Source organism: Aythya ferina (genome assembly GCF_964211825.1).
Source record: "Aythya ferina genome assembly, chromosome: 4".
Classification (NCBI taxonomy): Eukaryota; Metazoa; Chordata; class Aves; order Anseriformes; family Anatidae; genus Aythya; species Aythya ferina.
In genome coordinates this window covers 36,457,481-36,890,815 of record NC_140300.1, presented here as the reverse complement: position 1 = coordinate 36,890,815, position 433,335 = coordinate 36,457,481, and the positions used below count along the sequence as shown (strand labels likewise).

The 433,335-nt window shown below is 36.5% G+C and overlaps 5 long non-coding RNA genes across 5 annotated transcripts; 1 reads left to right on the top strand and 4 right to left on the bottom strand.

The window, feature by feature from the left end:
- Positions 1–47,710: 47,710 nt before the first annotated feature.
- On the bottom strand, positions 47,711–52,833 carry LOC311436271. The gene is made up of 3 exons (XR_014692713.1): positions 52,789–52,833; positions 48,635–48,707; positions 47,711–47,844 (listed from the first exon to the last, which is right to left on the bottom strand). It is a non-coding gene; the product is annotated as an uncharacterized lncRNA (long non-coding RNA).
- A 7,418-nt stretch (positions 52,834–60,251) lies between these two features.
- On the bottom strand, positions 60,252–62,640 carry LOC311436270. The gene is made up of 3 exons (XR_014692712.1): positions 62,530–62,640; positions 61,252–61,347; positions 60,252–60,336 (listed from the first exon to the last, which is right to left on the bottom strand). It is a non-coding gene; the product is annotated as an uncharacterized lncRNA (long non-coding RNA).
- Positions 62,641–63,884: 1,244 nt separating this feature from the next.
- Positions 63,885–397,923, bottom strand: LOC311436264. Its single transcript, XR_014692707.1, has 17 exons — positions 397,801–397,923; positions 236,426–236,484; positions 166,951–166,969; positions 157,686–157,757; positions 156,077–156,385; positions 154,304–154,434; positions 153,606–153,665; positions 149,495–149,574; positions 130,177–130,246; positions 129,344–129,463; positions 110,254–110,397; positions 96,326–96,449; positions 85,697–85,810; positions 78,413–78,594; positions 78,080–78,163; positions 65,186–65,304; positions 63,885–63,992 (listed from the first exon to the last, which is right to left on the bottom strand). It is a non-coding gene; the product is annotated as an uncharacterized lncRNA (long non-coding RNA).
- Positions 150,825–212,471, top strand: LOC311436269. The gene is made up of 4 exons (XR_014692711.1): positions 150,825–150,948; positions 183,785–183,978; positions 184,238–184,331; positions 212,025–212,471. It is a non-coding gene; the product is annotated as an uncharacterized lncRNA (long non-coding RNA).
- LOC311436036 lies at positions 316,442–317,286 on the bottom strand. Its single transcript, XR_014692566.1, has 3 exons — positions 317,119–317,286; positions 316,700–316,783; positions 316,442–316,620 (listed from the first exon to the last, which is right to left on the bottom strand). It is a non-coding gene; the product is annotated as an uncharacterized lncRNA (long non-coding RNA).
- Positions 397,924–433,335: the final 35,412 nt, after the last annotated feature.

Genomic DNA, 433,335 nt, shown 5'->3' with positions numbered 1-433,335 from the left:
CTTCTCACCATATCTGACTGTGTTATTAACTTACCAAGGATATGATTCATTTTTCCTTCCCACAAATGAAAACAAAACAAAACAAAACAAACAAACAAACAAACAAACAAAAACTATGATTAGACAAAGGCTTGTAGTTAGCAATATTCCTGTATGCAGGCTGGAACCTGGCTGGAACTAACTTACTAACTTTCAGCAAGAGGGCATAGGTAGTCTGTATTCAAAGCCAGGTCTTGCATCAATCAGAGCCCACAACACTACATTTCACTTTTGGAGTTTAACTGCCACTTGGGCACCCTGACTTTTTCTGGAGGCTTTTCAAGCAGCTTCACAAACCACAGTGGAGCACAGAGAATTGTTTCTACTTTTTCCCCCCCTGGGTTGTTCTTCATCTTTACTACATTTACTACACTGCTCTCCTTTGTCACCATATCTTATCAAGAATCCATATCTCTTTTTTTTTTTTCTTCCTTTGGAGCTTAAAAATTAAATAGTGCAAAATGCAGCACAAATTATAAGAATGAGGGCTGCTCCCCCTTCTTTACTTTTTCTTTAGAGAGCAAACACAGTCCTCAAATTAATGTTCTTCCATTTGCTGATACAAATGCAACTTCAGGCATTAAGCAGATGGCATTACACACTCAGTGTTTACATGACAGCTGCATCTCCTGAGATAAAGGCATCTTCTTCCCTTCACTACTCACTAGCCCCTTTTTTTCCCTTGTATAGGAAGCATCTGGATCTGACTGCTTGATGAGCTTCAGTTATCTTTCTGGCTCTAACAATTAACTCTTTTCTACCAGGCATCTTCAAACGTTTGAAGGCTCTAGGTTTGGAGAAGTTTTGCTTCCCGTCACAAATGAGAACTGAGAGTTTTCAGGCACTTGCTAGCTGATAATAATAGAAATGTTCAGGGAAAGAGGTGAGATTTTTACAGAGGTTACATGAAACTATCTGTATCAGCCAAGCCACGATTAGCGAGGAGAGGCTGAAATGCAGATTACTGGGACCTTCAATGATGCATAGAAATACCATCTCTTCAACCACATCTTCTAAAAAGCATTTCCCTTTCTCATAAAAATAAACTTTGAGAGGATTCATAAAGATATCACTTAAGCAGATACAAAAACAAAACAAAACAAACAAAAAAAACAAAAGTGGATATGTTAATCAATGTTTTGTGTTTTTTAACATTCTTATGGCTTTGTATGTATTTTACTCTTTCATTGCCTCTGGATGATATTAGATGATTGCTGCACATATATATGACAAAATTACTGCAACAAATGTGTAGCTGACAATGAAATATAATTTTACTGAAATATAGAGCAGTAATTCAGTAATTGTATGTTCTAAAACATGATTTTTCTGTATGTCAATAACATAAAACTGATGAGAAAAACAGAAGAGACTGATGTGTGGAGTTCAAATTCATGAAGCTTTAACAAATTTCAGTGAAAACCGCTACAGTAGTACATGTACCCTCAGATGGATAGAGTGAAAGGAGAAACAAATCTCTTGTTAGTCTTATGTCTAAGGTGAATTCTCTCCTGATTTACTAATGGAATCAGAATTTCACTATCTTAAACAAAGATAATAACATAATAATTGTATTGCAAAACTAGCAACAACAACAAAATTAAAAGCTCCATCCTATCTGATGGAGATTCCCACCCTGATGGATAACGGACAGATAATCAAAACAGAGATATCCCAGCACTAGAATAATCCTAATGCACATGACCATGGAAGAGACCCTGCTCTTAGATACGTGATTTACCAGGATGCCTCAGCTGATGTTTAGCTCTAAGCACAGTGTTACATTCATCCCTATGCAGAAAAGCCTTTAAGCATAGTCATATGTTTAAATATATTCGTAAATCACGGCCATAGCCAACTATCATAGAGCATCTGTTCTTTGACGCTGCCTCAACCCTGTCTAGCTCCCAATTTTTCTGTTGAATATAGGAAATAATTTAAGTCTATGCCAAGACTTGTTTTCTAGAGTTATTTGTTACCAGGCTGCAGATGGCTAATGTTGCAATTTGTAACTCGTACAAAAAAAACATTTTACCCATTGCATTTCTTACGCTATATGCTCTGTAGATCAGAAATACATGATTTCTACCTAGACCAAGACAGTTTTGACCCTGATTGGAGCTAGAGAAAACTCCTATGGACTGAAAAGTAAATGGTAATAGGAAAAAAGATGTTTGTATTACTGGCATACTGTTGTGATATGTGTTGTCAGCCTGTTCATCAAGAAATCATAAAAACAATTGGGAACACAAGTTTTGGGGTTTCAGTTACATAAGTAATATCAACTAAATTAATTTGTTTATTTTACATTTAATTGTAAGAAGTCAAAAGTGATAAAAATAATTATGTGAGGTAAATTTCTGAGACTATAATGATGGATTAAAGATACAGGGTCAGATTGACAGGTGATATAAATTGTTGAAGTAAATGGAGCTATGACAATTTCCTTTGCTTAGAATTTTTCCCATATATTATAAGTTCCTGATTATAAGATCAAAAGAAATAGAACTATTAGGTTTAGTTTTAAATTGAAGCGGCAAATGTTATGATATTCTTGGTATGGCTCAAGTAGCTGTCCTCCATACAGACCTTTTCATATCTTAAAAATTTTATGCATTATATGTAGATAAGTATTGCCAGAAGCACTTTCTATTACCAGATTCTACTGTAATGAAAGATAGGGATAGAATTTGGAAGGAGACATTCATCATATTTCTTTCTTGATTTAGTTAATATAAAATCTTTTAATGTAGCACTGAATACCAAGACTAAGCTTTTACATTAGCAGCATCGGTACTTTATATCAGGACCTGCTTAAGAAAAGGTATTATTTCTCTTCATAATTATTTCTTATTAATATTGCTAATATAATTGTACAGTATTTTAACAGAACTCTCCTTGATCAATTTTAAAAGTAGGAATGAAACTGCAGGCTGAAATTGTCCTTTATAACTAGCTTTCATTTGAAGTGGAAATGAGGGATTTTCGCTGACCTCATTCTCTTTGTTCTTGTGGTGGTGGATAGTCATTTCTGGGGTGTGGATGAAATACTGTCATTGCTTTTGGCCCAATACTGCTATCTTTACGTTGATAGCATTCATTTGCACAATTAATTACAGTGAAGTGCTGGGATTTCTAACAGAAATAAGGTGCCAATGAAAGGCTAGGAGAATTAAGCCCTGCTGAGACTTGAAATAGAAAGTCTAAGTCCCTGAGCTTACTCAGGAAAGCCTTTTGAACACGCTTAAGCCCCACTAAAGTCAATTGCTAGCCATAGTCCATTTCTTTCTGAATTTGTAAAATTTGAAAGTTTAAACCAAAATCTTAACTATAAGTTTTAGGAAATGTATGGGTAGGAAATATACAGCTGAAGTAGCCCCGTATCTAAACTAGCAGAGAAGGGACCTCATCCTGTGCATCTTTCCTTTAAATTGCTTAGATATGTAAGGAAATGATAGAAATGCAGGTAACTAGATGTCAAGAAGGCTTTCTGTATGTCTGTCTTCTGTAGGTCAGGAGGCTGAAGAAGCTCCTCAAGACATTTCCTTTAAGATTTTTTTAAAGGAACTTAATTTAACAGAAGTTACAAATAGTAATAACCATGATGGTCTTTGTATATAGCTAACACTATTAAACTTTTTAGGGTTTTCCAACTCATAGCCTTGAAAAGCAAGCCAGAGCAGCAGCATTCACATTCTTGTACTTTCCTATTAATTATTCCTTCTTTACTAATAATTAATGTGTGCAATAAGTTAGCTTTAGTCACATCTCCTTTTACCCTGATTAATTATCCTAATTATTTCTGTATCTCTGTATTTTTTACTGCCATAAACAAGACTGATAACATGGGTGGTCCAGTTTATATGCATTATCCTTTATTGCATATGATGCATGGAGTTCTGGGGATAAAACTTGAGTTGACCTATTTATTTTAACAAGGAACAAATTACTCGGGCAAATCTCCCATTCAAATCAGTAGGAGTATTGCCCGAGTAATGATTTTATTTCAAAATTAAACTTTTTTTCTTTTATTTTCTCTTGAGGCTGCCCTTTTGTATATTGCTGGAACCAGATGTATTTACAGTCCTCCATGTAATCCTTACTTTGTAGAAGTATAGCAGTGGTTGAGGATAAGTGTTAGCCACTAAGTCCAAATCAGTCAATTGTTAACTAAATACACTGTGTAAATACATTTCTTACTGTCTACTGCATTGCTTTTTGTCAAACCCAAATGAGAAGCAGGGGGAACATTTGTGATGCTATATTATTTATATATTAATAACAAACAATCCAATTGCCATACATTACTTCTAACAAATATTTAAACCATTACATTATGTCAGTAAGTTTATCAAGTTTATATTGTTCAACAAATGTTGATTATTACTTGTGATCAATGGTACAAAATTAAAAGCATAATTATAAAAGCGTATCATATATTTGTACTATGAAATTATATATGTTACCATATTGCTGATCATTCCTCACTAATACACCAGTTCCTTACTTTCAGATATAAGAGAGAAAATAAGCCCTTATTTTCAATATGTTAACAAATTCTGAACAGAAAGGAAGCATTAAGCAGATGGTTATTTATTTTACTTTTTCACAGCAATGAAAAATTACATTAAACTACTGATGTTGAAAAAATACAACTCAAAATTGGGAAATAACATAAATAAACCTGTCCAGATAATCTTAACTCAGAGTTCCTTTCTGTAAGCTTTATAATAAGGTCTTCAACTTAGATCATAGCATGCATTTTTATGTCAACAGATTTCAGACTGTGAACAAGATGGCTGATGCCCAGAAAATATTTGTGGATGTCAACTAGGTCATGTTATCTTCATCACCTTCACCTTACTTTTTCAGATATTGAAAGCTATAAAATTAATTGGTATGGAACTGGAGGAAGCTAAAAGGACATTTATTTGCAGAACTAGTTAAAATGATTGGATTAAATTACATTGCACAAAAAAAAAAAAAAAAAAGTGTTTATTTGACAAAACCAAAATGTTTCTTCGAAGGTCATTAACTTTACAGAAGACTTGGATAATAAATTCACAGAGTACTTTTTCCTTTTGATGTAGCTGAAATCTTTTGTTCTGAGCTGCTTAGCAATTCATCATGCAAGTTTATAATTTCAGTTTTACACCAAGACTGAAACAGCAATCTGTTTTCCAATGGGCTTTATTCCTACAGTTAAGACAATGTAATGCCAACTTAGAAAATACATTTTATATCATCATCTGTCACACAAATACCTTATGATTCAATGCAAGTGACTTAAACCTGATTTTTGAAAGGAAAGATGTTCCTCATACTTTCAGTGCTTATCTTGTCACAGCAAAGTTTTCATTTGCAATAATGCAGTATATTCACAGCTTCAACTGAGACGAATAAAAGTTGGGCTCTGAAAAAATAAAGCGATGGACTATGAAAATCTTCATGTAGGTCATTTAAGTTTGGAAAAGAAAATCTTAATTCTGGATTTTTCTAAAGTTTGTGTTTTCTAAATGCAGTTATGATTAACAAATTGTTCTTATTTAAAGACAAATAAAAATGAAAATGCAAATATCCTCATTTTGAGCCATTGGAAAACAATGACAAAAAATTATTGGAACCACAGTGATCAATGGACAATTCCATTCTAATGATTATTCATGTCTGAATTGTTTATGGCTAACTTCTAGAAGGAGAATCAGTCTCAGGTGATTCAGCTAAGATTTAAAGGACACTCACATGACAGCATTCAGAATTTTCCTCCCATTTCATATACTAAGCTCTTCTTCTCTGCTTGGGCACCTTCAGTATGTAATCCACACAACAGCATTTACATCCCATATCAACATTAAAAATACCAGATCAAACTATTTTTCTTCCCATTGTACTTCCTGCCTCCAGCATTAATTACATAAAAATGATTACAATTATTTATTAATTATAAGTTAATAATTCCGAGGTATGTGGAAATATCAAAGCCAAAAAGGTGTACAAGATGATGCTGATTTTAAGCTTGAAACCTGTATTCAGTAAGTGGTAAGACAACTATATTGGGGCACCTCTTGCCAAGCTATAGCTATTTGGACATGACTGTTCATTGCCTCTGTTATTCCTCTGATCAGAATAAACAACCTGTTGTGGACTCAATGCCCACAGAATAATAAACAGTGGGTTTTCTTGAAGTAGCCTTGATAATCTATGGCTACATTTACATTAACCATTCAACTGGACTTTAGGCTCCTTTATGACCAAAGATTTTTCATTGTAATTGACTGATAACAACCACAATTAAACAAACAAGCAAATCAATATATAAGTAAACAGGAGGAAAGCATCAGAAATATGAGTTATTCTACCAAAGCAACACTCCTGATAAATTGTGTTGATAGTTGTTTTTTTGTTTGTTTGTTTGTTTGTTTTTTGGTTACCTACAACGTGTGTGAGTGGCCAGCACCAAGCAATTAAAAGTGACAGCTGTACGAATTATGCTGTGTGTTACAGAAGTAAAAGGTTAGCAGTCCGAGCCTGAATTTCCAGTACTCTGATGTCTGCCATGAAGATAATTTATGCAAACAAGTAGTACACAAGCAGTAAACATAATCAGCAGGAACTTGTCCTGCTTTTATTCATATAAAAGCCTGTTCCTTTATTTCATCTGTCTGTTGGTATTTGTTTTTGTTATCACAATCCACTATTCAAAAATTACATGATAAAGTGCTTGTTCCCTGCAGAATCAGGCTAGTGGGACAGAAAAACAGCTTTGTTTCAATTACTTTTTTACTGAAAATGGAAAAATGAATTCAAGGTCTTATATATTACACATTTAATAGCAGGGACACTGACGTTCAGCAAGATTATCAGATAGCTACAGAAAGTACAGCTTCATAAAACAGAACATAAGAACAAAACAAATGGAACTTTTGTTTTGCTGTAATAGGATTTTCTGAAATTGTTTTGCTATCTTCCCTCAAACTCTCTCACAAAGTCTTGTCCTCTGGTTGCTTGTTTTGACCAAATCCTGCAGCTGGTAGCTTTCTACAGAGGAGCGTGAAGGTTTGTGAAATGTGAAGCAGTTGTGCACCAGACTATTTCTGGAAGAAATGGAGAAATTATAACCTTGGATGATCAGTCAGTGACAAGCAGACAGGACAGAGGCACTGTTTTAAAAATATATATAAATTTTATATGTATATATGAAAGAATAAACAGTGCTTGTGTGTCTGTGTCTGTAGAATGAAAGCAAACCTCTCATGCTGATACTGCAAAATCTTTTGCTTTCCTTACCAGATTCACTTGGAAATGATTCACTTCTACCACTGGGTAAGTTTTCTGATCATTTGATGCACTGACTCAGAGGCTCAGCTGTGCAATCCAGATAATTTAAGGCAAGAAGAGAGAATGATAGAGCCAAAAGCAGGAGAGAAAGAAAAAGGGAGTAAAGAAAGGAGACAATAGCATTTTTCCTTTTACCGGAGTTCTTCTGTTAGATCAGATCAGCTTTTTTGTTAGACTAAAATTTAAGAAAATTTATTACCTGAAAGACATTAAAAACTCACCTTGAAGCCAAATGGAAGATAACTATAATATGTTTCACTGATTTGTTTGTTGGTCTCTATCTTCAGAGACAATAGCTGCTTTCTTAAGCTTTCCTTTTCACTGTTAAGGACACTTTTTGTCTTTGCCATAAGGTTTTCCTGGAGTTAGGAGACATCATAGGAGTGAATTCAGGGAAGGTTTTTACGTCACTCACACTGATGGTGCTGAACTTTGGAATAAGGTCATCAGCCCCTGAGAATGTTCCTGATTGAGCTCTACAAAGCTGCAGAGCCAAGGCTGGAGGTCAGTAACGTGGTGTACTGGCTAAAAAAGGAGTCAGCATTAGCACAAGGGTAAGCTGCTTGGTGTCCATCAAAGATGGACAAAGATGGGCAAAGATGAGAAGACCTGAGACTCACATGTACCCTTCAGAATTGTGTCAGTGATGGTACTAACACCATGAATAGCCTTGCAGTTAAAAGAGAGCTTTATTGGAGAAAGAACATGCAAGTGGAGAAGAGGCCAACAAATTTGAAGGAAATAGGTCAAGGGTTTTGAATAAAATTGAAATAAATATTTTCCAGTGCGTTTGATACATAAAGTGAAAACGAAGGTAGTTTTTCTGAAGTGCACTAATACTTTTCACATGAAGTCTACCTTCAAAAGGTGCTGTAGATATATTTAAAGCAAACCATTTATTGGAAAACACATGAGGAAAGACAAAGGAAATCAGCATCCACCTTTTTCAGAGCAAATGCTTTCTCAGCAATTTGAACCATCATTTTTGTGCACTCAGAGAGGGAAATTTAATCCAGTGTCCTGAAGCTGCTTGTTTTTTTTTTTTTTTTTTTTTTTTTTTTTTTTTTTTTTTTTTAACGTGTTCATAGCGAAAGCAAGTGATTATTAAGAAAACTGATTAATCAGTTGGCACAAGTTTATGGGAAGACTCATTACAGCTGACACTCTGGGGATGCCGTACTGCTGCTGTAGTGCAGGTTTCAGAGCTCAGGAAGCAATAGAGAGCACCAAAGAGGGAAGCAAAGCAGTTTGCTTGCTTGTGCCTATATCAAAATAACTTTATTAGCAATAATTAATAGCACTTCAAAAATAATAAAGTAACAGTTTCAAACTATAGCAGTCATAATTTTCTAAATGAGGGGTGTGTGTGCGTGTGGCAAAAAGCCTGGCATATTATTACATTCCTCTAGCATTATGGTTTTCATCATTTCTTTGAAATCCATACCTTTCATGTACAGTTCATTAACACTGATCAAAGCATATATCTTTCTAATAAAGTCAAATTTTCCTTGTAATCTTTTGTAGATGTTTTATTTCACATAATATTTTGGATGTTCTTTATCCTGATCTCACTTTTAATTTGTGGCTACAGTCCAAAATGTGACAGTATATAAATGACATCAAGGTGTACTATATATCTCTCTACCAATGACATCCATAGCAACCTTCTTACTCTACAAGGCAAAATAATATTTTTATAACTGCAAGTAAGGTACTTTCAAACTGGTGCCTGCACGATCAGCTGTTTGTGCTAAAATATATAATTTCTTTGTGGTATATAAGGTTAACTTCCAAAAGAATTTTCTAACTTGAAATAAAGATATTGAATGTACAAATCTCAGTAATGAATGAAGAGTTGCACCTCTCACTAAGTAGCAAGGTTTGAATTTGGTTTGAATTTTATATAGGAATATCTGCTTTGCACATTGGAAAGACTGAAACGTGGCTATTTAGCCCCTACATCAGGTGCTGATTTATTTCTGATCCTTGATGAGGATGGTGGTTAAGAACATCTACATCTTTTAGTGATGGATTTCAGTAGGGATGTGGGATATGGTAAATGTTGTGAACCAACATCTCTAGTAATGGAAAGTTAAAAATTAAAAATATATATATATATATATATATATTTAAGTAAAAGTAAAAAACCAAAAACGTTTGAACTGGGTAAGATGAGGTCAAAAGTGACAGAAAAATTAGAAGACAACACTCTGGAGGTTAAGTGGATGATGATAAAGAAAAACATATTAGGAAAGAATAAAGAGATTGAAAAGCACACAGTCAGATTGGTTTTCCTGCTCTGTCACAGCTTTCTTCACTGACTAGTTCTGTTACCTTCTCTGATTAGGGAAAGATCTTCAACACCTTGTTCTACAAATTTTCTGCTGATTTCAGTGGCACTGCTGATATGTAAAGCTCTGCAGCTCAGCACTAGAAAAGATAACAATAGGCTTGATTTACTCACATTTTTATTATTTAAAATTACTTAAAGTTTCCTTATTAATAAAGAGGAAAGAGAAAAAATAAATAAAACAACACTTTTCCAGGTACAGAATGAAAGAAAAAATAAATTTTGTGAGTCCAAAATTCAATAATTATTTACTGTTAGAAGAATTGTTTATTCATTTTGAAACAGCAACATTTACTGATATAGGTAAGCCAGAATAATTTTTCAGTGATTCCTGAAGAATCTAATTTATTTTTTAGAAGGTTTTTTGTTGTTGCTGTTATGCTTTACATACATTAACAGCAACCTTAGTAGAGAATCAAAGGTTTTACATCCAGTAATAAACTTCCCAGTTCCAGATTATTATTCTGTTGTTAAAATATATAGTATATCATTGAAAGGCATTAGAAAGGTTTCTATGCTACTTCTCTTTAATATTATTGTAAATAACAGTGTTTATGTGTCAATTTAGGGTGAAGCTTAAATTCTCTGCTTTGTCAGTGGTAAAAACACAACATTTTTTGAGAAGTTGTTTAACATTAATATTTCCACCTACTTCACCTTTAAAACTGTGCACTCATGGAAAAAAACTATGATAAAAAGAGAGTTATTTTGGTATGCAGTGAGGTATATAAACTCACAGAAGATCTTGTAATATTTAAAACGTAGAATGTGCAGCATGTATATTTACTTTATATATATGTACTTACGTACCTAAAGAATTGTTATGTCTAAAAGCCTGTGGATATGAAAAAAATACAAAGACAGATAGAGTAGTGAGATGTATTCAATAGCACTGATTACAGTTAAGACTGAAAATATTTCAATGATAATACCCAGTTTTACCATGCTAATAACCTTCTAAGTGTTTCTCGTAAAGGTTTTCCACGCATGTTTTCTGCCTGAAGGGCTGTGTTATTAATTATTATTACTGTGTTTGAATAGAAAAAATGGTCTACTGTTAGGTTAAGAGTGCAGAAAGATACCTTCCATCCATTAGAAGAAAATATTAATCACATTTTCAAACCAACTTTCAAAAGAATGGCTAACATTTGAGACTTCATAACTGGGCTGAGTATCATCTTATATGTAGAAGTTAAAGATGGCAAATAGCAGGTCATACAGATCATAGTTTCCAGACACATATCTAGGTTGGGCTAGCATACTTTTAGGTTTTCAGAGATTAACTAGCCATCTCAGCACTATGGGATACTTCCAGCCCTGCTGCCCTTTTGTGAAGAAGCTCTTAACCTCCTTCATACAGACAACTGTATGCCTCATCACATGAGATGAGGAACTTCTCTCTTTCTTGTGCCATTCTCCTTAAATTCAATGTGACAGAGACACAGAATAGCTCCAACTTCAAAATCTCCATATCCAAGCACTTGCTTTATGCCTCCAGAAATGTGTGGTGTTTTTCTAAGGCTGCATCACACACTTTTAATTTGTTGACAGACTTATCTTTCATAAGAGATAGTGAGAACACTTCAGTGGGCTGGGCAGCTTTCTCATTTCTACTAGTGACTCCCTGCATGATCAAGCAAGAACAATGTCTTGCCTTGCTGGAAGTCCATTTAAAGTTTCCTGCTTTGGAAGAAAGTTCACACACGCTGATTGATCTTCAATAGGAAAAAACAGACTTATCAACTCTCCAGGACCGAAGAGCCTGCAATAAAGTCACAAAAATATCAGAGGCTGATTTTATTTTTAACAGTGCTTCTGTTTTCTCTGGTTTTGATGCCATGGCAAATACAGTTCTTAACAATACATTAATTTTATGTGCACCACTGTGCTTTCCTTTTTAAGTCCTTGTTCTTCTGAATTTGGTATCCTACTTGGCCTCCTATCTCCAGCACCAGAGAAATCAACACCAGAAGATGATTTTTGCAGGTGAGACAATGAATTCCCAAGGTCAGAAGCAGTAAGCTGTGCAAGTTCAGGTCAAAGAAAAACAAAGTCTTCACTGGATAGGACAAATGGCTGGGAGTACTGGCTGTCCCTGATCTGCATTATTTTGATATCATGGTATCTTTTCATAGCTTGGGTTCTACTTTTATTATTATTGGTGTTATTATTATTAGTCAGCTGTCACGCAGGGTTCAGAAGACTATCCCTTGAAAACTACAGGATAGATGCATGGAAGCTATTTAACATGGACAGAGAAAGGAAAGAGTCCAGGCTCATTAATGCTTTTATATGTCTATACTCACTTCAGTAGACAACATCCTCTATATCTCACAACTTCTGTATCCAAATATTTAGAAGACAGAGACCTCACACTTCTGAAAATAATCCATCTCTCAGAGTTCCTGACAGTGCACGTAATATAAAAAAATATCACTTTCACTGAGAACTTAAAATGGGCATTCAGGATGTGGTAAATGATTTGCCTCTAGAGTGGGAGCCTGTCCCTCTTGATATATGACCCAGGCTAGGAACTTTCAGTAGTTCCTACCTGACATGGAAATGACAGATGTGAGTTTTAACCTCAAGGTAATAAAACCAAGAGAGAAACATAGTTGCATACAGAACCTCCTTTGTAAATTCTGCCTCATAAACAGAGATGTAAAGAAGAGTCACAGCCTTATCAGCAGTGCCTTGACTAGTAGACCACTTTATCATAGCTGACAAAAAGAGAAGAAACTTTGCTCCTGGGCACGTGCTGGACTTTCCTATTGCTATAGTGTATGTCCTTCCAGAGTTGCAGGAGGCTCAGTCAAAGCGCTGAAGCCCAATACATCTCACTGCAAAGAACGAAAGACATAACCACATCTCCTCATGCTGTTTGTAGTAACAGCTGGGGAAAGAATAAATAAATAAATAAATCAGATGTTAATGTTTTTACTAGTCCAGCTGGCTGGTAGAAAAATAGACATTTTAATAATTTTAATAATATTCAGAAATGTGCAGACAAATGCTGAAAAGTAAAATAAGGGTATCAAGATTTATTTTCAGCCTTTCTGTTCACTATATTGTGTGCCATCACACATTATCTTTTATTATACACACAAGTCTTTTTAGAACACTGTCTATATATTTTTTGCAAATGGGAGACAGCTCCTTCTAGGTTATTATTTTATTGATATAGTGCTGTAAATGTATGCAGTAAATGTCCATAAAGTGTTGTTTCAGTAGATCTACTTTACTGTGGGCTTTTTCTCAGGTGATTTCCCCAGTTCATGCTTACCTAATCATATTTCTTCTGATCACAAGTCTTTGATAATCAAAGCCCTAAATACTTTGTGTTTGTGTCTTTTGTTCCTGAAAAATACCTCTTTTGTGATGCCTTTTGAAAGGATAAGTGTTCATCCTGTCCTTCACTGATGTTTACTGGGGCCTGACCCACTGGGTTCAGTCAAGTCTGTCTTGGATTACAAGAAATTCAAGGAGGACCCTTTAGGAGGACAGAGGAGTTGCTTTTGGCAGAATCATTTGCGCTTTTCAATATTTTATGAAGGAAAATAACTAGGCTCACAAGGAGGACAATGTACTTTGGCACATCCACATATTACAGTCCAGTCAGAGCAAATATAATCTACTTGTCAAGTCACTATACAGTGTGGTTTCATAATCATGATGATCTAAATAATTGACCCACGGAGAAATGACAGGGGTTCCTTGCAGTGACAGGACTGTTTAAGTAGCACTATGACATAAGTGAAAGTACTAGCAATTTGTTGAGCTAGTATGTATGAGCTAGCAAGTATGTTTCAATAACCTAAACACTTCAGGCTGCTGTCAAAATATACCTTAAAATAATTTAAGTATGTGAACAACAAAAGAAAGCACAAAAATTAAACTATGTTGGAAGGAATAAGTCATTACAGAGATTTTATATTAATAACAGACCATTATAAAATTAATAAGAATGAGGATGGGAATAATTTATTAAGCATAGTCGTTAACTGAACATTAAAAGTGTGTTTGGGGGTCAGTGGATTTGTAGCATATTTGAAAAATGTGTAGCATATGAGGTTAATTCTATCTTTGTTTCCTCCAGAAACAAAGTTTATCATGCTGTTATAGTTTTGTTCATGTGTATGTTAGGCTGCTTGTTGTCTCACAAATTGATATAAAGGTTAAAGTTCCTTAAGCTCCTACAAAATTCAAGGAAATAGTCAGTCTGCAAGTTTGGTAAGTTCCTCAACTCAGGTTTCATCTTCTATTTACACCTTATTAAACACATGAAATCCCTACAGGGCAGGGCACACATAAGTGACCCAATTACAGAAAAACCGGAGCTTACCAGGCTTGAGACACCAAAGCCAGTCAACAATGAACAAACCTGTAGGAAACTAGAATTCATAGTCCTTCCTCACAGAAGTAATTTTTCAGTCTACTCCCCCTATGACCATGACCTTTTTAATTTAGTCTTAAAACCACATCTTTCAACTTAGAAAGATGAACCACAGCTATAATAGATGTTATACTCCTGAAACACCCTTTTCTGTAAGTAGCAGCAAGCATAAAATATTCCTTGCCAACTTGCCTGTCTGTTGTCTCTTTGTAGAATTTCCTGTTCCCCAGATAGTCTCCACCTGTAATTCTGAAGCATAGTGTTGGGTTTGGTTCCCCTTCTGTCCTGTCCTTGAATGTATTAACATGTCTTTTAGCTTTTATTCTTTTCTGCCTTTCGCTCAATTTACAAGGTCTTCCTTTCTTAGAGGAACAGTTAGCAGTTTCCATTCAACTGACAGGTTTCCTTCACAGTTTATGTGGAAAACAACTTTCCACCCCTCTAAACGAATCCCCCACCTCCCACCCCCCAGCCGAAAAAAAAAAAAAAAAAAAAAAAAAAAAACAACAACAACAACAACAAAAAACACAGGAATGAAACCTAGATTTTACAATGCTATGATCTTCAAAGACAGCATCTATTAAATCTAGCATAATAGCAATGGCCATAGAAGGATCTAACTGGTGCCATACTCTTTTTCATGCCTGAATATCTTCTTTCAAATACATTCCTTGTGTCACCATGTTGTGTTATAGTCCTTATGAGAGAGAGAATAGCATGGCTCAAAGAGTGATTTGGGAATGGAGAAACTTACTCAAAACTTGGTTGAAACATAATATGATGTCCATGATACCCAATATAAATTTCTGGGGCTGCATTAACGTAACAGAAAACTGAATTACACTTCAGCTGTAGTGAGAAACTGGAGCTCACATACTGCTTTTCTCAAAAAGAATTTGTTTTTCTTCATTTTGTTTTTCTTCAACCCAATGCTTTTATCTTTGATTATACTTAGTGCAGCACATGGTGAAGACAGCTACTGTATTCCACATCTAAATAGGAGACAATTCATATATAGCTAGAGCATAAATTCAGATCTCCTACAACTTAAAATTGAATTTAAGCTGAAGAGGAAGAACAGAACTGGTCCTCAGATAAATAAATATATGCCCTGTTCTCACTAGTCGTGTTTTTTGGCTATCACATGGGAAGACACTGGATAGTATGACACGATAAACAGACAATAACCAAAAGTACTAACTGTATATGTAAAACATATAACACCAAATATAACATATGTATAACAGACATAAACATATAACAGCAAAACGGATGCCTCCCAATTACACAGCATGCCTTTGCTTTATTTCTTTGAATGACGTTCTTCATACACATATGTCTAAAAGATAAGAAAGGAGGGATCAGGAATGGACCCAATGGGCTCTTGTGGAAGTAATGCTGCAGCCAGCAGACTACTAGTGACTGAATCACCACACACACAGATCCCACTACATGGGTATACTACCATTGTGCTGCTTTAAAATTCAGCCCTGCATATCCAGTCCTGCAATTACAAGCCAAGGATCTGCCTTCTTGCTCCTTTTCATCTCTTGCTATTCCCCTCAACAAACTTGACAGAAAACCAGACAGATTTGTTTGATACAGTGCTAGATTGAGCTAATGTGACTCTTGTATAGTGTTTGTACTGTAAATCTAAGCTGACATTCTAGGAGCAATACAATGATGCTTTTAATTAAATTTTCCAGATAAGGGATCCCCATTCTTTTATCCTCACCTACCTGAGGAATCAGCTACCCCATTGTGATACCTCTGTGGATCTCAGGAAATTGTAAATGCAGCATACATGTATATTTTCCAAGACTCACTGATACATTTATACCTTGCACTGTCTTCAGCACATAGTCAGCAAGTATTTAATCTGAGTTCTTAATGGTTAGTAATGCCATTAAACTGCCTCCTTCTGCTGTGCTTTGGTGTGGAGCAAATGGCAGAAGGGTATGGATGAACTACCCAGGTATTCAAAGAAAACATGGGAATTCCTGGCTAGACAGACTGAGATGAACACAATTGTTTTCACCTATTCCCTTTATTCTCCTGCCCTGAAGAATAATCTTTCCAATATCTCTCAATTGCTGAAAATGGCTGTTGTGAATTCTCTGAGAAGGCTCATTATTTCACAGAGTGTTTGTTGCTTTTCCCACAACTCTTTGCTTTAATGCCTAATAACTAAATAATGTCATCAGGTATATGGACATAGCTCCCACTGGCTTCAAAAACAAATAAAAAAGGGAAATTTACTTCATCTATGTAAATGAGGCCTTATCATGCTTTGAGATAGTGGAAGCACTAAGGAAGTTAAGCTAACAAAACTCTTTATAGAAGGCAATTCTGCTTAATGCAAGAAAGAAAAATGACAGAAATTGTGAGGAAGGGAATAAGAGTGCACATTTACCCCTCTAAAAGGTTGCAGCCATAAAACCAGTGCTTAATTCAAGAAGCTAGATACTAAGTGCAATAAGCTGAATATCAAAATAAAGTTTATTTGGCAGTAAACTGATGAACTTTAAGAGTGCAGTGAACCGTGTGCCTTCTATACACATATTAAGCCAAAAACCTTTCAGTTAAGCTAACGTTCAAGGTACAATTCAAAGACACAAAAGCAAGAAAATGCTCAGGATAGACTAGAATTAATGATTTTGGAGTACTAAAACACAGGTTTTATGACATAACCTATTGTTTCTGGACCTATTCAGTACCAGTGGCATTAGCTTAGGACTCTCAGAGGAAAATAGCTTGACTGGGGAAAGAGACTTTCTATTAAAGACATTATATTATAAAGGCATTTATTATAAAATTGGTATTTTGAATGACTTCAGTTTTTCTAAGCTTTAAAATAGTGCGCCAATGTGAAGAATTTAATTTCTAATCATCAGCTCTCTGAACAGGCTGAAAATTGAATGTTTATTGTTACCATCATGTTTACCAGAGAATAAAATCCTCCACCTGCTTTTAGTTTCTCAGAAGACAAAGGAGATGATGACATTATTTGTAGGTTATCTTTCTTTTTTTCTTTATTTGCACTCATGACTTGTTTGCGAATCTTTCTGCTTGAAACTGCTCCTTTCTGCAGACATACTGCAGCGTTCATTATAGCATTTCATTAGGGTCTGGTATTGTTCCAGATACTTCATATTCCACACAAGGAAATTCCTTACTGCAACTACAGAGGCTCTCTTTCTCCCTCTCTCTTCTCTGCATCCAAACGTCTCACCCAATATTCTTACTTATAACATCAACTATTACCACAGACCTGCTCTTGTACTGGGGTGGGGTACCTCATTCATGAGATTTTCAGTGCCAAGTAAAGCAGAGTGGTCTAGTAGTTATTGTTTCTATGCCTACAGAATGTGAAGAAATACTTATTGTTTCAAGCACACTTCCATAGGCACCCACCTGTGATCTCTGTCAGAAAAAGACTACCAGAGTAGCTGGCTCTTTGCTTTTCTGGTAACAGCACCTGGGAGGAAGTAAGGCAGGACCTGTCTACCAGGAAACTGTTTGGTTCCTTGATCATGCATTGAATTTGGTTCCTTGATCATGCATACAGTCTGTCATGCATTCTTAGGAGCATGTGAATGATGAATGAAGGTGGTAATGCCATTTACATGCCTCGATCTTCAGGATTAAGCCTTGCTTCTGGAAAGAAGCAGAAACTGACAGTACTGAGAAGGCTTAAGCAAAGTTGTATCTTGTTCTCTCAGCTTTCTTCTGCACTTATGCTCTATCTCAATTAGATAAACAATCAGAAATGTTTTCCCTTGATGGACAGGAAACCTGACATTGTCTCTTTAAAATCTAAAAGACATTTATTCTTTGAGACACCTTTGTGCACAAACGTACTTAACTGGTAGTTGTAACAGAATAATTTGTGTGTGTGTTCAGGAGCAGTGATGCATGTGGGTGAGTATTTGTCTCAAAGATCGTGTCAACTAATACACAAATATCTTCAGTGGAAACAATGTGTCTGAAAGCATTTACAATTAATTGCTTCTTCCTGATACTTGTTGCACTGGCCTGAAAAGTTTCTAGATTAGATTTCTGCTAATTGAGCATTCAGGGAGAGTTTTAATGTGACATCAACATTACTGACATATTGAACAGTAATTTAAGCACTGGTAAACTTGGGAATAGTCAGCAATTAATATATACATGTCTAATTATACAGTGGTAAGAAGCAATATGAAGGAAATTTTAAATTGCTTCCTTGTTATTCTTTGTTTATTTTTTGTCTGTGCCTGTAACAGGAATACTGTAGCATGATTCTCTATCTCAAGTTTTCAAGAATCTGTCCTGATGTCAGTTGGAGGGCTGCCAAAAATAATATATATATATATATATATATAAACAAATTAAAAACAAAAATCTTAAAGTTATCTTATTTCTACAAAGTTTTCAACAAAACTGTATTTTTTGGAGGGGGAGGATAACAAGTCTTTCATGTAGAATTTTCAGTGTTGGGTATTTCTAATCATATGGATAAAATTATCACATTTCCTAAATACTAGGCATATTTCAGCAGTTTCATGCCCCAATTTCAGTTGTATGGCCCAATCTTCTTCATAGACCATATTGCCCCAGTCAGTATATTTAATATTTAATAACATACTATTACTGGGAATCACAAAATATACTGTCATCCAAGGAAGAATAAGTAGAGAGAAAAGTAGCTTATCAGACTGGCAAATCAGTCTCTGGACAGAATGGCAGGAGGACGAACCTGAACCAGAAATCCCAGAAGGAAAGTGTTGTAACACTTCCACACATAAAAACAGGCTATCAATGCTGAATAATAAAGTAAATAAATAAATAAAACTCCACTGTTATAATTTATTTTCACTGAAAAGCTGTCTCTCATGTGAGTAAATCATCTTTTATAATAAACTCTAGATGTCACCCAGATAATAGGTTCCACAGAAGAAGTGATTGTTTTTCAGTGCAGACACTCCCAGGTTTTATTGGGTCCTGACATTTTCAAGTATGCTTTAACTCCAAATCTCATTATTTGTATCATATCCCTATTAAAACTTTGACAGTCATGATTTTCCTTCACATTTTTAGTTCCCTCAGTCTAAACAATCATAGGTCCTCATAAACTGAGATGACAGGATCCTAAAACCAGCTCTAATTAGAGTAATCTTGTTCTTTTACTAATTTAGAAGTCCAAACAGCAGTCTATCATCTTATGCAAATTGCATCATGTATGGAAAAAAAAACCTCTGTATTAAAACAGACCTTATTGTTATTTTATTAATACTGTCAGAAACGAACAGCATTTTCAACCAGATAATTGCACAAAAGTTCTAGCATAAAATTAAAAATTATAAACAAGTATGTAGCTTTTCAGATTTGTACTTGCTTTAGCAGTCATCCAACCACTGCAAAATGCAAAAATATTAATGAAATGAAAACTAAATTGAATAAAATATAGTTTAATTTAAAATAGTTCCACAACCAGGCTGTACAAAGGAAAATCTCTTTTATCCCTTGCTTTGATGAATCTGGCCTGTGATCTTGTGAGCTTCTAAAGACGATCAAATTGAGCAGAGAACCCCATGAATCCTAACACAGCACTCTGACCGATGTCCTTAATGAACACAGTATGAGGTATTTAGACCATCTTGAGGACAACTGCTTCCATCTAGCTACTGATATCTTCAAACAGCTCTTTACTCAAGATACACTGTGGGTAAGCTATTGAAGCACTCATCTAGTAACATCCCCTTCTATGAAACACATTAAATTTGCATATTTTGCCATGTCTCGGAGTATGTCTGTCACTAGAAAGGTTTTGTTTTATTTTACTATTTTTTCTTACTGTTATTTACTATTGCTATTGTTATGATAGTTTTACAGAGGAGAACTAAAAGGAAAGAAACAGCAAAACAAAGAATAAATGTCATTAAAATAATATTTTTAGTACTTCTCTCTGTATTTCTATTACCAGCTGTAAAATTATTAGTTTCACCTGAGCATTAATTTTTAACAGAATGAAATGGGTACATTTAACAGAATGAAGTGGAATACAGGCCAGCTGAGAGGCCCTAGGCAGCACATCCTCTTGCTGAGAAGTGTTCTCACCTGCACAGAGCCCTGCCTTTTACAGAGAGGAGCTGCAGAGGCTGGAGCATGGTGTGAACACTGACTTCTGCACCGATCAGGTTTGGCTCCACCCACCAGCAGCATTAACAGTGCAGCAGGGCTCATTCAGAGCAGGTAGATACTGCCTTGTCTGGCTCCTTCTGCGCACGCACTGCTTCCATGCAGCTCATCCAAAGCCATACGTGCTGCTCACCTAAGCTATTTGTCTGACAGCACAAGCTTGCAGCTGGGGCAGGAGCCACATACCATGTCCTGCATCCAGCACTGACTGCTCTGTGGGAGGACTTTGAGGCTCATTTGACCCAGCAACTTTACCCTTTTCATCACTTCTTTCTCAAGTTTCACTGTCTCTCCATTCAAAACTTGATTCAGCTGGACACATACAGCTTCTGAAGCTTGGGCTGATAAGAATCCAAGTTATCTCCCCCCCAGAAAAGAATAATTATGATATGATCACACGATTATAGAGGTTACACTTCCCAATTTTTACTGTCTTGATTTTACAGTGATGTTAGCATTTTGACATGAATTTTGGTTTTGAGTAAGATGTAAAGACACCATTTTGGAGGTAACAGAGAACCATAAAAAACACAGACAAGTCCTGTTACATAAAATTTCTTCTGAGTTACCACAAAAGTTTTGTCTTCTCAATAACACAATCACTTCAGCAGAGTACTACAATGAAATGAAGATTGCTATCATATTGGAGAAAGTTTTGTGCTGACATGGAGTTTCATACATACAACTGATTTTCCTTTCTTGTAAAGCTACTGTGGCACATTATGGTAAGCAATATTTAATTTAACACATTCAATAAAATATCCTATATATCTTTTCCTTTGTGACATCTTCCTTCTTTTTCAAAATGACACCTTTTTGTTCTTTTTCACAAGAGAAAAAAATATTCAGTCCTGCTTTTAATGAGTGCGGAGAGTGAGTTTTCTATTTATCGAGCCCAGATTTATGCAAAATCCTTGCAGAATCTATGTAAAAATGACACTATCATTTACAGTGTGAGACCTATTCATTAAACAATGAAAGAGGTGCAACAGGCGATATATTCTCTGGAATATCATTTCCTGCTGAAGCATACACCTACCTTTAGACTAGCCAAGCTGTTAACAGTCCCTTCTACTTGAACTGTGAAAAAGTAAGACTGGAAACACCGAGTAAGCGTGGCAACTGTAAAGCTGTTATTAGCAGAAGGAATTGGCAGGAACATGGTCATTGCTGACTTATCTTGACTCACAGATTTGGTAAAACAAAAATGTAAAGCCTCTACAGACTTTTTCAGTGAAGAGAAATATAAATATATAATTACAATGTAAGCTGTGTTATTTGTTTAAAAGTGCTGCTAGCAATCAATAAATAATAAAATGGGGGTATTGCACATACCTTTTCCAACAACTTCCAAATTATCATAAATTAATTCTACTGATGGCTTTTTGCAAGCTTCTTAGTTATGCAGCAGGCATTGTGGAGCATTAGAAATTCACTTTTGTGTGGCTCTTGATTTTTTGTGGGGTGGAGAGGTCACAGAAAACTTTGCTAGGTTTATCATACAGAAGTTCATTCTGTATGATAAACCTAGCAAAGGTATGTGGGGTGGAGAGGTCACAGAAAACTTTGCTAGGTTTATCATACAGAAGTTCATTCTAGGAGCACTTTCAATATAGCCTTACAGTTCTAAATAGCTATAGGGGTTATATTTCAAGGCAGAATATAATGCTTATTAGCAAGAACTTCAAGTAGCACTGTTACCTGCTGCTACTAAATTTCCTGTTAGAAGGAGGAGATCATAAACAGCACTCTGGTATATTTCACTCTATCTAGCGGAATTCAAATCTAATGCTTATCTAGGCATTTTATTTTCCAAAGTAAGTGTTTACCTTTTAATAGGTCAGTTACTTACATATATATGCATACAGCCCCATTCTTCAAAATTTTATCATATTGAGTAATGTCTGCATTGACTTCAGTGATGTCACTTGCAGGGTTCAGTAATATTCACTTTTGAAGAATGAATACTATTGAAGACTGTCAGTCTTAATCAGCACTTTATTTGAGAAGTAATTGTTATGTAACAGTTACCAGTGTGTGTGCTACTGGGAAAAACTTAAAAGGGAATCAATCTGCATATGCCTATTTACTCCTTTCAGACTTTCCTGATTGAATATGGCAGCCACATTAGGATCAATAAATTCTGTGAATTTTCTGAAGTATTCTTGGCATTCATGCCTCTAGGTAGATGGGATCTGGCTGACTAACACTGCTCACAGTGTATAAATTTTGTACATGGGTAGCAGCACAGATCTTTTTCGTGTATTTTGTACTTGAAGATCAGTGCCTGTGAAATACAGCATTAGACTCCTAATATATATGTCTAAAGAGACGTATAAGAAAATGTGGCAAAGCTCATCAGTCTGTCAACAACTTTATTTTGAGAAAATAAAGGTCAGTGCAAGGCCTTCTCCAACACTGACACCCTGATCAAAGGCCGTAGAGAGCTGCAGACGGGCACACAGGGGAAGTGTGCTGTGAAGAGCAGCCCCGCTGCAACCCTGGCAGGGCAACCTGCAGCCAGTAAATGCAACGTTGACACTGACTTTGTATTAAACAAAACAAACAAACAAAGAAACAAAAACAGCACAGGCCCCAGGATTTTTCTGGATTCTTTGCTTGTCTGCTGCTTTATCATGTTTAGCTGCAATGAAAATTGTCTAATGATCAGCTGTCTGTTAGCTGAACTATGGTAGCTTTTGCTTAGCTTTTACAACTGTGTGATGCAATGCTTATCATTATACATCTCCATGTGATGTGATGCTTATTGCTATATAATCTAGAACACCAAAGATTTGTAGCATAGGCCCATGTGAGTACTCTGGGACAGGCCTGTGAGGGGCCAGAAAATGAATGTTCACAGTTTGCTGAAAAAACAACACACCAAGTGAGTGTGAAAAGAAGCTGCAGCTCCTTCTCCATGTCACATGTTTGGCTGAGAGGCAGCAATGACGTGGTGGAGAAAAGTGATGAAGAAATGGACGCAGTGAAAATAAAGCTTGACTGCCTTCTACTTCCACAGTCATATTGCTTCTGGAGGGAAAGCAATGCAGTTCACCAGGCCATAGGGAAATGGTTGCTTCTTGTGTAGGCAGAGATTCTGAGACTGTACTGTTAGACCTTCATCTCTGTTCATTGCTTGATTGCCATTCCTCAGTCTCCAATGCTTGTGTTTTGCTATAAGATCCTTACAAAACACTCAGGCTATTTCATTCAAGCCACCATTTGAAAAAAAAAAAAAAAAAAAGAAAAAGTGCTCCTTTTTAAGTTTAATCTAGGAAAGGGAGATCATAACAGATCCTTTACCATCTACATGACTTAAAGTCCTACAGTTGTTCAAAAAGAAATGAGATGGATGTCTTTAAAGTATTCAACTTACTCTAAAGCCTCATAAATGAAACCACTTATCTATTTTCAGACTAAACAAAAGCATTACAAAATTGCAGCCTTCCTCAAGTATAATATGAGGTGTTTACCATGGACAATCCTGCAAAAATATTTCTTATTCAGGGGACTATATCTCACCTTCAGGCTATTCAACCAAAGAATTACCATGTACCAACTGATATCTATATATCAGTTGCGCTAGCTGCATTCTCTTCTCTTCACAGAAATTCAGTTCTTCTTCACATCCTTTACAAAATGTATACAAAACACTTCTTCCAGATGCTTGTCTAAAATATTTGTGGTGCATTTTATTTAACCTCTACATAAAGCAACTCAGCCAGTCTCAGTTTCTCTCCTCAGTTTTCCTCTGCTCCACAAAAATAATAAAAACTCATGTATGAACCCAAGACACCTTCAACAATTTTCCAGTTCACCTATTCAGAAACAGCAAAATGTATTGTACTCAAACCATACTGAAAATGAAAGAAACAAGAAAAGACATGATACTGGAAATGACTGCTAAGAACTGGTGAAAAGATAAGATCTACGAATGAAAGTATATTCAATGAAAAGCAAGCTAAATATTTGCTGAGGGATTTACTACTAGGACTAAGACTATTTAAGATTATATAAATTTGACGTTAGTTTTGCAGAAGCAGAAGCATATTACATTAAAAAGAACTTCATTGTTCTCTTCTGTAAGACTCTTCTAACATAACTCTGTTCATCATTGTGGATGATTAAGATAACAGGCTTTAATTTCTTGCAGGAGAGAGGGGAATTTCTTGCAGAAGTGCCTTGGAATAACTTGTGCTGCTCCTGACAATAAGGAAATAAGGGTAGTTTTGGCCATGTCATTTGATCTTGTGGCAATACCTTTACTTTACCTCGGGCTGATGGGAGGAGATCATAAAATGATAGAATATCCAACTTTGAAGGGACCCACAAGGATCATTCAGTCCAACTCCTGGGTCCCCAAAGGACCACCCAAAAATCAGACCATAGGTCTGAGAGCATTCCAAACACTTGAACGCCGGCAGACTAAGGAAGAATTAAAGCAGAGCTAAGAAATATTGCCTGAAATTTGAATCAAGTGCTGTAGGCAGTTTCATTCAAGTTTGAATATTAGTTTACATTGTGAATACGGCCACCCTTCCTTTCACTCAATGTTCCTCAACTCTACTGAGCAAACATTTCCATCTTTTTCTGAGTATTACAGTAAAGACTGTGAGTAGGCCTGGAGTACATATGCCTAGCTGTCAGAAGTTGAAAAAAAAATGTGGGAAATGGCAAAACTCTGTTGTTGACCCATTCCCTGCCCAAGTGTAATAATGCTAGGACACTGGAGACACCTTCTAAAACCCATGTACCTCAGGTAGAGTAGATAAAATCAAGAGAGACATCAGTATTTATTTTTCATTGTACACCATGATGTGAAGATATTTGAGACAATACTAAGAGTTAAAGCAAGCATCAGAAGCAGTCTCCTTCTCAAACTCCTATAATGGACTCATAATTCCCGGTGTCTCACTCTGGTGTCTCTGATACAGTGCTCAGTGGTACTCTCCTTGATGAAGCCTGACTTTCCTGACTCGTGGAAGCTCTGAAACACTCCCACAGTCAGACCTTAAGGCTATTTACCACTGCTTTTTACTGAGAAAGGTATGTGTGGGTTGCTGGTACTTTGCAAGAGAGAAAAGTTATAAAGAATTCAGTGTCTCGTACCAAAGTTGCTGAAGAATTTGGGCAAGAACAATTGGAATAGCTTGCTCCCACTGGGCCAGTGTGACTTCTCCTAAGGAAAATTATTTCAAACAAAAAATAACTAACAAATTGCAGCTTTAAAATTTCTGGAATGCTCAATGACTCACAGTACTTATAAAGCTGTAGCAACTGCTCGTGGCTACACAAATTTAAAGCAAACAATTGTCATTTGCAGAACTTGCATCAAGGTTAAGTTTAGTAATAAACATCTGACTTGCCTATTTAGAGGTATTGTTCTAAACAATGTAAAATGCCTTTCCTATGTATGATTGACTTATAATTAATTAATGTTAAAACACTTGTTTGGCTAGATATTATGAATGTAACAAAAGATATGGGAGAATCTTCTTTTTTCTTATTTTACTTAGAGTTGCTATCATTTTTATTTTAGTTATTAAACATAACTATGGCACCAACAGAGATTTGACTGTCATCATCAGGAATTCAGTGACTGTTGTCATAAAAAGTTAAGCCAAAGTAAATACATTACTCTTTGCAATTAGGTGGAAATTTTTATACTTATGAGACATAACAGACATAAAGCTAGGCAAGGATGGTAGGACATAGTTTATTCACGACTGCATGCTAACTTAAGAGAAAACAATGTAGGGAAAATTCAGTGAAATATTACTCTGAAGGCAGGATCTACTGGGTTTGTAAAGAGCTACAGCTAATTATCTCCCCCCAAAACCTGAAAAAAAATACACACACAGTATTTTGCTAATAGATTAGTTATGTACAGTTATATATGTATAGGTAAACATGCATAGACATAGTACCTGCAATGAACAGCTGAGGATAATTTGCATTTGGGATTGATATAATTTACACTTATTTACACAATTTACACAATGGAAAGATGACAAAAATGAAACAGAGGAAACAAAAAGGCATATTTTATAATGAATAAAAAGTACTGAACTTTTGTAGATATATACATATGCCATGTAAATAAGCAATAATGCATCAACACATGAGATGTTAAATTTCTAGCTTTAGGCTCTTTCCTCCCCAGAACACCCTGTAGATTTGGATACCCACAAGGGGTTTATGTGTATATGCACATATGCTGCCCATTCCTTACTGCATTATATAAATGAATTATGTGGCTTTTATGCTACACAAGAGCTTGTTCTGCCAAGAGCTCTATATGCATATTTTGTATGTGCAATGAATTACACAGACTATTTTGCCATTGTTGAACTGCTGAGGGGAAAAATGATAAATGTTAATGAAAAATTCAATAATATAAATAGACACTACCAAATTCAATGGGACTTCTGTCATATTCTTCACTAGCACCAAGATTTCAGCTTTACTCTTTACCATGGGCAGAGACAGGAATGAGTAAAGATGCTTTGTTATTCTCCAGTTCAATTTTTCTCTCTTCAAATTCTTCTTTTCCTCCTGTACTGCATGAATACTGGCACCCAGAGTTTAAAGAAACTAATCCTTATACCTTGAGAATACCTCTCTCATACTGAACTAGATTGCAAAGCTCTGAGCTGAGTTGAAAAGAAAACAGGAAAGTGAGCCAACTGAGAAATAGATTAAAAGAAGGAAGGGGAGGAATTTTCTCATAAAAAGGGCAGTGACTGTGCATTAGAGCACACACCACATTATTTCCTTTGTATGTATAGTATATTTTAATAAGTTGAGGTGACGTTATTCGCAGAGACACTGTAGGAAGGTATATTAGTTACTGTAAGGAATTTACAGAGTGGTTGTGTATCTCTTAAGCCTTCTCCTTTTAAAAATGCATGTATATAGATACTTCAGGTTTCCCATGTATTTAAACATTTTAATCCTTTTAGCATTATTATTACCCATCTTCAGAGCTTTCATAAGCAGTGAAAGATGTATGCACATTTCTGTTTTCAACAGTTTGGCAAAGTCCTCACTTGCTGCCCTAACTTTATGTATAAACTTCTGGTCCCCTGAAGGCCTAATCCAAAGATCTTCAAGTCAGCTGAAGGAGTCTCATTTGTTCCCATGGGTTACACAGCAAACTCTCTGTGAGGACTTCAGAACACAGATCATACTGGATTTCTTTTTCTCCTCTGACAGTATCTAATTGCAACCTCCTCTCTGAAAGCCATGTGCCTGACATTCCTAAAATACACATTTCCTCATTTATTGACTAGCGCTAATACTTTGGTCTGTTTCCTTTGGAGACCAATTACATTGCTCAAATTTAAAGTCTCTATCCTTCACTTAGAAAGACTGTTGACATACTGGAAAGAATTCAGAAAAGTCTCACAAGAATTATCCAAGATCTAGAAGATCTATTTTAGAAAGAGTGATTATTTTGGTTAACAAAGAGAAAGATACCAGATGAATTGGTCCTGATCTGCAGAGACCTAAACATGGATATGATTTTTGACAGTATCAGACTCCATAGTATGCCAAAATTTAAAGACTGGAAGTTTAAACTGAACAAGCCTGTTTATTTATACCAGAAAAGGCAAGGGGGGCCTTGGAATTATTTGCTTAAGAGTATGCACACTCTCAATTTCTAAGTGTTAAAATCAAGCAACAGCCCATAGTCTGTGCAGGGGTAATGTCCTGTTGTGGAATCTTTTAATGAAATTCCATCACCTGCACATGCAGAAAATCTTGCATACATCTGACTAGGTTTTCTCCCCACCAACCTTTTTTTTTTTTTTTAAAAACAAACAAACAAACAAACATGTAAGTCTTTTAACCTAGATGCACATTTTTTTTTTATGCATTAACACATCAAAAAAAATCAGCAAACATTCTAGTTAGGCTTCATTTTTATCAATTTCACATTCACATAAAATCTGTTATCTGAAGTTTTTATGGTGTTATTTGAAGTTTTTATTGATAAAGGAAATGATGTTGGGATCAGTCCTAAGCTTTAGGGACGAAAGTACATCCTCTTATTTAAAATCACAGGCATTGAGTCAGTTTGTTATCTGTCAATATAAATCATCTGTGAGTGTTATTCATGGTGTGACCTCTTTTTTGAAATACATAGACAAAACCTATTTGTCAATCTCCTCTTTTAACCAAGTGGGTTATGGAGACTGCTTTTAATGATTTAATGTTTTAGCAAGAGATTCTGTAGGATGCCCTCAAAGTACTGTGCTTGCATTATACTTTGTAACTACGTGTGTCATCCTTATACTATCTGGCACTTCCTTTTTTCCATTTTGTTGAGTAGCCAGGGGGCTACTTGCAATATAAGCATTATTCAACATGAGAAAGAAGGCAGAAAATAGGGCCCTTGTGTGCAAGTTAAACTAAATTCTGGCCCATCGCTTCTAAGAATTTTCTGTCTTACTACATAATATTCTTCACTTTCATCTTTTTCCTTTATATTGAAAATTAATAAAAAGTAGCTTTTTAACATTTTTTTCATCCATCTCGGAGTCTTCTCATATACAATCTCTTTGTTACTATTCACTGCTCTCTTTCTGTTCTCTCTAGATATTTCTAGAATCCTTTTATATTTCTTTTACTCACCTAGGTAGCATTGTTATATTTGATTTTGCTTTCTTTGCTTCACTTACTTTACGTTTGCTTTGTTTGCCAGCCAGATTCCACCTAGTCCTTTCAATCTATTTGTGTGTTAGTTTGGGGGCTGTTTGGTCATGTGTTTTTGTGTTTGTTTTTTTTTTTTTCCTTTTTTTTTTTTTTCCACAGGGTGAAATGAATAATGCAAATGACTTTGTTGCTGCCTAACAAAAAGAACTATGTAGCTTTAGGTCTAGTTCTTTATTGCTTTACTTACCTCCCTGCAGTGAGTGGCGTCTTTTGATTGACTTTCATCAGTCTTTACTTAAGCTAAACAGCTGAATTTAATTGACTGCACTATTTTATTAAAATGTATCTTGATTTAAATAGCTTAAGAAACAAAATAGCAAATGACAGTTTCTACCAACCATGTCTGTTTTCCCAAAGAAATGGCTTATTTATTTTAGAGTGAGAAAAGGAATTGCATGTTAAGGCATAGATAAAAGCTATTCAGATTCATATACTGTCTTGTATTTGAATTTTCTTTCGAATAGCATAGCTTTAGCAAAGAAATATATAAAAGCAAAGACAACATTGTAAGTAATGTACAGTAAATGCTAAATTACCGTATATCCATTATACAGCACATCTGGCATGAATGCCAGATTTGTAAGCAATAACTCTTGTGATTAAAACATCTTGATACATTACATTGCTAATATCCTATTCCACAACAGTGTCTTTCAACTAAAAGACTCAGAGTGCTTTATGAATAGGAATGTAAAGTAGAACCTGGCTCCAAATATTATTGCCATTCAGAATTTAGTTAAATGATGAAGTAGCTGGAAAGTGTCTTACTCAAGATCCAAGCAAGTTTTCCTCTTCTATGTATTCTACCCATCTTTGGCAAAGCCTATGTACCATTTTGAAATTCACTTTTAGGAAGTTACATTTGGATCCCTTCATTTACAGTGCATTCACAAACTCTTTCCTCCGTCCTTTACCCACTATACCTGATCATGTCCCCATTACCAATCTCTTAGCATACTGAAAGGTATCAAAATGCCAGTCCCAAAGTTCCAGTATTGGTGAATCTTTCTGGAATTTCTGAACAGATGACAAATACCTTACATAAGGATGTTTACATAGGGATTGAAGTAATGCCTTACAAAACTCCAGTCAGTAAACCCTTATTGAAGAGAAAAAGAGAACTGTATCATTCCCAACTTTGAAGAATAAATAATAGTTCTCTAAAATTAGGTGAATATATTACAAAGACATTTGGGTCAATGCATTCCAATGCAATTTTTTTAAGGAATTTCTGTTTGTTTGTTTGCTTATTTTAACATAGACAGCTAGTGCAAGCTCCATAACATTTTAATTTCATGTTGAAATGTTTCCCAGCAAGCTTTGGGTTTTCGTACTATACACAAGAATGCATGCAGTTTTATTCCTTTAACAGATCTTTAGTTCAGCAGCATACAATTGAGGCATATTTGTGAGCACACAGCACGTATTGGCTTGAACATTAATATCACAATGACATCATTTGCAAGTAATGGGGATTTCAGTTCTGAACTGTGATTACCTTCTTCACTGAGAATCCTTCATAGACTTGACTTCAGGTGTTTGGTGTCACGCTCAGGAATGAATGCAAAATACATCTGCCCATACAAGCTCATGCATTGCAGAAATCAACATTTGACTATAAGCACAGATTAATTTAAAATGTTTACCTTAAAAAGGAGGGGAAGGGGGAAGTAATTCAGGTGTTTTATTTCAGTAAATTAATAGAGATGTTGTATGTATACAGGTAGGATGTCAGTAAAAGACAAATATAAAATATAAAATATAAAAGACAAATAAAAAAGACAAGAAATGAAAAAGACACCTTACAGACAGATATATCAGCCAAGTCAAAAGCTTCTTGGTTCAGTAAAAGCTCCTGGCAAAAACATTTAAGACAAATTTTAAAAACATTATAGAAAAATGTCCTAGCGTACTTTATAGGAGCTGCTGGTTAGTGATGTATTAGACCTCATTTGATTGATTTCTGTTAAGATTAGGAACATACAACACACTGGCTTGCAAAAGGAAAACTGAAATACATAATAAAATAATTTATACAGGCTGTATATAGAAAGCAGTTTTACTCATCATAGAAATAAATCTACTTCACTGTCTGAAGCTATCAATTAAAATGGTAGCCATTATTCATGAAAATAAATACATAGAGTGTTATTCATGACAGGAGAATGTATCATGTATAAGTGGTCAATAAATCATTTTAAAGGAAAAGTGATATGGAAGGCAGTGGCACTTAAGCTTTCAATTTTCATTAAAATTGTAGCTGCAGCAAGGTATTCACCAGAGATTCAGTCTCTGCCACACAGTCCTATGTGAGGACTCCCTGCTGTTCAACACTGATCTCTGAAGTTTACACAAAACTCTATCCCCTTCTCCTGGACTTGACTCTGCTGAGTTCCAAAACCTTCCAGAGACACTGGAATGGGACAATGCAGGGCTGAGCTCTCCCATACCATGTATACAACTCCTGATCAGTTTTGAAACTTACATAGCTTTGAGTGTCAGCCCATAACAGGCGCCAAATTTGCCAAGGGGAGCATGTAAAAATTTGCATGTGGACTAGATGCTATTAGTAAAATAGGACAACAGAAGGAAGTCTGTTTTACAGCATATTTAACTACATTTTCTTGTTTTCCTTATCTTCTTCTTCTTCCTTTATCAAAATGTCCTTAATCTGCCATCACTGCACCTAACTGTGCTCCTCTTTAAATCAATAGGCCACCTACTCTTATGTGATCACACTGTCATTTTCAAAACAGTTAATTCTACTTGCTTTGTTTTGACAAGATTTCCAACAGAGGTTTAATTTAGTGGCAGTTAACATACTGGCAACTCAGATCCTGCTAAGCCACCATCTCAGGCATATGCTGTGTTTCATACACAATATTACATGTAATATCATGACAAAAATATCACGTGTATAAAACTAACCCAATGCCAGTTATAGAAAAATGTTGCAAATAAAATTAATACTGCAATGCAGTTACATACCAATTGATCTTCTCACTCCTCCTCCAAACTTATCCCAGGGTAGACAGACCTTTTCCTTTCCCCAAACAGGGACACAGATGGAATGGCAAAGCCAGACAACCATTATTCTTTTGCAGTTCTCAAGTCCCAGAACCATCTTATTGACATTGCAGTGCAATCAAGAAGCTCAAAGGCTGAAATAAGTTGTGTCAGCCACAGAGCTCTCCCCTTCCACCTCTGCTTTGGGAGGCACAAGTGAGTTGCATAGTCTCCATTTCCTCTACTGATAAATACTGCTGAAAGCATTTCACAACAGGACTTGAAAATCATTCATGTAGGTGAAGAAAAAGAACGCAAAGAAAATGACCACAATCTCAGTTTCAGACTGGAATGAAAGACCTGATTTAGTCAGTGAGAGTTTTGTTAATGTCTCTAATAGACCTGTATCCTGAATATATGAGTTAAATGGTTTATGGCAGTAAGATCCATATGGTAGCTCCCTTTTTGGCTAGTTATCAAGGCAATCATTTTTCAGTTAATTTTATTCATTGTCTTAATCTTTTTTTCAGGCTTAAATTTTCTACATGACATTAATCTTCCTTTAGATTTCCATTTTCAGAGGTTTTATTTGAGAACAGGTTTTTTGTCTATGGATTTTTGCTGCTTACAGAGACAATTAAACTGCTGATGATAAGTGCAACAGTATCAGGTTTTACATGCTGTACTGACAATAGATCATCACAAATTCCTCCATTGCAGTTTACCTATGTTGTAAGCTATTGCCATTTATTTACAGCATACTCATAGCACACTGTTGTTAGCCTTTTCTGCATTGACCTTCCAGCTCAATGAAAATGGTTTGTTGGAATAAATTAGATTACCAGTTATGGTAGTAGAAGTTCAACTTCTCTGATATTTGCTCAGCTGCTATAGAGGCAGATAAAACTCCAAGTGATTTTTATTTGTGCAGGCTGTATATTGTCATCTAACATACCGACCATGTAGCTCTGCTGTAAAGCTACTCACATGATCCATCAATGTTTTAAAAATACTGCAACAAGTTTCCCCTTCCTAGGCAGAAAGCAAATCTTCAGGACAAAAAAGTTTCCTGGTTGGTTTCTGTCCATGAACCTCTTGTGACCCCTTCTAAATTCAGATTTGCTGTAGCATTCGGATAGAAATCCAGAAGACTATCCAAGAGCAGAGATAATAGGAATGGAGAAGCAAATAGCCAACACTGCACGTTAGGAGATCTGTCTCTATATAGACCACAGTAACTGCCACCTAGTGAAACTCAACTTCTCCCTCTTAGGATGAAGAAACAATGGTTTGGAGGAAGCTGGTACCAGCTGCTGTGGTGCTAGGAGTTTTAGTCACTAATTGTAAAATATTTTCTAACCCTTTTATATAGTTTTAATGTCTTATTTCTTCTACCCAGTAAAAATACATGTTTCTGGACACTGGATCTCTCTCTTTCAAATAGTGCTTTTCATTAGGAAGCAGGAGATGGCAAAAGCACCCGCACTGAGCTTAGACATACCTATTGCTTTAATTTATAAATATGCAACAGATTCATGTGCCCACAGAAAAATAAAGGCTTATACTTCATATTCAGTATTCTGTTTATCACACATTTCATAAGTATAAATATATGTGTAACTATGTGTATTTGTTTTCTCCAGTTGGATAGTATCCATAGAACATCCCAGTCTCAAGTTCATTTACGTCTAATGCAGTAAGAGAAATGTAACTAATAACATGATGACATGCAAGTTATCTTTAAAAACACAACAACAACAAACTGCCATTCAAGATCACTGCAAGTAGTGATATATCAATTAATAGAGGCAAAAGTAACTCAAAGTTTCACTGTTTACCAGCAATTTCCTGAATTGCCACTTTCTTCCTCAACAGTAGTCCTCGGAGTTTCAGGTTATAAAAGGCTCTACTCTAAAGTATTGATTCTATTTTGTGATCTCATTTTTTCTTGAATGTGGGTTATATTTAAGAGAACATGGTAAATTGGCATACATGGATGTTGGAAAAGAACAGTGCGTAGTTGTGGTCTAAAGACAATCTCACATGTAAGGGGTTATTGTACAGGTAATGGTGTTTTTGATGATGTCATAAAAGGAACAAGAAGGTTGGTACAAAAGAAAATCTCATAAAATGAGGGTGCATGATGTCCTCTGCCAGCCGGATGAGGCTGGAAAGGGCTTGGGTGATTATTACTGAGCAGTTTGAGTAGATTTGTTCTGGTTTGGCATTTGAGGTTTTGGAAATAAAGCAAGCCCTGAGGAAGGTGATGCAAAGAGATGATGTATGGTAGGGGACTTCATTTTTCATTGTACAGCTGGTGAGCCTGCACGGTGACTTACAATTAGCAATAAAGTCCAGACAGTGCTTTACAAATCATGAGCTAGGTGAATCCTTTACTATCAGAAGAATTGAATACCTTCAAAGAAAAAGAAGCCTTCAATGAATGCCTGCTGAAATTTAAATCTTAATTCATTCCAGCTATGCTTGGGCCCCTTTTAGTTTCTCTTTCTGTGAACATTCAAGCAAGCAATCATGCCTTGTAGAAACCAAAATTTAACTACATGGGTTCCATATTCATATCAGATGAAATACATTTTTATATGGAATGGAAAAATAATTGAAACAGCAAGGGGGACAAGGGGAGATGTCTTGGAAAAACCTTATCAGAGCCCTGCAACTGCTGCAACTGAGCACCCACCAAAAAAAAAAAAAAAAAAAAAAAAAAAAAGCCATTCATATAGAAAGAAGCATATGTATAGACATCCCATAGGACAAGCAGGAAACATAATAATATATATATATGCAGAAATTTCCTATATGTTACATATATCTACACCTATACAAATCTATATAAATTACATACATTTTGCATCTGTGTTATTTTAAAGTTGACCTATAAATGTTTGGTGGTTTAATTTTTGGATTTTTTTCTCCTTAGAAAGAGAATTTCAGAATGATTGTGGATTCCCCAAAGTCTTCTGCAAATAAATGCCAATATTAATGACCAAATGTACATATCCATGAGCACGACTGTCAAGGTGATTACCAGTGGTCTTTAAAAAAGAATTTTAAGATAGTTCCATATACAATGCACATGGTGAATTATCACCCCCAAGGGCAGCTTCACAAATTGGCTAACTGTGGTGTCTCATTTGAATGTACAAAATGTAAGAGAACACACAAACACTCAAGCCTTGTTATTTCAACCGCAGATAGCCACATAACTGGCTGCTACTGAGCAATGGCTATTTCCTTTAGAAGTTCAATACACATTTTTATCAGACAATATTTCTTATTCTGAAAATACAATAAAATAAAAGGTAGTATTCTATTATCTGATGATAATATACTTCTAAAATAAGACCTCTTTATCTCATACATGTATGTGTGCACATCAAGTTTGAATGATCAGGCTAGAAAGCTCCATTTCCTCCTCCCTGCTTCCATACAGGAGGTGTCATAGAGCCAAAAATAGTAGTTTCAATTATTCAAAAGTTTCAACATAGTGAATAACACATTGATTCTCCTGTTGCTTTCCCTCAGACTTCTTGGTACTGGGAACAAGGATTGTGCTGGCATTGCACACTCTTTCTCTCAAGCAAAAAAGGATTGCAGCTGTGTCCACCATTATCATGCAGAAAGAAGCAGTAGAGGACTATGATTTCAGATTTGAGGGCATGGATTTGTGAGTTTATGAGTGCTTTCAGATCCTGCTAATTCCAGAGGAAGTAGGAAATGCCTAGCACTCAACAGGAAGTTGAGGCCTTGTTCATGCTAATATCAGCTTTTATGTTTTAACATAACTTTTATGCCTGTGCAAGCACACAGATGAGATTTTCAAACCTGAAATTTTTTGACTGCAGATGAATTACTGTAATTACATCTCACTAAAGCAAGGACAAAATACTCCTTTCTTAGCTATGAAGAAAAAGGCTATAAAGGGAAAAGTTTTTTTCCATGCCAGAAAATGAATGCATTCCCTGGACTCAGTCAAATTCTGAAACATGTGTTGTCAGTATTCATGACTAGGAAAAAGACAATGAACAGTGTAGATACCCAGTCAACTCTTCCTTTAACCGAGTAAATTGCTAATCTGAGAACTTATTTCTCTTTAACAGGGATGACCTGATGAACATAGTCATTAAGACTTGAGACAAATTGCCAGGCATTGTACACTTCCTTATTGTATTGGATCTTTTATTTAAACTATTAAACTGAAATCACTTGTATACCAGTTAAAAGAATACCTACAGGGTGGTGGGGCTAGGAGGAAAATCATTCTTCCTATTTATTGAATTTTCATATTGAGAAAAACAGCTATAGGAATTGAAAGCACATTTGTTGGGGAAAAGAATTTGCTAAAGATAGAAAACACAGTGGGGCTTTTCTCCAAATTCCCTTGCTGATAAATGAACACTAATGCTTAAGCCCTTCTAATGAAGACAAGTTTACCATGGAATAAAGTCGTCAATGATGAGCAGAAAATAGAGCATTTGTAAATACAATGTAGCAGAGAATGATAAAGCACATCCAATTTATGCAAAGATGTGCTTGCAGCAGTATGATAAATAATATCCGCATAATCAATTACTGGAAGAAAGACAGACTGAATAAATTGTTTTCTGGCAATTTATGGAAAACAAGCCTAGCACAAAAAGGACAATTTGACTTTAGTCTTTTAACAAGATTGCCTGACGAGCACTAAAACCAAACTTACTAATGATTCAAAGGACACAATATTTGTAACTGCCTATTTTCATTAGCAATACAATATTCTAAGTAGGGCAACAACAGAATTCCTATTTTATTATTATTATTTTTTAAGTACGGTATACGATGTAGTAATAGAAAGATGCACATATGACATTCACCATACCTGAGATTCTCTGGTTTAAAAACAGGCACATTGCAAGGGGTGGGAGAGGAAGCAAGAAAAACATATTTGAGGCTCATCAGTAAGTTATAATAATGGGATACCATAGGTATTTGAATTTGGTAGAGTAGATGTGCATTTAATAGTCTGATCCTACACTCACTGGTCTTAGTGATGAAGTTTTTATTGAGCTGTGTGGCATAGAAGCAAGCCTTCAGGGAGATTTCAGGGTAACATTGAAACAGAACTGAGGAAGTTGCAATTTATAAAACCACTCATTTTCAGAGACATTTATTTTATGATCCTAAATATTTCTAAGATGCAGAGAGTGTTTCTAGAAAACATCAGTAACAGTTTAGTATACTGAGAATATTAGAATGAGTAAAAACAGACATTTTGTATCACAGGACTAGATTTGGAAGACTATGTTACTGAAGAGAAACAATTCTCCAATTCCCCCAACTTTACATGAATCAAAATAAAATAAAAATTAAATAGAAAATATCTGGGAGCTGACAGCATATAGAGCATTTGCCTGTAAGGGTATTCAAATTTTTGTTAAAATCTGCATAAAACAATGAGATAACTAACTAACTAACTAAAAAACAAACAAACAAACAAACAAACAAAAAAAAAAACATTTAGCAGTTTATGACCTTCATTCTATGCAGAACATTAAAATTCACATAACCTACAGATTCACTTTCCTTATAAAACATTCAGTGATGCCTGTAGCACTACTTATACTATTAGTAAATAAAATACCGGTTTTATTTTGATGTCGATGTCATTACAGCATTATAAAAACCTCTCTCTTCATTCATCCACAGACAAGGTACATCCAAGTTCCAGCGGGCTAAAGTTTGTTATTTGTCCTACTTATGTGACACAGCCCAAACTTCATCAGCTAAACAGATTAAAAGAGAAAATCAATAGCAAGCTGATACAATGCTGAGTGAGATTGTTGATTGTGACTGAGAAGATATAGTATGAGATTGGACTCCCTAAAATTTGCTATTGACTTTGGGATTTCGGTAGGTGTTTGTATCTATGCACATGATGCCATCCCTCTGTTTGGGACTCCGTATCAAATTTGATTTATTGGCTGTACAATTTGCATGTTTCAGGGTAATCATACCTTGATTAGCCATGGTCTGATTAATGGAAATACTTGGATGTTCAGAGGTCTAACATCTCCCCAGAGGTTTTGCATCAGCCCATAAATCTTCAGGCACTGGTCAGGCCTCACTGCCTACAGAGTTACTTCCTGAAGTCTTTATGCCTAATTCAGGACTTTAAGACTTCACTGCACAAAGATTTATACACTGAAGCATCCTCATGTTAAGACTTATGTACTAAAAACCTGAAAAGCAGTTGCTGTTCTCTTCCTGACCTAATTAACAGTTATGCACAGAGACAGAGGCTGTAAAAATCCTGAGAGTGGAGTCAAAGCAAGCCAAGCAAACACCCAACACAAGTCCCCAGGGAGCCTTCATAAAGGTTAGAAAGGTTTTGTGTTGGAGAAGCTATGCCTTATGTAAAGCGTTCATCTGTGAGACGGTTAAAGACTTCTTGTAGATTGGAAATGACCACATTGAATATTCAGAGTGTATTTACCTTGCAGTACACATGCAGATCCCTGAAATGTTAGAGCTTGACCCGTCACTAAAAAAAATGTGACTAAAATATACTAGAAATAAACTGTAAATATTTACATCCTGAACTTAATATACTGAAGTATAACACCATATAAATTAATTTCTGAAACAAAATAGTAATAGATAGTTCATTGTTTCACAATACTGCTTCAGTGTTTAGGATTCAACTCTGTAATATTAATAGGAAAAAGAATTTCAGCTTCATAGAAATATCACTTGCATTTTCCAAGTGTTATACTTGTGCAAATGGATACAGCACCAAGGCTAGGAAAGTCTTACGCAGAAAACAAGGATCTAGCCCCCATTGAAGCATTAGCAAAATTTCCAGTGAAAGTATATATTCACATCATTGTAAGCACATAATATTGGAGACATGGTCTAATATGCTGCAGTGAACCTCAAATGTAGACATAAAGGCACATTGATATTTCTGGATGGCAAAATCCCTCCATAAAACATGGGGGTTTTGTGTGTGTGTGTGTTGTTTTTGTTTTTTCCTTTCATTTTGTTTTTTCTTCACAAGAAAAAAAAATGTACCTGCTCTATAGAGTTGCTTCCTCAGAGAATCCTCCATTTCTAAATGCAACAGAACCCCATTTTACTAACTGTCCTCAGAATAAATTCTGCATCCAATTTTCCCTTCTAGTCAACCATGCAGTGTCAATGAAAGGCTTTCCTGTCACAGAAACTACAGGAAATACGTGTATTTTCATTTTAATAAAGAAACTGATACTGATTATAGAGGAAGTTACAAAAAATACTTTAAACCTTTATCGCTATGTTTCTCATGGTAACAAACTGAGTCAAAACAGAAAATATCTGATGAATAGATTTATGTTGGCATACCAGAAGACTATTAAGCATCCTTGAGAAGGTAAACCCTTCATTTTGATTTCACATTGAAGTAAACTATGGACATCACTCCCTTCTTAAACAGCAAAACTTTGTATGCAAAGACCTTAATTAGCATGGAAGCATGGGACAACCTTTTCTGATGCAGCCTTCTCTCAGTTTAGATCTGTGAGGGAGTATCCTCTAGGGTCAAGAATATGCATGTAGAAAGAGGCAACAAGACTGGGCTAAGCAGAGATGAGCGGCATGTACCATTACCTAACCAGCACGATTCCAAATTTCCCTAGAGGTGAATCTAATCTGAGGCTTCTAATTGTTGTAGCTATTCTGACTTCTGATTAGTTACTAAGTACTACAGAACATCTTTCATAAGGAGTACACACTCATGTTGCTCCCAGACAAAAGTCCAAGCTTCAGTCTCCACTTAGATCATACTTGTGAGTGTTTGTAAAAAACATTATCGAAACTCAGGGGGACAAGACAGGCGACACTCATTCCAGGATGAATTTCCAAAATCCAAAGTTTTCACAGTTTAATGTTATAAGTTGTTCGTGCAAGAATTAGAATCAAACTCTCCTACTTCACTGAAGTAATCTAGAGAAAATGCAAAAATAAGAACTACAAACATTTGCAGCCCTCTGACCATATCCTTTTTTTTTTTTTTCCTCCCTGCCGGAGGGCTACCTGAGCAAAATGTTAAAAGAAACATTTGAGTTTAAGGGCTTACCAGAGCCATCCACTACCCTGAATTTAGAAAGAAAAAATAGGAACAGTAAGTTGTCATTAGCAATTAAATACAGTTATCAACATGAAATTGTTGGTATATTTATTTTATTATTATTATTTTATTTTATATTTTGCTAGATAAGATCTATTTTTAAAATGCTAATAACTTCAAACTGACAGGAAATTGTACAAAGACTACATCATGTGAGGAATAGAAATAGTTCTACCTACAGTACATTCACCTGTGAAAAGCTGTGTGTATGCACTTTGCTGGTTCCCATCTTGAACAGATCAACCACAGAATTACTCAGGATGAGAAAAAGAGGGAAAAAAGAGTGGGAGAAGGAGATATATTTCATGAATAAGACAGCATTAGTGTTCTAATAAACTTATTTTTTTATTTATTTCAAGATAACATCAATGACTAACAAAGGCATATTTAACATAAGGCACATGGGGAAATAAATGAAAGTAGAGAAGTTAAACATTGATTTCCTTTTATGTAATTCTGATGATGAGCATTAATCCTTTTTTGTATTTCTCCTCTAAACAGATACATGACCCAATCATTCACAGCCCTACGATGTCTTAAAGACAACCTGAAACAGACTACCTGTGAAAACTTGGTGTGCAAGGAAATTTTAGAGATAGCATTAAAAAAATGGTTAAAAATAAAAATAAACAACAACAACAACAAAAACCTTACTGGCTTGAAGTACCTGGAATAGCATGAATGTTGACTAATTAAACGCACTGAATTTTTGAGGTCATGGGTGTCTCCTACCAATAAATGTCTGTGAAATTGCTCTCACAATATAGATGAAAAGAGATCTGATCATCCTAAACCACAGGCAGCATACAGTCATGAAATCAACCACCAATCTTTCAGCTGCAAATACTGTAAGAGCTATTAGCAGGTAGTTTTCTAGGTCACCTGTCCTGTATGGAGAAGCAGCTTGTTAAGAAATGCTGAAAGACAACCTTGAGTACCCTTCACCCAAGTTGCCTTGTGTGTTCCTTACCTGCAGCCAGGGGTCTGAGCTCAAACAACATAATCTACTCAAACTTTAACATTCCATTTAGTGTGAATTTATAATTGAAATCTTATGGAACTACAAAAGCTGTATTATTTTTATTAAAACCAAGTACATTTATTACAATCTGAAACTGCAGCAAGAAGATTTTGGGTTGAATATTTCATTAATGTAATTTTTCTTTTTTATTTTAAAAGAAAAATCTTGAGGAAATAGTGTTCATGAAGGCAAGGTCTTTAAGTCCTGCTTCAAGAAAGTACACAAATATTACAAATACAAAATTGTGACTTCAATGAGACATTGTATGTAGTCCAAGGTAAAGTTCCACACAAGTTGCTTTTCAGAGCCTAAACCTGAGGAAGACATTATTAATTGTTTGAGAAAATGCTGTATAAATATTCTTCTACGTGCCTTGTCATATATTCCAGTATAGCCTATTCTAACACGTGGTATTCTGACTTCCTGACTACATTTTTTTTTACTAAGGATGCTTTTAATTATTTTTTTTTTCCTTTGACCCACTTACACAAGGTGACAATGACATGATTAGCTACATTTTCACTTGCTTCTCATGTCTAAGGAGTTGATGGGCCTAGTCCACTAGCACAAGGTACCTCTCTCTGCTGCAATTTGCTTATAGTTAAGAAAAAAAGGCTTAGTGTTTCTATTGCAGCTAACAAGATATGCCAATTAAAAAAAAAAAAAAAAGTCTTAAAAAAATATCTCTGACAGTTCAAACTAGGAAAGTTTTCCACAAGCAAAAGACTCTCTAATGCATGCAGAAAACTGAAGAGATACTGAATGTGTAGTGCCTGAAAGATTTTCAAGTGTTGCTACAGTCTGTAGGAACAACCAAGTGTTGTCTCACATGGGGATCAGTGCTATGAGCTATGAAGTTTTTGTCAACTCTTGACAATTTTCCTTACTTCATAATTCTGAAAACCATGTCAGATCGTTCCTTGCAAAATGGTCAAATCGTATGCACTTTTTATAAATGAAAGAACCAAGAGCACAAGAAATTTAATCTAGTATTTGTGGACTTATTTTTACAGGTAATGGAAAAGAAACATGAGGTCTGGAACATTTTGGTCATTTATGAAGAAAAGCATCATATATTTTCTGAAAAATAAAAACTGAAAGAGAATATCCCTCCAGTGTTAGCAACAGAATGAAAGAAAGCATTGCGGTAGATGCAGACCCAAAGAACTATACAAAAAAACAAAGCCATTACTTTCAAGAGCATATCTCCCCACTTTTCTTACTGCATGGAGATTTCTCTATGGAGAAGTGGCTTGGATAACTACATACAGAAGGGGCAAACTTTGCTGGAGAATTTGTAGTCCACAGCTATTTCCAATAAAATTATATATAGCCAGATACTGCACTAAAGGAATTAGGCAACTTCTACTTATAAAATCTCAAAGCAAGGAAGAATTTATTAAACGTAAGACTAAGCATTTTCTAAACAAGCTGTGGAAATGAAGAGCTCTTTCTCTTCCCTCTAAACTGCTTTTGAAGTGTTTTCCTGCAGAATTCCTGCAGAGCGTGAGAACTTCTGCACAGAGCACACCTCAGTGAGGCAGAAACAGGACTGAGATTAATTATTTTAGAGAAGCAAACAGCCATTCACAGAAAATCTAGCACAGTGCTCATGCTACCTAGTCACCAAGGTACAAAAGAAAGTGCCACTTCTCATTACGCTGGAGGAGTTGTCTGTTCTTTGTACATTGCTCTAGCACAGTGGGGCCTGGTAATAAGCACAGCTCCTAGGAGAGACTACAATATAAATAATAACGAGAGCATGTGCTTTAGTGTAGCTGTAAGAGCTTTAACCACATTCAGAGCATCTTTTTAATTGGCACAGTTTTGTTACTTTTAGTGAAGCTACAGCAATTTAAACCAGCTGAGAATCTGACCCAGAGTGCTAAGTCCTATTGCGAGAGTAAAGTAACTTAAAGAAATAATAGCCTCAGAAAATTTGATGGTCTGAAACAATATCAGTTTTTAATATAATCTTTCTAAAACAATTAGGAAGGACTCCAGTTTTTAAGAAAAACTAGATATGGGCCATTTTATCATATTATATATTAAACTAATAATATTCTCAGAAAACTCAAGGTTTTTTATCCCCACAGTTGCTCTTAAGTTTCTGGCCAGTATGATTCATACACAAGCAGTATGTTTTTTGAAAAAGTAGTGACAGTCTGAAAATGGATTAAACAGACAGAAAGGAAGACAACTTGAACACAAAACTTGCAAACATTTATGTGGCTAGATCTCTACTCAGATCCCTTTGCAGAACTGTGTCCTTTGCAATTTGCTTATTGAGAAATAAGTGCTTGTGGGGATTTTATAAGAAATATACTCATCAATTTTGCACAGTCCCCTGTCCGGCAGTTTTGCTTAGCTGTTGTCTGAGGGCTTCTTGCTTATGTAGTATCAGATAATTTTCCCCATGTCCTATAAGCAGAAAGGGTATCAAAGATATTATATCCTAGTCTCTACCTCAGCTGTCTTTAGGCTCTGAAACTTTAGATTTCTCATAATGTCACAAGTAAAAACTGAACTTGCCCCCTGAATTTCAATGGCTACTTAAAACATTTTTTTTTTCTTTTACTGCTAGGGTTTCCAGGATTTTTGCTGTTTGATGTTGAGAAGTATGGACATGTAAAGAAAAGATCAAAGTACACTTCTGGTTAATAAAACTCAGCAAAAGTTACTGCACAAAATGCTGGTAAAATTAGACTTCATCAAAGAATCACGGATGGCTAAGGATAAGGGGAAAACATTAAAAATCAGAGTAGAAAAAAAAAAAAAAAAAAAAAAAACAGAAGAAGGAAGTAAAAAATAGTTTTAGAAGAGCATGATGGAAAGATGTTAATATAATTTCATATTTTCATTTCACATTTGTTTACAGATAAAGTTCTGTAGGGTATATGAAAAAGTTTGTAGCTTGATAACATTGGTGGTGGTAAATGAGCATGCTCTCAGAATGACAAAAAATAACCTCAATATTTATGATTGCTACTGTAATTATTCATAGTTAGATTAGATTTTAAATTATGGAAAAAATACAGTCTTGTTTTCAGGAACAATAGCAATAAGATCTTTACAAAGTAAGACATTTAGTTATAAACTTTAAGCTTAAATGCCTTATTATTTTTCTACTATAGAAAAAGGAAGGAACTACTTTAAATTAGACCATTTTTCCTTTGTAAAGAGTTCATTTGACAGGTTATAAATGAGAAAGCAACTGCATGTTCCATATTATACTAGTCCTACTTTGTCTCTCAGCATTGTCCAATATCTGTTTCAAGCAGCAACCATTGCTTTAATGGATATTATCAAAAACTATAAAGTTATCAAAGTTATCAAAAAATAAATAGTTAATTAATAGTCAAAAAGTTAATGAATACCTTGTTCCATAGGAAAATTATGCATCTAGCCCTCAGAGCTAAGATACACCCTATATAGTTGATTTGAAATCACGCTTATAGTACAAGTCACTGTCAACTATAATCTATCTGGAATCATAATAGTGGAAGTTACTATCAGTTTTCCTGTTATTATTGTAAATGACCAATCTTTCCAAGAGTGGTCTTAATATTTCCTGGCAATGACTTTCACATTCATTGCATTGTTTAAGGTGTGATTCCTCTTACTTGTTTTAAATTTCCATTTTAAATTTGAATATATTCTTGCATCAGAAAGGAATAACCAATTTTCCACCACTAAAACAATCCCAGTCCTCTAAACCTAAGTATTGTTGTCTGTATTCAGTAATACAGAATGCCACTAATAATTTTTGTCACCCTTTTGTATTCTACCTGGTTAATCCAAATAGGACAGGGAGTTCAAGCTGAAAGCACTGTTGATCTATAATAAAGTTCCATGCTACTATTGACCAACTATTCTACCTCTTCATGTGAACTGAACTCTCCTGGCTTGGCTGTTCCAGGGCGCTGTAAAGGAGTTTTCTTACACCTGTCCAAAAAGATGTTAAATTTTGTTCTAGACAAGCAAGACGCTGCCAAGTGGAATAGATTGCATCTGACAGTTGGAAGCGTTATTGAACTAATCCCAAAGGAGCAGTAAAGAGATGTGAAAGAGTCAAGTCCTCCTCTGTAACCATCACAACTATTTAAAGAGTCCAGTCCACATAGAAACCATGGAGGAAGAAAAACTATAAAATTTGCACAAAAGTGCAAAGCACAAAAAAGCTTAGGATGATGATGCTGAGCTTTTTCTAGAATCTCAGAACAAGAATTCAGTGACATTAATAGCTCAGGGGTCTTCATCTTGTCAGATACTGGTTGAGAAAACCAGTGGCATTCCCCTGGAGTGAACAAAATTTAAAAGCACACATAGTCCCAGCCTTTCCTCTTGAACTGCCTGTGCAACCCGCTGCTGTGGGAGAGCTGAAAAGAACAAGTGAACATGAATATGTCTTGTCCATTGAGAAATTCCTTCTTTCTAGTCCAGGAATAAACAACCTGTCAGATTGTAGAACATGCCCAGGCAACCAGCAGTTCCCCTAAGAACAAGACATATGTATACATATATATATATATGTATATATATATGTATGTATACATATATATATATATGTATACATATATATATAAAAGAATATATATAAAAGAATAAGGGAAATTGCACTATGTGGGGGGAAAACAGCCTACAATCCTTCTTCTGGGGGAGCTAGGACAATATGCCTTGAAGACTAAACAGTTACTGCTTTGTACTGAGATGGCTCTCCTCTCCCTCATTGGTTACTTGTGGTAGGAAAGATAAAATGAAGAAAAACTTGAGGCAGTAACACAAATAAAAAGCTGTGGGCATTTCCTTGCAAATCCCTTGCCTGCAGAATTAACATTCCTACAATCCGTCTATCCTGTGTTTGTCAAACAAAAGCTGCTACTTTGCTGTGTTAGATGGGATAAATATTTTCCAAGTTGAAACAGTAGATGTCAGCAACAGAGATGACCACCCTGACGTATCCTTTCATTGTGTTTTGAACGTTGATTATAATTGCTATCACTCAGTGAGAACCAGAATGATGAGATGGGGATGTTCTTACTTTGATCTTTCTTTGCACAAATTATGCAAAAGAATCACCCAATGTACATGTGTGAATTTATTATTTTTTAAGATTAATGTTTAACTAGTGAAGAAAAATGAGAGCCAACTCCCTAAAATTCATGAAGCACTGACACAATTTCCAGGAGACATCACTGAGATGAGGTCACCTTTCACTTTCAGATTCACTGTTGTGGGTTTAAAGTATTTTTAGTGAAGTTTGTGAAACTTCTCAGGATTTTACTGCCCACTCACAATCTATGAAGACAAATTGCTTTCAAACAATTGAATAACTTGCAATATCAGTTTCTATGAGTAGAAATAAACAGAGCTTTGTTCTCATTTGTGCAGGTTCCTTGGAAAGAATCTTATTTAATGGACATTGGCAATTTGAATTCCAATCCCCTTTACTTCCTGGTGTGCAATCACAGCAGAAACAGGATATTATTAACCAGTTACTCTCTGGAAATATTTTAGAAATCAGTTTTAGATCTGACATATTTTCAAGTAGCTAACTCAGATTGTATTTAAAGTCTTTCCATACCTTGCCATGTATTTGCTCAGCTCGAGTTCTCATTTTTTTGGTGCCCCAATTTGCTTCCTTCTTTTCTGGTTTTCACATGCAGTGCATTTCATGTTCTCTTCCATTTCTTTCTTCCTCCCCCCTTTTTACTCCTTCCTTTTCTTTCACCAGTTCTTCGGCTTTCTTTGTGACTCCACTTCTTCCACTCCATCAATCTATTGATTGACAAGCCAATGTATAGCTTTGAAAGGGTCCTCTTAAGTACTTTCAGTACCACAAGACCTGCCAGGTGTATACAAGGCATGTTCATTTTAATTAAATCGTCATTGGACTACTGGAATTTCTGACGTGCTATGCCAATGCTTTGTTTTGCTTCTTCAGAGACATAAGTTTGCCAGATAGAGGCAATTCATGTATATCACAGTAATACCCATCAAAACTGTGGTCTGTATCCTGAACTGTTCAAATTAAGAGTCTGCTGCCAGATTGTTTGAAAGAATATACAGGAAAGTACACAGCTGTCGCAGTCTCTTACTAAATGAATAATGCAATATCAACATCTGTACGATTTTTGAAATGCTAAATGTTCAGATATGAAGTCTCTGCTGAGGACACAGATGGTAATGATGTTGTTCTTGCAGTGGTTCCCATCAGAAAGAGACAGAGTTCCATAATCACACTGGACTGTTAATGCCTGAAACAATACTTTCCTTTAGCAGCACTAGCTTTCAGTGCATCTCAGAGTGATAAATGCTTGCTTTGTGGGTTGCATTTAATTCCAAGCTTTGTTAAGCTAAGGAAATCCAGTAATGAATATGGACGTCTTCAAGCATGAATACAGATGCCAACACCAGCTGATAGCACTCAGCAGGTGAATTTAAACTGACAATCCAAGTTAAGGTAGAATAATTAAAATAAATCTTTTATTCAGTGAAAAAAAGTTTAAGAAAGTCCTCTGTTTACCTCGGCAAAACACAAATAACTACGCAAACTTCTCCTTTATGCACAACAGTATTATTTCACAGGACTATACGTATTTTTCTGCTGTTTAAAACACATCAGTACACATTGCCTAGTGAGAAACAAGAAATACAAATCATCTCTGGTTTCAAGCAAACAAACATAACTGTTTATGAAGTGTTTTAAGGTAGCGATGAAAGAGAGCACCATGTCTTATAATTTATTCTCTGTCTATTATTTTTTTCCAATCAATAAAAATTGTGTTCCAAATGCATTGAGCAAATACAAAACAGTACTTTTGCTCAAATTAGATGATGTTCCTGGAGTCAGAAGAAAAGCTAGAAGAAAAGACTGAAAATCCAACATAAAATTAAGCAGAGCTGAGAGGCAGAGGAATTATAAGAGGCTAATAAAGAAAGCAATGACTATATGAAACAAGCCTCAGAGAAGGCATGATGTCACCATCATGCTCGTTTGGACAGTTGCAGACTGAACACTTGATCCCAGACACAACTTATCTTCTTAGCTGGGATAGGCTCTCCAGAAAGATCAAGGATTATTTTCTTTGTGCATTGACACAGCTGAGACAAGTTTAGCAGAAATTTTAAAAACTAATCAACTGAAGACGAATATTTGAAAGGCTTAAAAGACAGGGGAAAATGTCAAGATGCTAAACCAGAAATTCCAGGAAGTCTGCGTAGGCAGAGACAGAACAGAACGCATTTCAACAAATGTTCTTGATTAACCCTATAAGTAACTTAATAAATTACAATAACCCCCTTTTGTCTGTTTATTTTTTAGGAACAGATGAGAACTTCAGCCAAAAGAAACCTGATGCAAACAGCAGTCACCATTCCAATTTAAATGCAAGAAGCACCATCTTCAGAGACAGAACTACTCACCTCTGTAAATCTTGGAGTTCCTAATCAGTAGACCTTTTGGAAGGGATGGAACGTGTATTCCTACTAATGTTCTCTAGAAAAATCAGAAACGGATTTTAAATAAATCATTTTTTTTATTTTTTTTTTTTTTTAAGTAAAGGAAAGTCTTGCATCACCCATACTGCCATCTTTAGGAGTTGCCTAACAGCTTTGTCAGTCTCATCCTTGCATTATGCCCAAACTAATTGTCCTCTGTATCCTGTGAAGACAAGGAGCCACATGCTTCTTCTGCTTCCTGACAGAGATGTTAAGAAAAGTGGATTCCTATGTTCCTTTTGGGTATTTATCTTTGGGTTTGGCTCTTTCAAATATCTGAGTTGCAGTCCAGCAGAAGGCTGGCTTGCCTCTGGGATTGGTGAAGCCACCTAAGCAGAGCTTGCAGGCCAATGTGCCTTTATTCCTGCAGCAGAGAAGGAATTTTCCTATTCCTAGAAGTCCCATTTTGAAAAAGAATAATTGCTACTAGAAACACTGGGGGATGAGGGGACAGACAGAAAGACATAGAAAAGAGTGGCATAACAGCTTCCTAAAGTCAAGAAATCCTACAGAGCCTTGGAGTAGAAGGTCCTGGGGGACCATCAAATGGGTTCAGTAGTTTTATCACCTTATAATACCCCATGGATTGCAAAACTATGCACAAAATCCTCAGCTATAGATTTAAGAGTGAGAAAGTTTGTATAAAACAAAGCCTCTTAGGTTATACCATTCTTTTCCAGGAAAAAAAAAAAAAAATAAGGAAAGGAAAGGAAAGGAAAGGAAAGGAAAGGAAAGGAAAGGAAAGGAAAGGAAAGGAAAGGAAAGGAAAGGAAAGGAAAGGAAAGGAAAGGAAAGGAAAGGAAAGGAAAGGAAAGGAAAGGAAAGGAAAGGAAAGGAAAGGAAAGGAAAGGAAAGGAAAGGAAAGGAAAGGAAAGGAAAGAAAAGAAAAGAAAAGAAAAGAAAAGAAAAGAAAAGAAAAGAAAAGAAAAGAAAAGAAAAGAAAAGAAAAGAAAAGAAAAGAAAAGAAAAGAAAAGAAAAGAAAAGAAAAGAAAAGAAAAGAAAAGAAAAGAAAAGAAAAGAAAAGAAGAAAAGAAAAAAAAAAGAAAAGAAAAAAAAAAGAAAAAAGTATACTGCTCTTCCCATAGGAGAAAGAGAAGCATTCTTAGCCAAAAAAAAAAGAGGCAGACTGTGAACTCCAGGATCACAGAAGCTGTTATAGCCAAGATTAAAACCCGATGAGAGTTCTCCTTAAGTAGAGAGGCAAAACTCAGGACCTCTGTGCTGTAAACTGAAAAAGAACTTCTGTTACTGAAGCAGCAGATAGGGATAAAATGCCCAGACAGGGATTCACATGTTTTGAAACACAGAAAGCAACTGATGAATGTACATCTTGATGCACAAAACATTAGCATTTTGCACATGCATGAACATAAGCTTCAAACCAAGCCACAGGGGGCCTTAGCGACTTGCCCAAGGTCAAAATATAAAGCCTATCTAAGGCTCTTTGATTGTGATTTGCTTTCTAATGTAGATAAAGCTCACATGCTGAGGGAACTGAAACACTTTTCAGGCATACAAGAGCTCCATCTAACTAATTTACTATTCATGTATACTTTAAAGAATCTGATCCCAGTAGATGTTTGTTCACATCACAAAGCTACCACATATTTTGAAATAATCTGTTAGAGTTGGAAGACTCTGTAGAGGATAGGCCCAGAAATCCAGAACTGAAACAGGAGATATGTTACAAAGTAGGATCAAAGGATACACTGACAGATGCGGTCAGTAGGCCGCGATGGTGTTTCTGTGCTCTGGTAATAGCATGAATCCTGGGTATCTTGTGTCGATACTCATATGTAAAGCATTTATCAAAGACTTAATAATGGCATTAATATGGTAATACAATTTCTACTCTCTTGTGGAACTTCTTCCTAGGAATCTTCTACATTTTCCCTCTATCTCCTTCCATTGCTCAGTTTCTTAAATAAGAAACTCCTGGTATCTACTAAGGCACATTATCACATGATCTACACTATCTGGTACAATATACTCAGTGCAATAAGGGGCTCACTTTTCAGTAATACCAGCATACTGAAAAAAAAAAAAAATTAAAATTAAAAAAAAAAAATCTGAGCCAAATCTAGAAATGTCCCCTTATTTTTTAGCTACGTAGTTAACTCCAATTGAACACTCATTGGAAATTCATTCAAAATTACACATATTGTGAAATACTTTGCTGATGTCAGTCAGCAGCCTCACTGCTGAACCAGTTCAACTATGTGTCCTAAAAAGTGCATATAAGTTCATGCATACTGTCTGTTTCCTAAGAACACAGAACACACACTTGTCTTCTTGATTTGGCTGCAGGTGGAGCAGACGCCACTTTCTGCTGCACCTTTGCTGCCCAATTAAACGAAATAATACTGTACAGAAGAGAATATAAGCATTTTCTGTAACACCCTAATGCTAAACCATCTGACAGTTGTGGTGTTCTGGCAGTTGTGGAATGTAACTAAACACCTACCTAAATATCTAAGTATATTTATGTTTCCATAGACAAAGCACTTCCCTAACTGAGGACGCTGATCCATAACAGACAGTGATACTACAGATTGCCAATACAAAGTCAAAGAACAAATAACCTGTTTGGAAAGACTATGATTTGTAGATCTAGGATCTTAGGAGAGTTTCAGCATGTTGAAGAACCTAATAGTGAAAGAACAAAATGTTTTATAAAACCTTAAATTATGTAAAATACTGAGATGTATTATCTGAGGCATTTTAAATAAGGGCATAATAAAGGCTAAATACTTCTGAACTGTCTCAGAAAAATTAATCCTTCTTAATTCATGCACCATTACTAGACTCTGATATTAAAATGCTGCCTGCCTTTAGGATGATGTAGTTAATAATTATTCACTTGTTTTAATTCATATTTTATGTACCATGTATTTTTACACAGCCCCAACAGTGGTGGCATCCAACAATTAAAAACAAGCATAAATTAAACACTCACTTACCGGCAACTATCTTCAACTAATTAAGTAAAGGACCTTCTATGATAATTAAAAGTTCCAAATAAGCCAATAGATCTCCTAGAAATCTTTAAAAAAATCTAAACTTTTCAATAGTACCTTTTTGGCAATGCCATGGAGGCATGCCATGTTAAACCTGTTGTGAAAATAAGAGCCAGATCATTTTGTCTCCCTGACAATGACTGGATTCTCCAGGACTCCACAGCACCATCCTCCCAGCACCACTTTAGCAGTAGTTAGTGTGTTAAGGCCAATGTCAGAAAAATTATGCTCAATTTTTTACCACTGGCTTTCTGAACAACTCTGGGAAAGAAAACTGGTATTTTGTATGCAAGTTCTTTGTCTCAAAGAAGCACCACGGTGCTAAGTCAGGGAGTTAGTTACAACATGATGTAGAAATTTCAAGTCTTCTATCACCCTTATTGCAACCACTATAGTACACTTTCCTTAACAGAGTTTATCCTCAAACATATTTGAGGATTCTAGTGTGGGTAGAGATCGAGAGAGAGAGAGAGAGAGAGAGAACTTGGGGAAAAAAGCAAACAAACAAAAAACAGGTACCTTTCTGGGATGGAATGGCTATAATAGCACCCATCATAGTTATTAAATTTTTGCGTTCCCCGAATAAGCAACAGCATGCAGTGTTAATCATCAGAGAACAGATAATGTCAATACACCCAGCATTCCATAGGCTTTTCTTGTAGCCACACATGGCACCATGATGGCACCTGAAGAGAGGATATAGGATTTATAAACCTCTCAAGCACTCACACTCCTACATCTAGCACAGGAGGAAAAATTGCCAGCTATAACCCATACAAGAATATGCCGTGGGGAAGAAAAAAAAAATAATAATAATAATATTTTTTAAAAAACAGACTTCATGGCAAATGGCCTCAGGAAAACAGAAGAAAAAAAATAGAAATTCAGACACTGTTCCAACAGATTTAAGTTACATAATTCTTTTAGGCGTAATTTTGGACCATACTGGTCCCTGGTCATCCTTCCAATGAGAATAAGAGATCACGGCTAAGATCCAACTCCCAAGTAGCTGGGTCTTAAGCTGATTGGGTTTGAAAAATAAAAATCAATACTACCTTTACCTTAGAATTGGCCACAAATCTTGATGCCATGAGCTACCTCCTGCTGTACAGAGAGAGAATTCATTGTATTAGCATACGATTGGTGAATATTAAATTATCAGTATGTGATATAAATACTTTTCATGAGTATGCTATGCTGCATAACCCATATTACAGACTGAAATCCTGGAACGTATTCATAACTTGGTTGCAGTGGGAAACTGCAAACTTAACAAAATATGTAAGAGTGCCCAGGAAACTAGATTCAAATATACAAAAGTATGAGTATAAAGTCCTGATATTTTGAAAAAATACCAGTGAAGTATGCTATTGCTTTTAAAGTCCTTTGACTTTCCTCTGGCAAAGCTGCTATCTGCACTACTCATCGATATTTAGATTTGAGAGACATGTGAGGAGCATATCTATATTAAGCACCCTGTCTAGGGATACCGAAATACATTTATATCAAGAAATATTTAGTCTCTTGTCTAAATTATTAGTAGAAATTTTAAACAATTTACCACATTTCCTTGGGTAGCCAATTAGAATACTACAAATAATTAATTTGTATCATACTTTTTGATTACCTCTCATGCATGCAAGAAGATACTTTTCAGACATAAAAGACAAGCGTATTCTTTTAAGAAAAATGGTCTAATAACTTAACAGCAAAAATAAATTGCTCACTTAGGAGCCATGTAGGTTTCTCTCCAGTGAAATTCTGAATCTATCTGCTTCACATGGCAACCACCACATGTAGGCAAAAGAGTCCTGGAAATTAAATAAATCGTGCCATACAGAGCAAATAAAACCAAACAGTTCCATAGCACAAGTTCCATAGCAAGATGATGATAAAGCCAGATTTCACAGTGTTTCAGTCTCTCATATACTTGTTATATGTCCACTGTCACATACTTCCCATCCTGAACTGTACTCTATAAATCCACTTTTCACTTTAAAAGTTACAGAAAAAGCCTATGCAACAGATTTGATTTTGAAGGGTACATATACATACAGACCCATACATCCAGTGTTTAAATAAAAAGATTGTATTGCAATTTAAAAACCAACACATTGATAAATGTCAAAAATATTTTCATTTACACATTCTGACCATATAAGCAGTGTTTAATTCCATTTTAACTTAATTTATTTTCCAGAGCCTCTTATACCTGACTTATCTTGGCTTATTCTGATAAACCAAGTTCCCTAGGTCCCAGATCTGGTTTATCTAATCTAAGACACCCTGCCCAATTAATTCTCATTTATTTTGCAGGAGGATTTATTAGCTGGAGCATAATGACACACTTAATGCAATTCCTGGCCAACTCAGAAATCAGGCACAAGAACCTTGTATCTCCCTCCAAAAAGTTATATAGAAGCAAGTTTTGTTTTACCAAAATCTCTGTGGAGAGGTACTCTCTATTGCTGGTTCCTCTCCACAGCTCTCTTTCTAAGCATACCTAGTTCTTGTTCTCTTTGCATCTACACCAGGCGGATTTCCTCTCCTTTCCCCTTGCAGCCAGGAACAGGCAACATCTTCACTACAAGATCTAAGTTTCATTTTTTACAAAAAGGAAGGCTGAAAAAACTCTTCATAGAACAGCAATGGTGAAAAATAAGGAGTCTATATTTACCTGCTTGAACCTGGACAATTTGGGGCAAATTTTCAAGAGAAGGCAAAGGTCATCCTGGTCAGCCCTGATACAGCAGACCCTCTCTGCCAAACTCTGATCACTTATTTGACAGTAAGATTTCATAATTATTTTAAATTCAGACTAGCAAATATTTTTTCTATGGCAATGAGCACATACTTTTAGAATTTTCCAAAGTAATTCTGCTCAAGTAGTTATAGAGAGGCAAAATTTGAAGCAAATGAAAAAAGATTCTGAATACTAAGTGTCCAGTAACACAAACAGGTACTTCAACATCCCATACCCAGAAAAGTTGACCTTGAAAACCTTCCTACACAGACAAAAGTAAATCAAATGTTCTTACATTCTGCAGCTTTTAATTTCTATATCAAATGAACAATCATTCTCCAACACATAGGGCAGATGTACTGGGGATGAGCATGCTGTGTACATTTCTGCACAGTGCTATTTCATGAAGACATCAAACACTTGGCCCAAAGAGAAAAAAGGCATCAAACAGTTGTTGCAACTCTCTCAATGGAAGAACAGCAACATTACTCAAAAATTTAGTATCTGTAGTTTATTTTATCCTCTTGTGCTCAGGCAGGTGGACGTTATAAAAAGGACTCAAAGCTAAGGTCACACAGGGAGCAATAAAGCAAGGGTTCAAATACTGCTCTGTGCCTGTATTTCAGGCATTATCTATTATTTTAGAGGGACAAAAGAGGACACCAACTCCTTGTCTGCTCTTTCATGTCACTGATAACACTTCAAGAAATGGTGTCAGTGCCAATGGTGAAGATACATTTTGTAATGTGGAAGCTGTTTCGCTAGGAGACAGACATAGGTCATCAAGCTGGGACTCACATGAACATATTAAGGGATGTTAATGCAGGGAGTGAAACCAAACAATTTTTTGACATTTTTAAAAGCTATTAAGTTTCTACAAAAAGGAGAAATGTCATCTTGCTGTCAAACAATATGACATTGTTTGATACAGCTAAAAAACAACAACAACAAAAACAAACACAGTGTCTCTCCCTGTGACATCCCCACCACCTCTCCTTCCAAAACAAAAGAAAAACACCCACCCTTCTATCTGGCTATGAAATTGCATCAAAAGTTACCAAAGACACATCCTCATTTGGAAGCAGCAAAATTTGGTCCAGGGGTATCTATTTTAAAGTACATGAAAGCCTAATAAGACTGGGAAAAGTTTTGTCTTCTTGCCTGAAAATTTTTCAAAGCTCTTATTTCCTTGTCCCATAAAAGAATGAAAATGACTTAGCTTTCTCTCTTCCCTCCCCCCCCCCCCGCCACGTGAAATTATAATGTAAACAGAAATCAGAGTGATTCCCATTGCTTCAATTCAAAATCACAGCCATTATCTTCATAATATTAACAGGGCTAAACATTTTTTATAATGTTCCCCCAAATTCATATCTAAATGTAATCAACAGCTTTGCTCCTCTGACACAATGGATTTACATAGCAATAGCAAACTTCACCTTTGCAGGGTAAAAAAAAAAAAAAAGTTTACTTAGACTTGGCCTAAGATTGTGGAGTTAATCATTACAGACACTAACAACTATCTATCTACTGCACATTTTGGTCACCCAAAAACACACACCAAAAATTCCTATGTACAATGGTGACATGAAGAGCTTGAAAAGAACACTTAGAATGGCTGGAGTAAAATGCTTATAATGGGTCATATTAAAAGAAAATAATATTTTCATTATCAGTATAAAATAATCACTTAAGACTGGTGGATGTATTGAAGAAATACAAGTAATTAAATCTTTTTTCTTTTTTTTTTTTTTTAAAGAAAGAAAAAAGACATTTTCAGCACAATAATCCAGTCAAAAATGATATCCTTCCTAGATTCTATCTTAATTTCATGCATAATGAAATGAATAGAAGATTATCATTCCATTTCAATGGACAAGTGATCAGGCCCTAGATACCCTTGCTGTAGTGAACTTCACTACTGAATTTCAATGGAGGGAACTTTACAAGCTGATGTTAGATACTGTTCTGAAAATTGTTTGGGGACAAGTTACTCACACAGCAATGCTGTAACATTTTCCCAAAGGAAGGAAAAAATCATATTATCACTTAAATTAGGAACTTTATATCTCCAGCAGCATAAGGTGCAAGAAATCCAAGGTAACACTTGCACCTTGGTCTCCTCTGCGCTAATGTTATCAGGATTTCTAGATGGTTCTTTTTTCTTTATCTTTAAATGAAGTAGGGACAAGATGTAGCACTAAGTCTTATACTTCAGACTTGATCTTTTTAAAAGCTGAAAGTCCTGAGCTGCTTTAGGAAAGTAGAACCACAGAGTTCAGAAGGCATTCTTGTCAAAAACCTCTACATAGCAGACTTCCAATACGACAAATCAGTTCTTGTTCTTGCCATTGTTCTGCACAAGTCACTGTTTTAAGATCACTGAGGATGTTAAATAGATTTATGCAGGTGGTTTTTTTCACAAAATTTATTAGCTAGAATTTGAGTGGGTACATTAGGTTTATGAGATGCATTACTGCCTCCAGTGGTGGGGAACATTAAGAACAAGCCCAATAGATACCAAGGCAAGTTTCTTACCTCTGTAATGTCACATATCTTATGTTCCTCAAGTTTTCTGCATTTTTTTACTCCTTCAAAACCCAATAAGCAACATTTAAGTAAAAACACTACACTTCATTGAATCACAGGATAAAGTTCTTCCTCTTTGATTGCTGATCACTCTTGTGTAGGAGGTCATAAACATTATCTAGAAAATAAAATTGCATACATGGACCACCTAAACATGCTATGAGATGCATCTTTGAATCCTAAATAAGCCTCCAATATTTTCTTGGAGGTATGTTCTGTGTCATGTCAGGCAGTACTGATGCTTTCACTCACTCTTAGGCTTTCTGCTGGGAAAGGAAAACTAGACTGCGGTTTGTGTTCTGCAGTATGTCCACATATTTAACAGGAAAAACAGCAACTGTTTTTTTTTTATATATTTCAACTTCCCAGTTGGCAAATATTCTGCCCAGAGGGACTGCCACCAGGGTTTATGCCAACAGAAGTAGGAATTAACTGTGATTAACAGTTTCCATGATTAACAGAATAAATTCCCCTTCCTACAAATAAGAGTCTGGATTCTATCAGAAAGGATATAGCACAGAAAAGCTATGACAAAGGCACATCCTTACACTCAGGTGAGCTGGGGAAGTGACTCTTCAGAGGAGCTAATCCTGTTAACTGTGGACACTTAGCAGAGCTCCCAGCACCATCTCCTCCTGGGACTGTTCTCTGCCACCCAAGCAGTAATCCTCCTCAGCTCCAGGCTCCTGCTTCACTTCCTCTTGCTCCAGCCTCTTGTCATCTCAGATCTAGTCTCTAAAAACATAACTGAGCTAGAGCTCTCCTTCATTGTGATTGAAACACATCTATAGTATGTTCCTCAGTAAAACTCCAGAAGCAGCCTGTATGACAATGGGATTGCATTATGTGCACAACTACAAAAAGTCATGCCTTACTGTTCTCAGTGTAAACTACATTCAGCCTTACACTCTTCTTTCACAAACTTTGCTGTTTTGGTGACAACTTCTCACCTCCTCATATTCAGCAACCATTTCTGCCCTTCACAAAATAAAGCCATAGTACAGAGTGAATGATGAAAAATCAGAAAACATGAGTGGATACACTTTTCACCGATTCAGTTTGCCTGGCTGCTTCTACCTCATCTAAACAATGAGAAAAAATGTCCTTTACAGTTCCTGGATAGAGTTCATTCTCTGCAAGCAGCCTCCGTTTTTCCTTTGCAGGGAGAGTAGGAAAGGGTTACATGTTATACTCACTCAACTATTTCAAATACTCACTTTGTATATCTGATTGGGATACATATCTCATGTAGATTCATTCTAATCTCATCCATGTTCTTTCTTTATTGTAGCCACAAATTGCCCTATTTCAGGGAAGCTGAAGACATTCTTTTGACATAAGTCTACTCCTCCAGAAAATGCTCTACAACAGGGACAGGCTGTAGACAGCCTGGAGAAGTGATTTACTTCCCTTGAGCAGAAGAGAAGCTTGGAGAGATGTGCCTCCTTGCATGTTCACATAGATTAGGTAAGGTACATGCAAGTAGCAAAATTACTTCTGCTTCCTTCCCTCTTCTGAATCCTACACTGAGTATCCCATAAGGCATTTACTTTTGGGGAGAGTTGATTCATACACTTCAGCTGTAGGCCCTACTTCTATATTTTATGAATGATTAAGAGCAAAGCTCTAGCATAAATGTTTGTGGGTTTTTTTTGTTTTTTTTTTTTTTTTTTCCTGCCCTCCTTAGCTTTTCTCACTATCTCTGTAGCTATTCATAAATGCATACTTGTTACTAGTGGTACAATACTGTCTCTGTGACATCCACAACAAAATTGATCTGGGTCATAAATCAATAGTGCTGTGAAATGCAAGAATGCTGAGCTCTCATAGAAATCTCATCCAAGTTATGCTTTACAGTACAACCATGCATGCAACTGCCATGATTGTCATCTAAAGTTTTTCCTGAAGCTTAAAACCAAATTACGTTAAGTATTTCCTTCCCCACCCCAACTAAATATATAGACATATATTCAGGGCTTCCCATTAGTGACAGAGCTGGGTCAATATCACTCACAAGAAAACACTTACCTAAGTGCTACAAGTGCTAACACTCTCATTAAAGACCTGAGCTCACAGAAGTCACTGGCACCCTCTCAAATGACTTCATGCTGTTCACATCAGGCCCTGAAGTACCTCAGGAAACACCTATAGTACTGAAAATTACTGCCATTTCCAGTGAGAGCCTTGTATTGGTTTTACATAAAGTATTTATGAGAAAATATTGAACTGTATTTCACAGTGACTCAGTAAATAACTCATGTCATGCTCGGTGCTTTTGGGTGGTAATTAAAGATTTAAGGCATTCAACAAAAATGTCATTGCTTAATTAAAACCAATAAAAATATTTCCACATTAAAATATTTGCTTGTTGCCACTCCGACTTTGTTCTAGGTGTACTATAGGATTTTTGTGGCTAATCTTACTTAAAGCAAGCACTAAGCTATTTTTCCCTGGATGAAAGCTTTAAAAATCATATTGCCTTAATCTTCACCATGTTAAGAATTTTAATGTGAATTTATTCTTCAAATGTGTGGTCCCATATGCATTATTTAATTTCATTAGAGATAATGGGCAAATTGATACTCACTATATTTTCATACTGCTTGTATTTCTTTGTTGGAATTGTGGAGCTATAATCTGGTTATTATCAGACAGAGCATTACAGACTGCATCAGCCTCTGACTGGCTCCCAGGTCCCTCTCCAGTAGTTCTCTGGTCTATAAAACCTGTGCATACTGTTTCTACCTCGAAAGCAGCAGAAAAGTGACCTCCCTCCTCCCCGTCCCCCCAGGCAATTGACTCAATAAGTAACATTGACTGGTGAATTAACCTTGCAGAGGGCTTAGTTTGGTCACGTGCTGAGCAACCACATACTCATTAACACAAGAGAGACAAAATGCCAGAAAGGAAAGAAAAACCCTGAATCCATATGTATTGTCTCAGTGAGAAACATTAAGTGGCATTCTGTCATGACACAACTTCAAAGGAACAAATTACGTGTCTAAGATATCTTCATATGATGCATTAAGGATTTCTGAATAACAGAAAGATTCGGAAGCATGTTCTAGATAACCTAATGGAAAAAAGGTCACATGGACCTTGATTTATGAGATAGAATGTCTATCCCTTTGCCTACTAACTCCTATTTTTTGGACTACTGCCATAAAATTATAAATATACATTATTTTAAAATACCTCAGTTAAGTATTTGTATATCTTCAGTTTGGTCTCTTTCCTCCTTCTTCTTTATCCTGGATGAACAGTATTTAGCCATATTCTGTGCAAAGAAAATGACAATTTCTACAAAACAAAACTTTGCAAAACCTTCTTAGTGAACCAATATATTTTCACAGAACAGATGGATTCAAAATGTAATTTTTTCACTGTATCACAAAACATTCTTCCAACATAGATATTTGAGCTAGATCCATTTGGGCTAGCTCCAGCACCGTCATCAGTCTAACTATTCCAGTAAAACACTTAACTCCACTCAGCTGAGCACAAGTCAGAGACTTTCTTGATGTTCAAATATCCCGTCATTGAATTCCTGTTCTCTACTACTTTTATTCTCACATTCAAAGAAGTTTAAGTAGGTTAGGCTTTTCTGTGTGTGTGTGTTGTTTTTGTTGTTGTTGTTTCTTTGTTTTGTTTTTGTGTTTGTTTGTTTGTTTGTTTGTTTTTCCCCCTCTAGCGTAACTGTGATGGCAAATTCAATCATATCATGAATTTTCAGGTGTAACATATTCTATATTTTAATTTCAGCTAATAAAAAGTTAAAGTATTAGTAATACCAAATATTTTGGCTGACCCTAGAATACCATATTTCCACTTTAAATGGTGGTATACACATTTTCATTAATTCGCGTCTTTGCTTCTTAGCATCCTAATTTCCTCATAGACTTCACTTTTTCTATCTTTAAGAAGCCTCTGATCTGTTCTGCACCTTAAAATATTTAATCTTTTCTGATTTGATATAATCGTTTTTGGTGGGTTCTTTTGAAGCCTCCATTGTATTTATTGCTTTGCTATCTCTCTTTATTTTTACTTTCAAAGAGCTTTCTTTGTTCAGAGACAGACTTTACTACATTACTTTCCCAATGTTACCTTCCTGGCATGTTCATCTATGAGAGGTTTGCATCCTTTATTTTTTAATTTGAGGGGCTTTTAGGCTGCGCCAGCTTTTAATACTTACCTTCATTCTATGACATCCTTTATTGCTAAACGCAATGAAGATGTGTCCTCTTGTATTTGGTGTCTGTACCACTGTTGCCTCTTGAGATCACTCCCACTTCAACAAAGGTTAAATAAAGAATAGCCTCTTCTTAGAACAGTGGAACAAGAACCACTTGAAATGTTAATAAAACATCTCTCTGCTTTGTTGTACTGTGCTATTGATGAGTTGATATACAGCTAGTTGAAGTCTTTTATGTTTTGCCAATTTTCTCTGTCTCTTAAAATCCAACTCAGAACTATGCAAAGCACATCTGTTTTACTAATCTAAGGAAAAATACAGCACAGACTACTGATGGCAGCAAGTTGGCCATCTAACCTATCTGCATACTGCAAACTGTATACTCACACCAAAAACTTAGGGGTATGGTAGTTTTCTATCAGAATTTTTAACAATAAATGGTGATACGCAACCTTTCAAGAACAACATGATTCTCTGATTCCCATGGACTTTCTTCTGTATCTTATGTTTCTGATAATTGTCAACATCTGTCTCTAGGAACTGACGTGGAAGGGTTTATTTGTTTCTGTTGTTGTTTGCAGTTTTCATAGTATATCAAAAGCATCATCTAGTTTGAAACCAGGCAACAAAAGTAAGTCAGATGCTGAGCCCAGAAGTTGTCTGTGCCTCAAAGTCCATTACAGAGCAGATCATGGCCATTTGAAAGTATACAAGAATGTAACTTCTAACATAGTGGTACATAGCATCATTGCCTCTCTTAGATACATAGATTACATTCTTCTCTGACACAAAGATTTATCCAGAGGAAAAAAATCCCCAGCTGATTTATTCATATAGCATTAAGGCCTGTTTTTATGAGCAGCTAAAAAGGGATTTAGGACAACACAGGTTCTATACTTATTCGCAATTCATAATACACTAGAATTATTTTCATTCTCACTCAAGGTCCTCTAATAGAGGCAAATATATCAATCACTGGGACTTAACACTTGTGCATCTCCCAGTAGATGATCTAAGCTACTGAAGTCAAGAGACTGGGAGAAAATTTTGGCTTTCGTGTTAAGGAAATTTAAGTTTTATAACCCTGATGATTTTCAACAACAGCTAGAAAATAAAACTCCCAAGCATCATAAACAAAAATTAAAATAAAACCTAAAGTGAATGAATAGTTTTAAGACGTGTAGATTTTCAAGCCAATTCCACTTCTAGGAGACACTGAATAAATGGTTTATGGCAATAAAATCTGCTGGGACACAAAAAGATGCTCTTTTGTCTCACTTTCTGAAGTACTGCTGCAAGTCAAGGTTCACACATATTCCCTGTGTTTCTCACGCAGTTCATACTGCAGGAAGAGTTCACCTTCTGGCACCTCTCATCCATGATTCCCTGCTGGTCCACGGCACAACACAGACCCCTTTCTTTCCCGAGGCAAAACCAGAATTTGCAGGATTTTGCACTCTTGGGTTTTAGCCCCAGGAACTGAAATATTGTTTGTGCCATTTGGGGGGAGAAAAAAAAACAAACAAAAAAAAAAAAACAAACACAAAAAAAACCACATGCACACAAAAAAACACTGCAACCTCTCACTCCCCACTTATCCCCCCCAAAAAAATGAGTACTACTTTGGATAAGTTCTTGGTATGCTTTTCAGGAGAGCAGATTCACATCCCCCTGCCCATCTTAGTTTTACCACCAAAAAAAAATAAGTAAAAAAAAAATTACAGCTCTGTGTCATGCTAAAAAATAAATGAAGTTGGTGCAGTTGCCTGGACAATACTTGTATGCACCTTCTTTCCATATAAAAAGGATCTTCATATTATGTATGTCAGCCAGCCAACCCTCATTTATAATTTCAAGGTCTGTTACTATTTTAAAGACAAGATCTGTGAAATAAAGAATACTCTTGAAGTTGTGCTGAGCTTTAGCAACTGTGTGGAAAATATAAAGTTTCTAAGTTTAATTCTTTGTATGGCTGCATCTCAGCATTTTCTTAAGTAATATTAAGAAAGGTTACCTACCATATTAGTCCTGATTTTTAGAAAAATGCCATCTTGGGGAAGGTGAATAGAGGAGAGTAACATCAAGATGAAATTACCAACAAAGAAATCCTACTTTCACTGAAATAAGCCCCACAGATATTGTAATGTAATTTATTGTTAATAAATGCATTATTAGAATTTTTCCACAGAAGAAATCTCTGAATTTTAAACTCTCATAGATCTTTGTTCAAACTGTGTATGACAGAAACATTTTATATCAATTACATATTTCATTTTCACAGTTGGGTGAAACAATGATAGATTCTGGGTTTATTTCCCAGTAACTCAGAAACAATGATTAAGATTATTAAAACTCTTTCCACAGTACAAAATCTTGACAATGTAATGTTACATGCAGATCCATCAGGAAGAGGCCTTTGTTCACCTCACTGATGCAGTGGGGGTTTTACTTGTACCTGGCTGCTGAGATCCAAGGTTTGAAGGAGTGAGAATTTACACAGAGACTTTCTGAACCATGGAATACTCTTTCCCTCCCTCCCTCCCTGCTCACATAACCAAGATTTTGAAGTTGAACTAATGGGGGTTCCTTTTAGACCTCTTCTGTTGCTATTAGAGAGCAATCCACACAGCACAGCAGCTTCCAACCCTGTGCACTAATTTCAGCATTAGCAAGTTGCTTACCTTCCGCAGACCTGAAGGTTACACAGGTTACTTACTAAGAGCCCAAGGGCTACATCCAATCTGCATATAAACCATAGACATTTAATATGAGTGCTCAGAACCATATTTGGTTGTACTTTATCCTTACACATTATGCAGATGGAACATAATTCACTGTGGTTCAAGTTCATTAGTGGCACCAACCAGCAGTTCTGCTGTTTTGTCCCCATCCTTCAATTACAGGAAGAGGGCAGCTGGAGCCCACATTATATGACTCAGCAGGTCTTGTTTGGCCCTTGGGCTGCACATTACATGCCCCTGCTCAACTGTTTGATGTGCTGAACAATCTCCGATTTCCAACTGGGGATGTAAACTGATAATGAGATTGCTTTTATGCTCTAAATCTCAGTGGCATTATCACAAAGGCCATTTTCTGGCTTTTGCAGTTGCCTGAAAGGGAAAGGCAAATAAGCAGTAGAGGTGAAAACAGAATTGTTGTGTAAGTTACAAGGCAAACACAAGCTGCTGATTCAGCAGAAAGTGCAAACTGGTTGCAGGCAAGTAGCATTTTTTTGCTTTTTTCTGATATGTGTCACATTGAGTATTTGTTTAAAATCCTGTTCAGGTGAGGTGGGCAGGCACAAAGGATGTTGCATTATGTTTCCACCAGCATCTTGGGAACAACACATAAATGCTGTAAATGCCTTGCAAACATTAAAATAGCATAGTAGGACATATGATCATTTTGTATACGATCACAGTATGCCAAGAGATCTACATCAGCAACAAAACCAATGATCTGTTAAATGCAATATTAAACAATCTAGCAGCACTTCTCTTTCCAGGTGTTATGACAGTCCATAATTACTCCTCTGATTCTCACTTAACATTCGTGCTATAGCATCATTTCTGGTTGTCAGGCATCGTGTAATTGTATTTTAAAATTTGCTAAAGAAAGATAGTCTTGAGAAACCATAAGCAGCAGGGGCCAAATTTTAATAAGAATCTCTGTTAATGTCACTTCAACAACATGAGTCCCACTATTTTAATCACAGGGGGTCTTTAACACGCCTTCAGGGACACACAGTTAAAGCCAAGAAAAATGTCACAATTATCCACCGACTACAAAGAAAGAAAAGTAATGAAGTTGTTTAAGCATTGCTAGAAAATTATACTCTTAATTAGAGCATTTGAACATTTTACACTTCTCACTTCGGTAGTGAGCAGTAATGACGTATATATTTATATTGGGGGTAAACACACAAGACACTGACCTTTACTAAAATTAACTGGTAATGAGTCTGTTACAGCATCCCTGAACTCCAGAGACAAGTCTGTGCTGTCCTGCCAGGCTGGCCACGCTGCGTGTCTCCTTGGTCCGCTGCCACCTGCCCTGTCACACATCACACTTATGTCACACAGGGAGCATGTCAGAGAACCCTTCCCTAAACTATGTGCACCCTTATCCAGCGATGGCCAGTAAAGCACTAGAAGAGATCTGTGCTTCTCTGCACACAAAGGTATGTAGGAGCTAGGCAGGTGGAGTGATACACAGCCTAGTTAAGTGAATATGATGGGAAATTCCAGGTGGCTTCAAGGGGGACATTAAAAGGTACATGCCACAAACCCACACTCTTCTGGGTTTGTTCTTTTTCTGCTCAGTTAGAAGCCTATGTGATGACTGAGACAAAACTTAGCAAAAGGAAACTTGAGTTTTAAATGTCTCCTCTACGAAGGGTCTGTACAATCAGTAGTGAACCTTCTAACTTCTTTCACTGAAAAAAAAAAAAAAAAAAAAAGAAGAAAAAAAAACTCTGGCTTTTCACCTGCACAAAACACTGCACAGCTGTAGTAGCAGGGCATGAATTGCAGTGAAGTATGCATTCCTACACAATGCCATTACATCCTTGAATTCCACATTTATTTTAAAAGTCCTTGAACAATGCTGTGAGGAAGGAGGAAAAATAAAAAAATAAAATAGTACCATATTGAGAAAATGTCTCCCAAATTCTTCCAAAACACATAGCGTATCAGAACACCAGTATGATTAAACTGTATGGAATTATACTGACCACTGCATGTTGCAGGTGAAGTATGCCATGCCAAGTATTAGAGAGCAAAGTGTACACAGCTGAGAGAAAATAAGGAATGGGCAGCAATAACCAGCTACCTCCATGGGTCATATTTGCTTCATCCTTATCTAATCCCTGTGCAAGACCTTAACTGCTGTTTTGAAGTTTAACACGTCCTCCTGATGAAGACTCTGTCTTTTCTTATGTTTTGACACCCATATGATTTCTATGGGTACCTCAATGTTTGCACTTTTCACTTGCACATATGTTGTTCCAAGCTGGTTACCATCTTCAGCTTTATTAGTACCAGATGTACACAGCTGAACTTGACCATCTAACTACAAATGTGTGACTGGTTTGTCAAGCTTTGACTGACAGAGTCCATCCTGAGTTTCCAGAAGCCACTAATAAAAACTGGAATGACCCACCAAGCAAACATCCAGGAAAATAAAATTAAACTGTATGAGAACTCAGTGAGTGCACATACATTTTAGATTGATGAAGGGGTTCTTTCAAGAGTGATGTTGGTCCTGTGTCTATACTTGGTGTCCCATGACACTCAAGCCCTTCCCCTCTTGGTGGAAACAAGAAACATAGAGCAGCTGGCTCTTAAAGCATGCCCAGTGGATATCAGGCAACCAGTGTGAAATTCGTGCTGAAAAACACAGCACGGATGCAGGTTTAGGAACGTAACAGATGAAATGAAATCTAACCTCACCCCCAGTTAGTAAAGAAAATGCATTGAGTGAGCTCAGCTTCCCCCACACACAGAGAATGAATGAAATGACTTGACAAAACTGTATTGAAGGGAGAGAATAAATGGGAAGGTAAACAGAATAAAATATTCTTTCTCATTTTTGATAATAGTTCCAAAAATAACAAAACTAACAATCATATCACAAAATGGAGAACAGTATGTAGCTCAGTAAGGAGAAATACTGTCACCAAGCAAATCCAGGAAAGATATTGTAAGGAACTTATTCCCGTTTTGGTTTCTTTCTTCTGAGAACGGGGTTACCATCTAGAACACAGTTAAGAGAGTGATGTACTGACCTAATCCCTGGTCAAGCTGAAAAATCCTCCAATTTTTTATTTATTTATTTTTTAAATCCCACAGCACATAAGGCAACTGTGGGCCAGGTTTGGAAGAGGGTAAGCATTTTTTTTAATATATTTTGTACTGATAGAGGGAGAAGGACAATGACTTGGCATTTATTTGAATTCCTTACATCACAGATCAAATCCACAAATATTCATAAATGTCATTCTACCAAATGCAAGACTGCTGAGCAGAAAATATCTCACTATCTGATAACAGTACTACTTGTTTAATTAATGTAATGGAGAGACAGGACAGTATCAGACTAAATAAACAAGCTGCTAATCTTAATGGGAATGTGTTTTGAAAGTGAAATGAACTTCTGATCTATTGATGACTTTCATTATTCTAAGAATAATGATGGCATACTCAAAAATACTCATGTGCGCAATTTTGCTTTGCTTTCTTTATGTAATTTTCTTTGCAAGCCCATCTAAGTTATTATTTATGTATTTATATGGTGCTTACCTTTGTGGAAGAGAGTAACTTATAACCTAAGGCTGCATACTATCAGAATAGATCTCAACTGCATACATCACACAGAAAACTACAGCATCTCCTTCAGCTTTGTGCAACACATATTTACTCAGGTGGAATTTAATTAAACTAAACAAATTAAATTTGACTACTGACTCATTTCAAAGCATTGGAGCAGAGAAGTAGACAGTGACACTGGAACAATTTGCAACCATCTAGGACATCACCATTTCTCATTAGCCCTTTATTAGCCATTAATAATTTTGTGAATTTAAATTTGATTTGTACAGTGTAACAAGTAAGTTGAGAGGAAGCATACCTATTAAGGTATGCATTTCAAGAGGTCCCTCAAAATGTGGAAATACCAAAGTACACACTTTTTGACAAGTATAAGGAACTGTTGTATTGGCTAAAACATATATTATTTCATTTTCTTTGATTTACTAGCCTTTCCTTCACCTACTAAACATAACCTGCTGACCCTTTTTCTATATCCACATTATACAAACTGAGGCTAGAGCACTTTGTACACACATTTATGTTCTTATCAAATTATAATTACAGGACTTGCAGAAACAAAATTAGTATTCAAAAATTCCTTTGCCTCTTTTGAGTTTGTATTTATGTCTTTGATTGTCTTTACCAGTCAGATGCAACTCAAATTGAAATCATCAGTGAGCAGTTGTAAAAGGTCAGTACAAAGGCTGTTTGATTAACTGCTCCATATACTGAATCTGGTGCAACCCATGTCAGCTTCAGTACGTAAGCAAAATTTCCCAATCAGTTGATTTGCTTAATTCTTGTACAGGGCCACCTCACAACCTGTGGCATAAACAACTGATAAATGATTTTATGATTCTAACCTGTGATAAAAAGCCTCCAGTGAGGAAGGTCTTCCAGCCTCCATGAGTATTTAATTTCAGTGCTTAATTATTCTTACATTAGAAATTCTTTCTACTTAAACTAGTCTCCTTTGATGAGGTCATCACTGGACATAACTCATTCCCTTAGATCTTGAAAAAATCTTTTGTATATTTGAAAATTGTTCCTGGGTCTCTTTTTTACAGTCCTTTAGAAAAATCAACCCCAGTTCTCAGAGAGCACCATCTTCTGGATGGTGCTTTGGAGCCCTCTGAACCTTCCCCTGATTCTCTCTTGCAAAAAAACCTGTCATCATACTCCTCTGGAGCTGGGTGGCTCTGCACAGGATTGGAGGTTGGGCTCTGATCCTTAGTAGGGTCTCTAGACACCTTCAAAATGCAATCACTGCATTAACTCTGTAGTAACTGAAGAGCACTAGGTACTGATGGGGGATGGGTGCAAAAAATAATCCTGATATGGTATATCCCCATAATTTTCAGCGTTGAACAACATTAAAAAATAGAAAATGTTTCTAAAATAAGCATTTGGAAAGCAGAAGGAAAACATAAATCACTGTGATTGCTAAAACAAGTGAACAATAATGGATGAAACTCAAAATGAACATCAAATAGCACAGAATATTTCAATAGAGTAAACTGGTGCTCAGTAAATGTTCACAACATGTGAATAGCTGAGGATGGTTTTTCTTTTACTGAAAAAAAAAACAAACAACTGTATAGAAATGAATGCAGGAAGAAAAAGCAGTAAGAAAATTTACAATCAAAGCCAGAATGGAAAAAAAAGACTCAGATTCAGCCCTATCAATAATACAGGAAAAAGGATATGTTCTTGTCTACTTTTAAAGATGAAGAACATTTAACTGACACGGCAGACAATACACGATGATTTCCAACATGATTTTATTCTTACACACTAACAGAGCTATCTTCAGTATGGTTTTACAATTTCATGTGCAAAAACATAGAAGTCATCCATACAGATATATGAGAGAAGCACAGAGCTACTGTTTTACATGGTGGAGGTCTGTGGAAAACCTCTACGTCTAGTGCTATAATTCAAGAAGCCAAGACATACTCTCATTACATGAAGAAAAGCCCATGGCTAACCACAAAAACTGTAAAACCAGGTTATTTAATTTCAATTGCAATTTATCTGTGCAGAAAAAGCCACATGAGGACAGACTTGAAGAGCACAGCCTTTTGTATAAGTTTCCATGCACTTTGACGACAGGAAGCTAATAGAGCTATCTCTCTGTTTTGCATGAATAATACTTGTTACCAAGTTAGTTTGATTAGATTTATGCATCGTTCATGAGCTAAGTCTCATCGACATCAATACATGTGCTAAGCGTAAGCTTTCCTGGAACAGTTTAGAAAACTAATTTGCAGGCAATTTTTTGTGTGAATTGTTTGGTTTATGTGTTCTGAGATTTGGATAGTGGGTGGTTGCTAATTCAGGATGCACTGTTTCAGTTTTCATATTGGCTGACAACCTTCTTGCAAATAGTAACAAATCCTCCACAGCCCCCCAATGAATGTCCAGGAGGAATTCTTAGATGCATAATTGATCCACCACAAATAATTAAAACATCTGAGACATGTGAACATTTGTATGATTAACCAGAAGATGCTAGAAGGCTCATGACTGATGATTAGTAGCTCACTATGGAGCACAGCTATTCAAAATTTGACACCTGTCCTCAGAAACAGACTTGCATTTATGAATCTGATCTAAAACATTTGTTTATTTTTGAACCAGCTGTGGACACTATCTTGGAAACTATTTTTACTACTACATCGACGTGCACAAAATAGACAGTGCAGATGCTACAGTCATAATGTCTGGCTAGGACAAATCAACAGATTTTATACAAAGCTGTACTCCCTTTGACAACTGCTGAGATTTGGACAAAGACAGTGAACAGACAGTTAATAGATCTTTTGAAGCTATTGAACAGTTAACTAGGCAGGGTCTCCATCTTTTTACTTTCAATATTAATGACATAAAGCAACATAAAAGAAGCATTCCAACTTTTTAAAATTATGAGCAAGTGGGAAAGGGGCACGATAATACCTGTGAATAGATACAGAAGGAGTTAATACGATAGGCTACTTGGCTTGAATAGACACAGCCCAGTGAACACTTTGGGAATAAAGGAAGAATATGGAATTATTTACAAATAAAAGAGTGCACTAATGCAATTGATAAGCATAGATGAGCTCTGAGAATTAAAACATTGGCAAATGTTAATCACTAAAGACAACTGCAAGGGTTATGAAAATACAAGCTGTACAAAAACTAGGAAGCTAAACAATTGAGCCCCTTCCTAGATTCTAGAAATGTCACTTTTCAACTGTGCGTGCTCTCTCAGAAAGCTATAATGTATTGAACAGTGAAAAGCATACTTATGTAATGCTAAATAGTGTGCAAACAGTTCAACTGAGCATTTACATGGCACTTCACCACTTTTTTCCTCTGAAATGCTTAAAAATTAAAGTCCTATTCTGAGAAACACTTTATACAGCTTGAAACCAGTTCTATGCACAGCACAGTTAATTGGGCTACTCAGAATAAACGATGTCTGGTTGTAAATACTTGCAGGATCATCCCTAAAAGAGACAATATGACAGGTTTGGATCTAAATGTTAAATGTTACCTAATCAAACACTCAAAAATTATCATAATAAGTCATTCAAGCAAAGTAAAGCATGACTAGATGAAATTACTTAAGATATGTTGCATGTATAAAAATAAATTATTAATTTAACCCATTCAGCTTGGTACAGGTGGCAGAGTAAAAAAAAAATAAAATAAAATCAAGGCGGTCATTTAGGATTCAAAACCAAATGAACTTTAATGCAATGGACTTTATTCTGATAATGCTTTTATCATAATATTTGGACTGTGCAAGGTATTTAACAATCTTCCCACCAAATCCCTCTGTCTACCATTCAACACCAAAAAGAATTTAGTGTGTTTTTTTCTTTCCAATAATATCTCCAGTTGTAATTTTTAAGGAAAAAGTGAAGACTTGGCTGTCTGCCTTCTTGGACTTTTCACAGTTCAAATTAGGAACATATTATGCACATTAATGTCTTGGAAGATAAACAGGTTTGTTAAAGTCTCCTTCAAGGTTTACAGTTTACAGTTTAGAATTTAATCAGTTATTTCCCCAAGTTTATACATCAGAAAAGACATCACAAAAGCACTGATAGGTAACATTTTCACTACTACCCTCACTGACAAATTCATGTTTATGTATATCTTCAAAATCTATCATCTGTGTAGGGTTATTTGCTACCTTTTTTTTTTTTTTTTTTGGAAGGCATAAATATTTTTTTCAGTTGATTATTTGTGAACAATGTAAAGAGATACAGCAAACCTATGATTTTCTACATGGTATTGGATGCAACACTTAACATTGTTATAGCCTTCAAAGATTACCAAGAAAATAATTTATCCACTTTTTTTTTTCAAAATATATTTAATTTTTCTCTGTTCATAGACTTCATGTGTAGTTATTTTCCTTGCCTTCTCCAATGTGTGGCAGGTTCCTTTTGTCCTTTGTGTGTACTTCACTACAACAGTAGGTTAAAAAAAAAAAAAAAAAGGAAAGTGTAACTATAATCCCGTCCCCCCAAAAAAAAGTGTTTTTTTTTTTTCACTACTTCTTCAGAACAAGTATGACTGTAGTACAAGATTTCACACATATTACACCCAAACCATTTCCAATAGATCACTTCTGCAGGGGTTAAACAGTAGTCAATTCTTATGGCATCATTCTCCTAGGACGCCACCGCTAGCTGGAGTGCTAACTAATACACTCTTGGCTATCTACAGATTCATTGTATTGGTCTTGAGGGACAGAGTGTATGTTTCAACATCTTCAGGAGATGGAAAAATGGTTAAAACTGTTGTAGAGATTATTTCAGCATAAGACACATCTACTTCAGATCTTATTTCTCTAACTCTTTTGGAGGCCAATGGAAAAACACCTGCTGAAGAGGAAAAATGATTGTTTTGAATTTACTACACTCAGCAACTATTCACAGCTGATGAGCACTCCAGAAGCTGACGAAGCTCGCATGCAAGAGGTAGGAATACATTGACAGTTCCTCATCAGTTGGCAGCAAAACTTCCACCCTTCCACATCTATATCTTGTTGGTGAGAGAGTGACTGACACAGTCCCTTAACTGAAAGATATTAGCATATCTTTAGATCAGTAAAAGTCTCTGTTTTGCCAGTGCTTTCTTACTGCTGCTGTCAACCACCACAAGGATCATAAGTCTCTTTTGTCTATATATTTTATTGATGGACACGATAACCACAACATATACACTTTCATCGTTCAGTAGGATCAATACTCCTTTAATGTTGCTTTAACACTGATTTAAAGTTGTTTTATCTTTGGAGTTTCTAGTGGGAAAAAGATTCTCCAACTAGTTATAGATTGAGTCCTTCATATAACACAGCTGCGATTTTCCCAAGAGTAAATCCAGAGCAGAAAATCTGGCTAAATTTTTTCTTGACCAAGTATTGCATGATCTCACTAAAGTATCAGGTTAAGTCTATAAAATACAGAATAACATTTACATTAAAAAGAAAGTGCTACACATTGATTTCATTGACATCTCTGTTGGTTACTCTTTCTGTGACCATGGACAATTAATTTACTTTCTGTTTTACTTCATTTCTGTATTGTGAAATGAGTTCTTAAGAAACATTCAGTTATTGGTTATTGTAGGTTTTTGTGAAAAGAGGACTGGAAAAAATGGTTTATGTTAATCAAATGAATTAAATAGGCCTGCATTTTTATACATTTAAATGCCTAATTTAAATCCTGTGCTCTTCAGAAACAGTAGCGGGGAAAAAATGTTTTCTGATGTTCAGTCTTTTCAAAAGTATGTTCAGCAGTGTCCATCAAATATGTAATTGAATAAATAATCAGGAAAATTAGTAGAAATAATCAAATTCTTCTTCCGGTAGAAACATTTCAATGGGTATTTTGCCATTTTTTCTGAATTTATCCACCTCTCTAATTAAAATGCCTCTATAAGTCTCATCCTGTAAGTCTTCAGCCTCAGAAACTAGGAAAAAAAATCAGTTGACCCTACAAAGTATGGTGAGGTACCATTTTTTTTATGGCCTTCAAAGCAAAATTTTACAGGCCTTGCTAGGAGAGGGGGAAATGAAAGAGTATTCATTTCCAGAAAACTTGTCATCTGATACCTATGGCTATATTTATCTGAATCTATGTCTAGAGTGTGGGGCAGACCTGCACTCTTACTCCATGATCATCCAACCAAATGCAATACAGCTCTGCTCCAGGTTTGTACTCCTGGTTTTCTTCTAAAGAAACGCATGGTATAAACAGGAAAAAGAAGCCTATTATTTTTTTTTTTTTCCTAGACACGGCTACAGAATGAGCATGCATTTATTGCTCGGATTTTGATAGTCTTCAAAGCCTGCAAAAAGGTATGTCTAATGGTAAATTAAACTATTTAGTTTCATGTTTTATCATTTTTTTCGGGCTCTCTGATCCAACAGCATTTGAAAATTTACTAATAGGATAAATATGATTTAATTAAATGTGCAAATGATCTGTCTTATTAACTTCCTAAAGGGTTACTAACATCATGAGTTAGATCCTTGGAAATCAAGAGCAATCAGTTCATTTTCAGGAGGTAACTAACCTAGGTGATAACACTGAAGTAGAATATTCAAATAAGAGATAAATGCAAACTTTTCTGAATTTTTCCTTCCAGAAGCACTTAAAATAAATATAATAACAAACAGAGAGGACTAAAACAAAAGAAAATCTTACTTCAGAATTATTAGAGGACAGAAAAGAGAGGATATTGCTTTTTGGAATAAAGCTTATTCTTCTGTGAAGCAAAACCATGTAAATAGTTGCTACACAAATACATCTGGGCATGGAGCAGACATATCCAGCACAGACATGTAGCTTTTTTAACACGTTCCTGCATCTGTCATCTCTTAAGCCTCTCCAACACAGGTCACGTAGAGAAAGAAGCAGATGTCAGGAAGGAGTTTCATTTACATCTGCTCTTGCCCAGCACAGTCTCCAGCAGAGACAATATGTCACCAGCTTAGGTCTGAGCATTTTGGCTGCTCCATTTCTGCCTGGAAATGATTGGACTATTACACAGGGTTTGGAAGCAGCTCCTTCCAGCCACCTGATGAAATGATATTTTGGGATGTTGATTTACATTGAGATTAATCACAATCATGACCACGGAAAACTGTTATACAGTGATTTCATATTAACATTTATTAGTATATATGAAGTCAAAGAAGACAGAGTTTGTATTTTTGGTATTGGGTAAAAGTAGCCATACTGCTATTATTTATTGGCTGCCTCAGTTAAATGATTAGATGGTTATTTAATGTAGCTAGGTGGTAAGCCTTATGTCATTATAATTATTCAATTGTTACCGTCCTAAATAAAGTGGACAATTTGGATCAGGAGCCTGAACATCTGACAAGCTGTGTGGTGTCTAGATCCAAAGTTGTGTTTTAGCACTCTATACATATGTGGGCAGCTGCACCATTTCAGATGTAGATCCAGCTTTGGGTTGGAAGACACCAGGCTGGTTTGAACACTTCCTTCCAAAGTCTGGCAGATTTCAGTGTGATGGTTTTCAGTTAGGTCCATTTTTAACAAAAGCAAATGCAAATGAGAAGCTACCCAGAAATAGCACTGCATATCAATTTTCTACATCAATTTATAATGCAGTGGAAACAGATGGTACATTCAGGCATTGTCAGAGAAAGCCATTTGGGTTTTGGTTACTATTCCTTTTTTTATTTTGATGGTATATTTAATCTATTTCCATAGCTGACATGTTTCAACACCTGTATAAAATAGGATACCACTGTGAGAACATGTAAACTCATCTCGGTAACATATGCAGCTTTCTGAATCCTGAACTGATTTCCTGACCAATGGCATATATTGTAAAGACTACCTCTTTCTGATGGTTCTCAACACCATTCACTTGGTTTCCACTTGGAGAAAGAAAAAATAATTTATCAGGGACCATGAGAAGCCATTTCCAAAATCATGAAAGGTTCTTTCTATTTTTAGAAGCCATGCTTTGTGTTAAAGATGAGTCATTGGATCATTTATTTTTACATTGTACTCCACAAAGTATTTGTATTCTACATTTTCTACAGTATTTATATAAAAGGCTAGTATGGTTATCTAAATTCAGGACACATATCTCAGAGAAAAGATTAATTCAGATAGAGCTTGGGGCAACACACAGTTTATGCAATTTACCGCCACTGCTTTCACTGCATCTTTTCTGGTTAATTCAGCTGCAGTAGAAAAAGTGACCAATGTTTTTTCAGTGGAGGAGGGGGATGCTTTCAGGGTTGCTGGGACATAGACTGGTTTTGCATAGTCCTGAAGTAACTCCCTCTAGCATCCACAGCTAGTCAGAAATTCCCCAGTTAAAAGCTTTCATCGGAACTTGTTCATTTGTGAAGAGATTTAGTCACTAAAATCCACAAAATATCTTATGCCCCAAACAAAATTTCTGGTCATGATGAGCAAAAGCAATGCAGAGGGCCCAGCTGTCTATTGTTAGCACACACAGAAGCTGGTTTAATTTTGTGGAATGAACCTTAGTTTTCCATGTTCCAGTGGTCCTCACTTGCTGTTCTCTCCCACCCTCTTCAAGTCTTATCCTACCTTGTATTCAGTAATTACTTCCTTGAACAAATACTTGAATTCCAATCTCAGTAAAATGATAAAATTACCAAACTAGAAAGTATTTCATCTTCTTGATCTTCTTTCTACCCTCAAGCCCACAGTATTGAATCTTTAAATTACAGAAATTCTCTCAGAACAATAAAACTATTTCCCTTTAAGCAAAGTTTCTCGTTATGCAATAAAGAGAAAATAAATATACATCTTCTTGAATTGTTGACACCAGCTCTAACAGCATAAGATTCTGAATATCCCCTCCACTGCATGGTAATTTTTTTTTTTTTATCATAAACCATTTTTTCTTCTGTATCTATCATAGATAAATAAAGAGTAATGTGAAATATTGTAATAATTCTTACATCATCTAAGACATATAGCAATTTTGGGAACTCAGAGAGAGGGTCACAATAGGTTGAGAATGACATCCTCAAAAATAAATCCTGACAACTGGAAAGAAAAAAAAAAAAAAAAAGAAGAAAGAAATAGAACATGGAAGAGTTTTTATTCTGTGCTCCATAAAGAAAGGAGGGAATATGATTTAGTTCAATAAAGTGCATGAAAGGGGGAAAAGATATGACTTAACTGAAACAGTGTAATTAAGAAAAGGATCAAGTAACATTCTGTGGGGTATAAAACAAATTATTTAAATTTTATATGACTTGATTCTCCCATTCTGTAAAACAGGGAATATACTTTCTTATTTACTTGTATTTTTACAGCATGAGGTCTCTACAGCAGGCTCTATGGAGCCTGGCATAATCACAGCTGCAGTCTCTAAATTCTACAGTATTAATCCATGAACCTTAACTGTTATGTATTTATGATGGCATAGCCTACTGGATTAGTACTGCTGGTAACACCACTAAGTTTACCACCAAAATGTTTCAAGTGGGTTTCTCAGTATAGACAATCAGTACAGAAGTATAGAGAGTACATTAGCTGCAGTGTGAAGACATTAAATCTCACTAGATGTGTTAACCACAGACACAAAGCATTGCCTCTCCTTGCACAACCACTCTTTGAGACAACATAAATAAATAAATAAATAAATAAATCTATTTACTCCCCAGGGAAGTATGTTTCAAGACAGATTTACCTTGAGAAGTAAATCAGCATGCTATGTTATTTCCACATATCAGAAAATAGATGCGGTAAAAATCTTTGTTTACATATCTTAATTACATATCTGATATTTACAGATAAATAAAATAGACACAGATCAAGCATAAATCAAGGCAAATCATATGTTTATGTTCATCAGTTGAACGTATTTTTTGTGAATTTGTTGATAACCTATTATTTCAATAATAAAAAACAAGTAAAAACTTCCCGCAAAAGATCAAATTCTTCTTCTGTTTACTATGCAAATAGAAGCGAACTGCATTTTCCATTTCTAATTAAATCTCTACCTGTTCCTCAATCAGGTAAATTGCTATTAGCTTCTTGCAAAGTTATTTTGGGGACTATTTTGAACAGAACTATTCTGGTTGCTATAATTAAGACTTCTAAAATTAATATTTAAATTTTATAATTGCTGGACTATGGCATCCTGAGAAATAATAATTACCTGTCTGATTGCAAAGTTGAAGTGAGCTGTTATGTGCATTTGACTTTCTTTAATCTTGCAGCCTGCATCCCTGTTCACTTGAACAATGTTATTAAGTTCTGAAGCTGATTACATGGGTTGGTTTGTGAGTCAGACAGACAGCCCTTCAGGCATCTAAAAATAATGTTCTGTTTCTTTTGTTAAGGGAAAAAAAATGCCTGTGCCACGTTAAGCAACCTGAGTTAGACCTTGGAGTGAAAGCCAAGCCTGGTCCAAGCAATTCAAAAACCTCACATCAAACCTGAAGTTCTTTTTTTCTGTGCTAAAGGCAGAGAGCAGAAAATTCTTGATCTCACCAGTTGAATGTAGAGCTGAGATGGATGTCAGTAACTCATCAAGTCTGTCTCCAGTTCCCGTCTTTAGGTCTGAGACTCTCTAGGCTTTCATAACAGCAGGGAATTTGAAACAGAGAACACAAGAAATTATTAAAGTAATTGCCCCAAAATAGCAAATAACTCCATCATAGACTATTACCCACAATGATGTTACGTTAGTGAATGGGAAAGAGTTCAGTGTTCACATGTAAGTCAGAATGACAACATACCTGGCAAACAAGAGGAACTACAAATAACTTTAAGGACAAAATACCCTGAGAGAGTTCAGTTCAAGATAGAGTATGTGTCCATTACCTTTCATGCTTCTGTTTAAAGGTCTTCAAGAAAATACTGTACTTCCCCAGGTGCATTAAGGAACTGCTGTTATGATTTTGTTTCTTTTTCTTTTTTTAATCCTTGATGAGAAGCATGTTCTGAGTCAAACATTTTGATTTCTGTATTCACCCAATTCACCCAAACATGAAAAGCAGACCAATCTACAGAATAGAAGAAAAGGCAGAAGAGGAAAGAAAAAAACCCATTCAGTATAGCACAAAAGGAGAAACAAACCACCTCAAGAGCCCAGTTCTCAACATTTAAGGTCTGGTCTCACCCTCTCTAACATGAAGCAACCTAACAAATGTTTGTTAGGCAAAAGCTGATTAAGACTCAGCAGAGAAAGACAGCTTCCCCTGCAGTGATTGAGTTAATGCAAGACTTGAATAGCCCTCTAGAAGCTTCTCTCTATTGATTATATGAGAACCTAGGACAACTACACTCTTAATTAGGATCCTCAATTAGGTACTTAAAATTTGGTGGGATCAATGCCAAATAAAGCAATTACCCTCACTTTCCACTTTCCTCACTTTTTTTTTTTTTTTTTTTTTTTTTTTTTTGTACAAGTAGAGTACAACATCACGTCTTCTATTTCCTGGGAGACTCATCATTGAAGATACAGTTCCTAAACTGAAAGCAAATGTGCTGTGTTTTTCTTGGTTTTGTTTTGTTTTGAACTTTTTGTATCATACTGATTGAGGGACCTTTGAAGAGCTAAAATGGTCTCTGCAATACTATTCTTTTTTTTTTTTTTTTTCCTTCCCCTCCCTTTCCTCTTTTGCTGAAGGATTTACCCCCATTCTGTCTTTCATTGATTCTGTATAAAACCACAGTGACAGAGTGCAAGGAGACAGAATCACCTTTCAAAACCAAAATTAATACAAGTAGGCAACCAGATTTACAAATAGTCTCCAGTGTATCTACTTATGTCCTACCCTCACCTTCAGTAAAATAACTGTAGTTTTCTCTTACAGTAAAGTAGTTCTGTTGCTCCATGATTCCAATTGCTCATTGGTATTTTCACTGTAGCTTTCCTAGAAGACAGTGATTGGAACTGAACCATCATTCATTTCCCCACCACGTATTTGCAGAATTTCAGAACCGTCTTACATTTATTTTGCTTCTGATTGCCCGTTTTATGTCCTATGCTTATACCATAAGTTTAATATTACACTGTGTACTATTAGTTTCCACGTTGCTAAATCATTAGATAGTGATTCCATACATGACTAATTATCAATCATTAATTTGAACAACAATTTGAACTATAGGTAATTGATTCTTTAGAAAAAAACTTCATCTGTTTATTTATTTACATATGATTTATCAGTAATGTAAGTTATACTTTCACATGAATTATTACAAAGATAATATTTCAGAAAATTCCTTCCTCAAATCAGAACAGTATTGCAGAATGAAATTTGTGGGTTTAATTATTCCAAAATCATGCACTACTTACAATATTCAACAATTGTCTGTAATTATGGGTGCATAGGGGTTTCTCTGCTTAATTCAAAATGCCCTCATGAAAGTCAAGGCATTTCAGTGAGAGAAGGACATGAAATGTTACAAGATATGCTGGAAATAAAGCTTTTCTCATCTGATAGAAGGTAATATAATTTTCAAATTGAAGTTTCATTTTTCTCCTGTCTTTAAAAAATGCAGTTCTATTTTAGCAACCATAAAGAAACATTTACAGGTACAGATATACACATATAGAGTGATTTATTTGAAGTGTAATATGTATATCCAGAAGAATGGACGTGGCAAGAGTATTTTACTGACAGTCTGTATTATGTAAGCTGGTTAATACCAAGAAAATAGTCCTGCCCTGGTCTGTATGGGTGTGTGGTGTGGTGTTTCTGGTAATCATGTTCAGTTATTTTCTGAATCCAAAATTAGAAGCACCCATAATATTTACGTAAGATAAAGCACCTAGTGAACTATTAACCTTTTCATTCTAAGAGAAAGGGGATTATTCCAAAAAGTGATCACAGAATTGCCTTTCTTTTTATTCCCAAATAGGATATCTTTCTTGCTATAAATACAGGACTGGTGATCAGAATCAACAGAAAGCTTGAAGTAAATATTTTCTTCAAATAAAATTTGCAAATCCATCACTTAACATTCAGTTTTCCCTCAAATTAGGAAATAATTGTTCTCAAAGCTATAAATTATTCATAAATAGAGATATCTCTGATCTTGAAGTGTTCCTCTTTCTAGTGTTCATGTTTCTAGTGTTCATCTTCCCCTAATGTCAAGAATGCAGACTGACATGGGTTCATCTTTTCTAGCAAGAGAATTTGTTTTCCTATGCAGTTCTGTTCATCAATCTTTTCAAAATAATAGCTATGCAGCAACAGTATATTTAGAAACAAATTTTCCTAAAGGGATTATTTTTTATTTGACAACCTGAAGACTGCACAGTTGTGTGCACACGTGTGTACACATGCATGAATATTACCTGCATACTTATTTCTAACTCTAATAACAGAGTTGAAATTTCCCCTTTATAAGCTTTTGTTCAATAAAAAGAAACAAAGACTTTTATAGTCAAGTATCAACGATCATTTGGAACCATTCAAGCCATACTTTTAAATCCTGATTAGTGAGAATAACATGCCCAAGGAACAAAATTGTGATTGCATTAAGTAGAACTGACAGAAGTCCTATTAGAAAACGATGCACTCCACTATATTTTCCTATAGTGCCACTTTTTAAAACAAAAGCTCCCATATTTCTTTTGTCAGTTGGCAGCCAGAAACTGAAATTCATCCCAAATGTCTCTGTACTCAATAAAAAAACTCCTTTATTATAAAGATTATACTGCCATCTATTGGGTGACATTACTATACTATATATATATATACATGAACGTATATAGAAATATATATATATATTTCTTTGGAGTCAGCAAGGCGTGGAGCTTTGTTAGCAGTTAGATTACAAAAACTTTTATTTAGGTCTTACAAAAGGTCTTACAAAAACAGCTTGGTCCCCTCTTAGCTACCACTATCAAATTACATAGAGTGAGACATTTTAGCAGAGTGATAAACTTCAATGACATGTCAGAAAAAAACACAAACACACCACACACCAACAGAAAAACGCACACACACACAAACCCCACTCCTTAATACTCCCTCACATCTTATGAAGATCTTATAGAGATGTTTTCACACACAGTATCTGCTAGTGGAACCGCATCACTTGCTGCATTGGAATAAAAGATCTCATTTCCATGTAAGTGGCAATCTTTTGCAATACAAAGAGATTCCTGTGATATATAGAGACTTCACAGATTTTTTTTTTTTTAAAGTAACACAGTGAAGCTTCAAAGAAATATTTTGCCAATCTAAGACTGATTTTTATTTTCTTATAAAAATTTAATTGAAGTTCTGATTTCTTTTGTGACATCCCTGCTGTATCTATCTATATATTAGGCATATGAAATGCATATTTTTATGGAGAATCCAGGTGTCCAAAGTATAAGCATTGAAAACTTACAAATTTTGATAGTTGTAGCTCAGTCCTTTTTTTAGTAGGACCTCATAGAAGTAACTGCATATTGTAAATAAATTAAGCAAGCTCGAAAAGTGTCCCCGTGCACTATCAGTTCTGGCAATGTAAAGCCTTTAAAGCATTGTTCCACTACAGAAAATAGACAACCAGAAACAGAAAACAAGAATGACATATCTCCTTCTTTGACCTCATCTACTGCCATATCTTTATGACACTCTGACTAATCAGCTGTCTTGTTTTCCTTTGTTCTTATCTTTCCAAAGAGCAAGAAGTCCTTCTACCTTTTGTGGACCAGGAAAAGATTAGCTGACTACAGCAAGTATCGTGCAGATAATCTCTGTCATTGTTGATGCATAGACCACTGGTAACCACACAGACTTTTTGTGTCTAGAACAGACTTGGAAGGCCAGGTGAAACCAGTACCTCTCTATTTTTAAACAGAAGATATTTGGTCCATAATACTGACATGCCAGAAAGATGGTACCTCACAATGCTAGTTGGACAGGCACTACGGAGAGCAGAATTTCACTTAGCAACCTCTTTGATTTTTTTATTACTGAGGTTAAACCCAGACAAGTTTAGCTAAGGCCAAGAGGAATCCTCACAGAATGCACCAGATTCTTTTCTATCATGGTTGGAAAAAAACATTTCTTCAGGCTAGTGTTCTCCTAGGTGAGTATAAATGCTTCCCATTACCATTAATGGCGTAGAAAGGATAGCTAATAATTATTAGACTAGCACTCAGATCTTTCCTCTAATTATACTTCTACTACAGCATTTCTACATGACCTTGGGCCAAACACAAAAATCCATCTATGCTTCAGGCTACCAGTGGTAAATGGAAATAATGATATATTTGTCCCTCAGAGCAGTGTCATGAGGTTAAATTCAGGTTACTGTAAGAGTAACATTTGTTTTCCAGTATTAAAATGATAAAAGCCATTATAAGTCTATTGGAGAAAGATTAGAAAGGAGTTCGACTTTCTTTTTTTATGCTTACTTTTTATGGTTTTTATGTTCATTTGAAACATCATTTGGAAAAAAAATGTTATTTTTGTTGTTGTTTTTGAGATAGTCTCTGCTAAACAGCAGCAGCAGGAAAATTTGTGTGGCAAAGCTCCTGTACAAAAGGAATGTGCAGTAAAAGAAGGCAAGCTACACTCTAGCTCTGTGGAAGATTACAGAACTTACCTACAGAGATACTGCTAATATGAACTCAGTGTATTTTGAACAACTAGAATTTCACTGTTATTGAAGGGGAAAAGTCTCTTGATGACAGCAGTGTGAAATCACAATCTCTGTTAGTTCCAGTGGTAAAGAGAAAATGAAAGAGTGGCTCTAGTGTATCAACGGTATGTTGTGGTTTTCTCGGACACAGAGTAGGAGAATTTACAGAGAATACAATTTACATTTGCTTTAATACTAACTTAAACCCACAGTGTAATTTGAGTTACCCTGTAACATGCTTCCAGTGTTTCCACTGCTCCAAATAAATGTCCTTTTTTATTCAAGCAAACACATATTTTCCATATGGATCCTCGTCTCTTTCCACAATATCTTTGTATTAGTAAGACTATGCAATTCTCTAAGTTACTGATTCTCTAAGGTACTGATAAAGTTCTTGCTTTGACAAACTCTTGGTTTTCAGTCCCACAGAATCTTGTTTATTTCATCCTAATTTGGCCAAATATCTATTGGTTATAAAGTAACTGTACCAGGAGTTATGTTAAAAAGGAGAGGGAGAAAAAAAAAGAAAAAAAAAAAAAAGGTATTTTCTCTTTTTCTATCTAAACCAATGAAATTATCTAACAGAGATAGGACATTCTTCTAACAGCAATTAAAATCACAGAGGTCTTTCTTTTTCTTCTCTCTTTTTCTTCTCTTCAAACCCAAGGGCTACAAACACAAGGACCACTGCCTGCTGAGGCTTGTATTTGGCTATTTGTCTGCTATAGAACATGCTACTTGCAACCCATAGTAATAAAGCAAATTCTAGCTTTAAAACTGGTATTCTGAATGGTTGATTTCATGCTATACAGGCTATATGAAGACAGAGTTGAAGATAAATTTGCAGATAACTGTTCAATCTCATTTCTGCAGCAATTCAATCTGGGGATAAGTACCAAGTAATTTTGAAATATAGAATCATTAAGGTTGGAAGAGACCTTCAAGTTCACCTGGTCCAACCTCACCCTACTACCAATGTCACCCACCAAATCAAGTCCCTAAGCACCAGGTCCAACCTTTCTTTAAACAACCCTAGGGACGGTGACTCCACCACTTCCCTGGGCAACCCGTTCCATATATTTTATTCTAAATCTCCTGGATCTCCTGGAGCTGGAATCCTACTTTCATTTGTACTAGAATAGAATATGTCAATCTATTCACTTAGCAATACTAGAAACATAAATGATTCCTTACCCGTTAAACTGGCATCACAACAGTTCTTTGTATTCAGTCTCTGACCTGAATGGAACATATGAGAGAACAGCATATGCGAGTGTGATGTGCTAGAGAAATTCAGTATTGGACTAGTACATTGGGCATAGTTGTCATGACAAAGAAAGAATTAACTTCTGGTTAACCAGCAACTAAGCACCATATTGAAAAAAATATATTTTGCATGTTTGTGTTCTCTTCATCATACCATTATTCTGAGGTTCAGAGAGTTAACTTAAATCACACGGTTCCTCTAGGGGCCACTTGGATCTCCAGCAATTTGTGGTCTGGCTTTTTAAAGGACTGAAGACCAGTAGATATAACTAAGTCAAAAGTATTTGCATTCTGAATGCAGAAATGATGACCTAAAATTCTGCCTTCGCTAAAATGGCATGAGCCAAACTCAGCAGCCAGCTATTTCAGATCTGAAGACCTAAAAAAAAGAGAGAGAGGAAAAATAGAGAAGACTACCTCTCAGCAAAAGCTTTATTTACAGTAACTTGTATCTGACTGCTTGGGCAAGCAACAATGCCAACAACTGAGGGAATGTGGAGTCAAAGTCATCCTTTTGCATGTATACAAAGTGAAATGGAGGGCAGCATTTACAGTTAGGAAAGGTGTATGTGCTCAGCAGCTGTTTTCCCCCTACTCACTGGGCTATAACCAGATGTGGAGAAAGTATATATTGTTTATTTATATTGCATTTGTACTCAAACAACTGTTGTCTCTCCTACAGAAGAGACATGTGACCTGACTGTCCAGAAGGCCAGATTTGGCTGAAAGGTCATAAGCAAGACCTGGCATGCCTAAAAATTCAGATCCTGCATGCCTCAGACCAGATTTCTAAAAGCAGTGGAAATCTTATAGTTCAAGCCTCAATCATTCTGAGCCTCAGATTCTCATTCAAGAATGTGAATAGCAACATAATAATGAATAGATATGGAACATGTACAGCAATAGAAACCATGGAAATTCAGAGCAAAATATAATTTAGTATCTTCATCAACCTGAATGAAAAGATTGAACAGCAACCATCCTGTGATCTTTGTTTCATTAGATGAGATACTGAATTTGTAGTAAAATTTAGCAAGATATAGCATAATTAAAGAGCATACCATACATCTTAAACACCAGAGATGATGCAGCTGGAGAGCAACTTTAATTCTTAATTATGATCATTTCTAATATTTTAGTGGTTGAATGTATTCATTTAGCAGAAAGTTTGGGGATATTTCTGAGAGGGAAAGGAGCTATTTTAATAATTCGCATCCATATAGATGCACTCGTGATGCTTCTGCTTACCTCAGCTTCTTAGCATACCCCTCTCTTGATTTCTTTTCTTCTTTCTCTTTCTTTCCAGTGTTTTTCCAGACTCCTCCTTTTCTTCCAAAGCTTTCACTTTTCAGTCCTGGTAACCTGTAGTGAACACAAGTAAAACAAAAATGGAATCACTTTTAAAATAAACAACCACAGTGACTTTTTTTTTTTTTTTCCTCCAGGAAAACACAAGTAAACCAGAGATTGAGGGAGTTCATCTAATAGTACCAGCTCTTTTTATCTACTTTTTATTTCAGTCTATAAAACGGTATTATGGATGGAAGGAGATAACTTAAATGACAGAGAGTTCTTGATATAAAGCCTTTTTCTTCCTTTTGTAGCAACCCCTCAGAGAAACAATAAGTGAGGCAAAAAGATAGAGATTTTGTTTTACAAAGTCACTAAAGTTCAACTTACAAAAAACACTTGTTCAGTTATGTAGTACAGCACTCCTCCAGAGAAAGCAGAAACAAGACGAGACAGCTCCTAGTTTACAATAATGTCACTGAAAATAGGAATTATTTTGTAGCTTTTATGTTTCCTGGGCCTAACCAAATGTCTCTAACTTCCAATTTCATTTGTAATGTGCACTGGATCAGTCCCCTTTCTCCTTTTCTTTCCCTTGACAAGCACTAATTGTTTGTATTTCACACATTCCTGAAGGACACACATTCTTTTAACAGCTGAAAGGAGACATGTATTTCAAGCTGGGGTGAGAGGAGGAAAACATTTAGGTTATTAGCCCCAAAACACTTGGAAGGCCAGAGTCAGTAACACAATCATGCTGATAATAAGCAGAGATCATGGCAAAAGGGAACAGAGGACAGCAATTTGCCAAATCCCCAACTCCATCCACCCAGCAGCTGTTCTGGAAACCCACTGTAACAATTTTATAGCCATTTCTGTAGGTGCCAAATGGTGTTTAATAAATATAAATAAATTTATTGAAGAAGAAGCTTGTACATAAACTCTGTTAGATTTTCAGTCATATTTTCTGCCAGGCCAATTTCTGATGTTACTTCAGAAAATTCACTAATTCCACTGCACACTATAGACCTCTCCAAACCTTAAGCTATATTTATCCTTTACAGAGTCAACTTGGGACAGCAGAATTATTATAAGGCAAGAATGAAGCCATGATGACTAGAAAATAACATTAAAATCATATTCTTGAAACACAAGTGTCACCACTGACATAATTAATTTAATTTCAGATTAGACTGAAATTCCTGTTTATTGTATTTGCTCCAAAGATGTTGGTTTTAAAAGCAAAGAGCAAGTAGGTGGTACGTTGTAAATGCATCATTGCAAGAGAACCAGACATTTTATATAGTAGTCATTGTGAATTACTGAATTCAAGCAAATGGCTATTCCTTCTCATTAAATAGGCCAAATCCAGAAAGTCTTGAGCACCCATAACTTCTGGAAACTGTGGATGCTTGAACTGTTCCCTATTTGGCTTGCTCTCCTTTGAGTCCTTTGCTGAGTGTCCTCAGTCTCAAGTGAAGCAATCAATTGATGCTGCTCGGGAGCAGCACTAGGGTTCCCAATAGTTGAATTTATAGAAAAGGCAACATTCGCACAGAGTATATGAATGATTAGACAGCATTTGGAAAGTTCAGTGCAGTTTTATATTTAGTGTTAGAGGCGTCATTGCAAAAGCCCCATTTGTTGAATGAAGGAAGCCTGGCTCTAATAATAACAAAATAAAGCATTTGCTACTTAGCTTACATCTAGGTGCAATCAAATTTTTAACATCAGCTTTCTATAATAATACTGTATGGCATACAATAAATATAGCAAGAGATAGTTATGCAATTATAAGTATCTATATATTTGTATTTTGTTTGAACCACCGCAACAACTCTTCATGTTCACGCCAATAATATTCAATTAGCTCTAATGAGTGTAAGTTTTAATGCTTAACCCAATGCCTCTCTAAGGATAAGCTTGCAAGGAGGTGTAGCTACTAGCTGGTAATATATAACACCATCTGATTAGGAGAAATTATTTTCAAAACATATCTGCCATAAAAAGCTAAAATGAAGGGTAAAGTGACAGAACAACTGCTGCTAAATTCTATTTTCAGCATTGTAATTGGGATAATATACCATAATTTATTTTAATGAGTTACAATTAAGAAATGGTTTCTAGGGTTGCATGTAATTTCTTTCAATTATTAGTTATTAGTTGTTCATGCATAAATGTGTTTTAATATTGGCTTATCTGAGCTATACTAGGTGATTAAAGCTGTTCAGTATATTAACTTTTCGTTTGCAGAGTTGTACATTGCAGGGGCAATTCTAGCACAAGACATAAGAAAGAGATCACAGTGACACTTGGGAGAAATATTTCTTAAGTATTACGAAAAAATATGTAAAGCAATATGGGAAAGGTGTCAGAGAAAATCCTGATATGGTTAACACTGAATTTTGCTTTATCTAACTGCAGCTACAGTCTAATGGCCCCTGTCTTAATAAAATATTTAAGTTAACCTGGTTGCAGAGTGAGTTATTATACTACATATTCTTTCACTTTATTAGGATAAAGAAATATTATCATGGGAGGCTACGCTAACAAGCCTAGACATTGCTTGTATTGTTAAAGAACAGGTTTACATCTCAGAGGAGTGTAAAGACCTAGAGAAACTGGAACCTTTTTAACTGAAAAAACATTCTACTTATCTTATAGAAAGCAGTCTATTTTGTACTAAGAAGAATGGCTTGTAACAACAAACAGCCTCTCTGTTATCAGTCATTCTCATATAACACAATATTCATTGTGCTTGCTGTTAACTGAGGGGGAAAAAAAAAAAAAAGGCACTGAACAATTCTTTTCAGAAGACAAACATTAACCTGACCTGAGAACAGTGCATCTTAACCTCATCAGTATGACTCTTATGGGAACCAATGCACCTACTTACATATTCATTCATAGAAAAGTTCATAACTACGTTATGATAAGAGATCATGGCATAGAGAAAATTCTTTTTTTTTTTTTTTTTTGATTTGCAGTATTCTGTCAGATTATATTTATATTCTTTAGGGCTTTATGCATCCAGAAATTTAAGAATAATGAATAAATCTTTGAAGATTTGCTTTGTAGTTCATTAAAATTAAGTAAAACTACTTTAAGAAATATTGGTATTTCTAACCACTGTGCGTATGTAGTTTTTGCTGAATTTTAAACCACATTTCTTATTCCAGTCATGTTTAGCCATCAAAACAATAATACCTAACTATAGTTAATAATTATCTCAACTATCATTCAGGACATTAAGTAACACATCATGATTTACAAACCCCTCTTAATTTCAAATAGTCTTTATGGCAGTTGGTTAATAAATAAATGTCACACAGTCTTAAATATTTATAAAATGTAGATTTCTTTAATTTGTAGAGGTTAGACCAAAAAACAAAAAAATTGAAAGTGTGGGGAAGGATTAAAAAAAACAATTACTATGGAACAAATTCAGTCCAAAAATATGGGGTCAAATTTTACTATGATCATTGGACTCTATTTGAATAATGCAATAGTGTTCCTTATCTGTTAGATTCAGTAGCCTCTTGGCTAGAACTTTTTGAGTTTTGAACTCTTTAAGGTTTTGAACTCTCTGAATTCCTTATAACAGTTTAGCATTTTTGCCTAGGACGATCTTCCTGGTGACAGCTTATGTGAAACAATAGCTACTCTGTTGCCTTTATAGTAGAAAGGCGCTGAAAAAGTACATTAAATTTCATTTGCTGCAGCATACCACCTTTTTCTCTTGTAGAAATGCATTCACTCTTTGCACTCTCAAGTAAGGAAGGTTTTTTTTTGTTTGTTTTTTTGTTGTTTTTTTTTTTTTTGTTTGTTTGTTTGTTTTGTTTTTTTTTTTTTTGTTGTTTTTTTTTTGTTTTTTTTTTTTTTTTTTTCTTTAAGGAAGGAGGAGATAATTCCCAAGAAGTTTCTCAAGCTCTGCTAATTTTCAAGGAGAAAGAATTTTGAAATGGAAAACAGTTACTAATCATACAGTTGGAGGTTGATTTGAATCCTAACCATACATCAGACTTAAAAAAAAAAAAAAAAAAAAAAAGAAAAAAAAAGAGAGAAAGTACTTTGTGAACGAGAATGAGAGGCATGAGATCATGTATGGAAAGGAACAAGGGGACCTTTCCCTGTAAGTTTTTTTTTTTTTCTAGAACATTCTCAGGCATTACTTTTGGTTTGCTGGAAGATCTCCCTCTACCCAGGAAGCTAGTTGCACCATTACCCCATTTCAGTAGGTCCTGACCAGACTGCTCCTTTAAACTCCGCTGAAAGGCTTGGTACTTGAATCATTTTTAACTATCAGACGAATTGAACAAAAAATAAGAAGCTAGGGCATATTTCATTTTACTGTCTCTAAACAAATTAAGTTTTGTCTGGAAAAGACTGCTGTGATCAGCACGAAGGTTTTATGCTTGCTATTTCTCAGGATGTCGAGGATGGGTTTCCATGAGGATTCGTTGTTACTTGTTTTTTCCTTGCAATCAAGCAAAGCCTATTTTGTACAGATACAAGGTTGACTAAATCCCTCTTAGACAGCAACACAGAGTACATGAGCAACACAGCACAAGGAGTATTACAGTCTGCATAATAAATTTATTGAGGCCTTTATTTTCCTGTACATTTAAATCTTTTCTTCTCCCGCTTGAAGATTATATTCATCCTGAAACATTACCCTTCAAGTGTTAAAATGACAAGTGCTGATGAAGGTAAAGCTGATCAGCTGCAAGACTCCCACTGCTGAACATTATAAAGTTTCTGTTGTTCAAACAGCTCAGTTAATTATCCAAATGTGAAGGATATCAGGAGGGGACCTGCTGAGCTTTACAGCTGACTTCCAAGGAATTATCCATAATAGAGCTGTTATAAGAAAATTGTGACAGACCCAACGTACAGGGACCTCTGCTTACCTCTCTTGAGGATTTGTGCAGGACCTTATAATCAAACAGGGAGTTAGGAATTTCCTCAGAATCAAAGGAAAGCTATATTTTGTGGGGGAAAAGCAGTGCAATCAGCCTCTCAGTGTTTTATCACATAAACCCAGAGAGGATTCCAGAGTCACACATGTTAATTGACTGCTGTAAAGATGACTGCTATTCCTCTGTTGCCAGTGACTACTTTCTCAAATTTAGGTTCTTAAAATGACTATCATGGCCTGTCCATAGTTAAAAATACAGTTCTGGCTGTCTCTATGCACATTTTTTTTTGAAAAGCCATATGATCTCTTTCAATAAACACTCATAATGGGTGTTCAACTGCCTGTAAATATTTTACTCTGTTATAGTCAACATTTGTGCACCTGGCACAAACAATCCCACAGCAAAAAAAGTCAGAGCGAGGAAGCTCCAGTGAATATTGAAGAGTATGAAAGAAAGAGTAATATTGAGGTGAATTGGGTAAACATGGAATCTGCTAGAAACAGTCCCTAAAAAACTCAAACCTTTGATAAATCCACACACACTTGCTGATACTGCAACAGCTATGACTCTTGACTCTCTATTTCATGACCATAGTCAGTTGGTCTAAAACAAAAGATCTCTCTGTTCCCTCTCTTTTTCAGTCTTCCCTCCCAGAAACCATAATTTGTGTACATAGCACAATGCTGTACAATGCTAGATAGCCCAGGGACTGAAAGCAGAATAGTAATATCATCTCATCTCACTTAGCAAGGACAATATGCCTTTTTGTTTTGTAGTGTTCCCAATATGCACTCATCAGTATAGCTGCATGGTATTGCATTCACCTGTGTCGGCATTCCCTGGCTAGAAAAAATGGCATAGCCTTGTGATTAAGTTTTGCAAGAAGAAACTGAAAGCGTCAAGGAAGGTCCTAGTGAGGAGTGAATACTTGAAAACTAACAGAGTCAGATTATCCAAAGTAAATAGTTAATATTCCATGTCATGCAGAGGGAAATAATACTATTACCTTTTCTTACACTTAAGCTCACTGTTACAATTAAATAAATCTTTATGAGACACCTATCACCATAGCATCTAGATGCCATCAATTCATAATTTCTACACATTCTTTTTTTTTTTTTTTTCCAGAAATAAAGTATCTCTCTGTGAAATGTTATTTAACTTTAGTATAAGTTCTAAGTAGGTGAACCTAACAGCTTCTATAAAATGATGTGGAGCAGAATGAGTGATTTTGGGTTTGATAATATCAGTGAAAGTTATGCCCTGCACTTATTACTACAAAGTCATAAGTGGGACGGTATAATAATGGAATACTAATGGAAACCACATTTCCATAATTGAGATAATCCATATTCTGTAGTACCACAGGTTAATTTGCAAAATTAATTTGATGTGATAAATGGGTATAAAGTTGTAAGGCAACTATTCAAAGCCAAAATCACTGAGAAGTTTCTCTGCTATAACCATTCAATTTATTATTTTTCTTCCTTCTTTCTGTCTATACTTTTTTTTCAGACTAGGTGATTGAAAACTATATAGATTTTGTTACCAAATCCTTCAGTGGTAAGATTAGAAAAAGGACATCATTATCCTGGCCACAAGCTGGTTTAGCTATACTAATTCCAGCATGGCCACTTGTGTCAGGCACATCATCTTTCACTGAATCTTGGGTCATGGACCTTGACTCAAGAATCAGCACAAGGTTCAACATAAGCATTGATGGTGTTGCCTGTAGAAGTCTTATGCTAAATCTAAGAATTTAGTGGAGTTCTGACATTTGATAAATTCTTCCCAGTCTGCTGTCCCATTCTAATTTTACTGCTTTCATTTACTCATTGTATTCTGTATACTTCTGCTTCTCCTGACAAAAATTCAATCATGCAAATGATCATATTCCCCACCAGGACAGATAATTACCTCCAGATGACCTCCAGAAAAAGAGTCTCAGATTAAGCCAAATCCAAGCATCATCAGTGAAATGCATCAGAATTTGGTAGGCTGTGCTGAATACTGCAAACCTCAGAAGCCACAGTACCACTGTTCCCTTACATAAACATATGCTTACATCTACTTTTGAACACAATTTGGTAAAATAGCGTAACACGAATAGGATAGTGACACATCAAAACACAAACACAAGAGTTTGGCTCAACTCTTTCTGTTTCTAAAACAGTTTAATCTGACTCAAAACTCTACCTCTACCTCAGAGTAACAGATTCACTAACCTGCTGACATGGCAACTCCTCCCTTATCTGTGGTCTCATCACAGATCAATGATGAGAAGGAGACACAGGTCTCCAGCCAAGCCATTGCTGAGCACACCTCTAACTATTACCACGCATCTGCATCCCCATAATGACAGGCCCAATGTATTTATCTTATTTTCATAAATTAAATTGTTGAGAGCAGGTCTACCTCTTTCAGCCCACAGCTCGACTGTCAGCTTGACTGACTGCAAGTTCTCTTCTTACAGAAAGCCCCTCAAGAATAATTGCAACAGCATGGCAAACGGTTTTAAAGCAGTGACTTGTCTAGCAATAATTCCCCTTGTGCTCATGTTTATATTCTTATAGGAGTACTTTCCTTTGCTTACAGCAGTCTCTTAAAGGCTTCAGTACTGCTTAACCTTACAAAGTTCCCAGCTGCTTGTCTCTTCTTGCTGTATCAATTTCACTCACTACTTTTTTGTTGTTTTTTAATTTAGTCCTAGCAAATACCTGCCTTCCTTGTCCTATGAAATTCTGAAATTATACCTTCTTTTTTTTTCTTTTTTTTTTTTTTTTAATAGAACCCCCTCTTGCCTTCAGTGATATGCTTAGCTTACTGCTTTCCTCTTATCAACCCATTCATGTCATGTAACTCAAGATGGTTGCAGTGCTGTTTTTGTGACCATGAAATTAAACTTATTCTAACAGGAATGTATGCAAAGTCATTAGCATTTTCAGCAAATACATCTTTCTTTTTGCTCCTTTTCTAGAAGTAAAATTCTTTATTGTAATCTGCTCCCTCTGAACTATTATTAAAACATCTCATTTTCAGGCATCTGTGTAAGTAAACAGGATCTTCTGAAGCAACGGACAAGGTTTTTCATGAGAAAGAATTGTATGGCTGGTATATTTCCCAAGAGACCACACAAATTATTTCTAAAATACACCCGGTATCCACCATCAAGGAGAATAAAAATCTAGCAGTTTCTCATGAAACAAGGTCTCTTGAGGGCCAGCTCTCAGGGCTGCCTCTCTGCTGTCTAGCTAGTTTTTCATACTAAATTCCTGAAACTGAAATTGATTTTAATCAACTTTTTTTCAACTCATTCCACATTCACTCACTCTCTATTTTTATTTATTTATATTTTAAAGTCCAGTGGTTTTGAGATATTGCCTTTCACATTTATAACCTCAAGGGCATTTGAAGTTCTGATGACATTGTGATCACTAGACTTTAGATGACTCTCAACTTTTCTCTTATTTATCATCCTTGTCTTATTTCCCAGCAATATTAGGAGTAAGTATAAAATAGCCTGTACTTTTACTGGATAGTCCACAAAATGTATCAGAACAGAGTTGTTGTATTACCTCCAGGAAGCGATACCCTTTCTTATCAATTCCATAATTGCCAGCCCAGTCAATATTAACTAATTGAATTTCCAATGATTAATGATCTATCCTTTTTATAGGCTTTCCTTATCTTCTTCTTCTTTCTAAGTCTTGCCTAGGAGGCCTATACCAATTTTCAGTGATTTTTAGGTTTTAATTTGCCTATCTTTCATCTCCATCTAAACTGTCCCTACTCGGGTGTCTAAACTACATATGCCATTTATTTCTTTTAGTCAAGTATTATTTCTTTTAGTCAAGTAAGGTTTAGTCAAGTAAGTCAAGACATATTGCCATATGTCTTTCTGTCCTGCTGTGTCTATGTCTTTTACTACATATATTTATCAAGGAATTACAGTCTTTATTACATTTCTTGAGACATATGTATAAAATGGATATTAGGACATGTTTAGGTACTTAATTAACATTCTACTTACATAGAGGTGTACTCTTATCAGAAAGCTGGCGTACATTCCTAAGTGTCACAAAAAAAAAGTACTCTAAAAATGTGTGTGCTCTTGAATAAATGAAGTATTTCAAAATGCATGGTTTTACTAGATAGTCTCAGACAAATGAAGGCACTTATTATTCAATAAAAGCTGTAGATGGTCTTCTGATCTGAAAAATCTGACACTACAGTGACTAATATAAGGGTGTTGTATTTGAAAACAGTGGTTTCAACAGGTTTGTGCCTCAGTTTATTTGGGTGCATAATGGGGTTGAGAAAACTTTTCTACTTCACCTGTAATGTTACATCTATAATTGCCCTAAAATATTGAAGATATTTCTACATGACAGCAGTGCTATTTAAAGAGCCAATGACTAATATAAATAAAGTAGTAGCTGTTATAATTTTGAATGATTACACCTTAATCAGATGTAGCAGCTGGAAATATCTGACCACATCATGTGTTTACACTACTTAGTCCTAATTTTACCTAACGGCATGAAACAAGACCAAGCCATAGGCAAAGACTTCTTTATCTATGAAAAATTCCATTTCATTCACAAGGCCAAAACGTGAAAGGAGACGGACATTAAGTTTGTGCTGCCATACATGCAGCAAGCACCCTCCGTGGTCACCCTCATTGTCTCCTTAGTGCTGCATCTGGACTACTTCAATCAATTAATTGGTTCATTTTAACATGTGAAACTCAAGCAATACAGAAACCTGAAATCTTGAGACTACAGGTTTGCCTCTGATAGAAATCTTTTGAACGTCACTAGAAGATTTAGTGTTACTTACCTGAGCCACTTACGTAGCGTCACACAATGATACCTTGATTTGTTTAGCTGAAAGCTTTGATACTATTTTTATATCTATCACCTTGGAAACAAAATGTGAAGGGGGGTTGTTCCCTATAAAACGGGAGAAGTGCTGGATTTATAGCCTTGAAGGCTGACATGCCATTCACAGTCATTGACATGTACAGTTCAGCAGTAAAATCCTGGAGCTTTCTTTTACTGTTCTGACAAGACACCTCACTCCTGATCTGGAAAGAAATTACAGACAGTGCCACACAGATCTTCCCACACACACCATAATGTCTTCCCAAGGAGAGTGATACTATCTGTGCTCTTTTATTGTAGTTTTTGTGACGTAGGTAAGACCACTAGTTCATACTTGTTAAAGTAATTGGTCAAAATGTAAGTTTAACAGTTCCGCTATAAAGACTCTCTATTAGATTTGCTATAAATTAAATGTTCTAGAATAAATCTAATGCTGGCATATCAAAATTCCATATATGGCTCTGCTTTCACCATCAAATATGATGGTAACAGGAAAAAAATATCTGGTAATTATGCACATCATCATTAGATTCAGACTGACAACCACATTTTAAGATATATTCAGTCCCCAAAACTCAAGCATTTTATTTTGAAATCATTTTAATGGCTAATATTATTTAACAGAGAGATGTCTGCAAGGTTTGCTTCTATACCTTCTTTACAGTACATAGCAGGAGAGTAAATACAGACATGCAGAAAGGGGAGGAGTCATCCCACAAGATTTTGTGCTGTGCAATTGGATAGGCTGAACCTAAGGGCTTGCTAAATTGCCAGGGAAGTCTCACCTCAGAGCTTTTAATGGAGATTTTTCACTTCTTCCTTCTGTTGATGCAGCAATGAAAACAAGGCACTGTTAGATTCATCCTTTGCCAGCCTTGGACACATATTCAGTTACTTGCAGTGAACAATCTGAAACATAAAACAGCCTTAAGTTTTAAATGGAGTGCTAGATCAGCCCTTATAGAAATAGTAAGAGGCTAAAAGAAGCACAAAGATTAACTAAAAAAAAACTTTTGCATATAGATCACTGAGTTGTCTTTTAAATACTCACCTCACAACAGAGTATATTGCCTTCATAAATATTTAATACAATGGAGGACATATGAAGTCTTCAGTGTTTAAACAGTGCCATCAGTAGCATTTCCAGTTTTTTAAAAATATAATACTAATACAGGAATATTTATTGAAACTTCTGTGAACAGCTAGACTGTTAGCAGCCCTTGCATACATATATTTCTCTTCATAACCTGAAATTAGTGTGCAAAAATAAGCAAACTGCTTTTTGGCTTGACATTTTTGATTGGTCAAAAATATTCTCAAACTTGAGTTGAGCTGACTATTAGGAGCAATTGCAAAAGAGTATAGAATAGTGATTGGGATCCCCTTGAGCATATAAACACAGACCAGTCTGAGTACATGATACACTCTGGAATGAGGTGTATTGCACTGCAGAACATTTGTTGCCAGGTTAGATCATTTTTACTGACACATACAGTTAAGTAACAGGAGACGTGATTAGTGCTCTAATAATCCAGCTGCCCTAAAGTAAAGCAACAAAAAAAAGAGTAGACTAGCTGCAGACCCAAATTTTGGAGATGATTTGAAAAGGTATTTAGTTCCTTTAGTGGATCAAAACCTGTGTTATATGTCAAAAATCACTCACAAATATCACACATATATCAAGTAGTCACTGTATTAACGGGACTAACATGCCCTTTTTTTCTATGCTAAAACACTTTTTTATCCCCTAAGACCCACCAGAATGATGAAATTCATGCAAAAGTACTTGTTACTAAACACTTATATTTGCAGACAGCAATCCATGCAGTTCTGGAGGCCTCGCAGCAAGTTAATGAGGTTTGAGTATTCAATAACAGATAAAACTGACCCAGAGAAACAACAGAGCTGTCAGGCTGTCATTTCTAACAGACAGCATAATGAAACCTGTAACAGAGGGCAGTTAAGAATAAACGCACAATAATGATCTGGTTGGAAATAACAATCTACAATCATTTCCCTTATTTAAGGATAGCCCTTCCTAACTCAGTGAATTGTTTATGTATTTATTTATTTGACAGCTATGCAGCAAACCAGTAACCGCATGGAATAAATGTGTATGTATTGTAGCATTTTTGCAGGCCATCATTTCATTTTAAAGACAAATTCTCCAGGAGAATAATTAAACTCCACGCAATTCAAGTATTACAGGAACAGTAGGTCTTGCAGGGCTGAACTATATTTAAATATATACTGTTTGAATTTTGACCTCAGTGCTCCCAATTGGAAGATGACAAAAAATAAAAGTACATAATTGTTGAATATCAAATCTATTGTTTGGATCTACTCTGGACACACAAAAAAATTGGCTGTTCATTAGAGAGAAGATGTGGAAATTGCTCTCCATCAGAAATGAGCTTGCCTTCAAGAATCTGAGTCTAGGGGAAGAAATGAAACTGAACTCTTCCTCCCCCAAAAGGACAATCTGTGTACTTTTCCTCAGGTGTGCCTAGCATTAAGCAAACGTTCCAGTGGGTCCTGAGGCATCAGCTCCCCTATCATGTCTCTATGTGCTTCTAATGAACCCAGAATCCAGACCACCTCAGACAGTGGCAAAGCCTAGGTGTAGGTTTCCGAGCCCCCTTCTCTGGAGGAAATGTAGAGGGGCAGGCCCTGAACACAGAGAAACTGGGAGTGGCTGAAGCAGAACCTACTGGTTGCTTCTACGTAGTGACAGTCATTATAAATATCCAGCATTTAATGTTCTGGGGGCTTTTATGCTCTCTTTCTCTTATTCAGCATACATTTGCAACAAAAGAAAATGAATAGAAGCGGTTACAGCATTAATCTAATCATTTCTTGCAGTAAATAGATATTACCAATTCCATTTTTTCACCACAGACTGTTAGTAGCTCACATCACTGACAATAGATAATAATGCCCTTCAGCTCTGCTATAAACTAAGAAGCCATCTTTGTACAGCCTAATTCCTACAACACAATTAAATCATGGAGAGACAATACTTAATGTAACAGAGCTACATATTTAGTTGAAAGCTAATTCTTCTAGTGCATAACATAAGAAGTACATTCAGACATTTTCAAAGCAAGATGCAGTCCTCTAGTCCCTCAGCTTTCACTGGAGTGAATGAAAGACATGTGGACTATAACTGAGTACCAGAACTGTGTGAAGGTATCATAACTTACAGGGCTCAATATCCTTCTAGGACCATCAATAAAAAGACACCCTTGCTGGTTATTCTCACATTATGTAGAGTCAAATTGGAAATAACAGATTAAAACCATTATCACTTACTAATATTATAATTATGACTTCCTGTAGACTCTGCTTTTAAGAGAAAAGTACAGTTAAAATCTGTTTTAATTTAAATAAGTTATCTGAAAATTAGCTGAGAAATATAGCTAGTCTGCTCAATATTTGTGTGTTCTTTGTACAGTTTTTGTATGTATTATGGCACCTTCTTCCTGGATCCTGTAAGAATGTCAGATTTTATAAGCACTTCCCTACACCTGCAAATATCAGAGATTAGAAAACAGATGTGTGATATCTTTTTATATCTAAGGATGTCTCTGTACTTCCTACTTGGCTTAATGTCAAATATGATATGTAATTAAGATCTTTACTTGTGCACAAAAGTATTTTAGAAAGATGCAGTTTGTTTGGTTTACATTTTTATTTGCATTATTGTTATAAAATATCTATTATGCATAATGGTACGTTCAGCTGAAAAAACAACTCCAACAATTCAGAAATATTAGGTTTGGGATTTGGTATTTTTTTGTTGTTGTTTGTTTATTTTTTGTTTGTTGTTGTTTTGGTTTGGTTTTCTATTATTGGTTCAGACACACACATTCAGGTACATTGGGACTACTGTCAGAAAACTGTTCCCATATCCCTGGAGCATCTCCATAGAGAAGTCATAGAACAGTGTATGCCACTGTTGCCAGAACTAGTCATTGGCTTTCATTTAGCTGAACTGACTTTCCTTTCGATTAAAAATAATAATAATAATAGAATATTGAATTGTAAATATGCACTGGATAAAGGACAGTAATGTCTTCCTACCCACCTCTGACTGGAATCCATACCTTCCTTCACCACATAAAGGAAAAACTTAGCTGACATTTTCCCCTACATATGGGAACATCTGCAGTGTTCCCTTGCTCATCAAACTTTTACATGTAGTAACAACTTTAAAAAAGTGTAGACCTGGGTTTCAGGCTATTGCAAAATGCTAAAATAGCTACTGAGAGTACGAAAAGTCCTTTCCTCCTACCAACAGCTCATGCAATTTGTTAATTAAGGCTACCAAGAATATTTGTGGGTCTAATTTCACTTGTTCTGAAATTGCACATTTAATCTTTGAGCATGTTAAAAATAAAAAAGTACCAAAAAAAAAAATCACAAAAAATGAAGCTGCTAGAAGGAAGATGAATAGGGCCCTCTATTTTCTCTCTCTCCTTTTAATCCAAGGTTTAAAAATACAAAAAAACTTAGATTCATATCCTTCCTCTGTGTGAGATGACCTACCATAGTGATGAAGGATGGGCTTTCTAACTAGACTTTATGCTAGACTAAATCATTCACAAATGCACTGATAGACGTTACTTTGTATGAGCTGCTTCTATTGGATCCCCAAAATGAAAATGCTATAGTCAGGAGCCTAAGAATTTTTCCTAGTAGGAGGCATACGATGGGTAAAAACTGCTGATAAGAGATCTGAAACGTGGTCTTCTATTTCATAGGAGAATATCTTAAGCTATGAGATATTGAGGAAAATGAGGATAAATTATCATTTTCACTCTGGCAGTTTTGTGAATCTAGTCCTTCATTTCCTTGACTTTTATTGCAACTGTTGAAACATTTCTCAATATTTCAAAATACTGTTTCAGCACTGCATTCTCACTGCAGCATTTTGAAAGTGCATTTTTGAGGAACAAATAATGTTCCTCAAATAATGTTCTCAGCTCAACTTCTGAGAGGTTTGATTGCCCTCTACTGTCATTATCTCATATAATGTAAGTCTCCAAAGTTATAGCATATATAATTTGGGGTGCATAGCAGAAGATTATTAAGTGTATTCTTTAAAGCTGACTTGAGAAATGATCAAAGAGTTTTCAGTATTTTTTGAAGGCAGAATGATATTGTTGCAGTAAAAAATAAATAAATAAATAAATTGTCATTCTGATCAAAACACCCCATTTTTTAAAATAATTGCAAAATAAGCAATGAGGCAACATCCTAATTTCATAGCTATTACAAAAAAAAAAAAAAAAAAAAAAAAAAGCCAAAATTATCCTGAAATGCTGTGAAAATGGCATCCACCTCCTAGTAGTAACTGATAAGGTACTGAGTATCACAGGAAATTAATTTTCACTTAACTGAAGAGAACTGTACTCTATCCGTGTTTAGAAAGATATGGAAGTGCTTAACTATAACAACAGAACATGTGGATGTTCTTCCACCAGTATTAGGATCACCTATGTGTCTATGACTATTTTCCTTTGTCCTCTCCTCTTCTCTCCTCTCCTCTCCTCCTTTTCTCTCTGACATATTTTCCATGATATTCATATTCTCCCTTAAATAAAATAGGAATTAACCTTTAGCTCATGCTCAGGGAAAGTTAAATTTCCATGTCTGGAACTGGGCAATTGCACAGTCATGCATGTCTCTTATAAATACAGCATGTCTCAGAGAAGAGAAAATGTCCTATGTGTATGTTTTTGATTTTTTCTTTTTCCCCTGTAAAATAATATTGGTAATGCAACAACAACAACAAAACAAACAAACAAACAAACAAACACACATGCCTTTTAAGATTCCCACTGCAACAGATGATATCATTTCAGGGAAGAAAATAGATTCTTTTAAGGTCTGTAGTTACTTCCTCTTTAATATTGACCTAACTACATTAAGTTCTGGTTGCTACTCCAGGTCTGTAATCGAGGTTGCATCAAGGAGTTAAAGTGTTGGGACCTTTTCTTCTGCCATAATCTTAACACAAAAAGGAGCATTAAAATTCACCAAAGGGCCTTTTACCTTGTTTTGAAAAAATCATTCTTAGAACACTACTGTCACTTTTATTTTAAAATGTCATTTCTAGAAAGGTGAGGAAAAAAACTAATTGTATTGATCTTGGTGTTGGAAATATGAGTGAGCTATGAATGACAGTTTGAGAAATCCAAATCGATATAAAAAGAGAGCTTTAAAGATCATTTAATTGAAGTAGAGTAAGTAGAATCTTACATGGTTTAAAAAATGTCAACAGAAAAGTTACTGTTTTCAGCTCAGTACACATGATAAGACTTCGAGAGTCATAAGCACCTAATACCATCTCAGGAATTTAGTAGTGAGTAAAGATTAAAGCTTACTGTCTCCACAGGGTGCTGAGCTCTTGATTCATGTTTCTTATAACATCAAGTCCGGATTATTGTAATACCCTGTTTGTAGGCGTCTTTGATACAGTGGTTTGCTGTTCACGAGTTTCAACATGCAAAGATTATAACAACTCCAATTCTCAATGGAAAGGAACTGTATCAACATCCTACCAGACTTGATTGCCTTTTTGTCAGATTTAACATTATTTTTGAAACGTGTTACCTATGTGCTTTTGGAGCATTTTTCAACTTTTTTTTTTTTAAATTAACTTGATGATTTCTAATTTTCTCTGCTGCATATTATGGTGACCACTGGATGTGCTCTCAAAATAATGTGGAATATAGTTAGAGAAGCTCTCAGACTGAAATAATATTATAAACTCTACAGAATAAACTTGTTAATGCGTGTTTTACTAGTTCTCTTGCTCCGTGTTCCCGAGTGTCTGGCTGCAGTGAAGATACATTAAAAAGTTGAGTATTAAGTAATTGAGTCTTTTAAATATACCTTAAATATTTGAAAACTATAATTGAATAACGTAGCAGACAATACTTTATGAACCTATACAAAGTAGCTATCCCAGCTATGTATTCTAATACATCAAAGAAATAAGTTAATGAGCTCCTAGTACTACTCAAAATTTCTGAAAAGTCATAGAAATGGGAAGAGGTAATAGGAGATTCGAGAAAAAAAATAATACCAGTTGGTAATAGTGGTACCTTAAAATAAAAAGAAGAGAGTAATCTTTTTAATTATCATTCACTGTATCTATCCATCAAGAAAAGAGTATTAAAAATAAAATCAAATATTTGGGCTTAATTTCAAAGAATTCAGCACTCCCATAGCTAATGTGAATTTCATTACAAAGTCTTATAGTTAAATAGAAAACAAAAATTGAGTAAGTAGTAACCAAATCAACATGGACTGTAATTCTAGCTCCAAAAAGAAAGAAATATATACAACAAGAATGAGAAAAAGAACTGAGTAAAATTCACTAGGAAAAAAAAAAAAAAAAAAGTTTATTTAACAATTAATTACACTCTTTCAGTGGATTGAAATGTTACAAAACCAAAAACTGGGAAACTACAGTGTAAGCCTTTTTTTTTCTCTGCTATATATGAAAAATAAGTAGATAAGCAAGAAAAATTTCATATATAATGTCACAGAATTTAATGTCAGTTATCTATAAATATCTGAAGGTATAAACAATTTTGCACATAAATTATTCAGCTTAGTCTATGGGAATGTAATTACATTTTTGCTGAAAATGAAGGGAAAGGAATTATTGTAATCATTGCAAATGTCTCACAAAATGACAGCAGCCTTGCACATTGGAACGGGCAAAATACTAGACACTGTGATGTCTTGAACAGTCTTGTGTTATAAGAATCGATTGAAAATTAATATATAATCCCAGCTCTAGCATCCAAGGTTTTGTTACAGCTCTGAAGTTTCCTGTTCTCAAAAAAAAGACTTATCTCTCCAAAGCAACCTGAAATATTTTCCTAAGTAGTACGGAGTATTGCAGGTATTAAAAATTGTAATATTGTTGAGATTTTTTTCTAAGATAAACAAAATCTGACATTAACATGTATCCTTCAGAAACAGAAAAGTTGGAACATTTAAATATCTATTGCTAACCAACAACATCATTTGTGGAGGTATTTTCCTTATAACAGATTTTTTTTTTTTCCTAATGACTCTATTTTCTGTTTTCAGAGTGTATGATATTGGCTAAGATGCCACTGTGCCATTCTGAGGAAAAGAAGACATTGCACTTCTGATTTTTCCTTGGTCTTAATTAAAATGTAGGCATATTTCCAAGACTGCAGGTACTATGAAGAACACGAGGTTTCTTTTCTATTCACACGAATAAGAGCCTATTCCAGTTTGTGAGTCTAACGAGTCTAATGAATCTGTATAAAACTGAAAACTGTGAAGTGCTATTTATATAATATGAAATAATTTGACTATTGAAAACATTTCTAAATATGTACCCACCTGAAAAAAATGCATAAGAAATGAATGTGTTATATTGTTTTGTTTTTATAAGAAAAGCTTCCTTGTCACAATAATCAGCACAAAAAAAGCTTGAATCTTGAGAAATGTTTTTCATACAGCTCATATAAGTTTCATTCTTAACCAAAATATACCTATAAAGCTGTGAATATACAATTAAGATCCACCCAGAAAACAAAATAAAATATTTTATTTTGCATTATGTGTGATGAGAAGGTTGTGGGCCATAACAAGTCATGACATACAAGTCAGATGATTTAGTTCTAGTTTTGTACATATATTTACCTGATTGCCTTACAGCTTCAAGTTTTCTTGGAAAAAGTTCACAATGTTGGTCTCAACCACAAATACTTGATTTTAATTTACAGATAAATACACACTCCTGGGGAGGGAGAGAGTCACATTGTAAATGATTCCTATTAGTTGTTCACAATTGGTGTCATGACATACCAATATAATCTGATAATACACACATAACTACAAATCTCAACTCTTCCACAAACCAAAGGATTATAGTTAAACCAATCTAAAAATGATTTTTAAAAATGTTTTTACTATGTAGTAAATGTATCTATTCCATATGTATCTGCAAACCAAGAACCTAGTGACAGCACCATTGGCTGAGTAGGAAATTATCCACTTCCCTACCTATGGCTGACATGTATGGAAATAACTCTAAAACCTCTGAGAGTATATTAACTGACTAATGTACAGGCAACATGTTAAGAACATTCTGTTTTCTTTAACTTTATCCAGTCAAGAATCTTCATATCCACATTTAGAAAGCTAAGAAGAAAAAGGAACAGGCAAAAAAAACAAACATTACTTAATAATAATAATAATAATAATAATAATAATAATAATAGCAGAATAAAATTTAAAAAAAATGAGAATGAAACTCTATTGAACAATCCTGCATTCTTATTTGTTTTGAATAATATTTATCATTTTAAGTAACCACTAGAATTTAGTATTTTATTCATGACATTTTATTCATTTTATTCATGGCAGCTCATCAGTTGTATCGGAATTAATGGAATCTTAAAGCATAGTCAGCCTGGCCCCACTAAAGTCAACAGCAATGATGCCTTTGGTTCCAGCATTAAGAATTTTACCCCTGAGGTAAAATTTTGCAAGGATCTAAAAATTCTGATGGAACTAGAATAGAAAGGATTGTAAATTGCTAGGTGAGAATGGGTAAAACCAAGAATATCAAACAGAAACAGTAAATGTGACTGTTTTGCTCTTACCTCACTGTCCCTATCTGCACATGTCCTCTCTCTCTCAGTTCATCCCGCTACTAATGGTACCATCATAAAATGAGACAATGAATTCTCTAAGACAGCTTCTGCTTCTATATTATTTGTTTGTAAAAACCTTGATAGAGTGGGACCCTTCTCTTTGGCTGCAGCTCACAGGTACTAGAAAAATACAAATAAGATGACTGTAACTACTGAATTAACATCAACTTTACTACTTCTAAAGCTCTAATAAATGTCCCCTTTTATCAAGTGCTATTATAAAAGTAAACCTGTTAAAACATTCTCAAAAATATAAATAAACAAATTATTTTAATTAGATACAGATGGTCAAATACACTCTTAAAATCCAATTTTCTGCTAGCCAATTATTTTATTGTCAACTATTTAGACTCAACTTCTTTTATTTTCTTCTCTTCCATTTGCAATCATTACCTGAGAGGCTGCTTCATCTGCTTTATGATCAGACTTGTTTTCCTTTCCAGCAATTGCCATGTAGAAATACCTTCCTTTATTCCAGCAAGTTGCCTTTAGCATTCTAGTCTTTGCTTTCCCCAGATCATGGTAAGCATTCTCCTATTCTAAATAAGAGCTTTGGTTCAGACCTGTGTAAGTGTTGCTGAAAATTCAGATTCCAGAGAGGCTCTGTACATGCCCTGCCTTGTGTGTAAACTATGATTAATACTTTCAAGCCTTTACTCTTTCCACTTCAGAGGTAAAATTTAAATATAACACAGAAAATGGTATGCTGATTATGGTTTGGGACATCACAGAAACATAATTTCAATTGTTCTTTTCCTAAATTGTAAGTGCAATATAATGATACTTTTTGTACTTATTACTAGAGAAGTGATTTTATCATGGGATGATTAAATAACTGAATGATCGTATGGGATGATCATATAACTGAAAAGGCTTTCTTTTGCCCAAGCTGCTGTGGATGGCACACTGAAGTCATGTAAAGTAAATGCTCTGATGCCATCAGCCTAAAGGCACTAAGGGAATGGTCAGGCTTCAGTCCACAGGTTCAGGCTGACATGACAGCTGTTGTGTACCATGCAAGGTTTCCCCAGGAAGAAGGGCAAACATTGTTATCCATCATGCCTCTCTATACAGACACATGCAACTCTCTCACCCTCCACTCCTCACCACCATTTCAGTGAAGCCAGTGTGTAATCCTGACTACACAGAGGTGGAGGGATATGGCACAGTGTTTCATGCAGTTTCAAACATGCAGACTGTTTTCAGTACAATTGCTTGGCTTCTTTTTTTGCCTTAAATAGCTATACATTTTCTCATTGTATTAATTCCTTCAAGAGTGCTGTCTTTCTAAATTGGTTTCTCTTTAAAATACTAATTCAGTATGATAACCTCAGATTTACACCAAGGTAACTTAATACAATGTTTTTGCTAGTCAGTATACAGATTTGGTGACTATGTCTCATCTGCAGACAAGCAGTTCCTCCATATCGATTTTCTGGGGAAATACTTTTTTTGTACCTCTTATTCCTTCTTTTTATTACAACACAGATTTCCTTGGATGTTTTTTCATCTTTTTCTTTTTGCCAGCTCAACTGTTTTTCTTTGCTATAGCACTGAATACATATTTCAAAATTGCTTTCATTGACGTGTCTGCTGGATCTGCTGCTTACACAAATACAGGTTATTTATTACCTTCCTGCATTGAACTGGACAATCCCCTGAGTTACAATACATGTTTTTTTTTTTTAAATGATGCCTATGAAGTGTCTTTCAACCAAAGTGTTTGAAGATCTGTCTAAATGTTGATCAACTGACACAGAAGTTGACATAAAACAAAAAAACAAAAACCTACACAATAACAAACAAACAAAACCTCACTTAAGAGTGGTGTGACTTCTATTACAGTAATTTACAAACTAAGTATTCCACCGGATCTTTCAGGATTCTGTTGTTGTTGTTTCACATAACATGATACCTAAAGTTTTTAAAGTGAAAAAGAAAAGATAGAAGGAAGATAGAACCCTGCCTGCTTGCCTTGTCTTCTTGACATACCTCAGAAGGTACATGCTTGCTTTTAAAAGAAAACAGTAGGCTCAGTGCTAAAAATCCCAAATAAAAAAAGGAATCTCCACGAAGCATTGTATCAGATGCATAAATCCCAAAGAGAGGCAGACACATTCCTGTCCTCACCACTTCCTACAGTCTGGTTACACAGCTTTTCAGCTGGATGTGTCTTGCATGGATGTGTTAGTTATTCATCTTTCTTGCACTGCATAGAGTCAGCATGACAGTCTCCTTACAGACCAAACCCCTAACTGAGGGACACAATGACACTGCATACTGTTGCACTAACGACCTTTTGAGACTTTATCATTTAATATTATTTTACACAACTGCATTCTGCATTTGTCAGCAAGATAATTTACTAAGGGTCTCTAACTTTGAAGTCAGTGCCCAGCTTTTTTATCATTTCAGCTGCCAATGCTTTAAGTGATGTAAATATTAACATGAACTGCTACAGTAAAGGAAAGCCAGAAAGGCAATGGATTCTTCAGCCTTTTTCTGATAATTTTTTGCAGTTCTGAGGGAGATTGCAATTTCAAGTCCTAGGCAGAGGCAAAGCCTATACCACACACAACCTATTGCTTCCTCAGCCAGCAAACAGAGAGATGAACAAGTTATTGGGAAGAAGCAATGCTATCGAGCTCTTTAGACCAAATCTCTAGTATATATTTCACAATATATATCTTCTTCTTTGTTCATATTGCCTCTCTTATCATTAAGAGCAGTACTGAGTCTGAAAGCCTGGCAATACACAGACACTTACACAAAAAGAAACCACCCTCCTCAACAACTAACACCATAGTATCTGCTAAAATCTCTAAGTTCATGAAACAGACCTTCTTGATTATCCCCTTTTTAATTCCACACGATAGTTTGCCTTTGCAAAGAAAAGGTAGAGACTTGACCCCAAGTGTTTTTACTTTTACTGAACTCTGATTATTTTTTTCCTATTCAGTTCAAATATAGAAGCAGATGGAGTCCAACGTTCAAGTCCTTTGGAGCCTAGAAGGCCAGATCTGTAAAATGGAACTAACAGTAACTTCATGTGTGCTTTGATTTCAGATTTTTCAGCAGAAGTTATAAACTGCATGTACATATAAGCACTACAAATATCCATAAAACAATGAATAGTTTCATCAGCTCATAAGGTAAAGGAAAAACAGAAAACAAAAGTGCTGTAAACAGTTAAGCAGTGTTGTAAATGAGCACAGGAAATGTAAAGTACTCGCTGGCATTTAATCCTGTAATCATTGAAATGCTTTGAGACTGGGAATGTCTTCTGAACAATTTTTTAAATCTTAAATGTCATGATGAAAAAACAGAGAACGCAAATATTGTGATTTTACTGGGAGCACTACATTGGTTAGCACTGGTAACAATAATGAATATTAAGACAAGAGGAGGAAAAATGTTGCATTTATGTGCATGGATTAAATACATCATTAAGCATTAAATTGATTTATTTTTAATTACAATTTTCAACAAATTTACCAGCCACTTACAGGTAAGATAAATCAAACTATATGTGACTTACCTTTAAAGTGGACAGAGACTTATTCCCACTCAGGAATTTCCTTTAAGAATTATTGCATATTGTGTCTTCCAGGGGGCTTAGAAATCAAAAATACTGCAGTGTGTTAAGGCAGCAAACATTTTGGTGCCAAAGGATGCATTCAAAAACTATTCTAAAGAACATTCTGATATAGACCTTTAATTTAGCTTAGCATTCAATCTGTAGGAAGCCCAAATGCTTTTGCATTAACACACAATTGCTATTTACAAAGAAGGGATCAAACTATAATATGTTAAGGACATTTTTTCTTTAGCATTTTATATCCAGAAATCACACCTGAAACGCACCATCAATTTTTTTTTTTTATATTAATGCTACTGAAGTAACAGATAACAAAACACTCTGATGTCAAAAGTCATTTCATTTTTCCATCAAGAAGAATGAGGCCATCTCTAAACATATTAAAATATTATTCACTTTGACAATAAAACTAGTTCCAAGACATGAACTATTGCTGTATTAGAGAAGGGAGGCAATCAGTATTTTTCATCTTCTAAGAATCTCTATAATACAAAAACTCCATCATGTCTAATGGAATCGGTAAGTACCTGGAAGGCAAATGTCTTTTCTTATTTCCAGTGTGAAATCTGGTTTGAAACAAGCACTTATAGTTAATTCACTTCTCTAATACCCAGAAAAGTTTGAACAGTAATGAATGAATATTATCAACATCGTTTTTTGAAATGACATTATTTTTTCATTATTATTCCATGGTGTATTGTTGTACTACTGAAGACTCCTAAAGGGATGCATATGTGGCTACACTTAATACTCAATAGTACTTTGAATGGTAGTATTACCAGATTTCTACCTAAAGCAGACAGTTTATCAAAATTGTTAACTGTTATAAACCAGTTGCTATTATATTTTTTTTCTGCTAATCTAAAATACCAGTTATTAGGGTTATTACAGTCTATAACACTAATGACAACATTTGTGCTAAATATATTGCATTCTACATAGGTATTTTTAAATGTGCCTCATGTCAGATACCAAATCAAGCAATATGGGTGTTAAAAATACAATTCCATGCATTTCATTATGAAAAGCTTCATTTTGACTGAGTGGTAATCATCACTCATGAATTTAATGAAACATATGCTTAAAAAAGAAATGCACAGGAATGATGAGTAAATTTTTAAAATTAGTTTTTATGTAAAAATCAAGAACTTCAATATTTTAGCTGTGACAAGTTGTACAAAAGATCCTTTCTCTGACAATATTTAAGTTGCTGTTGCTGTATACCAGCCATAATAGTTCAGTGATCATCACAGAGGCTATTATAGTTTTGTACTTAGTGTAGTGTATCTAATCGCTCTAACTTTATGCATCAAGAGACTGGGTTATTGTGATGAAACACCTCCTTGCTGGGGAAAGACAAAGTTCTCCATGAATTTGGGACAGTTACTTAATTTTTACTTACCTCTAACTCAGTCAAAATATCCCCTTGGAAACATTTACTTTCTTCTTCACTGAGGAGCGACATATGAATCCAACGAATTCACCCTTCCTTTGATCCTAATAAAACACTGCTTTGTCACATATCCAGTAGAGTTGAGTTCCATACCTAAGACAGAAGCAAGCCTACATGAGACTTTTGCATTGTATTGCTTTCACAAGCAGTGGAATATAGCTAAAGGCCTTAGTTCTCTCACACTGTAGTACTTAAGTCCTTCATAAGATAGGGAAAAATACTATCCTGATTTAATTTACAGAAATTGTTACAATTTAAGTTTACCATCAGTTTTATCACCAACATTAATTACTTAAGTCCCTGTGACTTTGGGAATGATAATTGCAAGTAGGTTGCATTTCACACATTTAATGGGGATTAGAACATGAAACATATTGAGATTAGAGAACAGGAAGCTGAATCCTTCTGCCAACACTGAACCACAGCATACATACATCTTCAGGTTGATCTATGAAAAAGAGTCTTGTTCAGGGCCTTTCAGTTCCATTTTTATTATCTTTATGGCTAGCAACTTTCTGTCGCCATTACTAAAGCAACCAATTCATTGCCACCTAGAAATAAATGTCATAGTACCTAAATATCTACAGCTCCCTGAAGATCATGAGTGCAACCAACTCGTGATCTTGAAACAGCTTCCTTTTTACCATCAACCAGAGCTGTATTTGAAAGGACATAAATACACATGTGCTTCAATGTCCTCGTCAAAGCCTCTAAGCTATCTAGCCACTTTTTTTTTTTTTTTTTTTTACAACTTGGGCTTTTAAAAACAGTGCAATATTTTTGAAAACATGGGTGTAAATTAATCATTTTTATGGTGTATTGAATCATGATTTTCTTTAATTTAAAATTGCTACTTTCTTTGTTTGATGCATATCATTTTGCAAATATGCTTTGGTTAATGGGACTTTACAAAGTGAAAAATTAATGATCAGATTTGTTATTTAAAGACCAATAGCTAATGTCTCTTTTCTGTGTGAAAATATAAGCACAAAAGCACAGCATTCAGACTAAACTCTTAGTTACTATGGTGATATCATGAAGCATGGTAGAAAATGTTATTTTAAAGCATTCTTCTATTTCCTATTCAAACAGTTAGTACAAAGTATTCTCAAGTATATTTAGTTAATAGCAGATCAATGGCTTTGTTCCTCTCCTGCCAGGCAAACTATAGACAAAAAGGAATCATACTGCTTAACAATATTGCTATGGGAGACTGGATTAAAATAATCAATATGGCTTTTAACGCTTGCTTTTTGTTTTAAATAAAACTTTCAAATTCCAATTCTTGGATTGTCTCCTGCCAGTAATTGTATTGGATTACATTATAACTATTATTTCCCATAGAAACTAGTTGTTGTAACTAAGAATTACTGCCCTACATCAGATGCATGTCCATCTTCTCCGACATCCTGTTTCTTTCAGAGTGCCTAATCATACATGCCCTACCCAAAAAAAAATAAAAAAGAAAACCCAGGAGAAAAAAGTTATTGTGATAGCCTCTAAGTCTATGCTATATAGGGCTAGCAAAAACATTAAGTATGGTTCCAATACGAGAAAGATGTTGTGTAACTCACCATGGAGCTGTCAGATTAGCCTTAACTCCCAGTTATTTTAACTACAGAGATAATCTCAGGTAGAAATCCAGTGTCTAAATCACATAAGACCTGTTGGAATTATAACTCAAACAGTAAACACAATGAAGGGCTTATTCCTTTTAAAATCAACATGAAATGTTGATTTGATTGAAATCAAATGAAACAGTACACTTCACATAGAATCATAGAATCATAGAATATCCTGAGTTGGAAGGGACCCTTAAGGATCATCAAGTCCAACTCTTGACACCGCACAGGTCTACCCAAAAGTTCAGACCATGTGCCTAAGTTCACAGTCCAATCTCTTCTTAAATTCAGACAGGCTCGGTGCAGTGACCACTTCCCTGGGGAGCCTGTTCCAGTGTGCAACCACCCTCTCTGTGAAGAACCCCCTCCTGACGTCCAGCCTAAATTTCCCCTGCCTCAGCTTAACCCCGTTCCCGCGGGTCCTGTCACTGGTGTTAATGGAGAAAAGGTCTCCTGCCTCTCGACACCCCCTTACGAGGAAGTTGTAGACTGTGATGAGGTCTCCCCTCAGCCTCCTCTTCTCCAGGCTGAACAGGCCCAGTGACCTCAGCCATTCCTCGTACGTCTTCCCCTCAAGGCCTTTCACCATCTTCGTAGCCCTCCTCTCAAAATAATCAAGTAAATTAAAATTGTTGTTATATATACACGTTTATTGTGACTAGCATGGCACTGCAAGTTTGCATTAATTCTGAACAATGAAACGTATTGGCTATAGTCACAGGTATGGTAAGAGACCACAGTTTCATCAGTGAAAAAAAAAATAAATCTGGTGTATATTCCCTAAGGACCTATTCTTCCTAATACTACCACTATCTACAAAGCAAGTATCTCATTGCTGCGTGGTGATAGTACTGCCTTATCCTGCATTATCTGACTGAAGTGACAACACTACTAAACTGTTCAGTGTTCAAGTAACCATCTCCTATTAAACCTTTCAAGGAACAGGGCACTGATTTATGAAAGGAAACTAGCCACCTAAACTTGACAGGTATTAATTCTCACTATATGAGTTACATATTCAACTATATATATAGGTAGAAAGAGATTAAGAAAGTAGCAAAGCATGGCACTTAGAGTAATGCATCATTATAGAGTATCATGTTGATTACTAGTAAAAACAAACCTAACAATTTAAAAGCAATTTTCATAACTTCAGTTCATGTGTGACACCAGGAAAGCTTGCTATTCAGAAAACTAGAACAAATTATTCTTGCCAACATAAAATAGAAAAAAATAAAAATTCCCAAAGAAGGTTAATTTTTCAATAACATTATTGCATGCATGGTAGTTCTTACATTACCAATTGACTATCCTCTCTTTTAGGTTTTGAAATGCCACTTAAGGCCTCTCTTGCAAGATGCATGAATAAAAAGCTTGCTGTATAACAAGTATGCTCTTTCAGTTATATATGCCCAAATCTTTGACAAGTGGTCTGGAAAGAGTACAGGGATGCCATTCAGATGTGCAGGGAGGGGATCAGGAAAGCCAAGGCACAGGTGGAACTGAATTTGGCAAAGGATGGAAAGAACAACAAGAAGGGATTTTATAGGTAAATGTACCTAGTCAGAAAAGAAAGGCTGAGAGTAGGTGTACCTCCTCTGACAGATGAGAAGGGAAAAATAGTAACAACAGACATGGAGAAGGTGGAGGTAAGCTCTTTGCCTCCGCCTTCACTGCCAGTCAAGCTTCCCATGTTTCTTGTTTCCCTGAACTTCAAGGCTGGGGCTGGGGGAGCAAAGCCCCTCCCACTATAAGCAAAGAGCAGGTTGGAGACCACCTGAAGTTTATGGGGCCCGATGCCATGCATCCCAGGGTCCTGAGGGAACTGGGTGATGGAGTTACCAAGTCTCTCTGCATCATATTTGAAAAGTCATGGCAGTCAGGTGAAGTACCTGGTGACTGGAAAAAGGGAAACATCACTCCCATTTGTAAAAAGGGTAGCAAGGAGGATTCAGAGAACTACTGTCTGGTGAGCCTCACCTTTGTGCCTGGAAAGACCATGGAACAAATCCTCTTAGAAGCAACATTAGAAGCAACATGCCTCGTATGTGCCTTAAGGCAGAAGGATGTGATCTGAGACAGACAGTACAGTTTCACCAAGGGCAAACTGTGCTTGACCAATCTGGTGGCCTTCTTTGAAGTCACCTGTAATTTTGGGGATATCTCTATCTGCAGTTGAAAAAGTGGCCATAATTTTAAGGTTTTTCATAGATAGACAGACATATATCTAGAGAAAGAAAACAGCTGAAGATTAATCACTGAAATGTACCAGTTATAGGAGACAAACTTACTGATGACTTCCAATCAAATGATATTTGCCAAGAAAACAAAAAAGGAAAAGAAAAAAAAAAAAAAAAAGAAAAAGAAAAAAAAATCTTGTCATTTTTGAAACACATCATTTTACAACGAAATTTTATGTATATTTATGTGTTTACACACACATGCTAGAAACTATGTTTGCTTTCATGAGTCAGGAGACCAATGTTAACTTTCTTTACTCTGAGCAAGACCAAAAAGGGCTAGGACTTGGTGCTCCACCCTGACTGAACACTATGCCTTTGAACCACACAAAGAGCAATAGCAGCACCTTGGCCTCAAACCCTACTGTAGGCAAGCCCAAGATTTCCCAGTTTCCTCTGCTTGGCCAAAAAAAGGCTGCAATAGAAATGCAACAGATCTTTTCAGGTTCAGGAAACCTTTTTTTTCTCTTCCTTACTATCTAGAGGGAAAATAAATCTTTGTTTGCTTCCAAATTCAGCCTCCTTGAGCTATACCTGAAGCAACCACCATGTTTGGAAAAGAGTGAAAAGTATTGAATAATCTATCACGTGACCCAAGATTAAGGTCATTTGAACATCTCACGTATTAGAGATGAGGTGCCTCTTATTTAAAAATTATTCCTCTAATTTATATTTTCTAAAAATGATCTGGTTTCAGAGACTGGCCCTGTTACTTTTGTTCATATTAAAGCTTGATTTTGCAAATTACTGAAGACTACACAAGGCTAGACACGTCATGTGCTTAATTTTCAACATATAGCTAGCAGTAGTGATTTAAATGTCATTACTGATAAATATGGTTTTGTGTGCCCTTCTGTCTTAAGTCAAAGATCATCTAGCAGCCCTGATGGCTACAGAAAAAAATAAAATAAAATAAAAAATCCACTTAACCATTTCTGGACTGAGACCTTTAATTTGAAAACAATATCAGAATTGTTTTCTGTCAAGTATGCTACCAAATTACTTCATTTTTATTTTTGTTAGATGAATGGACAAACATACTGAAATTATTAGACAAGTTGTTATTTTCTGCAAGAATATTCACAATGCTCTGCTGATTTACATTATGATGTTCTTAAAAAGCTGGAGTAAACTGTTCATAGCCTCATTTTCTAACTAGTCTTTCTTGGCTTCTTGGGAAACAGTGCTGCACAGGTATTCTTTATAGGCAACAGATTAAAAACTAAGGATAAAGTTTGTCAATGTTTAAATATCTGTTGTTTTACTTGTGAGGAAGAACAGACACAGTGTAAGAAAGAATACCCTCAATGCATTTAAGCATTTAAGCATTTAATTCTACAAGATTCTCTTTATAGACTCCTATTTAGATTTACTTAATTTTTGGTAAAACATTTGCTTACAGGATATTCCGCAGACTATTTTTTCACTAAAATTTGCTTGGAGGAAAGAAAAAAAAAAAAAAAAAGCAGTCATTATGCTGACTAGTGAAGACAATTTCATTAATAATTTTCTTTTTTAAATTAATATCAAGCACACATATAAGCATCCTGACAATACTGGCCACAGTGATGGTTTGAAGAAGCCTATAGCAGCTAATCTTCCAAAAAAAAATAAAGAAAGAACTTTATGATTGATACCTTCCCTTGGCCTACAGAAACAGATCATTATGATTTGGCATTTCATATATCACTACAGACATCAAGGAATAACAATATTTTGCTGGAATGTATACATACATGGCTGTACATTCATGTAGTGGTACATGTCGCCAGGCTTTTCACATCTTGTCAGTTATCACTATAACCTCTGTCAGAACAAACCACACAACTTTAACAATGAATGATACAACCAGGTATAGCAAATTCCATTTTCTCATCCTCTATCAAAGTTCTGATTTGTTAAATGTTTGTGTGTGTGTGTGTGTATATATATATGTGCCGATATTATATACATACACACAGGTAGCACTAAAACTATGAAGTCAACTTTATTCAGATATTTGATGTATGCTATGCCAGGAAGCATTATGGGAGAAAGAAACACGAGACTTAAGACAAAACTGAGGAGTGAGATGAAGGGTCACGAACACCAAAAATATACAAGCATTCTTTTACTAGAGATTACAAGCACCTTGCTGTAAGGAAACTGAATTTGTGCTCTAAACTCTACATGATATGTATCTACCTCCTGTGGTTCTGCTATAAAAGTATCCATAAAATGATGAAATTTGGATACAGGAGGTTGATTTGCCTTTTTCTAGAAAGCGCCATAGAAAAGAGTTATATATTGTTTGGGTAGATTTATCCTGTTTTATATTGAGAAGGATGCTATTTTTTACTGTTATGTAACCAGTGGAGCTTTGGAAATTAGTAGGCACAGGTCATGATGCTTTAAGCAATGGTTCAAATAAAACAAAATTAGTTTTTCTGCTAGGGTATGACCATGTGTTACTTATAACAGGCCTCACAAACAGAGAAATCAGCCCTTATGAGGAAAAGCTGAAACATTCTACCAGCCAAGCCATTTAAATTCTAAACATTTACTAGAAGACATAAAGGTCAGATATGTACCAGTATCTCTAGACACATTGATATGTTATCTCCTTCTCTGAAGGAAAAGAATTATCAGAGAGAGATTGTAGATGAGAATCGGAAATTAAATGCAGACACTTCTAGAAACTGTATCAGGTGAAATCCTGCCCATGGGATGGTATCTTCCCAACCTCAAGTTCCAAAATATCTGCTGCTCAAAGGGAAATACTCAAAATAAGGCAAAAATCATACTATTCTTGCTGAGCATCCTCTTATTTTTAAGATGCCAATTATGTGATCTGTTAGGTTCACAAAAATATTTTGGGATATGAGTAATAACGAGTCAACAGTCAGGGAGTAAGGATGCTAAAAGTTCATCAGAAACAGTGACTCTGATAGTGGATGGATAATTGGGATTCCACTGGTTGTTGTTTTTTTGTTGTTGTTTTGTTTTGTTTTGGTGGTGGTGGTAGTTGTTTTTGTTGTTGTTTGGTTGACTGGTTGTTGGTGCTTTTTTCCTTTTTAAAAAATATACAGAATGCTGTCTTACTTTGGAGTAATGAAAACCAAATGAAAACAGCACAGTTAATTTGATTCATTTCAGCCTATCTCCAAAGCTTTGTTTCTCCAATCTGTTCAGTTTCTGCTATTGGTTAGAGTTGATCTCCCTCCTAAATAACCTTTTTGGAGGGATAAATCTATTTATAAATGGGAAACAAATCAAGCAGGCAGGCAAAGTAGTGTTTCTGTGATTGCTGAGCTGTGACAAAGTTTTTTATCTAGGAAAGAGAAAAGGACTACGATAAACTCATTTTAAAATGCCTACAGTTTTTGGTGCAAACACCAAATTAAGAGAGAGATATCCACTAGCCCTGGCACAGGTTTGGCTTGATAATGACTGGCTAACACAGGAGTGGAACACTAACAGGGAGAATGATGTAGCCCATAATAACCTATGTTTAATAGTAAAAACATTTGTGTAGAAGCAAAACATAACAAAATAACCCAGGGTTCTGGTTCTTCTTCAGAACCTGCTAATCTGCTAGATTCAGCCACACAGTAAGAAGACGGTAACTTTAAATATTGTTAGCAAATCTGAAAACACGTAGAATCCCAGAATCATTAAGGTTGGAAAAGACTCTAGGATCACCTGGTCCAACCATCACCCTACTACCAATGTCACCCTCTAAACCATGTCCCCAAGCACCATGTTCAACCCTTCCTTGAACACCCCCAGAGACAGTGACTTCACTACATCCCTGAGCAACCCACTCCAATGCATGACTACTCCTTCTGAGAAGAAAAGGCTCCTAATTTCCAACCTAAACCTCCGCTGCTGCAACTTGAGGCCATTTGCTCTAGTCCTTTTGCTAGTTACCCATGAGAAGAGGCCAACCCCCAGCTCCCCACAACTTCTTTTCAGGTAGTTGTAGAGAGCAATAAGGTTTTAGGGGTGAAGGACTGGAGATAATACAAATAGAGAAATTTGAATTTCATGATTCAGTCACTGCAGGTCTTAAAATCATGTCTAAGTTAAACTGCAAGGAGGATGAGACCTACATTTTAGCAATTAGCACAAACAAAAGAAATTAATTTGACTGATTTTCTTTTCCAGCCACTTCATCAGAACTTCACAAAATAACTTCTTTAAGGTAATTTGAGCTGACCTTGGTTTGCATTGGTTCAAAGTTTGAAAATCCAAAAACCTAACCCCATAATCATGTCTGATTTTACCAGAAAAATTAAAAGCCCAGTAATTAGGGCAGACAGTTGTATAGGGAAATGCTAGTTCCAGGGTTCTGCTATTCCATTTCAATACGAACTATAACCTAATCTTCTCATAACCCTCATGAATTCCCTAAGCAAAGGAACATGAATTATTCTTACATAAATTGCAGTCAGGCTCTCCTCCTTGAGATGTTCCATCCCACAAATAAATAATTATTATTTAGGCAGTAATCCAAATAATGGTCTCACTAGAGAGAAGCGAATACTAAAATCCTTGCCCAGTGAAAAAGGGGAGTAAAAAGGAAGACAGGGGACAACATTTGTTGGTTTCTCAGCACTGCTAAGAAAAAAAGCCTTGAACACCCTTAATGAAAACAGAATCTTTGGCTCTGTGCACAGCTGTTGTTCAGATGAGTTCTTCAATTTTTTTCAAAAGTTTGATGAATTTTTGGAAAATCTTGGCATAATATCTGATCTTTGACTTAAAATGCTTTCTGAAGGTTTTAAAAGGGAAAAAATGAAAAATGATCTTTTTTTTAATTTTTTTTTTATTTTTGGGGGGAGAGGGGAAGGTTCTCTGAGAATAACTTTTATTGTTTTGCCAGGTCTGTCTGTCATTTGGAAAACTCAATTTTAAATGAGTAAAGTGACAAAATTGTAAAGAATTGTAACATTTCCAGGTCAATATTTAAATATCATTTATATCACATATAATTTCAATAGAAGTTAAATAGAGAGTATTTTCAAGTGGTTCATATATAAATATACAGAAAAGTAAAGCAAGCTGATATTTTAACAATTTAAAATACTTGTGTGTGTGATTACTAAGAACAGGAGGTATGGCATATGAAAGTCTATATTGTGATTTTTAAACTGATTAAATCCTTTTAGTATAAGAGAAACAATGCTAATTTTCAGAGACCTAGACTTCTGAGGATTTGATCATACTTCACAGAGAAAATATTTTTTTTACATTTAAATGCTCACTTTCCACTTTTCTTCTATAGGAAAAAAAAAAAAAAAGTTCAAAGAAAATATTTGAGCTGTTCCTTCATAATCTCTATTCGTACATAAGTTCTTTGAACCTAAGCTATTGTGTCTGGGTCTCACCCAGTGGAGCTTTTAAGTTATTTGATCTGGAACTATTTGGTTTTGTGCCTCATGGACCAAGCCCTCTGGACTCATCTGACCTTAAAAAAATTGCTGTTGACTCAGACATCCTTAATTCGTCTGTCAAATCTAGCAGTAGTTTGACTGAAGTTAAAGTTAAATCATCCTTTACCTAAGACAGCTTGCTGGAATCCATGTGGTCTAATTGAGGCACCTTTTTAATAAGAAAGACCCTTCACTAAGCTCTTCTTAACAAACACAAGTAAAATGCATCATAAACATGAAAATCCTTGCATGTTGTCAGACAAATTTATGCAGGCATTTTAAAAACCATGAGACAATGTGTTCATAGATAGCTACATTAATAAGGGCTAATACAACTCAAATTTGCCATTTCCAAGTAGTTATTTCTGAGACATTTCATGGAAAAAAAATCTGATCATAATGTATACAAGATGACATACTCTTCTCACGTCAACAGAACACAAAAACAACTAAATAGGCATGACCAAATTTTTAAGTTTCATGTAACTGGAAGTGATTTACTAGAGGGTCAAGGATATTTGCTTTTCCACCCATAGAAATACTGGCTAGTATAAAGCAACCCACTAAGTTTTGTGGTATTGCAGAAGCTTATACAGATTGAACTTGCAACAATCCCAAATGAGCTTGAATATGCAAAAAAACAACTATTACAAAAGGAAAACAGTGGTGAAAGGTTTGTTTATGAATTCTGTAAAGCATAGGGAGATGAATATGGTTCTCATTCTATCTGCAAGATGTGGTGGTAATGCTTGAAATAGGCTGTGAGGATTTTTACAGCAGACAATGATCAGGTACTGCACAATGGTCACATCTAAACAGCAGCCCGAGCAACAATCTTTATTGTGCCAGTCATATTCAGCCTTTCTGCCACTCATTTTTGGAAAGTGTGAACTGATGCTAAGCTTTTTGGATTAAAGGCATTATGGTAAATAATGAAAAAAAAAATAGAAATCAGTAATGCACAGTAATGGAGTGAAATGCCATTATATTGCAGAACTCAGTAAGCACCATGCATTCAAAATTGTTCTGACCTTAATGTCATACTCCTAAAACAAAGATTACAGGTCATGATTACATTACCGTCCTAGGAGCAATTCTGGAAAAAAAGAATAGCAGTCTGACTACTAGAATAGCATTTGAGACTGACTTGGAAGACTGTCTCACTGTAGGATTTAATATATTCTTTAGAGGTATAAACAAGTAGGTATTTGGAAAAAAATGTAAAGTGATGGTATTATTTGAGATGTTTACTGGAATAAGATACTCAAATCTACTCTCCACACATTTAAAATGATGTAACAAAATTTAAGAGAGCACTGCAAGAAGAACAAACTGCAAGAATGATTTAAAGGCTGGAAAATCTGTCTTACAGAAAGATTTAAGAGGTTCAATCTATTTAGCTCATCAAAGTCAAGCTTAAGGGATCTATAAGAAGAGACATGGAAAGAGGATATCGTACACCAGAGGGCTTTTCCACATAGTAGGCTAAGATACAACTGTATGCTTTGGCTGGAAGTCAAAGCTCAACAAATGCAAATCAGAAACAAGGTATGTTTTAAGCAGTAAGAATTACTAACTGGTTCTAACTGGTTGGGAAATTTAATGGGGGGGGGGGGGGAGGGGGTCTGGTTTCTCTCATATTTTAAATGTTTAAAATAAACCTAGATTTCTCCTTTTGTTTCCTAAAAATATGATCTGGCATCATTTGATGTTGAGCTGGAAGATTATGAGCTGTCTGAAGACAGCTCCAGATTTATATTGCTCCCTCATTGCTCCCTCTCTGGTACAGCAGGGGGGGACAGCTCGTGTCTAGTCTGTTCAGCATAGGGAGGGAAAGTTCTGGTCCATCTGCAAAATTCTGCTATAGCCACACTCGTTAAATGTCCCTGTGGGTTCAACCAGTGAATTGAGTCCTTTACTAGTTAATAATAAAAGTTCTTGGTGAACTTATCTGATCTTCTAGATGAGATGAATCTCCAGAATAAGCCTCCAGAAAATGCCTGTTTTTCACCGTTATTATTGCTACATATATAATCATGTTATTTAAAAAATGGAAAGCAACATGCGTGTAGGGTGAAGACTATTTTTTAGCCCAGATAATATTTTAACAGAATAAAATTCCACATTAATTAAGAAGCTTTACTGACAATATAGTTTAAATTGCCATGCACTTAGCGCACTGCTATATGCCTAGAATATTCCCTTTACAGTGCTCTTCTGGGTCCTAAGGTTGATAGTTTCAGATAGTTTCCAAAAGAGAGGAGGAAGGTTACAAAGCATCCTGAGGTCTTTGTTGGGAAGATTTTGATGTCCCTGGGCTCCTTCTGGGCTCACTTAAGTTTATTTGTGTATGTTTTTCTTGTCACAGTCTGCTTCCATCTTAGCAATGCTCAGCTAAAACATGAAAACTGCAAAAGATTTTTCACCTCCCCAGTGAACACAAAGGGCTTGGTTGCTTGTTATGCAGGGACCACCAAGGTCTGCCAGGCCATCCCCAGAGCCAGAGACAGCAGAGAAAGCAATGAATGATCAATTGCCCCCTTGACAATTGGTATGCCAGCCAAAACCCATCTACATGTAAGCTTAAATGGAGCCATGGCAAGCCAAGACAGCCATGAGAGCTGGTACTATCACATTGATTCAAATCCTGTTGCGACATACTAGGTAGTGGCAAAAACTGTTTTTACTGGACTACATTTGAAGGGACTATAGAATGACTACCTTAGCTGTAGACATCAACATTTCAATTGACTGAATCACCCATTGAAATTATCAACATCTGCAGATTTTGTAAGTTTAGGAGCAGATCACATCAAGCACTGTGTAGAAGAAAATGATATCATAAAGGATTGAACTTTTAGGTGCTTTTAGGACTCCTGCTGTTAGTCCTAGTTTGTAATGACCTGATAAAGAAGAAAGATGTTAGCTTGTCTTGCGCAACCTTCATAACGGTCTTGGTTGCTAAGTTTAGTTAAATACAGAAATACCTTCTCTTGTTATTTGTTATTGTTTTTGTTGCTGTTGTTTAAGCAATTTATCACATAATCTTCCATCTAATTTCCACTAATAACTACTTTTGGTTCCTGTAATAGAATGCATAAACCCCTTACCCAGAAAGTTGCTCACTATTCAATGTTACAGCTTTAGCTGATCACAATTAGTACTCAGTATGAGTCCTGAACTGCAAGGAGTCCTAAGATTCATAATTTTCATCACAGTTGGTATAACTGTAAATGCTATTATTCATATAGAAAAATTAGCCTTTAAAGGTTTGCAGCTGTATTACTACTTTCTGAAATTTAATCAGTGCTTCAATGCAAAACGTATTAGTGCTCTGAATGGCAGGGAACTTCCTATATCAATGGGGAACCTGAATGGAAAGTAGCTGCACAGAACTTCTACCAAAAGGAAATGTTAATTTACATTTAGATCTAAATACAGATTACTTCACATATTTCCCACAATAACAATTCACTTTTAGTATACTGCAAGTATACTAAATGTTTCTCCTTCCTTTGGATATTGTAGATTTTTTTTTATCTGAAAGTAAATAATAATCAGAATCCTTCATTAGCTGTTTTTGAGGACCGTATTCCTTTTCAGGTGATACAACTTCAGTCTTTCTGATAATCTTCTTCTTATGAACCTGGTATTTAATGCGTTTCATCTTGCCTTTTTTTTTTTTTTAATACAGGTACTCAAGTATCAGTAAATTAGAATTCAAAGCCAAGTACTAAAAAAAGATGTTTATTGGCAGTGTCTGCCATACTTAAAGAAAAAAAGAAGGAAGGAAGGAAGGAAGGAAGGAAGGAAGGAAGGAAGGAAGGAAGGAAGGAAGGAAGGAAGGAAGGAAGGAAGGAAGGAAGGAAGGAAGGAAGGAAGGAAGGAAGGAAGGAAGGAAGGAAGGAAGGAAGGAAGGAAGGAAGGAAGGAAGGAGAGAGCCTTATTATCATTATGCACCTCAGGCAGGATTTATATACTTAACTTGACCTGATAGCAACTGAAAGCTTTCAGGAGCTCTTTGAATTTGGCCCTGTAAAAGCAGCAATAAAAAATTGCAATGGAATATTAAAATGCATACAGTGAACATCAGAATTGCTCCTAATGTTTGTGTTAAAGACTTACATAGTTGAAGGTCACTTAGCACAAAAGTTTCCATTCACATTAAGTTCACAATCTTTGTAAGAAAAAAATGGGAATGAAGTTAACATAGGTAGAAAATCATGAGCATAATGGATAGGTAGGCCTCATACGAAAATCCATCACCAGCACAGTAGGTGAGAAGCAACTGTGGGGAACACACAAATGGGACAAGAGACTGTGGAGAGCAGTGACAGAAGCAGTATTTTCAAAAGAAAGCAAGCATTCTGCTTTGTAGCTGCACTACTACCAATGACATTTTTAACAACAACAACAAAAAAAAAACACATTAACATATTTCACAACTTTGGGTTCTGCTGTTATGTCATTGAACACTTCACAGGTCAGAAAAGGCTTCAGCTTTTTACTTTTACTACATAACATGCGTTTTTCATACGCTTCAGTTGGCATCCCACTTGCATTTTCAACATGGAGTTTAGAAGGTGGTATCCTTTGAGGGTAGATTTTACTCTCAGCAAGTAGAGTAGGTTTACGCACATATTCCAGAAAAGGCAGAGATTAAGATCATTAGTTTTTATGAGAGGGCAAGATTTTACTGAAAAGCATACTAATTCCTGGATACATACATCGTAACAGTGGACTAGAAAAGCATGAAAAAATATAAAAATATTTCACAGCACTGAGTGCTGACAACCAGCAGAGAGCTGCAATTCACCAGAACATACCTCTCTGCATGTGAAATTATCTTCAAGCTCAAGTATACAATTTACAGAGCAAAAGTTGAACATACACACGCACACATAGGGAGTCAGCTACTGCTTCACTTTCTTTTTATTTATTTTTTGCTTCCTGGTATCAGATATCAGTCCTGAACCTGTGGAACCTGACTGTTTAATTTTAAAAAGTTTTTCTTTCTTAATCCTAATATCAATGTGTTTGTGCACTATTTAGAGTGCTCCTCAGGAAAACTCAATAGTCAGGCTTTTTTACGAATAGTTCAAAGGGACATGGGTGCAAACCATTTTGCATTTCATTATTTCTTTACCTCATATATTGATTTGTCACAGAGGTGAGAAAACACCCTTCTGTGAAATAAACATTAGAAAGAAAAAAAAAAAACAACACTATTTTTTTCCCTGATAAATCAGCAAACAATAAAAAATCACAAAGAATATTTGATTCTTCAGAGGATCAAGCTTGTTCTCATTAGGTTTTCTAAATCTGAAAGTAAGAAGCATAGCAAGCCCTATACTTAAAATTTCTGCAAAGTAATAGCAGAGTGCAGTTTTTCTAAGATTAATTTCCATCTGACTTGGAAAAGACATAATTCTTGTGGATCAACCACATAGACCACAGCTAATAACTGATGAGTGTAGGAATAAATGGACTTGTTTTTTAATGTTGCATTACAGTTGTTTGGTAAATGCCTTACAAAGACCATTTGACTGAAAAGAAACCACCAGTAACAGCATGATGCAACAGTGTTATTCTCATATCCTCCTCCATAGCTAAAAATTGATATGACTCCTGGCAGTACCAGACAAGAATTTATCGAAGATTTTTCTTTTTTTCTGGACCACTAAAATACTGCAAATGGAAACAATGACATATACAAGGAAATCACCTTAAATCTAATCCTACCTCCCCTAAACCAAGTACCGAAACCCTCCTTGATTCCAGAGGCCTGATACCGTCCTTTTTAGAGACAATGTAATATAAGGCACCTTGCGGAATTAAATACTCCCCAATGAATACTTAATGATAAAAACTGCTATTCAATGAAGGAAATGAAAAAAACATACCATAACGAATGAACTTTTAAAAATTATAACTGAACAGGATTAATTTATTTCAATAGTTCTCAATGGACTTTTTTCCCCTCTATGTTATTGCCAGTGCCAGAACCATTATTTAAGAATCGCTACATTGAAAGTACATAATTAAAGCCTCTATTATGCACCAGAAACGGTTTGTGCTTTACTTCCAAGTTATAGGATTATTGCCATTTTTTCTCTTAATTAAGCATTATATGTTAATTCTGCTTTCTTCCCTTAGTGCCATTAGCATATAAATACAGGCACCAACTATATCTGCAATTCTCTATAGAAGATTAAGTTTTTAAATTCCAGTGGACTAATGATTTATTAAAAAATAAACATGCTTCATGAAATTACTCTTGCCCTAACATTTCCATTAATAAATGCACATCTAGAATAGAAATGATTCTAAAACTAATTTGGAAAAGATTGAGAAATGAAATTTTAAATAATTAAATGTGTATATACTATTTTAAATGTTATGCTTTGTTTAAAATGTATGCCTTTGGTTTGGAAGCTATTTTCTTTTCCATTTCAAAACATTCAAGAAAACTACAGTTAAGCATTTCTTGGTTGATATTTCTTCTCTTTTGTAACAAATCAAAATATGAGACAATCTAGTCTCATTAATATTAAGTTTTATACCATATTCCTCTAGTATGGATGACAAAGAGCCCTCCAAAAGGAGAGGGAGGTTATTCTCACCTAGGGAGATCACACCCAAGAGGAAAAAGCTTCCAGAGTGTCAAGAGGTCCACAACCTGGGGACTTTTGATTCAGACTACACCTTTGGAAAAAGAGCCTTAATTTAAAAGAGATTTCAGATTTAGCCAACTTAATCTTCTGTAGTAGGCCAAAAGTCAGGGTCTCTGCTGTTGAATGTTAACAGCTGTTGGAAAATTGGACAGGGTGATGTGATATTTGTTAACCCATGGGGAATTTCTACATCTTCTCTTGCCTAAGAATCATATGGTGAACTATTGGCAGCTGACTGGAACAGAACCTTTTTTTTCCTCACATTACAAACTTGAAAAGTTTGTTACTGTTCTCTGCGACATTCACATTCTTTCCCATGCTAAATTGTCTCACATGGACATGTTGTAGTGAGGTTAACGCAAAATTCATTTGGCCAGATTGCACAACATTTTGGCACAGTTGCAGAAGCTAATCATATCTTTGAAGGAACTAAAGGAGTTTTCTGCATGGCCTTTGCTTAAATGTTCTCTAACAGCTTCTCTTGCAAGCCTCGAACAGGAATGCCCTACAGGCTCTATAGACCATGCAAACAACGATGTATCCCAGTGCCATATAAAGACCAAATCAAAGGGACTCAGTGCTGAAAAAGTGACTTGGAATCAAATTGTTCTAAAGATTTGACCTCTAAGAAGTGAGATTTAGACCACAGCAAAGCTAAGTTAAATTTTAGCTCTAAATGAACTCAAAATTTACCAGTGTTAGCATCTCAGATCAAGAACTTAACTCCAGTAATTAGTATTGATAGTTGTAAAAAAAAAAAAAATGATATTAAAGTGCCGTCTTATCCTATTAGATATTCTATTCTATTCCCATATAATATAATACATAGCCATGTTAACAAGGTTTTGATTAATTGTAATCAGAAAAGGGAATTAATACCCTCCACCCTCCCCGCCCATCATTTTTCACTGAAGACATTAACTGAAAATACTACCAGGGAGAGAGGCATTGTTTATAACATGGTATTGTAAGTATATGCATTTTGTATGTCATAGATCTGTGTAGATGTAAATTGTAGCAGGCAATACCTTACACTTAATAACAGTGGTCTGGAGCAGAAAACATCTGGCTGCAGCTAATGAGCTGACATTTTTCAACCCCTTTCAATGTTAATAGCACTGAGCAAAGGTTATGGTGGAAGGCTCTCTGCTTTACTTCATAATGCATTACAGGGAATTCTCTTTTATGCTGCAGTGCCATTGATGTTCCAGCCTACATTGTAGTTATTTATATTCTCACATACAGTTCTCTTGTGCAGCATTATTAATGGCTTATTATCATAACATTTAATTTTAATTATTTTAAATACACCACTATTTCTCCAAACTTACTGTTTCTCAGAAAGCACAACAAAAATCCAACAACATAAAAATCCAGGAAATTCTCAACAATCAATAATCCTGAAGAGCCACAATGGCATTCATAAATATGCTAATTTATGTCATTATGACTTCTAATATGCACATTCTAAGACTGCTAGCAATGAGAAGCCTGCTGGTAAAACAACAAGAAAAATGCCTTTTGTTTGTCCACCTGTCTCACAAAATTTTTACAGGAGATATAAAATATTGTAGTGTTGTTAGTTAAAAAAAATAAAAATCTTTATCCATTATATACAACAAATGAAAGAAGGACTACAGAAAGTATTAAAATAGAGAAACAATGAATAGTGTAAGGTTTGGTGGCAAAAATAAATAAATAAATAAATAAAAATTACTTTCTGGCAAATCAAAAGAAATTTCACTTGGGGAGTTCCAGAAGAAGCAGAAATTCCTATTGGCTTTCAAAGCTAAATCTCAGGTAAGAAAATGTAATTTTGTTCTGTGCTTTCATTTTATTCTTGTTGGAAAACCAAAATGAAACAAATCTTATGCACTGCAATAACTAGGATTTTGGTATGAAAATCCTGTTGCTAAAAAAATGTTTTCATTAAAAAAGAAACAAACAAACAAAACAAAAAAACTGTCAGGGGAAAAAAAAAAAAAAAGTCTTTAAAAATTTGTTGAAAAGACATTTCCTTGTCATGGAAAGGGTAGTACTTAGTAAAGGATAGACAGACTTCTGCCCATAAAAAGAATGATCTTGATGAAACTGAAACTTCTGACTGTACATGTGGGAGATACTAATCTCAGGCCAAATAACTGCATCTGAATACAAAAGACACTTTTCAAAGATAACTGCTGAACGTAACAAATGAACCTGAGGTACTGCTAGCCAGAGGCAGATGAACAAAGTGTTCTTAAAAATAAATGTTTGTTTTGTGTTTTTGTATTGTCATGTTGTCTGTAGGCCCCCATTTGACTGAATTGGACCACTCAACTGAAATACAACCTCTCAAATGAGACACCAGCTTAAAATAACTTCTTCCAACTTCAGCTGACCCTAACAATTTATCCTTGTTTTTAGATGGATACTCATCAGCAAAGTATCTAACAGCCTTCTCAGTGGAGTAACATAAGAAAGATACTAGCAGGAAAGACGTTTCATGTGTAGTGTCGTTTCATTTAAAAGTATGGTGAGTATGGTGTTCAAAAATATTTGTGTGAAAGCTTGGCCTCAAAGAATGATTTTTCATTTTCTGAGAAATAGGAAGAGCAAAAGTCATCTCATATTGACTTACCTTGGAGAAAATTCTAGGGACACAGTTAAGTTTCCAGCTACTACAGCTACTAACGTTTCCTTCCCCTAATTCCAATGTTGCAGTAGTAAAGTTTTTGTACACACACACACACAAAAAAAAAAAAAAAAAAAAAAAAAAAAGCATGTACATGGAACTCTTTTGAGGGTTATTATGAGATTTTGCTAATTAGACCATCAAGAAGAAAATATACACAACCTCCATTGCATATACAGACTGACCGATCTTCACAGGCCAGAATTTCAATTTGCCATGAAAATTAGCGCATTTCCCAAGGAAAACAAAACAAAACAAAAAAATAGAAAGGAAGGGGAAAAAAAAGAGTCTATTTGCTAACAAAAAAAAAAAAAAAAAAAAAAAGAGGGAGAGAGAGAAAAGAAAGTGAAAAAGAAAAAAGAAGAGTAATGATCCTACCTAAATTCCCTTTCCCAAGCTGTTAACTGTAGCTTACCAGCAAATTAATTTTGGAGAGAACTAATCCTCTGGTTTCTCAGGCAGATTCAGATGGAGTTATATGTCATTGCTCTTGATAGCTGGGTCAAGTAGTTCATACCTCTCCACTCCAGGGTCACTGAGAAACAGTAATTTTGTTTAAAATGTTCAGAAGCAAAAATTAACCTATCCTTGTTCAAGATACCACTTACAGGTAACATTGTGATTCTGCATATACAGTTTTTAATGAATACATGAACTGAAAAGGTAATTAATTTATTACAAAGGTCTATTTTTATAGACTATGGTAATGGCTGAAAGTGTAAAGGTTTTTTTCTAGTTTAAAGACTTTTTTTGAAGATCAAAAGCAGATTGGAAAAATGATTTCTGTAAGAAGTAGTAGTCTTCTGAAGCAATGTCATTTACTTTTAGCCATGATGTGATTTCCTTTGGATATAAATGTGCTGAACCTCAATCAGGATGCAGAGCACCCAGTTAAAGGGGAACTTCAAAAAGCCATGAAAAAGGGAAACCTACGTAAAGGTTCACAGTAATTTCTGCATACAGTTCTGAAAAGGAAAGGGCTTTGTAACATGAGTTCTCAATTTGCAATTTAAGGTGCACTGTTCATCTAAGATGCTTTTCTTCAGACTACTTTTTGCTTTAAGACTCAGACAAAAATTAGCCTTTAGATGTTTTCTCTTTTTAAAATTCTGTTTCTTCTTACATTTCAGAAGCCTGAAAGTCTTTTAAAATAGGGTCTTCTTTATGTAGCTTTTTGGACAAAAATAATAGCATCTAACTGTATCATTTTCCACATTTTTAATATGAAACATTAGAAAAGTAACTCACCTCTGTGGATAAGAATGGTTAATCCTTCAAGAATATGGATAAATAAAACTGAGGAACAGCAACAATGAGTCTGTAAAATTAACCATATCCTATCTTATTTTACACAATTTAAATATTTTAATACATTTCAAATATCTTTCCAATTATGAAAAAATAATGTGTGTGATTTTAATAAAGTACTGGGAAAGCCTCCAGGAGGTACTGAAAGCATAACAGAAGTCACATGCAAATGGAGCCCTATGACTTTGTTATAAGTATATGACATATTTATAATAAACATAAAGATTTTAAAAGAATTTAAAAACCTGTATATAACTGCAATTTTCATCTCAGCAATATTTTAAAAGAAATAAAATAATTCGCCTAACAGAGTAAAATTTGCAATGACAGAAAATAACAAAGGAAAAAGGAGAAGTAAAAAAAAAAAAAAGGGCGGGAAGAAATGCCTAAGAGCAAGTCCCTTTGGCAAAATATTGACACATGTAATCAAGTATCAGTAGAGGATGTTAATATGGTAGCTCATACTCTTGCTGAACACAGAAAGAGTGGGCCTTATAAGATGAATTAATGCAAGACAAGACAGTCACAGACTCCAGGAATGACAAGTTGTCAGATTTCTCTGTTACAGCCAGATCACATGCTTATAAAAGTTATAACTCAATTCAAAGTGCAAGAAACCATAAAGAATCAACAATGTAATTTATATGCTAGCAACAGAAAAGACACCACACAAGATAACACTGATATAGAAAAGATGAGACAATATTGATAGGAGCAGTAGCCCTGTACAGCTGTAACACAGGAAAACAAACTGTAACAGAGAACAGACTGTGGAAAATGTAGCAAGGCATCAAGCCAAAGGAGGAACTAAATGTCCAACATGAGACGGGGATGTAACAGGTGTTACAAAAATCGTATTTTCAAACAGCACTTAGGTCACCGAGAACAATCCATGATGGCATACAATCATTAGATAATGATCTCCTGGGAGATAATGTCATTAGTACGGACCACAGGGACAACTGTAAATAGAAAAAATATTACACTCCAGGCTGTTTCAGTGGAGAAGGGGACTTCTTCATTGGCAGTCTCTTTCTGTCCCCTTTCCTAACACTATAATCACAATTATGATCCTGTGTGCTGCTCAAGAGGTAACATGGGATCATGCAGAATTGCAGTTCTTTCTGGGAAACCACAGAGATTCTTGCAGCAGTTACCATAAACGTCTGATCATTATTCCCCTGAACTCTAATTCATGTGCGTTCCCACAACCCTGGCCCCAACATTTAGGACACACCTAATGAAAAGATTGATCCAATACAGATGTAACCAGTCTGCTGAAGAAGCAGTACTTGAGGAACCACTTAAAAGCTGACTTGTTTTAAGAACAGAGATAAAGCAGGTTTGCCATAATTCTGCTGTGAAGGGATGTTAGTTAGGCACTCCATGGTTGTTTCTTATTTAAGATAAGGGATCTTATCCCTTGTGCAAATCATTTTAAAGCTGTTTGTGCTTCTGGTGGTATCTCAGATTCTGTTCTCCAGACATGTTAGGGATTGAGAGTGCTCCACAATGCTGTAAAGAGACTGGTTAGTATTTATGCAAGTCATCTAATATCAGGGCTCTAACAGAGATAAAAATACAGAAAATGAATCTTCCATAATGATTCAAAATACTTCTGCACACTTTTCTACTCTTCCTAGCATAGGGGTCTAAATTCCAAAAAGCACATTCTGAAACAAGCACAGCTCCTCCTTGATGTTCTCCCCATTCTGCTTGCAGAATGTCCTTCTCTGTGTTTATATTTTTCTTTATACTTTAAAAACCAGTAAGAGTAAATGCGAATATCACACACCACTGCTTTGTTGATTAAATACATAGCAGAGAGCTTTGATAATCTACTTCTGGTTTTGAGTAAAGAGGACAGACCAAAGGCAATTATATCTCTCTTCAATCTATAAAGCAATTCTAGCTATACAGTTAGTGAAATTCATTAGTTATATTTTAAAATGTCCAAAAATGATTCTTGTTTTCCCCAATACATTGTCGTATTTGATACTTTGTTTTGACATTTTGAGTTACACACACACAAAAATGTGATTTTCTAAAAGGCAGGGAAAAGCATGAAGATGAGGAAGCATGGATGCATTTGATCATTTTTAGTTATGCAGCAACTGTTTAAGTATATTTTTATAGAGTAATATGTAGATGAAAATCTAAAATTAATATTTTTAAAGATGAACGTGTTTATACAACTAAAATAATAGCTACCAATATTGAGAGGAAAAAAAATACATTTTAAATACACATAAGCCAAAATTTCACATTTAGAAGTAACTGTTGAAGATTTCAACACAGAAAATAGGAATTATTTCTGTCTGAATATGCACTCTTTACATCTGAAGAAACTAAAAGATAAATCAGTGTGCATCCACCATGGAGTGAGGCTAAAGTTTCCATGAAACAATGAAATGAAACACGAGGTTTTAATTATTAATTGGCTCTATATTTTGGCGTCAAGAAGAGAGAAAGCTGAATAGTCCTACCTCATAATGCACGTAAATTCATGGGGTCAGTCTTGCAATGAGATTGTGAAGTTTAATAGCATTGTTTTGCATTTTAGGACGGACATTTACAGAATGGAATTAATATGATTTTTGCATTGACGTATTTTTAGAAGGTTTGGAAAAAATACAAAGTACCATGATGCAGAAGATACATATTACCATTGTCTTCCTAATAGCTGACTTGCATTATATATTTGAAACAAGTATTAATATATATCAAATCTACTCATAAAAAACTCTCAACCATGTAAAGTTTATAAGTGATTCTTGTGAATTTTAGAAGAGTTTGGTCTGCTGAGCCTCCTTATAAACACAAATTTAGAAATAAGATAAAGTTTAATAATGTAAATGTTCAGGAAGTAAAAATAGAGGCATGAAGAAGAAAAAGAATGGGGAGAAAAGGAATACAGAACCAGTTACAAACTATGCTCAGCATAAATAATTAAAAAGATAAAAGGAGAAAATTGCTACAGATGAATTATATTATTATATATATATATTGGAAATGGAGAGTTTATCCATATCACAAGAACAAGCTCCAGAATAAACCGAGTGCTGTGGACATCAGACTTTATGATGGCAGTCCTAGATTATTATTAGTATCCAACCACTTAATAAACTGATATATGATTAATATTCAAACAAAGATTTAAAGTTTGAGTTCTAATTTTTTTCTGATTTTCTACCACTGATGTTAATCCTTACAAATTGCATGTCAATATTGAATCCAATCAGCATCATACATCTCAAGCCACTGAATGATCTCCCTGTTCTAAAACAGGACAGCCTCCAAAGAGCAGCATTTCCAGTAATTAAGGTTAATGATGACAAGAATCATATTTCTGCTACCGTCTCACCGAAGTATAAACAAAAAAAAAACACAGTTACAAAAACCTATCCTTTTCCTCCACTCTCTCTTTGCCTTCTTCAGCAAGTGCTGCCAAGACTCCATCATCTCTTTATCTTCACTTTTACTTCCCTGTTCATATACCTGTAGATTTCAAACTTCTTTGCTGTTCAGAAACATCAGTAGTGGGGGAGTATTAAGAGAAAACAGTTGAAGAAAATTTAAATCCAAATGAAATCTTGAAGACAATCTTCATGATATGGTACCATACAAAAACTAGTACCTTCCTAAGGCTCTGTTCTGTGACTGCCACCTGTGACCACTGGTAGGAAGTGGAACAGTCTGTACTGTATTCATCTTAGTTTTAAACACCAAGGTGAAATGGGGGCTGCTCATGCTCCTTGCACCTAACCCTGGATAAATATTGGTAACTGAGTTGTCTATTCTCATGCATTAAAACCAAACATTTCTATGTGCTTTCTTTAACCTGGATTTTTTGCTAATGGCCATTTGAATTAGGCTAGCAAACATCAAAGCATACTAATGGCATGATCCCTAGAATAAAATAAAAAATAAATAATTTTATAAAATTTTATAAATAATTTTATAAAAAATAAAACACACCAGTGATGTCCAGCATCCCAATTGAGAGCTAAAGCTACCATTAGCTGCCTGGATTCACAGAAGACTGTGTGACATCAAGATCTATGTAAAAGTGGATTCCACCAACCTTTTTTTTTTTTCCAGAAAAGCTGCCTGCTAGCAGCAGGGTGGAGGGGAGAGAGCACCTCAAAACCCTGAAACTCCTGAGAGAGTTTTTAACACAAATGATGGATTAATAGGTCCCTTTTCATGGGACCTAATACTAATACTGCCTGAATACATCTGCATATGTGAAAAACTTATCTCAGTCTTACACCAAATAAAAGCTAATTCAAACTGTTAAACAAAATGCAGTATAACATTATTTCAATGTATCTGAAATACAGCTTTCCAGTGGGAAAATCTCTTTTTGTTTTTCCTTATGGGCCTATGAAAAGGTGAAAACCTCCTACCTTGTTTCAAACACAGAGGTTTTAAATACAGAGGTTTTTTTTAAACACAGAGGTAAGCCTCAGAACTTATGAGTGCCCACTGACCTAGACAGATCTAAATCTCCAAGCCCCCAAGGAATCTCTGCTAAAGATTATTGCTTTAAAAAGAAATCTGAAACTGAGAGGAACTATTAATGTGCTTTTACTCTGAAAATGAATAAAATCCTGTAACCATATTCACATTTATAACATCCATTTACATATCAACCATGATCTGTGATGACTGCAGCCCTAGTGATAAGAACTGAGCTGACACCTGAATGGCTTAATAAGAAAAAGGCAATTTTCTATTGCCATAGCACACTCCTTTTCCTTTTTTAAAGATGAATTATAAATTTGGAATTACAATAATTTTTTTGAAAAGTGTAGACATTTGATGGAAATGTTAATAAAAAGTGTAATGTTGGGTTTTGGAACTGTAAAAAGAGAAATGAAAATAGAGCATAAAATGGGACTAGCTCTGCTGACAGAAAACAGAGAAGCAGCTGCAACAAATCAGTACTATGTAATGCTATAATCTATATACAGTTTTCTGGGACACTGAGGCAGAGAAAGAGAAGTGCTAATTTATTCTTTTCCTTTTTGTTCAACATATTCATTGCCGTTTGTCAGTATATGGCATGCATTTTCTTCTATTTATTTTTTGCACTCTGTTGCTAGATACAGTATTGATTCAGGACTGCAGTTTACAGCTATCTAGCTTACTTTGCTATTAGGTGAAGAATACTTACATGTAAAATCTGTTCCAAACAATTTCAAGGTAGCAATATGCGTTACTGTAATAATTACTCCAGTGTTCAGTAATACAACAGGTAGCAATTAACCATTTTTTGCACTGCTGGAGTGTTGTACAAAGCATTGAGGATATCACTGTAATTTGGCATGTGCTAGCGTATTACCCAAAACTGTGGTTCTAATGTGCATCTGCTTCCATTGAAAATAAACAAATAGGGAATGGGCACAGAAAGAGAGTATACACTTGACGTGCTAAAATGTCTAAGGAAATTATTGCACATAAAAAAAATCTGGTGAGGCTAAAGCAAAGGACAGTTTTCATTTTGCATTCTTTGCTACCGGATCCAAAACACAGCTGTTGAAAGGAGTAACTCTGAAAGTAAGAATAAAATTCATTGGACCACACCAGATTTGAATTTGGTTTCTGCTGGTATTGAATATGCTGATGACTGATAGCCTGGAAGAGTGTTTATGAAAGTAAAGCACACCCCCCTCCTCAAAGGTCAAGGAAAAGCAACACTATACCTATCCTTTCTCTCTCTCTCTCTCTCTTTTTAACCTTAAAGACCTGCAATTTTTTCACATTTTTACAGATGTACATTTGTAACTTTCCTAACAGCCTCTCAGATAGTGGTTGAAAGACACTTGCATTCCATAGCACTATGCTATGCAGTTTATGCAATGATTCATAGCTAGGAGGAGAATTCCAAATTCACATGGACAGTGGATCTCCACGACTAGCTCAGAAATACAAGACCTTACAACCCTGAAGTTAGTCCTACATCTGCAAGGGTGTCCTTATCTTTATAACCTAAACCTGGAAAGCTGCAAGGACAGACTTGGGAAAGAATAATGAATTATATCAAAAGCATTGAAAAAAAAATATTATCTCCTTTGTACTGTGACCTTCATCAGTCATTCATAACTACTGCAGCTGTTTCCAGCTCTCTGCTTTACAACCACACATCCCGGAAAAACATGTCTTGATTTAACATGAGATCCTGCAGATGAAATCAAAGAGCAGTACTGAAAACATTTACCTAATTTGCAGTATCTTCCACCTCAGAAAAAAAAATCTTTTTTTTCCTGACAATTGGTTTCCTTCACAATACAAAAACAAACAAACAAACCCACTCCTTTTTGAACATCAATTTCTGCTAAATAATGTTCATTCACAATTTAAGCCTTGGGCTCTTTACTGCCTCAGGCAAGCTACAAGATGAGTCTTCTTATCTCCATTTTACTGATCTGTTCCTTGTTAACATTCTAAAACAGAGAAAACATATTTGCCTCCAGCTTTCATTAAGGAGCCATATTCTCAGCTCTCACAATTTTTCTTTGCATGCTTTTTTTTTTTTTTTTTTTTTTCCATTTTGGCTTTTTCTTTCAATGTATCTTCAAATCATTCTATTTCCTCTTCGAACTTACATTTCTATAGTATTTATATCACCATCTTTATCCATATAATCCACTTCTCTGTTTTGTTCTCATTTCCTGTACAGCTTTCTTTCAGTCTCTTTTCTGCTCCTTTTAGCCTTCTGCATCAATCACCTTCTCCCTTCTGTACAGAATTCAGGACCCTGAATTCCTGTCAGGACCCTGCAGACTTAAATGCACAACCTCCACACATCCCCCACCCAGCACTAATCTCTCAGGCTCACCTCTATTTCCCACACATTTGCACACACATGCACACAAGATTATACACAAACACAGGGATTCCTTTGAAGCAGAAAGACACAATAACCATTTATGCCTACGAAACAATTTACTTTCACCACACAGATTCTCCATCCTGTGTGCTTTTCCTTCCCAGAAGTATAAAAAGGGTGCGTAGAGAGAAAAATCAGAGATCATTCATTCTTTCTCTGAAGAGGCAAAATCATTAACTCTGCTTTTCAGTTTCATGTGCTGGTTGGTGTTGGACCAAGGGCATACACGTTAGCCACAATTAGATAATTAGGGAGAAGAGGCACATTGTCAGACTACGTATAATTGTCTATTCATGGGGAACAAGTAAAGTGAAGACGTTTTAGAAAACACTAGGGCTAAGTGAAAGAAACAGCAGCAGCTGCCACTTCAGCAAATGTTTTCATATCTTACTTCCTGAGTTCATGCATGTTTGCACTCCAGCATCCTACTGCCATGGGCCCCATCCACAATTAAGATCAGCACTTCTATATAAAGTGTAGACAGGCTGCCATTCAATGATTGAGACTGTTGCCTAGAAGACCAGTAATTGCAATGATGGAGGTGACTGCCAGTTTTTGTTCTGGAAATGCCAATACTGTTACCATTTTTAGACAGACTTCTATGAAAAGAAGACATCTGTTTGCCCATAAAAGCTTCCTCTCTTTTATAGAATGTATTTGTATAATTAATTTGAGGTAAATAAGTTACTTGGGTTTTTCTCTATGCTGTTTTCCAGGCTTGTAATAAGCTGAGATACCTCCAATCACCTTCGCTGTGTCACTTATTTTGACAAAGTGTAATAGAAGTTATTTTGATGAAAGAGAGTGAACCAAATTAAAACTGGACAATCTAGTCAGCTGTGACAGGTTTCAGCATGCCATGCAGAATAAAAATAATTGGAAGTAGAAACAGACCTATTTTTCCCTTCCAAACTTCAGAGATGTCCAATTGATCTTCTAACTTAAAAAATATATATATAAGAAAAGTAAGCTGTCAATTACTGTGTCATCTGTCTCTGTCAATTGTAAACATACTTGCCATGCATTGCTACAAACAGCTGTGCAAGATCAATCACTTCATCCAGGACTCCTAGGCCAGTTAAGGAATCTCATGGATGGAAGAAGGGTTTTTATTTTTTTCTTACAGTAGAATGTAGTGCAATTATATCAGGTGTTCAAAAACTTGTGTGTATTTTTTAGGAGAGTAAGTGGAAGTAGCATATTTCTATGGCACTTCTCCAGAAAATAAAATAAAATAAAATAAAATAAAATAAAATAAAATAAAATAAAATAAAATAAAATAGTTGTTTCTCTCTTTCTCTTTAGCTATAATCTGTACTTGAGGATAAGTTTTCATCTAATAGGTCCCAAGCACCAGGTCACCTACACTACAGAAAAGTTCTGCAGCATATAAGAGAAAAAAAAAAAAAAATTCAGATTTTACATGAGAATAAAAGAACATGTCTATTTCTACTCTAATTTAAACCACATGCCCTGTCCATGAGATAATTTAAGTGTCTGCTTCATAACCCACTTTTTTAAAGTTGACTTGGGAATTCAGATGCCTGAATTTTAGAACTGAACTGAAAAGGTCTGATTTTTACAAACTGCCTTTTCACTGAACAGAAGTTTTGTAGCAACAGAAACAAAGAAAATTCCCAGGCTTGTATAGATCAACTATTTGATGCAGCTGCTAGAATTTCTGAAGGAGGAATATGTTCAATAGATACTTCTGTTCTACAACTGGAACAGCAGAAGAGCAAACTTCCATCCTGGTAATGTTGAAGAAAAGTAAAGGAGTTGTAGCTAAAAAGGAAGTATCTTCAAATAGCTTGAAAAAACTTTTAGCCAAGACTATTAAATGAAGTAGCTTAAGAGACTGATAAATCATTAATGATACTCTTTAAAAAAATCTTGGAATATTAAAAAGTATGTCGAAGACTCCTGTCAACATCATCCTAATATATTCACCTTACAAAAGAGATTGCTCTAGGGAATTACAGATAGATCATCCTGATGACTATCTACTATAAATTAGCGGAACTGGTATATACTAAAACATTAGAGGCTAAAGTCAGTATGAGTTAATTAACCAGATGACTGGATGGAATGTAGTTAAGGTGTATAAAACAAGAAAAGAGAAGGTAAAGCAAGATCAACTATTGCTTATGTTTTTCAGGTCAAGAACTAGAGGCATCAAATGAAACTAGCAAGAGGGAGATTGACACACACAAAAAAAAGTTATTAACAAAACCTGTAGTTAAGTAAAATAACTTCTCAACACATGATTTTATGGGTGGTAAGCTTAAATGGGTCCCCAAAAAAGTAAACAAATTCAGAGAAGAAAAACCCAAGAAGCTCAGAAGTGGTATCATAAAAGTGGTATTCATAGAACTATTTATGGAAGTGGTATCTTCAGCTCTCTAATCTCCAAATTGTTGAAAATGTAGAGTGTATCCAAAAAAAAAAAAAAAAAGAAAATTGTTATTTGCCTTCTTATACTCATCCCTTAAGCATAAGATATTTGATTTTGTCCCAGACACGGGTTACTGAATTGGAGGGATCTTTGATATGGCCTTTCTTGTCATTCTCTAGCAATCAATCACCTACTGAAATGGTTGTAATACAACAAAAGCCTGAAAAATACAGATTACACATAATACTTCAAAGATGACAGACTACACAGAAGGCAGTGTAACTATTCAGAAGTTTTCATAAAAGAATGTTTAGCACAGGTGAAAAATGAAAAATGCCTTTGTTCATGTGTATAATATAAAGAAGAAAAAAGAGAAAGAACATAATATACATTCTTGGAAAGACAACTATGTTAAAGAATACAGGTTCTACATTCATACTTCCATAAGGCTGTGAAAATATTAGAAAAGGCTTGAAGGAAGATCACCTAACTGTTTGCAGAGCTGGGAAACAGGACTTATGATATGACACTTTCAGAAACTCAACATTATTCAATGTACTGAAGACAATGCTAATAGATGGCAGTGGAGACAAACCTGCATATATAAAGGCATCTGGTTATGAGGAACTTCACATACTTGCTAATGAAGACAAACCAAGCATTTGAAATTAGACAATTAATAAGTGCCAATTTCTTAGCTAAGAGGGAAACTGATACAGATCAAGTTTACAAGGAAATTCACAACCTGCTTATGTATTTTTTGGGGCTTAGAATTCATCTCAAGCACCCCCATCATTCTCCTAGTGTTTGATGCCTCTGGCTCCCTGCATCACCATGGATCTGCAACACACAGCTGCTTGACTGCAATTTGTTTGCTTCAGTTGGACAACAAACCTTGCTGGGAGGTTTTCAGAATTGGCTATCATGTGGAACAGTTAAAGGGGGGACAGAGAGAGACTGGGGGAGAGAGAGAGAGAGCTTTATTCCTATTTCTGGAAATACTCTACTTTCTATCCTTAGAAAGAGTGGGCTGGTTCTGGCCTTGTGGTCTGCAAGCTGATGAGTCCTATGTTCATCCTTTTCACCCATGGACTTTAATAAAAAGAAGGTTGCCAAACATGTGACTTCAATTTGCCAACAACAATATTGCCAAAATATTAACAGCAATTATTGCCTGTTCTCTGCATCACTGTTTAACACTGTCATCTTCTTGGGTGAAGCTTTTATATCTGAATGCTAGATTTTATCTAAGTGGGATAGGATTTATTTTGCCTGATGCACAATAAATTGGTCAAAGCTGGAAGCAGGTTATTGAAAGGGATGAACCAGGGCTGTGAGGTTGTTTCATTGTTGTTGTTGTTTTCTCCAGTTCTTCTGGCCTTTCCAAATGGTTACAGTCTCTATGGCCATATTTCTGTGCAAAAAATAAATTCCAGTCTCCTAAATTGAGGGAATATTCCTTACACATATTCCAAACACCTGCAAGGTAGGGGTATAAGCACCCTCTCCTACAGTCTGATTTCCACAGAAAGAAAACGTGAACATGTAAGTCAAGCAGATCACCAACAGATCTCATTGTGTGGACAATCAGGGGGTTATCCTCAATCTACATATAACCACGATCAGGTTTGATGTCAGGAAGAAATTTCTCAGAAAAAGTGTTTCCAAAGTGGAAAAAAAAAATGGAGGTTTAGAATTTCCTCTGTAGTACAGGCTTTAATTCCTTGCTGAAATCATCTCAGTATATCTCACCTAACTAATTTTCTCCCAAAAGAGATGACACAATGGCACCAAATCTCTGGGGTCTGCTGTCTCTAGTGTCCTGAGGAATTAAGTGTTTTACTCTCAGATTTCTGGGCTTTATATAGGGTTAACCATAATGACTTGTGATACAAAAGAGGCCAGATTAGATAAAATACTCCTTTCTGGCCTTAAACTCTACAAAAGTATTTAAATATTATGTAAAATTAAAGCTTTACAAATAGCAGTCAACACTGGTGTATATCTATAACCTATATTCTGTGACATGGCTACCCAATTTCATCTTAGTTCTGCAATGTTAGCTTTACTGAGTTTGAACTGTAGCAGCTTGCTTTCAATACCATAGCCTTGTTTGAAAGTCTCAACAAGACAAAAGACATGATTTTTCTCTTGTTTAGAGAAAATGTGGAATAGACTATAAATGGAGTGACATGGAAACAACTGAGATTGAATAAAAAATAAAAATTGAGATTGAATAAAAAAAAAATACTTAATTCTTAATTCCTTTAGAGGATTAATCTTAGCAGAGTGTTTAGATTTGGAGGCTTTATAAAACAGTTTCAGGCTATGTGGGTAGCTGTGGCTTTTTGCTTATTTTTTGTTGGATTAGGTGGTTGGTTTTTTTGTTGTTTGTTTGTTTTGGTTGGTTGTGGGTTTTTTTTTACATTTCTTACCGCTCCTACCATGAAAAAATAGAAAGCTAAAAGTAGGTGCTGTCTGCTTTATTCAGAAACATATTCACAGAGATGCAAAGTATTAGCTAGCATTTACAGAGACACATAGTGGAGCCTTTGGAGCTCAATGCTTCTTAAATGCATGTCACATGAATATTCAGATGTGTAAATTTAGGGTCTTTGTTACTTTTAGTAGATTGATCTATTATTTGAGATCAAGGCAAAGATCACAAGAAAGTCCTATCAAAATATCAGACCTTTTATATTATTCTTGTACAGAATATACTGAAGGTACTCATGTCTGTTTTCTATTCCTTTTGGCAGTTTGCTTTCTCTCTATAGGAAAAGTAAAATTTAAATTTCTCTTAGTTTTGTCATTCCATACACTTTGATAAAGTGTTTCATCAGCCAGGCTTTACAAATAACCCTTTGCAGTTCGAAAGAGGTTTTTGATATTGTAATATCAAAAGACCAAACCCACCCAGCAGTAAAATGCAGCTAAAAGATTTGAGAAGTCAAACAGATTCAGTGCAACTCACATGTTTCATAATTACCTAGCCAACTGTGTAATATATTCAGGCCAGTGAGAAAATGGGAAGGATTTCTACCTATTTCATAGAATAATAGAGTGATTTGGGTTGGAAGGGATCTTAAAGATCATTTAGTTTCAAACCCCTGCCATGGGCAGCGACACCTTCCACTAAACAGGTTGCTCAAAGCCCCATCCAGATCCATCCAGCCGTAGAATATACTTCTCTTCCAAAAAGACCTAGGACCCTTTACTATCCCTTACCCCTCCTTTCTCACTCCTCTTGTCTTTTTCTTTCCCTCATAATAGAATACACACAACAGTCCTTTATGCTGAGGATTTTTACCTGTCTGGGTGAGAATATACTTTTCTCAGTTTTTCTACAGTCATTCTTTCCAGGCGGAAAAATTCTTTTGGAAAAGCCAGTGGGCAAGCTGCTCACAGTCAGCCATTCAAAATTTTCAGTGGGCAGGAGACCCAGCTGTTTAGCCTCTGTACCATCCTATTCCACAAAAGGAGATATAAGACTTCCCTCACCATCACCTCCGGAAAAAGAAAAGCTCAGTACATTTTTTGCCATTCTTTAGCACTCTGTTCTTCTGTAACTGAAAGGGATTATAAACCCCTGCAGCACTCCCTTTTTACTCAGCTATATCACTTGGCACAATGAAATACATCAGTCCTCCACACAAGCTCTGCCTTATCTATGCTTAAACTAGCACAGCTACGATGCTACTGTTAGAAATATAAAATGCAATGTAAAACAGCCAGGTTTCTCCAGAGTAGCATTTGGGTGTTGAAGACATAGCAGAAAACAGGACTGCAATGGCGTGAATTTTCCAAGTTTAAGAGAAGAGTACCTCTTTCAATGATTACCTGGCTTGGCTAAAGAAATGATCTGTAGGTCCCAGTGGTAGTGATAATGTTTATCTTCTGTTTCCCAAATTACTCAAGGCACTAATTAAGCTCAACACCTAAACATATAATATGCAAGTAAACTTTAGTTTTAGATACACAGAGTTCCCCAAACCCTAGTTCCAAGATGAGTATTCTATATATGCCTTGTGTTTCAGAGTCTCAGATGCCTTCTCAACAGGATCTTGTGCAAATGAATAATGTTGCTGGAATGATCTGTTTCAATTAGGAAGCCCTCTTTAATTCTTTTCCATGTTAAGAAGCTGGTATTCCAAAAAGAACAAACTACAGAAAAGATGTGATTTGCAACTGCACTTATCTGTTAGTCAGGCAACAAGCTCATCAATGATAATAAGCAAACAGGAACTAAAGATCAGAAAGAAAAACATGAGAAGTGAGGAGATGAGTAACATCTTGAAGAGCAATAAAAGAACTGCAGGGAAAGTCCTAATTACCTAGCAGACTATTGAGAGCCCTAAGAAAGCTGAGGAATAGGAAAGATGGTAGTAAATTATATGTTATTATTCTATACATTGTGTTTGCATAGCATGAGAGCACCCTTCAGCAAAGAATAAACCCAACACAGAAGTGTTTCTCATGAGCACTTCATACAATTATATTTTCCAAATAAATTATAAAATCTCTTTGAGAAATAAGTATGTTCTAAAAATTTAAATCCTTAAAGTTAACTGAAATTTCAAGGACTTTGAAAATATAATGTTTAAAAACACTGAAAGCAGAAATTATTGAAATTATATCAGTCATATTCTGTCCTTCCTTTGCTTCAGCCTTATACATATAACCGTGGCATAACATTAATAAAAAATGCATGGCTTTATCAGACAAGCTTGTTAAAACTAATTTGAGATTATATCTAATCTAAATGAAGATTATTTGTGGATAAAATGAAATATTTGCTTCAGTCTCTGGTCTTTAGCATCATTTACTGAGACTTTTATTTCTCAAGGTTGAGGGGAGTGGTGGAAATGAAAAAGGAAAAATAAAACCCAAAATTTTCTGAATGCACATCAGATCTGGAAGTGATTATGAAAGCATTGCTCTTAGAAAACCTAGAGTTCGTAATTTGAGAGGAATCTCTTCCAGATTAATATTTCCTATGTCTGTCAGCAAGATGATGTTCCGCCTGTCTCAGGCGGAGAGAACCATTAAGAGCAGCAGCACAACATTAAAATACTAGTTGGCATACAATAAGTTATGATTTTTCCTGTAAAGAAGTTACCAAAGTGAGGCTAGTTCAAGCAGAACTTTCCTCTGAAGGGCAAGTTTGAAGTAGGAAGAATGCTGTCAAGCATTTGCTCCCTGTAATCCCTCTGATTTAAAGGTGTTCCTCATACACCTATATGAAAACCACTGAAGTAAACAGAAACATTGCCCTGTATTATTTAACATGTGAAGTTTGTTCATTGCATTTTCATTACTGTTGAGAAGCATTTTGACCAAACTTTGGCAGTATTAATGACAACGAGAGCTTAATGTGATTTTTGATGGAGTAGATACTTCACTTCCACAGCACATGGCTTCTGGGTATTTTAAAATGATAGTTTCTATGAATAAAGTCAGAAGCAAGCAGGCAAGAATTACACCATTTTATACAATAGTTTCTTATCTGCATTCTACTAAATGGAAAATGAAAAGAAAAAAAAAAAAAAAAAAAAAAAAAAAAAAACAACCAACCAACTCAAAAACAAATTGGTACAATTTAAAAACAACTTCCCAAAGTACCTACTACCCTGAAACTGAAGGATTGAAATCTACAATGCAAAATTAACACAATGTAATGACTTCTCTTGCATTATCTTACGAAGGCATCCAGGAAGAACCAAAGGTACATTTTGCCAGCAGCTTTGCCATAAGCGGGGTAAGAGGAACATTGTTATCAAAAGTATGTTTTTTGTTTTGAACTCTGAGGTTGAACTCCTCTAGAAAGCCAGAAAACCTTGAGTCTGATGTAATTCTGCTCCCAGTTTCCCAGCTGTATTTATTATTAAAAGTTCATTGTGAATTTTTAGCAATTCAGTTATGTTATCAGAGGTCTTGGAACACTTGCTCTAAATCAAGTGGAATTAGTTCCACATAAAACTTGAAGAGGTCCAAGACTATTTGTAATAGTGTTCTACGACCCGAGCACTCTGAGGCTTCCAGTATTCAACTAAAAATGCTGATTAAAACCCTTTTAAGCCATTTTTTTCCTTACTTGTGAGAAAGATTTACATAGTTTTATCTGAATATACAATCTGAAGCAAGCCAATTTCAGAGCACTATGAAAACATTACCAATTCTCAGAACACTCCTCTCAGGTCATCAGTTATCTAATTTCCCTGATTTTGCAGATGGAGAAATTGTGCTACTGAGGAGTTACAGAACCTGCTTGAAGTCATGGAGTAAGATTGGCAGAGATGGGATTAGAAAAATTCTCCAGCTCTCAGAGCTAAGGTTTGTTCATTCTTACACACCAGAAAATGATGAAGCAAAACTGCCTCACTTTGAGTCAAAATACAGGAACTGGTATGATACAGCAATTAGTGAGTGCACAGCTGAAACCTTCAAAGAGGAATGGACGCTTCTGATCACATGAAGAAAACAGATCTTAAAGATATCTGGAAGTGTGAAATTCAATATTTATATGAATAGCAATCCTCATCAAAAGGAAGCTACTTCTGGCAATCATCATCTGAAGAATGATGATTAAAAAAAATACTTTTTTTCTATGCACAGACAGATTTGAACTTTTGTGTATACCACTGGCATTCTCAACCTTCCTAAGGCCCACACATCACAAATCCATACCTAATCCTCCAGATACTGCAGTTTTCACTAATATAGCTATTTCCACTAATGGAGTGACTGTGTCTTAACTGAACTCTTACAGCTTCACACCCTGTTCTGGGCTACCTGTACTCTGGGCTATCTGTACTCTTCGTTAACTATATTATTAGTTAACAAAAACCTAGATTCATAGTATACTTCTAGAGCCAAATACAAGCAAGACATGGACTGACACTGTGACAGTAACTTCAAAAAGACATGTAAAAGAGCAACTGGTTTTCCACATAAAAACATAGGCTTCAATGCCTTGTCTGGTTTTACTTCCTCCAGTGTATTGCAGGTGGTCAACGGACAGGATTTCTGTGCTTTCAGCTATATTAGAATAATGAAAATATTCAAATGAATGTTCTACTCATGTATAGAGTTGGAAAACAATAAAATGTAAAAAATAAGTTCTTCCATGAATGTATTAATTGGGCAGAACTTGAACAGACTTATTCTTTTATCCTTTAACTTTCAGGAGAGTACTTTTTCCTTTGTCTCTCTCCTGAAAGTTGAAAGCATTATTTCCTTCTAGAGAATTGAATTAGAGGGTGGTTTGTGGGGTTTCTTTTGTTTGTTTGCTTGTTTTTTTGAAAGTAGGTGATGGGAAAATTTCACTAATTGTGCTGAAAAGAAAGGTCTTTACAAGTTAAATTCTTCACATTTTAAACTGTGTATATGTATATATATTTTTAATTGTTTAATTTTTAAAAGAGTTATGAATTTGTTTTATGACCCATAAGGGACACCTGCCAACAGCAAAATGATTCTCAGGACTCTGAGATTCTGTATTTTAAAAATGTTACTAGCTAAGCAGCTCAGTAGCTAATTCTTTTTATTTCAGTGATATGAGACATGGACAACTACACAAAATGTTTCTGACAGAAACAGTTTCTCTCCTGAAATTAGGAATTTTATAGACCATGCCATGCATGACCATGACATTGATGGAAGGAAGCTCTTTGTACTGATGAACCCAGTATACAGCACTGGGAAAGTTTAATGGCCATTTCACCTTATGCAGCTATCAAACATTATACATGTAATTTTTATCATGACCAATAAAACCTATTTCCAGTCTGTTGCAGATGGGCTCTATTTAATGGTCAGTTTCCTAATGTCATCATCTTTGCTACTACTGTGTAAAACGTAACGATAATTCCACTGCAAAGAGCACAGCATTACTGCATGTAGATCAGATTATCTGGGTCAATTTAAATGTTATTACTGGGTCGATTAAATTGGCTTAAGGCACCATTGATTTAAAATAAATCTCCATATTGTTTTATTATACTGTAGAATATACATCAATTTCAATAAGACTAAAACAAAAACTCTGTATAAACTATGTGTAGGGGATTAATCATAGGTTTATGGAGTTGTCACAGACTGCAGTATGGGTAAATAGAAAATAAGAGAACATTATCAATATGAAATCTAAAAGGATTTCATGTTGTATGATTCAATCAATGACTGATTTAGATTTTGGTGGGAATGTAAACAATATAGAAGGAACAGTAAGGTGGTTATTCCTTTTTAATTGAAAGATCATTGCAAAGTTTAAGGGTGGAAAAGGAAAAATTTTAAAGTATTGTCCTGGTTTCAGTTAGAACAGAATTAATTTTCTTCCTAGTAGCTGGTGGAATGCTGTGTTTTGGCTTAGGATGAGAAGAGTGCTGATAACACCCCGATGTTTTAATTGTTGCAGAGCAGTGCTTATACCAAGCCAAGGACATCTCAGCCTTTTGCTCTGTCCTGCCAACAGGCAGGCTGGGGGTGCAGTAAGAGCTGGGAGGGGACAGACCCAGGACAGGTGACCCAAACTAGCCAAAGGGGTATTCCATACCATCTGATGTCATGCTAAAAAATATATAGGGGTGGCTAGCCGGGGGAGGGGGCTGGACTGCTCGGGGTTAGGCTGGGCATCGGTCAGCGGGTGGTGAGCAATTGCATTGTGCATCACTTGTTTGTACATATTATTATTACTTTCCTATTATCACCGTTGTAACATTATTGTTATTATTGTTATTATTATTTTGTTATTATTATTTTCCTGTCTTATTAAACTGTCTTTATCTCAACTCACGGGCTTCACTTTCCATTTCTCTCCCCCGTCCCAGAGAGGGAGGGGGGAGGGTGAGCGAACGGCTGCGTGGTATTTAGCTGCCAGCCGGGTTAAACCACGACAAGTATGTTGGTGTTTTTTTTTTCCCCATTTTCTTTCTTATTCTTACCATGTACCAGAGGAAGACACTTTTCAATTATACATGAGGGCAGAGTTTAAAACTGAAGAAACTAAGAGCATAGAGTACTTTTACAGAAGTCCGTTCAGCCAGAAACTGTAGTTTCCTAGAAAGTATAAATTTAACATTAAATTAGACATCCAGCATAATTTGTAGATGAAAAGTTTAGAACTGGAATAAATTTGGTGATGAGTCAGACGCTTAATTTCCATATGATCTTATTGAACTGCTTTCTCTCTCTGCACCACCCCAGAAATAAACTTCTGAATTGTTGGTTCCAAAGTAAGCAAAAGAAATTAGGTACATGCATAGATTATATTTACAAACAATTCTTTGAAATTTTTTTTGAAAATTAACGCCCTGTACACAGCCAAAGTCCTTGCAACATTCTTCAACATATTATTTAGTTTTTTGTTAATTACCCTGTACTCCAGAAATACTGCTACAGTATCAAACACTGCCTACATGTTATCCAAAACAAAGAAAAAAAATCATTGGTCCAGAATGCCATATCTGATATGTATGGAATATAGAACGCACAACTAATAGATCTTTTAATGTACACATGGATAATTAAAGCTTATTGATGCTTCAATTCACTACCTCCATTTCCCTGGAAATGACATGACTTTATCATTAGCAAGCAAATTATAATTTTCTTATTAGCACCCACATGTTTTCTCCTAGTCTATTCCTCCTATATGGGAGAACCTTTATTAAAGTCCTCAGAACTACCTCTTTATGACTCTCCTACTTTGAATTCTTTGTCTGCTACAATACCTTTACAATTTTTCGAGCTGAAAAGAAATAATGATTCATCTAGTAAATCTAACTCACCACTCTGCTATTACTGATAACTTCATCGCCTGTCTCCTCAGTCACTCTGTCTCAACATTTTGTTTATAAACTCAGTGGAGCGGAAACTATACTATACTTGTGTAGCATATCCTCAATTAGCTTGAAAGTCTCCAGGTAACTAATATAACCAATAAATATTGTAGCAGAAATAAGACCTACCTGGGAGCACAGTAACAAGCCATGTAGAAACTTCCGTACTGATGTCAGTCAGTGGCATATGGCCCCTCCAATATATCCCTCTGAAATGTAATAATTTGGAGTGAAATTATGGCTCCACTGAAGTCCATGTTTTTTATGACTACTATTACGGTAATACAGTAATGTAAAGAATATCCAAATATTAAATTAACTTATGAAAATGGCATATATTTTATTTTCCTGTGTTCTGCAGCAGGTCTATTATTGTACTTAAAATAAGCTCACTATGTCAGACTGTTCTAGTTTTCATCCTCGGTTTCATAAAAGAGCTATTTCTTTTTCTTTCAGGCTTATGAATCTGATAGCTGTGTGTCAATTTTGAAAACTTGATAGATGCCTTCAGTTAGAGGAAGAGATCAAAGGGAAAGCTGGTGGGCCTGCAACGGGGTGAGCTCATCATGGAAGATGGTGCTGAAAACCATTGTAGCCAGAGTGCATCAAGGGCTGGCTGCTTCCCCAGGGATGGGGAGCCAGGACCAAGGGGGACCCTTGAACAGGGCCCAGCCTCAGACACAGCCATGAAATAAGTCCAGGCTCTAGATGGTGAATCATGTCAGGAGCAGCAGGCAATTGGGCCAGAGACAAGGCTGGAGACACGGCTACCACCTGGTCCAAAGTCCATGCAGGAGACAGGGCAGGAGATGAGCTACAGTGTATGTGCTAAGGGCCTGTCCAGGAGGCAGTCGTTCATAGCGTAGGTCAAAGGTCCACTCCATAGAGATGGGTCAGCACAGCTACAACTTGTCTCAGGCAAGGACTGAGCTGAGCTTGTTGAGGGGGAAGTCAGGTGAGGCTGATATTTAGTGGTCATTGGTGAAGTCAGGCACCCAGAGTTGCTTTCTGTGTCTTCTTTTCTTTATTGCCTTTTCTTTCCTTTTTCTACCAATTGCAGACCTAACAAGCTGAATATATGTTGCCTTCATTTCTCCTGTGAATGACATCACGTGTACACATGCATAAATAAAACTTAAAGGGATAAAATACTGGAAGTATTTCCAATAAGTTCGAAGAACACAATTTAATACTGTATTGGATATGACGAGTTGTCACGTGGCCTTTTAAAAATCTTTTTCTTAAATAGATCTCCATCTGCCTGAAACTACAAACGAGTACATACAAGATCTGTCTTGCATTCATAACTTTGGCCATTTACACTTACAATTCTGAAATCAAAATGCTAATTCGCTTGCACAGCTGCCCATCACAAGGAGAAATTCTGGGTACTACTGAAATTAGAGGGAACATCATTCAGTGGAGCTGGGATTTCAGCCTTGCTTCTTCTCTGTTCTAACAGGTTTATCCATGAACATCAAGGATGCATTCAGAAAGCCTGATCAACACCTCATTTGGGAGCTGAATTGAAAATAGAACAGTAACAGAAACTTCTGTATTTCAAAGGAGTTTTCTGATGTCAGGTAGGTTGCAGAGAAGTCTAACAGTGAAAAACTCACTGTCCTTGTTCTTTTACCTAGCTTAATGCAATGGTTTGGAGATTTATTTCTCTCTTATTCATGCTCTATGTGTTTGTCAGTCACATTTTCTTAGTCATTAACCATTCATTCGCTATGCTGTAATTTATTATGTTATTCATTTTACAAGACAGCATGCAAGGTTTTTTGCTTGTCTGTTCAAGTCAGGCATAATGCTTTATGCTAACCTTCAGAAGTCATACTGAACTTGTCAGGAATATTTATCATCTGAGTTTAAGAGGTTATCTACACATTTTTCAGTTTTTGATATTGTTCATTAGTTTTCATTTTCTTTCTTTCTTTTTTTTTTTTTTTTTTTTTTTTTTTACTGATCTTTCACCATCTAGCAAGTATGGTATTTCTGATCCATATGACTTACATTTCAGACTTGAACAGATCAAAATAAGATCAGTAGAAGCTGTTTATTCATTTTTATTGGTTTATCAGTTCTAACAAAATCACACTGAGTGAAAAGTTTCCAAGAATTTCATGTAATTGTAATGAAACAGTGTTGCATCAACAGTTTATAGTTTCATTAAATTATAGATTGACACATAGTAAATGAGTGGCACCATTTAATTTTAACATCATGTTATTAAAAACTTTTTTTTAAGTATGTAAATACTCAGTTTATAGTTTAGCAAGTAGAAATAAATACAGTACTCTTTAGCCTGTGAATTTGAAAAAAAAAAAAAACACATACATTTTGATTTTGTGTTAATAAAACCAATATATACCACTGAAGTTGGATTAAACCCAAAATGTGACATACTATTTTCCAGAGAAATTAGGAACTTCTTAACTAAAAGAAAGTTTATTCTAAAAGAAAACCGGGTACTTCGGTGCATATGACCAGCACTGGTGGACATTGAGGAACAAAAAAAAAAAAAAACAAAAAAAAAAAAAAAAAAGGGCTACGAAGATGGTGAAAGGCCTGGAGGGGAAGACGTACGAGGAGCGGCTGAGGTCACTGGGCCTGTTCAGCCTGGAGAAGAGGAGGCTGAGGGGAGACCTCATCACAGTCTACAACTTCCTCGTAAGGGGGTGTCGAGAGGCAGGAGACCTTTTCTCCATTAACACTAGTGACAGGACCCGCGGGAACGGGGTTAAGCTGAGGCAGGAGAAATTTAGGCTGAACGTCAGGAGGGGGTTCTTCACAGAGAGGGTGGTTGCACACTGGAACAGGCTCCCCAGGGAAGTGGTCACTGCACCGAGCCTGTCTGAATTTAAGAAGAGATTGGACTGTGAACTTAGGCACATGGTCTGAACTTTTGGGTAGACCTGTGCGGTGTCAACAGTTGGACTTGATGATCCTTAAGGGTCCCTTCCAACTCAGGATATTCTATGATTCTATGATTCTATATATTTCTTTAACTTCCAATGGGCTTTTTGGAAAATTAGGTCACTAAGTTATCACTTTTATAAGCAGTTTTAATGCAACACTTTCCAGCATTTCCACATATCTCATGCTCAACACTTGAATGCCTAAATGCATGTTCATAAATTTTCACTATCTACGTTGATTTTTCATTCTGCTGTTTAATTGCATCTCAGCTTGACCTCACACTTGAAATGCAGTGTATTTTTATTTAAAACTATCTCAAAAAGAAGCTTAAAAAAAGGTATCCAAGGTAGACAACACTGCTTTCATTTACATAATTTAAAGTTTGTCATTAACAAATATCACAGTTGCTTCCTCTGATTTTGTCCTTGATCAAATAGATAAGTGACACTAACTATTGAACAAAGTACTGGGAAGTAGAATATGTCGGCTATACAGGATACAGTAGCACTTTGAATCCAGGTAGATTTTAGGCCAAAGGGAGAATGCAAATATTACTGCAAATAAAATTTGTTCATTTCCTTCCCTTCAGTACGGACTTCTTCACTTGCTTACTCAGGTGAGTCAGTGTTTTTTTGTAAGAAGCTTTCTTATATACAAAATTCTCACAAATGTAGGTGGAAAAGTACTCACTGTGAAAATGTTTTATGGACATTAAAAATAATAAAATAAAAGCCCAACACATCATCATTTAAAGGAGAGAGTCAAATAGTTACAAATACTCATGAATACAATTAAAATATTATTAATATCCATAGAAAACTTCACCTTATACAGGAAAGACTGACAGAAATACTGGACAACCTATGTTCATACAGGCTGTTCTGTTCAGGAAATGGGTTAACAGTTGTTTCCACTGAATATTCAAGCAATGGGAGATAAGAGGTTCACTGAAAATCACACCAGAATAATACACTGAATATCCAACTGCAGAGTTAGAGATCGCTCATTAGAAAATTTCCAGACCAACCCATGTTTTCACACAACACAAGTATTAATTCATATATGTAAATGCTATGCTTACCAATACACCAATAAGTAAAAACAAAACAAAACAAACAAAATGAATAAAAATGAGTACTTTTTATCACAGAATAGTGAAGGTTCCAACCTGGAGGTCAGCTGGTCACCACTCTTCCAAGGGATACTTTCATCAGGTTGCCCAGGACAGATTAATAAAGAGGGTAGCTGTAGTTTTAGAAATTATTATTAAAATATTAACAGGTGTGACAGAAATTTTATCAGAAGCGTTCACACTTACTGGGAGAAGAGATCGAAGATTCTTGTAGGCCACCACTACTAAAAAAGGACTCACTCAGACCTAGAAAATTTTGAATGCATCAGATTGCTATACTTAAAATGGTATTTTTCTCCTCTTTAACGTATTTAAAACATTCTTTAGCTAATTTCACTTTTGCTTGCTGGGCAGTTCTTAAATGCTTTGTGCTGACTTCCACAGTTCTGAAATCTAAAAGTACTGCCAAAAGAATAACTGATCCCATTCTTCATCTCAATATTTTGTTTTGTTACAGATACTATACAGAGCATCAAAAAGCTCCATTGCAGATATAGGAAAACCTCAGTCTCAGTATGGCATTCTGTCTTGGAATGCCTAAATATTATATGATATAAAACATAACAGATGTGGAACTCAATCATTTATTCTTGTTTTTAGTTGAGAAAAGAGTTCTGGATGGGGGTCACCAGTTCCATGAATCACAAAGAGGGAAATTTCCGCTGCTTTCTCTAAAAAGGATGAAAATTTAATTGGTGATTTGAGTAAGGGTCTTAAGAATACAACAGATGTGGTTATGATGGTCAGAAACCCCTCTCTATTTAAAAAGTAAGAAGGTCATAAATAATTGATAAGGAAATAACACCAAACATGCAGGATTAGAAAATGTGCAGGACAACCAGTAAAAACTGTATTTTTCTCTCAAAACTGCTAATCCTAATTACCATCAGAATTATCTTCAAGGACCCTCTGTATATCATCACAGGAACTTGGGAAGCCAATGGAAGCTTGCTTCAGGGATCAAGTCTTATATGAAAGGGTGCAGAGTGGGGAAGAAGGTTGCAGCTCTGAATGTCTATAAATAAAAATATATATATTATTGTTAAACTTCACACTCACTGTTATATAAAGCCATAGCGGACATAGCAAAGAAATTAGCCCAATATATTTAAATGTATATATGATTTTTAAATTCCTGCTTTCTGAGTCTCCCTGTTAAAGGTTCAGTGATTAGAGTTCTGGCTCAGTTATCTGAGCTTCTGAATTCAGAGCCAAGTTCATTACCTGAGTGACAGTAGATGGAGTCTGCATAAATAAGAGAGGAGTTATCATTGCAAAGAGTGTAATAGCTACTAGTTCCAGTCTTCACTTTTAAATTAAGTGTAATAGGCACTCTCCTCCAGAACCACCAAAACAGACTCAAAAATGCAACCTAAATGCATTTGTTAAAATATCTTTGATAACAGCTCATTATAAATCCAAATTCAGGAATCTAGACAAGAAGTACCACATCTTTTTTCCATATGGGACCACTTCAGATAGTGTATGTTGTACCTAGGAGTATAGCTACCATAGCTGGTAGTGTGACACAAAGCACTTTGCCTATATTGAAGCTCCACTAAACCATGTACAGTTAAAATTGCAGTTTTATTACAACATATACAGTACTCATACACTATGCAAGACCTCTGCAAGGAGAATTTAAGCCCATTTATGACAGTATTACATTATAAAAACTGTTCTAATAGTGGAAGGCTTGATTCACTTCTTCACTTTAAGCCCTAATGCACAACATTTGTAACTGTTCATATTTTTGGTGTATTCAATTACCAATTTTATTATATCAGTGCCCAGAAAACCCCAGTCATTACTTTGAATAAGCAGTCATATAACTGACTTTAGATGGGTCTAGATAAGAAATTAAAAATAATGATGACTGGATTTAAATAAGTAATATGTAGGCTGAACCTAATTCTGATTTCAATTTCATTGACTGTATACTAATTTAACTACATAGACTTAATGGAGGTATTATGATTTACACGACTGTCCATAGCCTATATTTCAAACACAGATCATAATTCCATGCTTCAGTGCTACCTATTCTGTGAGTGTGACAATGAAATTCAAATATCTATATAATTTCTAATGAAAAATACAGACAAATATTTTTTCCTCCAGCTCTGGTATTATGTAGCCTATCTATAAAAACAGAATGATTAGGATTATAATTTACCTATCATATATAAAGAGTAGAAAAAAATAAAGAGTAAATTTAGAAATAAATCAGGAGAAAAAGCCCTTTATGGTTATGCTTAAAATACGAGCAATTAAAACATAATTGCTTTAGAGACAGAATTAACACTTTTTGGCTAAATTCATAGAAAACTGACTTCCAACAGGAAAACTTTGACAAGTAAAATTTCAGCTACCTCTACTCTGAGGTCACTACTAAGAATGAAAGAGAAAAGATGAAGTGATCCCACCCTGGGGGAAAAAAAAATAAAGAAAAGGAAAAAAAAAGTGTAGCTTACTTCTAAAGAATGAACAAATGAAAAATTTTAAATGAAATGTTAAGTTTTATGTTTTTCATCATTTTTACTTGTATAAAATAATATACACCAAGATATGCTTTTCAGCATCACTTTTTTTTTGTCTAGTGAAAGTCCACAACAGCATAAGCAAAGATATGGCTAAATAACATATTTACTACTGACCTAGCTATTTTAACTTCATAACCCAGGTTATCCACTTTTAATTTCTTTCACTGTAAAGTTCCTCAGGCAGTGATAGGCATGCGTTGGCACAAACACATGAATGGAAAAATGGGAACTCAGAACCCTGCTACAGTCAATGTAGCAGCTCAATCTCATTATATTAATCTTTGTGCAACATTTATAGTTGTCAGGAAGAGAGTTTTTTCCATTTGCTCCATCTGGCAAGCTATTTGTGAGTTTAATGGACATGCGTTCCAAATCTTCTTACGCCTGTGGCCATGTTTAAATTCATCTGCCTCAGTGGAATACCTAACAAGATAACAAGAGCAATTAAAAAAAAAAAAAAAAAAAAAAACAGTTTAATGAATCATGAAGCCCAGTCTTCGGGGTTAATAGACTATTTACCTAATCAGAATGCTTAGAAAACATATATTTTTTTCAGGTTTTTTATGGTTATTAGCTTTCTCTTTGGATTTTTTCCTCTATTATTTTTATATCAAGGATGACATTTATTTTTATGTAGTAATAGCTGGAGCATAGAGTGGTCTGGATCTGATTATTATTCTCTCAAGATTTATAAATATATGTGGCCAAAGAACAAGGATGGCCCACACAGAGTTAGAGCAAAGATACACCCCATGAAGTCAGTGGCATTGCCCTCCTTTTTGGAAACCTGCATCATCTCTAAACCCCAAAACTTGTTCAAAAATATAGCATAATATCCATATTACATTATGTTCTTCTACATTTAGAAGCCTAAGGGGAGAAGGATTTTGCATCTTACCATCCCAAACAAGAAATTTGGCACTTGTTGCAATGAAAACTATGTTAGAAGTGTACAGTGTGGCAAAATAAACATACTTCATAAATGTATATGCCTAATAATTTGGAGAGATCCCTATATAAGAAGAGTACACACAAAACTGTAGTCTAAGTATACGTTGATATAAAGGGGGAAAAAAAGTTTTTTTAAAGAGAGAAAAAAAAAGCAACAGAAAAAGAAAGTAAAAGTGCACTGTAATGACCTATTTTCATAAAGCATGCCATTTACAATAGCAGCAGTGATACTGAACAGTAATTATTTTTATAATTACTAAGCTTCAGTGGTAGGTAGCTGATGTATGCAACTGCAAATAAGACTGCATTCTTGAATCAAGAATGTTGTCTTGAATCAAGTTCCAACTACAAGTAAAACAGATATCTTTTAAACATTTAAGGTCCATAGTTTCGGTTTTACACATGTACATGCCCATTAACCAGTTTTAGCTTCAGTAAATCTCTTGCAAATGAATTTTAGGTTGAAAAATCGATCTTCCTGAAACAACTAATTGTAGTAATTGAAATTAGGTATTAATGTATTTCTATTGATCCTGTTCGTCACTGCTTTTGTTTTAGCAATTTTGTGTGCATTAGCATAATAAGATTAATAAAATTAATATATTTGGAAAATTACAGTACCCCTGTAACTACCTCAGATACAAATTGCGTACATTTCATCATTTTCATTAAGTCTGTAGCCACGTGTGGTTCAGAGAACTAGTAATTAGGCAGTTCATGGGTAGTTTACTGCATTTTTCCAGTCTACCTTTGAATTGTTTTATGCCATCACCTCATATCTTCATGGAGTAGTTGTAGCCTTTGCATGCTGACATATCCCTTTCTCCTTGGCTGAAGGAATGAGCTGTATGAAATTTCAGAAACAAAACCATAGTCTTAGAAATCACTACTGAATCACACAGAAAATAGATTACTTCATTTAAAAGCTTTCTTTCTAATTAAATGTTGCTGTATGTAGCAATGAAAACTGTGAACATCTGTGAAAACTGTGAAATCACTATGTGGCTATCAACAATTAATGAAGTAAGAGAACATTTTTATTTTCGGTAATATTAACATAAAAGTATTTGTGCATTAAATAAATAGACTTAGTAAGCCGTTGAGTATATGAGTAGTTGTGAGAAAGGGATGTCACATATTTGCAGGAAGCCAGATATAGGCAAGAGAGGAAACTGTAAATTCTACTTGTACTCTTCCCTCAGACCAGGGAGCCATAATCTGCCTAGCCTTTTGCTTTCCATCACTCGGTGCTGTGTAGATGCTAGTTATGCAAGATGGCCAATGCTACAAAATATGGCCACAATGTCCCTGCTTCTTTTGCCTCAGAAAAGTGACAGCAGCTCCATGGAGGCTTTCTGTCATTATTTAACAGCACCATCTCTCTCGCTGTGGTCTGCAGTGTCATTTACAGAGCTAGTAATGAGGGATATTTTATACCTTTACTATCCTAAGCAGGGAAAACCAACTTTCTTGGCACTGGAATGCAACTTCAAAAACTGTATCTCAATCCTGTTTCAAATTTGCTTATAAGCCATTCAAGCCTTTTAGGAGGAACATACTAAAATTCATTATCACTCTAGTAAATCATATGGCATAATGAGATTCAGATAGATGGCAGGTTTCTACTTCACACACTGATGATAAAATCCAGGTTTTTCCTACTATTTCAAAGCTTCTTTTAAAGACAATTAAAATTAGTATTTATTGAGAAGTGCAAAGAAGGCAAAAATCTCTCCAAAGCACATAAGAAAGTTATTGGTTTATGGGAAATCTACCCATATATTCAGCACCTTGAATGTGTTCTTGCCCATCAAAGAAAACACAAAATGAAACACTTTCAAACAAAGAAAAACCATGTCAGAACAATGTATTAATAGTATTTACTGTGTACTAAACTGCAAAGTAAAGCAAAGCTTGGAGGTTTTAAAGTCTCTCCTTATATTTAAATGAAGTATCTTATATATATCTATCTATCTAAAAATCCATACATAACAGTTACTGTCAATGGCTTTAAAAAGTCCGTTAGCTATGTTAGATTATCCACACAAACAATTTTAATCTAGTATACAAGGAACATGGCAGTCATTTAGAATGGATCGCCTGTTAAAATACTGAAACATTCAGTTTTCTCAGACTGAGTTTCAGTTTGCTGCTTTCAGCCATTCAGAGGGTCTACTCTTTAAATACGATGCCAATGAACTCTTGAACCAAGAAACTACCTGCTACAGAACTGAATGCTGATAAAGTTAGAAGAAGCCCTTTACTTCTTAAAAGCATTAGACTTAAAAGCAGTAGGCTGAACCCAGGCCAAACCTGAAGCAATCAACAGCTACCAGAACACAATGGCTATTCTGCAGTCACCTCAGTCCCTTGAACACGTCCTAGTCTAGCCATCAAAATAAAGATACCTACAGGAAAAAGCCAGCACCAATAAAACATATTACTGTCTTAAGCTGCATGCCCAGCAAATATGATATGCATTGACTGACCTTGTCCATCCTCGAGGTTATCCTACTAGCCTGAAACCAAAGGACATGAAGCAATGCTAAAAGAATGTCCTTTTTGTCTGGGCTGGATCTGTACAACTAAAAGCAGGGGACTGTGTCAGACAGGCCTTCAGGCTCTTGCTCCAGCGCTTTCAGGTGTGTGTGTGAGAGAACAGGAGAATGGGGCAGGAAGCAGGCAAACATTTTTACTCACAAGCAATTATTAGATATCCTACCTCATCAGGTACCTTCTCTCTACATCTCCTCTGGGAATAATTAGTTTCATAACACATTCCAAGTGATTGCAAATAACCTGCGCAGTCATATTCTTTTGATCTCTGCTTAGCTATCAGTTAGGCATGCTGCTCTGCTTACAGTGCTGAGAGATAACTGAAAAATGTAAAGAGCCAAGCTTTTTGAAAGGTGTAAGGTTTGGAATTTGTTTTGGCAGTTGGGACCCAAAGCAGCTAAAGCCACTAGGGCTTTAGAAATTCATCAAATGCAAATTGTCAGCTCTGGTACACAGAAGGTTAATATTGTATTTCTTAGCCCTGGAGTGATGTATGAAAATTTACAATCAGTGACTTCAGGAAACCCATCTAAGCCCTGCATGTACATTTTTCACTTCACCAGCTACTCTGGTGGTAGCCAGTAGATCTAATTTCAGCAAGTTTGTGTTCCTGACAGCAGTCACATCAAATTACAGAATCTTCCAGACTTAGTTGGCACCTTCATCTCAGCCCTTCAATCAAATAATATGCCTGTTGCCTTCATCATGCAATCCTTAATTATCTGAAAATCAGCCGACTACTGCTTGTGCCAGCAAAGGAAATGAGGAAAGAATAGTGTTCTTTCCAATGCACATGGCTGGACACCCTTCAGAGACATCTGATTTGATTGCTAGTAACAATATTCCATTGATGTTCTTTTTCATTTCTATGGCTTAAGGCCCTTTTCCTAAAGAATTGCTTTATGCATGCACATATTAAAACCTGCATGATTTTTTTTTTCTTAGTGACAGAGATGCTGTGAATTTTAGTTCTGATATTCCAACAGCTGATGCTTGCTGGATAAGTATGATGTGTCCCTAGGACCAAGTGCATTGTGTTGAAAAAAAAGATTAGAAGGATGGGTGAAGATTGTTTACCAGAAAAGAATTCCATGCATATATCTCATGGGAGACTCAGTAAATATCTTATCCTAGTGCCAGACAAAGGTGCTCTAATTTCCTGGAATCAGATACAGACTCCGAAGGGGATCAAGGTCAACAAAGCAAACTAGGCAATCCATCAACAACCTAATTATATTCTATTGACCCAGAAGGAATTCCAGAAGCAATGCAGATACCTCTAGATGCTGGAACAGTATCTATCAATTCCTGGCCTCTGGGTCTTGTCATTACCTGACATCTCCACTGCTAAAACTACTCCTTAGGAATCTTCTCATTTCTATAATCTGGTTATTTAGACTGAATGCCAGTACCTAACATAAACTGCTCTGGGCTAAATTCTAGCAGGCTGCATCATAAAAAGGAGTTTGTTCCTTGTAATATCCTGCCTCTTATTAACAATGTAAAATATATATTATAATAGGCCTTCTTTGGAAATCACACTGAAAGTTACCTACGCATTTACAAGCATTTTGGGAAAACTAAGCCAAAAGGAAAAATGGAGGATTTGTCTGCTTAGTTATAAAAGTAACAAACCTCACCAGCTGAACAAATAAGGAAGGATAAAATAAAAAATCAAATAATAAAAAATAACTGTGCATAGACAAACTGACAAGTCTCAGATATCAGATATATAACAGATCTCTGTGTTTGTTGTTGTTGTTTTTTTGGACTGTTATATTAACACTCTAGGTTCTCTTTTGGACAGGGGTCTGATCTGTGTGCTGGCCATAGCACACAGGCCATAGACAACTACCTCACTTGTGCACGGTATCAATTACCAAATAAAAGTAATGAAACTCATGCATGAGGAGTATACTTTACAAACTATTCTTCCCGGTGGCTCCCTAGAACTGCTCTTTTCAAGGATGTCCACTTGTACATTACGGACAGCTGAAAAAAAAATAAATAAAAAAAAGAAACAAGAAAAGTGCATTGGAAATATAAAAAGAAATGAAGTATAAGAATTGTCTTTCTCACAGTCTGATGACTTTTCAGGGTGAGGGAAGTAGAAAGTGCTATTGGCAAGAAATGAATATTAAAATATAAAACAAAAGGTATGGTAGGTCAAGTCCCAGATCTGTGAAGCACTGGGAGCATGAACTTTAAAAAGCACTCAATTGTTACAACTGTATTGAACTGTATACTGTGCATTTCTTTTTGTTTACTGCCTCATGCCACGAATATTCCCTAATTCCAAATCTCAGCCACATGCAGGAAAATATATTTGTGCTGCAATCTAAATGGACTAATAAAAACAACATTCAACCATTTGGAACTGAAATATTCATGAGATACTCAGGGAAAAATGAAACTCAATTGCTTCAGCTATCCTAAAGGAACAAGAGTCAAGAAAACACAGGAGTAACTAGAAACTGTTCCACTGTGCCTTCAAACTTTGTTCTTTATTTTTATTTTGCTCCTCTTACTTCAAATCAAGAAGCTTCATTCCCATTTAGTAGATATTACACCTGGCTACCCAGCTGGCTCACATCCATTTATTTAAATTTCGGCCTGTGCAGTTAAATTACTGTGAAAGCAAAATAGGAAAATACTCTGCCTAGCTGAGTGAACTTCCTTTGCCTCAGTATAGTCATAGCACCAGATGACGAATTTGTGTGTGTGTATCTGCACAGGAGTCCAAAAGATGTTGAAATTAATTTTAAAAGTTTCCTACAATCCAATGCTTAGGGATAACCCCAGGGAAAACAGACTATCCCTTGCCTTTTATAAATAAACTATATTACTGTGTTGATAAACAGCTCTAGGCTCAAGTTACTTGGGACACTTGCACTGGCCAATTCCTACTTTACGGAAACACACAATCCAAATAAGAAAAACAGTTCCCTCCTTAAAATCACAAACAGTATAACTAAAGTATCTGACATCACTATTCAGAAATCTGAGCCAGTGCTATTCTTGCCAGGAATTGAATGATTCTAGGAATGCCGCATGCTGTGGGCAGTTATCTTAAACTACTGCAGCTCTGTTCCTCAGACCCGTATGACTCCTGCAGCTGAAGAGGACGTTATCTGTGCCTCTTCAGAATCTGTCAGCCTGGCTGAGCACAATGCTGCAACTATTTATCATCCTTTGTTCTTTGCATCTAGCTAGCTATCTGTAATGGCAAATATAAGTGTCACCTATCCTTCTTAATGGATGTCCTTTTTCATGAGGGAAGATGGAACACACCAGCAGCAGGTCATGAGAGCTCCCCATGTCTCCCACTTCCCAGCCATAAACAGTTATCTCACACTTCTCCTCTTAACATCATACTGTAGGTAGGAAAGCAATCGAGATAGAAAATACACTAGACAATCAGCCTAGTAGCTCTGTAGCTCTGGAGAAGACATTTTACAGAATGACGACTAACCTTTCAGTCAGCCATCAGTCTACCTGTCAGGGCTACCCTTGATACCAGCACTATGACGTCCCCTTCCCCAGGTCCTTTGGTGCCACAACCAGCACTGCCTAACCACAACTTCCTGAAACATACAGGGATAAAGGTTCCTGTGGCCTTGGCCAGACAACTCCTCCAGCTCCCTCCTGCTCCCCAGAGCTCGCGTCCGGCACCTATTCAGCACCTCAGCAGCCCACTCTACCACCTTAGTGTGTGACCAGCTCACTGAAGCGCTAGACAGGCCTTCCATACAAAGCCCCCAAAGGTGTTTAAAGTCAGGTAGTATTAACATCATTCAAGGAAACATCTCTCAACTCAACATCTGCTTCAAATTGCTTAAATTCTTACCCACTAAAAGACATTTCAATAGCAAGAAAAAAATTGATTTGCTATGAATGATTGTATACTCAACTGTTCTTTTGAAGTAAAGAAAGAGCCTGGGGGGAGGAAATCCATAACTTTTTGCTCAAGAAAATTATTTTTTCCTATTGACTTGTTAAGTGTCAGGTTTTGACAAGTGCTTTAATGTCAATGACCATTTCTTGCCAGTGTCAAATGCCTCCTGCCAATTCCTTACAGGTTTCAAACCTTAAATAGTCCTCACACAATGTGTACTGTTCAAAGAAGTCCCATGGATGGAGAATACAAATATTAACTGAGGATTTGGAAACTGAAGAACTAAACAGCAGTAGCTTACCTAAGATTTATGTGCTACACATTTCCATTTCAAATTGGCACATGCTTACAGCAGTACAAAATAGGATCTCAGTGTTTTTGAATCAACAAATCCTTGGTAAGTTCTTTTGGTTTTAATCAACTTGTTCACCCTTCATTTGCATAGTTTTAATATGTGCTCTTAAACATCCAGGTGTCATTCAAATTTCCAGATTATAAACTCAAAATGAGTTTTTTGGATCATACTTTGTTCTGCACCGTCTCTTTTACTGGATTTATACCTAGTGTTTTCTAAACTGTTAAGAAATCATTTTGGGATTTCAAAAGCATATGAAAGACCCAAGAATGTGCGGCCTCTCCATGGAACATTGTTTCCAAAACAAAGCCATGTAAAACTGTTCTTCTCAATTTCACAACTATTTGAGGAATATTATGATTTAAAAATATAAATAAATAAAAATGATCTTTTTACTGTGAATTTAGTCAAAATAACTGCCTACAGTCAGTTTCACCACTGACAAACACTAAGAAGAGGGGTTTCTTTTTGTTGCTGCTTGTGTGTGAGAGAGAGAAAAAAAAAATTGCTGGAAAATGGAGTTTAAAAATGAAAAGGACTTCAAGTTACCATATTGACAATACAAGTTAAAAATAATAATAATAAAAATACAAACCTTAGGTTTCCATTTTTTGAAGGCATTCTGGATTAATTTTATCTATTTAAATAATTAACCTACAATCTGTATCTGTTTGCAAGTCTGTTTCAGCACTGCAAGTTTAAAACACTTGCAATTATTATTTTTAATGTGTTCTCTATCACAGAATCACAGAATTTCTAGGTTGGAAGAGACCTCAAGATCATCGAGTCCAACCTCTGACCTAACGCTAACAGTCCCCACTAAACCATATCCCTAAGCTCTACATCTAAACATCTTTTAAAGACCTCCAGGGATGGTGACTCCACCACTTCCCTGGGCAGCCTGTTCCAATGTCTAACAACCCTTTCAGTAAAGAAGTTCTTCCTAACATCCAGCCTAAAACTCCCCTGGCACAACTTAAGCCCATTCCCCCTCGTCCTGTCACCAGGCACATGGGAGAATAGACCAACCCCCACCTCACTACAGCCTCCTTTAAGGTACCTGTAGAGAGCAATAAGGTCACCCCTGAGCCTCCTCTTCTCCAGGCTGAACAAGCCCAGCTCCCTCAGCCACTCCTCGTAGGACTTGTTCTCCAGGCTCCTCACCAGCTTCGTCACCCTTCTCTGGACCCGCTCAAGCACCTCGATGTCCTTCTTGTAGCAAGGGGCCCAAAACTGAACACAGTACTTGAGGTGCAGCCTCACCAGAGCTGAGTACAGGGGGACGATCACCTCCCTAGCCCTGCTGGTCACACTGTTTCTGATACAGGCCAGGATGCCACTGGCCTTTTTGGCCACCTGAGCACACTGCTGGCTCATATTCAGCCGACTATCCACCATCACTCCCAGGTCCTTCTCTGCCTGGAAGCTCTCCAACCATTCCTCTCCCAGCCTGTAGCTCTGCTTGGGGTTATTGCACCCCAGGTGCAGGACCCGGCACTTGGCCTTGTTAAACTTCATGCAGTTGACCTCAGCCCATCGGTGCAGCCTATCCAGATCCTCCTGCAGAGCTTTCCTACTCTCAAGCAGATCGACACACACGCACCTAGCTTGGTGTCATCTGCAAACTTACTGAGGGTGCACTCAATGCACTCATCCAGATCATCGATGAAGATATTAAAGAGGACCGGCCCCAGCACCGAGCCCTGGGGAATGCCACTAGTGACTGGCCTCCAACTGGACTTGACTCCATTTACCACGACTCTTTGGGCCCGGCTATCCAGCCAGTTTCTAACCCAACAAAGCGTGCGCCAGTCCAAGCCAAGAGCAGCCAGTTTCTTGAGGAGAATGCTGTGGGAGACGGTGTCAAAAGCCTTGCTGAAGTCAAGGTAGACCACATCCACAGCCTTTCCCTCGTCCACCCAGCGCGTCACTTTGTCATAGAAGGAGATCAGGTTCGTCAAGCAGGATCTGCCTTTCATAAACCCATGCTGACTGGGCCTGATCGCCTGCTTGCCCTGCAAGTGCTGCGTGATGACTGTCAAGAGGATCTGCTCCATGAGCTTCCCTGGCACTGAGGTCAAACTGACAGGCCTGTAGTTTCCCGGGTCTGCCCTCCGGCCCTTCTTGTAGATGGGTGTCACGTTTGCTAGCCGCCAGTCAACTGGGACCTCCCCCGATAGCCAGGACTGCTGATAAATGATGGACAGTGGCTTGGCCAGCTCCTCTGCCAGTTCTCTCAGCAACCTTGGGTGGATCCCATCTGGCCCCATCGACTTGTGCACATCCAAGTGCCATAGCAGGTCACCAACCAGTTCTTCATGGATAGTGAAGGCCACATTCTGCTCCCCATCCCCTTCCACCAGTTCAGGGTACTGGGTGTCCAGAGAACAACCGGTATTGCCGCTAAAGACTGAGGCAAAGAAGGCATTGAGCACCTCCGCCTTTTCCTCATCTCTTGTAACTAAGTTTCCCCCCGCATCCAGTAAAGGATGGAGATTCTCCTTAGTCCTCCATTTTGTGTTGATGTATTTATAAAAACGTTTTTTGTTATCTTTAACGGCAGTAGCCCGATTGAGCTCCAGATGAGCTTTGGCCTTCCTAAGTTTGTCCCTGCACAGCCTCGCAACATCCTTATAGTCCTCCCTAGTGGCCTGCCCACTTTTCCAAAGATTATAAACCCTCTTTTTTCTCCTAAGATCAAGCCACAATTCTCTGTTCAGCCAGGCTGGTCTTCTTCCCCGTCAGCTCGTCTTTGGGCACGTGGGGACAGACCGTTCCTGCGCCATTAAGATTTCCCTCTTGAAGAGCGCCCAGCCTTCCTGGACCCCTCTGCCCTTCAGAACCGCCTCCCAAGGGACTCCACTAACCAGTGTCCTGAGCAGCTCAAAGTCAGCCCTCCGAAAGTCCAATACAGCAGTTTTACTGGTCCCCTTCCTGGCCTCGCCAAGAATAGTGAACTCCACCATTTCATGGTCACTCTGCCCAAGACAGCTCCCGACAATCACATCCTCCACCAGTCCTTCTCTGTTTGTGAAGAGAAGGTCTAGCAAGGCACCACCCCTGGTAGGTTCACTAACCAGCTGTGTCAGGAAGCTATCTTCCACGCTCCCCAGAAACCTCCTAGACTGCTTTCTCTGGGCTGTGTTGTGCTTCCAGGATATGTCAGGGAAGTTGAAGTCCCCCACGAGTACAAGCGCTGAAGATTTCACAACTTCTGTCAGTAGAACTCACCTATGAACAAAATCCATGCCTATGAACAAAAAAATAAATAAATCAATCAGAATCTGGCTCAGCTAAGCCTGCTCAAATTTGTGGTCAGTGTCAACAAATTTAACTATTTATATTTGAAATTGTATTTAAGAAATATCATAACTGAAAAAAGACATATAATTTAAATGTCAGCTATAAAAACAATATCTTATAATTCATGTGAACTGCACAAACTGACCAATCAGAATTTATTTATACAGGAAGAAGGTATAAATTAATGAATCACAGAATTGCTAGGTTGGAAGAGACCTCAAGATCATCGAGTCCAACCTCTGACCTAACGCTAACAAGTCCTCCACTAAACCATATCCCTAAGCTCTACATCTAAACATCTTTTAAAGACCTCCAGGGATGGTGACTCCACCACTTCCCTGGGCAGCCTGTTCCAACGTATAACAACCCTTTCGGTAAAGAAGTTCTTTCTAACATCCAACCTAAAAGTCCCCTGGCACAACTTTAGCCCATTCCCCCTCATCCTGTCACCAGGCACGTGGGAGAATAGACCAACCCTCACCTCGCTACAGCCTCCTTTAAGGTATCTGTAGAGAGTAATAAGGTCACCCCTGAGCCTCCTTTTCTCCAGGCTGAACAAGCCCAGCTCCCTCAGCCGCTCCTCGTAGGACTTGTTCTCCAGGCCTCTCACCAGCTTCGTTGCCCTTCTCTGGACTCGCTAATTAATTAATGAAAAAATAATTAATGAAAAATTAATTATAATACTTTAAACAACTTTGATAATAACGTTTTGTTACCCTCTAACTTTCTGTTGTAAAATTTATTTTTTGAGTTCCTTATTTTGGTCAGAGAGCTGCTCAAACCACTGAATTTCAAAAAGATCTTGAGTAATTCTCTGTCTCACAAGCCAAATGGGCTTGTGAGAGACAATGAATAAACCCCCTGATATGAAAAAATTCATAAGAAATTAAGTTTGTGCTACGGCTCTCTCCTTTGCTGCACAGAAGTTTCTAGCATACTGTGGTTATATTAAGCCTTTATCTACCGAGTTACTGGACCTTTAGCTTTGATTCTGTGCTATAGATGATACGTTTGTTTATTATGGTATCTTTCATTATTTTCCTAAGAAAAAATCATTTCTTCTTTGCAACACACATAGAATTGTAAGATACCTGTGTTGCAGGGTAAAAGTCAGACACTCTTTCTCTGCCTCATATCAGTAAATCAACTCAATTAAACCATGATTAATGTTTAGCTCAGTGTAACATAAATTTGTCTAACACCTGATACTATATAAATCAAGATGGCTGAGCACCAACTCTCTTAAAACACTGCACTCCACACACACCACACACACCACTCCAAATACAGGTCTGCTTTTTCTATCCAAAACTTACTGACAAGTAGTATGAAGACCCAGAAACATTCATCATGCTCTTCATGTTTGCTACCAAACACAGCAAAAAAATGCAGGCATACATATATAGCTACAATACAGATTACAATTTATAGGAATACACTTTAGACTTTACATTCTATTTGCAGTTTCCTTGCATGATAACATAAACAACACTGAACGAACTGGAAGATCGATAAATCTGTTCTTTCAAAATATATATTCTAGATACATCTCAGAAACTTTTATTAAAATTTCTCTAAGTTTGAGTCATTCAGATATTGTGTTTGACTAAAGTCATCTCTACAAGCAATCATGTCATTTGTCTCTATACTCAAGCAAGAAATGGTACGTGCTTGGTGAGGTGACTTAATACATGTAAACTCACTTTTGAGTATTTGGCAATGCCAACCAGGAATGATGTGACCATGTAAACTGGCTCTTCTGAATAATTTTTATATGAGTCAGACATGCAGGAGGAGCCAGCGTGTTAAGAATTCACAAATATAAAAATCAAAACCTGTCACAACAACTTGTGTTAAGAATTCAGTTTTTCCTTTAGTAATACCATGCTACCGTGCTAAGTTTTTTTAACGTGTGAAGAATAGACAAGGTATATGTTACATTTTTAAATGTACAGATTCAATCTTTTGATCAGAACAAAATGGGAGTATCCATTTTGGTAGATAATGGTTGCTAACATTTGGTAACCTCTGAAAGATTTAACTAACAATGGCTGCAGTAATAATACCGCATAATAATAAGTCTATAATAAGTCCACTGATCAAGAAAAAGCATTTCTGGAATTCTAAAGTCATTTTGAAGTAATTAAAAACAACAACCAAGAAATACATAGGCAATTTATGGTATTAAAAATATTGGCTGATTGCCAGGGAATAGCTAGTATTATTTTTTGTCTATTTAATCAATATTGACTACATAGTTTAAAGATATGTATTGTTCTGTTCTATGCTGTATGGAAATAATTCCATGATGTTCAAGCACAGTACTTGACATAATGTATAGTATTTAGTATTTGTGGACAAGCCATTCTGTGCCATTTCTGTCATTTAGCATTGTGCAAGATATAGTTACAAATGCAAAACTACACTTAGAATAACAACTGAAACTTAGACTTGCACAATGGCAGACATATAAATTGCCTAGACCTCAATTTTTTCAGAAGATTTTTCTCAAAATGTCTAAGGGTGTTTACCAGTGTCCACATCCATGTTTGAATTAGATATACATTAGGTAATTAGATATTTGAAATAGTCATTAGCATCGTTAGCTGGATCCCTGTTCTCATAAGGCCAAAGTAGCTGACAATTGTTAATAACTAAATATTTCATATGAAAAAGGATATGCAGACATAATTGCAGCTGCAACCTCATAAGACCAGCCAAGCCTAATTAAGTGTCAAGCTAGAGTTACAAAAGGCTTATGAGATATCCCTTAAAAACGACAACTCAACTACAGTACTACACAGGCAATAAAATTACCTCAGTAGCAACAGTAACATGACTTTTATGTAGGTTTGTGAGTGATGTTATGAAAAAGACACAGTTCATTCACGTTATTCGTAATGTGTTACTGAAATTAAAGCACAATTGAAATAGTCAACCTGTAGCCAAGAAAGTTTTGTGGATTATTTCTTCCTTTATCGTTATGTACTTAAAGTAGATAATAACCCTTTATCTGTTTTTCCCTCTCAATCAAACATGAAGGGCTCTCATAATTCTTCTTTCCATTTGTAATTATTTACATTTTTTACTACTACTATTTTTTATTACTGTGTACTTATTATTAAATGAGTCAACGAAACGCCAGTTTTCTGTATACCGTTTATAGGCATAGACAAACTATACAGGTAAATGAAAATCAGCACTGTGTTAGATATTCAGAAATAAAGATGGACAGGAAATATTACTGTCCCATTAACTTCCTGGATTTCAAACAGTTCTTCATTCCACATTACACAGACAGCTCTTTCAAGGATTTGTAAAAGACTCACCAGAGTGAAAAGTCTTTTTATCTAGCCTTAGCGTGTCCTAGGTACAGACTGTATATATTTCAGAGATGATGTCAGACTCTCAGGTATCACAGTGTATTAAAGCAAAAGTTTTACTTTTAGGAATAAAAGATGTAAGGATGATACAAACAATGATACAAACACATTTTCTGTTTTGTTGATCATCCAGCAAATACACACCAATGTTCTTCATAATTTATTTTTTAATTCAGCAATGACTTTTTGTCATATGAGAAACAACTCTCAAAAATAAAAGGCAATTAGTGCAGCATTATCACATCTCTATTTCTAGAAGTGGCTGACCATCTTAAGTTAGAACACAGATTCTTTTCTCACTTATTCCACAGAGGTCTGTCAATTTCAATATATTTGTCCTGAATAATATATATATTTTTTTTTTAATCTAAAACTGTAATGGTATTTCAACTCAATTCCTAGCACATTACTTACCATGTAGAGCAACAGAGCTATGTTAATCCTTGCTGTGGTAACAATGCAGAATTTTCTCAGATTTTACTATTAGGAGACATTAAACTCTTCAAGTGTGGCATGCTAATCGTGTTCTAATTCTTCATACATCTCTTTTGAACTTTCCTCCATTCCTCTCCCTGAATCTGCTGACAATCCCATGCCACTGAATACAATTGCAGTTCCTAGAATTGTTCAGGATATATTTTATCTTGCTCAGGGACTCCTCTTAATAATATGAAAATATACACAGAGTATCTTAAAGTGATTGGCAGCCAGTCACCTTTTCCTCAGCCAAGAGAGCTATTTAGTATCTTCTCTTAAAAATGCAAGAAAACGCAGAATTTTAACACTGCTTTTAACCCAATCACAGTTCTGATCTTTCTAGTCGAGCAGTGTTGTCTGTGCTATGTGTTCGTCAAATACCTTTCAACCAAAGGGATGAAATCCCAGACTTAAACAAATTACAAATGAAGTTTGTTTGTTTCAGTAAGATTTTTTTTTTTTGTCATTTCATGTTAGCTTTCTGATATTATGCTTTGTTGTGCCATCAGTTCAAATGGGAAGACATGACTGAATCACTGGCATAATATAGCTCACTCCTACTCATGCTTTGAATAAAGCTATTCAGATTTGCACTTCCACATAGTAATGACTTTTCTGCCTTTGCCTACCTTCAAAAGCAGATAGGCTGTTAAGCTCTTGAATGTATTTTTTATTTAAAAAAGAAAGAAAGAAAGAAAGAAAGAAAGAAAGAAAGAAAGAAAGAAAGAAAGAAAGAAAGAAAGAAAGAAAGAAAGAAAGAAAGAAAGAAAGAAAGAAAGAAAGAAAGAAAGAAAGAAAGAAAGAAAGAAAGAAAGAAAGAAAGAAAGAAAGAAAGAAAATGAAAATCAGTTTGTTCAGCTTTTTAGTATTACACTTGTGTTCAAAATACAGTCAGTGCTACACAGTACTGAAAACAATCCTTCATCTCATAGTCTGAGCTGAGGAATCAATGTATGCATCCTACAGGATCCTATTACCTGCTAAGATAAAGGCATGCATCACCTCTTCCTCTCTACTCTCACTGAAAAGGGCAAGAGCTTGCTCTAGCTGGACTGCTAACTGGACTGCAGTCAGAGACCTTTGGTGATGCTAGACCCCATAGTCTAGCACTACCAAAGAGAGGGAATGATTTAAAAACAAGGGAGTGCAAGTGGAGGCAACATGCAGTGTTTATGCATTAGCTCAAAGACATTTATTGGCTTTCCTAAAACATTACTTCCAAAGAAAGAATGCCATCTGATTTTGAGAATCCTTGAAAAGATGGTGGGCAATACCCAATATGATGTCAGCTGTAAACTACACTACAACACAGAAATAGAAATTTTGATTTCTACTGAATACCTTATATATACTGAATATATTTTATATTAATATCAAATACGAGAAAAAAATTAAGTGTAGACGTTAAGATGGAAACTGACAAGATCCGTTATTTACACGTACGTGTTGAATTGTCTTCTATTTTTCTGTATATAAGTTTCATTTTACTATTGATGAAAATAATAATAATAATAATTTTCCTGTAATGACTACCATAATAAAAATGTTTTCAGAGGCACACAGGCAACATTTCAGATACTTAGCATATAGACATCATTTACAGAAGGTGCTTCTAAATGTCTGACATCTTAAAAAAATGTTTCCCGTTGTCTCTTTAGGCAAATTGATTAAATATGTTGCATTAAAGTCTCACTGGAAAGAAAATTTCAGTATTGTTGAATATTTTTAACTGTTCTATATTTTCTGCGTATTACTCAGCATCCTTGCTATCACCTATTTTTGCACAGATAATTATGAAAAACAAAACAAAACAAAACAAAAAACTATGGAGAATATTTTTCAAATTTTAGAAGCAACTATAAAAAATGACAATGTCACCTGGATGCCAAAAAACGGCAATGTTATCTAAATGTCAATCTCCATTTTTAAATTCATTTTTTGTATTTTTAAGTAATACAATACAAAACTGTGGTCACTTACTGTGTAATAATCTAAACAAGCTGCATGGCAAAAATCCTCAAATATTCTGAAAAAGGTATTCATCCACATCATACATAAGTAAAAACCTCTAGAGTAAAGCAAAACCAAACAAAAAGCCCCACTAACCCACACCTCAAACCTGCTTTCTCCCCTCACACAAAAAAAAAAAAAAAAAAAAAAAATCTAGCAAAAAAAGTTCAGAACATAGGAAAGAATACATCACACCTTGAATTAGAAATACAACAATGGTGTTCCAGCAAGCAAAGTCACTTCATATATTTTGAGAAATACATAAAGGAATTGATTTAATTACTACTAGTCTCTTAGAGTCAAAATTGGCATTCTGTAGTGCTTTGTAAGCAATGTGAGCATTTGAACAATGTGTTAAGTCTCTGAATTAACTAAACTTCAGCAAGAAGGTGGCCCTTTAAAATAATTTTGTTAAAGCATGAATTGAAATACAGCAATGTCAAAAAGATATATTGTATGTCACCATTCTGTATTACATGCTCAGCAGATATTCACTGCGTATGAAAATACACATAACATTTACTGTGCTACAGGAAGCAGGCATACTTAAAGAGTCCTCTTTCCTCCAATGTGCCACACTATTTTTCATCCTCTTTTTTTAACATGCGGAAATTACTGTAGTTAAAACCTTCAATTTCAAAATCCCACAAGACCTTTTAAGAATTAAAAAAAAAAAGAGAGAGAGAGATTAATAATTTTAGGCATCATGTGTCATACTATAGATACATTATATTTTACAGACAATTGAGCAATTATTCAGGAGCTCTGCAATAGTTTTAAATGTTTTGCTTCACTAATACATATTAGAAGAAAAAGTTTACATCTTTCTTCATTGGCAATCTTATACTTACAGAGAATCTTCTCTGAGGCCATAACCAATAAACAAAAACTAACTTGAATAATTTATCCTTAAGGGTTTGGTGATATCTACCCCCACTTGATTTACAGTATCTCTTTCACAAACAGGCTCCCTTCATTTTTATCTCACCTGAATACAGATGCAAGTTAAAGGCAAATATTTTACTAATATCACTAGGAAACTCTTACAAAGAAAATACAATCAGAGCCAAGTTTAAATTACTAATAAAAAACACATTTGCTATGTGTACTTTACCAAAAGTTTGATTTTTTTTTAAACAGATACAAGGTTGCTAATGTTATGAAATTATGCCCATATGCAATAAAAGAAATATATACAACTCACACTGATTCTAAACAGAAAGTACAGAATGGAAAAATCTGAAGTATCTGCTTGTCTGGTAGACATACCAATTCAGTAAGGAATTTATACTTATGAGAAGTTTGGAGTTGTATAAAATGGATTTTTTTTTTAGTGAATTATTAAAATTTGCAACATTTTTATTACTGTGAAGAAATTTAATTCACATTTTGCAAGCATTTCAGTGTTCGGTCAAAACCAGACCCTGAAACAGAGCAATAAATTCTCTACTGTCATTCACTGCCTATCCAATTACCAAGCTTCAATCTAATTCTCAGAGGAGTAAGAAACATGAAAGATTGCTCTGTGAATGACTGATTAACATGGAAAAGATCATTTCATAAAGATTATATTGTATTTCTAACAAGATCAAAAGTGTGCACTAAATTATTGTTATGATAATTACCTTTGGCAGAATTTGTCTTATTGTTAAAAAGCAATAATAAAAGTACCTTAAGAGGCAGAATAATTACAATTAACTGCTGTAATTAATAAGTTAATTCTCAAGAAAAAAAAAAAAAAAAAAGATTCAGACTGTAGGAATTACGTAACTGCTGCCATTTAACTTCTTACTGTAATACAGTAAAATATATTTTAAATCAAAGATGGTCAACAGCTCTAAACATTTACTTTCTAAAGGTAAAAGAACCAAATCAGTTCAGCCACAAGACCATTTCATTTCTGCTTCACAGGACTGGATTGTCTACAACTGAATGTCAAAATATACATATGCAGTGCAACTGAGGAGGAAGGAGGGAGAAGAGTGCAGAGGCTAATATTGGTACATACAGCTTTTGTGACTTAAATTCATAGGTGTCGTTCTGAAACCTTTCTTCACTACCAAAGGTGTTTTGCCATCAAACTGCAATTCTTTCATTTCACTGCATGATCAAAAGAGATTCCACAGAGAGATTTAATCCTCTATTCCACCTTTAAAGAACTTGTGCCAGAATTTGCAATTTGATACAATTTAAACAGTGAATTTCATGAATTGCCTTAAGATCTATTTTTGTCTGATGACATATATTGCTATTTCTGACTGATCTTGAGAAAGCTTAAAAAAAAAAAAGTCAGAGTGGTTTCAGTCATGTTTTTTCAATAAACAGTTTGTTAGAGTACTATAAGTATAAATCAATTCCCATACTACCTGCATTTTACTACCAGTTGTAGATGGTAGTAAATTACACAACAGAACTCTGTGTCCTTATTGCATAGGAAGTCATATACATTGCCACTTTTCTAAAGATAATATACACAAAGAGTTTGTATGATGTCATAGCATATGAAAAAGACTTGCTGCAAATAAAAAACAGCTTATTAGCATCCCTGACACTTCTTGATTTGGGGATTCACTAGCTTTGAAAATGGCTTCCTCAAAAACTGAATACAGAAACACTTCTACTTTCTTAGTCCTTCAAAAAGAGGAATCTCACTTTTTCAATGTGAAAACAAGCACAATTTCTACTGTGTTTTTAATACTTGAGTAAACGTCTTCCCAAATACTCTGCAGTAACTGCTGAATTGAATGAATGATTTTTTAAAAGTATCACTTCTTGGATATGGTAAATCAATACTATAAGAATGCAATATTTCTTCAATATATGTAGCACTAATTAAATACTACATACAGAAATCATTCCACCTCTGGAATTGCACAGAAGTCATAACTCTAGTCTCCATTTAAGAACTCAGAAATTGCTAGTAAGGGCTAGAGTTCTTATTTTAACTTGCAAAGATGCTGAAATTTAAATAACATAGTAAAATATAACAGGTTGATGCAGCTTTATTTTTTGTAATTAATTGTATATAAAACCATCTGCATACAAAGAAGGGAAGACCAACCCAAATAAACTCACATTCTCAAATTAATTTTCTGTGTATTCCCCACATGATGCTAAGGACAAACTGAAACTTCTAATGCTAGAAAGATGTTAATGTGAGAACTACATACTATAGTACGTGTATAATAAGATACAGAAATTAGTTTGATAGACTCTGTATCTAATAGGCAAAAAGTAACACAAGTATTGAATGTCCTCTCTCTATTGCAGAGAGAGCAGAGCAAGGTGTCAAATGAAATCAGAGGAAGATAAAGAGATGGGCAATTCTTTGAATGCATTTTAAAGTTTGTTTGCTGTCTTTTTGGTGACAGGCAAGATCATGTTATCATTTGTGTTTTTATCAACATTGCCAGAGTTACGCAGTTACCTATTCCATGAACTACCGCAGTACTGTAACAGCATCCTAAGCAGACACCCCCTACAGGACCTTGGAGAGCAGACATTTTCATTCCATGGTCCCAGCAGATAGGTGAAGCCCAATGCAAGAGACAAAACCCAAGAATTCAGAGACTCTAGGAGGCCATAGTTAGAGGCTGAACTCCGCCTGCTAGCCAGTTTTATTATCTCTCTTGATAACACAATAAGGGCATCCCAAGATCTATTTATAAAATATCATCTCCTTTCAAGGGATGCTCCTGTAACTCTGACAAGCACAAGCAGAAGAGCATACACCTTTACAATTCATGAAAATGCAGCCCATAGCAAATGAGGCAGAGGCATAACTGCAAGACAGTGGCCAAAGAAACAATTTTAGTTCTACGAGATAATACTCAGCCAGTGATGAATTTATCCCACCCTTCCCACATGCTAGCAAATGCCCTGAAGGAAATCAAAATTAAGAGAACTGGGTTTGGGGTAGCTTTTTTTCCTCTGTTTCCCTGAAGTTAGACATTGCTAAATACAGGATTTTTAAATGTTCTTCTGAGTTAAAGTGTGAGTATTTTGGTGATGGAAAAAATATTTATATATATTAAATAATTCTCTTTTTAAAAAATTAGATTACCAGTGTCAACACACCTAATTTGCATCCAAAATCTGTTAGGTCCCTTTCTTGCAAAAATCTCTACAAGTGAAACCAGTGAACTCTTCCATGGTTTTATACTTTGAACTAACAACAAACAAACAAAAAACTTTTCACAGCATCCAGATTTATCCAGATTTAGAACAACTGGTCTGTCTAGAATATACATGCTAGAATTAGAATAGTTCACTTGGAAGGAACCTAAAAAATAGTCAATTTCAAATGCCTGACCACTGCAGGACTAAACAAAAGTTAAAGCATACTAAGGCATTTTCCAAATGCCTTTTGAACACTGACAGGCCTGGGGCATCAACCACCTTCTCTAGGAAGCCTGTTCCAGTGTTTCACCACCCTCACAATAAAGATATGTTTCCTAATGTCCAGTTCAGACCTGCCTTGGTGCAGCTCTGTGCCACTCCTGCCCATCCTGTCAGTTACTGAGGTGAAGTGACAGGCACCTCTCTCTCCTTTTCTCCCCCTCAGGAGTTGTTGCAGAGATCAGGGAGGCCACCTCTCAGCTTGCTCTTCTCCAAACTATGCAACCCAAGCGTCCTCAGTCTCTCTTCAAAGAGCCTTCCAGCTCTTCTACCAGCTTTGCTGCCCTCCTCTGGCTGCATAGATTAAGAGAAATTGTATTGATGGAAAAGTAACTGAAGAAAAACAAGCATTATTCAAGTCCTTTGGACCTTCACTATCCATGTATTACAAGGGTACAACTATGCCTTAGAAGAGGGAAAATTTCTGAAAAAAATATGGATGAGGACAATGCTTTATAAAAATATAATTTCAAATGAGTACAATGTAAAATAGTTTTTCAACTTGAAAATATTAAGTGTGACACAATTATAAGCTTCAGCCCATTGCTTTTGCAGAAGACAATGGTGTACCTAGGGTACAAAGCATACATACATAGTCAGGTTCTCTTTAGTAATAGAGAAGGAGATAGGTGAAATATGCAAAATAAATTCTCCTTTGTAACTCCTGTTTCTTTGAACAGTGCTTCCTTCTAGAATAAGCTAATTGCATTAATCAATGTCTTTTATTGTAAATTTAGGACATAATGATTTTAAAAGATAAAATGTTTAATTGTACATATTTTTCCTAGCTTCACTTTTTTGTAGACAGCTACAAAAACCTGTGGCCATTATGCTGTACAGATTGATTTGAAACTGAAGCAGCAATTAATTCAATAATAACAAAAAGGAGTATTAATTATCTGCAAGAGTCTAAACTCCGCTAAATGATTATTTTCACCATAATTATCAGGGTATACAGGCCACTGATTATCATCAAAAGCAATTAAGAACATCCCAAAACACCACAGAATCAAGGCATCACAATAAACCTTTCAGATTATTTCTACAAGGCTGTGATCTACCCAAGGGCCTATGAGAGTTACAGTGGAGAGATATGGAGAGTGCCATACCTGAGCTTTAAACTCATGTCGGAAAACATACATCCTATCTTCGCTATCCCCCACTTCAGAGCAGGCCAAATTACATGCAGCCTGACCCTCTTGTTGCAGCAATCACAGGTTAATATCCCAGTTAGGATAGCAAAAGATATCTTTCTCCTCTCAGGCAGTGCAAGTGAAATGACTCAGAATATCATAAAAAAAAAAAAAAAAAAAAAAAAAAAAAAGCCTCAAAATATAATAAGCAATACAATACTTTCACACTAACATAATTTCTATGTTGAATTATGTACATTAGCCTTAACAATCCTCTTTATAATGTTAGTGTTTACCTTAATATTTGGTCCATCTAAGGCTATGTATGTATAGGTTTGCTGAAGACTTGCATTACTGAGAATCAGCCACGGAAAGAAGGAAAAGACAACACATATGCAGAACCCTGCCAAAACTTTTCATAAACTGTGCTTATCAAAGCTGAATTCAAGACATGGCTCCTGTTCCGCTCTGCCTCAGCTGGAAGGCCAACGGTCCTGATGTTCCCTCTCCGAAGACTCACCATTAACCTTTTGTATTCTACAATCCATTTATGTTATTTCTATAACTGAATCCACCAGTTAGAGGTCAGGCCATCCAAGAACAGAATCTCTACCTATACACTAACGAATGAGTTAAGTACTTTACTCAATTTCTACTGACATGACTCGGAAGTTCCACGCAAATGTCTCAGCACTCCTGACTTGGAAAGGAACTTTGGAATTTCAGTACTTGACCCAAAATAATCTAGCTTCCAGATCTGGTGATAATACTTGAAACTACCACCAATATTCAACACTGCTGACATGATTTATTTATTTTTTTTAATATTGTTTTTTCCTCAGTAAAATTTTTGCGAATTAATAGATTTGGAAGTAAAATAAACTAGCTGTTACATGATAGATGAAGTAGGTTATGACAAATATGATAAAAGTTTAAAAATCATAAAGGGTTCTCTACAGGTGCTAATTTTACTACTTGAATGAAATTAATAAGACTCTCCATAAAACAGCAGGAGATCCTTAGATTACATGAGTAATCAGCAAGAAAATTTATTGTGGATTCACGAAGCATGAAATGTTTGTGTAATGTATGCAAAAGTGGTACTTTATTCTCTGCAGTGAACAGTTCTGAGTCCTTATAATAGAAAAATATTTAATAGTTTGAAAACTCTTGAGGAATAGTTTTTAAAAGTTGTTCAAGTGTGATTAATTTGACTCATGACAAAGTAATAGTGAAAGAAGGACCACCTTATTTTAGTATTCAGTTTAATATACAATATTAAAATAACTATATAAGCTTAAATAAAGGATATGGAGACAACTGAAAGTCCAACTTGATGTCCAGGGAAGTATGATTTAGGAGAGTAAATTTCACAAATTAGCTAGTACATTAATTTGAGACACTAAACTATTTTTTCAATGTGGTATTCCCAAAACAGCATATGGGCAAGAGATAAGTTTAACATTTGAATAAAAAATAAATAAATCTAAAGACATTTTCCATTTTATGCAATTGTATATTCTGAATTCGTAAACAGAATTGTAATTCTGTTTCTTTAAGAAATGCCTTCTTGAAGGTTCCTTTGCAAACAGAGTGCGCTGTTTGTATTAGCATATTGATTTCCATAGGTGTCAATGGATTTTTACCTTACGCCATTTCTTGGCCGTTGTATGTATAATGTGCTTATTTTACTTATCACTGTAAAACCCACGTATGTTTTATGAACCACTTCAGATAAAGCTCTAACAGTAGTCCCAGATAGGAAATTCTACCCCATTTGTGCTCTTAAATTCTCAGCAAATTCTGCCCTCTGAGAAACAGTGCATAGCCCAGGTTTTATCTTTTTTCAAAAATCTGTTTTTGTTACAATGCACCATGGAACCCTGATTTTGTGTTCAGTACTTCACATTTAATATTTATTGATTGCTGTAATTAATTGTTTTTGTTTTGTACTTTTGGGTTTAATTAAGTGGACTAAAAGTGTCAATACACTGCGGCTGTTCAACTGACTCACAAATGAAACTAAATAATACTTTACTGTGACTAGTTATTAATGTTCTGTCAATGAAACAAGCAAGGGGACTGCATGGGTCAGGGAATTAGTAATAATAACAGAATACAGAGCCTTTCATTTTTAGATTAACTGCTCAGTATAGATTAACAGTAGCTAAAATTAATGTAATCTAAGGATGCTGAATTACTTACATTGCATGTGTTATGTGAAATGAGATTACTGATAAGAGTTTAGTTCTGGTGTCCCCAGCATGAAACCCATCACCAAGTGGCATCTTTTGCTAAGTACATTTCCACAATATGGTGCTCAAGGCCATCATCTATTTTTGCTCAGGTCCTGAACAGAGGTGAGCAAAGACAAATAAACAGAAAGAAAAAGAAAAAGAAAAACAAAACAACAAAAAAACAACACTGTCACATGCCTTTTGAGTTGGATCTGTGTCATGTTCTGCATGCCTACAGTGTGGGCAACAGCAATACAGTGTGGATATCTTCATTGACAGTTCAGTAAAAAGTCTCTGTACCAAGTTATTTGGGGACTGACCTGCAGTGACCTTTGTAAATGCTCTCTCCATTACAGAGCTGTGCCTATGTAAACAGACTCATTGCAGCAGAATATGCTGCACTTGTCGAGTTGAAAAAAGGAAGGCTTCTATTTCCAGAGCTTTGGCACTTCTTAGGAATATTATGTTAAAGCATACGCAAAGAAAGAGACTATCTTTGTTAAGCTAAATATGTACATCTTCTTTGATAGCAACATACATTTGGAGAAGCAGAATATGAATTAAAATTCAACTTCCCTCTTTAAAATATGAGTTGCACGTCAACAGATGTTAACGGTTCTAATATATCAATCTATTCTATGCAGGCTCTGCTACAGTTATCATTTGAAAATCATCACATTGGTTCTAATATCCAATTGGTTAATTTACCCTAAACTGTGGACACTCATAATTTATTACCAAGGCTTAAAGTTCAACTTAACTTGTCAGTTATCTAATGACTTCATTGCAGGCTATCCATGAAGCTACTTGCATCTTTGGGGGGATCAATATGCTAGCAAAGAATTCTTTCCCATTGTTTTCCCTTTCCCACATGCAAGACAATTTGTCATTTACCAGCTTCCTTTCAAACTTCCGAACCTTTCCCCTTATCAAAAGACAGCACTTGACTACAAACGTCCCCAGACGACTTAATTTTGAAAAAGCTGGCTGACCTAGCTCTCAATGTACCATAATATTCTCAAAACATTGGAAATATTCCTTTTTGCCAAGGATTAGCATTTCCATGCGTCTTCTTTCCAAATACCTTATCATACTAAGTCTCCTTTTAAAATGACTTCAGCCTTATATCCCACTCCCTCCACACACACACACATACATATATGTATGTATATATAGGTTTACTGGGCCTTATCTGATGCAAGATTTACTGCAATCCCTTCAGCCATGTTCTCCCTGACTGGAGGCAAATGTCTCAGTAATATTTTATTTCACTGTTTAAGCACACATGATAATTTTGTGTTCTAGGAAAATAAAATTAGACCACCGTCAATAATATAGCATGATGTTTGCCTTATACAACATTTATAAAAAAGATAGATAACACTGCAAGATAAGATTCAATATTTTTTAAGAATCTATAGTTTGGAATAATATTTATGTTTTTCTTATTCTCTGCAAATACAAATGCAAGACATGAATCATGCCCTTTAACACATTTCCCTGGGTTTTCTGAAACTAGATCAGATGGAACATTTCATCAGAATCCTTGAAATCATGCAAACAACAAACATGAGCATCTGCATTTTAAGTATTAACTGCTAAAGCACCATGAAAACCTCGGCACTGGCAGATTTGCTCCAACTCCTCTGCCAAAGGGTGGGCTTCATATTCTTTATCCTGAAAGCATTCCACGGAAGAGATGAATGTGAAATTTAGCTTTCATAGCTGAGACACATATCCCAAAATGCATTACTGTCGTTTAATTTAATGCTGATAGAACCATAGTAATTTCTATGCTACATTGTTTATATATGATTTAAAGAGAATATTCAGTAGCCCAAAATGCAAGTAATTATATGCACTATTCCAAAACCATCTCTCTGAGTCCTTTTAATGGTATTTCAGCATCTGCAGAAGTGACATTACCTACAAACAAAGAGAAAAACTCTAAATCATGATGGGTCAAATTCCATTTTTTCATGGCCATTGCTAAGGGACTGATCTTTATCATTTGACTTCTTTGGCCACATTTCATTCCAGATGCTCAGAAAAAAAAAAATAAAAGAAGAAAAAAAAAAAAGAAGGTTATTTGCCAAAAAATAATCCCATTTAATCACAAAGTCTAAAATACGTGTGTTAAACAGACAGTAAGCTGTTTACCTTTAACCACTTTGCAGACTACTCCCTTTCAGGAATCTCAGCACTAGGCAAGGTAGTACAAATGAAAGAATTCTTCTGTTTGAGTTCTGCCAGCCTGGTAAATATGGAAAAGGTATTCACAACAGTGCTATGTCCAAAGTACTCTCTCTAAAAAAAAATGTCCTCCAGGAAGAGGACAACAGGACAGCCAAATGGTACACACAGTGCCCCTGAGAAAGATCAAGACTTTAAAAGCAATGGCAACTAGAAAAGTAAGCAGAAAAACCTGAATTGTGCATATAAGATAATAATTGGAATATAATTAATATCTTGGCAGAGCGGCAACTTTTTCCTTTCCTGCCCTCTTCTATCAGATACCAAGACTTCTGCGTGTGTGATATGGTCAAATTAAAAACTATAGTACAAGCACTAGAAAGAAAAGAAAATAGGCCTAAGGGCTGAGGATTTTATCAGCAGCCTGAGATTCTAGTCTCTAAAATCCCCAGGGCCACTTTGAAAATCTCAGCCTAAATGTTTAGCTGAGTTACCAACCACTTTTCTTTCGAACTGCAAATCCCAGTTGTTCTCAGAATTTCCTAATGCATAACACACTTATCCATGAAACATAAGCTGTGGCTAGGATGAAACCTTTGCCCTGCAATCTCTCCACAGATAGAAACTGTCTGCCAATATACAATAGCACTGGCACCGTTCAGCTCACACTGCATGTAGGAACCCCTCTACTTGAGCATTTCAGAGGCTTCAGAAACCAGCTTTGCAAATCACCTTCAACAAAGTCTAATGTAAAAAGCATTGTCGGCCTATTTCAAGTTTTTTAATGTGATGTAAAAGAATGTGAGGTGGTTAAAAAAACAAAGTGCCATGGAAAGGAAGCAGGCATTCTAGATAAAAGTACTTAAGATTAATTTAACATGCACAGGATTTCCCAATTAAAACTTTCACATCAGCACTGCATTTTAAACAGTTAATCTCCTAATGAGACATCCCCAGCAATGAGAAGTGAATTGCAGGACTGAATATGGCCCTGAGGCCTGCATCTGGAATAGGCTGCACTTAGTACATGCTGGATTTATGCTGCTGTGTCCAATTCTGGAAAGAAAGAGCTGCACTGCCACCTACTGTCAAGACGTCTTTTCCCATCAGGAGCTGCTGCTAAAAGTAAGAAATCTTTGCTTTCACACAAAACGTTGAATGCTGTTGACCAAAGCATGCACACAAAATAAAATGGTGTAACTAAAACTTCATGTATACGAAGTTTAGATAATTTTTAACGCTGGTAGCTTGGAAGGCCTATTGTTTCTTTTCCTCTTTTTTTTTTTTTCTCGTAACACAATAAAAGCAAAATACTGTGCCGAACATATGGGAGAGACTATGCAAAAGCCCTTGCTTTTTCTTTTTCTCTCTCTCTCATTCTCAGATCTCCATTGTCACACCTTTGAATCCTGGCTGAGGAAGAGCAAGACCTGCAGTCATCTCAGCTAATGATACGCTGACTGCCTCACCCAAAAGAGGTACTTTTTGGTTCACTTCTTCCCTTCCCTTAAGGGCCAAAGGCATTACCTCTGTGAAGCGTCTGATCTCCAACAGTCTAGATGTGAAGGAGCCTCTCACAACAGCCCAGAGCACTGCTGGGGAGATACGAGCTTAATTGAAAACAAAGTTTTACTGCAGTTTCCTCTCGGGGTCTTTTTTGACAGCTGAATTTGCAAATCAATTCACAAGTTGAGAACAGCTACTCCCTTTCCTAGTAGACATATTCACTACCAATTGCTCATTAAACAAATTGTCAGAAATAGCAAAAAAAAAATAAAAAATAAAAAAAATAAATCAGAATGCAAAGAAATAAACTTACCTAACAGTGAAATAGGGAGGACAGAACTCCAGGATAAATGTATGTCAGATGTGCTATCTGTAAATTGTAGCTAAACTGAAAACTGTTTATCTAGGATTTAAGATATGGTAGATAGTAAGTGGGCATGCACTGTGCTCTTCTCCTTAATTTTATATGCAAGAATCGCTGTCCTCATACATACAGTTGTTTGATAACATTAGAGCACAGAGCAATTGGAGCTGCTGCTGCTTTTGAAAATCACAGAGCTGCATGTCATCTGAAAGCACCCTGGGGTAAAAAAAAATCTCCAATTCAGTGTGTGTCAAAAGGTGTCTCAGAAGACTGAAGTTGTGAGCACAAGCTCAAAGAAACATATGCCCTTCCTACATTACCATCAAAATAAGTCCAAAACAAACAACAGAGCTTAATTGCATTTTCTAAGGAACAGATTATTTATTTATTTATTTAGAGCCTGTAATAGACAGGACCTGCTGCAGCTACAGAAGTGGTGAGATTCACTTAGTTAATACGTGGGGAAAAAGAAAAAAAAAAAAAAAGAAAAAAAAAAAAGAAAAAAAGAAAAAAAAAGAAAAAAAAAAAAAAAAGCAGACATCCTGACTATCTCTCTGTCTCCTCTGCCTTCAGGCCTAGCAGTACTCCACATTTCAAGTACCATACAAAACAGCTTCTAAATTTATGTCTCTCTATTCTGCCTTTTTAAAGCCATAATATGATCATGGCACCAAAGGGTTTATGTGTTTGGACCCTAGAAGAGAGTTGTTTCTTTTAAAAGACAAAAATATTGTACAATAATTCTTCAGAACTCTTGTCTCCAGACATTTTCACATGAAATGTCTCCTGTTATTTCTGACTTATCATGAGAATAGTTCTGAGAAATTCTTTTAGAATTCCTACTCTATTTTTCACCTAAAATTAAGATCTTGTGCATCATCTTAGTTCAAATAAACTCAGAGCTTTTGTCTCCACTATACAGCGGTGGAATATTTTTTTTTTACCGTCTTGGTAGAAAGGCAGCATTTTCTTCCCACTAGAAACCCTTAAAACATTCTCCTTCCAGCAGCAAACCCACATGATAAGTTTTGTAAGGTATATTATGTTGCACTAACAAATAAAGTTGTACTTCACCTATTCCTTAAATTCCTTATACACACGGTGCTTAAATTCAAACTAATGGAGCTGTTTCCACCAGGAATGGTACGTATTCCCCTCTATGCTTTCTGTAGCTGCTGTGTTGGGTTCAGTCCTCAGCTGGCTATGTCATCATATACTTGGCCAAAGTTAGTTATGATATGTTTCTATGTTAACAAAGATTTTCTCCAGGAGAGGCATCTAAGCAGAACTGTAAAGGCTTGATATTTTATAACAAAACAGCTATTTATGCACTGGTTAATCCAAAAGCATCAAAAGCATTTTGGATTGCTACTGTGAACTGAAAATACTGAAATTCTTTCTGTATGTAGTTCCACTGCATTTTGTCTTTTCTCTTTTAAATTTCCTTCCTTCCAAACTGACTCTCTGGATATCCTTTTCCTTGGTATGGAAAAAAACTATCAGTATTTGAGCTGAACCTTCAAGCCTACGATGTTAGGCTGAGCCCATAGTAGGAAAAATAAATTACCCCTTTTTTTAAAGAGACTACAGTGAATATGAGAATCAATGAAGGGCTGAAAAAAATTCCATGGGAAAATCATGAAGATTCTTTGGCATATGAACAACTTCCAAGAAAAACAATATATATTCTTTTCTGCTGTTACTATGTTCGGAGGATGCATTCTGTTTAGCAAGTTGCTGTTTTCAGCACTGGAAAAACAAAGACCAAAGGCCAGAACCTCAGAAGTAAATGTTCTGACCGGGTGGCATGTAATAGAACTGCTCCTATAACAAGCAAGAATAAGCAAAATCCTGGTACATTGCAATGCAAAACCAGGACTTGTATTGTTTGCAGTGAACACAAGAATTTGCTTGATGAGCAAGCTTCATTAACATACAGCAGATGCACTGTTATACAGGCTAACAGAATAAACCTCCTGCTTTCAAGTGGAGATGCAACCTTGCAGAGCCCCAGTGCCACTTCCTAACAGACATGGAAGTAAACTCAATCCTGACACAGTACTGTCCAGCTTCCTGGTGATGAATGACAGGATGTCCAAATGATAACAGGGCAACTCAATGAGCAAAATAAAGACACAACTCTCCAAAGTAAAGAAGCTTATTTTGGATAGATAGCAATATATTTCTTATACCTTTTTGATGCAGATGCGTAAGAGGGTGTAGGACATCAGTTCCCAGGACAGCTGTTGGTTACTCCCATTTTCCTGGAAGGTCAATTCATTACCATGGCTTCTTTGTTCCACATCCATCAAGGTTTCTTTGTCCTGCCAGGTATACCTCATCAAGGAGGTGATGTTTCAGCTGAGTTTATTAGGGATGTCTTGGGGCTCCCAGCTAAATTCCACCTTTGTTATGGCTCAGCCAACATAAAAATCGATTTGTTAAAGCAATGTCTTCAAGTAAAGGTGGCTAGCTTAAACCTTCACAGTTTAAGGAAATACACTTTTGTTGTTACTGCTTGCTATGTTGTAAAGTTGTTTGTTTGTTTTTTCTCAGGCAGAGATGAAGTCACAGCATACTAGCATTTTATGTATTAATTATGCTTTCAAAGTACTTTGGCCTGTTTTACAACAGTGGATCTTACACGGTCATCTAAGGAGCACTGCTGCTGAATCTTAGATCAGTGATCCTCAGATATCTACTAAATCCTTCAACTAAGTGATAGAACAGTTGGATTTGAGTTCAATTAATTCTAATCATTGTATAGAGACAACAACCAGACCTGTTTTTTTAAGATTTACAGCTATGTTTATCTGTAACAAAGTTTATCTGGCTCTTATTTGGGTAAGCATTGGTGCGAGGTTAGGCACAGAACACTAAAAATTTTTATGACTGACTTAAATAATTTCAGATTTGTTTTCAAGTGAGCCACTTCATTTCCAAGTTCCTTTCTCCTACAGCTCCATGAAGCTGCATGTGACCCATTAGGCAGGCATTCTGCAAAGGCCTCACAGCTCACAGCACAGGACTCCAGAGCTGCTGCAGAAGTATAGCCATAGAATGCTTTACTAAGGGAAAGGAAGCTACGCCTCTGTTTACTTGCCACATGAATTACTACACTCCTGGCTGATGTTTCTGCCAGGTGAAGAAGAATTTAAAAATGATGCAAACTAAAACATCTCTCAGACTAAAAATAAAAAAAAAAGGCCACGGTATTCAAACAAGATAAAGAAGGGAGACATGGGAGACATAGACTCTGAAGATATATTTCTCACCCTCTGAAACAAAGATAAATATTTCAGAACCCACAACATTATAAGGTTAAATAAAGTTTCTTCCACATGGTTAATTGTGGAAGAATATTGAGTTTATTTTGCTTTTATGAACCAGTCTAGGATGACCCATCTGCCATCTTAAATGCACTAATGCAACCCTAGGAAACTTGTGTGAGTTACAAGGCATGAGTACGTTTTGGAAAACAGAGTACTAAAGGAGCCACAGAGTGCCAAAGACCATAGGACAAGCTCTTTATGTGTCATTCCTAAATCTTAAAACTGTTCTATTATTATTGAAGGAATCAGGTGGGTATCCAGAAAGCTTACCAGAATTTCTTCTAGGTAAGTTGGGCCTTTTCTTTGATCTTATCACGAGAAAGACAACAGATATTCTGTGCTGTGCCATATGTATGGAGATTACATTACTTCAGTAGCATCAGACTTCTAGGTTCTTCAGCTGAACCTAAAGGCTTCTTATGCCAGAGGACATAACAGCAGCCAGAGGAATTCAGTGGGTCTGAAGGGAACAGCACGTGCAGGAGGACACACAGACAAGGCCTGCTTCTGAAGGGCCTGGGTGGAAATAGAGCTTCTTGGTCTGCTGGCAGCAACGCCTGGAACAGGTAGAAAGGGGCCCTCATAGCTCTCTGATGATAGCATGATGATGAAGCCCCATCCCACAGCCATGGACCTCAGCCAGGCCCACACCCTGATCTTGCACCTCACATCTTTATTTTAACCCATAGTGTTCACAATCTACATACACACAATTGCTTTTAAATGTCTGCTTATCATTCATAGACTACAATCATGTTTTAGAGGTGTGTAGGTTTTCCCACTTTAGCAGCTAGTACTAGCAAGAAAATACATTCTATGTTTGAAGAGCAATGGAGGGTTTGTCCTCCAGCAAGAAAAATAGCCAGGCTTTCCTTTAAATAATCCAGGTGTCCATCACACTATTATATGAGCAGGGTTTCTAAGTAGTTGTACAGAAGAAATGTTAACCATAATCGAAGATGAGTTTAATCCCATCATATCCTCATATAATTCTCTTTAGGATTAGTTTAAGCTTTTTAAAAACAGTAGATCAAGCACAGTTAGGCATTAATTAACTCCATTTATTCATTTTATGAAGTTCTAAAATGCAGTGTTTTTAAAAATGAGACAAAGAAGGATGTTGAAATGCATGAACTCGTATATTAAAAATATTCCCATTGCTGCCAAAGCACATTTAACCAAAACTCACTGCAATCCTAAACCAGAAGTAGCTATCAGGAATTAAAGTTCAGTGACACTTTACTAAATGTCTCGTTCAATTTTTTCATTCTTTTCCTCCTTCCCCCCTGCACACACACTTACCTATTTACCTTCCAAAATCATGGAAATAAATGTATCTTCTGACAACTCGGACGAAGAAGTGCTAAGAGAAAATCTGTCCCAAATCTGCAGGCTCAGAAAGTTCAGGAAGAATCTGGACTTGTAAATTCTATCTTTATTATTATTATCTTTATTAACATTTCATATGGATTTGTAAATAATGTGGTATTCTTGTACCATATACAGGAATGGGCATTGTAGCTCTGACAGCTACCTTGACTTGAGGCCACCTTTGCACTAACAGGGTTTCCCAACAACAATATATCAACAAACGCTCCTCATGGAGATATCATTTTTTTCTACCAAACTAGTAAATTACTGTGGCTTAAAAAAATAACTATTTTTTTTGGCAGCAGACATGTCAGATGACAGAAATATGATATCTGTTTAACAGTGTGCAAGAAATAGCAAGTGCATGAATAGTTGCATTGCATGTCTGTATCAACAGCATTGCCTTTGTTGGCCTCATGCAAGTCTAAAGAAGCCACATTATATGAGGAGTTAGAGAAGACCAGAATCAACCTGTGCTTGGGATATGACAAAGAGCACGCAAGCTCTTGTAGGAAGTAGCTGTCAAACTGTATTAGATGCATTGTCCCACTGAACTATACACATAGTAAATTTGTTTTGTATCCTGGTCCTATGTCTTCTTTTGGAAGGGACAAAGTCTTTCTCACAATACCACATGCACATAGCAATATGAGAAAGGAAATCCCTAGTTCTCTGCATCTAATGTAATTAGCACATTTAATATGGAAGTTACTATGTAGTGATGATCAATTATTAAAAATACATTAATTTCTCTCCCTCTCCATGTGCTAATTAAATCATGTGCTTTCAGAATTTGTGGTGCTATTAATGTTTCTCATTTTGAAAATGAGCCATTCTTGCCAACGTATTAGCCACTGCAACTGTTTTCAGATGGTCATCATGGTCATCTCCTGAGAGGTATGAGATGACAGATGCTTATGCTCAGTGTTTTCTGTTTTCTCTTGTCTTTACTTATTCTCTTGCATGCATTTGCTTGTCCTGAATCATCAGTGTACCAGCATTACAACTAAGACCACCAGGTTTCCACTGAAGTTAAGGCTCCCATTAATTAGTTTATTTTTTTCTTTTTTTTTTTTTTTTTAATACTTTCCATATTAACTTTTGTGGTGTAAATGCCTGAAGTAACTAGGAAAATAAAACTAACATTCACATTTTTAAGGAAAAGGTACAGCATTGAAGAGGCTTTCAGGGTAGGGCATAACTGCTTTATCTGAGCGTTCCCTAGGCTCCCAGCCTTAGATGCTATCGCGCTGGGGAAACTTGGTGTGCTAGCTCTAAGGAACAGCACGGAGCATAGAGTGGAGTGGAGACACCACGGCTAGGCTCTGTAATCAGATGGGACCTCGATTGTTCTTGTGCACAAAGCTGCACTTTTTGCCACCCTAAGCCAAAGACCTGTCATGTTTTGACAAATGCTGTACCCTAGTGTACTTTTTGCTCATTATAATATCATTATAATACCAAAACACACCTCCATCCCAAAAGCTACCCGCCTCCAAGGTGCGACCACCCCTCACTGAGCATGCGCTCTGAACTCCTCGGAGCCTATTACTTTAAACGGAGACGGGAAAACTTTACACCAATCATAACTAAGATATGCTTGACTAGAGCCACTCAAGCTCCACCTAAAAGATAGAAAATAATATAAATTGGCCCAAGAGAAAGGGGATGTTAGGGAAGATACCACCGTCAGGGGAGATACCATCCCGAGGACAACATCCTTAGGACCTCCTGACTCTTGGGATCAGTCGACGGGCTGAGCCTCTCTTCCCCCCCATTGGGACGCCTTTGGGTGAGATCTAAATACTTGCTTATAAATCTCTATAGAGTCTCTGATCCTTTTTAACGCGTTTATTTCTAGGCTGCGCACCTGTAACACCTGTAACATCTATAACATCTGTAACACCTGTAACATCTGTAACACCTATAAACACCTGTAACATCTATAACATCTATAACACCTATAACACCTGTGTATTTTATGCATACTAACTTGCTTTTGCAGACAGTCACTATCGCCGGCAATCCAAAAGAACCTGATTATCTGTTGCTGTAATAAACCATACTTGATTGCATTGTGATAACTCTCATTGAGTGCAACGAGGGTGAGGGTGGTTATCCGTGATAGTTCAGTGTTCTGAATCTAACCAGACCCCCAGGCGGTTAATGCATTTTTGGTGAATGTCCGAGCGGACCCCCAGATGGTTAATGCGTTTTTGGTGAATGTCTGAACGGACCCCCAGGCCGTTAATGCGTTTTTGGTGAATGTCTGACTGGACCCCCAGACGGTTAATGTGTTTTTGGTGAATGTCCGACTGGTTCAGTAACCTGAATCTGACCGGGCCCGTAACGGTTAATCAGCTACACCCCTTAACGCGACAGTAAAATTGGCGTAGTCGGCAGGATTGCTATGGATAAACGTCTGCAAAAATACAAATGTGCCCCTTCCCAGGCAGGGAAGGAGTTTTCCCAAAAGTTTTGGAAAGATGAGGAGAAAGTGGTAGAGTGCATTGAGCAGTGTCAGGCTTCACGAAAGATTGGTCAAAGAAAGGGTAAAGGTGCAATTTGTGCTGTGTTAGGAGCCTGTTTGTCTTGTGCTCGGCAAAAAGCTAAGGAAACTCCTGCTCCCAAACTGATCTCTGATGCGGAACATACAGCTTTGAAATCAGAGATTGATGTGTTGAAGTCATCATTGGCCTTTGAAAGGGAGACGGGAAAAACATTAGGAATCAGAGTGGATAAACTTTTGGATGAAAATAATAAACTTTCCATTGAGAATGACAAACTTGTGACTGAAAATGATAAACTTGTGAGTGAGAATAATCATCTTAAACAATTGCTGGAGAGGGTTAGTCATCTGTTAAATAAAGTACAGCCTTGCGCTCCGGTCAAGCAGATTCGTGGAGTGCTGCATAGTGTAGAACCTGAAAGCTGGGACAGTGATTTCTGGTCTGACAGTGATGATGGTGTTGAAGAGATTTCTGATTCTGAACCTCAATCGATTTCCTTGAGACCTTTGGTTAAGACTGAGACTACTGTTGATGATAATGATGAAATCCGTACTACTGTGCAAACGATTCCGTTGTCACCAGCAGAGTTGGTTAAAATACAGGAGAAGTTCTCAAGGCGGTCAGGGGAATCAGAAGTTGAGTATGTGTGTCGAGTTTCTCTTAAAGGAGGAGATCGAATGATGTTGTGTAAGGAAGAAGTAGGAGGCTTTTGGAGACCTGGAGTATTTTTAACCATCACACCAGGAGCTGACTTGGCTGTAGCAGTACAGAAAGCAGCCTGCATTCAGGCAATATATGAAAGAGATAAATTAAGGAATTCCCCAATGTTAGCTCCTATTGACCCGGTTCAATTAACCCCTCTCATCCGTGGACTCCCTGATTGTCTTAAGATGTTTGTAGAAAACACCCAAGATCACATACTAGCTGCTTGTAGGGATGATGATAGTGGTTGTAGGCGAAATCCTAACTCCCCTATTCCCACCTGGAGTGAATTGGTACAAGACATAGATAAATACGGATGCCAAATAGGCTGGATTAATTCATCCAGTGTTAAATCCCAAAACCACTCTCGGCGAGTCCGCCAAATCCACACTAAAAATCCCAGATATCCCAAATTCAAAGAGAGGTTGAAACCTAATAGGGAACGAGGTGAGTTGTGGTGTCGGCAAAAAAACTCTTGTCCCCGGGGAGGGCAGTGAGCCACCCTGCTCAGCGGGTATTAGCAATTCAATGGCTCTCTAATGAACACTCTGACCCTATAATTGCCATTCCTGTTGAACCCCCAAAAATATTGGTAAATTTTCTTATTGATACCAGGACCCAAATGTCAGTAATTACACATGAGACAGCACAAACCCTGAGCATAACACCTGGTCAACGCAGGGTTAAATTCACGGGAATTAATGGTGTGGAAAAACAATGCCCCACTGCAAAAATTTCACTCTGGTTGCCAGAGGAACAAAAATTAACCAGGATAGAAGTATTAGTTGGTGCTGCATATACTAATATTTTAGGATTTGACATACTGCATGGTTGCATGTGGAAACTCCCTGATGGAACTGTGTGGAGTTTCGCGACACATCAAAGGGATTCAGGCACCATGAGACTGAGCCTGTTACAAACATCCATACCCTTATCCCCTGCTAAAATCATTAATGATCGGCAATATCTGTTGTCAGCAGCAGTATTTACGGGGATTGACGGGGTGGTAACAGAATTGGAAAAAAGAGGCATTATTAAAAGGACCCATTCACCTTATAATTCACCAGTGTGGCCAGTAAAGGAACCAACCAGGCAATGGCATTTTACAGTGGATTACAGACAGTTGAATGCTAACACTATACCTTTGACTGCCGCAGTTCCAAACACGGCAGAGATAGTGAAAGCCCTCTGTGTATCTAACAGTAGTAATAGTGCTAACTACTCCCAAATATTTCTATGCATGGGAAATCAAAGATTGCTATTTCACCCTCTTTCTAACCCTGCCGGTTGAATACAACCGAGCATATTTTATTTTCTTTTGTGTTCACAGGAACCCTGAGCAAACTGTATATGGACAGCTGGAAGATGACGAATCAACAGTTTGGATTAATAATGCCATGCTTTACCCTGACCTTGATGCAATTAAACTTAACTACTGTGGCTGTGCATGGAGCTGAGGTGTTTCACCATGGCATTTAACCATGTATTGTCACAGTATAGCACAGTCACTGGAACATCTCAAAACAGAAAGGACCTAAATCTCTCTACTTTAGTTCTACATGGAAACAAAATATTTTCAAAAGATGAATGGAGTTGGAATGATTCTCTAAGAATGGCTGAACTTCAAGCCATGTCTGGACAGACAATACAAATTGGTTGCCGAATAACTAACCGATCCACTTATAATTGGCTGACTGAAATTAAGACAGTATACATTGATTCACCAAACCTATAATTGTGTACTGTCTTTGGGGTTACAGAGGCACAGAAATATTATTTGAATTCATGGTTAATACAGAAACATCATCGACTACAAAGGATAAGAAGCCTCTGCCTCCGCAGATATTTGAAAACGAACCGACTCAGCCTCCCATTGGTCTAACTCCTTCCATCTTCAATACAGGCCCTTACATAATTCAACAACAAATTCTCTTTGACCCTAGTTGGTCCCTAAAAGAGGGCCACGGGATGCAACTGGGTTATTAGGGACAGGATTAGGTATATTAAATAGCATTGATGCTGAGGTTTTAATAAGTAGAATAACTGCTACTACAGATGACCTAAGGAAACTGGAACAACCAATAAAATCAACTTTATTGGCTTTAGGAGCAAATCAATGGCTTCTATCAGATATTTTACCCCATTGGGAACAAATTGAGGAAAATGATCATCAATTAATTGTACATGCCCTTGGAAAAGCCCAAGGCAATACCTCCCTTGCCTTGAGCTGTATCCAAGCACAGTTATGGATACAATCTGTAGCAGCAGCTATTATTAGAGAGGGAGAAGGAGGAACTTTGCCTACTGAAATTCAAAAATTGATTTGGGATAATGCTTCAGAATTTGAAAAAGAATTTCAAGCATAGTGGCAATTAGTCAACTTTACCCATTATGCAGAAAATTATAAAATTGTTGCCTTTATACTTACTGTAAGTAATGCCACCGTATACAATGTATATCCAATCATTGCATTAGTACTCAATCATAATGGAACCATACTTTATCCTAAAGAGCATAAAGTATGGGCCCATCAAAAGGGAGGAAAGTGGCAAACAATTGATGTAAATGCATGTATTGTGCATGAACAAAAAGGTTTCATCTGTGAAAGTAACACGCTGGAATCCCAAGACATTTGTCTTGACACTGAGCAAAATATTTGCCACTTTGAGATATATCCTAATGAAACCCTTGAAACTGTACTTGTATATATTGGGAAAGGTTGCGTTTGTATGAGAACTCATTGTGATTCTATAGTCGTAGATAATGCAGTGGTAGATATCAATAATCACTCTAATGTTTGTGTTTACAATTTTACCAAAATTCTAGGATGTGATTTTAAATACTCAGCTCCTGTCACTTCTTATCGACTTATTGCATCTAATTATATTCTGCTTCATGAACTGCTGCCTACTCCTATTGGAATGAACCTTACCTTGGTGAAGAAATTGCTGGTACATGAGGACCTGAAGCAGCTGATGACACAGGTCCGAGAAAATGGACAAAAGACTCTGATTACTGTCCATCATGACATCGAGTGATGGAAAGAGTGCAGAGAGATGAGAGACACCGTTGGTGGGACACTTTGTTTGGATGGTCGCCAGCTGCCAAGGGAATCTTCAACAAGATGCTTCACCCTGTTATTGTTCTGCTAATACTCACTGTATTATGTTTTATACTGACAATTAGTTTGTATGTTAAACTCTGGTTTATGATGAAACGCTTAGCATCTCTACACCTGTAACACACACTCGATAAACCTCAATCCGAGAATGTATGTGATATCCCCGACATATTCCAACTGTCGTGAAGCTTGAGTGACTATAGTCACGGGGTGGATTATGTGGTGTAAATGCCTGAAGTAACTAGGAAAATAAAACTAACATTCACATTTTTAAGGAAAAGGTACAGCATTGAAGAGGCTTTCAGGGTAGGGCATAACTGCTTTATCTGAGCGTTCCCTAGGCTCCCAGCCTTAGATGCTATCGCGCTGGGGAAACTTGGTGTGCTAGCTCTAAGGAACAGCACGGAGCATAGAGTGGAGTGGAGACACCACGGCTAGGCTCTGTAATCAGATGGGACCTCGATTGTTCTTGTGCACAAAGCTGCACTTTTTGCCACCCTAAGCCAAAGACCTGTCATGTTTTGACAAATGCTGTACCCTAGTGTACTTTTTGCTCATTATAATATCATTATAATACCAAAACACACCTCCATCCCAAAAGCTACCCGCCTCCAAGGTGCGACCACCCCTCACTGAGCATGCGCTCTGAACTCCTCGGAGCCTATTACTTTAAACGGAGACGGGAAAACTTTACACCAATCATAACTAAGATATGCTTGACTAGAGCCACTCAAGCTCCACCTAAAAGATAGAAAATAATATAAATTGGCCCAAGAGAAAGGGGATGTTAGGGAAGATACCACCGTCAGGGGAGATACCATCCCGAGGACAACATCCTTAGGACCTCCTGACTCTTGGGATCAGTCGACGGGCTGAGCCTCTCTTCCCCCCCATTGGGACGCCTTTGGGTGAGATCTAAATACTTGCTTATAAATCTCTATAGAGTCTCTGATCCTTTTTAACGCGTTTATTTCTAGGCTGCGCACCTGTAACACCTGTAACATCTATAACATCTGTAACACCTGTAACATCTGTAACACCTATAAACACCTGTAACATCTATAACATCTATAACACCTATAACACCTGTGTATTTTATGCATACTAACTTGCTTTTGCAGACAGTCACTATCGCCGGCAATCCAAAAGAACCTGATTATCTGTTGCTGTAATAAACCATACTTGATTGCATTGTGATAACTCTCATTGAGTGCAACGAGGGTGAGGGTGGTTATCCGTGATAGTTCAGTGTTCTGAATCTAACCAGACCCCCAGGCGGTTAATGCATTTTTGGTGAATGTCCGAGCGGACCCCCAGATGGTTAATGCGTTTTTGGTGAATGTCTGAACGGACCCCCAGGCCGTTAATGCGTTTTTGGTGAATGTCTGACTGGACCCCCAGACGGTTAATGTGTTTTTGGTGAATGTCCGACTGGTTCAGTAACCTGAATCTGACCGGGCCCGTAACGGTTAATCAGCTACACCCCTTAACGCGACAACTTTATACAAGGCCTTAAATATCATAGTCTTATTGGTATTATTTAGAGTTGAAAAAAAATCCAGAAAATGTCTATTTTACTGGTGGCTATATTAAAGACTGAAGAGGTACCTCAAAACCATTTCTTACTATAGCATCACAAATTGAACAGCACTTGGTACCACTAAGCAATAGCAAAAGGATTTGCAGATATGCATTCAGTTATAGATGCATCAGGATGCATTTGGGACTTATTTCTATCACTTTCTACAAACATTCAATGGAAAACATTTATGTTCACAAAAATATGTAAAAAAAAAAAAAAAAAAAAAAAAAAAAGGAGAGACAGAAAGAGAGAGAGAAAATGATGTGAATAATCATATGGCCATACAGCTGCCTAAGTCCATATGTTAAATGTGTTTTTGCACATTTTGAAAGCATTTTGTGCCATTATGGTTCATCTGATCACAGTAGAGATGAAATGTTATGTATTCAATATATTACTGAAATTTAGACAGCCCCAAGAACTGACTAGCTTCAAAGCCAACTGAATAACAAAAAAATAGCTTGCAATAGATAAAAGATAAGTGTGCTATTACTCAAATTCAGTTGTGGTGGAGACTTTATGTAGCCAAACTATAATTTGCAAAGTCAATTTGTAATGTGGTCGGGATACTAGAGCTAATAATGATTTCTAACCTTTATTTCAATATCTGAATTTATTCCATCTACAGGTTTGTCTTTTAATATCATACTATCCACATGTTTCAGATATTACTATTCTATTTAAAATTGCTTAATAAATATATTTAATAGAAACTGCAGTCAAAGGATGTATTAACTGTTAGCATTCCTTAAAAATGTATATTTTTTTTTATGCATTCAGGTTGATAAGTTTGAAATTACAAGACATGGATTTCCCATCACAACTATTTAACAACCATTTTATGAGTTGTTCAGATTAATTAACGATGTTAAACTTTTCATTAATAGTGTAGCAAATATATGCTGTAAAATGGATGTATTTAATTTAACTCCATTTTGCTCTGTTTTCTTAAATCAATCCAGTTCTGTCAAACATTAAGCTGACAATATCTTTGTCTAGTAATTGCTATTTAATAAAAATAACATAAGATACAATCTTAGACCTCTATCCCACAAAATATGTCAGCATGCATTTGAATTTGAGTACGCAACTATTTTCTACTGAAGTCACTATGGATGCTCACATGGCTAAATTTAAGCCGGCTACCAAGTGGTACACTGGATCAGGGCCCAAAGATTTAAAGGGAAATCAATCCTTTGAAAGCCACCAAGAAACCTGAGTAGGGAAAGCCAGGGCTTTCACTTACCAAGATTTAGGAGAACAGTCAAAGATGATTAACTGGAATCAATTTGCACACATTGTATGCACTATATTCAGATCACACAAATTACTTCATATTAGCAAATCAATACTTGCATTCATTGCAAGCTCTACAACTGATTGCCCCTTGCACCTCTGAAAAGACTACAGAGCATTTTTATGCATTAATCATTCATATAAGGATAAAGGCCTTCTCTAGGCATAGAGATTAAAATAGATACTTATAAATATACCTTTGATTAAAATAAAAACTAAAGTAAATAGTACTAGCTAACGTGTCTTGCAAACAGTCAAGGAAACATTACAGTAGGCATTTGCAGAACCCTGTCCTTTTACTGAGCAGTGTGTTTAGTACATTTCCTCATAGCAATCCAATCCAGTTGTAACCAGTGATAGACGTAAAGAGATCGAGTGAGCAATATTTGTTTATTTGGAAATAACCACCTAATCTACATAAATATTTTAAAACAAAAAGACACATTTTTAGGCAAGTATCTAGTTGGAATAAATTGGCAACAATACCTAAAGGCCTGTCTGGATGGGGAGTGTAATAGAGTGAGGAGCTGGCTGGAATGAGAATCAGGAAATGTAGGTTCTAAACTAGGTGCTGTCAGTGTGAATATATCCATTTGTAATAAAATAGGTAGGTGCAAACTCATTTTATTTGCTGGCAGAATTGTCCTCAGCTGAAAGCAATGTGATTGTATTACCAGAGAGCTAAGCTGAGAGCTAAAAGCAAATTCCTGCAAGTTCAGGTCTCAGCTTCTGTGGTTATTCAGCTTTCAGACTGGATCCCTCTCATCTCTCACCTCCTAAGTGAATTGGTTCTCAGTCTTAGAAAAGTCATCTCATCATTTTGTTTCCCCTCCCACTTTTTGTATCTTACCCACTCCAACTGAAAGCTCTGCAGAGCAATTCAGACATGATCTCAGTTGGGACTTCTGGATGCTTCTGTAGTATGAACGCTAGCAATAAATCAGGAGAGGATAATGGAAGTGTCAACTGAGTCTTAAGTATAGCAGCAGAGCTGTAATGTACTGTACTATACTCTACATGTAACGCTATTCTTCAAGGAAGTCTTTGCACAGTATGGTTTATTCCACTACAAAAATAAATGTATTCATGATGCATCTCCAAGTATTACCCAGCACTAAAAATGAATCACAGTAATGTTACCTTCACTTCCCTCCAACAAGACGATAATACTTTTTGTATGTGATGCCATTCTGTATAGTTTTTGACAAACTGGAAATACTTTAATGAAGTAATAAGACTGTACCAGGAGCATATGATTTACCTTGAGGCAGCAGTATATAAAAAGAGAGAGCTGGAATAAGTAGGCGATTCAGTCTGTATCTGTTTAGCTGTGCCTAACTGTTCTAGATTCCAGCAGACACTTCCTTTGCTGCTTCTCCCATTCACCTTGATTGGTAGTTTCTAAGAGGTTCATGAGATGCTGCAAGATGTGCAGGAAATGTCAGCAAGTGTATGTACCACTAACACACAGAAAAATCAGATAGCCAATGACGCATAATTGTTAATTCTCCATGAAGGCAGTATTTCTTTTTCAAAATCTAAGATACATAGTTAATAGTAATCCCATGAATTTAACTACAAAGAGCTTAAGTAAATCATTAGTATTTTCTATGTCATGCTGTTCTGGATTACTGAATACTTGCACAGCCCAGACTACTCTTTGACAGGTTTGGCTGATATGATGTTTCATGACTTTTTAAATCCATCTAAATATCAAGTGTTTTCCTAAAACCTCAATAAATTCTGCCACGTAGCTGTTTCACAGTTATCCACTAATTTAGTAATGTTTGAACTAAACACATTTATCAGTCTTTGTGTCCTCTTTATGAATCAATGCCAACAGACCTCTCAGTATTTGTCAAGTTTTGTGCCTGAATATCCTGTAATTTTGCCAATATTTTCTATGTCTTCACAGGGATATTTAGTGCATTCCCTTAGCTCCCACTACTCTACAAAAACATCTTCCTCTCCCCTACTACTGATCACATCTATTAGCCCTCTTGGCAGAAGACCTTCCATTTTCTATTGCTAATAATTCCTGAATTCTGATATATGATTCTTCTAAGCCTGCTTCTTTGTCAGCTTTTGATCGTTCTAATTGCCTTATTATCATCTGCTCTCATATAGTGATAAAGACTTTTAATGTTTCATGTGCTATGAAAGAAGGAAAAAACGTGCGCAAAATCACTCTTTGTTCCTGGAATATTACCACCTCCACAGTTCATAATCATTAGGGTGAAGAATCCATTTTGGCCCTCTATTATGTCAAAGTTTTATCCTTTCAGTGGCCCTGCTGTCTCTTTGCTATTTTGTTCGCTTCAGCAGCAAAATGAATTGATCATTGCTGTTCCTCTTGCCACCTACTATTTCATATGCTACTTTAACATCACAGAATAATGATTTATACGCACTTCTTTATTTTTTCTATGAACTGTATGTCACATGAGGTTTTTTTTTTAATATAGCTTCTCTTGTATTTATGTAAGGAACTGAATAATAATAATAAAAAAAGCATATCACCATTATATTTCCCAGGGCCTGAACTTTATAATCTGTTTTAACATCCTTTTCTTCTTTACAAGAACACATTTCACAAAGCAGGGATTTAAAAACATGAATGAGCCGCTGCAGATTTTCCCACCATTTTGTGCTGTCCTTTGAGAAGTAGCAATGACTGCAAATAATGTAGTCTCCATCATCCTCCCAGATATGCCACCTTTGAATTTCAGAATTCAGAATCATCTACCATAAGCTCACACCACAAGTACCATCAAAATCCTAATTTAAAAATAAAATAAAATAATAAATAGTAAGTAATAAAAAATAATAAAATAATCCAGATAACCTTCTAGTTATTGTGCAGCCCATTTAATCAAAAAAGGAAATAACATTGGCATATGGGATTTTTTCCCCCTCTTCATTCACCGAAACCAAAACCAAAGCATGCTAGCTTCCACAAAACATTTTCTCCAGAACTCCTCAGGTCCACAACGTAATTGGTGCTCAAAGCAAAAGGCAAAAAAAGATCAGAGAGAAAGAAAATACTTCTGCCCAGGTATAGTCCAAATCCACCCATCTCCAGGAGATTATCCTAACTATACATTACAGGAATAGTCTGCCTATTGTCTAGTGAGTATTTGTTTACAATAATTCCAATGTTGTAAACAAGAAGAACAAGATAACAGCACTGGCTCTACCATGCTGCAGCAATAGCATTCACTGCTCAGAAGAAAAACTGGGTACCAATTATCCTCTTTGTTTTCAGACTTGAATGCACGTAGTCTAGAGAGTATCTTAGAAATAGTGGGATGGTTCTTCTTCACTGTCTGCTGTTGAAGTTTTACAAGTCTGAAGAAGGGACATGACTCTGGGTCTTCCATATCCCAAGTCATCTTTCTGGATATTAGTCTCTGCCATCCCTTTGTCAATCTCTTATTTTGTATCTTTACAAAAGTAAATGTGTAATTTGGATAAGAGAGACATGAACACTATATGGTTTGGTGGTTATAGCAAATACCTACAAGACCCGTAATTCAAGTATCTATTTCAATAGAAGATTAGTGAACTTCTGAGTACAACGGCATAACAAGGTTATGATTCACTAGGGGTTTAAAAAAAAAAAAAAAAGATCTCCAATAAATATTCATACAATAAATTGAATAGATACAAATTTTAAAATCCTTTCTGGTATAGGCAAAATGTTTTCTATCCACTTTCTAGCTATCTACAGTAACCATATTAACAAGGTCTGTTGCCAATACAGGTAGATATTGCATCTTTTCTTGTAAAACAAAGCCACATACACACTTAAAACATAGAGTTTTTGCTTTAGTTGTAGCTGTTGTGGTGTGTTTCCTTTTAATTTCTACTGATAGCTCAGTCAAATAAGTTTACTCAACCTAAAAATTATGGTGCACTTTGAAATTTTGTTGACATTGTATTCCTTTGTTTAATTCGTTTTGTTTCATTATGTGAAAGAAACAGTTTTCCTTATGTTTCCTTATTGTCTGGGTGCCTATTTGGAATAAAAGCTGCATCTTAACTCTGTGTTTATAAACAGCTGGTTCTATTCACTCGATATGAAGAATCAGTTAGATGCAAAACATTAACAGAGCTGTCCATTACTAAAGTGAAATTTCTACAGGTTCTGATATTTACATTGCAGCAAACTGTGGCCGTTTGCTTTCAATTAAGAACAAAGCATTCCTTCATGGCTGAGAAATTAACAGAGAAATAACCAGTACACCACTCAATGCTCCAACACTAGCCTCTGAAACGTCATTTCTATGCATCTTCATGTGAATGAATTAGGTAATTTCTATTGGTCCAATGTGAATGGCCTGTCCATTCTGAAAATCTAAAATAAAACACGTAATTCACAAAACTTGTATACTTTTCCCCCTTATTCTTCTACTGAGAAAATTTTATGGTTCACAGCCCTGATTCTCAAAAGATACCTAAGACACTTTCGAAGAGAAGCCTCAGAACTAAAATTCATGACCCTACAGGACACTTGGTATCACAAATCAAACAGGCAAGATACAGAATTCCCTCACCTTGTTAGCATATTCCCCACAATGACTACTTCTCCCTATTTCTGGGAGTAAACTCTGGGTCAGACTGCTAGAAAAGAGGGGGTTTGAAGGAGAGAACACGTATGCGGTGGGGCCTTGCGTGACAGTCTCTTTACCTTACTGCACTAAATAAAATCCATCACAAGAAATTCCAAGCAAGTATTTACCAAGGTGGAAAATTAACCTGAGAGCTATTCAGAAGTACTAATTTCTTGTGGATGTCCTAAAGAGAGTAAGCTTTAGAGGACACAACCTTGAACAATAATAATGAAGGAATGAGGAAGAAAATGTGTTGCTGTGGGTTAAAGAAAAGTTGCAACTTCAAGTCTTGCAGCCCATTCTTCTTCCTGTGTTTCCCTTGTTTTGCTACTGTGTGTTTTAGAGTCAAACTATCATATAATGGAGATGGGCTCATCTTAGGATCATCATGTGTTAGTCTAACCACCAAAAAACATTTAGATTGGCGGGGGTGGCGATGTTTAATGATACTGCAAATCATTGATTTTATGACTAGTACACACTTACAGATTAATAGCAAAAAGGTTAAACATTAGAAGGTGTGTAGGTGTAGAACGTAAGATGACAAACATTTTCAAATGCATCACATTGCAATTATGAGAAGAAATCTTTGATGTTAAAGGCTAAAAGCCAGTAAATGTACTTGCAATTTGGCAGTTACTTTCAGCAATTCCAAACACAAAAATTGCATTGTTGTCACTAAAATTATTTGGCAGATCAATTTAATTACAGACCCACATGAACACTCCTAAACTGGCCTGCAACAGGTTTCTTGTGATTTAGCTTAAGTCAGTAAGAAATCTACTTAAGGCAAATCAATGTAAGCCTTTTGTAAAACGATGCAGAAGTAGCTATATGAGGGCTTCGGGACTGTAGTTAAATTGATTTATTTAAAAGTAAGTTCAATTAAATAGGTGAAGCTTTTGTATGTTGACAAGGCCTAAAGGTGTGACACATTGTCTTGTCTGCACTGACTCCATACCTACTTTTTACTGTTTATTAGATTTTTAATCTTGTTAATGTCATGGCCTTCTTCTGGAAAGGCAAAATGCCAACTCTATGTATACAAGCTGTGATCTATCAAGAAAATATTTTTTGTTGGTAAACACTTAAATACCCACCATGAAATCTCTAAATAAACTTTACTGAGTAAGGCAGCCACAAAACTGCCTAGTCCCCTTACCTGTTAGGAAAGTAAGTTGTCTATTGCTCAATAGACAGTTTCCTTCCACACTACAAGGAGGAAAAGTGCCTGGTGTCTAGCAGTAGGCCTCCTGATAACTTTGAACACCACTAGATATGATGAGACATTTACTGGTGTTCAGAGGCCAACAGACCTGGGATGAGAATACAGCTCTCAAGTAGTTTGCTCTTACAGAAAATCACACCAGTTGGATTCTGCAGGACAAAGCATGAAAATTAACACAGTCATCATTTTAAGATACTGTGGTATAATCTGAATGCTGATGGACCTCAGGCAGTCAGGACAACTCTCTCTTAGAGCACCACAGCAAGAGTTAACAGGCTGCTTGCTATATCTGATTACACTTTCTACTAGTGTCCAGCCCTACTAAACAGGAAACGCACACAAAACTAAATTACAAGAATGAACTACCTGCTATCTGATAGCAGCATAATGTTCATCTGGTGACAAAGATTCTGCCCCACAAACATAGTTATCTCTGAATTTTCTTGCTGGATTTTTCCCCAGATGACTGCTTCCCAACACAAAGGGGAATAACCCCTTTGTGACTGAGAGGTACCACTCTAAATTTTTAAAAAGTAACCATCTCCACAAATACAGCCCAGCTACTACTGTATTTCCCGCAAGTAACAAGAGCCTCAGTTCTCATGAATATGTGGAGGTTTTTAGGATTTACACCAAACATAATACAAAATCAGAATGACTTGGAAACGATCCTATGTTTTACTTTGTCCCTTTAAAAAGGCAGACTTTAATCATGAAATGGTGATCGTCAAATCACCCGACCTGGCTATGTGGAGTGAGAGAGTAGTTCTGGTGTTTAGCTGCCCAGCACGGTAAAACCACCACACCCCCAGACCTCAAATCTGTGGAACAATCTCTTTAAAAAATGGAACTGAATGCTACCAGGTACATTTGTTTGAAATTAAATGACAATGTCTTGCCATGCCAGCAGATTTACTGAAAGATTGCTGTTCCATTTCTAGGTATACTGTCATTATTATCACATTATTCTATGCAACAGCATAAGGAATAAACAGTCTTCTAATGCTAGGTTAAATTCAGAGGATAAATATAAGGATGTATTCCTACTAGGGCTGCTGTGGTTTTGTAAGAAAATTAAAATATTCCTCTCTTACATCTTTAATAATAGATAGCCATGGAGCCAGCTATGCAGGCAGGGGAGGGGGGAGGGACAGGAACACAGAAACAATTGATCCATAGCTATGCCATAGATTGTAAATTAACAAGTATGACCATATTTTAAGGAATATATTCTAAGTAATAGCCATTTATAGAGTACTGTAAATGTATGCAATACATTACAAAAATCTAGAGACACATTCCTTTGTCCAGATTGCTTACAAGCTACCAGTTATAAATATTCTAATCAGGCTTTTATACCTCCTCTGTCAGTGTTGCACTGGAGTGCCTTTCTATTAGTCCATTAAGCTACATGACTAGCATTTTTCTGTCTTTCTGTCCCCAGGTAGAAAATGGTATGTATTTAAAAATAATTAATATTTTATTTTTTATCTATGATGTGCGTGCACTTTTACTAGCAAATGCAGGCAGAAAAATATATACCCCATTTTACCGTGTTGAATTTAAAGTACTTGACAAGATTTTGTATTAAAATCAGTATATTTATATGCTGAACTGGTGGAGAACAACAACTAGAAATGCCTTGAGAAATATGTTTTATACCCTTAGCGACAAATATTTTTCATTATTCACATTCCAGAGTAACCACTGATGTACACCTTGGATGGATGTTTTTTATATATTCACTATTGGTCTGACTTTGCTTCAACTGGAAGTTTTATCACGTAGTGTAGTGGGACCAGATTTGGGCCACCGCGTAGTGCAGCTGCAAACTCCAGACTCAGAAGACAGTGTGAAAGCGTAAGCACACCAGAGAGCTCAGGAGTCCCTGACTGGCTGCTCAGGGACCTAATTAATCCACCCCAGTTCACTTCCAATCTGATGTAGTTCTTTGTTCGCCTCTGTATGTATGAATTGAAAACTTTCTTCCCGCTACGTCAACTGCAGTCACCAATAAAAGCGTGCTGTTCCTCATAGATAGTAGCAATTAACTTTACCACAGCAATTCTTACCACTTACCACTGTTTACAATTGGCTTGGAATGCAAAATATTTCAAATACTAAAATATTATACTGAAAGTGTCAGCTTTAACAAAGAGAAAATTTACACGGCCTCCCACACAAGGTTACACCCAGACAACATCTCTGAGTTACCGAACAAAATTCCATGCCTATATTATATTGTATAATTATGACTATTAAAAGGCCACTACTTTTTCATTGAAATCACTTACTTCTCCTTTTCTTTCCCAGATGTAACCATCCAGAGCCATTTTACAACCTTTTTTTTTTTTTTTTTTTTTTTTTACTCAGTTAATTCCAGAGTACATATATTAATCAGATTTATTAGGAAAATGATGATACACCAAAAAGCTTTTTATATTAGGGAGACAACCTAAATGGTGTTTTACTAAAGACGCTACTAACTTCAAAAAAATTTGGAACAAATCTGTACAACTGTTTTGGCATTGCAAGGAAAACATGGAAATTTAATGTTAAATTTTGAAAAATTTACATGTCAGATTAGTTGTCAATAATAATGGATCTTTTCACCTATTCATTATGTTCCTGGCATTTGCTTATGAACCAGTCACCCAAAGACACACTATACAACCTCAGACACCAAGGAGACAACATATTATCACTGAGGAAAAAACTTCTAGTCAGCTGTCCTACCAGATTTGGTAAATGGTAAATACAAAATGTATTTCTGCTCTACTTTTTATGTAGAAATCTTCCTTTTTTTCTTTTTTCTTTTTTTTTTTTTTCCAAAAAAAAAAAATAGGGGAAAGGAAATGTTGTATAGAAAAACTGTTCTATAGAAAATCACAAACTCTGCAGCAGAAAGATTCGAAGAGCTCCATTAGCAAGAAAGAGGTTTTTAAAAGAGAGGTCTGAATTTTGCAGCCGCCTGAAGTTCAGAGCAAATATTACTGTACCTGGAGTATACCTACTCACCAGCCTCACCCTCAAAACCCAGCAGTCATCTCTCTTTAAGTTAACTTTGCTAAATTTTGTATCTATGGCTTTTAAAATGGCAAAGTTTTGAACAGTATTCCTCCTTCACATACTAAGACCTGTTCACAGAACTATAATATAGTCACATATAATTTATTCTGAACTTGGAAAGATTAATTAAGCAGATTTTCTTTTATTTTTTTTTCCCCTACACCTTTACTACCTCCTATGCTTATAGTAACCTATATTTAAGATCATCTCCTGTCTCTTCCCTCACCCCACTCTGCTCCCTACCCCATCTTCTGTGACTTTTCCACTACCCAACAGAAAGCATATGTGATGCCTAAAAAGTTATTAATGTGCTGACTGGCCAGCTGCCTGGAACCAAACAGAATATATAACAGTTGAGTTGTTCCTGACTTTCCCTCAGAGTACAAGGAGGACAAATATTTTATTTTTCCCTCTTTTGTCTAACAAGACAGAAGTCAAAAAATTCTTGCAACTTCAAGACTTGCCTTCCTTCAAATTTGGGTGAACCTGGTTTAAAAGCTACAGAGAACGGATTAGCAGAAAAGCAGATAAGTAATCATACTGCTTCATGCCTGCCCTCAAAAAAGAAAAATAAGGAGAGTGAGCTTTCAAAAGTTCAACAGCAAGTAAAGGCAACAATTGAGTAGCACCTTTCTAGCAGAGGAAACCAGAAGAATTCCACTATTATTTTAAATGAAGAAAACTTTTTTATCTGAATGATTATACTCAGAGTTATCTGTTTCAAAGACCAGAGATCACCTAATCCCAACAGTAAATATTGCAAAAAATGTATTAGCAGGAAGCTAGTAGAACAAACTCTTCAGTACTAAAATATTATCATTTCAAACCAGCTACGCTTGTAAGTTTTAAGTCTGCATATGTTTAATATGGATCTCGTTCTGTTAGGACATCTATTCCCAATTACAAAGTAATCACAAAATGAAAGGGCACATCTAATCACCAGACATGGTTTTGTGTTTGACTTCTAATCGGAACAACAGAGAGAGATTTAAGTCTAGACATGTTAAAATGAGCCAGCCAGCATATGAAAAAATAAAAAGAAAAAATCACTTATCTGATACAGAGATAAGGTCCAGACCAATAGTGGAAATGACAGGGTTGTTAGGAGACTGACCTAGGACACCAGGACAGCAAAGCTCAGCTAGTGGTTTTCTGCAGGTTTCTTTTATGCCTGAAGGTAAACCACTGCGACATGGGGCCACCAGAACATTTATTCCACTTCATCAGGAACAGCTCAGAGATAAACAAACAGTACTTGAATAACAGTACACTTTAAATGTTTTTGTTGCCTTTAAACATTTTGTGCCTCCTTAAAAAATAGAAAATACTGTTTGCCTGCCATGCAGAGGTTTAAAGAAAAAAAATTAGAAAAAAAAAAAAAAATCTATGTATGCAAAGCACAATCATATTTCAGTAAAATCCTCAACCAGTAAAAGGAATTAACTCCTCAAGAGCATATTTTAGGTTGCTTGTAGGGTTTGATTATGCAATTTATATTCAAAGAAAATTCTCCTTCATTTAGCCCAGGTACACACTGGATTTTTGAGTTATAGGCAACTTTGCAACTCAATTGCAAGTAAGGACAAAATAAAAAAAGCTACAACAAAGAGCAAAGTACAAACATCTTCTAACCATATTGACATCAATGGGCCTGATGAAATTCTTAATGAAGAAAAATAGCATTTTTAACTGACTTTAACTAAATCTGAACTTTTATCAGTCATTAGCACTGGCCAGTGAACTGTACATACATCTTTAGTCCTGATGCTAAAACAGGGACATATAGACCAACTTTGTATTGAATGTACAGCAAGGCCACAGCTCTGAAGTGCAAGCCATAGGGCCTTTCCTATCAGACATGTAGGTCAATACCTTGCAAGACTACACTGGTCACTAGCCAATATTAATTGAATTGGCTGTAAAATATTATTAATTATCTTACATTTGACAACCTACTGTCAAAGACTGTTATAGGGAAGGAAAAAAAAAATAAATTAAAGATTCTGTAGTAGAAAGATTATTTTACAGCTATAAATAAAAGAATTTTAATATAAAAAAACCTAATGTTTAATCTTCTTGTAATTGACTTTTTTTGATCGTATTTTGACCATTTTCAAATGAAACACAAATCTGTGCAAATACTTCAACAAGACAACATGAGTAAATCACATTGATATTTCGTTACGGATGTTTTAATTCCAAAGTTATACTCAATCAGGTGACAAAAAAATATGATATTCTAGAAACTAGTCATATATGTATGAAAATACAGTTGATTATACTTCAGAGAGAATACTTAATATGAGATTTTAGATTTGTGTCTATATTCACAAAATCAACTAAACCAAGGCAATATGAGAAACAAGAAACAAACAAATAGATTTCTTCAATGGACACAAATTCCTCTGGTGATTATCTTGGTGATCAAATAAATATGTACAGTATTCAGCAAAGTTAAAAACATTTTTCTGTTTTGCCAATGTGGTCTATATACAATTATAAAGATGCATAGGAAATTTAAAAATGCACATTAATAAAGAGTTTCATAAACTCTTATTCAATAAACAGTTTCTATTACACTTTAAAACATTGTAGATTTCACATTTGGGCTGGAATGTTTTTATTTTAAAAGATAAAGGAGAATTTTCAACCTCAGTTCAATTCAATAGTGTATTTTTGCAATTACACTCCAAAAGCTACAATAATTAAAACCATATGCAGAGCAGAAATGTCTCATTTTTTATGTTATATTACTTCTTCAGCATTATTATAAGCTCAGCCTGCCTGATGTGAGTCTAATTTTCTACTCAATCTTAGGCTGAATCCCACTGGGAAAGTGAGATATTGTGATTATTAAGAAAAGCAGAGAAAGAAGAGATTAAAGACTCCCTGCTAATGAGCAGAAGAGAAAAGAAAGAGATGTCCCAGTCTACAGTGTAGTACCTCTAAACTGAACTGCCAAGCAATTAATAACAATAGAAAATAAACAATTGTTGATCATAGAGAAATTTTTAGATGCTCACAGATAAGTGCAGAATGCAAGAAAATCCTGTTAAAAAGAGGAAACACCAAACCAGCCACATTAAAACTTAAATTTATTATGTTTGACTACTTTCCTTACATCCGTTGGCAGAATTAATACAATATAGACATCTGGTATATCCATTAAATATTTGAAAAAGACAGATGAGTAATGAGGTCCAGTAAGACACTGCTAGCTTTATTAATTTTATAATCTACCTGTCTTATTAAAATAAGGAAGAGAAATCAGTTTCACTGAGAAGAATGCAGTTTCACTGCGGAGTAGTACCCAGCAACAAAACCATTAAATTGATGGAAGTTGTTTGATGTACTTATTGGGGTTTTTAGCTTTCAGAAGTTCTCATTTACACCCCCTGTATTCTCAGGATCCTAACTCCATCAAATATAGAAAAAGCACTTTTATTACAAAGAAAAATCTCATTGAAGGTTGTCTATAATGCAAATCCTTTAAAGACTGATACTACCATATCACGTAAAATATGTCTATTTCATCAGGAGATATCAAAAGCATTTTACAAAGGAGGAACTTCTCCATTTTAGATATAGAAAATGAGGGAGAAGAATCAAACAGGTTGCTTCAAATTATCTAGTATATTAATATTGCAGGGGTATTAGTTGCAAATTTAAATTCGCATTTTACAAAGTTGTATTTGTAAATTAACACAATGAGCTTGATGCTACTTAACAGAATTACCACAAAGACTGGTGGAACTGTAGACCTACATTCATCTATTTGATGCAAAATATCCTCAAAGTAAATTTGAGAACCTGGAGAACAAAGAACTTTCTGACCTTGCCACATGCAAATACAAACTTGCCTGTGATTCAAGGAAGGTAGAATAAGCAAAACTACACATTTTTCTCAGTGAAAACTACATCTAGTACAGTATGTCTGTCAACACCTGTTCATGTAAAATTTGTCTGGGCAAAGTGCATCACAATTTTCCATCATCTTTCATAGTACCCTTGAGACTTGTTCTAACTATCAAGAAAGCAGCACAATTAAACCCACAAAACTTGACTATGAGCACTAAAAGAATAGCAACAAGAATAACCAGGTTTACATAATAGCAACACCAGATTGTAAAACCAAAAGAAGCCTTTGTGGTCACCAGAAATTAGTACTCCTACAACAACAAAACTCACAAACACATACTGACAAAAAAAAAATGTTCTATTTCCTTTAAGCACTTAAGGACTATACAAGTCACATTGTCATATTTGAAGCCAGTAATCCCACCTTCATAGTTCATGCAGTCTGTTATGCTGTAAGCATTCCCCATGTCTTTGCTTTGTTTTATATCCAAATGTGCTTGTCTCAATTTTGCCATGTTTACCGACAATCTGTGTTGCTCTGTCTAGGTTCTTTATGTTCAGCTCTCTCAATCTTTCCATTATCTGCACACTAACAAACTAACAGTGTTGTTTATTCCAGGCCACTGATGAGCCCTTCGAACTGTACAGCCATCCCTGATCAAGACCACTGGACCTATGCCTGCCTAATGGCTACTTAGCACTCATTTAGCTGCTCTTCATTCATGCAGCATGTACTGTGATGATTTTATAGTTCTAGTTACTTAATCAAAATTCTTTGCCAACCCAAGTCTCCCTTTGCCATAAAAAAAACCCTTCTTACATCAACAACTCTTATAACTACCAATCCAAACTGTAATCTCAACAAAAGAGTGTTATTCAGTTTTACAATATCATTTCCATAAATCTAACTATTATCATTACCGTTATTTCATTCTTTATAATTGAGTCCTATATCAACCATGCCATTATTGTGGCCAAGATGTATGTCAAAGTGACAGGCCTATAATTAGCATTGAAGCCTCCTTCACCATTTCAAAATGTTGGCTCAGCAACAGATTCTTTTCATCTTCTGGAATTTTCCAGTTCCAGTTTTATTGAAAAGCAATGGTAATAGTCTACTTGGATCCTACTGTTTTTCTGTAACATTTGGACACTTACAATATCAAAAAGCTGATATGAAAATGCCAACTTTTAGCAACCTGTGCACATCATCTTCATTAATTGTCAAAACAAATTATTTAATCTTCAGCAGCATCATATGGCTGTAATACCTTCATTGGAGAATCAGGATTCTGTTTCACTCCTAACTTTGTCTTTTACACATGAACCTGTAACATGCCCCACCTAGGAAAGGAGGCAAGTGAGACAACATGGGAGAAACGGATTGAAGTAGACTGCTGTCCAGGCAATGAAATGGACTACAGCGAGAGAAGAATACTGGTCTCAGAGAACACAGAGAAGGCAAAGGAATTTGTTTCCTACCCAGGGTGAGGACTACTGAGGAATGCTAAGGGTTTTAAGGGAGAGCAGCATTTTAGCAGCTTAAGGAGAAAAATGTGCTGGCACAAATGAAAATCTTAAGCCAGACCTGTTCAAAATGAATCCTTGCAAATCCAAAGTCTTCATCTAGCCTAATTATTTCTTTCTTATCCTATCTCTATCTAATTATTGACCACCTTACAACTCCTTTGTTACTGTTAATGCTTATCTACTTCTGCTTAATCAACAGTTTCCCTAGCAGCACTCTCTTCTCTGCCTCTTCAATCCATGTGGATAAGATCACTGAATACCATTTAACTTGGAATTAGTTATCTTAGCTGAGAAATGTATACAAGTTAGCACAGAATTCAGAAAGGTTGGTTAAATATGTAGCAAAAATGTTGATTGACTACTGCTATTTTTCCTGCATTATTACCTACTTTCTGTCTTTTCCAGCAACAAACTAATACCATCTTTATAACTTATTCCTCTTAAAAAAACTTCTTAAAGTTCTTAATTCCAATGACCACAGTTTTCTCCTTGTGTCCTTCTGCTTCCTTTACAAATGTCTTCAATTCCTAACTTCTCATTTATATTCATTTATTCATTGCTATCAACTTCCTTTTTTTTTTTCCATTTGTTTCATTATATATTACAGCTGCTTTCTCTTCCGCTGTAAGCCAGGCTAGATTTTAGCTGTTGAAAATTTTTCATTAAAAAATGCCAATGAACTGACCCTGAAACATTTCACTCAAGACATCCCTAGCTTGATAAAACTTTTGTCAAAACCAGTGCAGGAGTCAGAAAGAACTCAGCTTGAATGCCTTGGTACTGCTGCATGGCATGCACCCTGCCTGGGCTCCTGGCTGAGGAAAAGATCCACCGGATGCAACAGCAAAGAACAAAATTTTCTAGTTACCAAAACTGAAAAATAAAAGCAAACAAACAAAACAGATTTTGATCAATTGAAACCATCACAAATTGGAAAGTCTTCTCCATTTCTGTTTACCTGCACCCACCCCTCCACCTCATATGTTTTTGGCATTGTGAGACTGTATACTTCTGATCATAAATAATATTAATTTTGATATTTTTGATTAATTTTGATAATTTCTGATAATAAATATTAAGTAATTCAGTATTCACATTTTTTTGTCTTCTGACTCCTAGCCATTCCAGCTATAAACCTTATAATGCTCAAGCTCACATTACTGCTTTTTACTGCAGCCTACTTACTTACACAGCAAAATAACAGCCATTCTTCATCTGACTGCATCAAAGTATCCAGAAAGATTTTAAAACTGTTTTACACTGATTCCTTTTTTCCTATCAGAACAGAAGTCTAACCCATAACACACTGCAGTCTGCTATTTCACAACTGTTAAAGCTGGTACAACTTTATCCTGTCATGATCCTAATGCCTAATTTCTTTCTAATCCCTCTCCATCCTACCGCTTCTTCCTCATTCCAAAAGCCTCTCCAATTTCATGGTGAGCCAGGAAGCCAAAGCAGCTTCAAAACAGCTACAACTGTTCCATGTTTTTGCAGGGTGGTTCCTAGCAGGCAGAATTTGGGGTGGAGGACCATACTGCAAGCACCCAGGAACGTGGCGGGGAAGGTAGAAAAACAGGCCAGGCTGATAGTTGGTGGAAACAACATGAACTGTTTCACTTCAAATTCTCAGTACTTCAAGGATAAGGAAAAAAAAAAAAAAAAAAAAAAAAAAAAAAAAAAAAAGGAAAAGGAAAAGGAAAAAGAATTTATCTCTCAAAGTCTTTCAAAACAGACACACCTCAGTTGTGACCATAAAATTACAAAATCACAATGAAAGTAGTCTAGATCTTAGTACACGCTTGTCTACATTACCACTGTTTACTTAGTTATCCATCACTCACTCAATTTCAACATATTGTATTTTTAAATTTGCTCATCTAACTCATCCACTGTCTCAGGCAGCTATGGGTGTCTCTCCGGGTGAGAGTGACTGACAGGTGCTGTGCAGTCACATGTGTAATGAATGTCACAGACAACACAAAAGCCTCCTCAGAGAATGCCACTGGGAGAGACAGCTTGTCTTCTGGCAGTTTGTAAATAGAAACCCAGTGGGAGTTACATGGATGCGAGTTACCAGTCACTTTATTCCTGACTGCTCTCTACGGGAATCAAGAGAATAAACAAGTACTTTTCATCACAGCACTTTCCATCCACAGTGGAAGACAGTGTCTATGCAAAACAGACCATTACAAAGGCTAATCTCTCTCTCTTTCTTTTTTTCTTTTTTTTTTTTTTTTAAATCAACATCCTAATCGTGTTGTTATGGCTGCACTTATGGTCAAATACGTATCACAGACCTAGATTTCCACAAAATATATTTTTATGATGTACCTCTCCTCTTTCAAACAGACCATACATGCTATACACAAAATGGTGGACAGATTCACAAAGAAAAAGTCCTTTAGAGAAGCAATAATATGAGCATGGCTTCTCCTGCTTATTTTACTGAGTGTCACCTGCACACTGAGCAGATAGTTTGCCAAGAGCACGCCCTTACATCCATGCAGGAAGCATGCTTTCATATGAGCTGTTCCTATTCAGCAGAATGCACTCTATTGTGTATTTGTCATGATCCCTCTGTTTCTTTTTTGGTTTTTGTTTTTGTTGGTTGATGGTGGGTCTCTTGTTTTTATTTTGTTTTTGTTGTTCTCCCTACTGTACCTTTCTAACAAGACAATAGAAGACCAAACATGAGCAGCAATGCCCAGAGTGTTATTTAGTGAAATGTAGATACCAGGAAAGCCTTGGAATGCATAGGCAGTTGTCTTTTGGTCTGCAGCTCCCTAAGACATCCATAAGAGAACTGTATTCAATAAGGCTATGCTCAGGAGTTGGCACCTGACACGACTGTACACCTTCAGAAAAATGGTTGTATCTGTAAATGCTTAAGAGACAAAAAGCCAGCAGGTGGCACCCAAAAACATGTAGTGGTGCCTGGATGAGAATGTGACCAACACATTTTGTGCACTAGACATGGCAGTATTTTCTCTCTCAACAATATATTGTGTACAGAATTGGAAAAACAAATAATTAAATAAATCCCTATTAGTCAAAGACTCTTATTTTTGACCATATTTCAAAGAAACGTGTATGAACACTTAATCCCAGATAAAATAATGTCACATCAATAATGACATCTCAAAAGTCAGATTCACATAACCCAACCAGGAAGAATTATGTACTTCCTTCATCCAGTCGCATTTTCTTCTCTTTAGAGTACTGTGATTTGCCCATGCACAGGAGATTTTCATGCATGATGACATTTCTCAGATCTCAAGAGGGAACAAATTGTATCGTTCTTCAGTGACAGGTATATGGTTGTATGGAATTGGTTATTTTTTTCTACTGCCGTCAGAGCTCAGTGGAGAAGTACTCCAAATATCTGCAGGCAATTGTCTGTGCCTATTCATGGAATATGATAACATTTTTGCTGCTTTCTTTTTTATTATTATTATTTATTTTCTTTCAACATGTAGCCATTTGCTCAATTAGCTTGTGTCCAAGCTCAAAATTGAAGCCATCATCTTGCACTGGTAGACATTTAGCCCTAGTTTATTAATCATTAAAACAAGTTTTCTTCAATTTATGAAAAGGCTTCTCTAATGGTCACCAGTCTTCTATGTCAATAAATAACAAGAAGTCAGTGCTGCTTGTCATTCCTTGAAAGACACTGAATCCAAGTCTGCCACTTTAAGCACTACTCTCATTATTTATTCTCTTTCTTCTACACAGCCTGTTATCAAAATAGAGTCCCTTTCATATTTCGGTTTTTAAAAGTTTAAAACTCGACATTTACAGGCTTTTTTTCCCCCCTAATTAGACTTCCTGGGGAAAAAAAATAAAAAAAATAAAAAATAAAAAATAAAAAAAAAAAAAGAAAAAGACAAAAAAAATTGCAAGACTGGATCATATTGCTAAAATTTTAGTTGCTACATTTTTGCAGTGCCTTCCCAAGGCTATACCCTACAACTTACTGAGGACCCTATATATGGGTCATTAAGAACAAAGTCCATACTTAATACCTGGCCATCTGATCAATCAGACTCTAAAAAATGACAAGACAGACACTCAGAGCAGCCACAAGAATAAATTAAAAAAAAAAAAAAAAAAAGCTTACAGCTCTTTTAACTTTATTTTTTTGTTTTCTTAGTATGATCTTCAGCATTCCCCTGCTATCAGGGCACTGTAAGCACAAGCACAAAAAGCACAAAAGTATATCCCTTTGCACCACCAAAATAATACCTAAAACAAACAAACAAACAAAAAAAGTAACAATAGAACTCTCAATTCAGATATATACTGTACATTGCTTGTGAGATATAAACTCTGAAATGAAGTCTTAATAAAAATCCATACAATCTTTCAAGACCCTTCCTACCACAAAAGTCAGTGTTGCCAAAGATGTCTCCTGTTAAGGGAGAAAATGCTACATGCTCAAATTTAATTTTTAAGTAATACTTTGTTCCCTCTAAATGACCAGATGTGATATTTCAGAAGTATTCTATCTTTTCCTCCCTACAAGAATGATATAGTTTCCACTGCTAAATTGGTTCTGTTCTGTTGCTTTTATTAAATTAATTACACTGTATATGTACCCAAATAGGCCTAATTGATTTTTATTATTATTAATCTCAGATAATGATATTGATTGAATTAATAAATTGATTAATTCATTCATTTGATACTCGAATAAATAAATGTAATTTTAGTCGTGGAATTTGTTACCTGGTTTTACAAAGAGCAGACCTCTTTTGAGTAAGTCAAACCCAAATTTTACAGTCCTGATTAAATTACTCTCAACCATGAGGAAATCATTTTCTTCATCACTGAGTCAGAGTACTGGCATAACCAGTTAGACGCTCAGATTTCAAAGGTAAGGCTCAGAAATTGTCAACCTGTATAAAATTCTCACATATTTCAGATTTTAAGTTTTGCAAGTTAGATTTAAAGATTACTGCCTCAATTACTCTGCTGCTTTCATTTCCTATAAAATTTTAATTTAGTTAAAGGTGAAACAAAAAGATATTGAAATATTTATTTCTATTATACAAAAAAGAACAAAGCAACCACTGTGTTTTTATTTCCTCCTTCCCCTGATTTTCATGATGCAGATTCTTTCATGGAGAAATCATTCATATTACTATTATACTATATGCTTTGCTTATAGCTATAAATTAAATATCAAGTACAAGTGAACTGCATTTTAAACATTAATTAGATATTACATATCTACTGTACAGTGGATGGCAAAAAGGGCTCTCTGTTGGTCTGACTATTTTAATTCATTCTGGCTGACTTAATTACATGACTTAAAATAATTTTTCTTTTTTGCAGCTGGATGGTAAGTCTTCCAAAATTTTGCCTGTTAAATGAGTTTTTAAAAAAATTACTATACAGTAGCGAATTCAGAAAGGCACAGTATTAGAGAACCAAAGAAAAGACATCATAATTGGTTAATACCTTTTCTATTGATGAGTCCACTATTTTGGAGGGAGGGGAGGGGGGATATCAATTTCATTATTCTTTTCTGGGTTCCTGCATTTCAACAAAATTCAAATTTCAAAAGCCCTACTATTTAAGGTCACTTAATAGAAACACAAAAATCACTAATATACCTATATATTTATACGTACATTTTAATCACAGTTGTGCATGAAAATAAAGTTATCTGTTTGCTCTCATCCTTGTGGAAGAATTCACATTCATTCCTAAACATCCCGCTGAGCTAAGTATTCAGGATATCTCCATCTGTTCACCAAAAAAAAAAAAAAGCCTTTGAACAGACACCTACTTGGGCATGTGGATATTTTCAGGCTTTGATAAGCAACAAGTTTTCACTATTGACAGTGAAAGTAGCTCAAAGACTGGCTCCTTCTTTACCCTGATGATAATTGCTAGCTGTGGCTGAACATACCACAACTTTTATAACTCTTTTGATGTAAGAAACAGAAGAGCAGCATGATCGAGCATGATCAAAAGTATGGCATAGTAAATTTTACTTATATATATTTATTGTATGGAAGGTTTGGGTGCATAATGAGGGAGATTTATTTTTTCTCAAATGGAAACTGTTACAAGTGCATAGGCTTATAAAATTCCAAAATGGAAATCATTTTTAAAAGTTACAGAATGTATAAGGCAGATTATTTTTTAATTATTTTTTAAGATTTCTTAAAAAAAAAAAAAAAAAAAGTTTTATTAGCCTTCGACACACAGTAAATTATATTGGTGTCAGAATATTTTTGCATGGGTTATAACCATACATGAAGTGTTAATGTGGAAAAATACTTTCTTTTAATCAGATTTTTATCAAAGTAGAGTCCTTCATTTTAAGATGAGTGACTATAATTAGATGGTTCACTAACCAAACCCTCCTACTCTCCCAGTTTTTGATGCAACTGTAAGTTATTTACTCATACAATAAGCCCTGCCACCAAGTCAATGAGATGCACAATAATGCATCATTAATTCATGCTAGATTCTGTTCTCTTCATATCTGTTGCCATTATCCTCCCACAGTACTCAAGCTAATTCTAATTGATGGTTTCCATCAGCAAATTAAAAAACAATATACTCCAGACTATAGTGATGAAAAACATACAGAGTAAAACAATATGTTCTAAGAGAACACCATACTTTGTTATCTTTATGGTGCAGAATGAAAGACAAATTAGGGGAAAAATGCTGTGCAAGTCTTTTTATTGCTTTTATGATAATAAGAAGATAGTTCTTATTTGTTTGACTGGATGGCACAAATTCATTGTCCTGTTACAAATTATTGATTTGGTTGAAAATCAGTAGTTGCCCGATTTAACACTTACAGGTGTTTCCTTCTGATAGTTTACATTTGCAATTTAAATTGCATTCAGACAGTTTAAATGACTAATCCTCAACTTGTAGGCACAATCCTCTTTGGAAAATATAAATCCAGTGTCAAGCACCTTTCTTTGTTAAATACATTATTGATGAAAAATTCATTTCTTTTCCTGATAAATACTGAATCAAAAAGTTTTTTTCTGGGACAGTAGAAGTGTAGGGGGAGAGGATGGGGGTGGGGAGGTATTTATAAATTGCTTTACTAGGTGTTTCACAGTAATCCTAAATTAATGACATTTTGTTTGGTCTATGTACAGAAATACCTTTATGCTCTTGCAGGAAAGGGAGAAAAGAAGATGCAGTTTATTTTGAGCAAATCTGCACCATGCTGGATCCTACCTGGTCAATAAATAGTTTAGATGCTGTAACAGATAGCAGAACTGCAAGCCAACATGGTTCTCACACCAAGACTGGTATTTGTTGTCAGGAAGTAATTATGTTATTATGAATACAGAGCATGGATCCTTATCACTCACTAACAAGTGCAGGTAAGCAGGGATGCCAGAGCAAGTAGCTGCTCTCACCTATACCCACATACCATCCTCCCCAACCTCCAATGACTAAACCTGTGCCCTGTTGCTGTCAGGGTCCCCACAGCACCAGCAGGCTCTGTGCAGCTAGACCTGGGGCTTCCACTCCACCTCTAGATGCCATTTTAGTTCAGCCCTGTGCCTTCAGCCTGAGCTCTTGCAGGTGCACTGATTTCCAGCTCAGCCACATCCATGCCCTGCCCAGGCCAACCTCACAGCTGGTCTCCATCCTGCCCTGAGGCCACCACCAAGGAGCTCACCTGGGGGCTGGGGCTTGGGCTTCCCCGGGCTGGAGGTGGTGGGAGGGCCCTGGCTGCCCATCCCAGGGGCAGCCCTTGCCACCAGACCCCCAGGGAGCAGCCATCTCTTTCCATGGCCCTCAGGTAAAACAGGTTTATAGCGACTCATCAGCGCCCATGATGAACTGCTTTCCAAAGCCATATATGTCAAGTTGTTCAAAAGAGTTTATTGAGGCTGAAGTTAATCCATAAATCACTGGTCGTAAAGCATGGCCAGAAGCAGCAATAAACCTGAGAGAGGAGCTGCAGGTCTGTGCACAGTCTGCTGCATCCTGTGACTGAGAGTGCACTAGGTATAACTGTTCAGGCCAGCCCTTGGTAGTACCAAGGATAGTCCTTTTTCTTCATTTTCTTCACCCCACCCCCACCCCCCCAACCTGATCAACTTTTGCATGTAAGCATGCTAATTTCACAATCTTATGGTATTTTGAAAGGATCAGAAAGCAGGCCAAGCTCAGCTTTGTGTAAGTTACCTACTGCCAACACTAAACACTTTTGCACAACAAATGTGCTGATGCAATACCACGCGTATTATAAGTGAACTTTTATACCAGAAGTCCCACCAAGTGAAATAACATTTTTATTCTAATTTCTCAAGATAACTTGGTGTTGTTTTGACCTCTATTGAAAAGGAGCAGCAATCTCTTAGATAAAGCAATTTACCTACCACCTCTCTGCATAAGAGCTGTATCTTCAGCAAATAATGCCCGACTCCAGGAAAAAAAATATAGAAAAGCTATCACATGACTCGTTCCTCCCTACTAAATGCCCACTCTCTGTCACTCCAAAACTAGGCTACAGCAAAATCTTAAATTAGCCTTCCATATTTCACAAATAACTTACCAGATGCCTTCTTCAAATAACAAACCTCCCTGTGGTGCAACTTTTAAAATCATAGTCATTAAGGTTGGAAAAGACCTTCAAGATTATCTGGTCCAACTATCTCCCTGCCACCACTATCAGCCACTAAACCACATCCCTAAGCATCAAGTCCAACCTTTACTTGAACACCCCCAGTGGATTCCACCACCTCCCTGGGCAACCCGTTCCAATGCTTGACTGCTCTTTCTGAGAAGAAGTGTCTTCTAATTTCCAACCTAAACCTCCTCAGTGTCACTTGAGGCCAAATTCTTCATTTGAAGTCTTGTATGAGGAATAATTTAAGGATTTGTCCCATGCACTACAAAGTGTACCAATGTTCAGTTTTAACTCGAAGCATTTCCAATTAAACCATACCTTCAGTAAATAAAATACCTGTTTTAAAACTCATTGATCTGACAACTGTTCCTCCTGCAGTCCCAAACAATTGGAGCAGGACTTCTTGTGCACAAAGAACTGATGATTCACTGTGCTTTCTTGGCTACTCTGTATCCACTTTCTTTGCTTTTTAGTTTTGCAACTTTATGTTAAGCACGATTTATCCTGTGCCACATATACCCAGAATATTGTCTGGGAAGGAAGTAGTGCTATTTTCATAGCCCTGGTGAGTTTGTCACCTCTCTGTATCATAGAGCAGAGCGTGTATGATGGAGCATTCAACTTCAGCAAGCCAGCAATGAGAGGCAGGCAGTTATTACTGACATTAGCATACATTGCTGTGATGCACACGAACCCAATCTCTTGACCTTTTTCAAATATGAATTCAGTGCCATGTGGATATAACCTGCAGAGTGACATTACAACCAGACTCCATTGCTCCATTCATGAAAGTATGATCCTAAGAGCTGTAGGTGAATGAAAAGGGAGTAAAAGCACAGTTGTTACCAACCCCAGTCTCCACCAAACCAACAGGAGAGCTCTAGACTTACAGAATAACCAGCAGCCAGCCAAGAGGTTTGAGCAAACACCAGCAGGATGCAATTCAGAGGAACAAATGCCGTTTCTTAAAAAATAGATCATAGCCTGATAGGGAGTCTACAGCTACCAAGCCACACTGTGAGTAGCTGCAGGCGTTGATTCTTCTGTCAAAGTGCATCAAAGGAAAGGAGGGGCAAAGGGGAAGAGCACTCTAAAGGCTTCCAGAGACAGAAGGTGGTCGTTTCAGGTTACTGCTATTGAAAGGAAGTATTGTGCATGTGCCATTCATGTTTAGTACCCAATTAATATTTTAAAGACATTCTCAAGCACTTCTTATGATTTTATTATTTTTCACCTCTACTGTTTTAATGCCCTCTGAGAACCTTGAAAATCCAATGTCCTTCCCCATTAATTTTGTCCTTTTCTGTTTGACACACTCATTTATCTGAGTTTCTTAGCAAGGCTTAAATTAAAATCTGTTTCTTTTCTTCTTCTGTCCTTGTTTGCGAAGTGTGGTTTGCTCCATATGCAGGAGATGAAATATCTTAAAGCAAACAGCATATCATAGGAAGGAGCTCAGCAACTGCAGCTTTTAACTTCCAAGGGCATCATCAGGAGATGAAGGATCTATCCCATGATGAGGTACATTTAAAACAGTAACAATGAAACACTGAATAATGAAATAAAAAGATATTGTTTGGAGATAACTTGGGTCCAGGCATTCTGACATTAAAATTTAGATTGCAAGCCCAAAACATCAGAGCATACAAACTTAGCTCCAGTAAACTAGGGCATCCATTACAGAATTGTGGTGGAGACACCAAAACCAAAGCTACAGTCCTGAAAGCCCTAGCTCATCACCTGCCTAACTTGAAGGTACCTGAAATCTGGATATATTTGTTATTTTACAAGTTTCTGCTGTTTGTTTGTTTTTTTTTTTTTTTTTATCTGACAGATGCTTACTATAACCAGAACTGCCTCACTTAGGAGGAACTGATACTTTTAAAGCAAACTAGCATGCAGCAGATCTTCATCTGTGCCTACAAGGGGCCAAATCCAACACTATCTTTCACTGTACAATCAAAACACAACAACCTGGATACTTGTTGAGGGGTTCTGTAGGTACCCGCTTTGGCAAACAAATTACAGGGCAAATGTATTCCTCCTGACAACCATGGAAGCCTAACTAGATAATTTTTTTCGGTAAATTAAATGCGTATAGTGAGGTGCTAATGCCAAGTGGTATGAACACTTTCCCTTTGTCTGAGAATGCAAAGAAACGGTGAAAATAGCATTCAATAACCTTTCATTCAGTAACACAGACCCTCTTCTCTGGGCTGTTCATATCTTGTAGCCACTGGCTACTGAATGTTATACAAATATTGCAGTAAGAAGAAAGATAACACTCCTTCTTCAGATGTGCTCAAGCTATGTGAGTCATGGTCTGTCTTATACTATCTCTTTTCTCGTGACTATTGAATTACATATTGTTGATCAGCTTCAAGAGCAAAGTTAAGATTGCTGTTGAGATGGCAGCCCTACTCAGATTACTTTATGATTCACTTTACTTTCCTGGTGCTGAAGAGACTATGTATGAAGAAAAACAGCAATATGACTATCACCCCTGCCTAGTTCTGCTTTTAGAAATACACTGACACACAATCACTTCTTAGAAAAGTTGGTTAGAAGCACTTACCATTAGGATATATTTCCCTAGAGTGGAGCTGGTGTAAATAGAGATTGCACCTGCTTACAGGTCTGCATGGCATAGTAAAGGGTAAGAGTGTGGGATTTCATGCACATCATTTATTTTCTTCTGATTAGCGTAGCATTTTGCTGTGTTCATTGTGTAATTTTTGGATGACATTTGAGCAATTTAACTCTCCACACACAATACATGGGATCACAGATTAGTTACCCAGGGATCTTTGTGCAGCAAGTACCTTGCAGATATTTATATTCTTTATCATAGCTACCCACAGTGGAAACAGTCACAGCCAGTAATCATGCTGTCAAGAAATAGATGACTATACGAGAGCTAAAACATGGGTAAGAGTGAGAAAGCTGGTTTGGCAAAACAATAGAGGCAAAGAAGAGGGCTGTTAAGGATTGCCAACTTATCCTGAAGCATATATTCTTTGAAGAGGATATGGATTTGTTAATCCCAGGTGGTCAAGAGAAACAGCAGAATAATTTCCATTCATTTCACATGGTAGCAGTATCATGCATTCTCTAAGCCAGTGTATGATAAAGTAACCAAATATCAAGAGAGAAAGAGCAAGGGAGAGACCCGCAAAGGATTAAACTGGAAAAGCTGTTTGTTGATTACCCTCTTCCTTGGATCACAAGGTCTAAGTAAACTATAAAACTTAAAATTCCATAAACACTTTGGAAAGCGTGTGGCTTTCTAGCATTCAGATACAGATCATATTTCATGTAACCTTTGATTTCCTCTAGACTCGGGGATCAAGAATAGAACTCTGGCATCACATAAATTTGCTTTACAAGTTTTCATACCTCAAAGGACATTGCAGAATTATAGCCCAACCCTTCAGTGTAGTGAGGGAAGAATGCTTTACACATGTCTTTTGCTTAGCTTTCCTATTCTGCTGAAAATAAATAAATAAATAAATAAATTGCCTGCTTACCTTTGTTTCATGATGCAGGTGGGATATCACCAAACTTCATGCAGTCTCACCTTAGTAAAACTACTACTCTATCTTTTAAAAGTCAAACTCACAAATAAATCAACAGTTCCCCATTACTATTTCTACTAAATCATTGAAAGCTGTTGATATAATCATCTGTCATTCTTTTTCCTATTGCCTGCATCACAGAAGGGTTTAAGGACATGTCATCACCTTAAATGTAACACAACAATAAGGATTTAATACGTCTTTTCTATAACAATCTTTGGTCCTGAAAAATTAATCTACTAGAAATAAATGTTCCACAAAAGCCTGTTATTACTGTTTCTTTTCCATAAGATATTTTTGAGTAGTTAATATTTCCCTATATTCCTTATCTATCACCCACTTTTAAAAGCCATTATAAACTTCTAAATGTTTTTTAAATAGTTGCGTCACATTTTTTCATAACCTTTCCTCATATAGTATATTCTCTTTCTATGCAGAAAATGAAATTGAAGCTGTACCACCTACTATTGTTAGAAGGGGTCCACATGCACTATATTGTATAGGATTTCATTCATGCTCTTCTACTTGCAGGTTAGGAACTGTTGCTGCAGAAATGTTTTGTTCTTTGGGAATTAACTGCCCTCCCTCACAGTGAAGACTGGATTGACATGTTCACACAAATTTAAGCCAGCAGAATTCAAATAGAAAGGCAAGGGGAAAGAAGCCAAAAGTGACCATTTTTCACAAGTGCACAAACTGAATTTCAGTGCGTGGCCTTCACTCCTCACTGCTCTCTCTTATCTCTGCAAAGGACTCATGTTGTCTAAATGATGGTTATCCAATCTTAAATATATAACTTAAACAAAAATGTGCTTGAAGTGATAGTTTGTTCTATGTGAATAAACACACAGGTTGGTTTCTATCTATCTTGTCCTTTCTTAAATAGAACTGAAAAGTCATTTACTGAACTTCATTAATGCTCTTCTGGTAGCACAAGTAGGAATGGATGCCCCCTTTAATGATCCCACATTAAATCACTGTGTGAAGAGCGGAATAGCAGAGGTGAACACCAGCAGGGAGCATATATCTAGACATCTGAGCGCTACATCCCAGGTATCTCGTGTCTTTCTTGGCCTCTAGAGGCATATTCCATTAGCCAACATATTTATCTCACCCATCTTGCTTGAAATTACAACTTGAAATTAGTTTTTATCATGAAACACACAATAGAATAAGATTTTTCTTTGTTCCTGTTTTGAAATGAACACTTGAGAATACTGACTTTTATTTAAAAACAAAACAAAAACAAAACCTTCATCAACTGTGGAACTAATGACATCTAGTCTGATGCAACTCTACACCCTTGTGACCTTCTCAGAACAACACAATAAATCTTGACTCTTAACGATCATCACACACAAAACCACACATAAGGCAGCAAGCCAGCTGCTGCTACACAGGAGGTATAGCACATCAGTGCTACCACAACCTTTCCCTCACTAGTGATGGTAACATCTCTTCTCTTTGCATTCCTGTTGAGACTTGGACCTTTCCTTGCAACCTGATTGAAACTACCTGGCTGGGTTCAAAAGTTATTGGAGAGTCTGAGGCACAGAAAGAGAGGTCTTAAAACATCACTTCTATAAGAAAACCTACTAAAAACACATTTATAGATATGAAGATGAGAGTTCAAAATGTGAATGCATGCACACTGGGACCTTAGAAGCTAGATATGACTCCTGTCTTTTGAAGATACAATATATTTGAATTCTATATTTAGATGAAGAAAGGACTTCTAAAAACAGTTTAGGAATAACAAACACTAAATATAAGAACATTCTATTTGAATCTGACTGACCATTTTGCCTCCAAAGCACCTTTACTATATCCAGAGAGGAAGGATTCCAAAGAAGCTATTGCATATCAGGGCTTGGCATTGAGAAGGCTGCCTGCTCTAATCTATGCCTTCTTTCTCAGGTAAGTATTATTCTGCATGTGATGCTCTTTCAGTATAAAATAGAACAAGAACAGACTGTAAAGGCTTTGACATTCACTATGCTTGCCTTTTTTTTTTTTTTTTCCTTTTAACTAGTACCCTGTTTATGAAGATACAATTAGTCCAGTGGTCTTATTTGTAGACATTAGGTCAAAAAAATAACAGGATATATAGGGTTTCATGAGACTTGGGTTACCAATATGAATATCACATTCTGCATATTGTACTCAGGTGCAAAATTCTACAAACCTAATGTGATTGTAAGATTATTTGATGAACTACATAAAACACACATTCATTTAAAAAAAAAATCATTAGCAGGTCATGGATAATTCACAGGTAGAAAAACTGATTAAATCCCACAGCAGTTATATACAATGAATGGTTTGACCTGCTCTAGTCAGTACATGAGTATTGCAGAAGTCAAGTATATTGGCTTGTTCCCGACTTTTCATAGATTTTTGCATATATTATTCCAAGTATTCCATAGATTAGAGCAAGAAAAATATGTTAAATTAGCAAGCTTCTGCAGAAAAATCTGCAATTACAGTGATTCGTAAGCCAAATTCTGAAAATTCTTTATAGGTTCCATTAAAATTTGCTTCAAATCTTTTCTTGAATAAGCTATGGAATACAAAACCAATGATGTTCTATATTTTTATTGGAATTATTTCAGGATAGTAGTTTACAGGTGCTGTTTTGAATCTCTAGCCAAATAAATTATTTTCAGGTAATTTAGAGTCCTGTTCCAGTAGAGTTACTCTATGTGAGTACTCCTATTGATTTCAGTGGAACTTCTATTACACTATCTGCTATGAAGTCTTATTTCTTTCTCATTTAAAATCCTCACTGCTGTGTTTGCTCATTTCATTTTATTATTGGTTCAAATCTTTGTGATATTAGAGTAACATATCCAGAGCAAATCTGAAAATGAGAGAAACTGCAAATCAGAAAGCTAATGATAAAGAAGGTCACTTAAAAAGAGAAGGCTTACATATTTTATTTGAAGGCTGTTAGGTCTAAAGACACCTAGTCAGTAAATGACACAATCTTTCTTAACTCTAATATACCATATAATCTGATTTGTATCCATTGTTTTTATATAAATCTCTTTGCAATGTAAGCTTAATGCTCCTTAATAATTAAAATTAGTTAAATGAAAAATAGACTACTTATAGGTACAAGAACTGATTATGTTAATTTAAATTATAAATGCTTTTTCTTCAGTGTGATCATGTATTTTGAAGTCTTTTAGACAATCATGCTTCAAGCACATTTGGCACAGAATATATGAACTGATAACTTTCATATGGTAATACGTTTCCCATTTCATGTAAATCTTTTTTTTTTTTTTAAACCTGAAAGTATTTATCTTTTATTCATTACATAATCCTCTTTACATACAATGGCTATATAGAATATCAGTAATAATCTGGTTCACCCTTTTGATTGTTTTAGAATTTTCTGCAGACGAAAATTTGATTTTCATGTTTTCTGGCTGCAAGGCTTTTGATATTTTCCTTGGCTCATTTGCTGCTCACACCCAAATCATGAAACTCTGATGCAAACACATACAGGCCATGATTCAGTAGAGGTACTTCAAACACCTGCATTTAAGGCTGTCTGTGGCATAAATGTGCCTACTTGAAAGTTGAAAGCTAGGCAAGCACTTATGTGCTTTGCTGCATCTTGAAGAAACCTAGTTTCTTATTCAAGGCCATATGAATATGCTCTGAGATAACAGAATGTTAATAATCACACAGGTCCCATGTATAAAAAAAGAGTTCATCGAAGAATCAGATCTTTATATATTATCTACAGGCTATTTACAATACAATCTGTGGTATTTTTCCAGCTTTTCGTATTAACACTGTTGTATCAGTAGTTACTGTGCAATATATTTGAAATAACTAATTGCTAAGTGCTGGACTCTAGGATGCTTTAACAGTACAAATGGATGCTTGAGTATCTGAAAAACCTCAGTAAAAACAGCAGAAATGGGATTTAACACCTTTCATTATAGACATGCATCTCTAATCCAGCCAATTATTTCTTCTTTATAGTTACTAGAGAAATAGGTGCTTCTACAGAATTATTTATTTCATCGTAATGCTGGATATCCCCTAAAACACGTTTCTCATTTCTCTCTGCTGACAACATAGTATCTATGGCCACGCTCATTAAGGCCATAACACTGCAGATGTCTGGTAGGAGGTGAGATGATTGCCGTCCCAATGTACCGCTCAAGTTTTTTTATTAGGTATGATAGACTCAGGAACGCCTAGCACTACCTGACACTTCAAAGAGCACTCTTCTGACAGAAGAGGATCCATTAAGGTGGACAACACTTGAAGTGGTAATTTTGTGGTAGTTCCTCATAGTGCTAGGCCCTAAAAGACAACACTACCTGAAATAGCTTTTGGTGGGTTACTGAATGCCTCGTAAGTGCTTGCATGACAGGAATTGCCACAGCATGTCACCCTGCAGACTGACAAGCATCTGAGCAGGAAGTGGTCATAGGGAGACCCTGAGACAGAACACCCACTGCTAGGCGGGGTGAGGTGGTCCCCGAGGATCGCTCCTTCACCAGTTCCCAGCAGATCAAAAACACGGTTGAATTTCTACACTTGCCAAAGATTTACTATCTCTATAGCTTTCTTTGACATCTACCTAATACATTATCACTTAGTACACTTTCCAATAGAGATGATTAACTGTGAAGCAGAACAAAAAAAAAAAAAAGTTATTTGCATCAAGCTCTGTCCTGCTGCTTATGGAGGACAGACAGAACAGAACTATGCTTTCACTCCTTGACTTGCTCCAGTGCGTGGCCTGACTAAAATAAATATAGAGAAGGCTACCATTACACAGCAAAAACTATCAGACTTTGGACTGACCTTACAACACAACAAGAAAGTAAAATGATCTGAACAGTAACCAAGAAAGCTCTACTATGAATGAAAATGGAAGAAAATAGGTGAGTGTGAACTTTAAAAAGAGTCAATTTTTTTCTGACATTTCCTTAGTTCTGTATTTTACGGTGGAAAAATTCTAACTTATATTTAATCCAAAAATCCAAATTAATGACTCCAAGAACACCAGTAGAGTATGCTTACATATGAACAAAATTCAGAAAATTGTCCTCTAGGAAGGTGTCTGTTGACCCAAAACTTTGAGAGCTCTTGAATATATAAAAATCTTTAGTGCTGAGGGAAGAAGCATAATCTACAGTGCAGATAAAATGAACTATTAACACTAGTCCAAACATCACAACTCCATCGTATTCATTATCCTGTAGTCTATTACCAATAGATGCTAGATGATAGCATAGACAAATACATCAGAGGCTTCCTAACCATTTGCTAGAGGAATGGTGATTTGTCCGGCAGTCAATTCTATCAGAGTGACCATAGTTTTAGAACTTTTTTTTTTTTCTTTCCTAGTGCAAAAAACAGCTCACAAAGATAAGGTCAGTCTCTTAGAACCGAAATGTCAGACAAATCACCATCCACCTTGCAAACTGTGCTCCTGAAGGACACTGGTGTGATTTGTGACTTGAAGAGCTGTTTTTTACTGTTCATATTCCTGAGAAAATCACTGTGGAGCTCATCTGTTCCAGACCCTGCACTGCCAACACAAGGAACTCACAAAAGGCATGGCCACAGAATATGCCGCTCTTTTGTTCCCAGAACAGCACCTTCCAGAGGTCAAAGGAAAACAAGTCTGATAAGCTGATGCCAAGTCATACCTCACTGCAGAGATGGCTGACTGAAAGGGATAAAGTCAAAGATCTATTTGAAGCTTGGATCATCCAGGACATCTTCCACAGCCAATTTCTCAAATATAATGTAGGAAGAGAAAAACCACACTGCCTGGATGCAGCTTAAGAGACTGAAAGGATTTCTGGGACTGTTTGCTGAGAAGAAGAATACTTAGCTGAAGGCTCAGTCATTGGTTGATATGAACCAACTTTCAAATGTGAATAAACAAATTTTTATCCATTTCTTCTCCTGAAATTAAGATAATTATTAATATGGCTATTTAAAAGTGATTTTTTTTAATAGACCATTATGCATCTTGCATTGCAAACTAAACATTCCTTTAAAACTGGACTAAAATCTGGACATGTATAAGAAATTAGGTGATACTGTAACAGCTGTCCCACTTTTTAATTCCTAGGTTCCCTCTCATCCATAGGAATGAGATTCAGTTTAGGGTGTCTAAATTCTGCAAATGTATCATTACCAAACTTACAAAGATAAGAAAGGTCACCAGGAGACTAGGTGATCATCTAGATTAGTAGAGTGAAATGCAGCTAAATATTTGGCCAAAACAGGGCTCCAGACAGGTCATGAGCAGTGAAACACCATCATCACACTTCCTTAAGAGAATGCTCACAGGCTGAAGCAGTAGGGTTCAGGGGGCAAGCGTTTGGCAGCAGCATCTTGTTTCATGCTCCTAAGTGCATTTATGGTATTTATGTGACTGAAAAATCATTCCTGTCCTTCCTAGCACTTAAAAAAAAAAATACATAGAGTAAGCCACCTACAGTAGGAAATATTTCTTACCTGAATCTGGCCTAATTCTGTCTATTCAACAGACAGATCAAAAAAGGCTAGTTGTACCTTTAAAGTTAGTACCAACATTACTGTCCAATATTCACTTAATTGGGTCACACGCAACCATGCCAACTGACAAGCATAATATGGTTACACAGAGACTGTTCTGATTTTGCCCCTATTGTATTTGAAGCAGATATTTCTGTAAAGGTCACCAGTTTATTGCATAATGATAAGGTGCATCAGTGCCTCCTGTAAGAGACATAGTTAATATCTGGTGGATTCTTTCTCAAATTGCCTGAATTTAATGTCTCTCTGTGGAGGCAGAAGTCAGCCACTTCACCACAGCATCTGAAACTGTCACAACTACAAAGTTTTTTTTAGACTTGTAAAGCTCTCAGAGGGAAATATCATCTTTATATTACAGATGGAGAACAGGGGCACAGGGAAATGGAGATGAACCAGTCTATGCCACAAAGGATAGCTGAGCCTTAAACAAAAACTGACCCTAGATTATTAAATTCAAATCCAGTACCTTAGCCACTGGGACCATCCTCCCAGCTGCAAAAATAATTGCATATTAATTAAATAAAAGCTATTAGATGTGCAAGTCTTCCTTATGCACCCATCAGTGAGATTAGCAGGTTTAAATATTGTGTGTCACTAATCTTCAGAGAAGAGTGATTTAAATATATTACCTCATCATATATACAGACATCTTTTCCATTATCATTTTAGCAGACTTTAACAAATGGAGGCTAGGTGGAGGATAGGAAAGTGTGTGTTCACATTAAAACCGCTTTTCTGAGAGTCTAGAAAAGCACTGGCTGAGGATCTGTTTTCAGTATCTTTGATTTCAATGTACTATTAAAGGTTTTCCCACCTTCTTTTATATTTAGGCACTTTAGCTGTTAATACATTATCAGGTTTCAATCCCAATAAAGTTATCTCATGAGGTCTGAAGTAATTTAATTATTTCCACTATAATTAGTTAAAATTAGTTAAATAGCGATCTTTGAATACAGGTACTTAAAAATTGGGTATTTTTAGTTCAATTCCTCCCTGGCAAAAATATAAAATTTTGAAGCCATCAGAGTTGTTAAAATACAAACACACGTCCAAAATAAAGCTTGTGGAAAGCCTAATAAGATATATCTAAAAAAAATTCAGATCATGGCTATTGAAATATTTCCCTGACAAAATCAGCATTTCAGCCTAGGAACAGCACTGATTAAAACGCATTAAAGATGGATGTTTCAGCAAAATTTGGTTTTGAAGTTTTAATAATGAGAAAATCTCCTAAAACTTCACTCTTGACTTTGTAGATTTTTCTTGTAAAAGATATTAAAACTCAACAACCGTAAAGGAACAAACTATAAACCAAATAATGAGGACACAAGCTGAAGATACTTGACCGAAGAAGGTGGGGGAAAAACCACAAAGACATGGCTTTACACTTCATTTCTAGTTCCTTGACTTTCCAGTTACCAGCATTACACTGTAGAACAGCCTGAGGTCTGCACTAAATTGTGCCTAGCTGCCTGTAGTCTGGAAAAGCAGGTCTAGCTACAGGAGACTGATGGAATGCAAATATCCTTTATGATAAGCCTTTCATCTGACAGTTTCCTCTATACAGAGAAAAATCTTGCCTCGGCAGTTAAACCAGCTTTAAAGGCCTTCTGTGAAGGGAAGTTAGTGAAAGACACTGAAAAGCAGTGCCCTCTGTACAGGCAGACATGACAAGGACACTGACATCTCACTCACAATAAATGCAGGAGGGTTTAACCAAACAGCCCTCCTCTTCTTTTTGCTTTTCTTTTTTTCCCCTAAATCAATCATTTTGTGTCAATCAATAGGTCAATCCCCAAGCACAGTTTTAACATTCTAGGGAAAGTAATTCAGCTTATCAGTGTTGCATACATGCGTTTGTTTGTTTGCTTATTTTGTTTTGGTTAGGTTGGTTGGTTTTTTGTTTTGCTGTTGTTGTTTCTTTGTTTTGTTTTTAACTCCTGGTGTGTTTTCCTTTAGGAGTTAGCACACTGTAACAGCAATTAGTATATATGCTTAGATACTGTCCATGTATAACATAAAAATACATGTATTAGTTACCTTGTAAAAGACAAACTGAGAGAAAATGTTGAACCACAGACAGGATCCCGTTTCATTGTTAGCTATGGAAAAAGTGGAAGCGGTTTTTGCCCTGTTTACATTAAGTTTTTAATCCATCTGTAAGATACTATAACATAATTGGAGAGAAAGCAAATGCCATTGCCTAACCAAAAGCAAACTAAGTTAGAATAATTGAATTGAATTTCCATCCAATCTCACTAACGGGTATCCGCACCATAATTTATGAACATTTCATTTTGAAATATTTATTGCAATTTTTAAAGGTGGATTGGTAAAGATCACTTCAGCTCTCCACATTACTTCTCTAATGCTCAAGCTTTAATTGAGTTTATCCATCAATGTCATACACTGTTTGGAGAATGGATGCAGGGCTAGAACTGTTAGCACTGTGTATGGAAGGGCCTTTGATTTAATTAACAATAGTATCTCTGTAGAGAAGTTAAAGGCTATATTCATTCTGTTCTAATAAATTGGATTCAGGCTCATTGTTTGGATAGAGTGTGGTGAATGATGTTCAGGTCTATTTCTTAGAAGTGTCTGGCATGAAACAGTGATAGGTTGCAGCAGGGTAGTAAGTTTAAACCATTTAAAAAATGATTACCTTACCTTATTAGAAATGAACCAGTAGTACTATGCTATGCATTTCTCAATGAAACACGATTGTTTTCATGGCTGCTTTCACCTGCAAGGATGACAATTTAGTTTAAAAATGCCACTGCAAATATAGGTATGGACTTCTGTCTTGAATGCATGAGATGCTATTTGTTGTTTTTGCTTTGGCAGTCAACTCACTGGAAAGGCAGAGTTAAGATAATCACTCATGTGAGGTATGTAGTCAAAGGAGACCAAGATACTTTGAATGTTTTTTTTTGATGTTGCCAAATGAGCCTCATTCAGCTTCATCATTTTCACTACACTTTAATTTATTTCACATTTTGTACTCCACTGAGCATCTTTAAAATGGTAGGTTTTGTTTGCTAAAAACAAACAAATAAAAGTCGACCACATTCTGGTTGACATGTAAAGCGCAGAGTTGAACTTGGACCATATGATAAAGAGAAGGTAATGCACACTTAAGTTCTTGGTAAGTACAGTTAAAAACCCAGCACAGGTGGAACTGTTTTCCAATATCTGATTAAGGTACAGAATGCAACACTAAAGGAGTGCATGATAAAATGTATCCTCTCCTTTTCAGAGTGACTTCTATCTAGTGTCAGAGAACTGTATTTTGTGAGCCATATAGTTATTGAAACGCCGTTAGAATATACTTTCTGCATCTTAGGTGATGCCTATACATTTTGTCACTTTAAATAATAAGATAGAAACATGTAGGAAATAGTGCTCTAGAGGCAAAAGAGAGACACTGTCTAACTAAGGCCCTGTGCTCAGTTGAATTACACCAACTGTGAGAGTGGTTCTTGAACACTCAACAAGAGTTCAGATAACACATGTAATCATAGGGTTAAATCCATGCAAACATATTCACCTCAACTTTATTTGCAACTAAATCTATAAGCAAATCTTCTGAGACTAACTATAAATTTCTGCCCTGGAATGCTTTTTAAAACAGTCAGTAGTGACATAACAGATTGCAGCAGGGAACAGGCAGTACCAACAGATGACAGAAGCAGCAGTAACAGCAGCAGCAGTGGTTGTTCTAATTTTAATCCAGAAATCTTATGTTTTTATGTCAAACAATGAGGAGCAAGAACCTTGCAGAAAGATAAATGGAACACACTATTTCTGAAGTAGAAATACACTGATCAGTACCAAAAGGGAGGACTGGTGGTTTTAAACAGAACATGCCAACTGAGAAAAGAGCAAGAACCAATGCTAAATGTTTCAGCACGAGCTGATAGGAGATTCTGAAGTACTGATATTACCTTTTATCTTCCTAGACTATGTGAGCTAGCATATAAGCAGCAGGACAACATCAAAACCAAAAAATACTATTCAGTAGAGAGGACAAAGATCAAAGTAGTCTTTAATGTATTTTATCATTGTTTCCTACTGGTAAGTATTATTAACTGGAAGCATAATATGAAGGCATGAAAGCAAAACAGTCATGCATCTTCCACTGAAAGACCATCACATAGAAGTTAATTAGAGCATCTAACAATGTACTAGCATAAGTTTAAAGAAAGCTGAAACCTCTGTGAGTGGTTCGCTTTGTTTTGCTTTCACTTGGAAATAAAAATAATAGAACATAAGATGTCACCATCAATAAACAGAGATGATTAAATGTCTCTTATTAAAGATGATAATATTTCACATACTATAGAAATACTATTTGAATTCAGTAGTCAGATGAATAATCCTCAAGTCAGGCTAAGCACTGCTCAATTCAATATAGCTGTAATGAAGTAACAGTAAGAATTATCCATGTAAAAATTCTCCCCTGATGGCAAAGTAAGGTCAGTTTTAGTCCCCAGAAAAATAATAATGTAATCGCTGTGCTGCACTTAACTACCATGACACCTGAAACAGGAAAAAAATAAACACTATTTTACATGGTATTCCATAGACTCACTTTTCTATGGGAAAGGCACATGGAGAAATCATGAATCTATTTAAATGCATGAAACTAAGGAATGTTTAGTATCTCAAGCAGTATAATCAAACATTATACATATATTAAAAGTATTTTTTATTGTCAAAGTTTACCTTCTTGTTGGCTGCACGTCTCTTCCTCTTTTTTGAAGATCGTTGACGAAGCATTTCTTCTAAAAAAAAAAACAGAAACAGAGATATGAGAGACTTTTATCTTTTTTAAATAAATGTTCCATGATTCAGGAAGGAAGGAAATGATTAAGGTCATTATACACATTTATTTAGGGAAGATCTTCAGGTAATGTAAACTATCCAGAGTCGTGAAAGGGCCTATAACAACTTCAACAAGATGACTTCCCTGGTCATATCTTTGTAATTCAAGGTTTTTCAACTTTGTAAACCTGCAGGCCTTGAATTTTTCCAGTGAAGATGCAGATCTCCTCACAATGTAAACATACATTGACTTTGCTTTGCTTTCCATAATTGCCTTTAGCAATTTCTTTGAAAACAATCCACGGATGCTCGTCCATTCATTGGATGAGGTCCTAAAGGTCCAAACAAGACTAGTATCCCAGTTACAGGCTCATCAGGCAAGCGATCTCCAGTAACCAGACTGCTGGTGCTTTTTGGAGACCTTTTATTTCAGTTCACTCCTTTACTCCCCTCAGGACACTGGACTGTAGATACTTTAAAGTTCTAGTATTCATTGTTTAATGCATATTTTTCATACAAAAGCCAGTTAGTAAATACTGGCTTCCACAAGGTTCAATCAATCATTATTTTTCTTAAGGAAAAATGGAGTGAGGAAGAAACACAGAACAGGCTGCCCAGAGAGGTTGTGGAATCTCCATCCTTGGAGTTATTCAACACCCAACTTAACATGGCCCTGGGCAACCTGGTCCAACTGCACATGGTTTTAGCTGAGGTTAGATTAGATGACTTTTGGTAGTCCATTCCAACCCTCTTGATTCTGTGACTGTGCTGGAGGTGACATGACATAGGTGTGTTAGACACTCCTAAACATTCAGCAACTGTGCAATATTTCCATTGTAATTTTCTAGTGATCTTCTGGCTTCCATGGCTTTACATGTCACAATATTTGTGCTGTCCCATTGTTATACATGTCCCATTGCTATAAATTCACCCAAACCAAATTTCCCCCAAAATAACAGCCATGGTAACTGCTCTTCTGGGTTAAATTTAATTTGAGCAAAATTGTATGTGGATCATTGTCCAGTAATTAAATTCACTGTCACAGGTAGAGGTCAGAGGTGCAATAACAGCAATAGGTAGATAATCATCCAGTTACTGGAAATAGTGGTATTTTTAATGGGCTCAGCGTAGCTGCCCAGAAAGCAAAATACGTTCCCTGAGGGCTAGAGGATTTGGGCTTCATTCTTCATAGTTCTGCTAATATTCTTAAGGTAGCATGGAAAGACTTGGAATAGGTAACAGAAATTTCCAGAAAACAGTCCTAGAAATATGATGCCAATGAAGCTTATAAATGCTGTACTTCAGAGCCCATACAGCACAAATTCAATGCTCATGCTGTGCTACATTTACTAACACCAGTATCATCTTGTCTGCAATCTGGATACTCCTAAGACATAGAAGCCACAGTCAGGCACCTGCCTGCCTTTGCACATTAATTTTCATATAAGATGTCTCTCTCTATATATATATTTAATGGAACTGTATCATAACAAATTGAGTGATTCTGCCTCTACAGAAACACAATGATTTAGGGCTGGCTTAGTGTTGAGCATGCACACGCAATCCCAGTGACTGGAAATTTTTTCTTTCATTTCACTAAGTTGCAGTTTAGATCACATAAGTCATACAAGTTATGTAAATTCACCCTGATTTAAAGTTGCATAAGTTGGATTCATTGTTTTCCAAAATGTAATGCCACATTATTTGCAAATTACTTTAATTCTTTGTTCCTCAATGCACAGTTTTGCATTTGCTCAGTGATAGTTATGTACCTTATGATTTACTATTCTTAGTTTCTTAGTTTATTTACTAATCTTAGTTTCACTTGTAAATAATACCATGATTATTTTAGATTTTCTTTCAGAAACACTGAATAATAACGGACTAAGTGTTTCACAGACAAACGAAAATTGCTGAAAAAGAAATTTCCTCTGAATACTAGAACTGATAGCATTGAGATACACTCATTCTAACAGAAACAATAATTACAACATTGATATTTTATAATGCTGCTTTATTAATTGGGATACCTGCTGTTTATAGGTACATGACAAAAACCCTTCATGTCTATGGACATGCACATGAGTCTCAATATTCTTCTGCTGTCTGCAAGTACAGTTTGAAATCCTGAGGCCTTTATCTGTAGTAGCTAGTTTACCTGAAAATAATAATAATAAAAATTGGCAGTTTATCAGCTTGCTAAGTTAGATTGCTATGTAATTCAAGGTCCTATGTCAAGACCAGTGTGGTTCCTTGTGACAGATTTTTTTTTCCTGCTTACTTCAAAAAATAAAAAATAAATATCCAGACTTAATAATTCTGTTAGAGGTCAAGACTGAGAGGCAAAGCACTCCAAAGGGTATGCAATAAAACAAAGGTATATGTTGCAATGCAGTTCGGGTCCCTTAGGCACAAAATGGATCTTTGAATGCTGCCTTGCATGACATGCATATACACTGATCTTTTTCCTTTTCTTTCCTTCTCATTTGTTGTTGCTCCCCAGCCAAAAAGACCCACTTTCTTTCGTGTGAAAAAAGCCAAACTCTGTGACTGAATCAGTTTTCTCCCACAGCAAATAAGAATGGTGGTATCAAAACAAATCTATCTACTCCGGCACCATCTCCCCAGTGACCCTGGTACTGACCAACAGTGGATATACAGTTGAAGTACAAGAACAAAGTGAGCATATAGCGGGGAGAACAAAACAAAAAACAACAACAAAAAAAAAAACTCAGCTCAGGGATAAGTGACTTGCATCTCAAAGGCTTCTAAAACCGGAAATGGTGACTGATGTACACTGGGCATTCAAATCAGGAGGAACTGAGACTCTATCAAGCCCAATGGAAAACTGGACCAAGAACCGAATTAGTAAAAAACTTCCTATTTTAAATTTTGTTCTTCTGCTCTGCACTAAACATGGATAAGATACATGAAGCAAAAAAACACATAAGATCACTGTGATGATAAATTCATTATGGTTTGTGAAGCAGTTCAATACTACCACTACAGAATATAACAAATGAGCACACAAGAAAATTAGTAATTTTGTACTCTGTAGGGTCTGGATGGCAAAGTAAATAATGCTTAGAGTCATGTACCATATAGTCCAGTATAATAAAAAAAAAAAAAAAAAAAAAAAGAATTAACCCCATGGTGAACACTGTACAACTGTGTATAAATGCATATATAAACCATAAACCATATATACATATAGAATGTAAAAGGCAGAGGTCCTGCAAGAAGAAAAAAACTCCACAAGATCTGGCAATTAAAACCTTTCCAACTGTACCTTAACTGAACAGCTAAATAAAGTCTCTATAGATTTTGTCCTGCATTCTGACATTCCAAAATTTGATATTCTATTTTTTTGCACTTTTTGTTAATGTGTTTCTCTTTGTTGTTTTTTTTTTTTTTTCGTCCCAACCCCCCCCCCCCCCCGGTGTACTCAGGTTGACTTCATCATCTTCCATTTAGGTTCCAAGACTTTTTAATGTACCCAGTAAAATAATATATTATAACAATATAAAACTAGGCACTCCTTTTCCTACAATTGATTCAGAAACAAATCGCAATAGATAAGCATAACACTATCTAGTGGCTTCCAGAGAACAATGAAATTTACTCAGTGAAAGCTCAGATACTTAAATTCTGAAGAGCTAAAGTGTTAGAATACTAAGCAGATGACATCTGTTTTACACACACACAAGCGCAAAAAAAAAAAAAAAAAAAAAAAAAAAGTTATTGGGAAGATATTCTCCTTTATTCTCTGATAGGTTATTTCAGCATATTGTTTAATTTCTTAGTAACACTTTAACAGGCATACAGAAACCTCCAGACTACTGAAGTCTACTTAAGTGTTATGTCAGACCCTACACTGCTTAGACTCTGTGGAACATGCTACATGCAAGATCAGTTTATAGAAAGTTGTCTTGGTTTCAAGGCAAATAACAAGTCATACAAGTCACCAAATTCCCAAGGAAGATCTAAGATGAATTTCAGTCCAAGAAGAAATGAAACATTGCTGAGAGCAATGACAAGCAGAAAGATAGCTCTCAAAACAATTTTATATGAAGAATATTGAATCCTTATTTTATTTACAGATATTTTGAAATTTGCCTTTGAATGTGTTTATGTATACACTTTCCATTTCCTAAATCACAGGAGAGTGTTTTCCCAGGTTTTACTTGACATGTTTGTCTTCTCTGAAGTCTTGCTTCACCCCTCAGGAGCTACAACAAAAGCTCATAACAGCATATTGCGAACTTTTAAAACTATTATTTAGACTGTTTAGGAGAAAAAAAAAAAAAAAAAAAAAGAGGTTATAAGAAACCCTACTCATCAGGAAGCTGCTGGGTGCATTATGATTCCATATTTGTTCCTGTAAGATGTCCAAGTTTCACTCCCAGGGAATACAATAAGTCAGAAATAGCTATACAAGGCAGCAGCATCTTCCCAACCAGCAGCAACACAGAAAGAAAAATGAAAACTAGTCTTCGGTACACGAAGAAGCTAAGCAGCACCATCTCTGTGTGACTCTCATTCTGATACAGCTTCTAGCACTTAGTAAATATTTGTTTTACTGCCCTGCTATGGTCAAGTGAAAACTCAGGTTGCTACTAAAATGTCACCAAGCAGTGTTTCCAAGGATATACAATTGAAAGCTATGTCTAAAGGTACGATCGACTCAGCTGACCTTTCCATGTTACTGTGAATATAGATATTCATTCTAATAGGCTAATGTAGAAAGCTGCTGCATGTGTCATACCATACTTCTACCTGCTTTAACCTTCCAGTGTAAGTATTTTTAAAAGCACCAAAATGTCAGTATCAAAATAAATAAATAAATAAATAACCCCACTGAAAAACTTTGGCTATAATGAAATCTATGAGCTTTTTCATTTGCTTTCACCTGAAAAGCACTGATTAAAAGACTGAACTACAGCTCTTTGGTAGACTGCATCTAAATGATAGCACAATGTTGCAGTGGCCAAAAAGGACCTTACAAAATAAGCATGTACATATTCCTAACAGGTATCTATGCCAGAGAATGCAGAACAATTTACAGATAACACTGAACCCAACTTTAAATGATCTAGCCTGGGCATCCAAGTCTCAGCAGCATGAAGCTCTCGCAGGCTAATTTATTCTGCTGAAATGTAATTTATCTTGACTCAGTGAAGTCCCAATGAAATAAACGGTGCATCTTGTCAAGCAAAATGGTGTTCAGTGTGCAAGGGGCATTAGAGGCTTTCCTTCTGTTCATGTAATGCCACAATTGTGTTTCAACTAAGACATCACCTCTCCATCCTTTGCCCTATTTGATGTCAAAACTAGCCCTGATCACCACATGAAGAAAAGAGGATGGCTTTTAAGAAATAGAAGTCCCCTTCTATCCATAAAATGCTCGTTGTTATACCTAGTAATCAACGCTTAAGAACATGCACATTTCAAAAACATTACTATAGAATCATTATCTTCTACAGATGGCTGTGGACATTCTCTGGTTTGCTTAGAGGGAAGCATTTTCTGTGTAAATGAATTGCTTCTTCTTGAACTGTCAAATGTATAAAGCCTACAAAGCATCTAGAAATGATCCAATAATAGCATATTATCTCATAAACCCAACCTTCATCAGGAACAATTCAGGAGAGCATTACACTGTGTGTAGAGTAATTTAAATTGTGACTTTCTTGGTAGAATAATAGAGGTCTGGCATATTTACAACCTGTAGGTAACAAAAAAGCTTTCAGTCCAAAGGTGTCCCATAGATAATTTAAATAAATACCATTTTGCAATAACAAATTAAAGCTTGAAGACTTGGAAATCCTGCCTGGTGACCAATTTTAAGAGTTTGTGTGCAGGGAGAGGGGTTGCTGGCCAAGGCAGGAAAGCAGACATCAATGACTTTAACCCACTTTCATGTCTTGGAATTTTAAAGTTGGTCCTGAGCCAATTCAAGGAAAACATTGATTTCACTAGGCCATCACCATATATTTAACTCAAGTTGCTAGTCGGTACTTCACCAGAAGATGTAAAACATCACACAGTGAAACATCAGTCTCAGATCGATACATGAAGATCTTCAAAAGGCAAGCACTTGAAAATGTCTCAGAGATCAGACTCAACCTTCCTTCCCCAAAACTGAAATTCCAGTCTGAAAAATACACTGGATTACTCTTTTCCGTGTATGTGATATGATCACTTAGGTTGTTGTCAGTACATATTCAAATGTAAGAAATCCACCTCTTTGCTAAAGAGCAAGGATGAGAAAGCATTCAAGACTAAGGATCTCAGGAAAATCAGACTGCTCTCGGAAGTAGTCAGCTGCTGCCGTGCACCTCCCCAAGCTCAGTGCCAGGGAAAGTTGTCCAACTGCAGCTGGGACTTCTCACAAATGCTAACCTGGAGTGATAGCCTAGGTTATACAGCCCAGTCAAGTCTATGCTTAAGCTCAGACACTATAATCCACGTTACCTTTCATCATTGTTTTTTCTTAACTCTGAAGTAAAAGACACTCACTTTTCAGCATGAGAAGGCCAACAGTCAGATGAAATAATGTTCATTTCTGGGCAGTGTGCATTTGCAGTCCAACATTTGTTTGGCAGTAGATGGTTTGTTATTCCAGACAGCAGTACAGGTTTCATAGACTCTCAGTAGGCCACAAAACATTGATGTCCAAGCATAGACAAGCCCAGGATATCAGATCCTATTAACCGTTACATTGTTGTTCATAAAATGCTCTCAGAAAACTTTTTTTAAAGGGTCTCTTGAGTTTAGCAAATTAAAATTGCTTTCATCCTCTGAGACTAGAACAAATAGATTCACGTTACTAAGGAAACCTGTCTGTGCAAGCGCATAGATAAGAAAATAGAAAGAAGGAAAAAAAAAAACTTAATCCATTGTTAATAAGTTTATTTTCTCTCATATTATTTGTGGCACCCACCAAAAACGCAACTACGTTGTTACAAAGGCAGTCACTTGGATGACCTACATAACTCATTCATAGCTTTGCTGCTTATGAATCTTTGAAGCGTCTATCCAAAGAAACGTCAGTAAAATATTTACTTCCCACCTTACTATCCAAGGTTCTGCACTTATGATAAATGCAAGTTGTACCTTAAAGTAGCCAGAATTTCAATACATGAGCTTTTCAATACTGAATGAAATTGCTGCCGCTTTCTTCTTACAAAAGCAAACTGCAAGATCCCAAAACAGGGACAGACTATATTAAATCTCAAACATTCCTTAGGCAAATGTATAAGTATGTAATGCGGATCAAAGCTGAATATATAAATCCAAGATGTGAAAAAGAACAAAATATGCTCAAAGTGCTTAAAATCACTGGTGGACAATCTACCTGCTTCACATCTGACTACCAACTAAAAGATAAAGAAAAAAGGGCAAAAAAAAAAAAAATCTTTTCATACTACAAAAAAGAAAAGAAAAGAAAAGAAAAGAAAAGAAAAGAAAAGAAAAGAAAAGAAAAGAAAAGAAAAGAAAAGAAAAGAAAAGAAAAGAAAAGAAAAGAAAAGAAAAGAAAAGAAAAGAAAAGAAAACAAAACAAAACAAAACAAAACAAAACAAAACAAAACAAAACAACAACAACAATTCAGGTACCTTTCTCTTAATATGCCAGAGCATATCTGTGCAACCATTGATCAATGTATATATAAGAAATATATGCAGTTCCACCTCTGTACCAAGAACCAGCTAAAACACTAACATATAAAACAAGAAACATTGGTATGTATTTACAGCATACCTATATACCACCATATCATGTTATCTACTGAGAAAAATATTTGTAGGTATAATAAAATATATTTCAGTAGACTAAATGCTATCATGGATAAAATCATCAAGGACTCTTGCACATAATTCCTTCTCTGAGTAATGTAGGATGGTATAAATTTGGAACTATACTGGCTGATCTAATGAAAATGTAATAATACTATTTCTAAATCTGTTCTGCTTGTGTCCTGAAGACCTTTGTTGTTAGAGCAAAAATACCATTATCTCTGCCTATATGTCTACCATTTTTGTGTAATACAGCCGTTGAGATTTGATGAAAGCTCTGTTAATTGAACAACATACTCAACTACTTAAATTGTTACTCAGTTTCTCAAAAAAGTTCAACTTGAAAAATCTTCCAGAGTCTACCTCAAAAACATTGATAATCACCTCTTACTATCTGTCTGCCAGAATATGCATAAGGTTTGTGGGCTTTCTGTCAAACAGTTATTGAATTTGTCCACAATTAAAGTTGCATCTTAAATGTCTGTGAAAGCAGTTCTCCAAATCAAAGAAATACAGAAAAAATGAATCCATGTTTATCATGCAAAATTATTTCAAGTAATTTTGGAAGAGAAGCACTAAAAAGAATTCCAATCAAAATGCAATAACTGAACACACAAGCTACAGTATAAGAAGGAATAGAATTTTTAAAACACTTGCTGAACTTGAATTGAAATAATTGTTAAGTGCTTTTTAGAATATTACACAGAACTTTAGTCATCTCATTTGAAAGATGAAATGATATACCAGGTATCAATACAAATTCAGAGTAGGGAGGAAAAAAAAATGTGCCTCAGTTGTCTGTGTGAATTTAGACGGAGAGCATTTTGTGTTAATTTTGTTGGAAAACATTTTGTATTAATTTTGTTATGTAGAAACAGTTTATACATTGACCCTGTAAAAGCAGGCTTCTAAGTTTATGAGCTTTGAGTGTTTGACTTTCATCTCTGAACCTTTTTGTTCTCACTTAACCACTGTGTGTTGCAAACGTGCTTGACATTGAGCAAATTAGATTGTATGACAGTCTAACAATAATCAGCATTTAATTAAAAGTCAAACAATGCCATTTATACAAATAAAGCTCTGGGTTACCTGAGGAATGAAAATGTTCCAAGTGCAGGGTATTGTTTTGGCTCTTCTGTCTATTGGATTACTGTTGGATTAGGAGACCTCCTGGGAAGAACAAATTTTAAGACACAGTTTTCATGACAAAGATGTTTGAAACACAGCTGTTAACAGAACATGAACTAAGAGGCAGCCATTACCAGTAGGTCTTGGAGTTACTGAAAGAGGAGGGTGAAGACAAAAAGAAACATGGCTCAGTTGAGCAGATGAAGAAGCGAAGAACTGAACAGATAGTGTTGAAGGAGGTGTAGATAGGCCAGGTAAAATGATAGGAAAATAAAAGTTCTTAGTTTAAAGGGAAAGTACATTGTACAAAAGGTGTGTAGCAAGAAGATAGATATGTAGATATCAGTAGATATGCTGGAAGTTGAATACAGCACAGCTTTAGCCAGGGGATGAGGAGAACAAAGGGATACTGCAGAAGAGAACTCATCAAGATTTGGCACTACCCAGAATTTTAGGGGAAAAGGAGTAGGTAGAACAGGAGACAAAACAAAGCTCTGAGCTCCAGTGCCTGGGAATATGGTTAAGGATATGTAATTGCTTTTTTTTTTTCTCTATCTTTTTTAACATGACAGCAATACTTTCAATTCTAAATCAGACTAAAGATGAGCAAAGTAGGTTGGTATGTGTTATATACACCATACTGCATATGCATACCATACTATATCCACAAGGTTGTAAGTAGACCTGATACAACAAACTGCTTAAAACATTTTTACTAGAATGGAATTATCTGTAGCCTCTCAAGATAGGATTAATAATGGCAAATTAATTTATGCTCCCTCTAAACCAGTAGGCAGAGACATTAGCAGCCAGTATAGTCTTGATAATGTCTGACTTGCTTGTCTCCAGTGCAATAAATTTAGATGACGTATCCTCTATGCAAATTAAAAACAGATATCTGATCCAAAAGAAAATGATGCTGTAGGAAACAATTTGTAGGGCTCTGTCAGGCCATACTGAGTAATGCTTCCTGTGCTATGAATTCATGCAATATGAAATCCATCTAAATCAAAAGCATTCTCTTTTTTGACCTACAGTGAGTGATACAAGATTATATAAGTGATACGACTGGTAATAAGTGTTGTAATTGTCCACACTTATTTTGGATTAAAATTCCAATCAGTGGCAAGGTTAGAATAGCATATTCAGTGAAGAATTTTATACAGGAATGAATCATTATAAGAAGTAACAGCACATGATCTCTAGAAAGCTCAGAGGTTGATCTTGGTAAAGCATGCAGTCTCAGCTGCATACGCCAAATGGAGTGAAAATATTGCAGGCACAAACTGTTGCAATGGTTTTGATAAATTCTTTCAACATAACCCCAAAATTCTGCAAGAGGGACCCCTGTCACCTTGCCATCCATCTTAAAAGGGTTAAGTAAACTACTTCATTTTCAGAAAAAAAAAGGAAAAATAGATTAAAAAAACAAACAAACAAACAGAGGTCTCAGCTATACAGAGATTCTCATGGCACAGTAAGGGCTATAGGGAAAGTTATCGAAGCACAATACCTGTTCCCAGACTCTCTGCACCATGCCAACCCTGACGTTATTTAGATGAGACTGAAGGACACTACCATGGATCAGCTGGCTACAGTCCCTAAAGGACCATATATCAAATAAGCACATCCAAAGCACACTGACATGTCCCTCCTTCTTGCCTCCTGCATTGAGGACAAGTACAGGAAACAGTACAGTACCTGAGAGGTCACCTTTCCAATGCTTTCATGAATTCTAGGCATGATCCACCCATTGATTAAAGTCCTGTTGCATTACCTGAGTGCTTTTCCTTCTTAAATTAAATTTGCATTGCATGAAACGATCAAAGCCAGCATGCACCCCAGCAAGGTTCAATGCATGCAAGTGTATGGAAAGTAGGTATGTCTACCAGAACAAGAAGAATAATGGAGAATCACATTTTTCATACATTAAGGAGGAAAAAAAAAATAAAATCTCTTAAAAGTCTGATTTTGCATGCACTGAGCAGCTCCTTGTAGCGAGTGGCACCTTACTTACAAAATGCTCTGATTCTACTGATGTCTCAAGTGCTTAAGGCACTACCATTTACCACTGCAAGTACAGCATTCTGATCCAGGGTGGAAGAATTAGACTGTAATTTTCCAGCACTTAGCTTTGCAAATCTAGACAAGTGCACACAGTGCTTCTGTAATAAATCAAAGGCTAACTTTCAAAGAAAGGAGGTGAGAAACAGATAGGCATTTCAAAACTGAGAAGACTCTCCAATCAAAACAGAGTATCTATAGCCACACTTGAAGCTAATGTTCCCAGTTCTCTTGCTAGCCCCACCTCAACAGTAAGTTTATCAGTAGTTCTGTGGTGGAGAATGGATATTAGTTATGCTGGGACCAGAAGACAAAACTGTCTACTTCCCAAATGTTATATTTGGAGTTAGAATTTCAATTGGATTCCAAAAGGAAATGAACAAAAAGCAGATTTTTGATATTAAACGTGCAAAATGTTACATATACTGATAAAAGCAAGTACTCTTGTCTCCACTACATTTCAATATTTATTAATCAGCTGTGAGCACACTGGCATACTGTCTTGCACCTTGTAGTGGATTGCATGTCCTCAAACTGCAGAATCTAGCTACAGGCTGAAGGTATTACAGTTTTCATGTCACCACAAGTGATTACATACACATAATTCCAAACTACTCGTACATTACTGCTGTCCATTATATTTAATAAATGTATTTTAATTATGACAGACTATTAAAATCACTTAATATTGAAAATATGACTAGCATTTCAGATATATGAATGGTTGTAGAGAGTAACCCTGAAAGCCTTCAGAGTCAGGAACTTGTATTCAACAATGGCAAAGAGCCAAAAAGAAATACAAAAGCATTAGAAAAATAATAATAAAACAAGAAAAATACATATGCTACTTCCTTGAGTACTGAAATCAAAGCCTTCAATGGATGTTGTACTGTTGGAAGGATTTGTTTTCCATGAACTTTTCTACTCTCCTCTTGAACCAACAAAGTTTTAGCGTACAGAGTTCTTTACAGCAACATATTTCACAGCTTGTTGTTACTATTATTTTACAGCTTCTTCTATGTATTATTATATTTGAACCTATTTGGACAACTACCTGGAATCAAAGCAGTTTTAAATCCAGCAACATAAATCAGCAAGGCATTTCAGACTTGAAGCATGAACAGTCTTACTCACATTATGTGCCTGCTCTGTTAACTTCATGCTCAAGTATTTTGCTAGTATACAACTGAAATTTCATTTGTATGGATAATGCCAGAACAAGCTGTGCCTCTGGACTTACATCCTGCAAAATATGTACTAAAAAAAAAAAAAGCCTTAAGTCTTCAAAAAATCCTATAACCAAATGTAGAAGTGGACATTTAGTTACCTTTCTATATTTCATTATATATATTTTTAACACTGCCAGTGGATTATTATTATTATTTCAATAAATGGACATTTGCTGTTTTGGAATGGAAATATTGCAACATCATAGTGCATTAGAAACCAAAACTGAAATAAGCTAGTCACTTATAACAAACGTAAGTGACTGCCTTTGCTCTGGCTGAAAGATGAAGATAAAGCCAATAGTGCAAATGATGAATAGGGTTCTGATCAAATCCTTATCAAGGTCTCTTACATCTGACCCATTTTTAATCTTAAAATGTCCTTTAGGATGTTATATGAAAAATTAAATGCTTTAATAAAAGATTACAGACTTTAACTATAAGCTGAAATACAATAAAATGTATGTGGATGTAATGTGGAGATTTTAGCATACATTTTGATGTTTTTAAGTCACAGATTTTAAGATAGTACAACATGCAAAATGAAAATAAGTTTATTGTATGTGATACCATTGTCATACACATTCAGTTTTAAACGGATCCTGGACTGACCGAAGAATAAGTACAATCAATGCAAGCTGAAGCAATTTAAAGCAATTTGGAATAATATAATTTATAACACACGTTAGAAAGGGAGAACACCACTAACTGAAATGAACACAAACAGGTCTTGTGGTCCAGTGGTATGGAAAATCTAAAACACATTCATATAGGATTCTTTCTTTCTCTCTTTTTCCTGTTAAAACACCAAAAGAAGAGGTGCGAAACTGGTACTCAAAAATCATAAATATTTTACATTCAACCACAGATGTCCAGTTGTAGCCAAATCAATTACTATAGCTCTGCAGTAGGGTACACTAACATAATCTGGTCTAACTTGCATTACCTTCATCAAGTATATCTTTGAAGTGTTTTTGGTTGCATGGCACTAATGTTGTATCAAGATGTTTACAAGAACTAAGTAAATTCATATTCATATGATGGGAATTCTGGATTTAGATAGGCATCATGTATAATTTATCCATTCATGGTAAATGTGAGCCATTTGGCTAGATGTGATGCGGCTGTGCAGTCACATATTTTTCACCAGTGGTGATAAAGTGTCTCATTGTTGACAAGGAGAGGAGTTTATTCTACTTCCTCTCAGGACGCTCAAATATTTACAGCCTGTTTCATTTACATTTAGCATTTCTTGAGTACAGGCATTGTACAGTAATAAAAATTCACCTTGCTCTCCTGTGAAAATACACAAAAATCCAATGAAGATATGAAGGTTTAGAACTTCAGGCTGTATCATGTCCCTAGTAAATAGGAAAATGGTGATTTTGCACTCGTACATACAGCATTAGGTCAGTCACACAAATGCAGCACCACTACAGGAGCTCCTATCAATTAGTCAGACACTATTATACACCTGCTACTCAATATTCCTGTCAAAACTTGGCTCTTTCAGAGTTTTATACATCTGATCGTAACAGTACGTGTCCCAAAACGATTGAAATTGCAGCTTAATATCAGAGAAATCAGAAAAGTTACAGATACTCTGCAAACCTAGAACTGTCAGTTCAGAATTATCATTTTTGACTTATTCAATACAAGATTAAAGCTGTATCTTTTTTTCCTGTCTAACATCGTAAGTAATGACATATACCTGAAGACAGTGACAGCACAGGGCATCATCCTTGACAATTCAACTGATTACTTACTGTTTTCACATTGGAAGAATTCCTGTTTAAATGTACTTATCAAAACAACTATTTATAATCTGAAAAATATATATATATGTTTATGTTACCAGTAATCTTGATGCCCAGCAACAATAAACTGGTATAATCCCCTTGAAAAAGTTAACATTGTTTAAATCTCAACAGTTTCTGAACTAATATATTTGGAAGCACCATAACATACATTTACCTCAGGTTAACAACTCTTTTGGATCCACATTGACATTCTAACACATGAATTTAAATTTCCAGAAACTATACAAAGCAAAACATGTTATTCACATGTAACTATGCATATCCAAGTTAATCTGTAGGTTTTCAGGGAAGAAAAAGAACTCTCAAGGGAGCCTCAGCAATCCTTCAGTATTTTCTATGGAAAACTTCCAGTAATTTACTTTACACAATATTTTCCCATCTATCACTGTGTTTGAAAATGTTTGAGACAGCTGCTGATCTCAACTGAGTATCTGACAGAAGCTAAAAATCAAAGCATAATATCAAAGCAATTTGAGTAACACTCTTACTCACTTATGCTCATTAGAAGAAAAGATCATTGCTTCTCCAAAACTGGAATCTCTGAAAAAAAAAAATGTGGGTATGCAAGTATCTGCCTATGTGGGACCCACCTGGTGGGATTAACTACCCATCATATTTGAGAAGTCTTGGCAGTCAGGTGCAGTCCCCAGTGAATGGAAAAAGGGAAACATCACTCCCACTTTTAAAACTGTAGAAAGGAAGTCCCAGGGAACTAGACAGCAGTCAGCCTCACATCTGTGCCTGGGAAGATTTTGGAACGTGTTTTTCTTGAAGCTATATTAAGGCATATGGAAGACAGGGAGGTGATTCAAGACAGCCAACATGGCTTGACCAGGTGCAAATTGTGCCTGACCAATCTACTGGCTTTCTATGATGGAGTGACTACATTAATGGACATGGCAACTATCATCATCTATCTGGACTTCTGTAAGACATCCTTGTCTCTAAATTGGAGAGAGGTGTGTTTGAAGGGTAGGCTGTTTGGTGGATAAGCAATTGCCTGAACTGACACATCCTGAGAGTAGCAGTCAACGGCTCAATGTCCAGGTGGAAAAATAATACTGAATGATGTCCCTCAGCGGTCTGTACTAGAACAAGTATCGTTTAATATCTTTATCTATGACATATAGACAGTGGGAATGAATGCACTCTCAGCAAGTTGCAGATGACACCAAGCTACCTGAGTGCCATAGCTGATATGGTAGAAGGAAGGGATGCCATCCAGAGGGACTCTAAGAGGCGGGCTCAAATGAACCTCATGTAGTTCAGCAATGCGAAGTACAAGGTGCTGCACCTGATTCAGGGCAATCCCAAACATCACTACAGACTCAGGAATGAACAGATTAGTGGTGTGACACCCAACATATAGTGGGTGACATTGGTAGTAAAAGGATGGTTGGACCCGATGATCTTGGAGGTCTATTCCAACCTTTATAATTCTATGATTGAGAGCAGTCCTGTGCAGGAGGACTTGGGGGTACTGCTGAAAGAAAAGTTGCATATCAACCAGCAGCGCACGCTTGTAGCCCAGAACACCAATTGCATGACCTGCAGGTCAAGGGAAGTGATTCTCCCCCTCTACTCCATCCTTGTAAGACCCCCCACTGGAGTACTGTATTCAGCCCTGGGGCCCCCAGTACAAGAAGGACACAGACCTGTTGGAGTAGGTCCAGGAGAGCCACAAGGGTGATCAGAGGGTAGGAGCACCTCTTGTATGAAAAAAGGCCAAGAGAGTTGGGGTTGTTCAGCCTAGAGAAGAGAAAGATCCAGCGACACCTTACAGAAACCTTCTAGTACTCAAAGGGGGCCTATAGAAAAGATGGAAAGGGACTCCTTATCTTTGCTTCTTGCATATGAAGGACTTTTCAAAGTTCTAATATTGCACATTTAATCTTATTCCAGACAGTGGACACATGGACATAAGGCAAATATGCTAGAACAAAAATAATCACTCTGTGAAATTTTCTGGTTCGACTGTCAATTGCACACAGTGGATTCCCATAGTTATTTCAATTTTGAACTCTGTCATTTTAAAATTGATGTAATATCAGCCCCTTTTTTCCCCTGAACTCTCCTCTTTTTTTCAACGTATTTGTCATTCAAAACAACAATAAGTCCCTGCCAGTTTCAAATGAAAACACAAAGAGATAAGTATGAATTTCCAATTTTCAAACAACTCAAAAAGGACAAGAACCAGAATTTCTGACAACTCTCAATAAAACACTTAAGTCAGTTATCATCAAAATCTCTTTCAGAAAGACTGTACTACATTTCCATGATAAACCTTGACTGGGACACTCAAAGACATTTACACAACAAATATATTGAGGCTCTGTGCTTTTCGTCATGAGTAGTTACTATTTATCTTACTTGTTACTCATAGATTGAGCCTACCTATGGCTTTCATTCTCTACTGCAAAAGTCAGTTTCATTTTTTCTATATATTTTTATCTATTTTTTCTATAGTATTGGTTTCACAGTTGCTGGCAGTGTTACTCAGAAAATTCCCACTTCATTTAGAAATGGACACAAAATTCCCATTTTCCCCTACTCAAACCTGTTATTATACTTTCAAAAGTGAAGAACACTTCACTACACCCTCTTAATCTTTTACTTACTCCTTCCATGTTACTTCAATGTTACCAGTAGTTGCATTCCGGATAGTATCTCCTAGCATACTACTCCTCTCTTTAATCAGTATCTTGAGGAATGTTTCTTAGAAAAGCATAAAAGAGTAGAACATTGCAATTTCTCATGCATGTGGGAGCCATATCAATTTGCACCTTAGTTTGCTGTATGTAGTGCTGAGATACCTGTATCCAAAAAAAAAAAAAATGTATTATTTCATTAATAAAGTTGCAATGAGATTCAGTTTGCCAGTGAGCACCATAACTGTCACTGCTCAAATTGTATCTGCAGTGGGAAGATAAAACTGAAAAATGACCCCAGGTAAAAATGTTGATGATCAGATAATTAACATTTTAGTAGTTCCCTTTCAAGGATACCTTGTGACTCTTCTTCCACAGATTTTTCTCTAGCGCTTTATATAGATCCACTTAAGGGACCATGTGATTAAGCAGGATTTGGGAGGTCCCACTGGCCACTTCAAGCTCTGTTTTAGCATCAAAAAGAAAACCAAGGCCACCTACACTGTGTTGTTTGATTTTGTGACCAGGATTTCCTAATATTTAAGAGAGGAGTTAGAAATACAAAAAAAAAAAAGTTTTAAACAACCAGGGAACAATGAAAAGCCAGAAATGAAAATATGCAAAGTGAAGTAAAGAGGATTTCAAATCCATTTTACAAAGCTGCATCTGTTTTGGCAGTTTATTAAGCTGCAAGGCAAGAGATTTTTTTTTTTTTCCTTGCTGAGATATTTACCATAAGCTAAACAAAATTATCACAGTGTCTCAAGTCACTACCATGGAGAGTTCAACATCAGCATTCCAAAACAAGAACATTACTTGATTGATTCATGGAGTGAAAGGCTGAGCAAAATCAGATCAAAATGGAAGCCATTATGCAGAGCTCAGACCTGTGGAGGAAACTTGCAAAGGGAAAAAATGGGTAAGGATAGTGAATTAATAGTCTTTGCATATTGGTGGAGAAAAGATAACTGAGAACTTGCCATTTCTGAACAGCTTCCAGGCTGTGATGGTGTGCCAAATAGATAGCATGTAGCTTTGAATCTTTTTTTTTTTTTTTTGATTTTTTTTTCTTCCTCAGGAGGAGATGCATAATTTCATCAGGGCTTGAAATGAGATATGCTTTCTGTACAAGGCATCAGATGATTGAAGCAACGTGTAAAATGATGATCTAGGGGCTTTATGCTTTTTCTGAACTGATAACATGAGATAAGATCCCTTCAGTTGTACCATTCACAACTAATGAATTCACTACTGGAATTGGTAGATACATGGGAACAGAAAGCCCTTCATCTCTCAGCTAGGCTCCCATTGAAAACAACTCTCTCAGAACCACCTGCCAGCTGCACCAAACTAGGTTCCTTAACACCAAGACTCCAAGAGACTTTTTTCTTCTAATTAAATCCTCCGTGTTAATTTTTTAGTCATGGAATAAAGTAATCGGTGTACATAATACCATCAAAATAGTTTGGTAATTCAAACTGGACATTTACTTCAGTAGGTAAAGTCCGACATTAAATTATTTTAATGTCACTGAGCCATGCCACTGCTCATTCTTATTTCACACCTGCAAACAGAGTAGCTATGCAGGACGAAGCACAGAAGAGGCTGAAGGAAAGAGACAGAAGCAAAAGGCGAAGTCTGCTTGCCTGACTCATGCAAACACTTCTGCAGAAGTCAATAGAACTACCTTTGTGAGTCAGGTAAGCAGGATATGACCCCGTGCTTTTTCCCCTTGATATTTAGGGAGAAATCATTGCACTGTGTGTACCACAGCTAGACCCTAGAATAAAAGGTATTGACCTTTAAGAGCTTGTTCCTAATTAAAGTTACCCATTTGAAATCACAAAAATAGTTTTGACACCTTTAGCTATTCATGGATACTAACTGCTATCTGAAAAAGCACCAAAACACAGGCTGCAATTAAAAGTTCTTTAAAGTTCTGTTCTTTTTAAATGCAGAGAAATCTGCACAATACTCTTAAGTTTTCTTTCAAGTCCACTGAAAACATTTTCAATGCTGTGAAAGTCTTTCTTTTATGATCTGTCTACACTAAAGCTGAGAAAATAGTCCATTATAGAGTTTCTAGGAAAATTCCAACAATTTATATGGTGTTGTTCCCACATTCTCCCCCACGCTCCAAAGAAAATTAACTCTGCAACATAAGGTTGCAGGATAGGATGTCACATCTCTAAGAATCTACTACATATGGTTTAGCAAACTGAAAAGTAAGCTATGTCATGACAGCTTTCCCACAGCACTTACTTTGTTATCACATAATGTCTTTCTACAAAATAAGATGCTCAGAAAACAAATCAAGCATAAGTTGCCGTGCATTCTCCTGACAATAAGTGCAAGTCCCTCCAATATTTTTTCATGATCTGTGTCATCACAGGACCTTCAGTTTCCTATTAAAAGGCAGAGCTGTGCTCTGGCTCTTCACAGAATTTCACTTTTTTCACATGACCTTCTTTAAGAAGTTGTACCCCATTTTTACCCCATCCCACCTCCCACCAACAATTTTCTTTTCCAACCAGACAGGATTTTTTTGAAACTTTTGGATTTAATATCTCTGACTCTTGTCAAAAACTGCATGACCGAGGAACAGAGAAGATCAGCAGTAGTCAGTAGAGTTTGGTCATGTCAGGCTTCAGAATTCAGATTGTATTTGAAAATCACAACTAAATTAAAAATAACAATAAAATAATTTTATATATATATATATGTATATATATATATTCCAGAAAGGAGATTGGCATGATTCAGCCTGGGAAGCAACAGAGTAGCAGAAAGTTGATGTGTGAAAAGGATACTCTCTCCCATCTGAAACCAAATGATTAGAATGTACTGGGTGTCCCTGATATACTACACCCATCCAAAGAACAGTAACCCATTTTCACCCCAAAATGACCACCATAAAAAACTTTCTATATGGCCCATTTTCATTGACAACATCATTGATTTTGTTGTATTTACATAGTAATGGAAAGCATATTCACTGGTCACAAGAGGAATAACTAAGAAATCACATTCAATGACAGAGTGGAATAATTACCTAATTAAGTCATAACTGCAGGAAATTAGGCAAATTCATAAAATATGCATGAATAATAGATCAGTATATTTTCCAGGCTCCAGCTCTGCTGTTTTCATATGCAATATGCATGCTGAAAGGGGAAAGGAAAAGTAGAGTGAGAAAGCAAGTATGAGAAAGGTTTGTGTGCTTCATCTGCTTTTGCAACAGGGGTCCTGTTACTTTGCAGTATAGCCTTCTGGTTACTATATTTTTCAGAGAATCTGGGAAGCAAAATGTTTAGTCTCACCTACTTAGTGAAGGCATAGTCAAATGAATGCCTGAATACCAACTTTAAACGTGCTGCAGACATTTAAATATTATTCTCCTTATTAATGCTATTTTGCATTGCCAAGAAACACAAAAGAAATAAAAACCAGAGATTTACTAGAAAAGAAGGACTATGAGTGTCTTACACTGAAATTCCATTCAAAAGTCAAGGTGACAAAATCATCATAGAAACTTCTGGATGGGAAATAACAGTTAGTTGCCAGGAAAGATGTTTCTTCATATATGAGAAGATTATTTTGCATTTAACACAATACCTGCAACCCAGTGTCAATAAATAAAGCGAGTAAAATCATAAGAAGAGTAAGAGGCGTTCAAACAAGTGTCCCTAGATACTATGAGACTTTGGGGGAAGGGTCGAGATTCTGCAGTCCTTTTCACATCTAGCACACCAGCAATGCAGAAAGAGTAAATTTTCATATACTTACCCTTGGAAATACCACAGTACATCAAATACAGAACTTATCTTGAAATAACCAAGATATTCACCTTGGATAAAGAACATAAATATGCTTATAGTAGATTTCCAGTAGCTCATCACATCTATAGTACATCCTAACTTCATTTTCTCCATTTTTATGAATTAACAAACTATCTATATTTAAAACCATTATATCCATGAAAATATCCCAACAATTAAAAATGCAATTCAGCTAATTCAAATTCCATTTTTATCAAAGCAAGTTCAGTAAACTGAAAAGTTGGTAAAACCTTTTCTGGAGCCCTCAACTTGATTTCTGAGGCCTGTGGATTGCTACAAATATGTGTCTTGCATTTTCAGTGCAAGAATCAAGTATACAATCAAGTAAATCTCCAGATACTCAAGGAAAGTGCAAACCTAGGGCTTCAGCAATATAGCCTTCACACAAGAATATTGATACAAGGAGAACAGAAATACTGAACAACAGCAGGCTTCAAAGAAGGCCTCTAGCATCTTTTTCACTTTCTTTACTTTAACCCTGTAAACTAATTTTAGTTGTTCTTCCATGCCACAATCCTTGGGCTGCAATTCAAGTGAAGGGCACGACTGTGTGGAAGATCTCTCTGTTAAACATACTACTGGGTTCTACTTTGATGGGTTTGTTTTACAGGCATGGAAGCACTGAAGTTGCTACTAAACCTTTACCCTGTTGTTACTTGAGTTTATGCATGAAACCATGGTAAAAAAAAAAAAAAAAAAAAAAATAGCCTTGTGAAGTGTTTTCCTACCTCTCTTATCAAGTACCTTACTGATTGCTCATGATTGATGGGGAGAAGGTTCAGCAGGTGTTAATGGTTTGGTTAACGCAAGTGGCACAGAGGAAGGAAGTGGCCACAATTCCATCAGACTTGGTTGCTGTTACCTGTGAAAGGTTTCCTCCATGGCTGTGTGTATCTGTGTGGATGAATTTGTATTGTAAACTGAAAACAGAATTTCTGTAAGGTGTTTGTACTAAAAATAGTACAAGTATTTGTGATCTTTGCTTATGGAAATTGTTGTTTATTTAAACTTTCATGTAACAGAATATATAGTCAGGTGAAAAAGAACTTCAAGTGGAATAATCAAACAAAATACTACAAACTGAATTCAGCATCAGGGGAAAATATCTTCCAGTGTAATTTAAAACCTATCCAAATAACTTCATATAATTATGAAGAGAACTTCATTTGCATGAAAGACTTAAATCTGATTTTGAAAGTTAGTAATCAAACAAAGTCATCTTAAGAGCACAATGACTTCCTTTGAGACACAGGAAATGCAACCAAGTCACTTAAATAGACAACAAATATGAAACTGATTTCTAATTAACTCAAATGCAGACCCACCTTTCTGGTGTCTTCTGCTTTGCTGAATTCCATGTTGTCATAGTCATTTTTATAACATGTTTATACGAATTACTCCCTGCCCTATATTTAATTCATTCTTCTTAGAAGCAGATCCTGAAGGGAGCAGGTTGGCATTTCTGCTTACATGGTGCCCCAGTTAAAATAATCAGTAAACCTAAAGAATTTTAGGTTTAAGATTGTTAAGATTGGGTTTTATATAATCTCCTGTGATCCATTAATTTTTTGGGATGTACACAACTGAGGTGACAAACACATTTAATAAAAATATTTGTGAATATATACATGTGGAGTCTGGATACAGAAGAGATGACCTGATGTTGATTTTTTTTCCTTCCAGTTTCATGTATACTATTTTTTAATAGTTATATTATTCTATTTCCCCAAATGGCAAAATTCCTGTAGCATATAGGAAACCTCAATCAAATTTAAAAATGTATAGGAAGCATTTAAATTTATTCGTGTGTGTGTGTGTGTGTAAAAGTCTTTAATAAATTGAAGTGAAAGAAATAATTGAATTAATCTAATACCTAAATTAATATCTTCGTCACACAATCCAAAAAGATAGCTAAGATGTCCACGCTCTTTCAAAACCACAGTTTCCAAGTGAAAAAAAAACAAAAACTTACAGAGCATGCACAGTTTGTGCATGAACATATAGTTCCAGCAGTGAATCCTTTTCAACAGAAAAGCTTTTCTTTGCATAAGATGTTTTCCAGGTTAAAAAAAAAAAAAAAAAAAAAAAAAAAAAAAGAGTATACATATTACCCAAAATTATGAAACAAGTCAAAAAAACAAGCTAGTTGTGACTCAATTTGATAATATATTTATATTCAATTTGAAATACATATAAATCTGTATTTGTAAATCAAAATATGATAAATTCAACGCAATCATTTATAAACTAGCAATGAAAGACAACTGAATCTTCTGATATAATTTTGTTACTAAAACTGTCACAGAAAATCATAAAAATCCTGCTAAAGAATCTCTTCAAGTTTTAGCAAAACTTCAGTCTTAACGCAAATTTTCTTTTCAAAGGTCATGATCTTTTTTAAAATCCCATCTTCTTCTCACTACCATATTGACAAGCCTTTTCAGAAAACATTTGGTAAAACTGATTCTTTTTCCTCTTCAGACAGAGCAATGAAGTTTTGTGAAGTACAAGAAGAACCCTTGCTCCTTTCTAGGAGATTCTGAGCTCTTCTGTATGAATAAAACTTTTTTATCTTAATCAAATTTGTGAAGGCTGAGCAGGAACAGCAATACAGACATCTATCTTTCACCACACCTCAAGATATTAAAGTTGAAAATCCATCAGTGTCTTCAAGAAAACTGGCTGGAAAAATGGGGCCTTCTACAGTGATAATTCAAAAAAAAAAAAAAAAAATTGTTTGAGAGCTTTTAAATACAGCAAAGGATTAAAAACTGGATTTAATTCCCCTCCAGCTTAACTAAACAAATACCCTTTGGAGCATTCTTTGGAGTAGCAAGGAAATAACTGATCTGAAGCTCAGTGAATTTTCTGGAAATAATCTTGTTGTTTTCAGTAACAAATGTGTACAGTTTCAATACTTGAAACCAAACCCAACAAGGAATTCAAAGGAAATATGAACACTACCAGAAAAACAGCAAGTTTATTGCCAAGACCATGAATATGCCTGAGGTCAGGCATTCAGAAACACAGGAATGCACACAGGAGATGCCCTGGTGCTTGTGCTGCATCACAAACAGCTCAGGTCATGCATTTCTGGATTACATTTTTCTCTGAAGTGAAATTTTATAACCTCTTCCTAAAGCAGCAGTCAGAAGTGATGATTTTCTGACAGTGAAATGTGACTGTCACAAACAGCCCTTTCCGAAGGCAGCACTTCTAGTTACAATGTACCACATCAAAGATGGCAGGTTTATAGAGGAAAACATTGGGAACTACCATACTTAAATATTGTGACACAAACCACAAATTTCTCATGTTCAGGTTTAAACAGGTGTTCTTTTCACATAGTACAAAGAAAAACAGTCTGCAATGAACATGCATATCATATATGTGTATGCATACATAAATGCATGTGTTTGGCATGCATTCTGTTGTCCCTGTTACATCAGTAGGGTATGAATTATTTACATTAGTTTGTCAGATTGTCCTAACTGTCTTATTTCACCAAGACAAAAGTTAAAAAAATAAAAATAAAAACACACATGTATTATATTACATATGCTACCTATTAGTATCATTATTTATTTGTAAGAGGCCAGTTAGAAAGATGGAAACATTTTTGTAACCAGCCTCTGAAAAAGAATGGCTTTTTATGTAAGAAAATTCCAAGTACTACTATGGGAGTTTCCATGCTTTTTGTGCAAAATATCAGTTATACTCCACAATATTCTATTTGGGGGGCTTGAATCTTTGGGGAAATTTGCTTCATAACAGCAATTTTCAATAAACAGTACAGTCTTGTGATTCTGGTATGAACCCATACTAGTGAAAGAAGAAACTTCTTCCAGAATGAAAAAGAAAAGAAAAAATACTGTTTCTAAGGTTTAGGGCTAAAGTATATAATAGAACACTGGTATTTAAGTTATTGAAAAATGATTATGCTTATTCTTTTGTAAAGTGAATACTGTTTAATAAGAGAAAATAATATTTGAATATTTTAGCCAATGGATTGACTAAATGTTTCTGGCAACAAGCCAATATCCAATGTACTAAGCCAGCCAGCCAACACTGTATCGCCTCTTAAAGGACAAGCTGGGGACCACAGTAAATTGCACTCAAGAGCAAGAGTGCTACTCACAGGAGGTAAATGAGTTGTATGTACACAGCCTGAAAGAATGAAGCTAAACCTTATTAAAAAACTTTGAAGTGCTGTCAGATGAAAGAAACAATGGCATTAAGTTTAATGGCATAAATAGAGAATAAATGATAAGCAAACTGGACTACCCAGGATTCTTTAAATTGTTTGAACTGTTTAAGTGAAAGTGACTGAATAATACTATGTCCAATGTTATTAACACAGCTGCAATATGCCTAAATATATAAAAAGCATTCTTTTATTTTATGTACTCTTCCTTGAAGATCAGATTTTTCAAGTGATAAATCCAAATAAGCTTGTTTTTTCTCCTCTCTCGTGATTTTTGTTTAGTTCATCTTGAAATTAACAGTCTGTAAATAACATTTATTGCTTTTAGACAAATTGGAGAGTTGTTAGTTCAACCAGAAAAGTGGAAAATTGATCAACAATGCAATGTAATCAATTTCAGAACATTATTATTACCACTCCTGATGACCTCAGAAAGTCCAACACTAGAGATGATCATTGGAGCATTAATCTGCTTGGTCTGCCTAGGATTTAGGATTTACATTATTTAATTAATAATTTAGTGGAGGACAATGAAGATGATCATGGATTCATAGAAATGTTCTGGCTAGAAGGGACCTTAAACACCATCCAGTTCCAAACCTCCACCCCGCCATGGGCAGGGACACCTCCCACCAGACCATGTTGCTCAACGCCCCATCCAGCCTGGCCTCAAACATCTCCAGGGATGGGGCATCCACAGCTCCTCTGGGCAGCCTGTTCCAGTCCCTAACCACCCGCAGAGTAAAGAGCTTCCTCCTACTGTCTAATTTAAATCTACCCTTTTTTAGTTTAAAGGCATTCCCCCTTGGCCTGTCACCACACTCTTATCAATGAGATCTTGTCAATGTATATAAATATCTTAAGGGAAGGTCTCAAGAGGATAGGGCTAGATTTTTCTCAGTGGTGCCCCGCAACAGGATGACAGGCATAGGAACAAACTGAAACACATAAAGTCCCAGCTGAGAATGAGGAAAAAAATCTTTACTGTGAGGGTGACAAAGCACTGGAACGGATTACCCAGAGAGGCTGCGGAGTGTTCTCTGGAGAGATCCAAAGCACAATCCTATGCAACGTCCTTCAGGTGACCCTGCTTGAGCAGAGGGGTTGGACTGAATGACCTCCAGAAGGTCCATTCCAACCTCAACCATCTGTGATTCTATGAAGGACCTGCTAATGAAAGATTTTAGCTTGCAGTCTGCCAAAAACATCTCTATAGAGAATACCTAGAGAAGTTTTTGTTCCTAACCTCCACCATTACTGCTTGATTTATGCATTCAAGTATGAGGGATTTTAGCCCTAATTAATTTTGTCCTATCTAATGGAACCGCACATGGTTCTCATTACCCATATAGACATCTAATCCCAATAAGCTCTTCATCTTCTTGATAACTCATGGCAATAATTTCCATAGGCTTATTACATATTGGGTAGAAAAATATTCCTTCTTAATCTCTGTCACCTCTCTCTACACAATCATCCCTTAACCTTGCACAGTCCCATAACCAATCTTCTGCATTTCAGAAATCCATTGCTTGGCATCCAGGCCCTCCTGCTCCCTCCAAATTCATCTGATAAGCTTCACTGTCTCTGGCTACCGTTTCTTCTAATTGACCAAGCTATGACCCCAGTGAAGATATCCAACATGTTCCTTTTCTCAGTTTATCTCCAACATTTTCTTAGAATCTAACCCAATGGGGCTTCTACATTCCACAAAGCAATCACATTTTCCATTCACCGATTACATCACCACATGCATCCTCAATTGATCATCTTTCCATATGTCTAAAATCAATTATTACTATATCTTTTTCACCTTTCTTACTACTGCAGAATAAAATTGTGACTTGACTCATACATGACATTTCATGAATTCCTCCTCCAGAAACTCATCTAGCTCTACTGAGTTTATCCCATACATTCCTGTGCTTATTCCCCTTTCTTACCTTCATTTAATGATTTTTCAGAGAAACTTTTTGAAAGTCTTTGATAATGTGCTATATTTGAATAATAGGTTGTGACTGAACTTGGAACTGCAAAGAACAAAGCAAGCAAAGGAAAAAACAAAGCTAACGCAGTGCATAGAGAACTGTTATTGACCTTACCAACATTAGCAATGTAACAGAAAGTAAAAGCTGCAAAAACTTCTAACTGGGACTGTTGTACATTAAGCAAGGCTTCATGGAGGATCAAGTTTCTAGTTTCTCCTAATTTTCATGCAGCATAAAGTTTCATTTATGTGGAAAAGCAAAAGAACCAATCCATACAACATTGATAGTCCAAACAGAACTCTATTTTGCATGGGCCCAAGCTTGCTCTTAAAAATGGTGAGTACCAGCCTACAATTCCAGTTGATAAAATCCCCTTCTCTTTCCTTACAGTATTATGCATATTTCTGGCCTCTTTGCTTTCCTGAACAGACTACATTTTTTATATTGTCCTCTTCCTCTTTCAAGTGATTGGTCTCAGTAATTAAAACTGAACTTTGTCACTCATTACACATTACATGAAAAGAATATGGTTGTGGCAAGAAACAAGATCAAGAAAGCCATAAGATCAAGCATGACAAATGTGAAGGTTATGCAGGGATTCCAAGAACAGCAGAGCAGAGGAGGAAGACTTGAATTACACCGTCATCCAAGGAAGCAAGTCATAACAGACATCTGGGTACAAACAGAGAGCAGCACTAATTTACCACTTTACTGCCTGGAATTCAATTCTTGTAAATTGAATAGAGCAAGCAGAAACCAACTACCGAAGTCTTTATGGATCATTCACACAAAACTCACTGCTTCTCAATTTCCACTACTTATTTATTTTATTATTTATTTTTAGGTGTTCTTATTTATAGAAAGTAAGTTTTCTATTTCAAGAAAAAAAAAAAAAAAAAGTTTTAGATAATAAACTAAAAAAAGTTTTAGATAATAACCTAAAAAAAAATCTTCTCTGATTGTGGGGTGCTAATTGAAAGAGTAAATCTAGCTCAAGTGTTTTTTGTTTTGTTTTTTTGGATGATATATCAATTTAGTCAGTTTTAAAAGACAATTAAAATATCATAGGCACACTTTAAATTATAGGTCCTGCAAATAGGGCCTATACAAGTAGACCAAATAGACCAAAAAACATTTTACAGGCATGCTTGCTGACTCTTTTTCTTCTCAAGAGACATGCAGTTCAAATTAAGAAAATACTGTAACAGAATTAGCCTGCTAATTTTAAAGATTTCATTTTGCCTTTAGGACATACAAGCAAAGAAGAAACCTATTTAATAAATAAAGAGTATGATTCACCTTGGTTAAATTAGCAAAATCCAGAAAGGCCTTGATGTTCTGTATTAAAAGCAGGTAAACCTTCTGAAAGCCAGAGTAAAATACTATGCATCAACAAAGCTGGACCCCATAATCAAATAATGGATTAACTGAGATATATTTAGAACTTTATGTGCACATTATGTGCACAGCATCATTAGCTATAGATGGTCTTTGCAGAGCTATGTAGGCTTTGATATGACCTCGTCTGGCCACTCACTAAAATGTAATTATATGATTTTGTCACAATTACCTGCATGTGTGTGTGTCAGTTATAGGATTCAATTACAGCTGAAAAATATCTATTTTTTTTTTTTTTCCTGAAGAGGTTAAAGTGTTTGGTTTTTATTTTTAAGACAAATTTATTCTTTAGATCTGTAATAAAAGAGTTCATTTTTGTACATGAGCACATGAAATCTGGCTTAAGGTAGATGTAATCTCATTATGACTATTACTATGCATCTTGGGACAGTTTGAGGTATAGTATTTCAGAAGTGACATGATGGGTACTAAGTTGCATACTGTGATTGCCGTCAAAATAACATTAAAAGGCCAAAGTAGAGAACCACTCAGCATTGCCAATCCTTGTACCAGACATTGTGTTGTTTTTTGTTGGTGGTGGTGGTTTTATTTTGAAGTTTAAATTCAAAACTGAAAGTTCAGCCACAATAAATTCCCTATTCAGCACAGTGGAGCTGACCATCAGGAAATCTAACTATCACAGAAAAAAATAAATTCTGCTGTTCATAAACAAAAAAAAAAATGAGCCTTATCCTCCCTCATTTAACAGCACATGATCAATTTTTAAATGCAGACTCTAAATCATTCACTAAAAATATCTATGCAAATCACGAAATCATACCTGTAGGTAACAATTAAAGCAATAAAATAGCTAGTACACAGAGCATCTAAAGCTTAGTGTACAAATGTTTTCTTCATGCGATTTTTAACTCCTACCAAAATCTATTCTGTCCATCCTTTATATTCTACTGTTTCCATTAAGAAAAAAAAAAAAAAAAAAAAAAAAAAAAAAGATGAATCTCTCCTTATAGGATCTGAGCTAAAACTGCAGTATTCAGCACGTGAAATCAGTCATTAATATACTGCTTCATCATAAATAGGATTTTACCAAGAAAGTTGAAAACGAGACTAGGGCCTTCTTTTCTTCCAAGTATTTAACAGCTAGTAAACCACCTCAGAAATATTTCCTGTAGAGAAAGATTAATACCAAGATTATGGTACATAATCTTGCACAATTATTTTGATGTTGATTTTATCTGAGCTACAGACTAAGTGTTCTGCACAAAGGCCAAAACATGAAGTTTGTTGAAGTCTGTTAAAGGACACAAATTCTCCTACTGTAGTATTTCTGTGTGGGCCCATTAATACCTATAACATTAACCACAGAAGAGAATACTGCCAAATTAAACAAAGGCTAGAGCAAACTAGCTTTTATGGAGCACTTTCAAATTTTGATGGACTAAACCAATCTTATCCCAATTAAATGATATTGTAGATTTTAAAGTGCTGTCAGTCATTTGACATAAACATAAATATTGTTACAGCAACAGACAAACATGAGCTAGAGTCCACTCTTCAAAAAACAATAAATTAGTTTAAAGTAAAGTTAAAACATGGCAGTCTGTAGTAGCTCAGTTTCAAAACAATAAACCATCTGCCTCATTAAATCATCAAGAGCACTCATCCTTTCCTTCCTCTTGGCTAAATCTGTTCTTCTCAAAACTGTTGAGCTGTAGCCAGGCCTAATTCACCGTCCTTTCAAGAGCTGTTCCTCCTCTGAATAGCTGAGCATCGTCAGCTGGCTTGCTCACTTAATAACTGCCACCCTTCCCTTCTAACTGGAACAGAGAATTTCTTTATTAGTTTCATACTCAGGAAGGTAAATACCATCTGTAGAGGGAAGGGGAAGTGATGGATGTTCTAATTGCCCTGCCTATCTTCCCCCGTCAGAAAATAAACGCCTTCACAAAAAATAAGGAATACTGCCAGTGATACTTTTCCTGATTGAGACTAGTGAGCATCTCCCCTCTAGAGAGACCTTTCCTGTTAGGTTACTCAAAAGGCTATGAATTTTCCCTCGTGAAAACTCTAGCAAACATATACAAATATGACCTTATTGACAGCAATCTTTATTTTTTGTTAACCAGAAACAGATTTGCTACACAGTCATGATCTTAGTGAAAAATGAGACAGAACAGACAAGTATTTGATATTTCCTAGAACTCAAAATTTGTCTTATTTCTTCCTGCAATAGACTGAGATGATTACATTAGAGCATGTAACCTACAGTAAGAGTCAAAAAAGTCCCATAGTGGTAAATCCTACCTGGGAGCTGTGAACAGAATAGCAGATGGCTCACAATCTTAATTTCAATTTCAAAACAATAGAAATATAAGAATAATTACCACAGGCACTAGGACAAAAGCACAATAATTATTAGAGGCAGACAGTAAAAGGTATAGAAAGGAGTTTTGTAGGGAAAAGTCCAGTAGAGAGACTTTGGATTTTGTTGAGAAGAATCTAACTCCATGTAAATGCCAGAGATGATGTTTGGAAAGAGCTACAGAAGTCACAAGGTGCACACTTTGCCTGAGGGCAAACAACTTTCCTTGTATGTTTAGGACAGATATTTGTCTAATACCTGTTTTAAAAATTCTAGAATCACTGATTCCATTTCACTGGAAAATCTACACCAATGTATAAGTATTTTTACTAGTAGAAAGCTTATATTTGTTTTCAGAAGTATGTGTGCATGCCAAAAAGTGGACAAAACACATAACGGGATGACTTTCCCAGCAGCGAGTGAAGAAAGCAGCTTACTCTGGACATTTTAGTTTGTACATGCAAGTATGAGGTTTTCTACCTCAAACATGGCATTGGTGATGCAGATTCAGTTTGTAATTTACTGTAAACCCTATATTCTGATGAATTAATGCCCATTTATTCTTATTGAAGCACAGCATTTATCAGCAGGATGCAACTTCAAAAGGGAAATCAAACAAACCAAGAAAAATTGAGCCAGTTTTTAAGAATAAAGGACTTCTAGACCTCAGAAATAATTGCAACCCTACCAGGCTTGACACCATGCCCAAATAGAAGAGTGATTTCAATGCCAACAGAGAATTCATTAATAAAACACTTCAGAGAACTGGACGTAGGATAGTTCTGCCCCACACACAGACACCTCCAGTGTGGCAATGCATCACTCATTAAATTCCACAAGTAACATTTCCCAACCAGTCTTAACCTAACTTTAGAGAACTTTTATTTTGTTTAGTGAACAAAATCCTGTTTAAGTATTTTTGCTAGCTCAAATAATTTTTTTTGGGGGGGAGGGGGGAAGGGGGGGGGTAGATTAATCAAAATGGGGTGCACTTCCAGTTCCTCCTTAATCTTTTATGATGCAGAAAAGTCAGGCAGGAAATCTGGATCACTTTTAGAAAACAGCAACCACTGCCATTGACTTGGGGGATCTTTGCATGGTTTTTATACCACGTTTTATCTCAAATTTTGCTGTTTTCACCACAAAATTTACAGAGCTATTTTACTCCAAAAATGTCCATTCAGCCTGGGATGCATCCTTCCCTCCCTCTCTCCATTTATAATAACTATTGTGTCATTTAGTTACATAGTCTTTCCTTCATGATACTTCCAGTTCCTTTTTTCAAGACAGTGATAGATGCATCTGATAAGTTGTAGGAAAGTAAACTTGACAACATTTTCTACTTCTAACTCAATTTCTAATCTGTTTCTACATTGACTCTTTTGCTCCAGTTAAAAAAAAAAGATGTCTCTGACTTCATATCAATTTTAATATTTACAACCTGTCAAAATGATTCACATTCCTCACTGAAGTCTTAGCTCAGGTGTTTCATTGATCAGGTCCCAACCCCCTTCTTTAATATGAGTCTTAAATCAATCTCTCAGAGCTGGCAACATCCCTCACAGAAGGTAACAAAGACAATTTTAGTACAGATAAAAGCAAAAGCAAAAGACCTAATTCCTATTTAGCTAAGCGTTGATCAACAGTGACACTTTCCTGAAGTTTCAAGAGACCTCATGTAAACAATCAACTTGCAGCAAGAGGAAACACCACAACAAGAAGGTCTTTGTTGTGTCAGTGTCGGTATCAGATCGGATCGCTCCTTGCAAACAGGAGCCACAGGGGGCTGGCTGCCTGCAGACACCATGCAGATGTGAGCAGCCTGTCTGGTCCCCTACACCTCTGCAGTCCTGGTTTGCTGGCAGAAAAGGCAAAGCCAGATACAGGTCACAGCACCCCTCCATGGGACAGCTCTAAATGGAGCAGGATGGGGCTATTGAGCTTCAGAAATAACGTTTCTCCGAACATTAAACATTATGCTTGTTTTGGGAAAAAAAAAAAAAAAAAAGTACAAAAGTACAAATCATTACAAAATTAATTCTTTCTGCAAGCCCAAAGTAGTAGTGCATTGCCTTGATATGGCTTTATATATGGTTTCAAATTCTGAAAGACCCAAGCAGAAAGACTTAAAAATACTAGGCTCTCCAATCCTGAGAAAAGCAGCCGTGCTTTACAAGTGCTAAATGCTACATACAGCTATGAACTCAATGTCAATGAGAAATACGAGGGGAAAAAAAAAAAAAAAAAAAAAAAAAAAAAAGTGATTTTATGATTCCATTAATCAACATGCTCCTTACAACCAGCCTTATTTCATTAACATAAACAGATAAACACACATATACATATCATTAAGTTCAGAAGAAAGGCTAGCCTGTATAATCTTGCAGTTCATCAGGTAAGGTCTTCCATATTCAAATGACCTCAGAGGTTTTATAGGGCCTTGATTATCACAGCTGCATTAAATATCCTCAAACTCTTAAATCTTCTCCTTCAGACAATATAGTTAGGCCAATTTCACATTTAATTTCTCACTCTTATGAAGTTTGACTTTTCCACCTCAGCATACCTTAAAAATTGAAGACATTCTTTGCAATAATAAAATAACTTCTTTCAAGGATATGAGAGATAATTTGATGATCATTCTTTAAAGCAGTAGGTTAAACCTTTTTACTGTGAAGTTGATGGCATAAATTATATCAATATATAAACGCTCTACAGCAGCTCTAATATCATTTTGTAACACTGACTTCTCCCGGTTGGTCTGCAACTATGCTGAGGTAAATCTCAAGGTCAGAAATTGATAGCAGCATCTGTCTCTTCTTTCAGTTATTACCAAGGAAGAACCTTCTGACTGATTTTTACAGTAGGAATTTAATAATTTTTACAGTAGGAATTTTTACAGTAGGAATTTACTAATATAATATATATATTAGTAAAATGCATGCAATGAATAATGGCTCCTATTTCCAGAGGTTGATGGACAAAGATTCATTTGACTTTCATATTGAAATGTCATATAATATGCGCTTATACAACTACATTTTCCATTTCTATTTTTTTATTGAAATGCAAATGTTTTCTTGTTTAGTGGACATAAAACAAGAATAGTGATAAGATCTGTTTTGCCAACACATTTGGGTGAGCATGCTGTTGCTCCTCTGGGTAATTCTTTAGATTTCAAGCTACTCACATAAAAAAGCTATTCATGTGGGTAAGCTTTGAGTTATTGTCAATACATGATTTCAAGATCTGGGGACAAAAAAAGTCAACACCAAGTGGCCTGAGACTTGTAATAAAATGGTGGAAGCTGGTGATACAAAGGCAGAGCAAAGGCAATCTGGATTGATTAATAAATTCCTGAATTTGCAGCTGTTACAGAAGACATTTCTTCAGGCTTCCTGCAGTTCTTAATCAAGATAAGCATCAGCAAGAGGCACATTTGCAAAAGCATCCTAAAAACGTGAATAAATAAAATGGTGCACTTGTGTTTTTATACATGCACTAGTAACTATCTTTTAGTAACTAGGGAACTCCCTGTATGATAGCATAGATATTGTTTAGACATCTCCTGTGGAGATTTGTTGTCTGACAATACAGATTTTTAACATTTCCCAGAAGTCTTAGTAGAAAACATTTTGAAATGATTGTTCTATACCTCTTGCTGTCACACTTCTCTTCCATTCTCCCCCACACCCTGAGCCCCATTATAGAAGAAAGCTGTAAGTTTCAGAGTCACACAGAAGTAGCTGAAAGTTGAAAACTTCCTTTCCTTACCTTCCTTCAATTGCAAGATATTTGGGCTTTGTGTTTCTAAACTTGAAATCAAAACTGCTCCCTTGATGTGTCTTTTATGACGTTTCACCCCAGAGCAAACACTACTAGGAACAGGGAATTGTAATGAAAATAGTAACAAACTGCTAAACTGCAGCAGTGCTATCAGGCATGATTGCAATGGGTTTAGGTTTGAACAGGGAGTTCTTATCATCAATCTATCTACAAACTTTAAAGGCGGTTACAAAGATGTTTACAAGATGTGTTTACAAAGATGGCAAAATATCCAGCTGCACCACAAAATATCACATAATAGTATAGCTGTAGTCAAAAAAAAAAAAAAAAAAAAAAACACTGACAGAAGCAGTACGTCCAAATGTAATGCAAAACATTATCACTAATAATTACAATGCAGTAGTTATACTAGGACCAACATGCTCGCATGTACAAACACATGGAGTAGCATCTGATCATAAGATATTAAAGAAAGGATTTTAAAGGGATACAAAGAAGGAAAAAAAGATTAAAGGGGAAGGTTTGTATTTCACTTTAGGTGTCACAAGTCCTCGAAACTTGGAAGAATTTTAAAGCCCTCATATTAATTATGCTTATAGCATAACAAAGGAAGCTGGACTAATGGTCCTTCACAAAGTTGGTATATTAATTTTAACACCTGTTCATACTAAAGCATGAGTGGTGTTAGCTGAGAAACTTATGTTAAGTACTAATTTATTCTTTATGGATTTATATGGATATATATGGATTTATAAAGGATTCATTAAGGATTTTTTCAATGTTTAAGTTATTACAGACAGTTACCAAAAGTATTTTGAGGTCTGCTTTGAAGTTGATAACAAAAAGGATTCTTACCTTTCATAAAGGTTTGATTTAACATATACATAAAGGCATTATAATAACCCAAAAACGTATTTGTCAAAAATAAAACATTAAAGTCTGTAACAATATACAGTACCTGTAGTAACAGCTACCAACGTCTACTGAAACTTCATCAACTGAAATACATACGGCGAAGTGAAATATAATCCTCTGTTCATTCAAGATGCCATTTAAATTCAACTGTTCTGCAAACCTCATGTCTGCTCATTCACAGTGGTAAGAATTCACAGCACATTCATTCTAGTAATTCACATTCCCAGTACAGGGGGAAAAAAAGGAGAGAGAAATAAAAACATCTCTAATCACCATCATAACTATCACTGAGCTCATTTTGCTCAATATTTAGAAGATTTAATTCCTATTTGATCCAGTATACACAAACAGGAGAGAGGGAGAAAGGCCAACATCACTGACAGACAGCTGGACAACATGAAAACTAAAAACCTCTTTGCACATATTTCATTTCAATCTCAGAGGAACTTAGTGCTGGTTTGGTGAGCATTAACTACTACTGCCACAGAGCCAAGCACACAAATATTGTTGTTAAACCAATATTCACTACCTGCTGATACAGATAATGCTAACAACTAATAAAAAAATGCTAGAAAATGCACACTTACTCTCAGAAGTTCATGTGTGTGCATATGGCATGCATAGGTAAAACTGTTTAATTCTTTTCCTTTAATCCCGTCACACTAATAACATTCATCGCTGATTCTAGTCAAATTCAAATCACAGGTACCTTACAAGTCTAATTTACAGTCTCAAGTGCTCTCTGAAATCCACCAGTGAATAGTCTTTACTGTTCTTGTTAAAGAAAGGTAGAAGACAGATTTTAGTTACATACGGTACCATGAAATGATTTCATTTTTCCGTTTGGAAAGCACCCTGTAGTAGAGTTTTTATGAATGGACTTTCCTTTGTTTCATTCCTTAGAAGAATTAACTTGAAAATTTACTTTTTTTTTTTCTTAATGCATTATTAAAGGATATTTCCATAGAATAAACAAATTAGATACCTGAAAACAACACAATATGCACAGGTTAAACTCGTTTACACATATTTTTTTTTTTACAAAATTTTACACTTTTAAAGTTACAATTTTAAATTCATGTCAACCAACCAAAGTGACAGCTGAGGAGATTTCACAGTAACCATCAGAACATCAACCTCTCAACTTCTCCAAGATAGACAGAGGAACTTAGAGAACCTGTTTATGAATAACAAATGTTTTTGCTTTTAACATACACAGTTTTGCACCAAACATTATCTCTTACGATTTTTCAGAGGAAAGACACCTTCAAGATATTTGGCAAAAATCTTCAAATCTCTAAATTTCAATTCAAACAATGCAAATTAAATACTGTTGCATTACCTAAATTCCAACAGAATAATTTACAGGAAGTAAAACTGTAAATATTTAATATTATTTAAGTCTAAATAGTAGTTTTATTTTTGCAAAATGTCATCTTGGATTTGGGAGAAAAAGTCTTCATTTTGATGAAAAAAGCTCAAATAAGTGAATTTCCTGAAAACATCTTCTACTTTCCCTTGAAGTGGTAGTAGGTCTGACTAGTACATGGAGTTTTCCATTTACCACAGAAAACTTATGATAGATGTTCCCCATTCCAGACTACAACTGGAACTGGTGGCTACAACTACCACTACTCTCAGGAGTTGTCATCACCTGTTTAACAGCTAGAACACAAGTCAGAGAAGATGAAAGTGGTGGGACCTCATTTTCTAAGCCCCTCTCCCAGCCTAAAATAAGAAGAAATTCATCCTTATTGTTGCTGTTAGAAAAGCTGGTTTCTCTTTCAGCACAGGCTCTCATAGGATCCCATTCTAGGGCCTGGTATTCTGGACTTTACTTTTAATGTTTAGACTATCCCACTGTAGTATGGAGGCAATCTCTGACGTGCCCAGTCAAGGTTAGAAATTCAAAATCTTCATTAAAAAAATTTACTGTTTTACCACACTGATGCATGGTACACTGCCTTTACTAATTAAATTAATAGCTACATTTGCTTACTAAGGAGATTAACTTCTGCATTGCCCTCACTAGATGGGTTAGTTGCTAGGCAGCTCTCACTGGAGGTTTGGCACTATTCTCTTATCTCTCAGGACAAAGCCTGCTACGCATCTAGGAGAGCAAATGCTACACTGCTCTCACTAAGAGCATTCATCTCCGTCTTTATATCTCAATTGCTCTCCTTTAATTATTTTAATCACTTGGTGCATTCTGGTGTTGCAAGCCTATTTAATCTGGAGTATATTTTGACTTATGTGCTACAGAGTTGCTACCATTTTCTCTCCCTTGTCAGTTTACAACTTCAAACCTCATTCCAAGTCATATGTGAAGGTCTTGTGCACCAAACCATGCCATGTCTATTACTGGAGTTATATTCAGTCTGATATTTAAGCCCTTCTCAATATTTTTCTATCCACTGGTCTGTTCATTGTCAAATATTTGTTTGTTTACTTCATTCTTTTTATTCCACACTTCAGTTCATACCTAGGAAGTCATTCCTTTTATTAACAGCTGCCTAGTGCCAAATCCCTAGTCAATTCAAGCACCACAATTCCAGTGACTTGGCTGAGGGTATGATCTACCCCGCCAACAGTCAGGGCCTCTCCATCACGCAGATGGACCTCCAAGTATCCAGATATGGGTGCATTAAAACCCTTATTTCTCCCAGTGAACAATTCCACATACAGCCCGCCTCCCTGTTCCAAATCAACAGCTGGGGAAAATCAGCTTAGTTCCCCAGATCTCAGCAAAGCTGAAGACATGACTCCTAATCTCCAAAGCAAGCCAAATCAAAACTAAGAAGGAGTAAAATCTTCAGGTTTCAGCTGCAAATAGATTTCATTCCTGGACTGTGTCATTTACTCTTAATAAAACAAGCACAGAGCTTAAATGTGATGTGTCAATGTTTCCAGTGGCTCTAGCTGTGAAGCAACATAGTGACTATGGAATGAGAAGAAGCAAAGCATGGCTGAAGAATATAGTCCGTTAGTTTGTTTCTGTGTTTTGTTTTTAAATTACCAAAATTTTTATTTTAAAATTTGTTCTTCAACTGATTTGCAATTTTTATATAATTGTGTCATGCATAGTTATGCCAGCCGGTGTTTTGCTATTTTGCTTTTTACCAGACAGCTAGTTTTCTCCATCTCTTTGAGGATTCACTGTCTACTAAATGTTACTAATGTAACGTAATTATTCCAGAAAGCACTATGATTTTTTTTAACAGGATGACACAGACTCCAGAGATTGAGACCAAAAAAAAAAAAAAAAAAAGAAAGAAAGAAAAATCCCCTTGTTCAATAAAGAAATTCATTGTAACAAATATTTGAGCACAGTACAATTAAAACATTTTTATAAATAATTTGCCTACCATTTTGGCTTTTTTTGTTGTGAGGGGTGGGTAGGTTCCTTGTGACTAAAAATAAAGTCTAAATCTCTAAGGAGCACTTTTTTCCACAACAAAAAATAAATAATCTTATCCTATCTATGGATAATAGATACAGACACAACAGGGGAAAAGTTGGTCAATTTTGTCTCTGGAAAGGTAACAAACATGGAGATTTTATGGTTAGATTGAGACAAAAAGGAAACTTGAAAAAAAAGATCATGGTAACGCTGATTTCATAAGAAGAATATATCATGCTTTTGCTTTTAAATAAAGGTTATATCATGGCATTAGATGTCATCAAGGACTTAAAGTTTCTTTTGTTTTCAAGAAACTCAAAAGCAAAAAAAATGAAGCTGTCAATTTTTTATGTAAATATCAAACTGATGAGGACTTCAGAGAAAAACATAAGGTAACCACTTTGCTTGAAGGCACCTTTATTTCTTATAAAATGTCAGCGTCTTTTGACATTTCGTGGAAAAATACTGAATATTCAAAAATTTGTCTCAAAATTTACCTGTTCTGGGACATCAGTTTGAAAGATATTCTACTAATGATACATTAGTTACTGTGAAATATTTGAGACTGACATACATAATTAACACTGTAAAGTCACAGGAAAAAAAATGCAGGGTTTTTTGTGTGTTTGTTTGTTTTTGTTTTTAAATCTCTCCTTTATTAACATGTTAAAAAGTGCAGAGAGATGTGCAAATATGTACAGACTAGAACCTGCAGTTCCAGGAGAAATACTGCAGTTTCTGTGAGTCTAAACCAGCCAGGACAGAAATTCTGTGAATATACAAATAAAATTATGTTCTGTTTGAGAAAATTAATATCAGAAAACTTCATGATCTCTGTATGGGTAAAGATATGACTATCATAATGACTGTAATTGTAATGATAATCCAGCAACATGCAGATTCTGGATACGCTAATATGGTCTTTAAACTTTGCCCCATTTTAATATCATATATATGCTATGCTATAAAAACAAACTTATGCTAATTTTTATACGGACAAGCAAGTTTGTATTCATGGGCTTTGCTACTTAAGACTTGCAGTTGTGACAAAAACAAAACAAAACAAAGAAAAATCAAATGACAAGTGAACAAGCCAGGCTTGTTAACTTTTACCTTGGTAATACAACACAACAGTTTAGAGATATCCAGCTGCTTCAATTTAACAGAAAGATGTACAATACATTACACATCTTGAAGGGCTCAGAAATCATTATGGTAGAACTGGTCTAAGTTCTGACTTTCATAAAGAACATTTTGAAAAGTGGCAGATACCAGATAACTCTTTGTTAATGTTAACTCTTCATTGAATGGTTTGGGCTGGAAGGTACCTTAAGGACTACTCAGTACCAACCCCTGCCATGGGCAGGGACACCTCCCAGCAGACCAGGTGGTCCTCCTTATATCTAATATAAACCTACCCTTTTTTCATTTAAAGCCGTAACTCCTTTTCTGTCACTACAATTCCTGTCAGAGTCCTTCCCCAGCTTTTCTGTAGGTCCCCTTTATGTACTGGAAGACTGCAATGAGGTCTCCCCAGATTCTTCTCTTCTCCAGGTGGAATGACCCCAACTCCCTCAGCCTGTCTTCACAGGAGAGGTGCTCCAGCCCCCGATCATCTTCATGGCCCTCCTCTGCACTCATTTTAATACGCCCATGTATACGTATATTTCCAAATGTCTTTTTTTAATCAGCTCTTTTGATTACTTATTTCTTCCCAAAAGACTTTTCCCAGAGCTGGAAGTTTGAGTGCAATGATAAAGCTTGGAAACAAAAGAAGCTAGAGCAGAAGTCTCCCAGAGACCACTGAAAGATTCCTCAATATCTGATTCAGTTTATGACTTGGCTCGCGGCTCAATGAGAAACTATAAACTGTTTTCAGGTTGAGAAAGAATGAAAAGCTCTTGTTCTAAATAGATTATAAAAGATCAAGCATTCAGAGATGTGCTCTGCAGTACTTGGGAATTTCTGCTTGCTAATAGCAGCTTTCTTTATTAAAAAAATCAATAATTTCCTTTTTTGTTTGTTTGCTTTTTAATTTGGCTTCCTGTAAATGAGAGAACTAAGCATTTAAATCAAATCTGACACCAGTGAACAGAAGTATTACTCCATTTTATGCAGACAGATTTAGTTATCACCCAAGCAGATGCAAAGAAAACATACAATAGAGAGGAGTATTCTCTTCCTAAATCAAAGCTGTTTAGCATTACCATCCTCAAAATGGCCCCAAACTTACAAATCCAGGAACTGATTGCTGGAATGTTTTCTGCACAATTCCATGAAGGATGCTATGAGAATCTTCCATAAATTTGTCTTTCAAGAGGAAAAGCAAAAAACAACAACATCCACTGAGAAGGAGAGAAGGCATGCAAGAAAGAATTTCAAATAATATCAAATAGACTTCAAGAGAAACAAATCAGTTATTGGAGAATTTTTTTTTTTTATATGGAAGTTTTACCACAAGCATTCATCAAGACGAAACTGTCAGAAAAATGCACAAGACTAAACTTGGGGGAGAGGGGAGGAATAATTAATATTCAGCAGAACATTTAGGTTAATAAAAATAACATCTACAAATATCCTCAATCAATCGGAAAAAAAAAAAAAAAAAAAAAAAAAAAAAAGTTCTGCAACTTGTACTGCCTTGAGCAGAAAACTCACAGATTACTGTGTGTCCCCTGACATGTTCTGATCCTGCCTGTCATGACATCAATTGAGTTAGAGTTTTTTGTGCATTTCTATACAGGTATTTAAAAGTAGTGCTATTTCTGAGTTAATATGCTGATTTCAGTCCGAGCTTGAGAAGAGTTACCACTGACCCAATTCAGGCCAATGGCAATTATAGTCAAGACTTGCATTCTGTACTCTCCTTGCTGCTTATTTTCACCCCAAATCACTGCTGATGTCATTCAGATATTTTAGTGGCTATAGATTTTGGAATAGACATATTACACCTTAAAACTTCACCAAGATCAGATGATTATGTACTTTTAAGTGCACTATGCAGGAAAAAACTTGCTACACCTAACATGTCAGAACAGCATTTTATGACACTGCCTGAAAGATTGGGCATACGCTATCTTTTTAAAATTATGTATAGAACTTCATAAATCAAATGTCAGAGTGGAACTTTGTTTATTCTCAGTAGTATACAAGCAGATATTTTTGTAACAATATTTTACCAAATGTATAAGAATATCATGCTGACACAGTATTTCAAGGGAGTCCAGTGAGGCAAACAATGTGACAGTAAAAAGAATGCAGAATATATGTCAGAGCAAATAATTGATGTAGCAGATGATAAAACCTAATGCAAATACAGCTTTTACCAGGGGGAAAATAGCACAAGAATGTTAGTCTCTCAGAATTAGTATTATTCAAAAAGTATAAATAGTAACTGCACTATGCCATTTGTGGCATGTAATGAAACATGATAATGTACTGAAATATAAGAAGATATTTAGAAGACTCATTAGGGTTGTTTGGAGTAAAAGTAGCTCTATAAACTGGTTTATATTGTCCATTGAAAAGCTTCTGAATGTGAAACTTCTTTGGCATTATTATACTTGCAAGATTATTAGAAGAAACTGTCCTCATCAGTTGTCCTTGTTTGAATCTTAATCATACAAGATTACACAGAGAGAGCTTTTGTTATAGGCATTCCTGATGTAACTCAGATTGAACAATTTTAGAAAAAGCTTTATTTTCGTTATCGATATTCAGGGTGACAATCATATTTGGATCCATTATTTTCTTTCCTTTTTTTTTTTTTTTTCTTTTTTCAGCACAATGATTAATCACCAAGGATTTGTGTCCAGCTTGCCCTAAAACTCTCCAAGTCTTTCTTGCATTAAAGTAAACAGAATGATCCTAAACAAAAGACATCTCTTTTTTCTATGATACACTTTCGCCACTACAAAGGCTACTGATACTATTCTGAATCACAGCTTCCACCACTTACAACTAAGGTAACATCTTAGTATGAGCAAGGTAAATCTACAGATGACCGCTGAATATTATAAAGAAATAATCAGAACCTGGATTCACAACATTTCAAGTCACAGGTCTAGCCTTTTAACCACTAAGAAAAGCACAGATTGTTGTCAATTTGTTGTATAATCACAGGCAATATTTTAAAGTATCTTCTATATTGGAAATTTGTAAAAAATATATATGACAACTTAGGTGCTATTTTCCCTTCTTCCTGTCAATTTTAACTAGGACAAATCAAAAGGATGTTACAGGGGAAACAAACATTTCTGAAAGACAAGCTACCTCTGCTGAATGAACAAGAAAATTCATACTCTCACCAGCAAGGACTTAAATGGCATCTTTACAGCAGAGAAGATATGATCGATCTATCTATAATTACAAAGAGATTGACAACTTTATCTGTAATCCATACACAACCTGCACAGAGAACTCTCTCTGCCTAGCTACCAGCCTCTTCTGTTTAGCATGGAAATCATGATATTATGAACTATTTGGCTGTTGATAAACAGTACAAATGAAATTCTCAAAACTGGAATTTTTACCAAAATATTTTGGACAAACTGTGTTTTATTTTAAAAGAAATCATCTGGTTCCCAGGTTCCACTACATATCATGAAAGAGATGGCTCAGAAACCTCTTCACAGTTTAACAGTAACTTAAAGGCTGGCTACAAAGAGAATGGAGGCCCGCCACAAGGAGCCACATAGGGATAAGGAGCAAGAGGTACAAACTGTTGCTTGTAGAACAGGAAGAAATTTTGTATTGATATATGTTCTGGGTTTTTGTTTGCTTGTTTGTTTTTTTAAGTGAGAATCACTTAAAAATGCCCTGGAACTGCCCTGCCTTCCCAGGAATGTGGTAGAATCCCCATCTTCAAGGTTCTGAAGGTGGGATTAGACAGTTTGCTAGATAATCTCATCTGTGCTCCCTTTTCCATGTATGGTTGGACCTGCTGAACTTTCAAGGTCCCTTCAGCCTGGACTCCTCAAAACACAGTACCCCATGAATCCAGTTCAGACTATAGGAAATACTTTGCTTTCACTTACACTCTATAAGTTATTACACTTGCAGCATCTCCCAAAAATCTCAAAGTAATGGGCAGCATACAAACTCATCAGAAGTTATCCAAAAGAGACCCCAGTCTAGTCACTGTAAGGAAAAGTATCCAACTGTAAAGCCATAAAAAGAGAAACTGTAACATTATTTCAGTATCACCTGTTAAAAGAAATTTGGAAGAAGAGATCGCAGGTCAGATTTACCCTATAGAGGATGGACATAAAAGGATATATAGACCTTTTTATTTTTAAAAGGAAGACTTTAAAACTGATCCCTGATTCTGGATCTACAAACTTGTAGTTTAAGTAAAACTTCCAGCTCTACACAAAACCCTACTCAGAAGAATCTCCTATCATCAGTCAATAGGAAGCCTGCAGGATTAAAACATGCAGGATTTGGTACTGAACTTCATTGCCAATGTATTGCTTTCTCCTTGCTCACTGTTTTAAAACAGTCATGCTACTAAAATCCTTATTTTAACTTTTTTTTTTTTTTTTTTTTTTTTTTTTACCATTTTTAAAGAAACAAAATGTTTTAGTAAAAAACGAAAGCCAAGCAATTTGTTATACAAGTTATTTTCAGGTGTCTTATTTCTTATAAAAACAGCAACAGAAATGAAATTCTTCCACTCCCTTTAATCCTTCAGATGTCTTTGCATCTCCTTATCCTAGGAAACAGGTGACCTAGACCTCTAGCAAAATAAGAGCTTAACTTCTCTTCCCCGACACTGATCTACTTTATTTTCTTTGGGGATTCATCAATCTGATGTTATTTCTCACTGCTTGACTGCATAATAAGTTCACTTTAAAGATAAATATAAGGTTGAAAAGTACAATCTAACAATCATAAGTGTTGAATTAATTTTATTTCAATGTATTCCTTCTTTCCAACACTAAAAAGGAAAAAAAAAAAAAAAAAAAAAAAAACATTTTCTTACCAGTGAACAAGTGTCACAGCTGCTTAGAAACAGTCACTCACATCTTTGCAAGCAGTATTTTCTATGCACTTTGTGTCCCGTTAAGATGATCTAATTTATGAACTGAAGGAACTGTTATTCAGAGTGCTCAGTCCCTGCGCTACTTACAGTGTCAGACCTCTCAAAGCTACTGGTGACTGAAATCTCACTGTAACAACTGACATTTCATTTAACCTTTTTAACTAAAACAGTCTATCTCTGTGAATCTCTCATGCCACATTGAAGCAAATCTTCACCTTGATACTGAAACCTGAGCCTACAAAATGACATGTCTGTAACTTTATGAACTATACCTCTAAGCCATACCATCTGTAGGGAGCATTAAGTGCGTGGTACTAATTTGCAACCAGTATGCTCAGCCTGGTGATAAAGACAGCTAGATAACGCCACATTCTTTTATAAGATGATATTAAGGGACATGAAAACAGAAAAAAAATCACATAGACACACGCATCAATAAAAAATCTTCATCAAAAGTTTTAGGCAAAAACCGCTAGCACTAGAATCTGTGATTTTCCATCCATAAAACTGGGATCAGAAACCACTTTAATCTTCAATCCTCTCTGATTTGAAGACAGTATCAAATACTGAGTACGTGTTTATGAGAGCAGAACAAGGTTGGACTCCCTGCTTGGGGATAACACTTGCTTCATTTTAATTAAGGAATACTTTGCCCAAGTTCCCTAGGCTAATAGAAGTCTAATTGAAGTCAATACTAAGTCCAATATGTTGCCATATGTGCAATCTAAATTCACATCCTAAGCTCACCTCAAGCAGATGAGAATACTGTGGCTAGACCTAATAGAGCTTGCAAGGGGACATGAGCAGTTCACATCCCTTGAGATGTCCAACCTGCACTAGCAGACTGTGCTGGAAGCTCAAAATAGAAAAGAAAGGTACAGCATCACAGCAAGTCAGCTGCAGCGAGTGAGTTCAATACGCAGTCCTGTGTACAAAATAAATAAGTAAAATAAATCAAGAATTCCCAAAGTCCTCCCATTTAAAAATAAATAAATAATCCGAGCACAAATAAACAAACAGAAAACCAACTCTGTTTACAGCTGCTTACTGAAAGAAGGCTTTACAGTGCTTCGGGTAGGCAGCTCTGAGGTGATAAAGGCACATATCTGTATTGGTTTCAACTGTCAGCCCTAGAATCTAATTCAAATAGCAGCTCAAATATTAGAAGAGATTGCCATCATCAAGAGAGATTGCCTCAACAGTCTTAACCTCTGGAGCTTTCAAAAGAATGGACAGTGAATCAAAATAATTATTCGTCTATCACCTCAGAGACCTGGGTACAGAAGTGTGAACCTGGAGCACAGAAGGCAGGTAATGAGACTACTATCTGATTTTCAGCCTCCAGCGTGCTCTAACTCCTATCTCTTATCCCCCCTAACCTTTTCTACTTTTTTCATGGTGCTTTTATTTTGGTTTGTTTGTTTTTCTCCCCCAAATTAAAGTGAAAATACAAGTGGTCAGGAACATCCGATATCTAATCCTCCTTGTATGATGTCCACGGCTGACAACACCTTTGGAGCAATGTCAGATGTGGGAAACAAAACTTCTCATTAGAGATGGCCCTAACACCATCCCAGATTTGCACAGCCTTGAACACAAAGGTTGGAATCTGAAGTACGATCTGGATAAGAAACTTTCAGGAGGCCATTATTTTACTACTGGTCTGTGTCAAACATCTCAAATTCAATCTGAGGATTTAGAGAGCAGGAAATAGAGCAGAGAGAGTATTTTTTGAATGGAAGATTTGGGTGCCGTTTTTTTCCTGACTGATACACCTCTTGCCAAGCACCTATTACCTGATGCTGGTCAAAGGCCAGGTGAAGTAGCACATAAATTATGCAGCCATCTACATAGTGATGGTGCTTTACAGCTAAGTACGGACATCTCATTTATGCCTCATTAAACAAGGATGTAAGTACTATGGATATTTAAGCTTTTTTTTTTTTTTTTTTTTGAGTAAGTAAGAATTTGCCCCAAAATAACACAAGATTTCTTATTTGCTTTTCATTCATAGTTAAAATATATTTGTCTATTTAAAATCAGTTAAGGAAGCAGAAATGAAAAGAGCTGACCAATGTTGCATGAAACAGTGTGAATGGCTAGGGAACATGTGAAATCTGGAAGTTAAAACTAGTATCTGCTCACTGGCCAACGGTGAATTTAAATCAACATATGGTGTATTCTTTCACAGAAACTGTAGCCTGCCTAAAAAAAAAAAAAAAAAAAAAAAAAAAGGCAGCTATGTTTAATATTTTAATACTTGCTTTATCTGCTGTTCTAATCATTCTCTCTTTTTTAAAAAGTAAATAATTAAAAATTGACTTGTAACAATCATTTTTGCCCATAATGAAATAAACCATTTCACACTTGTATCACACATTTTCATTTCTGAACAAAATGATTTTCTACTTTAAGGTTACTAAAATTGAGGGGACAGTGCTTTGTAGCATTCTTTAGCTTTCATCAAGTATTTTTTAAGTGGCAGCAGCTGTATATGGAGCTATTCTTTCAAGATCATATTTTTCACCATGCACAACAAATGCAAAGGAAGATACAGGGAATTTATAATAAGTTTGAACATATTCCCTTCAGAGTACATCAAAATGACTAACACAGATACTTACATAGCATTTTTGTAATACTGTCAATAAAATCAGATACCATGATAAATATTTGAAAATCTAATTGTTCTGCCTGAAGTTCACAAAGAAAACAATTTATGTATTTAATTATTTTAATCTACCTATTCTTCAGCTCCTAATGCACATAAAATACATCTTTCATGATAGTTCCACAAGCTCATGTGAATTTTTCTGAAATGCAAATCTAGCCTTACACAAAAAAGAAAGCTGCCCAGTATAGTCTCTAGGTGCTGCGCAACTTGCATGAGAAAATCTAGGCAGTCTTCATTATGAAAACCTGCCCATTAAAGACAAGAGGCTTGTAGGAATTGTGTATTGTTTGCAATACTAAGTAGGACTGCATTTAAACAAGTGCATGCCACCTACAGACCTGGAGCTCTTGGCAAAATAGCCTAGGGTCTTTCTGATTGCAGCACAAAGGCTTCCATCTGGTTATTGAACGTCAAGTACTTATGATAAACTCCCAAAATAATAAACAGATAGAGAAAGCACAAGAGAGAGAAGGAGCAAAGGAAAGAGACAAAGGGAATCAGAGAGACCTAGTATCATTTCAAATTCTAGCTTGTCTCTCTCAAGGACAGCCTAAGCCATACCAGATTAGGCACCTCAGGTAGACAAAATGAATCCAACCCTAACTACACATCCAAACAAAATCTTCACTATTCCTTTCAATGACTTCACAAACACTGGAAATGCCTTGGCTGTCTGTTAGGTTCCCCTCTAAAAACTGCTCTTCTCAAGACCTCCCACTCATGAGGCTGCCAATCTCACCTGTCAGTGAGATCTATGGGGACAAAGGCAAAAAGAAAAAATGAAAAGGCAGAAGGGAAAAACCCTCTCTACCGCTTCACAAAATAAATAAATAAATAATTGAAAACAGCTGGGTCAATAATAGTTCAATTCTCAAAGATTTCATTAGGAGCTGAGACCTCTCACCCTTCTAAATTCAGACCTCAGACTTTTGAGACCTAGAAAATCTCTGTAGCCTATTAGTAAGCTATATAATATCTAAAGAACAAACATAAATATATCAGCTTTTTGTCAGAGATAACAGCCTGCACTACTTTGATATGAACAGCACAGAAATCAGTTCTGAAGAATATAAAACAGTTGAATTCACTAATAGCATTCTCTATTGGGATATTTTTATTACATTTTTATCAACACACCATCACAAGCTAGTGAAAGCAGTATCAGCAGATAAGAACTATTTGATATGAAAAGATACATTTTATATTGGATATCTGATATAGATAGATATTTAACATTAGCATAGAACCATCAAACTGGTATTTGTCAAAGGTGCATTGGGCAACACTTCAACAAAGAAAAAATAGAGAATAAATAGAACTACTATTATTATAAATCCTAGATATTTTTGATAAAGAAAACAAACCTGTATCACCAAAATTCAGTCAAGATATATAGGTAAGAGTCATCTAGTAAGGCAAAAAAAAGAAAAAGGAATATTGAGTAGTACCAAAAACATCTAACTGTTTCAAAGTCCATGGATTTTTCTATGTACGTTTGATTTACCCTTGCTTATTGTAAGTAGTTATGTTCCAACACCTACAGCTGCACTCTCAATAATATTTCCAGAAGAAGGAGAAAAAAAGAAAGTAAGAGTTTTGTCTAGTAACTCTGCTGTTTCTTAAAGCCATATCTCAGACAAATATGTAAAACTGCAGCCATACTAAATGACCAGTTCCAATAATCTACTGGGAGCAAGACTCTTTCAAATCCCCATAACGTATTGACAAAAGCAATTGCTGGGTAGGTCATTCAATTCACAGGACCTTTTCAACCCCATTGAAAATTTCAGAGGGAAAGAAAACAAAAAACATCAAAGTCTTTGTATTTGGTATATAGACCTTTTCGCTAGTTCAAGTTTAAGACCTTTTTAAAAATGCACTGTCAGCAGCATAGCTTTTAAGGGTAAAATGAGGCCTTTAAAGCAGGTATCCCACTGTGTATTCTACCACCGTGCTGCCTGTGGAGTGTAAAAAACAAGGGCAAAGATGGGACTGAAAGTCTCAAGCACTCTCTTACAATAGCTTTCATCTTCTCTTCCAAATCTGTAACCTTTGAAGACGGAAGGAAATGCAGTTAATGCGTTTACAAATAGGCTGCAACCTGCTATGTTTTTAAAGGAAAATCACAAAGGGCACAAATAGCCACTGGAATCTCATTACATTATTTAAAGGCACACTTTCAGGGTTGGCACCATAATTCCATCTGTTTGAAAAGTTCATACACTTTCTCAGATTCTTTTAATGACTTAAAAATGACTCTTCATTTCTCTAAAACTGAGAATAATTACAAAGGTGACTGATGCTTCAAAATATCAAAAGAAGCCTGAGACAAGTTACAAATCCATTCTTTCCCTTCATCTGTTGCTGAGAAAACACTGAAAATTCAGCTGACAAAATATCTATCATCTTGCACATTTACCAACACAGCCCTTTAAAAATGCTAAATAATCAATGAGGAACAAAAGCCAGAAGTCCAGAACTCATGAATAAGTGTGAAATAAGCCAGTATGTACAAACAGTAGAAGAAAACATAGTTTATAAAGAAAATGACTGTATATGTAATCCTTCAGCACTCCCTGAAAATATTAAATGAACATTAGGCTCTGAAAAGCTGCTGGAAAGCATACAGTAGCCTGACAAGTTTATGCTTTTTAAGTGTTGCTTCTTTTCTATTTCAGGATATAAAATCTATATGGTAACTTTTTTATTAGTATCATTACATTTTTACAGCTTCCCTGATATTTTATTGTTTAGTTTCCTGGAATTCTTAAAGGACAGATGATTAATTTGAGAATTCATAAGCACCAACATTACAATATCCATTTTTAAGATACTAATAGTAATACCTTCCAGCCACACAAATTCAAATAGAAATAATTCTCTCAAGAAAACTAACTAAATAAATAAATAAATCACGAAGCTCTTTCCTAACTCTCTATTACTGGCATCTAAATTATGCCTTGGAAATGTAATCTCCAGGAATAGTTCCACACAACTAATTTGAAACAGAAGAAAGACCACATCATGTCAACAAGGTGACAAAATAGTTTCATTCTTCTCAGAAGTGATGGTAGTGAATTTCTACCTATTCTCATTGACTTTCAACCCAATTTTTAACTATGATTTTCTACATTACAGCTGTTTTTGGACAGTTTTGAATTGATTGCCTTTAAGTATTGGTTTAATACATCCCCACAGGTAAATTTAGTGATGGTGGGCTAGTTGTAAATTCATCTAGTTTTACTTTCTGGATGATCTGTAGACTAATCTAAAGTAAAAATGTAATACAATATGATTTGAGAGAAGCAAAATCTGTATTACCATTAGAAGTATTCTGAAGAATTAGCCTAAAGGTAAGATCTTTATTTATTATATATGTTTCATTTATGAGCTTGCGTTTACAAAATATTTGCTGCAGGGAACTATACAACCTAACAACTTAAGTACACTTTGTCAGGAGTGAGATCGGGGAAAATCTAGCTGAACAGAAGCAAGGAAAAGGGCATACATAGCCTACAAATGGCCACCAGAGACTGACAAAGGATAGTCATTCAGTTTCAGAGTCAATGAAAGCCATGAATTCTCTTGGGTGCTCTCAGTGGTCATCAAAGGCAAAGATAAAGAATACAAATAATGACTGCAGGTTTTAGGATGTTTTGAAGCTCCAACCATTTCAATAAAAAACTCTCCAGGCTCTCAACATTACCTCCCAAGTTGGGTCCACAAAATATGTTTCCTACCCCACAGAAAATATCTGAATTAGAAATATGTTGTCCTATCAAGGCAACACCAAGAATTTTCAAGCAAATTAAAAAAAAAAAAAAAATGTCCTCCATATACTCATATGAGCATCAAGAATGCATACCTTTCCATTTTGTTGCAACAGACACAAATTCAGGTTCCTGTTCTGGCTATTTGGATCAGCAACAGAGAGCTTCCTAGAAAGAGAGCCAGGAGAGCAAATAAAAATACCAGTTCCTCGGTATTGCAATACTTGCAGCTGAATTAGGATAAGTTTGTTAAGGACTGATTGTTTTGTAAACTTGAGGATAATTACTGATAGGCATTAAGAAATAAACATTATAAGAAATAACACGTACTGCCAATCTAGTAAAGAGTCAGACTGAGGTTTGAAGCTCTACTCATCTCTCTCTTTCAAATATTCCCATTACAGAAATCCTTAATTCTTTCATAAGTGAATTTATATATAGTCAGTTTCAACAGCAAGGACTGTGGCTGTAAACTGTTGTCTGGTCATCCTTAAAGCACACAACCCTTGGGAGGCCAAGTGCTCAATGGCATGCAGTACCATGGCTTTCCTCCAGGCCATGGTCTGCTTGCACAAAGCACGGATGAAAGCACAGAAGCAGCTACAAACCAGTAAGACAACTCTGCAGCTAGAAAAAAAGGTGTCAAAAAGAAGTATTAGACTGACAGCATGGAACTTCACAAGTCTTCTTTGGCCTACTACAAACAAAAATGTTTGCAAGTCTATGTGAAAGTTCTGGCAATCCCCAGCACTACAGCTAGCGCTTTACTGTTCAATTGGATAAAACACTCCTGCAGTATTCTTGTGAAGAAGAAGTGGCAGCCATAATACGCTTGCATGTCTTTACTTTTGAGAATGTGTAGCAATTATAGATATATATTTTAACCTGCTTTTAAACAAGATTGCTTTCTATAGTGGTAATTTCTGTATTTGGATTGAAAATGCTGATTTAAATGATGCAAGTTTCAAAACTCCTGTTGACTTCACAGGGCCATGGTTTCACCACTGGGACTTCCTAAAATGCATTTTGCTGTCAGTAGATACCATTAAATCTGCTGACTACATATGTACATTGTCTTATTATTCAGTCTTAGCCTTCTGCTGTGCATTATAAACCCTGCAGTATTAGTCAGAAACGGTTACGGAGCAACCATGGCAACATACAAATAAAATGTGAAAGAACAAATATTTTTCTTTTCATTTTTATATTAAAGTCAAATTTACTTGAATATCATTCTGGTTTATAGGTTAATAAAATACAAGAGAAATTAATTACTAACGGAAATAAATATTTATAATGCAAACACCACGATAACAACAATTTCTTAGTGGAAGTACTTGCCCTAAAGGGCAAGAGATATGCCAACCTAATAACCTCACCAGGGGTTATGAAAAATTTGCACATTGCCTGACAGCCTAAGGTAAAGTCTTATGGTAGCTCTTCAAGTGGATAAAAGAGAAAATGGAATGCATTGCAAAGAGGTACCGTTTATCTAAATCAATGGAGACATTTCCTACTGCATTGACCTTCACTGCATCTTGAAGAGTATAAAAAGCATTAAGGAACATTTTAAAAACACCCAGGGGTTTTCTTTATCTCGGTTTTCTCCCTGATCAAATAAACTGGAACTCTTTATTATAGATATCTCCCATATTTCAAGTTAATGTACGTCTCTCTGCAGCACAGCCACCTAAATAATCTTAACACTTCACGAGGGTCCTGACAGCCTCCCAGAAATGTCATATTCCTCCCTCGATGACCATCCCTCAGAATGATAGCTTTGCAATGTCCCTTTGCACTGACACTAACTGAAATGATTATCCTTAAGATGACCAGAATTGAGCTACAAAATGGAAGGACCAATGTTTAACATCACCACAAGTGCTTAAGAGAGGAGAACCGTGAGTATGTAAGCTGATATGGTATATGTGATAGAGTTCAGCTCCATCTGTTCTTTTATTCCAGTGTTTATTAGAAATAACTTTACTGACAGAATGGCGATCTCTGTCACCTAGGAGAGCAAAGTAAACTGTCCACTTCTAGTTCTTACCTCACAAAGACTCAGAAGCAAATCAGGCAACAGTACAATCAGCAGCTGTTCCTATTAGCAGAACTTCAGCAAGCCAAAACAAGTATGATGCTAAGTCTATATATCACCTTAGCACAACTGAATCACTCTGTTCAGTTAATCTCTATTTATAGAGGTATTCATGATCAGAGAACAGTATGTAGACAAAGCATAAAGATATATTGCATTTACAATCTTTATAAAGCTTTTCTCTCTCAACTGCTTAAAGTCATTCCTCATTAACTAGGTTTTCACACCAGAAGAAAATGATAAAGAAAGCTCTGCACACAGACTGTAATAGCATTTCACCCATAGTGCTCTTCTTATCTGTAAGACTCTACTAAATTAGAAAAGCTCAAGTTAAAATAAAAATAATAATAATAATTAACCTAAAAAGTGAAAACTCCACTGCTCCTTATTTGTACTTACGGCAACATACATTACTGCGATAAGCAGTAGCCTCTAAATACATGAGATATATTCTTTTTTTAAAAATTAGCTTAAATCTCTGTGTGTTCCATCCGGTAATATAAAGCAGTTTCACTGGGGCATATTTCTAACATGAAATATGGAATAAAGGGTGGAGGTGGGAGGAGAAAGAGGAAGGTTGAATTACAATAATTTCTCTACCCTTGTTCTACATGTTCTCCTAAACATATTTGTTTGTTGTTTGTTTGTTTGTTTTGTTTTAAACCACTCTTCACTTTTGCCACTACAACATTCTGTTCATGTTGAATTCAATCAAACCTTTCTATACTTTCTTTTTGCTTTCTGCATAAGCCCCAATTTTTATTTTTTTATTTATTTTTTTTTTTACCTGGCTCCACACTTCATTACATTTCTTATCTTTCTCCAAATCTGTCAACAGACAGATTTGTGTTTGCTTTTAAGTAGAAAACTGGCCCAAACTCTAAAATTAGATCGACACCTTTCTTATAAATAATGCATGAAGTGTGTAAAGCATTGCCTTGTAGTTTTAGCATCATGAGAGTTATTATATCAAAAGTAAATTTTAACAAGTATGGACATGTGAAATCCAAGCCTTTTTTTTAATTATTCTTTTCACATATAAGTTATCAAACCTACATGCATGCTTTACAATTTCAGGTTCAATACATCTAGCTGTAGCAGTTTCTGCATACCATTAGTAACTCTACCTCTGGTACATAGTTGTGATACTTATTTTAGTTCCGTATAGTTTTTCTTCACTATTCAGCCATTTTTCTTTATTACATTTCAACAGCAGCAGACTTATTTCTGAAAAGTATAAAAGATGCATGTTTTCTGTTTAATAAGTAAACTGCAGAGAGCAATCATAATCATTACTCAGATCACAAGATTATTCCATAAAACTTGACAACAACAGCATAGAACAGCAGTAAAATAAATACAGTTATCAATAACATTTTTTAAAAGCCATTGATCAGAATATTGGATATACATTGCCTCGAGATTTGTCATGGGAATTCATGTTTTTCATCCATAAGTAACAAAACAGCTCCTTTTAAAATTCAAGGTGAGGAACTGCGTGCCTTGCCTGCTTATTTCACTGAGTCTTCTGCATCTGTCTTTAAATCCAACACACTGAGGAGTTCTCAGATTTTATCCTCTTCTCTTCTCAAAATTAATGTGAGTCATATAAAGTACCTGACACTGGTAATCATTCCTTTATATTTAAAATATATGTAGCTAGAACAAATGTATGACTCACTTGGCCATGTTCCATAGCTGTGCTACTGTACCTGAATAGCTCTGCATCTCTCCACCTTTTGTACATATCGCACGCTTTAAAGCTGTCTAGTGTAACAGATAAATCTGGGCAATCATGCATTTTGTAATTTCTCCTGACACTCTCAATTACATTTTGGAGAGCCTGGAGTACAAGACTTCCAGCAGTTCCCTCAACCAATAGCATAAATTTTGTTAAACTGCAACTGAAAGCTGTGCAAGATTTATTTGCTGAGCGTTTAACTCTGGTTACACCGTCAAAAGCAGGAAGTAAAATAGCAACAGATTTCACTGGTAGTAATTAATTTGTTATTTTGAAGGGAAATGGTGAGAACCAAGCCCAAAAGACTAAATTAATACAATCACAGCGCTGAAGCACTTTTTTTTTTCCTACAAATTAGCGTGAAGTGAAAACCACCCATGAGAAAACCTGTATGTATCTTTTATATATTATTATGATGCCCTGCTAATGTTTCTGGAAACAGGCTAGAGGTCAAAAGCTATGAAGCCAGTATTCTGAAACACTATCTGACAGCAGATAAATTCCTGTGTACTTAAACATTCCTTACCATAGTACATGGAAAGCTGAATTGCTAAGGAAAAAGGAAATTAGCAGATTTTCATCTTTGCATGCAAAACCTGGTGTATTTTGAGAACTCAGAAATTGGCTCCATTTTTTTTTCTCACACCATTTCAATGGGAAAGCAGTTCTTAGGAACAAAATATGAATGTAGAAACCTTCTATTACCATACTAGAAAAATAGCCAAAAACTACTTCCTAGAGTGGTTCTATGTAAAAATTTGCAACACTGCTTTTCTTCTATTGCTGACACACACCAGATCTTGGTTACTCCAAAGGGACAAATATCAGAGAAATGTGTTTTCAGAAGAGAAATATCTGTTCAATTCTCTTCCCACAAAGATTGGGAGTATGATTAAGGGAAGGAATTTTATTTTGTTTTATTTTTCTTAAGGATCGAAGTACTAATTAGACTACAGACTATACTGAAGAGATAACTGACACATCAGTTTATTTGAAATGACAGATCAGTGAGAAATGGGAGGCATATTCTTAGCTGATCTTATATTACCTACAAACTTGATTTTTCATTAAATTTCCAATTTATAGATCTGCCCTTTGGATAACCACATTCTGCTCCAGGCAAAACCAGTCTAAATTAGAAAAACAGATTAAAAATTCAAGGAAGTCTTCACCCACATTAAGAATCAACTTGTGCCACCAACCTCAAGTGAAGTCAGTACCTGAATACTTGCCATGGAGTATTAGAAACAGGATGTCTTGTGACAGAAAAAGATCAAAGGCTTGGTTTTGAACATCTAGCCTGAAATCCTTCTGCTCTGGTTTTCCTCCACTATAAAGGATAATAGCACATACCTCCCATAAATAACCACCAGGATGATACAAGCATCCATCAAGAGGTACTTGTATAACTCAGTGATAAGTACTTTATTTTTTAATTACAGAAGAAAACCACATTCTGGTCCATGAAGTGTACACTCAGTCAGCACATACCTGGCCTTGAAATAGTGCCTTTCTGATGGAAACAACCTGTAGGTGTGTACTAAGTACTGTATCTATCTGGCTGCCATGAGAGAAGGGTGAGAAAAGCATTGCTAAAAAGAGTAACAGTAAGTGGATCTTCTTTCAGCATGTGGGTGTAATTAAACCCAACATGGAGAAAGGAAGAAGCTCACGCTGTTTATCGATTGTTGACTATATAAAACTGTCAAAGTGGTGCTCATGACCAGATTTCTCCAACCCTTTCCTTTTTCACGTCATATACTGTTTTCCCTTCGCTGTACTTAAATTTTCATTTCTCATCTTCCACACCTTTTCCCCATTTTTCAGTTATTGAACTCATCTTCTCTATTCTTCTTACTTCTGCTTAACTGCTGTCAAAAACCCTAAATGACCAACAGTTTTATTCTCTGCCTTTCCCTTAAGCTCTTCTCATCCTTTCCTTGAGAAATGTAACTCACACCTAAATTCATGTGCAGGATGTCAGCAGCCTCTCAAGGTTGCATCTAATTTTTCTCCAGCACATTCCGGTGAACATAATAGCACATCTAGTCTAGGCCTGTTTATTTACATGACAGAATGTATTTGCCAATCTAGTAGGGACACGCTATTTGCAGGAGATGCAATTTCCTCCCCACTGTAAACAGTTTAGGTCTTCTAATGTGAAACCAATAAAAGTTATTGTTTCAGCGTAGGACTTAGGTGATCTTGTTATTGAGTATGGTGAGAAACTGTCCACAAAGTGCAGCCTGGGCTGCAGGAACAGAGCACTTTCTACATTCTGCTGAGTTGTTCCTTCCAGGAGTAACAACAACTGTCAGTGATTAACAAGGAGCTGGTGCAGATTCAGCACAGTTGGAGGCCAGCAAACCACATGCTGCAGCGGCAACTGCAGTAAGTGAATTCAAAATTAGATTCAGAAAGCTTTAAAGAAATGGAAGATAGGTGAAAAGAAGAGGAAAATTCTAAGGTATTGTAACCAGATTTTTAAAAAGTTCTTAAATTCAACTTACACCCAGGTTTGAAGACATATCTCCAGCAAGCTTTACTCACCCTCTGGTAGCATACATTAACAACCATAATCTTGGCCTTCAGTGGCAGTAAATTATGCTCATATCTTTTTTTTTTTTTTTTTTTTTTCTCTTTCAAGAGCACTTAGATAAAAATATTTATAGCACTCTTTCTTGACAGGTTTGCGTATCGTGACTAATTGATATAAATTTGCCTTGGAAATAAATGTGCACTCACTGTGATAATATTGTTTTAAGTGTGTATCTTAGACCATATGTGTGACAACTTTTTGGACAGAGTTATATGTTATCACAATTCTTCAGTTTTCAACAAAAAAAAAAAAAAAAGAAACAGACATTGACAGAAAAGAAGAATTTCAAGACAAGTATTTTCAGGTTCATTGGCTTAAGTTCTGTAAGCAATGCCTTAATTATAGTTCAGCTATAGATTGTTATTGATAACAATCATCACACATGGTATTTGTTTCTGATATTCCACTTGCTTGAGAATACATGCAAAAATTTTTGCTGTTTACATATTTACAAAAAAAAAAAAAAAAAAAAAGGAAATTACACGAATGACAAGTCCATAACAACCCCTCCAGCCACACCCAGGTTTCAGGCCTGAAGAATGACATCCCAAGATCTTCCAGGAATCTGGGCTGTATTCTGCATGAATGCATATATGGATATAATATATATGCATATAATATACTTTTATATATTATTTAAGAATATAATGATAACAACCTAATTCATGCATGGAATTCTCATTACAAAAATTAAGCACTGCTGTTTTCTCTGCCTTGGCTTTACAGGTATGTTGTATGCAGAATGTCTTGCTAATGAGCAGTACTGAGAAAAGCACAGTATATACCCCACATTCTCCATTTTCTCTTCTTTTCCTCACTAAACAAAACACAAGATTTAGACAACAAATATCACTCTAAAACTAGAAATAAAGAAATGACTAAGGAAACACCATATTAAATACACTTCTATATCACTTTATTGTAAGCTGATTACAAACAAGTGTCATATAGAAAATATTTAGAAGGGAAACACTTGGAAAGATTACGTGCTATTACATTTATTAAGCCTAGAAAGCAGTTACCTTGAAAAAGAAATACAAGATGGCACATTATGTCCCAGCTCAATACCATAGCCAAAACATTCATTGAATACAAAAGGGACTATCTGGAAGGAGAGGCAGTGTTGCCTCTGCAGCGGGTACATACAGTGCAATTCCAGTGACACCACCAAACATTGGGCCCAGTTTGAAAACCCCAAATTCAAAAAGGATGTTGAAAATATGAAAGAGATGCAGAAAGGAAGCAGAGGAATGACTCAAGATCTGCCTCTACCTAACACATACTTACCTCAATCCGTAATCACTTCTTACAGTGCAGGCTCATGCTATAATTTCATCACAAGCAATGAATACCTGCAAGCTGAGATTTCTGATAGCAGAAGGCACTTTTTTCTAACAGGTAGTTATAACAAAATCCAATGGCCAGAAACTGACAGCTAGATAAGTTCACAAAAGTGGGCATTTTTAATAGCGAGGGGTAATACTAGAATGACTTTTTCAGGAATGTACCTCATTCTCTGCACTTCATAGACTCTGAATTGATTTTGAATGTCACAAATTCACACCATGAGGTATAAATTTGCTACAGAAACAACTGTTTAAATTGCAACAGAATGGAATTATGCAGAGATTGGACTATGAAGAAGGTCAAATAACGTAGAAGGTCATAATGGATGCCTCTTAAAATCTGCCAGTTAGTCCTTTGTATTACCTATGAAATGTAAATATTAAATATTATTCTTTGGTTTGGAAGAATGTAATATCTACTTGCAAAGCATAATTAGAATGATGCATAATATTACATCTATCGTTATTCAGCTAGCATTTCTCTGCTAGTACAATAAATAGAGTAAGCACAACAATTTCTTATGAACATTAGACTGCAAACCGCTGTGAAGCCTACACTGCACTGTTTTCAGCAGTCTTTGCGTATTGATTGTAGTTGTCCAAATCAAATTAATGCATACCTGTGGGAACCTCTGAGATTTTTAATGCAGGGGATTTGTGGTAATGCTTTCAAATTTTGTTTCTGTTACCTTAAGACCATCTTACTCTGCCAGACAAAATACCATTCAGTCTTGCCAAATCAATTAGCCTCATTTTGTTTTAAGAATCTGTAAGTGTTAACGCTGTAGTCTTCTATTCAGATATCATCTAGTGCTTATATGTATACCACCTAGCTGAGCAAAGCTCTCACACCTAAGTGCATATCACTCTAAAAGGTATATAAAAAGATAACTAAAATAAAAATATCAAAGCCAGGCACTTTCTGCTTGTTTTCAATATCCTCTGCTGCTGACCATGACTTTGTAACCTATTTAATATTTGCTAGCATTCTCACAAGAGACCAATAAACTAAAACACTATGGCTCTAAAGAATCCCAAATGTCATCAATCCATTTGCTGCATTTAAAAGGAAGAAAATACTGGAAAGCTTACGTACATAAAATTGTGGCCTATATCTGAATTTTCAATTCAACACAGGACAGAAATCAAATTGATTTGAGCTCTTCTTAAAAACAAACGAGGAAGGGGTGGGGGGTGGGGAGTAAATACATATATCTACTAGCATCAGACCACTGTGGTTTTCCATTTGCAGCCCAGAATCAGGTTCTAACGATAAATTCAAAATCCTTGAAAATCAAGGAGTAGAGCAAAATACAAACAACCCATCACTATGGAAGACAAAAGAGACACCATTTTAATGATACCCTGGTATCAGCTCAGTGAACACATTACTTTCTATGAGAGTTGACATTTGTGTGTTCCTTTTCCAGCTTTCAAAGCCACAGAAGGCATCGCAGACCCCAGACCGCACCCAGCCAAACACTGCTGTTCTGAACCCTTCGGCCACGCTGGAGATGTGCCAGGAGCCAGAGAGAGACGTATATCTCAGAAGTACAGCAGTCATCTTTTACAGCTTGGGCTTATGCACGCTACTGCCAGACATCATAAATCCAGACAAAAGAGAGTCTGAGATAACCCACATAAAGAACTGCTCATTGAACTCATATAATCTATACTGCAGCCAATGAGCATGGCAGCAGGCTATTAGGCGTGAACTCTACAACTGCCGTGTTAAGTGCCTGCAAGCTCTCGGATGAATGCAAGTAGGGTTCAATTTTTTGTGCAAGACTTCAGCATTAGACTGCCTGGTATTGGATTTTGAATGCTTTGGACTCTCTATGCATTTTTTGTAAATGTTACTTAATATGCAAGTGCTGTGAAATTGTACACTAACTGGAGAAACAGTGTAATTTATGGGAGATATGAGCAATTTTCCTATACTCAGCTAGACTGAAATAGCAAGCTAGCCTTTTACCATATGGCTTATTCTCAGCCATCACATAGCACAGATCTCATTTTTTCCCAACCAAATTACAGGCTTCCACAATCAGCACCCTGTCCACGCCTGATGATTTTCTTGGTTCTTCAGATTTTTTGTTCTCTCACCATGAAACTCTGTCACAATGAAAGCAATATAATGCTCTTCATCTTGCATTGCTTCACTGGACAACCAGTTACCAAATAAAAGATATAAGAATAAACAGAACAGAATAGAGAAAGGCTACAGAGTAGTGAAAAGGTAACATTTACATCCCTCCATAGGAGTACAAACATCTCTGTTGTCACCCTTGTGCTCTGCTCTACTCCTGTAGCCACTAATCAGCACAGTGTTTTCTCTTCATGTTGGTCAGACTCAAATCTCACCATGACAGGAAATGAACAAATATGTTGTCCTTCATTTTGAATTGATTCTTCTCAAATAATGTATGATCAAGATGTCTCAGGCAGGACTAATCAGAGAAAAAAAGCAGAGAGAAAACTAAATCTAGAAGGTAAGAATATGAAAAATGAAGTAAACGTGAATATGAAAGATGTAAATAAGAAAATGAAAAAGTAAATAAGAATATGAAAAATTAAGTAAATTAGTAGGCCAAAGGATAAATGCAGTCAAAGAACTAACTGAAAGAATACCCATCTACCTTTCATGTTTTTGCTGTGGCCTTTCTACTGAAGTGAAAATAAATAAAATGCCTGAGTAGTGCCATTATTACAGTTTTTCCACTCTGCTTTCTGCTCTGGTTAAGCCATGTCTCTTACAATGAGTAGAGAAAAACTTTGTATGGAAACATCTCACTTCCCACAAGTTTCAACAGGAGTTTGTAAGTACTGTGCCTTCCTAGCAGAACATGTTGCAAAGCAGACACATTAATTATGGAGGAGAGGAGGGAGTGAAGAAGATTCCTCTTCTCTAAGCCAATGAAGGACGCAGTGTCCCAAAGGCAGAGTCGGATTTTGCAAGTACATCAGTAGAACAGTGTTTGCAAATCCAATCTTATCCTGGGCTGCATGAAAAGAGGTGTGACCAGCGGGCCAAGGGAGGTGATTGTCTCCATTCAAGCCACCCTTGTGAGACCCCACCTAAAGTGCTGCATTCAGCCCTGGGGCCCCCAAGATGAACACGGACCTACTGGACCAGAGGAGGGCCAGAAGGACGATCAGAGGGCTCTAGGCAGATCTTACAGCAGCCTTCTAGTACCTAAATGGGGCCTATGGGAAAGATTGAGCAGATCTATTCCTTCTATAGGTCCTTCTCTTTGATTCCCACTAGAAATTACTACTGTTATCTAGGTCTTATAACAAATAAGACAATTATTACCAACACAGGCAAAGAAACCATGGCACAGGAGTATTCAGCACTGACATTTGTATCGACAAGCAACCAAAATCCATTGTGTTTGTAGGTCAGCTTCTGCTATTGCATTTTTCATTGCCTGTACTTCAATACAGACCTAGATGTTTAGGTTGGTCTGTCTTTTGAAAAAGGTAAAACACACAAACACACAGAAAACTTTTTTTTTTTTTTTTTTTTTTTTTTTTTTTGAAGTAGCAACATTAAAGAAGCAAAACAAGCTTGGGGTTTTGCTATTATTGAATCAAACCACGGAATCATCATAAACTAGCTTTTCCCTGAGTATTTAAAGAATTTGAAGCTCATGGACATTGTTAAGCACTGAGTGTTCACTACAAGGTACCTGTAAGTGGACTGAGAAGGATTCCACTATGATCTTACTATAAAATAAATTTGCTGGTTTGGATTAGATTATGTATTATCAACAGGAAATAACTTAGGAGATGCCACTCACCCCCACAGTTCTGAGTGACCTTCCTTCTGAAGGATTAAGATTTGAAATCCAAGAAGCTAAAACTACACTACTACAAAACTTTTTAGCTAACATGACTGAAAAGTGTAAAAGTCATTTACAAGACAGTGTATTTTCTGACCAAACAATGGTCTTGCCTTTGAATTATTTTTTGCTAGTTCTGAAACAATTTGACACTAATTTAAACTAACTTCAATACTGAATCCTCTTCCTTCTGCTCCTCAGCTGTCTGAGAAAAATCTGTTTGGTGATGCTTGTATTCTTAATGGCAGCAATGAGATCTCTCTATAGCTGATAGTTATCTCATCTGCGTTCTTGCGGTATCTCTGAATGATTGCTATTTCTTAGTTTCTTAGTTTCTCTTTCCATAGAAGCTTGAGTTGTACTCTCCAGCACAAATTCTTAATCGGCTCATCTCCAAAATTAAAACTGTAGGAAAAAATAGGTCATCTATTCACATATTCATGACTATTTAAAGTTTGTCAATCTTTTGCTCATAAACCTGCCTAATTTTCCTGCATGCAGTTCATTTTAATGCAATATTATCTATCAAACCATAGCTGTATAGTATTTTTTTATTCCCTTTGTTGAAGGAACTAGGGAATTTAACATTTTTTTTCTTTTAATTATGTCTAAAATTTCATCCATCATTCATCATCATCTCAGTCTGTTTTTCTTTTATGAAAAGTGATTGTATAAAAAACTTGTAACAATACAATCCCGCAGGCTTGAATTATACTTGCATAGAATTATTGATAAGAACAGTGTAACTTGTCCTTCTGATGAAACACGTTTTTTAGAAACCGTGCTTATTCATTTATTAGTAATGATAAAAACTGCCAGGAGCTGTATTTCTTATGCCTCTGTGTAAAGAATGAACTGCCTCAAGGCTAAACATCTCCTACAAAATGTCTTCTCCTCTGGAAAGTGGCAATATCTTTATGTTAATGATAAAAAAATATTCTGTGGATCTATTCCTGTATTTCTTGGAATAAAAACATATATATATATTTAATTTTCCTCACCGATTATAATACTTCATTCATAAGAAAGACCCCCGTAATGCATCGAAGTATGCTATAAATCCCACCAACGTAATAATTCAGAATAATTTCTAGAAAGCATGGACTATTGCATTATATTATGGCAAAAACTGTCAAAGTGTACTGCATGATGGCAAAAGCTGAATCCAGTACAGAACCAAAGAATCACTGTTTTTCAACAGCTGCACTGTTGCCTTCAATAAATCTAAGACAGTAGGAAAGCTGACCCTTTACCAAATATGCAATATCATTTCATAGCTAACCTCCCCAATTAGTGTACATAACAGCTGAGCAAAGTTTCCCCACATCAGAGTTAAAGACATTAGTACTCACATAGAATTCCTCAAAACAACAACTTGGAAGAAACAAAATGTTATGTTGATTTCTTTTATTATTATTATTTATTTTATATATAAGTACATATATGACCTTTGCCACCTCCTATTTTGGAATCATATTGCAGATTAATATTTCTTCTAGATTTCTAATGAAGACTTCATCAGGTTTGTATGGATTGCTGTTACATCACAATGGATGCCTCCGCAGAACTGTACACATTCCCATTTATCATCATAAGATGTTTTTCCATCTGCAGTTGACAGCAGAAGAGCTAAATGTAATTATCATCACTATACTGAGATCAAATCAAATAGCCTGTTTTTCTCATATCAAAGTCAATATTATTTCATTTTTAAAATAAGAATTCTCATGACAAGCTCTCCTATTAAATTCACTGCATAATCTATTCGCACAGAGGGTAATGTGTCACCTAGTAAACACCACTTTCTGTACCCACAACTTGATAGCAACGGTGATAGTTATAAATAGACTTAAATATACTTAGATATAATATACTTATAAATAGACTTTCAGACTTAAATCTGAAATACAGAGCCAAGGGAATCAGCAAATCTGCCTGCGGTTTTTGCCACTCTGGTTAACCATTATGTACAGGCATTACATAAGATACTCAAAAAAAATATATATTAAGTACAAATTCTTCATGCAGCTGTCAGCCAATTCCCAAGCACAGACTTAACCTCAGTATGTTAAGGGCTTCTCCCAACCATCATGTAAATCAATAGAAAAATATTTCCCTGAAGAAAGAACTCATTTATAGAACTAGTGTTCCATATTACAGAATATAAACATGTCATCCGCTGTTATCAAAACTCATTAGACAACATAAGCCGGAGCCAAACTGGTTAGTCTTATTGAAACCATACTCTCCAGCAGAGCTTTGTCCCATCTGAAAATTTCTGACCAGTTCTAATTATACTTACCTTTTTTTTTAAAGACCTTTTGAGAGTTACAGTGGAAAAGCACAATATTAGAACTGCCTATTATTGTTATTCAGCTCTATAGTCCTTTTCTCCAAAGGCTATAGGAAGAAAAAAAAAAAAAAAAAAGAAGGGCAGGTTAGCTGTAAAGAAAGATGTGCATACCTAGGGAAGAACTGAATTTAACTATGGCTTGCAAACTGCATCCATAATCCAAACAAAAGTACAGTCAGTGAGGGAAAAGATGATCCAGTGGTTAGTCACAGGCCACAATGCTGAGAGCCTTAGATAAGACTTCCCACTCTACTTCCAGTTTCCTACTTGACCTTGCTCAGCTCGCTTAACTACAGCAGCCTGTATCACACGGCATAGCCTACAAAGGGAGATCGAAGCTGGTTAATTCCCATAGGTACAGGACCTGACAGCCTGAACAGCTCAGACAGCCACACTGCACTCCCAGCAGCCTGCACAGAACCAGCTCTGTGCAGAAGCAGTCGTAGTCCACCTCCGAGAAATACTGATGCTAGTACCTACCTATTTTCCTGGTATTATGGTAGTAACTAAAATAGAAGAGCTCTATAGTAAAATCGGATTCTGTATCAGTTTAAAAGGTAAGGAGAGCATAATAGTGAAAGTATCCAGTTTCTCACTGTTGATATACAACACAAATCTATCCCATTTCTTAACTCATCTTGAATTTCTCAACAGTTGTGCTTCTGTCACCATTATGATCTCTTAATAAGAAGTTTCTTTAGGGAAAGTGGATTTCTCTTCTTAATTGACAGCATTTATTTGGTATTTTAGAGTCAAAGGCGAAGATGCTATTTGCAGACCTAATAGAGCAAAGACTCCTGCAAGAGTCACTAAACTGCAGTAGATGTTTTTGTGTTTTGTTGTTGTTGTTTTTAAAATAAACAAAACAAGAATATGACTCTTAGTCCAGTATGTTTAAGCCCCTACTTATTCCCTAGAGTGCACATTCCTTCTATACTACACAACTTATGTACAAGCAACAAATATATATATATATATGTATCCTACTTAGTTAAAACACCATCATTTCAAACAAATTAGAACCATAGTATTTGTTGCTTATTTACAAAGTTTTCCTCTATGGGATGTCATACTTGTCTATATTTTTCTATCTAAATAAATATACCTACTAAATCCATTGCATTATTTATAAGCAAAGGAACGAGAAAATCAGGTTGTGGTATTCATTTTGAATAGATTTTTACTGTAGTTTCATATATTTTATTATGCCATGGCAGTATCCAACGCCTTCCAAGAATAAAATTTTTCATGGACTTGAATGGAATTATACATTTTGTTTTTTCCTCTCTGACACTGAACTCACCAAATAACTCACCCTAAGCTGCTGAAACATAGTATTACCTGAAACGCCATAATGTGTAAAGCTTGGCAGAAGCAGCCATTTGGAGGGTTTTGAGTTTGGTATCTTGGCCAAAATTCAAGAAGCTCAGTGATTACCAGGGACATTAAAAACCTGTTTGTAACAACAATAAAGAAATAGCACAGGCACATGAATGTTTCATGGAAGCTAGGCCTAGCTTGAGAACAAATCTCCAGACTTCCTCAGCAGACCTACTTTCTTCATACCAGCTTCAATTCCACATCAGGCCTCCACTATACAGGGAACTATAAGATGCCTATATTGGTATCTCCAGGGTTTGCCTTTGAGACCAGGAAGCCACATATTTTGATCCTTCATCATGAGCATGGAGGAAGGCCAATCAGAGCACATAATTCTGGTGATACACTTTGATATAAGCCAGAAGTTGGACATCTCAGGTAGATATACAGGAAAGAATAAATAAGTAAATAAAATACAGTCAGAAATCATGAAATTTCCAATCACCACTCTTTCCTAGCAACAGGGACTATGAGAAATCAAGATGAGAAAATTCTTACCAAGTTGCACCAGCCAGTGCAATGCTTTTGCCTGGGCTATACGATCAAACTTTCAGAAAACCATAGGATCGGGCAACATGCACATGTGACAGGGCAGAGGAATGTCAGCTGGAACTGCAGCTGTCTGCTTTCCAGTTACCTGGTGCAAAACCGGGATCTCTGGAGCACAGTTCAATATGTGAAGAATATTAAAAATGTACTGGTAGTAAATGAAGACCCATTTTATTACAGGGCATTTTAAAAACGAAGTACCCACTTCGTAACATGAAGTCTATGAGACTGCAGTCTTAAATATTGATTTTGTATTCATTGGCATTGACAGAAGCAATTCTGCTTTTGCTGAATGTAATAAATATGGCTTTAAACAGAATAAGGCCCTTTCAGCAAGAAATTTTACATCTATCTGTTTATAAGCCTAAAATTAAAACCGCTAGAAATGAAAAAAGAAAAAAATAACCAAGGGGGTTTTCAAAAATTTAAAACTCTATCATGCATAAATGGAGCTCATCAGAGAAAGTAATTTCCCTGCAGAAAACACTCCATCTTTTGTTTTATGTAAGTTAGCAACATGAATATTTTATTCTTAGTGAAACTGCCATTACCCCCTTTGCATTTCATAGCTTTGCTTGGTGCCTGAAATAAATAGGCCTTTTTTTTCCCCCCTACTACTTTGCTGTTCAAGCCTATTTCCATTACAAATTTTGCCATAGCTCACTAGATATGAGAGTCTGGGATTTGGCATTAGCAGAGACTATATCCATTGTCCCTGCCTACCATCCATTCGACAAAGAGGAAGTTAAGAAATGTGCATTAAGGACAAAACACTGCATAGAGGGTAATTATTCTCAAGATATCCATCATAATTTGGAAGGCACACTGGCTGTCATTGTCTACAGGTAATTTAGTTTTTTCTCAGAACTGACTACTTTCAACCCTGGCAAAATTTTACAATTACAAAGAAGGCAGTAAAAATACCTTTATTGCATATCCACATTAAAACAATGGTCTAAATGAATACCAAGCTGAACGTACCAGAGAGAAGTATTTCAACTCCAGGATGAGAATAATAAAAAGAATCAGTACAATAGATAACACATTCCATTTCTAGGAGCTGTTGCACAGAACTGTGAGCAAAGTAGGCTGCACAAGAATACAGACGCTATACAAAATTGTATTTTAAATGAGTTTCATCTAGAGAAGCTTAAAAGTAACTTTTTCGATCAAGTTGAAAATTTACAGAAGATAGACTATTTGACCTATATGCAATTCCATTATCATTGTAAATTCTCTTCTTTGAGAGCAGTCTTATTTTTAATTTTGTTACTTGGAATGTGATAGCCTGAGTGACTGGTTTCCACACTTAGTGTTGTTAGCAGTTTTTCCAGTCATTTTTACAGGTGTTTTTTGTTGTTGTTGTTTTGTTTTGTTTTTAAGATTTAATATTTCCAAAAATGGTTGCATCATGTATCAGATCTTCCACCTAAAAAGGAATATACCTGTTCTAACTCCTGGACCTACACAGTGTCTTTACACTGCACCAGATAAGCCAGCCATGCCTTTCAGTCTGTTGTATGTAAAAAAGGACTAAATGTATGCCGGCTACAAATGACAACATTTGAATTATGCTGCAAGGCAAACGGCTGGCACGTTTAGACAAGAGAGGAAGAGTCTGTAAGATAAAATTGCTTTCCAATTGCAATACCCTAAGCCAGCACCAAAATGATTTGCCTTCTTAGTTAAAAACTATGAGAGAATGAGAGACACTGACTAATTTATACCAGTACTTAAAAGCCATCCAGTAAAAAAAAAAAGCATTGTGTGTAAAGAATATTGATCTCTGAGCTCATCGGTGAAGATACTACTTTCTGTACTGCTGAAGTCCAGAAAACTCTTAGATCTGATACATCTCCAGAATAATTTTCAGTTCAGCTATCTGATTTTTGTCTTCATCTTCTACAAGAAAAATGTAAGTATTCCAAGCTTTGTAGCATGTGGGTGTGAAAGTACACATGTATGTGAGGATTCAGTTCTTGCAACAAAGACATACAGACAAGAGTACCCCATGCTTAGATAACCTGAAGTAAAAGTTCTGAAAAGAATGTATCAGTGTTTGTACCCTATTATATAAAGGTCTAAAAGACAAACTTTTTTGTGTGTGATTACCAGTAAACAATAACAGACAAAATTCATCACTTACTGAAGTCATTATCTCAGCAAGTGGTAAAAGTTTGCCAACATGTAAGATGGGAATTTTAAAACTAAGTCAGGCTCAAGATTATGAGAAAAAAAAAAAAAGAGAATTTGACTTCAGTAGTCACCATTTAGATATTGCAAAATCACACACTTAGTAGAACTGCTCAGTTTACACGCAAGTTATTACCCATCCCCTCTGAATCCTTCTCAGAATTAAGAAATGAATTGCTGATCACATAATTTAACTCTATGTTTGGAGTTGTGGTCAACATAATTCACTTACTTTGTTAATCATTGCTTCTTTTTTACTGTAGTTTGTTAGTGAAATTAATTGCATATCTGCTTTAACTTACCTTATGAGATCCTAATTCAGTATGTATAAAAATACTCTGAGTTATATTTCAAATGATATTCTATATTGACCTAAAATAATTACCAATTGTTTATGGATTTTTGGATTTATGGATTCTTGCATTTATGAATTTTTGCTAGTAAGCCTCACGTCTCCAGCTTTTCCTCTCCCCATCTACTCCCATTTGTCTTTGATTCTATCAGTGTCCTTAACCACATTAGTGACCACAGGGTTTATCAAAGTTACTTCATTGGAAATGCTAGTAGTGCTATGTAAGTAGCAAATCACTCACATTTAAAATTGTAAAAAGAAATTTGGCAACAAAATACACCAGAAAAGAGCTGCTTCATTCACATCAAAGCTATATATGAGTTATAACTAGGGTAGGTCATTCTTATGAACAATGCTAAGGATATTCCAGAATCTAAATCCTGAATGATGGTGACAGAAGTTATAGCTGATGACATTTATAAATTAATAAATGTTAAATAGAAGAAGAAGTTTGAATCCCTTTAGATAGTCTGTGAACTTTGTAGCAGTCCTCATGGTCTTCTGTATTTCAAAAATTACAAAGGCTTTTAGGTCAAATGTCCCACTCTGCAGCAGAAGTTGTATTTGGATTAAAAATCTAACTTTCTATTTGCTGAATGAAAAAAAGAAATATTACATTTCTTTCCAAATATTAGAAGGAAGATCCCAGACAGAAACAATAAACAGCCAAACATCTTTCATGGCTGAAGTTGCCATATTAGCTTGCTTTTAAAGACCCTATATAGGAGTGTGTATCATCAGTGACCATAAAATCTGGAACAGCAGTGCTTTTTGACAGAGATGATTTTCTAGTTCCTTCATACTCTGATTCCTATGTTGGACTGCCCTTTATTAATACAGCCATAAATCAGTGTTATTACCTGGATTTTAATCTAAAATATTAAAAAAAAAAAAAAAAAAACAAATGGCGTAATTCATAAATAGAACCTTGTGCTAATGCTCAAATCTCTCACTGAAAGCAACAGAATTTAACTTTGAAACCAAGTGGTTACTCATCTTGTCCATTAAGCCATATTTTGAAAACAGTTTATTTTTATCAGGCTCTCATTGTTTTATTCTCATGCCCTGTTATAACATTACATTTAGCAACAAATATTTCACACAACCTTTCAGCTGTGTTATTTTGAATGTAAATATTGGGCAGAAAGGAGCTAATGCAAGGAAATAATTTTCCTAAAGAGTTGGATTATTTCCTAATTGTTTATTACAGATGTATTCTCTTGCCAAAAACCAAGAATTAAAATTCTACTTTCTTGAAAGCTTTAATGTTATGTGGATCTCTGAAGCATTTATATTTAATTTCACAGCAGTGTCACAATTCAAGAGGTATTTTTAATGTTTGCAGCAGTCAATTGTTGATTTATTTTCTTCCAGGCAAAATGCAAATAATCTCTTAAGAGGTTTGCTTGCAACATTGTGTTTGAGTTAATATATTTGCAGTGAATAAATTAAAAGAAGTCCAAATATGACTTTTTAAGGTCCTCCTGAATTTCAAATGTCTATTCCATTCTTTAAAATTATTTGGAAGTTGTCCTTCAAGAAGTAACTTGGAAGAAACTTAATCGTGACCTTGGACCTTCTCCAGTATAGGTTATATGTTAACCATGAACTTTAAGGGTGGGGAAATAAGCAGCTCTAGAGACCTAGCACCTCTTTGAGCTCTCCACCAGAAGCCTGTTCTTGGCTGTGAAGAACCCCTTGTAAGCCAGTAGTCCCAAATTACCTGAAGGGTAATTGCTTCATGGAGCAGTTCAGAAAGGATTCAGATGCTAGAAGCTGTCAGAGCATTCACCTCCCCACTGTATTTTAAAAGAGTATCATAAAAAATTATTCATTGCCATCTTTGGTGTAGTCAGAGGCTGCTACAACCAACACAATATAGCTTGAGATGTTAGACTTCAGAGACACCTAGACACCAGCCTTAGCCCAGTGCATTACAAAGAAAGGGAGCAACCAGACCAGGTCCTCAAGGGCTCAGGCAACCAAATTTCTTTGCTGGGATGTAGACTTCAAATTCATGGTTCCCAGGTCTGACCTACACTGGAAGAAATGACAGCTCCTGCCTGGCCCATAATTTCTCATTTCTATAGAAAAGAGGGCCAGGCAAATGGAAAGAAAGAGGTGTCCCTCGGCTTGGCTTCATTACCTACCCAGGGTGTCAGTGTAAATTTACCCAGAAACTGCTGGGGAGTCCCAGATACCTAACTGAGCCCACTCAGAGTTAAGCAGCTCACCTGTAACTCCTTACCACCGATGCTCTTTGCAAGTCTCCAATTTATCCTGCTAAATATCTGTGCAAGACCTGATAGAACACGAAGAGAAGAGGTAGAAGTCTGGATTTTCAGGAAATACCAAGCAGGTCACCTTTGGGACTAGACTACAGTACATAATGATAGTTAAACTGGCTACAAACCATGTTTAACAAGCTAGAGCAGCTTCCTAGGGTGTATCAAGAACTAAATTTCCTTCAGAGATAACAGGGCTACAGAGGACATTGATTTTTTAGAGAACAAAAAAAAAAAAAAAATCTTTGGGTAGGTTTTAATATAAATTTTTGAAGTGTCATTTACCTATAGAAAACTTCAATAGCAGTTGCTTTTCAATAAAAAAAAGTCTTTTGACAAATCATCAATGAACATGCAGGAGCTATTAGGATAAGCTCGGCATTTCAAATAAAGCAAGCAATAGTAGTAGGAAGGTTTGCATTTTCTGCCATCTCTGAGTATATTAATAAAATGTATCTAATTTTTAACGAGTTTCAATATTTGTTTTGATGGTGCTTTCTGAGAAGAATTATTTTTTGTAAGATTCACTAACATCTGATAGTTATGTGCTTCACAAGAGGACTTTTTTTTTTAATGGTCAACACATCTGACAATTATCATCTCCATCATAAATATTTCAAATATTTTATTTTTTTTCTGCACTATCTTGCAGCTCAGAAAAAAAACACTTGAAGCTCAAACCTCTTCAGACTGGAATCAATTAAATTTGGCAATTATATTGAAATAAACAGGATGGAGTCTTAATGTAAAAATGGTGTAAAGAGCAACAGGTATTGCTGACAGAGATTTTGGATTTCAAATCATCTTGTATCAAATTAATCCCTAGTAAATTATTTTTTCCAATTTAAAAAACCTGTTAACTATGTCTCTAAGAGACTAAAATTTGTCTTTGGTTCAATATATACATAATTAGCTATTTGTTTTATTTTTAGAATCAATTAATTCACTTCATGAAAAATGTTAGTGTTTTCCCATATACCTTTCATCCAAGAAGACACTTTCTTTTATATAAGTTGTTTTCTATTTGGAAATGTAATTATCTTTATAAAAAAGATAGATTAATGTTTGATAGCCCAGCCTGATTAATTGTTACTGCTTAGAGGAAGGAGAAAAGATTATTATGGGAACTATGCAAATAATTTGTTAGATTTTTTTTTTCCCCAATGGAGTATATTATTATTTTGTATAATGTATTTTCTAATGAAGTCAAGATTTAGCTTCACTGCAATTTATTCCAGATTATTAACTTTATAACTTTGACCTTCTATTTCCACGAACGTTGAAACTGTATCCTGAAAATCAAATTACAATTTGGAGTTTACTGACCAAGAAGATTGCATCAGGAAAACTGAGCCTCTTACAACTTTTCTGGAATAGTCTAAATGCAAGTTTGCGCCTGGGTGAAGCTAATTCATCTACAAATGAATAACCATGGGTGAATGATTGCATTTATTTATTGCATTGTTTGCTCAACTCTTACTTTGATCTTTATTATAAATAATACATTTTATTAATGATTCTTTAAGAATCACATAAGTGGAAAACAACCATTCAGTGCTCCTCAGTGTGGAAATACACTGTCTGAAGTAGACTCTAATTTCTTTATTTTTCTTCCTTCTTTCCTAACTTTTCCCAACATCTGCTACATAAGAAAAATAGTTATTTTTGAAAAACTTCTCTACCTTAGTTTTATGATAATCATAACTACATGCATTAGTAAAATACAGATTCAAAATTCTAAGTGTTGGTTGTAAGTGTAAGTGTCTATTATTCTGCTTCTTCCAGACAGGCAAATACATTCACCTTAATATCACATATGGCATTATTTAATCTTTTTCAAGGTAATATAATGACTATATCTATTAAAATCCAATGTCCTATATCGGATAGTGTATATTCTTATCTAACCAGATAAACGTTTGGCTGTAAGGAATCTGTAAGGACAAAATATATTTTTTGGAAAGTTAATTTTTCAAAACCCTCCATTTCCATTTAGTGCATCTTAAAATACAATACAGAAGCTAAGAACGGGTAAGTCAGACAGAATTTGCAGCAGATAGGCTTATGTTAAAACAACTTTCACAAAAAAAAAAAAAAAAAAAAAAAAAAAAAAAAGTTTGAAGGGAAATACGGGAAGAAGTGAAAAGTGAAGAAAGAATTTTTAATTTTGTTCATATTCTTCTTGTCTGTGAACTTTTGAGAGCTCAGTGCAATATAACATCTCAACATTCTCAATATTCACCGATGTAGAACTTTCTCCAGTGACATCCAATATTTTAGACCAAGTCCTTTAGCAGCCCAGCACATCACACTTTCCAACCTTGTCTCCAGCCTATCAAGATCAAGGAGCAGATAAAAGGGGAATGTCCCTCCTCCAAGAAGAAGTGCCAATATTCATAAAACAGTACACCTGCCATTACATGAAGAATCAGCAGCTTCACTTCAAGCAACATGCAGTGAGATTACCACGCAGTTTTATCCGTGTGTTCTGCCATTTTAAGGTATTACCAAAGTTTCAGACTCATATATTGTAATTCTGATTTGTGCTAGGATCACTGAAAGTATGATGCAATAGTAAATATTTCTGACCTGGTAATCCAAGCCTTATTTCATATCTAACGGATTTATTTGGCCTTTACTGTTTCAAATACATTTCTATTGAAGTCTGATACCATAGCCAAATGTTGTGACACAACCTTCGTGCTTGTGTTCTGCCACAGCACCTAAAAGTACTCCAAAAACAAAGTAATTCCTTGCATGAAAATTGTATCCATCTCCTATAGCAGGTGTCAAGATCCTCAACACCTATTTGAACTGGGTGGTTTATTTTGCATCTGTGCAAAATACATAGGACAGCATCATTGTAAGGGTTAATTATCTCACCGGAGTCCACATTTGTTGTTCTTTTCATTCCCCATCTAACTGCAACTTTACCCTGAAGTTCTCATGCTATCCTCTAATTGACTAACATTTTCTTGTTATCTTCTTGTATTTGAATTACAATTCTGCAAATAGTAAAGCACTGGGGCAGAAAAAGTGTCATACCAAATTGTGCCTCAAAAACTGAACTGTTCACAAATCAAAGAGAAAGTTATTAAATACTGTGAATTAATGAGAAAAATCCACACATTCTGCAAAATTTTAGCTGAGTTTCAAACGGATCATGTCTGTATCACAAACACTCTTTTTTCTTCCTCTGTCTAACTTGCAGAAGAAAACTTCCAGCTAATTCATAGTTTGATATGTATACACAAAGAACTCATCAAACAAGAGTTGAAAGTACATTTAGTTCAGAGCAGGTAAAATGACCTCCCCTCCCTTTCTTTCCTCATTCTTCCCTTCCTCCCTTCCAGAGAACTGCTGACAAGGACTGTCTCTTCTCTGGTGTGTATTGTAGAAAGCACACTAAGAATTCAATCTTAATCAGAAACTTCCGGCATGCCCAGCTTTTAGATTTCTAGCCTTCGTTGCTTCAACTTCCTTCCAAATCTTCCTAATTCCAACTTCTATAGTTGCTGCTTTTCTTGTCCAAGTTGCCTAACGCAAAACATAGCTATTACAGTTACTTTACTCTCAAAACTCCTTGGGTCTCTTCTTCTGCTAAAAGACTGGACAGCAAAGAATGACTGAACTACATTTTTTTCCCAACATTGATCCCATCATTCAAAATAAGATTATCAAACTTTAAAGCATTTCAAACAAAATATTTTTTTTTTTTTTTACTAACATCATTGTCAATCAGACAACATCACGCTGTTCCCTGTTTGCTACCATATTTAGCGAAAGACACAGCACACCTGACATTTCAATTAAATGGGCTTTTTTTCTTTCTTTTTTTTTTTTTAATAGGTTAAAATGGTAATATGGACAAAGTTACAAGTATTTACAATTTGTCTTTCATAATCTCCTTGATAATCAATGCTCTGTTTTTTGGAATTGCTCTGACATCTTTTTGTTTCATTTCTGTACTGTGACAAGTGCTCCACAGATTCCCAGTGACATTATTTGCCAACATCTTGACATGATGTAACCATGATGGCTTTGCAACACTCAGTGCTCTGAAGACTTGGAAGAGCATTTTAGCTGACATTGTAACATCATGTCTGTGGATTCACAATGACATGTTCAGGAGACTATTTTGATCACACAATAAAAGCTTACTGGAGTGATTAGAAAATTTGCAACGCTATAAATTGTAATAAGGAAAAATAACTAAAACTATTGAATTTTTAACTCAGCTGTTTCCAAACTTTTTTTTTTTTTAAGCAGAAAAACTTTACCTATGACTAGTCTATGAGACCAGACTTACAAACCAGACTAGAGTACTCAAAATTACAGCCTTGAACTTCTGGATGCTACAACAACTGGAGTTAGGGATGAAGATTTCCATTATTGTACATGTTAGTCATTTCAGAATGGGATTTCCAAGAGGTACCATTCACAAAGAGGTACTTCAGATCAATGTTCAGAAATGCCAGAGGGAAGGAAAAAAACTTTTTTTTTTTTAATGATACATGTGCTTTCTTCTTTTATAAGAATGGCAGAGGGAAAAGCTCAACTTCTTTACTACAGCTTTACCTATAAGACTTATAGGTAAAGACTATAAGACTTAGCTTTACTTATAAAGCTAAATTGTGTTTTGTTTGTTTATTTGTTTTGTTTTGTTTTCAGGCAAGGCAAGTTAAAGGAATGAACCCACAACCTTTAACTGAACTGTCTTATCCCCGCTTGAGGAGTAGGATCAAGGAGGTGGGAGGAAGGGGTGGTGAAAGGCACTCATGAAGCACTTGCCTGCTTTGGTGGCTCTGCTGGTATAAGAACAGGGTCTGCTAGGCAGGTTCTCTGCAAATTTTCTGGATCAGCCTAGTCAGGTGAGGTGGGTGAAGGTTACTTCATTTGTGCACACAGAGCTACCTCAACCCATGAAGACTAAGGGTTTCTTCAGTATGCCCCAAAAAAAAAATTGTAGGTATCTGGAAAACTTGTAATCAAAAACCGCTGTATACAACTAGGCATGATCTAAGCAAGGCTTTTCAATTCCTTCTTAAGGTCATAATTCCAGACATAAGACACTAAAAGCAAGTGTTAGGTGGGACTTAAGCCCTTAAGCCATTTTTGTGGCACAAGCTCTAATTGCCTATAACTCATGCTGTACTATCTGCTTAGCACATAAAGCTTGTCTATAAATACATAAATGTTTTAGAATCCATATTTCTGTCTACGTATGAGTAAATGAAATTGGAAATATGGTACAGATTTCTGTGTTTGTTTGCATGCTCCAGATTCAGAAGAAGAAAATACTTTAAAGTGGGTTATCTGTTTTGGTGGGCTTTTGTTTTTGAAAAATGAGTCTGCTTCTAAGCACTTAGATTTATGAGAAGACACAGTTCAGTGTCTTAGGAATAGCAGTCACAAACTCCAGTGCTTTTCTTAAGCTGCATTAAGGAAAGGTCATCTCAGCTAGACATAGCACTAATAGCACTGGCATTAACAGTATTTATTTGCTCTCTCTCAAAAAAAAAAAAAAAAAATCACAACACATCATTTTCACTTATGTTCAGTTAATCTACATATCCCTAAGAACTGAGTATCTTGTGTGCTGCTTGGCACTTTGCTGGGACAGCCAACAGTACTTAACTGACACATCTACTACTGTCTTGTGACTGCATGCAAAATAATCTGGCAGTAAGGTGTTTTATCCAGAAAAGTGGTATATTGATAGTTGCCTAGCTTCTCTCTCCAGTTCTTGGAATTTATGGAAGATCACAGTAATAATTCATTGCACTGCGACTGAGAGTCCATCATGTATTAGAGCTCATCTCTTCTGTGATTTAAAACCACCTACATGAGTGCTTTAGAGCTATTTCTGAGATTCCCTGAGCTGTTCTAGTCTGTATGAATCATGAAGCCAGTGAAAGTTTTATAAAGTTTCACTGTTCTTTTTTTTTTTTTTTCCCCTCAATGTAGAATAAGAGAGCGCTCCTGCCTGGGTCTTTTGGGGATACATGGAGAGGAACAAAGCTGAACCATCTGGGTCAACATCATTCTCTCTTCTGACATTTACTTCAGTGCAACATGAGGCTGGGAATGCCAGACCCAGTGCTTGTGTATGGCATGGGATCAACCCTAGGCTGTGTCGTAAGTGTGTTTAGTCCACATAGTTTACAGACAAGGAGCAGAATAAGATGGATACTAGACATATTGATAGGCCACAGGACACAGTCTATGACTATTCAATCACTAAAAAAGCACAGTGTGAAATAAAGCCATCTCAAAAGTAAAGCAGTCTGTTCCCAGACACGTTACACATCCCACTACAGACAGACCATCCTGGTTGGTAAGAGGTGCATCACAAGTGGTTAAATCTTCTAATTTAACCCAGGAAAGAACCTGGGATCTAGAACCAGATCCCAAGAAAAGTCTTGGCATCACTAGATACCCTTGCTTCAGATAACTGACTGCAGCCAATACCTGACATATTTTGCTCATCCCATGTAATAAAGAACTTGTACATATGATATGCAGTAATATTGTAATTTCATAGCAATCAAAGGAGAACTACAGCTGCACTTCAGAAGCAGAAGCATGTCTTTAGGGAGGTTAGAGAGATAAGATTAACCTGCCTATACATGTCCACAAGCATTTTCTCCCTCTATAAAAACATCTCAATAATGCCAAGTTAAAGACACAGTGGGAAATAGATATTCTTCTCTATAATCAAAATGGCCCTCTGAGCTTTAGCAGCAAAGCCAGTGGGCTGAACTTTCTGCTAATAAAAAAAGCTACAGTATTAATCACGACTCAGACATCAGCCAGAGAAGCCAGCACATTGGTGTGTTGGTGTCACCGTCACAAAGCAGAAGTGTAACTCACCAGGAAAATCTCATTGTAGCAGGAGTGTTTTTAATAATACTCCAACTTTCTCCACATCCCCTTCAAATCTAAACTACACAGTGGAATTTGTTGTTGTTGTTTCAAATCTGTAGGATTACTTTTCCCTTGTCCGTGCCTAACAGCACTCATGCAGTTATAATTAGGTGTAGTTAGATACCACCTAAAAAAAAAAAAACTCACAAAATTGTGCTTGTTCATCTCTCTCATGCTCTCACGTGTACAGAGAAATACAAGTAGAGCAAAATCCATTTTTTTTTCTTTAAAAAAGGGTGTGTGTCTGTGTGTATGTATGTGGCAGGAATAACTCTTTAAAATGGACATATCTACTATGATGGATTCCACTGTTATATCATCTAGGGCAGCAAGAAGCTAAAATCCAAAGAAAATAAATGTATTTCAGTCATGTGAGCTACCAGAGCCGTCAATGTAACAGATTAGCTCTTTTCCAGGGAAGAAACTGAGACCACCCAGGAACATCATAAAAGGACACTATGTCTGGACTTCAATAGGCATAGATAGATAGATAGATAGTACCCAGCAAAAGCATAATCACAGGATGGTGGTTTTTTGTTGTTGTTTGTTTGTTTGTTTTGTTATTGTTGTTGTTTGTTTTATATACAATAAAACTACAAAAAAAAAAAATTGAATAGTTAACAGCTAATTGTAATACTCAACAGTATTTTATGCCTTTTTCATATGTAAATGGCATACATGCGCTGCAAACAATGGCACAAGGTAGCATCCTGCAATATGATGTTGACCAACCACAATAGCTGGGGAAAAAAAAAAAAAAAAAAAAAAGCAGGAAGGAGGGTTTCCAGGTTCTCCAGTGCTTCTGGCACATCTTAATTTCTCTTTCTAATGCACAGGAAAAATGAAGGTACTTGATTCAAATTTTCAAATAAAAAACTTGGGATATTCCTAAAAATGAGGTTTGGTGATTTTCATTATCTCAACTGAGTCTACCTTCCAGATCTGTGTGTAATTTGAATCATTGCCCCAAAATTGGAAATTCCCAATTTAGGCAACTAGGAAAAGTACAAAATATAATAAGACAAAATATTGTGACTGAACCAACCATGTATGCTTAGAAAGACTGGATGCTTCCAGGGAATACTAATAGCACGTAGTTTACAAGCACCTCACCAACTGAAATTCCTTCATGAAAATTTAAGGGACAATTTAAAATAGCAATAAAAAAAAGAAAGGAATTTGCCATGGATTATTCACAAATAGGAAAGAGGCCTTTATTAGTCAACTTAATTGTTCTTTCAAATTGCACACACAGCACTCTCTGAGTGTTGTTTTCTGCCATCAGTCACTCAGAGTGCACCTGTGGGCAACCATCCTGGCAGAGCTGTTAATGCTGCTCTGCTATGGAGATGATTGCCTCTTTTCTTCTTGTAATCATATCCACTGACATGAAAAACAAAATCACCTAGAAAAAAAACAACAATAATATATCTTTGTTTTGAATTTATTTTCCCTTATTATAAATTAACACTGCTGCAACCTACCAGCATTTTTTCAAGTGAAGTACAAGCAATGAGCCTTCAATCATGCACACCATGTGATTTGCATATTTGTACTTCTTTAAAGACCTGGACAAAATATTAATGTGACAAGCAAATGTAAGGTAAGAAGTAGCCAAGCATGTTAATGCATTAATGCACTGATCCTATTTCAAAGAGGTAAGATGACACTTTTGGACAGTTCAAGTAGATGACTAATTCAGAATGAAAATAAAACCTTTGCTCTGATAGTTTAAGTCAGAGGAGTCACAGTAGACATTAATAAGTCAAGAACCGTATTCGTACATTTGTCTTACTCTCTATCTTAAAATTCCAGCAACAGGGGAATGCAAAACACACTTTAAGTAGCAGACAGTAAATGAAACAAAGAAGTAGATAAGTAGATGACTATAAATGTCTCCCACCTTTATCATTGCTGTGTTGTCTGAGAAACTGAGTCATTGTTTATGGCCTGTGACATGTACTAGTGTGAAAAACGCTAGTTTTTCCTCACCAAAATCTACACATTTAGCTCAAGTATAGTACAAAAATGTCCATGTTTAAATGAAGGTATAATCCAAAGGATAAACACATTCTCTGTAATTAATCATAGATTCTCCATTCACTGTTCATAATCACCTCAGCCTCAAAATACCTTTGACAAGGTTGCTTTGACAAGCTTGCAAAGCTGCTAAAAAAAAAAAAAAAACACTCCATGGTAGGCTTTAGCAAAGCCTTTGGGGAAGTGAATGACACTTGGTAAATATTTTCTTCTTTTTACTTTTTAAGCTTCAATACCAGTAGGTCCTAACATTTACACTCAACCTTAGAGAACTTTTGGCAGTTTTGAAACACTTTGTACCAATAAAGGACAACAAAAAAGATGCACACTTTCTGCCCAGCCCTAAAAGTGGGTAGTCCTGATTGCCCTTCTTTTACACTGACTTCACACAGCTGTGACTGTTTATTTCACTACAGTTAGTCTCAATTACTCTAGCTCAACTGAGATAACAATCAAATTACCCATCCAGCTGGGGCTGCAGGATACTGTTCAATTACCTAAGGTGGCAACTGAATAGGATGCCGGGGTTAAAATTTTTGCTTTTGCAAACACATGGGTAGATTTTATTTGCATTATGGCACTGTCAGGAACAGCATTTATGTCTATACTAGCAAATTTTACAATTTCTGGTAATATTTCCAGGTGCCAGACACTATTAAACTTTAGCAGGATCTCAACCCAGTTTCTGCCCCTCTCAGGTATTACTCTCCCAGGCAATTCCTGGCCGCAGCAGCAAAGTAAGAACATTTGGGGACCACTCCACATAAGCAATGTGTGTGCACCCAACATGGGTTGAGGACTCATGGGCTCTCCTATAGCCTGCAACAACCCCAGGTGTTTCCTCTTAGCCATTTAGACAAAGCCATAGAATCACAGAATCACAGAATTTTCTAGGTTGGAAGAGACCTCAAGGTCATCGAGTCCAACCTCCAACCTAACACTAACAGCCCTCCACTAAACCATATCCCTAAGCTCTACATCTAAACGTCTTTTGAAGACTTCCAAGGATGGTGACTCCACCACTTCCCTGGGCAGCCTGTTCCAGTGCCTCACAACCCTTTCAGTGAAGAAGTTCTTCCTAACATCTAACCTAAAACTCCCCTGGCTCAACTTAAACCCATTCCCCCTCGTCCTGTCACCAGGCACGTGGGAGAACAGGCCAACCCCCACCTCGCTACAGCCTCCCTTGAGGTACCTAAAAAGAGCGATAAGGTCGCCCCTGAGCCTCCTCTTCTCCAGGCTGAACAAGCCCAGCTCCCTCAGCCGCTCCTCGTAGGACTTGTTCTCCAGGCCCCTCACCAGCTTCGTCGCCCTTCTCTGCACCCGCTCAAGTTTCACAATGCCTTGATACCTTATAATGAGGTACTAAGTGCATCTCATCTAAAATAAATGATTGTAAGGAGGGCACATGCTAAATTTCAACCTACCAGAAGGTTATCCAAAAGCACTCGAGTTAAGGTATGTAACAGCACAGTAAATTCTGACAGAAGATTGAAATGTTGAAACAATTTTTTAAAGCCTTCCCTTAAAATAAAGCTCCCTTCCTGGCTCAAGAAAATTGAGTAATATTTCATGTCTACAGTTATTTGTGATGATGAAAAGGAGTTCATCTGCTGACAACCTGTCCCTTATACATCAAGCACTGCTCTAACTGTATGAGAGAAGGAAGACAGTTAAGTGTAATTCAAGTGAAAAAAAATCGTCTCTGTATATTCTAAAATAAGGGTTTATTATACTGCATATGCATGCCCATAAATTGCTGTACCATAATTAAAAGTTGTCAAAACATGAGAGTCTTACTCCACCCCCATTCCCTCCGCCTACCCCCATCCCACAACTTTTCACTATGTTTCAACATACTGAAGTAGCAGAGTTAAAAATCCCCCAGACAGGTTATAAATTTATCCTCACGAGAGCTAGAATTCAATTACATCTGCCTCTGAAAACCAGGCTTTTTAGTAGAACACAACACTTGTGAACCAGCACAGCAGCATTTTCAAATCAAAGGTTTCTAGCTTGCTGCTTAAAGTTTGTTTTCAGGCGTTTCATTTTTTGGCTAAGAAGTCAGAACTTTCTGTAAAGAGCATGCATTTCTCACACAGAAAATAATTCTAATAAAGAAAATAGTTTCAACAGAATATTTTGTGCCTCTTCCACAATGAAACCACGCTGGTTTGCCTTTTACAAAGCAACAGCATGAAACCTCAAGCTTCAGAGCTAATCCAGTAGAGCAGCCTCAACCCCAGTGAAATTTAATCACAGAAGGTGCCCAGCACACCCACAATGACCAACCTCACATTATTCATTTAAATCAACTATGCCCTTCCCCCCCCTTGTTGCTTCCCCCACAAAGAAAGGGGGGTGAAGGAGGAAGAGAGGGCCCTTTTTTCATCTTGGTGGAGCCTTCTACATGCAATGCATTTGAATTACGCTGTTTTATCTTGAGTGACAAATCTGTTATACTTCGGCTGCACCAACATCTTAGACGCATGCTATTTCTTTCATTCATTTCCCTTGTGCTTTTACCTCAGTACCTAATGCGCTGTCAGAATCCCAGAATCCATCCATAAGTATTATGTGATGAGTAACTGCTGTACATGCAAGCACACAGGAGAAATGAGCTTTCCTTTTTTCATTGCAATCATTTACATAGTGAATACAATCCCATATAAATTACATCCTGTCATCTCTTTACATTTGATCAGCTGAAGGATCCTTCTATCAAAACTGGGGGAAAGAAAGAAAAACTACCAACTATTTGACACTCCTTCATCCTTAGAGTTTGAAGGTTTGTACAGCTTTATATTCAAACTGCTATACTTTCTGATGGTTTCTCCTCTTAGAGGAGGATTCCTTTGATAGTCAGACAACTTCTATTCCTCCAGGCTAAAAATCTATTTCTGCAACTTTCTTTAGAAAATCAGAATTTCTGTATACTACAAGTGGAGAGGTGTTTAAGTAGTTACAACCTGACAGCAACTCCTTAGTTGTGGGAGAACTGACAAAGAAGTGCACTTCTGGAGGCTGTGAGAACTCACAAAGCCTGTATTACTGACATGAAGCTTCCTACTCTTAATATTTCTCACATTAACATTAGTCTTCAGCCAAGTTCTCAAAAACTTTAACGTGGAATTACACCTTGACAGGATTCATCCTAAATCACATCTTTGTCTACATTTCTTAATACAAAAAAATCCACTTTGCATTAAAGTGACAAAAGGGTATGATTTAAACTCTTAGCATAAGGCAATTCACAGCTGAAATAACTGAGCAGCATGTCTTTTTCTGTGCAGTTTTTACAAGGCATCTGAAATTGATGACTAATACTGAATACACACTCCATTCCATTAAAAAAAAAAAAAAAAAAGATATTGCTAATGAATATTTTACAGTGTCTTTAAAATGGGACAGGGGGTAGAAGTGTTTTTCTTAGTGCCATTACCAATCTGGGCTTTCTCAGACAAATCTGCCACAGAAAGTTCACTGTCCTGAGATGTTTAATGGAAATTATGGGACAGGTTTTGGTTTTGCATGACATTAATTCAAGAGTCTCAAAAATACTACTGAACACCAAAAGGTTGCCTTCTTCTTGTACTCAGTGCCATTAGCAGCACAGTTCAGAGGATGAATGCAGTGAACAGGATTTGGCCCCCAACATTTTCCATTATCCAGATGAACAGCGCTTAGCACACAACCAGAACAACAACAACAAATAAAATAAAATGAAATAAAATAAAATAAAAACATTATTTTTTTCCTCCTCGAAGAAACACTTTTCAACTATGATCCACTACTTTTTTAAGAAAACTAGCCAGTCTGCCACCCAGCAGGTTAAAATTTATCCATGTAACTATTGAAGTAGCCTTGGAATGAAGAGCATGTAAGTGGGCTCTCTTCAGATTGTAACAGCACCACAATTAGCCCCTACTTTTTGCTCGTTCCTTAAGCAGAAAAAAAAAAAAAAAAAAAAAAAAAAAAAAAAAAAAGTACTTATCATTCTAATCATTGGAAAAGATTATTCTTGCTTTAGCCATTACATTAAATCTAAAACTCCACCTGTTCTCCATATACATGTAAATATCAATCAGTTCCCACAGAAACATGAGCAGGGTTGCTCTCACATACCCTAGCTCACGTGAGCTGTCTTAATAATTCAAACTCCCCAGCACAGATGCACAAAATCAGATCTCAAGCATGCACCTTGACAGAGAAATCAAATATTTTAGTGCTATAGATTACTTTTGAATGGGAAACCAAATCTGTGATGAGCCAACAGCTGAAGTATCAAGTTTACTTCAACTAATACTTAGAAGACAGGATGCATACCTGAAGTTTGGGAGGCCCCTTATGAGAAAGCAAAAATGGATTGCAAATAAAGGAGCTGCACAAACCCTGAGAGGGACGATATAAGAAATTAAAGTAATAAATAGATAAAAGCAATCTGATTCAGAAATTGCATTTTCATTAATTAAAATAATAAGACCTAATTTGAAAAGATTAATTGATATTCCCAAGAATTTAATGTTAATACCAATGTAGTTGCAGAAATTCAGAAATTTTACAGCGTTTAAGAATATTTCCCAAATGTTGAATTTTTTTATTTTTTTTTTTATCCATAAATGAGCATCAGGTATTTATCATCAATTATTTTCATATTTAAATTTAAAACTTTTGTTTTAGTGAGGCATCACAATACCGTGTGACCCAGCTCACCAAGCTCGACACAAACTCATGTAAGAAATTAAAATGAGAACTTTGGTAGTACAATGATATAAGAATTATTCAAATTACCCAAAACTGCTCAAAATAGAAACCTTTCAAGGAACACCATTACTGGTGATCTGATAAATTTTCTGATCATTGAAAGGCCTTAGTTTGTGTTAAAAAATCAAATCAAAAATCAGCCATGACCTCCATTAAGTTTTTAAGCACAACAGCCTTATTTAAATGTATTTTATTTCAAAAGCTCAGTTTCAGGTTGAAAAAAAAAAAAAAACATACACAGAAGTCCTAAACTATCTTCTCAAAAAATGTCTCTTTTTTTTTTTCATTGAAGTAATGAAGGACCAGGAAAAAAAAAAAAATACATTTCCTGGGAATTTGGGAAGATAAACTGCATTCTTGAAAAACAAAATCCCCACAAACCTGTGGCCACTAAGCATTTATATTACCCTTTTAAATCAACATTACTAGCAGATTAAGTCCTCTGAGTTTAGGCATCAATGCTTCTTTACAACTACACACAGCATGATACTCTTACATCCCTCTTACAGGGATGCTACAACACAACCCTTCGGAGGAGAAAAAATGCATATTGCTTTACAATGCGCTAGACAGAAATCATCAAGTCATATATCTATATAACAATATGCATAATAGGAAGATGCACTTCATGAAAGCACACTCATTTTGTTTGCTCAGCTCTGCCCAACTGATGTGATATGTCTTGACAGGCAAACTAATACAGTCAGCTTTAGAGCAGGCCTCCCCTGTGTTTCTGTCTGTTCTGGACAGAGTGTTACGGATGTTTCCCTGCTAGCTCTGTTAGATCAGTTGGGAACCAAACACAGCAAGATTGACTCCTGCCTTTTTAAAATGTAAGATTTCTAATTTTACAGCTGTTGTTGAGAACAACATAACAAATCTTGTAACAGGAACTTGACTGCTCAGTATTATTACTGCATTTGTTTTACTGCTTTGGTTATCCTCCTATCATCTAAATTATTTTCCATTAAAATTCATGCCCTCTGCTACATTAGGTTACATATGATCTGAACTGGAAGTAGGCTGCTGTGACATTCAGAAAGACTTTTTGAACAGCAATGGCATGTCTTTGGGCAGAAAAAAGACTGTAAAGGAAAGCATGCATCAGTAGTGCAGCAGAAGACCGGCTCACACGTTGAATGAATTTGTGATGAATATCATTCAGAGGCTCGTACAGGCAATCATGCATCCACCATACTCTGCTCGCTGCTTCCCGCAGCCCCCGTCAGCCTCATTTAGGAGAAACATCTTAGATGATAACATTGCTTTAGATTGCTGGTTCACATAATGCACATTTTTCAAAGTATCTCTTTCTTGCTTTAAATATTTGAGTAAATCTGCAGTTTCCTGACAGAAGAAGATAGACCAGGCACACCGGGGGGCGGGGGGGTTAAAACCATTTTCTTCATACAGCTTTCAAGGTCTTCAGGGCACTAAGAGGCTCTAGTGACCCTGCCCAGCTCTATCTGTGACCCTCACACCCCCGCCCTCGTCCCCTCTCAATCCTGGCTGGGCTTTCCACACTGATGCTGGACCTGACCTATCACCTCACCTTGTTGGGTGCTCCCTGAGCTGCTGGGGAATCCTGTCTTGGTCACTTGCCATAATGGAGTCCCAGGAGACCAATCTGTGGCTGCTGCCCTCCCTACATATGCAGGGGTCATCCATAACTACATCTCAACTTCCACTGCAGTCAGCCCCACTTCTACTGCTCTCTGATAGCACTGACATGCCTTTCATTTTAACATGAGAACACAAATTTTCTTATTAATTAATTTTATCCTGGAAAATAGGAAAAAAACACTACTACTTACAGAAAAATATTTTTCCTACAAAGGTGTGACTGATAAAAAAAAATTCAAGGTTAAATTTCTGGTCAAAATCAACAAAGCAGTTCTTATACTACTACAATAATGCATTAGGCACAAGCAGAATTTGCAGTTAAGGTTTCTGTATCTCTGACATGTGGCCAAGTCACTGACACATCAGCTGCATGTCCTCTCATACTCACAAAAATTTCCCGTACAGGTATAACAGCAAAGACATGCACAGAAAGCTGATTTGATACCATTGTGAAATTTGGTATTTTAGGGGCAGGGTTTGTTTGTTTTGGGGTAGGGAGGGAGGTTTGGATCTGAAACATTTTAAAAGTTCTCACAAGATGGAACTGGGAGAAAATGTCCTTAATTGGTTGGGGGTTAGTAATCCAAAGATTTTAAATGAAAAATCAGCAGGAAATCAGCCATATTTTCAACATGGCTGTTGAAATGTTGAAGTCATGCCATTCAGGCAGATTTTTTTTCTTGAAACTGAGTCCTTTTCCTGTTTTGATTTTCACAAGTTGGTGAATTCCAATTAAGCATTTTTTCATAAAAACGGTTGCACAATTTCCTTTGAGAAATAGTAACACTTTCTGAAAAGTCACCTTCTTATTCAGTGACTCATTTTCCATTCACACTCCTTGGCATAAAACATCAATATGTATCTGCAAATGTTACTTCTTGGGAGAGTAGTATGGGAGAATCTGGAGAATCTGTCAGCTACATGTAATGCTATAATAGACAGGATGAAAGGAGCCAGAACAGTATCAGGACAATCCCAGTGGAAAGACACAGCAACCCTCTAGATTGTAGTTTGAGAATTGCCACTTTGGAGAACATCCAGCTCCATCCTTTGAAATCATAACAGTATGGAAAATATTCCAGACTCCTCTAAGACAACAAAAGTAACAAGACATCTATATGATCTATTTACTCTTTGGTCTGATTTAGAGAAATAGCTCTTGACAGTAGGCAAGTTGGTAATAAAAAGTGAAGCTTTCCCACTCTTCTTCTAAGCACATCTTTAGATGTCTCTCTCTTCTCCTCCCATTAAGAGATAGATCTAAAGACTAAACAGGAACTGAAGAAGTGGCAAGATCTAACGCCTGTTGGACTAAATACGTAAATTATGAAATCAAGTCTCAGAACTGGAAGACCCTAAGTCAGAGTACTGGTAAATCAAGAAAGTGATGAAAGAAGTGTTCACCATTAGAAAGGATGCTGATTTTATCCGTGACATTTCCAGCCCTCAGAACTCTACAATATTTTTCATATAAGATCAAAGAAAACGAATTAATATTTGCATATGGCTTTGCAGTAAATTTCTTTCCTTCTATTTGCATCTCTCTCACTCCCCAGCTTCAAACACTGGATAATACTGAAGTCTCTAGTTTAAAAGCAACAAAAACCCCTCCACTTCAGACAACTAAAATGCATATTGAAATTAATGGGAATCATTTGATTCCTGCCTGTGACAAAATAAAAATCAGACATTTTCTGGAAAAGGCACATCTTTAATCTTCCAGGTGAAACATGAGAGTAAAGTAGTGTGGTTTCCTAATGAAAGCCTTTTTGTTATTCTCACATTTTTCTGCATGCAATTTTTACAGTGTTTGTTTGTATAACTATGAATTCGCTTATGTTGTTTGAATTTTTTAAGCAAGTATTTTGCTTTTATTGTAATACAATTTTATGATAATTAAAAAGAACTTGTCATATTTAAATATTTTCTGCATGATTGGCATTAAAACATTCAGTGCGAGGAATTAATGAGAATATTGAATTAAATATGTCACAAGCATCCAATTTTTTAAAACTCTACATATCACAGACAAAGCAAAGGAGTTATTTTGTCGGCATAAATGATATTCAAAAGCTTAGCTGTCTCATTATAAGGTGCTTTTAAATATCCAAGATGGGCTTATTCTTTATAGCATTGCAGCCCCATAATGAACCCATTCCTCCTTTTATTGAGATGTTTACATTTTTCTGTTGCTTAAGAGTGAAACAAACCCAGAATCTGTCCTGCAACCATTAACGAATGCAAGTGGTTTTGCGTACGCTATAACTGTTGCCTACCTCCACATTACATAAATAAAGTGTTCCCAGATCTAAGCATACCGTCCAGCATTTTTTGAGTCCCTGGTGAGGCTGCACTAGCAAACATCAGCAACCCCACTTCTCTGCCCAACCTGGTTTTCATGCAGAAAACAAAAAAACTCAGTCCTATTCAGCAGAAACTGAGGTGTATTGGTCTAACGATCAATCATCAGGTGAACACCTCAAGACAGAAAGAACTATTGTAAACATAAGAGAGGGTCAAGAACAGAAAAATTACCATGAATGCTGAAAAATAGAGTCAATAATATTCAGTTTGGGTCCACATAATAATCTATTATTACTAATTTGAGTCTAATATTGAAAATCTTCCCAAAAGGAGGTTACAGGATTAAAATAATATTTTATTGATTTAAATCAAGCTTTTAGACAGTCAAACTTTACACTTGGTCAGCTACTTTTCACTTGTTGGAACAATCATACACACCACTCAAAGTAATGCCCATTTCTCCTCACTGAAGGCCCTCAGAGAAAGCATCCACAATAAAGCATTTTACACCTGCCTCTGAAAAGTAAACCATCTCAAACAGAAAGTAAAATTCTTATAACAGAGAATCCAACCAGTTTTATTTGTTTGTTTAGTTGTGATATTATGTATTCCCAACTAAGAAAATAAAACACCTAAAACAAGGACTTAGCAATGTGGGACTATCTTCAAGGAAGAGTAAAGGTCAATACTTACCAGCTCAAAAACAACAGGCAAGGAGCTACATTAAGACAATATTTCCCACGTTTTGAATTTTTCCATGAGCATACTATGACCATTAATGACTGCAACGTACTGAGCCTAAGACAGAGATTGATAATGGAAATAGTTATTCTCAGGCTAAAGGTACAGATGGAATTCCTACACAAAGAAGAACAAAAATACACTTAGGTTTTACCCAACTCCAGTGAATGATCAGGGAAAGTTCCAAACAAAAGTTTTTCTTTTAAAATTGGTTTGTTTGTGGTGTTTTTTATTTTTCTTTTATATACCACTGGCTTTCCAAAAGTATGGATAAGAATTAATGCCTTGTGACAGTAAGCATACAAGTTAAATCGAAAATCCTATTACATACCTATGAAAAAAGCAGTGGAATGACATAAGACACAGCCTTCAGCTCCTAACAATCTAGGAGGAGTTCATGTTCAACCATTCAGAAAATCCAAATTCTATGTAATTCTGCTAAATTTCATCTTTCTCATGAATCTCTCAATGATTGCTCTAAGGAGACTGGTAAGGAAGAAGGGTCATTAGGTCCTTTTTTTTTAATGTTACAGTAGGGATATTCATAGCAAAATATAATACTTGGCATGACTGAATATGATGAAATATAATGGGGTCTAATGAATTGTCATATTTTAACATCTGTTTTGTTAAGCACAGCAAGAAACCATCTATTTCCTTTGTATATGAATGTATGAAAACACTGGTATAGTATTGGAATATTTTCTGTGATTTAATCAGCAAGCAGTGTTTGCCTTCTAAAGGTTGATAATGCATAGCTCTTTCTAATATCTACATTTAAGAATGATCAGAAGTAGATATCATTCTGTAGGACAAAATTTCTCATTTTAAGTGACTTTGCCAGACAACCATTCTTTAGACATAGACTTAAGAACACAGTCAGGGGTGTTCTGGTTATGAAAACATTTATACACATGCAGGCACACATGCAAATAGGAAAGAAGATTTTAGACTTTCAAACCTATTTACAGAAAGTCAGAAGTATCTCTCTGTCCACATTACAGCCATTTGGGCAAACGGAAGGTTGAATGATATTTACCTAACATGCAGCACAAAAAAAAAAAAAAAAAAAAAAAAAAAAAAAAAGAACAAATAACCTTTTAGCCACTCAGAGGTCCTTTAAGGCTACCCCTTGCACAGCCAGCCAGAACAGGGAAGTTGGGCAGGCACCACAGCAGATGCTTTCACCACAGAAGGACTCTGAAATCTGAGCGGTGGGTTTCCATGCCCCACGCTGCTGCAAAGCATTGTTGTGCTGGAAGGTGTTAATGGTTGCCAGCAAGTGTGCCTCCGATCCATGGGAAATCACAGGCTCTGCAAGCTGACGTGCATGCTAGCAGCCCTTTGTTCAGAGGAACTAAGTTCTTTATTGGAGTAAAACAGCTGAAACAACAGAAAGCCATGTGGGAAGGCCCAGGGGATTGATTGAAAACGTAGGGTCCTGTATTGACAGGAGGTTGATGTGTTGGTACATGTAGGCAGGAAACCACCAGGAAGCCAGAAAAACAGCTGTAGGCCTGGCCTTGAGAACAGAAACAGACTTCCTTGGGTGCAGGATTGAAAGGAAATTAAGCCTGAACTAAGAAAACTGTCCATTATTATTCATTTCTGCTGCATTTAGGAAAAGAGGATACATTCACTGAAAATGAATGAGGGACGCTCAAATGCCTGATAAATGTAAGCAGTTCCTCCTCCCCCAGAAGCAAACTACTAAAGCCTAGCTAGCAGAAGCAAGGAGCTGAAAACAACAGTTCACAGTGTTCAGCATACAATGAAAGGATAAATTCCTTTAAGAGATCAAAGGACGGTTCAATTTCCAGTTGAACAGCAGTCAGAACTGCTTGCTTTCAAGAGCTGAAAACACTTGGTTCTTGGTAGTTGCTCCTTGGAATAACTTGCTCCTGGTACCTGGTGATCTTAAGGGTCTTTTCCAACCTAAATGACTCTATGGTTCTCCCTGGAGCAGCCAGTAGCAGAGGCAGCTCAGGGCAGGCGGGTTCCCCCACGCCACTGCCGGTCACATCCGTGGTATCAGCAGCTGAGAGGCAATTTTAAGGACTCCTCACAACTGTCTCTATACAGCACCACCCTATATAGACCAGCAATGGTCTGTATCACACGAGCATGCATCATTCTTGAGCTCTGTGGTCTCTCTCCCTCTCTCACCCCAGTCCCTAAGTAGCTCTCTTTAACTTTTGGAGAATTGCCACCACCTGTGCAGCTGGTGGCCAGGCCCAGGTACCGACCATGAGCAGTTCCACCTCTTCTCATTTCAAAAGCAGAGGTCAAGCTGGGCATGAGACACAGAGAGTAGGATTTGCAGCACAAGTACAGTAGAGGTAATTAGAGTGAAAACAGAGGTCTCATTTACATACAGGCTTAGGTAACCTAACAGAAAATATGGACAGCTTGGTAGCCAGGTTTTTTTGTAACTTCCTGAGGGAACTAGGCATTCACCAGAGCCACTACAGCAACGTACCTGAACAGGCATAGCACATAAAATTAATTCTGCATCTTTCTAAGCCTCCAACATATGCTTGAGAATACAGGCACAGAGTGGTAGAGACCCATTACAGACTGATTACATTCAACAAACAGCCTCTTGGCTCAGGGATGTGCATGCTGTGAACAGAGACAGGCTGCTGCCCCACACCACGGTATGGTTTATAAATGAGAACTTTGTAATGAAGATGGATTGTTCCTAAATCAAGTCCTACTGAAGGCAGTGACCAAAGGTAAAGTTTTCTATACGTGACTTAGGTATTTGCAGACATATTTATAAAAGATTTTCACTAAGTGGACATCAACCTTCTGAGGTGTTTTATAAACACCAGTATGGGCCCAATACTTCAGAGCAACTGGGGCTTTCCAAGTCTCTGCCATCATTTACAACCAATGGGTCTAAACAGGAATACACTACCACATTTTTTCAAAGGCATTTGCAATGCACCTAACATATTATGTTTCTCCATACTGCTCTAAGATACAATATTAACAGCCACAGCAACCAGCAACTGAACACACGTTTGTATTGTAGTTGTTCATACTTGATATGAAAGTAATATCTAATCTAATGCCAGATGATGAACTTTATGTTCCAAAACTTTATATCTCCCTGGTTGGATTCACTAAGAGGGAAGAAAGGAAAAAAGAAATGCTGGTAAGCCTTACACTGGATGTATTGTTGACAGCACAAGAACATGTTTATTTTTGTTATTCCTTCTGGTGCTCATTATAAGCACCACACTTTTGGATGAGTTATGGCCGAAGTGTCTAGCTATCAATAAAACATGGGTTTACAGAATCTGTAGCAACATGAGGCATAAGCACAGTAATCTCCTGTTTACTGATGGCACATTATGTGACATTATTTTTACTCAGCCCTGACCATTAGAAAATTAAAACAACTTTGATCACTTTTGGAGATTCTGGGCTAAGATTTCCATTTGTAACTATCAATTATTTAAAGTATAGTTTTAAAGGGCTCTTAGAGCTTTTTAAAAAAATTATAGTAATTTAAGCAGCAAATGCAGATGATTACAAGTCTTCAGCTTTATATGGAATAAAAAGTCTGTATAAAATAGTCACATTGCCATCTACTGACAGCTCTTTATAAAAAGACTTGCTCTTTTCATTAACTGCCTGACTTATATATATATATATACTTAATGTTCTCTCTCTTAATGTAAAGTAGTACAAAAAATTAGGGACATACAATATATGTTGTTCAATACATCCCACTGAAAAAATCCCACTTCTCTTCAAAACTATTTCAAACCATTCAGGCTTTCACAGTTATATACTGCAATTAGATACGTTTATTAATGGCATTATTGCACAATATTTCATAGGACGTAAAACAGTTTTCAAGAAAGTAACTACAGAAGAGTATGTTAATAAATCTGTGCTATATGCACAGTACATAGGGACTTCCTAATAGGATTTCCATAATAACGGCATTTATCTGCACATTTTATAATACCAATCACTGGCAAGCACAGTATTGTTATTATGCAAAAAATAGGATTTCATGTTAAGGACACATCATATGGATTAAAACAGAGGTGTCACTGATGCAGCTGTGTATTCAAAAAGCTTTTATCTCATCTTTATATGAAAATATATTTTGGCCTCTGCCTTAATGACTTCGTTATTACAACAGCTACATACATGTACTTGCACCTTCAGACTGGATCTAGCCCTCATATCAGTTCTACCTTACAGCATTCAGTGAAGCCTAAAATCATCCTGTAAACAAACTGATGCAAAACTCTCTCATGAAAGCAAATATACAAAGTTCAGGTTTCCTCACTGCTATCCAACCAGCAGGATTAATCCTCAGCACAAACTGAAGGCCATCCTCAGCTTCTACCTGCTTAATTCCCTGCAAAGAATTTCTGTGTGCTCTCTGGTCCATAGCATATGGTGATTTTTCTTCACCCTTGCCTCCTAATTGTAAGCTCACATTTGAAAGAAGGCAAAAAGGAAGAGTAATCTACCAGGTACCATATAACCCACATGATTTGCACCCAGTTTTTCTGAGTGCTAAATTTGCCATTTACAGAAGTTTCATTTGAATTCTAAATCCTCTTTAGCACTTTGGTTATTTCTTACACCTATTTGAACACACTATCATTTCACCTTTTGTGAATGGCCCAGAGAAGATGACACACTGTTGAACATTGGGCATTACAATACACTATTTAGAAACTTTGCACTAGTGGTAATCTTGAAAGTGCCTTTTAAGTACTTTCTCCTTACCCCAACCAAGGCCAAGGTAGCATGGAAGCCTACCTCCGTGTAGCACAGTAGGTCAGGATCAGGGAATTAATCCAACTGCTGTCACAGTCCTCACACTGTTACTCAATTGGTAAACAAAAGAAGTATTTTTGAAGACACCTTAAAAGTACAAATAAAACAGAGGACTATCTGAAAGATATCCAAGTTAGTTTACTTATAAGGAGAATAATAAGCAGACAGAGGTGTACAACAATCCAGAGTGAGAGTTCACAGAACACAGTTCCTGAACATTAACCCCTTGCACACACAACCTATGAAAATTAAGCTAAGACTACCAACAGAAATACCTATCAGGAGCTCTCTTGCATACTTATGCCTTATTTCACCTTGTGTAAACTATCCTCAAACATCACAGTATCTTGAAAGGACATCCAGAATGGATTACATAGAGCTAATAATACATGTTTATCACACATATCCCAGTATTTCCAAACATTTTATTTTGCCTCTTTTTCTGGAATCAAGCAACTGCTTAAATCTTTTTAGAGCTACTGAGCCATATCTAATCATCGCTCACTGATATATCTGTAATAACTAGAATAACTAAATATCCAGATAGAATAATTAGTATGCACAAGGTGTGAAGAGGAAGGCAGGCTGCTGCAAGGTAATACCATGTTTGGCTGAAATTCATTTTGTTTACAGATAAATAAACCAACTGCCAGGTTCATCACTCTGCAACTTCCTATTTTGTCTTTTCATCCATCGGTAACTGCCAATATCACCACCCTGAAATCACCCTGAAACAAAGCTCTTGCAACTCAATGATGGCAGAACAAACTGTTAAAGTCATACTTGTCTCTTCCTGTAAACACCAGGTTTTCTAACAAACTAGAAATATATTATACCAAGTTCATAAAATTGCCCATTGTAATAATTTAGAAGACAGCTTCGATGAAGCCTGAGTGGAAATCAGATCTTTAGGAACCAATGAACATTCACAAGCTTTCCTTGAAAGGAGCCATCCACTCAACTTCTTAAGGAATGAAGAGAAATATTTTCCATTGCTGAAACAAAACAAAACAAAAACAAAAACACCAACAAAAAAAAGCAACTTGTGAATTTAAATGTAAGCATATTTTGGAGCAAAAAATGTATAATCCTAAAGGGAAAACTGAATCATTTACTTCAGTGAGATTGTGATGGAGAAACACAGTAAGATAGGATACACATAAACATAGGATACACATAATATTTCTTCCCTTAGAGAGCTCAAATATGAACTTCAGAACAGGTGTTAAAGTTTTTTTTTCTGTTTTGCCTTTTTTATTAAACAGTATGTGATGATAGCTCTCACAGGAAAAAAAAAAAAAAAAAAAAGTAAAAACACAGATCAAGTGGTGGAAAGCTGTTAGTCAAAGACAACACTACTTGTTGGCTGTATTTTCTAAGCAGAATAACCTGAAATTTAGCTACTCAGGCTCTGCTCTCCATACGATAAATGGGAATGGCCAAGAAGCATGCAAAGAATGTAAACAATCAATTAATACAGTTCAGAAGTGAAATTACTTTCTTAGTAATGCAGAGAACACACAACAGTGATAAATTACTGCTTTAACATTGTAACAGCATCTGTTGCACACAACCTTCAGAGCTAAGATACGGCCTTTGATCTGCATCACTCACACAGAAAATAGCAAGGTAATCAGGACCCATGTAGGACAGTACACAGTTATAGAGGAGCTATATAAAAAAAAATACTCTCAGAGAATCACATGGTTTGCGTTGTTGTTTTTTTTTTGTGCATGCGCACAGGAAGCATGCAGGTTGTTTTGATTTGTTGTTGTTTGTTTGTTTTTAAGATAGGATAAACATGAAAAAATCCAGCTCAGAAGACAAGCTGGAATTTTTGTTTCCCGCTTTTATATTTGTAGTACATGAATATATACTACAAAGTATGAATGAATGAGGGAATGAAACAGTTAATGATGGTGGACATCTATCTTTTTGACTGATATGAGACAACCTTTTTCAGCTATTTAATTTTAGAATAATCTCCATATACTTAAAAAACAACCAGCAAATTCTATGGTGTCAGAATTGTCACTTCTGCAGTGCAGAAGGTCACGTCATTCAGTACAGCATCCTGGGAGAGCCTCTGAATTAAGAGATCGGTCTTTTAGTACATATAGCTCATTAAAAGCTAATTTGAAAGTCTCAAGGTTTCAAAACCACCAACCGTGGAAAATACAAGTTTGGAAAGCATTTAGGATTGGTACAACCCCAAGGGACTTGCGTTTCTGCTTTTCAAGAAATCACATGATCATCTCCTGTGCTTAAAATTAAAAATATTGCAAAACATTGCAAAATTAAGCCTTAAATAACATTTCTCCAAAGACGTTATGAACAAAGATGTTATAAAACTTTTCAAGACAAGTGAAGGTTTCATTGTGTCCCCTTATCACCTGGATCTGCATATTCAGATGAAAAAAAAATCCAAAAGAGTCAAATAACTTTTAAGTTGTTCACAGACAAAAATATAACTCAGCTTTCAGAGTTACCCATACCACAGCACGAAACACCTTTGGCAGTGAACTGAAAGTACAAGCGACAGGACATAGCAGTATAACTGTCATCCTCAATGTCTTACAACACCAGTGGCCAGGGCACATTTCTGAAGGGTGCAGGGGGGAACAAGATATTTTAAGAAGAGAGAGAAAAATCAAAGGACATTGATTCTTTTATATATTGTCATTGAGTAAATCAGACTATTTTGTTTGTTTGTAAGGTCAAGGTATTGGCATTTTATTAAGGATCATTAGCACAGATAAGAATTAACTGTTACAGGGTGATTTTACCTTTTGAATGGCTAGTTAAAAATAAAGCTCTGTAGAAAAGAAGGATGCTGGACTGCCAAAAGAACTCAGTTCAAAATGTGCTCCAATGTCTGTTACAATGAAGGCCTTGAATATTGAATAGCTAAAGAAGTTCTAGTTTTAGAAAACCTTCTCAACTTTGTAGTCCAATCATATTTTTATATATGTATATCTATATATCTATTGCATATAATATTTTTAATTATGTCACCATTATTTAGTGAAAAAATTAGTCTTATTTTCCACTAATGACTTCAATCCAGCAAATACCTTTTTTTTTTTAATTTTAAGCTTGTGCTCAAGTGCTTAATAAAGTAGTTCCATGCTTTAATAAATGAAATATTTAATTAAATGAAATATTTAATTAAATTACTGCAGACACATTCAGAAACTCAGCTTCAAACATTTCAAATATGTAGATACTCCTAAAGCCCAGAGTGAGGCTAAATAGCTAATGTTTGCAATACTATCTTTTAGTAACCTTCTTATGCGCCTGGCACAGTGGGCATGACTTTCCATATTCAGTGAGCATGAAACACCCTGCAACCAAGACATACATACTGTCTTGTTTTGAGAATGCACCATTCATACTAATAAACTCTGCTGGAAACCACAACCATCTGCAACAGTTTACGTTGTTCATTATGTGACCCAGTGTTACAATTCTGCAATCACAAGTTTGACCCAGGCCCAAAGAAAGCAACTACAGTCAGTGCAATTAAGGTCCCACTGCCATCACTGCACTGTGCTGGCTAGTTGATGAATGAAAATGTACTAAAACCTTTTCACCTCAGATTTTGCTGCATGTAAGCCCCAAAAGAATCTACATGAGATATATCATGTTTTTATAAACATTTTATGCAAAGTTTAGAGAAAAGGTGAGTCTGCATGACCAAAGATACTAAAATCATTCATTGCTTATTTGTTCCAAGACAGAGCAGATAAGGTCATGTTAACAAAGGGGTGGGAAAGGGAGTAATAAATGAGAAATGGAACAAAATTCACAATCATTGGTTTACTGCATCAGCACCAGCTACAGCACCTTAGTTATAAAGGGGGGAAAAAATCATAAATGCACATAATTCACCATCCTATGTTCAGTTTGGTAACCAGGCTGTATCAATTGCTGTTTATTAGAAAATATGAAAATGTGACAGTATTGATATGTCCTTCAACAGTGTAGAAAGTATCACAAGTGTAAATGAACCCCATACAAATCTAAGCCCTAACTTCAGAACCACTAATCTAATTATTAGACAAGGTTTATTATTAATATTCTCTGTATTGCAGCACTTTCTCAGCTACATAATACAGCCAGTGCAAATCTAACATGTAAGCCATCTGCCAACTCAGAAATCATGCATCTTACAGCCTGAGTTCTTAGAAGCAGTGATAGTCCTTATGACATGTTTTTAATGAAATAATGCTACTCTTGTCGGGGGAACTGGAAGATAAAAGAAAAAAAAAGAACACATTGATTAGATACGTGTCAATCATGTCATCCTTCAAAATACTGCATCCCAGAACTGCAGGGGCACAGTCTTAAAAGGCTGACAACATAACATGCTTATTTGAGATCTGGTCCTGAAACCAATGCAGCTGAGCATTGAGCAGGCCATTCTTTGTGCAGAGGAACTAAAAATGATGGGTTGTGGATAAATTCAGTGTAAAGATATCAAATGATCACCCAACAAATATATATCTTGAGAAGAAAGTGTTTGCTCCCCATTTATTTCTACAAAATTGCAAACAGCTTTGATTTGTACTGTACTCCAAGCCATGCCAAGAAACATGATACACAACAAATATGAACCACAGACATGTTTACCCTCTGCCTCTTATGCTTCCAGATGTCTCAGTTTTACATGCCAAACCACCTCCTCCTCTCTCAAAGCCCTACCTCTAAACTTCTGAAAAGTTCTTTTCCTTACTCCTCCACAAGCCATTATGAATGTTGTAGAAACAACACATTTTATTTGGAAGGCATGTTTTAGAAGTATTTACTGGCTATTTCCAATTTAAAGAGCAACCATGCTGTTATAAACAGTAGAGCTTATAAGTGTTTAGGTGTAAAATGAACCCAAATGACAACAGCATTCTGTTCAAATATGCTAGAAACATTATGTTTAACTGTAATTCATAATGGATAGGTGTTCAATAAATGTTTCTGCTTTGTACTTCAGAGACAAACCAGTATGTCTGAGGAACTGATGAAACACTGTATTAAGTCAGGAAAATGTTAGCTAGCAGCTTCTGAAGTCTGACATTTTAAAAATCAGCAGGTCCAGATAACTGAAGCGTTTTAAAAGAACCAGCCAAGCATCTTTCTAGGCTGTCAGTGACTTCTGTCACAGCGGCAAAGCTTCAGAAGACTGAAGAGGAGGTAGAGTTGTACCAGTCTGACAAGATGGGACTTAAGAAAATCCCACAGTAATTATCATAGAGTAAAACACTGAGAAGAGCAAGCAATTCACTTCTCCAAAGTTAATTCTATGTACATATATAACTCCTGTGTACTCAAATCTGAAATTAAGGGTCTTGTGGTTTATATCAGTCAGAAGCCGAGACTGATGTTTGAATCAGAGCTCTGGTACAAAAATACTCCTTTACAAGGATGTATCAAATTCTGCTTCCTTAAATGTAGGAGAAATGAAGTGAACTGAGTTGGTTACATCTCTCACGGCGTCAGAACTCCTCCATTCATCACGTCTCAGAAATTTGCCTTGGAAGAATACTACTTGCATATGTTCAAGTTGCATAAAATATTCCTTCTCCATTTTCAAGTTCTGTCTCTGTTCCCTACATGAGATATTCCAACCACACAAACATGCTCCTTTGATATCAGTAGTCAGCCTAACTCTCTTCACACAGAAGAACATCTGGATTTCTAGCTAGCTGCCTTCATTTTGGTTTAAAATGCACTTAGCTGTCTCATAGCTACCATAAAGTATAGGATGATAATTAGATCCTCCAGCTTTTCCTGCATTAACTCAATTTATACTACTATATTCAACTAAAGAAGGTAGTGGTAAAATTAACGTTCACTGTTTTCAATACATTTTATATTAGCCTAATTGACAAATGATCCCTTTCCTCATCAAAATAAATAACCAAGTAAAAATTGCAGCTTTCTCTGCGGAGAAAACACATAAACATTTATTCCTTGAAATGACTCTGATATATTAAAAGCAATCTATAATTGTCTAACAGAAGCAAAAGATCCCAAGGTTATTTAAAATCGCACAAATGGCACATGATGGGCAATGTCAGTCTCATGGGTTGAACTGACTCTCTCCAAAATAAACCAAACTAGCAGAGAATTTGAAGTTTAGTGGTTCAGGACTGTACCTTAACTGGGCCTAATCTACACAAGGGTGATTTTGGAGCAAGCACTGAGCGGCAGTAGCCTTTAACAAACTCAAGTTAGATAGCTTGAGAACTGGGAGAGAAAGTGGTCTGTTTTCACGTCCTGCTTTATTTTAGGTTGCCAACTCAGTCCCCTTTCCACCTATCCAGAGGAAATTCTACTGTCACAGAACATGAGGCCAGTAGAAGGGAGGACTCCAGACAGACCTCACTGCAGCCTTTCAGTACTTAAAGAGGGCTTATAGAAAAGATGAAGAACGACTTTTTACTGATCAGAGGTTAGGAAGAAATTCTCCACTCAGTGGGTGGTGAGGCACTGGTACAGGCTGCACAGAGAAGCTGTGGCTGCCCCGTCCCTGGAAGTGCTCAAGGCCAAGCTGGATGGGGCTTTGAGCAACCTGGTCTAGTGGGAGATGTCCCTGCCCATGGCAGGGGTGGGGTGGAACTAGAAGACCGGTAAGCGCCCTTCCAACCCAAGCCATTCTGTGATTGTTCCAAAAACAATCTTGGGGCTGGTGACAGCCCTAAATCCTCTGCATCACAAATGTGAGATTTAAGAGTATCACATTTCAATCAGAAATATTCTTATGGCCACTGTTAAATTACTGATTTTTTTCCCCTCCCTACTTGCCCCATCCTCTTGAAATATAACTTTTGCCAAGCTCCACTCTGTCTACGTAACAGGGTTCCACATAATAATAATGATATAAGGATTTGGTTCATACCAATCAATTGCGATAGAAACTCAATCACCAATCCATAAAACTATCCAGTGAGTAGGCTATATTGCAACTGAGTCTGGGTTCAAAAGTGAGAGGTAAGAATGAAATTAAACTGATGGAATCCACTGCCATGTGGACACATGTCGTGGTTCCGCTCGAGTGGGCAGCCGAGCTCCACCACAGCCGCTCTCTCACTCCCCCTCCTCAAAGAGGAATGGGGAGAAAATATGTGAAAAGGGCTCAAGGATTGAGATAAGGACGAGAAAATCACGCAATAATTATTGTAACGGGCAAAACAGACTCGGCATAAGGAGATAGTAAGATTTATTGCCTACAACTAACAAGCGAGAGAAGTGAGAAAACAAAGGAAAAAAAAAACCAAAAGCACCTTCCCCCCCCCATCCACCCTCTTCCACCTCCTCCCCCCGAGCGGCGCAGGGGAACGGGGAATGGGGGTTATGGTCAGTCTACAGCACTTCTTCTCTGCCGCTCCTTCTCGGTCACTCTCGTCCCCTGTGCTGTGGGGTCCCACCCACAGGATGCAGTCCTTGATGAACTGATCCGGCGTGGGCTTCCCACAGGCAGCAGCTCTTCCAGAACTGCTCCAGATATGGGTCCGTACCACGGGGTCCATCCCTCAGGAGAAAACTGCTCCAACCTGGCTCCCCTACGGGCAGCAGCTCCTGCCAGGTCACCTGCTCCTGCGTGGGCTGCTCTCCACGGGCTACAGGTCCGGCCCGGAATCTGCTCCGGCAGGGGTCTTCCACAGGCGGCAGCCTCCGTCGGTGCAGGGCCACCTGCTCCACCGTGGTCTCCTCCACGGGCTGCAGCGTGGAACCCTGCTCCACCGTGGTACTCCATGGGCTGCAGGGGGACATCCTGCTTCACCATGGTCCTCACCACAGGCCGCAGGGGACTTCTGCTCCGGCGCCTGGAGCACCTCTCCCCCTCCTTCTACACTGACCTTGGTGCAAGGCTGTTCTCCCACTCCCTTGACTCTCCCGGCTGCTGTGTGGCGCAGCGTTTTTTCCCTGTCTTAAATATGCTCTCACAGAGGCGCAAAACAACATCGCTTATTGGCTCGGATCTGGAAAACAATGGGGCCCTTCCCAAACATGGGGCAGCTTCTAGATCTTTCTCACAGAAACCACCCCTATGGCTCCCTGCTACCAAAACCTTGCCACGTAAACCCACTACAACACATCAAATATTGAGGTGAGCAATATTCTACAAAGGCTTGAGCCTTTAAAAGGAAAATACTCAAATTTGCACTCAGAAAAAAAAAAAAAAGAAAAAAGAAAAAGAAAAAAAAAAAACCACCACTCATTTTCTCATTTTCAAAGGCCCCAAGTAGTACTAACTGCTGAGGGAAAGCTGAAGCTTGTCTCCGAACCATCCAATTGACATGGTTTGGCCCATACCACTAAGGACTGAGTTGTCTTGCCATTGTTTTTTCCCCTAAGAACTGCATTGTCACGTACTAAGGAGTTTTTGTTCCCTGCACTCATTGTGGGAAAACGTCTAGATAGACCACACTGCTGAGACCCTTGCCCTTCTGTCTTACCCTTCTCTGAATGCTTTTGAAAATATATCTTAAAAATGAACGAATCCTGTCTTTATATCCTATTAACTTTATGTATCATTTAATATCCAAAGTATTTGTGAAATTAGGACTAAATAAAATGAGGTCTGTGTATGAGAAGACCATTAAAGCTTAACGAGCTATCTGCTATTTCGTGTGGATGGTCTACCCAGAGCTGCCAGGCACCCTTCTCACTCACAGTACCTCCAGCACTAATTTGAGGTAATAGGTATTTGCCCAGGCAGGCAGATCTTAAAACAAGCTAAAACTAGCTTAGGCCAAGAAAAGCCCAGGCAAGTCCCGACACCCCACATTTGTCAGGTCAGTACAAAGTCTAAAGTCTCTTCCTACTAATGGCAAAAATCACACATATAATACACATACAGCAAATATGAAGGCAAAATGGAACAGGTCAAGTATGAAGACAACATGATCACACAACCAGATAGAATACCAGTGGTTCACAGACTGATAGCTTTATTTCTTTTAAAAACATTTGTTTAAAATAACATCTAGATATCTTACCACACTTTCTGAGGTAGGGCTTGAAGCAAAAGAAAGTATTACTGTATGGAGTTCACATAAGGATTTCAAGGCATAATAGGCAGCACAGAAAAAAAAATAAGGTATGTATAGGAGAAAAGAGCAAAGAGAGTTCAAGCATGGTATCCTTTAAAGAGTGAGTAAGAGACACAAGTATGCAATTTTGGAACAAATTTAACATTACAAAAAAAAGGGGGTGGGGGGGGAAGGAGGGGAATGGAATTCTCTTTCCACTAAGTGTTTGACATATTGACCTTGTGTATTTTAGCTTTTCACAATTTGTGTTTGTTTCCTGAAGTCTGCCTTCAAAAAGTTATCTGCTTTTACTGTCTTGGAAAGCACAATGGAAAGTGTAATTGCTACAAACAACTTTCAAGTTCAGCCACGGCCTTTATGACACCATGGCTCAGGGTGCTTCTCTTCCAAGGAATTTTTTGTGGCTGTTACGTTGTGAAGCCTTTACAGCCTTCCACTGCTAAGTGCTTTAAAACAGGCCCCCTTCTGAGTGCATCCTTAGCTGTCTACAGAAGCTTTAGAACTTTCTTTTAAATGAAAAGGATATCTGCAAGCATTTACTGAGAGGCTGAGCTCAAGCATACATTATAAAACTAAGGAAGTGCAGAATAAAAACCAAATTACTAACATCAAAGATTCCAGTTTCCCTCTTCTGACAGTAGTTCCCAGTGATAAATAACCTTTGCTGCCAGGTTAAAGCTGGGAAGTGGCAGCGAAGAAGGGAGGGATGAAGATCAAAGCTAATGGCAGCAAGGCATCTGCAGGCCCTTTGAAGTCCTCCTCCACTGCTCTTGTCCAGCACCTGTAAGGGCAGCAGTGGTGGCGGCATCATGCCCAGGCTGCTAACTTCTGATGCGAGGAAAGAAAACTCTCTGTGGCAAGAACAAGCAGGGCTCTTGGTATGAGCCTGTGCCAGAGCTCAACCACCCCATCCAGCGCATCTCAGGGTAAGACCGGACAAGCCCAAGAGACTTTGGCCACTCTGCCACTACACTAGCAATAGCTACCTGGTATTCTTCTGAATGAGCATTTATACCTTCAATGTTTCACTCACCAGTTACAACCCCAGTGGGGCAGAAAGCAGAGAACCTGCTGCACCCAGAAAGCCACCAGTCTGAAACCAAGCTGGGAAGCAAAGAATGCCTGCAAGGAGACCGCTGGCAGGGAAAGAGCTGTTTGTAAATCCCTTTTACTCCTAGTCTCTCTTTCACATCACTTCAAAATTTCCCTGTTCAAAGCATTAATTATTCTAATTAATATTCTAATAAACATGGCTTTCAGCTTGAAAGCTTTATCATCTTCTTTGGGTACTCACTATATAGTAAAGGAATAAATAGGTGTGACCCAAAGCTCTTGGCTGCCAGGGGTCGTCACAAATGCATTACGCTTATTTAAATTGCTTTTAAAACATTTTTATTTCCACACAAAAGTGTAAACAGGTAAGAGCACTGCAGGGCAACTCTTCCTTCCCTAAATATTAAAAACATTACAGAAAAGTAAATTCCACTGTAAGTAGATTCAGTACTCACTTTTAAAATGTTATACATGAACATTTCTATTGGAAGCTGGGAGTGGAGAGAAAAATAACTAGACACTGCTGACACACTGAAAGAAACTTGTCACAGCAAAGCAGTTTTAGATGCCAAAGTAGTACCGGCAAAGAAAAAATGAGTTGGGGGAAACAGCAGCTTGTAGACCTTTTCTTTTTTTTTTTTTTTTTGGAAGCTACTGAAACACAAACCATGCTGAGCTTAAAAAATTCTACAAACTTGGGTGAAATTGAGTCTGACAGCTTCCTAGGTTTAGTGCAATTACAAACTTTTCTACGTAGTATTCAGCTAAGCAAATGATAGTACAAAAACTACAACAGGAAAAACTGAACATCCCTGAACATACAAAGACAGTGGATAGTAAAATACAGATAAGAACTCATATCACAGAAAAATACAAACAAATATTTTTGATGTCTGAACACTTGTGCAGATGGTAAAATCCACAAGCAATGGCCACTAGATGACAAGATCCACTACAGAGGCAGCCCTCAGCTTGTTCAGGTAAAGAAAAGCAGCATTGAGTAATAATTATCAGACAAAGGACTTGGAATGGAAAAGGGGTCATTTCATGGATGGTAGACCTTTCAGAATTTTCTTCCCTACTCGATATGTTATCTTTCTGGACTTGTATGTCCAGCTATAAAGGGACAACAAAGGGACAACATTTCCTTCTCAAATATTTTTTTCTTTGTTTTACCAGAAAATGGCATTTTAAAGAGAAGTCCAATTTATTGGCTTATTACTGAATTTCTCGGCTGACAAAGATGATCTATTCTGAACCCCCCAAAAAACAGTTGTTGTATAAATATGTCAAAAAAAAAAAAACTATGACAGCGTCAAAATAAATCAAGGACACATCCATAAGACACTGACGAAGGTTGCTCTACAAATACAAATCATTATCAAGGAGCAAGACATGCAATCAACACAATATCCAACCATCAAAATTAAACCAAAGTTCAAAAAAAGTTGCCTATTTTCACTGACATATTTCCTTCACACAGTTCTGACAGGAGGTGAAGAGCAGTCAACCTGATCTGAAAGGACACAACGAATGGTACTTCCCTTTAGTGAGTACTTAACTTATGCAGCAGAGAGCAGAAGTCATCAAAGCACATCTTAACTGCCAATTTCAACAGGCAATGTGAGATTGATCTGAATAATGAACTGCATTGGGTTGAGTGCCACTTGCTCACATACTAAACAGAGGAAAACAGCCACATTTTAACAGCTGTTGTCAGACTTACAGGAACATCACCATCTCAACAAACACTTCTTGCCAAATTCACTACTTTAATTGACTGAGGGATGAATGCTACGAATAAGTAAATTGCATTGGTGGAGTGCTCTGAGGCCATTCACAAATCATCAGAAAGTGACGCTGCCCTATTTGAAAAAGGAAAACTACAAAGACCAAACTGATGATGCTAAAAAGGGATGAGGCATTGGAAATACAGGACAAAATCTAAAACAATAGTTCCATAATATTAAATAAATATCTGGTTCAGACTTTTGCTCTTTCTTTAGAGTTTGAAAATGCAGAGAGATTATGGCCCAATGTTAGGTGGACAGTAATGTTACATAGAGCAACAGCTCTTAAATTTCATATTAACAACCTGTAAGCCTTCCTCCAACGACAACTACTCTAGTGAGCAATGTCCTCCAGTGGTAAAAAACCTGTTAGTTCTTGCTGAATTTCAGACCCAACGTGCTAGAAATGTCTTAGGATCATTTTTAATATGCAAGGACCATGAGACTGCCATAAATTTGAATATAAAGCTGACATTAAATATAGTGAGATAGTGGAAAAATACAAGCTTAGGACTAACACTAGGATGAGTTCATTTTGATTTGTTGGGCTTGGAGGGAGGGGTATCATTAGTATTTTCATGATTTTACGATTTGGACTCGCATTGCCTCCGCATAATTGTATGGTAAACTCACTAAAAAATATATGTATATGTACAGCCCTCCCCACTGTAGGAAAATAAAACACATCTCAGTGGGTATCTGAGCATTTCAACATGATAGCTACTTACCATCGCATTTCTAAACTTTATAATTTTAAAATGGATCGGTTACTTTCTAACTATTACATAGCTAAAACTAACCTTTTGCTTCCACTGCTTCTTTCTTGTACTCATTCACTGTGGCAAGAGTTTCTTCATGAGCAACATTGCCTCACTCTTCCTATAACTTGCATCTGAGAGCAGGCAGCCTTGAGCTGCTCTCGTCTTGCACTTCCTTGTCTGCACCTATCCACTGCCTCCTGCTTTTTTGTTTGATGTTTAATATTTTCATAATCCCTTACCAAACCCTTCCATTTACATTTTGAAGACAGGCATAAGCCAACTGAGTGACTGCTGGGAGAGGAGCTGTTCCTGCACTCGTCAGTCCCTCTCCTTCCCAACATCACATTGCACAGCTCCAGCACTCATTAGATTCCTCCATAACTCAAAATGCCTGAAAAGCCCAACAGAAAATCAGCTCCACAAAGAAAATGGCAAACTGGTACAGCTGATGAAATGATCAATTTGATACTAATGCTGGCACAAGATAAGCAGCAGGACCAAGTACCTAAATCACCAAGCAGCCTCAAATTCACTTTTCTCAATGCTACCTACCTACATGCTTTGGAACTGTGTCCCACCTCTCTGTTTTTTGCATGGAAAGTTTTGGTCTTCCAAATCATTACCAATCAAAGACATGACAAACACACCCTTAGCACCCTTATAATGGTATTCAGTAGTGAGGAAGCACAAGCCACAGAGGAAGAGGAGGAGAGGGATGCTCTTTCTCTACTCTGCCACTGCTCAGCATGGAGGTCTTCAGCAGCCTTTGAACATCACCAGTATTCTTCCATTGCCCCAGCTGCCAGTTTGTAAGGCCAAACTGGGCAAAACTGATTTTCTTAAGCCTCAGTTAACAGCTGGTTTGGATTATTTTCCTACTAACAGCTACAGATTAGCATTTAATGACTGCTTTAATGATCACCCTAGCTGCCTAAAACATTTTGGGGGTTGTTGTAAATCAAATGCACTTTGCCAGACATTTATATTGAAGTAAAGTTTTTAAATAATACCTGGAAAAACAACATTGTCATATCAGAGTTTGATGAAGACTACACAAACCCTTGGTCATTTTATATGAAAAAAAACAGGAAATGTTTCTGTTCATGGTGAAAACTATTCCCATTCCAATTATGTTGAAATTTAGACTGGATGAGATACACTGGTACATTAAATACGGCAAGTAATGAAATAAGTATAAACAAATGTCATGTTAGAAAAATCAACAAAACTAGCTAGAATTAATATTGAGAAAAATCATTAATAGAAGGGTAAGTAATACAAATGCATGCTATCATTAACCACTTTTCATAATGAAACTGTCAATTATATTTAGAGACTTTCTTATAGTAACAACGTATTTTGTAAAAATTGGAAAACAAAAACATTGAGGTGAGGAAGTCAGTTTTCTAATTAACAACTATTTATCTGAAAAAGCATATTTTTAATTGCATCCTACTATTAAGAATAAAAACTTCCAAGAAAATAGGTGAGTTGTCACCCAAAGCTGAACTTTTATGCATTTGCTGAAAGCTGTCCGTGATGAATTAGGTACATAAACTTAGAAGGAAATACAGACAGCTACACAAATATGAATTGCTCTGCAAGTATAGACAGCAATTCAGTGACATGCACCATCAATATATGGAAACACTGAAATCTTTTTGGTATATCATATTTGGGCACTCACAACAGAACATGTAGTTTCTAAATACCTCATCACAGTCAAGTATGGAGCAAATGAGCGGTAGAATTTATTACCTGAAACTTTTCACACATCTTCTCTTCCTGATGGAAAAATACTTCAAAAGTCCGAGTTAAAAAAAAAAAAGTCCATAATGTGCATAGTCTGGAAAAACAATGAAGCTATGGAAATATGTAACCTATTTCATCTTCAACATTAGCTTATACACAGGAGAATAAAAATATCAGCACAGGAAACATCATTTCAGCTGTAATAGCAATTCTTCCAGTCAACAGATTTGGTAATGATCCCATATTTAGAGCTTTTCCAGTTTGAGTTATTTTAATATTTTCACCATCCTAGGGAGGGGAGTTATTATTTTAACAAAGCAAAGCATCTTTCAGTTCTTACAGTCAACTGTTCTTATCATCATGACACTTGAACACTGATTTAAAATGTTTGCTTTGCCAGTAATGAAATCAGGAGGAGGATGTTTCTAATCTTCCTTTGAACTGTTGATTAAAATATATACACATATATATATATTTATATATGTAGGGTTTTGATGGTTTTGATCTACACTCTTGACACTTTGATCCCCCTTTACTTTGAAGATGGTTCAGAAAAAGAAGTTTCTAGCATATGCTCAAGTACCATTATTTGCATCAGAGATCCAGAACTACTATCAAAAGATATGTCACTCTAATACAAAGGGAGACAATTGTTTTAAATTGATTCACTTTCACAGAAAGTGATAGCAATCAAATGTTTTAGAGTCCCTTAGGCGGCATTGAGTTTTTCCTGTTATATAATGCATTATGTCTGACAATTCATTGTGGTTCCAAAATTATTTTAAAAGATGATTCGAGTGGCAATAGTGGTAGAAGAGCAAATACTTTAAGCATTACAAACTAATAACTTAATTTTGAGTCATTTTCATGTACCAAACACAAATCTAAGCATCAGTTCAGTTTTTCCTCTTGTGCTCAACACCAACTGCAAAATTACTTCCATCTTTGTGGCTGTTTTTCCAAAAGCTATCATGTTGAAGAAGCTATATCCCTAGAATTTCAACCACTGTTTCTAAAAAGCTGACAAGCAAGCGTGGTCTCCAACCAGGACTGCAATGATTCAAACAGGTGATGCACACGTTAAATAGCCAACTAGCTATCTGTCTTCCAACAAAATGGACCTTGCTTACCATAGCTCTGCACTGTGTTTAGTTGTAAACCTAGACATGATACCCAGTCAGCACAAAAAGCAACTGTATTCTTGTGTAAGAACAATTCTCCTGCATAAAAACAGCTAGTGAATTACTGTCCTTTTCATTATAAGTTTATTCTATATGATGATAATATGGATGTAACAAGAAGGAAAAAAAATCCAAATACCATACAGTTGCATTAAAGGATGAAACTGAAGTCAGATTGGGTACAAATCACCTGCAGAACATGCCTGTCTGGGGAGGGGATGGACTTAATTGCAAAGATATGCACAAAATAAGTTTGTATGAGAGAATTAACTTCATCTCAAGGCTTCCAGAACAGTGTTGCAGGGAGAAAATCTGTGACATCCCATGCTGTACTGAAGTATTGACTTTACTGTGTTTCTGAAGCTTGGACTCAAAGGGAGACAAAAATGGATTAACGAACGACTGTCTATAATTTTGCTTTCATAAAACTTTTGTTCAAATTTTGCATGAAGACTATGCAAGGAAAAATTAAATACTTCATTTAATGTTTTATAATAATATATTTACTTGGCACTATCTCCATCTTAATTACTTCTGTTGTGATTTCCCCCACATCTTCCTTCAAATAAAATCCCAATTTATACACAAATACATAAATTATTCTCAGATACCATCTTTTTTTTTTTTTTTTTTTTTAGCTCTTCCAAAAATGTGTGTGGCAAATTCTTTGTGTTACCCATCCTGGTAAAAGCAGAGGTGAAGCAGGCCTGTTTTCTCACAGTATGCGCCCAAGCAGTCTGAGGACAGCAGCATCAGATCCTTTACAGCCACTAAGAACTGCAAGGCGGTTGTGAATCAGTAACTGTACAGCATCCCTAAGCACAGATCAGCTAAATCTATTTCATTTCATGCTAACCTACCCTATGAAACATGTAATTGGTTATGCCTTTTGCATTATTTCCAATCGAGCTCAGATTTGCATTGTAAACAAATCAATTTGCCACTTTAATTGTTTAGCTCTGAGTCAACTTACAGGGCTGAGAGGGCAGACAAAACATAATAAATGGCTTCGTGTCCTGATTTTATCACAAGGAGCAAAACTAAATAACTTATGAGCCCAGTCAGTTCTATTGAGTTATGAACTAGCTCTTCCTCCAGAGTAAATTAAAATTCTTATTGCATACAAAAAGCCTAGTGAACACATTTTATTACTCTTGGAGGGAAGTGCAGAAATAATGGAGGTAGAGCTAAGGTAAATATATAATCTGATGCCTCTCCAGTGGATTGTTTGCTAAACCTTGTAATTTTATGCACTGGTATTTGAATGTTGTATTTTCTGCCTTTGTATTCAGAGGGCTCAGTAGAAAAACATAAGTTGCTGGAACATGGCAAAATGAGAGCTTTGTGATGATAGAAGATGCTACTGTAAACAAACAATATGTCCTAAGAGCAATGACAATTTTCTGCTACATTTTCCAATAAGCAATCTCATCCCAATTCAGGAACAAAGGGTATGTTAGTTAGCATTTGGGAAAAGAGCAGAGAGCATAAAGTAATAGAAACTAGGTAAATGGAAATATTATGGAGTTTAGACAGAATGGAAGCTGGCATTTATTCTACAGTAGAAAATCATAGTTTTAGAAATATACAACTAAATATAATAGTATATATGTAAAACAAACAGAGGAACACACACTTGAAGAGAGCAGAGCATTACCAGAGAGCAATGCTGAAGTCCCTAAATGAGATAAACATACACAGAGGAATGTTTGTCATATGCAGTATGAAAACAAGCTACAAAAAGGTGATAACATCATTCTAAAGAAAAGTTACAGGAAGGCAACAGGCTAAAATTCACCCCCCTAGCAGCAAAATTCTCATCAACTTACTACATGTAGGATTTTGTGCACGGAAGAAAACTTTTGCAATAATTGAAATACATGGACTCAGTGATACAGTGACAGAATAAGCTTAAACTTTATCACTTATCACTGACATTTGAACAAAAGTAATCTATTCCAACTTTTTTTCCCTGCAACGATTAAATGAACTTAAAGTCATACCATGCATGAATGAAAAAACACACTTTAAGTTATTATTTAATAAGTGACAAGCCACATGGAAAAAACAGAAGTCCTAATTTGATTCTGCAAATGGGAAAGACTAGTGCTAATCACACAAGTAAAATTTTCAGCACAGTAAAATCTTGGAAGTGACTGGACAGAATTTAGAATAGAGTTCTTGAGAAATACTTCATAATCATGTAACTAATGGGACCCAAACATCTAAAGTTGAAGATATCAGATTCAAACTGAGCAGCAAAAACCATTCTAATATGATGATGACTTCCAAAATAGCTAAACTGAGCAAGGAGAATGTGCATTAAATAAAAATATCACAATTATATAACAATTCAAGTTCTGTTGCACAGATTACAGAGCACTCTTAAAAATATTTGTAAATGGAATAAATATAAAATAAATAAATCTTGCATATGGACTAAAACCCAAGCAAGCCTCAACAGGAAAGAATGTTACAGACACCAACCTACAGAAAGTGTCAGTATCTAAGGAACAGAAGAAAGCCTGCTCAACAGAGAAAAACATGAAAGCCTATAAAACAGAGGAGGACAAACCTGGACTGGAAAAGAGGAGAATAAAGGGAGATTTGAAGAGCACCTTGCAAAGAGTTTTCAGGGTAAAAAGTTTGAAGGTACATCAGAAGAAGAAGCCAACAAGGGACTCAGAGAGACAGTTCGACAACAAAAGTGTGAAAGAAGCACCTTAAATTGCCAAGGCAGAGAATTCAGTCGCTGATTTGCACTGGTGATCCTTGCTGAAGATGTTGGGGAGGTTCTCAAAACCAAATTATTTCTTGTAGCAGAAAGCTCTAAGGAGCTAAATTGGCTAGGAGAACAAAGCTCTAAACCAGATGTCAGGAAGTCTAGAAGACCTAACAGGATTCACCTGAGAATACTGCAGATATTCACAGTAGTAGAATTTTTAATTATTTTTTTTTTTATTAAATAAACTTAAATGCCATTGGAGTCAAGTTTATTTTATGAACAGTTTTTCTGAATGGAAAAAGAAGCCAGCAGTGGGATACCCAAGGATCTTTTCTAGGGCCATTTCTATTCAAGTACAGTTAATAAATTCAACATCAACTAAACAATCAGTTCCAATTTATTAGTGACCAGTGAAAGGGTGTTAAGAATAAGACTAAGCTCTCAGCTGGTCAGCCTGCCAATGGCAAGAAACATCAGTAGGACACTGCAACTATGAGTGGGCAAATAAGTAGGAAGCCAACTCATTATCAAAGACCATATTCAGGGAAAATAGTCTAACCCACACTTACTTAATGCTCACCTCAGAAGTGGAAATTAGAACTCAAACATCTTGGAGTCACCCTTGCCAAATTGTTCTTTCTGGAAAAGCTGACTCACTGCACAGAAGCAGCCAAAACAACAAAAAAAACAAACAAACAAACAAAAGACATTGGGCTTAGAGTATTGGGCACTAAGAGTGCTAAGGAAAAGACAAAAGGATTCATATGTTTCCACATATAAATGAATAAAGTGTGCAATGCTGGTCAAGGTCAGTTCAGTAGCATGCAGTGGAAGTGGAAAAGTATAAAGGAGGCAATGTTTAAAGGGTTGGAGCAGCTGACAAGAGGAGAGAGTAAAAAGGCTGGAGAGAAGAAAGTTGAAGGGAAAGAGAATAAAGATTTATAAAATGCAAGCAACATGAAGAACTGTATTTCCTTACATCTTTGCAACGCCACAGCTAGGGGGCACTTGGTGAAACTAAAAGGGGATTAATTTTAAAAAGATAAAAGAAAATACTACTTTACACAGTGGATATTAAATTTCTAGGACTTGATTTTACAGGAGGCTGTAGGAAGATACTATGAGGAAGTTCACAAAGGAACGAGACATTCAGGGACAGCAGGTGCATAGATCAAGACTCAAAGTACTAAAAGGATATAAATGAATACTAAAAGGCAGGGATGTAGCCTCTGATGTCCCTGATACAACTCCCAGCACTAAGGCATTAACTGCAGAAAGTAAGTTGGCTTACATGCTTTCCCTTAGGTAGCATCTCTTTCTGTCACTGCAGGAGACAATACAGGCAAGGAAAATTCTGCACTGGAAATAAATGTGTTTAGATAAATACAAAACAAATTTATAACAAATTTAACTTCAATTCAGCCTTCATTTTAATGAAAAGGAGAAAGGATTTTGCAATCAGTTTAAGGATTGGAGCATATAATCTGATACAAATAGTCTCATTTCAAATTAGTGATATCATCAGTATAGCGAAATTATTTGTGACACAAAGACTGATTGATGTTTGGGTTTTTGTGGTGGGTGTTTTAGAACAAGACTCTGCTGTCTTTGACATCTCCTACGTCAATGGTGGGATGAGAAAGAGCAACCTTAGCAGGATCTGATGCCCCTCTTAGGTGCTTGCAGTCTTCATCAAACCAAACATGAGGATAGTATCCTTTACCAAGCAAGACAGACAATACATCAACTGATAAGACAGCAATACACATGAAACATGATAAAAAAAATAAATCATGCTCTCACAAGTGGTTTCAGGTATAAATTCTGATGCACTTCAACCATAACAGTAGAGATGAGATCTTGACTCTAGAAAAAGCTTGATGCTGTGTTGAACTTGCTTTTAAAACTTGTCTGAGGAAGAAAATCTTTAAATAAAACCTGAAAATAAGTCCTCACCACACATTTACTACAGATTTTTAATCAGCCTCTGTTCTTTCCTCTGTCATAAAATCAAAAAGAGGCTATAGGTTACACTTCACAAAAACAACTAAGTTTGGAAAAAGAGACTATATATAACTTTCTTGTATGCTCACACAGCAAAAATACTGCTGTGTTTTCAATACCACAGTAATTTAGGATGCCAAGTCCAAATTTTACCAATCGTTTTATCACTCCTTTTTGGTTTTGAAATTCTTCATGAGCCTACCACACATGCAGAGCTGTTTTCTCTATTTTTACCTCATACACAGTCATGTTAGCTATGCCTGCACTACTTTAGTGTTTCCTAAGAGCTGAGTAAAGTGAGTTATTCCTTCAAAAATCCCAGGTGTAGTATCCATGGAAAAAAAAAAAAAAAAAAAAAAAAAAGAGCCTTAAGCAGTGAGCCCGGAAATGCTAAACAGTTATGTCCGTTGCTGTGAACGGGGATTACATGCTCTTGTAAGATACTTTTCAGATCTCAGGTGGTCCATTAGTCATTCTTCCAAGTCAAGATTTCCTATTTGACTATTTTGAAAAGACCAAGAAAAAAATATTTTCATCATGTTCATCTTGATAGCATTTTGCTTATACTAGCACTACAACGTTACTGAAAATAAATTCAGACACAGCATAACATTGGTGTTACTTCATTTCTTAGCCCTAATTTCTATTCCACATCAGTATTTAGTTTGTTTGGTTTTCTCCTTATAGCCACAATTAGGACAATGGATCAAAAGTGTCACAAAGAGCTGTTCTTCAACTGGTACATGGCTATTACCACCATATATTGTACTATCAATAAAAGGGGCTAGCAATAACTGTTATTTCTGAAGAAGAGTCAAATAAGCTCTCTTTATAGTACAGCCAAGAGCAAGATGACTTCACTAATAGGTAACAAATTGCTGCTCAGATTGGAGCCAGCTGTCTAGCAAAAAAAAAAAAAAAAAAAAGGATCATGCATTGATGTTTCGGAATGCCTGCTCTTGTAAAATGTTGGCTGGGTGCAGCACTGTTTATATTCAGCTCTTCTGTGTGCTGCATTTGAGACAAAATGATAGCTACTATCTTAAAACAGCTCTAAAGTCATTTCTACCGTGAAATCATAACTGGGTTTTATTTTGTTGTATTTTATATTGTTTTCAATTAGGACAGTGAAAATTTACAATCCAAAATAAGCAGGTATGCCAGTCCAGCATTTAAAACAGCAGTCTCCAGAAAGACTGTCAGCTCTTGCATTTATTCTATTCTACTTCAACTGGCTTACATCAGATTTGCAATGACAGAAACATGAACACTTTCCCTTTCTGAGGCTGTCCCATCTTTATGGTCCTACAGCCTGATAAGGAAGGGTAGAAAGAAAAGTGGAACAGAAAGGGCACTTGTTCACTCATTCCTCACCACTCTCAGGCAGTTCAAGCTGACTGCATACTGGCAGACTTTCATTTCCCAGGTCCTTAATTGCTTGCCCCAGCTGCATCTCTCTCAGAGGCCACCTCATTCCTTGTAGATGCCTAAGCAGAGTTATCAAGTTTGAAAGGCAAGTGAAGGGAACAAAAAGCACCAAGAGATTTGACTAACTCTCTTTGTGCCTTAACCTGAATGCAGATTTTTGTCTCTTATCTACTTAAGACTTGCCAGGTGCACAGCTTCCTCTCTCATTGTTCCTTCTTCATCTATTCCTCCAACAAGGAGGTAACAGGTTTGCTCCATCCCTGTGCAACCCCTGCAGTTGGCAGTCTGATAAAGGATGAGCCATCCTGCTGGAACCTCTCATCTAGCAAGCTAGCATCGATATGGACAAGTTTCCATCTAGCAGGAGACAGTAGCATTTTCATGAGGGAGACCAACTAAACAGGAATATGCAGCAACCACGTTGTCCCCCTCCAGCACTAATGCTTGTTTCCTGTCCTCAGTCCCAGCTTTTGGAAGCTTAGCTTGTGAAACATACACTTTTCATCATTTTCTGAATAATTAAACGAAAATGCTTTGGGACTGCTCACTATAGACGTTCCAGCAAGGTGGTGGTGTTTTGTTTTTTGGGGGTGGGTAGTTTGGGAGGGGAATATTGAAGATCTGAGGACCAAGCCAATAGTATCATTTATGTTCCAGTCAAATGTATGAGTTAGAGAGGAATAAACATTCCACTGAAACATGGGCACAGTCTCTTAACCACAGCCAAATATTTCTTCTTCTAAAACATTTTCTTTTATATAAGATGATATGTGGACATATGTCAGTGACATTACAGGCTTAAATCAAAACGAAAGGATAAGATAGCCTGAAGAAGCTACACTAGTTTAGTAACTGGTGAGGGTCAAAGAGGTTACAGACGTGCTGCTGGCTTTCCATGCGTATGGCTCATGCTTGCCAGAGGAAGACAACTCCTGGCAAACCACTCACTTTTAATGAACTTCATTTAAGAAAACAACTGTTCTCCAGAAACGTGCCCAAAAAATGGGCTGTCTGTTCACATTATTATTTTAGTGTTCACAGAAGTCACATGAATTCATGGCTTCATAGAAAGAATTTTATTTTTTTTGTAAAGACAGTGACAGTGCTCTGCATATGTGGGCCAGATCCTGAGTTCCTGCATGCCTAAGTATTCTGCTGGTGAGCACAGGCCTCATTTTCATCTTTACTTATCGCAGCATTTTCAGGATAAAAGGAGTGCCATTTTGGATTCTTACCTATTTTCCTTCTATTTTTCCCCTCATTATTACAATATCACAACCGTTAGCATAATAACTCTTTTCAGCACTAGAGGCCGGGAGATTAAAGACATGTATTATTCTCCTTTCACAGGAAAAAAAGATGAAGCATAGGAAAAAAAAGACTGGCCCAAGGCTAACCAGATTCAGTGGAGGTATGTTAATGAAAAGTGTCCCATGAGAGGTTAGATTTAAGCACCAGATTTTGTTTGCATGTTTTAAAAAACACAGATGCAAGACCTAGTTACAGATCCATAAACTATATTTACAATAAAACTTCAGGGAATTTCACACATTCCTTACAACAACAGAAGCATGCATTTTGTCAGAAGACAGATTCAGCAATGAATTGGTTTGTCTTCACTAAAACTGAGGAATCAAAACCCACCTGTTTTGCCTGTCCTGTATCTTACCAGTGGCAGTGAAAGAAAGACGAAAGCAAATGGTAGTCAAATTCCAATATATCAGACTCCTTATCTAAAAAGCTACAGAATATCATTTCAAGCTCACCAGTACATATCTGTAGAGGGTTCAGGTGTCAGGGTTTTGTTGGGGGACTGCAGGGGTGGCATCCATGCAGAGAGGCCCCATGGCTGGCTCCAGCGGCGCCACAGCGGGGATAGCCATGGGCCCAGGAGGCAAGATGGCGGCAGCTGTGAGAGAAAGTGCTTAAAAAGGACAAAAACACCAAGTGGCAGTGAGGAAAACGTGTGAGGAACAGCCTTGTGAGCACCAGGGCCAGAGAAGAGGGAGCAGGACAGAGATTGCCCTGCAGCTGGTGGAGAGGACCATGCAGGAGCGCTCCATTCTGTTCAGTGTACAACGTGACCAAGAAAAAAGGGTTGGAAGTCCAAGCCACCATTAACAACCAATTAAAAAAAAAAAATCTTTTTGATGGATATATGTAAAGGATGGCATTAGTAATTATGCAGTCTGATGGTATTCAAGCCACATGACTCAATTCTTTCATCGTAAATCCTTGACTATTTCACCAGCCTTCTGCCCCTCAATTTTTCCTATATTCACACTAATAAGAGAGCCAAATTTGCGCTATTTTAAACACATATGGGATTTCCTCACAGCAATAGAATTCAGTATTTACAAAAGGAAATGCTACATTGTTAAAAAATAATGACCTTTGTGTTCTACAACATGGGGAAGTGCTTGAGCATTTTAAATGAATAACATTATAAAAGATACCAAGGTTACTGACGGTTATCCATTATTTTACAGAAAAGTTGTGAGGAGGAAGTGAACTTCTGACTGCAATTTTACAGTCACTTGTTAACATGCTAGACAAGCAATTGCAATTAAAAAAAAAAAAATCAAGGAGATAAAGGATTATTTGAAAACGTCACCACTTTCCTAAGCTAATGGGAGAGCTAAATACACACAGAAAACAATTGGGAAATATCACATTTGCCTTGCACATGAGAGGCAAACATAGAAATAAGATATTTGCAATAGATAAGCTATTAAAAGCATTTAAATGAAAGTGAAACACTCAGAAACAGCAGAGTATGATGTTTCTGTCCTCTGACTCATCAGATCCTTTCTTCCTGCCACACCTCCATGTTCTACAGACTTCTTCCATCTCTCCACCTGACCCAAAAATATCAAGCATTTCAAAGTGCCTGAAACTAAATCTTTTACTCTCCCTGAACTTGAATTTGTTGGCCTAATGTTTATGAAAGATCTTACTTCTTGAGAGAACAACATCTAATGATATATTGCATCCTTGTAATCAATCTAAAATGCAGTCACTTATCAGTAAGCTCTTTCTCGGACTCAGTCATCACCTATTTGCCACCAGGAAACAGGACGTTTCTTAAGATTTATCCACACTGCAGTCGTCACCTTACAAACATACCTGAAACAGCTATTCAGCTGAGGCTCTGCTAGCTGTGTGGCTGTGCTAGTACAAAACACAGCACAGGGTCAGACTTAGCTATCTGCAGTGGCAAAAGCCCCCAAGCTACTCCTTTTTCCAAGGCAAGCTCCTTTTTCCAATGCACATCTGCATGAAGGAGTCACAGTAGGGACTGCAAATGCAGACCTGCTCCAAGAATTCATACCTGCAAAGAATTCTCTTCAGAGAAAACAGGCAATTAATTCCCTAAATCAAAATGGATCCCTGAGGATCCGTGCAAAGGTCAAGAAGTTTCCTTTAGTTTTATGCTATCCACAGCCTGATAACATCAAGAGGTTCTCAACAGCATCCATAATTTCAGAAGGGGTTTGCGTGTCACAGAAATGAAGAGTTTGTAAAAACCTTTCCCAAAATATGATCATTAGCAAACCAGTAAGATTACTGCAGACTTCAGAGGGGTAATGTTGTAGAAACCAACTGCTCTACTTCCCCAGTGCAGACACTCCCATTAGTAATTCTCTGAAAAAAGGACAGATTGGAGATGGCAGAAACATTAACCCTTACCAGTGGACACCCGTTCTCCCTTACGTTGGGCATTTCTGATAATTCTGCTGAGGGGAGCAACGACTAGAGAGATTTTACTGACTTAACCAGAGGAAAAAAAAAAATGCCAATGGATTTAAATAGTTTATTTGGAAAGCATAATCACACCTAAGCCACATCTCAGCAAACAAAAAAAAAAGTCTGGTTTCTCCTCCTACCCCCCATACTAAATACAATACTGTCCAGTGCAATGAACACCAACACTCTGTGTAGTGATTCTCTGTGTTGCTAGAGCCAGAAACTTGATACAGTCACCACCATATAAAAACACTTCAAGTATTTTGTACATTCAAAACGCATATAATAAAACTGGAAAAGATCGTCTCAATGTAGTACAGTACACAAATAACTTCAGAGAAACAATTGTGTGTTTTTCTCCCTCCTGGGTAGTTAACACTGCTTTTAATTTCATCTCTGTCATTTCATATTATCATCTGGAAAAGCTCATGGCCAAGAGTTTGCCCTGGTAATAGCTGACTGTTCTCTTTGATATCATCACTCCTTGCTCTTTATGGACAGGCCAATATTCATTGTGATTAGCAAGGGACAACCCTGTCTATCCAGATTAGTCATGAATACTTAGCAGTTCACTCCATGCATCATCACTAATTGCTGTAAAAGTCTGGAGTTTTGGGTATGTTAAAAAAAAAAAAAAAAAAAAAAAAAAAGACCATAATTTTCTCTCCCCAGGGAAGACAACAATGCAACTATGCTTTGCATGGATTCATCACATTTGGTGAGAATTTGTTTCAATTGCTAATTCTAGCAAGTAATACTTTATTGGTCAGGTTTTAGACTTTTTGCCTGAAATTTAGTGTTAAATTTAGTGTTCCACGAACCTGTACTAAAATATTACATTCTAAAAACAGATTCAAAATTGTCAGGTATTGTCAGGTAACTCAGTTATTCCACTACTTAAGCTACAGAACCACACCTCTCTAAAAGACAATAAACCTAAGCAAAGTTTAGTGACAAGCCCTTCTACCAAGTGGATGAGTGTGTTTGATAACATGCATGCCTAGTCCTAGGAAGATATAAAGGCACTATTTCTACTCCCAGTTTCATGTTCCAGAAAAAAGGGAGGCATGATGGGCAGGGTGTTAGCAAGAGCAAGGGAAGAGGAACACGCTTAAATGATATACTTGATTTTAGCTTCCCCCATATTTGCATGATATTTTTCCAGAAATTTTATCTTTCCTTAAATGTTATGTTCATCAAATTATCAGTTATTTTTCTTGTCTTCAGAGACATTTTCAAAATAAGCATGTATTTTTAACATTTCATTTTGCTTTGGATTTAACCAAACTGTTATTGAAATGAATTTATGGTAATTCTCATGGATTTGTTTCAGATGGTGAATAATGCACTTTACAGAAAATGTGGCCATACAAGTATAGCTAAGTAAAGTAATACCAAGCTGATATGAACCATAGATTTTAAAATTCTTTCATAAATGTAACATTTTACATTATCATTCATTAAAAATAAAACATGTAATCAGGTAAATACCATTTTACCCTAGGACAGATCTTTTTTTTTTTTTTTTTCAGAGAATGTTTTTTCCAGACTTTTTCCTGCAACAAAAGAAAATTTGTGTAAGACTAGATTTATAAAATTTTATCTGCCAGAAAAGTACTTCTGTTGATGGATACAACCTCCTCTACCAAGAACTACCTTTCTCCTATAAAGTAGCACTGGAAATCACATTGTTCCATTCATAATTCCTTCATTTCCACAAGGTATAGCAGGTAAACAAACATAAATGCTACTGCGGAACTGTTACAGATTTTACGGACACTAGGTTTGATGCAGGCAAGAAGGCGAAGTGGAAAGTTTTGTACTAGTTTCACCCACATGCCTTTTCTGTTACCCTTCATTTGCCATACTTGATGAATACCTGAACTCTACTAGTTCATGCCAGAAGCTCCAGTTCAGGCTGAAACTCTCATCTGGCATTCATTTTTGGCTAAAATTCAACTCTGATCTTAGAACTAATATAGCTAATAAATCCTACAGTCATCAGTGGCTATCTCTATATCAGTAAACGGTCCAGAAAGAGCAAGTTAGCATGTACTGAAGAAGAAAAAAGTTTATTTTATTTTGAGTCTAGCTCTAATCTGGTCCCATGAAGCGAGTGCCTGTTAGCCATTAGGGCACACTAGATGCTCTCCTGAGTGCATCCTCCAGTTTAGGATTATCCAAAAGGACAGTTCTGACACCCTGCAACATAACACAAACCAAAGCACAGGCAGCGGAGACAACTAAGGGATTCCCTTCACAAATGTGTTCCTTATTAAAGCACTTAAATAGACATGCTCATGATGACCTAAAAAGAAACATTATATTTATTTGAAAATAACGTAGATTTATGCACAAAGTAATTAAAGTATGGGATTTTTTTTTTTTGCATTGGATATGAACATCAACTAATATAATGGTAAGAAGCTAGCAAGTCACCTTCCATCAAGACTTAATTTAGCTTGGCTTTTTGTTGAACATCTGGCAGATACAGCAGAGGAGAAACACTTCTGAAAATGTCCTCAGTCAACCAATACACATGATCATCTACAGAGAACATCTAAGAAGGATTTGTCTGTCCTATTTTGAGTTTTGACCTGGAGCTGTCACTATTTAACATTCACTATAACCCCACTTTGATTAATATTGTTAGACTCTAAACAGAAGAAGATATAAGCCACGTAAGTGGAATATTTAAGATCGCTCTGCAGCTCTTCTGCAAACCTGGTAATGAAATCAATCTGCTAATTAACTAGTATTATTCATTTCCCTACAGCCCATTAGTGTGCTGTCACTCTAGCACCTATATATCATATTAGGTTTGTCAGATTGTTTGTTACTTTGTTCCACATTTTTTAAGAAGACCCACTGTGGACATTAATACCATACTTCAAATCCTCCATGGCAGCATGCATGGGTATATTATTGATATACTCATTGCCTATGGTAATAATTTATAAAAAGGCTAGAAAAACTTATTGGAAATTCAACGTACTGAGATTCTTACAAGTCCTTCTATATTATGATCACATTCTTCTGTACATTCATTCAGAAATCTTTATAGTGGATCGGATGCTAAAATACCAGCTATTCTATACAACTATTCAAACTACGTATTTCTAAGAATATATATGAAGTTTATATCCATGCACAAACACTATTAACGTTAACAGGACATAGGAGTCCAAATATACAAACCAGTTTGAGAAATCATGGCATTAGACTTATTAAGTGAAGAATGCTATTTTTCTAATGATCATCAATGCAAATAACCCCTTAAAAACATGTTTCCTAAAAGATCTTTTAGCTTTCTAATCTCTAGTATTCCTAAATGGCCTAATATGAATTTAATACATGAGATTTAAAATAGATTTTGACTTTCAGTCTAAAACATCTTCTAGTCATCTAGGAATTTTAAAGATATGCACCTTCAATTTTTTCTATTGACCATAGCGTAGTTCTATTTTAAGGCATTTTAATTGTGAATGTTCGGATCATCAGCGTGATACTACTGTAAATTCAGGACTAAGGATGTCTGAAAACAAAATTCAGTAAATAAAGGCCCTAAATGTCACTTCTGCATTAATTCATTGTTAACAAATCTGACTGTACGTCTTGCATGCAAGAGAGGTGAAACGTGTACACTCCTACTTTTTTTTAAATCACCCCCCACCAGGGTCTAGAAAAATAACAGGTGCAATCCTTATCTGATTGTTGAACAAGCAGTCTATGGCAGTACTTAGATCCATTAAAGAACAAATACATTCAAAAGCTCAGCCAAAGGTGTCACTTTAAGAGTTCATATGATGTTTACTCTTATTATTCCTCCCTTTATGGATGGAGGAAACTCAGTAAGAATAAGTGGATATCCAGGACTAATATTATTTCAGTTCATCTCTGCTCTATCTGCAAAAATTAAGCTATACTTTAATTGCTGCTTATGTAGACAACCAAATGCCCAGCGCACCTGTGCTGAGACTGTTTATGTCTCTAAAGCACATTTACTCATACGCTATCACTTCAAATACAAGTCAGCTTGTAAAAAGTTCATTTCCTCTGTGGTCAGTTCACTAGCTGAGGTGCAACTTTGGTGGTGTTGGAACTACAGGGGCAGCAGTAGAGCCACAAAGACCTCTTGGCTGGGAACAGGTAAGGGAATGTTCAGCATGACAAACTCTTTCCCTTCTTCCCTCTCCATGCCTTTTCCTTTCTGCATCCAAGCAGAGAAGGTCATCTCCTTGCTGTTGCCCGCACATACATTTATTGCGTTCAAGACTTCTGAACAGGGAATACAACTCTGTCTCACAAGCTGACTCCCATGCTGGGAGGCACCGTTTTTACTGACAGCTCTGGAATCTAAAGGCGACGTTTTTTTTTTCCTCATGTAATAAGACTGGCAAAGTGCCACCTGGCATCCAGAGGTCTGGTCTGGGATTTAGGTTCCAATTCTTGCACAGTGGGAGAGTTCCAGTAAGTCTGGTAGGTTAGAAAGAGTCAAACAAACCCTTGTAAGTCAATAAATTGCCTGGTCAGAGGCTGAAGTGGGAAAGAATGCATCTTATGCAGCTCTTGTTATTGCTCCTGTCTGTTCTGTAATTCCTGATTATGGGGCTTCTAGTCAAGTTCCCCAGGCAGACCTGAAGATGGGGGTTTGGCCTTCACACTTAACAAAACTTCCTAGTAAATCAAGAAACATTAAAACATCTCTGATGCACTCCTGCCAGGTATTTGGAGCATACATCCCACTTGGATACAATGGTATAAATGGAGTTCCAGCCTTCCTCCATAACCATTATTACCTATACCACAATGTTTCTGTTTCAGTACATGCAAATATTGTCAGTTCTTATTTCTACAGTTTACTAAAATGTCCTAGAAGTGAATATAAATTTGTAGATCTATTTTATTTCCACAGATATCAAGAGACTTTAGATTGCATTAAAATAAATAAATAAAAACCAGTCTCAATTGTCTCCAGTTTCTCTTAGAGTCATTTCACAACATATCTTTAGTGCCAAGGAAATGTTATCTGCTCAGTTATACAATCCCAAAGGAGACATGATTCTCTAGCTTTCCACTAGGAAAACTAGACGAGGTCACATATGGAAGGAATGAGAGGTGGAAGGAGTGAAATATATGGCTATGACAGACTAGATAACTGTTAGAAGAAACTACCAACTCTTAGCTATGCTCTGATTTTGCAGTGTTGTCATATGTTACTTATCTTGCTGTAGAAGATAAAATATAAATCTGCTTAATCATGAAGACAGTCTAAAGTTCACTGGAAATAAGGCACTGTATAGTAATTTCCACTACTCGCAATGGTGTAAAATATCTTCCTCCAGGTTAGGCTTACATAATGCACAGCAAATTCACATTCACTTAGAAGTGAATGGGTGACTTGAACCAAGGCTGATTTCAGTGAATTCATTTCTGAGACAAATAACCCAATTGAGTATAATGAGTCTGTGAAGCTGCCTGGAGTAAAACATATGAGTAAGTGATTGCATGATTGAGGCCTGAGACATTAAGAAACATACTGTTGCTACCCGGTAATAGTGCCATTAATGCAGCCATTTATTGGTTTATTTTTACTTAGAGCAGGAGAAAATGCATTGCCCTTCTGAGACCACAAGAAATCAATACATTTTCAGCTTTTAATAACATGATCTAAAACACTTGCTATAGTCTGCAGTGAAATCTGTTGTGGGTGTATGATGCCATTTATTCTTCTCCACAATATTATTTGCATTTTAACAGACACAAGCAAAGACTTTACTGAAGCAATAATTAAACTTATGCTACACTGCCTAAAATGAAAATTATGTGCATTTTAAAAAGCCTAAAAAGTTATTTTAGCATCTTTATTTTCATAATAGAGACAAATAGTCACCAAAATGTATGCGTAGTACAATCGCTAACTCACAACAGCACCAAACATAGTATTAACAAGGTGTCATTGACTACACTTACACTGTAAAAAATGTAAAAACATCACGTATGTAAACCCATGCTGAATCAAATGCCATTTATATTTATTGCAGCATTTGACACCCTACTTTGAGGAGATCTGCTGTTACTTATTAACATTTTATATGAATATTAATAGGCTGCAAATACGAAATTGCATGACTTAGGAGCTTGATTATGATATTAAGCCGTAAGTCTCCCGACCAAAGCATAACAAGTACTATCTCAGGAGACAGTTTATCCTGGACCTTCAAAATGAAAGAGGCACCACTGACTCACTCAGGGGAATTGCTTCAGAAGCATCATGCCTCCATCAGCAGGAAAGGAAGCGCTCCCTAAGGTCAGAAAAACGGGATTCAGTAACTTCAGTGCACATCACTATTCCTGGCCAGCAATGCCAAAAGCTTTAAAAAAGTAATTTACATTTAATTTTATTCAAGAGTCTTGTTATTCATCATTATTCTCACAATAGCCGGGCTGGAACTCACAGAAACATCATGGATGAATCGTTAGGAGTTCATATGTAAAGCTGTCTTTTGGGGGTATTACATTTTAAAAGATGAAAACTTAAATATATCAGTAGTAACCAGGTTCACCTAGCTTAGAAAAAAAGAATTCATTTGTAATGAATGTAATTCAAAATAAAAAGCTTAAAGAGCAATCATAATTTCTGTGACTATGATTTCATTGATTGAGGGTGATACTACAACCTTCTCCTCCATGTGCTTGGTACCCACTGTCGGCAGTGTGTAATCTCATTCACAACTTTTATTTTTGATTTACAGCATAAGAAAACAACTCTTTGCTTATGGCCAGGACATTGATCCTTTCAATCACGCCAAGTCAAGGTTACAGATGTTTTGCATGTTGTACCTAGTATTTTTATCACCATTGTTAGGACTCTGTCATTGTATTTCAAGAGCACGTTAGGGTTGTGTCTGAGAGTTCCTACATTTTTAGCATACAATTTCACTTTTGTTTTTATAATTAATCCCTGGTACTTCCCAGAATGTAACTGGACAAGTTCATTTTGGCCTCTCTATCAAATTATGAAGGCTTCAGTGCTGCAAGTTTCATCAAACAGAAGGAAATCTGTGGGACTCCACACAGGCACAGATAATGTGCTATAAGAATGTATTTAAAAATGGGATTGGAAAGAGTTGTTTCATCTCAAACAGAATAAGGTTGCTGCTAACACTGTCCAAGCATGTGTGCACACACCATCACCACCCCCAATTAAGAACTACCTCACCATCAGTTTGCAATTGAACATCACCCATAATCAATCAGCTTAGGCAGAAACTCGCTCAGCATGTTGACTTCTGTGAATCCTAAACCTTTGGTGCCAATGAGTTAAAGGGGAGTGCAGCTGAACCACAATCAGTGAACCACAGATACTAAAACATTTACGAATATAAATTTGAACAGGGGTGATGGACTTCAGAAATCCAACAAAATACAACCATCCAATGCTTCTCATTACTGCTTAGATAGGGGTTTGTAAAGATAGTTTTTTCCACCTGCCTTTGCAACTTCACAGTAACAGTGGTTCTCCAGTGTGGTACTGAATTAGGAGGCATTTTGTTTGTATTGTTAGAGCCTTAATTGAAACAGTCAGAGAGAAATGTCTTATTATAGAGGAGAGACAAAGAACTTTTTTTTTTTAAATAAGGCTCTAAGGAGACTCAGTTTTAATGATGCTTAACACGATGTTTTAAACCACACAGTACATCTACACGCTATTTCTTGTTAAATGTTGGTTATTTAACAGCAGGCTGGCACCAGATTGCCTGCTGTGGATAGTTAGGGCTGGCTTGTACAAGTTCTGACAGTTTCAACACTGATGAAAGACAGCGTCAATTTTGATTCTTACAGTATTTCACTTCTTGACACCTCCTTTGTCAGACTACTGTTTATAACAGATGTTCTTAGCGTGGCAGTAAGTGTAAACAAAAATACAATCAACTACTAAGCTATACATTCTGACATCACTAGGAACACTAGCTAAGAGACCAAGATTATGAAAAGTAGGTACATCTGTTCCTCATAGGTGCTTAACACTTAGTGAATTTTGATACTGTTATTAAAATATGGAGGAGACTCTAATCATAAAAAAAAACAAATGTTAAGAGTCAGCAGTTGAAAAGAGCCAACAGAACACAGAAACCCAGAAACTTAGCCATATATTGTTTGCTTTTTTTATATGGTTAACATTAACGAACATTGATTATGGAAAATTTTGAAAAAAGAATTAACAAAACATTTCCATTTAAGTTGCTTAGCCACAATCCAGTTATATTTCAAACCAGTTCATTACAGTTCTTCTTCAATAAATTCTCTCCCCCATTAGGAGAATTTCCATATTTTTATTTGCAGGGGTTTTGGTGGTTGTTTTTTTGGTGGTGGTGGTGGTGGTTTGTTTTATTTCCTTCAAAATGACACCACAAAACTTCCATAACATTAGCAGTTTTTTTTTTTTTTTTTAAACTTTTTGTTGATTGATGTGTAAATAGAAGAGATGGTGGATGCCCCCATTCCTGGTGGTATCCAAGGCCAGGTTGGACAAGGCCCTGAGGAACGTGATTTAGTTGGAATTAGGTGGAATCCCTGCCCATGGCAGGGGCGTTGGAACTGGGTCATCTTTAGTGTCCCTTCCAACCAAACCATTCTATGAAAGCAACAGATCCCACAATCCACCTACTCCAACTTTTCCATGTCCCTTAGAACATTAACACAAGGATTGGGTGCACTGAAATACATAGGAAATTATGATTTTGATGTCAAGGAGGTTCTGCAACTTGGGGAAATCACAGCTCACTTTAAACACTACTTCTTACGTACAGCTCTCACTGAAAACACTCATTGAAATTTAGTGCTAGTGAGCAGTCTAGAGCAATATAAAATAAATGGGCACGAAGATGCATAACATGCATTGGACAGATAGAAAATATGGGTATTTCAAAACTATTGTTGATATTTTTGAGTAAATCTATATAAAATAAGAAGTCATTCCTTGCAAGACTCATCTACCATCATAATGCTCTCTCCAGAGATGACAAGCATTTTGCAAAGTGATTCTTTTGTGCCCTTCTATGATAAGGGCATAAACAGCACACACTGAGCTCATGTGAAGAAGAGGTAGAAATTTTATCTGTAGAAGACGAAAACAGGAAGTAAGCGAAATGCAATCTGATACAAAGTGACAGAGCATTGAAATTTGATTCTTTCCTCTTCTTTAATAGCAAACTTTAGGGCAAACTCTTAAAAAGTCAACACTAATTCTGCCAAAATACCGTTTCTTCTCTAGCACGTGGCAATTTGATATGCATGGCAAACTTCTGACATTCAGACAAAGAAAAAGTGGGGGTTCAAAGACTAATAGCACAAGTCATGGACTGAAAATTTGAACTACAAAAGCTCAGAAATGGTGACAAAATGCAAATAGGGTGACTTTAACCCATCTTATAAAGGAAGAAATACTTAGAGTTTTGCCTTTTTTTTTCCCCCCCCTCCATAGCCTGTTTCTAAAAGGTAGCCTAAAGAAAGAGGAAAAAGGAAATCTGTAATGTTCATAAGGTGACTCAATCAACCATGAGACATATTAGCAGTGATAAACAAGGTTGTCTAACCAGAGCATTAACCTTCAGGAGAAAGAAGTAATAAAATAATCTAAACCCTCCAAACACATCAGTTGGTATGCAAATCTAATAACCAGTTGCTTCATTATTGATGCTGACATTCCTTTTGTTGCTTCAAGAGGGAAATTTGCATTTTGTGGTAAAAGAGCTATCTATGGGCAGTATATAAGAAGTGAAGCATCCAGAAAAATCCATGCAATTATCAAAGGCTTATATAATGAACTAAACGCAGCATAAAGTAATGAAAGTAAACAACTCAGCTTTCATAATCAAGGTCATAAGACATACTGATTTTTTTATATTCATTCAAAACTAGGGCAAAAAGTGATATACTAGAACAAATAAATTATTTCCAGATGACTAGTAAAAAAAACATACACACCATACCACAAGAAAAATCACAGCCAAACTTCTCACTTGAAATATTTCAATCTGGAATACCTGTAATTCTATGTAAGAAAGAAAGCAATCTTAATCTAGAAGCCCACTAGACTACATACACAGTACTAACCAAAAGCAATGTTTCCAGGGGCTCAATACTTTTCTCCAGTATGGATTAAGGCTTTTCTAAGGCTTTGCTAAGGCCCTTGTGTGCTACAACAGTGATGCCAATGGAATCTGACCAACTTCAAAAAATAACATGAAACTTCTGTTAGTTTGTTTCCTCCACGTAAGTTGAAAAGTAGCTGGGGCAGGGATGAGATACAGGTATGATATACAATATATATGCATGTGTCTTCTGATGAGGGATGCTTATCAAAGAGGCACTTAAACAGCGAGAACACGAAACATTCTCTGCTTGCATATGAACAATCTTACCCACTCAGAGCATATAGCAGGTTCGCAAGCAATATCAACTTCCAATTGTTGAAATTTTAAATTAATAAATTAATTGTTGAAATTTTAAATGTTGTGTGTAAAATTTGCACACAACAAAATTCATTTGCAAAACAGGTTGGAAGATATCAATCCTTTTACCCAAGTATTTAGGAGGAAATGACCAAAGGTGTCTGGATAGGCCTTGTGCTTGTAGATGTGCATCCAAATAGAACATGGGTTCTGGAAGGTGTCCCTGCCCCTGGCAGCGGGGTTAGATTTAGGTATCTTTCAGGTGCCTCCCAACCCAAAGCACAATTCTTACTGAAAAGCACACTCAACCTGCATTAAGTACCTGGCAATATGAACAAAATAGAGTTACAAAATTAGGATGAGGATAAAACCCTTATACTTCCACCTCTGGGCATTCTGACGTTCAGTTCATTTTCTAGGCAACAACTCCATGAGCAAGACCTATCCTTTTCAAGCTTACCTTCCTCACACATGCACATGTGCAGATCAGAGGTAAGAACATCCACTGTTCTTCTGGTCCATTGCTCTATTCTTTCCAAATGCCTGTCTTTTTTTCTGCTTAACATCTGCTAATGCTTGATACAGTTACGTTTTTAAGTAACCCAGCAATGGGTTCTCTGTAGCTTTTCTGAGACCAGCATTCCACATTCTAAGGAATATCATTGTCATGGATTTTTTTTTTTTTTTTTTTTTTTTTTTGCTATTAATCATCTTTATCGTTAATTTTTCTGTAGTTAATTTAACCTTTTTATTTTCATTATGTTGCTCTGAACCACAATTTAAATTTCTTGTTTATTCAAGCATTTGAGATGGTTATCATATTCCTTCAGTTACTATTTTCCTGACTACTACATCTCCCTTTTTTTGGCTGTTGTCCCTCACTGCCTCCAAAATCAAATAAATAATCTGTTGAATTTTGCCTGTGTGAAAAGGGCACAATCAAACCATTTAATCTTTTCCCACTAATTGGTCCCTTCAATCTCCAATCTCTTTGGTAGCTTTTCTTTCTGAATTCCTTCCAGCGTATTCACATTTTTGTTGTGCCAGCTCCAACAGTGCTAACATATGTAGGCTAATACATGAGTGTTTACACTTGGAAAAACATACATGCAAAAGATGAGTACAAAATAGAATGAATTTAGAACAGATCCTGGACAAAGTCAGTCACACACTAGCACACATCCTCTGGAGAGCACCGAAGTGTCCTGGAATTAAACTTTATCCTAGGAAACAGCTGGAAATTAGTATGTGGCAATATATACCTCCCTGAATCAATAGCGGCAACAGAACAATGCCTGTTTACATTGTACAAAGATCCAATCTGAACATTTCCAACATTTTATAATTCTCATATATCTATATACTTTATTAGTTTAACAAAGACAGTGTCAGATATAAGAGACTACAGTATCCATATTTGTAAATTAGACAATAAGTATATTGCACGTTGATACAAAAGCATCTTACATTGATGTGACACAAGGTGAAGGACTTAATTTTGAAGGATTCAAACCGCCTATACTGTTAGTTAGGGAAAGAGGAAATAGCTTTCTTCTAGGTTCAATCCACTGAACCTGGTACAAAACAGATTTAGAATAAAACATACTTTAAAATATAGCTGACTGATAAGCATAAGTCCTTCCAGAGAGGACATTTAGTAGCATCTCTGTAATCACAAGGCTTTACTTAAGATTTTTCAGTTTGGACATACCAATGAAATCTGCCATGGTGTTTGCCAGGTGAAATCCAGAGCCTAAAACAATCTCTGCTAACAGACACTCTTCACTTCTGCACGTCTGACCTTCTCATCCTGAAAAATTAATTCTGCTAGTCATAAACAACCTTTTAACCATACATATGCTCCACCTTAACCTTGTGGCGCCTCCAGGTAATTCTCCATGCTGATTTGTTCTAGTCTGACATCTGTGTGCTGGGATTTAGGCTAACCTTTTATACTTCCATAACAGATGCTTCATACACTCCAGTCAGGGATTTTGTTAATTGCTTCTCCAATGGTGAGGACATCTCAGCTGCAAGGGATTAGGAAAGATTCAGGAAATCAACAACAGGTAAATTAGAAGTGGATCAGATACTTCCCCATTGGAAAAAAATGTAAATGTTAAAAGCTAAATTTGATCCTCATGTTCATGCATGCTTTCAAAATAGGATTTGTCAATTTCAGATGCAAAGCAGCTCCAATTTGATATTACTGACTTTGTCTAGTTTATATTCTGAAACATTAAAACTGCAGAAATGACCTGCCAAGTATTGATGTAAGCTTATTGACAAAACAGAATGCTTCACAGTAAGGGCATCATCTCACAAGGCTCCACACAGTGACTCTGTAATTACTGTTTCAGGCTCTGCATATCAGATCTCTAGCATACTGTGCTCGATTCACCAAAAATAAAAAAGGAAGAATTAGCTGATGTAAGTAGGAATAAATTATCTGAAACAAATAATCTTTGAGAACTCACAAAACCAGAATTATTCTAAAACGATCAGTTACACTTCTTTCACTAAGGTTTAGAAATAATGGGTAAACTCAGCAATTTATTTAAAAACTCACTAAATCCTTATCCAGTAGAGCAGATTGCTACCACTTGCTCTAGAAAGCTACAACAACACAATAAAATAACCTAAAAAGGAGCAATAGAGCGTAAGAGAATAGTCTTCTCTCTAGTATTCAGCATGAAACCAGAACACTTCAGTGTGCAAAATACACACACTTCAAGACAGGAGAAGGTCAGATCTGTCCAAAGCTTCAGTTTGGGCTGGACAAGCAGGCAGCACTGTCAGTTATTTCACAACAGTGGGGGGACAAACAGCAGAAATAGATAGCAGGTCCAACTAGACCTGCGTACCTCAAGTCCATAAATCACTTCTGTATTTGGTTTTCTCTTCTTTTGATTTTCACTGCCATCTGGTATGTTCATTCTACATTCCCACTTACTCCCCACTGTTGTTGTCAGCCTACCCATGCTTTACAGTTTGCCTATTCATCAAGAACATTTTCATTATGCTATTCCTTGACAATAAAATAAAATCTTAAAAAGTAAAGATTTTATTATTTTGTTATTTATTATTTTTAATCATCTGTGAAATGCAAATAACTTCTCTAAGTCTTTTGTGAGTAGACATTACACATCTCTCCTCCTGGTGAACAGCTCTAACAACTGAGTTGCCAACAATCTCCACTCATCTGGTTTTGTATCTTTGTTGGCCAACCCTGTTGAAGGGCAATCTCAATCTCATACATAAGTCTACCTCCGACAAAGGTTAGAGCAGGCAAGACAAATTAATGCTGCAAATGTTTCAATCAAACTGCTTGCTTTCACCGTCTTTAAAATGAAAATTAACTCTGAAGACTGAATAAGAAGTCAACCCGTTGTGCTATGAGGAATCATTTCTCTGTATAAATAACAGGCAGAATATGGCTCGTGTGCATACATCAATAACCCATGGGTGGACTGGCTGGATCCACAACACTACCCAGCATTGTTTATTGAATCGTGCAAACTTCGTTCAATTGCCCTATTTCAGAAAGTTACTTGGAATTCCTTCAGGTTTTTACCCCTATTAATATTCATCTTCAAGAATGATGTCTTTAAATACCAATAACTGTCCCACTTCATCCATAATTTATGAACCTCTTCTTAACACAAAATCCATAGGTATCACTTGCTGCCCCTTGACTCCAAAAATTAAAGCCAGACAAAGCTGTAGTGAACAGCACAGGAATATAACTGTCATTTTCTGTAATCTCAAAGAAACCTACAGTTTAGATAAAGTTCATATTTGTTTCACATCTAAGACAAAAAGCTATTAAAGGTACCCTGTGGCTTCAAATCCATTTTGTTTATTTTATTTACATTTTAACAATGTTTGACAAGGTAAACCTCTTAAGAAATTTTGTATCATTTGTGAGAAATGGTGCTGAATGTTAAGAAAGCAAGTATTCTGAGCCATTACAAACAATTCCCTCAAAGGATATTTTTTTTTAATTACAGCTGTCAATCAAAACATGACTTTGTTCATCGGTATTCGAAGACTAGCTTTCAAAGGGAAAAGTGATGTTAAAAAAATTTAAAAGCTTTATTCAAATAAAGATAACACAGAACACTAGATAATCAGAAACGTTTCAGAGAGAAAGATGCAGGTCAAGTCTATAAACCAGACTGAGAAATTTTTGAAGCATTTGCTAATATGCACTCAGGTTACCTACAAATTAAGAGACATTGTTCCAGTTGGTATCTTCCAAATCTAAACAGCAAATTTAGTCCACTGCATAATGCAGAAAATATTAATTACATGTTAATAATAATTTTGAAAGACAAGGAAAGATATAAAACATAAATGAATAAGCCTCCACAATTCTAAATAGTGTCAAGTATAAGACTGCACATTTGTATTCACCTTTTTTTAAATATTACCACAAAAATATAGTAATACTTATGCCTGGTTGAGTGGAAGAAACTCACTACAGACTGAACTTTGCAAAGATTCGAAGTGTATTTTCCCAAATAGCTTCATAAGGTCACATCTGCACAGCAGCACAAAGATCCCTGAACTGACTAAGACCTGAACAAGTCATTCTGCACTTTCCAGCCCAAAAAACACTATTGTTGTTCTTACAACACTGAACAGCAGCCTATAACAATAGCCCTACCACCTGGCCCCATGCTAACAAAGACAGAGTTCCCGACCTGAAATGGCCTGTACCCAGACCAGAGTTTTCCTTTCTGCAAACCTCAGCACTTCCAGTTTCAAAGTCAGCATGAGCTGAAGCACGATTGCCCACATGGCAAGGTAGATGTTCTCAGGGCAAGAGAGCCTCCAAGTCTGGTGGTGATGCTGGCAAACCATGCACTGGGGGGACTCCCTGGCTGATAGAGAGAGATGAACCATAAGGAGGCAGCTGTACCAAGGCAAACTAGTGGACAAGTCTTGTTAATGGAAGCACAAGTGAAGAAACAGTTTGTTATATGCCCACATAGCTTACCCTATAAAAGGTACCAATATTTGTGCCCATAAAACACAATTACTGTTGTCATAAAAAAATACTATAGATCAAGAATAGAGTAGTTCAACGCCAAACTGTTCACTTCAGCTGGTTCTGTTACTATTTTAATAGTAATTCCTAGCAGAGCACCAGATAGTCATGTTTTTCTACAATTTCACCATTCTAATATAAAATCATACCAATTTAAGTCCTCCATCACAGGTATCATATGGTCTAGATTCCACTTTCAGCAGTAGTTAACACAGAAATCAATATATAAGTTCCAAATGTATGCATGCTTAAAATAAGTCTAGTCAGTGAAACTGTCAGGAAAAACAGTTTAATACAACATTAAAGGGGTAAAAATTCAGGCAAAGCTGATGTCTTGTACTGGTACAATGAGTCTTCTAAACTTTTGATGGTCTATTGACAATAATTTGTTTGGTCTGCTCTGTTTTTACAAATACATATATGCATAGAAACATTATACACATACATACCACCTGCTTCTCATTTTAAAAAGCGCTAAGGATCTGAAATCCTGGTGCAACGAGACTTGGTAATTGTAGCCAACTGACCAAGACAACAGGTCATTCTGTAATTCTAGTGCTATGAATTAGGTTTTGGGTAGTATATGCACCTGGTCTATAACTACGCTTGCTAAAAAAGTAGGTTTAAATTTTACATGAAGACTAATTTGTAACGAAGAGTGGCTGAATGATATATCTACAGATTCTTTGCTCAGCCATCAATTCTTTTAGAAGGTATTGCTTTTGCAGATCATGCAACTGCAGAGTGAGTTTCACCATTATAATGGCCAATTTTCTGTGTTGTTAGATTTAGGCTATCAAATGTAAATAAAGTCTTGTTACTCTGAAATTTTCTCAGTGTCTCCCCAAAGGCAATCCACAATGACTTCTTTCTGAAAGGATTAAATGTAACATTTTTCAATCTCCCTCAAAACATTTTTTTTCTGCTTCAGAGATATAACAGTCCACCTGACTGAGCTGTTAGAAAGGGATATTCTGGAGCTCACAGTGAACCAGGACAGATTCCAACCTGGAAGGCTATCTGTACACACATGCACAGAAAGCCAACCAAATTGTTCCAATAAAACTTGCACGAAGTCAATTTGTATGATGAACAGTGATGCCATATCCTGTGATATGATTAGGATCAATCTGATGGGTTCCTTTAAAATGAAGAGCAATATTTAAGGGAGTGAGTCCACCACACAATGCTAGTATGTTTAAACTATCGAGTATTTCATGGCTGGTATGCTTTAAGTATATTAACAAACATAGTGCATCCTGTCTGACTTTCTTCTTGACATTAGCTAGAGCTGAAAGAAATATAAAAGAAAAAAAGAAAAAGAAAAAGAAAAAAGAAAAAAGAAACCTCTATGCTATATTTGGCAGTTATGCTAGCAGTAGGCTCCATAGTCCCACACCAGGGACCACAGACAAGTTTTCACCTATATCACGGAAACATCAGCATTTTTTCAGAGCTATGTCATGTTGGCAGGAGCATGCACCAATCCACAAGCTGCCATACACCCCAAAAGCAGACCTCCAGAGCCATACAGACACACTCGAATATAAAGTAAAAACACACCAGCCCCACAACATACCAGGCAGCTTTGCCTCTTGCAGCTGCTCTGACTACACAGATCTAAGTGTCACCCAAACACTTTAAAGTGGCTCCTGTGAACAGGATGGGCAGAGGCAGCATTCATAGAGGTCTCCTTCACTGTCTCGGTAGCAGACATAACCATCCAAATCAGGGTTACTCTCTGTACTTTCCTCCTAGACACTGGCCCTCAGTCAGGAGGCCATCAGCTATCCTTCAGAAGCTCAAGGTGACCATCATCTTTCACAAAACAAGGACAAGTGTTGGTGTTACAAAGGTGTCAACATGCAACCAAGCTATGTCTTCTGCTTCTAGTGGCTACATATTGCTCAGTAAAAGTCTAGACAGACAGCACACACAAAATGAGTTATGTTATTCATGTTGGTAGACTGAGGAACTTCTTAGTGGCTATCTTGGATAGAAAGTATTTTTTTCCTCATATGGTAAGAGCATTTATGTTGCCAGTATCAACAAGTATGCAAGTTTCTAGTTTCATTCCTGTTCACTGAAATTCTGGTTTGAACAATATCTACTGTTTGCAGACAGCAGTAAAATTAGAAAACAGACGGGAGCTGGATCAGCTCATCAAAACACACACCACTAGTGCAGAGGGATGAATGTCGGAGCTCTAGTAACTCTTCACATGACTTTGTTCCTAATTTCAATATGCATATTCTATGGTGCATGGAAAAGTGCATCTGTAGGGGTACAGATATTTGTTTTCCCTTTTCTGGTCTCCATTTTCTTTTCCCATCCCTTCTACTTCTAACTAAAAAAATAACTCCTTTTCTTTTCCTGTTATTCTTTGCTTCACATTTTCCACTTGGAATATTTTTCAATTTTTTGTTTAACTTCACACCACAAAAATAAATAAATAAATAAATAGATATAGATATAAACGCTTTCTTCTACAATTGTCAAATAAATCTTATTACAGCAGGTACAAAGTGCTATCTGCAGAACTGCTTTGTTTCCACTCTGTTTCACAGTCTAGAATATACTTAAGTTTCCTTCTACTTTGGTAAATTGATTTTTGTACAGTATGAGGGGATGTGTTCTTCTTTCTACTATAGATTTAAAGAAATACTACACATCACCTTACACTGAGTAAAAATCAATTTTCTACCTGTAGGTGATTAAACTTTCTCAGCCCTGCTGAGAAGGCATAGCTCATCAGGTTTAAGTTCATAAAATGGTTCATTTCACTAACGGCAAAAATAAAAGCACTAATATATTTAAACACATCACATGTTACAGAGTTGTTCGTTTCCAAAGGTTACCTGTAGTTTTATCTATCATATTTAATATTAAGCTTCCTCCTCCTACTTCTTGTAAGCTCAGTCGTTATCAAGAGACTTTGGTCCTGGTAAAACCCCAAAACACACTGCATCTGAAAAATGCAAAGCAGTTCCTCTCTCCCTTTCTCCTAGTGATAAAGGGCATCCTAGAAATGAGCTGCATTAAAAGCTCAGATCTGAATCTGAGTACAACAGAAAGCCAGCTGTTAAGATTTGGCTGTAGACTGCTGCAAAATTACCTCGTTTGCAAAGCTTGCTATGAGGTGAGGCAGATAAATGATAACACCACAAACTACGAAAAGGCAAAAAGCTTTATTCTTCATATGTCTGGGTCTGACTTAAAATTTCATATTGAATATGCAACTTTGAACATATATTCATAAACATTCACTCCAAGCAGATCTGCACATGCAGCATTTTAATATGGGGAAAGCAGCAGTAAGCTATTTCCCTGCATGATGGTATAGAAACAAATTGTTTAACATTTGAGTGTTAGTAAAAGAAATGGCCAGGAAAAAAAAAAAAAAAAAAAGGTTCACTTCTGGCAAAGGATGGATTTCTAGTCAAATGAGAAAAACTTTTCCCTGTCAGTCAATCAATCGGTGCGTAGTTTATTTTAAGCTGGTGATAATATGGCTGTGGAGATTAGAAAGCTAGTGAGCTACAAAGAAGATCAAATTAATTTTACTCAAATGAAAAAAATAAAAACCGTCAATAAGCAAGCACAAAATTTAACCCTCTCTATCAAGTTCAGAATGGAACAACTACACAGAAACATTATCTAATGTCTATGTCAATAAGTGGAAATAAATGAGCCAGCTGAAAAGCGGGAATTATGTGCCACACATCTGAGGTGGATGAGTTGATTATCATGATTTCTTTCGTTATTTGACTAATTAAAAGAACTGTGAAAATGCAACGTGAACAGAAAAAAATACTGCATAGACAGTCTCAGGCAGAATTTTCAAACTTTGGTCCTTAAGTTAGCTGCTGAGATGTACATTGAACACTTTAAACATAGTACCCTAATTTCCAAATCAGGTAGGTACCCACAAAGTGTACAGCTGCAACAAAAGGTGTGAGCCCAATCCCCCTGAAAACAAAACAATTCTGATTCATATTCCTAAATCTGAGCTTTATGTCCAGCACTCATTTGACAAATTTGGTCCTCATTCATTTCCCAGTAAAAAAGCAACACATCATATAGGAACCAGTTAATAACATCCTTTGCAATCTGTATGGGAGGTACAATGCAGTCTGTAAGGGAGATGCAAAGATGATTTAGGAGCTTGCAGTACCACCCCACACATCCTTCAGGTGTGTGGGCACCAGCGTTAAGGCACCCAAAAGTTGATGATGGAGAGAAGTGCAAAAGAGGAAAGAAAAATTTGGGATACTTCCTTCCTCCTCTTCCTTGAAGAACTGGCTAAAAATTTCTTTCAGTTTTCCATTAAAAAATGTGCTATATTTTTGATCAGCTATATCTTCATCAATATTGATTAAAAAAAAAAAAAAAAAAAAAAAACATTTCATTCCCCAAGAGAGGATCATAGCTAAAATGAGACAAAGATTATTTTAAATGGTGGCACAAACCCCAAAAGAAAACATGCCTTTCAAATAAGAGCAGCAGCTTTTAATTTCTGAATTGTTCAGCCAAGCATACACATTCTTGTCTGATGAAGAAGAATATAATTACCTAGGGGCATGTCAAAAATAACTGTTGCTTTTCCCCTCCTGTCCTTTCTTGGGAGAGGAGAGATTGGTGAGCCAATCAAGAAATTGAAACTGACATTTCACAAACTGATAGTCATGTTACTATTTATTTATTTTTTTGTTTGCCTATTTAGAGTGAGTACAGCTATCAGGCATATACACAGAGAATGTGACACAGCCTCCAGCAGTATCTGAACTAATGCTTAAGAAAATTAATTCCTTGAAAAATAAAACAAGAAATCTCAGGAGGTCATTGTGCTGTCTTGCATCATCTGTAGTAAAATGAATGCCTTCAGTTCTGATATAAACTATTTCAGCCACCTAACTTTCATTTTTAAGACATCTCATATTCACTAGTTAAGAAAGTTCAAGTTCATCCTGATTTGAAATAGACTGGTTAAGGGAAATGCAACAGGCTTGTTTCTTTCTTTTCTTACTTAACTTTCACCCATTATCAGCAAAACTATTTTGTACTCCTTCCTCACTACAGAACAGGATGTTCGCACAACTTCTTTTAAATAAAACATTTCCAAAAGGATTAGTATTTCTCTTATTGATCCAGAATAACATACTGCAACAAAAACAGATTTTGGATGTCCTAAATATTCATCTCCACGCTCTATTTTTATGTTCTGTTGTTTTTCTTGTACATTAATTTTTATTTTATTTATTTATTTATTTATTTTTACAGACAAGGACCCTAATTCAGTGGTCAGCTCCAGAGTTCCAGAACTCTTGCCCACTCTATGCTTCAGATTTAAATAAGTTACTTTATATTACACTATTAAAACAGCTGAAAGCCTGGTTATAACTTACATTAGTTGAATTTCCAGAACGGTTCATTTAAAGAACAAATTTGTAAGCACAACAGCCTTGTCCTACAAAACCGTGAAATATGAAGAAGTGTTTGCACAACTAAATTTTAATCCTTGACACTAAGCCTCAGCATACATGTGTTAATACTTCCATTATAAAGACTATCTATCAAGACACCAAGGATCTGAAGTAAATATTGCTGTTTTTCTGTTACAAATTACATCTTCCCCAGGGCTACCGCAAGATTTTCCAAGAATTATAGAGAACCTTTTCAGTATTCAAGATATAGGATTATTAGCAGTTACACTGTAGTATGTTCTAGAAAGGATGGTTTCCCGAGTTTTGCTCTAACGTATTCTACTACACAGAGAGATGAGGGGTGGGGGTACCAATGAGTATTTATAAAGTTCTTCCTTTGATATTAATAAAAGTTCAAGTAGAAAACCAATTTCTTTTAAAAAGTTATGATGAATGAAACACTATTTATGAACCATTCCAGAGAAATTCAGAAGTTCTGGAAGTGTTGACCATAGCCTGTCCCATTGGTTGAGGTCCACAGAGAATTGTTTGATCAGTTTGAGCTCATATACTGGTTCGTTTCCACATGCGTATTTTATTTTACTTCAAAATGAGGACCACCCTGATAACTAGTCCCTTCCAGCTCCTTTGAGTTTTCAAAACCATTCTAAAAATAAGCTATGAAAAAGGCAATACTTCTGTGTCCTGAAATACTTTTAAAGTCCCTTTGAAATTTAATAGAAAATGAGCGCACATTTCGAGTAAGCATATAGCACTTCCTTATGCATGAGTCAACAAATCTTACTAACAGTGGCCTTTAAGGTAATAATTCTCAAAAGACAGTCTCTGGACATTCTTAATTATTGAAAATAAAAAAAAAAATACAGACCTTTCTTTATGACTGACAAAATACTCTTGTCTCTGAAGCTGAAAATGAAGTTAAAATTAATTTTCTTAAATATAAATTGTGCCTTGATAGTTATATAAATACTTCCTTTACCTTTTAATAATTCCAAAAATAGTAAATGGATGTGACATTAACACACTTGCTATATTAAGCAGAAGTCATATTGGTAATTCCCAAAATACGTGAAAATTTATTAAAGATTCCTACGATGATGAACAAAACTACTACACTTGTTAAGACAGTAGAGATCATCCTGAGTTCTGAAGGAACAGGCAAGATTTACTTGATTTAGAACCAACACTACAGCAATAGTAACAGTCCAACAAAACCTTTTCTGGGCAAAGTGTTCTGAAGGTCTGAAGAGTTTTGGGTGCTTAAAGAAAGCAACTTCTAATATCACAACCTCAGGCAGTTTCAGAACCCCCCACTCTTATGATACAGAATATTCTTCAATGGGATGTGTAACGTGGGAATACTCTAGCTTGCTTCAAACAATTACTTTGACCTAGTCATTGGTGTGACATAGGCTTTCTGGAAAGAACAGAAGACTGCTTCTCCCCACTCCGCAGCCCTTAAAAAAATGCATTTCCTCCATTAGCAACCTCTGAAATAATGCCTGAATGGCACAAAACTGTGCATACACACACTTTTTTTTAGTACCATTTAGATGAGCTGAGTTGCTCTTAGCACTCTAATCATGGCAATGTAGAATTTGTTTTGAGAAAACCTTATTGTAATGAATGCTGAATCCATAGTTCATGGCATGAGATCCATTCTTCTCTCAAGTGGAAGAGCTTTGCATTTTTCTTAGTTTCCAACTCTGTTCTCAAAATAAAAGGCTAAAAAGAAAAGAGATGTCTTATTGCAACTCCTTCCTAAAAAAAAATAATAAAAAAGTGTGTCATTCTTGACTAACAACTCTCAGCATTTCATAGGATATTTACAATATCACTAACAAAAGCTGAATGGCTTCTGTGCCACAAAAATCTCTGTAGCCTACAGTCATGCACTTCACATACATACAGCCACCCGCATACATCTTTCTCAAAACAAAGCGATATTAAAAAAAACAGAACTAGATGGAAGTTGCATGTAATGACAGTTCATTTTAGGTATCTCATTAACTTTGGTCAGACTGAAGCAAGTTAGTAATGACCTCTAATGTATGAGCATAATGTAACTAACTTCATAATAAAATTGTTCATAAAAATCATCAATTAAAATGCAAGAACACTTTCATTTAAAGCTTACAGACTCTGCCAACAAGTACAAAATTTTATCCTGATTTTATGAAATATATGGCCAGTAGTACACAACAGCAAAGAATCAGCCTCTCGTTTCTCTCATTGCTGAAATATTACTGTCATATTCCAGTTCATTGTAACGATATTTAAACCTTACAAAAATTATATCATGTGCTTTGGTTTCTACCGGTAGAAATGGAAAAGCAGTTTGCTTTCATGTTTTGTTAAAAACAAGTCGCACAGAATTTTCATCACATTCCTTCTGACACAAACTCAAAACGCTCATGTAACTCAACAGTTAATATTTGCTTTGTGTTTCAAAAATCTGATTTACTGAGATGTTTCTAAACATAGTAAATAATTGAAGAAACTGCAAAGTCTGCATGTGGAAAGGTTCACAAGAACCTTGAAAATTCTTTTGTTGCATTATTTAGAACGGTTATAAATGTCAGGTTACTGTTCATAAAGGTACGTCTGTTTAGAATGGCATTTGCAGAATAATGTTTGCAAAAGTTCATATGAGTATTCCTGTCAGTGCTGCTGGCAAAGATTTCTTTTCTTTTTTTTTTTTTTTTTTTTTTTCTTCTTCAAATAAATTCTTTAACATCACTGGTCGCTTTAAAGGAGATGCTTCATCTTTGCTGTTTTCAGCTGTATGTGTCCTATGGCAGGTCAAAACATTTCCTAATACTGTAACTTATTGTCATTTTTGCGATAGGTCTAATCAAGTAACAGGATTCTCCATTGCATTTTATGCTACACAATTCTGATTAGAATACGAGGCCTCTACTCTAAGGGGTTTCAACTCAAAATGTAAGAAAAGAAGATGAAGACAGAGAGCAATAAAAGCAAATAAAAGAATTTGTCAGGAAGTATCCAAAAGCCCCAGGGAAGATTTTATTTAATTAAAAGCACTGAACATATGGAGTACAGTAAGTCATAACAAGCACTCTGGGCATTAGGTTCAAAGCGTCTGTCCAATCTTCTGTTTTCACCATGAACTTTTTTTTTTAGTGACAGAAATTGTTATTGCCTGTCTGATTTTCACCTAGTAATTACAATCATAGAAACAAATCTTAGTTGTTGAAAGTGCCATCTCAACCATTACTTTGAAGTTTAGTAAAGATTCTCCAGGAGAGAAAAGTAGAGAATCTACAGGAGTTGAACACTTAACAAAACTACTTAACAAAACTACCTGCTCTTTTTAGAGATGCTGTACATACTGTTCAAGGCATTTGAACTTCTTATGACACATATTTGTTGTTCAAGGGCAAGTACTCAGAACATAGTAAAACATGCTCTCATGGCAACTGATCAGATCAAATTAAGTGAAAAATCTGACTCCCAGGCTTACATCAGGCTAGCCAAGATCATGCCTAGAAGGAATTCATTAAGGAATAAGACACTGAAAAAATAAGCAGCTATAACACATCATTGACTGCTTTCTCATATTCTTCAGCACCACGTCTCTTGCAGGCCTACTGAAATGACAAAGCATGAACTAATAATAATCAAGGTACCTGCAGCATGTGGTGTTTCATACAGATCTTTTCCAAGTTTACTCTCATTGGACCTAAAGGATGGGTTCAACCATTTACTAGAGAACAATATTGTATACAACACAAGAACAGGAAATAACGTTTCATTGGATATGCCACAGAAACAACAGATTTTTCTTTAAACATCTACACACGAAAATATGACAAATACTTGAAATGTTGAAGCTGTACCCTAAAATATGTTGAAACAAGAGCACCCTATAGACATTTCAAGCAAGTCACTCACTGTGATTGTTGTGATCTACAAGAACCTTGCTCCACCATCCTCTCTTTCTCAGTGAAGATTTGCCTCCAAGCTTTGGCACAGCCTACATATTTAAGAGGAAGACAGACAATATGAAAGGTATCTGTGAATCTGGTGGTTTCAAGATTGATGATCTAATCATCCTAAACTGGCAACAACACAAGTCCTGTAATACAGCTTCCTTTTCCTACTAGGAAACTATGTGTTTTTCCACTGTGCAATATAGAACTGTTTCATACATATAACATTAAAGAATAAATGATAACCATACAAAAAAGTTAGTCGTTTTGAACCTTTGCATATAAAATATTAATATGACTTAGAACTTAAGGCACTGCTTAGTTACTACACTATTTTAAAATATGGTTGATTCACAAATGAAGAAAAACTGTCAGATACTGGTCACTGGAAATACTTCTAATCCAAAAATTTGACTTCATTCTAAAGTAAACAAAATAGATATTCTGAAACCTTACTTTTTTCCCCACTCTAGAGGTATGTATGAAAATCTAATTCTCAAATTCAATTTCAAATTTTATGTTTTTCTTTTGTTCTGTTTTTACTACAAAAGTACATTTCTTCAAGATCTTTCCTTTTAATTTCTTCTATTTCAATAAGGTCTGTTGTCACATAAAGCTGCTGGAAGCTTTTTTTTTTTTTTCTTATTTGTCAGAGTGCTTTCTGTTTATATTTCTTTACTGCAACGAAGGAAACTATTTTTAAGTAACATTTTTCTTCATATGATCTGATAAAAAAAAATCTCCTGATAATAGGTTTTCCAAGGGAAAAATTCTTAGCTGTGTAACTCCATATTCATACAGAGAACACAAGACAGATGCCCTAGTAAACATCTTTCATAAAATACCCTAGTTCTGTTTGCTTTAATAAGTGAAATAAGAATTACATAAATAACAAAGGGAAACTAGAAATTTTTGAAAAGGTTAACGACCTTTTAGCCTGACTTAATCCATGACTTCTCAGCCAACAATGTCTGAAAGTGTGATGTATGTTGCACTATAAAACACGAATTGTTATCTATTGAAAGCCACTGAAGAAGTAGTGAAGCTCCTAAAAGCAAAATTATTGTCAGTAGTAAATATGAGACATGCAGTATGGCAAATAAAATTCATTAAGCCAAGTTCTAAGCTACCAATATTGTATATACTCTTTAGACATTTGTAAGTTTCAGCAAATGCAGTCTGATATCAGTTCTGCTCCAGAAGTCTGAGCAAAGCTTAAGAAGTTATTAAAAACATGAAATAGTGTATGCATAAAGTGAATAAAAGCCTTGTTTCCAGCCTGACCCTTGGGTACTTGACAAGAATCACAGCAAAATATCTTGTTAGAGTTCACAGTAAATATTTAGGGCTTACTCTGATCTCTGCTTCGGCAATGTAAAGCACCTTCATATGTATATGAAAAGAAGTGTTCCAAACGTATGCTGACCAGAATCCAATGCATAACGCTAAGGATGTTTTAATCTTGTATGCCACAGAAGTATCTCAACGCCCATATTAAGCTTCACCAGTTTCAGAGTTCCCCATAAAGCCCAAGGCAGGCCCATGATGTTCCTTCAGGGTACTGTTTTGCATCTGAGAAAATACACTTCTATAAGCTTATGAATCATCTCCATTATGATTTTCAGTCTTTACAAGACTCAACGTTTCATACCATTTACAATGCCGAATCACAGAATCGTCTAGGTCGGAAGAGACCTCCAAGATCACCGAGTCCAACCTCTGACCTAACACTAAGAAGTCCTCCACTAAACCATATCACTAAGCTCTACATTTAAATGTCTTTTAAAGACCTCCAGGGATGGTGACTCCACCACTTCCCTGGGCAGCCTGTTCCAATGCCTCACAGCCCTCTCAGTAAAGAAGTTCTTCCTAACATCCAACCTAACCCCACCCCCACCCCCAGTGCAACTTTAGCCCGTTCCCCCTCGTCCTGTCACCAGGCACGTGGGAGAACAGACCAACCCCTACCTCTCTCCAGCCTCCTTTAACATACTTATAAAGAGCGATAAGGTCGCCCCTGAGCCTCCTTTTCTCCAGGCTGAACAAGCCCAGCTCCCTCAGACGCTCCTTGTAGGACTTGTTCTCCAGGCCCCTCACCAGCTTTGTCACCCTTCTGTGGATTCTTCTGAGCACTTCCATGTCCTTCTTGTAGCGAGGGGCCCAAAACTGAACACAGTACTCGAGGTGCGGCTTCACCAGAGCTGAGTACAGGGGGACGATCACCTCCCTAGCCCTGCTGGTCACACTGTTCCTGATACAAGCCAGGATCCCGTTGGCCTTCTTGGCCACCTGAGCAAACTGCTGGCTCATATTCAGCTGACCAGTACTCCCAGGTCCTTCTCTGCCAGGCAGCTTTCCAACCACTCATCTCCCAGCCTGTACCTCTGCTTGGGGTTGTTGTGCCCCAGGTAAAAACAAAACACTACGAAACAGTATTATCTATTACAAAAGATATACAAAACACTATTGTCTATTGTAACACCAAGAATCAACGTAAAAATAAAATCCTATAACGACATAGGTTTACTTTCTATACTGAGTACATCTCAATAAAAAAAAATCTACTTCGTAAAATGTACTTACAAAAAATATATATAATTTCCTTACCAGAGATGATCATGGACAATCTCCTTGACTGACAGAACTAGATTAGAGTCATTTAAGTGAAGCATCCAAAGATGGGAGAAAGATTTAGAAAGATTCCTTGATGTAGAAGGAATTCTCCAAGATGTAGAAGGAATTGATGTAGAAGGAATTCTCCAAGCATTGATGGATTTCGAACAAATAAATTAAAAAGAATAACTCAATTAATGGAAAATAAATATACGGAGGCGTTAGCTGTTCCGCATCTGTTTATTTTGTCTCATCTGAGAAAACAATAGAGAAGCATGACGATACTGCTCACCTTCAAATGCTAGTCCCAGTAGACTATTCTAGACTCAATATGGTAGAAGAAAAGCTTGTGAAAAAGTTTTAAATTCTTGGTGCCAACTTCTAAAAACATCATTTTATTCTATCTTCCAAAAGATCCATTTTCAATTGAAAATGAAATAAAACAGCCACGTAGCTTTTGCTATAAAAATATTGTAAATTCTTTCTTCGTCTCTTATGTATCATCGAAACACAAAAGCTATATTTTTGTAATTGTTCTCAGTAACGATCATCACCTATTTCAGAGTGCCCCAAAAGCACTGCTTGGTTCTTTATTTTCTGGAAACAAACTAAATATTACACCACAAAAATTCAACTCCCCCTATAAGTCAGAGGTAGTAATAACTACCTAAAGGGCTGCATCAACAGAGGAGTGGCCAGTAGGTCAAGGGAGGTGATTATGTCCCTCTACTCTGCCTTTGTGAAGCCTCACTTGGAGTGCTGTATGCAGGTCTGAGGATCCCAGCACAGGGAAGATGTATAGCTGTTAGAATGGCTCCAGAGGAGGGCTACGACATAGGACCAGAGTACCTATACCAGGAAATCATGTTTACCATGTTTTCTTAGCTTTGTATTTTTATGTTTCAACTACTTGTTGCTAAAACTGGAGAAATAGAGACCTCTCATCTCAGCATTGCTCCAAAAGGTGTAGGAAACTCAAATTTCAGTTGAATCAAAAACTTTAGAGGTAACTTGCTATGAACTAAAAAGAAAGCATTTGGGGTTTTCTGCTCTGCTCTCTGGTTTCGTTACCCCTACTGCTTTGGATTCTAAAGAGGAGAGGAGAGAAGTCCTTGCTGTCCTCATTTCACCCACCATCTTTAATTTTGTCAGTGACTTTAATTATATTTCTTCTTATAAGCTTGTCTTGCCTTTATTTTATTTTTAAAGAGATAAGAGCTTGCAGCAAGGCTCCCTAAAAAACTTTCAGCTCTATTTTTAATGCACACAGTAAAGTCAGAAGCATACATTAAAAAATACAAAGAGTAGCTGATTATTAATTCTAGTTAAAACTATTACTGAGAGAGAATCACTGATCAGAATTATACTAATTAATTTTACATATTCAGTGATTTTCTACAAGAGCAGCTTTGTGAGTACTTACAGTCTGTCAGGCTTTGCTTAATGTTAAACCCTCACCTTTTGTGCTTGCATGCTTTACGGTATTGTAGAAGACTTGTCGACAAAAGTAACATTTAAACTTTTAGTATGTGTGTGAGCTAAAATTGGAATTACTTCCTTTTGACATTAATTACTGCTTTGGATCACTAAGTAGGAGAAATGTTTATTAATCTATGTACAAAGTTCTCTTTAAGGGTAATCATTTCATCACTTTGCAGCATGATTCCAAAAACACAATTCAGCACTTGACAGCTTTTGTTAAGCTTGTTTTTGATAATTGGATACAGAAGTCGCTTGTGGCCATTTGGATGGAACTATTCTAGTTTCATAGAGCTTTTGAAAAATGATCAGACTTAAACACATCACTCATTCTGCTGAGCCAGCTTGACAGTTTTGATAGCCCATTACAGTAGTTTATATTTCATTTCTGGAAGATTTCACTAGACATCTCAGAACTAGGCTACCTTGGAAGCTCAAGTTCCAGTGGGCTCAGACTTTGATCTCAGGTCATCATTAGTTAATGCAAATAACCCATGGCGAGTTCTTCCATATTAACATTAACTGGGAACTTTTGAAGTACTACTTTCTCACACCCTTCTTTATTTATAACTGACTTGGACAACTCAAGAGGCATCTTTGTGAACGACCAAGAACTATTTCTCCATCATTTGATTAATAATTAAATCAAACAATAATTAATGGGTATGATATTTGTTTGATTAAAAGCAAGCCAGCAGTAGCCTTGTGGAAAATGAAGTTGTTTGCATTTTATTACAGAAAAAGTGAAAAAGAAATGCATATTGTAAATTCTCTCTGTTCTTTTCTCCTTTGAAATGGTAATAGCAATGCAATAGGGAGAGAAGCTGGATCAGGACTGAGCAAAGAGAGGGAACATTATTTGTGAATACTCTATGATGTACAAACCAAGTTGTGACTTGGTATTATCCACGCCCTTCTGTTTAACATCTTAAAAATTCATAGGGCCAGAAGTGCCAATAGTCAAACAGTAACATTGCATTTCCATCTGTCTACCCACAGAAGGGAGAAAGACATTTTATATTTCTCAAGAAAAACTCAGAGAAAAGTAATAGTGTAATGTGGCTCAAAAAGCAGCAGCAATTATTCCATTCCTCTGAACAGATGTTCTGAATGGGCCAGCTTTACAAACATATTTCATCAACAATAGTAATCTGACCTGGCTTGATAAACGAAAGAGCATTTATGATCCTTTCCCACAGAGGAATGCAAACACTCAAGAAACAGTTTTCTACATACTAAAATAAAGTATGCTTTTTGAACTGCAAGTAAAACTAAAAACAGTCCCATGCAAGAATCTGCTCAACTAGTCCACTCAGTTTGATGGAAACATCTCCATGTCATACTAGATGTATAACAGGATTTTGAACTCTAATCTTTCCATCAAAAAGTCCACTCAATATAAAACAACGTTGATTTTAACATGCATTTACATCAGCTAACAATCTTAACTCAATTTTTAAATCAAATCTCTTCATTTAGACTATTTAAAAATACAAAGTAATATATATATAAAAAAAAAAAAAAAAAGAAGGAAGGAAACTACTCTATTCTCTTCAGGATTTTCAGTGTGAAAATGCTTGTGCTAAACATTTTTCTCTTGTTTGGTGAACACATGAAAGACCAATGCCAAATATGAAGAAATAAAATACCTAAAAAATGTGATATGCGATAATTTACTCTCAACCAAGGTATATAGAACTGCATCTTGTTGAAATTGTTCAGACTTATGTAGCACATTTCTAAACAATCTGGATGAAAAAAAAATCCATATATTAGCATATACTTAAAAAAAAAAAAATAATCTACCAAGTATGACCAGGAAAGGTTACTCTCAACCACCCCAGACTGCTGCCTGCGTATTTATTTATTTATTAATCTTCACTTCCCACCACCCACACCTCCCTTCTCATGTTTAGATTACATTTAGGCAAGCACTAAATTAAACCACACAGTTTTATGCCCTTTTTTTTCCTCTCCTCAACATAACAGTACAAGCCTTCTTTGGAGCAATTTGTAGAAGGATTATAAAAAGGCACAGGCCACCCTGGCCAGTCCTATCATTTCCCATCTCACTCAGAATAATGAAAGCTAAAGACTAAGTTTCCATCAGAAGGAACTGTTTTCCTCTACCAGGAGAAACATGGGCAGAATAATGCATCTTAAAACTTGAGCAAAGTTAAGCTTGAAATCGTTTACCTGATACAAATAAATTGCCTAGGGATGATGAGGACACAATTAGGTCCTCCAAAAACATTAAAGCTGCTATTATCAGCACAGGATTTTATCAGATACTACAGACGAAGCTTCTGATATCAAATCCTACTTCTCTTTACCAACAAATTATAGAAATATTGTTATTTGATTATTCTTCTCCATGGTACGTACACTGATCTTCGGTGCTTGGTGAGCGTCAGGAAATAAAGCTTTACCATAACGATAAGGCAGACAGTTACTTTTCTCATTTTTATGTGGAGATAAATAAAGCTCAGAGAAGACAACTGAGTTACTCAGTTTAATCTTAAGAATCTCATGACAGAGCCAACAGCAGAATATTCTTAGCCCTATGTTTGGATTATAATAGCAATCATTAATTTAGTTGTAACATTTACACATACTTAAGTTTTGGCAGTATCTGGCTAAGATATTATGCAGCAAACACTTGGAGGATGTGTAGATCACATGTCTGGATGATTAAGGAGGAAATCACATTCCATGCTACCAGACACTGCAACAATGGGGCAAACCAGAGGGACTATCAGCCGACCATGAAAAAAAAAATCTTGGCAACATCCACTGCAATGTTAATTAAAAGGAACAGTAAATTAAAATACTGTCCCTAAACAGTTAAACAATAACATAAGTTAATAATAAGTTAAACAATCAATAACATGAGAAGACTAGTAGAGGGTTTGCCAGCATGCTTTGTAGACTTCTGGTACACAGATCACAGCTATGATTTTATTTTCCCCAGGAAAATAAAATATAGTAAGTAGAGGTGACAAGGTATTTTCAGCTATGAGGGACAAGGGTTTGTAAGTCTGATGAAGTGTGAGTGTGTGAGAGACATTTTAAATCTGTATTTCAATTCTTAAGATTCAGTAGACAGAGTCTTGGATGTCAGCGTTTTGTCCCAGTTGCAATGTGTTTGCAGCACGTAACTGAAAGATGTGAGCAAACTGTAACTCTGTGATGTACAAACATTCCCAATATTTGCAAGAAAACAAGGTCTTGTTCTTTGTGAAATAAAAATCAGGTTGTTTAATAGAAAACAATTATACTGGGCAATGACACAATGAATAGATTTCAACATGCCTTAAATTTTTAATGTTGAATTTTGCAGTAGCAAATCACTAGCATTAAAAATTGGAACTCACAGAATCACAGTTTGGTTGAGGTTAGAAAACCACCTAGTCTAACCCCTTGCCTCAAGCAGAGTCAGCTACAGTAAGGTTTCCCAGGATCATGTCCAGTCAGGTTTTGACTGTCTCCAAAGTCATTATTTCCTGTGCTTCAGTCTGTGCCCCATTGCCTCTTGCCGCATCACTGGATACAATGAGACAAGTCTTGCTCCATCTTCTTTACTCCCACTGATCTAATATTCACACATATTGATGAGATTCCTCCCAAGCCTTCTTTTCCCCCAGGTGAGCAATCCCATATCTTGGCCTCTCCTCACACGTTCAATGCTCCAACACCCCAAAACATCTTTATTGCCCTTTGCTGGACTTCCTCTGCTGTCTCTATCTTGTACTAGTGAGACCCAACACTGGTGACATCACTCCACGTCTCACAAGTGCTGAATAGAGAAAGATCATCTGTCTCAACCTGACTGGAACACTCTTCCTAATGCAGCCCATGAGGCTGGTAGCTTTCTTTGTTGCAAGGGCACGTTGCTGACTGATGTTCAACATAGCATCCACCAGGACGTTTAGGGCCTTGTCTTTAAAAGCTGCAGGAGGTTATTCATCCCCAGCTACAGGACTCTGCACTTCCTTTTGCTGAACCATTTCTCCAGCCTGCTAAAGTCCCTGTGTTGAATTCCACACACACTACAATTTGATAAAGCTTCTTCACATTGCCCCCAGTCATTTCACCAATGCTTTTATTAAGTAGTAGCAACATACACTGGTATACACAGCGAAGGTTTCTTTACATTAATTTTATCAGTACTGTATTGCTGTCTACTATTTAAAGCATGAAGATGAAAATTTTCTGCACCTTCGCAATAGGTCACCAAAATCTTCACCACCTTTTCAAAAATCCACTAAACTGTACAAATAGGGTGGGATGTACTTAGCCTCTTGCATCAGGAATTTTTCTGTAGAACTGTGAAGTCTTTCCATGTTTACCTGCCAAGTTTTCACTTATCAATCTCTCTTGGTGATTAAGTATGCCAGCCTGGATGTCAACTTCAGTATAAATAAACAGAGTATTTTCAGCTTCTCTCACCCTTGCACAGAGAGTTATTCTTAGTGTGAGATCTGTTTGAATCCCTCTTAAATAAAAACATAGATCTCAACACATACTTAGATATCTTAACAGAGCACTGTACTTTTAAGCTAATATTTTCAAGCTGTTGAATAATCACAGAACAGCAGCATTAGTTCAGAATAATGCTTTTAAAGGGAAATTTGAAAACTGTCTAAAAAGTTATGCTTGGACATACTGAAATCACAAGAGTGGATTTTCTTCCAACACAGACTATAAGCATGGGCAGCACTTCATAGCTTAAAGATGGCTTCATTCTACATTGGCTCTAAAGATGACTAATGTCAGTGAAGCCCAAGTGGTAGAATCACAGAATCATCAAGGTTGGGAAAGACCTCCAAGATCATCTGGTCCAACCATCCCCCCAGCACCAATATCACCCACTAAACCATGTCCCTAAGCACCACATCCAAATTTTCCTTAAACACTCCCAGGCACAGTGACTTCACCACTTCCCTGGGCAACCTGTTCCAGTGCCTGACCACTCTGAGAAGAAGTTTCTCAGAATTTCCAACCTGAATTTTTCCTAGTTTCCAACCTGCATGGATACCATGCAGTTAACATTAGCATCCTAGTAACTTGCATAAGATTAATTTAGGACCAGCCAATCAGAAGTAGGCGTATCAGAAATTACAAAGTCTGACTAAGAATTGTTAATACCCTTATGATAAAATTCTTAGAGGGAGCTTCAGCGGAATCAAACTGAAAAGAGAAAGGTAGATACATGAAAGTACTGTAGTCACTCAGTTTCTTCTTCCTGTAACATTTATCACCACAGCAGATGTGTAGTGTAGGAATGCTTTACACAAACACAACACTTATCTCTTCTGATAGAGTCCTAGATCCAAGGTTAGCATAAAATGCATGTAAACCATTTTGAGAAGTCCTAGAAGTTCTCTGCCTGTTTTAACTTTTTACCTTTAGCTCCCTAACTCCCTAATAAAGTCTACCTGGAAATACAATGATAATGCTAAAAATGTCCAAATATACACACAAACTTATCAGCTTTGTAAGAAACAGTACCCAACAATAATCTTTCCTGACTGGACCTCATGTCACTGCTGGACCCTTTCCTGCCATTAAGTTAGTTTAAGCAGCTGATATTTTCCTTGAACAGTTATATTGTAGGTTCACACTTCTTGGGTTCAGCATCAACTCTTTCTCTCCAACAACCTTCCAGTGAATTTCTCAGCTGATACGTATTTGAAATGGAAACCTTTTAGCTCTGATTTGTCACTACATCTAACCACACTCACAAGTAGTAGGGAGAGATGACCACAGTGAATTGGCTACAGCTTCATCACCCATAGCTGCTGGGTATAAATCAGCTGTATGTTGTAGACAGCAGCGGAGAAACAGATAAAATAAAGCTCTGTTTAGCCACTTTCTCCCTCTTCCTTGTTTTCTTTTCCCTGAAGGCACACAAAATATTTCCAGTGGAAAATATTTCCAGTGGAAATCATACTCCAAGTCATAACATTACCAAAGCAATTAATTCTCGTCTTCTGAAAGCAGATTTTCCAAGTGCATGTCATCATTTTTTTTCATAAATAGGAAAGCCTATGCCTTTGCAGAGGAAGAGATTGCTAAATAAGAGAAAAACAGTAGATGAAGCTTTTAGAAAGAACAGTAAAAAGAACTCATAAAAAACACAGCACAGAAGAGTTGGCAAAACTGCCAGTTATCCTCTTTCATGTCTGGGATATTATTTTTACTGCCAACGCAGTTTTGTTGTGTGCTCTGGCTGAATGCACCAAGTGGCAGCAGAGGTAATAGTCCTGAGGGAGAACTTTCCATCAGTAACAGCACCTCCAGAGGTCTGAATGTTGGGCTGAGACCCAGATGATGCAGGACTGACCTCCATGGATGATTTATTTGTTGTTCCTAATGAGAAGTGACTTACAAGTACTACATTTTATTATCATTATTTTATCAGGAGTTTAGCCTAGGAGCTTTGACTGGCAAGGGAGGTTTTCTTGGGCTGAAATATTACTTTCACAGTACATCTGAAGCATTTGCTGATGTAAATTGCTCCATATTTAAAAGGCCATCTATTTTCAGGTTGGGGCTTTTGGATTTCCTAGACACTTTTAGATAAGTCCCCTAGTTATTAAGCTGGTATTAAAAATCAGTACAAGTAATGGAGATTGAATCTACTCAGTGGTGGTACTAACACCTTTTACCTGGTAGAGATCAACACCACCAGTGTATACTTCTGCTCCAGGGTGCTGCAGTGCCAGGCTTGCAGTTTGCAAGGGTGGTGGTCACACTTCACATTGTAGGGAAATAAGACCCCAAGACCCTGCCATAACAGACTGTAATATCCTGAAGTATATCCTGAACTGCTCCTGCATTCACTTTAAATGTTAATAGTACCATCCAAAATTTCAGGACTGCATGATTAGCAAAAAAACTGCTACTGCAGGGGAAAGTACAAATGTCATATTGGGAATATTTTAGCTACCAATTCTTTTTCATAAATGCATTAAACAGCATTTTGTAGAAGGTTTTAGAAGAAACGTATACAACAATTAAGGAAGTTTTACAGTAATTTCACCTGCCTATATAAAACCATAGTATAAGATGATAAAAAAAGGAAACAAAAATGTTAAATTTTAAGATAACCTTGTCCTATTTATTAGTACAATCCACTTAATTTTATGGCATTTATAATAGATGTTAAAGTCTTATTAGCATAATAAAGAATTATAACCTGTAACAGTCAAGATACTAAATTACTGCTTTTGCATTTAAGATTTACATTGACAAATACATTGACCTTCACATTATGTTAAGCTTAAAGGTTAAAATAATTGCATGATTGTTGGCTTTGTCTTGTTGGATGCAAAATTTCCTCAGAAAGGTCTATTGAAGGACAAAAGATTGATACAAATTGGAGGGAAGAAAATTATGAATATCATGGGACAACTCACACAGAAAATTTTCCACAAGCTCAAGATTACATATGCCCACAGGAACAGAGAATGTGAGTGGAATTTAGTGATTTTTTTTTTTTTCTTTTTTCCTTTCTAGGGATGCTCAGCTGAGAATGGCATTTTGGGTAGTGACATTTTTTTAAGCTTTACCTTGTACTGACCACAGCGGTAATTCATTTGTTATAGGTTTTAGAAAAATGTTTTATTCATAGAGATTTCAACACACTCTCTTACAGCATCTTTTCTGAAAGCTTGAGATTGCTTTTCAACTGGAAGTCCCACCAACAATGCATCGCACCAAAGAGATGTTATACAAAAATATACAAAGTTGGAGGAACTCTAACACAGGATTCATTACCCAACCCTTTCTGATGATACTAATACAATTATAACAGCTAGAATAAATAAATAAATAAATAAATAAAAGGTTACAACACCTTGTAAAGCAAGCTTGAATTTGAGAATGCTAATGATTCACTACAGCCAACCACAGTCTTGGTAACTTAATCTCAGGGATCAAAGTTATCAGGATCAACTTGCCATTGAAGAAAATAAATCACCAAAAGTATTTTGCTCTTCCACTTGGGAGGGTTGGGGTGGTAGGATGACAGAGCCTTATTTCTGGTTCAGTTTAGGAATTTTCCTCATATTGTTATAGCTATGAATTTGAGAGGCCCATAGCAACGCAAAGAACTGGACAGGGAGGAGGTCATCCTCTTCTGTAGAAAGCAAAGAAATGGGAATGATACATAAGGCTTCCATTTCTAACCTGATTCAACTTGAGCATCCTTGTGGCAGTAGCACCTTCCCTCAAAAGCACAAGGACAGATCTGCTGAAATTCCTTTCTATACAGATTTTCAACCAGCTCTTTCCTTTGGCTTGCAAGCAGTATGCTAACCTGGGTGTTTGCTGACTGATCTGTTAGGATGATGTTAAACTCACTGTGCATTTTTTACTGACTGCCTACAATATGGCATATTGATTTTGCCTTTCCCTGGTTCACTTCTAAAACCTACACACTCAAAACTGTTACTTATTTGAAGCTTTCTGCTTCTTCAGCCCTGCTCTGACAGATATCTGTGTTCTGACACCATCTGCTATCTTCATATTCCATCACCGAACCACAGGCTAGCACTTCTGCTGTGACAGCTTTTGAGGTGTAAAACACACTTCTCTTGACATCTGCCTCAGCTCATCCACCCTCCAACTGAAAATATTCTTTAGAGATACTTTACATTTTAATTTCTCTACAGGATACTTCTTCACTCAAAGGATGCCAGCTTTCTGTGGTTTATTGTCTTCCCCATTTTGAAGAGAACTCAGTTTTTGTATACAAGCTCAGAGTGCAGTAGGCAGGGATCACCTGATGCGCAGTAGGAATGCTGCTTGTTACTGTGTGTGGCTTGTAAAGGCATACAGAGACCTGCACGTCTCTTATAGGTGTAAGAAGGTTAGATATCCCAACACTTTTGGTTGCAATGATGCATTTGGGTTAACAAAACCATCTGTTACCCTAAAATGAAAAGGAAAATACCAAGCAAGCTGATGAGATGTGTTATGGTCTACTGGACTAGGAAATGGAAGACAATCCCATCTGAAGATCCACCTCTGCACATAATCAGTCTACCTAGCATCTTTACCTTTCAAGTTTTGGTGACATTCACCTCATTTCCTCACAGAAGTCTTAAGAGTTAATTAGTGCTGTAAAAGCAGGTTGGTAATTTAGAACTAAGATGTAGCTCGTTCTCCAGCCTTTAACCACCATGATGCAATAAAGCTATTCCAAGAGCACAGTATGTTTTAAAATTACTTATCTTACTACAAAATGAACAGGTACACCTTTACAGATGGAAGGACTGAGATTTGCTGCTATTTCTTTTCAAACTATCTGGCCTTATGAATTTCAACATAACCAGATATATACAGAATATATTAGAATTAGGTTGTGGAACTTGCGTAATAATAGGTAAGAGGACTTACAAAGGAAAAGTTTCAGTTGCTAAAGATATAGTAAAAGAAAAAAATCTAACAGAAGTATCAAAGTTATAAACAAGAAATCATGGCTAGGAACTGGTAAACTCCCATCTTCACTAAATGTGTAAAGAAAATCAGTATTTCTGAATATCTTTCTTTTGTCTCTTTTCAAGTATTCTGAATAATGAGATAGTTTCTCTTAATAGAATGCTTCATTTTTTTCATATTTTTAAATAAGGATGAAAAACAATGTTTCCTACCAAATTGGAGTAATGTGACAGAGTGCAGGCTTGAAGAAAGTTCCTATAGATAAAACAGTCTATCACAGAATCATAGAACAGCTTGGGTTGGTAGGTATCTCAAAGATCACCCAGGAAGGTACCTCAAAGAGCACCCCCCTGCCATGGGAAGGGATGCCACCCACTGGATCAAGTTGCCCAGGGCCCCATCCAATCTGGCCTTGAATACCTCCAGGTATGGGGCATACACAGCTTCTCTGGGCAACCTGTGCTCCAAGTGAAAAATTTCCTCCTAATGTCTAATCTAACCCTCCCATCTTAGTTTAAAACCATTCCCCCTTGACCTACCATTATTTGACTAAGCAAAAAGTTGCTCTCCATCTCTTTCTATAAACCCCATTTAAGTATTAAAAGGCTGCTATGAGGTCTCTCTGGAGCCTTCTCTTCTACAGGCTGAACAACCCCAGCTCTCTCAGCCTTTCTTTGTAGCATAGGGCTTGAAGTATGTAACAGGTTGTTTTCATTCAGCTCAAGAGTTACTATTGCAATTAATTTCTTACAGACTTCTTATAGGTCTTCAAATGTATTTAACTTCTAAACAAGGTATTTAGCAGTCTGTGTTCACACCTTGCCAGAAACAGTCATCTCCAGTTATGCAGTTTATAACACATTTTTTATTAAGTATATTGATTTCCACCTCTCTTCATTGCTTCAGTTTCCTTATCATCTCTCTCTTTGAGTCTTCCTTTGCTCGTTTTTCCTAGCCGTACCTTCCAGAAAAAAAAAAAAAAAAAAAAAAAAAAAAAAAAAAGTATGTATTTTAAGGAATAAAACCTTTTTTCTTCAAGGTTCTACATTTGTACTTTTTATTAGTTCTTGACAAATATATTTCTAAAGTTTATGCTTGCCTAATGCACCGTCCATATACTCCTATTGTATCCAAATTAAATATATGTTCTGCATCAAGAAAAAGCAAAATAACCATGTTTTATGCTTTTTACACAGCAGGCCCAGGGCTCTCATAATAGTATCTGCAAATAGTCTGCCTATAATAATTCCCAACTGATCTAAGTGCATGTATCTCGCTAAAGTACTTCCTAATTTACCTGCCAGCATGCTGACAAAAATCTCTCCATCAGCATTTATTAATGAAATAGATCTGTACTGTAAGCAGTTAGTCAAACTCTCTCCTTTCTGGCTATTGCTAGTTTTTACTTTGTTCCAAGAGAATCCTCCTGCTTAAAAGATCAAAAATTAATCTCTCAATGCAATAGCATGTTGTTGTGGTGCTTGTTTTGTCGTTGTTGTTGTTGTTGTTTTTTATTTGTTTTGTTTTTTGCTTTTTTTTTTTTTTTTTAAATAGCCCTGTAAAGAAAGATACAAGAGTCTGTCTGTTACCTTGTTTAGGTAAGATCCTTTCACAAACATCCACACAGTACTTCATAATGGAAGATTTTTTTTAATTTCTAAATGAGAGGAAGTAAATATTTTAGATAGTAAAGTTAAGTGTTGTTCTAATTTATCTACAGCACATAATTCAAAATAAAAACATACAAAATCATGTTACCTTGAGTGAAGTAATAACTACTTGTCTTTCCAAAAGTTTTATACTTTTTTCTTAATATTTTTAAGGCTTCCCTCACATCCCACTGTAGCTGTAACTATATTCACTATATAGTATAAATAACTATAATATATAAATACTATTATATACATTTAATAACTATATTGTTACACATTTATGCCACACTTGCACATAAGTTCTCCGTTACATACTTAACCACATCTAAGACACTTCTGTTTGAACGTACAATTTTTCAGATGAATATTGTAGTTTGTTCTATCATTTCCCAAAGAGATTTGCTAGCTCTCTAGCTTTGAGGAAGAGGATCTATTTGCTTAGATTTCAGTTCCAGGAGTGAAAAGGCCTATTTGACACTGAGATCTTTAAGATTTTTTAAGAGGGGAAACTTCACTAATAAAATCACCTATAATTACACTCTACCAATATGCCATTGTATCTGAGATGAAAGAATTCTATGATAATAAGTCAAACAATGCTAACAAAACTCTGCTTGATCCATAGGGCATTACCATGGATATGGTAATGTTCTAGTCCCATATCTTATCACCTGAAACCATAAATACATCCTGTTGTTATACCTCTTACCTGTTTCTGCATTCCCCCAAAGGTTTAAGTTCACCTCCTCCACCCTGCACAATGCTAATTCCTCTGGCTCCATGAATCCTGGGCTGGCTGTCCCTTGAAAAGCCAGCCAACTCCCGTGCAGGACCCCGCAAAGCAGTCATGCAAAGGACTCTCCCCCACACACCATTTCCTATCTCAATGCCACCCCACGGTTTTCCATCTCTACTCCCTTTCCATCCACTCCCTTTTCCTTCCTTTCAGAACATGTCCTTCCTACCTCCTTCTTGATAACAATCGTGGGAAATGAAATATCTTGTTGTTGGTATAATTACTTCATTTTTTCTTCCTAGCATATTACTGCTTGGAGTAACGTAAGTCTTCTTAAACAACTTTAATCTCATTATTTTTCTTACCTTTTTCCCCACATTCACTTGGGGATCATTTTGCCTTTGGGTTTAGCAGACTGGCAACCTGCACTTGGTGCAATCTCACTATCTATGTGGAAAAAAAATTGAATTTTTCAGGTTCTCTTCCACTAAGTTCAGTTTCAATGATTGAATCCTTTCCTTTTTCTTCTTTACGACGTACTGCTGATCTTCATGTGTTCAAAAGGAAAAAATCTCAATTTTATATTTTCTGTTTCAAGACAGACTGTAATCTTTCTTAGGCCTTTCTTCCTCAGTGCAGTTTATGACAGGTCTTGAAACACCGGTACCATATGTTCTCCCAGCGTAAGATCAGAAAGCTCTCTCTAGCCTTTTTTTTTCTCCCCTCCCCTCTTCCTATCTCTCATTCCATCTCTCTCTCAAGGACTTTTCCACTAAAAATAGTGCAGCCTTCAAATCTTTTCCTAGTTTACCTGAATTGAAAATAAGGACGATAAAGAAAAATATCATGTCCTCTAATTATGATGAGCTTTGTAATTATTTTTTATTGTAGAAATGCATAAGCCTTGCTTTAATATTTAAGAAAATCTTTCGTATTATTTTCTTCCACAGTTTTCTACAGTGATGCAGGACCTTTTTCTTATTTTAGGTTATATATTTTGCAAAATAAAACCAATATTTGCAGAGATTTATTCATATTTATCTGCAAGATAAATACTTGATTTTTACCTTCAATTTTTAACCTCTTATTCAGTTTTCTCAAGCTTCATCTGCTACAGATTTCAGGGACTTGACTAAAGCGGACCCCTTAAAGCCCTGCCCGGTATTAGGGACTGTCCTGTCTGCCAGCTAGGCACACCCTGCTTCCTGCTGTTCTGGACGTTTTTGTGTATCATGGAAGTTTACCAGAGAACAAAACCCAGATCCAAGCATGCACCGGAAGACTTCTTAGAAGTTCAGTGGCAAAAAATGCCATGTGTATTTTCCACCATGTAAAATAAGAACCGGTCCTAGGGCCAGCATGAAGACCTTGTGTTCCATCTCATTTCACATGCACTGTGCTTTCTAAAACTTGTTTTCACTAACATGGAGGTCATGTTCGTAAGTGTGATACATTTTACATTGCATGCGTTAATACGGATGCTTTCATACTAACAGTAATAATTCAATGAGTATCCAAAGTATCAAAGGGGGTAATATATATAGCTCTGGACTCAAAATGGTTTTGTGTAAATAGGGAAGATTTTCATGAATCTCAATACAAGACCGTCTCTCAAACTTTTCCCTCAGATTTAGCTAACTGTATTCCTTGAACATAAATTTACCGGTGCTTCAACATACTTCAAAACGGTACTGTAGACGAATTCAGTGACCGCAACCCTCCAGGAAAAAAGCACTGCAAACTTTTAACAAGTTTATAAAAAAGCAACTACTTTTATAACAACAAATTAAAATCGGAAACTTTCATTTCCTGCAAGTTTTAACCCTGCATTAAGCTTAGCACAAAATTTTATTTGCAATGCCGGTAGACCTATAGCAATTTAGAATAACATTTTATTATTATAGTCTAGAAGAGAAACCACAGACCACTGACCTTTAAACAGGCCTATAATCATATACTTTTGCTACTATCATAACTGCTAGACTTTCTGCCCTGCATGCCACCTGATATCAAAATCATCCAGTTCTTTCATGGAACTCCATATGGGTACATCTGATAGGTCAGCAAACCCTAAACAGACGTCAAACCTGCAAAGACGTATGTCATGTTAGACTTCTGCAGTTATGTTAACCTCCCTTTCAATGTCACCAGGGGTTGCACAGGTTCACTTTGTGCAAATCCCATTCAAAGATCAGTCTGTAAGGTGACTGTCACCACATCTAATTCATGAATGAAGAATGACACAAAAACGTGGCAGAAACGTGTAAGGAGCAGGTGGTCCACCAAAGCCTCTGCAAGCACAGGTCCTTGCTAGACCTGCTGGCTCTGGTCTAGAAGCACATTTGAAGCTACACCCTGCACAGACACAACCCACGCCTCACAAAACAGCATTTCTCACCATGGGGAGCACACAGCTTGCATCCAGTGCACAAGCTGCAAGTGAGACAATGTGGCACACATCATCAGCCAAGGCACCTCAAACCTGCTTGTGAACTGCAATCTTGCAAAACTTGGGAGACAAAAACAGGTTCCCCTTTCCCAGCTCTAGGCCCAACACAAATGTTATGCTTGGCAAGACGACACATTCAGTTCCTTAAGACAAATCGCTTTAGCTTTATAGTATGTCCTTGATAATATGGAATCCGTGATCCTTAAGTATAACACATTTGAAAGCTCTTGCAAGAGAACTGTGTATTTGTAACCTTAAAACAAACAGCATTTTAGTGACATTTAGTGTCACCAAAATGAAAAATAATTGCTCACCACCAGCTATAAATTATGTTTATATTGCCAAGGGCAACATTTACTAGAAATTGTAAATAGCAAGGAAGTCAGAAATCACGTAAATCATGACCCCAGCTAATTAAATTCTGCATCTAATGGAGTGAAATTTATTGACAGCTCACTAAAATGAATTAAGAAAAGCAGCAACTGCATTTGTTGAAAGTAATGAAGTGTTGGGGCATGTGTATGCATTTTGTTGTTGCTGCTGTTTGTGGGTTTTTTTTTTGCAAGCACTTAGGTTACTATAAAATTTCTTTGGCCACACTGCTAACATATAACAGCCAATTACTACTCTTTAATCAGAGAGACTATCCCCATTTATTGAAAAATAACCTATTTGCACTATTGTTTCTATTTTTTATTCCTGCTTATGAAATTTTACACTTATTAAATACTGAAACCTAGGAAGACAATAGAGAGATGTGAAGTTAATGATATGCATGTACCTATTCACATGGTATTAGCTTTCTTCAGTCATTTCAGTATTCCCATCCTCTAATTTGTAATGAACTAACATAGACATCTGTGTTATTAAAATAGCAAATAGCCATCACGGTGGGAGAACACATGTTCTCAGACCTGCACAGAGATTTGCTATACCATTACCAATTCATATTTTATCTTTACTTGCAACACACACTAAATTCCAACCAACCCATCCATTGAATAGTTTAAGTATTAAGCCCCAGAACAGAAAACACAGAAAGTAAACATTCTGGCAACCTAAATAAATAAATAAATAATAAAATTTTAAAAAGCCTGAAGGGAGAAGGGAGAGACATATTAAAGAAATCAAAGTAAGAAAGCAAGAAGGTTACTGCTCTGAGGTGTAGGTAACGATATGGGGATGGATTACATTGGGGATGGATTAAATTGGAAATAACAGATACATAAATGCAAAGAGGGCTAAAGGAAGAAAAATGTGCAGTTGACTCAATAAAGAAACGTGTTACTGACAGCTACACTGGACAAAAATAGATAATTTATGGTACACAAAGGGCATTACTAAAGCAGCTACTAAGATGCTAAATGTAAGAACTGGATGTATCCTGCCAAGAAAAAAAAAAAAAGTAGATAGAAATACTCAAGGAAACAAAAAGGTGTTTCCAAGGTTAACAATAGGTGAATAGATGTCACTACCATCTGCGCTAATTAGTAAATTTGAGGATTTGTAGACAACACTTTCAGAGATTGCTCCTATGCAGCTGAAGCCAGCAGATTACCACCTGAAGTCATCTAATTACCTGAATAGACTTTTACATGAACAGTGATGGCCAGCACAGGAATCGTGTATAGCCACCTTTGATGAAGCTACACAATGAGTAACAACTATGCCCACAGATTTTTTGCACAGCAAGCTGGTAAATTATTTCATAGAATCATAGAATCATAGAATATCCTGAGTTGGAAGGGACCCTTAAGGATCATCAAGTCCAACTCTCGACACCGCACAGGTCTACCCAAAAGTTCAGACCATGTGCCTAAGTTCACAGTCCAATCTCTTCTTAAATTCAGACAGGCTCGGTGCAGTGACCACTTCCCTGGGGAGCCTGTTCCAGTGTGCAACCACCCTCTCTGTGAAGAACCCCCTCCTGACGTCCAGCCTAAATTTCCCCTGCCTGAGCTTAACCCCGTTCCCGCGGGTTCTGTCACTAGTGTTAATGGAGAAAAGGTCTCCTGCCTCTTGACACCCCCTTACGAGGAAGTTGTAGACTGCGATGAGGTCTCCCCTCAGCCTCCTCTTCTCCAGGCTGAACAGGCCCAGTGACCTCAGCCGTTCCTCGTACGTCTTCCCCTCAAGGCCTTTCACCATCTTCGTAGCCCTCCTCTGGACACTTTCCAACAGTTTCATGTCCTTTTTATACTGTGGTGCCCAGAACTGCACACAGTACTCGAGGTGAGGCCGCACCAGCGCAGAGTAGAGCGGGACAATCACCTCCCTTGACCTACTAGCGATGCCGTGCTTGATGCACCCCAGGACACGATTGGCCCTCCTGGCTGCCAGGGCACACTGCTGGCTCATATTCAACTTGCTGTCTACCACGACCCCCAGATCCCTCTCTTCTAGGCTGCTCTCCAGCGTCTCATCGCCCAGTCTGTACATGCAGCCAGGGTTTCCCCGTCCCAGGTGCAGGACCCGGCACTTGCTCTTATTGAACTTCATGCGGTTCGTGATCGCCCAGCTCTCCAACCTATCCAGATCCCTCTGCAAGGCCTTTACGCCCTCATTTGAGTCCACAACTCCTCCAAGTTTGGTGTCATCAGCAAACTTGCTCAAAATACCCTCTATTCCTACATCCAGATCATTTATAAAAATATTGAAAAGTACCGGCCCTAAAATGGAGCCTTGAGGGACCCCACTGGTGACCGCCCGCCAGCCTGACGCAGCTCCATTTACCATAACCCTTTGGGCCCTGCCCGTTAGCCAATTGCTCACCCATCGTATGATGTTTTTATTTAGCTGTATGGTGGACATTTTGTCCAGTAGGATCCTATGGGAAACCGTGTCAAAAGCCTTGCTGAAGTCCAAAAAAATCACATCAGCTGGTTTCCCTTGGTCCACCATACGGGTGATCTTATCATAAAAGGAAATCAGGTTAGTTAGGCAGGACCTACCCTTCACAAACCCATGCTGGCTGGGACCAATGACTGCTTTGTCCCCCAGATGCGCCTCAAGTCCGAGAACCAACTTCTCCATGATTTTACCAGGCACTGACGTGAGACTGACAGGCCTGTAATTGCTAGGGTCTTCTTTCTGACCCTTCTTGAAAATCGGCACAACATTTGCCAGCTTCCAGTCTACCGGGACCTCTCCAAATTCCCAGGATCGTTGAAAAATAATTGAGAGAGGTTCCGCGATGACATCCGCCAGCTCTTTCAGCACCCGGGGATGAATCCCATCCGGACCCATGGACTTGTAGGGATCCAGGTGGAGTAGCAAATCCCGCACACGTTCAGGGTCAGTTGGGAGTTTGTCATCCCCACCGTCCCGGTCCTCCAGCTCAGGGCACCCTGGGTCCCGAAGCCCATCATCGGCATTGAAGACAGAGGCAAAGAAGGCGTTAAGCGTCTCTGCTTTGCCTACGTCATCGTCTGTGAGGAGACCTTCCCTATCAAGGAGCGGCCCTATGTTTTCTTTAGTTCTCCTTTTTCCATTTACATATCTAAAAAAACCCTTTTTATTTTCTCTCACAGACACAGCCAGCTTCAACTCTAGCTGTGCTTTGGCCACTTGAACTTTCTCCCTACAAACACGAACAGCATCCCTGTATTCTTTCCATGACACCTGGCCCTCCTTCCAGTAGCGAAACACTCTCTGTTTCCGCCTAATCTCCATTAGAATGTTCCTGTTCAGCCACGCCGGCCTCCTGCCCCGCCTGCCTGACTTGCGATATTTTGGAATTGCCTTATCTTGTGCTTCTAGGAGGCATCGCTTAAAGAGTGACCAGCACTGGTGGACATCGAGGCCTTCAAGAGCAGTTTCCCAGGGGACCTTACTGACTAGTTCCCTGAGCAGCCTGAAGTCCGCTTTCCCCATATCTAGGGATGAGGTTTTGGTGGCACTTTTCCTTCTGTCACCATAAATTTTGAACTCAACCACTTCATGGTCGCTATGACCGAGGCGGCCACCAATCACCACATCTCCCACCAGACCCTCTCTGTTTTCTAGCAACAGGTCTAGGAGGGCACCTTTCCTAGTTGGCTCCGTTAGCACCTGTACCAAGAAGTTATCATCTAGGTGCTTCACGAACCTCCTGGACTTGCTCGTGTCAGCCGTGTGGCACTCCCAGTTAACGTCCGGCAAGTTGAAGTCCCCCATAAGGACAAGGGGAGTTAATCTCGAGGCCTCTCTTAGTTCTGTAAAGAATAATTTATCGGTGCTATCATCCTGGCCAGGCGGTCTGTAATAGACTCCCACAACTACATCCCCTTTATTCGTTCGTCCCTTGATCCTTACCCAGAGGCTCTCAACTTTGCCATCGCCGACCTGAAGTTCCACACAGTCCAGCCCCTGCTTCACATACATCGCCACCCCACCACCTCGCCTACCCTGCCTGTCCCTCCTGAAGAGCCTGTAACCATCTATCGCAACACCCCAGTCACAGGACTCATCCCACCAGGTTTCGCTTATGCCGATGATGTCGTAGTTGCGGGACTGGGCCAGGACTTCTAGCTCATCTATTTTATTCCTCATAATGCGTGCGTTTGTGTAAAAGCACTTCAGGTGCGTCTCCTTACACTCAGCACCTTGTGGATCTGACCAAAGGACCCCACTGGCACACAGCCCCTCTGATTCTAGCGTACCATCCCTTAGGTCTTCACCGGCGTGCCTGGTTTTAGCCCCTTCCCCCTTCGACTCTAGTTTAAAGCCCTATCTATCAGCCCTGCCAACTCCTGACCTAAGATCCTTACCCCTCTCCGAGAGAGGCGCATCCCATCCGGTGCCATCAGGCCCGGTGTAGCATAGACCTTCCCATGATCAAAGAAACCAAAATTCTGCCGGTCACACCAGTCTCGAAGCCACGAGTTTATGTGAACAGTACGTCTTTCAGCTTCGATCCCCCCTATCGGAAGGACAGAGGCAAACACCACCTGCGCCCCTGATCCTCTAAGTAGTCGCCCCAAATCCCTAAAGTCTCTTTTGATCGCCTTCGGACTTCTCGTTGCTACTTCATCACTACCAGCCTGAAAGACCAGTAGCGGGTAGTAGTCAGTGGGCCGTACCAGGCGCTTGACTTTCTTGGCAAAGTCTCTCACCCGAGCCCCAGGGAGGCAACAGACTTCTCTGCGGGTTGGGTCCGGTCGGCATATCGGTCCCTCTGTCCCTTTCAGGAGGGAGCCCCCCATAACAATAGCCTTTCTTTCTTTTTTGAAGGATGATGTGGCAATGCGACGTGTAGGTCGCATTGTCTTAGGCGCCCCCTCCAACTGGGACGGGTGTTTGTCTACTTTGTCATTTAGATTGTCTTGCTCTAGTCCTTCATATCGATTATTTAAGGGTAGATGAGAAGGTGAGGTGGGCAGAGAGAGGGCTCGCCTACCACCCCGAATAGGCACCTGCCTCCATTCCCCCCCTTGATCTAGGTCTCCTCCCGCTGCCTGGCCGGAGGAGTGAACCTCCGTCTTCTGCGTAACAGGAGACGCCTGTGCCGTGGCAGTCTCGTGAGCCTGCCTCAGAGAGGGTAGAGCGCACCTCCACCAGTCAATTTCCCTCTCTGATTCCCTGATGCTCCTGAGCCTGTTCACCTCCTCCCGGAGCTCCGCTACCTGGCTGAGCAGTTCTTCAACCTGGGCACACCTCCCACAGGCATACCCACCACTGCTGTCAGAGACCGACAGAAGGCTGGGGCACACTCTGCAGCCCAGGACCTGGACGGCTACGTGTTTCCCCGAGCCCTCCGTCTGAGTAGCCACACTGGCGACCGTGGCTGGAGATGCCTCACGAGATGCAGAGGCCACGGTTTTCTGCCTGGTCGATACCATGGTCAGGTTCTACGCAAGCAGGTTACAAGCACCGAAGGGAGAGGCAGCTGCAACAGAGCGACGATGAGCCCCCCGCTCGCCCTGCCCGCGCGAACTGCCGCGCAAACTGCCACGCCCTTCGACGTGCCACGCCCTGTTTGCCCATCCTGTTCGCCGCGCTCCTGGTCGCTCGCGCTCCCTAGGGGCAGCTTTTAAACAGCCTGGGAGGGGGCGCTGCTGGCTCCGCCCTCGCCTCGTCAGCCTCCCTCGCGAGGACAGCCGGGTCCCGGCGGCTCCCCCGAGTGGCCTCGATGCCGGACAAAAAGCCCTGCCCGCCTCGGTCCCCTGCTCCGCTGCAGAACACGTCTGCCCCGGAGCCGATCGCCTCAGCAAATGGCTCTAAAACGGTGGCAACGCCTGATTTAAATAGCCCGCCACTGACGTTGCTGGCTCCGCCCTCGCCTCGTCAGCCTCCCTCGCGAGGACAGCCGGGTCCCGGCGGCTCCCCCGAGTGGCCTCGATGCCGGACAAAAAGCCCTGCCCGCCTCGGTCCCCTGCTCCGCTGCAGAACACGTCTGTAAAAAAATAAAAAAATATTTGAGAATATTTTCCACTGTGTATGCCTTTAAACACTGAACATGACTGATTTCTTCTTCCAGATTTTTTTTTTACAGTTTTAAAACTCTTGCATCCATTTCATTTGATGTTTAGATCATTAATTCATTGACAATACTTATCTTCACTAGTACAAAGTGAAGGTGCAAGTCGAATGCATTCCCTTTAACAGCATATGATACCACACTTTTCTTTTGGCCTGCCTCCTCAACATTGAGCTCCAGCATAAAAACATTTCATATTTTGTTATTCCTTACACATTCATAGTTTTCTCTTCACTAAAATTACATTTCTAATGAAGAAGTTCCTGCAATAACAGGCGTGCCTTAAGTGCTAAAGCAGAAGCACTTCTGTGTGTTGCCCTAAAGCTCTTCCTCAGGAGAAGGAGAGCACTTCTACCACAACACTCAACAAGAAATGCTGAGGGTGAGAGGCTTCAAAGCTCCATGGACACCAACAGCAGAGACTCCTTAATCTAGGGTTGTGCAATAGGCAGCAAGCATCTCCCCATCAGGATACATGGCTGTGGTCACCAGCCACTACCATTTACAGCCTCAGAGAGCAACAAATAAATAAATAAATAAATAAATAAATAAATAAATAAAAGATGTATGAATCTTAAAAGAACTAGTTTGGGTTCAGTTGTAGCACATATTTGTAGCATACAGCCACATATATTTCACTCCAAGTCTCCAGGGCCATTTCTCTGTTTATAGTCTGTTATCCCAGTGAACACCAGCAGAAAATGCAATTCAGTCAACAAAAAGATGCCCAATGACTACTTTAAATCTGTCATATGGTTCTTCTGACAAAACAAATGAGACTCCTAAAGAAACATACAGGTTAAGCAATGAAACCATTCCCTTCAGACTTGCAATAAATGAAAAATCAATTAAAGTACCTCAAACACTGCAAGTCTGAATTTATATCATTGTTGATCAAAATCAGAGAAATTGACCTCGCACTCCATTCTTGAACCCACCTATGCCACCAGGCTTAAGCACGTATTTCATGGACAAAATATAATAATTTTATTTCTCCTTCCTCAGACAGGTTACATGAAAGCATATACGTAAGAGAAGTCTTTTTTTAAAAAAACTACAGAGTATTACAGAGTTAACAGTGCAGTTTGTGACAGAAATAGTAAGTAAAAATTTGTCTGTATGGTGTCTCACCCTATACCAATCATCAGAACAAGTACTGCATCAGTTTTTCCAATACATCTTTCAGGCCAAGTATATATGTAGTTAATTTCAGTTATTTAAGAACTGTACAAAATTCTAAAAAAAAAAAAAAAAAAAGTTAGAGAAAGATATTCGGATTATGGATATTTCTTTTTAAAGTCATACATAACTACATATAAAAATTTGGAAGGCTGCTTAGCAAACCAGGTTTCTGAAGATATTTTAGGAAGACATTTCCACTTCAGATGGATGTGCTGATCTGCAGTATCCTCCTTCAGAGTGCAGAGAGCAGGGCCTGGGGAACACAAGTTTTTGGATGGTGCTTTAGAAGTTTTCTAAGTACCATATTAAGTAAACTTTCCCTTCTGTCTCTCTTTGAGAAGAAAAAAAAAAAAAAAAAAAAAAAAAAAAAAACAGTAAATGAGTAAGAGATGATGAAAATATGAAATCTTCAAAATCCTTCTTACTATTCCCAATTAAACCATCAAATACACACACACAGGAAAAAAAAAATAAGTAGTATTAGACAGGAGCAGTTAACATGCATTTTGATTGGTAACTAGTAGAAATTTGACTAGAAAAATGCCAAAGATAAAAGCCAATTAAATGTAATACACGTTCACTTCTTTGTGTGATAATATATCACATAATATTTCAGTCATACGAAACAAATGCCCAGCTATAGCTCTTATGTAGCTCTTATATAGTACATACAGAACCAGAAGCATGAGCTATTCTATACAGGAATATCTTGAACTGTTTCTTGGCTTGCACGCGGAACATGTGGGAGACAAAGGGATATGTTCAGCCTCTTTTCAGTGTTTTGTGGGGACAGGACAAGGGGCAATGGCCAAAAAATGGAGCACAGGTGGTTCTGCAACTACATGCAAAAGAACTTGAAAGAACTTCACAGTGAGGGTGACGGAGCACCGGAACAGGCTGTCCAGGAAGGTCATGGAGTCTCCTTTTCTGGAGATATTCAAGGCCCGTCTGGATGCCTACCTGGGCAACCTGTTCTAGGGAGCCTGCTTTGGCAGGGGGGTTGGACCTGATGATCTCTTGAGGTCCCTTCCAACCCCTACAATCCTGTGATATAGAAAATCTGGGTACCTACTGCATAGTTGAGAAAAAGTTGCCACTTTTTTCATCAAATCTGATGTATAAGGATCCCTTTAAGTTGCCATCTTCACTTGTGAATACGGGGTACAACACAGCTGCCCCACATGTTCCTTCACCCTGACGTGGCAGCGTGACCAAGCATTTGGCAAGCCACAAGCAAAGAACAGTGGCCAAGTGCAGGTGGCTAAGGACATTATGTCATGCCTGTAATAACAGAAGTAGATGAACAAAGTCATCTTGTCTAGAAAGAGTTACAAATGCTTTGTTGTTCATAGGCTGGAAATAACCATATGCACTACCAACAAGATACATGACCTTAGCTATAAATACACACACACCCCTTCAGTGTATGCGTATTTATTTTTCTTTAATAGAAAATCCTTACTTCCAAACCCTAAATCCCAGAGCATTGCACAGCTCTTGGTCATTTTCAGCTCCATCAGCATCTCAGAAAGAGCCATAAGTTCAAGGGAGACAGATGCAAGTTAAAGAACATTTTTTAATTGCTTGTACCACAAGTAGTAGTATAAGTCATCCACAGCCAAACAGATCTGCATAAGTTTCTGCATCATTTGAAATCCCCCACTTGAAGATGACTTCTCTTTGAAAGAAATTAGAAACAAGGAATCAAATTACGTTATCATATTCCTCACACATTAATTTCCTTAGATCAACTTAAAAAAAAAAAAAAAAAAAAAAAAAAAAAAAAAAGCTAAAGAAGATCCTGCTTTACTTCTTTCAGAATTTAAAGGAAAATACTCTTATTAGTTATTATAAACACATCATGCCTTCCCAAGATCACCAATGTGAACAGAAAACAAACTATTCAAATGCTAAACCATGATTCTCAAATGCATACACAAGAGGCTGAAAATTTCGAAGAACACTGTAGTAAGATGCCTAGATCTCACAATTAAATGGGAGTTCAGCACCTAATTCCTCTAGATTGCTTTGTAAAGCATGTGTTGAACAATCACTCATCAAAAAAACTTAAAATCTCACAAGCTGCTCAGAAATACTTTACAAACAAGAGGAACTCAATTTAGATGCGTTCATGTCCACAAATAGTTCTACCACCTCCATACAACCCTACACACCCTATCAGTGAAAGACAAGATCAGACTTTTCCAATTGCTCAGCATATGGTATACAGAGAAGAACCACAACAAATCAGAGATCAATTTTTTTTTAACTGCTTTTATCTTTGCTGTATAGCATAGTCTCTTGAGTTAGATAATCTTGTCACTGACTTTTCCATTATTTACATACTTAGTGAGCTGCAATTTCTCCTGACTATTACTATAATCTTTTGTTTTAAACAGCTGTAACTGAATTTTATGTTGGTAAATGATAGAAAAAATAATTAAGGCAATGTAACAGAAGATAGGTGAATTTGGTTAATTCCTGAACTGTCTCTCTGAAGGGAGGCTGTTTAAAATGTGCAATTAAAGAGCCTCACAGTAATTTCCAGTCCCCACAGAAATAAGAACTCATGGTAGAGTTTTCAAATTACCTTTTATGCAAAGCTATTTACATTTTATTATCTACATATAAAAATTATAGCCATTCATTGATAACGACCAATTTAAATACTCTGACATATAGAATTGCTTCTCTTGACTTTGTTTGTAGAATTACAGCAACATGCAACAACTGAAATTAGTGACAAGACATGATAATCAGAAGCATTTGCAAATGTTTTGTAATGCCAGAAGTTTCCTCCATATTGCTGTCAAAGACAGAAAGTGGTCACATTCTTTGTTTAGTAAACTAAGCCTAGTCAGACCTTTTCCTGCAAGAAGCCTGCACGCCTACGCTGATGGCAAAGACACAGAAAAACACTGGTCCTGCAGCCTAATCCCAAACGACCTCAAAACATCCCCACAGACATCTCAAATGCTAGCTTTGGAGAAACTGGGGAAGGAATGCTCTCTCTGGACACTGGGCAACAACAGCAAAGGAGTAAGCAGTGCTTTGAAGAGTTACTGGGCTATGTCAGGGACCACGGTTCTTGTCTATTACTGTTCATTTTCTTCTACCTTGCCTCCCACTCTCAGTTTTCAGCAGTCTTGGGACAGAGACCAGAAACAAGCAAGTCATCCTAGCCTGATCAGCTAGAACTCCAGTTAATTCTCACATTACAAAGTGTTGTGGCTCCCATATTGTAATACAGTGCAGGTAAACCGCCCTCATAAAACAAGCTCAAATGGAACAGGCAGAACTTAGGAACTCAGCCAACTGACGAATGAAACTGTGTCCCCAGGCGACAAGACCTCTGCAGCAGTCCGTCAGCAAAAAGTAATTTATTGCAGTGATAAGCTTTTTGTCCCTTGCGTAATGCATCTCACACAAACAAATTTGCAAAGAAAGAAGCTGAAGGACAATGAAAGAAATGGTGTGAGGTTTTGCATTTTACTGAAAACTCCCCCAAATCAGTCTACTATGTCCAAAATCATAGCGAGAGTCAAAACTTTCTCCAGATGTCATGTAACACTAGTACAGTCATCTTCAAACTGCCTTTTAGTACACTCATCTTATCAATATATACACAGAGAAAGGAATATTATTTACTTGGGACTAAAATATTCCAAGTTACATTAAATAACGATCAGTTTTTTGCCTTCTAGTAGAATCATTTTCCGTAGATCCCATCAAATAAAATTACAAACCTCATATTCAGGTCCTGCTTGGATTTTAAGCTGCACATTTCCATATTAACTCAAGAAAAACAGCTAAAAGAAATCATTACTATATCACTTCTAAAATTAAGGAAAAAAAAAGTTCTCAGTTACTTCAAGGTTACAGGATGCAGTAGAAGTTCAGAGATTCCGGTGACTCCTTTCACATATTTCCAAGAAAACCCCGAATACCATTCTGCTCAATGAATTTGAACAGGCATACTTGAGATCACTGTCAGTCTGGAAGTAACAGCATCAGCTGAACAAAACTGTGCTCCCTGGAGCTGGTTTTCAGATATTTTTCTTTGCGTTTGTGTGCGCAAAGCCCATGCTACCAAAGCAACCATATTTGCAACAACCACAAAGTACACCTTTCACTCCTCTTTCCTAAACACGAACTTCTATGCTTGCAATGATTTCCCCTTACAGCCTTATAGAATGTCCAGAATCCCTTTTTACCTTTTCCATCCTAGGAAAGTAGTGCAGTTCAGACTTCAGAAGGGAGAACAGTTGCTCCCATCTGGGCAACTACTGTGTGGCTGTTTGTTCTGAGATCAGAGAACAGAAAGTACCTTTTAAAACTTCAACCACTGTCTTCTCTGCAGAGAACAGACATCTTTCCGAAGAATAAATTAAGCATTCAATTAAACTTTACAACAGGTAAGTACTGTTCTTATTCTTTTGGGAAAATATGTTCAATAATGCTATTGCAATCCCCTGCAATTAACTCCAATAAGCCACACCGAACTGAGAAATTCTGTTCTCAGCTCCATGTTCAATATAAACAACACGTTTTAAAAATGAGAAAAATTAAGTATTTGTTATTTCTTCAAAAATACTAAAAGATTAATGCAGAATACTGGCACTACACCAGACCCCGTTCTGTACCTGCAGCGCTAGGTCGGGTGACACTTGTACTTCTGTGAAGAACCCTGTGCACCAGGGCTTCCCATCCAATTTCTGATCCTTTCCTTCCCAGATGCATATACATGAATCCTGTGGTCTTTCTAAATACAAAACAAAGCTATTGAAATTCACAATAATGTGTCATTAAAGAACTGATTCGTCTCCATGGATGGAGAATCTAATTTAGGTTAAATAACTATGTTTTTGAAATAGCTTCAGGATTTATTGTTTTTAGCATGATAACTCATCAACTACAGGTTAGCTTGGAGGAATTTAAGCAGAGAAGTTAATTAACAATAATGTTCTAACTGCCAAAAACTACTATATAGGTTCAGTAAGTATTCAATATACATATGAGCATAAGCTAAACATAAATAAAAAGATACTGCTTCAAGACCACTGAACTTGTTAGAATTCTGAGCAATATTGACTTAGATATTTTAATCATCCAAAATGGTTAAAGGCAACAATAGTCTCCAAAGATAGAAATATTCCTTTAACTTTCTATTAAAACTTTGACCACAGTGATTCAATTAAGGCAGCACATGCACCTCTAACTTCACTGGGGCTTAAGTGTTATGCTAGAAAGTAGCTAATGTTTTGAAAGGAGTTCTCCAAGTGACTAGTTTGACAAAGTAAAACAAAAAATAAACAAAAGCACTGAACCTATTTTTACCTGATTTAGTAGTTACTTATTTATTAGGACAACCTAGGATGGAATTAAAAACAGAAGCAACAAGATTTGTGCCTGAGCATAATTCAGAAAAAAAAGTATTTGATATATCAATAGAGAAACATGAAACATGTGTCCTATTACAATATCAGACAGCGGGGGCACACTTAATTTGCACAACAATAGCTGAAAGTTCCAATTTTACAGCAATAAAATGTAGATGTTGCGCTGGGTCTGCCTGAGCTGGAGTCACCTTTTCCCTGCAGCAGCCCACACAGTGCTGTGCTCTGCACTCGTAGCTGGAACAGTGTTGTGTCTATTGCTGCATAGTGCTGGCACAGCATCAGGACTCCTTCCAAGACCCCAAGAGCCAGCAGGCTGGGGGTGGGCAAGTGATGGGGAGGGGACATCACCAGGGCAGCTGACCTAAACCAACCAAAGGGATATTCCATAATGCCTGATGTCACACTCAGCAATAAAAAGGGGGGGCTCTCGTGGGGGAGGGGGCTGTTCCTCCTGAACAACCACTACAAGTTTTGAGGCCCTGCTTCACAGGACGTGGCCAAACATTACTCGTTGATGGGAAGTAGAGAATATTTTTTTTTCCCCTCTCTCTGTGCTTCCGCGCGGACTTATGGTTTCTTTTGTTTCTTTTTCTCCCCATTCCCTTTCCCTTTAATTAAACCTTTCTCATATCAAACTTTGAGTTCTCTGTGTTGTATTTTCTCCCCTTTCCTCTTTGAAGAGAGGGGGAGTGAGAGAGCGGTTGTGGTGGAGCTCGGCTGCCCACCTGAGTAAAACCAACACAGACGTTCATTTCAGACAATTTTTCTTTGTTTCTAAACCTACAGATGCTCTGGCCTGTATGACTATTATCAGGTCCTAGCCCTCTTGAACTGCAATACTCTCGATAGATCTTACACAGCCTCTGCATGCAAACAAATCATTGCAGGACTGGTCCTTTTTCACACTAAAACCCAGTTGACTTAAGAAGTCACAATAAAGACTCACAACAAAGAACTGATGGAAGAGTAAACAACAAATAATTTATAGTAACTTTGAACTAAAGCAAGCAGTTCAGAAGACCAAGCAAACAAACAAGATGTACCACTTGGGTAGTTATGAAAGTAAACACTACTCATGTAAGCATTACAAGATTGAATCCACAAAACATTTATTAGCAGGCTAAATTTAATAGGGAAGACTAGATGGAAAGCAAAAAAGTACATGTGTATATATGCTGGATACAGCCCGTGGTTACTTGACCAACCATGGTACCGTGACCAATCTAACAGATAATGCATTGTTGAAACAGCACTTTGAATCACAATCATAATATTATTTTCCTAGTTTGACTTTTGGCATCTCCAAAATGCATACAGACCTGTAAAACAGACATGCAGTAGCAGGTGAGAACAGCTTCCAGCTTAGCATAGCTCTAAGTAGTGCCTCCAGACTTTCCGATGGGATGCTGGTAATTGGTTGATCCTGCAGGAACCTCTCTAAGTTGTTCTCTGCTGGAAATTACTTACATTCAGAAGCAGGATGGGAAACACTACTAATTGGCTTGTCTGTTTAGAGAACTGGAGCTGGCAGCCAAAATTATTGGCAATAATGTTACTGTTAGCTTCAACACTTCCTAAGCTTTCAATCCAGGAAATATTAAAGAGGAATGTGTTAGAGTTCAGGATTATCAGAACACACATTTTACATCTCTGGACAGTGGAAAAATATCATGCCAATTTTCCACGGCTCATTTGGCATCACCAGATTTTCATGTAATTTCCTCCAGTGAAAAAATACCAGATTTTTCTCTGGTATAATAGTGCAAATAAGCTGAAGCACAAGATACAACAGCCCTTGGTTAAGTTTTTTGGCCTTTGGTGAATAAAGATTTGCAGACTGACTGATGCACAAGAAGCCTGCACATGCCTAATCCCACTTTTTTTTTTTTTCCCCCTTTTTTGGAGGATGTGTTGGTGGTGTGGGGGTGCACATCTGTTTGAACCTTCCCACAGAATCTTGGATTATGGGAAAAAAACGTGACAGATGGTTACAAAGTGAGAAAGATTAGATCTGGAAGAATGTGCTTTAAGATGCAGGTTCTCAGACAGAACTGCTGAGGCAGAATATAAGATATGAATAAGTTTAAACTACTTTTACCTCCCAAGAGAATGATTTCATGTGACAGTGTATTTCTGCAGTACAAAGGTGCAACTGCCGCAGCTGAAGGGCTGCATTTAGTACAGTTACCTCAGACACCAAAAACTCTCAACTCCCATCACTGTGGATTTCAGGATGGGAACAAGGGAGTTGTACAGCTGTGCAGGACCCTGTACTGATACTACTCTGGGAGCCCTGAACTAGTACTGGTATGCCAAGCTGCACTGAGAAACACAGAGCAAACATAGTTTAAGTCTAAAATGGCAATCTGCATTATATTACACCTAACCACAAGAACTGCCTGACCTCAGTTACACACATCCTCATCACCCCACCCTCTCCCCCATGATGAATTCTCCATTCCTAGACAGCTGGAACACCTTGCCACCACCAAAAGCCATGGAACAACCCAGTTAGCAGCAAGAAGCCAGCCATGGAAGCTGCATTTAAGATGTCAAGATTAAGGTGATTTCAGTGGGAGTCGACTGAAATCCTGAAATTAAACAAAACCATTAAGCCAGTAAAATTACATGTCAGTAGGTGTGATAACTGTCAGATGGAGGGGAGGAAAGGAAAAATAAAAAAAAAAAAAAAAAGGAAAGAGCATAGATAAAAATTACAGCTTGGGTGTTCTGCTAAAATGATAAAATGTGTGGGAAGGAACTGAGAAATGAGCTCCAAAAATGACCTAGGTGAAAAGAAATATATGAAGAATGTAATTCTGTATGACTTGAAGACTTGGCAGCTAATTTTCAAGATTGGATAAATTGTCTTTGAGCAATAATTTATTTATTTTTTATTATTTAAATATAATTGAGAAGCCACATAGCAACTGTGGTTAGCAACTCAAGAATAATACACCATTACCTGAAAAGTGCTCAAAATATTATACTTCGGCCTTGCACTGTAAAACTCTTTAGATAGATATGCACAGTTAGATTAACAGGCCAAGGTCATCTGTGCAGATCAGACATAATGATCCAGCACGTACTGATTTAGAAAGCATCCTTCAACTGACACTAGACAACTCAGAATACATAGACACGGGCTGAAATGTTTCAAAGAAAGCTATTTTTAAAGACTTTTTATGCAGTCACACAGGAGGTTTAGAAAAGGATAAACAGAAGTATAAATTCACATATCAGATTCACAGACTGCAGAATAGCCTATTTGGATCAGAAGAGGCATCATTCCATCAAAAAAATCAGCACTGGTAATGGCACTGCAACTCCTTTTATTTTGTGCAAGCCTTCAAAGTTCCTATACACCCACATCTTCAGAAACAGCCTCAGAAACCTCTGAACATTGGAGCATAACAAGAAAGCTATATATGGTGAAGCCTTTGTATGTGTGTGAAATTACATAAAGATGATAAAGAGAGTTAGAGGGAAAGAGGATTGCTAAGGTGAAAAGTGGGCATGGAAAATGAAAGAGATAATCCACTTTATTTTTGGTGTTTGCTGCATTCATGAATTTCAAGCCAGTTTAGAAAATAACGGACCATATTCACTCACAGCTAAGGAATGTGGGATTGCCCAATGCAAGAGTAGAAAAGCAAATACATTAAACACTTCTGTGAATTTATTTATACAGGGCCTGTTAGGACAAACATAGTTGTTGCAAACTGAAAATCCAGTTCCTATGCCTTATCTTTTGACCCAAGAAAACAAGACCAAGTTAGATGCTCAGCCTGTTCCGCCCCCCCCCCCAACTGCAGAGGGAAAAGCCTTACTCCGTTGTGCTTGTTTGCTGTCTGATCCTGTGACTCCTGCATTGTTGCTGTATAAAGAGCCTCTGAGCTAACCCTAGATGGAGGAAACTGTTTAAAACTCTCATACTGGAAGCGTAACCTTCTTTCTGAGTAGCCTGATGGCTTCTGCATAAGTGGACAGCAGAGGTGGAAACAGTGTTATATCCCTTCAAAAGAATCACAGAATCACACAGAATCACAGAATTTTCTAGGTTGGAAGAGACCTCAAGATCATCGAGTCCAACCTCTGACCTAACGCTAGCAGTCCCCACTAAACCATTTCCCTAAGCTCTACATCTAAACATCTTTTGAAGACTTCCAGGGATGGTGACTCCACCACTTCCCTGGGCAGCCTGTTCCAATGCCTCACAACCCTTTCAGTGAAGAAGTTCTTCCTAACATCTAACCTAAAACTCCCCTGGCTCAACTTAAGCCCATTCCCCCTCGTCCTGTCACCAGGCACGTGGGAGAACAGACCAACCCCCACCTCGCTACAGTCTCCCTTGAGGTACCTATAGAGAGCGATAAGGTCGCCCCTGAGCCTCCTCTTCTCCAGGCTGAACAAGCCCAGCTCCCTCAGCCGCTCCTCGTAGGACTTGTTCTCCAGGCCCCTCACCAGCTTCGTCGCCCTTCTCTGCACCCGCTCAAGCACCTCGATGTCCTTCTTGTAGCGAGGGGCCCAAAACTGAACACAGTACTCGAGGTGCGGCCTCACCAGAGCTGAGTACAGGGGGACGATCACCTCCCTAGCCCTGCTGGTCACACTGTTCCTGATACAAGCCAGGATCCCGTTGGCCTTCTTGGCCACCTGAGCACACTGCTGGCTCATATTCAGCCGACTATCCACCATCACTCCCAGGTCCTTCTCTGCCTGGCAGCTCTCCAACCATTCCTCTCCCAGCCTGTAGCTCTGCTTGGGGTTATTGCGCCCCAGGTGCAGGACCCGGCACTTGGCCTTGTTAAACTTCATGCAGTTGACCTCAGCCCATCGGTCCAGCCTATCCAGATCCTCCTGCAGAGCTTTCCTACCCTCAAGCAGATCGACACACGCACCTAACTTGGTGTCATCTGCGAACTTACTGAGGGTGCACTCGATGCCCTCGTCCAGATCATCGATGAAGATATTAAAGAGGACCGGCCCCAGCACCGAGCCCTGGGGGATGCCACTAGTGACTGGCCTCCAACCAGACTTGACTCCATTCACCACGACTCTTTGGGCCCGGCTATCCAGCCAGTTTCTAACCCAACGAAGCGTGCGCCAGTCCAAGCCAAGAGCAGCCAGTTTCTTGAGGAGAATGCTGTGGGAGACGGTGTCAAAAGCCTTGCTGAAGTCAAGGTAGACCACATCCACAGCCTTTCCCTCGTCCACCCAGCGCGTCACTCTGTCATAGAAGGAGATCAGGTTCGTCAAGCAGGATCTGCCTTTCATAAACCCATGCTGACTGGGCCTGATCGCCTCCTGTTAAGAACTGTTAATAGACTCAAACACTACCCAGGAAGACAACTAAATTCAAACACCCAACTTCCCCAAGGGCACAGGATTTAAGACCCAACCCTATAACTCACGTATGGGCAACATACAGAGTTTTTGGCTACCACACAATTGCACCCTGTCAAGCACTGACATTCTGCTCCTGGAAACACAATGAAAAAGAGACCTTCCAGGAACTTAGTCCAGTCACAAAAGTATTGACACACTTTCTTACAAAAAAAAAAAAAAAAAAAAAAAAAAAAAAAAAAAAAAAACCAGCATCAGTGCATCAATCCTTCACTTCACAAGTTAGATACCTATTCTTTTTCACTTGTTGAGAAAATAAAAATTGGAAAATATATATATTCACACATATGCATGTGTGTCTGCTGTTTATGTCTGAACCTACTGCTGAAGGTTCTGCACCAATAGATGACTTCATCCCACTTGTATCCAAGGAAATGGAGCCACATTTATCCCATCAGACATCTCACTATGTTCTGATGTGGCTGGTAGGCAACTATATTGCTACAAGGATAAACGAGTTAACTAAAATAGCTCTGGCTTTTATTCCCAGCTGACATACAAAGCTTTCAATGGGCAACTGTTCTACCTGTTCTGAACAGGAGGTAGACCAAGTTCAGTCCTCTCTTCCACTTTATTTGCAAGCTTGTATCAGACATGCCATCAATATAACTTGCTCAATCAACAGAAAAATCCCAATAACCTCATTTCTCCATTATCTACATGTTAAGCAAAGCACATTTCAATTCTCTCAAAGTCTAACCAAAATCAAAGTGACATAGCACTGTTAAACTACTAGTAGACAGGGAAAAGAAATTGAGGGAGGTCAATTACTTCTCTCTAAGCATTCCTTACTGCTGAGCTTGTTCAGTAGATCTGAAATTACGTGAACCTTTTAGACTTGAAAATGTTTATTCTTCTCAGCAATATCTGCTTAATCAGTTCATACATGTAACTTTCAAGTATGTGTCAGTTTCTGAAGACCTGAAGGATACAATAAACAGAAGCATTAAAATATATCTGTTTCAGGAAGGACTCTTGAATAATCACATTGACACTGAAACTGGGAAGGGATTAAATTCTTTGTGTCTCAACTTGAATCCTTTTCAATTCTGGGGGAGAAAAATTGCAGCTAACATCAAATCTTGTAGATAGAGTTAGCACATATTAATAGGTGTAAGTACTTCTCCTGATTACCAAAAAGATGAAACTTCACTGGAAACTCAAGAATATATGGACAAGCTTCTATCATGAAATAAGGAAGATGAAGAAGAATAGAGAAAAGGCAGGCAAAAGTAAGAGCCAGTAGGAAGAATTAAAAATGGAAAAAAGACAGGCAAAAGAAATGAGGGAAGAATGCCAACTGTTGGCAGCAGGACACATTACCAATAGAGGGAGGATGAAAAGAATATGCATTTACTAAGAGGTCTGCAATGTGCATGTTCTTCAACGCGAAAACATCCCAGTCTAGTGATATTAAGGCTTGGTTCATTTCAGTGAATTGTAAGCATGTTGCTGGTGTTTATTTAAGTTTCCTTCAGCTCCTTCTTGCCATTTTCCCTGAAGTCAAAATATGGCATAAATTAAACCTTCTAAGGAATTTTTCAGTTCTGAAGTATGCTGTTATCTGCTCCCTGGTGGGAATTAGACTTGATTAGTAGACCTGGAGGGCATGCTGCAAGGCACTTCAATTTTTACAGCCTGTTACACAGAGTGGGGATTGGATCAAGGTGAGATTAGCATACAGGAAAACAAGTTAATGTTGCAGAATGGTTTTGTTGATCCCTCTACTTTGTATTGCTGATGATGAAGATTTGGAAAACATTTCTGTGTAAATCAATCACAGACACTCATCCTGCTGAATCATCTCTGTAGACCCAAATGGGATATTCTGTGGAAGATCCAAAATGTTCCTGGAATCTATAAACCATAGACCAGGTTTTATGTGAAAGTATAGAACTGTAGACAGATGATAAAAAGTGGAAAAAAAAAAATAAAGTCCATCTAATGACTACATTGTTTTGTTTCTTTTTTTTTCAGTTTCTTTTTTTTCTTTTTTTAGTTTCAGGTCTTTAGTATGACCTTTCAGGATAGCATTTGCTATTGAACTGTTGTTCATCACTATTAGCGTGTTGTTTTTTTTTCTTATTTTAAGTAAGCTATCAATGCTCAGCAAGCCTTTATACTCAAAGGAACTGATCTGTGGTGCTCAGATCAGACGTTACTATGCTATTACATTCAAAATAGGATAAAAAAGTAGAAAAGTCACCTGTATCTTGTGCTCCCCACTGACCATTTGCATCCACTCCACTTCCCTAAAACTAAATGAAATTACAAGAGTTGCCAAGGAGAATAACTGTTTTTTCTCACCAGTGTGAAAAGAGGTAAGCGTACAATGATCAAATACTAACTTATATGCATGTGTGCTCAGTTTGGGCTCAGAAATGCAAGACAAGAGTCCCCACTTGCAGGGAGGTTTTTGAGCATCCTGCCCCCTTTCACTAGTTTTAAAAAGGATTGTTTCATTTACACAGGACCACTATACCCCAGGCTTATGAATTTATCAATTATATATTTATACATTGACAAAAAAAAAAGGCTGGATGAAATTATCCCTCCAACACTAACACACCTTTATAAATCTAGATATCTAAGTATTAGTTTCTCCAGGAAATTTCCATTTAACGTTGCATTATGAATAGAATTACATCCAGCAAACTAATCAGTCTTTTCCAAAGAAAAAGATGTAATTAAGAATAACAGTAAAAAGATTTGACTTATTCCCAACTTGAGCTAAATATTCCCAATGCATTTTAAGCTTATTTTCATTCCAACACTAAGGCTTGCCACGAATCTGCAACTCATTCTCTTCCAGCAAGATCACCTTTTATTTCAAAGGATTATTTACAGAATTAGGTGAGTTATGTGGCTCACATCCAAAACTATCATCTTGAACACAATTCCCCAGCTGCTGCCCAACTGGAAAGGCACCTACACTTCTCAATTTAAAAAAAAAAAAAAAAGTCTCTACGTCTCTAAAACTCCATTCCTTCAAGCATCCAGCATCATCTAATATTGGCCAGTATTATGCAGCCTAGCATTTATTTTCATGTTGCTCTTAAATATTTATACCTTGAAATGCAACAAAGCACAAACAGTAAGTTTCTGACTTAACCAGATTTACTAAGTCCCTATTCACTAACCAAAACACATACAATATTTAAAACTGATTTGATATAGACCAATGACAATTTTTGCTAACCATGTGTTTTACAAAACATTTTCCTCACTTTTCATTTAATTTGTGCCTGCTCAAGAGATTTAATCAGCTGAACTAATTTAATGAGGCAAAATGAAAAATCTAGGATTCATTTTTAAGCATCAGTTTAAAGAGGAAAAAATGTTTTTCAACAGCTTTAGATGGAAGACTGTGCAACCACTGCAGATGAGGGGGAAAAAACGTGCTATCCTGGAGAAAAGAAAATTTAATCACAGCGAGCACTGATTTATGAAAAAATGATTACATTCTTAAGGCTGTGCTTCTACCCTGAAAGTGAATACAAAAATAATACTGTGATATGCATTGGCTACTGAGTCTAATAAAGACAGCCTGAAGTTTAAGAACAATGCAACCTGACAGTGCCACAAGGTGTCCCTAGATTCTCAAAGCTGAACTGCCTTCTGCCCTCATCATCGCCAACAAATAGAAGACAGTCCACTGCCATGGCTATATTTTGCTCCCTTGGTCTTCTGGGTTTTTGTGTTGTCTATTAATATTGAACATCTTATTAAGTCACCTAGTAAGCAATTAGCCAGAGACAATATAAAGAGAAATGGAGAAACAAACTCTTTAATATACATGTCAAAGCATTAGGTAGCCATATTACTGCTCTTGGGACATTGCCAAGGCCTCAACAAATTTAATTATCATTCCTAAGTCTAGATTCACATGTTTCTCTAGAACTGCGATCACTCAAAGGTCACTTGTGAAATCATTATGGAGCATATATCTCATTACAGTCTGTGAAACAAGTTACGCTTTCCCAGTAAACCTAGGTAAAAATATATACGCACACACCCCAAAGAACAGCATGGTAATAAAATCTGACAATCTGACAATAAGAGAAAATGTATCATTAAAAAAAAAAAAAAAACTAATAATGTCTCCTAGCACTTTTTAATCACAGCTACTGAACTGTTGCATCCTGAAGAACGTGGCTTGTTTTAATTATTTATTGGGAGTTGATGGTTTATTTGGAAGAAAATGCAATTATATCCTGACACTTTAATCACTATCAGTTTGTTTTGTTCCCCTGCTACTGCTAAGAGGAAAGTTACCTTCCTATGGAAATTCTGACATTTCTGTAATTGGTTTTGCAACTCTTCCAAGAGGCTGTAAAATATTTGTAATATTAAATTTGCCCAAAAATTTAAGTTACAGTATTATTAAGATTGATGGTTAATAACACCAATAAACTGAACCTCAAATGGATTAAATTTCTTTTCTCCTTTCCTGTTAGATATGTGCTATATAGTCTTTGGGAAGCAAAATCCCCACTGATGGCAAAGATGGAAATCAAGCTTTGCCCCTTTATAGACCCATCCAAATAGCTCAACATTGACAAAGAAAAAAAAAATAGAAAAATAAAGGACTAGCAAATCAAAGGCTCTTTGAATGGATGAGAATTCAACTCCACTGAAGTTGAAGGGAATTTTGCTAAATTTAGCCTTCAGGTTAGAGGCTTGCTCTTAATAGTTGATCAAAACCAGGAAAAGTAAGTGACATTCTCAGAAATCTGTGGAAAGCATTAGCTAGTTACAGTATTCAGAATATTTCAGAATATCCAGTAAAATATTTCTGTGTGTGTTAACAGGTCAATTCAATATTTACTTCCAAGATCAACTTGCTTCATTCAGAAGTTTTAACATTATTTATACACAACCACATGATGAACCTGCTAGCCATCCTTCAAGGAGTGCTACATGTGCAAGCATAGAAGTAGAAGAAGAGAGGAAAACAAAATGCCATAAGCAGCTGGACCAGATCACAACACCGTTTAGCCTGACTTCAGCTCCCACACAAGGGCATTTTCATCTTCCTCTTACATTACTTAGGAATCTTAATTCTAAGATGTTTTTCAAATGAGAAGCAGTACTGGTTACAAGGTCACTCCTAAGTGACCTAAAAAGTGTCTTTCCCATTACTGAGCCAGAGCTAACAGACCACAATTTTCAGCAGGGTTGATGCTCTGGCTTAGTGCTGGACAAGTGGTTACACAGCTCCCTGGGCAACACAGTGCAAGCTCAGGGCTCCCTGAGGAATACCCTGGAGAGGGTTTCTTTTACCCTCTCTGAAGAGGGTAGAAAGCTTGCAAGAGCAAATGAACTAAACATCAAGTGCCATGCAATTTGACACCACACCTGAGAATGGGGACAAATGCATCTATTCAATCCAGATTCTCGCCACCACAGCATAGTTCAAGTGTTAAGACACCTAAATGCATATCTCTACCAGAGCCAGACTATGTGGCCTTAAATGCTTACCTATGCCAATCAGCAGGGTAAAAAGTGATCTGGGGTTGCGGGAAATTGAATGGTCCAGACACTCAAATTCTCATTTCCTAGAAGCAGACGGTGTTTGAACAGTCAACAGTTACATCAAATAAAGCAAAATCAGAAGTGATTTTAAGTTCTCTATGTTTAAATCAGACAGAGCAGTGGGAAACACACATGGGTGAAACTGTCAACAAGAGAAGCACGTGCCAACCCAAACAGCATGAACAACTCAAATATAGCTGACTTAAAATATATTTAGCTAATACTGAAGTAGCAATAGGTAATTCAAAGAAAAAGATGTACTTGACCAAATTATCCCCCACAGCTCATAACCACAGCTCTTGGTGCCCTTGGTTCATCAGTGTTGTGGAAGACATTTATTGACTATTTTCCCTTCTATTGCCAAGCTCACCAGGGTTAATGCAGTTAGTTACTCAGCACCTCTGATGCAGCCAGGACAATGTTTGACTGAAAAATGCACACATTTTAACAAAGCAAGTATCAAACAGCTTAAGGAAATAGTGACAAGAACTGCTTTCACAGTGTCACAGTCAGTAAACACACAATGACAACTCTGCTCTTCATATCCTACAAGGGCAAAAGCTAACCAGGTGCTGAGTGTCTGCAGAATCTAAATAAATTTAGTCATAGAATTAGGTAACACTTCACCAAAAAAAAAAAAAAAAAAAAAAAAAAAGGCAGTGACTTGCTGAAGTAGGTTCTCACAGAAGTGATAAATACTGACATACAGGCTTTTATTGGAGAAAAAGAGTTCTTTTCCAGAATGCCAGGTGAAATCCTTAAACTATTTTTGTTTTCCCTAGGTCATCTGAGACCTGAACCCCATGAACCCTGGCATTCAATTCTTATGCTCCCTGAGTCTGCTCCCTGAGTCTTGTTAAACTAAAAATCCACACACTCGACTGAAAGCCAAAATGTGTGCACACACCCCCACCAACCCTCACACACACAAAAGAAAGCACTCCTTTTATACAAACCTGACACCTTTTTTGATGCGTACTATATGCCTAATGTAGAAAGTAAGTTCCCTTTAGTTGAGAGCGCACACACATGAGCTTTTCCATAGGGAGATCTAATCACTGGCATACACTTCTGTGTCCATCAACCTATACTTGCATAGAGCCTGTTCAGGTAAATTAGAAAAAAAAAAAAATCAGATTCCACTCCTTAATTTTCCAGTGTTCATACAGGTAAAATTCATCAGGTTTTCTTAACACATGCACTAAAAACTTTGAAAACATGCTGAACTGATCAACTTTGCTATTAAAAACACCTTTGTAATTGATGATGTTTGCCTATGGATTGATGGCTTTCCACCGGAGCTTAGAAAATACTTTATTCTGAAGAAAGGAAGCCATCTTTAGCACAATCACAGTGAGGTGGAGGGAAGGAAATTAACTTCCTTGTGATTTTTTGATCCTGCTTATTTAGTCACATAAATCTTGTGCCAGACTTATCTAAATCCATTATAAGACTTGCTCTATCTTTTAGTTTCATTTTTTCATTCTAGCTTTCATTTTTGAAGATTACTTTATAATCTACTTTATTATTGCTCTTATTAGACAAGACAATTATACTGCCAGGTGCAGGTAATTTCTTATAACCTGCTCTTAGTATTTCCAAGGCCATCAGTTCCTGAAGCAATCCAATGAGCTCAAAAGACAGACATACAATATAGAAAAGGCAAAACAACCTGACTTTGCAAAAAATAGATGTTTTGTAAGATATTGTTATTGTACTATGGCTAGTGCAAGCCACTACATCTAATTCCAGCAAAAATTAATACACATCCATTTACCTGATTCAAATGAAAGGTTTTCAAATTTATTTCCTCTGTTTGCTAATACAGTGAAACATTAAAAATATTTAAGCTTATCCCCAGTTGAATAGTATGAAATATCTAGGTCATTCACCTGCATGCTATTCTTAATTACATAGCTCTTGGTACTCCCACTGAAAGAATACATTCCAGTTTACACCTATCAGTAAACTGCTGAAATAGCATGCACTAATGAACTCCAATTAAAAGGTTTTCCAATTAGTTTACAGCTTTCATTTAAGTCTCTGTAGCCGAGATCAGAATAACAAGGATAGACACAGGAATGCACACTAAAAGAGGAAAAGTCAAATCTATTTCCTGCAATATGGCTCTCTTTACAGATGTGAACATGTGTTTTTGTTCTTAATACTCTCACTATAAAATGCAGTATGCCATTAAGAAAAGAATTTGATCAATTAATTGAGTATATTCAGTACCTATTTTCTAATTAACATAGATTAACATAATTACAACATGAAACGATCTAATGGTTAACTGAATTAAAAGTGTAAGGGTAGAAACTGAATGAACAATCTGTAGAAACTGAGTTGACAAGAAGGTGCTTATCTGTACAACTCAGAATTTTGAGATAGGGACTATACCACTGATGAGCTTCTATGAACAACTCATCTATTTCAAAAACGCCAAAACCTTCAGAGAAGAAAGGTGTCCCACTCAGCCCATCAATTTTTTTGGTTTTGTTTTGCTGTCTGATTTTTAAATACAACACTCATGAATGTGGCGTTATGTTACCACACCAGAAGTAAAAGAATCATCAAGATACTGACCTCTACCAGAAACCGAACAGTCATAATCTCAGATTGTCATTAATCCCCTGAACTTTAAAGTTTGGTCCTGAACTCTTTGATCCAAAGCTATTCTCCTAACATTTTTGGCACAGTTCAAAGTCAAAGGAGGATAAGACCTATTTTCTAGGTGCATTTCAAAAATTAGCCCAAGCTGGTTGAAGTCTGAAGAGATCATCGCTTTTTTTTTTCTTTTCCCTTTTTAATCAGTATGATAATTTTAGTATCTCATGTTTAAATAGACCATTTCACTGCAGTTGTCAGCCACTTCTCATATGGAGCTACTTCCTTTCACCTTCCATGAATTCAGCAGATCCAGACCATCAAAAGAGCATGCTTTCACTTTAAGTTTGCCTTCATATTAATGCATCTGTATTTTGCTGTAAGAAACATCTGGGACAACTACAGACAGCCTTTCATAAATATGGTAGCCCATATGGCAGAACAAATGCCAAGAGAAAAAATAAATTCTCTTGTTATGCCCATTTAGTTTTGCTTGTAGTTAAAAGCAAAAATAACAAAAGGTGTTTCTGTATCCAACACCCTGATTTACTGGCACTGTGTATCTCTAAGCCAGAAAACAAAAACATACTCCTCTTCCTGGCCTAACCTCCTAATACCAATAAAGGACTACAAAAATATTATTCTATCAAAAGATGGTATTCAAAACCAAGTCTAGTATTTACCATTAGAAGACATCATGCTCTTCTTGTGGCATTTCCCAGGCAGCAAGTTCAAAAAGCAAGCTGGGCCTTTTGAGTCTTAACTATCCTAAATGCCACCCCAATCTGGTGAATCCTAGCACATCATTGCTGTTGATATTTTATGCAGGTCTGTTTGAATGTGTGCCTCAAACCTAAAATCTCAGCTACATGACAAACCATAAAAGACAGCTATCATAAGGCATCTCTTCTACAAAGACAACAATATGCAGGTTTGGAAGGTAACTCCTATATCTTGCAATGTACACACATTATCTAGAATTCAGAAAACAGTTAGTAGGGGCTGGTGCCCATGTCTCACTTGCTTCTAAGCACTCACGATGATCCGTTTCCTAGGCTGGAGCATTCTCAATTTATAATGATCAGTTCTTGTCTGAGTATACATTGCATCGTGTTAAAGCTTTACCTAGACTACACAAGTATCACAGATGCTTTAACTGAGATTAGAAAGCAAATTTAGATAGTATTTAAACCCTGTTCCATCACTACAGTAAAGGTAACACTTAGCTCAGTAAAATACAGGCTTGCTGTAAAAGAATACGATACAACCAACTAGCCACTTTTTTATTTTTACTGTAATGACTGAAGTATTACATTTAAACTGAATGTGCATAAAACAGAAAAATAATCAGGTTTTGTTCACAATTTTAAGTTGCAGGTACATGGTATATCATATCACAGTAACACCCTAAAGACACACTAGAGAAAAATATTTTATTCCAAGTGGCAATCCTGAGCATGCAGCTCAGGCACTAGATTTCTTCATTTTATGAATTTCTGTGTGAAAGTTATAGCTGTAACAGATCTAGCTGTTTTCTCTGGGGAGGGAGGCATGGTAAGAACGTATCAAACAGCCCTGAACAGGCAGCTACATAACAAACCACTGTACAAACTCCGATGCTCAGAAGCATCCTTGTAGCAGAGTTTTGCCCTTGTTCCCTTTATGAAAGGGAATTAATAGAAGCCAGAGATATACTTTAGTTGAACATTTTTTTATGAACTAATTTCCTTATGGGCTCAGAGCACTAGGAGAGGGGTGGAGGGGGGAACTGCATCAAAAATGCAACTTTCTCCTGCCCAGTAAAATATAATAGCAAGCACATAGGATATTTCTAGATAGTTCTTTATAGGTCACAAACAAAGAGGAAGGGTGAAGGCAGGTTTCCCTAATAGCATCATGCCAATCAAATTCCTGTTTCAACTTAAAGCAGCAAGAATTTAGTGTCTCTTCACTGACTGTCAAGACCCGAGTAGACATCAAAATTTCACCCCAGCTTGCTGTAATTATTTTCCTACATAACACAGATATTGGTGAAATACTATAACACTGCTCAGCTACTGCACTTCTCACAGTGAACTTCTAGTACTTTTTAGAATAGTATTTGAGCCATTTGGCATAGCTGTGTTCCTCTCTAAAGAGAACTGTGTACTTGATAATTTTAATGGTAGCAGACATTTTAATGTTTATGGTATTTTGTGCAGAACATTTCACAGTTAATAGAATGCAACAGCAGACCTTTCTCCTTAAAAGGCTTTGTAAACTTTCTATGTGTCTCAAAAAATCATGTTGTATGTTGCATTATATTTTTGCATAATACATTATGCCAACAGTTGTTTAATATCCCTAAAAATATCCCTAAGTATCCTCAAGCAGAAGTTAAAAAATGCAGTCTGCGGAAGAACTGGTTGGTCCTAGAACTATACAGCTCACAATGCAGCTGATTTTTCTGCAGATTCCCAAGACAACATTTTGAGCAAGATGAATGTGTCAACTTTGACCAGATTACTTAAATTGCTGACCTTTCTGCCTGTACAAACTTCTGTGGACTTGTTAAAGGCTTCTACTACAGACTTAACAGGATGGGGTGTTAATTGTAATTTTGGTTTGTCACCTCCATTCATACAGACTTATCTGTCAGTCCCACCCTCCAGCTGAATGCAAGCAAGATCACCATTCCGGATTGCCTGTAGGGCAAAAGAAATCAAAGCAACAGGTCATGAATAAATCTTGGTACTTCCAACAAACTTTGAAGAAGAAGAGTTCAAATGCTGACTCAGTACCAGGCCTACTTTGGTTTGGGAATACAGCAGCTGACTGAGAGGACCCTTCTCTCAGCACAAACTACTGATCTGTTCCCAACTGGATTGCGCTATTCCCCTTTTCAAATTCCTACCTCCATGTTACACCACTCTCAGGCTTACACAGGCACAGCTGACTGAACTCACCCTTCTTATTAACCCCATTAGGAATTAATAGGGATTATCCCAGTTTAGGGATATGGTTTAGTGGGGACTCCTAGCGCTAGGTCAGAGGTTGGACTCGATGATCTTGAGGTCTCTTCCAACCTAGAAATTCTGTGATTCTGTGATTAGAAACCAACAAATGGCAGACCCAAATTCAGCCAGTCAAAATAGAAAGATAACTTAAAGCAAATTCAGAACCACAAACAATATCAAGGTGCTGCACCTTAACTGCAGGCTGTGCTGCACTGCCATCCATGAGAAGTGCAGAGTCCAGAGCACCAGTCAACAGGGGGGCAGCTGAAAATCAACTCAATTTCCTCACAATTTAAGTAGAGGTCATCCTAAAGCAACCAGCCTGAAAGTCATGGTAGGCAGCTAATCAAAACCAGAAATTGCTTCCCTTGTGTCAGCCCAGATGGAAGAAGGAACCTGCATGTCATTGCCCCAAATAGCTAGCAGGAGTTTTATTTCTGTGCAACGGCAACTTAAAGTAATACATAAACAGAACAGCATGGGTCCAAAATTTTTGCTCTGTAGGATCTCTCAAAGGACTTGGACTAGACTAGAAGAAAATTCCATCCATAAAATTGTGTTTACTGCATGAAATAAAGGTAGCACGAGATACCTCATGCATCCAGCAGATACTGGAAAGGGTATTGTGAACTCTGCTGAAGAAATAAAATAAAATAAAATAAAATAAATAAATAAAACAATTGTAGGGAAGCAGGTATGTTATCTACTACCATTTATAACATGAATCATTAACACATTAAAGACACACGAAGCTCTGAAAATGTCTGAATCCTAAAATACATTTTTGAGGGTACTGTTATACCGTTCAGTGTACTATAACGATCAAAAAAAGGATATGCATTGTTATTCTACGTAAAAAGAGTAGAGGATAAGGTGAAAGATCATAAAGTCATCAGATAAATCAGCATTACACTCAAGTAGTATATCGTGTTCACCTGAAGATTCATTTCAAAAAGAACAGATGATAGCTGATGAATTCAGAGACAGATGATAGATGTGATGAGAAGTGCTCTATGCCCAGATGATAGGGAAATGAAAAGATTTTGAAAGAAATATAATAAACTGCACAGAAAATATAATTTATGAATTTCTATTCATCTTTTCTTGCAAAGCAAGACTGCTCAGAAGTGGGGAAAAAAAAAAAAAAAGGAATTTTCAAAGCAACACCCATTAATCATTCTCTCTTCTCTATATCGGGCAATTAGTCTGAAATTCATTGGTACAAGGTTATGACCTAAATGACAACAGCAGAATAACTAAGTGGTCAAAGTAAATTTTTATAATCAGTCAGGAGTAATGACAAATAGAAACCACCTACTGAATAGCAAGGTCATCCTTGTCCTGTCCATGAGTTTATGGAAGAAAGTTTCTTCTGTCTTCAGAAAACAGCCAATTTGACAGCACAAACACGCTGTCTCAGATGAGCATGACATTTCTACTGGAACTTGGGTGGTTAAGGTATTAGCCAGAGCTCCTGCCTATGTTCTCCCGCTGGCCTACTCTGCTCTTCAGTAATGAGCAGAACAAAAACAAAAGCCTTAAAGCCAGCCTTAGAGGAGCGTTTTCATGCCCACATTAAAATGCTATAATCTTTAAGTTGGACCTAATAGTGACCTTCACCATTTGATTGTTAAATACCCCGGATACCTAAAGGTATATCTCCAGGCATCCAAAGACTTCCAAGGTCTAACCAGACTACCTGAAAGACCAATAAAAACCCAAGGACAAGGCAGAGGAAGTTCAGTATCTATCCTTTGGATACACATCATACACACCAAAAAGAGAGCACCCCTTACATCGTAGCAAGGCCACACCATGTCCTCAGAACCTGCAGGAGCCAGGAATCCTCAGCATCAAGGCATACACCATCATCTGCTGCTCCCTAAAGGATGCGGAGCCAAATTTGACACCATAGCCAACAGGGAAGGGGCCTCACCAGTCCCATCCCATCTCCCTCAAGTAGGACAGGCTCCGAGATGGCACCTAGCTTCAACCAAAAGCCCCAGCCACAAGACAAGGTGGCTCCAAGATCTAACCAGAAAGTCCACAGAACAGGACAAGTCTTGAATCCAGCCAGGGCGACTAAGGTCAGACGGCCCAGTGATCACCAAGCAGGTTTCACAGTGAAGAGCCACATAACAGTGGAATGTACCTGTGCTTCCTAAGTCAGCAGAAAGGTTGGGGTCTGGATCAACAGGACCCCAGATGCATTTCGTCTGCTTTTCTACTTGCTAGGTAGGACTAGGAGGAGTGACTTAGAGCCACTATTGTCTGAGAAACCCAAACAAGGATGTATGACATTCATTCTGTATTTCCAAATATGCAGCTCTATGATCAACGTGATCAGTTCTCTATTTCCATTCCTCTCCCAGATATTTATATTACCTCAATCTCTCATCTACAGACTTCAACAAATTCATTTTTCTTCCACTTCATTGTGAAGTATGAAACAGCAAAAGGCTAGACTTCAAGAAATTTCACTAAAAACACAATCTAAGATGATTTCTGATTTATAAGTACATTTTGAGCCCTTTTCAGCCACTTAGTATTCACATGCTGACTGCACATTTCCTTGCTTTCTTAGCTGAAAAGCCAGATGTTAGCAAGTCAAACGCTCTAAATACTTGCATTGCATCAATAACACTACAGTTGCAAACCAAACATGTTATCTCATCAGAAGAGATAAAGTTAGCTGAAGAAAAATCTATCATCTATAAAAGTATGCCAATTGGCATTAATTATCTTATAACTTCTTATAATTGTGTTAATTGAGTCTTGTATCAGGCTTTCCATTATCTTGCCTGGATTAATGTTGGTCTGACAAGCCTATAATTATCCTGGTCATTGAATTTACCCATTTTAAATGCAGCAGAGCATTACCTTATTTGCAATCCTCTGGAACCTACCTAATATTCTGAGGCTTTCTGAAAATCAAAATTCTATTAGTTTCTTCCTACTGCATATTTAATTGCCTGGTAAGTATTCACAATTCAACTTGCAAGTCTTTTTGCACATTTTATAGATAGACAGATATATTACCCAACATACCCCTTAATGATTTCTTTTAGCAAGACACTGACCTCTGTTTTACTAGTTGGCTGGTTTAATTTCCTATTATTCATATTATTCTTGCATAAATGTCTAACTTCTGAGTTATTGGCTACTTCTTTTCAATAAATATCACAAGCTTCTGTCATCATCTGTTTTGACCATAAATTAGCAGAACACCAGCATATGCATGATTTCAAGCACACGATACAAGAAATTAGGCTCATGAATTTTCAAGAATTTTACATACATTTAAAAGTGGGGAAAAAGTAGTAAATTTGTCCCTCAGTTATAAATTTGCTTCCTTGAAAATAAGCACATGTAATGTGGCTTTGATATATTATGGAACCAAAACTTAAGGTACTTGACTGAAGTTTCCTCTGATATCTGTAAAAAGCTAAAATGGTGGCACCTTTTCCTTCAAATTCT